This window comes from Cydia pomonella, chromosome 26 (assembly GCF_033807575.1).
Source record: "Cydia pomonella isolate Wapato2018A chromosome 26, ilCydPomo1, whole genome shotgun sequence".
Taxonomy (NCBI): Eukaryota; Metazoa; Arthropoda; class Insecta; order Lepidoptera; family Tortricidae; genus Cydia; species Cydia pomonella.
The window spans coordinates 65,729-574,845 of record NC_084728.1 but is presented as its reverse complement, the minus strand read 5'-3'; the positions used below and the strand labels follow the sequence as shown (position 1 = coordinate 574,845).

The window sequence follows — 509,117 nt, the reverse complement described above, 5'->3', positions numbered from 1 at the left end:
AGAGTGATAGAGATGCCGAAAATATTTTTTTGACAAGTTTTTACAGATTATTTGTTACGAATAAATTTTCTTCCTCGCGTTGTTCCGGTATTTTTCCACGGCTCATGGGAGCTTGGGGTCCGCTTGGGAACTAATCCCGAGAATTGGCGTAGGCACTAGTTTTTGACGCGACTGCCATCTGACCTTCCAACCCAGAGGGTATACTAGACTTTATTTTTTCCTCACGATGTTTTCCTTCACCGAAAAGACTAGTAAATATCAAATGATATTGATTGATAGATTTTTGTTACGAATAAATATGAAATTGATACATCAAGGCGCTTTGTTTACTGTTTGTGCTAGTGGCGGCCCCTACGCAGTTTTACGTAATACTCAGCCTCAGCGATCGGAAGCCTCGCTGTCGATGTAAAAGGCTATATTACAAGATTTTGTTATTTCGAAATGTAATGTTAAAGTTTTGCAAAAATGAACAACTGTATTTCTAAGGAGAATAAAGATGATTATATTATTAACACTGGTTTTTGATTTAGCCCTATTTTGAAGGGATAAAAGTACCATTGAAAAGTATTCCTTGGCGTAGCACTTGGCTTCAGATCTTCTTGATCAGATGGCTGGCTCAGGGGGCCTACCGCGAAAACCGAAATTCACAAATTGCGGGGAACTTTCTCTGTTACTCTCACTAAGACGTAATTAGAGTGACAGAGAAAAATGCCCACAATTGACAAACTTCGATTTTCGCGGTTATAGCCCAGGACCGCTTCGTCCATGATCCTATTTGGTTACCTTCTTCGGGGTTGTCCATTCATCACACGAATTTCTAGGTTTTTTACCCCTCTCCCCCTCCTTGTCATACTTGTTCACATTTAGCAAACCCCTCCCCCCTGTTGTGACGTCACAATTTTTATTTTCAACACAGTTTTATTTTCAACGAAATCAGCGATTCAAATTAGGTATTATTAATATTTTATCAAAATATTTTTGTCAAAAGAAATATTAGTAATTTTCTAACACACCGATTAGGAGGGAAAATTAAAAAAATAAAAACGATTATCATTCCAAAAACTCGGTATTTGACTTTACAACGAATAAAAAAAAACCGATTGATGATGTTAAAGTGACGTCACAAAGTTTGTGACTCCCCCCCCCCCCCCCCCCCCCCCCTTGTCACAACATGTCACGTTTTCTTGACTTGATGTCTATATCGTCACTTTCCTATCTTGTCCACATTCCTAAGTGGTCCACAGTGCTAACTCGTCCACTCCACATTCCTATATGGACCACACTGCTGGCATTGGTGGAGGTCAAAATGAAAGGTCAGCAAAATTTTTAAGGTGGTATAAAGCAATGCAAAAGTAAATGGCCCCAGTACACAGTGGCTCACGATGGGCCATGCCAAGCCACTGCAAAGAAAATTTGAAATAGAGGTGGATTGTGGAAGAAAACTTTGTAGCCACAGTTAATTTACTGCCATCTTTCCAAAACTGGCTCCATTTAATAGATCAAACGCCAAAGGTATCGTTTCGAGCGATGACACTAACCTTTAGCCGATGCTCGGTAAGATGACGCCACTTTTTGATATTAACAAATTAACACATATCAGTGAAAGAATAAGGATCAAAGTCAAATGGCGTTCTAAAAGTTTTAATCATGTGTCGAAAGATGGCAGTAAATCTACTGTGGCTATAAAATTTTCTTTGACGATCCACCCCTATTTCAAATTCTACTTTACTCCAAAACACAAAACCATAACGCGTTCTAAAACCTTTTTGAAAAGCAGTAGGTAGTTTTTTTTATCGCTTATTGTGGGCCTTCAAGAAAATCACCAGACTAACCTACCGAATTCTACGTAAATAACAGGTGCGTGGACCACTAGATGGCGTTATAATTACTTTTATAAGGGTAACAGTTATGACATATTGGCAAGGTGCGAAGGCGGTGGACGGAAAAGTGGCGCACAACAAACACATGTAATCTTATGGAATGACAAACATTAATGTTAGCGGCAGCAGCTGGAACTTACTTTACTCCTCTTCAAGTGGCATACGTCGTTTTTGAGTTGGTGGAATTTTCATTTTATTTCAATGAATCAAATTTCAAATTAACATAATCGGTCGGGAGTCGACGGCCTACCACTACTACAGATCTAACCATTTTCCAGGCCGCACCAATCTACAAGGTTTTCCCAAAAAATCCAAATATATTCCAGATAATCCAGCTTTGATGATTCATTTGAAGACAAGTAACATTTCCTGAAAGTGTTATCTAATTTGAACCTTAAATCGGAATGCTAAAGTTGAAATTCTAATGGCGCGTATGTGGTCGATAAATCGTACAATGCCTGGAAAAGGTTAACGTAGAAAAGCCAACAAAATGAGGGCAGCACCAGGCGTGCGAATAATCCGGCCTTATCTGATTTATTTAATTTAATATATTTAATATATTATTTACACTACATCACAGCATATGCACCGAATAATTAAGTTTTAAATTTACCTCCGACGTTTCGAGGACGGCGTTGTCCCCGTGGTCTCGGAGAAGTCTGGCTAAAGTTGCCATCAAGACCACGGGGAAAATGCCGTCCTCGAAACGTCGGAGGTACATTTAAAACTTAATACGCGATTAAGTTCCGTGTATATTAGTTAATAATGTGTAAAAATCATGTTTAGATCAGTGTAAACCACAAATGATCACTAAAAGCGAAGCTAACACTCGAATGCGAGTGCTAGGAAGCGTATCATCCATTCTTGGACCCGGGTACCTCCTTAAACTACGTCCAAAAGAGAGGTATGGGCATTGTGAATGTCATCTCGCTTTGTGTGGTAGGGCACAGCCAGCGGATGTCATTCCAGATCTATAGCAGAGCCCAACTGGGGTAGTACCTCCACCTTACAGCAAACCGCAGCCAAATAACACTAGACTCTACTCATAGTGTTGTGTTCCTGCCGGTGAGTAAGGTTGCCAGAGCTCAACGAGGGGGGGCAGGTTTTTAGGGTCGGCAACGCGCATGTAACTCCTCTGGAGTTGCAGGCGTACATAGGCTATGGAGACTGCTTAACATCAGGCGGGCCGTATGCTTGTTTGCCACCGACGTAGTATAAAAAAAACATCTGATCATCTCACAAAACCTCAGGCACCCCCGACTGATGAACGCTCAATGGGGTGATTATTTTAGAGGACTTGAACGATGTTTCAGGAGTCTTACATATTATTTAGTCGACACATGTGACTAAAAGTTTTAGGAATAAAAAAAATACAGTTGGTATACTTTTATTAGACACTTCTATAATTACACATGGAATGGCGTAGCATTAATTTTAATCAATACCTACAATATACTTTTTAAAATATAATAAAGACACAACATGAAGTTTTAATAATTTGCTGTTTAACAAATAATTTCAAAGTGTAATAATTTTTCAAATCTAGTTCTTGCTACTCGACGGTAGATGGCGGGCTGCTCAATAATAAACAAAACTTTGGTGCAGAAAATGTGATTATGGCATACATTTTCTTCAGTTTGCTTCTAAATAGGCATGATTTCGACAATTCACAGTTATTATATTTCTAATCGTTTTCTAAGACTCAATATTTAAATTCAGAAAATAACAAAATAATATCACAGATGTCTACTTAAATATAAATAACTATACAGCTAGATTTTACGTTTCATTTATATTATAACGATAAATCAAGACATTTAAGTAACTACAAAAGTATTTTTAATGTAGGTAACTATTCCTATATAATGATATTTTTCACATAAATACTTACAAAAGTATACAAGTTACTTTCCTAAACTGTATGACAAGAGGCTAAACATTTTGGCACGAATATGTAAACTATGTACGGTCAGCAAAACTGTTAGCTGAGTAGTCCTTCATACAAATCTATATGCATTGGTGGCAAGCCAATAGCTTTGCAAACTGTAACTACACCAATGAAAACACTGACATTTTACTATAATTTATACTTTAAAGTTTAGAGAAAATAGGTTGCGTACTGACTGGTACCCACATATTAATTTTTATACATAGCTTTTTTTTTATATGTAGGTAACAAAATTGAAGATCCGTTCAAGGACATATCGTTGTCCTATATGTATTTCGACTATAAAAAAGCGGGAGGTCAAAAAAGTGATACCTCAATAATCCAAACAGGTGACGTCCTCCATTTTCTTTTCTTTTTTTAACACTAATTTTTTTTCATCTTTATTACAGGATACGTTACCGAATGTGCCCTTAAACGGATCATCAGTTTTTTTATACAGCCTATACATACTTGCACAGTTATTAAATGATATTATGTACTAAGAAGTACCTAAAAACGTGATGTGTGATTACTTTAAGTAACATAATTAGGTAGTATGTGTGTCATGGACCAAGTGATAAATTGGGCACTTATCATAATGCCCGGGCATTATGAAAAATGCCCAATTTGAGATGGCAATTTGATAATAAATATGCACATACTGCCTCTCACCTACTACGACGTGTTTTTAGTTGGGTCCCTGCGAAATCGTCTTGAACGGGTCCTACTGTAATTACACTAAAAGTTTAATGGGGTACATGCCTACTTTTTACACTCAATGAAAACGAATATGGAAATTTCCATTAAAAGTAACTTTTACTTTCAGGTATACAGGATACTCACAACACCGCTATTTTCATACAATCAATCAATCAATATCTTTAGGTATAGCTTACTAAGCTTTCACATAAGAGCATACATTTAAGTACGTAAAGCGGTATGGTACAGTCAGCATCAAAAGTAGCGGATGAAACAACGCGCCAAAAGTATCTGATATTCCGTATAACTTTTCCAAATGTATATAATTTTCTAAAATTCGCGTTCAAAAATATATCTTTTACAGTCTTAGTTGTTCTATATTAAAGACATCACTTTTTGTTAAGCTGTTACAGAATGGTAGATAAATAAATAATAAAAAATAATAATACTTATGAAGCGTTATTTGATCCGCTACTTTTGATGCTGACTGTACATTGCTATACATATAGGTATATTTATAATTATATGGATGTGCAAGGTATAGCAAAAACAACCCTTCCGTACTAGTTTAATAATTGTATTACGGCAAGCAATCGTTTTTAGGGTTCCGTAGCCAAATGGCAAAAAACGGAACCCTTATAGATTCGTCATGTCCGTCCGTCTGTCCGATTCTGTCACAGCCACTTTTTTCCGAAACTATAAAAGCTATACTGTTCAAACTTGGTAAGTAGATGTATTCTATGAACCGCATTATGATGTTTACACAAAAATAGAAAAAAAAACAATAAATTTTGGGGGTTCCCCATACTTAGAACTGAAACTCAAAAAATCTTTTTTCATCAAACCCATACGTGTGGGGTATCTATGGATAGGTCTTTAAAAATGATATTGAGGTTTCTAATATCATTTTTTTCTAAACTGAATAGTTTGCGCGAGAGACACTTCCAAAGTGGTAAAAAGTGTGTCCCCCCCCCGTAACTTCTAAAATAACAGAATGAAAAATCTAAAAAAAATATATGATATACATTGTCATGCAAACTTCCACCGAAAATTGGTTCGAACGAGATCTAGTAAGTAGTTTTTTTTTAATACGTCATAAAAATTAAAAAAAAAATTTTTTTTCATCAAACCCATACGTGTGGGGTATCTAAGGATAGGTCTTCAAAAATGATATTTAGGTTTCTAATATCATTTTTTTCTAAACTGAATAGTTTGCGCGAGAGACACTTCCAAAGTGAAAAAAAGTGTGTCCCCCCCCTGTAACTTCTAAAATAACGGAATGAAAAATCTAAAAAAAATATATGATATACATTACCATGCAAACTTCCAACGAAAATTGGTTTGAACCAGATCTAGTAAGTAGTTTTTTTAATACGTCATAAATGGTACGGAACCCTTCATGGGCGAGTCCGACTCGCACTTGGCCGCTTTTTTGAAATGAGCAAAGTCAAGAATCATATTTTTAACAAGTAAGTATGTAGAAAAAGAGTAATACGTCATATGTCATTAATAGTGTGTTATGGGTTAAATACTCGTAGGATAAGACATATACTACACACGCAGAACAATATACATATTACCTACAATACGAATAGAGTCAGAGTGCCATTACTCTGTAATAGATGACGCTACTAATCCTACTTCAAATCATAATAAAAAATATTTAGTCTTTAATAATAAAGTTCTAGTATAGCCAACCATATATAGTTGTGTGATATATATATATCTCTTACTAATCGTAGTCCAGTAAAGGATTCATATGTGACGTTATCTATGAAAAGGGACCTTATTGTCGTTGGCGCGTCCGCCGTTATAAACGATGCTCCGATACAAATACAACGCTGCGCGATTTTGCGCGAAGCAGTGCGGCGTAAGCGCCATCGACGATAAGGTCCCTTTTCATAGATAATGCCACATATAGCTCGCTCTTCAAAGATAGCATACACCAGAGAATTTGGAACGGGTACTGCCGCGCCGTGGCCTTGTGGTCTGGTGGTTAGTACGTTAACCGCGTAAGGTAAGCGGGTTCGATTCCCGCCTCGACCACCGGTGGACTTTGACACATTTTCTTTAGTGTATGATATCTATTTCAGTTTATAAACTTCTAGTATATTCTAGAAGGCTTTGTGCGTTTTATTACATATGTACACGATGCGCGCTTTACTTAATTAATTACGAGTATTATTAATAATTCATAGTTTAGAATTTATTTGATATAATAATTTGTAATAAAATTATATTTAGAATAGAATAATTATTATTCGTAAACAAAAACAAGACACATTACATAATATAACAAAAACAACATATTTTAAACAGAAATAAAGATTGATAAGAAAGTGAAAATCTATTTGTTCAAAGTACTTCTTTTTATGATTAGTTAGAATTAGAAATAATATTCTTGTAAAAATAATAATATTAAATTTATACAGAGGGAACTATTTTACAAGCTTTATATTAATTTGCAATGTACCATGTATGTACGGGTCAAATCTTGCAAATTAAATTTGACCCACTTCCCGACTTCCAATGAAGCTGAAAATTTGCATACATATGTAAGTTGGGTGACAATGCAATATTATAGTGCTATCGAGCTGATCTGATGATGGAGACAGGAGGTGGCCATAGGAACTCTATGATAAAACATCGCAACCTAATTGTGTTTGGAGTTTTTAGAATTGTTTCGATGAGTAATAGTTGCCTGTGGAGGAAAGTACAGTCAGCGATAAAACCTTGTACCAAAAATGAAATTTTTGGCAAACACTTATTTTTAAATTATAACACTTAAATACAAGTTAACACTTAATATGACATTATGATATGATATTATATATTTTCTTATAAATAGTAATTAAACTAGAGCTTATGCCTAGCCTTATTTATTGGAAGACCTTCGTGATATTGTTTGTTGTGATTATTCTTGGTTGTCCTAAACCTAGCCACTTACACACTCAGACATTCTATTAATTTAAGTTACGTTATCAAATTAAGCGAAAGCGATTCAAACTTGTTAAAAAAAAACTACAAATAACCTGTGGTACAGGGGCGTAGCTACCGCCGTATCTGCCGTATCAATTATACGGGGCCCCCGGGCCACGGGGGCCCCCAACGTACGTTTTTGTGAGAAATCTTTACCCTTCCTAAGGGCCCCCAAACAAATTTTTATACGGGGCCCCGCCAAGGCACGCTACGCTACTGCTGTGGTATCATATTAAAAATGACTATACATATAATATTTACTAACGTAATAGATGACCAATGCTTAGTACCTATGTCGTTTTTAGATTAATTTATTAAAAGAAATATTTTCAGTAATTATTTAGTAGCGGAAATAACAACAATCCATCTCTTTTACATACATACATGTCTGCAAAAACTGAATTATGAGCTACATACAATCTTTGGAGTCCACTTACAAATGGCACTGGCAATGTTGACGAGACAAGGGCACGACATTGGTGTGTTGATTTTAATTGGGATGGCAACTAGATTCATTAATTGCTACTCGGGTAAGACACGTTAAGAACGTACCAGACATGTAGAAGCTGGTCTAAATTTCAAAATGATTGGGTAAACTAATTTCAAGTGGTTGCTTTATTTTAATAAAAGTGTATGAAGTATACATCATTGAAATAAATATTTACCTGCTATACTAGTATAAGACACGTTTTCAACAAAATATGTGATAAAAAAACTTATTATATTACGCACATCCCCTCCACATTCATCCCTTATTCTAATTTTATTACTTACCTATGGAAGACTTATGAATATTTTTTTTTATATATTTCAGAAACAATATGACATTTAAATACGAATATGTACTATGTATACAATAATAAATAATTTTAATTCAATAAAATAATCAAAGGAACATATAGTTATAAGTGTGACCTAAAACTTTTTACTTACTCTTAAAAAACTTTAAAGAAAAATTGTAAATTCAGTATCTTAACCAAATAGATTGAACTGATTATAAGACGAGCAAAAACTAAAACTGTAGGCGGTACTTCTCAAAGTAACCAACAATTTGTTCAGTGACTTTTATATTTAGATTTTACGTAAATTATTTTACAACGAAATAAATGAAATGAAATACGTTGTATATTAGAATAAACATTAAAGTGTTATAAAAATCTAAATATAAGTTATTTTTAAAAGTTGCCGAGAAAATGTTGGTTAGTTTGAGGAGTACAGCCTACAGTTTAAATGTTTTCTCGTGTTACAGGCCGCACTCGTTATATTAAATTATTATTATATACCTGATTCTAGATTTTCTTAACTCTACGTCTGGAATATCTACCGTTCGCAGACTAGACATAGGCATATTTGTGTTGTGAGATATTTTTAGTTTGTAGTATAATGTGCTACTACATGTAGTTTAAAACGCTTTGGAAGTAGTACGAATAAATCACTAAGAGGATTGATAATGTAAAGGGAGCAAATAAAAGTAGTGTACTTTGAGACGTAAATTGCAAAAATATAATAGATGTATAATTTTGATTTTTTTTTTATATAATTTGAATTTGTAGTTTAATGTTGATTTTTGATTGTGAGAATGCATGTAAGTATTTAGTTTTATATTATTCGCACTGTTCGGATCTAAGGATCGGTATACATTTAATTTTAACTAACGGACTGTAAAGCAGTATTTTAAAGTAGCATGCATTTAACATTTTTTCTGGGCATGGGCACTCTACTGAGGAGGTACCTATCGACAATATGATTATGTTATATATACATAGCTATCGTATATGGCTTTATACTAAAGTGCAAATCTCTAAAATATTTTATTTATTTTCTTAAGTGGATACTTGTTTTCTTTGTTTGCATTCTCGTATAGTCGTAGTTTAAAATTTAGTAGTTAGTCATATTCGGTACACATGTTGTGAACTATTTCATTTTGAACTGCATTTTTTATTTTTTAAGGTAAGTTAATTTCATTTAAATCGAGCTGATCTGATGATGGACATATGAGGTGGCCGTAGAAACTACGTGATAAAACAATGCAATCTAATTACGTTAGGATTTATTAGAATGATCTTGATGAGTATTAGTGGCTGTTGAAAGAAAAGTACAATCAGCGAGAAACGCTTGTATCAAAAATTAAATTTTGTCAAAAAACTTTTTTTTGTTGCGCTACAGCGCCTATGCACTCAAGAATTTACTTTTGTTTGTTACACAAACTGTTGGTTTTTATTACTTTACTAAATATAAAATGGTAATATTTTAAAACTTGCATTTTCAGTAGATAAATGTAATATTCATCATTTCGTCAATCCATGTGTATGTATTTTCTATTTATTTATATTGCAACTTGTTACGTGAAAAATCTTAAACTCGAAAATATTATTTATTGGTACTAATTACTCAATTTCTTAAAAAAAAAACAATCAAAATATTAAAAACATTTTTTTTTATCGTTAACACGGACTACACACAACGACATCTACCTACGGAACCTCCGTTATTTACGAATTATTAAAATTGAAGAATTTAGGGAGTCAACTGAATGTCCTAATTGACTGGTAGGATTACAAATTAGAAATAAACAAAATAAAAAACCAAAATGAAAGTAAATATTTAATAAAATAATGGTTAGAACACAACATCTAAGTTACATTATGAATAAACGTATTACTACGTTATTCTTTATAATTATTAATTTATATTGTCTTTCACACAGTATTTTTGATCTATATTATCATACAATTAAATGATATAATGTTGCTTAGTGTTATTCTTACTCTAGTGATTATATTTATTAAAATTGCAGTTTTAAAAGATTAATTTAGATTTAATATGATTATTAAATACATTTTAATTATTTTTTTGATTATTAAATACATTTTAATGATTATAAACGAATACTGATCATGAAAAATATAGTTGCTTATGTTCTTACTTATCTACATTTTCATCAATTGTAAAATAAATATATAATAAATATGTTAAAAATAGAAATAAAACAGTTGTTTAACATTTATAATAAAAAAGAAAATAAAAACAAATGGTCCTCGATCCAATGCACGTTTTTCGTTTGGTACTTAATATAAAGAATAAAAAAGTTACTGTTATCGTTATCTATCTTTAAAATATATAATATACTAATAAAAAATATTGCACATATGTTCATAAAGCACCAAAAAAAAAATTGCATGTTATCAACATAACGTATAAGTTTGAAACGTCCTCCTTATGTAGGCTATTTTGTTTTAATTTAACACAAGGGTTTGAAATCTCTTAAAAGGTCTTAAATAATACAAAGGTAAAGCTTGCATATTTTGGGTCAACCAACCTTAAACGTTACAATCAATATTTAATTAAAATAAAAACAAACGATTAAAATAATTGGTTCCGTGATTAACAGACTGATGAGCCTTGTTGTTGAGAACAAAAGGTGTCATGTTACAGTCCATACGCGAACTCCGTTGATGTTTGAGCTGACAAAGCGGGCCATGCACGGAGCGCCAGATGAGAAGGGCAAGCGGGACATTACATACAGGATTTTTAAACCCATACGTATACCTATTAATTTTCAGAGACGATTTCGAACCAAGAGGTATTGAATGTTACAGTTGTTAGTAATTTTTATTTCAGGTTACAGTTGGTTACGACTGGTCGCCACTACCCTGGCGAAAGTTATTGTACCTAGGTATTTAACGCTGGCGTCAGTTGTTATCCTTATAGGTACTGGTTACAGTTATTGGTTACTGGTTATTGAAAGGGCGCCCGGTCGCAGTTGCAGGCGGCTCCGCCGTGCCCCTGCCGACATTGTACGTTGCACCACGCTGACCAGCCCTCGGTGGTTGACAGCACAAGGGCAGTTGCCACAGAACGGCTTGCTGCAGCTGAAGTAGAAGTCGTGAAGTCGGTGGGGCAGGCTGGGCAACCTGGACAAGACAATCAACGATACGATTTCCCAGTTTTAATTACGATATGAACCTTTTAAAAGATGACCACGACAGTTGAGTCTGTGACATATCTTAAGAAGTTATAAATTTGTCTCTTACGACGGTCGTTCCTGATCTGCACTGCACACGCCATGTTTATCTTTTGTGGCCGGATGGCCTAGAGGTCCAGGTCCAGGGTGTTAGCCGCGTTACGTAAGCTGAAGACGCCGGTTCAAACCCGGCCTCCACCACTCGAGGGCCTGGTCACTTTTTATTTAGTTTCAGTTCATGTTATGTTACTCGTATGTGTCGCTTTTTGTGGTAGGGCACAGCACAGCGGGTGTCATTCCTGATCTAGAGCTGAGCCCAGCTGGGAAGTACTTTCACCTTACAGAAAACCGCAAACAAATAACGCTAGACCCTACTCATAGTGTTGTGTTCCTGCCGGTGAGTAAGGATTTCCAGAGCTTAACGAGGGTGCGGAGTGTTAGGGTCGGCAAGGCGCATGTAGCTCCTCTGGAGTTGCAGGCGTACATAGGCTACCGAGACTGCAGTATACTTGTTTGCTACATCCGTAGTATAAATAAAAAGTTATTCTAGTTACTTACTGGAGATCACGGTGTATAAGAAAAAATATTTATAAACATATTATTGCAAGTTCTCTCATCTCAGTTGTCAAGGACCTCACCTCTGAGCTCATATTTGTCGGAGCAGAAAGCAGCACAGACGACGTCCCAAGCTACCGGCAACTCCCCACTGCCGCATGCGCACAGCGGGTTACCTGTTTGACAAAATTTCATTTTAATCACAAAGATGACAAACAAATTTGACTAATCGATCGAGTGGGAGTTTCATTATCATGGTCATATTCGCCGAAAGACTTCACTGCTCCCCAACGGTCTTCAATTCGATTGGTCACGCAATGCCCACATCCAACTGTTTCCTACATTTTTGACGAGGTTGTCGGTGTGGGGTCTCATTCTTATTACACTATGTCTTGGTTACATTTGGATGCCGACTGCAGCAGTTGCTGTTGCAGCTTTACTGCTGCAACGTTTACGCGAGCAGTCTTATCCAAGCCATATTGACAGAGTGTAGGGCACATATCCACACGAGGTGCGCCATATTCACCATATGACGTTGTCGTGTGCTCTGCATCTGCGATGCTGTGTGGGTCATCAAGTGGAACTCGAGGCCCACTAGTGGTACTTACCCAGTCCGTATTGGCACAGTGTCGGACACACAGCCACACGAGGTGCGCCATATTCACCATATGACGTTGTCGTGTACTCTGCATCTGCGTTGCTGTGTGGGTCATCAGGTGGAACTCGAGGCCCACTAGTAGTACTTACCCAGTCCTTATTGGCACAGTGTTGGACACACAGCCACATGAGGCTCCCCGTACTCTGCATCTGTGATGTTGTGTGGGTCTATCAGGTAGGTCTTAAGGCCCACTTGTGGAACTCACCCAGTCCATATTGGCACAGTGTAGGACACACAGCAACACGAGGTTCGCCATATTCAGCATCTGTTATGTTTTCGTGTGGGTCTTCCGTCAGGTGGGACTTGAGGCCCACTGGTATCATGTCTGCACATGTTTCGCCGCAGGGAAGACCGCCCAGTCCTGCACACGGAAAAAAAAATATCATTATGATTTGAGACATTTGAGTCATCCTAGGATAATTTATGACTTCTGTGATTGTTTTATGTATCGTAAATAACTAACTAACTGCTTTGGTTCAGCGATCCAAAAAGAATCTTGGCCTCCGAAACGAGAGAACGCCACCTGTCCCGATCCAGCGCGGTTTCCTGCCATGAATTGGCATTCAACCGACGTAGGTCCGCCTCCACGACATCACACCAGCGGTACCTGGGGCGCCCGATCGGTCGACGGTCGGTTGGTCGCCTCAAGTCAAGTACGCTTCCTTGACTACGCGATCCTCCCCCATTCTGAGTAGGTGACCGAGCCAGCGAAGTCTGTGGCGATGTATCGTAAATAAGTAAATGAAATTAATTCTCAGCGGCCAAGAAATAATATTTACGGAAATACACAGAAAATAACAAGTTCAAACCTATCAAACCGATTATTTATTTTAAAATTTATAAAAACTCATTAAAAGGAGATATCCTCATAGACATCTTAAGTGTTTTGCGCCTCGTTATATCGACATTGCAACTGTTTTTGCCCTAATTATGCTTTAAAATACGTATATGGTTAAACGTTAAAGTTGGTAGGATTATTCGATCCTACGTGGTAGGTATACTTATGTAGGTGTTGTTTAGAAAAAGCCGGACAAGTGCGAGTCAGATTCGCCCACCGAGGGTTCCGTACTTTTTAGTATTTGTTGTTATAGCGTCAACATAAATACATCATTTGTGAAAAGTTCAACTGTCTAGCTATCGCGGTTCATGAGATACAGCCTGATGACAGATGGACAGACGGACGGACAGCAGAGTCTTAGTAATAGGGTCCCGTTTTACCCTTTTGGTACGGAACCCAAAAGATGCCCGTCGCGTTTCTTAAGTCGACTCCGGACAAAGTATTTCTTTTACGAGACATTTTACACTTTTTTTTTCAGTACTTAATAATATTGTTATTCAGTTACCAGTGAAGGAATAGCGGTGCCTCTTTCTAAGGTATTTCTTACAACACTAATCTATTTCAAAGTGAATAAATAAGTTATTCAGTTTTCTTCACATTTTATTTTTATTCATTTATTATTTATTAATAGAGTACCTACTTTATTAATAAATAATAAGCACCAAAGAAAATCTTGCATATTTTCCTAATTTCATACTTTCCTAATTGTGAATGGGTTCATATTTTGCGTCTAACTTCTAAGTAATTCATATTAAACATAAGGAAAATAAATAATAAAATAAAAATAACAATGGACCTTCTACGGCGCGGGTCCCTTTGAAGTTAGACCTTAAGTCAAAATTTTTTTTTATTGTCAAAAATATCATAACAATTTAATTACAAACTCTTATTTATAGATTAGTAGAGATATCATCCACAGCGCAGGCTTCGTCAAAAGCATAGATACAAAATAGAATCCGCAACAAACTTCGTCCAATCTACATAAGTATAAATCCGCAACAAGCTTTGTCCAAAAACCTAAAACTACCTACGATTCCCCGTTAAGTCTAATTTAATATGTTTAATTCTCAGGACAATCTAAACCGTTCGAAAGTACCTTCATACTCGCATTCAGAGGGCACATCGATTACTAATCCTAAACTACCCGGGTAATTCGGGTGGATCGAGAACTACTAACAATCAATTTATTCACTCACTTGACTTTTATCCGAATTAAGTTCTACTTTGGAGGGTCAAATAACAGTAGTTTCCTCGAAAAGTATAAAGCTTATGACAATGAGTACAGATTCAATACAGCGTTTATTTTTAATACACCCGAGGCGTAGGATTCAGTGCCATGACATGGTTTAAAAGAAATTTGTAATTTAGTCGTAACTAAGGGTGCAATTAATTTTAGTTTCTTTTCCGAACTCCGTACCGAGGAGCGACATCAGGAGTTCGCGCTGGCGGTCGGCGCCGATGATTCTCAATACGGACGGAATGAAACATGAGAAGCGATTTTGGACTTAAAATATGTGAGTGACTCGTTTTTAGGGTTCCGTAGCCAAATGGCAAAAAACGGAACCCTTATAGATTCGTCATGTCCGTCTGTCTGTCCGATTATGTCACAGCCACTTTTTTCCGAAACTATAAGAGCTATACTGTTCAAACTTGGTAAGTAGATGTATTCTATGAACCGCATTAAGATGTTTACACAAAAATAGAAAAAAAAAACTATAAATTTTGGGGGTTATTTTCATAAATGATACATTGAACAATAACTATTAAATAAAATAAAGGCAAATTAGAGAGTATAAATACCCTTCGTGAGAGACTAGAGTCTGAACTAGGCGTAAACCTGTAATACAGATCTCCAATTATGAAATTGATTCATTTGGGATTTTATTTACTACCCTTTGAATATGTGGTAGTATCGAAAATACACACTGCATATCGAGAAAAGGAAATGGTATTAAGTCAAGTAACTATTTAATTCCCATTCCAAATTAATATCTCCCAGTAAAACATAGTTTTGCAAAGTCGAATAAGGTGCTCGACATAATGGGTCCAAGAGGTTGCCGGAGACAGTCACCTCGGCACCGTCGCTGCAATGTTTCAAAGTTAGACTGAAGACATGGCTTCTCGAACACACGTTCTACAGATATGATGGATTTTTGAATGTTAAGCTTTAGTTAATTAAATTCAATTTATTTATTCAATGGACAATAATCTATAATGCTTAGCTAAGTGAACATATCTTATTTACATTATTGTTATAATTTTTACCAAATATATTAATGATTAGTGATTATTAGGTAATTATTTCGAATATGTGCTTTTGACATTTAAAAAAATTATACTACTTCTGTGGCAAACAAGCATACGGCCCGCCTGATGGTAAGCGGTCACCGTAGCCTATGTACGCCTGCAACTCCAGAGGAGTTACATGCGCGTTGCCGACCCTAAACCCGCCCCCCCCCCGCTGAGCAATGTAAAAAATTACATGTAATGTGATAAATATTGTGAATGTGAACAATTAAGAAAATATTAATTATTGCATCAATATCTTAAATAATAAGTTAAAAAGAGATCAAGTAAGCAGGAGTTTAGGTAGGCTAAAACTTATTTATAACCTAAACTATATTTTTTTCGATCCCAATTTCATCATCTAAATCATGGATTTAAAAAATCATACAACCTTTTTTGGTATAATAGATACCCTGGCAGATATTTACTGTCCATTCATTATGGTACGCGATTTCGTGAAAGAAGACAAAAGGTGTAAAATCAAGTGGATATTAAAGATGAGCCCATTTTACTTTAAAATGTTATTATTTTTTATATTTTTTTATTTGGTCCATTAGGTCACATCATACACATAATGAATTAAATATCCATTCTGACACATAATAAGTTCTTGACAAAACGCGCAAATAAAAACACATTGTACTAATTTAAGTTGTAATATTAATTTCCTACTTAATTACCAATTTTTCCTTTGTTATAATTTATTTTTGGTTAAGTTTAATTTATATTATAGTAACTTTTTTCTGTTTAAAGTTCTGAAGTGTTCATATATTTTATAATGTCTCTATTAATTAATTTTTACAAACAAATGAAATATGATAAGGTTGCATATTGAACCATACACATAAAAACACCACTCAACTTACCGTTTCCATAATCCAAAACAATTTCCCACAAACACAAGCACTCACATCACGAAACCAAAACAAAAAAAAAACAAATAAAAAAACCTGAGTGGCACAGGTCTGAACACAGATTGTCTGTGGCAGGCACTGACGGCGCCCAGCGTTCTTTGTTCTTGCGAAACTGCGCCAAATATATCCTATTCAGTTCCCCACGATCATATTTCAACTGCAGCACCACCTCCGGCGTCTCTATCTGCCTCTTTCCCTCGCCGAATAGCTGCTCGCTGATTGGCTGGCCCTCGGACAACTCGAGCTCCGATTGGTCGGCGCGCGCCGCTAGGGGTAGTAAAACGCCCAGTATGAGGGTGGAAAGGATCCTCATTTTTATCTGTAAAGAGTTCGTAAGTTTTGGTGTTTGGAGTTTTTCATTTTCATGGATGATTTGGTTAGCGAGACGTGATTTGAATGTGGTGGTCGGTTTGAGTAGGAAAAATATAATTAAAATTTTGCAGTAACATTTAAAACTTTGGGATACATAATTCGCGATAGATGCGCTTAAGGTGGTTCGATTTCCATACAAAAAACAATTGCGTTTTATGAAGTCATAACACACTATTACTACATAAATATGTGCGCATCTATCTACTTTCGACTAATAGTTTGCGCTAAATTGATAGAAAAACTATATTTCATACAGAAATCACGCAAAAAACGTTATATTTTTCTATCAAAGTAACACCAAAATAACGTTTTTTGCGTGGTTTCTGTATGAAACATAGTTTTTCTATCAATTTAGCGCAAACTAATATTCGAAAGTAGATAGATGCGCACATATTTATATAGTAATAGTGTGTAATGACTTCATAAAACGCAATCGTTTTTTGTATGGAAATCGAACCACCTTAAATAAAGCCATGATTTAATATAAGTTAATTCTGGCTTAATCATAAGAAAAAAAAATACAGTTTGGATAGCGTAGTTTTTTCTAGCATAGGTACGCCAAATTGAATCCGTATTAAGTATGAAAATGTTTACGCGGAAGGATGAATAATAAAAAAATAAACTACCTTCGTTTTTTGTGACTTGTGACAAACGATGGACTATACATTTAAGGTCTAAAATTAAATAAGTAAAATACTGCATTTAGTACATATTCCTCTAATACTAATTAAAACGACTAATTACTAAATTAATATGCGTATGTAGGTAAATTCTGTTAATAAAGTAAATAAATAATAATAATAATTCAATTCAATTCAATTTATTTGCATCAGACATATTAGTCCATAGAAATGTTAGTAACAAACAAGACTTATTATAGTTATTATATACGTTAGCTACTTACAGACTACTTAAAATACGCCATATACAATGCCTCTTGACTCCATGTGAATGGAATAATAATTCAGCCTATATATGTCCCACTGCTGGGCACAGGCCTCTTCTTATGCGCGGGAGGGCTTGGGCTATAGTCCCCACGATAGCCCAATGCGGATTGGGGATCACATACACCTTTGAATTTCTTCGCAGATGTATGCAGGTTTCCTCACGATGTTTTCCTTCACCGAAAAGCTAGTGGTAAATATCAAATGACATTTCGTACATAAGTTCCGAAAAACTCATTGGTACGAGCCAGGATTTGAACGCGCGACCTCCGGATTGAAAGTCGGACGTCATATCCACTCGGCCACCACCGATTTTTAATACCACAAAAAGTAAATGTGGTAAACGGTAAAGGCCAAGGAAATAAACGGATAATTCGAACGTTTATTACATAAAAAAAAAACATTTTCTCAAGACATTCCTTAAGTTGTCGGCATTGGCATAATACGCCTCGCCTAAGTCTCAACTCAAAGGCGAGATTAAAAAGTAAAAAGCTTGAACCGCCATCTTGGAATCACAGAGGCGTGTTTGACGACCTACTTTTGCAGATTAATTTCTCTTTATCTGACTTATCTTACCTTATCCGAGTTGGAATTGACTAGACCACTTTTAAGCTTACTTTTCACTTTAGCCTTTTGCAATTTTCTTAATCTATGTACCTACTTACTTAGATTCTTATTAATAACTGTAAAAATAACCTATGTTTTTTCACCACAATAACTGGCAAAGGCCCTCTTGATTGTTCGAAAACTAGTCAAAAAGTTGCATTTTATTATCCACATGTGTGGCAAAATATAGTAAACACCCCTATAATGGAACAGGCACCAGTAATGGGATGGTATAGACAAATCCCGTAAAACAAGTATTTACCATCAGTTTTTAATCGCTGGCAACATTTTACCATAAACAAGAGCCAAAGAGCTGCTTAAGTTTAATTTTTCAGTGATATTTGTTAGTTTGAAAATGAATGGCGCCATACATCCCATGACTGGAGCCAAAAACCATAGTTTTAATTGGTTAATAGGTAATATTAAAACCAATTGCAGTAGCTTTCATTAAATACATAGAAAATATAAGGGACGAATTGGACTGATTGGACATTCTTACAGATCTCGGTAAAATATTAAAAATACTCCAATTTTTCTCTTAAATGTCCCATGATTGGTGCCGTTAACATAATCAGATGTAAATTTTGAGTTGTTTTCATATGTTAGCTGGTGGACTTGACTTTTAAATTATGACTTTGAATGATTATATATACAGTTTCTATTTGCGAGTTCCTGTAATTGGCTCTGTACTACTATCTAAAAAGTTTAATGTATTTTTTATAGCTGTTGGAATTCCTTGTATAAATAAATACTTATTTATAAATAGCGTTAATTAGGATTTGATTTGGTTTTAGTTTGTTTGTTATTTTACGGTTAGCAGACGGTTAGTGTTTTCCTCGCATTAGTGTGGTGAATAAATTTGCTATTGAAACTTTTATCTTTGCAAAAGATTTTCGTCACTTTTTTCGGAAAATCATTTCTAAACAATCCCTTTTTATTGCCCGCGAGTGTACTTTGAAGATGCGACCCGATAAAGAGAAAACTTCAGAAATATATTCCGGTGGGCGGCGAGCGAAATTGGTAAAGTTCCCGCGATTGTGAACACGCGATAAGGACTGAAATGATTTGTCGGCCATCTTTGTCGTTGGGTTTGAAATAAACTTGGCGAAAGCTGGGTTCTTCAGATAACGTAAGTGGCTTTTACAGCTACTCGAATCTAAATCGCTATAGTATTTTATGCAACAGTTGTATAAGAAGGGTCAAAAAAGGCGAGTGGCGTGAGTTACAATGTGAGCCGGAGCCGAAGGCGTAGGTAGGTATGTGACGTCACATTACAATATCATTTTGTTAGAGGCGTTTCAATCGTCGAGTGCGAGCGTCAGACTTTAACTCTCATTTCTGATCTTTGTGTTGATTAAATGCCATGAGTCCTATATAGACATTTGATCCTCAGGAAAATCAAGATCGATTGATATCATTTACAAAAAACTGTGAAGTAGCCAATTGTAATGTAATCGTGGCTACGACGTACGGCGTAGACCCGCTACGCTGATGCTACGGCATCTAGAGTTAAACCTTCCTGCCTGCCTAAACTTTGTATTAACACATTCACCGCTGAGCTACGGTCGTAGCCGATAACATGGATTTCCCGGTATGTAGCGGATATGCTTCGTAGAGGCGAAATGACGACATGTTGTGATTAGCACTGAATGGGTTAACAAAGTGTGGCAATGCCAGTATTAGCGTCTCTACGAATACCTATAAATGAAGAGTTTTTAATAAAATAATTTGATTTAGTACATAATTAAGAGCAAACTGATTGATTATCTTGATTTGACTTGATTGATGAAATATGTAAACTTAAGTAATCTATTTGGTTAAAAGACTTAAATACGAATAATAAAATATAACCATATTATCTTTAACCTCTTTAATTTGAAATATTGAATTACCTTATGTTACCTTACGTTACTCTGCACTGATTCGCACTAAACGCTTTGATCCAATTTTGACATGCGAACGGCTAAGGAGTGGGACTCACTTCCTGCAAATCCATTCCCAGTCCACTATAACTTGGATCTTTTTAACGTGCTCACTAGCGCCACTGCTAAATAATTGTGATTATTTAAATTTAACCATAGATATTTAAAAAAGGGGGCCGCTACGTTTTCTAGGCAATTCGTCAATCTAGGCGTCCAAAGTTAAAACGGCCGTTTTTGTTTTGAAATCATTTTTATTTTTTATTTTTTGGTATTCAGGACAACAACAGCCGTAGATATACAATTTACATAGGTATTTTTACATAGTATTAAGCCAATAACAGATCATAGACCGATGAATCCAGCAACATAATAGTACATTACGATACAAGTGCGAAAAATAGGAAATTCGGAACGAGTGGCGATAAATTAAATCACGACCGAAGGGAGTATTTTAAATCGACACGAGTTGCGAATTACCTATTCGCACATGTATCGTACAACGTTTTACAGTACATATGGCCCTTTTATGTTCGACACAGTAACGTAATATGCTGATATTCGCAGTAGTGCGGTAAAGTAGCACCATATGTACTGTAAAAACTATTATAATGTATTCAAAAGATACTTAAATATAAAATACAGTACATAGCGGCCCCCTTTTTAAAATGTCTATCGTTAAATTTAAGTAATCGCTATTGTTTACCAGCACGTTGCTGGGCTCTTAAATCGAGAGTGAGTAGACATCTTTTAGGTAACCATGCTCCATCCTAAACTGCATTATCGACCTTACCATTGTAGTCAAACGCTTACCTTCAGGTATCTAATTTAATAAAAACACGAAATCCTTTGAAAATACAATAAAGGTACAACAAAGAAGGAATTTCAATTGTCACTGATTGTGACAAAGACCTGAGCCCATATTTCAACTAGTACGAATAACATTACATAATTGACGAGAAATATACCTTATTTCTTGACAATAAGGTTGAAGACAGTAACTGTACCGAAGATACATAAAGGCTAATTGCGTCAAAGCCTTCCAGACAGAGAGGAGAGACGTTAGAGCGAGATAGCTGTCCAGTATCGATCCGCGCCGCTATGTAATGACTATGTGTTGGGTATGTATTAAGCGTGGGTTGGGTTGGGTGTTTTCACCGACTTATTATGTCGTTAGGATTAAATATATCACCTGTAAATAAAGAATAAAGGGGGTTCTGTTCATAAAAGATAAGGTTATAGTTTTATGTAGCTGATGCTGAGTGCTGAACCACATAATAAAATTTTATTAAGATTGAAGGAACACAGATTGCTAGGTAGAGAGATTCTCGTGAAAATTTCCAGTAAATCTTTTGTGCTCGAGAATTATCGAGGCGAGATTTGTCGAGATATTTGTCCTTCGTCTAGACGGAAAAAAAACAGGCGCGTGACTGTACCGCAGCCCCACTGCCCTAGCGAACTTCCTCTTTCGCGCGCGCGTCCTTCCATCTAGCAAAATCGAAATAAGACGAACCTCGAAATCTCTAAAACAGTTCTGAAATTTGGTATATATGTTAATTATAGGTCCCTTATTCATGTCCACGCCATTTGACATTTGTGGATCTCGAGGAACCACCGCCATCATAAAAAAATGTGTACCATCTTGTAGAAATTCGGGTTTTAATCTGAATTTACGTTCTCTATGAAAATATGTAAGGCAAAATTAAAGCTTATTAAATTTAACACAAACAAGTTCTACATACCTGGCGCGTATCTTCGTATATAAAATACTTGCTGAATCTAGATTTTGCGCTTATATTGTTCTACATTCTCTTAATATGAAACTTGGAAGAGTAGGAAATCCACTTTTGTCTATACGTTTGTGCATGATCCACCTCCATATCAAAAATTTTATTCGACTGCGATGCGATGATTATATACACCCTGTAGTCTAGGTTAGGATATTGTATGGATTTTAAAAAGACATACGGTAGATTCCTCTTGATCTTAAAAACCTATTCGTATTTACACTTGTTTTATTCAAGAAAAACAACACGGCCGCCTTGAGAGGACGCCAAACACCTATGAAATCATATTTTTCTCTTTGGACAGACAGATTAGGTAACTAAATTTGTAGGCAACATTAACTGAAACCTATGAGTCTACAAATCAGATTCCTATGATTTCATAAAGCAAAAAAATTAAAATACCATGGTGTTTTATTTGAATTTTCAAAATAATTAAGGTCGAGAATCCAGAAACCGTACTTAATACGAATCAATGTTTGGGTACATAAAATTACTTCACAGAATATCTTTGTTAATTCAACGTTTATATATTAATCCCGCTTCTTTCTTTAATTTTTTTCTAACCAGTGGTTCCCAAAATTGACAGTACCCCTAGTGTAAATATTACGTCACGTTTCGCTATCGACTAAATTTACACCAGGGGTACTGGTCTCCGGCCCGCCTAACAAAAACTGCCAAATTTGTGACTTAATATATATTATTATTGGTAACGCTCCGATTCTCTAGTATTTTCGGGGCCCATTATACGCTTATTTCGGGACCCATAGTTTGGGCAATGCTGGTATTGGTATGTAAAGTTGCTACCAATCAAAAGCATTTTTGTAACTGTTTCCCGTATTGTAGCTTAAATATGAATGTGTGAGTTTCATGACTCTGGTTCTCTCGTAAAACCCAATGTGCATTACAATGTACAGTGAAACACAATCTAATTACTAATTAGAATCTTTGGTAAACCACATAATGCAGCATTTTTATTGTTTCATTGCTTTCTCGAACTAACGAAAATCCTCCCAATTTACAAAGTACAAATTATAAATGGGAAAATTCTGAATAGTGGGCCTTAAAAGTGGCGGGCAAATAAGAGGTAAACATTTTGGTTTTTAAATTTTAACTTTATTAAGTTCAAAGATTATTTTTTAAGTATTGTTTTAAATGTATATTATACAGGATTGGCAAATACATGCGGGACATAATGTCTGACCAATGTCCACCACTAACAGCAGGCAAATGTGAGCCCTTATCATCGCAGTTTTCTGCATATTTTCGCACATTTTCGGCACACGTAATTTTAGATAGCCCCACAGAAATAAGTCAGGAGCTGCAAAATTTGGAGGATTTGGATGCCAATCACTGTCACTGTTTCTCGAAGTTAATCGAGCAAACAACACAATCCTTTGAGAGCAACAACAACCAACTACAACGGCATTGACAAACAAACATACGGCCGGTCTTACTTGTTTTAGGCTATTTTGGTGGAAGCACCCACTACAACATGTCAGTCCCAGTACATAGCACTGAGTTCCCAACTGTTCAGTAGGTACAGTCCGGAGCTCAGATATACTGTAATATTCGACTATATTGTCAAGGCGATAAGAGCTATGATGAAGGCTTAAGTTTTTGTTGCTGACTGTATTTGATAGTTCGAGGTTACGCTGAATTGCTCAGAATTATACAGTCGCGTGTACTGAACTCTAATGGAACATGTTGATAATTCTATTACGAAATTGTAGTTTAAGTAATACTGAAATCTTACTTCATGTAATATTGGAGGCTTTCCACAGTTTCGACAGAACTTGACTTTGATTTTCGCAAGAGTTCCATATGAGCCTATCGAACAAAACAGTAAATTTTACTGTTCCGAAAATAAATTTTTGGAAATTGTAAATCGATTTTTTTTTCAATACTTAGAAATGTTCAAAAAAACAAACGTTTCGGTTTTGGATTTTACTGTTTTTCAAACATTTGTTGATATTGTACCTATAAAGCAGTTAATCTTAATGAAAATCACATGTGTGCTCTATAGATCATATTTTTTAGGTTACCTATCATAATGTCGAAATTCGTTACTCCGAATATTATTAGCCCGAAAACGTTTCCCTTTTTTCCACTTCGCGTAATTATTGTTTGCCCGAAATTACGTTTCCCATATTATTATGTCCCCTATTTTTATTTCGTCGCAATTTCATTTCGCTTATGATTCGAATCGCCACTTATTGAAATCCCGAAGTTTCATTTGCCAACTAATTTATTTGGCGTAAAGTTTTACTTTCGAAATATTACTTTTCCGCTGTGTCAAAACATCGAATCGCATGAGTTTGCAATGTAATTTGCATAACCCACTTTTCTAGTGCCAGTTTGTTTCCGCGGGGTCGCAGTTCTAACCTAACCTAACCCACTTTTCTAGCGCCAGTTTGTATCCGCGGGGTCGCAGTTCTAACCTAACCTAACCCACTTTTCTAGCGCCAGTTTGTCTCCGCGGGGTCGCAATTCTAACTTAACCTAACCCACTTTTCTAGTGCCAGTTTGTTTCCGCGGGGTCGCAGTTCTAACCTAACCTAACCCACTTTTCTAGCGCCAGTTTGTTTCCGCGGGGTCGCAGTTCTAACCTAACCTAACCCACTTTTCTAGTGCCAGTTTGTTTCCGCGGGGTCGCAGTTCTAACCTAACCCACTTTTCTAGCGCCAGTTTGTTTCCGCGGTGTCGCAGTTCTAACCTAACCTAACCCACTTTTCTAGCGCCAGTTTGTTTCCGCGGGGTCGCAGTTCTAACCTAACCTAACCCACTTTTCGTGCCAGTTTTTTTCCGCGGAGTCGCAGTTGTAACCTACTTAACCCACTGTTCTAGCACGAGAGTCGCAAAAACCAAATCATAACACAAAAAAGCGACAAGCAACAAATTTCCAAATGCCGGGAATAATTAATAAAATCTGTTGCAATTTTTTTTATGGCATTCGGTGTAATGATATTAGGGGAAATGAAATTTAGGTGTAACGTAGCATCGGAATTATGAAAAGTGGGGTAACAAATCAGTTGTCAAACAATAAAGTTGGCAAACGTTCTTCGGGCTATTGAGTTTCGGGAAAACGTTAATTCGGGGAAACAAACCAGCGGCGTTTCGTAAGTATGGTAAACAAAGCAGATGGATTTTAAAAAATCGGGGAACTGTTTTCGGACAAGTGAAAATCGGACAAGTCAGTTTCGGAAGATCGATAGGTTACCTATTTTTTAGTGTAGGTAAGTCCTTACTGCTATTTTTTTTAACTGATACTAATCATACTATGACATTCAAATATATTATTTTGTTTTACTAAATTGTAAATGAATAAGTTAATTATTTCTCACCTCATCAGCGTCCTTCGCGGCGGGCATGGTGACACTGAAAGGTTTCAGAATCAAAATACACCACTTCAGATAATAGAATAAAGTGTACTTTAGATAACATACTTACAGAGCTTTCATGAACGGATAATAAAGCATTTACGTGTATATTACCTACACAACGGTGTCATTTTGGGTGTCACGCACGAATTCGAGCCAATCGTGCAGTCTAACGCAACTAGTTACGATCATCGATCGATCGTTTTATGCGTAGCTCCCAATATGGACTTATTAGTACGCATAGCTGTCCAAAGTATCCGTAAAAGCCGGCGCCAACACCACATCTCAAACGCGTTGATACGCTTGATCAAATCTGCTCGTTTGGTCCAAGTCTCACAACCATAGAGAAAGATTGGGAATACTAGAGAACGCACAAGTCTAACCTTCGTCTCTTTTAATAGGTATACATCAATCATTCCAGATCTTGTCTAACCGAGCCATGGCTCCGTTTGCTATTTGAATCCTCCGGATAATTTCCCCGTCACAGCTGCCGTCGGTGAGCCGAGGTAGGTGAAGGTGACACAATCAAGTTGTTGTAGTTCTAAGCATCGAGGAGGAGGTTTTTTCCGGTACACAAAGATTAGCTTGGTTTTAGCATGGTTGACGCGAAGTCCTCATTTGATGCTTTCGGTTTCTATTCGCCGGAACAGTCGGCTGGAACAGAAGAAGCATTACAGTACCATAATATTGCATAATATGTATTATAGAGTTTATTTTGTGCAATTAAGTGTATTTTGTTTTATCTCACGTTGTATGTTATTTTTATTTTGTATCTTTGGTAGTTGTGGCAATAAACATTTTTTATCTTTATCTTTATCTTTAAGTACTATATTTTATAAGTCATATTGGTACTAACAAAAAAAAATTTCTAAGTTGGTCCTTGAATAAAATGAAATTGAATTGATTGCATCGTCACCCAACTAACCGAACTTACATATTATGTATGTCAAGTTTCAGCTTCATCAAACAATGGGAAACCAACCCATCAGTTTAATTTATTTAGCTTGCAAGATTTTATTCGAGTAATTATACAAACTTTGCATGTTAAATAAAAGCTTATATAAAGCTCTAGAATTCAGCATTACTCTGTGCTTGCCAAATTGTCAACTCACGTTATCACAGACGCTTTTGCGGGTTATCTGATATCCAGTCCATATCGCTTCCACAGTTAATATGTGAATCAATAACTGTAGCCTAAACAAATGGTGTGTGATAAGTAGTATTTTAGAAATACTAACTGTGCTCGCGGCTTCGCTCGAGGATCTGGATGGTGTGCTGTGAAAACAAAATAAAGAGAAAATCGGTCCAGTAGGTAGTTTACACAAAAGCAAGAACACCGATTAATTTTTCTTTCGTCAGTTACAAATAGTCCTATTACTGTCTTAGCGTTGAAAAAACCCGGAAATATACGAGAAATTTTCCAAAGACTCGTTTTCTTCAAGTTTTTTTCGAAAAAAACAATGCAAATTTCAGTTACAATACTTCCGAAAAAATCGAATAAAGCCGAAAAATCAATATTTAATTAAACTTCTGTATTTTTCCATATGAATTTAATTGGGAATTTAAACAGGAAGGTTAAGGTGGCACGTCTAATGTGTTAGTTTCTGGCAAATTATATATTTGACACTGTCAACAGCAACACTCATTTATTTTTTCTGAATAAAACGGGAAAATAACTAAATTTGGTAAAATTCCCAAAAAAACATTTGTTTTTTCCGGAATTTTCATCCCCAGTTACAAATGGATTTCATTATTATTTTTATCGTCTTAATAAAATCATGTCTTGCTTGCAATTTCTTCAGGAAATACTTTACAATCACAGACTTACACAAAAGATAGTAAGCGCCTTTAAAATCCTATGAAGTTCTAACCTTCCTTACCAAAGTGTATAAGGCTGTATCGACCGAGTAGGCGTGGCCTTGATGACGTCATCCCTTCAGGCGGCCATTTTGTTTAGCCAGAGCATACAGACAATGACAGCAACTCATCTCTAAATACTGACAAAATACTCGACCGTACGACTGCTTGTCTTAACTTATCCAGGTTTATTTAGGTTAGCAGTACCCTTGTAGCGTGTTTCGTAACTTGATTCTTGCGTGCGACCCGCGAATACGCCTTTATTGGGGGTTGGACTACTCTTTAAATATCTATCTACTTTGGTTGGGACCAGATTTCAGATGCGTTCAGATTTAGGGAGGCTTAAGCTTTTGAGAGGGTGTGCATTTGTAATTTAGTGTCTTCAGTACTGTCAGAAAGGGTTAGGCGTTAATGTGAAGTTTTGAAATGATTAGGACCTCAACCCTTACGCCCAACGTCCATAGTCCTCCTGTTCATAACTCTTTGACTCTATTTTCGTTTATTTTATTAATATTTATTTTGTGTCGATTTAAGGGTTAAAAATACAGTATGTATCTGAACGTAAAACAATTACTTAAACCCGTTAATGTCATACTGAGCAACTTTAACTATGGGACCAACCTTGAAATCGTGAAAAATATTGAAATTGAAATCATTTATTGCAAATCACATAGCAGGTACAGGTGTTCTTAAATATAAGGCTGTTCATGTGACGCCCTGTTAGGGCACAGCAACATAGTTGCACATAGGGCTACATACTAATCTATTCTAAAATTGTACATATTATTTACATATATTCCTAATTTTATATAAGAGGATTTTAGTGTTTTATTTTCAGCTTTTCGGTGAAGGAAATCATCGTGAGGAAACCTGCATACATCTGCAAAGAAATTCAAAGGTGTATGTGAAGTCCCCAATCCGCATTGGGGTAGCCCGAGCCCTCTCGCACATGAGAGGAGGCCTGTGCCCAGCAGTGGGATGTATATAGGCTGAATATAAAAATAAATAAATATGAAAATAAACAAATTGTTTAACTTTATAATTCTAATAATTAATTAATTGTTTTACATTTTTATAATATCTATCTGACATGCACATACTAATTAAAGATTTACTTACAATCACATTTGGCTGTTTCATACATTTTGCTGGTCTGATGTTGAAATTTCTTTTGGGGGAGTCAATTATTTTCGCAATTTCTGGGTTGAGTTGCTCAGTCTGACGGGTTTAAGTAATTGCTTTACGTTCAGATATATACTGTATATGTCAGTGGCGGCGCGTCACAAATATTCGTAGGGAACCCGGAGCTAATTTTACTTTCCTTTTCTTCATGATCCGATCGTGAAAGTACTCAACGGTCTGAAATTAGACAAGCCGGTGGGAATCGAGTTCTTTGAACGATCCGCCACTGGTATATGTAGAGTTCCAAAGTAATAACTATCCATAACTACTTACATATACAAACAAGAATATTTATTTATAATAACAATAAACATAATGGATAAATACAGATGATTACTATAACTAGCTTATATCTAAAGTAGGCCCTCGAGGCATTGTACCAAGGATGCTGGCGGCATTTCCTCGTTGTATCGCAATACTGATACGTTGTACGAGGAAGCCGCCAGCTCTTCGGTCACCAGTTACGTCAACCAGACGTTTCGCGATTTCTCCAAAAAACTTGTGCGTGCTGGGACCCCATGGACATATACAAACTAGGTACCTAATTTTATTTTTATCTGCGGTAATGTACAATTGGAGCGGCCAAGGTGTCCTCAAATATCTGAATAAATTCTATATTGTCAAGAATATAATTTAATAAGCTTTAATAAAAAACTATATTTTCATAAAGAATGTAGATTTTGAGTAAAACGCGAATTACTCCTGGACGGTACACATTTTCCAAGATGGCTGCGATTCTTCGAGGTCCCCAAATGTCAAATGGTGTGGGCATAAAAATGGGGCCTTTAATTTATATACAATTGGGGCCTTTAATTTATGACTTGTAAATGTAAATATTTACCAATAAATATCATATCATATCATATACCGAATTTATGGAAGAAAAAAAGTTATAGCCATAGATTGACACACAATAAACGTTTTAATCATCATAAATTGCTACACATATCAATAATACTACATAATAATTGCTACATATATAATGAATGTTGTTATTAGCAATGAGCTTGTGATACATGTATAGGTTATGTTAGTTATAAGTTTGTAAAATCCACTATATTATGTTAAATAACTTTGTAAGTTACTTAAATTGTTTTGTATTTGGTACACCCTATTCAGGGTCCATGTGATACCGTAAGAAATGTGTAACTACTACCTAAAAATGTACCATGGAAGCAAGAAATAAATGAATACTGAATACCAAATTTCATGACTGTTCTAGAGATTTCGAGGTTGGCCCTAATCCGATTATGCTAAATAGAAAACAAAAATATCCAGCAGATTGAAGAGTATCAGCTCTTTTCCAAAATGATGTAAAGCATAATATTTTGGCATAGTTGCGTAGGGGTTTAAAAAAATAATAATTTAATGGTTTCTTTGAAATGTACTTGAAAACATCCACTTGACTGTATTCTAGCAAATAAATGATTTAATGGTTATCTAACCTAGAAGTTAAATCCGTAAGGAAATGTTACGGACCCCTAGCATTCGTGACCTTGCGAGTGTCTTCGACTGAACCTTCTGTACGTTAGTATGTATGTATTCAGTGCTGCCGGGCGTGGGCGGTTGGCATTTACGAGTTGACCTCTGGTTTATCCGCCATTTTGCTCTGATTTATATGCTTTTTAATTGCTGAAGTTTACTTGGAATTTTAAAATGGCTTCAAAAAAGGAGGAGGTTATAAATTCTAATAATTTAGGAAATCCCTCCATAGCTATAGGTATATTTACACTAGACCCTACTCATAGTGTTGTGTTCGTGCCGGTGAGAAAGGTTGCCAGTGCTCAACGAGGGTGCGGAGACTGCGGAGTGTTAGGGTCGGCAACGCGCATGTAACTCCTCTGGAGTTGCAGGCGTACATAGGCTACGGAGACTGCTCACCATCAGGCCGGTCGTATGCTTGTTTGCCACCGACGTAGTATTAAAAAAAAAATATTTAGAATAGAATAATTTTTATTCGTAAACACAAATAACGTAACGTAAACGTAAATTCATATGAAAAAATAAAGAAGTTTAAAATAAACTTGTTATTACGGCTTTATTCGTTTATTTCGGAAGTATTGTAACTGAAATTTGCATTGTTTTTTTCGAAAGAAACTTGAAAAAAAAACGAGTCATTGGGAAATTTTCACGTTTCCGGGTTTTTTTTTCAACGCTAAAACAGTCCCTTAATCTCATTTCAAATCACCACCTAAAATGATTCAGCGAACTCCTAGCTTTAATTAAAATCCAACCGGGGTGACATTGAATTTCATTGGTACTTCCAATAGGTTTAAATTAGGAGTAAAACAAAGCATTGGGCGCTGCCAAACCGAAAGCTGTGGGTGGTTGTATTAAAGATGGTGTACGAGCAAAGCGAGTGTTAGAACCAAAGTAAAAGGATATTTACATACCTACAAATTGGTTGTTATGCCTGTTAATATTCTAAGAAGCCAATATGTACCTGGATCATTACTCCGGCATCGGCAAACATCCCCGAGGCGCTACAGAAACGAGGTCTCCGAGGAAACCTGTCAGAAAAGTCAGACAATCATGACAGTTTTTTTTATACCACGTCAAACAAGCATACGGCACGCCTGACGGTAAGCGCTGTAAGCAGTCACCGTAGCCTATGGACGCCCGCAACACCAGAGATATTACATGCTCGTTGCCGACCCCCTAAAAACCTGTACACTCCTTTTTTGAAGAACTCCATACTGCAGCCCCTCGGGAAAACCTAGGCAGGGAGCTCATTCCACAGCCGAAGCGTCCGTGGGAGGGAATTATAAAATATTCCGTATTTAAAGCATATCCATAACAATACTAACGTAAATGCAAGCCAACATAGTACAGTAGCCTTACCACGACTGCCTTTGCAGTGTCAAACTGTCATTCGCTAACTGCATAACTTACTTTCTATATACCTATCTCGCTCGAACTAATATGCGAGTACGAGCAAGATGTATAAAAAGTAAGTTACGCATTTTTTTTTCTTTCTTCCTAGCGTTGTCCCGGTATATTGCCACGGCGCGAGGGAGCTGTCCGCTTTGACAACTAATCCCAAGATTTGGCGTAGACCTTCCAACCCAGAGGGTACTATTAGGCCTTGTTGTTGGGATAAGTCCGGTTTCCTCACGATGTTTTCCTTTACCGAAAAGCGACTGGTAAATATCAAATAACATTTCGTACATAAGTAAAAACTCATTGGTACGAGCCGGGGTTTGAACCCGCGACCTCCGGATTGCAAGTCGCACGCTCTTACCGCTAGGCCACCAGCGCTTGCAAGTAAGTTACGCTGGCATATGCGAATATATCAGTGTCAATCTTTTGCTAGCCGTACTGGTTTGCCGAGGCGAATGCATGCTCAGGGAAGGTAATATCGTGGGCGGGCGTGGGCGACTGACATTTCCGAGGGTGACCTTTAGTTTGCATCTCCCACGCTTTGCGAACTTTGTGATTATTGTTCTACCTCCATTCATTGCAAGAACCAAGAGTAATGTCTACAGCAGCATTAAAGTCAGTGCCGGATTAACCATTAAGCAAAATAAGCACTTGCTTAGGGCACCACGTCTAGGGGGGCACCAAAATCGTAGGAAAAAAAGCGCAGGCTGCATCGCAGTCGTAGTACTTATGTACACGAAACTTTTTGTCGACTTTGACGTGTGCAAGTACCCATCTAATAACGAAGGGTCATAATAGAGTGAGGACACGTAAGCACATCACCAACCCTTCGCGGAGGCCCTCAAAGCTAATAGCCAAAATATCTTACCGTCGGGCTTGTACCCAACCGATTTTCTCGACGTAGATTACTGATTTTGTAGCGAATTTTGCTCTCTTGCACGCCAGATGTGTCGGCCTGGCAGAGTTGCTGCAGAACCACGATCCTGCGACCTAATTGTCAAACTGTTATAAAGGGCCCCGCGAAGGCACAAAACCAAAAGCAACTTATTAAGTTTTGGTTTCCACTTAAGCCAAAGACCGAGCAGTAGGAGAACCGTGATTACATAGGTTGGATTTCAAGCCACTCTTTTGCAGTTCGGCGTTAGGTCTTATGCGACGCTAGGCCTTCTACTTTGTGCAAACTGCCTTACTTTCACTTAACATGGATCCAAATCTAAGCCGTCCTCTCTCGAAGCTGGGCCTTCTGCCTTGCTCACACCTCGCCATCAGTTGTATTGTATGATAACCCACCGCGATCGGACGCTCCGGACGTTCAGCCATTCATACCTCGCCAGTGGTCAAATTCAAATGCTTTCTTCCAGCTCTACCTTTGGCCTCATCCATGCCTCATCCGTAAGCGCCGATCGAACGCTCCGCGCGTTCAGCCTTAGACTTTGCCTTTAAAAACACTGATTTAAACTTTCACGATTTAGGCCAATCAAATTAAATCCAAAAATAGCGTTTTGAGGAATTAATTCCCAGCAAGCTGGAAAATGTTTTAATACTTTCATTTCATTCTAAATGCGTGTAATCCAAGTTTGCTCCATGCCAGGGGGCATACATTTTGGGATCCTTAGGAGATATTTTTTTCCTTTCGAAACCACTTGATTTTGAAGGACATAGGACAGTTCGTGGATTAGACACTGGTAAGAACGCGTTTTTGGATTTTTAACATGATTTTACCAAAAATAAAAAATGTCGACCTTTTTATACAATTTAGACTAGGAATACATATTAGGGTACCTTCAATAAATCAATGTTTTATTGCAAGAACATAATTAAATTACATTTCGGATCCTCAGATATCAGTTTTAATCATAATTAGAACAAATTTTACGCCGGACGTACCGTTTTCGATTTTCAAGCAAAAAAAACTGAAAAAGAGGAAACATTTATGCACACCTCCAGGAATGGAGCAAACTCGGATTACACGCATTTTAAGACCAAATTCGAAAAAAACTGATTTTATTGGCCTAATTGTGACACATTATTATTTAAGAAAACGGGACTTAATCGCGTTTGATTAAGTTCTAAAATTACCTCCAACGTCAAGATACTGATGTCGACTTTACCCAGTCTTTTCCGAGACCATGGGGACAACGCAGTTTTTGAAACATCGGGTCAGTGGTAATTTTAAATCTTACCCTATTAAGTCCCCTAATGGCTAAGCTCCTACTGAAGCTCTGCCTTTGCTCTCACATGAATGAGCTTCGCAGGAAAGCTCTAGAGGTTGCAAAACCCTGTGCGGAGAACGGCCTATGCCTTTTATGTCTTCTCACAATTGGACATTGGTTGGCTCGCCTCCGGCCTTATGCGAAGCACGATCTTCAATTTGCTAACACTTGACCTTACATACTGTTGGAACATTACTGCTGCAGTACTGTCAATTTCCGTGATAAAATGATGTGTTGGATTGAAAATTCTATTCTCAGCAGTAATGCGGCAATAAACGTTACTCAATTTACCAAGAAAATTCAATGTACTCTTGATGAGGGGGCACCATGGTCTAGAAATGCTTAGGGCATCAAAATGTCTTAATCCGGCACTGATTAAAGTTTTCTCTTTAAACATTTCTTTTTAAAAGAGGGCTTTAAAAAGAAAGGACTAAAGAAAGCTACACCGACTTTAAACGATCACCGACTTTAAAGGATTTAACAACTGGAGTCGCCTTTAAGAACTTAACCCTCTGTCGAAAAGCCCGGCCAATGGCCATATTTATGGTATGAACTGACGTTTATCTGACATACATACCCCCGTAAAAATCGGCAGACTGTTTTGTACAGAAAATTACAGACAAGTCTTCACCAGTTATTATATCCTCCAAAACCGACAAAACTATTGCTACTATTATCATCTCTAAATTACAAATCATCTGAAATTTAATTAAATAAGTATGTAATATACAACATATAATAACAATTAAATAACATACGTTTTTTGTAACATTATTGATAATATTCTGTCACTATTGTATTTTTTCAGCAAGAAGTATAGTTTTTGCGTGGTAAATAGTCGTTATTTTTTTTCTTTAAACATTAATTAAAAAATAAAAGTTGGTCGTCCCAATAATTAATATAAACGAAAAAAACCTAAAGGCATTTCTACCCAACTGACTTATTTACAAAAACGGACTAAAAACAAGATAGGCTGTACTCGGACCATATTTACTTAAATATGTAGATTTTAAAAGGCAAACAGTAACTTTGTCTTTTCAAGCGACTGTCGCCAGTGGTCGTAAATGTCTGTATTTAAAGACGTCTTAAATTATTTTTACTACTCTAACAAAATACCAAGGATTCTAAGGAACTTGCCCAAGATTTTTAATTAGGAATTAGATTCGTAACGACAGAATTGGACAGCTGAGCTCCTAGTAAAGCAGTCGTGTCGATTAAAATCTTTAGAACATGCAGCTCGAAAAATTTTATTAGAAAAAAATATTTATCTCAATAATAGATAATGTACATTGCAGTACATAATTCCAGTTAAAACATATAGGTAACTATCAAACGCCCGTCATATTCATACATAGCCCCTTCCGTATCGATCCTTGAACTAGGGGGGTGACCTGTATCTGACCCTTCCCATCTCCCATCCCCCCCATCGCGCGCAGGCGCCAGCCACAACCCCTGGAAGCCCTCGAGCTACCCCCAGTCTCGCTCCAGCCGTTCCCAAGTCTGGAAACCTCACCAGCTTCCAAAAAAGCTGAGTTTCTAAAAGGAAATTCATAAAAATTAAACATATATGAAAAACATATATAAAAAATCGAAATTGCGCGAAAATACGTTGTATATTTACAATTATATGAACGATCCCGTTTGCCATATAGTCATCTGTTTTTCCACAAAAAATATCTCGTACAAGTAGTGCTCGGCTTAAACTAGTATATTAAATTTAAATTAAACTAGATTAAATTTAAAGTAAATAGATTTTCGACACTTCGAGTAAGGTTCGTATGTTTTTAGACTAATATTTCATGTTAGATTTTATCATAGTAGCGATAGATTTTTTCTAATTTCTCATCATTGTATAGCAAAACGTCATTTTAAAATCCATACCCTTGTAAATAGTCAATAGAAGACCCGAAGGCTGTTTGACCTTTTAGTATGGATTTTTTGGGGCATGCGCAGAACGTCTGTGCTGTATATATCTATTAGTCTAGCTCTCATATTTCAAATACAAGTCCTACCTTTCTATTAGAAGTACTTAAATATTACTTTATTCCCAATTTTTGATTAAACGATCTATGTCTATCTATTAGTACATGTGAATTAAATTCAAATAAAATAAAATATTGTTGAAATAGAATTTAATCTTCGCTTAAACGAAAGTTATATTGTCTTTAAAGTACTTTTAATTTAAAGCCGTAAAATGCATCATTAACATACGTTTTTCTTTTTCCAGAATAGATAAAATGTCAAAAATCTCTCTGGACGGCTTTTTTTCCTACTGCAAGTCAATAGCTGAGCATATCCAACTGGTTCGTCCATTTTTTATCCACCATCTTGTTTCGCCGCCATTTTGATTTTACGCTTCGCATGACTTTTGACATTTTAGTGTTTCATTGCACGATTCTTTCCTTTGTAGTTTTAATGGATAGTTGTGTAGTGGGTATGTGTTTTAGATAAAGGTATATATACATAATTTAATTGAATGTATGCAAGAAAGTTTCAAATCATTAGATAAACATTGAATTTGAAGTATACCTTAACAATATATATTTTTTTTATATTTTGCATGTATTAGCGTTCGTAAATTATATAAGTTATTATATCTACCTATATTTACCTACAATATTTATTTACAACATAATTTTGTAGACAAACAATAAATTAAAACAAAGCTAACTAGAAACTGAAATAATGTCTAATTATAAAATTTACGATAAAATATTTTATACTTGATCATTATATATCTAAGCAGAAACAAAAAAAAGGAAACCCCGCAAACTAGCCCCGTCAATAATTACCTTTTAACCCCTAACTAGCCCAAACGTCCCAAATATGCCAGCTATTTCAAGTTTGTGTTGAATTATCATTCAAACAACAGTATTTTTCATTGTCGGGCCGATTCGAAGAATGAGATACGATAACGATAAGTTCTGTGGTGGCAGCATGGTTGCATTTTTATCACCTATCACTATGCCTGTCACTTTCGCACTTACATACTTGTTAGAACGTGACAGGCATGGTGACTGGCGATAAAAATGCCACCGTGCTTAGCCCGCTGGTTTAGATAAGTTCTCGTTTAGATATCGTTTTTATGTCGTATAATTGACAGAAGCAGGTCAATTAGGGCAACCAATGTCACTTTGACGTTAGAAATATTGAAGATAGATCTTATAGGGATCACAGCGGAATCGAAATAAACGTCAATTTTTACATGTCGTTTAGTTATCGATTTTTAAAACGTGTCTTAATCATTCTTCGAATCGGGCCGTGTGTTATATGTATTTCAAATCAAGCTGTAAAAAGTATTCTCGTAGCGAATGCTACGAGTCTACGACCGCCGTAGCTCGCGACGTAGCATCACAAAGGGGCCACAGATTACCAGTTCGCCGGATGATATTGGCCTGTCAGTTATTCGCGATTCTCAACTTTTGCGAATAACTGTCAGGCCGATATCTTCCAGCGAACTGGTAATCTGTGGGCCCCTTAACGTATATCGTTTGTTACTTTATTGCAACAGAATAAGATCTAATTTAGTGACTTCTATAGATACTACATGTATTCATATGAAATCAGATCGGCTAATTTTATTATTTTAGCCTAAACATAACATTCTAAGCAAACACTCTGACAATAACTTTTTAAAGGTATTTTAACGCCTTATTTTAGCTGAGAGATCGTTTGAATTAAGGTGCAGTAGGTGCAGAAAACTTATTTAAAAAAGTTGTAATACTTTTTTGGATCACAATTCGGCTGCTATAAATTTATGTATGTATGTATGTACCTATAACTTTAATAGTACATAGAAATAAAAACACGAAGAACACAGTTACAGAGTCAATTAAATACAACAAAGGCGAACTTATCCCTGTATGGGATCTCTTCCAGTTAACCTTTGAGGAAATGAGTAAAACAGAAGTAACGGTGAATGAATGACAAACACAAACAAAAGTGTACAATCACTGAAATTATGAAATTTTGCATACACATCATTGATACAAATATACATAGATAGAAAAATAACCATAAAATAATGCATAAATAAATAGTAATGTAAATAAAAATAAATAAATATTCAATATATAATATAAATAGATATGAATTCGAACCAGAAAAGTAAAGGAAATTAAAAAAGTAGAAGTACTCAATGGAACTAGGAAGTCGTAACCAAAGTATCGGAAAGCCACAATTTTTTAAGCTTCTCCTTGAGTGATGATACAGATTGGGAAATTTAATTAGCTGTGTTTTTGACTTGCGCTCTATTTTAAAAAATTACGAACTTGCACTTAAAACATTTGTAATAAATTATGCACAAAAGCTATAAATATGAAAATATAATTTTAGAGGGAACGTATTGATTACTTTTTTATTTATTTAAACATAGGTACAAACAATTTAAATTCAAAACCATGGTATCCGTGCTCCCGGGCAAGCAACCCCATCTCTTTCATGTTACGCTCAGTGAGAGTGAGAGAAGAAATGAAATGAAGATCTTTATTTTCAGGCCTCTATTAGCCCATAGATAAATACTTTAATAACTAGCATACATATTATTATAAGTTATATCTTAAAACTAAAAACGATTATGGCTGGGATGTAGTTTGCAACCTGGCAATGTCAGGGAGCAGGGAACCGCCGGAACTCGACACTCTTCGGCCAAAACTCCTCATTGGTGAAGGTCACTAGGTGTTCAGTCGGAACGCTCACCATGAAATAATTAAAATTCACATAAACACAAGAACACGAATCTACTGCACCTTAGAGTCATGTGGGGTCATTGTGCGCAGCGAGTAAGTGTGCGCAACCCCTTTATTTACTAATGGAGAGGGGGAAGTTTGTGATATGTGTAAATAAATTAAAGATATGTTAGCGAAGAATTAATTTATGCAAAAAAATCCAGATGGAATCATTCGTTTACTAAAAAAAAAGAATATTTAAAATCCGGTGCTGTTAAGGTAAAATTTGTCGTCAAGATGAAAGTTGTCACAAGTAAATGATTTTTTTCCTGTTAGTAATGTTTTTAAGCCTTATATTCAGTATAACATTTGAAGCTATGTTATGTTGCAATAAAATTCGCTAAATGTTATCAAAATTAGTCTGCTTACAATAAAAAAAATCTACAAATTTAATTTAGCTGCGCACACTTACCCGCAGTATGGGATAAGTGTGCGCATTTTGATCTGATTGAATTAAAGCGATTTTTCTCCGGAGTGTTAAGATTTTATTGGTTATTTCTTGTTTTAATTATTACCTTTATAAATGCTTTACCCGATACATATATTCATATCCCTTCCATACTTATTCTTCTTTTTTGTCCTCGCCTTGTCCCATTTAAGTTGGGGTCGGCTCTTCTAATCAATCTTTGCCAGGGCATTTTATCCTGGGCTCCATACTTATTGTTTAATTTTAATACTAGTTTGAAAATAAAAGTGCGCACACTTGCCCCACATGACTCTAAGATTGAATACAACTATTGTGGCAATGTAGCACTGGGATATTTAGCTTATTATTGAAAACGATGTCTTTAAAATACAACAAATAATTAATGCATTTTTAAAATATAAGAGTAACAGCTTTAAGAAAACTCAAATGAATATGATGCTACCTCATTTAAAACGATGTATCTTTTTGCGCAGGGCGAGAGAATGGCGGCGCTATCTGGACAAGGAACCCCCAGGCTGACCTCCTCCGTGGGCAACCTCTACTATGACTGTGAGTACTTAGATATATTATAAATATACACCGTGTTTTTTTTTTCCGTTAATTTCAAGGGTGCATTCCTGACCTTAAATTAAGTAACTTTCACAAAGACACCGGTATTCTAATTAACTCCATTTCGGAAATATTATAAATTAAATTAAATTTTAAATTATAGCAAATAGGCCACAAAGGCACATCCATACACGCACATCCATAATTATAAAATACAATTAATTGAAAAGATTAATGCAAACTGAAGTATTATTGTTTAAAGTAAAAGTTGATATCCCTCTACCCAAATCATACTTATTACTTAACGTAAACCCACGGAACCCATTTGGAATGAGTAATGCCAACAAACGTAAGCCACTGATCCCTAATGCTGGGGACAAACAGAGCTCGTAAAAAAACAATCTGTGTCTATGCGCGGTAAGCCCCGAATATATTATACCATAGACTATAGAGGGGTGTTGCTACAATCTACTTTACCTATGGTTTCTTTTATTTATATAAATATTTGAGGTTTTTTATGACTAGAAACAAAATTCTAGTGACGACAATAAAGTATCTAACTACTTCAAATTTTAAAACAGAGAAATTAAAGTCATAAAAGTCATTCATTTATGAGAATTATGAGTCGGAAAAGACACCCAACCCACAGAATATATGTATAATTACAATTACGTGCACTTCTTAGTCTTCTCATAATGGTGTCACCTCCGTCAGAAAATACAGCAATTCAAAATATAGATAGAAAACCGGCGGCCTCATCGCTAAAAAGCAAATCTCTTCTAGACAATCTTTAATAGGTATAAAGAAGAATTTTGGCTTCCTGGGTATTTCAGTAAAAAAAAATTTGGCAGTACCTTATCTTAATATACGTCATATTACTATGAAACACTGAATTTGTAATAGCAATATTACACTTTGTCACGTCAAAGTCTATTCAGAATTAGCTTAAATATTTGCAGACAATCTTACACAGATCGATCTAGCCCCAAACTAAGTAAAACTTGTACTATTAGGAGATGATATGCATACGTATATAGATAAATACATACTTATATATATAGAAAACACCCATGACTCAAGTGCAATCTGTGTCCATCACACAAATAAATGCGATTCGAACCCGGGACCATCGACTTCATTTCATAGGCAGGATCACTACCCACTAGGCCCGACCGGTCGTCAAACTTATTCCATCATTTCGTCCGATTCCCACCGGCTTGTCTAATTTCAGCCCGTTGAGTACTTTCACGATGGGTTCATGGAGAAAAAGAAAGCAAAATTTAGCTCCGGGTTCCATACAAATATTTGCAACGCGCCGCAACTGCTGTCTATCTATGGCATCAATCAGCGGCCTGTATTTTACAGTTGATATTTTCAGAGTCTGTATTTCTATTGACGTTTCTGCAGCAAAACTTTAAAATTAATAACCTAACCTAAGTTTAAAATTAATAGGGGCTATCAGGATCAAGGCCTGTCGACTTCCTTAGAAAGACGTGACGCTTCATAATTGCGCATGTGTGGTCTGTAGGCAGGATCACTACCCACTAGGCCAGACCGGTCGTCAAACTTATTCCATCATTTCGTCCATTGCCTCTAAATTCCGAGACCTATAGACTCAGACACTTTCTACAAAGTCATTTATAATCAATCTACCGTTTTCTCCCTCGCCCTCGTTTTATTTACATTATCTGTGGTAACTCGAGAGGCGTGTTATCTATTTCCGCCGCTAGATGTCGCTAAACGGCGGTAGGAAACGGAAACGTGCGCGCGCGTCGCTATCGTGAGGGGACGTCAGATAGGTTTAGGGTTGCGTAGACGTTTGACAAGCTGAGTTAATTATGATTGCAACTACTGACATGACTAGATAACTTTTATATTTTAGCCTCCTAATAAGAATTATCATAATCATTCTGTTTTTTTGGTACAGTACCAAGACAGAAGACATGAATAGTTATTTGCGTCCCAAGGGAGGAAAAGTAGGAAATTGCGTGCCGCGTGTAAAATTGTTACCCGAGCCGAAGGCGAGGGTGGCAAACACTCGGGATGGAACTTTTCCTCCCTTGGTGCGCATACTATTTTTCTGCTCGACGGAGGCGGAAAACGGCAACTTCGTTTAGCGCAGCGGGAGCAAAGTTGACGCTTTCCGCCCGGAGGGCAGAAAATACAATTTGTTATCGAGTAGTAAAATATATACGTATTATGGGACAATGTTATATAGATTAATCGTAGTCGTAATTATTAATACAATATGTTTAGGTTGTACTATATATCAACGTGCAAATCATTTACGCTCTGTAGCGATCGAAATGTAACTATCACTGTCCCGAAGAGTGATAGAAAGACAAAGCGATTCGATTGTCATATTGGCTAGGCCGGCAGAAATATTTATTAAAGGGCCTAGCCAAGATGCCAATCTTTTGCGATGTAGCAGACGAAAGTCGAAACCCTCCTGTACGTCTTTCTATCGCACTTTTATGGTAGAGTGACATTACCGTTTCGTTCGCTACGGCGCAAACGGCTGGCATCTTGGCTAGGCCCTCAGTTATCTGCCTCTTAATCGATTCTGCTTATTCGAGCAATGGAGAGGTAGATAGTGAAATTTTCGCGGTAGGTGTGACAATTACATAATAAACTGTGCAATGCAACTACCCGCTAGTAATCACTCAGTTGATGGACGTCGCGGCGAGCTGGTGGGCGCAGAGTACATGAGTACGAAGTGTTGTTTTTCTTAACCTCCAGTCCACAACGGAGTCAATTGAGACGTCACGGTAGGCATGCATGATAAATAATTAGCTTAAAATAATATTTCTAGTGTCGATTTGAAAGTGCCTACCTATTGCCTTGAATTTTGAATCTATTCGTATCGTACCTGTCATATAGATAGATAGATACCTGCAAGTAATAATATTGAGGGTGAGGAAGATACAATACATCCGTACGTATTAGACAAAACGCTCTTACCGGGCTTCAAACCCCTAACTTCGCCTAACCACGCTAACAACTGAACAAAAAAAAAGTAGTTTAAAATCACTTTTAAATTAATTTCCCACTTCGCTCATAAACAGCATCCCATTAATTTTAAACGCTAAATTCATCAATTAATCACTAAACTTCAGACCCCTAAGCCTGCCCTAAAAAACTTATCAATTAGGGTACACGGAACCCCTCTCATGGGTGCGAACCCGGGCGAGGTACATTCATTAACAGGGGCGCATGCGGAAAATACCCATATAGTCAGACCAAGCTAAGTTGGCAGCGATTTTGATAGCCCAGACGGTGCAAGTAAACGTCATAAAAGTTTGACGTTTAAAGTAACCCTTGCATCGGCTGGCGATTGGTTTTACCATGAACATTTTGTATCAAACATACTATGATATTCATATTCATATGAATCTTCTTCTTCCTCGCGTTGTCCCGGCATTTTGCCACGGCTCATGGGAGCCTGGGGTCCGCTTGACAACTAATCTCAAGATTTGGCTTAGGCACTAGTTTTTACGAAAGCGACTGCCATTTGACCTTCCAACCCAGAGGGTAAACTAGGCCCTGTTGGGATTAGTCCAGTTTCCTCACGATGTTTTCCTTCACCGAAAAGCGACTGGTAAATATCAAATGATATTTCGTACATAAGTTCCGAAAAACTCATTGGAACGAGCCGGGATTTGAACCCACGACCTCCGGATTGCAAGTCGCACGCTCTTACCGCTAGGTCACCGGCGCTTTTTTTCATATGAATATGAATATCATAGTGTGTCATAAAAAGTATTTTTAGTCCGTCTAGAGTGCAGTTTTTTGCGGGACATTTTGATATTAAATTGGTATCATGATTTACGTCTCTGAATGGCCTATTGATGATAAGGATCGATTCTCCTATTATTATAAGGTCACCAAGTTTCGTTAGGTGCCTACTTATACTCTGTATCTTTAGATATTAAAATAAAAGTAAACAATCAATTTGTACACTTCGCGTAATTTGGTTAACTAACCAAATACAAAACCGCCTGGATCTGTGACTGAACGACCTGACTTTAACCTATATTATTTGATCATGTAATGTTTTCATCTACCCTCAACTGACTTAAGCAGCTGGCTTAAAGACGATTAAAATGTGTCGTCCTGAGGCATAGAAGCTTTTCATTTAAATAGTATAGACAGGGCCGGATTCCCACATAGGCCCACAAGGCCTGGCCAATCTAGCAAAGGCTTTGAGATGGAGAAGGGACCCTAAATTCCATGTGCCATACCAAGTGCCTAGGGGCCCTAGGACTCTAAATCCGGACTTAGACGGCCCGGCCCGGCCTGAGTAAAGAAATAGAAATATTCATTCGCAAAAACACGTACATGATAGATACAACGCCTATGATTCTTGAGCTAAGATTTCCTGTGTTACAGAACCCAGTAGCATATTAAACTAAAATATTTAATCGTGCAGCAACAATGCTATCCAAATCATATTTATCTAAGTTATCGTAGCGCTACGCTCGTAGCCGATCCCGGTGTTTTCCCGCTTTGTAGAGGAAAGCGACTACAGACATAGAACCCGCCAAGCGGGTTCTCGTCACCCAAAGTGTTAAAAGGTAAAACCGTGAATGAATAACAGAAGGCATAATGTATAAACAGCTGTAATTAGGTATCTAATTATTGAGCTACAGTTAGCAGTATTACTTAAGTTTAGATGTATTTGTATTAAACGCCTCTAACAACAATAGCGCATGCGCCTGCTGCGATGAGGTCCCTATTTTACAGAACGACACAAATCATCATCAAAAAGCTATCAGTATTCCTTAGCCAATATTTGGCCACATAAATTTTGACTTCTATTTTTAATAATTAATTATAATGATGATGATTTCCATTTGACTAATTTAATTTATTTAATAATCCAATATTTAATATTTCTGTAAATAATGAACTGTTATTTAATGTACAAAATGTAATTTGTATTGTAAATCCTACAATCTTTAGCTAGTTTGTAAGCGATTTGATGTACCTGTTAAGCTTATAAACATACCCCGGGGTTTTCGGTGCGGGAATGTTTTACACTAGCCAAAAAACAGGTTAAAACTATAAAAACCAATACTATTTTAATATTTCTAAGCGCATTTGAAGCTTACCTTCTATTTTTAATTCATAGTTTGGTAATTATTTTACAATAGACAAAGTTATAAATACAAGAAAACATTCCCGCACCGAAAACCCCGACGTATGCTTATAAATGTCTAATAAATAAACAAATTAAATTAAATTAAATCATCATATCAGCCTTTTATCGCCCTCTGCTGAGCATAGGCCTCTCTTCTAGTACGCCACTTGTCCCGGTCCCGAGCCAATCTCATCCAGAAGTGACCCGCAATCTTCCGAATGTCGTCCACCCAACGAGCCAACGGACGCCAGCCACTCCTTTCGTCTGAATATTGTGAATAAGAACTAAGCAAAACCTATGAACCTTGAATATATCATGCTGAAGCGATCGACATCAACATCAAAGTGATTTGTTAAGATTGTTTTAGTGAAAAACGTTCGAAATATATATGCTGGCAGACGATAATTCGAGTCACTCTCCGTTAAAAAGAAAATTAAAAAGCCCTTATACTCGTATGCCAAATCAAATCAATAGACATACATAACATAATACAGTCAATGAATTTAATTTCCGTACCATTTAGTACCTTATCACAGTGACAATTAATATGAAAGTCGCTACAAACCCCATACTATTGTCACTGTGACAAGGTACGAAATGGTACTGAAACTAAATTCCTTGACCGTACATTCACTTGGAAACACTCCAACATCTGACAAAGAAAGTATTACATCATTGATAACCTTTAAAAAATATACCCAAACCCCAATATTCTCAACATTTAATTTATCTTTCCCAAAAGAAAAACCCTTGTCTATCAAATCCAGCCAGTATCGTTTATCAATTGTAGGAGGGGAGAGCCGGGCAAGATGTAATGACCGGGTTTACCCGGGCCTCATTTGCGGGCTCATCCGGCTCCCTAATGTGGAGTTGGATTCTGTTATTAACTTTGTAGTAGGATATTATTTGTCCTCCAAGGTTTCTGAGGAAAGCAAGGACCCCTTACCCTGTTTTTGTGCGAGCAAAGTGAAGGTCTCTGTTTCCACTTGGACAAAACTGCTTTCGAATGTCCTCTCTCTTTCTCTCTTCCACAGGTCGAATTTCTTAAAAATCGATTCTCATGGAATATTGTGAGCGCGGTTGATAATTATTTAGTGTTTATGGGACGATAATTTTTTCAAAATTTTAAAATGGCGGAGTCATGGGGGTTCTCGAGATTTAAAAGTCACGAAGCCACTAGTGTCTAAACATATTAGAATTACCTACTCTACTCTAACAAAAGTTATCGTAAATATTATTCATTACTCTGACGATAAGGTATAACTGTAAGTAGATTCTTGATTACTTTACTTAATGCCAGTTTCTAAATGCACACTATAATCATTATAACAAAATGTCTTAAAATATGATAATTATATTATTATCATAACTCAAGTTAACATCGTAATACCTGCAATTAATTCGTCCTTTTAAATTAGAAAACACCAAAATAAAACTTTTGACAGTCCATTTCCACCCTATTTGGATAAAAAGCCCATAAGCCCACATGAGCCGCACTCTATCAAGCGAAGCCAGAGCGAGCGAGTGTTCTCAACCAGGGGGCTGCTTAATGCCTCAGAATAATGACACGGATTCCGGGAACGGCGCAATTAGAAAACTTCGTGATTGGCACTAATTGCGGATTTAAGACGAATATTCTGTCTTTTATTTTTATCTAGGAGTTTTCTGTCTCTAGGAGATGTGTATTATGCCTTAATCCCATCGTAGGTGCCATTATATCTGGGTGAGCTGAAATAATACATTATTTATACAGTGTGTTTATTTAGTGACCTGCAATAATTTACGGTGTGAATATATAGGACATGCTGAACAACTTTTTCTATAGGACCAATTACGAAATCGCGAAAAAAAATTGGCTGTTTTATACATTTTGGCTGCCTGAACTTGACATTTTCTATGGGAGAGTAAATTTTTTTTTTGCGTTTTTAGGGTTGGTCCCATAGTAAACATTGCTCAGTATAGCCTATGTATTCACCCCGTAAACTATTGCAGGTGACTAAATAAACACCCCGTATTATTTTATTCCTAGCTCGAAATAAATACAAGTATACTACAAGAATTATTTACCGAAAAAAAATCTTTTGAATTAAGAATCGCGAAAGCGCTCGGAATAAAATAATACAGGGTTGTATTATTTTATTCCGAGCGCTCAATAAATAAAAGTATACTAACTCAGAAATATTTACCGAAAAAAAAATCTTTTGAATTAAGAATCGGTGCTAATAATAGTCTTCTAATATACAAAGTTTTGGAAATTGGTCGTTTACATAACCGGTACTAATATTTAATTAGTACATACGTACCAAATACATACGTACATGACATCATGACTGTTTGACGACCTGTCTGGCCTAGTGTAGTGGGTAGAGACCCTGCCTATGAAGCCGATGGTCCCGGGTTCAAATCCTGGCTAAGAGCATTTATTTGTGTGATCAGCACGGATATTTATTTCTGAGTCATGGGTGTTTTCTATGTATTATAGTATTTATATATTATATATATCGTTGTCTAAGTACCCTCAACACAAGTCTTATTGAGCTTACTGTGGGACTTAGTCAATTTGTGTAATAATGTCCTATAATATTTATTTATTTTATGACGTACGCGCATATGTTAGCTGTGTATAGCGACCAGCAGACCAAATAGCATCTTGTCAGGGTTTGTATGACTAGCATTTGAAATACCAACCCTACGCCTGACCCTAAGTTGTTGCCTACTCGCAAATTCCATGCATGCAATGTTGACTGCATGTTGTCGGAATGTGGAATTAATATCGTCCCTCGCTGCAAAATGCAGCTGCGCCGCGATATATCACGGGCGTATTGCACGCGGCAGGCTGCAGACTAGTACTACTACAGATAGTTCATTTTGAACATATCAGACATATTATTATGTAGTTAAGTAAGCGACGGCTTTGCTATAAAATTATAGACAAGCTCCAAGTAATTTGATTTAGACTCTATTCCTATTTTCTGGATGAGTTAGCATTATACTTAATTTGTTAATATTCAGTAATTTAATTAACTAAGGTAAAGCCTGACCAGTAATATATGATCACGCGCCATATTGCGGAATTTAATCGGAACTACATTTTTCATACTAAACTGAACTATACATAAGAATAATAGCGTCCTCTTGATAATGATCATATATTTCTGGTCGTGCTTTATATTTTCTGATTATGTTTTCTAATTTAGTGATAAATACATTAACACACTAAATAAAATTAGACAATAATTATTTAGGTATAACAGGCAGAATCACTTTTGCATTTATAATATCAGTTTTATTTTAGATTCAAATTAGTTTTGATCTGTATATAGGTATTCATTTTCGTTATTCGTTTTAGTTCTACGGCGTGTATTGTTCATATTTGTTGTATAAGTTTTTACCAATAAATAAATATTTTCACCACACCAACTGGTAAAGGCTCTCTTGATTATCCGAAAACTAATGAGAAAGTTGCATTTTATCCACATGTGGGGCATGTGTGTGTGTAAATTTTGAGTTGTTTTCTTACGTCAGTTGGTAGAATTGACTTTTAAATTATGATTTTGAATGATTTTTTATTACGTTCATTTGGATTTGATTTGTAATGTTTTTTTGGTATTTCAAAGTTGGTATTTTCCTCGCGTTGGTGTGGTGAAAAGTTTTGTTTCACTCAGAGACAAAGTTTGTTTAACCCTCTTGCCTTGAAACCCTCGCAACGCTCAAGATTTCACTTCTCGAACCATTCGCTATGCTCTTGGTTCAATTTTCGAATTTTTCGCTTGCTCCGGTATCAATATTAGCACGAGCGGTTAAACAACAACTTTGCCCCCTTGTAAAACAAATAACAATTTGGTATTTTTTACAGTGGCTTTAGGAAAAAATATCAGTATGAAAAAGTAATTGACAAAAAGTGTAAATCTTTCGCCAACATAAAATAAATATGAACTAACCGTTGCAGTGCTGTGGCCCTCTGAAGTGTAACTAATCGGCAGAGGGAGGGTTAGGTGTAATTAAAACAACACCGCTAGGGTTACTGGCTCTGCTCGGGATGTCGCATTTGCATATAAATCTATTGCTATTGGTTTTATTAAATTTGTTGGTTTGGATTATTAGTTTGATTATCAAAAGGATGTTAAATTCAATGTGAAAATTATATTAGGGAAGTCAAGGGTTTTGTTATAAGAAAATTAGTTACTAACATTAGTATTTAAGTATAATTAATTATAACCTGCATTTTTAAAAATTGTAGATTTTTCCTTACTATTATTCAATAATTAATCTAATTATTAATTACTTAAAACATAATAATCTCAATACATATAACCTACGTTGATTGCAAAAAACTTGTAATCGTTTAATGTATCCTTAGCATGCTGTATAAATAAAATAAAAATATTTTTTTCAAAGACTTGTATAAAAAATACATTTACTCGTGACCATCACAAACATGTACTAACATGTACAATCAACAACAGCAGAGTATCACAAAATAACCCGAGTTTACTCTCGGTAAAATCGTCATACAATATCTCCAGCTGCCTGTTTGTCCGTACATCATACTTCTATCACATTGCAGTAGACAGTAAGGGCCCGCATGTTGATATTTGCTCACACTTGTCGCCCCAAAAGCACAGTTCGCTTACAATCAGCTTAAACACTTCGAAACAATCTTCGAAAAATACAGTCCATCCAAAACACAACCCTAAATCAAAGAGTGACAGCCCTAGTTGCAATGCCTCTTTGTGAGAAACCGTAGAGTATTTCATACAATTAAAATTCAACTTTAACGTGAATATCTTAACGTTGAAATTTTAATGGCTATTTATTTTAGTTAGTCGTGGGTGAGGTAGGCCAAGTTAGTTTTACATGTAATGTATCTTTTGTTGCTATTTGTTTAAGGTTAATTTTAGAATAGTTCAGCGTTTCCTTATTTTGCAGTTTGCTAACATCTGGAATGCGATGTAATGCTTGACAAAGACTGTCAAAGTGCTTTTACTATTTGCTCTTTTGTGTTCAAATGAAATTGAATCTAAAGATTTAGCGGTTAGGGTTGTAAGTGTCTCATGGGGTTATAATCTGTATTTAACTTGTTGGATTTGGCATTACTTGAGCATTAGTTTTAGTTTTTCGGTTCTATTTGACGAATTTATGGAACCCTAGTACATTACATTTTAAATCAGTTATTTAAAAGGTACAATCGTATCCAAGTTAAATAATTAGTTTTAAAATAATGTTATTGTTTAATTTTTTAATTCTTCTTTCGCGAAGCGTTTCCGTTTCAGCTTTGGCAAAAATGCTTTCGTCTGTCCGGTTGTCAGCCTTTTCTTCGCTGTAGTCATGATTGTTTGTGAGCAGGTTCCATAATTATATGGATTTTTTGTCGAATAAGTTATTGTAAGACTTTTAAAAAGCCCAAAGTCCAAATCAGGACTCATGAGGCCTACAGCTGACAGCGCCATTACTATTTTCTTGATTCTACTACACTGTTTGTTTACATTAACATTACTTCTTATTAATTTAGTAGTTGTTTCTGCTTTTGCTGGCTAAAATATTTCTGACAGGAATGATATTTTGACGACCAGTTTGGCCTAGTGGGTAGTGACCCTGCCTACGAAGTCGATGGTCCCAGGTTCAAATCCTGGTAAGGGCATTTATTCATGTGATGAGCATGGATATTTGTTTCTGAGTCATGGGTGTTTTCTATGTATTTAAGTATTTATAAATATTTATATATTATATATATCGTTGTCTAAGTACCCTCAACACAAGCCTTATTGAGCTTACTGTGGGACTTAGTCAATTTGTGTAATAATGTCCTATAATATTTATTTATTAATACTTCAATTTTGAATTCCCACATCTATTCTATCGTCACCATCTTATATCTATCCATGCGTTTGACAGCCCGTCTTTCCCCGCTCTCCCCTCGCTAAGCGGGTTAAGGGCTTAGGGCCGAAACATTTGCTGAGGGCTTTTAAGGCACTTAAATAAATGCACAGTTCAACTTTTCTATTGGGACGTCAGTTCATTTTCCATTCGGAATTTCACACGGTTAATTTTTTTTGTCTTTTTAAACAAAATATATCTTACTTACAAAATATATCTTTATTAATGTGTCCCCTGCACTTTAGATAAAAATGTTTATTTGACAACAAAACATTAAAAATAACTTTTGAAAAGATACATGACATTAGAGCCTGTAAAATTCATTTTTAAATGCTTATTTTAAATTTATGATAGTACCGCATGGTCACATTTTCATCACCTGTCACTATGCCTGTCACTTTCGCACGTACATACTTGTTAGAACGTGACAGGCATGGTGACACGCGATAAAAATGCGACCATGTTTAGTCAATAGTTGAACTCGATTCGGTTAAAATCAGATCTCATATTACCTTTTATTGAAAAGCTTGTGCTTTATTAGAATAAAAAAAAATAACCTGCAAAGATCTGTCTATTGTTTCAAAAACAAAACATCATCCTGACTTCTGAACATACAGATTTTCCGCTACGTGAAACGTGTACAAAAACACAAAAAACCTTAATCAAGGTTCCCTAGCCCTATCTCGTTTTAATCCGTCAAAAGGGCAAACTCCAGGACTTTGACTATCTCTTTACAATACACAATCAACAATTGTTAAACCTTAGCAAATAAATTTTTACCCTATGGTGAAGACTATAAAGTTTAGTTTCAAAAAGAGGCGTGCGCAAAGATATTCAAATTTTCAGAAGCTGATTTCAACTTAAAATCATCGAGTATAGAGTTGAAATTACAATAACATTGTTTTCACCCCATTGTTTCTATACAATTTTATTGAAAGCACTCGACTAAAATACCCAGTCTTTGCTAATAAAAGATTAGAGTTGAAATTCGTTTGGCAATAGTTTTTCTAACGGCATATCTTTTATTGTTGCCGCTTATATTGAAAATCAAAATGTACGCATTGTTATGAGCGGACCTTCATAATATTATAACAAAATTCTGTTTACTATTACATTCTTTGGACGGCTACTCTATTTCCATGTATTTAGTACTATTTTTGCTAAACATTGACTTTTCTAGTAATTTTCATTATGTTGCATTAGCACCAGGGTAAAATGCGGTTGTTTTTTTTGTCATGTGGACCTTACACTAGGTTAAATAAGGGTGATGTTAGCTTGGGTGTTATTGTGAGGGGTGTAATACAGAATGCAGCGTAATTTGGAGCACAAATCACGAGCATCTGTGGACGGCAGTCACTGCAAGATGATGCCAGGAATGTTCTTATTAGAAAAATTGTCATAAAATAACTTGGCCTTAGTCAGGTTTAGCCACGTTTGGTTTCGATTTGTTGTGCCTACTTTTTCAGATTTGGAATTTTAATGTTTTTTACTTTTTTCTACTCAGTACCCCTAGTGTAAATATTTTCGACAGCGAAACGTGACGTACGCGTTTGCGTTAAGTGTCATTTTGTATGAGATTTTTGACTTTCCAAAACGTCCCGCTTGGCGCGCTGTTCAAAAACCCATACAAAATGAGACTAAACGCAAACGCGTACGTCACGTTTCTAAACCGAATTTATTTACACTAGGGGTACAGAATCACGATCTCTTTTAATACAGATCGTACCCTTGGTGCAATAAAGCCACATGTGACTTTATACCAAAATCGATTTTATCTCGCGAAAGTTACACAAATGTTGTATACTATCAAAAACAAAAATCCTTTTTTCTGTATCTTTATTAGTTTCTTAAATAAAGCAAGCGAACACCGACGCATGTGATCAAGTTGAAAATGAAACAACGCCGCTACCGCACGTGCGTCGTTGTTTCCCGATGTTACCGCAAGCGCCTTAGCTGCGCACGCGACGATGTAAGTTCAGTTGCGTCTGTTTTTTACGGGTCTATGTGGTACTAACATATTTTTTTAAAGAAACGTGTTAATAATGTTTTATTGGTGTTATTTTCTGCTTGTATCATACTGTTATATAACTTAAAAATGCTAGTCACAAAGTCACATATGCCTTTGTTGCACAAAATATTCCCAGCCGCAAATAAACATGTAGCTTTATTAGCCACAAAATATTGATTCGATATATACACTTGCGCCCTTTTTACATGAAATGGATAAACATACATCGTTATTGAATAGTTTAAGCACAGGAAAATGGTATAATTATAGATCAAATCTGCTTAATTTTAATTTATATATCATTATAGATTACCCATAAATACTATAAAGTGATTAGATTTTGTTTATTTTTATTTTCACTTCGCATGTAGTAATGATAGTGGGTGAAAGAAATTGTAGCTTTTTAGGGATATTTATGTACGTATTTCCGAATTGAAAAAAAAACGCACTATAGGATCTCTCGTGGGTATGTCTGTCTATCTGTCTGTCACAGCGAATTTACCCTTATTTTCTACGGCACGCTCGTGATATATATGTATATTTCTAAGTTAAACATGGACGAGTACCTAACGCAAATAAAATAAAATAAAAGTATAGGCATCAATTAGGAAATAATATTGCGTGGAATTTTAATTATAGTAAAGTTTTAAATTATACTGAAATGTAGGTAATACCTATTATGATTTAGTGGCAAACCGGGTGTCTTCATATATCTTATATGTATTTATTTAAATAACAGCACCACTGGCATGTTACCATTATGCATAAGGTATTATGAATATTAAATATTCATTCTCTCTATTTACGCCTCTAATAAACATAATGTCAATATATCGCATTCCTTTCTTGAGAAAGGACATACACAAAATGAAGGCGATAGTGTTCATTCAACTATTGAGAAAGCGTCGTCACTAAAGACAATTTATACGCCTGAAGAGTGGAAACTTCTAGTCCGATGGGTCAGATCACCAGATCATGAGCCTTATTTGGTCAAAAATATGACACAAAACAGTTTTTATGATTTTAAGAGCGAGTTAAATTACCGTGTTTGGAAAAACAACAGCCAAGCTGAAAAGATAAGTTGGAAGAGTGTGAAAGAGGTATCAATTAGTAAAGATGACCCGTTCAAGGTGAAGTATGTGATTGTTAAGAGCAGAACAAGACGACAAACAGCCCATGTGGATGTAAGAAGTAGGAGTAATATAAATTCTGAAGACACATAGATACTTAGAATCATTTAATTGTATACTTTTGTGATATTGATTGCAACACTGATCTCAATTTATGTAAAAAAAAAACTACCTACCTACCTCTTGCATGTACTTTCAGTAGAGTTCAAATTATATGTCAGCATTATGCCAGTCAAATTATAGGTAAGTCTGAGTTAATAAAACTTCATACCTAAGTAAATAATTAGTACTAGTTTGTGTACATGTTAAAATAATTTACTAACTTATTTCAAATAATAAAATATTTCTCCATCCAAATATATTACAGGCATTGCAGCTGCAAGTAAGAGGAGTATTTCTTAAGTTTTATTACCATAATATAGTTGAATAAGATTTAATCAGATTTATAAAGAGTTAATTTAATCATGTGTGACAGAACCTTAGTTCTGTTTTAGAAGTTTGTACTTTATTTATGCACTGTTTGGTTAGTAATTTAAATCTCTTTTTTGTTCTTAAAGTTATTTTATGTACAAAATGCCTAAGTAAAACCCCTCTGTAGTTAATTCAAATTATATATCAGTCAAATTATAAGTAAGACAGTATTAATAACATTTCTTATCTAAGTACATTATTCAGACTAGTTTCGAAATTAAACGCTAACATACTATTATTTTATTACTTATATTCGTATTTCAAATAGTTAAATATTTTTTACTGCTGCAGACAAGAGGGCCAATTCTAATTTTTTTACCAATACTTGTAATTCGATTACATATAAGGAAAGAGATAATTTTAATCATGTAAGCAGAGCTTGAACTATGTTTTACTAGTTTATTATTTTTATTTTGTGGTTTGGTTACCTAAAGACATTGATCTGACTTTTTTTTAAATTATGTTTGTGTATTTAACAATTTTATGACTTGAAATAAAAATATACAAATTAAACAGTTCCTATTATTGCACTTGCGTCCCTCCACTAAAATAACATTTCGGTAAATAAAGATGCATGTACACATACTTCATGCGGATATCCATGCAATAAAGACGCATGTCTACTTACGTTTGCTACAGTTTGGGACAATAAAGCCGTAAGTACACATGCAACCCACGATTTCCGAAAATAATTAAATAATTAGAATAACCTACATCGTATTAAATAGAGTACATTTATATTACAGTTATTGTAAAATTTTATAAACCTAACATTAAGCATAAAATAGATATTTTCAAATTTTGATTGACAGAATTTTTAAACCTCTCTCCTGAAAAGTCATCATTATGCAGATGTGGCTTTATTGCACCAAGGGTGCGAGATACGAGAAATTAAAATCACAACAAATTCATACATTTTTCGTTCCTTCCATTCTGTTGCCGTCATAGGTCATAAAGTGAAATAAATAACATAAAAAATTTGAAATTAAAATTTTAAGTGTAATAATACTAATAATACAACATAGTGCATTAAATACGTTTTGATATCTTTAAGAGGGAAGAATTCAGGTAGCTTTGCGAACTTAGCGAAATAACAGTACTTTTACTATGAAATTCCATTCCGGGAGAAAACGGTTTCCACTAACTAAATCTTCACAAATCACTTTGATTTTCATGTCGATCGCTTCAGCATGATAAGTATATTCTAGGTTTACAGATTTCACTTTAAAATTTTTGAAACAGGAAAATGTATACGCCTAGTTTTTCATTGTGTCAATAACATATTAAAAAATCATTGATAATGGAAAATATTTAGAAGTGGAAAAACATTTTCTCTTTTTGTATGAACAAATTATTCACCCACCTTGAAGTTTCTCTGTTTTGCCTTATGGTTGACTGGTAGAGAATGCCTATTGGCATTAAGTCCGCCTGTTGTACTCTTTTTTATGTGCAATAAAGTTTAAAATAAATAATAATAATAATTATATACATGTTATATGTACTTCCCTCTTAATTTAGTTACTTCTCCCACGGATCTGTTTCTGGTTCAAGCGTTACTTATGTCATGTTTTATTTGCAGCCATCCTGCCGTACCGCGAGGATGCCGGGCCCCAAACCCGGGAGTTCCTGGCGCGCGTCGTGGACGTTCTGCTGGATTTCGTGCAGCAGGTCAACGACCGCAACGAGAAGGTAAGTGTCATGACGACCCTGCTGACCATATCCACGTGTCGTGGGCGTGTTTCAGTAGATCAACAATTTGTTATGGACAACATGGCGGCCCTGCCAATGCGAACCCGGATACGGGAAATGAACGATCTTGACACAAACAGATTACTTAGCCCATAATTTTTCTAATTTAAAGAATCTTCTAGAATTGGCAGTTTATAGCAGCCTACTTAACAACACTTTTAAATTAAAAAAAAACCGGCCAAGTGCGAGTCGGACTCGCGTACCGTGGGTCCCGTACAAATCTGCAAATGTTGTATTGATTTATAAAAGAGCCCTTGAGGCCTACTTGCAGAATAAATTTTTGAATTTTGAATTTTGCAGGTATATAAGTAAAGCTTCACCCACCACGACAATCGAGTCATGTCAATTATTGAAAATAGTTTTATTATATGATGTAATTAAAAATTTACAGTTTTCGCAATTTTCCCTTTATCTGTGCTATAAGACGTTGCTTCGTACCAAATTTCAAGATTCTGAGGTCACGGGAAGTAACCTATAGGCATAAACGGCTGTATCTTTTGATTGCGATGGCTTAGAAGATTGATTTTTTTCACAGCTCCAAGGGACAGTAGACCTGAGTATTTGATATAAATTCCAGCTTGATATCTCCACGTGTTCCTGAGAACAATGGTCTTGACAGACAGACAGACGGACGGACGGACAACAAAGTGATCCTAGAGGGGTTCCGTATTTTCCTTTCGAGGTACGGAACCCTAAAAATGACATTAGTTTTAGCAAACACGTGCTTATGCCAAAGATTTAATATGATGATAATAGTTACGTAGGTTAGTCAAGCCAGTCTTCAAGCCTAGTTTCCAAGGTCTTTTTCTCGTTGACTACTCGTATAAGTGCAGATTATTTCTAATCATATTGTTATTCCAGATCCTAGAATTCAAGATGCCTGAAGAAATGCAGAAGCTGCTAGACCTTGAGCTTCGCGATGAGCCGCTGCCGCTCAAGCAGCTGCTGGAAGATTGCAAGACCACCCTGAAGCACCAGGTCAAGACTGGTGAGTGCTCATGTTTTACCTTGCTGACTACCTTCATTTCGTTTTAGATTATTGCTAGCGATCTAGAAATGAACTTATAATTCGGTCCCGTGGTTGCATTCTTCTAAAGTGGGTATCCAAACTAAAAACAATCAACAGTCCAGAGCCGTTGGCAAAAGGATCATTCTACTTTTTAGTCAGGTTTTTACGATTTCAAAGAATCTTTAAATTTTAATATTCGTAATGCGTTTTAACTTACGCTGGCTACTGAAACATAATTAGCACAAAATAGGCCCTATATTTGACCCTTGGCTTTTATTTAATTTTAGAATATTTAGCCTGGAGTATACAAATATACAACTATGTTACCGTCACATCTTTTTTAGTCATAATGACAACGTTGTTATAAAAAAAATTATGAATCATTTTTTTATTTGGTTACAAAAAATCGTTAGTGCGGTAATCAAATGTGCTTTATTCTTTTTCTTTTCAAAATTCTTTATTTCCTGAATTTATATTGATATACAATTAATTACAATTACAAAAATTACATAGTTTACGAATATAAAAATCAAATACTGGGGAGTTGGGGACACGAAAACCTGCAGTAAAAAGTATAATGACTCAAAATTGCGAAGTCACAACATTTAACATAGGTATGTCAACGGCGATGTGGCGAACATGTCACGAAGAAGATGACACAACAAAAGCACCTACTTTATGAATGTCACGGACGATCGCTACCTGGAACCTGGAACCAAAGGAATTCAAGGCGCTGCCCTTGCGCTTCATTATTGGATACATGGGGAAGGCTGGAAAGATCTTAAGGAGACGCAGTAAGGTGGAAATTAATTACAAATATGATTCTTATAGGTATAAGTGTATCCCCGGTTTTGACTCCGATTACATGAGACATGACAAAGGACAAACTTATATAAAATGGAGTTAAATACGTACCTAAAGTTTACGCGACTAATTTATGGAATGCTATGCATTCCTAAACATAAAATTTCTAATTTCATACATCTGTTAACCTATTTTTAAAACCGTGGGCATTTTAGTAAAACCACCTTTATGCAGCAGGCGCAAATCACACGGGGTTTTTACTTTTAACAAAGATCTCCCCATCGGAGCCCGCATGGAACAATTTTCCGAGGCGTTGGTTCTCGCGCTTGGACGATCATCGCTTGTTTGATGGCGGGTCGATAAGCGGCGATTTTTGACTGACGTTTGGAGATCAGGGGTTAGCTATCTATGCCGACGAGTAACATTCAAAGTTGTTAAACTTGAAGTCATTTTAAAGGATACCCTAATGGACGAAGGTAAGGTAATAATGATCTAAATAAGTTCTGGCTAAGTACTTTTGACACTAATTTAAACTTTCACGAATTTTACACATTCACTATATAAAACGAGACTTAATCAAATAATCACGTACAAAATAGGCTTGAATATTACCATTCTCGAAGACAGCATTGTTTTTGAGGTCTCGAAGAAAGACGAAAGACTAAAATTAAAACCAAGATCTTCTAGCTGCTTTTCAAACTACCCGTTCTTAGTCTATCTTATTAACTAGAGTATTTTTCGTACTTTCGTACTAGGGTTGTCACTCGATCCGCAGATGTAGTGAATAATCCTTTACCATCGTATTTGCACGGAAACGCACGAACGTGTTATGCTATTTCAATCAGTCTCAGTACAAAAAGTACTGAGGTTGACTGAAGTAGGATGACAAATACGAGCATATGGCAAAGGATTGTTGATTACATATCATATATCCTATTTTATAAATTGTCCGTGTGCCAAACTTCATCGACCTCGAAATATTCAAACATAAATACTTTCAGTTTTATATATACTAGAGTACGCAGCACAAATATTTCACAAATTGCAAGACATAGCTCATAGGTCACAATAGCAAACAAGTATAATGCAATTCCGTTTGCAACAAACAGCTATTAATTCCAGCATCCATCGCGAGGGGATTCCGCGCCGCTTGCCCGCGTGATTGCCACTCGTGCGACTCAATAGCGGCTATTAAAATCGCCCGTGCCCTGCCCACTAATTCAATACTGTTTGCGGGGTTTTATAGAAGAACACTGCCATAAATAGGTGGATAGCAAAACTGCCAAAATACGGAGTACTAAAATAGATAATTTAACTTCGCAGGGGCCCATGACAGCCCGATATTTGGCCACTGGGCGAAATCTCACGCGCCACATGCCCACTACGACAAGTAATTAGTTTAATATAATGTAATTGATAATTTTAATTTAATTTAATTGATAATTTTAATGTAATTTAATTGATAATTTTGATTTAATGTAATGAATAATGTTAATTTAATTTATCCGTATTTTTAATTTAATTTAATTATTATTTTAATTGAATTTTTTGTAATTTATATGGAAATATTTTGATTGTTTTGTTGTTTTGTGTTTTTGTATTATGGATCTTGTCCGAAATAAATGTTTTTTTTTTTTTTAATAATCAGACTTAAAGCGACGGAAAGGCGTACCATTTAACTCTAAGTCCATGGGGTAATTTTTCTAAGTTTTTGCAATAATCGCGAAGCGTCTGGTTGACGTAACTGGTGACCGAAGAGCTGGCAGCTTCCTCGCACAACGTATCAGTATTGCGATACAACGAGGAAATGCCGCCAGCGTCCATGGTAGAATGCCTCAAGGGGCTATTTTAGATTTAAGCTATAGTCCAGACGTCTGGCAATGATGGTTATCAATTTTTAACAATATTTTCTTAGTATTAAAAGTTAGTATTATTTTTACCAACATTTAGCACCTTGTACCGGACAAATGGCCGTCGGGCCAATATTAAATATAGCAAGTATGCAGACATTAAAAGTACATATTAACACTACATTATGGCATAAATTTTATTCATGAGAAAATAAGTAAGGTCTGGCGGCTCCAGGATCTTACTCTACTAGTTATTAATACTAATACCTCTGTATATATCTATTTTGTAAATAAAGCATCGTTTTTTCTTCTGTAATAATCGGTTATTGATATGATACTAACGTGACATGACTCACAGTCTGGTTTCAAAATGGGTACGTGACGTCATGCCCAACGGAATATGTTAACAGCATCAATTATGGGAGATTTAAGAGAAAATTTGGGGTATTTTCGATATGTCACCGACATCTGTAAAATTTCTACCGCTTTATGCTTCAAAAGTTGAATGTCCAATTCGTTCTTTACGTATTCTATGTATTTAATGAAAGCTACTGCAATTGATTTCAATATTATTAACCAATTAAAACTATGATTTTTTGCTCCAGTCATGGGATGTATGGCGCCATTAATTTTCAAATTAACAAATGTCAATGAAGAATTAAACTGAAGCAGATCTATGGCTCTTTTTATGGTAAAATGTTGCCAGCGATTAAAAACTGATGGTAAATACCTGTTTTACAGGATTTGTCTACACCATCCCATTACTGGTGCATGTTCCATTATAGGGGTGTTTACTATACGTCCCTACGATAAACATATATCCATGAGAAAGTTATCAATACTTTAAGGACTTTATTATAAAATGCGATGGAAATGGTTAGACACGGGGGATACTCGTATGTCCATATCTTCAGATAACAGCACAAAGGACCGAACCCGCGGTCTATAGAATCAATCCACGATGATCCATCATGGTAATCCTACTGGATGGGATGGGTGAGTAGGGTGGCCACAAGTGAAACTTTTAGCGGGATTTTTACATAATACCACGTACAGGACCCGTTGAAGAAAACAGTAGGTACGCGTTTGTATAAATTATAGATGAAGATCGGTCTGGCCCAGTGGGTATATTGACCCTGCCTATAAAGCCAATGGTCCGGGGTTTGTGTGATGAGCACGGATATTTGTTCCCGAGTCATGGATATTTTCTTTGTATGTAAGTGTTTGTATATTATATCGTACATATCGTTGTCTGAGTACCCACAACATAAATTTATATTTCCTTTATTGCAAACCATGGTACATATGTTGTTACAAAAGATTAGAGTATCACATGGACCCGGACAGGGTATAGCAAGATTATACTTAAAAATTATTCTTAAGAGTCCTTATTCCTACAGACGAGCGTATTTTGTAAAATGCTTCCTTTTTCATTCAAGATTACGACGTAACTATTAGTATTTATTCAAAAACTGGTGACGTACTTAAATAATCGTTTCCTAAACTAGCGGCTCCAACAGTTCAAATTTTCATTTTCTCTTTTAAACCTCTTTTTTAATGAGTTTTATTGGGAGTCTTTTCCAAATTTTGCAGTGAGATGTGGCGTTTCGGTTCTCAATTTTGCTGTAAACAAGAATCATTTGGTACATGAATGACTACAATTTGATTCAACATATCTCGTACGAGGGGCTGGAATGATTAACAATCGAAGATTCATTTGAAAAAACTGATAAAATACCTTCCGAGTTTTCTTCATTTTTTTGGCGATAACAGGGTTTTATTATATTTTTTTTCCGCAAATTGTACGCATATTTTGCTTTAAAAATAATATTATAGCAAACTGTAACTTTATGTTAACCTATAAAAAAAAATCATAACTATGGGACCTACATTGCCGTAAATTTATATTTTTTTAAAACACGTATAAATCACGCAGCAGCGACGCCCCGCTCTCAGTCCGCGCGGAGCGCGCTTAGAGGACGGACCTGTGCTCGATTGTCAGGCATTCGTTGCGATCGTAATCAGCTACGGAGTTCCGAGAAGTGCTATATACTGCGATTGGAAAATCTTAATAATAGTTCATTTTTTACACTATGCTTAACAGACTCTCGCTTATTGATGGATTTTCAGTGGTCCTTTTTTTTATACTACGTCCGTGGCAAACAAGCTTACGGCCCGCCTGATGGTAAGCAGTATCCGTAGCCTATGTACGCCTGCAACTCCAGAGGAGTTACATGCGCGTTGCCGACTCTAACCCCCTCCCGCCCCTCGTTGAGCTCTGGCAACCTTACTCACCGGCAGGAACACAACACTATGAGTAGGGTCTAGTGTTATTTGGCTGCGATTTTCTGAAAAACGCATTTTTACTTGAAATTACGTTAGGGTTTGCATTTGCATTATTATTTTTGACCCGGATGAAGTCCAAGTTCTCATGATGGAGTCAGGAGTTGGTCACCAGAACTCCTAATCTACTCATTATAATCCCATCGTGTTTGGGCTCAAAAGATTTGCCCTGACGAACACCATCGATCTAGATGAGGTCCAGGGTCTCATAATGGAGTCAGGAGTTGGTCACCAGGACTCTTAATCTACTTATCATAACGCCATCGTGTTTGGGCTCAATAGATTTGCCCTGACGAGCACCATCAATCTAGATAAAGTCCAGGGTCTCATGATGGAGTCAGGAGTTGGTCACTAGAACTCCTAATCTACTCATTATAATTCCATCATGTTTGGGCTCAAAAGATTTGCCCTGACGAGCACCATAGATCTAGATGAGGCCCAGGGTCTCATGATGGAGTCAGGAGTTGGTCACCAGAACTCCTAATCTACTCATCATAACCTCATCGTGTTTGGGCTCAATAGAGTTGCCCTGACGAGCACCATCAATCTAGATGAGGTCCAGGGTCTCATGATTGAGTTAGGAGTTGGTCATTAGAACTCCTAATCTACTCATCATAACTCCATCGTGTTTGGGCTCAATAGATTTGCCCTGACGAACACCATCGATCTAGATGAGGTCCAGGGTCTTATGATTGAGTCAGGAGTTGGTCATTAGAACTCCTAATCTACTCATCATAACTCCATCGTGTTTGGGCTCAATAGATTTGCCCTGTCGAACACCATCGATCTAGATGAGGTCCAGGGTCTTATGATGGAGTCAGGAGTTGGTCACCAGAACTCCTAATCTACTCATCATAACTCCATCGTGTTTGGGCTCAATAGATTTGCCCTGATGAACACCATCGATCTAGATGAGGTCCAGGGTCTCATGATGGAGTCAGGAGTTGGTCACCAGAACTCCTAAACTACTCATCATAACCTCATCGTGTTTGGGCTCAATAGATTTGCCCTGACGAGCATCATCAATCTAGATAAAGTCCAGGGTCTCATGATGGAGTCAGGAGTTGGTCACTAGAACACCTAATCTACTCATTATAATTCCAACGTGTTTGGGCTCATGAGATTTGCCATGACGAGCACCATGGACCTAGATGAGTTCCAGGGTCTCATGATGGAGTCAGGAGTTGGTCACCAGAACTCCTAATCTACTCATCATAACTCCATCGTGTTTGGGCTCAATAGAGTTGCCCTGACGAGCACCATCAATCTAGATCAGGTCCAGGGTCTCATGATGGACTCAGGAGTTGGTCACCAGAACTTCTAGTCTATTCATCATAACTCCATCGTGCTTGGGCTCAAAAGATTTGCCCTGACGAGGACCATCGATCTAGATTAAGTCGAGGGTCTCATGATGGACTCAGGAGTTAGTCACCAGAACTCCTAATCTATTCATCATAATGGTAATTTGATGGTGCTTGTCCTGACTCCATCATGAGCCCCTGGACTTCATCTAGATCCATGGTACTCGTCAGGGCAAATCTTTTGAGCCCAAACACGATGGAATTATAATGAGTAGATTAGGAGTTCTAGTGACCAACTCCTGACTCCATCATGAGACCCTGAAAATCATCTAGATTGATGGTGCTCGTGAGGGCAAATCTATTGAGCCCAAACACGATGGAGTTATGATGAGTAGATTAGAAATTATGGTGACCAACTCCTGACTCCATCATGAGACCCTGGACTTCATCTAGATCGATGTTACTCGTCAGGGCAAATCTTTTGAGCCCAAACACGATGGAATTATAATGAGTAGATTAGGAGTTCTGGTGACCAACTCCTGACTCCATCATGAGACCCTGGACTTCATTTAGATCGATGGTACTCGTCAGGGCAAATCTATTGAGCCCAAATACGATGGAATTATAATGAGTAGATTAGGAGTTCTAGTGACCTACTCCTGACTCCATCATGAGACCCTGGACTTCATCTAGATTGATGGTGCTCATCAGGGTAAATCTATTGAGCCCAAACTCGATGGAGTTATGATGAGTAGATTAGGAGTTCTGGGGAGTTCTGGTGACCAACTCCTGACTCCGTCATGAGACCCTGGACCTCATCTAGATCGATGGTGTTCGTCAGGGCAAATATTTTGAGCCCAAGCACGATGGAATTATAATGAGTAGATTAGGAGTTCTGGTGACCAACTCCTGACTTCGTCATAAGAACCTGGATGGACTTCATTCGGGTCATAAATAATAATACAAACCCTAACGTGATTTCAAATAACACTGAAACTCTATAGCACTAATGTGCGCAAACGATTGGCATCTTGACTAGGCAGCATGGGTGCGTAGCCACCATGCCAATCGATACGACAACGAAACACTATCTGTCTCTCTCTCGTACTAATATGCACAAACGATTGGCATCTTGGCTGGGCAGCATGGGTGCGTAGCCAACATGCCAAACGTTTACGATACGACAAGGAAACACTATCTGTCTCTCTATCGCACTAATATACGCAATCGATTGGCTTCTTGGCTAGGTATCATGGGTGCGTAGCCAACATGCCAATCGTTTACGATACGACAACGAAACACTACTGTCTCTCTATCGCACTAATATACGCAAACGATTGGTATTTTGGCTAGGCACCAAGCAAGTGTGTGGCCAACATGCCAATCGTTTACGATACGACAACGAAACACTATCTGTCTCTCTATTGCACTAATATACTTTATTTATACCTGCAGTCATTTACTAACTTCTTCATTTTCCATAGGTGTGAAAGAGACAGAATAAAGAGCAAGGGTTATAGTACACTCTGTAGTCTGTACACTTAGTAGTAGTGTACATAAAAAAAACTACTGTGCATATAAAATAAAATAAAGAGTGCCCATATGATATCATATAACACTAAAATTAATGTAGCTTGAAATTATATTGAAAACTATCAAGATTATTCTAGTCTGCATTGAAACGCGCGTCGCGTTGCCGGCGCTCGCGTACCGAGCGCCAACGCCATCTATCGAGCGTTATTTCGTGAAATCGGAGAACGCTCCAAGGATTAAGGGCTCTTAAAGCTAGTTCTTAAAACAAATGTAATGGGGTGATAACAATTCTTCCATTATAGGTACTTACCGTGGGACTTAGTCAATTTGTGTAAAAATGTCTCTATAAGTAATATTTATTCTTTATTTAGTAAGAAAAATCGTAGAGCGACATACATGATACCTGACTTTCAGTTTTAAGGACTCTGAGTGTCTACCTTTTCTACCAAACCATTAGTGCCTTTTTACTATTCATGTTGTGTATGTATCTTGATTTGCAATTCATACTTATGCAATAAGCGTTAGGCGGTTATCACACTAGATGCGGTTCGCAAGTCGCTCTGATGTTTGAGCGAGACAACGCTATGCGTGTATTATAGCGACGTCCCGCTTGCACATCTGAGCGACGTACGAATCGCATCCAGTATAATAACCGCTTTAAAGTACCTGACACTAACATCATATCAACAAAGAATATCATTTTTCATATCTGAACGCCGCTTAATCTAAGTCTTTCAGCACTTCTGGAGATACAAGAGTTCATAACTTACGAGTATGATGTCCGCTTGCCATCGTCGTAGTACGTGAAATCTGATCTTTCTCTAATCCCGTAATCTGTTAGTGCTAGAAGTACGACAAAAAGCGGCCAAGTGCGAGTCGGACTCGCGCATGAAGGGTTCCGTACCATTTAAGACGTATTAAAAAAAAATCTACTTGCTAGATCTTGTTCAACATTTTACCACTTTGGACACACATTTTACCACTTTGGAACTGTCTTTCGCGCAAACTATTCAGTTTAGAAAAAAATTATGTTAGGAACCTAAATATCATTTTTGAAGACCTATCCATAGATACCCCACACGTATGGGTTTGATGAAAAAAAATTTTTTTTAATTTATTGACGTATTAAAAAAAAACTATTCACTAGATCTCGTTCAAACCAATTTTCGGTGGAAGTTTGCATGGTAATGTATATCATATATTTTATTTGGATTTTTCATTCTGTTATTTTAGAAGTTACAGGGGGGGGGGGACACACATTTTTTCACTTTGGAAGTGTCTCTCGCGCAAACTATTCAGTTTAGAAAAAAATGATATTAGAAACCTAAATATCATTTTTGAAGACCTATCCATAGATACCCCACACGTATGGGTTTGATGAAAAATTTTTTTTTTTTAAATTTTTATGACGTATTAAAAAAAAACTACTTACTAGATCTCGTTCGAACCAATTTTCGGTGGAAGTTTGCATGGCAATGTATATCATATATTTTTTTTAGATTTTTCATTCTGTTATTTTAGAAGTTACAGGGGGGGGGACACAAATTTTTTCACTTTGGAAGTGTCTCTCGCGCAAACTATTCAGTTTAGAAAAAAATGATATTAGAAACCTAAATATCATTTTTGAAGACCTATCCATAGATACCCCACACGTATGGGTTTGATGAAAAAAAATTTTTTTTTAAATTTTTATGACGTATTAAAAAAAAACTACTTACTAGATCTTGTTCGAACCAATTTTCGGTGGAAGTTTGCATGGCAATGTATATCATATATTTTTTTTAGATTTTTCATTCTGTTATTTTAGAAGTTACGGGGGGGGGGACACACTTTTTACCACTTTGGAAGTGTCTCTCGCGCAAACTTTTCAGTTTAGAAAAAAATGATATTAGAAACCTCAATATCATTTTTAAAGACCTATCCATAGATACCCCACACGTATGAGTTTGATGAAAAAAGATTTTTTGAGTTTCAGTTCTAAGTATGGGGAACCCCCAAAATTTATTGTTTTTTTTCTATTTTTGTGTGAACATCATAATGCGGTTCATAGAATACATCTACTTACCAAGTTTGAACAGTATAGCTTTTATAGTTTCGGAAAAAAGTGGCTGTGACAGAATCGGACAGACAGAAGGACATGACGAATCTATAAGGGTTCCGTTTTTTGCCATTTGGCTACGGAACCCTAAAAATGACGCATAGTGTTAAAAGCATGAAAATCGTTACGATTGGTCTTTAGGCCATTTGAATCAATTTGACCCGTAGAAACAAAAAAATGGAGAGGAGTTATGACGTCATATTTTTTTATGAAAAAAAAAAAGTGGTATAAATGAAAGGGCTTTTTGAGATAAGATTTATACCCTACCGATAACGACCGAAAGGGACTATCCTGTTACAACACATCATTTGGCCACCCTATTCAATAGCGCCATAATCCCGCGATTTGGGCACTCTTGTAAATCAAGGGGGCTCAGCGGCTTTAGCTTATTTATTGTTTTAAACACACAGACCGACAGTCATTGCCGACGAGATGCTTTTCATTTACGTAATGATGATGGGATGGTTGCATTCGTCGAGGGTAAGAGATTTTTCTGAAATATTTGGTATATTTACAATGGTATCGTACCTAATATTTACTATATGTATGTATGTATGTATAAACTCTTTATTGTACAAAAGACAAAATATAAATATGGCACAGTATAAGCAGTACAAAAGCGAACTTATCCCTTTAAGGGATTTCTTCCAGTTAACCTTTGAGTAGATGAGAATTGATGAAGAATGGTAGACAAATATAGCACTGAGTACAATGGACTAGAGGAAAATCAATAAAATTATAAAAGAGGGCGAAACAAAAAATACAATTAAATGAAAAAAATAAAATAAAATAGAAGTAATAGTATAACAAATATAATTATATATTTGTAGTCACAAATAAGTTAAATCTGATCAGATAGCTACAGCTTCTTTAACTGCCCCTTAAGCGATGCTACGGACCGCGATTGCCTTAAGGAGGTAGGCAACTCATTCCAAAGCTGAACCGCTTGTACCGCAAAAGATTTACCACACGCACGAGATTTGTGATGAGGTGTTGCTAGTTACTAATACTTACTAACTTACTAACTTTAAGGTTATAAGCCCTGTAAAAATCTGTTTTAGCAACTGTTAATGTTCTTACTGTAAGCAAAGAGAATTTTAGATAGAGGTGGATTATTAAAGAAAACTTTGTAGCCACAGTAAATTTACTGCCATCTTTCGACACACGATCAAAACTTTAATTAATAGATCATAGGCCAAAGGTATGGCGGCATCGTTTCCAGCGATGGCGCCATAACCTTTGGCCTATGTCCACTAGATGGCGCCACTTTTTGATATTTCACACATTTAACACATATCAGTGAAGGAATAAGGATCAAAGTCAAATGGCGTACTAAAAGTTTTAATCATGTGTCGAAATATGGCAGTAAAATTACTGTGGCTACAAAGTTTTATTTGACAATCCACCTCTATTTAAAATTCTCTTTGCTGTAAGTTATGAGAGGTATATAGGTTTCTTTTTGCTTTTGCTACACTTTGTCATAACGCTAACATAGATAAATTGATTCACCTCCATTACCTAAAGCTTTCCGAGTAGAGATTGCTATTCAACGATACCTATGATTGTTGTCTATTTCGAATAATGATGGTTGTCTTTTGTCTATAAGTAATAGTTTATTTTATTTCATTTAAAATTAAGAATTAGTGTTTGTATTTCAATACTACTATTTTTAACGAGTAGCACCCGAATATATCCATAAAGTATAGGTGAATCGATATCACATCATGTTAACGGCACCAATCATGGGATATTTAAGATAAAATTTGGAGTATTTTTGATATGTCACCGACATCTGTAAAATTTCTACCGCTTTATGCATTAAAAGTTGAATGTCCTATTCGTCCTTCATGTTTTCTATGTATTTCATGAAAGCTACTGCAATTGGTTTTAATATTATTAACAAACTAAAACTATGGTTTTTTGCTCCAGTCATGAGATGTATGGCGCCATTAATTTTCAAACTAACAAATATTAATGAAAAATTAAACTTAAGCAGCTCTTTGGCCCTTGTTTATGGTAAAATGTTGCCAGCGATTAAAAACTGATGGTTAATACTTGTTTTACAGGATTTGTCTATACGAGTACCATCCCATTACTGGTGCCTGTTCCTTTATAGGGGTGTTTACTATAGTAATCGCAATTCCCTCTCATGTCCACTTTCTAAAACCATGCACCACGTTTAAATAAATAAATATTTCCGCGCTAGATTTTCCAGACTATAGGTACTTATCATTATCATGAACGCATCGCTAAAAGCAATCACAAGTATTTGCGAACGCGACCACAAGCACGACCGCTATTTCGCAACAATGGCGGCTGATTGACACGCCACGCGCCGATCATAACCTCAAAACATCAACGCCCCGGAATTAGTTTAAACACACAATGGAATGTTCGGTGTATAGTTGATTGGAGAGGGTTGGCCATAAAATCTTATTAACGATACGTGTACATACACGGGATGAAAAGGCCACAATAAAATACGTCGTGTACAGTTAACATCATCAAACAGATAGTGAGAGAATGTGGCAGTGGTAGTAACAGATGTGTTACGGCATTATTTGGCCGTTAATATCCATTTGATGCTTGACTTTACCTGCCGGCAGCGCCAGCGTCATTTCAAATGAAATAAATTCTCTCCATAGGTACTACTAGGTGTTCTGCCTCTTCGCGGGAGTTTTATTAACCGAATGTCACTTGCCAATAAACTCTTCGCAGATGATTTACTTTGGCAACCAACATTCGGCAAACTTTCATTATGATTGTTAAGTAGATTATTATTATGACATCAAACATTTGGAAGATATTTCTTTCGCCAAAATTTATTTGGCAATAAAAATTAATTCGATAATATGTCTAATCATTTGACAGAGACAAGATAGTTGCGACGACGAGCGAAGCGAGAAAGAGCGTGTTAGGTAGACTTTTTTTGCATCGAACGATGTTAGATTACAAAAATAAACTTTCAATGTTTCGTATTAGACTTACAAAGTCATTCTGCTGCCAGAACATTGCGTGTTAAAAAGTAGATTTTAAGTTGTTGTCCAAATATACAGTTGCTAACTGTTCGGTTGGGAAATAATACGAATTATTATGTTGAGTTGCTACTTGATCATTCGGCGAAATGAAATAACGCGAAAAAATGTTTGGGAAATGATTTTCGGTAATGATTTAGAAAACCCAAAAAAGTACATTCTTTATTTATTAAATTTTACTCTCTGAAATATGAACATTCTTAAGTATTCTTACAGTATCTGTTCAAAACAATACTTATTCAACAAATTTAATGTCAAATTTGCCGTTAAAAAAAAGTTGTAGGTATGTGTTGTATGTTACGTCTAAGTTCCCACCCTGTACCTTGTCGATGGGTAGATCATTTTAGTGTGTATACCAAACTACAGGGTTCTTAGGTACTCGCCCCAATCATAAAGATTTCCTATTAGGACATATGTATAATGAAATCAACCGCTTTGATGTATTTTTGTTTAAGCATAATTTTCAAATTATGCTTAAGATATTGATACTTAATTCTATTAGCAATAACTTCACTCAAAACATAGAATTACAGAGAAAAATCCTCTCATATTAGTGTCGTAGGGTCCCGTGATCTAAAGCTTTCCTACGACTATCTGTAAATATTTTCCGATACTCTAGGGACAAGGGCGGGAAGTAAGACAAACCGAAACAGAATGACTGTTTTATTGGTATATAATATTTATTAAACTATTTCATAGAAAGCATTCATAAAAAAATAACTAATTAACCATGAAAAACCGTTGATTTGTGATGTATGTCTTACAATAATTGAAACGAATTTATTTTAAGCAAATATCCAAAAAAAATCTGTCATTTTTTTTCTGTTATTATTTGCGGACTTACAATCCTTAATGATTATGTCAGCCCCATCGTATCAATGTAGCTTGTCTTGTACCTTGTACCTAACATAGCTCGATTGCACGGTTGATTGATAGATAATTAATACATTAAAGTTTTAAATCCACCGTTTGTAAGCGGTGTAGTATAATTTAAAATAAAAAAATAGGTACCTCTGACTAAACTTATGCAATGAATGACTATAACAAGTGACAGGTCCTAAACCTCTAACTTAATTCCAAAATATCCCAAGGACTGAGGGTCTACCGCGAAAATCCAAAATCGTAATTTCGTTATCTGCCTCTATCGCTCAAATATGCCTGATAGAGAAGCAGATAACAAAATCTCGGTTCTCCGATTTTTCTTTTTTTGTGGTAGGCCTTCTGGCAGTTCCCGAAATCTCGAGCGGTAAGACCTGCAGTCCTTCTGTATGCATTTGTGTTGTGTGCCAAAAATCCAGTCCAGTGTATGGGTTTGATTGAGGGTCCCCGACGTTATCTGTCTATAAAAAATGGCGTAATTTCCGCACAGGCTTCGCGGGCGTGTGTACGGAGTAAAGTATTGAACATTACCCTCCCTTGTAGCAGTTGGTTATTTCCGTAGAGATTTCGCGGATGAGGCAACAATGGGCACGTGATGTAAGTAAGATAAGCTTATGTTTTTTACGAAGATTCTTATCAGACTTAAATGAACAAGGGTATTGTTTTGCTTATTATTTTTTCGATTGCGTTGTAATGATATTGCATTTTTTTAGCTTTAATAATGTTTTTTTAGTTTTATTATTTTAACTCGACGAACTGTAACAGTCAAACAAAAATTATTTATCACCCGAGCACCCAGCAATTTATTATTTAATTAAGTAATGTAATAAAAACAAATAAGTAGCTGCGTTCTCAGATAGGTTCCTATAAGATTAATTTTAAGCAATCGAATATATTAATTTAACTTACCTCAAGTTTTCTGTATTTACCTACTTATGTTTTTCAATTCAAATTGAATAAGGTTAAAATCCATTTGGCATGACCTAGACGTCCTAGGCTGTCTTCTCAATACCAATCTTGCTATCTAGCTCCTCAAACCTACATTACATCATAAAAAAGATTATACCCAAGATGATAAAATCCCAGGGCACGATAATGTCCCAACGCACCATTATTTTCAATATCAATTTTGGCTAAACCGCTATCTATAGAGCCGACACTCTGAAGTACTCTCGTGGGACGACCTTTTTATTATTTATCTTTTATCTTACTCACACCTTCCATGGCATAAACATATAATATGTCTTTTGAATCGTCCTGTCATCGTACATTTTATGATGATAGACTTTATTTATTTATTTCTTCGTTTCATTCAGATCTTCTTCTTCCTCGCGTTGTCCCGGAATTTTGCCACGGCTCATGGGAGCCTGGGGTCCGCTTGACAACTAATCCCAAGATTTGGCGTAGGCACTAGTTTTTACGAAAGCGACTGCCATCTGACCTTCCAACCCAGAGGGTAAACTAGGCCTTGTTGGGATTAGTCCGGTTTCCTCACGATGTTTTCCTTCACCGAAAAGCGACTGGTAAATATCGAATGATATTTCGTACATAAGTTCCGAAAAACTCATTGGTACGAGCCGGGGTTTGAACCCGCGACCTCCGGATTGCAAGTCGCACGCTCTTACCGCTAGGCCACCAGCGCTTATCCATATACTCATCCATATATTTCATTCAGATCCATATACTTAAAGCTAAGGATGCCAAACTGCTTATGCGGTCGACCGCAAACATGTATGTAAATGTCTCTAGACAATCGAATCATTGTTGCTTGTTGTTCGTTTCCTAGGGATACCATACTTTAGTTTGCTTTACATTGCTACTGACATGTCCAGCTTGACAGACTATAGTTTTACCTATTAAGTCTAATCCTGAATTACAAAATAAGTAGCTACCTATAGAGGTAGAAAAAAAACTTAAAGAAAGAATAATGTTTAACCAAGATCTTATTGACACTCACTCCCCTCCGCAACTAATTTGAATTCCTAAACTAAATTCGATTTAATTCTGTTTACTCGCATGTGCGGCGCGATAAACCGTCCCCGGGGAGAATCGTCCAGGGGACGTGAGCCAGGGGACTCCATCGTTTGACACTTTTAGCCCTGGAGGGGGAATTAGAGGCACATTCAGTGGCAGCTTAGATTTGATTAACATATGCTACTTGTTTTCAGTGGTTGTTTAAGCCTTTTGTATGCTCCATAAGTTGATTCACAGAATAATTTACTTTTGTTTTTGGAGGTAAAGAAGAGATAACATATTAGTTATACAGTCAGCATCAATAGTAGCTGATGAAACAACGCGCCAAAAGTATCTGACATCCCAGATAACTTTTCCCAATATACATAAATTTCTAAAATTCACATTCAAAAGTATATCTTTTACAGACTTTGTTGTTCTATATTACAGACATCACTTTTTGTTAAGCTGTTACAGAATGGCAGATACTTATGAAGCGTTATTTGATCCGTTACTTTTGATGTTGACTGTACATCAAGGACCTGTCACTTTATACTGAAATATAGTTCGACCAACCTAACCCTGAGAGGTATTTGCCATGATAAAGTGTGGCAATGTCATCTTTAATTTCATATTTCTATGAAAATATGGCCTATATAATGACACTTTGCCCTGTTAAAGTCGGCACCAAGTAAGCTTAGACCGACTTTAAAACGGCTTAATCTATGAAAAGAGAAAAACTACTGTTTTTCTGTCCGCATACATTTTCTTTAACTTTTACATTTCATAATATTTTAATTAAATCCACCCAAGATGGATTTGATAATTCTACACGTATTTTATCAACCCTGGGATTCTATTGGTAGAAAGTAAGTAAGTAAATATTCTTTATTGCACCAACAATTATACATTTTACATACATGTAAAACTACAAATGAATTTTAAAGGAAAATAGAACCAGGTAACAATAGGCGGTCTTATCGCTAAAAAGCGATCTCTTCCAGACAACCAAATACACACACACAGTAAAATATGTAAATATTTTAACCTATTTTCTTTTAAGAGTCCTCGCCGAATTTCACCTTCCCATACAAACGGAGTTTTGTTCTCATTTTAAAACTACGTGTTGGATTGTAATGAAACTTTGCACATACAATGACATGTGGTATATCTTGTCCTGTAATTAGTTTATAAAGCTCCAGTTTATAAAACAAACGAAATAGAGCAAACACAAATTTAGTACTAAAAACCTTAAATTCGCTATATTTTTTAAACTATGGTATCTGAATCTACTTAAACTAATAACACGCACAGATATATATTTACCCTATTGTAAGTACAAAGTTTTAGAGCAATATAGCTAGTCGTTTTAAAATGAGAGGGCAACTACGTTTATACGTTAACCGAGCTTGCTGGGGACCACCCTTAATCTAGATCTATCCCAAAATATCCTTAAAATAAATACCATAAGTACATAGGTCTCGTGCGTTCAAACCTTGTATGTGCAAAGATGACTTAAAATAGATGTAGTAACCGCACTAATTGGGCTAAAATTAATAACAAAAGCACCATAATTCCACCATTACGTCCATCAAAGTATTATCCGGAATTATTATCCGTGCCCCAAAGCCGAAAGCTAATGGAGGCACTTCGAACGCGCGGGTAATCCTGCCAGACGCGAATAACACAGGTGTTGCCAGTGCGGAATAATCTGCTGGGTCATGCAGGGTTGCCACTATTAACCTGTAAATTTTCCCAAATGTACAATTGATATTAATCTCAGTGCTTCGCTTGAACAAAGAAGGTTGAAGGTCCGCGAAGCAAAGAATATGTACAATTATTTTAGCCCTGAATTAACAAACCTAAGTGTGCTTCGCCGTAGCACGTCGCATCTTTTTCTCGTTTTCAATCCTATACTTGCCTTCTGTTACGGTTTTGACATTATGATAATATCGCTATAATAGTACTCCAGAAGATCATTCCTAATTTAACAATTTGGTTTAAACTGGTTTTAGTGATTGGCGCGCATCTCACGCACGACTTCCACTTCATTTTGCGTGCACCAATCAGCGTTAGAGATCTTCAAGGTCGTGACAAAACGTGTAAAGTTGTAATGGTGTACAAACACACACACAATAACAACAACAACACCGTAACAATTTTTTTAATCTGAATCAGACTTCACACTATTTATTTATTTTCGTATATATGCTACAATAGCTAATCATCGATTTGATTGGCTGTGGATTGAGTTGATAGTATTTTGATGTGATGAGTATTCGTATATAATATAAAAATATTTGACTCTGCTGATGTAGGTGTGTGAAATGAAAAAAAATTTACGTTTAAGTTATTAAATAAATCTTTAAATATGAAAGTACTTCATATTTATCTTACTATTAATTTACAAATATTTTCATAATTTACAAATTACCTACTTCGTCCTATCAGAAAGTATCAATTATGTAAGTTACCTACTAACTAAATTATTATTTTTTGCTGTTCCAATAGGTATAGAATGACTGCCAACCCTAGCTCCAGAGGCCGGGGGCTGCCCGCATGTTGGAATTCGGGGCTGCTTGATTAAAAAATGCCTCGACATTTCTAATTTAAATAGTTTGAATGGCATGCTGGAGGGATTCAAATATTATTATTCCCTTCGACTTGTAAGACATATTTGACATATTTAATTTCTTAAAAATCAATAACTGAATTTACTAGGTGCTTATATTTGAATGTGAATAAGGAAAGTCCTACAACTTAAAAATATTACGGTGTTTTTAAGTACAACGTATGATTAACTGACAGCCAGCTGACAGCTATTTGAATAAATGTGATTTCGAACTAAATTTTTATAACGATTCACTTAAAAATAGGTAAAGAGGTAAAGAACATTAAGAACGATTAAGAAGAAATACCAACTGAGCTCCGCAGATTTGAGAATTTTCGGTAAATATTTCATTTGCTCTAACGGGGGCGGCTCGTAAAAGAATCCTGCGTAAATATCTCAGAAATCGAGGTTTCGTTCTCGACATTTTCCTCCTCCAAAACTTAACTTAACCAATAGTAACGAAATTTTGGGAATGCAATTAAAAAGAAATTATCTGTATTGACCGTTTTGGTTTTTGCGTATTGTTGCCAATTTTGTTTGCTAGGTGTCTGTTTAAGGCGCGTTTATTTGGCCGTTTTTAGCGGTTTTTAAAGTAACCTAGTTTTTATAATATGTTTATGGAAAAAAAGTCATTTTTACTACAACTTTTATCGCTGACTGTACTTTCCTTTCCTCCGGCAAGTAATACTCATCGACACAATTGTAAGAATCCCAAACACAATTTGCATTATTTTATCACAGAGTTCCCACAGCCACCTCCTGTCTCCCTGTAAGAGGGCAAGTTAAATAAAAGCTTGTAAAAACAAAAATATCAAAGAAAATAAAACGCACAGACACAGATACTGGTAATATTAAACTCATTAAAAATATTTACTTACTACGGCCAAAAATGACCACTATTGTTTCCTCTTAAGCGGTAATTTCAATGAACCCTGTGTATAAGTTAAACGTTCTCGTGCTCCACATGCTAACACACTGCCACTGCCACACTGACGATACACTGCGACAATAATAAAGTTAGAGTTATTGTGTTAAATATTTTAGTGTTTACGTTATTGTGTACTTACGTTACGAGTAAAAGTAAATATTTCAATAAATACTTATTTTATTTGTATGGAATGAACATCATGATGCCCTGGAAGATTAATATCGCTATCTTTTAGTCATGAAAATAGGCTATAAAAATTGATTTACACCATAAAAGCCGTCCGCGGCAGACGCGCCATGATAAAGTACCCAGTAATGGCGGCCCGTCAAAATGGACAAGATGGCGGCCAAAATAGGCCAGGCTAATGGCGGTTTTAGGAGGATTTAACTTGGAAATAAAGCAATGCTGTCATAACATAATGGGTATTATCTTAAACGAAATGAGACAGAGGTAATTTCATAAGAGGCGTGTAATAAAAATGTGATCTATGTGTAAATTTTCGAGGGTTCATTTTGTTGAGATGACATTATTAGGATCAGAAGAGCCAGGATAGGTTCTAGAGGTGTTTTTGAAACGCTTTGTTTGATTATTAGGTGCCTAATTTTTGTAAATCGTGCAAAACACGACAATTATCGGTTAGTTAGACTCATGTTTGGCGCATCACATATTGAGCCCCATTCAGATCACCAACTTAACCTGTTACGATTTGAAAGTGGTTTTGATGCGGCCTTGACGATTGTCTTGATAGTTGGCGCGCATCCTTCATTTTGCTAGCACCAGTCAACGCGAGCGATCTTCGAGGTCATATCAAAACCAGTTCAAACCACAATGGCTCCTCTACATGATGGCCCAGCGTATACCAGTCCTAGGGACAATTTATGCGTTAGAGGGAGCAAGTGATATTGCTATCTCATTTCACGGCATAGCTGCGTCCCTTGGACTGGCCTATTACGCTGGGCCATCGTGTAGAGGAGCCCTAACAATTTATTATATCAGAATCGTGATCCTGTTTTTTTTATATAGGAATACAAGTTAAATTATCTGAATTTATTCCGGGACTATGATTGTGATGCAGAATTTTTGGTAATTTCAATCTATATGTGCGACTTAGACTGGCTAATAATATGCGCTTATTGAACGGACCAGTCAACGGGTGTTAGCAATCTAACAGCGGTTTTCCGTTCCATGTAATATCAGGACATCGTTACCAATATAGGCTGGTGCTTAGTTAAAAATATCCATGGCTATAATACCAATCAATGTAAGTAATACTTATGGGAGTGCCTGAACATTCCGCTAAAATGAAAATACAAAATAACAAATGTTTTCTAGAATATTTCTACTGCTGCTATTTTTCTAATAATAATAAAATAAATATCATTTATTTTCAGGCAACTATGGCCCATATATACATACCTTACAGACTAACATACATACAATAATAAAAATCTTAAAATATAAATATCATTTTGACGACGCAGTTTTCGGTTGCGCCGCCTGTTCTGGTGCGGGATTCGGCAGATTCCCACGAAACCGCCGAAATATAAATATAAGTGTATAATCGTTGGATCCAAGAACCGGCCCCTCATATTACAACTGCAAAGAACCTCAAAACAGAACTACATCCGGCATTCCTGTACCGGACACAATCGTGGTGTAATGGCGCTTGCTATTACTTCCGGTTGAGTCGGGGACCGCGAAATTGTAGGGGGACTTCGAACGAGATAGTGTTTGGAAATTGTTGATTGTTTTTTGAAAACGATTCTGTTTCGTTGCATGTCAATCCTCTGGTAAAATGTATTTACATTGATACTTATTTCGGAAACTACATAAAAGGAGTAAGGATAGCAAAGTTTGTAAGGATAGCCGTTACTTAGGCTAGTTAGTCTAAATTTGAAGAACTTGACTCGTTTTTACGCAACTCTGCGCTAAAAAAACTTCCAAGTATTTTAGCGCAGGGCTCTGTCAGTGAGATGCAACATGTTGATCCGCAGGTTTGCAAAATGCACAACAAGTGTTAAAATAACCTTGTTCAGATCGTATTGCCAAACTTTTTACACTTGCAGCCTGTGGATCAACTGCACGAAAAAAGCCTATAGTGCGCTGCGCGTCCTCTACAATAACGCGTTCAGGATGCTGATGGGGCTGCCACGGTACTGCAGTGCGTCGGGGATGTTCGCGGAGGCATACACGGACGATTTTCATGCCATTATGCGCAAACGCGTCGCGTCCCTGATGCGTCGTGTTCGTGGTAGCCCCAACAGGCTCTTGAGCGCGGTCGCAGGGGCCCATGACAGCCCGATATTTGGCCACTGGGCGAAATCTCACGCGCCACATGCCAACTACGACAAGTAATTAGTTTGATATATTGTGATTGATAATTTTAATTTAATTTATTTGATAATTTTAATGTGATTTAATTGATAATTTTGATTTAATGTAATGAATAATGTTAATTTAATTTATCCGTATTTTTAATTTAATTTAATTAATATTTTTATTTCATTTTTTGTAATTTATATGTAAATATTTTGATTGTTTGTTGTTTTGTGTATTACCTATGGATATTGTCCGAAATAAATGCTTTTTATTTTATTTTATTTTTATTTAGTCCCGAGTCGCTTTATTGAGCCTTCTTTAAGAATAACTCAAGAGGAAGCGAGCCTCCGAATAAAGATCTCGTCAACGATTTTGTGGGTTGTATTGTATGTTATTACTACTAATAGTTGTAAAAAAATAAGCGTTATTGGTTGGTGTACCTAACCCATGAATCTTGAAGAATTTTGAAGTTTAGGTACCAAAATTTTCTTCTTGTCCGCAGGCCACCCCCACTTCTTCAACCAGCTCTCCTGCGGCCTGGACATCATTTCCCTGGCCGGCGAGTGGCTGACGGCCGCCGCCAACACCAACATGTTCACGTACGAGATCGCTCCCGTCTTCATACTGATGGAGAACGTGGTTCTCGAGAAGATGAGGGCTATGATCGGGTGGAGCGATGGTGACTCTATTCTGGCCCCTGGTAAGTGGAAGCCGTTTTCATAAGAAACTTGATGGGATTTACCAAGAGTTTGTATCCTATGGGAACATGATAGTGAATCTCTAAAACTTATGAAGAAACGAAAGTCTAAGACGGCAGCGCGACCTATGTTAGTCGATAGGAACCAGTCACCGACATATTATCCTGCTGCTTTTTGTTCGCTGTTGTCCGTCCAGATTGCCAGGTAATAGGCTGAAAGCTGCTATCTGGACATCATCTAGCTGATTAATTGGCTGACGGCCAACACCAACATCTTCACCTACGAGATCGTGCCCGTCTTTATTCTCATGGAGAACGTGGTGCTCGAGAAGATGAGGGCGATGATCGGGTGGAGCGATAGTGACTCCATTTTTGCTCCTGGTGAGTGACATATGCTACCTACGAGATTGCTCCGGTCTTTATTTTGTATTCTGGCTCCTGGTAAGTACATTGTCTAACTTCGTATACATCTATTGGGACCGTGCGAAGTGCATGGTGGGGGTAAGTAAAGCGATCCCAGCGCATAAGGTGGTAAAAATTTGAACTAACTGCGGATAGAGTCTTTAACATTTCTTACAATTATATGGCTGGAAATGAAACTTTGATTTACGATTACTCCTGAAATATTCATTTAAATTGATTGGTGTAAGGGACCATTGTAATCTGTATGAAATGCTTAATATAACTAACGTATTTATTTTGATAATTGTTAATAATGTATCCATGTAAATAGCTTTGCAAATGCCACATATTACGTGATCTTTTTCTAGAAGTTAAGAATGGATACAGTAAGCTATCCTTAAAAGATAGACATTTAACATCGCGGACTTTTTTGTAGACCTATGAATGAGAAACAACCCCACCATACATTGTGTTGTTATAGCTCAAACGGATTAGGCAGCGTTTTCGATTAAAGCTCCTAGCCAGCGTGATTTTTTCCGACAACATCGTTATATTTCAAACAATTTACACAAAACCTTAACAAGTTATATACTTAAGCCTTCCTCAAGAATCACTCCCAATTTTCCCCTGACTTTCATCATTGTTGTTTTCTTTTAGCTCATGGTTTCATTAAGTAAATAGATTAAGTAGTAAAGAAATATATCACAACTTAGTGACATTTTAAGTAGGTATATGACTCTTTGTAAATATAACATATCTCATCAATTTCTTCAGGGGTTCGCATCACATCACGGAGCTGTAATGGTTTACTAAACGTTTTATGCTGTTCACAGGTGGTTCCGTGTCCAACTTGTACGCGTTCCTGGCAGCTCGCCACAACATGTTCCCACAGTACAAGGAGAAGGGACTTTCCAGCATTCCTGGACATTTGGTCATGTTTACGTCAGATCAGGTCAGTTTGCCAAGATTTCATTATTAGTATTTGTTTAAAAACCAGCCTGTTCCTAGAATACAAATAAGCTAACTGCATCGATTTGGCAGCCACAAATTGTACCAGTGTTACTATAAACGCAATATTTTCATTAAAAATATATGACAACGCTAAGACACGGTCGCTCGTGCTAAGTTAAGCTTAGGCCTTTAGCGTAATGATTTTTTTGTGTCCCAGTGCCACTACTCCGTGAAATCCTGCGCCTCGGTCTGCGGTCTCGGCACGGATTACTGCATCTCCGTGCCTTCTGATGAGCGCGGGCGCATGATTCCAGCTGAGCTGGAGCGGCGCGTGCGCGAACATAAGGATAAGGGCAACGTAAGTGAAATAGTTATAGAAAAAATATATTATCAAGAACAACTAATAGGTGCAACTTGCTAAGAACATTGAAACGTTGAACTTGAGTTATTACCTAAGTTAAGTCTCAGGCTAGCAATTAAATTATTAGACGCATATGTATTGTAGCGCCAGTGCATTTACACAATAAATTGATGTAAATGTGCAAGTCCCGCTTTGTGCATATTATAGGAGTACTCTTTTAAGTAAATGCCGTGCCATATCTGGTATACCGACAACGTTGTTTAGAATTTCTCCATACCTATCCGTCTGTATTAGAGTCCCAAAGTTACTCGATAATCTTCAGTTAACGAATACCTGATTATTCTTAGGGCTAAATCCACTTAATCCTGTGTATGGTTTGTGTTTATTATTGAACAGGTGCCGTTCTTCGTAAACGCGACGTCAGGAACCACCGTGCTGGGCGCGTTCGACCCGCTGCCCGAGATCGCCGACATCTGCCAGAAGTACAACATGTGGATGCACGTCGATGTAAGTACCATCATCCTCTCTTGTAAGCTTGTAACCGACATTGAACATTCCACAAAAAAATCTACTCCGTCGGGGACGTGACGCGTATGGTAAGTACCTTACCTTAATACTGTAAAAATCTGTATTAAATACCGTTGAATTGAAAGCTAAAGTTATCAAACGTTATCATACCTAATATCGGCTCATTAGCTTTATCAGAAGTGTTAAAAAATTGCGTCATGTCACTTGCATGCACTTTTCTGGAATACCCCGAAGACTCGTAAGCCTTATTGCAAGAAGGCCTTCTAACCCGGTCGGTAGTGACCGTACCCACAAAGCTGGGCCCTTATTCGACATGCTAAAAGTGACGTTTCGTGTTGATTTCCATTTGATGTGGGAAATATTGTGACTTGTCGAATTGCTATCATCAACACCTGTCAGTGAACAATATCCACACTAGAGGCGGGGCGTTGTACCGGAATAGTTTTTGGAACAGGTTTTTTGTAATAGACTACTTTTAGCTTGTCGAGTATTTAAAAGTACGAACTTTGATTTCTGAAATAAAACAAATATGAAACTTTCATCACCTCGTACCTCCATTCTTACCGTTACTTTAAGCAAAACAAAATTTTGTTAACAGACGGTCGTCTGGGCGTCTGTTGTATCTAAAAATAGTGTAATAATATATAATAAAAATATGTCAATGGATTCATAGCCTTCACTCAAAACGTCATAATATTTCCGACCCCTACCGAAATAATAAGTCGATATTTGCATATATAATCCTTATTTGTAAGACGCCTAAGACCGGCAAATACGAAAACTGCCTATTGGGGGTCATACTCGTAAAAGTGGTATTTTAGACGTACTTTTGGTACGAGTAACAGAGACGTACTTTTGGTACGCAGTCCGAGCTCTAGTCAGGATTCTAGTTGTCAAATATAAGCGTGTCGAATACGTATTAGTTAACTGTCAAATGAAATTAGATCAACGGTAGACTTTTTTGTCGATGGGTATGGCTGCCATGTTTGGATTTATGACATTTGAAAGGGGATCCTAAGGCAGAGAGTAGTTTTTTCTGTACGATTTTGATTCTTCTACTCGACGCAAGATGGAGTTAGCTGCCAAATTCCGATCTTGGCGTTATAAAAATAAACCGCAAGAACCATGACAATGACATGCAGTTGCGTCGATGTAGATCTATCATAAAAACGTACATGTGACAATTGTCCAGGATTTAAAAAAATCTTGACAATTAATAAATGTCAAAAAGAAAACTGATTTATTATAAAAATACAAATTATATATAAAGTTTGATTTTAAAACCAATGGTCGTGGGTCCTAACCCCGGCTCTTAACAATGAACATCTTGTAACTTGTGTGCAAAATATCATTTAACTTTTACCAATTACTTTTCGGTTAAATAATATATCACGAGGAAGAAGTAGCCCCAATAAGGTATATTTTCCCCTCTGGGTTAGAAGGTCAGATGGCAGTGAGACAGGGAGAGATAGTGAAGAATGCGGCAAAATAATCATTAATTGTGTTGTTAGACTAGCTTTTTTTGTTAATATGAAAATTGACGCAACAGCAAGCTCAAAGCCCCTTATGAGCCAGAGCCTGTTAGGTGCAGGCTTAATTGGCTCATCCGAGGGAAGCGGAGCTTCGGCGACTAGCTGGTTGCGTCTGCTTATCAACTTCTTCCAATTCACTTTTACATCAACTCCTTATAAATTTGTAAATTAAGGTCAACTTTGTAAGAACTAATACCTGTGCCATACTATAAATTGGACGATATGCCTAATTAATTGTTATTAATGTTGAATTTTTAATGGCGTATAATATAAGACAGCGGTCGTATAATGACTGAGAAATTTGGATTTTTCTGTTTGAATAAACAGCAAACTGGAGACATTGAGATTAATTATAAACTTATTATTTTAGGTGTTATCAAGAAAAAAGGTCTTAACAGATTTATGAATAGGCATTGGCAGAAAAACAGGCGTCCGACTTTTATCATGTAGCTATATCTATATGACCTCTGCCGCCGACTTTTTCACCCGTTGGCGCCTGTGCCCAAATCCTTCTAAGACCGAAGTTTGCTGTTTCCACCTGTCCAATAAGCTGGCACATAAGACAGCCTTACAACATAACTATTCCCCAAAGTATCTCGGTGTTACACTGGACAGAAGCCTGACATACCGATTGCACATAGAGAAGCTAAAAAGTAAAATAAGGACCAGGATATTTTAATTACGATACATAAATAACTACTAAAACATGTTTTCTGCAAGAAATTAGTTATCTTATTATATTATAAAATATTTATTATCCATCTGTGATGTTTATTTCTTGTGAAGATATCGAAGTTTCGCTGTGTAGCACTTATCGATATATAATATGATCAAAATCGACCCGTCCACATCCCTAAAAATCCACACATACACATTTTTACGCACATATACAAAGCAGTATAACCACCAAAATGGCTACGGCTTGAGTATTCAAATTTGTATTGAGAAAAGGCAACTATATCCTGTCTTTATTTGCCTCTCTATCGCTCGAATATGCAATACGCATGCACTCTTCGTCAAAATCGGTTTCAAACTTTTTCGACTGAGTACGCGCAATAAACGCCTAGTAGTAGTATTTAAATGTTTACCGTATTCATTTAAAGCATCGTAGGACAATGCCGCTATGTAAACTGTAAGGTGGGTCTTAAATTAGTGTGAGTTATTTTGGCACCGGACTCAACCTTCACGTTACAATATTTAAAGTATTGCGCTGTCATAGTAACGAAAATGATAAACACGTCAATCGGAGTAAACAAGTAACTAAATGATGCAAACAAGAAAATATTGCAAAATAGGTACATATATATGTACCGATAATTATTTTGTGTTAAAAATATGAGGCAAATTATACTGCCCGATTATACGGACTACATATTAAAAACGATTATCTTGGAAACAGTCAATAGGTGAACAAAGTTATAGTAAAATTGGTGCATAATTTCAGGGCTTGCCTGGCCCACGCATGATGTACCTACCTACCACGACCACGGCCGTCTCCTATTACTATTTTTTTCTAATTCCCTAACTAGAGAACAATATTTCATGTTCATAGTCTAGAATTTAAAACCTTAGCTACATATTTGTGGCGCTTGGGGTTGAAGTTGAAACCCTGGGGTCCTAGCGTGGGTCTATGAGGAAATGTCAAAACGCCTTTTAAAGGTTTCTGGTGACCAGAGGCCTGGCCTATATTTCAATCGGCGGATCAGCATTGTTATCCAACTTATCCAGAGGGGCAGCAGCCTTCTGGACACACCACCGACCGACCAGAATTTATTTATAAGTTTTTATCTTAAGTGTTTTTATGATATTTTATATATAAACTTACAGATGTCGAACCACCAGCAAAGTTTTTGAAGAGGTGTACCTAGTTCCTGGTACCAACTGGAAACTGAAACTTATAATCTACACTCAAGAAAATGAAATATAGTCACAGAAAACTTTAATGTTTTATTTTATAAAAGAAAAACGTTAAAAAAATGTGTAAACAGAAATATATATTTTTTAATTCGTAGTTGAATAACATAATATGTATTTAATCTCCTGTACATAGGAATCGTCTTTTTGTAGGTTTATATAAACAATAAGTACTTAGGTCGATTTAGGCATCAACTCATCACACCAAAATTTTGTTCTAACCGGTCACACCGCCAAAAGCAGTATTATTTGTTTCAACCCGTCACAAGTAGATTTAGTTCTATTAGGACACATCGTAATTTTGTAGCTATTGGTCAAACTGCAAATCTGTTCCTATTCGTCATCCCGTCAAACTGTTCTAACTAGTCACAAGGAGGATACCTAAACAAATTTCACTACCCGCCAAACGTGTAATATAGACCATACAGTAGGTCTTAATGGTGATGGCGACTGTACAATGGGGTTGCGTATACATACAAAGAGCATTCAAATAGTTGGTGATAGACCAAGTGACCGAGTTACTAACAGTTATATTATATCTTTTTTATAAATAATGTAATAGCGTAATTTTTGGAAAAATAATAAAGGATTCATGAACCATCTCGTAATTTTTAAAAAACGGACTTTAAATCATATGCCTGAAAGATGTGTTAAGGTATACTTACAACTTGGATCGTGAACGTGGTTTAGAAGCAACTGGGTGCGGAGTAAATTGCTTGAATTTTTTTAGAATTTTGAGCGTTTCTAGGAGAATATGTGGAGCGAGCATTATTCGATGTAGGTGTGGGTTCAACAAAAAGATCGCATGTCAATAGTGCTTTATTGTCGTTAAAATTCAATTAATAATCGCCTTTATCGACCATCAACCGTGTGGTCACTTTTTAATTGATTGACATTGTCAGGTATAGTTTCACTACTCGCCGCCGCATTATTCATAGCGCATTACTTATCCTATCGGATACAAGATGTCGCTGATTCTTGTAAAGTTATGTTTTAAAAAAAAAGACGCCTTACTCTATGCCATATATTGTATGAAAGGAAGGGTATTCCCTGTCGTACGTCAAAAAATCCAAGATGGTGCCCAAGCCCATGGACAAAAAATTCTAGCAATAAAATCAACACTTGTCAAAATTTGACATTAGCAATCCACAGTCAGGTGACAATCAAATCAAACCGATCCACTTCGAGTTCAGAGCCATTACAAACTGTATAGTAGTAATAAACAAAGTTGATTTTAGTTTGATTATTTTTTCTATGAATGAGTTTTGATTGTTCCAAATGATAATATCCACAGTTGATAGAATCAACACTTGATACAATCAACATGCGATAGAATCAAGTGTTGATTTGATGTGGACGCGAAATTTGACAGTTGTGCATGTCGAATAAGGCCCCTGGTTTGAATCCTGGTAAGGGCGTTTAATTGAAGAAACATATTCACATGATTAATTAAGAAACTTGTCCACAGGCTGCGTGGGGCGGCGGCCTGCTGTTCTCCAAGAAGTACCGCCATCCGCGTCTCACGGGCATTGAGAGGTAAAGGTTTGATTTTTCTTCGCTTTATTCTATTTTTATTATAATCAGTCGGATTTACCACGTAATAAAGTAATCTTCTAAACATCTTCTGAGATGTTTCCATTGCGCTATGACATGGGGTTCTTCAAGAAGCAGGTATTCAGGGTTCTCAAATGTTGGCAACGCATAAGTGGTTCCTCCGATGTTGCTTATGTCCATGGGCGGCGATGACTGCTTCCCATCAGGTGGCTCATCTGCTCGTTTGCTGCCCATTACACAAAAAAAACACGCGATTGAAAGAGACGGGCACTGTACTTATCAAGTTGCGCTATCACGTAAACAAATACTTATAATCATCACCGTGTCCGTGCGTGAGACTAGGTACTCCAGAGGTACTCCGATAATCCAAAATTTTATTTTCCATCTCCGCTCTTTTCCTAGGCAGAAATCGTTACCGCGAAAAAGTCGCTAATTATTAAAGTTAAATAAGGTGGTCTTAAAAATCTAGTCAAGCCAATTCGAACGTACACTGACATCAGAATGGTATCTGAATGATATCATTTAGCTATTGTGCGTCTGGCTCGCGCCTTGATTACCGAATCACATCATTAAGATGAATTATGATGATTTTTTTATTCGTCTGTTTTGGCCGTAAGTTTACAACAAATTACAACCTTGGTCTTAATTATTCTTCTGATTTCAAATGCTTTATTTTTCACCCTAATTCCACTCAAAGCTCCTGAATCTGAATGAACCATTAGCAGTGTTTCAACACGTCGAGGCATTAACGCATCGATCAAACGCTAACAGCCGCGGTCGCCGAACCGTGTGACAAGCCAATAGGGTTGTCTGCGTTTGTCACTTCTAAATTATAAACTGAAAAAAGCGACCAAGCCCTCCGGTAGCTTTAAAATCCTTATTAGCCTCCGGTAGATTTTACACGTTATTTAATTATATATAGAAACTGCAAAAATTTATATCTAAATATGGCAGAATAGTAATATTTGACTCAAACCTAAGACACAATTAATATTATGTCAGAGTATGAATAATTGATTTGTTAGACCTGTACCCCAAAAGCATAAAATTGTTGTAGTAATTCACCGAATCGCATTTCACCTCGATCTCATATTTAATTTTCGCATTGTGTCTCAATAGTTTTTTTTTTCTAGTGGCTATAAGTTTTAGTCGCATTTCACCTCGACCGTACATTTAAACATCGCGTTGTGACTCAATCGTTTATTACTTTAGTCGCATTTCACCTCGATATTGTATTGGCGACGTGATTCAACGCAACGTCAACGTCACATAGATAAAATTTTAATGAGTTTGATAGCACTTGAGGCTTAATCCTACAAGTACAAAACGTGTGTAAAAAAAACACTTAATTTTAGTGCAAGCATCAAATTAACGTATCAAGTTAAATAGAGTCCCAAACAAACGTCGATCGCGGCGAAATGCCTCTTCGGTAACATACTACACGAAAAATTAAATACTACAAATTAATTATACTAATGTCAAAGGCTACGGGAAAAAGTGCGTCAAGTAAAAAAATCCAGTGATATCTTTTTCATTCAAGGTGAAATGCGATTCGGTGAATTAGTACAACAATTTTATGCTTTTGGGGTACAAGTCTAACAAATCGAATAATTAGCAAATATTAATTAATATACATGTAAATAGTTACATAATTTGTGCATAGTTGATAAGATTATGTTCGGTCCTTATAAGAGTCATGATTAAGTACGGCACCACAAAAGAAAATAAATTCAAAGACAGATTTACAATCTAAATAAAGGTAGCAGCGGCGGTATATACTATCGCTGTAAACTATTTCTTCCAGACAACCTTAGGGTAGCAGGATATAAAAACAGAATTATGGAGTATAAAGGAAAATTGATTATATATACCTTTTTTTCGTTTGCATTAAACTACAATCATACATAACACATTAACAACCCTAGCGGGGATTAAGCCGGCAGCAGACGTTTTCACACGTCACGTCAGTCCGGAATGGGGATTCCGTGTACCGATGGGAGCTGTCAATCTGTCACGTTACACTCTGATCCCAATGACGGGCTATATTAATAGCTATATTTGCATTTAGTAGTTTTATTAGCAATTTCAATATGGTTTTTGAAAAAAAAAAAATTTTTTGATACAATGGCTGAAAATCCTTCGTCCCCGACATTGTTCGGAGAACGCAGGGAGTCTTCTCCGAGACCACGGGGACAACGCCGTCCTCGAAACGTCGGAGGTAAATTTAGAACTTAATACGCGATTTAGTCCCGTTCTATAATTTAATAATCTGTAAAAATCGTGAAAGTTTAAATCTGTATTTGACTTACATACATTTATATACGTACAATCGCTGCTAGTCAAATAAAAGTTTGAATCGTGATCAATATTTTTGTTTTGTTTTGGCCTAATTTAATTAGTTATAAGTATGTTGTGTGCCCTAGCAGGGCGTCATGGACTGACATTATTACTTGTTTAACACCTTTTAGATTTTATGTACATGATTTTACAACGAAATAAATGAAATGAAATGAATATCATCGCAATATTCATTTGCTAGGCGCTACGTCGTAGCACTGCATAGCAAAGAACTGTTGGAAATAATGTCAATCAAATAATGAAATATTATAAAAAAAGCTTCAATGTTGAAAGTGTTGGAACATTCCATTTTTATTGACACTACTCAATGCGCTCCTGAGGTCAGCACCTGATTGTGATTTTCATGACAGGCCTGCCACAGTTGGTGTATATAACTACCACTGTTAGATGACGTGTCATTTTCTGTTCTTCCTGGGTATCTTGAACCTACTTTTGTGTCATGTTTTTCTTGAAATGAAATATTTTGTTAGCTTAAGTTTCTCGGCGTATTGGTATTTCTATGTTGTAATGCCGTGTAGCATCATTGCATTAAAATAAATACATTTTTATAACTTGACTATGTTAAATGTTTGTAAGTTAGTTTACAAGGCCATGTTGGCCAAATCTTGCAACGTTACTTTTTTTACAAGTTGCAAACTTCTCGTTTATTTATTCTCAAGACAGAGGTAAAATCCACGACGCAGGCTTCGTCAATATAATTAACATTAATGCTGCCAGCAAACAATAAAAATATTATTTATTGCCAACCAATATGTAAGGGAACATAACATACGAATTGAGTATATAACTTAAACTATGGTAAAGTAAAGAAAAACCAATATTGCTGCCTAATAATTTTAACCTGTACTCAAATTTGTTGAAAAAACTTCAGAAACAAAATTAGATGGCTCTTTCAAAACCTAGCTATTTTATACCACTCCTCCTATTCAGGCCCCGCTGTGCAAACATTCAAGAATATGTTTAAAGTTAAGTGAAACCCCCGGAGGGCCCTCGGCATTCATTAAAGCCCTATTATGTAAAAAACAAAGCCCGGTTCTCATCAATCACGCCGCGCTCACACCATAGCGTAATATTAAAAAAGTCTAAAATCAATCGATTTTTTACAAGCTTTTATTTAACCTGCCCTGTTAGTTTGTGTGGGTCAAATTTTGAAAGCATAATTTGACCTACTTCCTGATTTCCGATTGAGCTAAAATTTTGCACACATATGTAAATCGAATGTGAAATGCAATATTATGATGACATGGAGCTGACCTGATGATGGAGACAGGAAGTAGCCATGGGAACTCTGTGATAAAAAAACGCAAACTAATTGTGTTTGGGGTTGTTATGAGTTTTAGTTGCTTGTGGAAAGAAAAGTCAGCGATAAAATCTTGTACCAAAACTGAAATTTTTGCCAAAAACTTATTATTCAAGATCAGATCGGTTATGTTTTTGGATTTAGCTGTCCGTTCTGCAGGATTGTCGTGAAGGGGAGAGTATATTTTTTTCTCATCCAAATAATTATTATTCGAGCTTTATCTAATTTAAATATCTTTTATATATTGAATTTTGCAAGTTGTAGAGCTCCACTAAAACAATAATTGTGCCTTAAGAGAATTTAAAGAATGGCGACAACGCCCGATAAAATTAATGTTATTTAAGTTATTTTTCGAATTTCAGTAAATCAAATAAAAAATAACTTCATGTCTCAAAACGACATCAGAAATTATAATAGAGATTCTGCCTTGAATTTTTAAGAATTATACCGATAAATAAATAAAAATTAAAATATTTGAATAAGATAAGATAAGCCTAACTAGTTTTGATTCCTTTACTAGTCTATATAGTCTAGATTATTAGTGGTGTGATAGACACCCCAGCTTCACGTAGGGTTGATTCCGTCTGAATCAACACAGATAAAGCTGTTCAACCCTACTGGCACCTCGCAATACGTAGCCCAAACAAACAAGTTTCCATACGAAGAAGTTTGTTTACTATATTACGAAAAAAAATCACCGAGTAACTTGTATTCTACAGATTCTTCTGCCCGCGATTACCGGCCTGCCCGCGTAGCCAACGTGCATATCGTTCACGCTCCGTGGCGAACGAAACGCAGCTGTCACAGTCGCACTATTATGGAAGAGCGATAGAGAGAGATAACTACGCTACGCTACGGAGGGTTAACGATTGTAACGTTGGCTACGCGGCCTGATTCGAAGAATGAAATACGATAACGATAAGTTCTGGTTTAGATAAGTTCTCATTTAGATATCTTTTGTATGCCGTATACTCGTAATTGACAGAAGCTCGATTCGGGCAACCAATGTCACTTTGACGTTAGAAATATCGTAGATAGATCTTATTAGGATTACAGCGGAATCGAAATAAACGTCAATTTTGACGTGTCGTTTAGTTATCAATCTTTTTTAGGGTTCCGTAGCCAAATGGCAAAAAACGGAACCCTTATAGATTCGTCATGTCCGTCTGTCTGTCCGATTCTGTCACAGCCACTTTTTTCCGAAACTATAAGAGCTGTACTGTTCAAACTTAGTAAGTGGATGTATTCTATGAACCGCATTAAGATTTTCACACAAAAATAGAAAAAAAAACAATAAATTTTGGGGGTTCCCCATACTTAGAACTAAAACTCAAAAAATCTTTTTTCATCAAACCCATACGTGTGGGGTATCTATGGATAGGTCTTCAAAAATGATATTGAGGTTTCTAATATCATTTTTTTCTAAAATGAATAGTTTGCGCGAGAGACACTTCCAAAGTGGTAAAATGTGTGTCCCCCCCCCCCGTAACCTCTAAAATAACAGAATGAAAAATCTAAAAAAAATATATGATATACATTGCCATGTAAACTTCCACCGAAAATTGGTTTGAACGAGATCTAGTAAGTAGTTTTTTTTTAATACGTCATGAAATTAAAAAAAAATTTTTTTTTTCAACATACCCATACATGTGGGGTATCTATGGATAGGTCTTCAAAAATGATATTAAGGTTTCTAATATCATTTTTTTCTAAACTGAATAGTTTGCGCGAGAGAACCTCCCAAAGTAAAAAAAAGTGTGTCCCCCCCCGTAACTTCTAAAATAACAGAATGAAAAATCTAAAAAAAATATATGATATACATTGCCATGTAAACTTCCACCGAAAATTGGTTTGAACGAGATCTAGTAAGTAGTTTTTTTTTAATACGTCATGAAATTAAAAAAAAAATTTTTTTTTCAACATACCCATACATGTGGGGTATCTATGGATAGGTCTTCAAAAATGATATTAAGGTTTCTAATATCATTTTTTTCTAAACTGAATAGTTTGCGCGAGAGAACCTCCCAAAGTAAAAAAAAGTGTGTCCCCCCCCCTGTAACTTCTAAAATAACAGAATGAAAAATCTAAAAAAAATATATGATATACATTACGATGCAAACTTCTAACGAAAATTGTTTTGAACGAGATCTAGTGAGTAGTTTTTTTTAATACGTCATAAAATTAAAAAAAAAATTTTTTTCGTCAAACCCATACGTGTGGGGTATCTATGGATAGGTCTTCAAAAATGATATTTAGGTTCCTAATATAATTTTTTTCTAAAGTGAATAGTTTGCGCGAGAGACACTACCAAAGTGGTAAAATGTGTGTCCAAAGTGGTAAAATGTTGAACGAGATCTATAGTTTAAGTAGTTTTTTTTAATACGTCATAAAGGAACCCTTCATGGGCGAGTCCGACTCGCACTTGGCCGCTTTTTTATTTATCTTTCAAAGATCTTAAACGTGTCTTAATCATTCTTCGAATCGGGCCGTTAGTCTGCTAAAAAAATAATTACAGTGGTAAAAACTATCGCACATATTTGCCTTGCCAGGATTTTTGCCTTAAGCATTTCTGGACCCCTTTTTATTAAGAGGGGAAATGCGTTACGCATAGCACCAAGGCCCAGTGACGGGCCTGGGATGTTTATGTGGGTCTCCCATATGGGCTGAGGAGACCCATGATTTACCCATTAAAACCCCTCTGTTGCCGCCTCAGTGCTGTAGGGCGAGGTCCCAGGACGTGTACTCCCCCTGGTGGTACCCAAAGCAACAGCTTACAATAATTACAATGCTTTCTTTGCTTAAAGTATCTTTTTTTATACTTGCAAGTGAGATTTGAGCGCGGCGCGCCAACAAACGGGTTACTCCAGTTTGGCGCATTTATTGTACTAAGTATGTAACTGTGTAATTGTTTTAAATTAATAAATAATAAATACCAACAAAATTGCTGTATTGGTCTGAAACGCTATTTTTACCCATATTTTTAAGCAAAAATCAGGGTTAAAAATGTGAATGTATACGCAGAATGGCAATCGAGCCCACTAACAATAACTCGCCATAATGCGAGTCAACATTGAATTATCTCGCCACCGCCCCGGGGTGCATATCAATGGCGGAAGGGTGCCAATTGATTCTTAATACTATTTACATTTTTTCGTATCGAACGCTTTTTTCTATACCACGACGGTGGCAAACAAGCATACGGTCCGACCAAAATTATAAATTCAACTACTGAATTTTACTTAGAAATTAGCAATTTTAATTGCTCTGTACAAAACTTTGTTCACCTCACTTCACTTCGGTCTTGCGAATTGGTATTTTTTAGCTTTGATAACATTTCATTCAACTTTTTTATTTTTTTTATACCACGACGGTGGCAAAAAGCATACGGCCCGCCTGATGGTAAGCAGTCACCGCACTGGAGCATGTCATTACAATTAATGAACTTAATAATGTTTCGAACAGCAACAATTTTGCATTAGAAAATAAATGATGCATATGAAAGGTAAAAAGCTAAAAAAAAAAAAAAATTCACCTTGATTTGATATTGTCATAATAAATTTACATACAGCAAACCGTCTTTGTTAGAAAATTAATTTAGAAACATTTAAATATAATTTACCTGCTGAAATATTACCTATTCTTGAGTGTCTTTATTAAGTTAATGTGAAAGAGAGACCTAAGCCCTCCTACGTGTACATGTTCAACGCAGCTGGCCAACTTTATTGTCACGCGTGCAATAGAGTATTTAAGAGCAAGTTCGGCCTGGCCAGCCACATTAGGGCTCATGCTAGACAACGTCCATAACGTGTTTATTTGGGGTCGCCGTCATCGAAAACGATGAGGAGGACTATATAATGTGAAAGCTTCCATAAATTAACCAAAAAGTAAAAAAATATATGTTGATGAAACGTTCTTTTGAATTTTAAATACTGTCGAGTCTGGAATCGAACCCACAATTCGCCATAATCCGAGTCAACATTGAATTATCTCACCGCCGCCCCGGGGTGCATATCAATGCCGGAAGGGTGCCAATTGATTCCTGATTGTGAAGGGAATGAGGCTTATGCCGATAATGTGGTTGAGGATAGTTTGCCAAAGGAAAACATTTGCCGCTGTGAAAACTGGAGAAAAGTGAATTAATCAAGAATTGCATCACACAATACACAATACAGCGTGCCTCATTATACAAGGTGCTCGTGAGCATTGCGAGACATTTTAACTAAGCATTCCTGGTAATATTTAGAAACTAAAATGTCATATAAAATTTTCTGGATTAGGCCTAGTTTCAAGGATAATTAAATGTTTTTCGAAATCATTCTTTCGCCATAAGTCAGTACAAAACACATTTTTGACTGCGGTATTGCCACTTTGAGGTCTAGTCTGGACATACCTATTGATTGACATCGAAAAATTAAAAAAATGTATCGAGAGGCCACCACCGAATAAAAAAAAACTTTTAAGTTAATTTTAGGTTATGTGTTTATCAGTAAAAATTACGTTATAAATATATACAATATGTTAAAAAAAAGGAAAAAAAAAAACATTTTTTTTTCCAATTTTACAAAAACTCATATAACATTTTCTGCTTCTGTTGCCATCAGGAATGCACCGTTAAAATCACTCGCAGTGCTCACGGGCACCTTGTATATTGCTGTAGAAATGAAGATGGTGCTATTTTTATGCGTTTTAGCATTTTGCGTATGAAAGTATGTTATAGTGCTATCAACTACTTGGGGAAATTGTTTTTAAATTTAAGCATACCGCCGTAGCCACCGTGCAGTGTGTGTCAAAGGTCGTTTTATTCACTCTTTATACCTACACTTTCTAAAAACTTAACACGAAAGTGCCTTTCAAAGCAAAGATAATTGGCAAGCAAACATGCGCACCAACGAAATGTGTAAATGCCATTTGCACACCAATTTTTCTGACCCACTTCGTAGTGTTCGTAAGGTCTGTCTTTACGAAGTAATATATTACCTTACTTCAAAGTTACGTTCTACGTTACGTGCTTCCTTCAACACACGTAACGTAGAACATAAAGCGTGTTAAGAATTAATACTAATTGTACGTGTTGTCGACAGGGCTGACTCCGTGACCTGGAACCCGCACAAGCTGATGGGCACCCTGCTCCAGTGCTCCACCGTACACTTCAAGATTCCCGTAAGTTTTCATTATTTGTGGCGAGTCCTCTGTTTTCAGGGAGTTTTCATTATTTGTGGCGAGTCCTCTGTTGTCAGGGAGTTTTCATTATTTGTGGCGAGTCCTCTGTTGTCAGGGAGTTTTCATTATTTGTGGCGAGTCCTCTGTTGTCAGGGAGTTTTCATTATTTGTGGCGAGTCCTCTGTTGTCAGGGAGTTTTCATTATTTGTGGCGAGTCCTCTGTTGTCAGGGAGTTTTCATTATTTGTGGCGAGTCCTCTGTTGTCAGGGAGTTTTCAGAAAATAGTGTACCCAATTAGCGTAATTTTTGGGACAAAAATGTAACATTACATTTCAATAAAAACTTGGTTTTGTGTTCAAGTCATAAACTATACGCCATATTACAATGTAAAAAAAGCGGCGCTCCTTACAGACGCCACAGACCAGAAGGCTGGCCTGTATTTTGCTCAACGCATTAGCATTGCCATTCAACGTGGCAATGCGGCCAGCCTTCTGGGCACACTGCCCAGTGACTTGGTGGACGTGTTTTATTTATAGGCCCCTTATTTTAAGTTCATTTATAGTTTATATTATTATTTTTAAGCTTATATATAATTTATTGTTCCACATTTAATAATTAATTATTTCTTTAATAATTACCTATCCAACATTATAGTAACATCTCAATCATCTCAATAATCTTAAAATAAATAATTACTACAATACAATAAAGATGTATAGTCTCTATGGTTAAAAATACATTAAATCTGGAGATGTAAAAGGTCCCCAATGTCAGAGTACTAATACTAATTAAATTTGGAGGTGTAAAGTCTCTCCAAGTGTCAAAATAAAATGTATACTAAATAAATAAACCGCGTCTGGACTGTTAAACTAGCAGTCTCATAAACGAATGCTACAGAATACATAACTAGTATGTACCAAGTCAAGAATATTATATAATATATCAGAGACGTATCTCCACGGTTAATATATTAAGTTTGGAGATGTATAAGGTCCCCACGGTCTGAGAAAGTAATAATACACAAGTCAAGTCAAGATAGATGTCATGCTTAATTGTCGTCACCAAACCAACAGCGATTAACTTTTTTTAACTATTTCCGCTTGCTGGATAGGTACACTAGCTATTTTCTGAAAACTCCCGTCGACGTCGTGCCACAACATCTGACTGTTGGCGTCAGTAGAGCTACTTAATAAAATAAATAAATAAATATTATAGGACATTATTACACAAATTGACTAAGTCCCACAGTAAGCTCAATAAGGCTTGTGTTGAGGGTACTTAGACAACGATATATATAATATATAAATATTTATAAATACTTAAATACATAGAAAACACCCATGACTCAGGAACAAATATCCATGCTCATCACACAAATAAATGCACTTACATACAAAGTGCAACCGTATATGAAAGGCCATATATTCGAAGCGTATGAAGCGTCATTGCGCTTACGGAGTTCCGAATGTAGGTCGATCCACAGGCATAACACCAACAAGAAAGTAAGCTTATTTTATTAGATATTTTATTTATTTGTGGCGTTATTGAAAGAAATCATAGGGCTACACTACGATACACAAGAACAAGATTGTATTTCAAATATCATAATTGCGCTTAAATGAGAATAATGTCAAGCGTACTTACTTAGCTGGAAGTACCTATTGAATTCACAAATACTGTGTGATATTGACTGCGTAAATTATTATTATTTATGAATCAGAATCAGGCAGGCAGTTGAAACAACTGATAGTTTGCACTGCAAAGAATACACTTTAAGTGAAGATCACTCAGATGCAGGCAACTATCAGTTTAAGTATTTGTCTAGTCTGTTCGAAAACTGATTGACATTCATTCTTCTGGTAGTTTCTTCCACAGTTTGACCACTCTGTCACTGAAAAAATGTCTGCGGGGAATATTAACTTATTGGTGGCCTCGCAGACGGGTGTTACTATTGCGCTTGTAAAGGTCTTGAAACTGATCTATATCGTTGTGTCCCGTCAGAATCTTAAACGTTTCGATCAGATCTCCGCGCTCTCGACAATCTTTGATCTTTGAATCAGCACTTTAAATCTTTCTTCATAAGACATGTTTTTAGTTGTTTCGGTATTTTAGTAAAAATACGTTGCACTTTCTAAAGCATCTCAACATCTTTGAGGAAATAAGGACTCCAGACTTGAAAAGATGGGTCTAACATAATATATCTTAAGCATGAGGATGATATCTTAAGATTAAGGTGGATCAAGGATTTACCTCTTTTGGTTGTTAATGGTTGTTAGATGTTCTTCCTACTTGAGGTTTTCAGTAATTTTGACTCCCATTATTAATTATTTGCTTATTTTTTGCGTATCTATCTCCTCAATAATTAGTTATTCCTCAAATCTGTCAACTTCAAACACAAGTATTAATTATTATTACAATGACAAAATAAATCCCGAATTAGCTTCATCGCATTAAACACAAATTATTCGCGTCACATCAAACGCAGCAAACCTGCTACTAATATCCCTTTAGATTGATAAAACACGCAAAAACAAACTTTAACACAGCGAGATAAGCTCCAAAACATTGCAAATGAGAATAATAAAACAAATGATATTCTAAATGAAAAGCAACCTTAAGCGGGTTATAGAAACCACAAAATCATTTAGTCGTAACTGCTAAAAGTTGGTTAAAGAAAATTGAGCTCTGTAGGTAAAACGGTAAGGTTGAGTATTGGTTGGGTGGGGAGAGAAGGGTGAATTGGCAACATATGTTTGCAAGTGTCGGCGGAATTTCATTAAATGTAGCCGTTAGGGAGGGGAGTCTCCATAAAATGTTTATCGATACGAGTTGGCGTAAAAACTTTATGTGTTTTTCTTATTCAGTATTTTTATTACTGACTTCACAATGCTAGCAAAAGTTTGATAAGTGCCTGTTTAATTTTATATTAATTTTGAAAACTTATTTCCAAACATAAGATCATAACCGAATATTTACGAACGTGGATTATGTTTGGAATGTTATTTGTAATGATTACGTAGGTATAAGTTTCTATTTTTCTCCGTGAGCTTCTACGGATTATCGTCTTATCTATTGTTTAAAAACCGCAAAGGCGCGTGCCACTATGAAAAAATGGTCAAGCCGCATAGGTAGCGTTTATTGAATTACTACTCTATTGAGCACGGAATAAGATTCATTATGAACTAATACAGAATTCTAACAGAATAGCTGTCTGATCTCTATTGGTGCGTCTAAGGTAGGCGACTAAACGCTCTCAAACCAGCTTAACTTGTGACACTGCGATCCGAAACAAAGATACGTATTCGAAGACCTCGCTTGCACTGGTAATGCGAGCGCACGGCTAGCTAGCGCCAAGGAAGCAATGTTATGTTTCTCGAGGAGCAGGTAAAAAACAGGGCCGGATTTTCACACAAATATATTTGGGTGGTTTTACGAAATAACGCTAACTCTTCAGACTTCTAACAAACTGACACTTTGTATAGTTTGCTTGAAAGAGTTAGCGTGATTTGAATCTAAATGATATGCATATTTTGTTTCATATTTATTTATTTTATGCATACACTATTATGTATACAGTAACATTATAAGTATCGTTTAAATAAGTATGCTATTTATTTATAAACTTTGGAATGAAAATCTAATAGTAATAATATATATTTCAGTTGTTTATAAGGTTAGTCCAGTCTTCCAGACTTACTTTTAAACACAAAACATTTTTTTAAAGCATAACCAAATAACCTAGAATATATTACGCTGAAGCGATCGACTTCAAAATCAAAGTGATTGGTCAAGATTTACCTAGTTAGTGGAAAAGTTTTCTCTCGAAATGGAATTTCATAGAAAAAGTACCGTCATTTCGTTAGATTCACAAAACTATTCTTTCCTCTTAAAAACTTCCTGAAAGATTTGCAATGTCATCTTGAGATGATTCTTATTGCATGATTTTTGATTTCTTTTTATTTTTGCGTGCGTAATTGCACTAAAACATTAAATCAGTGTTAAATTAAGTCAAAATTTTCAAAGATCGAAAGTCACTCCAGATTTTCGTATAAATAAAATGGTACTTTTTAACCTCTTCTGTTAAATTTTATACTGAGCTCACCTAAATGTTTAATTACAAATTTATCGACAAAACAATTTCCCCACCCTCCCTACTTCATAACTTGAGGGGGCGGAGTTGCAAGAATTTATTATTTGGCATACTGTTCTGACATTTACAGGCTTTCTTTGCTTACAAATCCAATACCACTTTAACACTTGGTAATAACGTTCCAAATACATTGATAAATTATTTGAATTTTCTATAGGTTTATTTTAAATCGTATATGTAATAAGTTAAGGTTGGTTTTAGAGTAAATGTGTGTATTGGAATGTTCTGTAGGAGTACAGGAGGAATTTTAAGAGGGAACGGGAAAGTTTCAATATAGAGAGATGATGCGCTTAAATTGTTTGTATACAATTATTTGTGACTAAAAAAATATACATTGCTGGGGTTTTATGAAGTCGAGAAAATATCCAAACGTTAATATTAATTCATAACAAATTAATATATATAACAACGACAAGTAGACACTTTTTATAGAGCTTTTGTGAAGTTTAGCAATTTGGAGTAAAGCTCGTCTTTTATTTAATGTATTGAATGAGCAAAAAAGTTACAGTAGGTTAAAATACAAATTATAGGTACATACCTATATTTAGAGCTAAACAAATTACATTTTTAAATAAGTACCACTTCGGAAATTCCAAATATTTTTTATTAAAGTTACAGTGATGTTTTGAAGTCATTTCCAATAAGATATGTTGTAAAATATTTTGTATGTAACAACACAAACAAACATTTAATGACTTAAAAGATATTCAATGCCTCATTGAAAACTGGTGCTTTAGAAATGGAAATTTCCATATAAAGTGACCTATTTATATTGCTAAATAAGTCGTTGGAGCCGGAGAATATCTACATTGGTGTGCAGCATAGCGAAAAGAAGCAAAAAAAAATATTTTTCGAAAAGTTTTATATTTAGGAATTATTCCACTTATTTATCATTTATGCATGTATGTTTACTATTTATAGTAACATACAAAGATTTTGAATATAGTGGTAATCATAAAATAAAAACATTTTTATTATTGCTATTTCCGTTTTTGATGAGTAAAAATGTTAAACGTACAATGTATGACATGACGCATCATTTTGAATATGTCACAACTTTTGTAATAATAAATTATCCTAATAAAATGAGGATATAACACAACATTTTTGAAAAAAAAAAATAAGACGGTTAGTGTCAATTATAGCATATTTTTTGTTAATTTAGGAATACAGATTTAAGTATTGTTGTTTTTTGTAATAGCCACGGACCTGTTTATATTTTATTTCTACATATGAAACTATAGGTCTATTTTTTGTCTATAAGTTTTGATCAAAAATTGTGTATGACTGTTTGTTTCTAAATAAATAGAAAAAAAAAAAAAAAAAATTAAAAAACGATTTTGCTCAAAAATAAATATAGCACAAACGTATTCTCAACCAACGAAGTGCACGTATCGTTTCGTAATTTAATTATGCGGCTGCATGAAGTTAAACAGACAGATAATGCAGATGCGCTATCTGTCACGGACAGATGTTTGCGGAGGGGACAGATGACATGTCTGCATGATCTGATTTAGTGCGAGCCAAGTTTGTCTTGCACAAACTGAAGCGGTCATATTTACATTTAAAACAGCAATTTAAAATTAAATATTCTTTATTGTGCACCATACAGTTAAAATACACAGAAAATAATACAGCAACACATTCGCTACCAACGTTTTCGTAGCGCTACGTTCGTAGCCGATCCCAGCATTTTCCCGCTTTGTAGAGGAAAGCGGCTACGAACAGATAACCCGCTGAGCGAGCTCCCGGTACTCAATGTGTTAAAAGCCAGATAATAACAGGTGGTCTTATCGCTAATTTAAATGATGCATCAGATAGTAATCATTATTGTTTTGTCATCAGGGCATCCTGCTGAGCTGCAACGAGATGGCCGCCGAGTACCTCTTCATGACGGACAAAATCTACGATCCTCGCTTCGACACCGGCGACAAGGTCATCCAGTGCGGACGCCATAATGACATCTTCAAGTTGTGGCTGCAGTGGCGCGGGAAGGTAGGACACAGACAGACAGACGCCAGTCACCAGGTCATCCAGTTTGAACGCCATAATGACTTCTTCATCAATCTTCTTCTTCTTCTTCTTCTTAAACTGGTTTTCTATACAAAATCTGTTCCGGGTCCGGGAATTCACGGTTCTCGCCATACAATTACAGTCCCGTCCCGGAACCATTCCTTAATTCCTATTGAGGTAGACCAGCGGTCTCCAAACTACGGCTGTCTGTTCCAACCTGCAAGCCTAAACGCATATCAATCAGGCCCGCAGCAAGTGGCAATTTCTCCTCGGGGTTGAAAATTTTTGAAGACCCCTAGTGTAGACTTGGTGTAGATTTAACAGTAGATTTCAAGCAGAGAATCGTGATGTCTAAAACCTCCACTTTTACATAGACCTAGATCTGTACATTTGCCCGCATTTGGTTGCCATTCATAAGTTGAAAATAAATATTATCATACCAATATTAATGAATTGTTACATCAACAGCACTTTAAAATTGTTTTAAAATTTTTCTCAGGGCACGTCAGGCTTCGAGCGCCACATGGACCGCCTGATGGAGCTATCCGAGTACATGGTGCGCCGCATCCGCGAGCAGAGCGACAAGTTCCACCTCATCCTGGAGCCGGAGCTGGTCAACGTCAGCTTCTGGTACCTTCCGCGTCAGCTGCGAGGAGTGCCCCATGATCAGAAGAAGGAAATTCTCCTTGGCAAGGTACCTATATACCGTCACAGACCATTTGCACCTCATCCTAGTACCAGAGCTGGTCTATTCCAGTTCCTGCGAGGAGCAGATCCTCGTTAGCAAGTTAAACACATACCTACAGTTCCACCTTACCTTGGATCCGGATCTGGTCAATGTTAGCTTCTGGTACCTTCCGCGTCAGCTGCGAGGAGTGCAGTATGATCAGAAGAAGTTAATTCTCCTAATAATATGTCCTGAATTCGAAAGCCTTCAAAAATGTATCGTAAAAAGAAGCTGTAAAACATTTCTGGCAACTCTCTAGACCTTTTGGCAATAAAATATTTCCCGATAAGTTATTAAGAGTACTTATCATTATCTCTCTACAAATTTTATAAAAAGCACCCATATCTTACTCGAAATATTAACGCTCTCTTCTGATAGGTACCGCCTTTCGTTTCACCCCTTGGTTAGCAATATACTATCCTTTCTCCAGGTTTGCGCCAAGCTGAAGGGCCGCATGATGCAGGCCGGCACCATCATGGTGGGCTACCAGCCGGACGACCGCCGCCCCAACTTCTTCCGTAACATCATCAGTTCAGCCGCCGTCACCGAGAAGGACGTAGACTTCCTGCTGGCCGAGATGGACCGACTCGGGCATGACATCGTTGTGGACTAAAGTGAAAACGCAAGTCTTTCAACGGATCGAGATTTATTTTTCTTCTACAGATCTGTTCTTGACACTATGTTAAGGCGTTCTGTTAGATAGCTTTTGGGTTATTGAGATCATTTGTGATTTGTCATAAGGTGAATCGCCTTTAAAAAGAAATATGACATTTCCTTCTACACACCTATTTGCTGAACATTATTTAGACGTTTATTGTCGCTGTAATGTCACGAAAATTTTGAAAATTTATCATTGATCAAATTGATCAAAGTCTCTCATCGAATTCTAAATTAGGTCCGTTGAAAAGACCTATACGTCAAAAATGTGGTTTCCCTTCCAATGAATAAGTAGCGTTTGACTTGTATTTAAAAACGTTAGTTTTTTCATTAGTCAATATCAGTCAATGCCACGAAATCGGTTAAAAAATAGAACTAGTACCTAATCAGTGCAACTCGTACCTGTACGTACATGTATTATCTTTTTACCAAAGAGTTATTGATTGTAGAAGAAAACTGTAATAAACGAAGAACTCCACTTATTTAATTTTTTTCTACTTCCGCTATCGAATTCGTAATTCGATTTTGTCTTAGACTTTATACCTATTATACTAATCATAACTCTTTGCGAGTGTTGTTAAAAAACCGTTTGGCTGGTCATGAAGTTAGTTACTAATATATTTGACGAGATGGCGTTGTTAACGTTATAAACTAAAAAATATAGCTTTGTGTTGAATATTGATTCTACCTTACTAGGCATTATATAATGATTAATCGCTTTTGGTGCGTATTTTAACGGGGTATTGGCTGTATTGCCTCCAGTAGATATCTTGAGAGCTAAGTACATGTAATGTAGTATTTAAATTCGTAATTAATCTTCGTTCAAGACTAAGATTGGGAAGAGAACGGTTTAGATGCGCTATTTTCAGGCAGATTCTTATTCAAGGCTATAAATACATCGGTAAAACGTAACAAAAATGTATAAATACAATTCAAAAGTTGATATTAATATATGTATGTATCGTTAAAATTAAATTCTAATATAGGTATGTACAGTCAGCATCAAAAGTAGCGCATCAAATAACGTTTCATAAGTATCTACCATTCTGTAACAGCGTAACAAAAAGTGATGTCATTAATATAGAACAACCAAGACTGTAAAAGATATGCTTTTGAGCGCGAATTTTAACAATTTATCTATATTTGGAAAAGTTATCCGGAATATCAGATACTTTTGGCGCGTTGTTTCATCCGCTACTATTGATGCTGACTGTACAAAAAAAATGTTATTATTGTTCACATTTGTCAACACGTTTTTATGTTGACCTGCGTTCGCGATATTTTAATATTTATGTATGTTGCCTGAAAATGATCAGATTGAAATTGCTTTAATATTAGAAGATTGGCTTGAAACTGCTCAAAGTGACATGAGATTATAAAACAAAGTTGGAGGAATTGTAACAATATAGTCAAATATTAGAGGTCCACTTCTTTATAATATAATATACTTATTTAAAGTTTAGATTTTAAACTCGAAACACTGTACTATGCCTAGCATTTCCAAAAATCAAAACATATACTTTTATAAACCATACAAGCTTCAGCTACAGCTGTGTAAAATTAATTTGGATCTTAAAACCAATAAAATGATTAGAAACGTTTTAATAAATTTAAAAATATATATCTAGTGTTCCAAAACTTGCATTTATTGGCTACTTAGTGGGTTCTATGTTGGCTAACATTTATATGAACCGTCTATAAAATATATTAGAATAAATAGTCATAATATTCATGAATCATATATTATAAATGTCTAAATGTCTTCCGGGAAATTAAGTCTAAATGTTTGTTGACAATGGAAATATATTTTCAATAGTTAAGATGTTAAATTTAATATATTGTATTTAATAAGGAATTTCCATCATAAGGCCTAAATTATTTTTCATTTGTATTAATGTGTGAGCTGAAAGCGTATTTATTTGCTTAAAATATATTTCTCTTTGGGAAATGGTTGAAAATTTTACGCGTAGCGTAGCCTAGGTATATTTAGAAATAAAAATAATATATGTATCAGTGTATCAGTCATATATACGAGACATAGGTATCTCCCATTTTGCCAATTAAAAGTATATTTTACATGTTGTGTAGTAGCCTTTCGAAATTAAATTATTTGTTAAATGCGAGTCTAAAAGGCGCCTCGCAAACGGGCAGAAATTATCAGGATTCAGCACCGTATGCTCTATGGTCACGAAATTTATTAATATATTGTCTGTGTCATATGATTTTTCCATACAAAAAAACGGAGTTTATAGACAATACTTTTTCCGAATTTATTCCAGAGCTGAATTCCTGTTAATTGCCCATGTGTGGTGCGCCTTAAGTAGTCTAAGAGAATTTATTTGACGCGTAAGTCACGCCCTATTATAATTAAAATTGTGATTTTTGTTTATTGGCTACGTATATATTTATATTTAAAATAGCTTATTTTCAAATTATTGAATCTATCGTTTGACAATGTTAGGTAAAGTGTAATATCTTAAATTATTGTGTAAAAACGCAATAAATAATAATAATGCATTGCACCGTTACTCGCCATTAGGTATCATATAAAAATAGATATAAGTAATAATTAGTGTATTGTGTATTTTTCCCTACAAAAGACTTTAAACTGTCTTGTGTTAATAATATTGGTTTGATTAACAGTTTATCTCCAAGGTCACAATTTCTAAGATTTTATGATTTTCACCGACACTAAGTTTTTTATTAATTGTTTTTTGGCGAATTTAAGTTTCCCTTATTTTAAGTACGTATTATTTTCATAGGATATGTAACTATAAGACAATACGAAATGTGACGATGACAATAGTAATAGTAGACTAGAAGAGTGAAGGAGGTAATATATATTATGTAACTCTGTCTGTATGTTGTCTCGATTTTTGGCTATCTTCATGTTGTTGATGTATATTTTACTTTTTTAAATGTAATTTTATTTCAAACTCGATGTATTTCTGCTACAGTACTTTAAGCTGTGTTTCCATTTAAACAGATAACTCAATAATAACACAACTATCTATAAATGAATACATGGCTAAATAGGCTTCATATTTTCTTCTTCAACTGGTAGCGCCACCTAGTGGCCGGTAGATGAACTAAGCGTTTCGTTTCTTTGAACTAAGTGTTTTAGATAAACAATAATTGCGACTAAAAGTCGTTTATTTTCGATTGTTAAGATGAAACTATCTGTCAAATTATAAATAAATTAAATGTAAATAGGTAGTGTGTCTGAAGAGTGCGAGGGTTTTTAGTATGCTACAGATTTCAATTTATTTTTGCGAAGGTTATATTGTAATAAGTTTTAGCTAATTAATAAAAATATGAGCATTTTTGAAATTATTAAAAGCATAGAGTGTTTTTAACATAGTACTAGAAATGTATTATTTCTTGCCAACAACAGAGGGCGCTAAAGTCACTTAATTTATTAAAGAGTATTTTTTTACCGATGCGAAATTAAATAAAGGTTAACTCTTCTAGGGCAAATTATTTTTCCATAATATTACTTAGTTTTTGAATTAAACTCAACAATATGGCTTTATTTGCTGTATTAAAGTATGTACGCGACTACTAAGTATGTAATGACATGTTTCTGTGTAAAAGAAAATATATTTTCAATGTCAAATAAGATAAATGGAATACAGCAACAAAATACAAAGGTCTTCCATGAATGTCTTCCATTTATATTAGAGTAAGCTACTGTTCTGTGCAAAACTTCTAAATTGTACCGCTACTCGCCGGTAGATGGCAGTACTTATAAAATTTAAAGCACTTTTACAACGGTCACAACGGACGTGATAAATAAGGACTGTTAATTATCAATTAAAATTACTTTGCTCCGATCAAGAGCTCAGAGCAGATATTTTGTCAAAGTCGGAGGAACTTAACTTCCTGTTGCGATTGGCAGTCTATTCTTTATACGTCTCTGTAATTATTAATTATTGTGATATTTTATGTTCATCGAATACTTAATCTAGACGTATTAGTGTTTCGACAAGTTTAGTGTTTAGAAGCAATATACCGTTCACTAAGTCACTGTAACGTGTCACAGTTAGCCAAAATTGATATATCCTGATTGTTGCTATATGTAAGAACCTGTATAACCAATAAATGGTATTGTTGTTAGTTTGTCTTCGTTTCATTTATGAATATATACTAGCTTTTGCCTGCGACTTCAACTGCATAGATTTAGTTTATCCTTATACCGCTTACTATCTATCACAATTCCTTCCAATACGACGCGCACATACTAGAAATCCTTTAGGACTGTCCAATCAGTTAAGTTATGGAACGAGATTCCGGTGTCCGTGAGGCAATCCCAATCTGTAGCATCAATCAAGGAGAGGCTAAAAAAAATGTGGCTTTCCGATACTTTAGTTACGACTTCCTAGTTCCATTCAGTACTTCTACTTTCCTTTACTTTTCTGGTTCGAATTCATATCTTTTTATATTATAAATAAATATTATAGGACATTATTACACAAATTGACTAAGTCCAGTGCCGGATTAACCATTAAGCAAAATAAGCACTTGCTTAGGGCACCACGTCTAGGGGGGCACCAAAATCATATGAAAAAAAAACGCGCAGGCTGCATCAGCATCGCAGTCGTAATGTAAGTACAGTACGTAACTTCTTGATACGTGTGCAAGTAACCATCTAATAACGAAGGGTCGTAAGAGAGTTAGGACACGTAAGCACATCTCCAACCATACGCGGAGGCCCTCAAAGCTCATGGCCAAAAAATTGACGGGTAGTTATGGTCCACCGATTTTCTCGACGTAGATTACCGATTTTGTAGCGTAAATTGTTCTCTTGCACGCCAGATGTGTCGGTCAGGCCGAGTTGCTGCAGAGCCGCGATCCTGCGACCTAATAGGGTTGTTTCCAATTTTTGAAACGCTTGTATTACGTTCTATATTAACTAAAAGTTGCCCTAAAATTTAACTTCTATACTAAAAACGGCTTTGAATATGTTAAATTAACAAAATATATTTTGACAGATGCTTTCGCGTCCAAAACGCTCTTTGAAAATTGTGTGACGTCACAGTTTACGGTTTGACACATAACTACATACACACGTAGAAGATACGAGCTGTCAACTGACATTTGTCATTTGTTGTTTATCGCCTAACTGTCAACAGTGTCAATCCGAGAGTTGTGACGTCATCAGAATGACGTTTCGAGTTTGGTCACGTAACGTGTGCCAAAAGATATTTTAAATTCAATATTTACAAAAATAATTATGGTCATTAAAGGTCCCCTAAAAGTAGTTTAACATGTTCTTATAATCCAATAGAATTGATTGGGATACAATTCTGCCCTAAGTTTTGTAGATGGAAACAACCCTATTGTCAAAGTGTTATAAAGGGCCCCGCGAAGGCCGAAAACCAAAAACATCTTATCAAATTGCGGTTTCGAGTTAAGCAAAGGCAGTAGGAGAACCGTGATTACATAGGTTGAATTTCAAGCCACTCTTTTGCAGTTCGGCGTTAGGTCTTATGCGACGCTAAGGGCTTCTACTTTATGCAAACTGCCTCACTTTCACTTTGCCATGGATCCAAATCAAAGCTGTTCTCTCTCGCAGCTGGGTCTCCTGCCTTGCTCACACCTCGCCATTGGTTGTATTGTATGATAACGCGCCGCGATCGGACGCTACGGACGCCCAGCCATTCATACCTGGCCATTAGTCAAATTCAAGCCATGCTTTCTTCCAGCTCGACCTTTGGCCTCATCCGTAAGCGCCGATCGAACGCTCCGCGCGTTCAGCCTTATGAAAAGCTCAGCCTTAGACTTGCCTTTAAAAACACTGATTTAAACTTTCACGATTTAGGCCAATCAAATTAGATCCAGAAATAGCGTTTTGAGGAATTAATTCCCAGCAAGCTGGAAATTGTTTTAATATTTTCATTTGGTCATAAATACCGTGTAATCCAAGTTTGCTTTATCCCAGCATACATTTTGGGATCCTTAAGAGATATTTTTTTCCTGTAGATGATTTCCTGTAGCTTAGCACACTCGATGTAGAAGGAACCTACTATCAATTACAATAGCACTTGGTGAATCTGACACTGGTAAGAAGGCGTTTTCGGATTATTAACATGATTTTAACAAAAATAATAAATGTCGACCTTTTTTTACAATTTACAACGAATACATATTAAGGTACCTTCAATCAATCAATATATTTTATTGCAAGAACATATGTAGTTAAATTACATTTCGGATCCTCAGATATCAATTTTAATCATAATTAGAACAAATTTTCAGTCAGACGTACCGTTTTTGATTTACAAGCAAAAAACTGAAAAAGAGGAAAGATTTATGCACACCTCCTGGAATCGAGCAAACTCGCATTACACGCATTTTTAGGACCAAATTCGAAAACATTAATTTTATTGGCCTAATTGTGACACATTATTATTTAAGAAAACGGGACTTAATCGCGTTTGATCAAGTTCTAAAATTACCTCCAATGGCTAAGCCCCTACTGAAGCTCGGCCTTTGCCCTCACACGAATGAGCTTCGTAGGAAAGCTCTAGAGGTTGCAAAACCCTGTGCGGAGTACGGCCTATGTTTTACGTCTTCGCTCACACTTGGACATGGTTGGCTCGGCCTCCGGCCTTATGCGAAGCACGGGGGTGTCGAATTTGCTTACACTTAACCTTATGCCTACTGTCAATTTCCGTAATAAAATGATGTGATGGATTGAAAATTCTATTCTCAGAAGTAATGCGACAATAAACGTCACTCAATTTACCAAGAAAATTCAATGTAATCTTGATGAGGGGGCACCATGATCTAGAAATGCTTAGGGCATCAAAATATCTTAATCCGGCACTGACTAAGTCCCACAGTAAGCTCAATAAAGCTTGTGTTGAGGGTACTTAGACAACGATATACAGGGTGGGGCCTGTAACTAAAGCAAAAAATTAAAACGTAGATTCTAGTCCTCAAACTAGACAACTTTTGTGTAGCAACTTTTTAAAATCATAAAGTTTTTAGATTGTTCTTTTTTCAAGTAAATAGTATTTTCAATGTACTTAAAACTCCGTCTAAAAGACCTGAAGTTTATTAGTTAGGCCTTTAGTCACTCTCCACGTTTCGCAGCCAAAAAGCAATTTTAACAAAACCAAATTTCACAGTGGATTCGAAGAGGGAAAGGTTAACTCGTCGCGTGAGCACATTCGACTCCCAAACAGCCTTTAATTGAGCGAACGCAGCCTTCGCCTTCTTTATCCTGCTGTCGATGTCTTCATCCGCTCCACCTTTACAGGATATTACGCTCCCCGGGTACACAAACTTTGACACTGAGTCTAGGTTCTCACCCCCCAGCGACAGCGGATCCGTTGTACAGTCAAGGTATTAAATATCGACACGAACAAAGTGCCAAAAATATGTATACACGACCTTATTACCTATACATTAAGGTAGTGTGTACATACTTTTGGCACATTGTCCGGGTTTATATTTAATACCTTGACTGTACTTGACTTAACTCGCATGCTAACTGTCTTACGTCTGTTGATTCGCAGGCCCATTCTATCAGCCTCTTCTTTAAGACTTTCAATTTTGGCTTCTAGATGAGCAAGAGTAGGCGAAATCAACACGATGTCGGAACCCACACGTATGGGTTTGATGAAAAATATTTTTTTGAGTTTCAGTTCTAAATATGGGGAACCCCCAAAATTTATTGTTTTTTTATTATTTTTGTGTGAAAATCTCAATGCGGTTCATAGAATACATCTACTTACCAAGTTTGAACAGTATAGTTCTTATAGTTTCGGAAAAAAGCGGCTGTGACATAATCGGACAGACAGACGGACATGACGAATCTATAAGGGTTCCGTTTTTTGCCATTTGGCTACGGAACCCTAAAAAGTACAGGTCAACGATGTTATACGTGGTTAACGGCTCCCTTATACCTACGTGCACAAACACATTGTATAGGGGAATGGACTGTGAACGTGTTAATAAAATAAAACAAAACTTCGATTTTAATATTTTATTGGAAACAAAATAATAATTATGCTATATATTGCACGTGACTCTCAGGTCTGCTCACGGAACTCACTTTCGCTTACTCGAGACCCAACACTCGACTTTAACACCACACAACAAAGTTCATTTACTGAATCATTATTGAAAAAAAGTAAAAAAATCATTGCGGTTAAAAAGTATATACAGCCTTCAAAGTAAATAGTAATTATTTGACAGCTGTGACAGAGTGTATGAGTTCGACCTGATTTATATTTAAAGACTTTATAAACTTTTACACCTATTCGGAAAAGGGCTTTTTCTTCCCCGCTAGGAGGAATCAAAGTGGCACTTTTCTTCCCTGTTTCTGGATGTAGGGATGTTCTCTATTCTAGCTCACTATTTTTTTACTTTTTTTACATAATTAATTTTTTTTAGCTTGTACAATATTTTGGAACTTAATAATTTGCTTATAAATGATGTGAAAAGCAGTATGTGTCACATGGTAACAAAATCACAAAATTATTTCCACCCACTTGAATCCCTCAGTACGCTCACGATTCTAATTTAGCTTCGCTTCGTTCAGGATTCTAATATACGCCCACGACGTAAATATATAATCTTGTTTCCTTGTGCCACAATCTACTATTTATACAAGTCAGAATTTTTTTTTTTTACCATACTGCCAAGAAATATTATTATTAGGGTCATTTTTGTCTGACCACAGATCTTATATAAGAGATTCTTTATTTTATTCGAGCAGATGTAGAATTCACACACAATTCAGGCAAAAGTCGAAGCGATGGGTTCAAAAAAATAAATTGTCTACTCTATGGTCCCTTTACCTTTTGGGATTCTATAAAAAAAATGGTGGTCCTGAAAAATTACTTTTCATGGTATATATCATGAATAACAGAGACAAAACAAAGTAAATGCATTTACATAAAGTTTAATTTCGTGTTAAATGATGGTCCGTATAACTTCAAATGTATATGGTGTAAGGACTGTAGGGTAAACCGTCTATTACTGGCCACCCTCCAATTACTGGCCACGTGTTACTAAAAGGGATTCTGTTTAATAATCACACAATCTAAGTTAATCATCAGTACGATAGTTATTTAGTTTACTTGAATTGTGTAAATAAATAAATTCTTATTTTAACCATTTCAGTATAAGGTAGCCAGTAATTGGAGGGTGGCCAGTAATAGACGGTTTACCGTAGTTGGGTTAAAATCATTTTCGTTGTCTTGTTTTTGGCCCCAAAAGTGTGACGGAGGGAAGCTTTTTGTATGGGTGAAATTTACTGTTTAATTTTGTTTCAAGAGAATTATAATCTACAGCTAGAGAGACATACAATAGCAGAATTTTTTATTTATTTGATAAAAGACAAAAATATAAGCGTGACAGAGTGGTCAAAAACAAGACAACGAAAATAATTTTGACCCAGCTGTCACGTAATGTTTATAGACGTTTTTTTTGAAAGTTTAGCATTCATTAGGGTATAAAAGATAAAAGTAAGGTAAAAACATATTTCTTCAATTATGTTTTAATTTTAACCATAGAGACTATACATCTCTATTGTATTGTAGTAATGATTTATTTTAAGATTATTATGTAATGTTTACACAGGTATTGGCTCTTGTATTTATAAATGTTGTTATGTATTTTTTCATGTCACTATAAATATTGTATTGACTTGTAAAAGAGCCCTTGAGGCCTACTTGCAGAATACATTTTTGAATTTTGAATGCTTTTGAATTTTTGAGCTCCACCAAAAGAGAATTGATGAAATTGTCATATGGGGCATTATTCAACGCAACTATACATATAGAGTCTGTGCGGAAAGAGAAGAGTCGTGGAATGTAAGGGAACCCAGCGTTGTAAGTTGGCAGTGATTTTGGCAGCCCAGAGTGTGCAAGTGTTATTTTCAACGTCAAATTTCTAAGAAATTATGACGTTTACTTAACACTTGCAACTTATCTCGGTCCGACTGTAATGTCGTCATATTATATCACAGATGACATCAATATTTATAATTGCGTAATTTACATTTCTATGTAATAGTTTTCTTAGTAATGTAGGAAACTTTGGGCCTATTTTTAGTTCATTTACTTTAGACATATTTGTAAAAGGCTGTTTGTGTTCTAAAAAAAAAAAAATGTAGACTAACAATTTAATTTCAAGGTGGGGGTTATATAACATTATATAACAGCTAGTGTGGGACCACCATGAGACTCGAAATTATGACGAAGAGTTAACCCCTTTCCTCCTTTCTTTCCTTTCGTTGTTTAACCCTTTGAACGCTTTATGTCATAAACACAAACATCAGTCAAACGCCAAGGTCCCGAGCGCAAGCGAGCTAATGTAAACCTTACTCGATTGTGTGAAGGTTGCTTTGACAGCGTCCGCCATGACACCTATAGGTGTCCTTGGCGCTGTGGGCACGACTAGTAACGACGAATTTAGGGGTTCTTGGCGTTCAAAGGGTTAATACATATCGCAAAAAGTTATCACAATTCATTTGAAAACATTTTCAGTTTGAGCAACAAGTTTGTACCATGAAAAGTAACTCAAAACATGTGCTATTAGAAAATGACTCTTAACACGTTAACATAAGATCTAATACAGAGATACTCCCGAGCAACGCTCCCCAACGACAAACATCCAAAATGCCAAACAACATGATTTTAACAAACAAAATGCAATATTTTAGTAAAAATAAACAAGTACAAAATTGTTTTACAATATATATTTGGTTACGTTGACTCCAAACTGTTATTATATTGGATCAGTCTCAAAAAGTTTATTCTCAAGTTTTAAATTGTTGCAAACAAGCGTACGGCTCATTTGTACTTCGTGGTCTAAAGTGCATTCACAACCTCTTAAGTCCCAGTCATTTTTGCAGTTTTGAATCTGGTTTTTTTTTTTGGCTCATGCTTCGTTCACATCTATTCCAGTAGTATTCCAATCCGGTGATTGAATCCAGCACTGGACTGGACCAATCGTTTACATGAATTCCAGTGATTATCATCGTCCAGTGAATTTATGGAGACCCGTATTACCAGAAAAACTATACGTGTTCACTATTTAACGTTTAATCCAGCACTGGATTGGCTGTTTACACTATTCCAGTAGCGCGGGATTGGGCGAGCTGGAATCAAAAAGTAGACCACCAATCCAGTCACTGGACTGGAATGTTGACTGGATGTTCCGGTGCCGGTTCCCATTATTCCAATAAGGACATACCCGGGTCCGAGTGATTATTTCGCACTCGATGGTCTCATCGGAAGATCAGCGCTGGAAGTCGCCAGCAACATGCTGAGATGAGGCCATTTCGTGATACTTTACTCTCACTATGTTCTCTTTTATGTGTGTCTATTACTGTTTGTGTGTTTATGAATAAAACAAATTATATTATATTCTATTCAATAACATTCCAGTGCTGGATTCTATCACTGGACTGGAATGCTACTGGAATAGATGTGAACGGGGCATTAGGAGGCTATAGATGTGATGCCTGCGAGTTGCCTACGCTATATAAGACGGTTCAGTGTGACGAAGTATATAAACCGCACTAAATACGCGTACAATGTAAGTAATCCATACAAGAACAGTTGCGAATCAACGCACGACACAGAAATAATGTAAAAGTAATTATTAAAAATTACAATCTACCATTTCATGTGATTGTCGTTAACATTATATTTCACAAATGACACCTCCGGCAAGAGATATAAGGTGAATTCGGTTATTAAGATCACGTCAGATTATCGGGTTATTCCGAAAATCGCCTGTAATACTCAAACTTCTGAAGTAATTGAAATTACCAGAATATACCTTAATAGTACATTACGATACAAGTGCGAAAAATAGGAAATTCTCAACTTAGTTTCGACATATGCACGGAAAGTGCTCATTCCCGCACACGTGCGGGAAAGTAGCACCATATGTACTGTAATAGTTAATAGATTCTTAGCATAGCGAGTGGTTAACCATTGTGTTATGTATCAACTTTTTTTTAAATAAAATTTCTTATCGTTCGATCGAACCTGCGACCTGCCTTGCCAAGACGCGTCATAGGCGAAATAGATGATATATTTTAACATTTAACTTCCACTGTTAAATCTAAAGAAAATAGGTTTATTGAATTCCATTGTATTTTTAAGCGACATACACACCACAAGCAATCTGCTGCTACGAAGAGTCAAATGTTGTTCTTATAAGCCTTATTGAGCTTACTAGCATAAGATCTTGCCGCAGATCACGGCGTCAGTGTGTGATTCGCCTTATGGGTGAAATGTACTGTCCCAAAGTACAGTATTTACAAAATATTTCTCTATTGGCTGCACTCAATATTATAGAAATTACCCTAGTTTTTTTTGGCAGCTTTAGTGGTAATGTTGAGCTATATACCACTTTAGACGTAAAGTCAGACCAAACTAAGTTGGCAGCGATTTTGATAGCCCATCCTGTGCAAGTGTTAGTAAACGTCATAATTTCATTGAATTTTGTCGTTTAAAATAACACTTGCACTGTCTGGGATATAACCGCGAAAATCGAAATTCGGCAATTGCGGGCATTTTTCTCTGTCACTCTAATTACGTCTTAGTGAGAGTAAAAGAGAAGGATCCCCGCAATTTGCGAATTTCGGTTTACACGGTAGGTACTCTGGGCTGTCAAAATCGCTGGAAACTTATCTTGTGTGATTCTAATGGCGTTGTCACCTATTCCCATTAGACCATTACTCATTGCATTAGTTTATTATGTCAGTAGACCCGTGAGAATTCAACGTAAAGAAAAGCCCCTTCACTGAGATTCATTCACTAGCGCGTTCGTAGCCTAGTCAACGTAGTCCAATCAAACAGGTATTCGGTTTTAATAATAAAACAATCACTAAAAAAATGTGATATATGGAGGACACATTCAAGTGATTTGCATTAAAATGAACTGCTTTATACAATATCAACATATGTTTGAAAAACAGTAGAATACAACAAAAACAAACACATCTTAGCTTGAGTAGCTATTAAGCTAAGTATTATTTGATTGGACTAGTTGTGGCAAAAACGCGAAACAACGAATTTCAACAAAAAATCGTTTAAATTGCTTTCAAGACCCACGTACAGTCGGACGCGATTTCGTCCGACCAACGTTACACCTCATACAATCATATCCAACTGTACAGAATGTATGTAAAACCTGTGTCTCATTATTTGGACAAAAACGAACGCTTGAAACATATTTTTCATTTAATGTAACCAAACTTTATTAAAATCCTGTTTTTGGAAATCGGTTAAAAATATAACCTGTTGCTAGGGTCAAAAATCGAATCAATTGACCCCTAATTCATCGAAATCGGCTCAGTAGTTCTTATGCTACGACAGACAATAATAAATTCTCTAAACCTCTCCTTTTACTTGAAAAGTGCATAGCTTAATAATAACAAGAAACACATTTTTTACGTAACATACTGACAGTTGTCAAATTCAACAAACCAGAACAAATGACCATTCTCTCTCTCTTTCACACACGTCACGCACAACCGTATTATTTTTAATTATATACCTACACACGCTGTCTGTGTCAACTTCTTTGACAGTCAACGTCTTTGATAGCTGTCAAAATTAAGCTGCGATTTAAATTCTCTGCAAACATGGATATACCTCAACTATTGTAGTTTTTTTTCACTGGACTATATGAATATTTGTGTTTTCTTAACTACATCTTATATTAAATTTTGGTTTTTACAATGGCAAGAAATTTATTTTTTCTGTCTCTCCTTTTCATTTGGTATATTTTCCCCAGAACTGCTAGATGGCGTTTTAAATTATATGCCTAAAATGCTTTCATTTTAGCTTTGTGTCCGTGGAAAACTAGTTCAGATTTTACGTTTTTAAGTAATTAACAGTAAAATGATGTCATGTACACAAAACAGCTAATATACACAATAAATAGCGCCATCTACAAGAATAATCATACAACTTTATGATCTTCCTTAAGAAAAGTAACACGAGACACAATTTAGACATAAAAAAAAGACATTTTCATCATTAAAAAAATGGCAACAAATCGTAACTAGCGTTACTTTAACTGGAGATTTTCAGTCTTCTCTATCTCTGGTGTTGTAAAATGTCCAAGTTGACACAGATAGCGCCCTGACTATAGTCCCAGTAATACTAGATTCGCCTGACGGCTCACTTCATCGCTATGCCATAGTGTTCACTTTGATTATCATCATAGCAATCTAAATTGTATTTTTTCTTATTTAATGCATGTTAATAACATGTAATGTTTTAAAAAGATGTGTCCCGCCGAATTTTCTGCCGGTCCGTATTGGGATACCCTCCCTCAATTGAGGGGGGATTTAAATCTCGGGTCAAAGGTGTAGGGTTAGAGCCGGTGTAGCTTTATTTGACGTTCATAAGCGCATTGTGATATGCCTACTTGAATAATAAACTATCTTTTTCTAGAATTATTCTAGATTTAAGCTTATAGCTTCTTTTCTCTTCTACAAATTTATCAATTTATCACTCAATATCCAATCACATTTCCTATTATAAAGCAAAACAGTTTTATGGTAGGCGGACACCGTAGTCTATGGGTCAAAATTATTTTCGTTGCCTTTTTTTTTCAATGTGACGGAGTCTTTTTATATGAGATGAAATATTGTTTTTAATTTCTCGTGTAAAATGTAATCTGCAGCTAGAAAGACATACAATAGCACTCAACTTTATTTATTTGAGACATAGATACAAGGGTGACAGAGTGGTCAGAAACAAGACAACGAAAATAATTTTGACGTTATCTATGAAACGGTACCTTATTGTCGATGGCGCGTCCGCCGTTATAAACGATGCTCCGATACAAATACAACGCTGCGCGACGCAGTGCGGCGCAAGCGCCATCGACAATAAGGTCCCTTTTCATAGATAATGCCACAATTTTGATCCATAGACTAAGACATAAATATTCATCATAGTAGGAATATATTCACCTGTTTCTAGTCTTAACAAATTCGAAACAACAAATGTAGCAATCTCTCGTTAAAACCATCGTCTGCCAGAGAAAATGACATTTAAACTTATTGCTTTTACTTTCAAATTAATCAGTATCATATTTACTGGCCTATTTGTATGAGCGTGTCACATGTGCGTTGACGTTTTAGTAAACACTATGGCATAGCAAAAGGCATCACAGTCAAATATATAACCGGATTCTGTTCATGACTGCTGGCGGGTGACATTTCATAGTGTTTAAAATTTGTATTTATAATACTCATACACCGTGGGCTGATAAAACCCGACAGATTTTAAAGGTGTATTCTTGAAGTCATTTAGAGACTAAAATGTGATACAAAATTTCCTGAAATCGGTCTTGTTTTAGAGATAATGACAATTTTTGTAAGAAATTGTTTCTGTAATAACTTAGTGAATAACGCATTTTTGGCTGCGACGCTGCCACTATGTGACTTGAGATATACCTGTTGGCAGACATAAAAGATTTATAAGAAACTCGCAATTTATTGTGTAAATAAAAAAAAACTTTAGTTATTCGTTGTAACTAATTAGTTTTCTTTTCGCCAAGATGTAAGAAGAAATAACGTGTCGTATGAAGAAAAAACAAAAAAAAAAATTTAGTGTAAAAAAAATATTTTCCCAAATTTTCCCAAAACTTATATATTTTTTTTTGTTCCTCATGACCTCAGGAATGCGTGGTTAAAATCTGTCGGGTTTTACCAGCCCACGGTGTATAAAATAATTTGTTTTGGTTCTTAGTTTTCTTCATATGTATAGTGAACGGGCCTATGGTAAATAATAATTCAGCCTATATGTGTCCCACTGCTGGGCACAGGCCTTCTCATATTCGAGAGGGCTTGGCTATAGCCACGCTGACCCAAAGCGGGCTGGGGACTTCACATATACCGTAGTATTTTTTCGCGGATGTACGCAGGTATACAAGGTGTCCGCGAGCATTGCGAGAGATTTTAACGGTGCATTCCTGATGGTAACAGAAGCAAAAAATGTTATATGACTTTTTGTGAAAATCGACAAAAAAAAATTTTTTTGTTTTTTTTTTCCCTTTTTTTGAACACTCCTGTACATAAAACGTAACTTTTATTGATAAATACATAATCTAAAATTAACTAAAAGGTTTTTTTTTATTTGGGGGTAGCCTCTCGAATACATTTTTTTAATTTTTCGATGTCAATCAATAGGTATGTCCAGACTAGACCTCAAAGTGGCAATACCGCAGTCAAAAATGTGTTTTGTACCGACTTATGGCGAAAGAATGATTTCTAAAAACATTTAATTATCTCTGAAACTAGGCCTAATCCAGAAAATTTTATATGACATTTTAGTTTCTAAATATTACCAGGAATGCTTTGCTTAGTTAAAATGTCTCGCAATGCTCACGGGCACCTTGTATATGCTATAGGAACATTAAAATTTTAACAATCGAATTTACCCGATCTGAGCAAATTAATTACACAACAATATAAAGACCTTGAGATGATATTGAAAAACTTTAGAATATTTCATTTGGTGATTTAAAATTTGATTTGTATATAGTTATTTGATTTGTATATAGTTATTTGATTTGTATATAGTTATCTGGAAGAGATAGCTTTTTAGCGATAAGACCGCCTGTTGTTGCTTAGTTATTTTATGTTAATTGATGTTTTAATCATGTTTTCGTTGTGCACAATAAAGAATATTATTATTATATTATTATTTCTTGTCCAAAATTTCATATTAGTTACAAGTTTTATGCCTGTAATTGAGACAATAAAGTTGATTTTTTATAACATTTTTATTACCTTCGGTCGCCATCAGACCAGCTTGATGGTACCATTATATTATCATCGAAATTGAATAATAAACATTTTTGACTTAAATTCTGTCAATTTTGACAACTTGTCAAAATGTCAACCGCCGGCAAATGTCACGGACGTCATAACGATGACCGACCGACCGACTTTCGAATATATAAATATATCTTTAAATATTGTTACATACATGTAAAGCCAGCCACATGAAATAAAATTCATTTTTTATAACTTCATAATGTTGGAATCACATGACAGCATGTTATGAATTGAGAATTTATGACGAAAGGGCTTTAATGTACTACCAACAATACCTTATCCTTTTGCTTGAAAACGCCACATTACTTATAAGTTCTTCACATAGCTTAATGCGTAATATTTCTTGTGCGGTCACGCCTGAAAGTATCGAGACGGACAAAGTGCCAAAAATATGTAAACACTACCCTAATATATGTGCCATAAGGTCGTGTATACATATTTTTGGCACTTCGATAGTGTCGATGTTTTCAGACTTGACTGTACACAAATTGTTGTTACCTTATCATTGTGGTGGCAAACAATCAAACATCCCGTTCGATAGTGAACGGCCATAGTAGCTTATGGACGATTGCAACTAAAGGAGTGTCACATGCGCGTTGCGGATCCTTTACTTTGTTGTTTCATTTCTAGCGGCTGACTTTACATTTAAATTATTCTTACTGATATCTTCGAGGTCTTTGCTTAAGAAAATATCTCATTTAATTGCTTTTCGTCAAATACACTCGTATACGACACTTTACTAATTTCTAGTGAAAAATACTGATTTTCCTCTTAAGAGGAATTTTTTGAAGAATGGTTTTAATACAACGTTTTAAGTTTAAAAACGAATACCACTATAGAAATCCGTTTTAAGACTCATAATGTTAATAAAATTTAAAACAAATAGTGAAGTTTTAGACCAAGGGTCTGGAAGCAAAGGCCCCACGGCCAAATTTGGCCTGTAAGCTCAAATTTTGGCCCTCGTGGGTCTGTGCCTTAAATTTGATCCGCGTATAGAATGCCGGAGAACCAAAGGCCTGCTTCGGGTGAAAGTCTGGTGACTCCCATTTTAGGCGACTGTTAAAATTAGAGGTCTTCAATTGATTTCTATACAATACAAACTGACAGTGAAAATGACAAGGTTACCAGTTCTTTTTTCTAAGTGTTGCTGAACTGATGAATTGATGATGATGTGTCGGTATACGAGTGAGACGGAGCTGTGTTGTTGATATATTGGCTTCACCGGTCGACGGCTGCGGGGGACACTAACGCCACCTGGAATCGAAAAAAGTATTTTGTCAAAAAAATCATTTTCGAAAGAGTCAAAGGCGTAGGCAGGTAAATGCTGCTGCCAACACACAGCGTAAATTTTACATACAATATATGCCGCTCTCCCGGCGTCTGACCCCCTCCCCCCCCAGGCCCCCGGCGATGTTAACTTGCCCCCCCCCCCCACCCCCCTAGTTCACTGGCTGACTACGCCCTTGCAAACCAAGATAAGTTAGCAGCGATTTTGATAGACCCGGTGCACGGGTTATTTTAACCCTTAACGGTCAGACGAGTATCAGAAATGGTATCAGCGTAATTCGTCCCATTCGTTTTTCGTTCATTTCTTATGTCCGTCTCATTCTGTGTTCGTCACTCATTCTTTATTCGTCTCGATCGCTATACGTCCCTATCGTCTTAAGTCCAATTATGTAACCTGTCTCTTTCTTAATAAGTCTTTTTCGTTTTTCGTCACGGTCTTCCTATGACTCATTCTTAATTATTCCCTTTCGATTTTGGTTTCATTCGCTTATTCGTCTCATTTTTTTTCATGCATTCGTTATTGGTCACATTCGTGATTAGTCTCATTCATTTTCAGTCTAATTCTAAGTTCGCTACATTCGTTTTGCGTCTCGGTCGCTATTTGTAACTATCTTTTTCCGTCAATCTCAATTATTTTTTTAATTATATCTTATTGACCGAGTGATCGTCATAATTTCATGTAATTTCATAGTAGTTTGACATTTAAAATAACACTGAATTCTGAAGACAGTTCATTTGCTTGGAAATGCTAACGAGGTCTGACTCTAGTTATACAATCTGCGTCCTTAATATACCTACGTAGTACCGGACGATTAGCGAACGTGCCCAAAAAAGAACGGAACGAGTTACCACTAAAGACAAAAAAAAAAAATGAGACGAATAACGAAAGTGACTAAAGATAAAGTGCGAATGATACCAAAAACGAGAGACACAAACAAAGACATAGTCCTAGGAAGACCGTGACGAAAAACGAAAAAGACTTATTAAGAAAGAGACAGGCTACATAATTGGACTTAAGACGATAGGGACATATAGCGATCGAGACGAATAAAGAATGAGTGACGAACACAGAATGAGACGGACATAAGAAATGAACGAAAAACGAATGGGACGAATTACGCTGATACATCAGAAATTACGGAAAATGGAACCCTGTCATTTTGAAATGAGGTTTAAAATCATTGTTATAGTCAGTCAATGTCATTTTTGCCGTAAAAACGAATTTTGCTCGTCAAAGGGTTAAAACGTCAAACTTCTATGAAATTCTACAAAATCGCTGCCAACTTACAATATTTTGGTCTGCTTGGTAAGCTTTTATTGCTGACTGTACCTTCTTTCAGGCAACTAATATTTACGATTCTAACAAACTCGATCATAATGAACGCCTTGATGGACACTAGATGTCTATAGGCGTAATCCCAGTGTTCTTTCATTTGTATCTGGCGTGTGTCCAGTATAGTTATGTTGCGTTGTTTTATTACTAGTTCCTAATTTAGCTTGCAAGATTTCACCCGAACATACAAACATACATACATAAAAACATTGCAGGTTAAACAAGCTTGTAAAAAGACTCAAATGAAACACTGACGTGTCTAAAGGAATTAAAATAGCAAATGTTTTTTGTTACAAGGATCCACACAGAGCGAGCATACGCGCGAGGCAATTTCCTCGCGCACACAACGGCTAGTGTAGACGTGCCCTGTACGCTCGCTCTGTGTGGACTCGCCTATAGGCTAAATACATTATGTTCAAAATTAGAAGCTGGTGTATCAACTAGAAGTAACTTGGAATTTCGATGATCGCTGCGTGAGTCGGTGACAAGATTAGCAGCCCCTCGGACCTGTCCTGCTGCAACTAGCCCCCAGGCTACTGCTGGCAGCACTGTACTCACAGCACTTGGTGCGGCTGCAGCGCGGCGAGGTGGGCGGGCGAGGGCGGCACGTTGGGCGGCGCGGGCGGGAGCAGCCCCTCGGACCCGTCCTGCTGCAACCAGCCCCCAGGCTACTGCTGGCAGCACTGTACTCACAGCACTTGGTGCGGCTGCAGCGCGGCGAGGTGGGCGGGCGAGGGCGGCACGTTGGGCGGCGCGGGCGGGAGCAGCCCCTCGGACCCGTCCTGCTGCAACCAGCCCCCAGGCTACTGCTGGCAGCACTGTACTCACAGCACTTGGTGCGGCTGCAGCGCGGCGAGGTGGGCGGGCGAGGGCGGCACGTTGGGCGGCGCGGGCGGGAGCAGCCCCTCGGACCCGTCCTGCTGCAACCAGCCCCCAGGCTACTGCTGGCAGCACTGTACTCACAGCACTTGGTGCGGCTGCAGCGCGGCGAGGTGGGCGGGCGAGGGCGGCACGTTGGGCGGCGCGGGCGGGAGCAGCCCCTCGGACCCGTCCTGCTGCAACCAGCCCCCAGGCTACTGCTGGCAGCACTGTACTCACAGCACTTGGTGCGGCTGCAGCGCGGCGAGGTGGGCGGGCGAGGGCGGCACGTTGGGCGGCGCGGGCGGGAGCAGCCCCTCGGACCCGTCCTGCTGCAACCAGCCCCCAGGCTACTGCTGGCAGCACTGTACTCACAGCACTTGGTGCGGCTGCAGCGCGGCGAGGTGGGCGGGCGAGGGCGGCACGTTGGGCGGCGCGGGCGGGAGCAGCCCCTCGGACCCGTCCTGCTGCAACCAGCCCCCCGGCTACTGCTGGCAGCACTGTACTCACCGCACTTGGTGCGGCTGCAGCGCGGCGCGGTGGGCGGGCGCGGGCGGCACGTTGGGCGGCGCGGGCGGGAGCAGCCCCTCGGACCCGTCCTGCTGCAACCAGCCCCCAGGCTACTGCTGGCAGCACTGTACTCACAGCACTTGGTGCGGCTGCAGCGCGGCGAGGTGGGCGGGCGAGGGCGGCACGTTGGGCGGCGCGGGCGGGAGCAGCCCCTCGGACCCGTCCTGCTGCAACCAGCCCCCAGGCTACTGCTGGCAGCACTGTACTCACAGCACTTGGTGCGGCTGCAGCGCGGCGAGGTGGGCGGGCGAGGGCGGCACGTTGGGCGGCGCGGGCGGGAGCAGCCCCTCGGACCCGTCCTGCTGCAACCAGCCCCCAGGCTACTGCTGGCAGCACTGTACTCACAGCACTTGGTGCGGCTGCAGCGCGGCGAGGTGGGCGGGCGAGGGCGGCACGTTGGGCGGCGCGGGCGGGAGCAGGGTCTGCGCGAGCCCCTCGAAGCGCCCGCCCGCCTCGAACCCGTTCTGCTACAACAAAGCTACTGCTTAGTGGGCCTCTTGTTATTCGTTCATTACACACAGATAAAAATGGTTGAGGTAACTGTTCCGTGTTTATAAACAACGTGTCGCTGGGAATCCTCCTATTGGCTTAGATTCATTGGTCGATAGGGCCCGCATGCGGGGTAGGGGAAGTTTCCATAAAGCATGCCATCGGGCCCGCATTCGGGGACTTTCGTCGATAGGGCCCGCATGCGGGGTCTAGGAAATTTTACACACGTTGTATATCGGCATATTATAGGCGTTGTATATTCCGCATGCTGTATATCGGCCGAACTATCGACTTATGAGTTTCCCTAATCGTTATACCGCCTGCGGGGAGTCACGCTTTATATCGACCGAGTTATCGATTAAAGAAGCTGAACCATAAAACCCAGAAACAGTTTTGTTTAAATTTAGAACACGCTCGAGTCATTCACGAAGACACGTGCCTTGATTCGTAGTGTCATGTTATTAAAGGTTAGTTTTGACAAATCTTCGCGTCACCGTGGATTACACGAACTGTTAGTTAAAAATCGAGAGTTGTAAAAAGAAAGTTATAGGATGAGATACTTAACACTACACGACATCCGAGGTTTTTGCAAGAGATGCAACGCATATTCGGCCATTATTCAGTATTCGGCCTATTCGGCCACAATTTCACTATCGGCCGAATACCGAATAGTACGTTAACACGTAGATAAAAAAAAAGTAACAAACTACAAGTAATCAATAAGTAAATCTTTCAGACTACCTTTGTATTCATAGATAGTACAAAAACATGAGAAAAATAATACAAAATATTTTTTTACACACGACGAAATCTATCGCATCGTAATGTCTGCAATTAAATACGCACTGCGTGCAGAATGAGCGCAATTTCTATCAAAGACTGCCTACAGCGAGAAACAAGTTGCAACTTGCACATCGAAGGCACGCGCGCGTTCGAGTCCACTTAGGTAAATGTATATTCGGCTATTCGGCCGATGGCTCCGCCGAATATTCGGTATTCGGTATTATATAAGTAACTTCACTGTTAAACTACAAAGAAAGTCTAGTATTTAATTCGTATTCCGCAGTATTATACAGGATATAAAAGAAAAAGGTGGCTATGACCTATCCTGCTAAGGCTTATGGTTCTACGCACTGACCTATCACACATAGACAGTTAGTCCTCATAAGGCTAATCTGCCAAAAGTGAAGCCGAAACACGATCGATGTGTGCGTGCGACGCTCGTGTCTTACGCTCAGCGACACACACATATATACAAAAACGGGTTGCCAGAGTTCATTTATTCCCCTTAAAGTAGATGGAGTTTAACCACATCCTTATACTTGGCTATCAATCATTTGGGAGTGTGTATGTAGATATTAAATTAATAGCAAAAGCTTTCAAGGTTTCTTTTAAGGACTTTGCATTTCTGTACTTTGTAAAATAATGTTTAAATAAAAAACGTTTTTTTATTTTATTTTACAAATGTGCACAGATAATAGCTGGTAGAATTGACTTTGGAATAATGATTTTAAATGATAAATATTTAATGACGATCATTTGGATTCGATTTGGTTTGATTTTATTTGATATCTTACATTTAATATTTTCTTCGGGTTGGTGTGGTGAAAAGTTTTGTGATTCACTTGGGACAAAATTTGTTTAACTCTTGTAACTTGAAACCCTCGCAACGCTCAAGATTCCATTTTTAGAAATTTTGGGATCTTTATCTATATAGCTCGATAATATTGCTAATTAGCACGAGCGGTTAAACAACAACTTTCCCTCTTGTAAAACAAATAACTATTTATCGTCAGTACTAGTAATTGTACCTGCCGGCCTAGCCAAGGTTGCAATCGCTATTGCTTCGACAACGAAACGATTTGTGTCTCTCTATCAGTCTTCCATATAAGTGCGACAGTGACAGTTGCGTTTCGTTTTTACAGACCTTAACTGTAACACCTGTGTTCCACAAATACAATTTACTTTACTTGCTCATCAAAATGGCGAGAGCATATTCGACTATGTTTAGTCGGTTTCCATATTGCATCGTTCCTATTTAATCTAATTTTTTCCGTCCATCTCGCATACAGAAGCGGATCAGTCGGTTATCTAAAACGAATATCACACACAATAAAAATATGAATTTAAACTGTAATTTTATAAAAGACAAAACATAATTTGAAATAAAAGAATGAAAAACTAAAAAAGAATATTTTCTATAGTCATACAAGGAACGTATAGTAAGCATATTAATTTTATTTTATCAATGTAATCGCCATGCCTCATTTAGAGGAAAAAAGATTCATATCACCTGGCAACATTTATAAGTAATGGCGGCTGACGATAATTTGGATTTTTGTATTTACAATTACGTAAAAATATCACATTAAACTGGATACTTACGCGTGAAATGTTATATCAGGCGGTTTGTTTTTATTCACTGATGTGTTGTGACACCCATTCACCGCACAAACAACCATCTTTCTTGTATTTTTTAATTTATAACCGGGAGGTGTACACAAACCAACTCGACCTTGAGTACTGCGAGGGCCGTTCGGATACGATGACACGAGGGCGACATAATGTCGTACTCGAAATGGCTTCACTAGGCATCTAGGCTAATTATAAATCTATGGTTCTACGTCTTAAGTTTAATAATTATTAATTGAACAGGGTTACATTTGTATTGTTTAGTTTAATTATGAAATAAAATAAAATCAACTTTGATTCCTCCATCATAGATTCAAATTCCACGGGCAATTTTTTTTTGTTTGGCTGGGTTATAGAATGTTATGATGAAAACTATGACGTCAGCTCGAACCCAGTTTCTGGCATTGAGAAGCTTATGACTTTATTTACATGTTCTACCGGGATCATAATAGTGGGACGTAGAGACTGGATAGAGTTGCATTGGGTAGGCGATATGGCCGGGGTAGCCTGCTGCCGCTGCGTACATCGGTGTAGTCGGGTAGTGAGTTATCTTACCGGGATCATGATAGTCGGACGCAGAGGCTGAATAGAGGGTTGCATCGGGTAGTACGGGTAGTATTGCACCGGGTAGCCGATGTAGCCGGGGTAGCCCGCTGCCGCTGCGTACATCGCCGCTGCCGGGCTATACATTTGCTGTAACAAAAAAACTTTGAGACCTTACGATACACTAGCCCATGCAATCAATAGACGATAGGTAATATTTCGACGCCGAGAATACAAAAAAAACACAGACTTTACAGATCCAGCCGCCCGTAAAGTTCGTCACTGGACACAAAAATTTTAATGCATAAAAATTAAATATATTAGGGTAAACGTGCATAACTTAACGCAGCTGGCCCTGCAATCGTTTTCGTTCAATTTTCGAAATCTTGGTTTAATACAAGTAAGCCTATATACGTCCCACTGCTGGGCACAGGCCTCCTCTCGAGCGCAAGAGGGTTTGGGCTATGGTCCCCACGCTAGCTCAATGCGGATTGGGGACTCCAGGTTTAAAATTTTAACGAAGGTCGTTTTCACATAAATATTAATAACTACCATATATTTAAACTAGAAATGTATATTAATAAACAAAAGATTTCATTGTATAAACTTTTAATAGAATTAGGATTTTCCTAAAAGGTTGCGAGATTACGAAGTAATGAAGGAAAATTGGATTGTTTACATTATTCGCCACGTCTATTGAACTCCACTTTACGTTTCTGTATTGTGCAACTTGCAAGTCCAATTAAATAAGTTACGAAAATTACAAAAACGACATACATTTCATCCGCCATTCTCGTGCAAGTTACGTAACGACCAATTACCAAGTGTAACTAATTTCTAATAGCTTACGTGAAAGTAGGTTTATCCGATAACGTCACGCCGATTCCAGACTAATACTAATAAGTAATAACTAGGGCTCGAAAATGTAAAAAAGCATAACTATACGTTACTAATATGATATGGCAAAACAGTCAAAACGAAACATTACACATCAGTTCGTGCTGTTGACATTTAAATTTTTAGTAGTTAAGTGTCTTGATAATTCAAAATCAAAACGGTAAATATAATTTTGGTTGAGTATTATGGACACGTTGCGTGGACATTTAGGTTTACAGTCATATTTTGGGTAAATTCTGTAAATAGATAGCGATGTACAGTTGAGGAAATTAATTCTTTAGCAATTTGCGGTTCAAGTGAACTGGCTGTACATACTTATAATAAGATCTGACCAATGTAAAGTAAACCTTAAACTGCTAAATAATTTCCTCGATCGTACATACTTGAGAGATGTTTGGTGTATGCCTCCGCCAGAACCAATCCGTGATGGGTGGCGGAATAAAAAAGAGGCCTATGCCCAGCAGTGCGACCTAAAAAAACCCTAGCCTACTAAAATAACAAGCTGAAAATAAAAAGAAACAGTAAGCAAGACAGGTAAGTAGATCCAAATTGGAAAAAGAGAGTAGAACTTCCCGCCGTTGAAGCCAACGAAACGTTTTATCGCTCTGTGCCCCACGGATATACATATTTCTATAACAATGATGATAGTTACCGGCAGCTGCTGAGTCAGAGCTGGTATCTGATGGTGTTGCAGCTGATCATACGGGGGCGGGGCGTACACGGCGCCGCCAGCGCCTGCACCCGCCCCGCCGAAGGTCACGCCGTACGGAGAGCCTCCTGCCACTGCGGACAATTCTTTTGTTAATTATGCGTACTTTAAGCTGCTAACAAACAGTTCACTCACGCTAACTTTGCGTTGGAAGATATGCAATCGTGAGGTCTAAATCTAATTTAAGCTTCAAATCACTTCGCACCAGTAAACGTGGAGCTCCCGTTTATCACTTCAGTTTACGCACGCTCCTTACCTCCATATTGCGGCGCGGCGTGCTGCGGCGGTGCCGGCAAGAAAGGCCCCTGCGGCGGCTGTGGCTGCGGGTACGCGCCCAGCGGCGGCGTCACTGCAACAACGACTCCGTCACGCGACCGTCACGACACCCGACCGCGACCGCCCACCAACACGTATCCTGGAGTTGTTCGCACACCCAATGGCAACCGGACGAATTCGTAATGACCGTTCAGTTTGGAGGTAAAAGCGGTATTTTACGTTTCTTTAACACGTTGTTTCTTTCTTTGCTTTCAGGGCTTAGATAAGACTGAGCTATAAGAGACAATCAACGTATTATGCAATTTTAATCGCCCCTTGTTGGCCAATGGGTATGCAAAACTCAAAATTGACAAATGCAATTTGTAAATTGTTGTCCAGATACGTGTTATGTGGTTACCGACGCCTGTCATACTGCCTTTGTTGAAATTTAGATACGTTAATTGGCAGAATGATTAGGGACGTTTCTTACTAGAGCTCACGATTGAAACTTGCTTCGAAATCAGTTTTGGTTTAAGTCACATTGAAACAAGAGATCAAATGTTAATGATTCTCCGAAGGCACTAAAATGTAAAATATTAGGTTGTAAGTTCATGGTCTTTGAGAAGCAAGTTTTAGTCGCATGTTATCAGGCATTATTGTGATGCAGATGTACATTTGAAGCCTTTAGACAACAAGACACGAACAAATCTCACTTGTAACCCATTCAGCGCTAATCACGACACGTTGTCGTTTTGCCTCTACGAAGCATTTTCGCTACATACCGGGAAACCCATGTTATTGGCTACGAAGTAGCGCTACGACAGTAGCTCAGCGGTGAATGTGTTAATCAAAAAGGAATGAGCCATGGTAAAACCCAATGCAATATCAAGAATTCAAGGTTTAAAAGGTGAAAGTTATTCGCGTTGAGATATGTTGTCAGGTCCATGTACAGGTCTCTAGAAGAAAGATCCCCTTTCGGCATCTCGGTCGCGATTGCGGGTAGTTCTCGCGCCAAAGCGCGCCGAAACCCAAGCCCGAGCATTCACGCTTGACGTCCCTGTGTGGCCATGCTAAAATTGTGCACAAAATTTGGAATAATTGTATATTTTGACGTAACAAGCCAAAAAGAAACGCAGTAATGGAATCTGTAAATATTCAAGAGTAAAAAAATGGTCCAGATTGTTTTTAGCGTGGCCTTAAAATGGACGTAAATACACATACAACTATGAAACAAATGACAAACAATAATTAACAACTATCAAGTTCAAGGTTTATAGTCATTTCCGTCCATTTCGCGCGTCACTGACGTCATTGTTAACGACAAGCGATGCCCATACAACGCAATACATAATATATATAACCATGACTTTCTTCAAACCAAGTAGGGCACGTTTGAAAAAACTCATAGGTGACACTTCGGTGCAATTTATATAAACTGTTCCGAAGACTGGTTTGAGCTCAACACTGGAGGTGCTGAAGCCTACCGTTTAGTTATTTACAACGCATTCCTCTAATGATCACACTGGCTATAGGCATGCCGTTCGGTAGACCATTTCTGAAGAAACTACGTGAAACTTTGATGAATACGATAAGTTATAACAGAGATGGAAGCATGAATGGTGCATCAGGCGATATTTTGAAGTAAAAGCCTGGTTTTTAACGAAGTTATCTCAGAAACTCTTTATGAACAGCATACCGAACTGAATGTACTCTTGTACAGTCGCCATCAAATATATTGGAGCGACCGAGGTGTTCACAAATATCTGAACAAAGCGTTATATCAAGACGTTAAGTGCATGCTCAGCTATTTTTGAGCGCCTTTGCCGCTCCGATATATCTAATGGCGACTGTACAATTAGAAGATTAAATCAAGCTGAGTGCAGAAATAACGAGTGTGATCATTTTGGTAAAAAAGTTCATAAATTAAAAAAAAAAAACAATCACACATTAAAGAACCTTTAAGAAAAGACAATATTATATTATTTCTATTTAATATTAACTCTGAACTTTGGATAAATGATATTAAATATATTTATATTTTTATCTAAATTTCAGAGTAAAAACGACCGTTAAAATGACGGCCGAAAGTGAATACATGTCGTGAACATTCCTTGAAAAAACATATTTATATCTAACCAAGTAGCTAATGATCGAAATATAGTACCAAGATTTCTTATTCAAAAATTAATATCAATATTTACTCATACATTTTGCTGTTCGAACTATAAAAGCGATGCGAAAAAAGCGAAAAACTTATGATGGGTGCAATGAAGGACAAAGACATGCGAGAAACAGAACGATTACTAAACGAAAAACATGCTTCTACCTATGTCTAGAACGATAATAAAACTAAATAAAAACTCAACACAAGGCTTATACACTGCAACATATTCCAACATGCCTAAAACTCTAAACAGCAAAATTATTTTATTATTCCTTTACGTCACAAAAATCCTGGTAATACCCCTTGGAACATAAATCTATCTTACCACTACGTTTAAATATTTCATACGTGACAAAAATGATGAAAGGTAGCTAAGGTAGCAGCAAAAGTGTTTATGCGGGCGAAATGTTCTTAATGATCTACACAAAAGTTGTGTTTAGATATTTTTGATATTTAGCTACATATGCAGTCGGTATCTTGCTTATAAATTCCCTTTCATTAGTTGGTCGACCATATGACATACTTAAAACATCTCAATATTAAGCTTAACTTTTAAATACCGCAGCAAGCAAGAATAGAACGTTAAATTGAACGCTACACCACAAAAGACAATTATAACCAGCATTTATGTAATATAAAACACTTAATTACAATGTCTAATTATGCGGCGAGACAAATTTAACTTTATATCTTTCAGGGAAAAGACACGAATTAGAAAGGACTCTAAACCCTAAATCCGGTACCCTGTAAAAGACATTGTTATGACTAAAAAAAGTGGATCCTAGAAAAAGGTGTAAAAGTCATGTTAGGTGGGATAAAAGTGGGTCTCTGGCATTCTTCCCTGTCCTTCTAAAGCTTGGTTAAGCATGCAGTCAGTGGCAGTTACATCGCCACAGACAAAATGCATGGAGATCATAAACATCTGTCACGTTACTAAGTGGGTGGCGGAAGTATGTCAAGTTTCAAGGTAATTTTCCAATGGATACTTATTTCTTTTTTAATCACACTATTAAAAAAATTCTAACGATTTTAAGCGCTCGTATCGCGTAGGAAGCTTTTGAAAAAAAAATCGCGGCATACGAGAGCTTAATTTTAGACTAAGGTCTTGTCTGTGTATTTAGTCACATTTGGTTTTTTCTTCGAGAACGTTTTTTTCTGCTTAGAGCACAACAGAGGTTTTGTACTCATGATTTTTGCCCACCACACAGGTGTGAAAGGTTTATCCCCAATAAAGGTCTTGTCTTAAACTTAAACTAAAGTCTATCGAAAAGAGATAAGTACCGCATTTTAACGACAAGGGCCCAGAGCGGCCTCGCATTTTAAACACGTACTATAGAAAAAGTATTTGTACATCGACATCTGCTTGTCATGCAAGGCCGGGCTCTTCATATTTATGCAAATTGAAGTGCTTACAGGATATAAGGAAATTATGCGTATGTTCATGCCATTCGACGGTAGGGCATGTTTTTATGGGGAAGTTAAATTGAATTATTTCACACTTTCACTTTGTAAAATGTGTTTTAATCTATCGATTGCATATTATTGCTTTAAGTTACAGATTAATAAAATTAAGCTAGATTAACTTGTCAAATTAAGTAATGAAAAAACAACCGTGGGATTTTTTCCTATATTTAGACGTTTTATTTCTCTAAAATCCAATGGAGAGTTACCATTAACATTTTTAGGACATCCCATTTGTAAATGGGCGACTACTTTCCGTAATTTAAGATTATGTACAATTGTGTAGGTATATTTATAATGTTCATGCATCCCCTTATCCTATTCACACACACTAACACTGTGACATTCCTGATAATGACAACCAACTGTATGACCGCTACAGCTTTCAACTGATTAAAATCATTTAGCTTTTTATTTAATCCAGCCTTTAGCCATTAATTATTTAAACTTTAACAGGATCTTATCCTATTAGATACCACGGTTACACGCACATGAACTTTTCGACGCTATTTGCGACATGTTTCGAACTCATCGGATATTTATATATATTTTGCTCCACTAGGCACAACGCGCAATTATTAAACGTACCAAATCGTATTTATAAGGCTAAACTCATTGCTATTCTTGGAATGCAGCCCCGAAGTGTGGTGTTGTGCGATGCAAATCTTGTTTTATGATGTCAGTCGCTTTGTGCGCAAACGCATGTTAATGTCTGATAATCAGACATTAACATGATTATTGCGTGGGACCGGCGTAGTGTCTAACTTTTTATTGTGGCATGAATTCGGGCCATATGTGATTGTGTTTACAAAAAATATTTACAAGCCAACATTTTATGTATACCTTACAAGCAAAATCTGGATGATAAAATGAATTTTGACACCTCCTGTATAACTTCAAAGTTCAAATTTATATCTCCTAAAACAATTTTATGACTGCTAAATCAATTCACGTCCGAGTTTCATATAGGTAAAATAGGTACTTTGTTATTGTAAATAAGTTTGTTTGTATTAGAGATAGCTTTTTAGAAATGAGCGATTTATAAAATCACCTCTATTCTTTGCCACTTTTTTTAAAAGATACGTTTGTATTAGTTTTAAATGTAATATTGTATTTGTGTATAATTAAAATGTATGTTTAAAGGCAAAAAAGCTATAAATACTTGACGTGGAGCGGTCATATCAAAGAACGCACCTTACTTATAGTAAGACGCATTCTTAAGTTGTTATTGTTACAATTCATCTGACATATACTAGAAACTGACACAAAAGTGTAATAAAATAAGTTTTTGTGTCAATTTTACCATCACCTCACTTTAAAATAGTTACAAATGTGGATATAAACAAGTCAGCTTTTTCTATTTATGTTTTTAAGTACATATCATATCACATACATTTAACTGCTTTGTTTATATGCTGTTAGTATAAACACACATTCTTATATTAAAGATGTGAACCCTACATTATTTGAAAATGTTTATATATTGTAAAGTCCAATCTTACTTTAACACAAAATTTTGAAATATAATTTTGTGCTTATTCGTGGAATCTCAAAAAGACAATGTTAACCTCAAACATCAAAAATGTTTAAGTGATTAAATAATAATAGTATGGAGATAAGCCATTTTTATTTTAAAGAAATTCATCGATGGTCAATTGGTCATATATAATTATCAGAATATTGATGTTTTAGGACAAATCTCCCTATTTGAACTAGGCATTCCTACGCCTAAAGACGCTTTCCACGTGAAATTACGTACATTGACCGGCCTTTTGCTATCTCTATTGCACGCGCATAATTATATTGCTGTCCCGCCCATGATGCCGGTTGTCAATATCACTGTGCGAGCGTGACAGCAATATAATTATGCGTGTACAATAGAGATAGCAAAAGGCGTGTCAATGTTCAAAAATCCATTTGAAAAGTGTCTCTTCTTTAGTTTTTAATATCTGCATAAATGTAAAATAGTGTTGATTTCAGAGGACTAATACTTAAAAAAATTAAAGTTTGAAGCCATTTTTAATTTATGCATTAGTTATCCTTGAGATTCCATAAAATCAAAACAAATAATGTGAAATTTGACGGCTTTACATTGTAACAAGATATTGGAAAAGCATGACGTCACCGCATTATTTGTTCCGACGTTATTACCTATCACTAGCTTATGAATACTAAGTAAAAAACAAAACTTGAAAAGATGACCAGTTATAAAATATAAAAGGACATCGTTCAGACAAAAAGACAAGAGCACTTTTTTTTTAAATAATAATATAAGAAAAAATATCGCGTTGTCTTATTGTCTATTAGTGGTGCAAAAATTCTAGCAACAGAATCGAACAATCATTGGCCATTTGTTAAATTAATGACAAAAAATGGGCAATAATTATTTTAAAAAAAAGTGTAAAAAATTAATGAAAAAAATAAGCTGTGAAACTAAATGTGTATTGATAAAGAAAATTAAATAATAGCAAAAAACACTCAGAATTTATTAACAAATTACAACGAGATATATCCATTATTGTTATTCCAATAAACTAATGGATAACTCTCATACACAACTTATTTTTTCAGTTTTAGTGTTAACTATACCCTGGTCAAGTGTGTATGTATGTATCTGGAAGGACCTTTATGTTACACCATACATCTCAAGCCAAAAACATCTACTGTACAGCCAACCAATTAACCTCGGTCCTTAGTCCATCCAAGAGAAAAAAAAATAAAGAAAAAGTACATAAAGTCCATCAAAGCTAACTTTGTATGGTCACCGACTTTAATAGTTGATCCATCTATACTCTGTATCTTTAGGTATTTTTTTTTATACTACGCCGGTGGCAAACAAGCATACGGCCCGCCTGATGGTAAGCAGTCTCCGTAACCTATGTACGCCTGCAACTCCAGAGGAGTTGCATGCGCGTTGCCGACCCTACATCCGCCCCCCCCCTCATTGAGCTCTGGCAACCTTACTCAGCGGCAGGAACACAACACATAAACTTACATTATTTGATCATGTAATGTTTTCATCTACCCTCAACTAGCAAGGAGACATTTGAGGGTAGATTTTGTTTACTTACCTTTTTTAAATACCTAAAGATACAGAGTATAAGGTTCAAGCTAATTTGGATGTCAATACTAACTGTATGAAATGTCCAAGTAAACCCTAAATGAATCAAAAATTAAAGTTCGGGACTGTACCGACATGAACAGAACAAAGTGAAACACTGGCATTATCAACGTCATATGTTCATAAAATTAGACATTAACGATGACATTGCCACACTTTGTCATTGCAAATTTCACGCAGTTAGCCTGGTCCGACTCTATACTAGTCTATTATTTATAACTACATCAAATATACACAAACACTTGAAGAGGTTTCAAAGAAAACAAGTGGTGGGTTGATTGCTACCCATAGTATGCACAAAACACCATTTTTTTTATTTTAACTTGCAAGGAATATTGTTTGTTATGTATTCTTTGATAGGTTTCTTTCATTGCCCTTGTAACACCTTTTTTCAATTTTCACAACCTAAAGATTACCTGGAAGACATCGCATTTTAGCGATAAGACCGCCTATTGTTTACCTCTACTTGTGTTGCTGTTTTCTTACGGTATATTACTCTATTGAGGTGTACTGAAGAGTATTTGTATCGTATCGAAACACTCGTAAATATTTCTATTTATTACCTAACTTGTTATATAAAATACCTACACTAATAATAATCTCTGAGACAGATGTTGTCATCGGCATAAATCATTCTATAAAAAGATCATAATAAAAAACCCAAGTTTGGATGCTATTTGTTTTTTCTTAGAAAATCGTCTGGAATCTTAGTCACTATTTTTTTACGTTTTAATACCAACCAAGTCAGTCATATTTCCACAGCCAAATTTGTTATGGCGAATAAACCAAGGCGTGTAGAACAAAAAGGAAGGAATTGAAAGATAAACACGCTTTCGGTAAGCTTCGGTAGCTCAGTTGATTCAGAGCGATCGCGTTTTATGGAAGGTCGCAAGCTGGAATCTTGCCCCAAGTGGTAGTTTTTCATTTTTCCTTTAAGACGAAAGTGTATGGCCTGTGCGAAATCGCCTTTTCATATAAATATAGTCCTCATTTTCCTCTCCGGATATTCACATTATTGAAAATATTTTGACACATTTTCACACTATATGTTACAGCTATACGTAGGGGATGTTTGTTTTTTATTTCGATTTTTAATTATTAAATTAGGAGGATTTTAAAATTTGTATGAAATCTGTTTAAAGTGAAACAGGAGCATAGCTATGCTTTATATACATTAAATTATGTAAAAATAGTTTTCATTTCATAATATCAATATCCAGAGAGGGAAATGGGGATTACGTTTGTGTGGACAAACGGCTATCCCCTTTCGTCTTAATGTAAAAATCGACAATACTTCTCAATCAATACATATTAAAAATACTTCAGCCCAATTTTCCTTTGTCAATGAATTTAATGTCATTAATATCATTATATGATTACTTTTGAACAGTCACGTCATGACACTTATGACATGATTGTGATATAGACCGAGGTCGCCACCCACTTGCAAAAATAATCATTGCCATTCCGAATTCCACTGCCCACAGATTCATAAAATAGAAGTGTCCAACTTTGTACTGTAGGTATTCCTGCAAGTTCATATTAAGGGTTTCATATATGATGGTTAAAAAATGAATCATATCTGCTATCATTTCCGTTTGTGTGCCAGCAAGTGTTAACTCAAACCATAATAAAGAAATAATGGAATCAATAATCTTCTATGGCGCCATAACCTATCTAATGCTGGCGATCATCATGCTAAAGTTTTCTCTTCAACTTTCTAGAGTGAGTAGCAGCAACTTATTACCGATGCCAGTGTTGACCGAACCAATCACTAATATTTCTCCCTGTGAGTCTTCCTCTTTGTCTTCTACCATTTTACCTTCTAATTTCTCAATATTCTGTATTTACTATTTATAAATATGGCCATAGTAAGCTGTAAATCTACCAATAAATAGTTCAGTATGATGCTTTTTGCTTGTTCAAGCATAATTCTAATTTATTCTTATATAAACATCTCTTGGACCTGTGGAACCATTTCACGGCTAATATGTCATGTAATGTAATTTTGTAATTGTATGTGTAAGTTTGTTTTTTGTTCCTCTTTTTTTGTCTGTATAATTTCATTTGCTTGAATCTAATTTTTGCCACGAATTAACTACATATTTCTATTTTCTATTTTTATTTTTTTATACTCCTGTATAAAATACAGCAGCAATCAACCCATCACAGCGGTTACAATCAACACATACGATCGTCCACTCGTTACGCACATCATATGTCTTCTATATGTCAAAAGGAAGAAATAAAATTTCTAGTGATCATTACATGGCAGTCCGGAGGCCGCGCCCGCGCCGAGTGTCCCGGAGCGCTGGGTCAAGTATCAACATGGGTTTAGAATGGGGGTCGCAATGGTGTCACCAATGGTTTTTGAGTTAAGGCCTTGGACTTGGGGCTTTTCATGAATGTACAAGTCTTCTAATACAAATGTTTGAGCTGATGGTAAGCGATTACTGTCGCCCATGGGCACCCACAACACCAGAGGATGTTTTAAGAGTGTTGCCAACCTTACCTACTCTTAGGGCTGTTTGTAACCCATACAGGGATATCCAGGTGTTTCTAAAAGTGTTCAGGTAAAACACAGACACATTTAGTATGGGTCTCCCAAAAATAAAAATATATTTATAATAATCATCTCCAGGGAAATGTACTTTCACAGAAACATACCGGCATTTTAAACTTCTAGTTTAAATAACATTTGTAATACAATACTTGTTCTGTTCTGAAAACAGCCCGCAGATCAAATTTAGAGGTCCAAAACCTATGTTTACTGGACAAGGTTTGGGTATTGTAACTATTAAAGAAACTTTATCAGCTTAAACTTAAACATACCCAAAAGTGCAACTTTAAGTTATACTGTAATACATAAACACAAAATGTTGATTTTGTTTGAATAAATGTTTGACTATAAATCAAGCGACAGTAACTTAGTGTCAAATGCGAACAGGTTTTGCTAAATCATCAAATAAAAATAATCATCAAAATTAATTATTGATACATAGAAAAAATGTTAGTTATTTTTGAACCATTGTGACCCCCTAGATTATTCAGGCATTGGAGGCTCATAACCGCTTACCAAGTCGGCTGGACAAGACAAACCTGAGCCTTCAAAAATTAAAAAAATATATGTAAAACAAAGGTTTTTGCAAACCAAATTTCAATCTCTTACGTTAAATATAAGCTTATAATCATAGTGTGGCATTTGTAATACCATCAAGGCCGCATAAATAATGAGATATTGAACATAAATCAGACACACTTAATGTTATAGTAAAAAAACTTTGTAAGAACAATGGATTGTAGAAAACTGTAAAATAATCAAACTTTAATAGAATAGCAGACAAATATCTGCAATTGCCACTACTTTAGCGTTTGAAACAGTTTTGTAATATTCGACGTAGTTTCATAGGAATTCTTCAAATTTAGGGGAATTTGCAAATTTATTAGTCGCAGTAAAGGTACTACGCCCTCGTCATACTATAATTTGTCAATATTTAGATATTTTACCGATATAATATCATCTTATACGGAAGATACAGCCGATTGACACCAATGTAGGGTAAAATTAAACGAAATCTAGACCATACCTACTTCGTTTCCACATAAAAGTAAATCGGTGCGAGCTGTCGACCATCTTGGATTTAGTGAAATATCGATCTACCGCAGCAGAAGTGCAAATACTTCACAATAGAACGATTAATACTTTATTACAATGTACAAATTCATGTTTTCAATAGATTACGAGACGCAGGAACCATTAATTTCAATCAAGGCCTCAATGGCGTTACATATGCCAACGCAAAGGAAAATAACAAAAGATTCGTAATGAATAAAGTGCATAAATACCTTTTTTGTCTGCCATTTATTTAACTAACGATTGCGTATTAGTTATGATTAAGAAATAACAGTTAAACTATTAGAATAATCGGAATATGCGAATAAAATAGTCAACGCAGTCACGGACAGTACGCTTCAACGATTATTTTTCGCAACGAACGATTCAGAGACGCTAGTGATGTGCCCTTCACGTCCGTAATCGATCGACTAAAGAGTTGTCAAAAAGATGACGTTTATGTCAAGGTGGGGTGGCAAGGGCAATGAATAATCAAGGCAAGGAGGAATTTCGAATTATTTTATAAAAAAGTAAATATATGAAAAATTTCTCTTCAAATTCATCATATATTTAAGAGTATTAAGATTTGTCGGTGGAGTGATTTCTATGTATGTCGGTCCTCCGCCTCCTTCTCTTTGAGAGCCTGATATGTAGGTACTTTAAAAGCGAATAAAGTATAATTATTTTTTTAAATGATTTATTTAAAAGATAAAATGTACAAAAATCTGCAAGAGTTGTGAGTGTTGTCTATAAAACAAACTAAGTAATATGTATAAGGTTCCTTACGACACTGCGCCTTAGGGCGTCTTCTTACCCCGTAAGGTTGCGCACATTTACCCGCATTACGGGTCAAGTATGCGCATTCCGATTTTTCCTCATTCTTTTAATTTTGCTACGAATATAAGATAGTTATGTGTTGCATTGTTTACTCAATTTATAGTTTAATAAATATGTACTATATCTAAAAATATATATTAACCCCGGACCAGAGTACCCAATACCAATATCTTAAGTACTTAATGGGAAAAAAATTAACATATTTTTCATTTACTACGTCTACAGGATATGTGCGGATGCGCACACTTAACCCCGCACGGTTTACCCAGAACGCCAAAATGTTAGTTCATCCACCAATTCATTTTGTATCGGTTATAGGTAATAACTTCCAATTTAATATTTTAAAATTAGCAAAAATATGCACTCAATCTATAAAAAAAATAGTCTCACACTTATGAGATAACAAACTGAAACGTAACCTAGTTTTCCAAAATGCTAAAAATTCGAGTGAACCAGCTATTGTGAATTTTCACAATAATATTCTTATCAAATCGTGGTGCAGCGTAGTGACTTGTCGCAACTCTCACACTTCGTTATAAACGCGATGCGCTCACTTACCCACTGTGCTCGGTTACCTACCCCATATGACTCTGTTGAAAATTGGTATTCTTGAATCAAGTCAGATCGGCGAGCCAATTTCATTTTCGCGTCCACTTCACCTGATTTGTTCAGGCAATTTAATCAGATTGGGCAAAAATTGGCCCCGTCTGGAGTAGTCCTATTATTCGTTTTTCGCGGTAGGGTCTCTGATCTGGCAGAGTCAGAAGGTAGGTATAGAAACCCTGCAATAATACAATGGAAGCCGTTGTGTTTTTGAGTTTGGATTTGTCTTGATGTGTCGATTTTTGGTGTTTTGCCTTTGGTAAGAGAAATGTGCGAAGCTGCGTAGTGAAGGATATGTTTGTTAGGATCCAATACAATCACTTCATTGACCTATCTTCAGTCAGCGCAGCTATACTGGACAATATTCTATTGGTTCTTCAACAACAAACATATCCCTCGCTACGCATCCTCGCACATCTCTGGTGCTGGCACATCGCAGATTGTAAATTGTGATAAACTTCTTAACACAGACTTGTTTACTTTACAAAGATAAACCAAACTAGTTCCGATCCATCTAGAGCGAATGGGCGGAAGCGAGAAACTGCATAGGACCGAGATCAGTGGGCCTACCGCGAACGTTCGACGTGATGCCTCCATGTCACACTTGCGTACGAATTTACAAGTGCAAAAGAGAGGCAACACGTCGAACGTGGTTCGAGGTAGGCCCTCAGTGGCGAGCAGTCGTGTTGGAGGCCAAGACATACTTTGGGCTGGAGTAAGTAAGTTCCGATTTGTTTCGTAAATATGATTTAAATAATATTGATCAGGTACCGTTGAAAAAACACTATGAGAGCCCCAAAAACGAATGGGAAATAAATGAAATGTCATATTTCAATAAAATATCAAAAGTTCATTTTATTTTGGTAAATTCGTTATTCTATTTACAACTATAAAACTTCATTAGTGATCTTAATCTAAACTTAATTATTATCCAGCATTTCGTTTAATAATTTGAGACCAGAGTCCATTTACCGCCGCACCTGTAACGAAGAAACATTGTTTAAAAATATATTATTTCATCTAGCCACATTATACGTCAAATTTCCGTATATTCACCATTCAAAACTACATTCAGTCATTTTCCATATTGAAAGAATACGAATTGACAAGAACCAGTCATGGCCGATACATCGTTCCTGCATTTAATTTTATTTTAAATTTGAAATATCAATCCCTTCCAACTTTGGGCCTTATGCATTTTATTTGGTTGTGAGTGGACACTGACCGATTTGAATTAGTGAGTAAGAAGACAAGAAGATCAGAGAAAATAATGCGGGCCCGTTCCACGAGGGAAACTCAAGTAATTTCATCTCACTGACCAGGTACTGTTAAAATCACTTCTTATTTCCGTTTTTTCTTCATTCTGTTCCCAAAAAACGTAAATTTTGCCAGAGTGTAATTCAAATGGTTTAGTTTGTTTTTATGAGGTTTTTGTTTGCCTTCTCTTCTTATGGCAAACGACAAAGTGGGACGTTTTGTCAGCCGCGGTCACAATTGATTAATCAAGGCCTAAGCGAGCCTTGTGTAGGAGCTAGAAGGGTAACTTCCTCGAGCATTGAAGCCTCGATATCATTGCGAATAGTAGAAGTTAATTGAATTTTTGTAAACCTTATTATAACAAGATTAAGTTAAGTCTGATAAGATTTTATTCTGGCTTTAAGCAGCTTACACATGGCTATAATGTGCGTACGTCATGTATAGTTAGCATCAGTACCGGTGATGTGAAAGGCTAATTTCAAATCATAGATCATAGGAACACGATGCAGACCGTCGTCTGTTTATTGATGTAACTGTTTTCTTGTTTTCTTAATATTTTTTTGCGTCTTCTACAATATTTTTGTTATTTTTTTTTCTTGTTGACATCGGTGACATACGATACCTTTCAACGTCTGTTGTCAAAAATTCTACTCGTAGAATAAATGATTACCACTGAAAATCTGCAACATGACGGAGGCCAAATAAAATGTGACCGTAGACTTGTGGTCAGTAGGAGGGGAATGTTACCTGCAGGCCGGCAGGAAGCGGCCGTCGTAGGCGCGCTGCAGCGGGTGGCGGGCGGGGCGCGCGGCGGCCAGCGCGCGCGCGCCGCAGTAGAGTTGTGGCCAGTAGGAGGGGAATGTTACCTGCAGGCCGGCAGGAAGCGGCCGTCGTAGGCGCGCTGCAGCGGGTGGCGGGCGGGGCGCGCGGCGGCCAGCGCGCGCGCGCCGCAGTAGAGTTGTGGCCAGTAGGAGGGGAATGTTACCTGCAGGCCGGCAGGAAGCGGCCGTCGTAGGCGCGCTGCAGCGGGTGGCGGGCGGGGCGCGCGGCGGCCAGCGCGCGCGCGCCGCAGTAGAGTTGTGGCCAGTAGGAGGGGAATGTTACCTGCAGGCCGGCAGGAAGCGGCCGTCGTAGGCGCGCTGCAGCGGGTGGCGGGCGGGGCGCGCGGCGGCCAGCGCGCGCGCGCCGCAGTAGAGTTGTGGCCAGTAGGAGGGGAATGTTACCTGCAGGCCGGCAGGAAGCGGCCGTCGTAGGCGCGCTGCAGCGGGTGGCGGGCGGGGCGCGCGGCGGCCAGCGCGCGCGCGCCGCAGTAGAGTTGTGGCAAGTAGGAGGGGAATGTTACCTGCAGGCCGGCAGGAAGCGGCCGTCGTAGGCGCGCTGCAGCGGGTGGCGGGCGGGGCGCGCGGCGGCCAGCGCGCGCGCGCCGCAGTAGAGTTGTGGCCAGTAGGAGGGGAATGTTACCTGCAGGCCGGCAGGAAGCGGCCGTCGTAGGCGCGCTGCAGCGGGTGGCGGGCGGGGCGCGCGGCGGCCAGCGCGCGCGCGCCGCAGTAGAGTTGTGGCCAGTAGGAGGGGAATGTTACCTGCAGGCCGGCAGGAAGCGGCCGTCGTAGGCGCGCTGCAGCGGGTGGCGGGCGGGGCGCGCGGCGGCCAGCGCGCGCGCGCCGCAGTAGAGTTGTGGCCAGTAGGAGGGGAATGTTACCTGCAGGCCGGCAGGAAGCGGCCGTCGTAGGCGCGCTGCAGCGGGTGGCGGGCGGGGCGCGCGGCGGCCAGCGCGCGCGCGCCGCAGTAGAGTTGTGGCCAGTAGGAGGGGAATGTTACCTGCAGGCCGGCAGGAAGCGGCCGTCGTAGGCGCGCTGCAGCGGGTGGCGGGCGGGGCGCGCGGCGGCCAGCGCGCGCGCGCCGCAGTAGAGTTGTGGCCAGTAGGAGGGGAATGTTACCTGCAGGCCGGCAGGAAGCGGCCGTCGTAGGCGCGCTGCAGCGGGTGGCGGGCGGGGCGCGCGGCGGCCAGCGCGCGCGCGCCGCAGTAGAGTTGTGGCCAGTAGGAGGGGAATGTTACCTGCAGGCCGGCAGGAAGCGGCCGTCGTAGGCGCGCTGCAGCGGGTGGCGGGCGGGGCGCGCGGCGGCCAGCGCGCGCGCGCCGCAGTAGAGTTGTGGCCAGTAGGAGGGGAATGTTACCTGCAGGCCGGCAGGAAGCGGCCGTCGTAGGCGCGCTGCAGCGGGTGGCGGGCGGGGCGCGCGGCGGCCAGCGCGCGCGCGCCGCAGTAGAGTTGTGGCCAGTAGGAGGGGAATGTTACCTGCAGGCCGGCAGGAAGCGGCCGTCGTAGGCGCGCTGCAGCGGGTGGCGGGCGGGGCGCGCGGCGGCCAGCGCGCGCGCGCCGCAGTAGAGTTGTGGCCAGTAGGAGGGGAATGTTACCTGCAGGCCGGCAGGAAGCGGCCGTCGTAGGCGCGCTGCAGCGGGTGGCGGGCGGGGCGCGCGGCGGCCCGCGCGCGCGCGCCGCAGTAGAGTTGTGGCCAGTAGGAGGGGAATGTTACCTGCAGGCCGGCAGGAAGCGGCCGTCGTAGGCGCGCTGCAGCGGGTGGCGGGCGGGGCGCGCGGCGGCCAGCGCGCGCGCGCCGCAGTAGAGTTGTGGCCAGTAGGAGGGGAATGTTACCTGCAGGCCGGCAGGAAGCGGCCGTCGTAGGCGCGCTGCAGCGGGTGGCGGGCGGGGCGCGCGGCGGCCAGCGCGCGCGCGCCGCAGTAGAGTTGTGGCCAGTAGGAGGGGAATGTTACCTGCAGGCCGGCAGGAAGCGGCCGTCGTAGGCGCGCTGCAGCGGGTGGCGGGCGGGGCGCGCGGCGGCCAGCGCGCGCGCGCCGCAGTAGAGTTGTGGCCAGTAGGAGGGGAATGTTACCTGCAGGCCGGCAGGAAGCGGCCGTCGTAGGCGCGCTGCAGCGGGTGGCGGGCGGGGCGCGCGGCGGCCAGCGCGCGCGCGCCGCAGTAGAGTTGTGGCCAGTAGGAGGGGAATGTTACCTGCAGGCCGGCAGGAAGCGGCCGTCGTAGGCGCGCTGCAGCGGGTGGCGGGCGGGGCGCGCGGCGGCCAGCGCGCGCGCGCCGCAGTAGAGTTGTGGCCAGTAGGAGGGGAATGTTACCTGCAGGCCGGCAGGAAGCGGCCGTCGTAGGCGCGCTGCAGCGGGTGGCGGGCGGGGCGCGCGGCGGCCAGCGCGCGCGCGCCGCAGTAGAGTTGTGGCCAGTAGGAGGGGAATGTTACCTGCAGGCCGGCAGGAAGCGGCCGTCGTAGGCGCGCTGCAGCGGGTGGCGGGCGGGGCGCGCGGCGGCCAGCGCGCGCGCGCCGCAGTAGAGTTGTGGCCAGTAGGAGGGGAATGTTACCTGCAGGCCGGCAGGAAGCGGCCGTCGTAGGCGCGCTGCAGCGGGTGGCGGGCGGGGCGCGCGGCGGCCAGCGCGCGCGCGCCGCAGCGCCCGCACGCGCGGCACGCGCCGGCGCCCGCGCCCAGGTACATGTACCTGGCGACACCACGTACCGTCAACCGGGGACATAGGGAAGGCTGGGGTGAATAGGGACGGCTGGGGTGAATAGGGACAAAACTTAAAATGAGATTTACCTGACTATCTTAATATCTATCCACACAAATTATATCATACAAGATCAACTATTATTTTCAATCTGTGTAGATATTTATTTCAAGTGTGTGTAAATATTAAAAAATTGTCTGGAAAATTTCGTTTTAAGTTTTCTTTTTTTTTTATTACGAAAAGGTACGCATTTGACCACAATCTCACCTGACGGAAAGTGCCGATGCAGTCTAGGATGGAACATGCTTACCTAAAAGATGTGTATTCACTCTCGATTTAAAAAGGTCCAAGTTATAGTGGACTGAGAATAGATTTGCAGGAAGTGAATTCCACTCCTTAGCCGTTCGCATGAGAAAGCTGGATGCGTAGCGTTTAGTGCGGATCAGTGGTAAAGTAACGACGTAAGGGTGAAACGCAAGTCCGCGTTTTGTCCCTATTCAACAAAGCCGTCCTTATTCACCCGAGTTGACGGTATATCATTATATCAAAATTATGAACATAAACTGCTTCACTGGGACTGTCCGATCGAAGTACCAGATAGAACTGTCAATACTACGAAGTGTCGAAATCTTGTTTTTTCTTTTTTTTAATACCAGCCCTTCAAGCCAAATCTCATAAAACAATACTAAAGTCAGGTATGCTGGTGCCATTTATAAAAACCTTTGACAGCAGCTAATCCCCCTTGATCTCATTAAAACCTGGACTTACAGTTTGACAAGAAAAAAGGAACAAAAAAATCATAAAATCTGGCAACACCTGCTTACTTGTCAAATAAGTCAGAATTAAACAGGCAATGTTCAGGATTCGCTTATACGACAAAATGAGATAGATGAACCACTGTTTGCTTCAAACTTTACTGGAAAATAAGAATTTTACTAAATATACATATTATAAAACTTCAGCGTAGGATGTAATTCAAATTAGTATTGTTTTCAATCTGACTCCACAACACAGGCATAGCCTAGTGTGACAGTCATAGGTTAAGGAAATCTTGTACAATTTTTGGTAAATAAACTATTTTTATTTATTATTTTTTATTATACATACCGTATGCAATCCATTCCTAGTGAAGGCATCACTTCGCACATGGTGCCGTAGTTTGGTGGTTCGGGTGCGTATCTCAAACCTTCGGGCTCTATGCCATACTCAAACTGTAATAAATAAAAAATCATAGAAATATTTCATTAGCCATTACGCCCCTAACATTATCTTCATTAAAGTACGGACGCTCTCTACAAATACTTTAGTACATTGACCCATATGTTCCCACCTCGCTCACACGCGTAAATATATATTGATGTCCCGCTCGCACAGTTTCATTGACCGCTGGCATTATGTGCGGAACGGCAAAAAAAAATACCTTTAAAAAACACGTCCATCGTTATATAAGTAGGTATTTGAATGACACTTCATAAATAATAACTCACTTTGTTTTTACCTCTCCGCCGCTACTTCTCATTCTAAATGTCCATCAACAAATCGATTATTACGATTATTTTACGACAGGTATGTATTTTTAAGGTTTCGAGCATTTGTGTATAGTATATTGCACATTTTCGTTGTTTTTAAATTTTTTGTTATTTTACTTTGTTACATATTGCAACTTAATTGATGACTGTCATTGGCCTTCTTTTATGTAAGCTTTTATATGTTTAGTTATATTTACGGCTGTTGTTATGAATACCAATAAATAAATAAAAATTAAATCGCCGTCTAAGAAATTTTACTTCATAAAAGCAACATTTACAATCGAGTAAAAATGGATGAAATCGATCGATTCAGTTGTGACGTCTAACATCACTAAAAAAGTTACCGATTTGACGACAGAACGATTTACCCGACATAGGAAAAAGAATAATGCGTTGTATCACTTGCGTCTATTTATTTTTATAGCGTTTTGTACTTAGTAAAACTTTTCTTCCGAGTCCATACAGTCAAAATTATGTTATTATTTTACGAGATTAAGCACGAAGAGCCTGTTCCTAACTCTATCGCACGCGCATAATTTATTATACTGTTGTCCCACTTGCACAGTGGGATTGACCGCCGGTATCATGGGCAGGACAGAGGGCCTACCGCGAAAACCGAAATTCGTAATTTTTTCTCTTTTACTCTTACTCAGACTTAATTAGAGTGACTGCGAAAAAATGCCCGCAATGACGAACTTCGATTTTCGCGGTTACAGCCCAGCAATATAATGAATAGGTCTATACTGTACAAAATTCGTCGTGCTTATCTTACTTTAGAACGCATAGAAATCACACTAGTAATACAGTCACGGATTTTAATGGTTGATCCATTTAGGGTTCAAGTTAATTTGGTTTTCAATACTAACTATTTCAATAGGGTTATTTCCACCTACAAATCTTAGGGCAGAATTGTATCCCAATAAATTATTTTGGATTATAAGAACATGTTAAACTACTTTTAGGGGATCTGTAATGACCATATTTTTGTAAATATTGAATTTAAAATATCTTTTGGCACACGTCACGTGACCAAACTCGAAACGTCATTGAAGATTCTGATGACGTCACAACTCTCGGATTGACACTGTTGACAGTTAGGCGATAAACAACAAATGACAAATGTCAGTTGACAGATGGTTGACAGTTCGTATCTTCTACGTGTGTATGAAGTTTTGTGTCAAACCGTAAACTGTGACGTCACACAATTTTCAAAGAGCGTTTTTGGCGCGAAAGCATCTGTCATAATATATTTTGTTAATTTAACATATTTAAAGCCGTTTTTAGTATAACAGTAGGACTTTAGGGCAACTTTTAGTTAATATAGAACGTAATACAAGCGTTTCAAAAAATTGGAAACAACCTTATCGTCCAATGTAACGTAAGCCCTAAATGTCTCAATTAAAATCCGCGATTGTACGTCGTACATACATAGTGCGGCCACGGTCTGCCGTGCGGCGCGGACACCGTGCAGCGCGGCAGCGAGTCCCACGCGCGAGGGGTGCTGAGCTGGAGGCACAGGGTCGCACACTCCTCTGGAAAACAATAAATATAGTACATTGGCCAACGAGGGGGTAAGTCAAATTTTCGAAACGAGTTTGCAGTATTCTTACCCCCGGAGTTAAAGACCGACCAGAAATATATATTTCTGGTCGGTAAAGAGGGCGCTGCTATTCTCATGTATAGGGTGACAGTAGTTTAGTACCCAAAAAAATTTTAAAATTTTAGTTCCAATGAAAATCGGCAATAAGACGCGTGATCATATATTACTGGTCAGGCCTTACACACACAATGTTTTTCATCATATTTGCGAAAAAAAACTAAATTTAAAGTGAAATACCCAGTAAATTAAAACATTCGTCCGCCATATTGTCATTCCTTGACAGTTTTCAAACGAATACGGGACTTAATCGCGTAAACTTCCGTTTATTATATGGCCTGATCACTACCCACTAGGCCAGACCGGTTGTCAACACGTAAGACTATAAAGTAATTGATCTCACATCACGACTATGTCGAAAATGTAAATGTACTGTAAAACGATAGGTAATTCACGAATTGTCTACTTTCCGCACTTGTACCCAATGCCGGATTTGAGGTCTGGAGGCCTCGGGCAATAAAGGAGTGGAGGCCCCCTGGCCCCAAATTTTTTCCAATTAAAATGGTAAATTTACCGAATTCTTTATTGTGGGGGGGCCCTCTTTTGTGGAGGCCCGGGGCAGTAGCCCCGGTTGCCCTCCCCTAAATCCGGCCCTGCTTGTACCGTATCTAAGTATTCTCGTCACCTCGGACCTCCTTGGTGTTCTGGTGCTGCAGCCTGGCCAGCGCGCGCGACAGGGGCTGCCCGCCGCGGCCCGCGGCCCGCGCCGCCACCACCAGCTTGTACCGTATCTAAGTATTCTCGTCACCTCGGACCTCCTTGGTGTTCTGGTGCTGCAGCCTGGCCAGCGCGCGCGACAGGGGCTCCCCGCCGCGGCCCGCGGCCCGCGCCGCCACCACCAGCTTGTACCGTATCTAAGTATTCTCGTCACCTCGGACCTCCTTGGTGTTCTGGTGCTGCAGCCTGGCCAGCGCGCGCGACAGGGGCTCCCCGCCGCGGCCCGCGGCCCGCGCCGCCACCACCAGCTTGTACCGTATCTAAGTATTCTCGTCACCTCGGACCTCCTTGGTGTTCTGGTGCTGCAGCCTGGCCAGCGCGCGCGACAGGGGCTGCCCGCCGCGGCCCGCGGCCCGCGCCGCCACCACCAGCTTGTACCGTATCTAAGTATTCTCGTCACCTCGGACCTCCTTGGTGTTCTGGTGCTGCAGCCTGGCCAGCGCGCGCGACAGGGGCTCCCCGCCGCGGCCCGCGGCCCGCGCCGCCACCACCAGCTTGTACCGTATCTAAGTATTCTCGTCACCTCGGACCTCCTTGGTGTTCTGGTGCTGCAGCCTGGCCAGCGCGCGCGACAGGGGCTCCCCGCCGCGGCCCGCGGCCCGCGCCGCCACCACCAGCTTGTACCGTATCTAAGTATTCTCGTCACCTCGGACCTCCTTGGTGTTCTGGTGCTGCAGCCTGGCCAGCGCGCGCGACAGGGGCTCCCCGCCGCGGCCCGCGGCCCGCGCCGCCACCACCAGCTTGTACCGTATCTAAGTATTCTCGTCACCTCGGACCTCCTTGGTGTTCTGGTGCTGCAGCCTGGCCAGCGCGCGCGACAGGGGCTCCCCGCCGCGGCCCGCGGCCCGCGCCGCCACCACCAGCTTGTACCGTATCTAAGTATTCTCGTCACCTCGGACCTCCTTGGTGTTCTGGTGCTGCAGCCTGGCCAGCGCGCGCGACAGGGGCTCCCCGCCGCGGCCCGCGGCCCGCGCCGCCACCACCAGCTTGCGCAGCAGCGCCAGCGCCGTGCCGTCCGTCCACGTCTCGTACCTGGATTGCAGGAAACAAGATTGAGTACTAACAAGAATATGAATTGTTTTTTTTTTTATTTATTTAAAAACAAACAGTTTTATAAAACATGTAAGTAAATAAGCTACCAGCCAGAATTTCTTATGATATAGACCTATAGTTTCCTATTTTTATAATAAACTTAATACTATGAAATGCTATCTGTGTATAACAACTGTAAAAAGTAACATATAATGAGATAGCTAAACCTAATTTTCACCCTTATTCAATAAAGAATAAACCTTTTTCTTAAATAACCCTAACGCACTGCCAAATACATATATCCGCCTTCATACACTTTTCATTGTACGACCTGCAGGTGCATCATGCCAGCGATTTCTACTCGTGCACTTCCGAGAAGTACACCCATGTATACGGATCGTATTATTATAAATGGAATAGGTGATATAATATATTCAGAAGGATATGTTTACAATATTTTCCTACTCCTCTACTGTTATCTGTCATTTATGCATTCATTAACACGAATATAAGTTATATAAGAACATACATAAAAGATTTCAAGAAAAGTCTATATTGTCTATTCCTCATAACAGCTCTTGTGCTTTTATACGCTATAACGTTACTGCGATTAATGGCTACCAACCTAACAAAACCAAAACAAATACAGTTTTAAACTAAGTGCATTAATGCCAACTTACAAAATATTCATTTGGTTGCATAGTAAAAATAATTACTTCATAAGTCAGAAACACGCATGTGACACCCGTAATATAGCAACACCCATAGACTACGAAGACCGCTTAGCGTTGCTTATTAGTCTCCGTAGGCTACGGTGGCCAAAATTGAGAAAAAACTGTCCAAAAAATTAATTTAGCAAGTAGCAAGTACCAGGGCCTCATGAGTTACGAGGAGGTGTCGCCGACCGGCCGGCCGCGGCCCGGGGCGGGCCGGGCGCGTCACAAGGTATGCTCGCGCGTCTTGGCTATATACTTTTGCTGTAATTTGTTTACCTAAATTAAGATTTATTTTTGTTGACTCGTAGGAAAAATATTGTATGCAACGTTGTATAAGTAGGTCAAAAAAGGCGAGTGGCGTGAGTTACAATGTGAGCCGGAGCCGAAGGCGTAGGCGAACATTGTAAAGGAATACGCCACGAGAATTTTCTTCTTCTTCTTATACAACTGTTGCATAAAATACTAATTAGAGGCTCCAAATGCTGCCAATACAAAATCGCGTTCCTTGCAAATATCAACTTTATTGGCGTGAAACATAAACTGACGCGCGCGGCGACAGCATACAGCAGCGGCCTCCTGCATTCCAACAAGGTTCACGCACACGACACGACAGACAAAAACTTTCTGTTTCGGAGTAGAAAATAGTTTCTTGTTTCACAAGGGGGCAAAGTTGTTGTATAACCTGTCGTGCTAATATTGATTGATACCCGAGCAAATTCCAAAATTGAACCACAAGCGTAACGAGTGGTTCGAAAAGTGGAAAAAAATTCACCACACCACGCAAGGTAAATACTAACTGTAAAATATCAAACAAAATCAATTCAAAATGAATGTTTTTAATAAAAATGTATCATTCAAAATCATCATTTTTAATTTAAGATTAGTAGTTAAGTTAGAAAAATGCATGTTTTTTGTTATGAAATAAACAGATTAAATTAAAAAAAAATATATTTTATTTAAAAGTCAATTCTACCAGCCAACATAAGCAAAAAACTCAAAATTTGCATTTCAATACTTTTTCACACATGTGGATAAAATGCAACTTTATCAGGTGTGGTGAAAAAAATATTTCATAAGACTTTCATGAGTTTCTAAATCCCTGTTGTGGTACAAAATGATTATGTATTTATGTTATGTTATGACAAATAAATAGATTATCTTACGAATGTGTGTGGCCCGTTGCAAATTTGGCCTGTACAATACTAACATACTCGTAGCTTAGGTGTTATGTAATTATTATTAATACTCTATGGATTCTGTCTGAAATAAACAATTTTTTTTTTTTATTGTGGCATGTTGCCGATGTGTTGTCGCGATGTCGACGCACTGTTGTAAGATGCGACGCACCGGCGTTAGAGCCACGACGTCGCTTGTAAATTCGGCTTTCGCTTCTAAATGTCCCTAGTGCCTAGTATAATACTCACGGATGTGTGTGGCCCGTTGCGGCATGTTGCAGATGCGTCGTCGCGATGTCGACGCACTGTTGTAAGATGCGACGCACCGGCGTTAGAGCCACGGCGTCACTTTATAATTCGGCTTTCGCTTCTAAATGTCCCTAGTGCCTAGTATAATACTCACGGATGTGTGTGGCCCGTTGCGGCATGTTGCAGATGCGTCGTCGCGATGTCGACGCACTGTTGTAAGATGCGACGCACCGGCGTTAGAGCCACGGCGTCGCTTTATAATTCGGCTTTCGCTTCTAAATGTCCCTAGTGCCTAGTATAATACTCACGGATGTGTGTGGCCCGTTGCGGCATGTTGCAGATGCGTCGTCGCGATGTCGACGCACTGTTGTAAGATGCGACGCACCGGCGTTAGAGCCACGGCGTCGCTTTATAATTCGGCTTTCGCTTCTAAATGTCCCTAGTGCCTAGTATAATACTCACGGATGTGTGTGGCCCGTTGCGGCATGTTGCAGATGCGTCGTCGCGATGTCGACGCACTGTTGTAAGATGCGACGCAGCGGCGTTAGAGCCACGGCGTCGCTTGATAATTCAGCTTTCGCTTCTAGTGTCACTAGTGCCTAGAAATATAAAAAAAAATGTTTTTTACTGCATATACTAACTAAAATACACAATTTAACTATCAGAAAATCATAAATCATATATTTATTTATAGCATAGGTGTTATAGATCTGTACGGGTGGCATGATATAGTCAGACCAAGATAAGTCTGCAACGATTTTGATAGCCCACGCATTAAGTGGCAAGTGGTTTTTGGCAACCGTATTGTGATAAAAAAAGCGGTACCATTTTTCAAAAACCCCGCTCGCTGAGCCTACGGCACCTTAAATTCAAAGTAAAAAGCAAATTCATGAAACACACTTACCAAGATGTCGGCGGTTCCCCGAGGTGAGATGAAATCAGGATCTTTAATTGACTTACCCACCAATTTAAATAAAGTTGTAGGCATCGGTCTGAACAAGAACAGGTAGGAGAGAGACAGTGGCACCGTAGACCGTACCTTGTCGTGGTCGTGGTCCAGCAGCGCGTCGAGCCGCACGTCGTCGTGGCGGCGGTCGTCGGCGCGCAGCGCGGCCGCCAGCGCCGCCCACGCGCCGGCCAGGGTCGCCAGCTGCGTCAGCGATGACACGGCGCCTTGAGCGGTCGGCATCACTCTGCCAAAAATTTTTTTTTTTTTTTTATACTACGTCGGTGGCAAACAAGCATACGGCCTGCCTGATGGTAAGCAGTCTCCGTAGCCTATGTACACCTGCAACTCCAGAGGAGTTACATGCGCGTTGCTGACCCTAACCCCACCCCCCTCGTACACAACAACACAATTAACATATACAATTTTCGTATGACTGATGAATGATTTTGTAAATATGCATCTGCATGAATTATTTATATTTTAATACTTATATACTTGCTTTGACATTTAATTATTTCTAGAAATTAATGTAAATTATAATTTATAATTTTAAGTCCTAAATTGTACACCCTAGCAGGGTATCATGTACCTACTTGATTATATTTAAGACCAAAATGTACAAACGAACATGATTCAATGGAATAAATGATGATGATGATGATAAGTGTGGTGGTAAAAAACAACCTCAAGTCGAGTCAATATATTCTTTATTCAAATAGGCCTAACAACAAGCACTTTTAAATCGTCAAATCTAAATATCAGAGCAATTTATTGATGCAGTTATTATTGTTCTAAACAAAAAGTCCAAACTGAATACTATATGCATGGCTTTACATATAACGGAGAAAAGACTAATCCCGAAAAAATATGCTAAATTAAAAAAATTAAAGAGGTTAGAAGGTGAATAGATTATCATTTAAAATAATGTAATAACATAGTTTGTACCTGCATAGCGCGATGCGTATTTTGAGCCAGTTCTGATAGTAAAACTGTTGGAAGGCCTGCGGCTGACGTTGGAAACTCTCCATGAACCTGTCAAACATGCTTTCCTATTACTTTATTTATTTTATATAATATTTATTTCTGAAGCCTACAGTAAGGCATTCTCTGGCGGTATTTAATAATAATAAAACTTCTTAAGAGAAGAAGAGAATCTTAAGTCATTAATTATAATGCAGATTATTAAATTATTCATAATATTATGTTGTAAGTTCCATAAAACAAAATTAAAAACACAACGGTGATGATTTGATGGAAGACTTGCCTCTCATACACTGCATCAATGGCGTTCGGTTTGAGAGTCATGATGATGTCCCGGTAATCTAGCCCAGAAACCATAGCATATTCTAGCAGAGATGTCGTGTGCTGTACCAGTAGTGGAGTGGCTGCAAAATACGTATATGTCGCTTTTATGATAGAAAAGATAACGTTAAGCTAATTATTTAACTCACGTACGCGGCATTATTGTGAGTATGACTCACTATTAATTAGTATAAAGTATAATAAACTACATTCAAAGATAAAAAGGACAGATTCAATGGAAGATTGAAAGTTAAACTTAGTAAAGCATTTGACACAGTTATATCACCATTGTCATTAAAATAGAGACAATCAGATAATGGCAAAACAATAACCTAGTTACATTGGTGCATCAAAAGAACGAATATAAAAAATAAATAAAACAAAACAACAGACAAGCAGCTATACGAAAATATAATATACTCGGTGTTCCGCAGGGAACTATTATAGGGTCCATAGTATTTATTAATGTAAAATTTCGGCTACTGGCTTTTGTCATCGGATGTGATGTTAATGTACCGCAGGGTAGTATTTATGGTGAAAAATATTCCTTAGAGTAAGCACTCACAAATGTCAGCTACAGGCAGACGATATACATGTAGTTGTGCATGTGTGTCAACGCACACACACACGCCGCCGAGCCAAGACATGTCCACGCATGACACTATGGCGCACGCCGCTCCTGTCTGTATGATAAAAAATCGTTGTAATCATAATTTGCATAGTCAAGGCGTTAAGCATCGAGACGGACAAAATGCCAAAAATATATACGACCTTATTGCCCCAGCAATAATACAGCGTAACTTACCGCCAAGGCTCCGCCGTATTTGGGTTTCTTCGGGGGCGTAGCGCCGGCCTGCAGCCCCGGTAACCCTGAGACAGTCACCGCTGTGGTGCTGATCTGAAATATGTAACTATTTGATTACCTACAGACTGGACCATGCTAAGTTTTCATGCCAAATGTAAAATAAAAATGTATTAATAGATTGTCCTTATCTGTAATTTTGACAAAAAATTAAGTTTTTTTTATACTATGTCGGTGGCAAAGAAGCATATGGCCCGCAACTCCAGAGGTGTTACATGCGCGTTGCCAACCCTAACTCTCCACACCCTCGTTGAGCTCTGGCAACCTTACTCACGGACAGGTACACAACACTATGAGTAGGGTAAAGGTCTAGGGAAGTTTGTTAGAAAATGACAAAATTTTATAGAATTTAGTTTGAAGTGTTAAATTTTATAAAAATGATCGAGTTAAAATGATATTTATCAGAAGTAATTAATTTAGATAATTATCAATTGTTATGTCTCTAGATAATTACCATTGTTATTCATTATATAACAGCTAGAACTTACCCGATGTGTGTCTCTGTGAAGTAACAACCTGTTAGGTCCCGTGGCCGCTAGCACGTGGTGCGGCGCCGCGACGTGTAGACGACGGGAGCACACATGCGCGCAGCCCTCCACAGGGAGGACCGATATTTGTTGCCATACCTGTATGGAAATGCTACATTTCTCAAACTTGCTATGAAATCATGACATGACTTACGTCAAATTAGGTCACTCATCGCGCCTGATATGTAGTATTTCCGGACCTAATTTGACGTAAGTCATGTCATCATTTCATAGCAAGTTTGAGAAAAGGAGGATTACGTACTTGATGAATGATTAATTGATTACTACATTTAACCTTACCACGGTGTTAAAGCAATCCGATCCAGGTTTCTGTCCGCCTCCGGGGGTGGTGCTGCCTTGCAATGGACCTATAACGGATATCTATTGTCAGACCAAACTAAGTTGGCAAGATTTAAACGTCAAACTTCTATTTTTTAATACTATGTCGCTGGCAAACAAGCATACGGCCCGCCTGATGGTAAACAGTCTCCGTAACCTATGTACGCCTGCAACTCAAGAGGAGTTGAATGCGCGTTGCCGACCCTACCATCCCTCCCTAGTTGAGCTCTGGAAACCTTACTCACCGGCAGGAACAAAACACTATGAGTAGGGTCTAGTGTTCTAATACATTATGACGTTTAATAAAACGTTTGCAGTCTGAGCTATCAAAATCGCTGCCAACTTAGCTTGGTCTTACTCTAGTTCCATATTTAATGTATTCAATATATTGTAAAATGCCCATTTGTGACCGCGGCCGGCAAAATGTCCCACGATGTCGCTTACGCTTTGACAGGTTATTCGTATAAAGATACAAGCAAATCTCGACCTTAAGGCAAGCGGCAAAGTGGGACGTTTTGCCGGCCGTAGTCACATTTTAATGTTTTTACGGAGTTTGAAAGAGCAACGCTCAAGATTCTAATTCTAGAACCACTCGCTACGCTCGTGGTTCAATTTTGGAATCTTTCGCTTGCTCGGGTATCAATATTAGCACGGGCGGTTAAACAACAACTTTGCCCCCTTGTAAAACAAATAAGTCAAATAACTATTATCGCTACAGTGTTTACATGCAGTTTTTATTGCTTATTACTTGAATTATATTTAAAAATGTACCTTTAGACAGTAGTTTATGTACAGGGTGTGCCCGCTGCGTCAGATTCCACACTGACAGAGTGGAACCCCCGATCAGGAGGGAGTCTGTGTCCTCTCGGAGACTCCACGTCAAAGACACTGCAAAATACAACTCAAATTAATAGTACATTACCATACAAGTGCGAAAAATAGGAAATTCGAAACGAGTGGCGATAAATTAAAACACGAGTTGCGAATTACCTATTCGCACATGTATCGTACAACGTTTTACAGTACATATGGCCCTTTAAATGTTCGACACAGTAACGTAATATGCTACTTCTCGCACTAGTGCTATAAAGTAGCCCCATATGTACTGTAAAATAAGTTTTGGCAATCATTTCAATTTTGGTACAAGTTTTTATCGCTGACTGTACTTTTCTTATACTCGTCGAGACAATTCTAAAAACTCCAAATACAATAAGGTTGCGCCGTTTCATTACAGAGTACCTATGTCCACCTCCTGTCTCCATCATGAGATCAGCTCGATGGTACTATAAATACTATAATATTGCATTGTTACCCGATTTGCATATGTATGCACATTTTCAGCTCAATCGGAAATTGGGAAGTGGGTCAAATTTAGCTTCCAAAATTTGACCCACACTAACTATAACTTACATACCGGAATAGCAAGCCTTGGAACCGGTTTTAAAAATAACGGTAAATACCGGTTTATGTCCGGTTTACCGGTTTGAATGTTATATTGCAACTGAATAATGCCTTGATTAATAACCTGACATGTAATATTATTAATAAGCGCGGAAGCGCTGGTGGCCAAGCGGTAAGAGCGTGCGACTTGCAATCCGGAGGTCGCGGGTTCAAACCCCGGCTCGTACCAATGAGTTTTTCGGAACTTATGTACGAAATATCATTCGATATTTACCAGTCGCTTTTCGGTAAAGGAAAACATCGTGAGGAAACCGGACTAATCCCAACAAGGCCTAGTTTACCCTCTGGGTTGGAAGGTCAGATGGCAGACGCTTTCGTAAAAACTAGTGCCTACGCCAAATCTTGGGATTAGTTGTCAAGCGGACCCCAGGCTCCCATGAGCCGTGGCAAAATGCCGGGACAACGCGAGGAAGAAGATGAAATATTATTAATAAATGACTATGACTATTTCGGTTTTACTACGAACTCTCGTAAGAACGCGAACGTTTTAATAACTTTATTGTAGCCTAAATAAACCGGTGTATTCGACGAGCGACAAGACGGCCGGCTGGCCTGGTGGTGTGCCACGTACACAAAGACACCGACATAGGACGAAACCGGTTTTTATTGTTCTAAACCGGTTAATATGACAAGAACTTTATGGAAAGGAACGAAACCGAAATTAAAAGGTTTTGCGCCAAGTACATGATAACGGTTTGTAAAATTAACCGGTTTCCGAGCCTTGCTAACAGAGCAAGTTAAATAAAAGCTTGTAAAATTTAATTGGAAAGGTAATCCGATATTTTATATTTCTTATATCCTCTAGCGTTGGTTTTTTTGCGGTTATTGTCACCAAGTTAGGTATATATCAAGATATTTTGATTAGTGATCTCATGTGTAATATAAGAATTGCTTCATGACTTTCTTAAATAAGTTGATAATTTTGCTAATAATATGATAATATGAGTTATGAATAAGGTATTATATGCTGTGCCCTTGCAGGGTCCATGTGAGACATTGTATATCATGTATAACATCTATACTGTACCATGGTTGCAATAAAGAATGATTATGATTATGAGTATTTAACATTTTAATATTTTAGTGGTAATTACTGAGAACAACTATTAAATTAAACATTTCAAAACTCCCTACGCTCTATGCCAAAAATGCCTGGGAAATAAGCTGATACATTTCAAACTGCTAGATCGATTTTTATCAAACGTAAGCCACATATTTTGACTAAGGTGTAAAGTTTGTGAAGTTAGTGATTAAATTAATTTGTAACATATTTTATTTATTTATTTTATGGTAGAGGAGGCAAACGAGCAGACGGATCACCTGACGGTAAGCGATTACCACCGCCCATGGACACCTGCAATACCAGAGGGGTTGTAAATGCGTTGCCGGCCTTTAAGATGGGAGTACGCTCTTTTCTTACATGCAGATATGTCTGCTATTAAGCTTAAAATGAATTGAAAAGTGGAAAAATTACTGTCTTGCGTGAGACTAATATTGCGTAGGGTTAATAGCATCGTTTGCAGACGATTCTGTATGTTAAAAATTATTTTAGTATGGGTAGCGCATCGTAACTGGTGAATTTCCAATATGTCTTGGAACTCCGGTAGCCGTGTAAGTGTAACGTTCTTACGGCAGATGTCGCTATGGTCCCCTAGACCCATATGGTTGGAGAATTTGCTGCCTGTGGATGAGGTCTTGGTGGCTCAGTGGGCAGAGCGCTGGAGTATCGATCCAGAGGCCGTGAGTTCAAGTATCACCCAAGGCAGTAATTTTTACACTTTTAAATTTATTCTAAGTCAGAAGCTTGACATGAGATCTGATAACTTTTTGACAGTGTGAGATGGTTTCATCTTGGCAATATTTTACATGAAAATGTTTTTGTTAAGATTTTATTTCTTGAAATTTTACCAGGTGTATAATCCAGATACACCGCCGGCAGAGGCTGCACCACCAGCGCGGGCGCCTGGTGCGGCGCGCGCGACAACGTCACCGAGCACACGGCGCAGCGCACGCAGTGGACGCCGCCTGCCGCTACTATTAGGGTGCCATCTGTCATCAGACAAAAAAATTATATACAAATATCAAATATCAAACATTTATTCAGCAAATAGGCCACAGGGGCACTTTTACATGTCCATTTTTGCAAACAATAAAAATTACAAAAATAAATTACAAATATGGAATCGATGAAATAATAAATACTTTATTAGAGATGTATACTGTCTCTAAATGTCAAACTACACAAAAAAAAACTATGATAAAAAAATAAAACCAACAAATACTAAAATTCTTTAGAGATGTACAAGTCTCTAAGTGTCAGAGATAAAATATAAAAAAAGATATTGAATTATTCTTAGAGATGTAGAGGGTTTCCAAGGCTTGAATTCTTATATAAAAAGGCGAACTTATCCCTAAAAGGGATCTCTTCCAGCTAACCTTTAAGAAAATGCGAAAGGATCAAACAGTAACCGGTGAAAGACAAATAAATATGAACAGCAACAATATGAGAATTATGGATACACGTAAAAGTACGACGAGAGCAATCTATAGTAATAAAATAAAATAAAAAGTACAAAATCCGTAGTATGAATACGCATACTATAACATATACATAAACCTATATATACCTATATATATAATACACATTATAAATACATATATGCATACATATTTTCACAAACATATAATGTATATATATATATATATATAAAGTAAGAAATAATACATTCGAATAAGGGCCTGTTTCAGAATATCCAAGTAAGTATTGGATAGCTAATTGATAAATAAATTAACTGCCAGATAAAACTTCCTGCAAAACTTTATCTACTAGTTAAGCTTATTTGAAGATTGTGAAACGCCAACGATGACTATTCGTCAGATAAGTGGCAAGTAGCTTATTCAGGACTTTACTTGGACATTCTGAATCAGACCCTAAATGATAAATCAAAGACAACACTGTCTACTGAAAAGCTGAGATGAGCGCTTTGCCCGGCTCTCCTCTCCTATGACCAGTATTAATTGATATTTGTTTTCCAAGACGGCAATGTTGTTGTTTAACGTGCTAATAATATATTCCAAAACTAGAATCTTGAGCGTTGCGAGGGTTTCAAAGGTAAAACAAATTTTACCACCGAGTGAAACAATATTTTTCATCACACTAATCCAAGGAAAATACTAACTGTGAAATATCAAACAAAATCAATTCAAAATGAATGTTATTAAATATTTATCATTCAAAATCATCGTTTAAAAGTCAATTCAACCAGCTTTTTTTTTTTTTGTATTGCTTTTTGTTACTCTACTTCAAAGATTTACAGTTTTTAAGTAAAATCCTCTACTTGCCCGTGGTATTTGGTTAGAGGACAGTCAAATACCGTATGGTGTACGGTCTGCTCGGGTGCTCCACACCGGCACACTGGTGATTCTACGAGCTAAGATAATGTAACAACTCAAAATTTGGATTTGATTACTTTGTCCCAGTGGATAAAATGCAACTTTCTCATCAGTTTTTCAACAATTGAGAGAGCTTTTACCATTGCAGCCGGTGTGAAGAAATAGTTATTTGCGATAAATTAAAACACGACCGAAGGGGGTGTTTTAAATCGACACGAGTTGCGAATTACCTATTCGCACGTGTATCGTACGTTTTACAGCATATATGTCTCTTTAAAGTTTCGACATGTGCACGGAAAGTGCTCATTCCCGCACGTGTGCGGGAAAGTAGCACCATATGTACTGTAAACTAGCTTACTCTTATGGGCGACACTAGCAGCCGGCACTCGGTCCCGCGCCGCGCGCAGGCCCTCGGCGCCGCGGAGCGCGCGGCCCGCCTCGCCTGAAGGCGTCAGGGCGCCGATGAGGCCTGTGGCCGTGATGATGCAGGCTCCTTCACATGCTATGCCACTGAAATAAAAACATGTAGTAAAAAACATACTAGAAAGAATACATACATATAATCACGCCTATTTCCGGGACGGGTAGGCAGAGACCACAAATTTCCACTTGGTACGATCCTGATACCTTTTGCTTCCTTAACTACTACTGCTGCTTTTTTACTAGAAATAAATTAATCCAAATCTATATTCTTCTTCTTTAGCCCTTCTCTACCCTTCGGGTGTAGGCCTCCTTCATTTTATGCCACTCGTCACGGTTCTGTGCGACCTGGAGCCACTTCTTCCCCGCAGTCCTTTTGATGTCGTCGTCCCAATTCATCTGGAGTCTACTTTGAGGACGTTCCTCCCCCCATGGTCGCCACTCCAGTAGACGTTTGCTCTACGAATCGGTTTTAAATCTGTCCAGCTGTAGGCTCCGAATCTATCATGCGTTATAAAATAAGCGTCATAGTGGCCTGTAGAGTTGTGCCCGCTCGGTCTTTAAAAAGAGCGCTCCGATCTCGGTCAATCGGTCAAACGAACTAGTTCGCTCTTTTAGGTCCTTTAGTTCCTTTAGTTCAGGAGCAAATCTCGAGATCTGAATGAGTATGACTAGGTTATATCTTGCTCTCGCTCGCAAATAAACAGAGCGAGAGCGTGAGAGAGCGAATTTCTTGACCTTGACTCATTCCGATCATTCGCTCCCGACCGATTTGTTACTTGGTACTGAGGCCGAACCACGTTCGACGTGTTGCCTCTCTGTCGCACTTGTAAATTCGTACGTAAGTGTGACAGGGAGGCAACCCGTCGAACGTGGTTCGCGGTAGGCCCGCTGACATACCGACTACTGAACTAAAGGACCGAGACCGATTAAGAGCGCTTAAGATGAACTAGTTCCTTTCGGTCTGTGGTGGGATTTCATTCCTTTTAGTTCTTCGGTCCTGACCGACTCAAGCCTAGTGGCCTGTCTAAGTTTTCCTGGACTTGGAGCGACCGGCGTGGTTGTTAAAAGCGATCGTACAATTTTTCTATAATAATTGTTCGATAGAAAAAAATCGAGTGTCTATGAAAGATTTTCCTGAAAATCCAGGGTTTTTTTGGTGCCGTAGTCAATTACGAACCCTTATAGTTTCGCCATGTTTATCTGTCTGTCCGTCTTGTTCCGTGATCATTAGTGCTAGAAAGCTGCAATTTGTCATGGATACATAAATCATGCATGGCGACAGAACGGTTAAATAAAAACTACATGAAACTTTTTTTTTAGGGTACCTCCCATCAGGGACCGGACCCGCTTACCCTAACCCGTTCAAAAACCCGGGTTATTGTAAAGCTGTGTTCCAAAAACCGCTTCATTTCGGTAAGCTTTTGATTGGCTTACCGGTTAAGAAACTAATCCTTTATTTGAATTAATTCAGGTTAGCGCTTACCGATATCAAAAACCCGGGAAAGGGTTATCGCTTCAAGCGCTGATTAAATACGAACAAGCTGTTTTAGCTTTTACGTAAACTGCATATGGTCTATTAACGTAGCGCTCGACGCGAAACACGGCGTTTCCATTCCCTACGTGCACGTGCGAGTGCGCGGCAAGGCGCGGCGGCAGTCGGTATTTGTCAAAGGCTTTGTAATTTGCCGACCTAATATTGCTAATTCAAACAAAAGTGTACGTTAAGTCAAGTAGCGCACAACGTAGATTTCAAAACACATGCTAAGGTTTAAGGCAAATTACCTAATATGGTAAGGCGTTGCATTGATTTTGGTATATTTTTGTTTAGTACCTATTACTCCTATTATTGTCCTGTCAGTGGAACTCATCAATGGCTTCTAATAATTTATCGAGTTAGGGCTCATTTTAAAGGTCTTGACGAGTTCTTTACGATACACATGGTGGAGAGGGTCTGATGGGGAATCGGAAGGTGTCGATGGAACTCATCGATAACTACTAGTAATGCTATCGAGTTAGGGCTCATTTTAAAGGTCTTGACGAGTTCTTTACGATACACATGGTGGAGAGGGTCTGATGGTGGAATCGGAAGGTGTCGATGGAACTCATCGATAACTACTAGTAATGCTATCGAGTTGGGCTCATTTTAAAGGTCTTGACGAGTTCTTTACGATACACATGGTGGAGAGGGTCTGATGGTGGAATCGGAAGGTGTCGATGGAACTCATCGATAACTACTAGTAATGCTATCGAGTTTGGGCTCATTTTAAAATCTTGACGAGTTCTTTACGATACACATGGTGGCGAGGGTCTGATGGTGGAATCGGAAGGTGTCAGTGGAACTCATCGATAACTACTAGTAATGCTATCGAGTTTGGGCTCATTTTAAAGGTCTTGACGAGTTCTTTACGATACACATGGTGGCGAGGGTCTGATGGTGGAATGGGAAGGTGTCGATGGAACTCATCGATACCTACTAGTAATGCTATCGAGTTTGGGCTCATTTTAAATGTCTTGACGAGTTCTTTACGATACACATGGTGGCGAGGGTCTGATGGTGGAATCGGAAGGTGTTGATGGAACTCATCGATAACTACTAGTAATGCTATCGAGTTTGGGCTCATTTTAAAGGTCTTCACGAGTTCTTTACGATACACATGGTGCGAGGTCTGATGGTGGAATCGGAAGGTGTGATGGAACTCATCGATTCACAATAATGCTATCGATTAGGGCTCATTTTAAATGCTTGAGAGTTCTTTACGATAACATGGTGGCGAGGGTCTGATGGTAAAATCGGAAGTTGTCATGGAACTCATCGATGACTTCCCATAATGCTATCGAGTTTAGGCTCATTTTAAATGTCTTGACGAGTTCTTTACGATACACATGGTTGAGGTTCATCATTTTTGAAAACCACATTCCTAAAACCTATAAAACGACATCCATGACAACTTTTATGACAAGTTGCATGGCCGCCATCTTGGATTCCAAAATAGTCATGACTTTCGAAATCCGCACTCCCTAAAACCTAAAACGACATCCATGACGACTTTTATGACAAATTGCATGGGCCATCTTGGATTCCAAAATAGTCATGATTTTCGAAATCGCACTCCGTAAAACCTATACAACGACATCCATGACTATTTTCTGACATATTTCATGGTCGGCATCATGAAATCCAAAATGATCATCTTTTTCGAAATCCGCACTCTCTAAAACCTATAAAACGACATCCATGATGACTTTTATTAAATAGTACGTGGCCGTCATCTTGGATTCCAAAATAGTCATCATTTTCGAAATCCGCACTCCCTAAAACCTATAAAACGATATCCATGACGACTTTTATGACAAAAAGCATGGCGCCATCTTGGATTCCAAAATAGTCATGATTTTCGAAATCCGCACTCCCTAAAACCTAAAAAACGACTTCCATATGACTTTTATGACAAAATTGTGGCCGCCATTTTGGATTCCAAATGGTCATCTTTTCGAAATCGCACACCCTAAAACTAAAAACGACATCCATGACGACTTTTATGACAAATTGCATGGCCGCCATCTTGGATTCCAAAATAGTCATCATTTTCGAAATCCGAACTCCCTAAAACCTATAAAACGACATCCATGAGACTTTTATGACAAATTGCATGGCCGCCATCTTGGATTCCAAAATAGTCATGATTTTCGAATCCGCACTCCTAAAACCTATAAAACGACATCCATGAAGACTTTTATGACAAATTGCATGGCCGCCATCTTGGATTCAAAATAGTCATCATTTTCGAAATCCGCACTCCCTAAAACCTATAAAACGACATCCATGACGATTTTTATGACAAAGTACATGGTCACCATCTTGGACTCCAAAATAGTCATGATTTTCGAAATCTCCACTCCCTAAAACCTATATAACGACATCCATGACGATTTTTATGACATTGTACATGGTCACCATCTTGGACTCCAAAATTGGTCATCTTTTTCGAAATCTGCACTTCCTAAAACGTATAAAACGACATCCATGACGACTTTTATGACAAATTGCATGGCCGCCATCTTGGATTCCAAATAGTCATGATTTTCGAAATCCGCATTTTCTAAAACCTATAAAACGACATCCATGAAGACTTTTATGACAAATTGCATGGCCGCCATCTTGGACTCCGAAATGGTCATCATTTTCGAAATCCGCACTCCCTAAAACTTATAAAACGAAATCCATGACGACTTTTATGACAAATTGCATGGCCGCCATCTTGGATTCCAAAATAGTCATGATTTTCGAAATCCGCACTCCCTAAAACCTATAAAACGACATCCATGACGATTTTTATGACATTGTACATGGTCACCATCTTGGACTCCAAAATGGTCATCTTTTTCGAAATCTGCACTCCCTAAAACGTATAAAACGACATCCATGACGACTTTTATGACAAATTGCATGGCCGCCAAGTTGGATTCCAAAATAGTCATGATTTTCGAAATCCGCACTCCCTAAAACCTATAAAACGACATCCATGAAGACTTTAATGACAAATTGCATGGCCGCCATCTTGGACTCCAAAATGGTCATCATTTTCGAAATCCGCACTCCCTAAAACGTATAAAACATCATCCATGACGACTTTTATGACAAATTGCATGGCCGCCATCTTGGATTTCAAAATAGTCATGATTTTCGAAATCCGCACTCCCTAAAACCTATAAAACGACATCCATGACGATTTTTATGACATAGTACATGGTCACCATCTTGGACTCCAAAATGGTCATCATTTTCGAAATCCGCACTCCCTAAAACGTATAAAACATCATCCATGACGACTTTTATGACAAATTGCATGGCCGCCATCTTGGATTTCAAAATAGTCATGATTTTCGAAATCCGCACTCCCTAAAACCTATAAAACGACATCCATGACGATTTTTATGACATAGTACATGGTCACCATCTTGGACTCCAAAATGGTCATCTTTTTCGAAATCTGCACTCCCATAAACCTAAAAACCGATTTACATGACGACTTTTATGACTTACTGCATGGCCGCCATCTTGGATTCCAAAATCGTCATCATTTTCGAAATCGGAACTCCCTAAAACCTAAAAATGATGATTTTTATGACAAAGTGTGTGACCGCCATCTTACTAAAACCTGTTATAAACCGGATACATATAAGCATCTATATAGTAAGTCAACATTAACGAAAAGTACTTTTACGTCGGTAGTTACAATATAGCTATCGAATCAATTACGTAATGCCCATCTCTGCCGCGGCGCCGCAGCGGCGGGGGAAAGGCGCGGGAGAGGGGTAAGGCTTACCCAAAACCGAAAGGTTACCGGTTAGTACACGAAAAACACAAACCGAATCAGCTCCTGTAAGCGGTAACCACTTGTTACGATTAGGTTAATCTGAATAATACGGGTTATCATTATTGTTGGGGTAACCGGTTGAACGGGTTACCCAAACGATTAGCTTATCATATGAAGGGGTTACCCATTCGAACGGGTAAGGCAAATGAACGGGTTTTCCGGTCCCTGCCTCCCATACAATTTTTTTTCGCTTTAAGCTAATTGTGGGCTATTTATGGATAGGTCTTTCAGAACGAATAAGAAACCGTGGGTCCAAAAATCGTAAAACAAGAAAGTTTAATAAATATTTTCAATGAAAACTATAGTAAAAATGATCGGTCCAGCCGTTTTTGAGTTATTCCAAAAAGTTATCTCTTCTTAGTAAAAAGACGTACAAATCGCTGCAAAGGTACTCCCATATGCTTGTAATACCTGATAATAAATAAAGAAATATTAGTTAGGCCCATTAGGCCAGACCGGTCATCAAATCGATATAATAGCCCCCGTTTAGCCTATTCTGACAGAATGGTAACTACGGATTCCTGCACTGAGCATGGCGCGACATGCTCTGGGCCAATCTTTTCTGGTCTGGCTTTGATAAGGTTCGAATGGTTGGTTTGTACGGCAGCCTGATTTTATATTCCTCTATAGTGTAGTGATTTTAACTTTTCAATGAAATGGACACTTTTCACACTTGATAATTCTAATTAGCCGGGTCCACACAGAGCGAGCATACGCGAGGCAATTTCCTCACGCACAAACTGGCCAGTGTAGACGTGCCTCAGCCGAGGCGTCGGCGGCACTGGCCGGTTTGTGCGTGAGGAAATTGCCTCGCGCGTACGTGCTCGCTCGCTCTGTGTGGACCCGGCTATTCATTAAAATTTTGGCATTTTTCAAGATCGCAAGATTTTGGCATACTTAGTTGGTTAGTAGGATTTTTAATTTGTAGCTGGGATGTGACTACCTTTAACTGTAAACATTATATCTGATTAAATGTTATTTACCCAAATCCCTTCAACGTTGGTGTAGGCCTCAGCAGCTGTAGGCGTTCGGCAGCAGGAACATCAGGTTTCTTGTCGCATGAAATTCTTCGGCCATTGTGGAAGAATGCTGCCTTTATCACGTGTTCACCTGGATACAATAATGTATTAAATGTATTGTAATGTTTTGTAGATATTGTGATATCTATTGATAAATTTGCATGCTAAATGGCTGAATATAGTTACTGAATATATTAGGAAACCCTTGTATATATTACATACATATTCTTCTATTCTATTCTGTATCACAGGATAAATTAACATAGAATTAAGTTGGGCATAAATGCTTTCATATCGTATATCTGTCCGACTGTTCTACTCTACAAATTTTCAAAATGGCGGAGCTAACTGTGGCTGTAGGCAGCAAATAGGGGCACCATGAGGCAATCCTCCTCCCCATGTTTCCTATCTATTTCGAAAGCCTAGCTAGGTGAGGGCGCTTAGAATACATTTAAAACTTGCAAGTGCGCCATGGACTGAATAAGATTGTTTAAAGTAATTTTGCCTAAAATTACACTTTATTTCTTTGGACACTTTTATGATACTTCTACTCAGAATAAGAAGTTCTTTGGGTCCTAACAGGAAAAAAAGCGTCCCAAGATTTTTATTTCCATTCCGTGTATGATGGTAAAGGAATGGAATAATGCATGGAAAATTTTGTGACACGTTTTTCTCTTTGTGAGTTTGAAACGGTTTGTCATTCTGAGTAGAAATAACTTTACAAAAAACCCAATTTGAAAAAGGGGAATTGTACAACTTTATATAAAATGGCCCTAGAAAATGTGATACCTGGGAATGATGCGCTGTATAGACATCCCCAGTCATTTAGCAGGAACTCCTTCATGCCAAACACGGACACTTCTCCCTCGGTTGTGGCCACCAGGAGCTGCTTGCCTTCGCTGTCCCATTCTAGAGCTGAGACCTGGAGGTGAAAAAAATGGGTTAGAATGAGATTGTAAGACATAATGTTTTGGCAAAATAATTTTAACATATTTTAAAGCAACTTCCAGAGGCAGCATGAAATAGTGAGAAAACTAAACATAACCACTTAGAAAATTACTATTAACTTGCAGACTCTGTATGGAGGCAGAGGAGACTCTAGCACATCCTCACATAGTGCACTTATCTAATGCACACTCGTGACTTAATCCTGGGCAGACATATATTACGCCCAGAGGAGTTAAGGTCTCTTGAGATCAAAAAGATCTTTCAGCTGTTTGAAGTTGCAGGCTTGAATCAAGAGTTGTTAGTAGGTGGCAATCACAATAGATCAGGGATGGTCACAGTGATACATAGGCTGTAGAGCCTTACATAGCCCCTAACAAGAAGAATTAACTTGCTTTAACGTCTAGCTCTAGAGGTCTTTATTTCAATTGTATTTTGTATCTTTCAATTGGGAAATCTAAATAACAATTTCTTTTGTCAAGTTTTGATTAAGCTAATTAATTAAAGCCCATATTGAATCATGACAAAGATTAATAAACACTGGAATAGTTTATACATTGTACCTGCTTTGTGGCTACACAATATTTAGCCTGTTAATTGAATAAATTATCTCAATAAAGTACACTTACTGGATGAACGGTGCTAGTGACTTTATGGCTGTCCCACGGCGTGTCCAGATCACACACGTACACGTGCCCGCCCCAAGTGCACCCGTCAGAGTCCGACAGCTCCGTGGGTGACGAGAATGCAATATATTGCATACGATATGGTGCAAATTGGGCGAACCACTTCTGGGTCTGATGACCTGAAAACAAAGATTATGACATTTCTAAAGCTTGAAAATACAGTTTTAGAGGTTCAAAGTACCTAATCACGTAGTTATAATTAGTATTTAATCGGTAAAATCTATAAAATACGAGTAATTTCAGCAGAAAGTTTACATACGTTTCAAAGTGCGGTGGCTCGCATTTCAATGGTTTCCGGCGCATGGAGTAAATTAACTCCATTGTGGTTAATTGATTTATGTTAATTACTTGTAAAGTAAAATCAATTCATTGGTAAATAAATAAATTAAAACAATAAAAGGAGAGTTGAATTAGCTTATCAAACAACCATTGCTGTCAAAACGTCAAAAGTCACAGCGTTGTTAGCTGTCATAAACGTTTAGTTAACAGCAATCTGTTCTTAAATTTCTATTTTTAATAATAAATTTATTTTCGATAAATTAGCTGAACTATTTTAAAAACCTATGAAACTTCAAGTATATACTTAATTATTATAAACATATCAAAATTTGAGAAAATTCTACTCAAATAGTTCAGTCGAAATAATTACAACATAATCGAGAAGAACTAAACGTAATGCAGGGCAGATGATTTTCGTTATTCAACCATCTGTCAGCATGAGCCCATCACTACGATTGCAGCTATCTTTAGACCGCAGTAGGGCCAAATTGTAACTAACTTCGGGGCATTGCAAGATGATTGTCCCGGGCAATGCCCTTTCGTTATTGAGTTTCTGAACGCAGCCAGTCCCCGCCTGCCTCTAAAAAGAATATGGCGGCACCGACGTCGTCCCAGTGTAACGCTTGACATTATTACACGAATATTACAAAAACTTTGTATTAAAATGTGAAAACCATGAATTAAAACAAGTGGTGTTGTGTAATTTAAGTGTATTTAATGATGTGCCGGACCGGGATGTGCCGATTTGGAATCGGGAACTGGATTTTTTTGATCGCTTCGGCACATTTGTTTACATACGTCCAAGGTGAGTTCCTTTCTGATAAATATTGCCTTTTATTATCGATCGGTGCTTTTAAAACGAGCTGTAGTGTAATTAAAGTAAATATAACTTTATATGGCTTTATGGCTTGTGTAATTAATATACGTATAAGGTTTTGAAAATAGATTTCTCGTTGTATTTCGCCGTACGATTTCACTTTACGTTTTATAAGACAAGGGCTGTAATTTATGGTTCTAAGACGCGTTAGTGGTTTATTTACGTTTAGGTAATGGTTTATAGGTAGAGTTGATGGTTGGGGCATAAACGTCGGGGTGTATTTATTGATATTAGGGCTCTGTTGACGGCTGTTACGCTCCCGGCGCCGTAATTTACCTTAATTATTAACTGTTTAGTTCATTAACGCATTCTTGAAAATGGAATGTGATTAAGTTTTTTAATCTTTTTGTCGCGCGCTAAGTGTTGTCAACATTCGATTTCGATTTTATTGGTTGTCTTTTTAATTGAGCTTTTTAATTGCGCATAATTTTGGTGTACATCGAGGGCCAGCTCGAATCGAATAATAAAATTTAACAACTACAATAAAACGAAAAACTGCAGACTTCGAGACATCGGCATTTAATGTACTGTCGGCAACGTGCATGTGTGACCGCCGGAATTGCCGGCGTCTATACTTCTCTAGGCTATGGTGACCACTTACCATGTACAGTCGGTAACGCGCATAGGTTATAAACACTACTGGAGAGTTGTCCAGGCAACTATACTTCTGTATACGGCTCTGGGAAACCACTTAGTATTCAAGCCGAACCGCATGCGTTTTGCCACTGTACGTGGGACAAAAAAGGCATTTGTGTAAAAGACGATCTATATTAGGTGCTTATTTTTTATTATTTATTTAAATTACTTTTAACCTACCTATTAACTTTTATCTTTATAGTTGCGAGCTCTTTTAATGCAACATTCCATTAATTTTCATAGGTAATATTGTGACACAAAGGTTTATGAAAATTAGCGTTGGTAGCCTAGCGATAAGAGCGTGCGACTTTCAATCCGGAGGTCGCGGGTTCAAACCCCGGCTTTTACCAATTAGTTTTTCGGAACTTATGTTAGATATATCTTTAGATATTTACCAGTCGCTTTTCAGTGAAGGAAAACATCATGAGGAAACCGGACTAATTGCAATAAGTCCTAGTTTCCCCTCTGGGTTGAAAGGTCAAATGGCAGTAGCTTTCGCAAAAACTAGTGCCTACGCCAATTCTCGGGATTAGTTGCCAAGCGGACCCAGGCTCCATGAGCCATGGCAATAAGCCGGGACAAACGCAAGGAAGAAGGGTTATGAAAATTGTAACAGAATGTATTAAAAAGCAAGCTGAGCCTATTTCATATAATAGGTACCTACCTAAGTTCGTGATCCTGGGTAGCGAATTTAGAATCAAAAATTAATAAACGTTGATTTTAAGATTTTTAAGCAGCTTACAAACCTTCAAGAAAAGAGATTACTCACATCTTAAATGCCGGCAACGACCCAACAACCCTTCTAGTGCTGCGGTTGTCCATGGGCGACAGTAATTAGTAACTCGCGTCCCTATATCATAAAAAACGACATTACGGCGTAATCCGCTAGAAATCTTCACAGGGGCTTAGGTTTTATTTATTACCTAGTGTGGTTATTAGTGTTACCAGTGCGTAGTATCCTTAGTCCCGTAGGTACTCTAAAATACGAGGTTTAATATAAACGAGCTCCAAAAACCTCGTAAACCTAGATTAATTCTTGAATCTTTAAGACTACTAATCCACTTTTAGAGTTGCTCTAAATATTTAAACGCCCAAACCGTAATTTACTTGAGAATTCTTTAGAAAGAGAATCTGATCGAAATCTAATTGCAATTCAATGTGATTATCAAGGTTATGAAATTTGTCTGGAATAGATCACATTTTTGCGATAAATACGCCTTTTGTTTGCCTATTGTTTTCGTAAACGCTTTACCATTAGACTAGCAATATTATTTTTCTTCAACCTAGCGCCCGCTTTCCTACTCAATCTTGTCCTTTGCCCGGTTTTCGGCATCTTCAAGTGTGAGATTGTTCTCTTCTATGTCCGCTATCACGACAGTGCATCTTATGCCTACCGTGTGATGTAGGACCATGGATAGTGTGGTCGAGGCATCTATTTCCGTAGTCTACCGGTCTGCGGCTTATATATCCATACCATCGGAGGAGGCGACTTTCCTGCAGCTTATCCGCTACGTCACGGATTCTGAGGCTGTCACGGATATGTTCATTACATATGCGATCTAATCGCATAACGCCACACATCAATCGTAACATCTTCATCACCGTGACATGAAGCTGCTGAACATGTCTTTCGAGGACAGGCCAGGTCTCGCTACCATATAGTAGGACTGGGCGGATGATGCTCGAACACCAAGGCCCTTTAGTTTCACCGGTATCCTGGGGTTGCAGAGGATACCGGTTACTTCTTGTCATTTTGTCCAAGCAGCACTCTCGGATAATATAAATATAGGTTTGTGGCACATTCCTCGCTTTCAAAGACCACCAGATTACCACGCACCTTCTGGCTCGAAAGCCTTCTGCAGATTCAGAAAAGCCCTATGCAAGGGCATTTTCTATTCTCTCCGTTAGCTTCCATCTAGTTATATGTGCTCTTTTATTTTCTTTTAGTTTTGCATTAAATTTAAGATAATAATGTTTATATAACGTGGTTAAAAATTCCCAAAGAGCAAGTAAGTAGGTATATTAGTTTATTTTCCAATCAGTGCTTAAGGCCGAACTACACCGGTGCACTACTTCGTCTCTCTGCGTCAAGACTCGCTTCATACACCGGTTGTAAGTGAAGCAATTTAATTTATCTTTATTAAACTAGCTGATTATTCGTCTCGGCCCCTTACTACTAATCTATTTTTATTGCCAATCGCGCCCGGCTTATGCACGTTATCAATCATTGTCAACTCCCCTGTCTAAGATCGTGTTTTAGATTATTATCTAAAATGCATATCGATGGCTGGGGTGTCAGCTAATATTTGGGACGGTTAGTAAGTTCTTAGGTAATAGTCGTCAAATTTAAGCGCTTTAGTTTCTTTTGTACTTTGTAAACACATCTGCTAAGGCGTGAATTATAAAGAAACGGTAAGGTGAAGGCAGACATGATGCCCCTTCTAAACGTCTTACAAAAAATGATTTTATTCAGGGACCATAATTGTATATCCGCAACGCAGGCTTCGTCAGGTGAACATAACCTCACAATCAGCTACAGGCTTCTTCACAAAACAATACAGCGGTAAAATCTGCAACAGGCTTCATCAACTTACTTATTCTAGAAGTAAGTTTACTTATATTACATTAAAAAACCTTAATACAAATAAAAAACACCCTCTAACTCGTCGCCAGCAGGCAGTGTGCCCAGCAGGCTGACCGCATTTCCCCGTTGAATGGCGATGCTAATTCTTTGGGCAAGGTACTGACCAGCCCTTTGGTCCCCCGTGGCATTCACCAAATGCGATGACAAATCATACAAAATGTATGAAGCCGATAAGTAAGTGTAATTCACGACACGTTGTCTCTGTATAATTCGCGCCTAATAAAACTACAGTTTTAAAATAAAATCCAAATCCACATTTTCCTCTCAAATCGAAAACCATCAACATTGTAGTGAATTGACAGATACAATAGTCGCACGAAGCAGCTTTCTAACCTGTCTGTCCCACGTTGGCGATGCCTAGACTAGGCTAAACCTAGGTATCTAGATCTGGTCTAATCGTATACTTGTCCGCGATTAGTGCGCATTTTAATGTGACAGTTTAAACGGATGATATCGCATGTCTTACTTATATTATAGATTTGAACGTATGTATGGTGTGTGTGTGTTTCTTCAGCAAAAACCTAATAAGGCATTACAATGAATTATAATTTTTTTAGGGTTCTGTACCCAATGGGGTAAAACAGGACCCTATTACTAAGACTTCCGCTGTCCGTCCGTCTGTCTGTCTGTTTGTCTGTCTGTCTGTCCCGTCTGTCACCAGGCTGTCCTGCGAATCTGACTTTTTTTTTCCGTTAGATTTCGATAAAATTTCGCGAATAGATTCGCATTCTGTAACAATATACGCGTAATTTCACCGTAATGTCCCAAATCTTCCACCGCGTACGAAACTTAACTTAGTTTCGGAACTCGATGGAAAATTATAGATCGTGTCATTCACGAAGACGCATGCCTTGCCTCGTAATGTTATGTTATTAAAGGTTAAATTTGATAAATCTACTCATCATCGTGGATGACACGAACATATTCACATAGCTTTGCTGCTATGTTACTTTGTACGAAGTCCAATGGTTACATAGAGATGATGTGGCCATTTATGTAACTATTCTACAGCGTTATTGATATACGATACGGGACAGTTCAAAATACGGGACGCAGTACTTAATACGGGACGTAGGGCATCGCTACCCATAAAGGAATGAAACTGAGGATGTTATTTACAATATTCTTTTTTTTTTTTATAACGATAAGTATTTGACCACGATCTCACGATTTCACGATATTTGATTCACGTTATCTATTAAATAATGGATCAAATGTTATCCTCATAGCGCAATGCCAATGCACGTACCTAATACATGTACGTGTTATTTGATATCTTCGTCCATTTCGACGAAATGGTCCTTTGTGGTGGTCCCATCTCCGTTACAATATTGTTTTTCAATCATTGGTCGTAAATTGTGAGCTTAGTTATTGTGATTTTAGTGAAGCGCCTGGGAGCTACGGGATACATTCGTTATCAAATGGTAGGTAGGTACGTCAAGTTCATAAAGAATTAAATAATTTATTTATTTCAAGAATTTGGCATTACAAGAAATGGAGTACATCGATCCCCACACTAGGCTCAGCCTGTAACGTGGGAATCTCAGAGAAGTATTTTATACATAAGATTTTTTTTTATTATATGACAAACAATCAAACTAAGTACAAAGACAGTTAAAAAGTTCTCAGTATGTTGTTAAGTGAAAGTGTTTATGTGAGGGTATGTGTGTATGTATGTGAGTATGTATGTATATGTGCGTGTGAATAACTACAGAATGTGTGAGAAAACAGTACAAAAGAAAAGTAGCTGTTCAAGTAAATATTATATACATTTCTACACGTTAATCCATTGCAATATGGTGAAAAAATGTGTACATATTTATGAACTCCACTGTAGACTAGGCACAGTTACAAACTTTAATTACTGATCCTTTTAGGGTTGAAGCTAATTTGATTATCAATTCAATACTAAAGGTATGAAATGTCCGATGTAACGTAAACCAAGCCTGTGACGTTGATTTTTGCCATACCGAGAGCGATCGATCTAATATTGTACATAATTATCTTCGTCTTCCTCGCGTTGTCCCGGCATTTTGCCACAGCTCATGGGAGCCTGGGATCCGCTCGACAACTAATCCCATGATTTGGCGTAGGCACTAGTTTTTACGAAAGCGACTGCCATCTGACCTTGGGCCTTGTTGGGATTAGTCCGGTTTCCTCACGATGTTTTCCTTCACCGAAAAGCGACTGACACATATCAAATGATATTTCGTACATAAGTTCCGAAAAACTCATTGGTACGAGCCGGGGTTTGAACCCGCGACACCCGGATTGCAAGTCGCACGCTCTTACCGCTAGGCCACCAGCGCTCATAATATTGTTCATAATTATGGCTAGTTTATATATTGAGTTTTGGAAAAGAAAAATATTAAATAACAGCTTGTGATTCTGCTTACTGTGTATTTAAGTCATAATTTTCACATTGTTTTATGTTTTTTAAAGTAATTAAATTTAAATCAATTGAATTAGTCCATGTAACTTTCGTAAAAAGTAGTGCCTACACCAAATCTTGGGATTAGTTGTCAAGCGGACCTCAGGCTCCTATGAGCCGTGGCAAAATGCCGGGACAACGCTAGGAAGAAGACCGAGAGTCCACATAACTATATCAAAGTATATATAAACTAACATAAATACTCCTACTCCTGACTCCTATCAGGCAGTCTGCCTGTGGCCACGAGCGTAAAGTCAGTTCGAAACGTCAGGCCATATAATAAACGTAAGTTTACGCGATTAAGTCCCGTATTCGTTTTAAAACTATGAACGAAAATCGTGTTGGTTTAAATCAATATAAATAATTCTTTTAATTTTTTTTTAATTTTTTTTGAAATCGGTTTAACTTTAAAGGATCGCTTTCTCTAAACAGAGCCCCTAGTGTAAATTTATTCGATTTCGTAACGTGACGTACGCGTTTGCGTTAAGTCTCATTTAACATGGGATTTAGAAACAGCGCGCCAAGCGGAACGTTTTGGAAACTCAAAATCCCTTACAAAATGAAACTTAACGCAGACGGTACGTCACGTTACGCCACCGAATAAATTTACACTAGGGGTACAGATACAAAATCCCAGAGCACTTAACCCGTCTTCTGTAAGCAGATAAGTGAACCCGATTATCAAGTAAATCAGGTTCCCGTATCTTATCTTATTTTATCTGCGGCTCTGATTGAAACGTTGTATGAGTGCATTTGAGTGACAACGCGCGGTTCAACAACTGATAAAACATGTCGCACCTTTATTAGGGTTCCGTGTCGAATGAATGAATGTTTGCTTGCACGTTTGTTTGTTTCATTTGATAGGGAAGATTCATTAATCGTAGGTCAAGTCAGAGGCAGCATTAATTAGAGTGTCTGATAGCTAAACAAAAGGAGATGTCTTATATTTTTTTAATACTAAGTAATCATACGACCCGCCTGATGGTAAGCAGTCTCCGTAGCCTATGGACGCCTGCAACTTCAGAGTTACATGCGCGTTGCCGACCCACCTTTTACTCACCGGCAGGAATACAACACCATGAGTAGGGTCTGGTGTTATTTGGCTGCGGTTTTCTGGAAGGTACTTCCCCAGTTGGGCTCTGCTCTAGATCTGGAATGACATCCGCTGTGATGTGCCCTACCACAAAAGGCGAGGTGACATTAACAGTGCCCATACCTCTCTTTTGGACGTAGTTTAAGGGCATACCCGGGTCCAAAGATATATAAGTAGAACTATTACACTGTGGTTGATAATTTTGAATGTAAACTGTAAATATACATTACTAAATATTTGGAAGAGCATTCGACAGTGACACGTACTTTTGGCGCGTTGTTTCATCAGGTATTTTTGATACTGACTGTACCAATCAGATTTAGAAGGGTCCATATTGGCTCATAATACAATTTATTATTCGAATATTTTTAATGATACCGCTGTGTAGTCATAATCATCGTTTCTCCGAAAATTGTTTCTCATATATTTTTTTAATGGTTTTTTATACTACTACCTACATTATTCATAACGATACATATTCCGTTTTTTTTTACTCATAATGTTATTACTGAGAATGTATCGGTGCCCATAATGTTATTACTGAGAATGTATCGGATTTCATAATGTTATTTGTATGAATTTCTTTATTTATAAACTTATTTCATACAATTGTTTGATCAGAAGTTATATTACTTATTTTAAGTGAACGTATATCGGAACGTACACGGAGATTATGATTTACATTGGAGGGTATGCACTACATAATTCCAACATAGTCTAGTTTGACAGCGAGTCAGGTGTGTTGTGAACGCAAGATACCTAACACTCCTCCTCGCTTCGCTCGTCGTCGTACCTAACGGTGACTCTGGCACTGTATTTCGTTTTTGTCAGCGAGTCAGGTGTGTTGTGAACGCAAGATACCTAACACTCCTTCTCGCTTCGCTCGTCGTCGTACCTAATGGTGACTCTGGCACTGTATGTCATTTTTAAATAGCAATATCCTATATCTGTTAGCATAAACTTGATAATGTTTAATGAATATACTATTGTGAAATGTTAAAAAAAAACCTTATTGTTATTTACCCAAATATTCATAAATGCATCAAATTAGGATCCAAAATGTTTTTGCTTGAAATCGATAGTTCGAGTAATAATATATGCATAAATTTTAGTATTAGAGATATTTATGTAGAATGTATGATCTGAGGTAGAATGACATTATGGATATAATAAATTCGAAGTTCCAATGAGTATTGTTTAAAATTAAAAAGTATAATGATCATTAGGATGTAAAATTGTATGAGATACATTTTCGGAGTTTCAATAATCGAGTTTGAAATTTTATATGAACTTTGGCGCACCCGATTTGGAACAATAGTCAACAATGTGCCATCTGCTTGGCTCGCTAACTAAAATATACCACCCTTTTACATCATAATTTTGTGAAGAGCCTAAGGCAATCGACTCCCCAACATTGGATCAATTTTAATTTATTACTTTCTAACACTATTACCTAATTACAATAAATTGACAGTTAAGAGAAATTTCATTATTTTTTTAGCTCAACAATCCCTTAAAAGAGGGGTATGGAAGTTTTTATATTCAATAGTTACAGGTTTTAATCACGAGCTAATGTCATGAAAAATGTCACTCGAAAGCTAGACTACATTTGCGAGGGCAGACTTAAAACGTAAAAGGACTCACGTTAGAACGGCCCGGGTCCGAGCTGAGGCATCCGACAGTCTTTTTGCACTTCGTCTCGCGGTACCTAGGGCGTCCGGACGGTCTACGGCTATTTGGAACTTCAAAGCACGTCCTCTAGACTGCACGGTCTTCATCACCCATCTAGCCATCGGAGACTGGCGGCTTTCGTTTCTCCAATGATGATCGGCTCGGACACCAGATCTTCAATCTCCTGGTTCCTGTTGAGTCTCCAGGTTCCATCCTCTCCACGTGTGAGTCCTAGGATTTTTCGGTAGATCTTCTTCTCAGCTACCAGTAGCGTGCGCTTTTCCTTTTGTGTTAATTTCCAAGCTTCGCATCCGTACATAAGGATTGGCCTTATGTACGGAGCCCAACTGCAGACCCACAAATGATGTGGTCGTACACACATTACGGAAACTTTGCTTATAACTACGTGTATGTGCTGAGGTTTGAGGAAAAAATCCGGAGTTCAAATCAAACTCACACGACATCAATAATGAAATCTAAATGATACCATGTTCTTCTCATTCGCCCATATGTCTCGCTCGCCATGTACAGTCAGCATCAAAAGTAGCGGATGAAACAACGCGCCAAAAGTATCTGATATTCGGGATAACTTTATACAAATATACGAGTAGATAAATTTCTATAATTCGCGTTCCAAAGTATATCTTTTACAGTCTTTGTTGTTCTATGTTAAAGACATCACTTTTTGTTAAGCTGTTACATATTAGTAGATACTTATGTAGCGTTATTAGATCCGCTACTTTTGATGCTGACTGTACAGCCAAGTACGAGCGAAATGCACAACCGAATGATAACTACTTAAATTACATCATTTTGATGTCAAAGTACCGTCGAAATTGCCTCCCGGTGCTAGAAACTCGGCGAGTTATATCGTTGTTATGTATGTATGTATGTATATACTTTATTGTACATAGAAATAAAAACACGAAAAACACAGTTACAGAGTAAATTAAATACAACAAAGGCGAACTTATTATTTGTTATTTGATCCTTCCCTAGTCATTTATTTAATAACAACATCTGATATGTCTCCATCATTATATTTTATTGATTCTCATTTTTTGGACGGTCCTATAATATAATGTTCCGGATACGTAACCACAAATTTTCAATTTAAAATATACTTTCAAACTTCAAAGAGACTTAAGTGTATCTAAAATTTACGCACTTATGACCTTATTGACGATCCTTTTTACCCAAAACTTTTGTACTTCAAACTGACGTAAGTGTATCATATACCTTAATGTACTTAGAACCTTTTTACTAACGAGTTTTAGTACTCGGGGCGTCGCGCGCGGCACGATTTGATCGTAAATTTGGCTTTTTAATATCGATTATTGAAGCCGACGCACGTACAAAATATTTATGTACAAATTATTAGTATTTCTTATTACAATGCATTATAGTTTAAAATAGCTGTGTAGCCATGTTCTTTATATCGTCAAGCGTACTATACCAATGTGTCGGTAAATAGGGACAATAGAGTCAGACCAAGATAAGTTGGCAGCGATTTTGATAGCCCAGTCTGTGCAAGTGTTAAGTAAAAGTCAATATTTCATAGAAGTTTGACGTTTAAAATAACACTTGCACTGGAGTGGAGAGTGGAGTAATTTTAGAGTGTAGTAATTCGTAGTTAGCGACACGAATTTACTATATGAATACATAAAAACCAGTAATGTCGCAGCGACACATCGTCTGTTGCTGTTGTTTGTAGTCGGGTTCCAACACTTCCAACTTGTACCTTAAGAGTACAGATCGATTTCATAACCCCATCCGCTTAGAAACTTTGCTTATGATTGTTTGCCTGCTAATGGCTGTACCACATCGATGCGTATGTAGCAAAGCCCTAGTTTTCTGCGTAGTGCCTGCACATGCCGGTTGAAATGATCTTCAAACCTTCAAGGAAAGAGAATACTGCCATCTTCATCAAGGCCGGCAACACATGTGCAACCTCTCTGGTGGTGCAGGCAAGGCTCGGAACCGGTTCATAGAATACCGGTAAATACCGGTTTATTTCGGTCTTCCTCCGAATTTTTATAAGAACTAGAACGTTTTAAGAACTTTATTGTAACCTAAAAACCCTGTTTATTCGATGAGCAACGAACCGGCTAGCCGGCCTGGTGGTGTGCTACTGCCACGTATACATAGACACCGACATAGGAAGAAACCGGTTTTTATTGCTCTAAACCGGTTAATTTGACAAGAACTGTACTCACAACACGGTTTAAAAATAACGCTTTTTCGAGTGTAACCGAAATGAAAAGGTTTGGAAATTTAACCGGTTTCCGAGCCTTGGCTGGAGTCTATAGGCGACTGTAATTGCTTGCCATCAGGCGATTTGTTTGCCTGGTTTGCCTCTTATGTCAGAAAAAAATATAGGAGTTATGTCAGCTGTCAGTGTCACATCCCGTGAAGCGACGCTACGCACGCATTATGTACACAATGTTTCTTTAGTTCCATTCCATGTTTTTTCGTGATCACTGATTTGGAATACGAACTGCGAAAATACTGTTGTCTATAGATTCACTATGGTAGCAAACAAGCGTACGGATCTGAGCTTCAAATAACAGGTAATCTCAATCCACCCTTGTAGAAGCCTAAACCCAATCTAGATCTCTGACTAACTTTGCCGAAATGGAATCCCTAAACTTCGCAATCTTGAAGTTTAAATGTTTAAATAGCCCGTAACTTCGCCAAGTTCTAAATGTTAGACCCCTAGGGGGCTTTTCTGGAACCTAACAGGATACGGGTACTATCTTGAACACAAGACACAGTCGGATCAAGCTAACTCTGCACATATAGGTACTCATTCGACTGAGAAACGTTTTATTTAGTATAGTTTAGATTACATTATTTACTGCATTTTTATATACTGTGCGCAACTAGCTACATACATATAAGAGCTTGAGCTAAGTTTTTATCTGTACGGTCATGGACTTTAATTGTTGACCCATCCACGGTTCAAGCTAATTTGCTTGTCAATGTCAATACTAATACTAACGCTATGACATCTTCAATGTAAAGTGAATCCTAAATGGCTCATATCATATGCTTTTATCAGTCAATGCTACCTATATATTGTATTGTATTCTATTGCATTTATTTCAATCAACATGGCTCATCAAAGCTTTGAAACATAAAAATATTACCAAAATACAAACTTAAAATTAACATATTACTTAAATATTAACTAACTTACAAGAAACAAATATAAAAGAATAAAGATTAATAAATAAAATACGATTACTATATAATTTTAAATTAACTGAACTCAATATGTAATGTCATATTCGGGTAAAAAGTAAGTTACATATATATATATTCGCGTGTAATTTCAATAGTTCTCCGAGGAATTGTTCGGAGTAATTCCTGCCGCTACTTCTTTTACGAGACAACATTTCCATCTTGACAACTTAGATGGCTGGCAGTCCTCAACTGTGCGTTTCTCCAGAAACTGCCTGCCTAACACAGGTAGCTGTGGAATGATCTGTCGCCCGTGGTATTTCTGGCCCGATACGACCCTCAAATGTTCAAGAAAAGTGCGTGCCTCTCATAGGCGGATCCAGGGGGTGGTTTATGGGGGACATGACCCTCCCCCCCTTCCTCCCTTTACCTGAGCTACCTCGTCCTACAATAAATTAGTTTCAACTGTTTATTTGCGAAAAAATAATTAAATGTTGACCATGTGACAACCCCCCTTGACCATAAAACTGGATGCCGCCCTTGTACCTCTCATACCTCTCATCTTAGTTTCAGGCGATTCATCAGTTCGTTTTCCTCCTACATCCTTAATTAAATAAACCTTAGAATAACTGAGAGATATAAATAAATGTCCCTGAGGGAGACAGTTGACCGTTCGTCCTTCAGACAGAAACTAATTCAACTTTGTTTTGGTTTAATTTGTAACGCGTGACTCGGCTCGAATTAATAAACAAACTATATTCTATTAATATAACTATATTGTGTAAAATGTTGTATGTGGACCTTCGCCAAATCCTATGTGTAGTAAAATGGGTTAGTTAGATAATTCAAGGTTAATGCAATTTAATATTTCTGTTGTTGAGAGTTAGGAAATGGACTAACTACAGTTTTGATTCAATTATTACAGCTGAAAACCATCGGGTTTTTTTATACTTACTTCCCACTGAAAATACAGGAAAAATTCCCAGTAGTTACCACCAAAATCTTTTTAATGTTTGAATAAAAACATCAGTTATATTTTTCGTTGACAGGTGATTTGTGAATTTTATTTCTTAGTTGTAACCAGTGGCAAAATATTCCCAGTTGTGTTACCAGTGGTAACATATTGGTAAGTAACTAAAAAAAAACCTTTTTGATACGTAGTACGTACAAGCTTTTATCGCTGACTGTACTTTTCTTTCTACAGGCAACTGTTACTCATCGAAACAATTCTAACAATCCCAAAAACAATAAGGTTGCGTTGTTTCATCACAGAGTTCCTATGGCCACCTCCTGTGTCCATCATCAGATCAGCTCGATGTTACCATAATATTGCATTGTCACTCAAGATTGTGAGTGAAGTTTCAGCTCAATCAATTAATAGGAAGTGAGTCTAATTTAGCTTGCAAGATTAGACCCGAATAAAAGATGGAATAAATTTATGTACTTATTGACATATATCTAAGGTCAGGCCTTACGGGCAATAAGAATGGGGCCATACAGCGGTGTCACGCACACGAATTCGAGCCAATCGTGCAGTCTAACGCCACAACGCGATTGGTTGACGAGTTCCCATCACGCGCGCGATTGGTAGCAACTAGTTGCGTTAGACTGCACGATTGGCTCGAATTCGTGAGTGACACCACTGAACTAGCACCATTCTTTATGCCCGTAAGTCGGGACTTACGGGACGACGGGTCCTCAGATATAGCGCCGTCGGTCTAGCGCCTTAACCATTTCACCATCATAAAGTATTTCCATCGGTCAAATTATACTTTATCTCCTCATACCGACCAAGATATACTGTATAATTAGAGTTAATTTTGCTTTTGGACTATATAGTTGGGTGGATTTACGGTAGCTAAACGAAAGAGCTCAGAATAATCTGCAATCTGCACATTAAGCGAATGGTCTGTGCAGATCATTTTGGACATTTACCCCATGGGCATGGCGGGCGGCCAAATCGCCTTCATATAGTCCGACCAAATATCCTGACTATAAGTAAAGAATATTAACTTTTATTCGCTCACTAATAAGAGTCATGATCTTTCGAGTTGTGGTTTCTAAATGCTTAGTGTGCCTGATACGATACAGACAATCTATACGGTATAGACTCCGCATGATTATTAACTTGTATATAATAGATTAATAATATACCTATATCGCTTTCGTAAAAATTAGTGCCTACGCCAAATCTTGGGATTAGTTGTCAAGCGGACCCCAGGTTCCCATGAGCCGTGGCAAAATGCCGGGACAACGCGACGAAAACAAAAAAAATATTCTATAATTAATAAGAATTTTAGTTTAGACAATCAAAGCTTTTAAACTAATCACAACTTTTTATTCATCGCGAGTTATTGTGTATTGGGTAATATTAAAAGCTGCGAGTAGAGTATAATAATAATTATTGTGCTACTCTAGTACCTACCTTTCATTTTGTTTAGAAATGTAACATTTAAGTTAATATGGTAAAAACATATCTCTTAAATTAAGCCCAACTAAATGAGATTTCAAGGAACTGCCACCGGGGCCAGCATTCGACGTGAGAGGTACAGTACGTAAGTGATCTATTACGGGTAGATTATTCCTTCCCATAGCTTTTTATGTGATCCACTGTATTAAGTATGCTTACTGGTTCATGAATATATTCCTACGCATATGGGATGAACTGACATGTAAGGAAATCTCGAACATATACATAACGAACTTTGACCCCTATAGATAAATTATACCTCATTTCACTTACCATGGCGGGATTCCACTTGAGACGGTCATTAGTATATTGTAGTCTACAGCTATAAAGACATGAAATCGAACTCGATTTTTATTTATTTACTTTTTTTTTTTTATAGAAGATACAAATACAAGCGTGAAAGACTCGTCAGAAACAAGTCAACGAAAATAATTTTGACTCAGTTATGCCTAGGTCCGCCCAACGGTGTACAGAGTGGTGTACAAACAACAAACAAAGCACCAATTCTTTCGTCTCATAACATTTTCGAACGAATGAAAGTTAACCCAATTAAAAATTCAACTGGATTCTGACTTCCATATCTATAATTTTGTATCTTGAGCGGCATGAGCATGAGGTTATGTTAGGTTTTGAGCATAATAACATGATTAGCTAAGCAGGCAAGCATGCGATGCAGCGAGACCGGTTTGACATGCGTATTGCACTTTCCAAGTTTCGACGCCCAAGGTTCAACTTGAAACTGTTCAAACTGCAGATATTTATATCTACCTATATACGTGAATAGGTGTTGCATTTGCTTGCAACTTGCATACGCATAATTGGCTTAACCTAGACGTACTAATAACAAACAGTTTTTAGCATAAATTTCCTTTTTAGTACAAGCTTTTATCGCTGGCTACTTTACTTTCCACGGGCAAACATTGCAAGTTAAATAAAAGCTTCACTGCACAGACTGTACAGTATCACAAATAAATATATGAATAATATATATTAAACAATCTGACGGCCTGTCTGGCATTAATGGGTAGTGATTCTGCCTATGAAGCCGATGGTCCCGGGTTCAAATCCTGGTAAGGGCATTTATTTGTGTGATGAGCACTGATATTTGTTCCTGAGTCATGGGTGTTTTCTATGTATTTAAGTATTTATAAACATTTATATATTATATATATCGTTGTCTAAGTACCTACAACACAAGCCTTATTGAGCTAATGTCCTATAATATTATTTATTTATTATTATTTATCTAGTTTTGTAAACCACTCTGTTACGAATAGATTATTGTCGTAACAAATGTAACTATACACATATAAGTAAGGCTTACGGTTGTCAGAATTGAACCCTATCACTTCGAAATAAAGCAAATATAAGGTGGGAAATATATTCCTTCTGCCTTATAAAGTTAAAGTTTCATAAGGATCCGTTGGTTTAGGCTGAGGGCTTACAAACTTGCCCAAAATTGGGCTTGAAACGACCTTTTTGGACCAAGTTTCGTGATTAAAATGTATTGAGACGGAGATTTTCGGTTTGATTTGTCTTTTCGACCTTTATTGATAGTTTGAAACATTGATAGAATAGTATTACCTAAAACTTAAGAAAATCATGTCAATATAAAGTCAAATAAACTTAATGCGTAATTTAGAGGATTTTGGAAATCTAGCTAATTTTAGAATTTAATTCGCGTATTTTAATCGCTCTCACGACATGTTTCGAAGAGTCTAGTAACCTGCTTTGACCGACAAAAATTTGGTCCAGATACGATATGAAACGGATATGTGGATATGTTCTTAAACAAAAAGTCACTTGTGACACTGACATATTACAAGCACTAACAGTGCACGACTGCCTAAACTACGCGAGTTAAAATTAGCTTCATATTAGTGAAAGTCATGTTTCAATTCGGTTTTTTAATTTTAAAAATCTCAGGGGCCACAAACAATAGTCTGGCAAGTCTGCAAAATTACCGCCAGTAACCTTCAACCACAAGCGTATAAAAGCTAGCTAGGTTTCAGGCTAGATTGCCTGTGAATAATAGATGTGTTCATTGTCGACACAATGTGTAGACTGCTCTAGAGCTGTTTACGACATCTACTTTGTGAGTGACCTACTTGTTGAACTACGTTGGGAGCATATTTGTCTCGCTCATAGGGTATTTTTGATAAGGGTTAATATTAATAACCCTTAAAACATAGGGGTTGTTATTTTTCGCTCTATGCGACAACATTTCTATCTTCACCGCTTAGTGGTATGGCACTCCGCAATTGTGTGTTTCTCCAGAAACTTTCTGCCTCGCACAGCTAAACTGTGGAATAAACTGTCGCCTGCGGTATATCCGGACCGATACGACCATCAAACCTTCGAGAAAAGAGCGTCCCCTCCCCCTCTGGTGTTGCAGGCCGGCAGCAGGCGTTAATGGGCGATGGTACTTGCTTGCCGCAAGGCCACTCGTCAACTCGTTTGCCTACTATATCATAAAAAATATTAAAATCTGATTGGCCCTGCAGGAGACGTAAATCGTATGTCTACGGGCGTCAATCGAAATGTCATTTCTATACACGGTGTTTTAGGGTTCCGTACCCAAAGGGTAAAGACGGGTGCCTATTACTAAGATTCCACTATCAGTCTGTCTGTCGGTCACCAGGCTGTATCTCACTAGCTAGACAGTTAAAATTTTCACAGATGATGTATTTCTGTTGCCGCTATAACAACAAATACTAAACGGAACGGAATCCCTATAACGGAACCCCTGGCCATTCAGATCGTTCTCCCCGTCCCTATCGCACCTCCTGTCATCCTTCTCTCTCCCTTACGTTCCATTTCACGCTCTCTTACGTTCCATTCCTACATGTATGTCTGTATGGGATACCATTCAATTTTATTATATGTACTTGGCCATACCCCGAAATTAAAGGAGTTTGAAAAAACGACTTGTACATTGTTTAAGTTTTGATTGGCGTTCTCTATGAAACAATTGTCGATTGGCTAAGCTTAGGTTTTGCTTGGTCAGGTGTCACAGACACCTACAGTCATCGGATAACACCTGTGGGGAAGTGTGAGAACGTATCGGTAAAACAATGGGCTGTTTAGTGTTGATAGCTCTTTGTCTATTCACGACATTCCTGTGTCTTTGACTATTGGCCAAGTGAGTAGGGTGGTCTTACGAAAAAAAGTTATAGGTATCCTGGTAAAAGTCCGGGAATCACCCTGAAAATTCTGATATTTCCTGGAATGTCATTTAAAAATTACTTTGAAAGAATCAGCTGTTTTTTTGTCTGTATCGGATTTTTTCTTTTTCCTCTTTGTTGGATATCAAATTTTAGTCAAAGAAAAACGTAAATTTAGATATTTTTAAGTTGCCCCTTTGAAGTAATTTCTCAGTTGTGTAAGCGACATAGATATTTACGCAGACAGTTTGTTTTACCAAATACTTTATTTTGAAATGAAAAACAAAAGCGTCAAAAACATCAGCAAACATCACAAAAGCTTAGAGAAAGCTCGACTATTTCTACAAACACATCAAATGCAATCTTTAGTTCTTTACATATTTTTATACATTTAATTTTCTACTTTATTGTAATAATCATAAAGCTAAAATTAAAAGCTTCATACGATAGAGCGACGTATTTTAAATATGGACTTTATTTTAGTTGTAATAAGGTATGAAATAAGATAAAAACTAACATTAAAACACCTGTAAAGCCGATCTAATGAATATTCATGGTGGAAATGCTTATGGAGCCCAAAACCTTTGTAATTAGTCATTAAGATATCGGCCATTATCGCGCGGGCTTATATTTTTCTGCCCTAAAATCTTTGTATTGCATTATTAAAGCTTTCGCTCACACATATTGTGTAAAGAGAAAAGCTAGACTTGAAACATTTTTTCTGAAGAACATGAATCGAACTTTATTAGTCACATATCTGACATAACTATTCTTAGGCAGTAGTGGACTTCGTAGATTTATATTTATTTATTTCATAATATGGAATTTCAATATAAATTATATTTAACTAATCTACATATATGAATTTATATATTGATCGTCAAAGAAAATTGATTATATAGAATTATAAAATGTCTAGAAATATAGGCACATACAAGCGCCTACGAGCACGGTACGAGCGGTTCAGGTTCAGCTTTGAAATGAGTTGCATAGCATCGTTTAAGCATCGCTTAAGGGGCAGTTAAAGAAGCTGTGGCTATCTGATCAGATTTAACTTATTTGTGACTATAAATATATAATTATTGTATATAATATAGGTATTCTATATATTTGTTATACTATTACTTCTATTTTATTTATTTTTTTCATTTAATTGTTTTTTTTGGCCCTCTTTTATAATTTTATTGATTTTCCTCTAGTCTATTGTACTCAGTGCTATATTTGTCTACCATTCTTCATCAATTCTCATATACTCAAAGGTTAACTGGAAGAAATCCCTTAAAGGGATAAGTTCGCCTTTGTACTGCTTATCCTGTGCCATATTTATATTTTGTCATTTTGTACAATAAAGAGTTTATACATACATACATACATACAAGTCATAGTAGTAGTATTTTTACAAACGTACACGTTACAACGTATTTTTTCTCACGTTTTCCTTCATAAGTCAATTTCACTATGAAAATAAAATGAAAAATTGTTTGGAATGTACAATTTGAGCTCTTTTAAATGAAACCCCACTTAACCTAGTAACTAGACTTTGAAATTTTCCCCCCTCTTTATTTTGGGAATTTTCTATAATTAATATAAATAAAATAAAAAAATTACACTTCCAATATGGGTTAGCGTTGTTCATTACTATTCCAAATTTCAAATCGATAGCTTAAGTACTTCTCGAGATATTTAGCAATGTGACGGACGGACGGACGGACAGAGTCGCACCATAAGGGTTCCTTACGTACCTTTTTAGTACGGAACCCTAAAAAGATCAATCAGTATCACATGTTATTCTAATAAATACAGTAATAATAGTGCCAAATCCACGGGAATACATTAAAAATACATAGCTAGTAGCGAGAGAAAGCTCAACAATCGGCAACACGTACGAGTCAACCCATTCTAATAAACATTCATCGTACGAATGCAAATGAAGCCCAAAACTACTGTAATTTGTTATAAAATATGGCTGACATTATTGCCCGAGCTTATACGTTACCTACATTATATCTGTAAAATTACGCGGATTGGATTAGTAATACATATTCTATCATCTGAGGTTTGAAAATTTTAAGTATTCGCTCCCAAGGCTCGAAAACCGGTTAAATTTCCAAACCGTTATCATACTTGGCGAAAAACCTTTTAATTTCGGCTTCGCTCGAAAAACCGTTATTGTTATACCGGTTTTTATGGGAGCAGTTCTTGTCAAATTAACCGGTTTACAGGAATAACAACCGGTTTCTTCATATGTCGGTGTCGATGTTTACGTGGCACACCACCAGGCCGGTCGGCAGTTTCGTCGCTCGACGAATAAACCGGTTTTTTTGGTTAATACAATAAAGTTCTCAAAACGTTCGTGTTCTTATAAAAGTTCGGAGAAAAACTGAAATAAACCGGTATCTACCGGTTTATAAAAACCGGTTCCGAGCCTTGTTCACTTATTTGAATTTTTCGCATGCGATGATGATCATGATGATTGGTAAAAACCTGAAACTAGCTCCATACCAAATTTCTTCGAAATCGCTACGCGGTTTAACATAAGTCTTAGTCTGCGTTGTTTTATAACAGAGTTCACATGGCCACCTCCTGTCTCCATCATCAGATCAGCTCCATGTTATCATAATATTGCATTGTCATCCGATTTACATATGTATGCAAAATTTCAGAACTCGGGAAGTGGGTCAAATTTAGCTTCCAAGATTTGACCCACACTAACAAAATTACTAACAGGGCAAGTTAAAAAAAATCGGCCAAGTGCGAGTCGGACTCGCACCACAGGAAGGGTTCCGTACCATTGTCTATAAAAACGGTCACCCATCCAAGTACTGACCCCGCCCGACGTTGCTTAACTTCGGTGATTGGATGAGAACCTCGAGATTGGAAAGAAATATTTATTTTATTCTGTTTTTAGTATTTGTTGTTATAGCGGCAACAGAAATGCATAATCTGTAGATATTTCAACTGGCTAACTATCACAGTTCATGAGATACAGCCAGGACGGACAGCGGAGTTTCAGTAATAGGGTCCCGTTTGACCCTTTAGGTATGGAACCCTAAAAAAAGCTTGTAAAAAGCATTTTCCTTGTAGTTGAACTATAGAAAAGAAATCTACTGCAGCAGCTTTTATAGTTTTATTCCTGTTATTAAAATAACACCACTTCCCATACTCGTAAACACTCCTAACCCTTTCAAAACGGTGTACGAGGGTCATGCCAAAAGAAGTTAGATACTCTATGGTCATTTGATCGATACTGGCCAGTTATACACCATTGTAAAGGTAGGTTATTTGCTAATAAATTCAAATATGGAACACTCGGAAAATGTTAGGATTCCTTTTTTAATTATTTTTTTTCTGGGTAATTTTGGAGGGAAATTTTCGCAACAATGGAGCTCACTCGACGTGATTTTCGTGTTATGATTTATTATGATTTTAAAAAAGGTTTAAAACCTCAAGAGTGTTTTGAACTTTTAGTTTCAACTTTTGGCGAGTCTGCTTGTTCACGTGCAACTGTTTTTAATTGGTTTGCTGAATTTAAAAGGGGACGAGAGACCTTTGAAGATGAGGCGAAGACCGGACGGCCGCCAACCGCAGTCACTCAAGAAAACGTACAGGCTGTGGAAAAAAATGTTCGTGCGAACCGACGAATTACATATGCAGAGCTCGAGCGTGAGCTGGGTATTGGATCAGCAGCATTGCAAACTATAATTCATTATCATCTGGCCCTTCATAAGCGTTGTTCAAGATGGGTGCCGCACAAACTCACCGATTTGCAAAAAGACCGCCGCGTAGATTGGTGCAAATTTATGATAGATAAATTCGACGCTGGCGAGAAAAAAAATGTATATGATATACTTACAGGTGACGAAACATGGCTATATAACTACGACCCCGAAACAAAGCGGCAGTCCACAGTATGGTGTTTTGAAGATGAGCCGACGCCAACAAAATGTCGCCGAACCCGAAGTACACAAAAACAAATGATTGCCTCATTTTTCTGCAAGACGGGACATATTGCTACGATAGTGCTAGAAGATCAAAGGACAGTCAACTCTGAATGGTATGTGACAGTTTGTGCCCCCAGAGTACTGTCAGCTTGGTGTGACAAGCGGCCGAAATCGGGAACTCAGCACCTGCTCTGGCACCATGACAACGCTGCCCCTCACACTTCTGCTAGAACACTTGACTATTTCAGCTCAAAAAACGTGACTATCTTGCCCCACCCGCCATATTCCCCCGACCTAGCCCCTTGCGATTTTTACTTATTTCCCAAAATTAAAGAAAAATTAAAAGGAAGGCGATTTGAGAACAAAGAAGATGCCCTGGCTGCGTATAATTATGAAATTTCTGAGGTATCTAAAGAAGAGTGGTCATCGGTATTTTCTAAGTGGTTTAGACGGATGGAAAAGTGTATACGTGTTCACGGTGACTACTTCGAAAAAATAGATAGCTGTAATAAAGAATAAAGTCGGTAACTTTTGAGTATCTAATTTCTTTTGGCATGACCCTCGTAACTATTAACTAACATCAATTTACTGTTTTAACGGTGACCGCTTGCGTCGCGTGCTCGAGCTGTATTAACAGTACCCCTAGTGTAAATATTTTCGACAGCGAAACGTGACGTACGCGTTTGCGTTAAGTGTCATTTTGTATGAGATTTTTGACTTTCCAAAACGTCCCGCTTGGCGCGCTGTTCAAAAACCCATACAAAATGAGACTTAACGCAAACGCGTACGTCACGTTTCGCTATCGACTAAATTTACACTAGGGGTACTGATAGAAAAAAGTTTTCTAAAGTGGAGGAGAGGTGAATTAATTGCAATTAATTGATCCTTATTTTTTGACGACCGGTTTGGCCTAGTGGGTAGTGACCCTGCCTACGAAGCTGATGGTCCCGGGTTCAAATCCTGGTAAGGGCATTTATTCGTGTGATGAGCATGGATATTTGTTCCTGAGTCATGGGTGCTTTCTATGTATTTAAGTATTTATAAATATTTATACATATATTATATATATCGTTGGCTAAGTACCCTCAACACAAGCCTTATTGAGCTTACTGTGGGACTTAGTCAATTTGTGTAATAATGTCCTATAATATTTATTTACGCAGCGGAAATGAGAATGTTGAGATGGATGTGTGGAGTGACGAGTAAGGATCGGATTAAGAATGAGTATATAAGGGGAAGTTTGAAACTAGCACCGGTAGCGGAGAAGATAAGGAGTGGTAGGTTAGCGTGGTATGGGCTTTAATGAGGAGGGATTAATGCCATATAGGAAAAAGAATGTTAGGAATGAATGTTGATGGACGGAGAGCGGATGGTAGACCCAAAAAACGATGGATGGATTGTGTGAAAGAGGATATGAGAAAGAAAGGAGTGAGTGCTGAGGTGACGAAAGATAGGGGAGAATGGAAGAGAAGAACATGTTGTGCCGACCCCACATAACGTGGGATAAGGGCAGGAGGAAGAATATTTATTTACTTTATTTAATATTTATTATTAACTAAAACGGGACTTAATCGTGATTAAAAAGAATCTGAGCCTCCGACGTTTTGAGCGGTAAATTCGCTCGTGAATTTTGGTAGGGTTTTTGCCAGGTGTGCCAGCTTAGAAGCTCAAACTTATATCCCATTTTAATGACTTATAAATAATTTTATTTTAACAAATCAAAACATTTTTTATCATAGGGAATCTGAGATCCAAGTAAGTAATATTTAAAGATGCGGGCGAGGTATGTTTATGGAGAAGGGATAACTGTCAGTGATATCACATAATAGGAATCAGACATGTGGACCATTTGTACAAGCTTTTATTTAACTTTGTATACATATGTATGTTCCGATTAAATTTTGTAAGCTAAATTAGACCCAATTCCCATTATTCGATTGACATACATAATTAATATATGTAAGTGGGGTAACAATACAATACTGTGGTACTATCAAGCTGATCTGATGATGGAGACATGAGGTGGCCATAGGAATTCTATGAGTCTATGATAAAACAACGCAAGCTAATTGTGTTTGAAGTTTAGAATCGTCCCGATGAGTATAAGTTGCCTTGTGAGAAAAGTACAGTCAGAGAAAAGCTTGCACCAAAAATTAATTTTTTGCCAAAACTTATTTTTATTTTTAGAAATCAATATGCGGACATCAAAATTCGATATGATCGATATTCGATATACGTATCCACTCACTTGCTTTTGGTAACTGTGGTTTCCAGCTGTCACCCTTATTTTATTATAATAATAGAAGTCACTAAAAATATGACACAAGTGAGTGGTTATAGGATAACTCTGTGATAAAACAAGTAACTGCATTTATTTATAATTATCTCGATGAGTAATTGTCTGCTAAAAGAAAAGTATATTCTGTCGCTGTTTACCCCGAGTATACTCAATATTGTGAAGTATCACATTGAAATATAGCCACGGGTTCGACGGTCAGGTCCCCTGTCGCCAGCGTCATTTCTCACGGAACTCATATCAATGAGACCAAGATTTCTCTGTTCGGTCGTGCGTTCAAGGGTTCAATTGGAATAAGTAGCAACACTTTAGACCCGGCCACACCGCTGCTCAAAATCAAAATACGCTGACGCACGTTTACTTGCGTCACGTTTTAAGAGAGGACGTAAAACCAGGAAAGGGGGTTCGAACTATTTTACAGATGGCGCCAGTATAGATTTTCCTGTCAATCCTTAGAAAAGCGTTAAATCCAAGTTTTTTCGGGATTTTTATGTCCTGAATGTAAATGTGTAATTGATTAGTTTTAGGTCTTATGTAGTTGCAATAAGATTCACAAATGGTCAGTGAAAGTTGCCGACGATGGTAATCCTTTGATATCTTCGCCAGTAGCCCATTTGCCCATGTCATCAGAAACATTCCTCTCTGAATGTTAAATAATATAAATAATCAATTACAAACAATATCTCGAAAAATAAATTGTGAAATATAACTTTATTGGCGTTTATTTCTCCAGTTTTCAATGATAGCACCGATGTCCCCATCCCCCGCTTGGCACCCTCGTCACGCGCCACACAATAATAACCCAAGGATTGTTTACGGTTTGCGGGTAGATTGAGAAATGCCGACTGCTGCGTTGCGGACGCTGCACGCATACCGTAGCGTTTTGAAAGTCTGAGGGCAGGAGGAATTTGAAAATAGAATCGATCAGAAATTGAAACAGATTCCGTGTAAACTAAATAGACAGCAATTTTTATTATTTATTCATCATCATCATCATATCAGCCTTTTATCGCCCACTGCTGAGCATAGGCCTCTCTTCTAGTACGCCACTTATCCCGGTCCCGAGCCAATCTCATCCAGAAGTATTATTTATTATATTTCTATAAGTAAGAACCTGTAATTGGCTCTGTCATTCTATTGTAAGTGCTACATATCAGTCTGAATCTGAACGTTACCCAAATTCTACCCCAATTTGATGTGACAGTGTGTCGTTTTAAACGATGTTATTTTTTTTTTATGGTAGAGGAGGCAAACGAGCAGACGGATCACCTGATGGTAAGCGATTACCGCCGTCCATGGACACCTGCAACACCAGAGGGGTTGTAAGTGTTAATAGTAATTTGATGGTTAAGACGACACTTTCGCACTCTGTCATTGCAAAGTCTGCAGAGTTATGTTAGGTTAGATCTATATACATCAATCGAACGAGCATCGATCGATGCCATCGTGTGGTCTAGTAGAAACTATCGATCGACGTCGAATGTTCCATGCCGACGTCGATCGATGATCGATCGATTGGTGTGGTCGCACCCTTAGTCAGCGATTGTCACCTTGGCTAGGCCCTAAGGTCATTTTAAACTCCTTACACGGAACCACTTCAGCTGATGACTCTGCCTATATAAAAAGCCAAGCCGTGAGTTGCGTACCTAATTTGAAGATCCAACCCCGCCAACGGAGGCGTTTGTTATTTAATTTTGTGTAAAGCAAAGACGCCTGCTAACGATACCGCAATTTAGAAAATAAACCGGCCAAGTGCGAGTCGGACTCGCGCACGAAGGGTTCCGTACCATTATTTATAAAAACCGCCAAAAAAAAAAAAAAAATGTTTGTTGTATGGGAGCCCAACTTATATATTTATTTTATTCTGTTTTTAGTATTTGTTGTTATGGTGGCAACAAAAATACATCATCTGTGAAAATTTCAACTGTCTAGCTATCTCGGTTCATGAGATACAGCCTGGTGACAGACGGACGGAGGGACGGACGGACAGCGAAGTCTCAGTAATAGGGTCTCGTTTGACACTTTGGGTACGGAACCCTAAAAAAGGAAAATTAGAGAACTTGACTTTACGTCTGTGGATTTTTCCACTTTTCCTTTATTTCTTAACATTGTGGCGTTTGTTTCTTTTATTTTGTGCAATGCGATGATACCTCATTATTATATTTGTATAGAATAACTGATGTAACATTTGTATTAATTATGTATTATATTGTTTCAGGTACTGACAAACTAAATTCCGCACGAGTATACGAATGGAAGTCATTAAAGTAGTAGGTTTTGATTATACCGACATTTGTCGCTCAAAATGACTGCTACCGTTTTTGTGCTCACCAGTTGGCGCCACTGTAGAGTGAGGTCCAGAAAGAAAAACAATCTCAAAATTCTGCTATCCTTATTTTTTTTAACGTCTAAACTTGCCGTTTTTTAAACCTGTTTAATTTGTATGTTGTAGTTGGCAGTTTTTTTAAACCACTAACATTTATTGAACTATATGTAATGTTTACATGATTAATCAAATATGGAAAATTATTTACCACAATTATGAACAAGGAGTGAAAATTCACGATAAAAAAGCTTGCAACCCCAAAAATTCTATGCATTTGACGTTTTGATAGACCTCCGTCTACACTAGCGCCCCTAGCGATCAAATTAAACGCGATAGCCCTCATTGTATTGCAATTAAAGTTGAATCCGTCAAAACTAACTCTGTATCAAGTTGACAGCAAATAGTGTGTGGCAGTGCAAATGTAGACATCTTATTAGGACCCATTTGCATGCTGACAAAAACGGTTAAAAAGGCTAGGACATGTAACTTTTGTAACACCTTTTATACAAATAAATGATTATGATTATTTTTAGAAATATGAAAGAAAAATAGTTTATTTGCAAAAACACATAAACATAAACAATAGAAAAAACTACGTGTACCAGCAAAAATGCACACATACTATTACAAAACTGCTTATGTTATAATACGTGTCTTATTAACAAACAAAAAGATTCTACTATTTTCAAATAACTAAAGAAACATACTTTCTTCAAGTAACTTAATTATGAACCCACGTATTCTCAACAGTGGAGCACCCACGCTCTCAGATTTAAAATGAAATGAGTCGATTTAAAATTCCATGCAATATTCTGTGCTCTGCACTCAAGGAAAAGTCGCCGTGATTTTATTTTAGAGTCCAAGATAAGACGACAGATAATATATTTTGAAAGACTAGCAACTTCTGAATATTATAAAAATAAGTTTAGCAACACAATTGGTTGGCATGCAAATCTTTTTCATTAAAGACTTAATTTATTAGAGGAATTTCAGCTTGCTGATAGGGAAGGGAAGAGATAATAAAGGGGGAGTGCTTTAGCATATGTATAGTCTAATAGACCTTCATTAAATTACAAGTAAACTCCGTTGCCTACCACCTGCAGCGGTTAGCAGGTGTCCCGCTAAACGAGCAGATATATCACGGACGTTAAAGGGCCCTCTATGCAAATAACAACAATAAAATTGTATTACTTCTCAGGCGATTTCACTCGTCAAACTCTTGTGTTTTGGTAGGCCGATTGGTTACAAGTTTCAAAAGCTATCGAATGTTTTTTAAAGCATATAAATTATGCGTCGAAACGTCGGAAGTAAATGTAAAAAAATAATTTCACGATAGACTCAATTTTAAACATGTTTGAATATATCTAGTGGCCAAACCGCGTTGTTTAATGTTGCAATTGATTCAATCAGAGTTGCCAAAATACGAAACCTAACTTAGTACATATTTAATCACTCAAAAGTACTCAAGTAGTATAGTACTCAAAAGTATTTAAATAAGTAATTGATCAAACAACTTACTTTCTACCATTAAATGTACAGTCGCCATCAGATATATCGGAGCGGCCGAGGTGCTCAAAAATATCTGTACATGCACCCTAACGCCTTGACAATAGAGTCGTGTTCAGATATTTGTGAGCGCCTTGACCGCTCCGATATATCTGATGGCGACTGTACCATTATATTCTAGTAGACCAGCCCGCGTAGCCAACGTGCCAATCGTTAACGATCCGTAACGAGACGCAGCTGTCACTGTCGCACTAACGTGAAAGAGTGATAGAGAGAAATGACTACGCTACGGCAGACATGTTTGCTACGCGGGCAGTAATTGTTTGAAATTGGAGTTCTAAGTGGAGTTTTTGAATTGTACTTGAACTGATTACGGCAAATCTCGCATTTTCCTTGGATTTCGGTATTTATTAAAAGCACCAACAAAGTTAAATTCGTTTTCCAAACTTCCTTCTTAGGAAATCTGAAAGGTCCTCAATCGTTTCGTAATTAATTAAATTTACCGATATCCGCTAACAACTTTTGTTTTAGGTATTGCTTTTTTGTTTTTAAAAGCATTTTTTATGAGATTTCCCATCATCTGTTGTAAGATGTACATAACTTTTTTGTTTATATTATAGACCGTAATTTCTTCTAATAATAATGTTATAAAAGTTTGTTTACAATCTTTCTCGTTACGTTTTCCTTATATTACTTTAATGCATAAATTCAATAAACATTTATACGATGTAGATAGCTTTCAATGTTCATTGGCTAATCTAAAAAATATAGTTAAACGTAAGTTCTATACATTATATAACTATGAACCTCCAGGTCTTTTTGTTGCAGTACATCTTTTGTATTGCATTTTCAATGTGTTTATATGACTGTTTGGTCTCTGAATAAACTAAAAAAATAGATATATACTTGGGGACAAACTTACGCATCGACCTAGCCCGATACTAAGCAAAGCTTGCACTATGGGTACTATGCGACGATATACAGGTTGGGCCAGTGATAAATTCTCTTTTCGTTTCGATAGTATGTTTTAAGCGAGTGATAAACTTAATAATGATACATTTTACCATACCTCCAATGTAACTTTTCATCTTGTTACATGGGTTTTGCTTTAGATCAAGTTCAATTGGTTCGCTCGACTCGAGAACTACTTATGGCGTTATTTACGTTATCTGTCAAATCTAAATAAGTTTTTGGCAAAAATTTCATTTTTGGTACAAGCTTTTATGGCTGACTGTACTTTTCTTAAAAACCCAAACACAATTCGTTTGCTTTGATTTATCACAGAGTTTCCATGGCCACCTCCTGTCTCTATCAGATCAGCTCCATATCATCATAATATTGCATTGCCATCCGATTTATATAACAGGGCAAGTTAAATAAAAGCTTGTATAAACCACTGATGACAGTGATGATACTGATGATCATTTATCCCTACCCGCCATTTTGAAATTTCTATTTGTTAGAAAGAGACAACATTTGACAGAGGTTTGTATTTAAGAGGTTCCTAAGTTTTATGAGGAGGTCAGAGTGTTCGCATGCAGGTTTCAACGGTAATACCTGAGCCGACGCCATCCGTCACAAGTTTTATGAGCACTTTTCGGTCAGTAATGTATCGTCGTAAGGTCGTAACGTGATGGTCGTAAATGCGACCTTCAAGGGGTCAGGAATAGGTTTATTTCTTTAAGGTATTGTGGGTTTTTGCACAAAACTACGGTATAGCTAGCTTTACATGAGGCGGGCCGTACGGTTGCTTGCCACCGTTATTTGAAAAGAAGTCAGAGAAAGATATTCTTAGGAAAAATAACATACGAGCATTTAAAGAAAGGGATGGAAAGATTGGCACGTGGTGAATTATTCAATTTTTCCTAGGTAGTTATAATATTAGATACAAAATTATATTTATTTCTTTTTTTTTATGTCAGAAAATTATGAATAAAAACTTGGGAATTACATACCTAACTCCAGATAGTCCAGAAGGGTCACGCTATAATAATAAAAACAAAACTTATAATGCATTAGACTAATGGACCCAACCAATACTCTGTGTCGTGTCAAAGTTATAATCTGTTGGGCTTAATTCCGTCTCTGGACATGAATACATTATGCACTAATGCGAGTCACACACTGACGCCACTTGGCTACTAAAATGAGGTCTGTTTTTAAGGTTCCCAAATTACAGTTTAATGTATTTGATTTTGTGACGTTCACACAATAAATGTATGATTGCTTACTAGTTACCTGCAAGTCGACACTTCGTTGTGAAGTGTCATGGCGAGCGGATAGCTGGACACAAAGCACACGATCACAATGTGTATATTATTTACCACTTTGTCATACATTCTTCGCAAAATCCTCGGCCCTACGCAGCGACCCGATGGTAGCTGGAGAATCCGCAAAACGACGAAGTCGAACAGATAGTAGCTGAGCCAAATATCATGGGTATCACAAAGGCGCAAAGGCTTCGGCGGCTTGGTCATCTAGAGCTAATGGGAGCCGATCGGGCGGTGGAAAGAACATTTGAGGGAAAACGGACAGCACGCCGCCCGGCCGGTCGACCTTAGTCGATGGGCGGATGTGGTGGACACGGATCTGCGCGAGCTTCAGGTTGAAGACTGGCGAGAAACTGCACAGGACCGGGATCAGTGGCGAGCAGCGACCCAAAGTGTGTGTTGGAGGCCAAGACACACTTTGGGTCTCTGCGCCAGAGGAGTAAGTAAGTACCTTGTCATACAACTGAGTTAAGACGTCACAGATTTCAAGCCCTTGAAAGGCGAAATTGGCGCGTTAACGTTCCGCGACCAACTGGAATATCCCTGCCGTAATGATGTCGATCTCGCTTCATAAATCCTTGGCTATCGCCGCGCTGATTTGCGTGAGCGGCAGCCGTCGAGCGTGTGTTACGAGCACCTTTTCCACACTGTTTACTGACAATACATAAACCTTTTCGCAAAGATAAGGTTCTCCACTGAATAAATCGCAACTTGACTCGTTCACACCTATCAAATCAACTATAAGCCGAATTGTGCTCCCATCATACTGATCATACTGGCAGTTATATACACCGTGTTTTTTTTTATTTCCGTCAATTTCAAGGGTATTTAAATTAAGTAACTTTCTCGAAGTCACTGGTATTCTAATTAACTCCATTTCGGAGATAATCAATATTTCATTTTTATCTTATGAGGCCCTTACGATGGTATTCTAATTAACTCCATTTCGGAGATAATCAATATTTAATTTTTATCTTATGAGGCCCTTACGAGCGTGTACACTTGCCTTAGGGCCTGTTTACATATTGATTAGTGTTCAGTACGAGTTCATACATTTGCTCCTAAACGAAAAGTACTATCTCGGACGATTGATGTTCGAAATGATATTGATATGTCACAGTTTTCAATTGTTTCGTTGAATTAAATGTAATGCCCGTGTAACAACAACGCTATATGCAACATTTAATAACTTTTTATAAAAATAAAATATTTATATATTTTTTTTGCAAATTAACTATGCCATTTACTTTCCTTAAACGTACTTACGGATACCCCGAAGTTAGCGGAATTCAATAAAAACACGGTGTATACGGCAGGTATGACAGTTAATAAGATTATTTAATTAAAATACCCTTTAACGGATTAGTTATAAAGTCCAATCCAAATGGTTTCAATTAATTAAAATGAAAAAAAATAACTTTCTGTTATTTTCTAACAAAATAATCGACCCAGTAATGGACTGCAGACATTATGTGCCCCGTAGGAATACTTGCCGATGACAATTATGATCATTTTCAATAATATTGAAATATTAAATACATCAATATTACTTTTTAAATATTTGCAGTTCTTAAATAAATGGTCACGCACATCTTTCAACATTACTTAACAGTTTTCTTATCAAATAGGCCTGCCGGACAACTGAAGCAGTTCCAACAAAAATGGTGCACTTTGATAAAATCACTGATAATAATTATACCAATCTTAATGGATAACCACTTCACGAGATAACTGTGTGCTTTAATTAATTTGTAAGGATGTTTCATTTTCACGACAACGACTACGATGATATAATCATATCATCGTGTGACAGGGACAACTAAGGTATGGTTAGTGTTACATTATGTTGTCCCGGTCACACAATGTTATATAACGTTATTTATCTGCCGGTATAGGAGGACCATAACGATCTCGAGCCCCGGTAGGTACATAAATCTCAGGTTATCTCTTCGCTGATTTGTGTAAGCCGCAGCCGTGAAGCGTATTACCAGCACCTGATATAATAGAGAGCTTTTCTGTCGAGTTTTCAGACCTTACAGAAAACCGCAGCCAAATAACACTAGACCCTAGTCATAGTGTTATGTTCTTGCGGTTGAGTAAGGTTGCCAGAGCTCAACGAGGGCGTGGAGTGTTAGGGTCCGCAACGCGCATGTAACTCCTCTGGAGTTGCTGGCGTCCATAGGCTACGGAGACTGCGTATCATCAGGCGGGCCGTATGCTTGTTTGCTACCGATGTAGTAAAGTTACCGTGTTTCGGCAACGAAGCTTGCTGAGTTGCCTAAGTAAGGTACGAGATTGAAAAGCTTGATTACATCACTGTTGTATTCAATACTTTTTTTACGAGTCATCTAAAATAATACTTTTTTACTATAAAATCTAAATAATTAATGAAAATTGGTAAGTATCTCAGTTGACAAAAATGTAGTACAAAAGACATAATCGCGCGAGTACGAGTATCATCACGGGTGCGCGGCGACACGTGATTGGTCTTTTTTTTATAGTTGACTACTGCGTATCGAAATGAATATTATAGTTGAGTTGGGAGCCTAACATGAAAAGTACGCAGTTATAGTTAGGTATACGAAATCTTAATTCAACCATTACAGTCGACGAGTGGAAAAATGCTTAGAAATTTAAACGTCCCAGCATTTCTTCCACTTCCAAATCGCGACGACATTTCCCGAAAACTAGTGCCCGTAACCAGATTCCAATTCAAACCTCCGTCACCGTTTCTGCCGCCCTCTGACGGCTCAAATGAATATTGGCAGTCGTCCACTTACCTTTTTTTATTATTGATTGACGCCAACAGTTGCCCTTCCATTGCCATCAGAATAAAGATGGAATAGCTGTCAATTGAAATACGTTTTACATAGGTAGGAAAATCTGTTCTTATTTTGAATAGGAATGGTAATATTGATCATTTTTAGGGTTCCGTAGCCAAATGGCAAAAAACGGAACCCTTATAGATTCGTCATGTCCGCCTGTCTGTCCGATTCTGTCACAGCCACTTATTTCCGAAACTATAAAAGCTATACTGTTCAAACTTGGTAAGTAGATGTATTCTATGAACCGCATTATGATGTTTACACAAAAATAGAAAAAAAAACAATAAATTTTGGGGGTTCCCCATACTTAGAACTGAAACTCAAAAAATCTTTTTTTATCAAACCCATACGTGTGGGGTATCTATGGATAGGTCTTTAAAAATGATATTGAGGTTTCTAATATCATTTTTTTCTAAACTGAATAGTTTGCGCGAGAGACACTTCCAAAGTGGTAAAAAGTTTCCCCCCCCCCCCCCCCCGTAACTTCTAAAATAACAGAATGAAAAATCTAAAAAAAATATATGATATACATTGCCATGCAAACTTCCACCGAAAATTGGTTCGAACGAGATCTAGTAAGTAGTTTTTTTTTTAATACGTCATAAAAATTAAAAAAAATTTTTTTTTCATCAAACCCATACGTGTGGGGTATCTAAGGATAGGTCTTCAAAAATGATATTTAGGTTTCTAATATAATTTTTTTCTAAACTGAATAGTTTGCGCGAGAGACACTTCCAAAGTGAAAAACAGTGTGCCCCCCCCCCCCCCCCCCTGTAACTTCTAAAATAACGGAATGAAAAATCTAAAAAAAATATATGATATACATTACCATGCAAACTTCCAACGAAAATTGGTTTGAACCAGATCTAGTAAGTAGTTTTTTTAATACGTCATAAATGGTACGGAACCCTTCATGGGCGAGTCCGACTCGCACTTGGCCGCTTTTTATTACAAGCTTTTATTTACTTTCACCTGACCGTTGTCTGTTTGTAATCAAATCTTGCAAGTTAAATTTGACCCACTTCCCGGTATCCGATTGAGCTGAGAATTTGCATACATATGTAAGTCGGGTGACAATGCAATATTATGGTACCATCGAGCTGATCTGATGATGGAGACAAGAGGTGGACATAGGAACTCTGTGATAAAACAACGCAACCTAATTGGGGTTTTTGGAATTTGCTCGATGAGTATATATAGTTAGTTGCCTGTGGAAAGAAAAGTACAGTCAGCGATAAAAGCTTGTATACCAAAAATGAAATTTTTGCCAGAAACTTATTGAAGTTTTGACTCCTCTATCATTTATGTGGGTAACATTTAAGACATGTCCTCCGTCATATTATTAAATTATAGAAACGGGATAATCGCGTATAGTTTTAAATTTACCTCCGACGTTTCGAGGGCGGCGTCGTGCCCGCAATCGTGAAAGTTTAAATCGGTGATGTCGAACACTCTTAAGCGGGAAAAATTAACGAAAATGGATAAATTTATCCCAAACTATACTACTTTCTACATCTAAAACCCAAAACTACTGTACCAATAAATACAATAACTTGGTGTCATTCCTCTAATCTAATAACAGATCTGAAGGCCTGCCGTGTCGATTTTAGAAATAATTTTATAAAGATATTTTTAGTTTTCTGCCTCTATAGCTCTTGGTCCACTGAAATCGACCTGGAAAACTGTAACCTTAAGAGGCTGTCAACACCCAATGTCCTTGAAATTGATGTTACTTAAACAGTTTTTTAAGAAAGACTTTGTTTTAGTCAAGTAAGAAAAATATATGTTCATATTAATTATATTTCAAAGACCGTGGTTGTACTCGATACACGATTGAACGAAATCGGCTCGATAGAAAATAATTGCAAAGATTGGTCTTAAAATCACAATTAAACGGTTTTATGTCTTTATTGTTTTGACTTATGGGTCTGCAATTAAAATCACAATTTCAAAACATTTATATCTAAACCGTGGTCGAGTTAAATATTACACTAATAATCCACTTTTTTTTATTTAAATATTTTTCTTATAATTCCCTTGCCCAGGCCCAGTAACATGCGACAGTGCTATCTCATTTACTCCGATACAAATAGACAGTGTGCGCGCTTTAGGTATTGACAGCCTCTTAAACCAATTCTATCGATTTTAAGCTCTATAACCACCACAGGTCCTAAAACTAATTTTTTATTTTTATTTGACAAAACAATTTTTTCTCTCCAAAAATGCTACCCTTTGCGTCAGCGGACGTGCGACTCTCGCCTGACCGCTTTCCCTCCTTCCAACCCCAAAGAGACATATCCATATTCATTCCACGCTAACATACGGCTGTTTTACTCCGAACGGCAGTTTTAATGCACTCCGAGGGTCAAAACGCCATTCCATATTACATTTCCGAACCTGACGTGAATTTTTACGACTTCTCATTCGGTTTGGCGACGTGTCGTTCGAAATGGGTTTTTCGGGGATTTCTGTATCTTGGGCACATTTGAAGTATTTTATTCTTTTTTAAATGGCTTTTTAACGGATTTTAGCGTAAATATTTATAAAGCATCGTTATAGTAGTGTAGAGTCGGTCTACTTTGCACCAATTGAATTTCGAAAATGTATTCTGTACATAGGCTTCAAAGGCGCGAACGGCTATTAATAATGCTCTTCGTTACATCATCATGAATTGTTGCATTATTGTCTTGAGCTAATCTAACTTACCTTCTTTCCTTTCAGACTCATTCCTGTCCTGGCTCCAGGAAGAACCTTCCAAATCCGAGATCCCTCAAGATCCTGTACATCATTTCCTGAAGCCCACACTTCCTACGACCCAATCCTTTTGCAATAAAGACTGGCAGGTTTACTAAAAAACTGTGTTTTAATATATATTTAAGTACCAAATAAAACATTTTTTTCTACTCTAGCACTCTTATTTGTTCATTAAATGACTGTCAAGGAGATCGAAATCAACTTCATATCTGTCTATAGGATCCTAACAGCAGTGTTGTTAGGAATATTTATACAATATTATGCAACTGTTGTTTTCTTTTAAATTCTGGCTTCTAGACAAAGATCTACAAACTAATATTTACTTTGTGTTTATTTATAGGTAAGTTTAAGTGTTTGATGTTGTCTTGTTCGCAACGGTACATGATTACGTCTTAAAATTCAAGGGCCGAAGTTACAAAACAAAATGAAGGTGAGTTTTGTAAAGACAGGCCCTTGAATTACCTTTAAATAAAATAAAGTAAATATTGGTTTGTAGATCTTTGTCTAGAAGTCACAATTAAAAATAAACAACCGCTGCCTACATAACCCTTGTTATGCAACTCTTGCACAAAATACTTATTTTTAGTAACGCGATTTTTCCTAGAGTGGGCAAATAACTATTAAGAGGAAAGGGGACGACCCATTGACGACCGGACAAATGTAGTTGCCATTTCCCTCTCTGGTTGTGTCACTGTGGAAAATAATTTTATTAATTTATATGTTTATTTACTATAGCCCCTTCGTTTGTTTTTTTTTTATATTTTTATTATAAAAGTTAGGAGCGAAAATAAATTTATCCAATTTTTTCAAAACTATTTTAAAACGATCAAACGGACGGGTGTAGCTATGGTTAATGTAATTAAAAATTGTAAAAAACATCTATTCAATATCCAGGGAAAGACTATTGGAGGAAAATTGGGACTACGTTTGTATGGGCAATGGACAATAAGTCTCTAAAGTGCTCAACAATATAAATAATTAGCTTTTAGCTTTATGAATAAGATGTGTCAGTTATTTTTGTGCACTAAGTTCTACAAGATATTACCAAGATAATTGACCTCCTTTTTGGGTGTATTTCTATTTATCCCCGCCAGGAATAGATGACAATTATTATTCCCACCTGTCCCCGCTTCATGAATGGCGCAGGTCACGTGAAGCGGGGACAGATGGGAATACACCCCTTTTCGCCAGCGCTTCCCGGTTGCGTCCTTAGGAGCCCGCGGTCCTTTGCCCCGCATTTAATTAAGCTTCAAAGGCGGGTGCAGCGGTGCATCACATTGCATTATCCTTCGACTCCGGTTACTAATTGCATTTAATTCAATATTCACGACTCAAGTTTGGGTGGCACAGCTTAGAAAACAGTGAGGTCATCAGTGGAGGCAATTGTACTTGTCACTTTTGTTTTAACAATATAGGAAAATGATTTGCAGTAGTGCATAAATTAGCACATTATGTAACTATGTCGAAAATTTAAAGGGTCATTTGTACTGTAAAACGTTGTATGTACGATACATGTGCGAATAGGTAATTCGCAACTCGTGTCTATTTAAAATTTAATTATTGTAATTTTTTAAATTTAAATTTATCAATTTATCGCCACTCGTTACGAATTTCCTATTTTTCGCACCTGTATCGTAAATAACTATTTCCTATCTTTCTAGACTTGTCGACGCTCCGATTTAATCGGAGAACCGCGAGACGAGAAGGGAGCAATGTATACACTCGTTCTCGGCCTGTCTCGGGGTGTCTCGACGAGTGTGTACAGCCCACATTAGACTTCTAGATCGCCATCGCGACCACCTTCTAGATTCTTCTAGCCCGGAAAATATCGCATTTTGTGACGAGATATACCGATATTGGAATTACGTGTGCATGGGACGCATAAAATCGACAAAAACCAGTAGAAAAAAAAAGGAAAGGTACTGGCACTATAACACGTTGCCCTTTCTACACCATGATTGCCTGAATCATAAAGCGCTGGTGGCCTGGCGGTAAGAGCGTGCGACTTGCACTCCGGAGGTCGCGGGTTCAAACCCCGGCTCGTACCAATGAGTTTTTCGGAACTTATGTACGAAATATCATTTGATATTTACCAGTCGCTTTTCGGTGAGGAAAAACATCGTGAGGAAACCGGACTAATCCCAACGAGGCCTCTGGGTTGAAAGGTCAGATGGCAGTCGCTTTCGTAAAAACTAGTGCCTACGCCAAATCTTGGGATTAGTTGTCAAATGGACCCGAGGCTCCCATGAGCCGTGGCAAAATGCCAGGACAACGCGAGGAAGAAGAAGATTGCCTGAATCATAATATACCACATTTACACTCACGCGGCCTCATTTGCGCTCGTCCGTTTGATCGGTAATCCTTTACCTGCAGACGTCTATAGTTGTGATGTGTTCATTAAGTAAAAACAAAGGGGGCTTAATCGAGGCTGGGTGGCACAGCTTACAGATGAGATGAGTAGGTAAGTAAGTAAGTAAATATTCTTTATTGCACCAACAATTATACATTTTACATACATGTAAAACTACAAATGATTTTTAAAGGAAAATAGAACCAGGTAACAACAGGCGGTCTTATCGCTAAAAAGCGATCTCTTCCAGACAACCTTTAGGTAGCAGGAAATTTCGAACTCATACAAAAGTCAACAGGTAGTGCAAGGAGCTAAATATGGAGACTATTAAATACAAACACACATACTACTTATATAAGTATTAAAACAATACCTGAGTTGAAGTACTGAAATTTAAAATTGTAAAACTATTTCAAAGCCTTACAACCATGTTAGTCATCATCTTAGATTTTTTATTGCCTAATAAAAAAGTTAAATAAAAAAGATAATATATTCCTCTCAACCCGCTGTCGGCAAAGTAATCTGTGACTCTTACAGATCAAAAGGGGTAGTCGCTAATCCAGAGATGAGTTAAATCCGTTTTTTAGCATCACAAAGAAGGCAAGCAATGAAAAACAGACGACATTTATTTTTCCATATAAAATCATTCAGCAAGCAATGTATCCACTACTTTGTTTTAATTCAAAACGTCGTATTTAATGACGCGACGTCACAACTGTCACAAGTGACCTTGATGTACGAAATACATCGCTAAAAAAAAATCTAAATTTAGTTATGCTCTAGTAGTTAAGACTAAATTTAAAAAATCATACAGAACAGTACCCCTAGTGTAAATAAATTCGATTTCGAAACGTGACGTACGCGTTTGCGTTTAGTCTCATTTTGTATTGGATTTAGAAAGAGCGCGCCAAGCGGGACGTTTTGGAAACTCAAAATCCTATACAAAATGAGACTTAACGCAAACGCGTTCGTCACGTTATGATGTCGATCAAATTCACACTAGGGGTACTGTTTTATAGTACTAAAACCTACATCTAGTTTAAGTTAGCGGTTATATACACTAAATTATTTATCTCAACCCTCTGTCGGCAAAGTAACCTGCGACTCTTAAGATCAAAAGAGGTAATCCCGAGATGAGTTAATAGACAGTGGAGTGATTAGCTGTAACTCGACTATAAGGCTCCGGCTTGCCTATTATTATGGAGATTACTTCAATTCAGGCAGATAAGGATTAACGGCCTGATTCGAAGAATGATTAAGACACGTTTAAGATCTTGGAAAGATCTTTAAAAGATCGATACATAAACGAAATTTTTAATCCCCTGTGATCCCAATAAGATTTATCTACGATATTTGTAACGTCAAAGTCAATTATACGATGTAAGTAAGTAAGTAAATATTCTTTATTGCACCAACAATTATACATTTTACATACATGTAAAACTACAAATGAATTTTAAAGGAAAATAGAACCAGGTAACAACAGGCGGTCTTATCGCTAAAAAGCGATCTCTTCCAGACAACCTTTAGGTAGCAGGAAATTTCGAACTCATACAAAAGTCAACAGGTAGTGCAAGGAGCTAAATATGGAGACTATTAAATACAAACACACATACTACTTATATAAGTATTAAAACAATACCTAATATACTAATAAATATACAATATAATATAATACAATATATATATATTTATACTTACACATATAAAATATATAAATGGCAACTTAAGGTAGAGATAGAAAGTATAGTTTCAGCTGATTTTTGAAAATGGGGAGAGATTTAGCTAATCTTAATTCTACTGGCAGAGCATTCCATAACCGAACAGCCCGGAAGGTAAAAGAGCTATTATAAAATTTTGAAGTAGATAAGGGAGGAGCAAGAATATGAGTCTGAGAACATCTGATAGAAGAGAGATACTTGAAACGCTCTTTGAGATAAGGTGGTGTAGCGGGGTTAAAGAGAATGCCATATAGGAGGGCAAGAACATGAGAGTCACGGCGAAGACGAATAGGAAGCCACTTGAGCTGAGAACGAAACTGAGACACATGGTCATATTTGCGCAAGCCAAATATAAACCTTATACAGAGATTCTGGAGGCGCTCAAGCTTATTCAGCTGATCCTGCGTAAGGTCAAGATAGCAAATGTCAGCATAATCTAATATGGGCAGTAAGAGAGATTGAGCTAGCGCAATTTTAGTGGCGTAAGGCAAGAAATTTCGAAGTCTGCGGAGCGATGCAATTGCAGCAAACATCCTCCTACTAACCTCACTCACCTGAGGTGCCCAAGAGAGACTCTGGTCCATCATGACACCCAGATTCCTTACCTGGACAGAGAAGGGAATCTGAATACCGTCAAACACAATGGCAGGTAGAGAGCCAAAATCAATCCGGGCAGTAAGCTTTGAGCTACCTACTACCATAACCTGAGTTTTAGTAGGGTTTACCTTGAGACCGTAACGCTTACTCCAATCTAAGATGCTCTCCAAGTCAGTGTTCATGGCGCAGATAGTCTGTGGTAGATCGGCAACAGAGCCCTGAGAGTATATTTGAAGGTCATCAGCGTAAAGGTGGTAGGAGGACAAAATATTGGAAGTGATAGAGTTTATAAAGATAGAGAAAAGAAGAGGAGACAGCACGCCGCCCTGTGGGACACCAGCAAGCGTGTTGCACCACGAAGATCGAGAGGAATCCACCTTTATACGCTGCCGACGCCCTACTAAATAACTGCGAAACCAGTCAACTACCGCAGGAGATACATTAAGTGAACGCAATATGCCTAGCAAGATATCGAAGTCAACCGTGTTGAAAGCATTACTGAAATCCAAAAGCGATAATACCGTGATCTTACGATTATCCATACCAGCCCGGATATCATCAGTAATTTTTACAAGAGCGGTAGTTGTGCTGTGGCCTGAACGGAAACCGGATTGGTATGGGTTCATGAGCGCATGTCTGTTCAAAAAAGAAGTAAACTGCTGATGTACTAGACGCTCTAGAACTTTTGAGAGGAAAGGAAGAATGGAAATAGGACGGTAGTCTGAGAAGGAGGAGGGACTGGACTTTTTAGGCAAAGGAATAACGTCGGCATCTTTCCAAAGCGATGGGAAAACATTAGAAGAAATGGAGCTATTGAGGATACAGGTGATAATAGGAGCTATGACGTCAATGAGAGGAAGGATCATGTTTCGGCTCAGGTTATCGACTCCAACGGCATTAGACGAGATGGCTATTACGTTCTTCTTAACGTCACTGTCAGTAAATTGAGCAAGAGAGAAAGGGGGATAGTCAGGAGTTGGGATATTTGAAAGAAAGTTAAGGGTGTCCAACTTAACTGACCCAGAAAAGGAGGCAAAAGAAGAGAAGTGCAGGTTAAGCTGGTCAAGGTCAACGCTATGATCGACTGAGTTTTGAGGTTGCTTCCCAACTCCAAGTGACTTTAGAAACTTCCAAACTTTGGCGGGGTTACCATTTTCCACGGAATTGTGAATGTGTCGCCTCTGAGCATCTCGGCATATTGTACTGCAACGATTCCGCAAAGCATGGTACCTAGCCTTGTTTTTATCTGAAGGGTATGACTTAAATTTAGATTTAGCCAAATTCTTTTTTGCTATTAATAACTTAATGTCCGCAGTAAGCCAGGGAGCAGGAAGGTGCTTAATTTTTACCGGGCGTATAGGAGCGTGAACATCGTAGAGATGAGTTAGAGCAGAGTTAAAGAGCGATACCTTCTCATCTACAGAAACAGCCTCAAACACACCACTCCAGTCCAGTCGAACTTCGAGGCATCCTCACGAAGCTTTTCAACATTCATCCGACTAAAATTGCGCTGAAAGAGTATTTTAGGTTTGGCCTTAGGTGGACGGATTTTATAAGACAAAAAAAGCAGATGATGATATGAAAAGGCGTCCGCAGAGTATTGGACATACCTTGCAACATGATCTAGAGATGAGACAAAAGTGAGGTCGAGAAGCGACGGAGAACAGTTAGGAAAAAAGTGTGTGGGACCGGATGGCAGGATGAACATATTGCAGGCTTCAGAAAGAGATTTAAGAGACTTGGAGCGAGAGTCATTTTTTAGAAGACATGTATTAAAATCCCCCATAATTATATGATGTGTATATGATGGCATTAAATCCTCGAGAAGCTTTTCAAAAGACCCAAAGTAATTAACTTGAAGGGAGGGAGAATAAAATACCCCTAAAAGGACTTTAGAGTGAGATAGGCTAAACTCTAGAAATAAATACTCTGCGGTGTCAGAAGAAGGGGATTGAGTAGACATACTTAAAATGGAATACGGGATATGAGAACGGAGATAAATAGCAACACCCCCACCTCCCCTGCCAGAGCGATCATTACGTATTAAACAAAAACCGGGCAACGAATAAGAGGTAGAAGGGAGGCAAGGCTTGAGCCAAGTCTCGGAGATCAAAATGGCGTCAATACGACTTAGTTCAAAAGTTAATAAAAAATCATTAAAGTGGGCGGGGATACTTTGGGCATTTATATGCGCGACATTAAAATTTTTGGGAACGTCAGAAAGTTGTAGGTCAAGTAAGTCATGAAGAGAGGGAGGGAGACTATGAAAGCTATCATCACAATCAGAGGAAGCAGAAACAAAATCACTATTTTCGTCAGAATCATTAAAGTTTGCCATTTACGGATAAATATATATATATATATAGAAATGAATAAGTATTATCAAACTACAATAAATATAAAAACTACTAAGACTAAGAAATGCACTAAAACAATTTCCAACTACCCGCCAGCAGTAACTGAATATACAATAAAAAATTAAAGTAAGCAACGAAACGCAATTTACAAAGTGGCAACACTAATACATGTCAAGTGTCACTTGTGACAATTTTTCACTACCTGTCAGTGCCAAGCGAACAAGTATACAAGAAATTGACACAATAAAATATTAACCGACAGATGTGAAGTTGCAAAAAATATTAAAGTAAGAAGAGGGTAAAAAAGAAATTCGCACAAGATATTACACGGTCAAAAACAAGAGTCAAATTGAGAGACAAGCAACTTACACTACAACTAACAACACAATAATAAAACTAGTTTTAAACACGGGGTTTGATAGCTCCCTGACGCTTCACCCTTCTGTCTGGCTTGCTAGCAGTCGGGCCTGATTCAACAGCTGTACTTACAGCGGGTTGAGACGCCGGCGCAGGCTTGATGGAGTCGAGATCAGCGAGTGATGACACGCAGCGGCGTTCCCCTTCCTTAACTTGAACGTAAACACTGCCGTCCCGTGTAAAACAGTTACGAACGCCGAGACGTTCACGGGCAGCCATGAAGACGTCGTGCCGTGGTTTGGTCAAAAATTCTGACACTATCACGCCCGTTCCTTTCAAGGCGGTTTTGCTAAACCATACGTCGTTGCGATGAGAAATGTCGCGGAACTTCACTAACACACATCTGGTCAGGTTCTTACGAGGACGCCCCATACGGTGACTCCGGGATATGTCATCAGTTGTGAGCTCGCTCTTCAAATGGGTCCTCAGCAATCCCACAACTCACGCCGAAGTATCCTCACCATCTTCCTCAGCAACACCATGAAAGAGGAGAATCTTACGCCTCGACCGCATCTCCAGGCTGTCGACTTGATGGCTGAGGAACTCCACTTGTTGCTGAAGTGTCTCCAAGGATTTCATTATAAATGATCGGAAAGCCTCAAACTGCGCAGCAACAGAAGAGATGGTGGGACTCCCCGGAGTAGCCTTATCTATTTGTCCCTGGAACTCCGCCATCCTTGCGCTGAAGATCGCAGACATCTCAGCCACGGACTGCTTGATGGACTCCATTGTCAGTTTAAAGTGCAGTGAAGGTGATTTAGGACAGTAAACAGTGTCAACCTTATTAAAAGTGAATTTAGCAAAGAGAACTGCTGGTAGGTAGAAAATATCAACTAAACATTAAGTTAATTTTGATTTAAGGCCAAAATATTTACTATTTAATAATTTTTATCAGCTGATGTGTACTCGTGTTTCTATGCCTACCCTCCTTTTTTTTCCTTTCCTTTTGTATAAACGATATTTAAATGAGAACTTATCTAAACCAGAACTTATCGTTATCGTATCTCATTCTTCGTAACGGGCCGTAAGACTTATTAAAGTTAGACATTTGCAGACTATTTGCAATATTATATATACAGAGACTTTATACCACGACGGTGGCAAACAAGCATACCACACCACTTCCACAGCACTTTCCTTTGGTCATTACAAAAGTTAACGATTCGGATACAAATTATATTTTTTTTATACTACGTCGGTGGCAAACAAGCATACGGCCTGCCTGATGGTAAGCAGTATCCGTAGCCTATGTACGCCTGCAACTCCAGAGGAGTTACATGCGCGTTGCCGACCCTAACCCCCTCCCACCCTCGTTGAGCTCTGGCAACCTTACTCACCGGCAGGAACACAACACTATGAGTAGGGTCTAGTGTACATTTTTCGAAGACGATAAGTCATGAAAAATTTAAGAAGTAGAAGGTTCTAATATGTATATACCTAAAGATATTTTATGATGGGATTCTTTAAGAAGTTAATACCTGTAGGGTACTGAAAGGTTGGCAACGCATAAGTGGCTCCTCCGATGTTTGTTGCTTATGTCCATGGGCGGCGATGACTGCTTCCCATCAGGTGGCTCGTCTGCTCGTTTTGCTACCTATTACATGTCTACAACAATGGCGTATAACCTTAACATATAGGTATTAATAAAGTTTTTGACTTGCCGGTTTTCTTCGCAAAAATACCAAATAGAGATAGTTTATTTTTCAAGTAAGCATATTACAATGCGCTTACGATATTAAATATATTAAAACGGGTCGTAGATATTTTAAGTCGAAAATAGCTCGACATGTTTCACTCCGTATTGATTACCTCATCGGGAGCTCGCGTTGGCGGACCAGCGAATATATTTAATATGTCTGTCTCTCGCGGAAATTTTTGTTATTAATATAACGTCAAGTTAACCGGCTTTAATGTAGATACGTTCTGGAAAACATTGACTTATGCATTACTTCGTAAAGACAGGGCTTAGTCAGTTAGTTAGTTAGTGCTTCTGGGTAATTTCCGCAAGTCGACCACCATTGTGCCTATTTCGCATGAAACGAGGTAGCGCTACTATAACTACCCCAGCTCCTCCACGAAGCCTAGCAGTGTCTTCAGTTTGCTAACTGCCTCTTTTAGTGTGCACGGAGTCCCTAGGTATTTGCTACTGTATACTTCTACCTGTTTGCAGTCTAGAAGAATGTGTTTTATTGGTTCCTCTTCTTCTATGCACGAATGGTGCCAGCACAGCAGTGTCATGACAGCGTGCAGTCCAACACAACTAGTTGCGACCAATCGCGTGCGTGATGCGAACTCATCAACCAATCGCTTTGTAGCATTCCACCGAGGCACACCAAACGAGAATTTTCGGTCGGAATTATATGAACCGGCCTATCTTTACTTTTGAAATCTTTGGTGGAAAAGGGGTAACCAAAGTTATTAGAAAGTAAGGTGATTAGCTGTAACTTGACGCTCCCGGGAGCCAAGATTATTTTTAATTCATGCCTTTAAGGATTAAGAAATATTGAGAGTTGAGAAATGAATAATAAATTAAATATTTAAAATCCCCACCGCAATGGATTAATCGCATTAACCGATTTTGATGAAACATCTAAGAACCACCGCTAGGAAGCCTGCTTTGAAATTGAAAAAAAATACGCATGAAAATCGGTGCATCCGTTTAAAGGCTACGGTGCCACAGACAGACACAAACATAGTGGACAGACTTATAACGCCCCTCTTTTTGGGGTCGGGGTTTAAAAAGGCTCGTCTTTTTATACGGAGTTAGCTAAACACTTATTAACCTACAATTATGAACACAAGAGTTGAGTTTGAAAAACATGATTTAATTAGTAAAGAAAAGCGGAGCATTCATACAGACGAGCGAGAGAAGCTAGGCCGTTTAGTAGCTCGAGTCAGGTAATTCCTAACCTGGCCGAGAAATGTATAGGTAGCGCTTTTCTCGACAACCAAAAGATCCTTAAATAAATAAAATAAAATAAAATAAAAAAGCCTTTTATTTCTTGCAAGTAGTTAACTAGTTACAGTGTCAACATGATTCGGAAAAATTGGAAGGGAATATCTCGTAATTATGATAAGTAGTCAACAATTTACTTATATTCACAAAAAAAATTTAAATTGATTTTTTTTTTTTAAATAACTCTAAGAATATTCCTACGCTATGAAGCAAGAACCCCTTCTCGGGTAAAGGCCTCCTCCAGAGAGAGCCAGTTTGATCGGTCTTGTGCTGTTAGAGTCCACTTTGGGCCAGCAATTTTTGCAATGTCATCGGAAAAGATCCTTAATAAAATAAAAGTTCAATTATGTGATGTGCAGCCAACTTTTCGAGTCTAGTCCAGCAAAAAAAATCTAGTACGAAAATCCACAGCCAGCTCCTCTTACTTGTGTACTTTAATTGCATGTATGAAAGCAGGCTTTATATCGTTTTTTTGATTAAATGCTTTATATCCCCTCCGCCGAAGGTTGTCTGGAAGAGGTTGCTCTTTAGCGATAAGACCGCCTATTGTCACCCTCTGTCTATAAGCATTAATTACAGCACAGTAGCGATAAGTATATATACCGATAACGATAGGTATATGTATAGCGATAACCTAAAATTCTCAAACCTGAGAATGGACACAGCTAGTATTGCCTCTGAAATGTCAAAAGTTCAATCGTACAAGATGTCTTAATAAAGAGGGCAATGTTCTTTCCTTCTTATATGTTACTCGTAATAGTCGTAATAAAATAAAACAAGAAGATCGAGAATATCCAATAATGTAATTTATCCCGCGGCAGCTATGGGTAATTTATTCCGGGTATAAGATGTGACTGAGACTTGATACCTAGTATTTTCGTTTGAAGCTAGAAACAATTTCACGAATTTAGGATGAGGATAGGGAATTGGATATAATTTTGGTACGAATATTAGCTCTGTCACAAATAGGGCCGTACGGCTACCACGACTTTGACACGGACATATTCGCTAATGTCTAATATGCCGGTACGAGCGAGATGCAATGAAAGTAAGTTACGCACACACGCCAGCGTATGTATGTCAGTGTAATAAGGTTTAAGGATTTACATTTCTCTCAGTCGCTGAATTGGTAAAGTGGAGTTCAATAGAAAAGATAAATAATGTGAAGTTTAAAACAAATATATCATATATTGTTGGAGCAATAATAAAAAAAAGCATTTATTTCGGACAAGATCTATATACATAAACAAAGAAAACAACAAAAAATTAAAATATTGTCATATAAATTACATAAAATATAAAATATAATGTAAAGTTTAAAAAAATATGACAGATATTGTTGGGGCAATAATGTAAAGTTTAAAAAAAATATGACAAATTTTGATGTTTGTTGAGACCGGTCTGGGATTAGTGTAAAAGTTTCGCTTTCGGCAAATCATGTTTCAACCGAAACAATAGCATAACCGATTCTTCGGTTTCTAAAAAAAACACATTTTTCCGACAGCCGCTAAGCAATTTTTCGATACCTAAATATCACTTCACGTTATAAAACAAAGTCGCCCGCCGTGTCTGTCTGTATGTCTACATGTTTTTGATAAACTGAAAAACGTCTGAACTGATTTTTATGCAGTATTCAACTATCAATAGACTCATTGTCGAAGAATAAGGTGTATAATTTGTTAAGTTTTACCCGTGCGAAGCCGAGGCGAGTGCCTAGCAATGTTATAAAACATGTAGAATAGGCCTTTGCGACGAGTAAAACACCGAGACACATTTTCCATAAGCTACACCTTCCGCTTCCACAGGATAATGCAATCTCCGTTTTTTAACGCCGCATTACCGCTAATGACCCGTCGGGTTGCTCGGGTTAGGAAACGACCTCGCTATCTGCTGTGATGCTGTGCCTATCTCCAAAAACCAGAATAAAGTGTCTTTATAGGTAATTGCTATTAACTACCATTCACAGACTCCGTATCAGGGATGTAACGAATGTGGCATCTTTCATATTCGCGAATGCGAATCCGAATGTTCAGGATGCGAATGTCCGAATGCGAATACGAATTTCAGGGAATATGTAGTTGTTATTATCATTCCTTAAAACGGGATGTAATAAATGCTGTCTACTGGTCAAAGTGCATTACTTGAAAACCGATTGCGCGCACTTGAGTCGACGAGACAGGACACGACCTGCGCACATTTGCATTCGCAAAACATTCACTTCATTTGATGCGAATGCAAATGTCGAAACGAATGTTTAAAATGAAGCGAATATTCGTATATGCGTATGCGAATATTCGTGACATCGTTCGGATTCAGACTACACCAGCATTACTACATACATGGTGGAATTGTCTCTCTTACAATGGTCCACAAAGTCCCCTGTTCCACCTGTCCCTACCGCCTTATCCCCCCTGATAGAGTATATGTATGTCTACCTTTTAAGGTTAACTTACTATACCCCTTCTCATCTTCTCAAAAAATATCACATATGTTAACGGTACCAATCATGGGACATTTAAGAGAAAATTTGGAGTATTTTTGATATTTCACCGACACCTGTAAAATTTCTACTGTTTTACGCTTTAAAAGTTAAATGTCCAATTCGTCGTTTATTATTTATGAGAGCTACTGCAGTTGGTTTCAATATTATTAACCAATTAAAACTGTGGTTTTTTGCTCCAGTCATGGGATGTATGGCGCCATTCATTTTCAAAATAACGAATATCAATGAAAAATTAAACTTAAGCAGCTCTTTGGCTCTTGTTTATAGTAAAATGTTGCCAGCTATTATAAACTGATGGTAAAATTCTTGTCTTACTGGATTTGTTTATTTTATACCATCCCATTCCTGTTGCCTGTACTGATACAGTATTAAGCATTATCAAATTAATACGTTAGTTACATTAAGCGTTTTATACAGATTATAATGAGTCTTTATACTATAACTCCCTCGGGAGTTACAGCTTTTTTTCACAATCCGTAACTCCCGCGGAAACAATATTTGTCCTTCAGTATACCTGCATGAAATAAGATCTTTTTCGATCATCACCCCGCTTCGAAGTAACCCCAAAGGACCGTAGCAAGTAATCTGTAACATTTTCCACTGGTGCCAAGTTCACCCCTACATTGGCCGGTGGAGGCTAAATGGTAATCCGGGTTAATGAAAAAAGGAATGTACCCTAAACTGCGCCGTCAAATGCCCGGACTCGTTTGATATACTTATAGGGATTGCAATCCGGTCCGGCGGATCCGGTAATCCGGCCGGATCCGGCACTTTTCAGGAGCTACCGGATCCGGTCTAAAATCACCGGATCCGGTAAAATAAAAAAACGCCTATATACAGCACGCACTGTGCGTTTTAGATGAGGAAAAGGCGACGAATGAGAGGTATGAAGTTTAACAGAGCAAAAAACGAAAGATTTTATTTAAATTTAGTTAAATAAAAATATATTTATTATGACGATGACTGGGAACAGAAGATGCCTTTCATGTTGGTGACACGATATGACGATTACATAAATATTGTAATAGAAGGAAAAATTAAAGGATGGAGATGCCTTGGAAGGCATTTGTAATTTATGCTCAAGAGAAGGTTAATGTTGTGATAGGATATTAAAAGTAAACAAATGAGCAGGATTAAGTCGGCGGTACTCAATCGACTAGAGTTGGGTAATAATATGTGTTATATGTGTGAATGAATATATGATAACATTGATAATCTTTAGTTTACTCCGATTATGTATATATTTCTATTCAAATTTAAGAGAGAATCTTTTGTATTTACAATTTCATCCAATCTTATGCAATTTCCTTCATCTCCTGGTACATGCTACTCTACGTCTAACCAATTCTTTATTTGATCCATGTAAGTTTTCTTAGGGAGTTCCTTTCCGCGATGGATTTCAATCCTACACTCTATTATTTTTCGCATGAGATTGTCGTGTTGTGTTCCATTCCCTATAATTTGTCCGATATAATTTTCTATAAATTAAGAAAAAGTTCATTTTTTTAAATCATACAGTCTACTACTTTCTCGGGCAAAAAAATGAGGGCAAATTTAATATAATTTTGGTTAATAGTAAAATTTCTTATTTTCTTATACTAGAATGGATAATATTTTTTACACGTTACAAAGAATTCAATCAAAGAACAGTTACGAAAACACTTGTGAATTGTTAAATATAATAAATGACCGATTTCATATTTTGTTTTTAAAGTGATATTGACAGTGTCACACTTTTTACTACTAAGTTCTATTTTATTGTTATTAAGAAGTTATTTCTTAACTTCAAATTATAGATTAGATTTAGGACTACGTATTACGCAAAAAACTAGAAAAATATGTCATTTAATTAACTGTAATATCCCTATACCAAACCGGATCCGGTCCGGCCGGATCCGGCCGGGTTATGGTCAAAATCCGGCCGGATCCGGCCGGATTGAAAATCAATCCGGTTTGCAATCCCTATATACTTAATTAAATCGGTAGCGGGTTTGAATCCCGGTTTAGTGCTGGGAAATTCGGGTGTGCTCGCGAACCTAGTTTTTTCTACAAACCTAGTCCTTGAACTGGGATTTCCCGGTTCTAGCTATACTCATTCAGTCCCAGGAATATTATCTATGGGAAATCGATATTATGTTTTACTTGACGTAGAAAAAAGGGTACCTAGTTGGTTTTCAGTAGGTGAACAGTAAGTCAACCTATATGTTGGTATGTAAACTAGGTAACTATGGTAACCCTGACATGTAATTTTATATTATTTAGCAATAAATTATTATGATTATGATTATTTTTCTAAATCTTGCTCATATAACAGTATTATATCCCATGTGTATATGTATGGTAAAAACCTCGGGAATCTCAAATGTACGAGTAAAATGGTGTAGGAAGACTAGCGCTGTGGTCTCCGCAGCATTCATGCTGAGTCAGCGCCTATTGTTTACCAGCACTCGACCCTCTACTAATATCTCTACTAAACGAAAAATATGACATGTTCTTCATTGCAATGCTGAGTGGAGACCATTTCAGCGTCACATCCTTATCTGTTCTGTACTATTCAACTTCCACTGTTTCTTTTTTAATTCTTGTTGTTGTTAATGTATTATCTTCTTTGTAATAATTGATGTGTTGTCTGAATAAATATTATTCTATTCTATTCTATTCATTGTTATTGCTATTAGTGTCAAATTGTATGTTACCTTTTCTTTGTCTTTTGTCAATTTTATTATTACTTGTTATTGTTTGTGTCACAACTGTCACAAAGCGTGTAAGTTGTGGTTGAATAAAGATTTTATATCTATCTTTTTTATCTAGGAAGTACAATATAATTAGACAACGTACAAAATAACCTAACTGATAGAAATTATTCTTTTTTTTGATCGAAAATTCTAGTTAAAAATTCATAAGCTCCAACTCTTTGTAGCCACCCCTAAGCTTGAGTCAACAAAGAGTTTCCAATGCTCGTTATTCCCGTTCAATCTTTATTCGGGGAGATCTTTTTTCCTAATTAGCTTAGCCAGTGCTATTCACAGTCACTGAATAATACTGGTTATCCAGGTACGAGTCATATTGAAAAATGAAGTTTAATTTAAATGACATGGACGTGACCTAAGTAATGTCTGAATGAAGAAGATGAAAAATATGAATAATTAACAGATGGTATTTATAACTAGTCCTTCTTCCTCGCGTTGTCCCGGCATATTGCCACGGCTCATGGGAGCCTGGGGTCCGCTTGACAACTAACCCCAAGATTTGGCGTAGGCACTAGTTTTTACGAAAGCGACTGCCATCTGACCTTCCAACCCAGAGGGTAAACTAGGCCTGGTTGTCATTAGCCCGGTTTCCTCACGATGTTTTCCTTCACCGAAATGCGACTGGTAAATATCAAATGATATTTCGTACATAAGTTCCGAAAAACTCATTGGTACGAGCCGGGGTTTGAACCTGCGACCTCCGGATTGCAAGTCGCACGCTCTTACTGCTAGGCCACCAGCGCTTCAGGTAATTATAACTAGTATATATATACTAATTGTAAGTAATAAAAATGTATGTCAATGTATGCAGCATATGTTTGCTTACATTTTATGCTATTTTCACACACTTATATTAAGTTGTATCCGCTTCACTTGTAACAAACAACGTAATAAAGTCTTCCAAGTGGATTTTAACCTTACGGGACGTATCGTTTTAAAACTTTGCAGGTGCTTTGAGTACAGATGACATTAATGATAATACAATAATCTGGGATCAAGTGCAGTCGACAATAACTAAGTACTTATTACAAAAAAATATTTATGATTTTTGTTTTAATTCACATATTTCTTACAAATCTAGTGGTCAAATTGTAGTAGAAATGTGTTCAGGTGAATACAAAACAATTTGTATAAATCTACAGGTACGGTTACGGTTATTATTGAATGTCCTAATGGTGAGGGGGGGGTTTGGAAATACGGGAAAAGGGTCGTAAGTGCCCGCAACAAGAAATCGCAAAAATAGCAATTATTTACACGGGATGACGGTCAATAGACTGTTTTTAAACGTTTTAAGGGTGAACATAAGAGTCGTTCGTGATATAAATGAATGGAAGTCATTACTTGGAACGGCTTTGAATACTTACATGCTTTATTTATTTAGGCAAGGGCAAAAATTAAATCCCTAGACGTGGTTAGCGACTTTGCAAGTTCATATTTCCCGCGAGTTGGGAGCAGAGGGCCTACCCAGATTTCCATGATCAGTAGCATCCCGGGCGTAAAGATGTTATGGGTGATGTGCTATGAACCCTCGTGGACGTCAGCTGCCGCTTTGTTGGGGGGGGGGCAGTCATAGAGCGAGTAGAAGTTTTGTATGGCAATAGAAAATGGCGGCAAATTTGAAAAATGTAGGCGAGAAAGATAGATCTGCCACACAAATGTTTTCGCGCCTTTTTGTATTGGCTGTTGGATTGCCAGTGTTCAGTATGGATAAAATTTTATTCATGGACCCTGGACGGAAATGGCCTTAAAACCCTAAGGTAGCTCATTTTACTTGAAGAAAACATTGTTTAGTTATTAGAAAGAAATAAAATGACATTCAAAGATTTTTTCAACTCGCTTGTCTCGCCCGGGAATAGACCCGACTACAAATTCAAAAAAATACTGAATATTACATTTTATGGATATTTTGTACGATGGACGAGTGTAAGACCAAAGGTTTCTTGCAAAAATTTTAATATTAATTGTAGGTATGTAGAGGCATTCTCTACCAGTCAACCTTTTGGCAAAGCAGAGATATTTTGGGCGGTGCTACTTGGTACCCCGTTGTCTTACTTTCTTCATCAGCATAAACTACTGACGACGGAATAAGTCTAAATCATCGTTTCCCATGTCCATTACTAACACCTCACACGACGTTAGACATATCTATCCATAAATACACCTTATCTCCTTCCCATAAGGTTCACGAAAGTTTACTTTAGTGCTAAATACACTAACAGAACTGTTTACTTAATCTATTCGATGTTTGTGGAACGCGTTTGGGAGCTTAGCTCTCAAATATTGGAGTGTCAACATCTCAGCTTGTAGACTTTGAAACTGTAGAGATGATCGTTCTTGTTGCCAGTTCCGTTACGGAATATGGAATTCTAGTAAACCGGGAATGTACACAAAAACAAGTGTTTTTAGGGTTCCGTAGCCAAATGACAAAAAACGGAACCCTTATAGATTCGTCATGTCCGTCTGTCTGTCCGATTATGTCACAGCCACTTTTTTCCGTCTCTCTTACTCGCAGTTTTCAGCAGCGCTTCTTTTCTCTTTAGTTTACCAACTTTCGCAAACTTTAGTAGATATAAAAAAACAGCCTTTATATGTAGAATTTTACTTAACGGTAAATTAATTTATTTTTAGTCTACCTGTGACTGGGACATGTTTTAGAGAACCTAGGTCCTCTGTCAACGTGAACTGATCATCAGCTCTCTTAGTGCCTCAAAATGGAGACCTAACCAAAATGGAGGCGTGACTAAAAATACATGAATTTAACATACTTACATATATTAATTAATTTAATTCAACACTAATTACATTTTAATGACTAAGGAGAGTTTAAATTCGATAATGTTACTTAAGTTTGATTTGTCATAATAATTTCAGCAGGAAGCCTCAGAACAAAACAAGTAGATCTAAAACCGTAACAGCTATGAACTGTCACAGCCGGATTAACCCGCACAGACATACATCCATACACAATGCGATGCCACGCCGAGATAGAGTGTGCAAGGGACAAGCGATAGCGGGAGAAAGGTCTTGCACACGCTAAAACACAAGTTGTACAACGTTTTGAATGCTCTTTTTAGTAACTACATTAACCGGACTGTTATTAATGAATTATAACGAAACAAGTTAATCTAAATCCGTAACAGCTGAACTGTCGAAGCCGGGGTAACCCGCACAGACATACACCCATACACAATGCAATGCCATACCGAGATAGAGGGTTCCAGGGACAAACGAGGCGATAGCGGTAGAAGGGTTGATTAAACACGCAGGGATACCAGTTTTATTTATTTAATAAGCAAGGACGCAGTTTACACTCATTTCTCAGTAGTAGAACTATTTAAGTGATTGTCTACTCTACGTTTAAACTAAACGGGATGAAATTATAACTTGTCCTTAATTTCTGTTAAACTTAAACATTTTTCCTTTGGCGCAAAACCGATCACGTCATAGTACTAAGCGGTATTGGTTTACGGACATTTCCTTTACTAATACTTTTAACATTTTGGTACCATTTTCATCATTAATATGACTATGTAAGGCATTTTCATAACGTACCTACCTACACTGCCTATATTATATCAAAGGTGCTTGATGCAAATGTCCTGAATTGTAGCAGGTACAGGCCAGACGAGTTCGACCAATATTCTTCACTTTCGAGTAGAGTGCCAACAGAAATGGCACATCAGAACCGAAAACTGATTATGACCAATTTCTTACAGTTTCTAATTTCCCCTCAATGACCATTGCTCTCCCAGTTTCTAACAATTTCAAGAATACCTCTTCCCGCTCTCATCTTGCTACATGGACTCACCCCAACATTCAAATATAACCTTTACTCACATTACCGATCTATAAAAGAGACAGCTTCTCCAAACTACTCAATTAATACTTTAAAACCCACGGCATACAGGTCATAATTCATTGACACACCACAGATGTTATCTTCAAAGCTTCATGTAATCGGTCTAATCTAACCTCAACCTCTGTTTCTGACGATAATTCAATGTTCGTGTTCGTTTTTCGATCTATAGTTCGGCGTGGGGGGAAACTTTTGTTGGTAAAGTTTAAATGAGTCTTGACGTTTATTTAAAGGAAACATCTAAAAGAAAATTGAGTTTGTTCATTTCTTTTTAATTAAGCTTTCGTGCTAAGAAGTAGTATCACTTTTTAAAGTTTGCCTTTTGAAAAGAGTCGCGCTCGTCGTGTAAATGTCGCAGGACGCAGTGTCGCAGAAGTTTTTGTTTTATACCAATGATGGCAACAAACGTGCGACCTGTATTTTTTTTTTTTTTTTTTTTTTCCTACACTTACAACTATTTTTACAGGTATGATGTGAATGTTAAGTTGCCACCGCAGCCTATGGACGCTTGTAACTCCCGTGAATTAAGTCGCGTCGCGTTTGACGCAGCGTTCATCGCATGGAACAACCGCGCGCTGAAATGTCGTTTGTTATTTAAAACCGCCTTTTACTACTAAACCAGACGATGTCCGTAAATTTAAACGTTACGTCCCAATAATGTGTTGTTTGGGAAAGTAACTAATTTTGTTTGAAGTCTTCAATTAGGCTAATGGATGCGATGGAGACGGACTGACAGACGGACAGATGTTGCGTAAGTATGCCCGTAAAGGAGCGGAGATTTTCAATTATGGCATTAAAGCGTATTATGTAAGAATAAGAATAGATTTGACTAAGAAACATGTTTATAATACACATTAGCAGTATCAGAATTGTACTAAATTATTTTTAACCACACCAACTGATAAATGTCCTCTTGATTGTTCAAACACTGATGAGAAAGTTGCATTTTATCCACATGTGGGGCAAAGTAATCAGATGCAAATTTTGAGTGGTTTGCTTATGGTTAGCTGGTAGAATTGACTGTTAAATGATGATTTTGAATGATCATTTTTTTATTACGTTCATTTGGATTTGATTTGGTTTGTGTTTTTTTTGGTATTACATAGTTAGTATTTTCCTCGCGTCGGTGTGGTGAAAAATTTTGTGTTTCACTCGGAGGCAAAGTTTGTTTACAGCTCGTGCTAATATTGATACCCGAGCAAGCGAAAGTTTCCAAAATTGAACCACGAGCATAGCGCAATGCAATATTATGGTACCATCGCGCTGATCTGATGATAGATACAGGAGGTGGCCATAGGAACTTTGTGATGAAACAAACGCAACCTAATTGTGTCTGGAGTTTTTAGCATTGTCTCGATGAAAAGTGCAGTCAGCGACAAAAGCTTGTACCAAAAATGACATTTTTGCCAAAAACTAATTCCCTTAATTTATAAATTTATAGTAAATCAATAATTCAAATTCAATTCAATTCAAATATACTTTACAGTACATATGGGGCTACTTTATAGCACTAGTGCGAGAAGTAGCATATTACGTTACTGTGTCGAACATTTAAAGGGCCATATTTTATTTATTTATTTATTTAAACCTTTGGGAAACAAACAGGCAAGAACAACACATATAGTTAATCAGATTACACATTCATAAGCCAAACAGTTTCCACTAATGAATAATAACAATTATGTTGCTCAGAAATTAACATTAATATTAAAACATGCAAAACTCAAATAACACTAACTGTTGAAACTGTAAAACGTTGTACGATACATGTGCGAATAGGTAATTCGCAACTCGTGTCGATTTAAAACACTCCCTTCGGTCGTGTTTTAATTTATCGCCACTCGTTTCAAATTTCCTATTTTTCGCACTTGTATCGTAATGTACTATTATTCATGTAGGCCTAGCAACAAGCACTTATGAATAGTAAAACAGTATTACATATAATTATATAAAAAAATAAAAAGCGCATCAATTAACGCGTCGTCTAACTTGGTTTACATTCAAAAATAAAAAAAAACGTGTGTGGCGTGCATCATCTGCAGTTCTGCACTTAATTCAGGCGAGTCTAAACATATCACCGGGTGTCTATCCCCATTAACTCTATCAGCGCGACAAGAGCCGCTAGGTTATTCCTGTATCCTATTCCTGTGTCTCATGCAATGACTACTAACAAACATTTTCTAACTTACATTCACGACATTTGAACAAACGCTAAACAGGCGATGAATTGAACTCACCAGTGAAACGCATCAATAAATTGTCAAAACCAGTTAGTGTTACATTTTCCACGGTCTCACGTCTCACTCTTGGAGGATTTAACAACTGGAGACGCCTTTAAGAGCTTACCCCTCTGTCGAAAAGCTCGGCTAATGGTCATATGTATTGTATGGACTGACGTTTATCTGACATGGCTATTTGTACGTTACGTAGAAATAGCCATACATTTGACGTGCCCCTCCCCCGCAAAAATCGGCAGACTGTTTTGTACAGAAAATGACAGTCAAGGCGTCTCCAGTTTTTAAATCCTCCAAGGTCTCACTATTCCAATTATAAATGATAGATAGCCGATCATCTTTCACACGTTGTTCATCTCGGCGATAATCGAGCGACGAGAGTGACGAATGAGCGCCGTGATTCCGGACATCTGGCGCTATTATGGCTCCACTCGGTTGACTTATGACATCTGGTGACATGGATATACTTAGACAAATTGTTTCTATTTTTATTTTAAATGACTACGTTAATGTTTGAGTAAATATGGTTTTCAGCCCTCCGGGCGGAAAGCGTCAACTTTGCTCCCGCTGCGTTTAACAAAGTTGCCGCTTTCCGCCACAAAAAAAGATTTACACGCGGCATGCAATGTCCTACTTTTCCTTCCTTGGGACACAAATAACTATTTCACATCCCCTATTCGGAAAAGGGGTTTTTTTCCTACTAGGAGGGATCAATATGCCACTTTTCTTCCCTGCTAGGAGCGATCAAAGTGGCACATGAAGGAAATTATTGTTTCAACAAAAAGGTTAAAATAGTGCCCTAACTATCTAGGACACTATTTTTAACTTTTTCTTGAAACATAATAATTTCCTCATAGGTGATGACTGATGTGAAAAGCAGTATGCGTCACAATGGTATGAAAATTATTTCCACCTTGGGCGTTGATATTTGAATCCCTCATTATCCTCAGGATTCTATTTTAGAATCCCTTGCTATGCTCGGGATTCAATTATGGAATCATTCGCTTTATATTACAATGAATTCTTTTTGGTATTAGATTTCTATTTGCTGAAAATCAATCGTTTAAGTTTATTTGCCATGAAAAGGTAACATATTATGTTACTGCACAGTATATACTATTCTGAGAATTAATCTAAGTAAAATCAAAATGTATCTTCCAGTTAATCGTCTTTTCGTATATCGCGGTCTGAAAGCAAAAATAGTCTACGTACAAGAAGTTACCCCTGTTTTAATATAAGCAAGTCTTTCTTAGTTTATCCCGATATTCAAATATATCCATCGATTATAAACTATCGCGGACAAAGCCAACAAACAAAACAACGAATACCGCCCGTATCCGCCCGCGCGCACTGTAATTATACTTCATCGCAGTGTATTTATATGTGGCAGTATCTTGACTAGGACCGGAATTGAACGGTCTGTTTAAACGTATTATCTTCTGCATATGTTTTAATGTGTTGTGCTTTAAAAAACCGGCCAAGTGCGATTCGGTCTCGCGCACGAAGGGCTCCGTACCAATACGAAAAAACGGCAAAAAAATCACGTTTGTTGTATGTATATTTTATTCTGTTTTTAGTATTTGTTGCTATAGCGGCAACATAAATACATCATCTGTTAAAATTTCAACTGCCTAGCTATCACGGTTCATGAGATACATTCTGGTGACAGACAGAGAGACGGTCAGTGGCGTCTTAGTAATAGGCTCCCGTTTTTACCATTTGGGTCCGGAACCCTCAAAATGGCTTTCATAATTTTTTTTGATGATTTCACCTATGTCAAAAGTGTTTGGTAGTTACATATAGTATGTACAGTCATAGCTGGATTTCACAAAAAAAAAACACGAAAATTCTTCATTTCCTGCATACTTCCACGGTGGTTCACTGCATAATAAGCCATCAATATTACATTTTAAACAACATAATGAACAAAAACCAAAAAAAAAGATTCTCGAGACGACTTTGCCATTTTGTAGTTCAACCGGTCCCTGTCATAGTCTCAACTTTTCACCCAAATGAAAACGGTTGTTAAATCCTGTTGTGGTTGTCAAGTTTGATGGCAAACAACAAAACAAATAGCGCTCGTAAAGCTGGCAAGATACTGGTTATAACTTAGCTGTGTTGGCGTGAGCTTTTCTTATTGTAAACCTCTATTTGTCGAACACCTGTTCTGTATGTATGTTGTTCTGTATGGTTGTATGACTTGAACACAACGCTGTATTGACCGGTTTGGCTGGGAACTATTGTCCGTGAGAGTACTACTAATTAGGTTTTTACTTGTTCTCTCGTACGTTGCACAGATTCCTTGAAAAGCCAGAATGTTTTTCTGTTTGTATGTCGTGGGTTCTAAACCGGCTTAGTTGAATTGTTATAGTGACACGTTTACTGATTGAGTGACAATCCTGTGTCGTTAAGATACTTAGTATAGTTTTTATGGATGGCCGTCACTTCAACTTCACTCGCGACTTATTTATTGAGGAGATAACACAGAAAACATACATGGGATGAACAAAAACTTAAATAGCATAAATGTCCTTAAATACAGATGCTTCCATATACGTATCTCACGACTTCGCCTGCATAGGATTCGTTAATACTTTTTCTTCACACCAGCTGGTAAAGGCTCTATCTTCATTGTTCAAAAACTGATGAGAAAGTTGCATTTTATCCACATGATCTCAGCGCAAAGTAATCAAATGCAAATTTTAAGTTGTTTCCTTATGTTTTCTGATAGATCTGACTTTTAAAATATGATAAATAAATAATATAATAAATATTATAGGACATTATTACACAAATTGACTAAGTCCCACGGTAAGCTCAATAAGGCTTGTGTTGAGGGTACTTAGACAATGATATATATAATATATAAATATTTATAAATACTTAAATACATAGAAAACATCCATGACTCAGGAACAAATATCCATGCTCAACACACGAATAAATGCCCTTACCAGGATTTGAACCCGGGACCATCAGCTTCGTAGGCAGGGTCACTACCCACTAGGCCAAACTGGTCGTCAATATTTAATAACATTCATTTTGAATTGATTTGGTTTGATTTGGTTTGATATTTTATAGTTAGTATTTTCCTTGCGTTGGTGTGATGAAAGTTTTATGTTTCACTCTGTGGCAAAATTTGTTTAACCCTCGCAACGCTCAAGATTCCACTTTTCGAACCACTTGCTACGCTCGTGGTTCAGTTTTCTAATCCTTCGCTTGCTCGGGTACCAATATTAGCACGAGAGGTTTAAACGACTTTATCCCCTTCTAAAACAATAACTGATATTTTTATCCGTTCAAAGGTTGACTTTTTAATACCACGTCGGTGGCAAACAAGCATACGGCCCGCCTGATGGTAAGCAGTCTCCGTAGCCTATGGACGCCGGCAACTCCAGAGGTGTTACATGCGCGTTGCCGTCTCTAACACTCCACAGCCTCGTTGAGCTCTGGCAAACTTACTCACCGGGAGGAACACAACACTGTGAGTAGGGTCTAGTGTTATTTGGCTGCGGTTTTCTGTAAGGTGGAGGTACTTCCCCAGTTGGGCTCTGCTCTAGATCTGGAATGACATCCGCTGTGCTGTGCCCTACCACACAAGGCGAGATGACATTCACAATGCCCATACCTCTCTTTTGGACGTAGTTTAAGGACATCCCGGGTATGTCCTTAAACTACTCCTACTTACAAACGTACAAAAATACATACCTACTTACAAAAATTATGGACAGACAACAGTGAAGAGAAGATTGCATTTAAATTGTACCTTCCTATTGTAGCGAAAACAGAACTCTTTCCGGAGGTTCAAGTAAAATGCCTGTGATTTCAGACAGACGGCTTATAAGGAACTATACGAGTCACACAACGGCTAAACCAATTTTAACAATTTGGAACAATTTAGTAAAAAATAGGGGGACAAGATGAAAGGCAGTTGAACGATATGTCTACGCGGACGATGTCACGTGGAGGCTGTAGCGAGCACGGCAAAGGCATGGGTCTGGGAATCGAACGCGTTCCCAGGCCGCATCCGACACGCTCCGCCACGCAGCTTCAATTACACTTGTCTTCTATTAAGGGGGTCCCTGACGCTAATGAACTTCGATCTGAATCCCTTAGTTTTCTAATGTTTTTTGTAGCTTAACATATTAACAGCAACGGCTGTAAGCAATATAGTATACTACTTTACTTCAGAGTTCACTGTCTTCGAGATATTTGGCATCAAAGTTGAACAATTTTAGGCCAAAAAACTGGTTTACTGGCCATAACTTTTGTGTTAATTAATTTAAAATTAAAATCTCTGACCAATTTTAAAAGCCGTCAACGACGAACCCAAATGTGCAGCTTTCATACATGTAAAATCCTTCACAGCAATCTAGTAACGAAAAAAATCGATGAAAACCGCGGGGAGCCCCTTAAGATTTTATAGCTATTTGATTCTCTGAGCCGGCTCTATACGTAGCAGTAATAGTTCAATAATCGAAACTGTACCCCTAGTGTAAATTTATTCGATGGCGTAACGTGACGTACGCGTTTGCGTTATGTTTCATTTTGTATGGGAGTTTGAGTTTCCAAAACGTTCCGCTTGGCGCGCTGTGTCTAAATCCCATACTACTACGTACGTCACGTTTCGAAATCGAATAAATTTACACTAGGGGCTCTGAAATCTATGGAAATAGTCACGTAACTTATCGTACTTCTGCCATCACGATACCTTTTTATTCGTATCAGTGTCGGCTGAATGTTAACGACCGTTTTGACGACCGGTTTGGCCTAGTGGGTAGTGACCCTGCCTACGAAGCTGATGGTCCCGGGTTCAAATCCTGGTAAGGGCATTTATTCGTGTGATAAGCATGGATATTTGTTCCCGAGTCATGGGTGTTTTCTATGTATTTAAGTATTTATAAATATTTATATATTATATATATCGTTGTCTAAGCACCCTCAACACAAGCCTTATTGAGCTTACTGTGGGACTTAGTCAATTTGTGTAATAATGTCCTATAATATTTATAAAAAAAAAAAAAAAAAAATTAGAATTGAAAATATTGACCGTAACGGACGGACACAGTTTACGGTTCAATTTGTAATGGTAATTTTCAATATTTTCAATTCTAATTAACGTTCAGCCAGCATCTGGTTTAAGCCTCCGGTAAACCTCACAAGTAATTTCAGCAATATAACATTTTGCTTCCTTTTTTTCCGATTTTTTTACTCACCATTTATGGCTCCCATCTCTCGTTAACAAATGTACTCAAATAAAATAAATAAACGACCAACGTTTAAATATCATCTCATACAACTTTGAAGTCTCGAGCACCTCTTACGGACCTAAACAAGTCTCAACCCCTGAGGCGACACATTAAATGTCAATTTCAACTTAAGTTTCATATAAATAAGGTTCAAATTAGTATGTCACTTCGCCCCCTCTGTTTTAAAGACGTTTTTTAACGACCTAACAAATTAATAACGACACATAATTGGTGTGCGAAGTGTTGAAGAAATTTGAGTCTTATTTCTTTACAGCTACGGTTGGAATTAGAATGGCAAACTTATGGGTATTTTATGGGGTCATTTCAGAATTTGTAAATATTGTAGTTTTTATGGCAGTTGTAGACTCTGGGCTTAGTTTTGAACCAACTTTATGACCCTTGTGTCCTGCTAATAGAGTTTATAGTTGATCAGTTTATGGGGTTTTATTTTATGGTAACATATGACGCGATGGTATCTCAGTTGTAACTCTATTATGGTGCAAGGGCTACTAGATTATTTTATTAAATTGATAGAGGTCACTTAATTAAAATTGTCATTTGAGTGTTTAATTAAAATAGTTGACACTAGGTATAGCATGTTGTTGTGACATTAATTACACAATTTTCTTTCGGCGTTTTCACCCATTAGGTAGGCAACAACACGCGACAGCAGTTCCATCTTCACCACTTAGTTGGCCCTTAAATAAAAGTGGTTATATGCCTATATATTTTTTTTAACATAACCTATCATAAACAACATAACATGTCATATTTGACATAACATTTTTTTTTTTAATTCCGCTACCTAAAGGTTGTCTGGAAGAGATCGCTTTTTAGCGTTAAGACGCCTGTTGTTTACCTCTTCTTTATGTGTTGTATTATTTGTACTGTTTCTGTATTGAGGTGTGCAATAAAGTATATTTGTATTGTATTTTATATGTTTGTTTATTTCTTTATATTTTTTGGATATTAAAATCTTCGCAATCTACATCGTGTTATTTTTGAGTTCCGTTAATTTCAAGGGTGCATTCCTGAGCTTAAATTAAGTGAATTTCTCAAATACGGTATTTTAATTAACTCCATGTCGGAGATAAGCAATTATTTATTTTTATTCGATAAGGCCCCTACGAAAGTGGTGCCTTAGGGCATGTTTACGTATTGATTAGTGTTTAGTACGAGTGTATACATTTACTGCTACACAAGAACTTATCTAAAACGAACAAAATGTCATTGATATGTCCTCGTTTTCAATTGTTTGGTTGAGTTAAATAATAATACCCGTATTAAAACAACGCTATACGCAGCATTTAATTCTTTTTATACAAAACAATAAAAAAATATAACAAAAACTACAAAATTTCGAAAATGAACTATTCTATTTAGTTCCCTTAACGTACTTAAGTCATGCCCCGAAGTTAACGGAACTCAATAAAAACATGGTGTATATATAAATCTAAGGTATTTAGGGAATTAGACTGAATGAACGCACCAAGCGATCAACAGTCCGCCTGTTTCCGGCCGGTCCCTGTACTACATCTACAATCTACTTGGAGGGTTTAACATCATATCAACTGGAGACGTTTTGTTTGTCATTTTCTTGTACAAAACAGACAACCGTTTTTAGACAAACTGCGGGGGATGGGCACTACAAATAGTCATGTCAGAAAAACGTCAGTCCATTCCATACAATACATATGAACTTTGGCCGAACATTTCGACAGAGGGGTACGCTGTTAAAGGCGACTCCAGTTGTTAAGGATGATCCAAGACAATCTACATGTCGGTATAACCTTTGAAATAAAACCCCTTTAAACTGGAAATACAAAACTTTAAAACATTACGGTGCGTTGGTAGTAAGGTAAATGCACGTAGAATTCACTGTTTGACCAAAACTTGCTTGGCAAACTCGCTGCTTCATTTGGCTGCATTTCTTTCTGAAACTACTTTTCGAGTTTTGCTACTAAAGTTTTACTGGTGGCATTTATTTGCAGGTATTTTTTAAACTCGGACGCAAACTAAGACATGTTCTCAATTATATTAAAAAGAATATATTATTTTAGTGTTTTCTTTGTGGTGCAATAAATAATATTTACTTAACTTTAAATCAAAATGTCTACAGCACCATAACTCATAAACCCATAAACGAATTTACGGATTAATACAATTAATTTATTTATCTATTAACTTACGTGTGCTAGCTCGCGGCACGAATACTGAAGAGGCTCAATACTCATGCTCATGACATCGAACCTCTTTACAGTAATAGAGGATTTTCAAATAGCTAATGTATAAATATACAGTACCTGGGCGACCGAGCTTTGCTCGGTTATAACTATTTATTGTAATATGGTGGTCTATAGGTGATAATCTTAACTACATTTTTTTACTAAATTAAACTTGTCTAAAACAATAAAAATTAAAAAAATAAATATAATCTTGAACATATAAAAAAAAAAACAAAAGATAGTCACCGGGCGAGATTCGAACCCGTAACACTCGTTTAGCAGTCCGCGTCTTAACCTGCTGGACCAGACGGACAGTGGCCGGCATTACGAAATTAGCGACCATATTCTGCGTCGAAAGAAAAACGCATGAAAACTCGATACCACGCGTTTTCCCAAACATAAGACTAATCTAGATAGATTGTATACCCCCAAAAACCCCCATATACCAAATTTCAGCGAAATAGTTAGAGCCGTTTCCGAGATCACAGAAATATATATATATATATATATATATATATACAAGAATTGCTCGTTTAAAGGTATAAGATAAACGTTAATAATTAAACATTTAATATAACGAATACTATCTGTAATCCTGTATGATACTACTGAGTTTACATTATGTTTCATAATTTACAAAAAATCTTCAAACTTTCAATCCATAATTACCTCCAGGCATAGAGAAATAAGTAAGTATAGAATGCTCATTCTATTCATTAGTTTTCTTACCAAAACGCTGGTTATATTTCGTTTGTCGCATCTATTGTCAAGTAGCATTACTGATAAATCGACTATTTGACGCTAGACGTCGACTACCTACGAAATAACCAGCGTTTTGGTGAGAAAGCTGATGTATGGAGTGAGCAGTCTGTGCTTACTTATCTCTCTATGGTCCAGGTAAAAGCAAAAGCTTAGGTATCATCCTCATATCAAGATATCTATTTCATACAACTTTGGATCTTACTCTTCAGACAAAGCTCTAAAAACTAAAAATGCTGCGATTCTCTCAGAGATGTCTTAATCTCAGGTAAGGTTATGAGACTGCTGTACAATTTTAAGTCTTAACTCCTGAGACAGAAGTTCGAAAATACGTTAAACACGACAGTGTGAGAGTTGTCGTATTAGTCGCATGAATACCTTGATGTAACATTCTGGAGTTGCTATTTCAGAGGAATTGATATGAGCGAGTAACGTCCGTGACATACGGACACAGTGGTTGTATGACCCTTAACTAAAAAAGAAAACCGCTAGGATTATGAAAATGACGTGCTAAAATAAACTAACCAGCAGCGGCAGTGCGTCGAAATTGCTTTTTGGCTTTCCTTTCCTGCGTGAGCACTTTCCTCTTAGATGGTTGGCCGTCCTCAACTGTGCGTTTCTTTCAGAAACCTCCTGCCTCGCACGGCTAAACTGTGGTATGAACTGTCGCCCGCGGTATTTCTGGACCGATGCGAGCTTCAAACCTTCAAGAAAAGAGCGTAGATACTCAAAGGCCGATTACCAAAGCCGAATTACCTGGTAATTCTCTACTCGTGTCAATTTCAAACACTCCCTCCGGTCGTATTGTATTTTATCGCCACTCGTTGCGAATTTCCTCATTTTCACACTTATATCGTGCAACGTTTTATAGTACAGTCAGCGTCAAATACTTTGTAGCAGTAAAAGTGGCCAAAAAGTTCGGTACGACTTGGCTACTTTGGTTGCTACAAAGTATTTGACGCTGACTGTACATGGCCAAATTTCAGACATAGGCACGTAAAGTGCTAAAGTAGCACCATATGTACTGTAAAAATTATTCGATAATAATAAGTCTATATAATTTCGATTTATACCTGCCATATTGCCACCACGTCACATCGGCGACATCGCTCGTGTGTCACTCAACGCGACACATTCTGACGATGGCAATAACTTCTTATGATACGAATAGCCTTCATGTCGGAGGCAGGAACGGAGGTTATTCCATTACTAGCAAATGTGATATCACAATAACTTCACAGCACATGGTGCTGAAGTTTCGTTTTGATATGGCAACGCTGGCTTAAAAATTCGATATGAAAGGGAGTGGAACACCTACTGTAAAAGTACTACATCTTATAGATTTAAATAATAAATCTAGACGGACCTTGCTGGTTAGAATGCTCAGTATAAACTTATATCCCTTTAGGCTGTCCACCAGAGATGTGCGAGCGGACTACCCCTTTTGGAAATACAGGCGTGAGATTATGTAATATATGACACTTATTAACATTCTACTCCAAGAATGTTAGGTATATTAAGCGGTATGCTCTACAATGTTTATGCCACTGATAAGAATGTTCATGAATAATATGTGAAACAATTTCTTAGTTTCGAAATTGGAGGCAAATGTTTGTGGGAGTTAAAAAGATCCCGCCCGATTCAGTGTATTCCCATCTGTGCCCTGCCCGCCCCACATGACCACTGCCATACAAGAGGCGGGCACAGGTGGGAATGATATGTATTCCGGCGGGGACAGATGGGAATACACCCCCGATGTCAACACCCAGAGTTCGAGAATACCGGTATGATGGAAATAGATATCCTGTTGCTTATAGATAGAAATGATGGTATAATTCGTATCTAGCTCTATTTATCATAGACGGATCTTCTTGGTCATAATTCTTGGTTTAGCTTATCTTAACAAACGCCTATTTTGGCACCAAGTCATGCTCCTCTGGTGGCATGCCTTAGTGTTCTAATTATCTTGTTGCGTATAGATAGAAATGATAGTATAATTCGTATCTAGCTCTAACTATTATAGACGGATCTTCTTGGTCTATATATATATATATATTCCCTTAAGGCTCATAATTCGTAGTTTAGCTTATCTTAACAAACGCCTATTTTGGCACTCTGCGCGCTCAGTACGTACAACAGAATGCTCGGTGTACTAATTATCCTGCCGCTTATCTGCTGGCTGACCGCCAAACCTTGCCACGTATTCTGGAAGGTTACCTACAATAAAATATACTTTGATTAATTAGGTAATACTTAATTATTTAGGTATACTTAGTTCAAAAAGAAAATAATGCCACGACGCTTCTGAGGGCTTGTGCACGAGGTTTTTTCGGCTACTTTTTGACCCGCCCACCCCCTTGGTGATATTTAGTGAGGTTCTTGGAAAATAAGAACCACTCGAGCAAAGGCAGAGGGAACCGTACTCTCTTATTATATATTTTTAACACCCTAAAATAAGAAATAAGTATAGTTTTTATGTTACTACAATTGACAAAATTGCTTTGCCAGACTATAGCTAAAGCCTTTGATATTCATTAATAAATACGCCCTTTAGCCAATACTTATTAAATTTCTCACATCATCTTATTTCTACGAAGTAACATCTCAACTCAATAAGAATAGGCGTTTCTCAGAGTAGTCCAATGATGTTTATTCTCGTAGCCCTCACAGGTCAGCGACCCGCTACGTCGTAGACGCGCTACGCCGTAGCGATGTTGTGCCGACTGCCGACTTCGTTGGATCGGTGCCTATTGCCTTCTATATCATATTTGTAAAAATAATAATTATTATTATGATACGCCACAACCACTTAATTACCTAATGAAAGAGAGAGGAAAATACAGAACGAACACAAATTACAATTAGGTAACAACAGACGGTCTTATCGCTAAAAAGCGATCTCTTCCAGACAATCTTTGCATTATATTCCAAGTATATGCATTTTCTTGAGAACTTAAGGCGCCCCTGTCCACTGCCCTGCCCTGCCCTGGGGCACTGAAGGTCTTATTGGTCACTTTTTCCTTCGTTTTTTGACATTTATTTCGGTGTATAATTTCTATATTTGTTTTTTTTAATACTACGTCGGTGGCAAACAAGCATACGGCCCGCCTGATGTTAAGCAGTCTCCGTAGCCTATGTACGCCTGCAACTCCAGTCGAGTTACGTGCGCATTGCCGACCCTAATAATCCGCACCCTCGTTGAGTTCTGGCAACCTTACTCACCGGCTGGAACACAACACTATGAGTAGGGTCTAGTGTTATTTGGCTGCGGTTTTCTGTAAGGTGGAGGTACTTCCCCAGTTGGGCTCTGCTGTAGATCTGGAATGACACCCGCTGTGCTGTGCCCTACCACACAAAGCGAGACGAGTTGTGTTTCTACATCAAAAACTCAAATTAAAATATTTTCATAGAAATTTATTTACTTTGTTCTAGGAATACGATCAATCTCGTATTTTTGTGATATCGACTAATTATAAATAGACCTGCCTTATCGCACGGACGTTAATGTCTAATATCTGTAGATATTGTATAACGCGTGTAACAGCGTTATCACAACGTAAACACTTGACAGATCGTTCACATTTACCTCCTTTACCATTTAATCAGTCAAGCGAATCTGTCGCACATGATAACAGATGACATAACAAAACAGGAGCTCCATTCCAAAATTACAAATAGATCTTTTGAATCCATTTTGTATATATTAAAATAAACGGATTACTTAGGTACAGTCACCTACAATAATATGTTACACAACGAAGGCCGCAAAAATATCTGACACGGTCTTATTTGTAGCGCCATTAGAGCGTGTCACATATTATTGCGGCCTTCGAAGAGTAACACATTATTGCAGGTCACTGTATACCTATTTTTAAGTGCAATTAACGCTCAACATGTTACGATCCGTTTACGAGGATCTTCGACTGGGAGCACCGACTGCACCGCCTCTACTAGTCGGGCGCGCGACGTGTATTAATTTTCGGCCCGATTCGAAGAATAAGATACGATAACGATAAGTTCTGGTTTAAATAAGTTCTCATTTAGATATCGTTTGTATGTCGTATAATTGACAGAAGCAGCTCGATTCGGGCAACAGATCTTATTGGGATCACAGCGGTCGTTTAGTTACCGATCTTTTAAAGATCTTTCCAAGATCTTAAACGTGTCTTGATCATTCTTCGAATCGGGCCGTTTGTATACTTTGGGCCACTTGCGCGTTCTGGGGTTAGCCAACTAACTCGGAGTGGTATTAACCCTTAGATTGTCACTGTTAATTTTTTATATGGCTACAATACGGCTAACAGGTGTCCCTTGTTCCATTCAAGACCCTTGATTTCAAAAACAAAAAAAAATCCAAATCAAACCAAATTTATGTGAGCCAATATATAGCAAATTACAGTGTACCGAAATAAATATGGGACAAAATAATTATTTTGTATAAGGAGTCGTCAAAAGGTTAGAAATGAACTAAGAACAAAAGAAATTAGGGAAAGTAGAGCGAGAAGAAATATACATTCTTATATTCCATGTTAATTTGTTCTTTTCTTGTTGCAGGTAAGTAATTAAGCACAACACTCCTGCCACCGTCGACCAAAATTGAAAGATGAACTAAAAGTAAGCTTGAGGGAAAATTTGTTGACAGAAATAAATGTACAATAGTAGATATTAGGTAATGATTATAAGGAGGGTGAAGGAACTTGTTATTAAGAAAAAAGAGATAAAGTTTTCTGTATGTTTGTTGTTTTTAGGGTTCCGAAGGAAAAACGTTTTCCGTCCTTCCGTCCGTCCGTCAGTCTATCAAGACCCTTTATCTTCAACTTCAACATTTATACAGCAAATGTCTAGTTAAAATGTAAACAATCAAACTTCTGAGTTAAAGTAAAAAAAGATACGGCCGTTAATGCCACAAGAAACGTATATTTCGACTTTCGACTACGGAACCCTCGGTGGGCGAGTCCGACTCGCACTTGTCCGGTTTTTTTTAATAATATAGGAAACGAGCAGACGAATCGCCTGATGGCAAGCAATTACCGTCGCCCACGGACACCTACAACACCAGGGGTTGCAAGCGCGGCGCTGGCCTTAAAGATGAGAGTACGCTCTTTTCTTGAAGGTTTGAAGATCGTATCGTTCCGGCCATACCGCGGGCGACAGTTCATTAAACTGTGTTCTATAAGAATGAATAAAATACAAATCAAGATTTTTATATTAAGTACGTGAGATCTGCATATCTATAGATAAGAAACTCCACAATACCACATATAATAACCCGTCAATTAGTGATCATGCTCTTATTATTACAGATTTTAATATCGCAAGTCCTCAGCAGCAACCTCGCTACTGCTATAAACGCGTGCTTAATAATATAAATGAACATGCCTTTACAAAAGATTTAGAGAATATACCTTGGTCAGAAGTTATTCATATGGGTGACGTCAACAGTATGGTGAACCTATTTAATCGATTAATTATTGAACTATTTGACAGACATGCTCCGTATGGAAAAAAACGTATTCCAGATAATATTAGTCCTTGGATTACAGATACTATAAAAAAAATGGTGTCACTTAAAAATTCCGCGTATCGTAATGCTCGTCGTACTAAGACAAAATCTCAGATAGACTATTATAAAAAATTGCGCAACTATGTTAACACGGCAATTAAAAAAGAAAAGCATGCCTACTTTGAATGTTATGTAAATAAAAATATAAATAAACCTTACACTATGTGGCAGCACCTTAAAAGACATACAGTTGTTGGTAACGCGGCCTCGCCCGGCATACCCCCACATCTTAATCGCACAGATGACTTAAATAATTTTTTCCTCAACCTGCCATGGGCTTCAACCCCTGACCCTGAGACAATACATTTTTTTAGAACGAATAATTTCACTGGAAATCAGTTCCACATAGAATCAACTACCGAGTCCGAGGTGGTGAAAATCATAAATGGCATTGACACGGGGGCAGCGGGTTTTGATGGTATAACTATCCAAATGATACAGATGACCTTGCCGACTACTCTATCCGTTATTACCTACATAGTAAATAAATCAATTGCCGTTGGCGTGTGCCCAGACGACTGGAAGTGCGCTCGTGTGAAACCCATTCCTAAAGGCTCCTCTGTGGAGGATTTTAAAGATTTGCGGCCAATTAGCATCTTACCTGTATTATCTAAAATAATTGAAAGAGTGATATGCACACAGCTCACAAAGTATTTAGAAAACAATCGAATTTTGCCCGTAACGCAATCCGGTTTCCGTAGCGGTCACGGCACGGCCACGGCGCTTGCGCACGTGGTGGACGACGTGCTAGCGGCTTCCGACGAGGGCTGCGGCACCATTTTGGTTTTATTGGACTTTTCTCGCGCTTTTGATTGCTTGAACTCTGAGTTGCTATTGGCTAAAATGCGCTATTATGGTATATCAAACTCAGCATGTGAATGGTTTAAGTCGTATCTAACAAACAGGACCCAGTATGTAGAAATTGAAAATAGTTACGGGGAGTTGCAAAAGTCACAGGTTAAGGCAATAGAAAGGGGCACACCTCAGGGGTCGATTTTGAGTCCGATTCTGTTCATTTTGTACACGGCGGATCTTCTCAAGTGCGTTGAAAATTGTAGGATACACCTGTATGCAGATGACACCCAGATTTATTACTCTTTCAAAAGCAGTGACACGAAAATGGCTGAGATTCTAATAAATTCGGATCTCAATGCAATATCGCAATGGTCAACTAAAAATGCGCTCGTGTTAAATCCGTTAAAAACTAAATTCATGATTCTTGGAACTACCGCACAATGTATGAAAATTAAAGGGAATAATCCAATGATTAAAGTTGATAATCAAATAATTGAACAGGTTAATGTTACAAAAAACCTAGGCATTTTAATGGATAGCGAACTACGTTTTTGTGAACATGTCAGTAATAAGATTAGTCACGCATATTATCGTTTAAAGGCGCTTTACACCTTAAGGGAGCACTTGTCAGAAAAGGTACGGGAAACCCTTGTTGAAGCCTTAGTTCTGTCACATTTTAACTATTGCGATATAGTCTATGGCCCTAGGCTGTACGCCAAGACTGCGCGAACTATTCAACGGGCGCAGAACGCGTGTGTTAGATTCTGTTATAATGTGCCAAAGCGCGCGCATGTCACACCTTTCCTTAACGAAAAAGAGTCCTTAAAAATGGCGGCACGGAGGAATCTGCATCTTGCAACACAGGTATATAAAATCGTCCTAACTTGGAGACCTGAGTACTTATTTGAAAAGCTTAAGTGGCCGAAAAATAAAGACCGAGGAGTTCGAAGTATGCACGTTAATAAGGTAATTGTGCCGAAGCATAAATTTATGGGCTTTCAAGGAAGTTTTCGCTATCGAGCCTCGAAAATATGGAATGATTTACCTCCCCCTCTCCGTACTAATATGTCATTACCAACATTCAAAACTTATTTGAAAAGAAGGCTTTTAAAAGAACAAAAACGTGAACGATGATAAATGGATAAATTGCTAAACTAAAATTAAAATTAAAATTAAAACGCCAAGGGCCCCATTGCTAGACAAAGATACGTGAACAAGTAATTTATACCTATAAAAAACTTTAATTTTAATTTAAATGAGCGCCTACTTTAATGTCAACGCAGGCTATAAAGGCATGTATTCTCCCTATAGCTAGCAAGTAATTTTAGTTTTTATATAAGCAAAGAGATAGGTACGGGCTGAAAAACAGCGCTGTGCAGTCACCAGACTCGCGGCAAAAGCTGAGTCCCGAGCCCATTGTCGCACTTAAGAGTTTGAATGTAAACAATAGTTCTATATGGTATATTATCATAGTTCTTAAAAGCTGTATACTTATTGCTACTGTGCTGTAATTAATGCTTATAGAGTGGTTGATTGTTTTAGTCGAATCAAGTTGCTCAGTCAAAACGATTAGTCAATAATGTTTGCTGCTGCTTGCTGTATGTACTATTTATTTATTTTTTGCGACAATAAATGACTTTTTTATTTTTTTATTTATATATATTTATTTTATAAATAAGAAAGAATGACCGACGTTAAAAAGCCAAATAAGTAAATCAACCGTCAAATCGTTTCAAAATAATAATAAAAAACCGTCAGCTACCGTAAGTCTAATTCTATTGTAATGAAGGAAGAATGGCCGAACCGGTTCCTTGCATTAGCCGAGTCGGCCGCGCCCGTCACTAAATGAAACTGACTGTACCAGGGACTACATCCGTCAAGAGTGTTAACACACGCACCTAGCCCACCTTTTACCTATAGCCACATAGACTTGGCAACTTGCCGCTATTTATTATTTTTGGTGTGAAAACTGTCACCATACCTAGTCCTAAACTTTAAAACATAAAATTGGACTTGTCTGACCGCTGTCACGGGAGTCAAATCTCAATGAGAGCATTAGTATAATAGCATTTTAAGAATATTTTTATTTTATGACACATAAATGTTTATATAAACTTTTTTTTTAAACTATTCGGAGAGTTCACTAGATGGCATTAAGGATGACCAACGCTAGACCGGGCCGGGCCCGGGCCGAGACGTCCGACACTTCATTTTCTACGACGGCTGATCGGTGACCACGTGGTGCTTTCCATAGAAAACGAAGCACCGGAAGCTCTGGCCCGGCCCCGGCCCGGTCTAGTAGCGTGAGTCATCCTAAATTAAATAGAAATATGCTTAAAATGCTTTTATTTCATTCATTTGTAAGTACGACGACAGTTTTATTTAATACGCTCAAAGCTAAAATAAAAATAAAATAGCGCTTAACAAATAATAATAAACCTACAATAATGATGAAGCACATGGGGTTAGTATGGTTGTCAGTCTTCTATAATTACTGGCCTCTGACTAAACTAATTATAAAATGGCGGAGGTGCGGCCATTCCTGATTGACAGGCGCCAGTCATCGTGACGCGATTACGTTTAGGTCCGTGTGAGAACTATTATTACTGAACAAGAATTATATGACAAATGATATCGACAGTTCTGACCTTAGGGAGCCTGAGATGAGATATGCGAAGATCCATTCGCACGTATATCTCTAGCTAACAATAGATCGTACGAACGTACGTAACGTACAGATCTGTTTTATTAAAATTGGTTTCGGCCAGACGCTAACATTTACCCTCGCAAACACATCACAGTCAGAACCTGATGACAAGAATTTTTATTTTAACCTAAATTAAATATTTCAAAATCGTCACTGTTGCATTGCAGTTCAGGAAAAAATAATGATTGCTGTGCTAGCGAACACAATTAACCGATTATTATCGAGACTTAATCGCGTATAATAAAGTTTTGGAATTATTTCTGACGTCCGCCATTTGCCAGTCTTTTCCCAGACCATGTGCACAACGCCGTCCTCAAAACGTTAGTTAAAAATAATGGGTAAATCGTGAAACTTTAAATCAATGTTTAACCCACGTACTAAAAACAAACAAGACAGTTACTGAAGTGTAAAAATATAGACACTAGTATTTAATGAACATAAAACGCGTACAAAATTATATTGGTAGCAGTTTATTTAAATAACTTCAAAGTTGCTTAGCTGCAAACCTCTTGTTAGTTTTATAGGTTACAAAAATAACTAAGGACAGATTTATTCCTTTTCTCAACGCCTCAAATTTACTCAGCATCTGACACAAAGACAACAAACCTAACAAAACAAGAAGCTACGTTTACTTTGCAACCGAACCTGCAAAACCGCGGCAAAAATGGCTCACGACCACCTCAAACAATTCTCAGTCTTATATATAACACACAATGACTGCTTTTACAACTGCGAGTGCTCAATATGAGTTTTAACGACTGCCATTGGGTTTTGAAACCTCTCCAACATGCATAAGGTTTGAAATTGTTTGCATTGTGGCGGCAAGTTTGTTCAGTGTTAAATTTTAAAGTCAATAGGTTTGGGTGTGGGGCAGATTGTGTATTGAACGTTTGTATTGACGTGTAGGTGCCGCCATTTTGCATTAAAGCTTATTGGAATCCTTTTTGCTATTGTGAAATGATGTGGGTTGTAAAAAGAGAGTATTGAACTTATAAGACCTGTAGACATTGGAAGAACAAAGTGCGTTTAGTTCTGACTTTGTACTTAAGTTATTAAATTACATATAAATGTACGATAAAGACATAGTAAGTCTTTTGATTTTCTTCTAAATATAGTCACATTGAAACATATAGGTACGAGATATATATATCAGGAAACGTTTAAGAAATACTCAATTCTGAAATAATTCACGAAAGGGAAGACGTAATAAATAATCGACGACGTACCACAATGAAAACATCGTTATACAAACAGTATTTTTAACGAAAAGCAAGAATAAAATACAAATATGCCATTTATATGTTTTGTTGTTGTTGTTATTATTGTTTATCGTAAGCAGGTTTCAATATTAAAGGACATCATGTACATTTTAGTGATAATTTCAAAACAAAACTAAACATTTCGTGTCGTTCAAACGGCCTAAGGGTGCGTCTTTTTTATTTTAAAACGCTATATTAATTAAATAAGCCGGATATAACGGTACAGTGTACAATAATGAATAAAGTCAAGTCACTGTCCGCATATAAACAATTCAGTAAACCGTCCACGGCTGTGCTTTTTTCGAACCAATGTACCTTGATCCCTGAACATTAACCTCATAATGTTGAGAAAGCTATGACAGTTACAAAAAAAATGTTTCTGTAAATTGCTTGATTAAAAAGGGGATTTTTACACATTTATTACTTAAATATTACATTTCTAAATAAATTAATGTGCTAATCTCCCAAAAATGTCTACAAACACTTATGTGACAGATATTTCATATAAAAAATGATTTGTCATAAGAACCACCATTCGACGTGAGATGTATACATTTTTATAAATAGTAACGATAAAAAGTTTTCTAGTAAAACGATATTTATGCTTCTATTCGTATGAAATTCAAGATAGAAAATACTTTACTCATCTTTTACTCAACTACGTACTTTTAATGTTCTTTAAACAAAATATAAAATGAACCCTTGACTATTCTGAATTGTAAGCACTAACACTAACAAGTGCTATGTCTTTTATATAGTGTACTAATCTTCGTACATATTGTATTGTAAAAATCTATCTACGTATTGAAACAGATAATAAATTACTATTAGTTATTAATGCATAATTCCAAAATAATCAAGGTATGAAGTTCAAATTACTATTGATTATACAACACAACATTCAATAGAACATTTCGCGCTTTTTCACAACTGCATGTTTTTTAAGTTTAGTAAATTACTAATGATACTGGTCGCCTTTAGGAAAAGGTTTATGAATATGTCTGAAGAACTGCTGAGTCACCCAGTAATTAATAGAGCCTTCTAACGACTCCAGCTCACTGGGTCATCGCGGTTTGAATACGAGATGGTGTTTGATTATGGAAGGAAGAACATCAATATACTTAAGGAAGTCAACAGGACGCTTTAATATATTTTGTTTGTTATTTTTAATTTGTTATATTTTAAAAAAGGTATTGTAGGTACGTTTCTGTTCCGATAATGTTTAGATTTTTTCACAATAACCAAAGTATAATATTTTATATGAAAAGCGTTCTTTGGTCCATATGAAATGATTATTTGTTGTTTTGTTTCAAAATGTTTAATTTTGATATTTGCAGGATACGTAGGATTTAAATATAATATTTTAATTATACTGTCGAGGACTTAACACTTACCAACGTTCATATAAATTGTTTAGCTGTTTTAGCTCGAGTAAATACCTACCTATAAGTATTAGAATACGATTATTTACAAAATATTTTTATTTTGTAATAAACATTGTTGATAAATTATTGTTTTTAACTTTTTGATGTTGTCTAAGTTTCTTTTTTATAAACTTTTATATCTTTGCGTCATAAATTCCCTGGCGCCATGACCTACGACAAGACAGACAAACAAACAGACGTTATCGGCGGCGCGCATGTTTAAACATTTTACACAGGACACACAAGAAGACAAACATTATAGATATTAGATAGTAACTTCCTGTGTTAGAATATTCAAAATTATATAATTCTGTTAATAAACTACTTATCATTTACCCAATTCCATATCAAGAGTGCAGAGATAGTGTAAGATCATGGCTAAGAACACTAGATTATGAAGAAACGGAGGCACTATGAATCCCACTCACATACACATTCACACACACGCACACACTAACACTTACTCTTGGAATCTATGTACTTAAAATCTAATTGAATAGTGTTACCTATTGTTATAAAATATTATAGATCCGTAATTGTAATTTACCACAATGGAATCTGGTCTAAAACTCTATATTCATTGTAAATTGTAATCGTAAAGCGCTGGTGGCCTGGCGGTAAGAGCGTGCGAGTTGCAATCCGGAGGTCGCGGGTTCAACCCCCGGCTCGTACGTTTTTCTGAACTTATGTACGAAATATCATTTGATATTTACCAGTCGCTTTTCGGTGAAGAAAAACATCGTGAGGAAACCGGACTAATCCCAACAAGGCCTAGTTTACCCTCTGGGTTGGGAGGTCAGATGGCAGTCGCTTTTGTAAAAACTAGTGCCTACGCCAAATCTTGGGATTAGTTGTCAAGCGGACCCCAGGCTCCCATGGGCCGTGGCAAAATGCCGGGACAACGCGAGGAAGAAGAAGAATTGTAAATTCTAATCGTAAATCATGATCAAATTGCCACCGACGTAGTATAAAAAAAAACAATAAGTAACCCTAATGTCAGTTTTTAGGCCGTCAAGTTGTTATCCTGTATCTCAGGATATAATTTCTTTTTTCTCCAGAAACTTCCTGTCTCGCACAGCTAAACTGTTGAATGAATTGTCGCTTGCGGTATTTCCAGACCGTTGCGAACTTCAAAAAGAGCGTACTCCCATCTTAAAGTTCGGTAACGCACTTACAACCCGTGTTGCGTGTGTCCATTATTGACGATAATAGCTTACCATCAGGCAATTCGCCTTGTTTGCCTCCTATATAAAAAAACATACACAGCAATTTAATTGGTTCTATTTTTACTATATTGGCCTTCGAAATAAAATCATATTTCCTTGTGTGGCCTGCAGAATCTGTATAAAACACTTATCCGCAGTGTCACATACCTGCATACAAAACACGGGTCCTCGAACTTTCACAGGAGCCGCTAATTACTTTTGTGGAAATTTGTGTGGTTCTCAAGCAAAGGACATCTTGCCGGATGTCAATAAAAGGCTACTGTAACAGAAAAAAAAATGAATAGGAAAGAGTTACTATTAGATAAATGACAATCTGACAATTTCAGCCCCTTGTTCATAACAAACCACTATTCAATTTGGTATTTTTGTACTCAAAAAGTCAATAGCGTGACCATTCGAAATGATTAATTATTTATTATATTTGAATAATGATGATGAAATGGATATTCCAATGCATGTATTTCCTTTGTTGTTTTTATTATATTTGTTTGACATTTAGAATTTATTCTAGAAACAATCTAGACTAGTATATTTTATACATTTTTTTTGTATGACTATATTTTGTGAAACTATAGTATTAAATTTGATCTATGAATTATATTCATTAGTATTATATATGGAATAATATTTACAACATCAATAAATTGCTCTGATTGTATTGTATTGTAGTTCGGGCGATTTTCCGCAACTCGACGACTGGCGCCTATTTTGCGTGACAAGGGGGGGTGGAGGGTTGGCTACTCTTGCCAGCCCAACTCCTCGAGGAATCCTATCAAACCTTTGATGTTGAGTAGGACCTCAGGGAGGTCTCTCGGGGATCCGAGATGTTTTGCCCTGTATGGGGCCACTCCGCTGCATTCCAGCACCACGTGAGAGGCTGTTTCTTCTGTCTCCATGCATCCTCGGCATAAGGGACTGTGACACCTGTTATGAAAAGATGTTTGTTAAATAGTCCATGACCTGTTATGACACTGGTTACCATACTCAGTCGGACCTTCCCTAGTTGAAGGAGCGCCCTTGTGAGCTTTCCGTTGATGCCAGGCATGGCTTCTTTTGCCTGTCTGTATCCAGTCTGATTCAACCAGTGTTCTGTGTGTAGTTTCCCTGTACGTGCCAGCAGCATTGAGCGTACCTTGCTAAACGGTATCGGAAGAATCGGTTCCGTACCAATCGCCCCCGCACCCGATCCGTGCCTGGCAAGCTCGTCCGCAGCATCGTTACCCCGGGATCCACTGTGTCCCTTGATCCATTGTAAAGTGATCTTATTATTATTATGACATACCTCCATTAGTCGTTCGTGGCATTCGTGTATAAGTTTGGATGTAATTATATGGCTATTTAGAGCCATTAAGACTGCTCTACTGTCGGAGAGTATGCGGATGGAGGATCCTACTACCTTCCTTGCAATGATGGCAGCCGCCGCGTTTAAGATGCCCATGCACTCAGCTTGGAATACCGAGTTATGGGCTCCTAGCGGTGTGGTGATTGACATGTTCAGGTCTTCTGAGAAGGTTCCGGAGCCCGACCCGCTGTCTGTTTTGGACCCATCAGTGAAGATTCTCAGCTCCCGGAGATTGAGTCCTTCGTGGTTGTCGTCCTCATATAACTGTATTTTGTACCTTTTGTCAAAGATAGCTTGTTTGTGAATCCGATCCGTGCCCGACCTAAGCACTGGAAATTCGTCATATACCTTTTCCAGGCATGTTGTGTGGAGAGCTCCTATGCTGTTAGACCATATATTAAGGGTTCGCAACCTTACCGCTGAGAGACTGGCCTCTTGCTGTATGTGTAGGTGCAGCGGTGGAAGGTTTAACATGACCTCCATGGCTGCAGTTGGAGTGGACCTCGTGCAGCCAGTGGTGGCCGCGCATGCGAGCCTTTGGAGTCTTTGTAGCTTGTCTCGTACGTTGCCTATGTTTGTTCTTGGCCACCAAACCAGGGCACCGTAACAGAGTAGGGGGCGGATTATCGTCTTATAGAGCCAAAGGGTGATTTTCGGGTTCAGTCCCCACCTCTTACCAATCATCCTTCTGCACTGCCAAAAGACAACTCCTGCCTTGTCTATACGTTTGTTGATGTGATTGTTCCAATTGAGTTTACTGTCGAGAGTTAGTCCTAAGTACTTAACTTCATCGGTCAGCTGCAGCTCGGTTTGGAAAAGTGTTGGTCTGGTAAAGTTGCCAAGCGCCCTTTTATTGGTGAACATTACCATTTCTGTTTTGGTGGGGTTAACTGATAGGTCAAATTCTCTGCACCAGCGTTCTACGATCCGGAGAGCTGACTGGGTGAGGTCGCATACTGTACTGGCAAATTTACCTGATATCAATATTGCCAGATCGTCAGCGTAGCCTATTGTGTAGAAGTGTTCCTCGTTCAGTTTGGTTATAAGGTTGTTAACTACTAGGTTCCACAGCAGAGGCGACAGGACTCCCCCTTGAGGACATCCTCTCACCGCTGCTACGGCCTGCGGTTGACCTGCATACCTTATAATCCTCTTGTTTAACATGTTCATGATCCACTTTGTTAGTCCGGGTTCCGCGCCATGGCTTTCCAAGGCATTCCCTATACTGGTAAAGTGGGTCTTGTCAAAAGCGCCCTCGATGTCAATGAAAGTGCCGAGGCACAGTTCTTTGTCGTGGATGGCTCTCTCAATGCGGCTTACAACCATGTGTAGGGCTGACTCTGTGGATTTACCTGAGCTGTACGCGTGCTGGTTGTTGTGCATCGGTATGTTCTTTAGCGTTCGATCCCTCAGATCCCTGTCGCACAGTTTTTCCAGAGTTTTCAGCAGGAATGATGTGAGACTGATGGGCCTGAAGGATTTAGCAGCCGTGTAGTCATTCTTACCTGGTTTTGGTATGAAAATCACGTTGACATCCCTCCATCTCCTGGGCACGTACCCCCAGGCTCTCATTGCTCTGATAATTAGATTAAGATAATTATATGTAATACTGTCTTACTATTCATAAGCGCTTTCAAAAGATGTCGAGTTGGATGCATAAGGTTTTTGGACAATTTAGTTACCTTTTGCGTGGAATCGCCACAGTGTGTGCAACTTTTTCGGTTTCCTCGTAAAGTGGTGATGTTTAACGCCGCTCTGCTAATTGCGTGGACATCTCGGTTTGAATCGGTTCGCACATGAAGGTTACGCTGATATTCTACAAGTCGTACATTTGAGCATCGTTTTCATCGTGTGAGCAAGAAATTGTACTACTCGTTGGCTTCAAGTTGGCCGTCGGCGACCATTACGTAATCGCGTCACAGGTACTGACGAACAAAAAAAAAAATTGTAGTTTATTTTTGAATGCTGCCTTTTTTAATATTTTTGTGATAGTATACGCTGGTTCGGACATATTTCCAGACGAGAAGACGACTATGTAGTCGAAAAGGTCCTGAACATACCAACCCGATCCAGAGGACGAGGTAGACTACTCGGTGGACCAAATTGCAAACCCAGCAGACAGACGGACGTTATTGTCAAACATATAACCCCCCTTTTTTTGCGCCGGGGGTTAAAAAATACTAAGCAGATTCTACCTAGGGGGCGTCTATTAATAACGTGAGGCGTTTTTGAGATGTTATTTTGAGTTTGCTTTCCGAAATCCCCTCTCTCCCTCACGTACGATTTAGTGAAATTCGGCTTGATCTCCCCCTCCCCGCCCCCTCTTAACGTAAGAAACACCCTCTTAAACTGTCATATTTCAGTTCAAGTTAAACGGCGTAAATCTCAATGATTCTTCTGATTAACACGAGCTAGTCTTATCAAAATGTATGTATCGGTGAACGATCGGAAATTCCACCCGATCGTAAAGTTCCTATGTAATGTTTTGACGGTAGGCACATTAAACCAATAGGTAGGTAGGATAGGTTCGTTAGATTGCTACAGATACCCGAAGGGCAAACTTCAGAAATAGGAGCTCCGTCGACTCGGAGTCCTCGGGGAACGAGACAATGAATTTCACGTTTCACGATATGCCTAGGAATTTAATGATCTGGCGGATATTACGATCGGCCGCCGATATATCGTTTACAGGTTCTCATTCTCACCACTATCGGCTTATTCCCTTTATAATAGTTGAATACATTCGTTATGGGGTCAAACCATCAATCTGCCGGCGTGCGGAGGATGAACTATCGAACTGTGACCGCAGGGATATAGTGATTGATTTTATGTAACGATCCAATTTATTCATGCAGTATATTGTCTTTACTGTAGCCACTTATGATTATGACATCAACTCTGTCCGACCAACGATATAGATAGCTTTATTTATTGGCACTAATCATACGCTGTCAACATTGGTTCAAAATTACAATTATATAAAATTTCAATTATCAATTCGGAAATTAAGTCAGTCCAATTCAAAATTACAATAATATCTCTTTTTGCGTCGGGGGTTCAAAAAAGAGACTATAAATGAAATTATGGTAAGTCAAATGATATAATTCTACAATCACCGGCAGAATGCCTGAATCGCGTGTATTTTTAGGGTTCCGTAGCCAAAATGGCAAGAATCCGTCGCATATTACAGCCATTTTACTGAAAAACACATATTTTAATTAAATTTTGAACATTGCTATATGTGAAAGTTAAAAAGTTGAAATTGAAAAAATAACTAAAAGTGAAAAATATGTTTTTTTAGTACGTGTGGTTTTAGGCCTTTAAAAACAAATTTAACTTTTTTGAAAACAGTGCTTCAATTTAATCCATACTTTTTAAAATAATCTCTTCTTCTTAGACTTACCAAAAAAATGTCTCCTCTCTAACTTTTAAATCGGCTTACCAAAAATTAGAAAAAAGGCAAAAACGCGAGTTCAAGTCTTGCCCGAGGTAGTAATTTTTTCATATTTGGTTACATACCAAAAATAGTTTCGCCGAATATGAAATAGGTACCTAATTTAGTTCGAGATCGCGGTACTGGTTAAAGTTCTACCAACAATGTGTGTGTCGTGTCATGATGAATGTCGCATGTCGCGTCGTGTCGTGATTAATGCGAGTTGTCCGTCACACCTGGCGAGCCTGCGAGTATTATAGGATTATAATATACTGTCGTATATGTGGGCCGTGGGCCAAACAAGCGTTAATCCTGATGCTTGTGTAAACTATAAAGTTATTATACTGCCGTATATGGATATTTTGCTTTATAAACTACTAGCATCTGCCCGCGACTTTGTCTGCCTGCGTGGAATGATGATGGTTGATAAACATATCCTATGTCAGTCACTTTCGTTATATTGTTACAATATATATATTAATTAATTAAATTCGTTTATTTCAAGCCGGGGGCCCATAAAAAATGTTAGTTACAATTCCTTAGACTATATTAGTACCTACTCGTATACAAAAAGTAATTACAATGAAATTATTAATAATTAAAAATTAGAATACCAATTCCACAATAATCAAATAAATAAAAATAATCAAATTAATTATTCAATTTCAATACATCATTTTAACACAAGGCCGACCATTTTAATTATAATAATAATAATAGTTCATTTCAGAATTAAATTTTTCCATATTCACTTACAATCTAAACACATTTTTACACTTAAAACTAGGTGGACAGCATGTGGATCTGGTTCCAATAGTAATGGAAGGGACCATCTTCCCGTCCTGCCACTGTCTTCAGGAGACTGTTGGGGCTACCGGCGATACGTCTCAGCAGGGACGCGACACGTTTTCGCATTATCACGTGAGAGCCATCCGTGCGCGCCTCCGCGAACATGCCCGATGCACTGCAATGTCTCGGGAGCCCCAACAGCATCCTAAAAGCGTTGTTATATTGAACACACGCGTTTAACAGTCCAGACGCGGTTTATTTATTTAGTATAAATTTTATTTTGACACTTGGAGAGACTTTACACCTCCAAATTTTATTAGTATTAGTAGTCTGACATTGGGGACCTTTTACATCTCCAGATTTAATGTGTTTTTAACCATAGAGACTATACATCTCTATTGTATTGTAGTAATTATTTATTTTAAGTATATTATAATGTAATGTTTACCCAGGTATTGGCTGTTGTATTTATAAATGTTGTTATGTATTTTTCATGTCACTATATGATGTTACTATAAATGTTGTATTGACTTGTAAAAGAGCCCTTGAGGCCTACTTGCAGAATAAATTTTTGAATTTTGAATTTGAATTTTGAATTTTGAACGCGCAGGGCGCTGTACGTTTTTTGAGTATAGTTGATCCATAGACTGCAGGTGTAAAATGACTGACAGTATGCCCTAAATAGAGTGATCTTAACGTTTTTGTTACAACTAGTAAATCTACGGATCAGCATGTTACTTCTTACCGCCAGCGCGCCCTGCGTTCCCTTTCGATGTCCTTGTTGTCTGTGAGGGATGAGGTAACCCAGTGCCCCAGGTATTTAAACTCTTCAACCACCTTAAGAGGAGTGTCGCCAAGTTTAACCTGAGGTGTACGCGAGTAGCTCTTCGTACCCGCTTAAAAAACTAATAACTCACTCTTCGAGGCATTGTACCTGAGGCCATGAGAATCCGCATATATATATTATATATTTTTGTTTTATTTATTATTGGGAAACAAACAGCGAAAAATAATACATATGTTTAAACAAATATAGAATACACGCAAACCATAAGTTATAATACTGTCGCGTATCAACATCACTTTACTGTAGCTTTAATTCGGTGAAAACCCGTTCAGACATTTTTTTGCATGGAGTGCGCTGCGCCCGAATAGATAGCACACTGCGAACCTTTTCATTCATGTTTTTACCTATCTTTCAAATGACGGAATATACGGAATGCATATTGTATATAAACGAAGCTCTCAGTACATTTTTGCCTTCGAGAAACGGACCATATGACTGGGACGTATGTCTGAAAGTTATTCCTTCTCCATAAATACTCTTTGAAAAATTCACTTGTAAAATACCTACCTACCTATATTTCTACCTGAAGGCAATGAACTGAAAATTGTAAAATCCCACGGTCTCGTATCACAATGCACCTGCAAGCTGCAACCAGTGCACTTAGGACTTCTCCTGGCTCCGAAACGGGGCTTATTAGCGATCTCCCGGGAACAAGCTCATGCACAAGCTCCACAACGTAGTACGATTACAGAAAGAGCGTTTTGTCATTGTCCGTTATATCGGATGTCGACTACGACCACAAAGAAGTATAAAATTAAAAAGCTCAAGTAAATAAATTAATAACTCCCAAGGGAGTTTTAATTGCGTCACTAATTCATACCAACCAAGGAGGTATAAATGAGTTTTACTTCTCTAAATACTGTCTACTGATACTGTATCTGCTTCTGTCCGTATTGGCATTTTACATTGCAATATAAGGTTAAGACACGATTATTAATTTATAAATATACTGTAATTTATAAATATGTCTGGAAGAGATCGCTGTTTAGCGATAAGTCCGCCTGTTGTTACCTACATATTTATACCTTTACATACTTTGTACCATTTTTTTTTGTAGTGTGCAAAAAAGCATTTTATTATTATACCTAAAGGTTACTCGCATGGCGAGCGTAGCAGGATCATAGACTTTTATAGTATGAGTTAAGGTTAAAATGTGACATAACAGTGAAAATCATGAAATAAACGAACTATAAGTAAGTAAGTAAGTAAATATTCTTTATTGCACCACAAAGAAAACAAATTTAAAAACAGATTTACAATGTAAAGAAAGGTAGCAACAGGCGGTCTTATCGCTGTAAGCGATCTCTTCCAGACAACCTTAGGGTAGGAGGGTACGATTTAAAGCCACAGAACTATTTTAAAGCCTATAATTTTCGTACTTTTTTCTTATAGGAATCTCATTCTTAAAATATTTATGGTGAAACTCTTGTAAAAATTTATCCAAAACGTTATTTTTTGTAATGTCCGGTTTTAATATACTAATGTAAAAACAAAAATAAACAAAGTTCACTTTATAATATTGTTTGTTCATATACCAACTCACAACTATAAAATCCCATAATGCTCATCGTTGCATCCTGCAGTTGGCAACCCGCGTGCACCCGAGTTCCAACGGGGGGCTTATCCGGCAAGAAACAGCTTTGGAGCTCTCGAGGGAACAAGTGGAGTGTAAAAGCTTCGTGATACGAAACTGGCACTTTACTTGCTGAAATGTTTGCCGAATATCGAAGTCACTTTTGTTCAAAAACTTTAAATTATTATTTTTTAAATTGCGAGCTAGATTCAAATAATGCAAGTAGTATTAGTTTAACATAATATATCTAGGTTACTAGATATGTCAGACATGATTAGTTAGTGTCGTCTCGCCTCGTTTTGAGAATGGAGGAGGATCGCGGCGCTAAAAGGGCATACCTGGGACGCCTGGTGGGGCGGAGGCCTATCGGACGTCCCCGGTAGCGCTGGGGCGATGCTGTTGAAGCGGACTTGCGCGATCTCCAAGCCGATATCTGTTGGGAGATGGCACAGGATCGAGACAACTGGCGTTCACTCGTGTCAGAGGCCAAGACTCATTTCGAATCGCTGCGCCATTAAGTACCTGTAGTAGTACCTGGATACATATTAGTATCAGTCATCAGTTTATTGTACAACCTCAAAATAAATCTTACTCTTAGCTGGGCTATAGGTACCCTTATTTTGTGACGGGGTGTAAAACAACAATGCGTGTCTGACGAGTGCGAAACTCTTAATTATTTCAAAACCTAGTTGGATGGTAATAATATTACATTATAATACAAGTGTGCTACGTTGGTCATTATGCTCGAGGTGATATTGTGCGCGCGAACTGGAAGCGAGCGCGCAATAAGAAAGCCGATGTAATGATCATAGCACACGTATTTCATACTGTTTTTCAACACACTTGCGAAGAAAAAACAAAACTTATATATTAATGAAATCGAAAGTACAAAAAAAAGTGTCAACATATATTACCGCACTAGTTCGATAATTATAATAGTTTATAATATTATATACCGCACATGTTCGATAATGAAAAAAGTACGTGGGTTTAATATCTATGTAGGATAATGACCCTAATAAATAGCGGTTCAAGGTTCAATACATTCTACATTACGAGCTCATATTTATATTCTATGACTATTGAACTATTATTACTACGTAGGTATATAGAACCGGCACACAGAACCAGTATTTCGCACCATGAGTTGTTGTTTTGACAACAAACCTAAGAATCGGAGCGTGAATATCGCGACCTAAACGTGTAAGCGCCATGAATTTTACGGCGCTTATGGCGTTTTAGTCGCGTGGTACAGGTTGCGAATGCCTATGACATATGATATTGAACTTTACTTGTATACAAACCTACATAGTACGGTTGTTGCCATAGCTGGGCATTAACTCGTTAATCCGTTAATCGTTAATTAACGAAGTTAACATTTTGATTAACGGATTAACTTTTAAGTTAACTTTTAAAAATGTTAACGGACACGTTAACTTCCGTTAATGTGCAGAAGTCCGTTAATCGTTAATCCAATGCCTACTATTTACCGCACGAAACCGCGGCGCGGCGCGAAAAACAGGTTCAGACAAGTATGAAATGACAAGTGCCGGGCGGCGCGTGGCAGCGCGTGAAACAAAAACAAAACTAGATATATTTGGCCGGCGCGTGCGAGTGAGAAAACTGCGAAAATTTTTTTTTCGTTTGATCATTTCATTACTTAGAGGCGGTGCTTACAGTGACGAGTGTTTTGTTTGCGAGTGTAATTTAGTTAAAAATAGTGTATTGTGCAGTTTAGTAATTAAAACCGTATCATGGAAGATATGGAATCGAATTCCAGCAATGCTGATGAGAATCCATGGCCACATTTGACTGAGTATGTGGAATTTGTATCCAGATCGGGCCAGCAAATACTTTTTGCGTGTAAGCGATGCTTGCCGAAAGACACCAAAATAAAAGTTCATGTATCAAGCCTGAATAATTTGAAACAACATGTAAGAAGGGTACATGAGTCACAGTACGTACAGTTTGAAGAGATTGTTAAGGCGGGCTCTAACCGGGGCAAGACAAAAAGGAGAACTCATTCTGACGGTGACGATGATAGCACAAGTAGCAGTAATCCTAATCCTGTTAAAAGAAGAATACAACAGGGACGACAGCTGAGCATCGGGGAATCATTCGGGATTGCAGCTACTGGCAGCGGTGTGCCCCAAGCCAAAGTGGAAAAATGTATAGTAAATTTATTTGTTTCAAACATGATTCCTTTACATGTAGTCGAAAGCAAGTCTTTTGGTACGTTGATAAAAACCTTAAACCCGAGCAAAAATTCAATTTCAAGAAGAACTTTAGGTAGACGCATTACTGACGAACACATTGAATTGAAGCAACACCTGATTAGGTAAGTAACTAAAATAAATACCTATTTTCTATTTATTTTTAAAAGATAAATTTCGCCTTACGTAACCTACGTAGGTATAATTTTATTTGAAAGTTAAAATAATTAGGGGTTCATAAAATAGGTATGCGTGACGTATATAATTTTCATTTATTATTATAGCTTTTTTTAAACGTGACGTGTTGTTTATGATTTTAATTTCAGTTTACTTGGAAAAATTAATTGGGTGGCAACGACGGCTGACTGTTGGTCAGCTCACAACAAAAGTTATTTGGGCATGATAGTTCACTGGTTAGATCCAATCACAAGAGCCAGAATGCATGCAGTATTAACGTGCATACGCCTAAAAGGTCATCATACATACGACATCCTGGCCCAAGCAATGATAGATATTCACTATGAATTTCACATAGATAAAAAAATCACAAGGTCAGTAAAATAGACTTACTATTACTATTTTTCGTGGCATCCTAGCTCCTAAACGGCTGAATCGGTTTCGATTTAGTTTTTTTGGTTTGATAGCTGGCTTGATCGAGAATGCTCTTAGCTAGGTTTGATCAAAATCGGTTTAGCCTTTTATTTAGGAGATATTGTACTTTGAAATGTAAATGTCGGGGGATTTTCAACTTTTCAAGTTGGTTAGGTTATTTTATTTTCGCACGTATACAAGTGAGACCACAAACCACATTCATACATACATTAAAAAGCTGGCTTAATTTTATTTTAGGACTACTACGGATAATGGCAGTAACTTTGTAAAGGCATTTGTGCAATTCGGCTCGGAGATCGACATACTTCCAGAGTTGCCATCGTGTGATTTAGAGTCTGAGTCTGACCCTGATATTGCCAATCTTTTAAATCCAAACTCAGAAGAAAATGATGACTTAGAATTTATTTCAGTAGAAAACATACTGAATGCTCCTGATCGTCTCCAGTGCAATGAAATCAATGAACAGATATTAGAAAACTTTAATACTTTGCCAGTTCACATGAGATGTGCTGCACATACGTTCAATTTGGTCGCTAGCAAAGATGCAGATGCTGCTCTACACATAACTGTTTTCAAAACTCCCTACAGAAGTGCCTTAGCCAAGGCACGTACTCTCTGGAATCAGCAATCACGTAGCACGGTAGCAGCAGATATCATTCACGCTGAATTAAGCAGACGACTTGTCCTTCCAAATTCGACGAGGTGGAACTCTCTTTATGATGCTATTGTCGTTCTCAACGCTATATTGGAAACAAAAAGGCCTTCTCTTCACAGAGTTATGACTCAACTAAAAATTGTAACTTTCAATGACCAAGATGTGACTGTAATGAAGGAGTACGCAAAGGTAAATTTATATATGTACATAGTTTAAAATAACGTTTTAGTAAAGTTATTTTCTTTCCACATCGTATCAATACTTATATTAAATACTTATTTACAGGTTATGGCCCCTGTCGCGAATGCCCTGGATCGTATCCAAGGAGAAGCTCAAGCTTATCTCGGATCACTATTACCGACGATTGCAGCAACTGTCTATAAATTAAAAAATATTAAATCTAAGGGCCTAGTAAATTGCACAGCTTTAGCCAATGCCTTATTAAATGGCATAGAGAAAAGATTTGGACCACTCCTGAATGATGAACAGTGCCAACTTGCCGCGGCATTTCACCCAAAGTTCCGGTTGATATGGCTGGAAACGTATGACAGCAGTAGAGTGGATGCAGTAAGAAAGTGCATGGAAAAAAGGGTAGAAGATGCCTTACGGCAAGAAGCAGCGGAAAACTCGAAGGACAGAGATAGTTTAAGTGGCGGAGGGAGCAATGTGAGTAACAACGATGATGACGAGGAGGAAGACTTTTTCAATTCTGTCACTCAGTCTATAGAAAAACCAAAGAGCTCCAACTCTTTAAAGAATAAAGCGCAAAGTCTCGTTAAAATGTGGCTGGACATGAAATCAAAAGACTCGTTCAACGATGCTGCATTCCTCGGGGAACAAATATTCATAAATCTATTTATTAAATACAATACTGCTATACCCTCAAGCGCTGCAGTTGAACGTTTATTTTCCACGGGTAAAGACATTTTGACACCAAAAAGAGCCTCGCTTTCAGACGAGAACTTCAACATGTTAATGTTCATGAAGGGGAATATGCACCTTATGCCCGACGATTAAATTACACATTTGAATTATACAAGTATTTTGTTTTATTCATAACCTTTCTTTTAAGTTCACTAACGCAACGATATAAAAATGTAACTTTACACATATTAACGGATTAAAGATTAACGTTAACTTGCGTTAATTCTTCCGAAATGTAACGCTTTAACGTTTAACGAAGCTAACTTTTTTTGTAGCGGATTAACGATTAACGAAGTTAAATATTTGATTAACGGTGCCCAGCTTTGGTTGTTGCTAACGACATTGTAGCGATATTTCCTCGCCGGCCAATTAAAGCGGATTCGAGGTGTTATCAGATCTGATCTGGCGCTACTTATAGCACCTGTAGGGAGGGGTGTAACGCACGCATAACTTGCTACAGCTATCTAATCTAAAATACAATGCATCGTAAATGAATTAATTGGAATGTGATTGGAATACTAGGTTATTTATTAAAATATAATGTTTCTTTTTATAACTTGGTACGTGCGCACGTCACAAAACACTCCGTTGTGGGTTGTGGGGTGAGTAATTAAGAGGGATCGCTTTTTTAATAACTATATTTCGGGAGAAATCGGCTTCCACTAACTAAATCTTAACAACTCACTTTGATTTTGATGTCGATCGCTTCAGCTCAATATATTCTAGGTTTATACGTTTTGCCTATAAACCTATAATAAAGCCGGTCAGGTACGATTATTTATAATATTAATATTTATTTATTTATATAGATTTTTTTTCTTTTCTCATGCTCTGAACGTGGGTCGTTCTATGAAGTGTGGAGGAACTGATAAGTTTCTGCACTAAAATTTTGTTTTAAATGGATTCCTTGCACACTTTCCATTCTGAAATTTAATTCCCCGTTCCATATATGTATATAACAATATTTTGACCTAAATTCTTAATAGAAAGTACCCCCAAGAAATACTTTAAACATTTATATACTCATATAGCTCAGTATGTTTAAAAAAACATTTGTTTTACTTTCCTCGCATTCGAAATGAAAAGTAGAGTGTTAAACTTGGGTAAAAGGCTCCATTTCAGACTCGGACTATTGGCGCCATAGATATAAGAAGTAAGGAGATTTATAACGAAGCATAATTTCAACGAGTCTCGCTGTCTCCAACTGTCCCCCACCACATCATTAAAGGCGTGGCCAGACAACCAACTCACGCGCTGTGATTGGCCAAACCGCGCGGTGTAGGAGCCTAGAGCGGCGGCACTAGAGTGAGGACAATTCGATAGAGCTATCGATATTTTACATGTTCTGAACATGACCTTAGAGTTTTGACATTTTTGTTTTAAGTAATAATTGCCATAGACTTAATTTATATTCCTTAAAATTTTTGACCTTATTTACGAGCTAAGAATTTTAAGGTACGTGTAAGGTATATTAGTTGATCCATAAGTTCTCTCACAAAGATTTTTACTGATAAAATGTAATACAAAGCTTTTAATTTTAAAAAAACATGTACCATGATGCTAAAGCTTGTTTATGCTTAACTAATCAAATTGGTTTAAATTTTAGTCATTATTTGATGTACTCGTAATGTTTGTTTAAATTGTTTACTTTGGGATTGCCGTTAGACGCGAGCGCTTCATTAAAAAAATAGTTTCAGTTTATTACTCAACTTTATTATAGCATATTTCTTCACCAATTAAAAGCAATTCCAGCATGTTACATAGAGTTTTGAAGAACTGCGAAAGCAAGTTATAGTAAATTATATTGTAAGTATAATGCACCATTAAATAAGCTTTTAAATCATATGTACAAATAATAAGGATAGAGTAATCATAATTATCAGTAAAAATCTTTCTGATAGAACTTTTGGATCGACTAAGTATACAATATACTATTATTTTAAACGTATTTATATTCTATCGTTATATAAATGAGGCGAAGTGTAACTGGAAACATTTTTCTTGAAAATGATCCGAACAAATAACACTTGTCTCGCTCGTAAACCAGTTAGGGCCCTCTACCTACAGCATCTATCCATTTTTCTTTAATACTGGGATTTTTCGGGAAACTGAAAAAAATTGCAATCATGAACATATTTGATTATACCTAGTGCAGTTATTCGAATCGTTGCTAAGAACCTGAATAAAATATACTTATAGGTATAATCTATAATGTTATAAATAAATTGTACTCAATTAAATCAGTTTATTTTTTGGATTACCTATTCGATTTTTAATCCAAATTAATAAGTATTAAATTAAACATTAGGTGCATATAAAATAATTGTAAAATTTTACTTGAAAAATAATTACTGTCATACACACTATATCCAAACATTTTTATCGATAACGCTCAAAGATCAATTATATGCACGAGCACCACTCTACTTCGCGGCGTCAATGAAGGGAGCGGTTGGCGGTCGTACCAAGAAACAATAATGCCCCTGTGAATATCGTTAGCGGTTTAATGCATTGCGCCGTTGCTAAGGACACTACAAATAGTTTTCCATGCCAAAGCGTCAATGTAGGACGTATAGACAAATTGCCACGCGTTTGTATGACAACATGGTCTGACTCAGAAAAATCATATGTCACTGGATTTATTTGTTAAAATGTGTGGTTTTATTGACTAATACGTGAAAAAAAATGTACTCACATGTGGTATGTAACTCCATGATCCTTATAGTTTTTGGATGCACTCCTATTTCGACACAAAATAACGCTATAATTGCGCATTTCAATAAAATTGACGCGCACATTGTTCAATGACAGCTAATTTGCTACTGTCTTACGGCGGGCCGGTATGGCCACGATGTGGCCATGTCGCGGCGACACGCGCCACGCCTCCGTCAGCCATCTAGTACTTTCTATGATCTGAGATTGGCGCTCTCACTGCGTACGAGCGCAAAACTACCTCGACAGGAATGAGTGCCTTTCATCCCTTTAACACTCTCCTATTTATCAATTACCTCTCAGAGTCTTAATGTCACAGTCCTTAATAGTAATAAGCCACTTAAATCATCCACTATTGACGCTGACTGTACAAATCAAACCCCGACTGTACCCAATCGCTACGGTCAGCATGACAAACGTATTCGCTATCTTGTTTCCGCGCCCTTATCAGTTATCAGTGTAACCCCGGCCTGAACGTAAATCAGCGACACCCCCTCATCAACCCCCTTGAACATCCCTTCTGACAAAGGGAGGGTTTCACAAATCATTTAAAACCCGACTATTTTGATCCCTACGTTATTGGTACCTGACGTCAATACGTAAAGTGTTCATAGAAATGCCAAAAAATTGTGACAAAGACAGCTATGACAATTTTACGCAGATCGACTGTAGGTAAGCTCAATAAGGCTTGTGTTGTGGGTACAGTCAGCGTCAAATAGATAGTTGCCTTGCCTAAGTGGTCGAATATATCTGGAAAATGGGGATGTTTTCCGATCACGGTCCGATTCCGGTCACTTTTGCCGTCACTTTCTATTTGACGCTGACTGAACTAGATGACGATGTGTATAATGTATGGTTATACATACCTGGATGCCTAGCCAATACCAAGGTGAGAATCGTCTGCGCTATGACAACGAAACACTTTGTGTCTGTCTATCACTCTTCTATATTAGTGCGGCAGCAGCAGTTTGCTACGGAGCGTAAACGATTGTCATGTTGGCTACCCACCCAAGACCTCCTGCTTCGTAGGCAAGGCTACTACCAATAACAATTAGACTAGGAGGCCATTAAATTCATTTAACACATTTACTGCCGGTTTCGTAGACACTTTTCGCTGTATATGGGTTTTCCTGTGTTATCGGCTGCGCTCGTAGCACGTAGCTCGCGCTGGCACTGAATGTATTTAAATGGTCGTTAAATTGGGTTGTCTAATAGGCAAATTTGAGTTTTAGTTATAAAATCTACTTTCTGACTCTCAATTGCTCAAAAGTTTACTGGAAGAGATACCTTATAGGGATAAGTTCGCCTTTGTACATTGCCAACATTCAATTTTTTATTGTATCTTTACCTGTCTTATGTACAGTAAAGTGTTTACATATATAAATACATAAATCTCATTGCAATATGATACTGACATGATTCTTATCTGATACGAGTACTGATCTGTCAGTGTCAAACGTGACGTTTTTAGATTCGAGTTTTAGTTCTTAGATCTCATTCCAATATGATACTGATCAGATACAGATCTGTCAGTGTCAAACGTGACGTTTTTAGATTCGAGTTTTAGTTCTTAGATCTCATTCCAATATGATACTGATCAGATACATATCTGTCAGTGTCAAACGTGACGTTTTTTGGATTCGAGTTTTAGTTCTTAGATCTCATTCCAATATGATACTGATCAGATACAGATCTGTCAGTGTCAAACGTGACGTTTTTAGATTCGAGTTTTAGTTCTAAGATCTCATTCCAATATGATACTGATCAGATACAGATCTGTCAGTGTCAAACGTGACGTTTTTTGGATTCGAGTTTTAGTTCTTAGATCTCATTCCAATATGATACTGATCAGATACAGATCTGTCAGTGTCAAACGTGACGTTTTTTGGATTCGAGTTTTAGTTCTTAGATCTCATTCCAATATGATACTGATCTGATAAAGATCTGTCAGTGTCAAACGTGACGTTTTTGGTTGAAGTTTCCATCTTATATTTTAACCCTTTGAACGCTTTATTTCATAAACACAAACATCAGTCAAACGCCAAACTCCCGGGCGCAAGGAAGCTAATGTAAACCTTCCTCGAAAGTGTGAAGGTTACTTTGACAGCGTCCGCCATGACACCTATAGTTGTCCTTGGCGTTATGGGTACGACTAGTAACGACAACTTTAGGTGTTCTTGGCGCTCAAAAGGTTAATGATGTCAGATCAGTATCACATTATATTGTTGGAATTGGCTTGTAAGTCCATTTTTATCTAGTTTTTAGTAATCTATTTTAATCAAAGGTCAAGCCTCACTGGTTGGTAGACAGCTCTGTTGCGAATATCTGCTGACGGTAGCAGTATCGTGATTTACTACACTGATGATAATGAATGGAGCGAAAATTGCTATTTGAAAGCCGCAGGGGGCGCTGTTCGCTGTTGATTAGTAACATCGTCCACATAGCTGAAAGGGGCCTAACGCAAAATTGTAGTCTTTAGGTATATGGAATTTTTACATATTTTAATCCTAATTTTTGTAATCGAAAAATAACACGAATCAGCGTTAAAAGCCAAAGTCAAACCTTAAAAAAAATCAAGTTTGATAGAAGTGTAGGTCTAAATAATTTTAATTGTTTTCTGTTGTATATCATGAAACCAAATACCATTGTAGTGCAATTTTAGTATAAAATATCTAGTGATATTACCGAGAGATCGATGAACAAAATTATAAACAAAAGTATATTTATCTGCCAATACATCCGGCGCAAGTATATTCGCGTGCGCCATGTCTTAATTTTCTTCCCTTTCCTCGCTTTACTAAATGCTTATCGGTCATAAAAGCTGATGTGGATAAAATTTAAAATTCTCTTTCGTTAAAATACTTTTGTTAATTTTTCAGTCTTCTCGATATTTTCATGTATTATTTGAGAAACATGAAGCTTATTTTACTATCAGAGGCATTTAAAGTTCTGGAAAGGGGAGTTAATATTTAATATGGAGCTCGACCTTCGCCTACATACTGGCGCTCACAGAATCTCGATGAGGCATTCATCTTTAACTATTGAACGTGCCCCAGCTTTCTACGAAGTTCTACGTGTACAGACTGACAAGGCATGTTCGCGAATTCCTACTCAAACATTAAATGGAAAATGTAGTTGCTTCCAAATGTTAATGCACCGCTCCGTTCGCTCTTATTAACGACTCTTACCGAAGCGTGCGAATTTTCCCGTTCCTTTCTATACTTACCTATTAGTCTTTTTGTGTCTTTGAGGGCCTGTTTCACAATGTCCAAGTAAAGTCCTGAAAAAGTTATCTGACGAATAAAGTCATCGTTGGCGTTTCATAATCTTCAAATAAGCTTAAGGTAGATAAAGTGCTAAACTTTGCAAGAAGTTTTATTTAACATATAATTTATGTGTCAATTAGCTATCCAATACTTTACTTTGAAATTAAAAAAACAAATAGTCAAGGTAAATATTAAATAAATATTACACAAATTGACACTAAGCTCATTAAGCACATAAAACATCCATAACTCAGAAACAATATCATCATCATCATTTTAGCTTCTAGTCACCCACTGCTGAGCATAGGCCTCTCTTCGTGTACGCCACTTATCCCGGTCCTGGGCTAGTCGCATCCAGAAGTGTCCCGCGATTTTTCGAATGTCGTCCACCCAACGAACTAACGGACGCCGGAAACAATATATTCTACAATAAATATCTGCGATAAATTCAACACAAATGCCTGTACCAGCTAGGATTCAAACCCGGAAATGAGGTCCCGCGTAATCTATGCTATATAAAGTTATAGACCGGCTAATTTCCTAAAAGCTATGCTAATGATTTCACTTTGCATTCTACAAAGTTGCTTGGAGCAGTAAAGATCTACTAAAATACTTTGTTGCATCGAAACAATACACTCAAAATCAGTGAAAAACCGATAGACTTTGTTGGTGATCGCGAAATTTTATACGAAGTTTATCCATAGGAATTCAATGCCTTCGCGTAAATAATTTATTTACATAGATTCAGAGGTATTACAGAAACTGTATAAATACTAAACTAAATTAATAACTATATATAGGTTAAATCTAAAATGGACCCGTGAGGCTATACTAAGGATGCTGGCGGCATTTCCTCCTTGTATCGTAATGCTGAGTGTCTAGCCAAGGTGACAATCGCTTGCGCTACGATAACGAAACGCTTTGTGTTCCTCTATCACTCTTCTATATTAGTGCGACAGTGACAGTTGCGTTTTGTTCGTTACGGAGCGTTAATGATTGGTACGTTGGCTACGCACTCTGATACGTTGCGACGAAGCCGCCAGCTCTTTGGTCACCAGTTACACCAACCAGACGCTTCGCGATTTCTGCAAAAATTGCCTTCTGATTCTTCCTGACTACCTATTGGTTGTGTATTGTACGGTACGTCAGTAAGTATAACAATGGCATTTGAATAATGTCCGACCGAAGTTTCAGTTTGGGTTTCGGCATAAAAATCATGTTTCGGCCGAAGGTCCTGTTTCGTTAAAAAAACTGCAAAAACTTTAGGCCGCGCCGTAACTTGTTACCTTTATTGAGTGTTCGCTATCGGCAGTAAAGCTCTGGTTTCCTAGGATAGCGGTGCCGTCATATAGCGGCCGTAATATTACGGACGCAAAAATAATGTTGCTTCAATTACCGCCCTTTAGCAAACCGCGCCATTTTGTTCAACCGCTATATGACGGCACCGCTATCCTAATAGGAAACCAGAGCTTTACTAGAGCAAAACCGCACCATCGGTTTCAATTTTGGTTTCGACAACTTTAGGTCGGACAGAATTTTACTACTTACTAATTATTAAGCCTTCATATCTGCAACTTGGAAACTTTTCTTTATATATCATAGGTGTAAGATAGTTAAACTCAAATTCAAGAGTAATGAAAACACCGTTTAGAATGAGTATCGTTCTGGCGCGCGAGTCCATACTTGAAGTCGCGTAAGATGTATAGAGTCGCGCGCGATAACGCAACTCATGCTAGCATATCAAACTAAACTACATGTAACCCATTTTGATTGCTGTCGAGTGTATCTAAGAACTGAATATTACGTTTGGTCCAATCCCCTAAGAGGTATGGTAATGAGTTGCATCTTAAAGTCGTCGCTGAATAATGTAGATAACTGGCTCAGGGCCAAGAAATTTATTACAAGGTCTTATAGTTACTTTTGACTTGGGGTGGGTTAAGATAACCGAGAAAGTTACGGCAGTTTTAAGACGATAGTGGAAGACCGCTTCTCCATACAAACGATTCGCTTCCTTGGATTTGACATTATCAAAAATTATTTTAAATTTTAAGAAAAAAAAGCGTATTGGCGTGCGTCGTAGGTCGTAGCGCCACAAGAATCAAATTTTTGTTCCCCTTTAATACCCCACGCACTGAATAACCTATCACATTAGGGCATGAAACAATAATCATCATCATCCTATTTTTATTATTATTTCATTGCAAGTTTGAGGAAAGCACTATACAAATCTTGGCGAGAAACGGTACTCTCGGCCGAACAAGTCACTACGCTCGGCCGTCTATATCTACGTGGCCTGCAACCCTTCGTTTCCCGCCCTCTATAGGAATGTACTATTACTCAATTTATTTTGTTCTTAGTTCGGCCGAAACCGAAATACTTACTGAAATTAATTTATGACATGTATCGAAGAATATTTTGAATCTTCTAAATTGTTAGATGATTTCAATAATTGACAATCGATTGATCAGGATACTTAAATGATTCAGTTTTGAAGTCGATTCAGTCTGGCTTGCCGCCAACCGCTCTTGTGGTCTGCGTGTTTTGATGGTCGTAGTGTAAATATTACTGTTACTCTATTGTACCTAAAGGCCGATTCTTTATTTAGTCATATGGCATATATTACAAAATTGGTAATTACATAGATACAACTTTACAGTTTTATTGCGCAATAATAAAACCGGTCGAAACTAAGAAGATTATTTTTACCGATTCTAAATAAATAAATAAAAAATACTTCTAAATGATTAGGTGATTTTAATAATTGGAAATTCGCAATAGGATAAATACCTACTAAAATGATACAGTTTTGAAGTGAGCTCAGTTTGGCTTGCTGCCAACGCGCTTGTGGTCGCGTGTTTTGATGGTCGCAGTAAACTTTACTGCCGCAAAGCGGGCTGTGTTTGAGTTTATTTTATTGTAGCTACAGGCCGACTCTGTCTTGACAATTTGAAATAGTTTTCCTCTTATTTTGACACGCCGCAAACCTAGTAGGTCCTCAGTCCTCACACGAAACAAAATCGAGTCAAAACTTTTTTAGAAGGTTATGCGGTGCGTATGCATCCCTGCTTTGGACATCATATATAAAGAGATATTAAAGCTTAATTTACCTAATATAGATCGTGTCATTCACGAAGACGGGTGCCTTGACTAGTAATGTCATGTTATAAATAAATAAATAAATCATATATTTATTTGTAAACATAGGTTTTCACAGATCATACAAATGTAAATAAGAAGGGAATATGCTTAGCCATTAGGCATACAAATATTGTCCAGAAGGTGATGGTTATTAAAGGAAAATATGTCAGAATCTTTAAAAAACTTTTGGTTTTTTCGAATGTTTTTGAATCCAGGTTGATTCATACTCTCAAGGTTGTCTCATAAAGCATCTATCTCGCATTTATTGGTGCGCGTGCGCGCGCTGACTTTAATTTAGTATCAAAACATCGTATCAAATTGTTAATGAAGAATTGGCGTCCTAGTCGTACTACACATGTTTGCTGAAAAGCCACTGAAAATCCTGAAGCGTAAAACTCTACTAGTGTTATACATCTAAATTGGGTCAAAAACTTTTTGTATGAGTTAGTGTTACGCAGATAAGTACCAGTAAAACAACGTCCAAATAATTATTGCATTTTTAGAAAAAAAAGTGTTTTAACTTTTAAATTGTTCTCTTATTTTAAAGATATTACCTAAGTTGTAAAAATAAATTTAAAAATATAAATATATAATTTACATATGATGCATTGAATTTCTGTTTCTACTGGCGGAAGAAAAGCCTGAAAACTCCCGTCAATAAGTATCACATTTTTACGGCTTGTACCCTAACGGTAAGACCTGCGTGATTGCTAAACACTTGAAATTTTCACAGATATTTTCATAACAACAAATACTAAAAAGTACGGAACCCTTGGTGGACAGTCTGACTCGCACTTGTTTTTTTAACCAAGTCCATCAGTCATGATGTAATGACATCACACAAAGTAACATTAAACCAAATATTAACAGAAGAGCAAAACAAACATAATTGGCCCCAAACCGACTTCAGAACAAAATATTTGCTGACCATTACTTCCCCTATTTCCCCTGAGACTGCATCCCACAGCACAATCTAAATCCAACTTTAATTCAAAGCAATAACGTTTAAATACATTTAGCAGTATCGTCTTTAAGTGAGGCATGTGAAAGATCATTACGATCAGTGCATTTTAGTAACATTCCAATTTGAATCTTATCCTATGTTTTTAAGGTTGAAATTATGACGTGATGTTTAAAGGATCATGGGGTACACATTTGTTTGACAATTATATTAAGGGCTCTGTCCTTTGGCCTTTCATTGCAGACAGAATGGATTGTATAGGACCTTTTCGCTGTACGAAATGTACACATTTAGATAACGACTGGGTATATACGTTTAAAACGACAAGGTTGTATCGCAGGTGATTTTGTGTTCAGACAAATGTAGGACCTTTTCACAATAAGGAATGTATACATTTTGCTGACGACGCGTATGTAGGTTTAATATGACAAGGTAGTAAGTTGCAGGTGATTTCGTCTTTTATATGTTTATTTATGAGAGTAATTTGGACGTATGTTTGTGTGTTTAATTTCTCCGTTTAGATGTTATTGTTTCTGGGTTCGATGAACTTTGGGGAAATGTTGGTTTTCTGGTTTTGTATGTTTGTTATGAAAAATGATATTGTTCTTGCCAATAAATGAAAGACGCAGTGTAACTTATTGTTATTACCTACATATTAACTAATTATAGCCTCAAGGCATGTAATGTAACCAATCTGTGTGATCGGTCCGGACACCATATCTAGTTTAGTTTATTTCTAATTTTTTTGAGACATTTCATTTCTATATCGTAAAATGGAACACATTAATTAGCGACAGTAGGTAGGGTACTTTTCGAATATTTTTGACGTTTATAAAAAAGCCAGTGGAAGGTAGATAGATTTCGATGGCTGCTCATGGCCGTATACGCAAGCTCGTGCGTCGTGAAAAATAAAAAATACCTAAAAAACTGTCGATTTGTGTGCTCGAAACCCTCACCGGAGCCACTACAGCATCAGCTCGCCAATGAAGAGTGTCGGTACCGACAAAGCGATTCGTCGTGCAGAGACCGGGTGAGTTGGCTTTCGAGCTATTTGCTTTCACTGGCGTAGATTGTTAAATTTCTCGTTGTCTAAAACAATTTTCCTATTCGAGGGCGATTGTTCATTTGTTCCTTCGACCGCGGATCCTCCTCAAACTGAGAACAGCTAACCTGTCTCGGGGCCAGGAGTGACGTTTGAACCTCTTTCGTTTCGTTAAAACTGTCGCTAATTTCGTTTCGTTGTCGTTGCCTATAATCCTATAGAAATACAGTTATTTTATCACATTATATTAAAATATCGAATTTTAACCGATCGAATTGATGATGCAATTATATTATACGGCCAAATTAAGTAGGCATTGAATTTGGTATTGACACCGTTGGGAATAGAACACTTCTAAAATTAGTCGGATAATATTTGCACCGCGTGCCATTTCTGATTACGTAATATAATAACCTATATACAACAGAGTTGATTTGGGGACTTTAAAAATAGCGATAATTAGATATTGTTATTTTGTAAAGTGAATATTTATAATGCCTAGACGAATATAATTTACACAATAGTACAAGTACATATATGATAAATTAGTAATTTTTTACCCGCGTATTTAGTCCATACAAATATCGTGCATTATTATTGAATAATGTTCACAGATAGATGTCCATTAATATTCACATAGATCACATAGTTAATCCTTATCAATAACTTGCTACTTCTGCTAAATACTTAAAAACTTACGTTACGTACTCATAATCGGCACAAAGTATTCGCGAGCTTATCTACAATCCATTAAGGTCTATTTTCCAACGGCAGCACAGCACGGTGCGAACTGTTTTTGTTATTGTAAATTGTAGTCAAATAATTTATTTAAGTATCTCACATTTAATAAGTGATTCTCGCTTCGTCTCCTCCATTCGGAAACATTCGAAATATAATTGAATTGCAAGTCTGGCTTCTAATCGTTTTGACCATCTATTAACATAATAATTCTAACAAGAATTCCTTTCGCACCTATTGTAGCGAGATAAATTATTCTTCGCAAATATTATTTAGCATTTTTAAGTCGAGTTGTGTATTCGGTAGTATCGTGGCGGGTGGACCTTATAGCATAGTACATAAGGTTGAAATTTGTTTGTTCTACAAGTTGTTTTGTTTATCGAAGAAGTTTCTTTTACATTTAATTAACGCGGTTGCTTCATATTCAAACTAATCATGTCTAAGGCACTTGCTCGTCGTAATTTGCAATTGAAACGGGAAATATCGATCAAACGAATCGATGAATGTTTGGCGGCTGGGTTGCAGGCTAAAGTGGATTCCTCGCGATTACCATTGTTTATGTCTAGATTTAGCAAAATAGACGGCTATTGTTCTAGTTTTGAAACTCACCATTTGAAACTCATTTCGGAAATAACAGATGTGAAAGAATTAGACCAGGAGGATGTTGTACGTCAAGAATTTGACGACAAATATTTTCAAATAATCGAAATTCACACTTCGTTGTCGACCGCGACTACTATCGAGGGCGAGACAAATAGAACCGATTTGTCCGTTAAGTTGCCTCGTTTAAATCTCGTACATTTCGATGGCAACATTAAATCGTGGGGAACATTTTATGATATGTTCAATACAATGGTACATCAAAACAAACGATTGTCAAATATTGAGCGGTTCTCAATTTTAATTTCACTCCTTTCGGGTGAACCATTGCAATTATTAAAAGGGTTTCCTTTATCGGATAGCAATTATTTAGATGCTTACGCGGCTTTGATCGATAGATATAATAACAAACGAAAATTGGCTTTTCGTCATTGGGAAGAAATTCAGAACGCTTCGTTGAAATCCAATTCGCCTAGCGAGTTACGTCGACTTTTAGACACTTTTAGAGAAAATATCGCGGTTTTGAAAAATCTGAGATTTCCCGTCAACGATTGGGATTTTCCATTGTTTTATTTATTGATCAATAAATTGGACCAGGATACCCGTCGTCGTTTTGAACTGCAAAACGACAACAAAGATGTACCGTCATTCGAGTCGTTGTTAGAATACGTGAGTAAGGCCGGTCAAGCGTTAGAGCTCGCCGACCTCACCGAGTGCGCCGCCGCCCCTGCGGCACGCGCACCCACGGCACCCGGGCGTACCGCGCGCACTCACGCCGCGCCGCGCACCGCTGCCTGGCGCCCGGCGCAGGATCGTGCTCCTGCGGGAGCAGCCTATAAAACGCTAGTCACTACTAGCGCCACCTCGATCGAATCGTATTGCGTGTTATGCAAGTCAAATCATGACCTTGCTAAATGTGTTGAATATCGGAACAAGACGCCTCACGAGCGCTTTTCTGTTGTCAAGGACAATCGGCTCTGCGTCAACTGCTTACGTTCTGGACACGTAGTTAAAACTTGCCCCTCAAAGTCTCGTTGTCTAAAGTGTAATGTTGCCCATCACACTACTATTCATTTCGATGTCGATAGCGGTAATTCCAAAGTCAGCGTCGCTTCTTCGGCCTCGACCAACGCTGGCGCCGCGACTTGCTCGTCGTCCTCGCCCCTCGACACCCCAACGCACGTACCTGACAAACAAGTGACCATGCTCGCATCCGATCCAGCACCTGTTGGTCGAATATCTCTCTTTGCTACTGCATGCGTGGAGGTACTAGATAAGTTCGGTAGTTATCAAAAAATTCGTATTGTCATAGACAATTGCAGTCAGCCAAACCTTATTACACGACGTTGCGCGCAGCGGCTTGGACTTCCGATACGACAAAAAAATACCTCTATTGAGGGTGTATGTGAGGTGTCAACGTTGTCAACTTCTTATACCACTCTTAACATTCGCAGCATGAAATCTGATTTTGAAATGTGTGTCGAAGCCTTTGTTACACCCAAAATCTGCAGCGATCAGCCTGCAGTAAAAATTGACATGGACCAGTTGTCATGCGTCAAAGCATTTGAACTCGCCGACTCTAATTTTGATAAACCTGGATGCATTGACGCCTTATTGGGAGTGGATGTTTTTTGTCAAATATTTTTGGGTAACCGCCACAACTGTGACGATGGACCCACAATCTTTGAGACCAAGCTTGGCTGGGTTATCATGGGAAAGGCCCCTTGCGCAACTTCCCATTCCCAGACTTCATTGTTTTGCTCGATCGAATCGCTCGATACCCAAATTCGAAAATTTTGGGAAATTGAAAGTCTCCCTAACTCTTCGCCCTTAACTGACGATGAAGTCATGTGCGAGAAAATATTCGCCTCGACTCACGCACGTGACTCGAACGGGAGATATATCGTACACTTGCCGTTTCGAACCGTCGATCCTCGTTTAGGTGACTCGCGCGCTCTTGCCGAGCGCCGCCTGCTCTCCCTCGAAAAGAGACTCTCTCGTGAACCGGAACTCCGGACAGAATACAATAATTTTATGCGTGATTATCTCGATGCTGGTCACATGGACCCAGTAGCACCCCAGTCAGACGGGCGTGCTTATTACTTAGCACATTTCTGCGTGCTCAAGCCCAGCAGCACCACCACCAAATTGAGAGCGGTCTTTGATGCTACTGCTCAGCCTACTGGAGGCCCCTCGTTGAATGACCAGTTGCTCGTTGGACCGAAACTACAATCTGATCTCGTTTCGATATTACTTCGCTTTCGTTTGCATGCGGTTGTTTTCACAGCCGACATACGTCAAATGTATCGACAAATTTTAGTCTCTCTTACCGATCGAGATTTTCAACGCATTTTGTTCAGGTTCTCCCTCGATGAACCTATACAAGAATTTCGTTTAAACACCGTGACCTACGGCATGTCTTCGTCCAGTTTCCTTGCCATTCGAGCCCTGATTCAATTAGCTATTGATGAAGGCAAAAAGTATCCTCGTGCGGTTGACGTCCTCAAACGAGACATTTACGTCGATGACGTGGTGACAGGCGCTGAGTCTGTCGAATCAGCTCTCGACCTTCAGTCTCAGGTGGTTCAGATCCTAGAGAAAGGATGTTTCGAACTTCGCAAGTGGTCGAGCAACTGTCCCCGTCTGCTCGAGAATCTCGACCCAACCCATTGTCATAATAAGACGCTCTCTTTTGATTCGGAACCGACATCTCCTGTTAAGGTGCTCGGTATGGAGTGGAACCCGTCCAGTGACGCGTTCACTTTTACGGTCAATGCGCTTCATGAAAAGTGCACAAAACGAAATATTCTTTCGGAATTGGCGCGCATATTCGATCCTCTTGGGTTTCTTACACCCTTGACACTCTCGTTCAAGCGCATAATTCAAGAACTTTGGACTCTCGGTTTGGATTGGGATGTGGTAGCACCCCCCAACATCAGCCAAAACTGGTTTCGTTATCGTTTAGATCTCGATTTGTTGTCGTCTCTCGAAATACCTCGATTCATTCCATCGACGAAGTCCTGCAGTGTTCAGCTGCATGGCTTCTGTGACGCTTCCGAGGCAGGATACTCGGCTGTCATTTACTTTCGCATTCGACATAGTGATGGTAGCATCACTATACATTTGATAATGTCACGCTGTAAGGTCTCTCCTTTGCAACGTACTTCTACCCCCCGTTTGGAACTGTGCGCTGCAGTTTTGCTGACAGACCTCGTTAAACACGTAAAGGAAATTTACAACGGAGACGTCCAATTTGAGGATATATTCTGTTGGTCTGATTCCACTGTGACACTCTCCTGGTTACGTTCGCCATCGCAACGCTGGAAAACTTACGTCAGTAACCGCGTAAGTCACATACAAGAAAGAATACCCGCTGGTCATTGGCGCCATGTCACGTCAGAAACCAATCCAGCTGATTGTGCCTCTCGCGGAGTGACTGTTCGAGAACTTGTAAATCATCCTCTATGGTGGACAGGCCCGGCTTGGTTGGCACTTGACAGTAGCTCTTGGCCAAAGTTACCGTCGTCTATCGAACCGCAATCGGACTTGTTGGAAGAACAAAGGGTCCCCAAGCAGACCGTGTTGTTTACTGCCGTCAACCAACTTGATGACTTCTTATCCAGACATTCGAGTCTCAATAAGGCTAAACGCATTGTCGCTTACGTTCATCGTTTCGTACATAACCGTCGTAACCCTGACAAAAGACGCTTCGGCCCACTTGTTCAATCGGAACTCGATGGTGCCCTTACTAATTTAGTTAAGTTAACTCAAGACAAGTCATTTTCGAATGAGATAATATCTCTAAAGGAAGGTAAAAAATTGCCTAAACAATTCAGAAAACTCAGTGTTTTTATCGATAATTCCGGTTTGTTGAGGGTGGGCGGTAGGCTGGTTCACTCTGAACTTGATTATGATTGCAAGCACCCTTTACTGCTGCCCAGTCAGGATCGCATGACACAGCTCGTCATCGACCAAGTACATAACGATAGTCAGCATCCGGGATTACGCACCCTAAATTTCTTGATTGCACAAAACTTTTGGATACTGGCTTCTAAGCGCGTAATTAGTTCTCGCTTATCGAAATGTATAAAGTGCTTCCGCTCTAATCCAAAACCTTTGGTGCCCCGTATGGCAGACCTCCCAAAAACTCGAGTTTCACAAGTTAAGCCTTTCTCGTGTATCGGTGTCGATTTTGCGGGTCCTTTTCCCACATACATTAAACGCTATCGTGGAGCTAGGCCTTTTAAAACACACGTGTGTTTATTTATATGTTTTGCGACCAAGGCTTCTCATGTCGAGCTTGTTATAGGACTGACCACCGAAGCCTTTCTCGCTGCTTTGCGTCGATTTATCGCTCGCCGTGGCCGTTGCCAACGCATATATTGTGACCGAGGTACGAATTTCGTAGGCGCTTATAACGCATTGTTACCTCTCATGCAAGACGCAGCTTCTCGTGAGAGTATCGAATTCTCTTTCAATCCACCAGCCGCACCCCACTTCGGCGGCTTGTGGGAAGCCAACATCAAATCGTTTAAAACGCATCTTGCGCGCGTTGTAGGGAATCAAATCCTAACTTATGAGGAATTTCTTACAGTGGCCGCCCAAATTGAATCGGCCCTTAACTCACGGCCACTCTGTGAGATGAGTTCCGATCCAAACGACATGTCAGTGTTAACACCCGGACATTTTCTCACCTTAGAGCCCTTAACATCACTTGTAGATACGTCAACTAGCGACATAAACATTTCTATTTCGAATCGTTGGCAGCTTGTGCAGAAACTTCATCGTGATTTCTGGAAGCGATGGCATTTGGAGTATTTGCATACATTAAATCAACGCGCGAAATGGCACTCGGATATTGATGAACCCAAGGTGGGCACATTAGTATTGATTAAAGATGAACAACTGAAGCCACTTCATTGGTCTCTTGGTCGTATAGTATCTTTGCATCCGGGCAAAGATGGGATCTCCCGTGTAGCTACGGTTCGGTCACAATCAGGTCTAATACAAAGACCTCTGGTAAAGTTGTGTCCTTTACCTATAGACTAGTTTATTCTTAAAATACTTTGTATTTGGTGGGCGGAATGATCGGTCCGGACACCATATCTAGTTTAGTTTATTTGTAATTTTTTTGAGACATTTCATTTCTATATCGTAAAATGGAACACATTAATTAGCGACAGTAGGTAGGGTACTTTTCGAATATTTTTGACGTTTATAAAAAAGCCAGTGGAAGGTAGATAGATTTCGATGGCTGCTCATGGCCGTATACGCAAGCTCGTGCGTCGTGAAAAATAAAAAATACCTAAAAAACTGTCGATTTGTGTGCTCGAAACCCTCACCGGAGCCACTACAGCATCAGCTCGCCAATGAAGAGTGTCGGTACCGACAAAGCGATTCGTCGTGCAGAGACCGGGTGAGTTGGCTTTCGAGCTATTTGCTTTCACTGGCGTAGATTGTTAAATTTCTCGTTGTCTAAAACAATTTTCCTATTCGAGGGCGATTGTTCACTGTGTATATATTACTGTAGTATATACCTATATATTATGTACCTAATACACATTATTTGAGACAATTATTTTTTCTTTTACGATTATTTTCTTTCTCCTAAATATATAGAATACTTTTGTTGTTTATATTTAAATATTTATAACCTATACAGGTGGGTGACGGTAATTTAAAACATATATTCTTGAAATGATGTAGAACTCTACTTATAAATGATTTTTAGATAATCCATTGCAAGAATAAATGTTATTGAAGGTATTTTTTTAACACTTAACAATTGTATGTAAAAATAAAAATTAACGATAAAAGAAAAATAGTTATTCTTAATGCTAATGTCACACTTACTTTTGCTTCAAATTGTAAGTATATTTTTTTTCATGACATTTTCATAAGTAATTTTTTGACCTAGACGCAAACGGAATAAAATAATAATTAATCAAGAACTTTACTGAATACTTAATAAGTCATCAGTTTCACACACTCGTCGAAAGAGCTTAAAAGTCCGCCATCTTGCATAACATCCACCATTTTGTAAAACTACGCTATAAGAGGCCTTTTACACGCAATGTGATATCGGATGTCGGGCGGTAATGGGCGACGGTATGGTGTCGTGTGTGATATCGGATGTCGTATGGGGCAAGCTGGAAATGTAGTATGATTTGGATACAGCCTAGCCAGTTACATAATAAATGCCCTGAAAATGAAATATTAAAAGAGAAATAATTATCGATTTTAAATTAACTTTCACAGTACTATAATTAACTTTAAATTTCATACAAGCAAATTTTAATTAAACCACAAAGGCCGCAATAATATCAGACTCGATCTTATTTGTAGAACCATATTTTACGTTTTTAGTCACATATTTATGCGCCCTTCAAAGAGTAATCTTATATGATTGCAGGTTATTGTACTTTAATTTTGGCTTTTGTGTGTTAGTAATAATGTTTTTTTGCACCGAATAGACATAAACAAGTACAAATATCATACATGAACTCTCTGACAAGATTTTCTTATGACGCTACACTATGTAGTTCCTAAAAAAATAAAGTTTTTAGGTTTTTAATAAAGTCATCGCCCACGTCTGACCTCTGGAGTTGCAAGCGTCCATCGGCTACGTGAAGCGCCAAGCGGCCTCTATACTTGTATATAAATGAGCGTTTCTTTTTCTTGTGTTTTTCCTACTCAGAATCACGAGCTCCTTCGATCCTAATGTGATAAAAAAAATGTCCCAGAGTTTTTTTTTCCGATTGTGTTACCATTTCCCCATATAATTTGTATGGCTGTAACTAAAAGGCAAGTTTGAAAAATGAAAATGAAAAGCGCTCGCGATACTGACTAGAAATAATACAAAAGTGGCAAGAAAGTTCACATAAAAAAGTAAGTAAGTAAGTAAGTAAATATTCTTTATTGAGCACCATACATTTAAAAATAGACAGGAAATGAAAAAACACGTAAAAGTTAGGTAACAACAGGCGGTCTTATCGCTAAGAAGCGATCTCTTATTAAAGTATAAGTTAATCGAAAATAAGTTGTCCTAGTGCCGTGCGTGTCCGACAGATGACATCGTCTCATGTAGTGTGTTGGGTTCTTAAGCTAATGTATCGTGTCTAGACACCGCGGCTTATCTAGCGATCGTTGTCGCTCTACGTGTTGGCATCAATTTTATTGTCAGCTGCATGCTTTTTCTTGGTTACGAAACTAATTTACACAACATTGCGCTATCAGTCTTTATTTAGACGTAACTAATCTAACCCCTTACGATATACCGAGTGGGAGGAAATTGCGATGCGTAAAACGGAATGGCACGAAATTACCAGTTCGCCGGACGATATCGATCTGTCAGTTATTCGCGATTGTCAGCTTTTGCGAACAACTGATAGGCCGATTTCGTCCGGCGAACTGGGCCCCTTAACTGTACAGGTGTCCGTTAGCTGGTGCGGGTGAGTGGGCGCACACACACGGGTGCGATTGTAGATAAAATCCGTCGTACGCGCCCGCGTCAGCTAGCGTTGTTCATACTTACTATCTTTCGTTAACCCGCTCACCCGCTCCGTGCAACCGCGAGAGCTAGCGGGTGCCATAAGATGGTTTGCCTAGATACGTCCAGCAATGTATCTTGCAAACCATATGTAAGCTAGATTCTAGCCAGGGTGTCTAGCCAGGACGCCCCGTAGCGAACGATACGCACGTCTCTGTCGCACTAATATCGAAGAGTGATAGAGAGATATTACTGTTTCGTTTGCTACGGAGCGAACGACTGGCATTTGGCTATGCATACAGGTCTCTTACCAATCTACTTTTTGACTTGTAAACTTTAATATTTTATTTCTAATTCATTCTTTATCTTGTTTCAGGTAACTTTGAATCCAGTATTCTCATCCCAAAAAACAATGTTTGCCTTTTCGTAGAGGGCTGCCAACTTGGAGGACCTACCCGCCCCGTAGGTATTTGTTTCCTAATCCAAAAAAAATTTTTCCTAATAAAGCTCTCATGAGCCGTGGTAAAATGGCAGGACAGCGCGAGGAAGATGAATAGGTTTTAATACTCACTGTACAATACAGCAAAGTTATTGAAACATAAAGTAGCATTTGAATATTCTACGGAAAATATCGAGTTTCATTTCAATTCGACTTGGTCGTAAAGCTGTCGGGTGTGATTTGAAAATATCTTACTTCGGATTTTCGCTGACGCACATCTCTTCCCTGTTATTGAAGTCGCTTATCGAACTGTTTGCAAAACTATACACATGAGATCCCTTCAGACATTTCTTAAGAGGTCTCTTCTGAGAATTAGTTCACTTATAAACGTTGTACAGTCAAATCTCCGGTATCAACATGAAAAGAAGATAAGACAAGCGAATTATTTGAATCCTAAAATTCCTAGCGTTTCTCCCGATTTTTTTCACGGCTCGCTCCAAAGGACCCTGAATCCTGATGTCGGCTCGGCGACTTAATCCTTTGAATAAGCGAGAATTTTAGGAATAACATATCCGTAAAAACCCCGTCAACCAATGTATTATCGATGTCATAATCATTCAGCAGAATAAGTAGGGATCTTGTAGTCAGTCAGACCAAGGACGATTTGATAGCACACGCAGTCCAAGTGTTGTTTAAACGTCAATCTTCTATGCAATTATGACGTATAAATATTTAAATAACACTTGCACTACGTGTGCTGTCAAAATCGTTACGGACTTGCCTTGGTCTGACTCTACAAGATCCCTAATAATTATGCTGCATGATTATGACATCGTCATACATTGGTTGACGGGATTTTTACCGGATATGTTATTTCTGTTAGGGGTTAATACGTTTTGTGAATGACCTACTAGAAGACGGCTTACCCGGCTGCGGAGACTGATATAACTCCCTCCTAAGCCGGAAGGGTCACGCGGCCTTACGACTCCACTACATAGATAAAAATAATATATCTTGGTAATGGAATTATTTTCTCACATACTTAGCGTTTCGCATTGTCCAGCACAACACACACACACACACACGCACATAACTCCTCAAGGTAAGACCGTGATTTTAGGAACATAATCTAATGTTCTCAACCTATAAAGTTTTTTTGAAAAAAAAAACCCTAAAGAAAGTAGAATGCAAAGTTTTTAATAATTTCGACGCTGACAAAATTACGGACGGTAATTAGTGTGTATATAGATTGAATAGTATAAACTTTTATAAAGATATTTGGATGTTTAAAGTAAAATGGAAAATGTTCTGAAGCTTCTGATTAACTTCGGTAGCTCAGTTGGTTAAAAGCGATTGGACCGATGTTCCAAAAGGTCACAATTTCGAATCTTGGTATGGTACGAATTGGTATCGTGTTCAGACGTACCTGCTTGTTGTAAATAGTTCAAGATATTTGCATTTATTTTTTTGCCGGACTCCTCGACTGCCCTATATTACTCGTAAGATATAGGGTCAACATTGTAACGGGGAGTGCAAAATAAGTGGGAAATAGATAGGGTTATAATTTAATTTATAGTTTTAATTTTGTTATAAATTTACTAACATTTAGTTTATAGGATTCCGAGTTTAAGTGAGACTAACAAGATATGGATTTTATGAGTCTAAAATAAATATTTTTTATTTTTTATTATCGCACCAAAAAAAAATGGCAATATGACGCTATCGACAAAACAACATTTTATCACACTGTTCAGTAAGGTTAAAATGAACCATCGAAGTGTACAGTAACACGCAAAGGCTATTTCAATAAATGACATCGACTGCCGCGCGCCATGAGTGGCCCGCGTTCCAACTGCTCACCGAACACCAACTCCGGTAAACCAGTGTAGGTTCGCTATGCCATACAGAGTAACTTTTACTATGGAACCAACCCCGAAATCACGAAATAAATAAAAAGGGTTCCTTCATCAAACCTGCGCTGGCCTTCAAAAAAAAAGACAAAATATCAACATCAGTCACTCAAAATGTAGTCTCAATTTATTTTTCTCGTTTTCGGTGTTGGTCCAATAGTAAAAGTTGTCAGTATTCTCTATATATGTACTACCGTGAATCAGATGACAAAATTTACACTCTGTATACACTACAATTTCGCGCTAGCCCCTTCTCAAATAGATTTAGTTGTCACAAATCAAAGTTCATCCTTTACTGATCGAGGCGACTCGCCAGGGAGAATGTAGTTAGTTTGTCGTCTGGGGAGGTCAAATAGCGATTGAAACCCAATGACTACGTAAGTCAAATGCGGTGTTAGAAATTAAATTAAATACGATACAGCTGTGTCTTAAGTGCACTATAGACTCCAATATCTTTAGATAGGTACTAGCGACCGGCCTCAGTTTTGCACGGGTTACACAAACAAATTATACACTTAAATCTTCCTCAAGAATCAATTGAACCAAACAATTCCAGAATAAGCAATGAATTCTATTTCGCACGGCAACCCGACACAATACTCATAAAATGCAATATTCATCAACTTCCAACTAGTATGTGCCATAACGACATAACAAACTTAAATTGGCACACAGTTTAACAGCCACTAGGTATAATTGCAGATCATTTTTAGAGTACTTTTGACGGTACTATAATCATTAGGAGGGGTCACGCACACCGTTTTATACAAGTACAGCGCTGTAGGAGCCGTCCTAATACAACATGATTATCACGAGTATATATAACAAAAACTGGCTGTCCTGATTCTTCTATTCGACATTATTAAGTTCAATCGCGTGTTCGTACAGTCGCCATCAGATATATCAGAGCGGCCAAGGTGCTCACAAATATCTGAACACGCCTTTATTATCAAGGCGCTAGAGTGCGTGTTTAGGTATTTTTGAACACCATGACCGCTCTGATAGACGAACTAAATTGAACTAAGTTTGCGCGAACAGATTTTGAAACGATTGGCAATCAGAACACCTATTCGAGTTTAATGTGTGATGTGATCGCACCTTCGTATGAATAGAATTCAGGCGATTTTGCAATAATAGTCGCGCTGTTTAACGACGACGCCTTAGTCACGCACCGAAGCATTGAATGGATCCGCATATGATAACCTTGTACATGATGGCGCCCAACGTGGGCCCGGTATGGTGAACCTATGGGGCGTGAAAATGTACAACAATGCTTTGGAAGGGCTTCTATTACATATTGTGGCATTGTTACTTCATTCATGAACTTTACCTTTATTCATAAAGTTTAGTGGCTCTATTACTATTAAAACTACATAACAATTGTAAATTTTACGTTTTTGAGTATTTATTTGTGAAATTGGTGTGAGTATACCCTGGCAAACCAGCTTTGTCAGTAGAAAAAAAGGCTGCAAATCTGAGTCGATCTTCCATAATATAGCCTTTTAATTTGCGCCTTTAACAAGTTTGTTCATTGCATGCATGAAATTAGTATTATCTGATCACTAATTATACCATACTGTTTCAATAGAAATACTCTTTATTGCTATATAGAAGAAAATAATACAGAAAAACAGCAAAACAAGTAGAGGTAAACAACCGGCGATCTCATCACTAAAAAACGAGCTCTTGCAATAATTATCTGTTAACATTTTCATATACTTGCTAGTTGCACCACCCACATCACAATTAGTGGACTGATCATTGTTACTCAGCAGTGGACTATGAAACTTCCCATGCAATAAATGTTACGAACGCTTTAACGGTGACAGACGGTTCCGTTCAACCGTACCTTTGTCACTCCTCCTTCAATTTGCATAAAATATGCCGGATATTTTATGCAAATTGAAAATTTCGTTTACAGTATTTTTCACCAGTCTATACCATCACTAGATTCACGAGCGACGCATGAAAGCTTGCTTGGCCTCCTGGGGAAACGCCGCGAAGTGAGGACGCGAAAAATAAATAATTTTGATATTCTGTTCATGTCGCGGTTGTAAAAAGAATTTTTAACACATTCGTTGTCGGGAAGTGCACATTTTGTGGGACATGTAAGTGTCGCACTAGTGACTGTATTTGTTCTTCTTCTTTACCTACAAATAAAAATTCACTTTACGAGTATTACATAAAAAATAAAACAGAAAGAAGAAATAAACTAGAAAGAGATCAGCAAGTGAGTGGTTAGGTAGCGGAAATTAATTAATTTACACATGTCAGTGGTGTCAGGTGTTGCTAATGCAATGAAATAAATCTAAATTTTATCTTTTTCCTTGCCTATTTTAAATTGAACAAATAATCTTAAACCTTCTGTATTCTTGACAATTTTACTCGATTGTAGAGACCGTCTGAGCTAATTCTACGTCGGTTTTTATTTTTACTGGTATCTCAGTGGAAAAACCATATTTTTCAATTCAGGCTTTTCCGTTCAGCATTTGCCCGTCTGGGACGTAGTAATAGAAGATAACAATGTCTTTATTAACATTTTTACGTCATATTTTATGGTTTTATTTCTATCCAGTGCGCCATAGCGTGCCTTTGCTAATAAAATACAATGTCCAACAATGTACTGCACGTGCCAAGACTCCTAGCCACTATAATGCTCGCGAGTAGTTACTTAGCTACAAGATTCTGTACAATTGAAAATAGAACTTAACTGAAGATTTGTAAACCTAAGTGCCATCAAATAAGATAAAGCCTAATAAGATTTTATTTAGCTCTGAAATATTTAGATATATATATTTTATGTCGACGATTAATTTCAAAATAGTGTTTATTGGAATGTTACGCAATCTTTCGTCATTTTATTCATGTGAAAGGTTTACTTATTGTATCTAAAGTCAATTTTCTTGAATTTTTATCTTTTTTGGTATTATTTTCTTCTACTCGGATGGGAACTTAGGTCCTCTGCAAACCTGCACACAGCCCATTTGGGGACTTGCTGTTACCGTGTTTAATGAACTTTGTATTACAATTTGTAGCAAAAAAAATGTTCTGTGTTTTAAACTACCTACTCATTAAGTGAAATGTAAAATTTCTTTTGAGTAAAAAAATGTCAATAACCAGAAAAAAAATCCCAGATATGGATATATATTACTTGAATATTCCGGTCAAAATTCATGTTATTTCATAAAATCGTTCTATAATGAGAGCGCACCAAGCTTCGATTGTTTCGCGACGGCTGAGTTCGTGGGAGTGGGACTCTTCATTGGACAGCCATGTATTTTCAACATGTATAGTTGTAACGATAATACCAAGTTGGGGGTCATTAACTGGTGCGACGTGACGCTTGGGGGCCTCGGGGGATGGACGTGTGGGGAAGCTTCCTGCTGACAGTGTGATTATTAAGGCTAGGGACATTTTACTTTCATTCCTGTAGTTAGCATTAGTGTTCGTTATCGGCTTCAGCAGATTTCCGCATAATAATCATATTTTTGCTGAAACTATCGATCAAACCGAAGCTTCGCTTTCGGCATAAAATCCGGTTTAGTGTAATCCGGAATTGTACACTTCGGACGAGATTCGTGCTTGCATCTGAGGTACGGAATTGTGGATGCTTAGACATAGAGAACACTCAGCGTTTCAACTATATGGCATTTATTGCACTGATGCAATTCACGTATATGATATGATATTTATTTATTTAAATGTCTTTTACAAGTTTCGGTAATGCGGATTTATTAATGTTATTTTATTACTCATATACATACTATTAACATAGTAACAACGCCCGGTCTAATGAATTAAATGTAATTAGGTAATTACGTCTACTGTTGGACTGATGGTAACATATTTTCCAATGTTGTTTTTATTACCGAATCAACTTATTGCCCTTGGTTTAATAGAGAATATCATGTAATGGATAAAATATGCCAAGGCAGTTCGTTTTAAAGACCTGAAATCGTTTCTAATGTCCAAAACATTCCAATGAACTATGTACGCTTTCATACTACGGTACTTAGGCAAATGAAAGTCGAATAAGTAATTGGAAAAAAAATAACCGGCTCTTTCTACATATAGGATATTGAAAAAAAGACATGTGTAGTTTTTGTAATTATAAAGTTACCTACTTATACTGTTATTATTTATATTGTTGTTGTTTATATTGTTATTTACAAACCATAATGTTACTAACAACTGCTTAACTTAAGCTTTGTTTAAGAATATTTAGAAGAGATTTCAAGTAAGTTTCAACATAAGCGTATCAGGTTCACCTGATAACAGAAATATCTAGAGAAAGTTTTCTGCATTCTAAAAGATATCTAAAAGTTTAGGTGTAAGGAACACGGAAGTCGGGTCGTTAACGTCGGCGCCCAACTTGGGGCCGCTTGCAACGACTCCCCGAGGACTGTAGAGGATGCTACTAACAACACGGACGTGTATTGACTTTTCTGATATTTTTCCGACTGTGGAAAAAAGAGGTTATTAGACAGTGTTGGCCGAACGTTAATTAGAATTGAAAATATTGAAAATTAACCATTACAAATTGAACCGTAATCCGCAAGTTACAATCGTTAATTTTTAATATTTTCAATTCTAATTAACGTGCGGCTAAAACTGTCATTAGATAAACGTGTGGCTTACGTTAGCGCCCAGTTTTGGGCCGCTTGCAACGACTCCCCGGGAACTGTAGAGGCTGCTACCAACAATGGACGTGAGGGAGTTTTATGTTGGCTTTCTGATATTTTCGCGACTGGAAAAAAGTATGATAATGGTTAAATAGGTCCTTCATGTTGACGCCCAACTTGGGACCGCTTGCAACTATTCCCCGGGGACTGTAGAAGATGCTACCAACAACAGACGTGATCCTTCTATATTGGCTTTCTGATATTTTCCTGACTGCGGAAGAAAGGAGGATAATGGTGGTCGTTCACGTTGGCGTCTATCTTGGGGCTGCTTGCAACGACTGTCCATCCCCGGGGGCTATGGAGGATGCTACTAGCAATACGGACATGAGGGGGCCGTGTCACGTGTATGACTTCTCCGATATTTAGTCGACTGCGGAAAAAAGAGGTTATTGGTTAGGATATTGTTCACGTTGACGTACAACTTGTAACGATTCCCCGGGGCTGTAGAGGATGCTACCAACATGGATGTGAGGTAAAAGAACTGTATGTTGGTTTTTCTGATATTTTCCCGACTGCGGAAGAAAAGAGGTCATTGGTTTAAATGCTGCTAACGTTGGCGCCCAACTTGGAGCCGCTTGCAACGACTCCTCAGGGAAGGTAAAGGATGCCACGTGAGGGGATGTGACTTTTTCTATATTTACTAGACTGCGAAACAAGAGAGGGTAATTGTTAGATAGATATCAGGTAGTAAATTGTGGCGCCCAACGTGTGGCTTAGAAAACTTGCGCGGGAAGGCTGAGGATGGTACTAAAACACGAATGTGAGGGGGTGTGTTTACTTCTCCGACATTTTTCCTACGGTGGAAGAAAGGAGGTAAATTTTTAACCAGGTCGTACTTGGCGCCCAACGTCGAAGCTGGAATGACTCCCAAAGGACGGCTGAGGATGCTTCTAACAACCCGAACGTGAGGAGACGTGACTTCACCTATATTTATTATTAACTTCACTGTGGAAGAAAAGATGGTAAGTGTCAATAATCAGGTAGTTAACTTTAGTGCCCAACGTGGGGCGTGGAACACGAGGAGACTGTAGATGATGCTAATGTTAATAACAGAATTTTGGAGAAGTCAACGCAGGGTTTGGTTGACTTGTGCGACATATTTCCGACTGCGGAAGAAAGGACTGAAATGGTTAGATATACCAGTGTGTTATTACCACTGTCTGCAAATTTGTAAACACCTATTTGTATAAAAGAATTTACATCGTTTAATAATTTAGTACCACAGAAAAATTAAAGCAAGATGAAGAAGCTTTGGCCTGGATTATTAAACATAAACGCAACGACAAAACTACTTAGCTAGATGTGTTCTTCCAAAAGTTTTTCAGTCGGCGAATCCTTGGCCTCCAATACTTTAGAACGAACTTTTTCTCTTTCCAATGCTGTGTCTGTAGCATAGATATAAGAAGTAAGGAGATTTATAACGAAGCATAATTTCAACGAGTCTCGCTGTCTCCAACTGTCCCCCACCACATCATTAAAGGCGTGGCCAGACAACCAACTCACGCGCTGTGATTGGCCAAACCGCGCGGTGTAGGAGCCTAGAGCGGCGGCACTAGAGTGAGGACAATTCGATAGAGCTATCGATATTTTACATGTTCTGAAAATGACCTTATAGTTTAGACATTTTTGTTTTAAGTAATAATTGCCATAGACTTAATTTATATTCCTTTAAATTTTTGACCTTATTTACGAGCTAAGAATTTTAAGGTACGTGTAAGGTATATTAGTTGAGCCATAAGTTCTCTCACAAAGGTTTTTACTGATAAAATGTAACACAAAGCTTATAATTTAAAAAAAAAAAACATGTACCATGATGCGAAAGCTTGTTTATGCTTAACTAATCAAATTGGTTTACATTTTAGTCATTAGTTGATGTAATGTTTGTTTAAATTGTTTACTTTGGGATTGTCGTTAGACGCGAGCGCTTCATTAAAAAAAAGTTTCAGTTTATTATAGCATATTTCGTCACCAATTGAAAGCAATTCCAGCATGTTATATAGTAAGTATAATGCACCATTAAATAAGCTTTTATATCATAGTGTTGTGTTCCTGTCGGTGAGTAAGGTTGCCAGAGCTCAACGAGGGGGGTGGGGTTAGGGTCGGCAACGCGCATGTAACTCCTCTGGAGTTGCAGGTGTACATAGGCTACGGAGACTGCTTACCATCAGGCAGGCCGTATGCTTGTTTGCCACCGACGTAGTATAAAAAAAAAATATGTACGAATAATAAGGAAACAGTAATCATAATTATCAGTAAAAATCTTTCTGATAGAACTTTTGGATCGACTAAGTATACAATATACTATTATTTTAAACATATTTATATTCTATCTGTAACTGTAACTGGAAACATTTTTCTTGAAAATGATCCGAACCAATAACACTTTTCTCGCTCGTAAACCAGTTAGGGCCCTCTTCCTGTAGCATCTATCAATTTTTCGTTAATACTGGGATTTCCGGGAAACTGAAAAAAATTGCAATCATGAACATATTTCTTTTTTGACTCACTGTAAACTGTACCTCTGTAAATTCCATTCACCACCGTTTTTTTTTCAATTGTTTACTCTAAATAATTGTATATTATTATTTTCAATTGTAGTATTGTTTTTTTTTACTTGTAAACCGTATTATCCACCACAGGACAGGCTATGCCTAGTGTGGGGGCCAAGCATAAATGTAATACTGTTATTATTTTATTTCTGAAATAAAACATTTGTACATTTGTACAATTGTACTTAATTAAATCAGTTTATTTTTTGGCTTACCTTTTCGATTTTTAATCCAAATTAATAAGTATTAAATCAAACATTAGGTGCATATAAAACAATTGTAAAATTTTACTTGAAAAATAATTACTTTCGTATGAAAGTAATTATTTTGAATGTGTGTATACAGTATATCCGAACATTTTTATCGATAACGCTCAAAGATCAATTATATGCACGAGCACCACTCTACTTCGCGGCGTCAATGAAGGGAGCGGTTGGCGGTCGTACCAAGAAACAATAATGTCCCTGTGAATATCGTTAGCGGTTTAATGCATTGCGCCGTTGCTAAGGACACTACAAATAGTTTTCCATGCCAAAGCGTCAATGTAGAATGCATAGACAAATTGCCACGCTTTTGTATGACAACATGGTCTGACTCAGAAAAATCATATGTCACTGGATTTATTTGTTAAAATGTGTGGTTTTATTGACTAATACGTGAAAAAAAATGTACTATGTAACTCCATGATCCTTATAGTTTTTGGATGCACTCCTATTTCGACACAAAATAACGCTACAATTCGGCATTTCAATAAAATTGACGCGCACATTGTTCAATGACAGCTAATTTGCTACTGTCTTACGGCGGGCCGATATGGCCACGATGTGGCCATGTCGCGGCGACACGCGCCACGCCTCCGTCAGCCATCTAGTACTTTCTATGATCTGAGGTCTGTAGTCATTGTTCGTTCTGTCGCGCTAAAAGCCTTTGTGCCTTAAATTATATACCAAAACATGAATCACTCCCATCTCTAAGGTTGTGTAGAGTCCACAAATCGTCTAAAGTTCCCGTGAGTCATTACATAGTCGTTTAATCTGCTTGGAATGATTCGTAGGCGCAAGGCGTGTAGACACGAAAATATGTAGTACATAGGTATTATACCTTGTGCTTTATCCTTCTAAATTGCTTCAGATAGGTATATTATCAAGCAGTAATTAAAGGAAATGTTCGAGTAGTTAGCATAAATGAGAGAGTTAAATCGTTTTTCAAAACTCAACACAGATTTCGCTAATACAGCGATTTTATAACTATCAAATTCGTTATGACTGATTCGATGACGTTATTAATGATTATAGTGTCTCAGTTCCCTTTTTTAAAGATGGTACCTTTAATGCTAAAACCGAAATAAGCTCGAGATTTTGTGTCCTTAAAACAACAACATTAGATATTCATCCTCACCTGCGTTAAAAACAATTTTTCCCTCCATTTAATTATTCATCGCTTAACCTAATATCTGACGTGCTTCAAGTTTCCAAACTTCAGCAACTTAACGTCCATCAAACGAGTTCGTCCCCCAGCAGTCACAACTTTTATAATCGAATCAAGGCCCGCGAACTTGGCCCTATTTGTCCCTGCGGACCCCAACTGGCCTCTTAACACGTACACTATTTGGCACAAGTTTAAAACTCTATTTAGTAAACGACAGAGTCCATATTAGCACTTTCACAATATTAGTAAATGTTGTTACTAGAATTTAAATTTTAATGTGACTTATTCAAGGTACAAATTTGTCTGCAGTAAGCCAAAAGCTTTAAAGTCTTTAGTGCACTTCGCTTCACTACCGCGCGGCTTTCTGAATAAAACCATACGCCTGCGACATAAGGCGCCTTTTGAAATAAAACCATACGACTGCGACATGAGCTTCTATACGTGAAACGTGTCACTTAGTAGCAATGCCGTTGGATAATGGCTCTTAGGTAAACGTGATAGTGTTCAAAGGAGCCGTTTAGTGTCGCCACGTGTTTATGATGGCATGAGACGTGTTTACTGGATAGTGCAGGAAATGGGAATATCGTCAAGGGACATTGTGTGAAATTTAGTGTGATTGTAAAAGACGTTAGGTGGAGAATAGCGTGAGCGTAAGGAGTTAAGGACTGTAAAGTGCACGATTGTGATCAGTTGGCACGTAGGACCGAGCTTTGGCTTTTAAAAAACGTTTAATGCTACATGATAAGATTATTTTATCAAAATTTTATCATATGGTTATAAAATAACAATTTCTTATATCCTAGCTATAGCAAACATCAAAAATATTCTATTCTAATCTTATGAAACAAAATACATACATATGTGACATTGCGTTGAATTTTTATACAAAATGCCCCGTTTGTTCTGCCGCACACTGAACAAACCTAGACAAGGAAAGTTCCCGGACTGTATGACGAACTCTTCATTCTCAGGTGGGTAAAGTTAGTTAACTTGTAGGTACAATGGTTGCCGAAACTGCGAGTTCCTTGTCGCCATTGTTGCGTAAGTTACGAAACAGGACAATGACCTTTAAGGATAACACAGTATTCACCCTCCAATCTCTCCATTTTACCTTTGCTTGTTTGAGTTGCAACCTTGCAACCACGTTCAATAAAAACAGTTGAACAATAGTGTATTAAATCTTCGGAGGGAGAAGGAGTAGGGGGTGTTTGTCCAGTATCATATTGGCCAGTATTATAATTATTATCTGTACTTACATCTTGGTCATAAACAAAACTTGGGGCCTAATCAAGATGACAAGATGAAGATATTAGAAGAGGAAAGATGCTTGGCCACCTGTTACGACACGACGAATTTATCAAAAACATCTTCAGAACAAGATACCGAATATGCCCTTAAACGGATACCTACTATTTTTCTTACAACCTGTATATCAAAACAATAACAAATTTTTAAGTCTGAATTCCTCTCAAGGTGAGTAAACTTTATTAACTCATACAATGGGCAGCCAAATCTGAGTTCCTTGTTACCGGCATTGTTGCGAAAGTTGCGAAATAGGACAACGACCTCGTCTCTAAGGAAAACACGGCTTGCGACGTGTTCGCAATAGGATACGAGGAAAGATTTGTTTCGTATACCATGTTGTGTGATTTATTTTCGTATGCAAGCATGATCACAGACAGACATCAGGCAATAGTTTAGAAAACATCCAAATATTCCGTTGATGTTTTCTGAAATGTCTTTAGTGAAAAGTGACATTTCTGGTTGAAGAAATGACACTGACATATCATATTCGTAACAAATTCAGATCAAAGTCACAATCTATTGTTACAATCAGAATACACCTCAGTTTCAGTAATGAATTAGCAATTAAATTTTTGTCCATTCGTTAAGTCAATAAAAACTAAATTGTTTTCACAAGAACATACCTCCATTCCCATGATTGAGTAAACGTAATTAGCAGACAAACGTATGGAATTGCGAGATATGAAGGGAAAGTAATTGACACGAGGTTGTTATTAGAGATCCGTAGGTGAGAGGAACAGTTTATCAAGCTTTTTTGATAGGACGTTTGTTTGTGTCGTCTGTTCCATTATAGCGTCAAACAGCTTGAACTGATTTTCAAGCATATCGTTGTTATGACGCGTTCGGCATAGGGTATTTTCGCTTCTCGTCGGTCGAACAGCTGATTAAAGTATACAAATGTTTGTTTATCGGGGCAACGGCCACAGACTCATCTCTACTGTTGATTAGTTTCTCTCATTTGAACAAACCCACTCTATTGTTTATACAATGTCTACAGATACGCCCACTCTGTCTGATAAGATCAAATAAACATAAGAATTTTGCATTTCAGTAAAAGCTCTAAGTGTAAAATGTTTGACGAACTAAATACCTTAACCTAAACCACTCTTTTGATTAAAAATTAGTGTGTGAAAAGAAGCACACACACATAAGCCTGGTTTATTTAAAATCTAAATATTGACAGACAACGCTTAGACACCAGGGCCCCAGTTGAATGATTCTCGGTTAGTTTACTAGGCTTATATCGATATATTATAGGTCTTCGCACACTATACCAATTCCACACCAACTCAACTGACTTTTGGTTCACCTTAGTGGACGACGCGTAGACCACCCGACAGTTACCTAAATTTAAACATTGTACTATAGGACATACAAGATAAGGCTTTAATTTCAATATTTAATTTTGAGTCGAGTGGCTGTTGAGTTTTAAAGGTCTTCGCACACTATACCAATTCCACACCAACTCAACTCACTTTTGGTTCATCTTAGTGGATGACGAGTGGACGACGCGTAGACCACCCGACAGTTACCAAATTTAAAACATTGTACTATAGGACATACAAGATAAGGCTTTAATTTCAATATTTAATTTTGAGTCGAGTGGCTGTTGAGTTGTAACAATGTGCTAAGACCTTAACAATGTGCTAAGACCTTATAGCTGTCTTCAGTTACCCGTGGACAAGATGCATGTAACTGCGTCGAAATATCAGGAGCTCAAAAATAATAGAAAAGGTAATCACGGTCAATATCCCGGTCTATATATTACCAGGGCCCCGTTCTTCTTCTCTCGTGTCGAGGTTCCCCTAAACAACGGATGCTCAGAAAGCAGCGGTGCTGACAGTCCGGGCGTACCGGGAAAACCGAAATTCGCAAATTACGGGGACCTTTCTCTTTTACTCTCACTAAGAGTCTGAGATTATGTTCTTTTCATATTGATGAGCAATAAAGAATATTTGTATTGTAAGAAGTAATTACAGTGAAAGAGAATAATGCCCGTATTTGCGAATTTCGATTTTCATGGTTATATCCCTGGTCAGATTCAGAGCACGAGTGCGGGCACGCGGGGCAATCCAGCAGGTGCGCCATGGTCTGCGGTGCTGTGTCGCAAGCACATTGGATAGAGTGGCCACCAACTTTTTACAACACGAGTTTACAACGGCCAACCTGACTTGAGCCTGTTCATTGCCTTCCAAATGGGCCCCATTTTGTCTGTATAAAATATTGAAATGAGACCTTGAAGTTTAAGACACATATTTTTTCAAATGTTGTAGAGTTTCACTAAGACAGGTTTGTTATAAATGCGATTCCTGAGAAGCCTGAGCGGAAGAAATTGAGGTTGAATGTTTCTACGCGCAAGAGGTCGCGACCGGAGCCTAATCCCTACTAATACTAAGATATGGCAACGGTCCCGGGTTGGAGTCCCGGTAAGGGCATTTATTTATTTGTGTGATAAATATAGATGTTTGCTCCTGTGTCATGGATGTTTTCTACGTATATATTTATGTATACAATACAACAGTACAATACAAATCCTGTTTATTGTACAACCTCAGAATAAATGTACATGGAAACACATAATACATGAAGATAGAGGTAAACAACGGGCGGCCTTATCGCTACAGAGCGATCTCTTCCAGACAACCTTTAGGTAGTGGAGAAATAAAACTTTTAATTCCAATGTTTTAATGTATTTACGTATGTATACCGTCGCCTAGGACCCATAGTACAAGCTTTGCTTAGTTTGGGGATCTGTTAGATTTTCCCAAAATATTTATCTATATATTTAGTGATAGTAAGTCTGTCTGTTTGTCTGTTACCTAATCACGCGTAAACCGCTGAACCAATTTAAATGCAATTTGTTATGAAGATATCTCCTTACATGGAGTAGTATTTTCCATACATCACCATCATTTTACGCAGAGCAAGTCGCAGGCAGAAAAGCGCTAGTTGTTTATAAAAAGATGGCGGATATCTCAACCTAAAAGTCCTTTAATCATTATCCACATCCTTAACTTTTTTAGTACCGTAGTGTTTTTATTCGTACCAGACAAATTTAAACCTAAAGCCTTAATGACAGAGACTGGTATGTCGTAGCACACCACTTCACGTAGTACGTCGAAGTCAACGTAAACGAAAAACAACACGATTATGGCGAAATTACATCGTGATTATACGAAATTTGTTTTCGAGAGCTTTAGAGAGAACAGCCTCTTCTGCGTTAACTTTTCGTCTGATACAAGGATCCAAACCAATTTTTTTTGTAGTTTTTTGATGCAGAAAAGACAAATTAGATCTAAAATATATAAATACTTAGTTATTTTCTGCAAAAATTGCTTGTATTTTGTTTATTGTATTCAAGTGGTCTTACATTTTATTTGAAGATTTAGGTTATGCAGCACTACGGGTTTCTGCCGTTTGTATTATTTTACGCAAAATCTGTGAAGTATGAAACCTCCTTGTGTGCTGTGCAGTGTTGGTACTTCTTTTTTGCGCGACAGTAAATATACAAAGATGCAGATTTTGGTGTGATAATCCATTTTCGACGTGCGTTCTTTACTTGAGTTGGGACTAGAATGGCAATACTTGCGGATATTTCACCGTTGTGCGCTTACTAGATAATCACGTTTTTTTCCTTTGCGATTTTAAAAACGCACCGCAACTCGCCGCGCCTATCCTTAAGCTTTTTTTTAATTACACTTTTTCTAGCTCTCTTTATGAATTTTAAAAGTGTAATTATTCAGCTTCGACGATATTGTCATACCGTCGTGTCATGTTTACCAACCAGTTACACACACGTGTATACTGTCAACAACTTCACCAAACCAGTCTTTGTGCATTTAAGCAGCAGCTTTCGAGTACAATGTAAACGTAAATATTAGGGTACTTGAGCCCCAAGTACTTATTGTAAAGTGTAACTCTTATGGAGAGTCTTACCAGGAATTTATAAAGGGCAGGTGGAGTCTGGGTTGCGAAATAACCTGAATTTAACTTGTTCGTGTGGCGTAAGTTGAAAATTTTCGTTTTTGATGCAAGCTTTTATCGCTGACTGTGCTTTTAATACTGATCGAGACAATTTGAACAAACCGAAACACAATTAGCTTAATTTAGCTTGCGTTGTTTTATCACAGAGTTCCTATGGCGAGCTCCTGTGACCATCATTATTACTTTCCGTTTTACTTTTGTCTCATATTTATTTTGAAATGTTCTAATTTGAAACGAAACATAGTTGTGTGGGTGTTACGATACGTTACAATGTTCCAGTGAACGAGCGGAGCTCTCTGGCGCCTGAGGTTCTCGTTTACGCTCTTGTGCTTTAAACAGTTTAAAGTGTATCGGTAGAGCAGGCGGTGGGCGACTCCGCAAACTTTTGGAACGACTGGAGTTCGCGATTTTCGATTCAGGTGTAAAGCCGTACTTTAAATGCAAATCGGTTTGTTGCACAGGTATACAAAACGGGCCTAAAGAGAGTGCTTTTAGCATACGTATTTTTTTACCACACTTAAAGCCCCATTTAAATTGATCAAGAACTTGCATGCAATATTCGATACATTGCTAACTACAGAGTACAATGAATTCAGTCGATCGCAATGAAACGAAAATCTCATGCAAGTTCTTGAACCGTCTAAATGGGCTAAAGCAAAGCAATGTTACTAGAGGGGGTGTTTTTAGGTATGGTCAGGCATAATGCCTATGCCGCGCGACCTACACCAGATCTGGTGCAAACCACACATTGTTTATGATGAGTTTTATGGCTACTATAGCATGGAGTTAGTAAATAAAATATAGATATACCACCTTAGCAAACCCCCACCCTAGTACCTTAGCAATCGGCAACGTTTAGGCACATTCGGTATACGTAAAACGGCGTCTTGTTATACAGTGGACCTTCTGTACATAGCACTATTATTTTTTCTATGGTATCGTTAAGGTCTGGTGGATGTGACATATACAATATTTTTTATTTTCATTAATTACTTATAAATAGAACAACCTAAGTTGGCGGCGATTTTGATAGCCCAGACTGCAAGTATTATTATTATTATAAACGTCTTAAACTTAGCTTAGTTCTCACATCACCTATTTTCATTTAACATTTATTGTTTTCTTGGAGTGACATTTACTTCACCTTTGTTTAAAGTTAGGCGGCTCTGTAAACTTTTGGAACGGACGGAGTTTGCGATTAGCTCCATTCGGGTATCAAGTCACATTTCGCTTTTGTTCGTTGCAAAAATTCACAATTCGTGCTTGTTAATACTGTTTCAACCACCATTTGTGTACGGCTTTTGATTAATTTATACTGTGGTACAGTCAGCATCAAAAGAAGCGGATGAAATAACGCTTCATAAGTATACAAAAGAAGACTGTAAAAGATATATTTTCGAACGCGAATTATAGAAACTTATCTACGTTTGGAAAAGTTATACGGAACGGAATATCAGATACTATTGGCGAGATATTTCATCCGCTACTTTTGATGCTGACTGTACAAGTAGTGTCGTACGAAAAACAGACATTTTTTATCGACTGTATGTCGGTGTAAGTTTGTATGACTGTTCAAGCTGGCTCAAATACCTAAATTATCTGAGGATAATAAAAAAATAACTTTATTTGGCTACATGATAGCTCACAACTGCTTACAAGTAATAAATGATACAAGGTGAACTTATCATGGTAAATAATTTGTACACAAGTTTTAAGCTAAATGCAATGAAACATTGAGTAAAAACTGTATCACGGTGGATCAGGATTCCCCTTGTCTTTGTTTACATTAATGTGTAATTATTATAACTATTTAATATAAATAATAATATAAAATTACTTTTCTTATCGTTAGATATGAGGGTAAGTTAATGTTAAACGCAATAGAAATAAAAGCGTTGGAAGAAGCAGAAAGCTAATAAGTTCGCGACAGTCACACCGAGGCAGAAGGACGCATGTCAAAAAGTACAAATATCAAAAAAAAAATTAAAAAATCTGTCTTTTCTTTCTTTTAGTAAATCTTTGAATTTACTTATCATAATTCTTTTTTAACACGCTTTTATTAGGTCGACCTGTATGTAACTATGTAATGGAATCTAAGGTAACAAATTTAACCATCTTCCAAGGATCGTAGCGTCATGAAAATTGGCAGCTGTATGTAGTTCTGATGACAATACAATAATATGGGACTGTCGAACTGATCTGATGATGGAGCCGGAAGATATGAACTGGAACTTCATGATGGAACATCGTATCATAACTGTGTTTGGATTTGTTAGAAAAGTCCTGTAATGAACTTTGACCACGATTAGGTTTCAAGGTCTGATGATGAAGCCGGAAGATAGGTACTGGCATTCCATGATGGAATATCGTATCATTGTCGTGTTTGCACTTGTGAGAAAGGTCACGTAATGGACTTTGAACACGATCAGGTTTCATAACAAACCCATTATATATTGACTTGGAAGTTTTTCAGTTATCTCAAATATATCCTGAGCAAAAAGAACAGCTTGGCCGCGAAATGCATATTGCCCAGACGCACCGCTTAATTTAATGACTTTGACGAAGGGAAAGCGTGTTTTTCTAGTGTTTTTTTAATTTACTATTTATATATTATATATATCGTTGTCTAAGTACCCTCAACACAAGCCTTATTGAGCTTACTGTGGGACTTATTCAATTTGTGTAATAATGTCCAATAATATTTATTTATTTATTTTATACTAATTAACATCACAAGTGAGAGCTGACCTTTCTAACAATTCCAGCTTTTCGTATACGCTGTTGTGTTAGAAACCGTTTAAAGTGTATCGGCCGCGTGGGCGGGGGCGACTCCGCAAACTTTTGGAGCGACCGGAGTTTGCTCGCAATTCAGGTGTCAAGTCCCTCTTTATATGCAAATGGGTATTGTTAGGATTTACAAATCGGGCTTGTAGAGGTCCGTCTTGCTGAGAACGACGAATTGTTACTTCTTCCGCGGTTTTGTTGTTTGTTTTTCTCTTCGTTACATGTCAATCAATTATTATTTTTTAGATTAGTATTTGCTACACTATCGCATTGGACTACTGTTATGATAGCTGTACTGTTATAAATAAATACTAATTTAATTCTTTTAATTGTATAGCTAAATAATTGGGTCGCTTAGCATTTAATTAGTGTATTTCCCCGCCAGTTTAGTGATCTTGCCTGATGCGAAGCTGGTGGTTCTGGGTTTATAAGCAATCTAAATTAAGCACAGACTAAAGTTACTAAGAAAACTACAAAAGTCCCGCATCCTTCCAGACAGACGCAAAAGACGTTGCAACGCTGAATCGCGATGGACATCCTCTGCGCGAATGGCCTCTGGGTCATTATATATGACATGACCTGTGTTTTTAAAGAACATATATTCATTATATTTTTCCGTTTATTTGTGCTGTTTATTATTGTTGTATTGAAAAAATATAATATCTCTCAAAATATTATTATTATTATTTATTTTATTTATTAAAACACAGTGGTATTCTTAAAAATAATCGTAGCCCAGCAAAAGTCAACATTGAGTTTGTATGTATGTATGTAAGTATATACTTTATTGTACATAGAAATAAAAACACGAAAAACACAGTTACAAAGTAAATTAAATACAACAAAGGCGAACTTATCCCTGTATGGGATGGGAATTTGACTGTGGGGTCGTCCGAAATATCCTCAAATTAAACAATCCCGCAAAATTTCACGCTTCCAAACCTTCCACATTACCAATTTGTCAATACTCCAATACGATTTTACGATAAGCGTTAACTCCAATAGGCCTAACGACCGACGCCGGGGCCCGCAATGAGTGCAGGACTGATGCAAAACCGATGATCGTTTTATACCTAGGTATAATTAATTTAATTAAATTATGTACAGTTAATACACTGCTTACACATATCATAAGTTCTTTATGATGTGTTCAGACACTGCATGTTAGACCGCAATTACGATTGTTTAGGAATAAATAAATGCAGATTTCATCTAGCAACATTGTACGTCAAGTTTACATTCTGTCATATACACCATTCGAAACTACATTCAGTCATTTTAGACGAAGAAAATAGTATTTCAAAATAATGGCTTGACAATCACTAATTGGCCGATGCAACGTGCCTTCGCGTTAATTTGTTTTTAAGTAAAAATATCAGTCCCTTTGGACTTTCTGCGTTCTATTTTCTTGTAAGTGGACAGTGACAGACTTGGTTTGTGAGAAAGAAGACTAGAAGATTACGAGGGAATTACAAGTAATTTTATCTCATTGACTAGGTACTGTTTTTAAACCCCATCTTATCTTTGAGCCCATTTTCGTTCTTTCTTTATTATGTTTCTATATGTAACGATATTTGATTACATACTCAATGAAACGCCATTTCGATTGATGCTAAAAATGAGGTCAAATCTAATTCCTTTGCTTTTCACCTTTGTAATGTCATAATTGAGTTAAGATAACAAAGTTATTATTAAGCAATAATAAAAAAAATCATTAGTAGAGGATCTCCACTAGGTGTACCGATGTGTCAATACTCGTACATTAAGCTATAGTGTCACGTGCAGTAGGCCTAACGAGCGACGCCGGGTCTGCAATTAGTGCAGGACTGATGCAAAATCGATGCTAATAGTGGGTAGTGGAGGGGAGGGGGGTTTGTGGACGATTGAGTTCGAGTTTTATATTCCCGGGCTTATATTGGTAAAAACCTGTCTTACAATAGGTATTGTACCGTAGTTATTTCACGGGTCACTGCAGTCTTAGGCGTATTCTAATTGTAAATAGGTTATGAATTTGATCTGGATTTGTTATGAAATATGATCTGCAAGTCTCAAACGTGACGTTTCTGGTTGAAGAAACAAATCTAGATCTTTAAAACCTGTTATTACGATAAGAATACGGCTCTCCGTGCAAAGGTGAGATTTTTTCATAAAAGGTGGCCTTGATATATGACATACTCTTGCTGTTTTTCACATAGGCGCCCTCCGACATCCGATATCGGTGCGGCGCATCCGATAACTTCAGCCATGTCGGAGACCCCGTCCGCTGTCGGACTGATAATATTTGTTTATGTACGTAGGTGTAGGCATAAAAGCGGGATACCACTAGTATGCGGCACAAGCATTTTTGTACAGAATATGCTTTTTGTATTACTTGTGGTGGTGGAATCCCGCCTTTATGTTTGTTGTAGCGTTCGTGACGTGGCCGCTACAGCCGGCGCTGCCGCGGCCTGACTACGTGCATATCGGATCAGACTGTATTAAAACGCTCTAAGGGGCCCACTGATATACATTCCGCCGGACGGTATCGGGCTGTCAGTTAGAACAAAAGTTGTCAGTTCCGAACAACTGACAGCCCGATACCGTCCGGCGGAATGTTAATCAGTGGGCCCCTTCAGGCTCACGGCCGATGACACGATGAAATTTATCATGTTCAATAAGAACAGAGTTGCATCTGTTTTATTTCGTTCAATTTTGATATCAAACAAAATCAACTCTATTTCTATTTCCTACGCTGGCAAATTTAGGACTTCCTTGTATCAGGCTGTCAAGGAGAAGGCTGAGGACCGACACACATGGAAATCGTTCCACCGACAAGAGTCTAACTCTTAAATATATGATGATGATGTATGGCTGGGCCTCGGAGGTTGAACCAAAAGGTATTAAGATTACTTGGCGCGTCCTGCACCATCCCACTAACCCGAGGTTAGCCGGTTAAACCGTTAACCCAGTGCCGGATTGTACTGGTTAGTGGCAACCATGGTAACTCCAGGTGTAACCGGTTAACCCCGTGCTAGTGATTGGTGCAAGTGGCCCTTAGTGTGTAAGTACTTGTACTAAACGGTAAAAAACCCCACGTAACTCAAAAAACTTTACACCAATTGTTAAAATACCCTGTTCGTCAGTTGATGCAAAATCGATGTTGATAGTGGAGGTCCCGATGGGGGGTAAATGGTAAAATATTCATGGCCGGCAGATTGTATTCTGACTTTAAGCTTGGATTATGTGATTAGAGTAATGGGGTAAAGAATCGTGAATAATGGAAGAGACGCGTTTAGGAATTGATTTATTTACTCGTATTAATTTGGTAAACTTCATTGAGTCATGTTCCAACGTTGTCTAGTTGTATTATTGTTATTTCTCGTAAAGGAATTATTGGCTATTTTCACTTTTTCACCTTAATCTTTTCTTAGGGGAAGTCATACAACATTTGACTAATAAATAAATGTTTCGAGTTTCAAGAACTTTGTATGGATTAGGCCAGGGATCACCAAATGGCGGACGGCGGTCCGGATCGGGATCGCCGACGATTTTTTTACTTATTCAGAAAACTCAAATATAAATGGAACGCGATGGTCATATTATTTAAAAAACCGGACCCCTAAAGAAACTAAGTGGTGACCCTTGGTTTAGAATGTCTGTTACTGTCTTTGGGACACGAATGTTTTATTAAAATAAGCCTTGACACCTGCTCCAGGTTGTACCTAATGCAAAGGCTGTCTTTCGCAATCCAACAAAGCAGCGAGCGTGATAGGCATCTGTGCGTCGGTAACAGCCCGGGGTGGGTTACAGTTGATTTAAGTTTTTATTAATATTTCGAACTATAGTTATTATATTTATTTTAATATATGTATTTAAAATAAATTAATAAATACATTTCCTGTTTCTTGTTCCAAATCATTGTAAACTCATGTTTCTCTAGGATGCATCTGACAAAGCTTGATTACACGGTCCAAGTATTCGTGTCGCCCCAGTCAATGTTGTAATAAAGGTTTTTAATAACAAGTGCGCGTGCGAGGGGTCTGTAGAGGGTTCCATACGTTGGGGGTCCATGAGGGGCTCCGTGGGCACTGTGTGCGGTGTTGGGGTAGGTCGGGCAGATGAAAGATAAGGTTTGTTACGTCTGATTTAATTTAAAATAATGTGCACCCACTAAACAATGATGGTTATCCATGACAATTTACAATATTAGATATTCCATTGTACACTTGTATAACATAAATTAACATCGCTGATTAATTTGTCGCTGGTTTCTAAATAATATACATATATATTCACTCTTTACTAAATCAATTTCTCCACTAAATTAATGCGCAGAGCCCCTAAAAGATTAATAATATGTTTAAAAAATTCAAGTGCCCGTACAATGGTAAGAATCTCAGTAGACAAAGATGTCGTACAAAAGACACAAACGCGCCAAACGCGTCTCTTGTGCTGCCCCCTACAGTTTATGCACGCTCCCTATACGCAAAAATATTTAGTAGTTAGAAAGAAGACTACGCGTTTTTCATCTGTATACGATTGTTTATCTGAATTCTAGTTAAATGAAGTCTTAATTATATAAATAACCTCCTTCCAGTGTTTACGAGCGGAACTGAACGCCACAATTATTTGCAGATTCAGCTCTCAAATAAACAGTGTTGAACTGAATAGGTGATTTCGGCAGTTTTCAGATCATTCACCTAAATCTGAAACAAACGACCGTTGAACTAAGGAAATCATTTATTTTTGCACTTTACGTGCTTTGCTTTCTATTCTTTTTTCTACGCGTATACCGGGTATTGGGACGCGTATACGCGTATACCGGGGCTTGCAGTTATTTTCAATCTTGGAGTTGCAGGCGTACATAGGCTACGGAGGCTATTTATCATCAGGCGGCCGTATGCTTGTTTGCCACCGACGTAGTATAAAATCTCTAATACAATGGCTCCCAATTAGCAATGTGCAGAACCTAACGAACATTTTTAAAATTTCCGATAATTTCTGGGAGAAATTATGATTTGATTATGAGAAAATTTTCATGCAAGTTTATTTCAAATTAGGGATTATTAATCAATGTCCTTAAGTGTTGACGACTGTTTCTTTTAACATTTACGTCACTTATTTAAAGTACGAACACTTTCCGATTCACTAAATAAAAATTGAGTCCAAATTGTTTTGCGGTCTACGTTTTCCTAATATTATTTTAGTGATTTATTCCGTGCATTATTCGAAGTAATTATGTTTAAAGAACGTTATTTTTTATAAATTGTACATTCTACTATATGAGAATATATACTAAAACAAATGTAAATCAGCGAACCTGAGCATAGCAAATTAACAAGAATAAAAAACAATAAAAAATTAAAATAAGACCTTTCGTCCCAGTAACTTTTAACTAGATTAAATAGCCCTATTTTTGTTATTATTTACGGAACCCACATTGGATTTAGTATCGCACTTGACCGTGGGGTTAGTGTGCCAATGTGTTATTGGGTCCAAGGGGCGTCTTAGGGGGCAGACACGTTGGGGGATATATTATTGACTTAACATAACAAGTAGGCAGAAATGGCATTATTGGAAAAGTCATATTTTGGATATTAAGGCTCGGACAGTTTTCCAATTTTACGGATAGAGACGTAATTATTGAGAAAATTGTACAAAAAAAGTGGATTAGGAACACAGTTTATATAAAGATATAAAATAAAACCATTCGTTTTTAGAATTATTAACGTAAAATAAAAGTTTAAGGGTCTGTTTCACAATGTCCAAGTAAAGTCCTGAATAAGCTACTTAATTACCACTTATCTGACGAATAAACTCATCGTTGGCGTTTCACAATCTAAAAATAAGCTTAACTGGTAGATAAAGTGCCGATTTTTGTAGCTATCAAATACTTAACTTGCACTGAAAAAAATAGATAGCCGAACTGGTTTTGTAACTTTACTAAATAACTAAACTACGGTTATAAGAAAATAAACTTTGCATAAATTTACAAACTTATTTCGTAGTGTATACCCAGTACCTGAACACTGATAGCCAAACACGGTTTTGTAACATATAACACATAGTTCGCAAGTCCCAATTTTTGTGTAAACAGTAACCAAAATTTTGTTACAGTTATGCAAACATTTCTTTCAGTGTGGACATATAGTAAAACAGGCCATGAAAGCATTTGTGTTTACTTATAATTTTAATTAAATTTAATCTCTGGTTTTAGTCCTCGCAGATTCACTTTATTGGTCGTGATATCCTTCACTCAATCTTTACAGTTTTGCTTAAATAACTGAAAAATACTGATATTTTAGTTATTTTAGCTTTTTGATAAGTTAAATTTATAAGTCATACAACTATGGGTTCAACCCCAAAATTGCGAAAAAAAAATTGACTCATCCATAAAATTAGCTTTATGTGTATTCAACTGTGAGCACCAACTTTCATATTTTATTCAGTTATTCATAAACTGACTTCAACTTCGCCTTTGTTTCAGGTAATATTCGCCCGCTTCCAGACCTCTAACGGTAAACTGGGAATACCAACTCTAATGTCAACTGTTTAATGTTTACATTCAAATGGCAGCCGTGATGGATTCAAGGAATTCTAACAAACACCTGGGTTCCGAGGAAAACCAACTCTATACTCTATGGGTAGCGTTGCCACAATTATTCGGAACTGATACGAGACAATGGTAGTAACGACGAAAATAAGTAAGTAAGTAAGTAAGGAAATATTCTTTATTGCACCACAAAGAAGACAAATAAAAAAAAAACAGATTTACAATGTAAAGAAAGGTAGCAACAGGCGGTCTTATCGCCGAAAATACGTATGCACTTAGCTTTAACTGACAGAGGAAAGGAAAAAAGGTGGTTAAACATGGATGATTGACATGATTTTGACCATTTATATAGATATTCTGCGTATTCTGCAGCGGTATTGATATACGGGACAAAAACGGTACGGGACGGGATATACGGGACGTATGGCAACCCTATCTATGTATCGCCAGGAGAGTTCAGGTGAATGATTACGCGCACAGCTACACAGTGTCGGCGACGTCTGAGGTTAATAATTGTTTAAGTTTAGATTCTAAGTCAAGTTTGGTATTTTCAACTAAATCAAAGATGAAGACGTAGATTTCATCTAAATCGGTTGAGCGATTATTGGTTCCCCATAGAAACCTACACCTACCTTTTCACTTAAGGGACTTTTTGGGAAAAATCTATGCTATGTTCTGCCCCGGTATTAATATCTATCTCTATACCAAATTTTAACTAAATTGGTTCAGCGATGTTATATAGCTTGAAGAGGAATTAAAAACAAGTTTTTTACCATGCATGGAATGGTGTCAATACGATACCATATATTGGTTGCCATACGTCCCGTACATACGGGACTGTTACCGTATTCAAGTATCGCGTCCCGTATTTTACTCGTCCCGTTTTTGTCCCGTATATCACTACCACTGTAGAACACGCATGCGTATGGTTACAATTAACTATCTCTGTTTAACCACATTGTTTCTATACCTGTGTGAGTTAAAGTTATGGGAATATGTATTGGCGTGGGATGTTTCAGAATAAAAATCTTTTTTTTCTTCTGAAATTTCGGTTTCGGCAAAAAAGCTGTCGAAGCTTCTGGCCGCACCCAAAACTGTATTTTCAGCAGTGTCTGCCGAGGTTTCAGTTTATGTTTCGTCATAAAATTCAGTTTCGGTTTTCGTTCAGTGATTTATTAGAAAAGCAGGATTAAAATAAAATTCTGCAGGAAAATTCAAAACGTAATGAAATGGACTCCATTTTTAACCAAATTTAGCTAATTGATTTCTACCCCCGGCAGCGGCTTTCATCAACTCCCAAAGTAAGCTGTGAAAATAAACTTTTTGTCGTCATCAATTACCTAATTCGAGCGATCACGTCAGCGCGATTAATCTTGCCCTGCAGGCGATTTATGCCGAACTCACTCTAACTTAACTTTACCGACTACGGTTACTTGAATAAATGAATGAAATAAATACTTTATTGCGACAAACATTTTATTTCATTTTCTGTGTATTTTTTACCTTTCATGGTGTATGTACAATTGTACATACAGGGTTTTTTGTTACTAAACCAGCGGTGGCATGGTTCCATTTTTATCACTTGTCACTATGCCTGTCGCTTTCGCAGTTACATACTTGCTAGAACGTGACAGGCATAGTGACAAATGATAAAGAGCCGACCGTCTTAGCCCTACAGCAATATTTTACGAGATGAATAAGTATCTGGGCTACTTGTTCCATGGGACCAACGCCGATATCACAGAAGAAATTTTCGTGTCATACATTTTGGCTGAGAATGCTGAAATGGTCTTTTCTATGGGAGAGACAATTATTTTCCCGATTTCGGGGATGGTCCCATAGTAAAAGTTTCTCAGTACGACCTACATATTCACATCGCAGAATATTGTCAGTTATTAAAGAAAAACAACCCGTAAGTATAAAAACTAAATAATATTTAACTTACGGCACAGTCAGAAGGAAAACTAGCCCAGTCATGTTTTGAAAAGAATATACCTTTACAAATAAACACTTGCGTGAGTGACACATAATGTAACACTTTGAGTGCAAAATACCATTAAAAATGCGACATAATAACCACCATAAACCTTCTATTATGCCAGCAGTCCATTAAAAAGCCTCTCAAAATGTTCCCGTACAATATTTCCCCGTTAATATCCATTTTGTAAACAACCCTAAGAAAACGTTCTCTAAATCAATCACGTTTAATATACTTGCCAACTAAAAACGTACCTTATTCTATTTTAATAAGATTCAAATTTGTTTTAAATTTTATTTTTAACAATGTTCCAATTGACATGGAACCTTATTTCATTTTAATAAGACGCAAATTTCTTTAACAAGTTGCCTGTTTTTAACAAGATATTGATAGACTTGCATTAGTCGTTAAAGTCGATCGATTTGCAACTTTATGTTATTGAATTAAGGTTGATGTTGGTGTGTGAAATCGTTGGCAGTATTAATGGGGGTGTAAGGGATGGTGCTGACAGGTTATATTTTAGAACAATTTATAGATTTCAATATTGAATGTTAATGAGTTGTTTTTAGGTTTACTTGAGTATTTTGTAATTTATTATATATTTACAGTTTTTGAAATAGATAAAAAAAATTAAAAACCGCGGTAAAAATAGCGGTAAGAGCGTGCGACGTGCAATACCGAGGTCGCGGGCTCAAACCCCGGTTCGTACCAATGAGTTTTTCAGAACATATGTACGAAATATCATATGATATTTACCAGTCACTTTTCGTTGAAGGAAAACATCGTGAGGAAACCGGACTAATCCCAACAAGGTCTAGTTTACCCTCTGGGTTGGAAGGTCCGATGGCAGTCGCTTTCGAAAAAACTAGTGCCTACGCCAATTCTTGGAGTTAATTGCCAAGCGAACCTGAGCCGTGACAAAATGCCGGGACAACTCGAGGAAGATAATTATGATAGAGCGTATTACATTTGGCGCCCCTGATTATGTCCGAAATATTTGCCGCAATAGATATTAAGATTCGATAGCTTAGTTGGTACAGCGGCAGGCCGGAGTCGCAGCGTGGCGGGTCGAATGTCGCCGGAATTACACGGGTCTTATTTAAAGCTCCGTTAACTTCCGAGTATGGCTAAGTACATTTAGGGCCTGTTTCACAATGTCCAAGTAAAGTCCTGAATAAGCTACTCTCCACTTAGCCACTTATCTGACGAATAAAGTAACTTTTGGCGTTTCACAATCTTCTAATAAGCTTGAGAGTTGAGTGGTAAGTTTTGCATGAAGTTTTATCTGGTAGTTAGTTTATTTGTTAATTAGCTATCCAATACTCTACTTGGACATTGTGAAACAGGCCCTTAAGGAAACTGAATAGAATAATTATTATTTTTCGGAAAATGTATTTAATAGCGTTGTTGTAACGTCTAACAATTGAAAATTTTAATTTTAATTTAATCATTAAGTATCTGCAATATGGAGTTAATTGGAATACCGGTGTCTTTGAGAAAGTTACTTAATTTAAGGTCAGGAATGCACCCTTGAAATTAACGGACTAAAAAACACGGTATACGGTGTATAATACCATATATACCTATACATACATAGTGGGTCAAACAAGTTTGTCAGTAGAGAAAGGCGCGAATTTAAAATTTTCTATGGGACGCGCCTTCGCGCCTACATTTTTAAATTTGCCGCTTTTTTCTACTGACGGAAATGGCTTCACAGACTATATATATAATGATATAATACCGACACCATTAAGGATCTACTATAATTTGTCTGAAACTCGGATTCTTGAAGACGCACCAAGGCGTGAACTCTCTAGGCTTGAAGACATCCAAAAAAAATATAAAACATCCCAGACGGTTGTCACCGAAGTTTAGGAAGGCACCGGCAATGAGTTCGTCTAGACAGGACCTAGGCCATCTTTTTTACTTCACGATAGGTTTACGTACAATTTATCTTAAAAATGTTTCAACAAGTATGACGGGGCAGCCAAGTTTCATGTCTGGGGTGACACAAAATGGTTTTTGCTTTATTTCATTTTGTAATATTCTGTTGGTACAGACAACTACAATTGTGTTATTGAATTTGTAAAACAAATATTTTTCACTATTGCAAAGCAAATATTTTTAACGTCGTCGTCAAAGATGTCTAAATTATAACGTGTTATTATAAAGGAATAAGGTGCAAAAGTGTAAACATGATATATTTGAAATTTCATTGTAGTGTGTGTTTTTTTTTCTTGGTAATCTTCTTTGTTTAATTTCTACGCTGAGCCCGTGAATACTTCGGTCATATTGCGAGAAAAAACAGTGGCAACTACGAAAAGCTCATTGTGACCGGCAAAGTAGACGGGAAAAGGCTTGGACGCGGACGCAGTCAATCCATTGGTCTGACCAGATCCGCACCGCTCTTGACTCCAGAGTTCATTGGAGAAAATTATTCAGATGGAGAAAGATCATAAGAGAGAAAGTGGTACAAAAGGGAGGTCATGACCCTTAATGTTGAGGAATGCGACGCAAGGAGGGAAAGGTTATTTCAAATTTGAAAAAAAATGCTCTGGCTTTGGTGTTAAAATGTAGGTATAGTGCTAACCACCAATTGTTTTAGTTAATCTGTATTTACTGGTGAGAGCCTATAATTGGCTCTTTGTATCATATTTATAAAACCTACAAACATATTAACAGCTTTTAAATGTCCGAATAGTAATAAATAAATATTTATTTATGACGTCGTCTGATGTAGTTTGTATCGATGTAAAAAGTAACCCACAACCACAAAACTTCCACAGTAGATAATTTTGGGAGAAACTAATTGATGGGAAATATCATATTATGTAATACTCGTACCTATGCCTGTTTTAATTTTACCACTTTCTATCTCACGGGCTGAATTTTCATATTACGGGAGTTTAGGAGCTAAATAATTTATTACTGAATTAATACCATTTAAGGAAGTATTAAAAATCGCACAGCCTCAAAACATTTCAAACATGCCATATTTGTAAGTACGTAGATACATCAACCTGCGGTATTTCCTGACCGATACGACGTTCAAACCTTCAAGAAAAGAGCGCACTGCCATCTTAAATTCCGGCAGCGCACTTACAACCCCTCTGGTATTGCGGGTGTCCATGGGTGACGGAAATCGCTTACCATTAGACGATGTATCTGCTTGTTTGCCTTATTCCGTATAACTTAAGAGGGCTTTGCGATCCTAACGAAATAACGGTACTTTTTCTATGAAATTCCATTCCGGGAGAAAACGGTTTCCACTAAATACACTTTGATTTTGATGTCGATCGCTTTAGCATAATATATTGTAGGTGTTTAAGTTTCACGTTTTAGGAAAAAACATTTTTTCGAAAATGTTTCAGAAAAGGAAAACCTATGAACCTAGTTTTTCATTGTGTCAAAAATCATGGAGAACGGAAAGTATTTAGAAGTGGAAAAACATGTTCTCTTATTGTATTGATAAGTACTTGCTACACTTTCCTCTTAAGTCAGTTAAGAACTGATTCCGTACAACTTTATTGGAGTTCGTCAAAAGCCTGAACCCTGCAAGTTCAATGGTTGTCGACTGTCGACTCTCCGCTCGGGGACTCGAGTACTGGCGGGCACAGAAGTTTTGGAACTTGTTAAGTGGAGATGCGTATAGTTGAGCGACTGTAATATGATATCCTTTTTTACCGAAATCACATTATAAAAGAAATAACAGTAGATAGGCAGGTATTTATACATCGTAAGATTTTTAACGCGTTTTAATTTTTCCTTACTTTAAGCATAATAAAAGCAATGAGTAATTTGTTTACTTGCGTGCCGCAATTTTTTTTTTTAACGGTTTTAAAACCACATCATTTGGTAAAGCTGTTGTGATACTGAAAAGATAAGACTAATGTGAAAACCTAGCAGACATCGGACCTCAAAAAATGAGATATGTGTTGGTGACTTCAACTTCAACATTTATTCAGCAAATAGGCCACAAGGGCACTTTTACACGTCAACATGGAATTTACATACAAACAAAAACAGGCACTTCAACAATTAAGTATAACTTACAATTACAAAAAATAACTAAAATAATAATAAAATTAAAAAAACAGATACAAAAAAATAATCTAAAATTATTTAGAGATGTAAATATCTCTAAATGTCAGAACTAAATGAAAATGAAATCCGAAAAATAACAAGGAGATTGATTATTAATATATTATGTGTGTGTGTGTCTTGAGGTCTTGACTGACTGATCTTTCAACGCAGAGCCGAAATTACAAAAGTTAGAAAATTGAAATTTGCACACTAGGTCACAATTGTAAAGTATGTACAAGAGATAAGAAGCAATTTTGAAAATTTCAACCTCTAAGGAGGTTAAAAAGGGGTTGAATGTTTGTATGGTGTTCAAGTTTTATTTTAAGCTAGTAACTTGAAATTACGTTTTAAGGTGTCATATTAAAATAGAAGAAAAGTAATTTCAGCGTTTTTTGAAATTCATCCCCTTCCTTCCTCCTTCCTTCCTTTAGGGGATGCAAGTTTATATGGGGAACAAGTTTAATATTAGGTTAGGAACTAGAAACATCGTAATGAGACATTTTTATAAAGTACGAGAAGAGTAAAGTCAGCGTTTTTGAAACTTCATCCCCTAATAGGTATAAAAAAGCGGCCAAGTGCGAGTCGGACTCGCGCATGAAGGGTTCCGTACCATTTAAGACGTATTAAAAAAAAATCTACTTGCTAGATCTTGTTCAACATTTTACCACTTTGGACACACATTTTACCACTTTGGAACTGTCTCTCGCGCAAACTATTCAGTTTAGAAAAAAATGATGTTAGGAACCTAAATATCATTTTTGAAGACCTATCCATAGATACCCCACACGTATGGGTTTGATGAAAAAATTTTTTTTTTAATTTATTGACGTATTAAAAAAAAACTATTCACTAGATCTCGTTCAAACCAATTTTCGGTGGAAGTTTGCATGGTAATGTATATCATATATTTTTTTTAGATTTTTCATTCTGTTATTTTAGAAGTTACAGGGGGGGGGACACACATTTTTTCACTTTGGAAGTGTCTCTCGCGCAAACTATTCAGTTTAGAAAAAAATTATATTAAAAACCTAAATATCATTTTTGAAGACCTATCCATAGATACCCCACACGCATGGGTTTGATGAAAAAAAATTTTTTTTTTAATTTTTATGACGTATTAAAAAAAAACTACTTACTAGATCTCGTTCGAACCAATTTTCGGTGGAAGTTTGCATGGCAATGTATATCATATATTTTTTTTTGATTTTTCATTCTGTTATTTTAGAAGTTACAGGGGGGGGGGGACACACATTTTTTCACTTTGGAAGTGTCTCTCGCGCAAACTATTCAGTTTAGAAAAAAATGATATTAGAAACCTAAATATCATTTTTGAAGACCTATCCATAGATACCCCACACGTATGGGTTTGATGAAAAAAATTTTTTTTTTTAATTTTTATGACGTATTAAAAAAAAACTACTTACTAGATCTCGTTCGAACCAATTTTCGGTGGAAGTTTGCATGGCAATGTATATCATATATTTTTTTTAGATTTTTCATTCTGTTATTTTAGAAGTTACGGGGGGGGGGGACACACTTTTTACCACTTTGGAAGTGTCTCTCGCGCAAACTTTTCAGTTTAGAAAAAAATGATATTAGAAACCTCAATATCATTTTTAAAGACCTATCCATAGATACCCCACACGTATAAGTTTGATGAAAAAAGATTTTTTGAGTTTCAGTTCTAAGTATGGGGAACCCCCAAAATTTATTGTTTTTTTTCTTTTTTTGTGTGAACATCATAATGCGGTTCATAGAATACATCTACTTACCAAGTTTGAACAGTATAGCTTTTATAGTTTCGGAAAAAAGTGGCTGTGACAGAATCGGACAGACAGACGGACATGACGAATCTATAAGGGTTCCGTTTTTTGCCATTTGGTTACGGAACCCTAAAAAGGAATTGAAATTTTGTAACGGGAACGATTTGACTACAGACTTGAAATAAGTAGGAAGATAAAATATTAGAAAGTACGAAAAATAATTGTATTGCTTTTGAAAATTCAGCCCCTTTTAGGTTTAATAAAGAGGTGTGTTTCGGGAAATAAATCCACGCGGACGAAGTCGTGGGCAATAGTTAGTAATATATAAATTACACTATCCTTCAAACTCTTTTGTGTGCCTCTGTACCTGTCTTAATTTCAATAGAGAGTTGACAACGCCCGTCACTTTTACTTCCCAAAGCTTTGACAAATGTCAATCTTCTATTGAGCGCTCTTTTTAGACTTGTCATTGTGACATGTGGTATACAGAACCTTTTATGAAGCCCTGCTCGCATTCGGTAGATCTTTTCATCGTGTGTTACGTAAATTGGTGACATTGCTTTACGTGAGGTGTATTCGGGTAAAGCCGATCACTTTAAAATGTCGGCTAGTTCCGAAAATCACCCACCATTTCATCATTTTAGTGTAAATTTTCGTCATTACCCGAAAATCTCAAGTATTCGGATTTGCCCGAATACACTTTAATGTTTTTTTTTTTTGTCAAAATCGTTAGCTTAGCTCCACTGATGTAGGCAATTTAAAAAGTAAGACCTTTGTGTGGCGAAATAATAGTCTGGATTATGAAAAATGATTGTTTATGAATTTTATGAAATTATCGATTTATTATTGTTATATTTATTTGGTGCGACTATGATTGATGATTACTAATTATAATGTAAATATCTTTTCTGCATGAATTAGTTATATTTTTAATAATTATTTATTAGTTATGACATTTAATTATTCCTTCGAAATTAATGTAAATTATGGCGTCATGTACCTACTTGACCAAAATATAAAATGAACATGATTTTAACGGAATAAATGAAATGAAATGTCATGTATAAAAAAACTTCCTATTTAAAAGACAATTTGGGACATTTTTTTCCCTCGGGAGGTTGGTTTCGCTTCATATCAGACCCGTGTCTGTATCTCACCGAAGATTTATTCTCAAAATTACATTAAATTAAATTAAATTATCATTTATTTCGACCATCTGGGATCATACAACAAACAAACAAACATAATACATTACAAACAATTAAATAAATAAATAAGTTAATTAATAAAATTTAACAATATTCTGATTACATTAAAATTAAATATAACAAATTGCCAAAATTACATAACCATGTTAGTGCCTACTTATCTTACGTCTAGTGTTAGTATACATTACATATTGCCGAATACATGGAGCGCACTGCAGTGGTTCAGATACGCACCATCCAACCTGCTTGCAAACATTGCTAGGATGCTGTTGGTGCTGGCCCTCACCCTGCTGATCAGCGAGGCGGCGCGTTTGCGCATGATGGCAGAGAAGCTGTCCACGCGCGCCTCCGCAAACATTAACGATGCGCTGCAGTAGCGAGGCAACCCCATCAGCACCCTAAAAGCATTGTTGTATTGCACTCGCAACGCGCTGTACTGTTTCTGCGTGTAGTTAACCCACAGGCTACTCGTATAAAATGAGGTACAAAATGCTCTGAATAATGTTACCTACGGCAGTTGAGCTACGAGCAAACCTGCGGGCAATCATGTTTGCTCGAACAGCCAGCGCCCTGCGCTCCCTTTCGACGTCATTACGTACATTGGTTAGCTAAATAGCTTCATGCTAAAATACTATTTTAACCCTTTTGCTGTCATATTCGACTATACTTTATACCATATAACTAAGGTATAACTAATGTAATGTTACAGCTTATTTATATCAGCTTTCTTTCCTACACCATACAGGAAAACGCAACATCCCAGAAAATTCGCGACCCCGGAACCTCATGTGTCGACTGGCGGAAATTGGCGGACAACCCCGCCGGGCTCATTTCCTAGGGTCAATCCCTCAGGCCAAAAGCCAACCCTTCCTCGCGATATTAACCTTATAACTACGGGGTAAGGTGTCATTTCCTGGGGTAGGGTCAAATCAAAAGCCGTCCCTTGCTAGTATAAAACTATAATAAACCTGAACGTTCACACATTACCCGAACCGATGTCGGATGGAAGATAAGGGAATACCTAAGGTAAAAGAGATGTAGAGTTCTTGGAAGCGTATTTCCTATGGATTAGATTGGGTGGAAAGGATGCTAGATGACAAAACGTGGTACTACGCTATTGGGTTTATAATTATAGGTAACTAACCAGCTTCTGTCCGCGAATTCGTCTGCCCACGCTTGCAGTCAAGGTGGAACTCCTCGTTATGTACGATTTATGGTACAAATAGCTTCTGTCCGCGACTTCGTCAACGTGGGATGATGATGATAATTACTCCGGGACTTAAATTATCTCCATTCTAATTGCTTCTACTTCCAGGCGTATCCTGATTCTGATCGTATCTGGATTAGATATGGACCGGATCTGTCAGTGCCCAAAGTAACGTTTGACGAAGTGTCACATTTGACACCGACAGGTCCGATCCTATCCTATAATTAAAATTCGGAGACGCCTGTTCGGTTTAGCGGTTAAAGCGTGTAGAGGTAACAACCAGATAGACAGAGTTAGGTATCGGATTTATAATATTAAATATCGGGAGCTCAAAAACAATATAAAAGGTAATCACGGTTCATATCCCGGTCGATTTAAGTCTAGTGAAACTAACCGTGAATCAATATATTGATTTAAACCAACACAATTTTCGTTCATAGTTTTAAAACGAATACGGGTCCTCTCAACGGAACGTCTTTACTACAGCAGGAAAGTACGTGAAGCAATTGAAATAAGAAAACACAGAAATTTCAATCAAAATGAGGGACAGGGAATTTCGTCTTCGTGGAATCCATTGATTAGCAAATGTAAGGGTGAAAAAACTTTCCAACACATACCATCGGACGTCGTGAGTGTTGTGTGTAGGCAAATTGACAACCCTAGCGTACAAGTGAATAATCAAGATCAAGTGCGGGTAGTTCGCAAAACCCGCGCAGCAAGATGTTGATACAATTCCTCGCCAGTCTGCCTGTGACCACGAGCGTAACGTCCCGTTCGAAACGTCAGGCCGTATTATAAACGTAGGTTTACGCGATTAAGTCCCGTATTCGTTTTAAAACTATAACCGTGAATCATTCAAAACTGTTATTATAATATTAGTTCGGTTATCGTATCATAAACGTCTTTTAAATCATATTGAATAAACCGTTGATAATTGTTTGTTCCTATCGGTCGTTTTGACATTTGAGGTCAGCTAAGGTTCATAAGGAGGTAAATAATAATAAATTCTTTATTTCGAAGCAAGTAACTCCATAGGTGTTAGTGTACAAATTCGAAATTAGAATAATTAAAAACTATGTTAGTACTTAGACTAAGATAGATTAAAATTAAAACTACGAACATATTAAATATAAGTATAAGTATAGCTAAATATATGTATATATATATACATACACATATATTTAGCTAATCAATAAAATTTACAGCTACACTCTTTACTTGCCCTATCCAGTAAGCAAGAATCGGGCAATCAAACTTGACAGCAATCACATTCAGAATGCTATTGGGACTCTGTCTCACTCGCGTCAGCAGGGATGCAATCTTTTTTCGCATGATTGCAGGAAACCCATCAGTGCGTGCCTCGCAAAACATGCCTGACGCGCTACACCTGCTGGGCAAGCCCAACAACATTCTGAATGTGTTGTTGTACTGCACTCTCAGGGCACTGTAGGCACGCTTGGTATACCTCACCCACAGGCTGCTCGAGTAAAAAGATTGGCAATAAGCTTTAAAAAGCGTTATTTTTACTTCATTGGAACATCGAGCAAACCTGCGGGCAAGCATATTTCCACGTACGGCCAGTGCCCTGCGCTCTCGCTCTATATCCCGGTCATCACTCAAGTCATCTGTAATAATGTGACCAAGATATTTGAACCTGCCCACCACGTTCAAAGGCACTCCATTGAGTATAACCGGAGGTACATGGAAAGGCTTAATCTTTCCCGCTTTAAATACCATCACCTCGCTTTTTTTGGGGTTATACTCGAGACCATGGGATTTAGCGTACGTTGTAGCGTTTAGGTAAAACTTAGAATTTTCACTTAGAAACATAGCGTTCGAATACCTAAAAATCTATAAAATTACAATATTTTATAGGTATTTATTGATATATAATGTAAGGCACAATAAAGGAGTCAATTTCCCAAACCAAGTGACCGATTTCCACTGGTTTCGGGTTATTTTTATAAAAAAAATATTTTCCGTGAATACTGAACATTTGACGTCTAAACGTTCGTACGAAGTAAAGAAAAGTTCGTACGAGTAAAGATCAAAAATAGTTTAAACACGAAATATGCAGATAAATTTCAATTTCATTACCTATACCCTAGACCAGACCACCGTCTAGTCTAACCTGATCAGAATTCCATTCGATCCTATTTCGTCCGTTAAATTTTGCGTTTATGTCCGAAAAGGCAATAGCCGCCATCTTGGATCCCACTTTATTGCATCGGCGAAATTGGACAACCCTAGCCTATACCCTTCGATATACTATAGAACCAAACAAATATCGACTTTATTGTTAGAGGTTAAAATTCATTTTTATTGGTTGAAAAGTCGAAGTGGTAGTAGGTTCATGCCTCAATAGAATCTGGACTTTAATTTAATTTCGTAAGGTGGAAAATTTATTGATGAAGGGATAGGGTTGCTTAATTAAATTTGTTGTAAAAGGTAATTATGATTAATTGTTAAGTAATTTCGTAATTTGTATGAGAATATTGTTCGTAAGACGTAATAGTGTTTTGAGGACTAGAAATGTCAAAATCAGAATCAGAATTGTTCATTGCACTCATGTTAGTGTAAATGGCGATAAAATAAAAATAAAACGGTAAACCTCATGTGGCCGGCCGCAAAAAACCTGGCCGTCGTATTCGAATGCCGCGTTTAATGTGACTTCAATTTGTACTCTTTACGATTGTAATCGTGTTTGTTTTCTCATTTCAATCGTATGTGATGTACTTAAGGCCCCGTAGGCCCCGTATACTTACTGAGCGTAAGCGTGAGCGAGGTGGATGTGCGTGCTCGGAACCGCAAATATCATGTTTTTGAATTTTAATTTGTTGTAAGTTAAAAAAAAAGTAATCTCCGAGTTTCCTCTAAAGTAAAATGCGCATTCGAAGCGCAATTTTCATATTTTTTCGCTTTTGTGCATAAATTGTTACAAATTTTTAAAGTGCGTTTTATATCTATGTTCGTGATTTTTTTCTATAGAGCCAAAGTAAGAAAAATGGATTCGAATCGCTAAAGTCCCTAGAGAAAATCTTCAAGTTACTAAAATGTTTTCCAACTCTATCGTATCTAAAAAAGCCGTATGATTTTTCAAAAACTAGTCTTTCTGAACCTAAGGCACCTTAAATGTATTGAGAGAAACAGAAAGATACATTTTATTTAACATCACTAACGTTATTCGAAGTTAATCTCGTCTCCTCTCCCAACAAAGTAAACAATAATTTCACCCACGGACCATATATAATGCGTGGTAAGATAACAGCATAGAATAGAACCAAATATAACGTATAAAATAAAGCATTCCTTTATTCATCGAACTGCCTGTGGAAGTTTCCCGCCGCCGTGATCAGAGCGGAGTCGATCAATCAAAGTTCGGAGCAGATTGCATGGCGCCTCATTTGCCTGTCGGGCTTGAGGTGCAGTCAGTGCGGAACTCCCATCGATTTATACGATAGGAACTCCTCGTATGTACGAGTCACTATACCGATTTTTATCATTAACTAAGTTTTAACTAAAGCGTAAAGATGATAATTTTAATAAAATTTTGCTCTATCTTGACTTATTTATACCTATCTGGCAGTCGCTATGCGGGTCCATTCCGTAAGATACATTCATATGACATTAAATACAGTAATCTTCTGGTATTTACAAATACGAAATCACAAATGTTCAATTATTTATCCCCAATTATTTCTTGAACCCATTTCATTCACACACTTTTGGTCGACAATAGTTCTAGGCATGAAAATCCTTTGACACAGATTTTCCAGTAAAAGGAACCGCAGCATCTGTGTCAGTATCCCGGTCCATTATTGCAGCTGCAATCAAAACCACGCTCTACTTGTGCAAAAACAAAACGCAAACGACCTACATCCTAGCCGGATTCATCGTACGGACGGAGAATATAGCTCTCGACTGAACCAACGTTGGTTGAGCTCGAGATCCCTGATAATAACGGTCATGTCCCCGGTGCTTAGAGCATACAGTAACTGGAGTAGCCGACTTATATGTCATATTTGCGTACAAAAGTGTCTGCAGAATTTTGCGGAGAGGTGAAGAAATAACACATATACAAAAAAAGATCTTTGTCGAAACACGAAGACGAGAATATTTAAATAAATTTTAACGCACACAAACAAATCACACCTGGAAATGTCTTTATATGATTTTTTGCACTTTATGCAAGGTATTTGACACTGGGGTAAAAGACTGAAAGGCTACTTCGTTACTGGTATGCTCTAAGCTGCGGTGTATGTATCTCTTACTTTCCATTAAATTATCGAAAGGTTATTAAATCCAGTGACACCTACCCACAATCCTATCTCCGCTGCGCGTCACCGTCTGCGCGAGCTAAACTTGGTCACTGTTTTATTAGGCTAACGCCTGCCTAATAAGACAGGCTTCGAGTCTCAAGTCTTTATACCATGACTCCACGTGCGTCCAATGACACGGGAAGCAACAGCTCGGTTTACCACTGCACTTCATAAAATGAATGAAAGGGTTTCTAATAATACCTATGTGTTTAGTTCCGCGTATTGTTCGTTTTTTTAGCATTAGAAAGAAAGTAAGTCATTTTGACGTGCCTTTTTTATTGAAAAATAAGTCACTGCAAATATACGATCACTTTCATTATTTTGCTCATATTTCTGACTGTTAAAAAAGTGTTTTACAATTAAAAAAATTTCAAGATTGTTTACCTTTTTTTTAAATAAAAAACAAACTAATTGGGACACGCATCATTGTTCCATACACGGGAGTCATAGCAAATGGAGATGGAAAAATGGTTGCTTGAGCCTACTGTCTCTGCATGCCGTTGTATCAACATTCTCTTTTCCCGAAAATGGCTGAAAAACCTGAGATTTCTTTGGCTTTTACGTCGTTGTTTTTGTTTCAGCATTTTTCAATCAGATCTTTGTAAAGTCTGATTGCGCTTTGACCGAAGCTTTGATTGAGGTGGGTAGTTCCCATCAAACCTTTGAGCGGAAGGTTTTGATTGTGGTCTCTTGTTTATTGTGAATTTGTGACGCTTTGGGAGTTGTGATTGAGAAACAGTGATGAACTTTTTATTGTTTCGAGCTGTTGGGAACAAATCTATAAGTCCATATACGATTCAGGAATTTGATTGCCACTCTGTTTCTTGCAACATGACAATAATATGAGATCCAAAGAGTTTCCTATCGATTGTCACTGTAACGAAGTACATCGCCCACACTGTTAGCTGTCCATAGGTGGACCTTATTAGAAAAGGCATAACCACCGATGGACAGCTAAGATTGTTGCTGTTTGTACGAAGCGGCACAGAAATACATTCCTTGACTACTTACTGCTGGCCTTAAGGGCCACCCCACACTAGCGTCTTTTGAGTGTCGGCGTCTAGTCAGCGCTATGGAAAATGGCGTCGCTGCGCAGTTGCGCCAACGTTGCGTCGAGCAGCAGCCATAGAGTTGACTAGACGCCGACGCTCGGGAGACGCTAGTGTGGGGTTGCCCTATGAGTCGTTGGAATTAGATGGGTTAATTATTTCTTTATTTGAATCGACATACATATTTAAACTGCCGCGGCATTTTACGAGTAACTTACACTTTTGAGTCTATGAATGTCTGTCTGTCTGTTTCTTTGGTATGCTTTAATGTTGAAACAACTTGGCGTGGTTTCTTGTCTGATTTATTTTTGTATGTACTGTAGCAAAATTGCTACATAATCAACATCTGTCGGTTTATTTTTAAACTTCTTCTTCTAGTTGTCAGCTGGCTCAGTTCTCTTTCTGTTGTCTCTCTATGCGGTTTCATAATTCAGGCGTTGATGGTTAGATGGCGCTTTTAGCAAAAAAAAAGAAAAAGAAAGCGCCGACCTTTTTTCGTATAATTCCTGGCCGTTTCTAATAAATTAAGTGCTTATTTGCGCTTATTTTGAATTTAAATTTTTATGGAATATTCGAAAAAGAGAAGATTGAAGTTGTTTTTCGGCAGATGGTTTGGTGAATTTGGAGTGGAGAAGTCGTTTGTGTTCCCGGGTCGTTTTAAACCAGTTTTGCAATTTATAGCCAGTTTAATAGTTAACACGAAGTCTTTTTAAGTGCGCATAAATCCACGGGTGGAGAAGCTCCTGGTAACAGTTGACTACCAAAGGCGCGCGTAAATCGGCGTTCGAAGAGGAGAGGCCTCTCATAAACAGTTGGTATCCAAAGCCGTGCGCAGGTCGGCGCTAAGCAGTGGTGAAGTGAAGAAACCTCATCGTTATCGCCCGGTCTGTTGCCATACGCGCTAGCCAGGAAGCGACAGGTCTCCAAAGCCGTGCGCAGGTCGGCGCTAAGCAGTGGTGAAGTGAAGAAATCTCATCGTTATCGCCCGGTCTGCTGCCATACGTGCTCGCCAGAAAGCGAGTAAGGCTTACCTCGTCGGCTTGTTTAAAGTCGCCAACTTGTGCGCCATCCATTCTACACGAGTAAACCTGAATCCAGCTGCCGGTACCTTGGCGTGTGCCACATTCATCCCCTTTACCCTGTTTCCACTGAAATATTTTTTTGTTTTTAAATTTTAACAGTATTATCTAGTTCTAATTATTTCTTGTGTATTTTTGTGTTATATTTTTAATTTATCCATTTGCTAAAGTTCTGTGATCCGACATACTAAATTTTCCTAAAAATTCTAAAAGCCTCTTTTGTTGGGCTGTTTAATTAACCGGTTCAAAATTTAGGTATCATGCGCCATCGTATCAACCCTCATAGTCCATAATTATTCATCACATTAATTCATTTTTTTCTCTAAATTTTCAGCCGTATTTTTTTATTTTCCTTGCAGTTTTACCCCACCTTTCCCCTTATGCGGAAGGCAGACTTTTAGTTCTACTATTTTAAAGTGATTTTATAAATTTTGTAAATTTTAATTTTTTATACAGGGTGAAAACAAACTTTGATTTTTTTGAAAAAATGTTTTAAAAATTATACGTAATCTGCAAAAGTTCTTGTTTTACTGCAGTACTCACTTTATTGCTGTTCTTGTTTAATACTTCTTCTTCTGTCTTGGTTCTTTTCTGAATAAACTAAAAAAAATACTTCTACTGTAAAAGACTGCATTTTTTTCATGTCGCTTATATTTTTTAAGACTATTTTTATTCCTATATCCTTTTATTGCTAGCCAAAACAGAGATGGTAGTTATACTACGGTACACGGTACCCCACAAATTACTATTTAACCCTATAACATAACCTTCAAAGTACTTTCAACAGCCTTTAGGTAATTCCCGGCTTAACCTAAAGTTACAAGTGCCGCATACATATTAAAACTTTAGACCCTTTAACAAACATTTGTCTCCATTATATACCTTATTGCAACGAGTTAAAGTTTACATTTGCACTTCAATTGGCTGTGTTACAAACGGTTATTTTCGTTGTCGTTGTAAATTGGACTCTTATTTCTACAAAATAAGGTTTATATTTTTGAAAGAGTTGGATATCGTGAGTTTGCAAGTATTAAGTGGTTTAACCCTTCCCAGAGTTTTGTAATAGTACATTTTGCATAATATGTATGCTATATTAAGATAATTTGGGCCCTTGACTTGTATAATAAATTAGGAGGTTGCTATGTGAATGGCTGTGTACGAAGTGCGTGGTGGGGAAACAAAAACCGATAATCGCGATAGACGAGGAAAAAAGTGTAAAGTTGAGACTTCCACTTTTAATATTATTAATTGGCGTTTGTGTGTCTAATGTGTGGCCACCACGCGCGTACAAACAACACATACCAGTAGGTATCATACTGTGTAGGTATTTATAAATGTCCACTAGCTACCTACCCACCGAAAAGTTGTCTGGAAGAGATCGCTTTTTAGCGATAAGACCGTCTATTATTTATCTCTAATTGTGTTACAGTTTTCTTTCTGTAATTGAATTCTTGTATTAACTAACTAACTAACTACTTTGGCTCAGCGATCCAAATCGTCTTGGCCTCCGAAACGAGAGAATGCCACCTGTCCCGACCTAGCGCGGTTTCCTGCCATGAATTGGCATTCAGCCGACGCAGGTCCGCCTCCACGACATCACACCAGCGGTACCTGGGGCGCCCGATCGGTCGACGGCCGGTTGGTCGCCCCAAGTACGCTTCCTTGACTGCCCGATCCTCCCCCATTCTGAGTAGGTGACCGAGCGAAGTCTGTGGGATTTAGTTACGCCGATGATATTGGGCTCAGCCACCAACTCCTCGATCTCGGCATTTTTCCGGATCCTCCAGGAGCCATCGCAATCCAATCAACAACAATCATCATCATCAATCAATCAATCAATCAATCAATCATTTATTATTTCGTCATCATAGGTATAAAATACATTTAGTACAGGTGATAGGGTGTTTTTCATGTAGCAACTATGATGTACCTTTCCGGCGTACGACATTTTAAAACATAACTACCCAAATAAATTAATTTACAATTGAAATACATGTTACAAACAGAAAAAAAAGCAAATAAAAAAAAAAAAAAATGTCAATAAACCTTACATACTACACCTACAATTACTAATAAGAATGTACAGCCAGTTTAATATTGAATTACATTTAGGAATAATATAACAAATTCGATGTCACTATATTTATATACTACTATCACATAGAAAATCTTGAACATTATAGTAACATTTTTCCAAAAGAAATTTGCGCAACAACCTTTTAAATTTCTTCGAGCCAGTACTTTTGAAGTCAGAAGGCAGTTTATTATATAGCCTTGGGCCCATTGTCACAATACTGTTGAGCATAAGGCTAGTTTGACACGTTTCTAGATGCACACCAGGGTTTCTAGGACGCAGATTGAAATCTTGTGGTGGCTCTCTCCTTTGGAACAGATCAGGGTTAGAGTTAACAAATACGCAGCACTCATATATGTAGAGAGATGGCAATGTTAATATACTTAACGTTTTAAAAAGAGTCTGGTGACTTTCCACGCGTTGTAATCCGCATATTGCTCTTATACATCTCTTTTGCGCTAGGAATAATACATTCTTATATGTTGAGTTGCCCCAAAATATTATACCATATCTTAAGGTGGATGCAACAAAACCATGATAGGCTGTTAGTACAGTACTACGATCGGCTGTCTTCCTTAATCGATATAGAGCATAGGAAAACTTAAATATTTTTTTGCATACTTCTGTGCAGTGTGACTCCCACGACATATTATGATTTATGTGGATTCCTAAAAACTTTTGTGTTAGGGTTTTGTTAATAGTGTGTCCCTCGTATTTAATTCTTATGTCTGGAACTGTTTTCCTTTGAGTAAATTGCATGAATTTCGTTTTCTCCAAATTAATTTTTAATTTTTTTTTATTTTTTTTTTGCTGTAAACCTGTCTGTTGTGTTGCACGATGAATCTATTTACCACTCAGTATCAACTCCTATGTTTCCACAATATAACTTGAAAAATGTTTCGGCACTGTTTGTCTTCTCCGTAGTCCATTTATTGTATCTTTTCATGTAATGACTGTTTGTTACCATAATAAAATAAAATAAAAATAAAATCAATCAATCAATCACAATTCTTCATCGCAATTCTTCTATTAGTGCAATAAAAAGTATTTATATTGTATTGTTTTTTACTCACAAACGAAATACCTACCTATTTCCTATTTGTGACTCCTAGTGTATAAAGCGGAAGCCAAAACATAGCAAGAAAAACGAATCTTACACTAAAACTAAATAATTTCTACGGATATATGGAACTTTTAAATGAACTACGAGTTTGCGCATTTTGCAAGTTCAATTGGAAGATACGTGCGATGAAATCCGAAGTATTCTGCGAAGTTCGGGAAAGTTCGGGAAAGTTCGGCAAACTGCTGGAGAGCCACCGTGCAGCTCGCCGAGGTTTGATGTCTCACACCGTACTGTACAGAATCGAGTTCGTGTTTAATTCGTTCGTTGCTTTTTCGAGCATAAAATTCAATATAACCCGTACGTACAAATGTCTCTATGTATGTCATAGTGTTGTGTTCCTGCTCCTTCCCAGAGCTCAACGAGGGTGCGGAGTGTTAGGGTCGGTAACGCGCATTTAAATCCTCTGGAGTTGCAAGCGTACATAGGCCACGGAGACTGCTTACCATCAGGCGGGCCGTATGCTTGTTTGCCACCGACGTAGTATAAAAAAATGTCTGTTGTAACAGAAAGGAAGGTTTGTAATGTTTGCAAGTTGTGGAGCACTTTTCACTCAGCAGGATCAAGGGCTTGTGATTCTGGGTATAAAAAGCATAATTCTCCAAATTAAAAAAAAAAAAATATATATATATATATATATATATTATTTGGAGATATTTGGAGTTCATCTTTTCAGTAAATGGCAAAACTATTGAGCATTCTAGTCGGTGTAGGAGAAGACTCAAAGTTCTTTACTCACGGCTTGTTATCTCCGTCTACTTCGCTGACTGTACACAGTACAGTCACTCGCGAAATCTATTGTAAGCGAATTGCAACTTTGTTTTATTGATTTTGGCTGTGTATTGTATGTATTGTGAGTAAGTGATGTCGAGATCCGTCGTTGCACCAAGCTGCAAGACGTGGGTTGCGTCATTACCAAACTAAAATGGAGTTGGGCGGGACATGTTGCTAGGCAGAGTGATGGCAGGTGGACTAATGTTAACGGAATGGTGTCCGCTTTCGGATGAAAGACCCTGGAGTCCGTTGGTGCGTTGGGTGGACATTCGGAAGATTCCGGGTCACTTCTGCATGAGATTAGCTCAGGACCGGGACAAGTAGCGTACTAGAAGAGAGTGGGCGATAAAGGGCTGATATTATTACTATGTCTGTTCTATAGAAATAGACAAAGGATTGAAAGGAATATGATCTGAAGACCTGGATCTGATCCCTGATCCCTTTTAGGGATAAGTTCGCCTAACAATAAAGTGACATATATACATAAATACATGATCTAAAATGGACAAATATATATTGTAGTCGCAATTTCAACAGCTGAATTAGATGGTGCTGTACAGCTTTGTACTAATTTATGGTATTTAACTGTATTGTCTAACGTTAGTGTTTGTATGTGACACAAGTAAAGTACTCATACGCACTCACATCCAGCTAAAAACGCCTCAATGGACACCTTACAATTCTCATACAACCACTGAGAGAACCCAAAATATATTTTCGTAAAAAGTACCTACATATACTATACTTTTGTATACTTTTTGATGTTCTTGCACATGTATGATACAATTTAATATAGCTTTGTGTTTTATGTTTTGTTAGTAGTTTAGTAGTAATAGTAGCATTGGCCATAATCTCTCTGCTTTGCCTTAAGGTTGACTGGTAGTGAATGCTTTTTGGCATTAGTCCGCCTCTAGTACGCTTAGTTTATTTTTTGTGCCATAAAAATTAAATAAATATAGAAAAGCATTGAAAAAAACAGCTGCTCTTCGATATTCTACAAGCTTTCAGCGTCACCCTCGCATAATGTAGCCGCGTCGTTACACGTTGAAATATGGTGGCGATGAGGCCTTAACACGTGTTTTCATTCCCTATTTTTTGTAGGTTCATCCTTATGGGCCGTTTTGCGCACGTTCACGTTAGGGGGGATAATGGGAGATGGATAGTAGATGTAGTGTTGTTTTTACGGTTATGTGTCTGTGGGATCACTAACAAATGGACATACGAGACTTTGAGTTACTCTATACAGCTAGATATGTACATGTACAGATAAGGTCACATATTATATATGTGTATTTTGCTATCTTACTTCGATAAGCTAAGACCAGGGTGCCTAGGCAAGATACCAATCGTTTGCACCCTAACGAACGAAACGGTAATCTGATCCTGATCACACCGGCTGCGTGTGCGTAGAAGTGCGCGTGCACGTGCGTTAAAATATTGGAGCCGCGCACGCACACGTCACGCAAGCGGTGTGCCGCCTCTCATAAGAATCTGTGTATCACAACGCGCACGTAAGTTTAGGGTTAAAAATATACCTAAGTATACATATTTACCTTCGCCTGATGTTTGTTTTTACTGAACAGCTAAGGTTTAGCTTTTAATTCAAGGCAAATCTTTTATGGATTTCCTTTACAATTAGCCTTTATACGTATGTATTTACCAATTTGGAATATTTTCTTTGCTAACATGATTACATGACTAAAGCAAACAACGTAAAACAAGTTTTTTAACTATAAATCATTCATGAAATAGTCATGGAATTTTGGGCTGGGTTTACAGCTGCAGAGATATTTTAGCCCCTCCCCCCCCCCCCTGCATATAAATTTGTTCGCAGTGTGGTCAACTACTACAGCTGACAGTACGTTTGAGGCTAAACAGACGTTCATCTCGCCCTATGCGCGGCGCCAATAAGTGCCACTCCCACAACCAGGTCAATGGGCAATCCGTACGAAGTCCAGATGACATGTGCACTTCTTATTTATAGCTTTAACCCCCGATACAGAAAGAGTGGTGTTATATATAAGTTTGACCGCTAAGAGTGTGTCTTGTCTGTATATCTGTCTTCTCTCTGACACCGTAGCTTTTAAACGGGTGACACGATTAGGATGATGTTTATTTTAAATTTGAAAGCAGGTTTTCTTGCGGTGGTTTTTAGACATGTTTTTATTAAATGCGTTGGGGTTTTGTAATTTTTGTACGTTATGGGCTAACCAGACGTTCATATCGCACGATGGCTTGAGGCGGCCTGAATGAGTGCCCACTCCGGCAACCAGGTCAATTGGCAATCCATACGAAGTCCGAATGACACAGATTTTTGAGATCTGTTTTTCTGGACCTCACTCTACAGTGGCGCCAACTGGTGAGCACAAAAAGGGTAGCCCTCATTAAGGTAACTACTGGGCCATCTATACGGAAGTCCAGATGACCTGTGCTCTTCCTATTTATAGCTTTTCGGTCGACCAAGTTCCAGGCTTAAACCGTCCGTATTGGCTTACAATAGAATACAAATACTTTTTATTGCACACCTCAACACAGAAAACAATACATTGAAAACAGCAACTCAAGCGGCAATCAACAGGCGGTGTTATCGCTAAAAAGCGATGGTTTTAGGAATGGAAATTGCTATACTTGATGTGAAGAATACATATATGTATATATAGAAATACAAATACTTTATTAATAACGCCAAGGTATAGGTTAGAGGTATATAAGTTGGAAAAGTTGGGGAAAGCTCCTCAAAGTTTGGTAATCAAGTCAAAGTATGCCCTTGTCAAGTTTAGAGGTGTATTTTCGCGGTTGCATATTATAATTAAATGATAAAATGGTAAAGAGTAATCTAACTTAATTTAGTATTGACTGAGTGAACTTTGAAATATACGCCCAGTGTCCCAGAGGCACTTAACTAGATAGCCTCGATTTGTCCATGGGAAACATATTCGTAAAAAAAGAAAAAAAACTATAAAGTACGTCCAACACATAAAGTGTCAACACCTACTACACCGTGTGCCCCTCCTCTCCGACAATTAAATAAACGACACATTTTTATAATAATGATGAATGATTCATAAAACTTAGCACACTTGTTAAATTTTGTCCCTTTTTAACAAACACAAATGTCTTAATGGCGGATAAGGACAAGCGATTATTGAGGGATTGTTGGCTTGACATGAATAACGGCAGATATCTTTAAAATGTCTACTAAACTGTGTTTTATGCAACCATCCTGCTTCTGTACCAATTTTATATTAAAATGACAAGTCGTATAAATAAATTAGGGCAGTCAAACTGTGAATGAGTGGGACATGAAGAACATGCAAATCGTATTCATAATGGCGCATCTCCTTGAATACAGCTTGCTAAATTGGGTCAGTGACTAATACAATACAAATCCTCTTTATTGCACAACCTCAGAACAAATGTACATGGAAACACATACATATAATACATGAAGATAGAGGTAAACAACAGACTAATTTAAGTACATAATTATTCACCGTTTAAATTTTAATCGTCAAATTATTATTGTTTCCTAAAATGTTAAAAGAATGCACGTGAAATTCCCCGTAAAAGTCTATCAAGTTGAGCACATATAAGTATAGTGCACCTTATATACACCGTGCTCCAGCAATTGGGCCAGTTCAATATTTTTAATTCGAATAATACAGTCCATATTAGTGTCAATGACTTATTTTTATAATTATATTGTAATCTTTATAATATAAATTAAGCGGTATAAGAAGCGGTGGTGGTCGAGTGGATATGACGTCCAACTTTCCATCCGGAGGTCGCGGGTTCAAATCCTGGCTCGTACCAATGAGTTTTTCGGAACTTATGTACGAAATATCATTTGATATTTACCACTAGCTTTTCGGTGAAGGAAAACATCGTGAGGAAACCTGCATACATCTGCGAAGAAATTCAAAGGTGTATGTGAAGTCCCCAATCCGCATTGGGCTAGCGTGGGGACTATAGCCCCAGCCCTCTCGCGCATGAGAGGAGGCCTGTGCCCAGCAGTGGGACGTATATAGGCTGAGTTATTATATTATTTATATAATATAAATTAAACTGTGTTGTAGGTATACAGTTCTTGGCCAATTTACTGCTCAATAATCCTGCTTATTTTGCCTAAAATACTTAACAAAAAAAGCAGGATCTCTTAGACAAATTCAAGCAATGGAACTGTCACTTTAAATAGGTAAGCTGCAGAGATAATTGACCCCCCTTGCATAGAAATTATCACCATATCGCATCGCATATCGCCAGCAATATGATGAGATGAGGCCATTTTGTGAAACTTTATTGTTGTCTTTTATCTAAGAGTATAGCTATTGACTGTTTGTGTGTAACTATTTCTGTTTCAAATGTATTGCATACAAATTTGAAATATTAAACACAGAAGGGTTAACTATCTCTGTTGCTGACTGCAACTAGGACTTAAAAACAAGGTTTTAAAAGTAATATTCAAAACGTATCCTTAAAAGTCCACCTCGCTGAGTGTGTGCGCCGACACCTACTTGTACACCGTGCAGCAATTAGGTCAATGGCTAATCCGGACGGAAACGGAAGCTGGTCGAGATGACATGTGCAGCTTCGGATGTGTTACACATGGTTCCCGAGCACGGGCGAGTTGATGATTAATCCTGAAACGAAGGTTGGGTTATTCCCAGGAATCGAAAGCAAACTAATATTTTTTTGCATCATAAATAATATTTTTTTATCAATACAGGGTGTGTTACGCAAAATACGTCGACAAATACTTTTTTACTGCTGCGTTAAGGCAAAGGAGAATATTTTGAAGATAATTTGTTTTTTTAGGTAACTGCAATAACTACATGTTTGTTATTTTTGAAAAGCGTTTATACGAAAAAAAAACGATAAAAGAGATAAAGAGACAGATTTATTTGTCAACAACGTTAACGTATTTTTGTGCCACCTGTAGCCTTACCACGAGATGCACTGACCTGACGCTGACATATTCCTTAGCGTGTGCGCAACTAACTTCCTATGCATCTCGCTGTATGGCATATTAGTGCGAGCGAGATGTATAGAAAGTAAGCTACGCAGACGTTAGCGAATGTGTCAGTGTCAAGCTCGCGGTAGCCGTACTGTATTTGTCTCGAGAGCTCGACGTGACGGCGCACGCACCAGCAATAACATTGCAACGAGTGTACCTACTTCTCATTCAGAGCTTTTAGTATTCACAGCAATTGGAGATGGGATTTTCGACGCAAAAAATGTAGAATGTTAGAAAAGAAGAGCTTTTGCACAAGTTAAGTCTACGTTTTCAGTTTTTAGTGCGTAAAGGCACTTCAGCCAACTTTAGAACAAGAATGTTCCCAATTCAAACTTTGTAGGGGTATATGTGGCTGGAAATGAATAAGGAACTGCAAAAACATTAAAAAAAAACAGATAAACTACTTACTTATACTTAGGGCTTGAAATATCATCTCTATGTTACATGATAAAACATACCTACCTATGCAATTATATAAATGTCTCATCCGGGCATTGCCTGCCTCTTCTTACTTAAACGGCCTCGCTTACTTAAGCAAAGCTTATTGGCCATTGTAGTATTATATTGAATACGAGACGGCACCGATTATTTGAAATCTAAGTACCCAACCGAGAATCGAAACTAATTGTTATCTACGGGCAGTGTGTGGGTTGTATGTTAGAAATATTCTCTATGAACTATAATATTATCGGAAGGGTCCTCTTAACTTGTATGACTATCGGAGACGTGTTGTAGAAGTGGTCTTCGAATAGGGAAGTGTTTTCGAGATGTGGTCATCAAATAGGTAAATTATCATCGTTCAGAACATTCTGTTGTGCTCAAAAGTGCCTACATCCATAATCAAAATTAGAAATAGTAAATTGACACCGTTTGGAAAATAATTTCTGATTCAGGCATAGTTATGTGCCAAAAATATATGTGCGAATTTAAATTCTCGAAAATACATTCAATTCTTTCACAATTGCATGTATTTTCCAATGGCGCCGAGCTAAAAACCTATTCCTCTAATTAATTCGTGCACTACCTGTTATAAAAACTTACTGTTCATTACATCCTGCTCTAAGGTTACCTGGAAGAAATCGCTTACAGCGATAAGACCGCCTGTTGATACCTTTTTTATATTGTACATCTGTTATTAAATTTTGTTTTTCTTTTAGGGTGCAATTAGTAACCTGTATTTACTTACTTAAAAAAAAGAAGAATTGGATAGGTTTACTTTATATCATAACGCAGTAATCAAAGTACTATACACGCCTGTAACATCAGTTTATTTTAACTAATTTCAGTTACCGCATTTAACCTTTACCCTTAGCCACACGCTACGTATGTGAGCTAACTAGGCTAAAAGCCGGCAGCTTTAGAGTGCTAAAAGCAAGCTAGCCCAACCTAACTTAACTTTAGAGCATGCTCGAGCTAACTGCATCACCCTGTAGCTTGAATAATTTGATCATTCCTTTACCGTATGCGGCTTGATACATTTAATATAGCATTAACATGCACGTTCTTTATACAGTGTGTATTTATGACATAACTCAAACTAGACGTAGGTTTTAGTGCAATAAAACGATTCAAAGGATTTTTTTATTTAGTCTTGACTACCGGAGCATAATTTTTTTTTTCGAGCGGCAATGTATTTCGTACATCATGGTCAGTTGACAGTTGTGACGTTGCGTCATTAAATGCTACGTTTTGAGTTAAAACAAAGTAGCGATACATTGCTAGCAAAAATAAAAGTCATCTGTTTTTTATAAAACCTATTAAAATGTGTTTATTAAAGCCTAAACTAATTAACTGCCCTTGGTTATGCTGTCGTATCAAAAATATACAGTCTGTATATAAAACAGGAAAATTAAACGTATCCCAGGGATCTTTTCTCGTTAAGTAACTTTTTAAACATTTAAAGGTAATACATATGTAAAATGTAAATCCGTGTAGCCATCCGAGGGCCACAGGATTAAATACTACTAAACATCTAAAATTGGCAAAAACTCACACAATGTCCTTTTGTGATCCTTTCAAGCGCACAAAGTTTACGTATTTCCGAAATAGCACGTTCATAACTGTTCCCAACACAATACGAAATCACAAACACGTAAAATTTAATCTCCCGTGTCGCGGGACGTGATCAAAACAAATTTTCGCCGTCGCATTTAACAATGATTTACAATTGCCAAATATGTAATAAATATCTGAATACGACTCTATAATTAATGCCGTAGAGTGCATTTTCGAACATTTTTGGGCATTGGACTGTAAAATATTGAAGCTCTTCATTTTAAAAGTGACCTTCCTGACTGTTCGTAATTCGATTCGTAATAAGATAATAAACATATTTCTATGGTTACGTCATGAAAGGAAAACATAAATATGTGATAAATTCAGATATACAATTAGCAAAACAAAACACATTATACTCTGGCGAAGCCCACTTTGTCAGAAGAAAAAAGCTCGAAATTCAAATTTTCTACTGACAGAAATGGCTTGCCAAACTACATATAGCACGTCCCTTAGAGTTTTCAGAGTGTCGCCAAAATAATAAACTTTACAAAATTTCTCATACTTATACTATAGATTTAATGGATAAACGCGATGCTTTCAATTTAAAACATAGTGTTTGACGCTTCGGGCCGGACCCGTTTATACTTGTTACCGTCTCGGTGTGGACCACTCGGTTTTGCTCATTACAGTCCCTCTACTCGTCGGCAAATATTTACGTACATACGTCCAAAAAACATTATCAATTTCAATCAAATGCCTTTAGCTTCATAAGATTCACTTTCCCCTGCATTTCCTGTTTGCCTGTTGTTCATTTGAACATCTGTCGCGTGTCCCTTATTTGAGTTGTCCTACTCTGTTTTTTTCCTCTACGCCTGTGACCCAAGTTCATATACACAATGCGTTATAAATGCTCAGAATTATACTGGTTTTTGAACTGCTCGGTTGATTTTCAACATAATAAGACCCGTAGACTAGTAACATATCTATGTGATCGGAGATCGCCTTATACTGGTCAAAAATAGTCTGTTGGTTCAGTGATTTTGTCTTGTTTACTTTGCTCTTCTCAAATACAAATGTCTGATGATTTTGGGGGGTTCGGTGGCGTGTCATTTGGACTGTTAATACGTTTGTTAACTAACAATGACGGATGATAATGGTGATTGAGCATATGCTGTGATTTGTTTTATAAATAAAAAATACAAATACGTATGCTGTTCGTATTGATGCTTCGTAGCAACGTAGTTTGTATTTGAACATGTATTATGTGAGCAACTGCGGTAGAGTCCGCCTGCTAACGTTGCAACGTCTTGAAGAGAATAAAGTGAAGCAGTGTGGTGCAATTAGTCGTGTTATTATAAATGTCATTGTGACGTCTACGGGACTTCTACTTCTAGCGCCATCTTGATAGTAACGCCTCGTTATTAATTCCTTTGTTTTTAGGGTTCCGTACCGCGAAATGAAAAACGGAATCCTTATAGGATCACTTTGTTGTCTGTCCGTCCTTCTGTCTGTCTGTCAATACCCTTTTTCTCAGGAACGCGTGGAGATATCAAGCTGGAATTTATATCAAATACTCAAGTCTACTGTCCCTTGGAGCTGTGAAACAAAATCAAACTTCTAAGCCATCGCAATCAAAAGATACAGCCGTTTATGCCGCAATTTTCCGCAAATTTTCGACACTCGCAAGAGACTCAAAACCTACAGGGTACTTCCCGTAAACTCAGAATCTTGAAATTTGGTACGAAGCAACGTCTTATAGCACAGATAAAGGAAAAATTGCGAAAACCATAAATTGTTAGTTACATCATATAATAATATATACCTACAGGTTTGTACGGAACCCTCGGTGCGCGAGTCCGACTCGCACTTGGCCGGTTTTTTTAAATCGTTATTTTTGTTTAAAGTGTAATATCGATAGCTTGTTATACAGTAAACTAATGTGGTAGTGTGCAGTGAATGGGGAATTAATCCTAAAATTCGTTTAACCACCATTTGGAGTCAACGGCCGGTAGTCCACGTGCTGAAAGTAAAGTCCAGCTATAGCTTAACAAGAGCTAATAAAATCATCGTAAACTGTCTTGTAGTATACGTATAATTTTAGTCGTATTTAAAGCTCCTAATACCTTGATACTGTCGAAATAGTCCCACTGGACTGAAGCCATAATTTAAAAAGGATGATGATGATGATCACATCTACACTACTACTCTACACATGGGCAGCTGGGTCCGACTCTAGCCTAGTTCTTTACTTATAATGTGTGTATTAAGTATACTTTGTAGTTAAGTTTAGTATTAGTAATTTTATTTTTTAAGTAGCCAATTAACATAGTATTTTATAAATATTGTGAAACAATTCAGAAATGATATGTTATGTTAAAATAACAGTTTAATTTTATAGAATGTTCCATGGACATTGAGCATATCGAAAGACACGTGGGTATATAACATTACTTATAATGCTTACACAAAGACTGCACATTTTCAATTCTCGATAGATCAGCATCTGTCCTACAATCTCACATCAACACATTTTGAACCTTACAGCTATATAATAAAACTGAATTTCGCATGCATATTCAGACCGGCGTGTGCGCATGCGGGCGGACGCGACGCTGATTTATTGCGCTATAATTGTTCGTTCGATTTACTATTGACTTTGTGATTGAAATGGGGTGAAGTTTGACCACTCGACATAGTGTGACCACTTCTATGGAACATGCTTCACATGCGTAAGTGGACCCATTCATTGTATAGGTTTGATACTTTGACGAATTGAACTGAATTGACGTTTTGGACGCAGCTGTCCCATAGATTACTGTGAAATTTTAATAATTTTGACTGAACTATATTACTTGAATATGGAATATTTATCTGTCGGTTTATCAAGTGGTTTTTTATTTGTATTATAGAATGGAATAGTGCACGTGCTTATACCGATTCAAATTACCTCCATCCGTAGATTTACAATACAATACAATACTAATACTCTTTATTGCACACCTCAATACAGAAACAATACAATTAATACAACACATAAAGAACACACAACACAAACAAGACATATAAGAGATTTAGTAACTTTATCAGAAAAATAACAAGACTATAGAGTAGGTACGGATCAGTTAACATTTATGCAGGCAGGCTATAATACAACTTTGCAAGTAACGTGTTCTGTCGTCCATTTAGAACTCTATTTCTACCAGCTTTTCTAATGCTTAGACAGTAAGGCACATTTCCTACAGCTCATGAAAACAACTAAACCAAATTAACCCAGCTGCACTAGAATATATATCCACGCACCTCCACGGTCACGCGGAAACCATTTTCTTAACGGAAATGAGTGAAAGAAAGAAGAGGACCATTCGTAAGTTTCCACAGTTCAGTCAGAGTAAACAGGAACTGCAGGGAGGAAGTCATAAATACCAGTGAGCGATTTAAAGAAGCAGCCGCAAAAGTCGTTTTAAGTTATATTATAATATTAGCAAAGTCCAGACTAAAAGCTATGGAGCTCGGAAAAAGATATACGCATCTAGGATCGTCTAAACTAAAAAAGATGTGTCGGTCGCCTCAGCCCGGATTCGTACCGTTCTAGCGTGAGACTTTATAGATGAAAGTGTATCTTTTGATCTTTTCTACACCTCTACATCCTTGTTACTAGCAAAGGGTTTTAAAAATAATTCCGTTAAATACAGTTTAGTTCGAAATGACTAATAATTTCGTAGATATCTCTTTAAAAACAACATATTTTTAAAAGTTTATACGCCGCGTAGAAAAATTCCCTCTAGATAAACAAATCGACGCTAAAGCCTGCTCTCAAAACCTTAAAAAACCTTCCATTAATCTGATCAAGAGTTTTTACAAGGATTCTTTGATTGCATTGTTGTAAACCCTACCAATAATCTCGAACGTAACTGCCGCTCGTCAAACGAAACTTACACGAAAATCAACTCTATTCCGACTGCTCAAGGATCGTGATTATATTTTAGAAACGCATTTTTTATTTTGGTGTAGGTGCGAATACAATTTTAATTTTGCTTTTGTGTATTTATGTGTTATCCGAATTTGAAACCTATGTCATTGCAATAGGATATTCAGGTGTTTTTAGCGTCGGTAAAGTAAATTTATGCACCGGTGGGCTATGGATGACACTCAAGGATTTAATAAAGGATGTTTTCGTGATTAGGACGTATTGTTGATGTCGTGGGTTTGAGTCCCGAGTGCTCTTCAGGCGCAATAAAAATACTTTCTTTACCTTTTTTAAACTTAATTTTAGGGGTTTTAAAATGGATTATTCTGGATGATTGAAACCTTTTAAGTTAAGATCACAAGATCGTAAACTTGAAACCGCTTAAGACCAGGCCCCTGTTTCACCACGGTGACAGGTGCGACAATTGTAGAAAACAATTATAACGACTAAACATAGGGAAACATGTATCAAATAATTCAATAGCAATAAGTAAAATTATTTAATCTTAAATATTTAGTTCTAGTAATTTTAGTAACAATAATAATCTAAGTATTTCCCATACGCTTAAAAACTTCAATGGGTATTAAAGATCCATCAACGACTCCACCAATTCTTGGAATATTTGCAATTTCTCTAAATAAATGCGGGATAGCGTTGGAATTCTCCGGCCATCGTACTTCTCTCCCTAACTCTTTTTATACACCGATGAATGGTAGCCTTTGATACTCCATGATTATCTCCGCTAACGTGATATTGAGAACCCGACCAATGCAGTGTACAAAGAATTTGTTGGCAAGGCGTTAAAGCTTAGTTTTCTGTCGCTGGATGTTCAATACGTGCACCGATTCTATTTAATAAATATTCTACACTGATTTTACTAACACGAAATTTTTCCTTAAATGAAAAATCCGTGAGATAAAAGAAAAATTGATTCTTTCTTTAAATCTTCTTCTATATGCGAAATCATCAAGATCACTGTTACTATCACTAGCGTTACTACTACTCGCATAGAGAGCCATTTTGAACTACGCGTATGTCAATTGTCACGCAACTCGACACAGCTTCAACCACATGTCAAGATTCACCGATAATTCTACAAATATGTCGAGTAGAAAAAGTAATTCTTGTTTCACAACATAATTGTAATACATACAATTGTAGCAAAATGCCTGTCATGTTTGTAAGCATTTCTATAGAAAATATTTTATAAAATTGTAATGTCACCTGTCGCTTGACAATTGTCGCTCGACATATGTGACTGACAATTGTAGCCGTGGTGAAATATGGGCCAGGAGTATTTTAAGAACCTTTTGAGAAGAACTGACGTAATACCGACAGAGTAAATATTTAAGTTTTAAACAGAGGGCGATTCTAATTTAACTTTGGTGATTGGCTTGTATCTCACGCACGACTTTCACGTCATTTCATATGCACCAATCAGAGTGAGCGATCTTCAAAATAAGATCAAAACCGTAATCATTTTAACACTTTTCCTGCCTACTTGTGCTTCTAGCAGTACCAGTTGACGCCTGTACTCTGTATGAAACTGTCTTGATCATTTTATTTCTGGAATAATTATCATGTCAGGATACGCTCACGATCCGGCCGGCCGGTACAGTTTAAAAATAAATATTACAGCTATGATAACCTTCACACCTCTCTTTAATCCCATATAGAACTGTATTCGGGTCGGCTGAAAATTTCTTGTCATTCCTACTATCCTGATTCCCTGAAACCCTACACTCCAGTCCTATTTACTGGTTGCTCCGGTGTCTCGGGCAGGCTGGCTACGGAGGGGTGGCAGGAGTTGTTGCGTAATGGGCCGGTGTGCGAGCGTACTTTGCGTTTGAGGCCGGTGTGATGTGACGCTGACATAATCCACCCACTCGCTGCCGCTTAGGTTAAATCAGCAGAGTCGTGCTATTTTGTATCAACATCGCCTCCCGCTTGTAGTCTCCCCTCCCTGCTGCTGCTGCTGCATGCTGCAGGATCTGCTGGCTGGAGTTACCCCAAGTATCAGTATCTTTGATCCCATATAGAACTGAGCCTTCACACCTCTTCAAATTAACTAATACTACTTTTCTATTTTTCCAGGTATCGACGAGCTAGTCCCAGATGAAGGAGTCCGGTTGACATCAGAACCGCACGATGCAGTGGTAGAAGAGGGGGATTCTGTCCTACTGAGCTGTGCTGCAGCCAGGGGGGCTAGGATACACTGGAGACACCGAGCCGATGGTCCACCTAGACGGGATGATGCATTGTCCAGCGAGGATAAATACAGGTTAGTTAGATATCAGTAGAAGAGGGGGATTCTGTGACCCTGGCTGCTGCAAGAGGGCCTAAGATACACTGGAGACACCGAGCTGATGGTCCACCGAGAAGGGATGACACATTATCCAGTGAGGATAAGAACGGTTAGTCAGATTTGAGGAGTAGAAATCAGAACTACACAACGCAGTAGTATATAAAAGTCACCATTTCTAACTTATTACTTATTGCACCGATTGAGTTGTTAGTCAGACAATATATTAGGAATAACAATATAACAATAAAATAGTACATTACGATACAAGTGCGAAAAATAGGAAATTCGAAACGAGTGGCGATAAATTAAAACACGACCGAAGGGAGTGTTTTAAATCGACACGAGTTGCGAATTACCTATTCGCACATGTATCGTACAACGTTTTACAGTACATATGGCCCTTTAAATGTTCGACACAGTAACATAATATGCTACTTCTCGCACTAGTGCTATAAAGTAGCCCCATATGTACTGTAAAAAATATTTTTTTGTTAATAAATATTTCGCGTCAATCTTACACAGAGTCCCTAACTAAGCAAAGCTTTTACTACGAGATAATGATATACATACGTATATAGATAAAACGTATATAGAAAACACCCATGACTCAGGAACAAATATTAATAATTCATCACACAAATAAATACCCTTACCGGGATTCGAACCTTGGATCTTTGGCTTCATAGGCAAGGTCACTACCCACTAGGACAGACCGATCATCAACCTTACCGTACCTTATTCTCTTTCTCATTTCAGAAAACAGCTGGCGAACGGTTCTCTAATGATAGAGAGCATGTCTGCGACGCTGGCGGGGCATTACCAGTGTGTGGCCACGGGGAGCGCGGGCAGCGTGGTGTCGAGGGTCGCCCTGTTGTATTTAGCGGGTGAGTTTCATTTTCTATTGAAAGCCCTTTTTAGATTTCTCTTTGCAAGTGCAATGGTTCTGTGCAAGGAAGGAGCGTTGCGTAAGCGACATTTGTACAATTTTTTTTACTTTCCTAACCTAGTACTCTTTTGGCTTGTCTTTTTATTGGGTATTATTAGTATCATCTTAAAGCCGCTTTTGTTTTTCATAAAACTATACCCTACTTTGATTATAACACGTAAGTTGACAAACAAATTCGGCATTAAAGTAATCGTTACGTAAGCGACTCGTACTCATAATTACGCCAATACTTTGAGCTATACAATTAGGCATTGCTTAAATAATTTATTTTGTTAAACAGACTAGAACTACTGTATTCGTGGAATGCTTGTAAATCATTCTTATTAAAAACAAAATTATTAATTAGTACACAAACAAATCCAATGTCCATTTGATATCGCACATAACAACTTGCAAATGGATTAAAGTCGGACATGGTATTTTCAATGGCAAAGTGTGGCCATGTCATCAGCAATGTCAAATGTCTATGAAAATATGACGTTTATAATGACAGTCCTTCACTTTTCTGTATAAGTCGTTGTAAGTTAGCTTAGAGGCATATGTAGTCTTAGGTATATGTAGTCTTAGTATCGATTTCATGAAACGAAACTATCTGTGATCCTTGGCGAACTTGATCTGTTTTCCAAGACTAATTCGATCAATTTCTTATATTTCAGAAGTCCCACCACTCATACCAGGCCCCCGTAGTATCCTAGGCACAGTAGGAGCTCCAGCACTCCTCCCCTGTGGTGTCTCCTCCCCTCCAAGAGTAGCTGTGAGACTGCAAGGACCAGCAGCATTACCAGAAAGGAAGGTTTACTCCGCAGCCAGATTACACAGTCCGCCACCAGTTCTCAAGCTTAACGTAAGTATTTTATCGTTTTAAGGGCACATATCGTAATCATGCCAGGCCTTCGCAGTGTCTTAGGCATAGGAAGAGCTCCAGCACTCCTCCCTGTGGTGTCTCTGCCCCTCCAAGAGTAGCTGTGAGACTGCAAGGACCGGCAGCGCTGCCTGAGAGGAAGGTGTACTCTGCCGCCAGATTACGCAGTCCGCCGCCAGATGTAAGTTTAGCATGTTCTTCTCCCAAGCAGGTCTTAAACAGATTTGATGTAGGCTGTGTGGTTAGCTTGTCATAGAAATAACTGCCTGTTACGTCGCCAATCGAGTGAATACTGCATCTTCCGCCTGATTTTCACAGTATTAATCAAAAAGAGGAGCATATATCTGGAGATATACTGTAGGGGTAAATAGATCCTCAGTTAATGATAATGAGCGACGCTTGAAATGTTTTGTAACGCTAAATAACAATACGATTGCATTTTGTTATAAATATTTTTAAACTTTTCTTGATCTTTCAAAGATGGATCACAAAGATTCAATGTCAGTATCAAGAAAAGTGCGATCCATCTTTGAAAGATGGATTTTGATTCTAGTTAAACCCGAAAAGGCAGCATTCAAATGTATACCATTTCCTTACAGGTAACTTGGCTGAAGAACGGCTCACCAGTAAGATTGGAAGCAGCGCGGGTGTCAGTGACCCCCAGCGGAGCGTTAGAACTAGATCCACTGCGACCGCATGATGCAGCGAACTATCGGTGTCGGGTAGCTCTATCACCACATAAACATAGGTAAGATGCCAACTAAGATTAGGGTAGTGTTCGATGCAACCAGTTCGATATCATCAACGACAGTGGAGCGTTAGAGCTTGTCCTCAGACCTCATGATGCAGCCAGCATTAGGTGTCGGGTAGCATTATCACCGCATACACAAAAGTAAGATGCTCCTACAGCCAAGGTTATTTGTGACCTCTAGTAGTAATGCGTGGTAAGGTTAAAACTAGATTCACTGCGAACTTAAGTCATGACGCAGCTAGCTATCAATGTCGGGTGTCTTTATCACCATATAAGCATAGGTAAGATACTCGTACAACTAAGATGAGGGTGAGGATAGTGTTCGATGCAACCGGTTAAGACTATTTGTGATCCCAGCAGAGAGAATTAGCTCTATCTATCACCGCTTAAGCATTGTCAACTTTGAAGAACCCTGAATATTTGCTTCTTGAAAACTTTATAGCATAGAGGATACATGTCCACATCAGGCACGTTCTAAGTTAAAACAAAACAAGTAATATTAGTGTAGTATTCGATGTAAATTTTATATTCTCAGTATTTGGATTAAATTGTATTTATCGTTCCAGGACGGGCGAAGAGATCGAGCTGCGCGTGAGCACGGAGTCGCCAGACGAGGAGCCACCTCGATTTGTCGCGACCCCACAACCCATCACCGTCATCGAAGGTCAGTAGAATAACACAAAAAAGTTATTATTTAAACTTTTAAGATGAAAAGTTTTTCTAGAATATATTTAAACAACGCTCATATATACACATAGCTTAGCTGATACATTAAACTGAGGAATTATTTAATTAAGTATCGGAGGTAGAAGTTTCATTGCAAGTTTACGAGTAATGCAATTTATATATGTTAGTGGCGCAGTTGGTAGGATGCCAACCAAATTTCAAAAGCAAATCAACAATCAACTATTCCACTTGTTAGCTTTGTAATCACCTGTTTCTGGTTTATTTTAGTTTATATGAGATTAGTAAAAATACTGTCATGTAAGAGAATAATAAAGAGAAGTCCCATTGTAGCAATTAGAAAACTTAGATTCACATCGTCTATCGTTTATTCGTTTTATCACTCATTGTAGTCTGTGTACGTTTTTAGGAGCGTCGGTGACGTTCGACTGCGCGGCGGTGGGCAACCCTAAACCAGAGATCACGTGGCTCAACAATGTAGGAGTCGCTATCGACCTCAAGTAAGTTACTCTTCAAATTTACAGCAATATTTGTAACGTTTTCAGGCAATAAAGTTCTAATTGCGTTATTATATCAGTAATACGTTATTTATAGCTGACTATACATTTTTTAGGGTTCCGTAGTCAACTAGGAACCCTTATAGTTTCGCCATGTCCGTCTGTCTATCTGTCTGTCTGTCTGTCTGTCTGTCCGAGGGTTTGCTCCGTGGTCGTTAGTGCTAGGAAGCTGAAATTTGGCATGGATATATAAATCAATAAAGCCGACAAAGTGGTACAATAAAATCTAAAAAATTTTTTTCTTTTTATGGTACCTACACGTAAAGTGGGGGTCAACTTTTTTTTTGCTTCAACCCTACAGTGTGGGGTATCGTTGGAACGGTCTTTCAAAACTAATAGGGGTCTTCAACAAACATTTTTGATAAAGTGAATATTTTCGGAGATAATCGCTCCGTAAGAAAAAAAAATTGACCCCCCCCTCTAACTTTTGAATCATAGGTCCAAAAAATATGAAAAAAATCGTGGAAGTAGAGCTTAAGAAAGACATTAAATGAAAACTATAGCGGATATGATCAGTTTAGCTGTTTTTGAGTTATCGCAAAAAGTTTCCCCTGCATAGTAAAAAGCCGTACACCCACAGTTTATCCCTTGGTTAACAATCTACCATACTTTAAGCTCCAGTTTAGCTTATTGTGACGGAAGAGTAACTACGGAACCCTACTCTGAGCATGGCCCGACATGCTCTTGGCCGGTTTTTTATTTTTGCTTGGAACCGGCATAATTACCTAAATAGTTTTAGTTTCGCACAAAAGACCGATTCGACTCATTAATTCGACTCGTTCGATCGTTTATTTATTTCATTTAATGTGGTTATTTATTTTGTTGAGTGTATTTCATCATCATCATCATGTGAGTGTATTTATGAGTCATTTAAAGACATTTTTTTGTGCTATAATCACTTTGTCCGTACAGATGTCTACCGTCTCCAATTCTCCCTCAATTGCTCAAAGGTTAACTGGAAGAGATCCCGTAAAGGGATAAGTTCGCCTTTGTACTAATGATGAGTGTTTTATTTACTGTTTTGTTTTCATTTTTGTACAATAAAGAGTTTAATATAAATAAAGAGTTAAATTTACTATAATCTAATTTATGTTAGAAATGTATTTGATTATTTGTTGAACCATTAATTGTTGTACTGTTTACTAGTGACCTGGATTCGCGGTTCTACCTGGTGGGATCCGGGTCTCTGCGGGTGCAGGCCGCTAGAGGCCTTGACGCCGGTAGTTACACATGTCGAGCACATTCGCGGCTGGACTCTGCTGATAGCGCTACTACCTTAACAGTATTGGTGAGTCAAATTATTTGTTTACTAGTGACATTCATGCTTCTACCTAGTCAATTCCGGGCTCTAGGGGGCAGGCTGCTTGATGTTTGGATGCGGGGAGTTACAACTGTCGAGCACCTTCATGCCTGGACTTTGCTGATAGGCCTATCACGTTAACAGTGCTGGTGAGTGAATTTTATTGGGAATAGGTATATTTAATTCGGAGCTTGCTACCGTCAAGTGTGATAAGGGAGGAGAGGCGGGATATTTTAGCCAGTTTTTTTACTATGAACTAATGAATATGACATGAATAATCACGGTCTTAAGTTCTCAGTGGTTTTAGTAATCTGTTTCGATTTAGATTTTTAGTTCCGAATGTTTGAGTCCCGTGTTATTGTCATTGGAGCTTGGGGGCTTGCGACTCGTAGACTAAAAAAACAGTGTTTTATCCTACTGCGTCGTTGTGTTATTTCAGACGGCACCTCGCGTGTCGCTGCCCGGCGGCGCGGTGGTGGTGGCGCGCACGCGCGGCGACGTCACGCTGCGCTGCGACGTGCGCGGCCGCGGGGCCGCCGTGGCGTGGCTCAAGGACGGCGAGCCTCTAACGCCTAATCAGCATGACATCGCGCTCGTGGATGGGTTAGTACTCAAACCTAATCGTAATTCGTGAAAATTTCGCTAACTCAACCTTTATTCCTATCTGAGTCACATTTTGTTCAGACTGGATCAGAATTAGAAATGGTTTCCTGTAAAGATAAAACAAAATACATTTCAGTAAACTTTTATTGAACTGATATTGTAGGTCATCTTTACGCATCCAAGGCGTGCTCCGCGTGGACGCGGGCATGTTCCAGTGCGCGGCCAGCAGCGCGGCCGGCAGCGCCGCGGCCGCGCTGCGGCTCGTCGTGCTGCCGCCGGACGACGGTAAACTGATATGCTGCTCGAGTGTACGCGTTACGATTCCACCTCGAAACGCACGCTCCAAGCGTGCACGCTCAACACTGACGCCGGCACCATTCAATGGTTAAAACAAATGTACGGCGGGCGGCGTTGGCGTCGAGCGTGGGCACTCGGAGCTCTCGGGTTACTAGAGCGAAATAGGATTGACCGGCGTTGAAAAAGCGAGTAACCTTTATTATCTGAGTCACTAACGAGCGTGTAGATATAACATCGTGCGTGCCGCTGGTAGACTATGTACTTTTGCAGACCTATCAAAAATATCGTACTAAAAATAAAACCGTGAGACTTCGTCTCAGAGGTTTATTGAAAAGAATCACCGTTTCGACCATTGTCTTGTTAAAAAAAAAGTTTACTTATTGCGACAGACGCGCACTCGTTTTACAATTTAACAAAATTTTCATTCATATTCATAGGTTATGTGTTGCTAGTCTTGAAAGCAAAATTTTTATTCATATTCATAGGTTATGTGTTGCTAGTCTTGAAAGTATAATGTTACTTAGCAACACATGTCCAAAATCCATTTTATTTCCCGACTCCACTTTTTATTGATTTACACCTTTTGTCAAGCGTTAACATTATTTTTTAATTCAATTTTATCTTTTTGCTTTGCAATTATTTATAGTTTTAACTTTTACGTTTTATTTATTAATTTTTTTTTTTTTTTTTGTCCCCCCCCCCCCCCCAGAGCTGGGTTCCCTCCCCTCCCCTCCCGACGTGTTCAACGCGCTGGTCCCCTCCGAGCCCGACTTCCTGGGCGAGACGGCGCCCGCGTTCACGCTCCCACCCGACTACTATGATTACACGCTCACCGAAGGACTGGAGCTCGGCCGGGAGAATGGGACCATCGTGTCGCCGCCGAGAGAGTTCAGGTTAGTATTTTAGTCTATTATAAATACATGAATATATACATTGTGTAAAGTCTACGTTGAGTTTGACAACTGAAAAAGATGGCGACATGGGATTGACAACCGTAATGTACGCAGCCGTACAGCGAGATCTTACTATCAAATTCAAAGCACTACTTTTTCTTGGACTTAACATTGTACCAAATCAAATTGTTTGAAATAATACCAGATAAATATTACGGATCCCTTTGTTTGACATAATTATTGAAAGTCATAATGTAATGATAGTCATATTATCATTAGTCATAACTCTGAAACCGTTAACTTTTCAGGAATTTCCTTAGATTATCCTATAGATAGGTTAGGTTAGGTAAGGTTTGTTTTATGGCAATCCTGAAAAGTTACGCGTTTCTGAGAAAAACCAAATTATGACTAACGAAAATGCGGACAAACAATACATTATGACTTAAAACTTTATGGGAAACAATAGAGACCCTAAATATTATTCTACTAGAAATACAAAAAAGTTTAAAATGTCTCGCAATTTTTTAAGTATTATTAAAATTCCGCCTGCAGATTGTTTAAATTCAAGTATAAAAGATAACGGCGAAGTCTAGTCGCCGGTTCACACACTGAATGCCTCTGACACTTTCTTTGATGTTTAACTGAGTTACTGTTCAGGGCGGTAATCGTGAAGCATCGCTTCGTGACGCTCAGCTGGTTGGAGCCGGCGAGGAAGATGGAAGAAGTTGTGGGGTTTGTGGTGGTGTATCGGGTCAAAGGGAGCGAAAGGTAAGTCCTTTTGTAATTCAAAAGTCGTTTAAAGTTGTTAAATTTTATTATTTATCTTATATAGTTATCTTAATGCTATATTGTGTATTGTAACATGTGTAACAGGGAGCGCGTCTCACGCGGCAGCGCGACGCGGTTCGAGATGAACGTGGCAACTCTGCAACCGAACACAACCTACTTGTTCAGCGCACGCGCACTCACGCTCAGCGCCATCTCGCCGCCTACTGAGGTATGCGAGATATTTCTTATGTAAAAGTTGTGAGTTCAGTTTCAGCCACTACATAATAGATAGATAGATTTATTTATTTCATAATACAGATTACATTATAAATTGCAGTTGGATTTTGAAGTGAGATAAACGTAATATTTCATAGAATTTTTACGTTTCTACTAGAACTTATAAGTCCCCACTAGTCATTTCGGCTTGGACGGAGTGCAAAAAGTTTACCTACAAATTATCGTAATTATACAATTATTATATGGTAACGCGTAATTAACTTTATTTTTATAAGCAAAGAGCTGCAGAGCCGTTTATCACAAATACGAAGCCACAGTTATATAATTTGTCGTTTTATCCACATTAACATAACATAAACATTTTATCCGACAGACAATCGAAGCGCACACGGCCCCAGAAGAGCTAAGCTTCGGGCCCCCCACCAACGTGAAAGTGGAAGCCGCCGGTCCTCACAGCCTCCGCGTCAAGTGGTCACCGCCAGCTCAAGAACCTCCACCACCGCACTACACCGTCCATTATACCGAGGTACGTAAGAGCTGAGCTTCGGTCACTTTGCGTCTTCGATTTACGAACAAAATGCGACCATTTCCGAGCATGTTTGAGAAACAGTATGTAATTAGGTTTAAACTTCAATAGTTTGACATGTTAGTTTTAAGGGGTGGTTTTATAAAAAACAAAGTGAAAAGCAAGTTGTACCTTTGCTATAAGTAAATATACAGTTACGGTTGTATATGTACTAGGTGCAGCAGGTCTCGTGGACCTATGTAATTCGACAATGTCACGACTGCAGGTGGAGACAGGGCGCGAGCAAGTGGTGACGGCCGCCGCGGACGCGGGCGGGGGCGCGGCGACGCTGGGCGGGCTGCGCGCCGCCGCCGCCTACTCCGTGGCCGTGGCCGGCGCGGGTGGCGCGCCCGCCGAGCCGCTGCTGGCGCGGACGCTGGCGCTGGCGCCGCTGGCGCCGCCGGCCAATGTCAGCGCTGAGCCGGCTTCGCCCACTGTAAGTACTGCTAAACACAAGCTTTAAGTCTTTTTGTCTCTTCTATTTGACTTATTTTATGCCGCACCATGCTGTAGTATCTGGTGAAAGTGTTTCAGTTACTTTAGCGTGGTACATGATGCTGCCTGATTCAACATAAAACTGTCGAGAGTTTGTCATATTATATTATAATTTTATTTATATATTTAAACTTTATTACAGAAATAAAGAAAATGTACAAATGGCGAATTTAATTGTAAAAGGCATTCTCTACCAATCAAACATATATTAACTTTTAATTCATTTACATTCTTTTATTTATTTACTTTATTTTATATTCACAGGAACGTTTTACACCAATTACACTTGCAGCTATGTCAATAATACATTTAACAGTTTAATTACTACATACCTCGTCATACAACTGTCTTACGATCATTCGCTTCATTATCACAGTAGTCGAGGCACGTAGATGTTAGCCTAAGCAAATGCTTAGTGAAGATATCCACTTGTGGATTTGTGCGTAGGAGTCCTTTCAGCAAGTGAATCATGTCGCACAGCGGCGAGTGACGCCGCGCAGCCGTCGCACGCGGTTCCGTTCCATCCCAAAGTTGCAGATATACTCGCCTTTGAGAGTTGTTAGGTGATACGACTAGGCAGCTGGATAACATTGTGCATTTCCGTGCTCGCAATCTCCACGCACCTCCAACTCCATGGAGTTAAATCCTTCATGAAATAGTAAAGTGAGTGAAATAAGATAAAATACATAATTGTTACAGTCGATCCTGGTCCGCTGGGAAGCCCCGGCGGCGCGCACGCAGCGCGGCGCGCTGACCGGCTACAAGGTGCGCTTCCGGGCCGCCGGCGCGCGCCGCAAGGCCGACTCGCTCACCACCCCCGCTGACGCGCGCCGGGCGGAGCTGAGAGACCTCGACCCTCATACTACATACCAGGTTATTTACAGATATTTCAAACTTAAGCTAAATGCTTTGATTTTAGAAACAAAACTATTCTCTCCGAGCATGATTTATTTTCTTTTTCTACTCCTCCTGCATGAAATCAAATGTCCGACTGGTGACGATCACCGATTAGCGATAACGACGGGCAAATTATGTATTCGTGACGCGTGCTTTCATGTCAGTAGTTCTATTCATAGTTTGTTCTCGAGTTTAATGATAATGACATATTAAGGAAAGAGTTACAATATGAATGCTTGGGAAAACGGTATATGTATTGCTGACATCACATGGCGACCCTGCCAGACTCTACTTATTATAGAATAACCGATTTATGTGGCAAACGGTTGTATTTCTCGGTTAACAATATTACATGTAAACTATATTATGATGTAACGCTTTCTGCAGATCCGCGTATGCGCCATCAACGCGAACGGATCGGGGCCTTTTAGCGAGTGGCTGACAGCGGCCACGCAGGCGCGCGCGCAGGACGAGTCGAAAGTACCGCCGCAGCCACCTCCACTCAGCAGTAAGTATATACACGGAAGGTACCCAATGCTTAATTATGGACATATTTAGTAACACATAGTGCAACACGTAATTCGTCTTTCGCCCTCCTTTACGTCCTCCGTTACGTTAACATGTTAAATCAAAAATCGGTCAATCTCTTCCTCGTCTTAGCATTTTTCTGGTTGCAACCGTGCAAGCCCCTACCTTAACTAAATCGACTGCCGTCTCATCTTACAACCTAGAGAGGAATAAGCATTATTGGCATAACTTTTCCGCTTTTCAATTCAAGAAAATATCGTAAAGACACCGGTGTCTTTATGATGTTTTCTTGAATTGAAAAGCGATTCATAAATATTAAATTATATTTCGTACATCGTGACGTACCGTATTCGTTTTATACTAAGTTATCAACGTTTTCCAAGCAATTGTAATTCTGTAATTAGGTAAATTAAACTATTTTTGTAATGTTATGTTAGTTTTGTCCACATCAGCCTTATTAAGCTAATGTAATTAATAACTATGTATATTTGTGTAAAATTGTCTTATAATATGTTTTATTTGTTTTACAGCTCGCGCCGGTCGCGACTGGATCTCAGTGTGGTGGGAGGAAGGGTCGGAAGGGGGCTCCCTCATCCGCGGGTACCGGCTCGGCTGGGGGCTCGGCGTGCCCGACGTGCACGGGAAGGACCTGCCCGCTGCCACACATCATCATGTCATCAGAGGGCTGGGTAAGGAAGGCAAACCATCCATAAGCTGCGGTAACAACTTACAATCATATGAGCTGTATATTTTTTTAGCACCGTCGTAGTAAAAATAAATAATTGACTGTCTTATAATTTTGTTTTGAATATATTTAACTGATATACTATTGGCGCAGTCAGTAGGATGGGACACGAGAACAAACATATGCCCGAAAAGTGTGTTGTTGATAGCGAACCCGTCTCGGCTGCACTCTAAAGTTATCCAATAGCACGGGAATTATGTGCCGATTTCCACACGCTATTATGTCATCAGAGGACTAGACATATATTGAAGAACGTATAGATCCGAATAGATTCATACCGACAACTTTTATCGATATGTTTGCCGCTACATCTTATCACATCGCTAAGGGATTCTTTACAAAAAACTGGCTCTTGTTAGGTGTAGACTCAAAGGAGAATAACCAAACAAAAGTTCAGCTACTTCTTCAATACCATTTTCACAACTAATATAATTATTTTTTTGTACAGAATCGAACGCAGAATATGTGATATCTCTCCACGCATCGAACGCGCTAGGCGCGGGGCCGCCGGTGTACGCCACTGTGCGGACCAAGGCCGCGGCGGAGGGCGATGACCTCGACGAGGATGAGGAGGACGAGGAGGATGAGGAAGACGAGGAGGAACGACCTCCGTTAATACCACCCGTCGGACTTAAGGCAACTATTTTTCGTTGTTGTTTTTCATTTTGAACTAAAAAACTTTGAAAGCTTCGTTAAAATATGCGACTTAGGAGCCCTACCCGGTTTCCAGATCCCTGACGGAACACTTTCATTTTTAGTTTTTAATATGTCAATACTATTTTTCAGGTGATAATGCTGAGCGGCAGCACGGCCGTGGTGTACTGGACCGACCCCACGCTACCTAAAGGACAGGTCAGTACTTTACAAACGAATTTTTAAGTATTATTCCGATACAAAATTGGTCAAAGGTCGAGCGGTCTTTGTTAACTATTTATTTATTTAAATGCAGCATAATATTTTATTTATTTATTTATTTATTATTCGGAGAACCAACAGCTATCAATTGCACAATAGTTATATACAATGTGTTTGTGCAAGAATAGTGGAGCCGTTAACCACGTATAGTAGGTGAATTTGATACCGATGTTTTTTCTGATGGACGTTTAGGTAAACGCGCGTAAAGCAGTGATTTTGTCGATCTTATTGTACTGCTAAAAATAGTAATTTTGTATTACAAATATCCTCTACTTCAACTTTAATTAAACTACATTTTTGTTATTATAAATTTGAAGTAGTGTAAATGAAAGTTAAACGAAATCAATTTTCTCCAGAAATTACTTCAAAACAAGTGACAATTTCTCTGAAAATTGACTTAATTTCAACGTAATTTTGATACTTAAACAATCTACAACATTTGCTGAAACTGTTCTTATACATCATTTTGTATAATTTACTACCATAATTTTCTGATGATTTTATAAAAACTGTCCCTTCTCGTCACCTATTACCGGGGACGCTCGCTTGCGACCTCATTATTAAAAGGCAAGATGAAAAAAAAGTGTTAATAGAAACCAATACTTGTTATTTAGATATTACGTAACAAAAGGTGTACAATTTCAACGACTCTATCAATTTAAAAATTTTGTTATAAAATCGTTACCGGGCTCTTAAACGACAGTACAGGATATCAGCTAAAAGATGACGTCAAAATGATAACTCTAGTTAAAACATTCCACAAGTTACACGAGTCCAAACAAGACCTCTTAATTGACATTTAATATTGTGTATTGATAGACCGCAACGGACGGGCGGCGCTACGTGGTGCGCTACGCGGCGGCGGGCGCGGGGCAGCGCGCGCGCAGCTTCAACGCCACCGACCTCAACTGCATGCTCGACGACCTCAAGCCCTTCACGCTCTACGAGTTCGCTGTCAAACTCATTAAAGGTACGTATCCTGTTGATGCTCCATCAACCAAACTGTTAAACTATCCCATTTGCAAAACTACTTTTGGATGAGAATAGAAATAATGATTTCAAACATTTACACTTTACTCGCCATTAAATTCGTTAGATCTCGAACTGAGTATCCTGGTTCGAAGCACCAAAGTGTAAAGCTCCAAGAACCATTTATGTGTGCTTATTTTTGTGATTTTACATTTTTGTGTAGTATACCTAAACTGTACCTACCTATTTTCAACGACCGGAAACCTTTTTCATGAATTCGTTGTAAAATTGATTAACGGTCCATTGGACCATAATTGGGTCAAAATTGAACAGAGATTTGTAAGAGGTTGCTTGTTTTATGAACAAGGGAGTCAAACGATATTTGATACGCGCAGGTGGGCAAGAGTCGGCGTGGTCCATGCTGGTGTCGAACACGACGCTGGAGGCGGCGCCGGCCTCCGCCCCGCGCGAGCTGCGCGCCGCGCCCGCCGCGCCCGCCGCGCGCGCCGCCGACCTGGCGTGGGCGCCGCCCGCCAAGCCCAACGGGGTCATTACAGGTCACTCTCTAACTATTCATATTGTCCGGCGCCGCGCCCGCCGCGCCCGCCGCGCGCGCCGCCGACCTGGCGTGGGCGCCGCCCGCCAAGCCCAACGGGGTCATTACAGGTCACTCTCTAACTATTCATATTGTCCGGCGCCGCGCCCGCCGCGCCCGCCGCGCGCGCCGCCGACCTGGCGTGGGCGCCGCCCGCCAAGCCCAACGGGGTCATTACAGGTCACTCTCTAACTATTCATATTGTCCGGCGCCGCGCCCGCCGCGCCCGCCGCGCGCGCCGCCGACCTGGCGTGGGCGCCGCCCGCCAAGCCCAACGGGGTCATTACAGGTCACTCTCTAACTATTCATATTGTCCGGCGCCGCGCCCGCCGCGCCCGCCGCGCGCGCCGCCGACCTGGCGTGGGCGCCGCCCGCCAAGCCCAACGGGGTCATTACAGGTCACTCTCTAACTATTCATATTGTCCGGCGCCGCGCCCGCCGCGCCCGCCGCGCGCGCCGCCGACCTGGCGTGGGCGCCGCCCGCCAAGCCCAACGGGGTCATTACAGGTCACTCTCTAACTATTCATATTGTCCGGCGCCGCGCCCGCCGCGCCCGCCGCGCGCGCCGCCGACCTGGCGTGGGCGCCGCCCGCCAAGCCCAACGGGGTCATTACAGGTCACTCTCTAACTATTCATATTGTCCGGCGCCGCGCCCGCCGCGCCCGCCGCGCGCGCCGCCGACCTGGCGTGGGCGCCGCCCGCCAAGCCCAACGGGGTCATTACAGGTCACTCTCTAACTATTCATATTGTCCGGCGCCGCGCCCGCCGCGCCCGCCGCGCGCGCCGCCGACCTGGCGTGGGCGCCGCCCGCCAAGCCCAACGGGGTCATTACAGGTCACTCTCTAACTATTCATATTGTCCGGCGCCGCGCCCGCCGCGCCCGCCGCGCGCGCCGCCGACCTGGCGTGGGCGCCGCCCGCCAAGCCCAACGGGGTCATTACAGGTCACTCTCTAACTATTCATATTGTCCGGCGCCGCGCCCGCCGCGCCCGCCGCGCGCGCCGCCGACCTGGCGTGGGCGCCGCCCGCCAAGCCCAACGGGGTCATTACAGGTCACTCTCTAACTATTCATATTGTCCGGCGCCGCGCCCGCCGCGCCCGCCGCGCGCGCCGCCGACCTGGCGTGGGCGCCGCCCGCCAAGCCCAACGGGGTCATTACAGGTCACTCTCTAACTATTCATATTGTCCGGCGCCGCGCCCGCCGCGCCCGCCGCGCGCGCCGCCGACCTGGCGTGGGCGCCGCCCGCCAAGCCCAACGGGGTCATTACAGGTCACTCTCTAACTATTCATATTGTCCGGCGCCGCGCCCGCCGCGCCCGCCGCGCGCGCCGCCGACCTGGCGTGGGCGCCGCCCGCCAAGCCCAACGGGGTCATTACAGGTCACTCTCTAACTATTCATATTGTCCGGCGCCGCGCCCGCCGCGCCCGCCGCGCGCGCCGCCGACCTGGCGTGGGCGCCGCCCGCCAAGCCCAACGGGGTCATTACAGGTCACTCTCTAACTATTCATATTGTCCGGCGCCGCGCCCGCCGCGCCCGCCGCGCGCGCCGCCGACCTGGCGTGGGCGCCGCCCGCCAAGCCCAACGGGGTCATTACAGGTCACTCTCTAACTATTCATATTGTCCGGCGCCGCGCCCGCCGCGCCCGCCGCGCGCGCCGCCGACCTGGCGTGGGCGCCGCCCGCCAAGCCCAACGGGGTCATTACAGGTCACTCTCTAACTATTCATATTGTCCGGCGCCGCGCCCGCCGCGCGCGCCGCCGACCTGGCGTGGGCGCCGCCCGCCAAGCCCAACGGGGTCATTACAGGTCACTCTCTAACTATTCATATTGTCCGGCGCCGCGCCCGCCGCGCCCGCCGCGCGCGCCGCCGACCTGGCGTGGGCGCCGCCCGCCAAGCCCAACGGGGTCATTACAGGTCACTCTCTAACTATTTATATTGTCCGGCGCCGCGCCCGCCGCGCGCGCCGCCGACCTGGCGTGGGCGCCGCCCGCCAAGCCCAACGGGGTCATTACAGGTCACTCTCTAACTATTCATATTGTCCGGCGCCGCGCCCGCCGCGCCCGCCGCGCGCGCCGCCGACCTGGCGTGGGCGCCGCCCGCCAAGCCCAACGGGGTCATTACAGGTCACTCTCTAACTATTCATATTGTCCGGCGCCGCGCCCGCCGCGCCCGCCGCGCGCGCCGCCGACCTGGCGTGGGCGCCGCCCGCCAAGCCCAACGGGGTCATTACAGGTCACTCTCTAACTATTCATATTGTCCGGCGCCGCGCCCGCCGCGCGCGCCGCCGACCTGGCGTGGGCGCCGCCCGCCAAGCCCAACGGGGTCATTACAGGTCACTCTCTAACTATTCATATGGACGGACAGACAGCGAAAGTCTCAGTAATAGGGTCCCGTTTGACCCTTTGGGTACGGAACCCTAAAAAACAACAGTTGCATAATGTTGTATGAATATTCCTTGGAACATTACTTTTAGAATCCTATAGACAGGGGCGCCGGGTTATGAAGTTGATTTCGATCTCACTGGCAGTCATTTAATCGACAAATAAGAATGCTGGAGTAAAAATAATGAATTTCATGAAAATCCAGGCTACACGATAATGTACGCGCCGGCGGGCGCCGGCGCGGGCGAGTGGACGGTGCAGAAGGTGGAGGGCGAGCGCGTGCGCGCGCGCGTGGAGCGCCTGCGCGCGCGCACCACCTACTCCTTCAAGGTGCAGGCCAAGAACAGCAAGGGCGTGGGCCCCTTCTGTGCGCCTATTTCATATACCACTGGTATTGGTGAGTTGCATTTTTTTCGTCTGTCCGAATTTTTAATCTAGCTACACCTTTTCTTAATCGTAAATTTAACGAGTGCTGAATGAATTCAATTGTACCTGATAATTTTTTTTAAATTAACAGATAATAGAGATTTTTGAGATAAGCTTCATGAATTTAGTAGACTTCTTGAATGTTACTGTTATCAGTAACTGGGTATAAAAACTAAAAAAAAATGAAAGTTAACCTGCCAAAGCTTTGCTTGAGCGACAGCAATTTATTCTGAGGTTATATATGGTGTGGGTACCAGTAATGGACAAGGACCCAATGATGGACATGAGTTCTTATTTTAAAGAAACAAAGGTATTATTCGACAATTCATTATACAATTAGTGAAAGAGCGCTTGAGACCTACTTGCAGAATATTTTTTTGAATTTTGAATTTAAAACCGCTTTACCTTTATATGAAGGAAAAAGTATTCATCACTGGTATTGTGACCTCAACACCTCATTAAATTAAATGAATGTTTAATTTTTTTTCTGTATTAAAATTGGACACTCGCTTAATTACTTTATACTTCCGAAAAAAAAAAATATTTGACCAATATTAATTTATATTATGACAGACACGGGCGGCGGTGGCCTGGCGGGTGCCACGTCGGCGTGGCTGTGGGCGTCAGCAGGCGGCGCGTGCGCCGTTTTAGCGCTCGCTGCCGCCTTAGCGTTGTCGCTATGTTGTCGGAAGGCACCGCCTCTGTCCCCGCATACCAGGTAATTTCTTTCTTTTTCAAACGTAAAATTAAAGATTATACTTCATCCTGCAGTCTAAAGGATCTTTCAATATACATTTTACCGAATAAATTGGACGTTTTACTGACTACTAACGAATCAAGTCTACTCTTTATGAGACGTCAAAATGATTTGTTAATTACTTAATAAAGATTTATTATTACTTACTCCTCCAATTGAGGGGGGATTTAAATCTTCTCGGGTCAGAGTTTAGGGTTAGAGCCGGTGTAGCTTTATTTGACGTGCATAAGCGCATTGTGATATGCCTGCTTGAATAATAAACTTAACATAATAATAAAAAATATGTAGTCACAATAAATCCACTCCCTTTTTTAGCCCGATAGCAACTTTGATCTTGTTTTTTTTTTTCGTGACATTGTTTCAATGATCAGTGATAAATTGATAATTTAATGTATCTATAACCCTGTTGAATGATATTGACTCGTACTCTCGTCGGTTGCAGCACATACCAGAAGTCGTCAGCATCAGCCGGCATCAAGCCCCCGGACCTGTGGATCCACCACGACCAGATGGAGCTCAAGCATCTGGACAAGAGCCTGCACAGCTCAGCTAGTAAGAGTACGCGTACATACTAACACTCTAGATATAAGTCCTACGACACATGTAATTTGTACATCTGGCGACCGCTTTGCAATAAAATGTCACACAAGGACCAATAACTTAACCTAAATGTCCTGTTAAGTAATTTTCAAGTGTCATATACTTGATATCAAGTATTTATTTATTTTATTTTTATTTATTAGGAGATCCAACAGCTGTGACATTAACATAGAAAAATATAGCTACTATCTTTGTCTTCAGCGTATTACTCTTAACATGTTCACTGCAGGAGGAGGTCGAAAGACTCCATGCAAAGGTTAATTACGAGACACTAACCTCCTTATTCGTAAACCTGTACTAAAGTTACGATGCCGCTGATCATCGTTTGTCCCTTTCCGACGTATTGGTATGATGGAAAGGGGCAAACGATGATCAGCGGCATCGTAACTTTAGTACACGTTTATGAATAAGGGGGTAAGTGACTGGAGCATTTTATCATTTCGATAGCAACTGTTGAGCTATTTTTAAGGGTGTCTGGCGTCAGGCGTCCTATCTGAATGACCTCGCGCGATCCAACTTGGATCGAGATCGATCTTGGAAGGAGGACGAGGCTCCTTCGTCGTTCTTCGCCTTTACAACTTGAATTTGCACAAGCAAGCTAATTATTGCATCGGATCTTTACACTCACTTTAAACTTAAATGAACAATGTCCAACTCAAAACTTAAAATCGTACGATCAATTCATAGAGAATACTTGCGCGCGCGTTGCGTAGAGCGATACAGGTTTCCCGTCCGACGGTCAAGCGGCGACCACCCCTCCCCTCGTCGCCCGAAGTTGAATAGTATCGATGTTTCAAAAACTATTAATATAATTGAAATGTTGAGTTTATATGGATTTTAACTCGAGAAAAGGGTTCACGAAAAATTTTTTTACTTGTGATACGATATGTTTTTTTGAAATATCAGTAGATCTAAATAAAGAACAATTACCAAGCTAAAATATTGTGTACATAACTTTATTGTATTTCGTCACTTCATTTTTCAGATATAATTTTATATTAACCATGTAGTTTCCCACAAACAGCGAAACCAGCGAATTCTCAAGTGAATTGCCCAGCAAAACTTTCTGTCCATTCAGGGTTAAGCACCTCAACAAAATGTCATAGAAAAGACGTGTAGCTTGAGTTAGTTTTGGTTCTGGTATACAAACACTCGTATGATTATAATTATTTTCAGTATCCGCCGGCAGCGTGGACGGGCCCTCCGCACTGGCGTCGTCCACGCTCACACTGACGCGCGCGCCGGCGGAGTACGAGCCGGCGCGCCACGCGCCGCCCGCCAGCCTCGACCGCAGACACTACGTGCCCACTTATGTCGGTCAGTACTCCTCGACTTCACGCCACCAGGGATGCACAAGGACCCAGGAAATCCAGTAATGGACAAGGACCCAGTAAATCCAGTAATGGACAAGGACCCAGTAAAGGACATTTAACATTTAAGAATAATTCTAGTGGAATTGGAGTTAGTTGGATTAGATTGTGTTTTGTTTGAAAATTGATTGAAACAAAACAAGTACCACCATGTTACAGTTAACAAATTTAAAATGTATTCAAGTTAATTATTATACTCGTAGTACAGGCAGGACGGTCGGCCTTAGGAGGTAAAAGAAAGTAAGGGTTATAGCTATCAAATTATATGTAATTCAGAATGAAGAGTCCATTCTTGGTATTTGCCATTACTGGTGATTTTTCTCAGCAGAAAAAAAGTTGCAGCCAACAACAGAGGCAATTAGGAATATTAAGAATATTAGGTATGCAATTGTATCCATTCGTCTGAATCGCCCAGAAAGCAAAAAAGTGTCCATATCACTTTGAAAATGACCAAATACCTCGTTTGAAAAGCAACTATTGTTATTCATTTTATGTTAAAATCAATCGAAATACACTAATGTTTGAGTGGATTATGGTACATTGATTACACAAGCTAATTATTCATACAGATTTACTTAATGAATTCCACTAAAACTGTTTCTAGTGTCAGTTATTTTTAGTTCTATAATATTTGTGGCAGATATTTTTAGTTTTTTAATTTTAGTGTCTGATGCTTTGAGTTGAGTAAAATGTATATTTTTAGTTTGCATGTTTGTGTTAATTTGGTTTATTTCGGTTTGGGCACCATTCGTGCAGACCGGCGGTCGCCATCTTGCGCGGGCTCGGACGACACGGCGCCGCTGCGCGCCTCGCCCGCCTGCAACGTCTGTGCTTATCGACGTGAGATTTTCTTTCATTTATTTTGTTCTTGTTTTATTAGTCGTTTTATTTTGTAAATGTAAAAATCATTTATTTAGATAACAGTTCAACGTCTTTAATTGGTATTAAAAGTGAAATTTTGTCGCTAACTGACTTTTTTTTCAAAGTTACAAATACCAATTGACGTTTAAAGAGGTCAGATGAAAATTTCGAGTAGTTGTCTTCAATGCGCTATTAGTAAATTCCAACCTATACATATATGTTGTTGGTGTGGCATGTGCAGCGATGACGGGCATGGGCGTGGGCGTGGGCGTGGGCGCGGGCTGCGCGGCCACGTGCGAGCGCCGCGCCGCGCGCGCGCCGCTCGGCCTGCCGCATCCCGAACAGGTGCGCTGCTAATATTCCTAACCTATACATACTTTATACTTTTTTGATAATTTTGTGCTCCTTCTGCTCAGAATCATGAGCACTTTCGAAGCTAATCAAAGAAAAATAGTGTTGGTTCTTCATGAACTTTCTAGTGCGATAAAAGATAGCAAGGAATGAAAAATGTAGGTATGCAAATTTCAGGACGTTGTTTGTGCCCCATTAGAATCGGAAGAGGTTGTAATTCTGAGTAGAAATAACATAAAAATTCACAAAAGTCAAGTCTAGTCTTCAGTAATAGTAATAGCTTTTCACCCTTTTAACTGTAAGTTAGATCCTAATAAAGATTTGTAACCCCATATGGTCCCTACGAGTTTAAACTCATGCCATTGGGACTCAAAAACACGCCGTAATAATATGCAATAAAATATATTACAACTTCTTTTGTTAACCTGGTTTCTTGTCTCACTGCTGGGCAAGTACCTCCCCTCGTTTTTTTTATTACAACTTTTAATTTTTTATAACAAGTGTCTAATTTGCCGTGTTCCTCAATATGCATGGGTTAAAACTTGGTATCTAAATTATAACCACTGCCTGAATTTGAAATGAACTCGCATTGACATCATTTATGAAAGACCACACTATGCAACATTATGATTTGAGCTGAACTGACGATGAGGATCAAAATAATAAATAATCAGATTATTCAAATCGTATACATGACTCGACTTACAATGACCTATCCCATCCTCAGCAGGAGTGTTTCCAGAGCACGCCGCTGCTGGCGGGCGTGGCGCCACTGTCGCCGCAGTCCTCGCTCGCGTCGCTACACGCGCACGGGCACCCCGGCCATGCGCACAACACGCTGCCACACACGCACTCGCTCGCGCACCCGCCGCCCGCGCCGTGTAAGTATGATCCACCGCTTGTTATTGTTGTGAAGGATGGTTCCAAAGCACGCCGCTGCCGGGCGTGACGCCACAGTCATCGCTCGCATCATTACAGGCGCACGGGCATCCTGCTCATGCGCTTAATACTCTGCCATATATGCACTCGCTCGCTCACTCGAGTCACTCGCCGCCTGCGCCTTGGAAGAATCGGACTCTACAATTGTTAGTGTGAAGCGTGACTGAAATACTACGTAGTAAAATAGCTTTGACCTTCGTTCCACACTGACGCTTCACGCTGGCAGCCTCGTCCGCCAATAACACAACACAACGGAGTAAAACATGTAAGTAAGTGTGGCAAAGACAACTTTAAGCCATGTTGTATAAGATGTAAACGTCCTTCTCACATGTTTTAAAAAGTTTTTGGCGGCCGAAAAACTTTTTGTAGCAGTCTTGAATCTGTAAAACGCCAGTGATTGTTTTATGAAAAATCGGTGAAACAGATGCGTTCGACCTCGGTATTGGAGCAATATTGCAGCACATGCGTCAGTGAATATATATCGTTGAGGTCAGGTTTCTACAGATATATTTAAGTCATCAAAACTCTAAAGTAAAAATGTACAGTCAATTCAGAAAAAATAAAGGCAAAATGTATTTAATAGCACAAATCAAACAGGGGTTTAATTCCCTACAGGCGGAGGCGGGCCGTGCCCGCTGGGCGGCGGCACGCCGGCCGGCGCCGACATCTACGCGTGCGCGGCGCGGGAGAGGGGGCATTACGTCGCTTATGAGCCTCTAGGGCACTACACACAGTGAGTACATATCTCGCCATCTATTGTTCTGAGGGATAAACACACAAGTGCATAGAGCGCCATCTATATTTCGCAACGAGAAGTTAGTGCACAAAGTAAGGCCATATAGTGACATCTGTTGTTCGGAACGGTAAACTCCCAGTAAGTGCATACAGCGCCATCTATTGTTATGAATTACTCTAGCTGTTAGATTTTAAAATGCGATATGTTCATTTGTTGTCAAAATCGCGTAAAATATTCATATTGTGAAAAAGTGTAAAAACTTGTTTATTTTATTAAATTACAATTTTGAACAGTCGCGACTCAATGAGTAGCGAGGCCGGTGGGCTGAGCGGCGCGGGCGCCAGTGGGGCCGGTGGCTCCCTGGGCGGCGCGGGCGGCTCCCTGGGCGGCGCGGGCGGCTCCCTGGGCGGCGCGGGCGGGAGCCTCCAGCGCCGCGCCTGCGCCGCGCCCCTGCACAGCTTCGCCGACTCGCCGCACTCCACGCCGAGCCATGGCCAAGGTAACTCATCATCATCTTCTTCTTGAGCTTCTTATCGCTCACACTCGACCATTATTCCGAAGCTCCTCGCTGAGCGGTAACAGGCAACGTGCCACTGACATGTCACAGCCTCGGGGCGGATACACAGTTCATTAAATTTATAATTTTTGGATTTTTTTTTGACTTGTAGTATAAGACGATATTTTTCCAAATTTCATAGTTTTAGATAAACGGTAAACTTATTTTGATTCCCTTGAGAGTGTTGAAACGTACGTTGTCTTATTGCCGTATCTTTCTTTTTTACATTCACTTAGAAGTTTGATCTTTTCACAGTTTAAAGGGGCTGTATATCTGAGTATATGGTTTTAATTTCAACTCGATACCTCCACGCGTTCCCAAGATAAAGGGTCTTGACAGACAGACATAAGGGCGGGCGGACTACAAAGTACAAGGATTCCTTTTTTGTGCCTTTTGTGGTACGCAACCCTAAAAAGAACCTTTCTAATTCTAAAACAAAATTATTTCTCTACCTTTGAAATGCTTTTCCCACCGCAGGAAGCGTGAGAGAGACGTCGCCATACAAGAAGAGCAACAGCTCGTCGCCCGGACACATCCCCAATAGGCTGCAGCTTGGTAAACACAACCTTAGTATATTAAATATATATTTGTATTAAGGACTGAAAAAATACCCACGAATGAATCAAATCTAATAAAAATAACCTTTACGAGAAATATAAAAAGAAAAATAAAATTACGTCGATTACCGCGACAGTTACTCATGAAAAAACTATTTTAATGGACTTATGTCGCATACCTATAAAAAATGTAAAATACGTGCCTGCTATTCGTCGTAAAACTTTGGAAACCTCGGGATGTATTTTAATCTGATAAAACATATAATCCATTCGATTCGGATAAGTTCGCCTTTGTACTACCCAATTATTTTCTATCTGATTAAATGAATATTTATTTCTCTCGGACAATTAAGTGTTTACTTACTTAAATTAGTTTTATTTTATAGAAATTAAACTAAAACTTGTCCTCCGCGGTACCGAAAATTAAAGCTATGATAGAATCCCCAATGAATCTCCACTAAACTAACTAAACTTTTATTCCATACAGGCGGCAGCGTAGCGCATTGCCCCGAAGAGCTGGAAGCGCTCACGCCGTCCCGCTCCACCGAGCGGCTGGCGAGGGAGATGCAGAACCTCGAGGGGCTCATGAAGGACCTGTCCGCCATCACGCAGCAGCAGTTCCACTGCTAGCGCGCAGCCACCCCTCCGACTGAAGGGGAGATACGTGTATAACGGACTAGATGTCAGTTGACGAAAAGGAAGTCGAAAACTAAAAATGTTTGTATGGTGGTGGTCGTATGTCTACGTGGCGGCGTGATAGGCGCGGAAAAAGACATTATATCAAAGGAAAGTTCCGGTTATTAAGGGCATATGATAGACACCTTTGGAGTTGCAAGCGTCTTTATAGGTACTATCGTAGCTTACCATCCGACTTCGCCAACGACGTGGTATTCCTCACATGCTGTGCCATTTAAAAATAATCTGGACCTTCTCGTTACTGGTGAAATACTCACTGACACCCGACGCATAAAAAACAAATAGAAAAGGTTATCTGTGCAACTAATGCGTCGCGTAATACTTGTAATGGGGCCCACTGATTACCAGTTCACCGAACGATATCGACCTGACAGTTATTCGCAAAAGCTGACAATCGCGAATAACTAACAGGCAGATATCGTCCAGCGAACTGGTAATCAATGGCCCCCTTAAGATCTCGAGAATTAAGAAATGACAGTTGTCCACTGGTAACCATACTCGACAAGTATTAATTTAAGTGATATGACGGACCTCGAGAGAGATACACTTCTTGGCAATGTTAAAACTATTAAAAAGCAAAGACTTAGACATTGCATAAACGTGAAAATACTTGAAATATATGCAGTATGTGCTTACCTAAAATACCTAACTTATAGCTAAGAAAATTTGAGTCAACCTACGATATGATGTTGATTGTATACATTTCGAGTTTAGTCAATAGATGGCGCTGGTTCATTGAAAGTCAGCGCCATCTATCGGCCAGATTATAAAACTTTTGGCATATGTGGCCTAGCCTAATCGTTGTACTTATGCCTTATATAGGTCCATGGTGATTTCTCGCACTATCTCAAGCCTAACTTCGTGCTCAATATCAAGGGAAGACTGTCGAATGCTACAATCTAGGGAATTATACTTGTAGACAATTTTATACCTTTTTACTCGGTTAGAGTCCCGTAGGTTTTTCACTATTAGATCATCGAGTTGAGGCCTAAATGTGAAAAATGGAATGTTTGATGAGTTTTTCATGAATTCATGTTTTATTCGATTTGGAAATGAAGCTTATATAATTTGAATCATTTGATATTGTTCACAACACAATTTCTTGCCGTTAAAATGAAATTATTACATTTATTTTGTCGACACATTATAACTAAGAACGAACTTAAGATCTCAAATAACACACTGTAGGTAGGTAGCAAACAAGTATTCTTGATTTACAAATAGACGACAGTATTTTTACTGCAACTGTTTCGCTCAGTACAGAACCGTAAATAATGTTTTAGTTCTGTCTGCTCAAAGAATTGCCTGTAACGTTAGCCTAAAATGTTGCTGGATATTACCTAGAGACTTACCAACTTATAGAGGTATTTTCACGTTACAAGGTAATGTCTAGTATATTTTGAGGCTGTAGGTATCTTTGTAACCTTGAACTTGAACTAGTGCTGTATTATACATTGTGATTATATGTACTGTATATAGATTAGGTTAGGTTTAGGTAAGCTTTCGTATATACAGAAACAAATCGTTATAAGCTGTAATTTATGTAAGGTCTTATTGTCATTTAGAACCAAGTGCGAAGAAGTAATCAAATTGTAGTGATTATAAATATGAGGTTTACTTTTTGCAGTATTTACCCACAAAATTTTAGAGTAAGTCAGTTTTTAAATGACAGTAATGCCTTAAGTAGTTCAGTGGGTCTTTGTACAGTCAACACAATGCACTGTTGCATGCAATTTTATGGAATTGACAGTAAATCCGGCGATATGGAATTTTTGAGCGTGTCATAATCGTAGTTGACTGTACCTGTATTCTTGGACTCCACTAAAGATCTCTTTTAGGTGTTTCTGAGCACATTGCTAACATATTATTGAACAAAACAATGTGCTTAAAATACCTGATCCATTGTATTATCACATTCTTTATTTATTTCTCAATACGGCTAGTTGTAGAAGGATTTCTTAACGATTGTATGATACTGTACTGATAAGTAGCTCGTGTATTATTACGAATTTATTTATTTACACTTTATAATATATAAGATTATCTCATTTTTATGTCTGTATTTGTAAACTAGTCAGTACAAGAACAACTACAGATGTGCAAGTTGCGGAAAGTTTCAAAAAACTGGAAATGTTCTCGGAAGTTTCAGAAAAAAAAACAGGAAACAAAGGAAATTTTGATTTTGGAAACGGGAAATTTACCTATACAAAAATATGAGAAATTTCCAAAAACTTTCCAACTGAACATTTCGAAATTGTTGAAACTTTCCGACGGCACGTTAATAAGATCAAGTCGAATTTCTGCTGTTCGAGTGACAATTAATCAGATTCAGGATCACTATTTGTGATAAACTATAACATATACAAGTATAATACTATAGGGAAATTTTAAACATAAATACATAAGTTGTTTACCACGAAATGGTCCCGCGTCAGCATAATACTAACCCAAAGGTCAGCGCTGGCACTTTTTATTGGTCACAAATGCAGCTGTACGCAAACACGGCCCTACATACAATACAACTGAACGCGACCGCTTCGCTGCGGCTGATGGGCGGCGCTCAGCGCCATCTAGTCTGCCCCTCAGATGATGACAATGCTATTAAAAACATTTTTTGTTGAGTATGTTACCGTCTTAACTTTTTGGTGATAATAACTTAAAAGTTTCTGACGATATAAAAACGTCAATATAGTATACACAAATCGTCAAAATAAATAACAGAAAAAAACGAAAAAAACGAAACCTAAAATCATGTAGATTGTGCGTTGTTACTTCGAACAGCAGATTTATATTGTTGATTGTAATTTTGTCTCTCTAACTATAATATAGTTGGAACGGAATGGATTACTGTCAGCAAGGAGTAGTGTGCTAGTAGCCACAGGGCAGCATATACATACTTGCCTTTCGAACACACGTCTAATTACAAGTGCTAGAAAAATGTTAAAAATTATCGACAAATTGCTTAAAATATTAGATTCAAAAAGATTAAAAGCGGCATTTCTTCGTCAGTAAATAGAGTTTAATTTCTGATTAATAATTTCGGACTCTCATAGTTTTTAATAAAAATTTCTGCTCCTCTGTGGCGCCTAGAATTGTACAAATTTTGATACGATTTATAAGATATCTGTAAATTTGCTGTTCGATACGTTTTCTAAGTATGTGGCTCGCGATTTGAACTTTTAACACCAATTGAATTTTTGTATTAGCACTCGTTTACATTTTGTACATATTTTATATTTATACGCGCGACAATATTCAACGTAGGGTATTTATGCTTATAAATTACCTGTAGAGGTATTGGGAACTTATAAGAAAAATGTAAGAAACGATCTTATAACGCGGCTCAGAGAGTCTTTTCAAAGATGTAATTCCGCTCAATAAACAATTAGGCGCTACGTAAAAATATATGTTCCAAACGAAGTTAGCTGATTAAAGTTTGAGAACCAAACGAGTAACGGGTGTACAAACTCTTCTACTTTGAATATTGTTGCGTTTTCGATATAAGACATTGGCAGTAAGTGTTGCACTTTTTGTGGCAAAAAATTTAACTTTGACATCGGCGCCCTCTCTATTTTTGCGCTACGTACTAAATCACATTAATGTTTATCAATATTTCCCCATAGAAATCTGATACCTTTACTTTGTGAATTTTGTGATGGGACGTGGCTGTGGATTAAAACGTATCAGTCCTCTTTTTAACCGTAGCTGGGTGCATTGGGGTAACTTCAAAAGAGAGGTAATTTTGATAATAGTAAATAAGCAACTACATATATTTCATATTTTTATATTTCCTTTATTGCAAACCATGTTGTTACACAAGATTAAAGTATCACACGGACCCTGACTGTGTGTAGCAAGTATATTAAAAATAATTCTTAAAACAAATGCAAAGAGGTGATAACAATGTTTCCATTATAGGTACTTATCCTCCAGGAACTCTGCAGCAGAATAGTAGGCCTTCTGAATTAATAGCGTTTTTAATTTTGTCGTAAATAAGCAAGATGCCCCGGTGAGTGTTGCAAAAATTTGAAGTGATTCTAGTTTTATAGATATTTACCACTTTCAAAATTGCTTACTAGTTTAAAATAAACTTTGCACAACTTTGAGACTGACAGAATAATAATGTGCAAATCATTTTGGCCACCTAACTCGCTTAGACAGTTATGCTGATGGCGATCCGGGTCTTGAAAATAAGATTTATTTGACAAACATAAATGTGATTTGTACCGTGCGTATTATCCCCTGTAAATATATCTTATCTATTTCTTAAATTTATTGTAATTACTTTCTTATTGTAATACTTTAGACAAGGAATTGCTATAGTTATTGAAAATATAGGGTCTTACCGGTGAAAGCGGCAACTAATCAACAAAGAGATGAACTTAAAATGTTTAGCAAAATTATATAAAAATGAAGAGACCTAAAATAAAATTGTCTTAAAATAATTTTGTTCCCATTCTTAACCTTTTATATATAAAAAAGGAGATAAATATGAAACTCTTACTGCGATAAAATGAACAGCAATCAAGCGAAATGAGAATACAAATATCATCTAAAAATACATAAGAAATCGTTTTCTAGGTTTTTGTGACGAAGGTTGTCGCTTTCCTTAATCCAACGAAACTTCCGCACTACTTCCAGAAGTCTTCACTAGAATGACTTGTTTCAAATATTTGGTTTTGGTGTCTGTATCTGTCACCGACGTTCCCAGAGGTTACTACAAAGCAGGTTCCGAACCCATGAGAGTCACCACAAACGGGAACAAAGAAGGTCTATCAATAATCGAATTTAAACTGTCGTGAGTCGTACTAACAAGCTAATTTAACCTACGGTTTAACTCACGTATTATAAGTCACAAGAGCTTAGGTCTCCGTTACGCGGCATAAACAGCCGGCCGCGTATATCGCGCGAGGGACTAAAAGTACGCAAGGCAAACCATAGGTCTGCGCCACCCTCCTGCTTATAGCAAATGCAGTAATCACATGAAAAAACTCATGCAATTATTTACCATTCTTGCAATTTTTTTTTGAAGATATACCGTTTTAGAGTCGGTAGACTGTCACAGACCAAAATCCATAACTCCATCTTAGTTCTTAAGAGAAACTATTAGACTGATTTTGTATGATTTATTGTGTTGAAATTGTATTTATTTTTTATGTATTTAACTTGATTTAACGGATTGTAATTGGACTTCAACGCAATAAATTCTTAACAAAAAAAGATTGTATCAATGTTAGTTGCAATTGTTAACAAGAGATGACGTGATCTTATAAGAATATATATATATATATTTATAAAAGTATTCCAGGATGGTAGATTCTTTTGGTGCCTTGTTTCATTCACTATTGATGCTTTGTACAAGGCCTTTATAAAACGATTCACCACCTAAATTTAAGGTTGGCTTTCGTTTACTTAACCCTTAAATGCATGAACTATTAATACTCAATTATACTAAAATAACCAAAGTGTCAACCAAATACACTTTAAATTAAGAATTGACATCGTCATAACAAAGTCTTTGTTTCAACTGTTTCAAGGGAACTTTGGTTGGAACTTGTCTTGTTTCAGTATCAATATTGACTTGACACTCCACGTACCTATCCAAGGGTTAATGTGTGCGCACTCCCGAACAGTCCACATGCGTTTCTTCCTACCAATAGATTACGTTCTTATATAAATACGCCATCTATCGATCAGAATGGCAACTAACAGGATAAAAGTAAAATAGCCTTGTAAGGCCCAAGGTCCTACCTATAGGACTTATTCAGTTCGATGAAATTTAAATCATATTCAATTAGGACAGAGTTGCATTTGTTTTGTTTCGTGCAATTTTCAAACAAAATAAAATCTACTGTATTCCGTGCACTGTAGGTTCAAATTCCAGTGGCAAATTTTGGATTTTTCATTTCTATGGTTGGGCCTTAAGAGGATAGATTGTAGGACAATTTCCTCTGTACATATTAATATTTTGTCTGTCTGTCAGTCCGTTACAATCCGTAGAGCGTTCGCTCCCACCTCGTTGAGACTGCTCCACATTTCGAATTAATTTAATTAATTAATGTATGTATTTAGTTGTAATTTCGCATTGGATTGTACATTTCTCTGCCACTGCGTGCGCTATACTCTGTACAACAATAAACTTGTATTATTTATTGATGGTCATCGCTTTTATTTCCCTTTATCCGAAGCTATGCTAACCCTGTCCTATGAAAATGCTGTGAAACACTCGTATGATCTTTTATTATGCCGCACAGCAAAGATACATTTACTGTGTTATTTAGATATATATCTAAGGACGGGTTTTACGGGCAATAAGAATGGAGCAACAGCGGTGTCACGCACACGAATTCCAGCCAATCGTGCAGTCTAACGCCACGACGCGATTGGTAGATGAGTTCGCATCACGCGCGCACGATTGATTGCCACTAGTTCCGTTAGACTGCACGATTGGCTCGAATTCGTGACTGACACCACTGAGCTAGCACCATTCTAAGTGTGCGTAAGGCCCGTCATTAGATGTCAATGATGTGTACATTTTTGGTGTCGATTCGTAGCATGTCTTAGACTTCAAACATTGAATACCTAGCTAGATAATCTCGGTATTTCTTTTTTTTTTGGTCACACTACACTACACACAAAGTCAAACCAAGATAACTCTGTAGCGATTTTTATAGCACAGACGAGCAAGTGGTGTATATATAACGTCATAATACCTACTCATACTTTTATAGAATTTAACGTTTATATTCATATATTTATTCATAATAATTCATATTATATGTCACAATATTATTTAAAATTAATTATTGACGAAACATGATTTGTAACATTTTACATAATAATAAAAATATATAATTAAAAATCTAACTTTTTAGGTACTTGTTTTGTACTCTATAAACTCATTAAAGCTATAAAGTGTGCTCGATAATATCACTTACACGTCAGTTCTATAAACATCGCTGCAAAGTTATTTTGGCCTGACTCTACAATGATTTGTTATACTTCAGTTCAAGATAATAAATGAAACTGCAAATAATAAGGCACTTTATTGTGATGAATATTTACAAAAAGGTTTATTTTAAGTTTAAAATAAGATTTCATATATACCTACAATAGAAAATTCTCTATCTAAAAGTAATACAGAGTCGTATCAACAATGTTTCCAAACTTGGTGCTACTTTGTTTAGAAATAAAGAAAAGTGGATAATCTCACTGTGTCGGACGAGGCCCGAACTTGGGACTCTGGATCACTAGCCCATCGCCTGCCAACCGAGCTACCGAGACTGAACGATGCGGGTTATTCCCACTTGTTAAAGTAAATAACGTAACTAGTAAATAACGTCACAATTATACAAACGAACAAACAAATCAGTCAAAGACCGATTTTTTTTATCACTTAAGGCAGTTTACTGAAACAGTAATTGACTTATAATTAAACGAATAACTAACTTATATTTATACTATTTTTATTAGTATTGAACGCTAACCAAATTTTGGTGGTAACTACTGGGAAAAAAAATCCAGTAGTTACCACCAAACCGAGCTGGTGATATTTCCCAGTAGTTACCACTGGTAACAACTAGTGGGAATAACCCAACGATGTCGCGTATTTTGTAAAATGCTTCCTTTTTCATTCAAGGTTACGACGTAACTATTAGTATATATTCAAAAACTGGTAACGTACTTAAATAATCATTTCAACTTTATGTTAACCTATCAAAAAAAAACATAACTATGGGACCTAGATTGCGGTAATTTTATTTTTTTTAAAGACGTATAATCACGCTGCATCGACGGGACGCCACGTCGCGCGCTCAGTCTCCGCCGAGCGCGCTTAGAGGACGGACCTGTGCTCGATTGTCAGGCATTCGTTGCGTTCGTAACTAGCTACGGAGTTCCGAGAAGTGCTGTATACTGCGATTAGAAAATCTTGATACAAATATATGTTTTACACTATGCTTAACAACCGGCTCTCGCTTCTTGATAGATTTTTAGTGTTACTTAAAATTACGTTGGGGTTCGCATTATTATTTTTGACCCGAATGAAGTCCAGGTTCTCATGATGGAGTCAGGAGTTGGTCACCAGAACTCCTAATCTACTCATTATAATTCCATCGTGTTTGGGCTCAATAGATTTGCCCTGACGAGCACCATCGATCTAGATGAGGTCTAGGGTGTCATGATGGAATCAGGAGTTGGTCACCAGAACTCTTAATCGACTCATCATAACTCCATCATGTTTGGGCTCGAGTAGAATTGCCGTTCTGATGACCAACTCCTGACTCCATCATGAGACCCTGGACCTCATCTAGATCTATGGTGCTCGTCAAGGCAAATCCATTGAGCCCAACACGATAGATTTATGATGAATAGATTAGGAGATCTGGTGACCAACTCCTGACTCCATCATGAGACCATGGACCTCATCTAGATCGATGGTGTTCGTCGTCGTCGTGCCTAGGCAGCATAGGTGCGTAGCCAACATGCCAATCGTTTACGCTATGACAACGAAACACTATCGCACTAACATGCGCAAACGATTGGCAACTTGGCTAGAATGGCTAGGCACCCTGGGTGCTTAGCCAACACAATTCAAGTGTGATTCAATTCTGCAAATTTAGCCATAAGCGCATGTTCTTTATTTATACCTGCAGTTATTTACTATCTATTTCAGTTTCCATTGGTGTGAAAGAGATAATGAGCAAATGTTATAGTACACTCTGTACATTACTACTGTGCATATAAAATAAAATAAAGAGTGTCCATATAATATAACACTAAAATTAATGTTGCTTGAAAATATATTGAAAACTATCAAGATTATTCTTGTCTGCATTGAAACGCGCGTCGCGTTGCCGGCGCTCGCGTACCGAGCGCCAACGCCATCTATCGAGAGTTATTTCGTGAAATCGGAGAACGCTCCAAGGAATAAGGGCTCTTAAGAACTGGTGTGGTAAAAATAATTTCTTATTACTAACCTGTACTGTAGGGCTAAAATGGTCGGCTCTTTATCATTTGTCACCATGCCTGTCACGTTCTAACAATGTAAGCGCGAAAGTGACCGGCATAGTGACAGGTGATAAAAATAGAACCATGCTGCGACCGCTGCTTACTATACGGCGACGTTTACGTGGACTTATATCCCAATATTCGTATTCAATTTTAATCCCCTTAGGGGATAAAGTTGTCAAAAATAATGAGTCACGCTTTAAAACATTTGAAAAACGTAAGATACCGCACTCTCCTGTGGCTTGCACGCCGTCGTTCAACGTCGTTTGTTCTTCTGTTATTCGTGGAAAGAGATAGTTGGTCAAGCGTAAGTCGCCATTTGGGTAAAAATTTGAGACGTTATAACAAATTTAACAACGGTACCGATCTCTCAAAAGACGTGTCTGATTCTCCAAACAAATGGTAAGCTTCTGCAAAAGTCATGTCCATGTCAAATTCTGATTCGTCGAACGACTCGTGTTCCATTCGCCACGGACCTTTCTCAGCCTCTTGCTTCCTTGGTTCCTTTTTGGTTGTCGCTTTTTTCGTGGAGTTAATCGGCTTCAATATCACTTGGTTCCCGGATTGTTTTAGTGCGAATTCTAAAACATATGGTTTTATCGACGATTCTTTCTTACATGGTTTTTTCGTGTATTTATATACGTGTGTTCTAATAAAAGATGGTTTTAAGGAGGCCGCGGGCGATGTCGGTGTATCTGGTATCGGCGCCGAGCGTGTTAAAGATACTTGAATAATAGACGATTCGGAATGTTTAGAGGGTTCTAAGGAAGAATTTAACGTTGAATTTAAAAGAGTTGGTTGTGTAACTTGTATATGCGTGAATGGGTTAAAGTCATTTGCGGCCACTGTAGATATTGGGGAGTAATTATCGCTATATATTGCACAGATTTGGTCCAAATCGGTTGAGTCGCTTGATATCGATGCAAACGGTTCGGTTTTGGGTGTTAACATTGTCGATGGATTTGGTGTTGGCGTGGAAGGGTCCAAACCGGGTTCCAGTTTGGGTGTTAACATTTCCGGCGGGTATTGTGCCGGTGTGAATGGTTCCAGTTTGGGTGTTAGCGTCGCCAGGTTAGATAGCGGTACGAAACCTTTCAACGCGGCTTTCTTTTTAGGTTTGGGCGTTCGCGTCGTCGGTGGGTTTGGTATCGGCATGGGTTCAAGTTTGGGTGTTAACGTCGGCAGGTTTGGTGTCGGCACTGATTGTTTCGGTATAAGTTCAAATTTGGGTAACTTAACCGGTGGGGTTAGTAGCGGCACCGTTGGTACCGGCGTGGATCCAGGTTTGGGTATCCTGATCGGCGGGTTCGGTATCAGTACTGGTAGTTTCGGCAACTTTATCGGTTGAATTTCGGCCGGAGGATTCGGCATTGGCGTCGATTTGGTTTTTTTCATTGTCGGCGTGTTTGGTATCGGGGTGACTGTTGAAACTTGGCACGTGTCAAGCATATTTAGGGAGGGATCTTGTGTCTCTAAAATATTGGTTACTATATTATTTGTTGATTTATCTTGTGCATCCGGGATGGTCTGTAAATTCTTTATCTTCGAAGCTTGTAGCCCGTTTTCTGATATTTGTTGCGTCAGATTCGATATTGAATTGAAAGTAACGTTTGAATTCCATTCTTGTCCATCATTTTCATCTTGAGATTGCACGTTGGACTCGGGTGGGTTATTTATTAAATCATTTTGCTGTTGCTGGATTAAAGGATTCTGACAAACAGTATTCGATAGTGCATGAGTTTTCTCTGTATTCTTTAAAATAGTTGATTTTGGTGAGCCACGGACTGATTTTGTCGACACAGACCGGTCGTTGTCCGTCGTGTTTTGGAATCGCTTTGTTTGGGCGGGACCATACTGAAAGTGAAAAATTGTTGCTTTTTTTACTTTAATTTGATAAAAGCATAAATATAATATTTTAGACATTGATTTTTATTAATCATTTATTTTAGATTATTATTCTGATCAAACAGGAGATATTTGTTAGGTTTTGCAAATCCCAGTGGCTGAGATGGGCGGGTCACCTCGAAAGAATGCCCGATATGAGAGCTCCAAAAATTATGACAAGGTGGAAACCACAACAGAAAAGACTTAGTGGTAAGCCTAAGAAAAGGTGGCTGGACTGTATCTGTGTGGAAGAAGATCTTAGGAGGATGAGGAAGTATACCAACTAGACGAAGGTTGCTAAAGATCGCGACAACTGAAGGAAGATAGAAGAGGAGGCCAAGATTTAAAAAAATTAACAAAAACTTACTTGTCGAATAACTCTTGGTTGTCCTGCTACTAAAGGCGCCACCTCCGCTGTCAATATGCCTTGATTATCCTTCCGTACCTTCTCTATATCGGGTAATTTCACCTTCCTCGTCTTTCTGCCCACTCTACCTACCCTTGTCAAAGATACCTCGCAAGCCTTGCACTGTTTTAAAAGTTCTTTGTTCTTTTCATATAACAATTTGGTGGAAGTTCTTACGGTTCTTTGAGGGTTTTGGGTAGTTGGTGATTTATTGATGGATTTTAAGTCGATTCTTTGCAATGAGACTACTGGGCGCGTCAACAGCTTGGCATCTATAAATAAATAAAAAATATATTAATCATTCAGCCTTTATACTAGTTTATACGTCCCACTGCTGGGCACAGGCCTTCTCTCATTTTCGAGAGGGCTTGGGCTATAGTCCCGTAGTAAAAAATATATTAAAAATCGCTAAATAGTTAATATTATCTTACGTTTGCATTTGTTTGGCTTTCCTATTTAAAATTGTACCTACCCCCAACTTTTCTGCTAGAAATGGGAATCATCATATTATTTATCTTTCCATTTTAACTAAGAATAATAATATCCCCAATTTTTTGGTCCATTGGTTACTTTTTCAATACAACCTTCTACTTACCGTAATAAAACGGACAACCACATTATTGTATGACACTTTGGGGACACTTTTCTTGTGTGAGGTGGATCAAAAGAGCTCTTAATTCTGAACAGAAATAAAACAAAAAATCAAAATAGAACCGCCCACATAAAACTACAAGAATCTTACCAATTTTACTTACCTAAGTCCGATTTCACCACGTGTTTCGCTAATATCATATCATAGTAGTATGAATAATAGTCGACATCATTTCCAACACTGACAATGTCACTATCACTGTCACTGTTGTCATTACTCGAATTCTCTGTTTCATTATGAAGGCTTTTTTTAACATTACATGTAGGTGTTACGGCTCTTTCACTCCAAACATTTGATATTACTAAGTCCATTGAATTCTCTTCAGGGTCATCTATACTTTTATTGTTATTGCCACTAAGATTGGCAGTATTTGAAGAATTATCTTCATTTTGTTTAAATGACATTATATCGCAGTCTACATCCCTTTCAATTATGCAATCTGTCAGTATTTTGTATTTTGATTGACTGGTTATTATTTTATTATGATTTATAACATTTTCACTGTGTTCTTCATTTCTAACAACATCTGAATTTTTATCAAAATTGCCCATTTGCACATCAAATATAGTTTTAACGTCTTCGTCACTTTCATAGACAATCATAGCATCGACATTACTCAAGTCTATATCTTGCATTGCCTCAACTACATCTGCTTTGGGACTTGGAGTATCATCGTCTATTTCAGTTATTTCTGGTTTCACTTTTATATCTGTTTTATCAATATCTTTTATACAGATTTGTTTGTGTTGCTGAATATTGTCTGTATTATCACAGTGATCTTCCTCATCGTTATTGTTAGAACTAACAAGTCCTTGATCAAGAGTACCTTTGCGACTTGAAGTATCTTTAGATCTGTCCTGTACGTCGTCTTTTTTGCCTAACCTATCATCGGTTTCGGCATTATTTCTCGTAGCCACTGCTGAGAAAAAAAGTGTGATTTTGAGCGTCACAATCGCCATTCTTATAGATACTCAATTATTATTTTATTTAGTTGTTTTTATTTTTGAAGGACGTTTATGTTTCATTTATTTTTAATAATAATACAAGTTAGGAAAATGAAATTGAAATAAAATCCCAATTGCTGCTTGCAATTAAGTATAAGCATTGGAGGGTTATTCCCAGATGTAACAACCAAGTTGTTATCTATGGAAAACATCTTATGAAATAAAAACTATTGAGTTATTATTACTTCATAGAGACGCCATTGCAATCGCAAGCTGTCGGCGAGGGGAGCTGGGTGTGTACCACGTGAAATTTGCGCCATGAGCTTCACGGCGCTTACGACGTTTTTGTTCGCGGCGAGATTCAAGCCCCGCTTCCATAGTTGATGTCTCCTAGCAACAACTCATGGCGCAAAATACTGGTTCTCTGTACCGGTTCTATACGTAGTATTAATAGTTAAATGTATCCAGCTAGAACTACTTGTTGATAACTGGGAATAACCCTAATCGGACTATAAGAATTGAAAAAAAGGATCTACGTATGCGTGCATGCGTGCGTTTGTGTATGTGTGTTTGTGTGTACTCACCGCTCGCACGTCGCTGGCGCGGGGCACATTCTCCTGGGATCGGTTTGCATTGTGGGGCCGGTTCAGGTTGAGGGCTCGGGACCGCCTACCAGACAGAATTAAACATCTTTATTTTTAGGCAGCTACTGGTCCATACATGAATATAAGAATAAGAAATATTGATTAGCACAAAAAGTTACAAATACACACGTGTGTGTACGTGTTACGTAACACACAATGCACGTAACATGTAATGTAATATATTGAACAGTTAAAACTATATTACTGAAATAATAGTTAATGTGAGTGCTATATATGAAACGCTTTAAAAACTTTTTTACAGATAAGAAATTTGTTGTATCAAAACAGTTTATGCTGGCCGTAATTTGTGGTTTTAAACTGATTATAGAGGGTTATGATATGTGTGTGAGCCACGGTGCCACTAGTAGCACATGTTGTGTAGGAACAGGAATAACACCGCTAGTTACCGTGGGCGCGGCCAGCCCGCGCGCCGCCCGCAGCCGCCGCCACGGTGCCACTAGTAGCACATGTTGTGTAGGAACAGGAATAACACCGCTAGTTACCGTGGGCGCGGCCAGCCCGCGCGCCGCCCGCAGCCGCCGCCACGGTGCCACTAGTAGCACATGTTGTGTAGGAACAGGAATAACACCGCTAGTTACCGTGGGCGCGGCCAGCCCGCGCGCCGCCCGCAGCCGCCGCCACGGTGCCACTAGTAGCACATGTTGTGTAGGAACAGGAATAACACCGCTAGTTACCGTGGGCGCGGCCAGCCCGCGCGCCGCCCGCAGCCGCCGCCACGGTGCCACTAGTAGCACATGTTGTGTAGGAACAGGAATAACACCGCTAGTTACCGTGGGCGCGGCCAGCCCGCGCGCCGCCCGCAGCCGCCGCCACGGTGCCACTAGTAGCACATGTTGTGTAGGAACAGGAATAACACCGCTAGTTACCGTGGGCGCGGCCAGCCCGCGCGCCGCCCGCAGCCGCCGCCACGGTGCCACTAGTAGCACATGTTGTGTAGGAACAGGAATAACACCGCTAGTTACCGTGGGCGCGGCCAGCCCGCGCGCCGCCCGCAGCCGCCGCCACGGTGCCACTAGTAGCACATGTTGTGTAGGAACAGGAATAACACCGCTAGTTACCGTGGGCGCGGCCAGCCCGCGCGCCGCCCGCAGCCGCCGCCACGGTGCCACTAGTAGCACATGTTGTGTAGGAACAGGAATAACACCGCTAGTTACCGTGGGCGCGGCCAGCCCGCGCGCCGCCCGCAGCCGCCGCCACGGTGCCACTAGTAGCACATGTTGTGTAGGAACAGGAATAACACCGCTAGTTACCGTGGGCGCGGCCAGCCCGCGCGCCGCCCGCAGCCGCCGCCACGGTGCCACTAGTAGCACATGTTGTGTAGGAACAGGAATAACACCGCTAGTTACCGTGGGCGCGGCCAGCCCGCGCGCCGCCCGCAGCCGCCGCCACGGTGCCACTAGTAGCACATGTTGTGTAGGAACAGGAATAACACCGCTAGTTACCGTGGGCGCGGCCAGCCCGCGCGCCGCCCGCAGCCGCCGCCACGGTGCCACTAGTAGCACATGTTGTGTAGGAACAGGAATAACACCGCTAGTTACCGTGGGCGCGGCCAGCCCGCGCGCCGCCCGCAGCCGCCGCCACGGTGCCACTAGTAGCACATGTTGTGTAGGAACAGGAATAACACCGCTAGTTACCGTGGGCGCGGCCAGCCCGCGCGCCGCCCGCAGCCGCCGCCACGGTGCCACTAGTAGCACATGTTGTGTAGGAACAGGAATAACACCGCTAGTTACCGTGGGCGCGGCCAGCCCGCGCGCCGCCCGCAGCCGCCGCCACGGTGCCACTAGTAGCACATGTTGTGTAGGAACAGGAATAACACCGCTAGTTACCGTGGGCGCGGCCAGCCCGCGCGCCGCCCGCAGCCGCCGCCACGGTGCCACTAGTAGCACATGTTGTGTAGGAACAGGAATAACACCGCTAGTTACCGTGGGCGCGGCCAGCCCGCGCGCCGCCCGCAGCCGCCGCCACGGTGCCACTAGTAGCACATGTTGTGTAGGAACAGGAATAACACCGCTAGTTACCGTGGGCGCGGCCAGCCCGCGCGCCGCCCGCAGCCGCCGCCACGGTGCCACTAGTAGCACATGTTGTGTAGGAACAGGAATAACACCGCTAGTTACCGTGGGCGCGGCCAGCCCGCGCGCCGCCCGCAGCCGCCGCCACGGTGCCACTAGTAGCACATGTTGTGTAGGAACAGGAATAACACCGCTAGTTACCGTGGGCGCGGCCAGCCCGCGCGCCGCCCGCAGCCGCCGCCACGGTGCCACTAGTAGCACATGTTGTGTAGGAACAGGAATAACACCGCTAGTTACCGTGGGCGCGGCCAGCCCGCGCGCCGCCCGCAGCCGCCGCCACGGTGCCACTAGTAGCACATGTTGTGTAGGAACAGGAATAACACCGCTAGTTACCGTGGGCGCGGCCAGCCCGCGCGCCGCCCGCAGCCGCCGCCACGGTGCCACTAGTAGCACATGTTGTGTAGGAACAGGAATAACACCGCTAGTTACCGTGGGCGCGGCCAGCCCGCGCGCCGCCCGCAGCCGCCGCCACGGTGCCACTAGTAGCACATGTTGTGTAGGAACAGGAATAACACCGCTAGTTACCGTGGGCGCGGCCAGCCCGCGCGCCGCCCGCAGCCGCCGCCACGGTGCCACTAGTAGCACATGTTGTGTAGGAACAGGAATAACACCGCTAGTTACCGTGGGCGCGGCCAGCCCGCGCGCCGCCCGCAGCCGCCGCCACGGTGCCACTAGTAGCACATGTTGTGTAGGAACAGGAATAACACCGCTAGTTACCGTGGGCGCGGCCAGCCCGCGCGCCGCCCGCAGCCGCCGCCACGGTGCCACTAGTAGCACATGTTGTGTAGGAACAGGAATAACACCGCTAGTTACCGTGGGCGCGGCCAGCCCGCGCGCCGCCCGCAGCCGCCGCCACGGTGCCACTAGTAGCACATGTTGTGTAGGAACAGGAATAACACCGCTAGTTACCGTGGGCGCGGCCAGCCCGCGCGCCGCCCGCAGCCGCCGCCACGGTGCCACTAGTAGCACATGTTGTGTAGGAACAGGAATAACACCGCTAGTTACCGTGGGCGCGGCCAGCCCGCGCGCCGCCCGCAGCCGCCGCCACGGTGCCACTAGTAGCACATGTTGTGTAGGAACAGGAATAACACCGCTAGTTACCGTGGGCGCGGCCAGCCCGCGCGCCGCCCGCAGCCGCCGCCACGGTGCCACTAGTAGCACATGTTGTGTAGGAACAGGAATAACACCGCTAGTTACCGTGGGCGCGGCCAGCCCGCGCGCCGCCCGCAGCCGCCGCCACGGTGCCACTAGTAGCACATGTTGTGTAGGAACAGGAATAACACCGCTAGTTACCGTGGGCGCGGCCAGCCCGCGCGCCGCCCGCAGCCGCCGCCACGGTGCCACTAGTAGCACATGTTGTGTAGGAACAGGAATAACACCGCTAGTTACCGTGGGCGCGGCCAGCCCGCGCGCCGCCCGCAGCCGCCGCCACGGTGCCACTAGTAGCACATGTTGTGTAGGAACAGGAATAACACCGCTAGTTACCGTGGGCGCGGCCAGCCCGCGCGCCGCCCGCAGCCGCCGCCACGGTGCCACTAGTAGCACATGTTGTGTAGGAACAGGAATAACACCGCTAGTTACCGTGGGCGCGGCCAGCCCGCGCGCCGCCCGCAGCCGCCGCCACGGTGCCACTAGTAGCACATGTTGTGTAGGAACAGGAATAACACCGCTAGTTACCGTGGGCGCGGCCAGCCCGCGCGCCGCCCGCAGCCGCCGCCACGGTGCCACTAGTAGCACATGTTGTGTAGGAACAGGAATAACACCGCTAGTTACCGTGGGCGCGGCCAGCCCGCGCGCCGCCCGCAGCCGCCGCCACGGTGCCACTAGTAGCACATGTTGTGTAGGAACAGGAATAACACCGCTAGTTACCGTGGGCGCGGCCAGCCCGCGCGCCGCCCGCAGCCGCCGCCACGGTGCCACTAGTAGCACATGTTGTGTAGGAACAGGAATAACACCGCTAGTTACCGTGGGCGCGGCCAGCCCGCGCGCCGCCCGCAGCCGCCGCCACGGTGCCACTAGTAGCACATGTTGTGTAGGAACAGGAATAACACCGCTAGTTACCGTGGGCGCGGCCAGCCCGCGCGCCGCCCGCAGCCGCCGCCACGGTGCCACTAGTAGCACATGTTGTGTAGGAACAGGAATAACACCGCTAGTTACCGTGGGCGCGGCCAGCCCGCGCGCCGCCCGCAGCCGCCGCCACGGTGCCACTAGTAGCACATGTTGTGTAGGAACAGGAATAACACCGCTAGTTACCGTGGGCGCGGCCAGCCCGCGCGCCGCCCGCAGCCGCCGCCACGGTGCCACTAGTAGCACATGTTGTGTAGGAACAGGAATAACACCGCTAGTTACCGTGGGCGCGGCCAGCCCGCGCGCCGCCCGCAGCCGCCGCCACGGTGCCACTAGTAGCACATGTTGTGTAGGAACAGGAATAACACCGCTAGTTACCGTGGGCGCGGCCAGCCCGCGCGCCGCCCGCAGCCGCCGCCACGGTGCCACTAGTAGCACATGTTGTGTAGGAACAGGAATAACACCCGCCCGCAGCCCGCGCGCCGCCCGCAGCCGCCGCCACGCCGGCAGCGCGCCGCGCAGCACGTGCGGGTACCTGGCGGGGACATCAACGCTTGTATACAAACTCAAACTGGATAAACTCATTATTGTGGCTAGGTGAATTGTGTAAGATGGTGTCCAAATATGTATTTATTACCTATGGACGATGGCTTGGAGTATGGAGGGCGTGGCGGGGCCGCCCGCGAGGCGCCGCGCGAGGGTCTTCATCTCGTGCCAGCGCCGCTGCAGCGCCAGCGCCGACAGCTCCACGCCGCTGCGACCCACTCAACTTGTTAATGATGGTCGGTAACAGCTATTTGTGTTACTTTGACGTCGAACATAATGACTAACGTGGATAAGCCCATGTCGTTAATAAGTATTTGAATATTTTATTTTGGATACAAGCTACAAAATTCAAAATGCTTATTGCTCACATTAGGTTTAGGTGGAGCTTATAAATTTGTGGATTTACATGTGACAACCTGCAAGGGCACAGCTTTATACTTAAAACTAACATGCCTATAAATTAACATTATTAATTATGTTTATCCCTTAGAAAATCATGTACATTATAATAACTGTTTTCAAATGTTTATTAAACATTAGTAATCTTTCAATATTTTTATGGAGTTCGGTGGGTGGTTGTATATTTTAATCAGCATATAGTGAGGGCTGGATGTCACTATTTTTAGTTTTGAGAGAGTAGTTGAAGTTTTATTTAAGTTTCGATTGTTCCTTTTGATTTTCGCTGCTATCGGAGTAAACAACTCTGTATGTTTCCTAAGAAATATTTATTTAGATTGCAAGTTATTTATGAATAAAAATACAAGCTTGTGAAAAGTCTGTCCTTTTTTAAATGGGGAGCACTTACTTCCTGGAGTAGGAATCCGCCGCGAGGGTCCATGTGTGCGGGAGCACAGCGCCTCCGTGTTCCGGCTCCAGCTGAAAACGCTGCACCAGCTCGAAGGTGCGCTGCAGCGCCGCCCGCTGGGCAAGCTGGGGCAAACTCGACTGTAAATACAACATATAAGTACATAAATATATTACAGGACATTCGAGGGTGGTCATCAGTCGCTCATCAGTTGCCGATATATCGCCGCGTGCTAAATGTGCAAGCATACGCAGTTAGCTGGTATTGATGCCTTACATGTAAGAACATATCTGAATCACCACACTAAGGAGCGACGTGTCGTATAGAAGCACGATGTCAACATCGGCCCACTCGAGGGTGGTCAGTCACTCGTCAGTCGCCGATATGTCGCCGCGTACTAAATGTTCAAGCATACGCAGTTAGCTGGTATTGATGCCTTATATGTAAGAACATATCTGAATTACCACACTAAGGAGCGACGTGTCGTATAGAAGCAGGATATCTACAACGGCCCACTCGAGGGTGGTCAGTCACTCGTCAGTCGCCGATATGTCGCCGCGTACTAAATGTTCAAGCATACGCACTTAGTTGGTATTGATGCCTTACATATAAGAACATATCTGACTTACCACACTAAGGAGCGACGTGTCGTATAGAAGCAGGATATCTACAACGGCCCACTCGAGGGTGGTCAGTCACTCGTCAGTCGCCGATATGTCGCCGCGTACTAAATGTTCAAGCATACGCAGTTAGTTGGTATTGATGCCTTACATATAAGAACATATCTGACTTACCACACTAAGGAGCGACGTGTCGTATAGAAGCAGGATATCTACAACGGCCCACTCGAGGGTGGTCAGTCACTCGTCAGTCGCCGATATGTCGCCGCGTACTAAATGTTCAAGCATACGCAGTTAGTTGGTATTGATGCCTTACATATAAGAACATATCTGACTTACCACACTAAGGAGCGACGTGTCGTATAGAAGCAGGATATCTACAACGGCCCACTCGAGGGTGGTCAGTCGCTCTTCAGTCGCCGATATGTCGCCGCGCGCTAAATGCGCACGTAGTTTACGCAGGGCCACCGCTCGCAGATCGCACCTGCGAATTGCCAGTACGTTAACATGACACAATCTAAAAGGGTAACCAATTTATGTTCAGAAGTATTTTTGGCATATTTTTTTTTGCTTATGCAGTCTAGGATGGATCATGCTTACCTAAAATATGTCTATTCACTCTCGATTTAAAAAGATTCAAATTATAGTGGAATGGGAATAGAGTTGCAGGAAGTGAATTCCACTCCTTAGCCGTTCGCATGATAAAGGATGCGTAGCGTTTAGTGCGAATCAGCGGCAGAGTAACGACGTAAGGGTTAAACGCAAGTCCGCGTCTAGTCCCACGGTGGCAGAACGGAGATGGGGGGGATTAGATTATGTAATCCCATCACACACTCCCCGAAATGTATCCTGTAGAATACTGATAAACAGGCTACCTTTCTACGGACGTAAGATATCTGTCGATATTTTACGGTAAATTAATATATATTATCGTCCGGCCCGATGGGCTTAACACAAAAAAGTATGTTTGGTAAATTTAATTAAGTACCATAAAATCAGGGTGGTACCTACCCACCTTAAACATTAACCTAGGTAAAGTGATACTAAAAAGTTGATTCACCCAGTTTTATTAACTTCACTTGTATCTAGAGTGAAGTTAATAAAACTCAAACTCACCACATTGTGTACACAGTCTGGTACCGCTGGCGCGCCTGCAGTGCTATGACCCGACACACAGGCCCCTCGAGTGCGGGGCCTTGTGCCGTGCTCACCATGGTGGATTCTCGTATACAGCTGATTACGAGGCGCATGAGCTCCAGCTCATCAGAGGGAATCTAAACAACATTTCAAAAGAGACTAAGTAGTTAATATTTAAGAAGGGCAATAACTAATAATAACACCAGATTTTTTGCGTGCCTTTTACTATTTATTAATTTTAGCTTTACCTATAAAATCAGTCTGTATGGCTTTTATGACCTCAAAATTTAAAATTCGTCTTTGCCAGCTACTGTCATAAATATGCACACAAGTATAAATATAGCACAAAAAAAAATTAAGACATATTTTTATTTAATGGGGCCATCTTGTTAAGACTATTAAACCTTTCTGGCTCAAAATGCTTTATTTATGCTCTCAATCTGCTTTTTAGACTTTTAGACAGTTACAAGTAGTCAGTCAAGTCCAATGATAGGTTTTGAAATTAAATATAGCATTAATGTGGCAGTTTTCTTATGCAAATAACTAAAATGTAAAAAAATAATGATTTTATGTCATTATATAGCATTGTCTTGGGGCTGCTATTCTTCTTTATTTACTATACTCTGATTTCAATTTACTACTTTATTATTATTATAGCCTTTATTGCTGGACACTAAACTGCACATCATTGTTTATTAGTTTTATCAGTTTTTCTTGATTTAGTGTCCAGCGTGTCAGCGTGTGACACATAGGCCTCTTCCAGCTTCTTTCATTTCTGTTGTTTGCTATTTTGGGCCATTCTGTTCCTCCAATTGTATTGATGTCGTCTCTCCATCTTTTAAATTGGCCACCTTGCTTCCTTTTTCCGTCTGGTGGAGACCAATCTGTAATAATTTTTGTCCATTTTGTTCTGCTATCCCTTGTCATATGTCCTGTCCATTTTACAATTATAATTTACTACTAGCCTAATTTGAATTTGAAAACAATCTATCAAGAGCCCATTTCTCAAACAATATTAGTCTAATATTATTAGTGTGTTGTCATGACAACCCATATAATTTGACAGTATGAGGAGAAATAATATTAGTCTAATATCATTCGAGAAATTTTATTTGTTCATTCAGAGTACAACTTTCAAGTATTCAAGTAGTTTATTTGCTTTCATGTTGTACATAAGTTCTTATGAAATAAGTTTCAAACATGAGCCCTGTAAGAGCATGGCAATTCTTATAAGTAACTTAAGCTAACTTAAACTAATGATTTTTTAAGACTAGGTAACAACTATAACAAGCTTATTATACAAAAAATTACATGTTATAGTTTGTCATTAAAATATTTATTCACAGAATAAAAAATTAAAACACTGCTCAATAAAACAAAAATCTACTGTCCAATCAGCTCAATAAAACAAAAATCTACAACCCACCCTGCTCAGTCAAACAAAAATCTACTACTCCGCTCAATCAAACTGTTATTTCAGTATCTGTATAATCTGTTTTTATGCATATAGTTAAGCAAAAGTACCTATGCCCATGGATAAAACACAAATACAATAACAAATTGGGCACACTTCCGCAGAGGACAGACCTTGGGGACTGTTCATAGGAGAGGTTTTTTATTATTAATGTTTAATATTGAAATAGCACTACATTAGATTAAAATATGTCTAAAAGATTTTCGTCTACCAACCTCTGACGACGAAAAAGAACTTCCTGGTTGCTCCATATTATTCACTTTCAGTAGTAAACCTCAAAAATACGCGCTGATGGCTTTGTTGAATAATATACAAAGCTAGTTTACATGGTTGGGAACTGTGTAAATAAAACAAAAAAAAAACAGCTGTGAAGGGTTGTGTACAATTGTACAACTTGAAAACACAAATATTATATAGTATGTATTTAATAATTCGTTGCGCGTGAAAACAGATTATTTAAAAATAAACATAAAATAAACAAAAATAAGTAAAAATAACACCACGGAAAGCGGAAACATCCTGCCATTTTTGACACTGACAATATACGGCGCTGTTTAAGTCCACTTTATACAAGCTATGTCGTAACATTCAGAAAATTGTATAGAAGTATAAAGTCAGACCACGATAAGTTGGCAGCGATTTTGACAAGTGCTACTTAAACGTCAAACTACTAAGAAATTATGACGTCAAGGCTCCCCCGTTGTCTGATTTTCCGCCCACGGACTTATAAGATTTATATCTCCGTGCTTCCGCCACAGCTGGCACTTAGGTGGTGGGCAAACTGTGTGTGCGTTTTAGGGATGTAAACTTGTCGATTTTAACCATGTTATATATCGATAATCTCTACACAGCGGAACGGAATAGCTATTAATTGAAGCTTCGATATCTTCACTAAAAATTAATATCATAGTAATGTTAATCCATAATGAATACTTTATGATATAATAAAATGGCTCAATAGGATTGTTTCCAATTTTTTGAAACGCTTGTATTACATACACACGTAGAAGATACGTTCTGTCAACTGACATTTGTCATTTGTTGTTTATCGCCTAACTGTCAACAGTGTCAATCTGAGAGTTGTGACGTCTCAGAATCTTCAATGAAGTTTCGAGTTTGGTCACGTGACGTGTGCCAAAACATATTTTTAATTCAATATTTACAAAAATATGGTCATTACAGGTGCGCTAAAAGTAGTTTAACGTGTTTTTATAATCCAAAAGAATTTATTGGGATACAATTCTGCCCTAAGATTTGTAGATGGAAACAACTCTATTATTATATCTATGTTCTATCACTCCATCTCACTCTGTTGGGCCGATATATCGCAAATTCTTGTAGAAGTTTTAATACTTTTAATAATTACTGAAACAGCTCCGCGCGTCTACATGTCAAAATTGACAGTTCAAATTCGATCTCTGCCTTGCTTTCTTTGAGCTACAGAAGCGTTTTATAAAAAAAACCTTAACAAATTACTTTAACAACGTATAGTAACGTGATTTGTTTGTAGCAAAATATTTTTTTTGTGTGCCACCAAATAGTGCAATAACTGAGCTATGATTTGCTGTGTATAGTAAAGTTTTAATATTACGATGTTTCAAAACATCAACATCCATTGTTTAATGGAGGGTAGTGAGTGATTTCTATAAACATGGAGCAAGCTGAAGAACCCTCCGAGCAGGCAACATGCTCTTACGAGCAGACGGGCGCGAGCGAGCAAGCAGAGAGCGCCGCCGAACCGATGGAATGCTCGGAACCAACTGGACAGACGGAGGAGGTGGCATGGTTGTCAGATCAGAGGGAGGGCTCTTATGAGCAAGTGGTACTGTCGTCTGGCTCGGAGGCGCGGTCCCCTGAACCGACAACAAGCGAGAAACCGACACAGGATGAAGTAAGTTAAACAAACATTGATGTGGTGCAACACAAAGCTTTATCTGAGAATGTTAGTTAATAATAAGCTCAAGAAGGCTTGTGTTGTGGGTATTCAGACAACATATATATAATATGCTTAAATACAAGGAAAACACCTATGACTCGGGAACAATATCTGTGCTCATAAAAATAATAAATAATTAGATTAAAATGTTTTGTCAATTTGTTGTCACAGTCACCAAATAGAACTTTTTTTTATACCACGACGGTGGCATTCAAGCATACGGCCCGCCTGATGGTAAGCAGTCACCGCAGCTTATGGACGCCTGCAACTAGTGGCTCTGTGAGCTGTGCACCTCGTGATCACCCTTAGCCACTACATTTTGAAAAATTTGTACAAATTGTATCAACAAAAAATTTATCAAACTTACCAAGTTTCATGGGAATTGATTTAGTAATACGATCTGTAGAGGAGAACATTTGGACTTTTTTTTTTTTTTTTTTTTTTTTTTTTTTTTTTTTTTTTTTTTTTTTTTTTTTTTTTTTTTTTTTCTCTAGTTATATCTGCGATCAGTCAGACTACAAGCAGATTGGTTGAATGCTTAATAACGTGACGAGCGAGTCCTCCAGTGAGGGCTTCTACTCTTTTTTTTTTTTTCCCTCTTTCTATGTATGAGGGAAGATGTCTTTTCTTTTTAACCTTTTTTCGTATCCCTTGTCTGTGAGTTTTGCTGCCAGGTCATTTGGGTGGTGGCTTAATCTACGTTGATATGCTTTAGTTGCATGAAGGATTTCTTCCTTCACAGTATTGATTTGCAGGTATTTATGTATTTCCGAGTTGGTTGTGAACCACGGAGCGTTACATATGGACTGCAGTATGTTGTTTTGCATTCTTTGTATTATTGAGATGTTAGAGTTACTGGCACTGCCCCATAGTTGTATGCCGTACATCCATGCTGGCTTAAGGATAGATTTGTAAATTAGGAGTTTGTTGTCTGTGGAGAGTTTACTGTTTCTTCCTAGTAACCAGTAGTAATCACGAAATCTAAATCTTAGTTCTTCTCTTTTTGTTTTGATGTGTTGTTGCCATGTAAGCCGTCGGTCTAGATGTAAGCCGAGGTATCGGACACTGTCCTGGTGGGGCAGTGTGGAGTTTTCCAGAGTAACTGAGGGGCAGTTTCCTTTCCTTAGCGTGAATGTAACTTGTACAGATTTTGATGCACTTGCTCTTATCCTCCATTTTTGTAACCATTTTGTAATATCCTCCAGTGCGTTTTGTAACATAAGCGTGGCGATACTGGGGTCCCTGTTGCTTGCAAGTATGGCAGTATCATCAGCAAAAGTGGCTGTGGTGATACCATCCGCTTGTGGAAGGTCAGCCGTGTAGATCGTGTAGAGCATCGGTCCCAACACTGAGCCCTGAGGGACTCCAGCCTTTATTTCTAAGAGCTTAGAGGTCTCATCCTCCTCCTTAACTTGAAAAAGGCGATCTGATAGATAGGAGTGAAACAAGTTAAAGTAGCTATGGGGCAGGTATGTGCGTATCTTGTAAAGAAGCCCTTTGTGCCACACTCTGTCGAATGCCTGTTGAATGTCTAGAAAAGCTGAAGAACAGTATTCTTTTTCTTCCAGTGACTTTCTAATTCGCTCTACGACTCTATGAACTTGTTCGATCGTGGAGTGGTTTTGTCTAAAGCCAATCTGGTGCGTTGGTATGACTTTTGTCTCTTCTAGTATCGGAAGGATTCTTCTTAGAAGCAGTTTTTCACAGACTTTCGATAGGGTCGGTAATAGGCTAATTGGCCTATATGACGTAACTTCGTTAGCAGGTTTCCCTGGTTTGTGTATCATGAGTATCTGAGAGACTTTCCACAAACTGGGATAATATTGTACTCTTAGGATTCCATTATATAGTGTCGTCAGGAATACTACTGCTTTTCTCGGTAGATGCTTTAGGACTTCTTTTGAAATGAGGTCGAATCCTGGTGCTTTTTTATCTTTCAGATCATTAATTACTCTCCAGACTTCCCCTACAGTTACTGGAGTTGGTGGGAGTGACATTTGGAAGGGCTGACTTAGTGTTTTGTCTACTTCTATTTCAGACTCTGCGTCGTTCGCGGCATTTGGGTAGAAAACATTTCGTAAGTGTTCTGCGAAAGTTTCTGCTTTTTGTCGTGGGGTTCGCACCCAACCTGTGCTACTTCGCAGTGGTGCTTTAGCTAGTTGCGGCTGGTCAAAATTTTTCGTAAATTTCCACAACGAGTAGTTTGTTGCTGCAGTTCCTGTTAGTGATTCTAGTTGCGTCTCTAAGGTGATGTTATGCCAGTTTTTTAGCATTTCTCTTAATTTCCTAGCTTCATTCTCAAACGCAGTTTTATCTACATCCAATCTAGTTTGGTGCCAAACCCGCCTCAAGCGTCTTTTGCTTCGAAGAATGCTTTTAATGGATAATGGATAATTATCACGTTGCTTGCGGTTGTGGCTTTCTGGAGTGGTTAACCAGCAGGCCTTATGAATAAGAACAGTGATATACTTAGTTGCGGTTTCTATATCATGAGGAGTCTTAAGCGCAACTTTTAGATTAACCGATTCCTCTAAGTAGTTCTTGAAAGCCTCCCAATCTGTTTGTTTATTATATAAAGCTTCTGGCTCTTTTTTGTCAATCAGCATAGTGCTTATAGTTAGTAAGACAGGCGTGTGGTCTGAGGAGCTGTCATAGCAGGGTTCTTGTTTGAGGTAGTGCCTAGTCAGACCTCTTGTCACGAAAAAGTCTAGCAAGTCCGGGAGTTTTTTTGGATCTGCAGGCCAGTAGGTTGGTTCAGAGGTGGAAAGTGCTAGAAGGTTCATATTCTCTATGCTTTTTAACAATTGTCTGCCTCTAGTGTTTGTTAGCCTGGAGCCCCAGTAAGTGTGTTTGGCGTTCCAGTCTCCGCCAGCAACAAACCTATTTCCAAGCGTCTTGAAGTAATCTTCATACATATCACAGGTGATTTTGTGTTTGGGTGGACAATACGTTGCTGATACGCTCAGATGCCCCGCTGCATCTTCAACCGCTATTGTTGTAGCCTGCAAGTGTTCTGTCCTGTACTCGGGCAAGACGAAATGTTTGATAGACTTTCTCACGATCAACGCTGTACCGGCGTGACCCCTGCCATCTGGATGTAGTGTTATGTAGCACTGGTAATCATTAAATTTGATATTAGACGCGGATGTACAATGGGCTTCGGATATCAATAGAATGTCTAGTTTATGTTCAGTCATTACTAGGTCAATTTCATTTTTGTTTGGAGCTAGTCCATTTATGTTCCAGGTTGCTTTGGACTTAATTTTTTTTTTGTTCAATCTGAAACAGAGGCCTTTGTGAGTGACAGCAATTAATAAATTCATTTCAAAGTTAGACAACCATAATGATAAAGATGAATAATCAGCCTGATTTAAAGACTGTGTCTATTTTAAATATTTTCTTACTACACCAATAACAATTATAATGTGGACATTAACCTATCAGTGAATTTGTTATCAGGAGTTTTCGGACCCCTGGCTGAACCGCTTCGTGGAGCAGCTAGGCCGGGTGCCGTCCCTGTGGCGCCCCGGGATGCACAACCACACAGGGGTCATAAAGGAGAAGGTACCAGTAATGGCAATTTTTTAATTTCAAGTGCATGATTATTTTCACTCAAAAATCAGTGGAAAACAGCAAAATGCTATTTTGAGGCATTTAGTGGTATTGACCAGTTGTTTTCAAATCTATTAGTAGAATTTAAATGCCTAGTGCAGATAATATTAAAGGGAGCACACAAAATCCAATCGAAATTCAAAAATCGTTGATCCCCCAGATGTTTGTCTATCTGTTTTTGACATCTTTGATGAAAGATACTGCAATGATTGATATCCCATACAAGTCTTGAAAATCATGCTTTTTTTTCTGGCAAAATGGCTTGGTTTGTCTGAGTATAACTATGTAGCACATACCCTACTCAACCCAAAAACCCTACCTAAAAATCAGTATTTTAAAAGTTTGTTTTCCCCCGAACAACAACAACTCAACTAACCGTAACCATGACAACGAGTGACGTGACAATAAAAAGTTACTCTCTTACATCCTCACAGATTAACTGGAAGAGATCCCGTACAGGGATAAGTTCGCCTTTGTTGTACTTAATTTACTCTGTAACTGTGTTTTTCGTGTTTTTATTTGTGTACAATAAAGTATACATACATACATCCACTCATACCTAACCTACATTATCTATAATTTTACAAAGCGTATAAATGTTTGTTTTGTTGTTAATTATTTGAATGTATCGGCTCTACCGTTCAATGTAACAAGTTAGTCTCCTGCTACCCAAAGGTTGGAAGAAATCACTTTTGATTTTCTGTGTAAATTTAAGGTGCAGTAGGTTCAGTCAGAGAACGGAGTTTTTGGAGTTGTAGCACTATATTAGATCACAATATGGTTGCCCAAAAGCTTAATTAGCAATCTTGAGACCTTTCTCTAGGGACTTGAATTCGAATCCTAAGTTTTTGACTTTCTTTGATAGAAAAAAAGCATGAACACTTTAAAAAATTATAATAAATTTTGCACAAAAACTAAAAATATGTAAATTATTTCTAAATAATGTGCAATATTATACGTGAGGGAACTTAGTGAGTACTTTTTACAAGCTTTTGTTTAAGTTGCCCTGTTAGTATGTATGAGACAAATCCTGCAAGTAAAATTTGACCCACTTCCCGGTTTCCGATGAAGCTGAAAATTTACATACATATTTATGTAAGTCGGGTGACAATGCAATATTACGGTACCATCAAGCTGATCTGATGATGGAGACAGGAGGTCACCATAGGAACTCTGTGATAAAACAACGCAACCTAATTGACGATTTAAAACTGTTTGTTGCTAGGCCTATTTGAATAAAGAATATATTGACTTTGACTTTGTATGAGGTTTTTAGAATTGCCTCTACGAGTATTAGTTGGAAAAAAAGTACAGTCAGCGATAAAAACTTGTACCAAAAATGTCATTTTTGCCAAAAACTTTTTATTATTATTAAAACACACAACAAATTAGAATTCAAAAACATGATATCCGCGGTCCCGAGCACGCACAACCATCTCGCTCGCGCTCAGTGAGACTGAGAGACTACGAACCTACTGGGCCTTAACTGTATGGTGTACAATAAAAATATACATTACATATCTAGTAATCAGTAATTCGCCTCAGCCGACAATTACATGTGATCTGAAGCTTTTTTACTTATTGTTCTGTTCGACGGCGCCGGAAAGCGGCATCTTCGTTTAGTGCGGCGGGCCGAAAGTTGACGCTTTCCTGCCGGTGGTAAAAAGTAGATTGACTTGCGTATTTACTTACATCCTTGTTTTGCACAGACAGCGCGCGGGTTCGGGTACATGCGCCTGATGACGGGGCTGGAGCCCGGCGCCGGGGGCGACAACAAGACGCGCATCGCGCGCGCTCACGCGCTGTGCAGGAGGTTCTTCACAGCTCTGAAGAGAGAGGTAACACTACATTTAGTTAGCGAAAATATACTTTTTTTAATTTAAATATTTATTTTCCTTTTTTATTGTGGAACGTACCACATTATAATCTATAAATTGTATATACAGGTGTCAATCACAATGAAAAAATCAATAATGATCAACTCTGGTCAACGTGGGACTCGAACCCACATCTTCGGATTACTAATTGAGTTGATCATTGTTGATTTTTTAATTGTGATAGACATCTGTATATAGTAGAAGCAGTCCCAACAGTATTCTGAATGCTATTGCTAACAAATATGATAGCCCAATCCTCGCTCATTGGATTGGGCAAATTAAAGGGGTAGCAACTAGCCCATATTGAGGGATTAATTAAGCAATGTTAAATGTGCCGATAACACTAACCTTTAGTTTTAAGTTTGTTTGTTTTGTTTTCACATAATTTCATATAATTTCACATAAAAGATATTTTATTTATATAATTTAAAATGTTTTTTTTTTTACATCTATCAGTGTGGATATTTAGACTACGTCCCATAGTAGCAACATCACCATCAAAAAGGCGTTTAGCAATAAGTAACAATAAAAATATTTTTTTTTATTCGAAGCTAGGCAAAATCAGAAAAGTTTATAGGACATTTTAGTACTTAATTATGATCAGGAAACACTATTCAAATCTTTCGGGTTCCTCATGAAACACCGTGTACACCATAACATCCAGTTGTCAGTTGTTACCATATACTTAGGCCATAAGTTCTGTCACAAAGGTTTTGACTGATAAAATGTAATACAACAGTACAGTAACTTTATACATTAGCGTTTGCGTCCAATGCGGTAGTTCTGATTTTTTGCAGACTTGTTTATGATTATTGGCTCAGTGAATAATTTTGACAAAAATCGAGAAAACCGCGAAAATGTCGAGTTTTTTTTTAGATTTGGGTGATTATAACCATAAAGGACTAGTTTTTGATAGTACCTTCTCAGGGCTTCTTGTCCTCACGCCAATATAAATATTAATTTCTATTAAAGTACTTATAATCATGCAAATGTTTTCTTATTTTCTCGCAGTAGTTGTGAAAAGCACTATGAAATGCCTCTCTTATTATTTGAGGGCCGGCACGTTAGTGCCACTCACTCACTCGTCCACCTTTGAGCGGTTTTCCGGCCTTTCCTACAATCTTAACCTTATCTTATTATCTCAAGCGATGCCGCTTGCCACGATTGTTCCTTAGGTCAAACAAAGTTGATTTGGCCCTACAGCCACGAGATCGTACCGTGCCTACCCCCCCAAAAAGACGGGGGAAAGGCTCGGCTCACCTCACCAGTTATCTGTGATAATAAAATTATAGTAGAATTTCAGAAACATTAATGTATACCAACAGCACACGTTGCAGATTGCTTGAGTATGAAAATGTCTTCGATATGAAGTAGATTGTCGTAGGAATTGACGCTTGTTACTAAGAGGAAATTGAATTCGTTTTACTTTGATTTTACTTTCTCAAAGACGTATAGGAAAAATATTAATCATTATTCATAAAGTGCTACAAAATATTCACCTTTAGCAGAGTAAACTTCTCAAAATGTACAAATAAGAGCTCACAATTCAGTGCTTCACGCGGTTTTGCGTAAACGACCATCAGAAAACCTTTATAACTTTTTATAGTATTTAAATCATTAGTCCTAAAGATAAGAAGACGTTTTTACTGGAACAATTACTTTTTGTTGCTAATAATAAGCGTAAAGTCCTGAATTCCATTGAGGAATATTAAGAATTTTACATTATTTGGACTTTTCTTGTCAGAACGCTTTCAACGGTGATAGAAGGTTTGGTGCAAGTGGTGCGACCGACCTTTTTGAATCAAAGGCAAACTGTTAGGAAATAGCCAATTTTGAACGACAACCATTCTTGTCTTATGTCAATTGCAGTTGCGAAAAGCGGCCGCCGGCGCCCTCGAGTTAAACCCGTTAGCGAGTCCTGATGAAGCTCTTCGAAGCTGTCCGATCTGGGTGCGCCGAGCCGACTCCTTCCTCAACCAGATGCCCCATATGGTCGCTCAACTCAACGCTCAACGGCAGGATAAAGAAAAGAAGGTGAGTCCTGATGAAGCCGGCCGAGGTTATCCGATCTGGGTGCGCCGAGCCGACTCCTTCCTCAACCAGATGCCCCTTATGGTCTTTCAATTCAACGCTCAACAGCTAGACAAAGGCAAGAAGGTGAGTCCTGATGAAGCCCCCTGAAGGTGTCCGGTCCGGGTGTGACGTGATTCCTTCCTCAACCGGATGCCTCTCGTGGTCAATCAACTATGTGCGGTGACGGTGCTCTTATCCCTTTTTAAACGCTTTATAATGCGGCGTTTGTGTAGTTTGCGGGATGTACACGTAATATACGTCTGGACTGATGTGTTCAGCGTTCTGCCGTTCTCATCGTTAAGATGTGTTTTATACCTAATCCAGCGGAGCGGCCGGAGTGGAGTCCGCTAGGTATAGATCTATTCCCGCATGACTCCTCTCATCTTCATTTCAGTGGCAAGGCAGCGACACCGCTGCCAGAAGTGTCACAATGCTACATAAAATGTGTGTCGATCCCCAGAAGCACCCCGCGGGGGCCGCCCCCGCCCCCGCCCCCTCCCCGCCGCGGCTGCAGGTGCCGGTGCCGCCGGGCGCGGCGGGCGCGGCCTTCGTGCGCCGCGTCGTGCGCGGCGTGCGGCGCGCCGCCAAGCAGCACGGCTTCGCCACGAGTGCGGCCATCAAGGAAGTCGCTCGGCGACTCGGGACCACGGAGGACCGGATATTCCAGACTTGGTGAGTGATACCGTTGGCCGCTTTTATAGGGAACGGGCCTGCACTGCGAGGGCGGCAGGAAGGCTCCCTGTTTTTTGGCAAGAAACTGTAAAATTGTAAATGACTAAATGTCAAATTTTCACTTCACAAAATGGCAGAACCGACGACAGAAAATGGCAGAAAAACGTACTTCTATTATTTCGTGACCATTAATCTGTTGCCATAAAAAATATTATAAATATTGTAGGAGAGGCCGGAAAACCGCTGAAAGATGGACGAGTGAGTTTGAGCTCAAATAATACAAGGCCATCTGTATCGTTTCCGGCCGAGGCATTTACACGACTACTGCGAGGAAATAAGAAAACATTTGCATATATAGTTATGCAAGTACATTAATATAAATTATTATTTATATTGGCGTTAGGACAATTGTTGAAAAAAATTGCCGTATTTTTGCCAGGAACATTTATATTTTCTTCACTAGTAGAACTCATTTTTATAGCGTAGACACGTGTTTCTTGTATTTTTTAGTCACTTTAAATTTACACTATCCAATTCAATATTTTCCGGTCCCGCCTTTTTTACTTTTTTTATTACTTTTAAGAGGCGTTTTTTTTTGTTGTTTGCTTCAAACCTTTTGTTTTTGCTAACTCATTAAACATTTTTATTTTTAGTTATTTTATTCAAACCGACTTAGAAGCGTTTTTGTTAAAAAAAACAAACAACTACAAAAGTAAAAACGCCTTAAGCATGAACTGAATGATTTTGACGTTTATTTTTCTTTTAAACAAATAATTGGTCCTATAAATACCCAAATTTTATTTTTGAAGGAATAAGTTGCGCCAAAAAAGACCTTTTACCATCACCAATGACAGATGATGATAACAGTGATTACCAATGACAGATGATGATAACAATGAAACATTGTAGTAGTGGTGGTTCAGGTGCTATAGCTATTGCCTTGGTTTTAGACCATCTATTGCCTTGGTTTTAGACCATCTATTGCCACATTTCCGAACAGTAGCGTGAAATAAAATTGTTTTATTGTGTATTGGTAAAAAATTCTGAGCGATCGGGCTATTTGCGCGTTATCAATAATATTGTATGCCCCCTTTTTACGACTTCCAAAAGGTGGGTCCCGAATTTGGCAGTTTTTGTTAGGTGGGTCGGAGCCCAGTCGACTTTAGGAACCACTGTTATAGGACATTTAATACCATATTACCCAGAAAGACAACAAATGTAGTCCGTAATGAGACAACGACAGGATACTGACATGCAACAAAATACTAATAGTAGTACAATCGGTGCCGCGACCAGGATACTTCATTTAAGTAGTCCGTTCAGTTAGGAGAAATGAGTATTTCAGCAATAAGTAGGGAATAATAGCTTTACATACAATTCAAACAACGCATACCATCAACCACATACGCCATCAACACTAACCGGGTGACCAGCCATAGGTTTGATTTTATTTGTGGACCTCCAGAAACAGCCTCCGGAAATCATTTTTAAAGTGATGAGAGGTGTCAATGTCCAGTTTAATTTGGTTTTGATTATTTTGACACCATCTTAAACGTGATTTAAAGATCATACGACTCTCAATCATCGTCTAGTGGTTTCTCGGAATTTTCCACTATAGAATCGAATTAAGTTAATAAGAAAGTAGAAAGAATTTTAGGGTTATGCGGCTCAATCCAGCGGTTTAGTCCTAAATGCTCAACAACGGCAGACTTGTCGACTTGATGATATCCGACAGCTTCATTAAATAACGATTCGTGGGTCGTTGGCAGGTGGGGGGTGCGCAAGCTGGCCATGTACAAGCTGCGGCAGGCGGTGGCGCGCGGGGACGCGGCCGGCGGCGGCGGCCGGCTGCACGCCGTGGACTGGGCCGTCGTGGACCTGGTGCTGCTGTACCGGGGCGAGATGGTCAACGAGGTAGGCATTTCATGTCAAAACACATTCTTATATCGTGTCAAGATAAAAGAAGAACGGGACAAGTTCGAGTCGGACTCGCCCACCGGAGATTCCGTACAAATGTAAAGCTTTGTTAACAAATTTATTTTTTATGATTTCATTAAAAAAAAATTGACATCTTCCCTGTACTTCGAGTATAAAACGATATTACTTGCCAAATTTCATAGGTCAAAATAAAGTAGCCTATAAATTTTGATTCCCAAACCAATATTTTAACTAAATAAAAGACTCCAAATTTATAGGGAATCAAAATCAATATTTTAACGAAATAAAAGATTTCGACATTCTCAAGAGAATATCGAATTCTTTTATTTCGTTGTAGTGTATATTTGTATGTCCGGGTCAACTCTTGCAAGCTAAATTAGATTTACTTCCCATAATTCAAATGAGCTGAAACAATACATGCATAATGCATATGTTAGTTGGGTGACAGACAATGCAATATTATGGTACCATCGAACTTCAGCGACCTGATGATGGACACACAGCGCAACCTAATTGTGTTTGTGTTCGTTAGAATTGTCTCAATGAGTAATAGTTGCCTGTTGAAGGAAAGTACAGTCAGCGATCTTCTTTCGTGTCGAGGTTCCCCTAAACAGTGGATGCCCAGAAAGCATCAGTGCCGACGGCCCTGACCGTCGCGTCCCTCAGGTCAGACTCCGAGCAGGCGTCCGCGCAGGCCGAGAGGCGCGCCACGGCTCGCGGTGCCGAGGTGCAGGCGCATTGAGTAGAGGGACCGCGAAGCAGTCCCCATCCGGCCAACGATAAAAGCTTGTATCAAAAATGAACTGTTTGACAAAAACTTATTATATTTTCGTTTCTGTTTAGAGCCTATACCAAAACTACGAGCAACTGTCAGCGCTCCTGGGCACGTTTCACCTCGTACAACGTTTTGAACTGGAGGGAAATAAGCGACGAGTGCCACCACATGACTGGGTCAACGCGGCTCGATGGTACAGCAGAAAGTGAGTAGACACATTTACCCGATACTGGGCGCATTGCACCCCGTATAAAACTAGAGAGGCACAAGCAACGAGTGTCACCGCAGAAGTGGGTCAACGCGGCGCGCTGGTACAGCAGAAAGTGAGTAGAACCCTTACTAGGCACATTTCACCCAATACTGGGCATATTTCACCCTGTACGGAGTAGTGTCCACTCCATACTAGGGACATTTCACCCCGTTTCGAACTACAGAGGGTGAGAGTAGGAAGTGAGTAGAACTTGTACTGGGCATATTAGAGTACATACTGGGCACATTACGTCCCTCACTGGGCACATTTCGCCCCGTACTGGGCAATTTCCACCCAGTACTGGACTGATTGCACGTCGTAATGGGCACATTCAGCCCCATACTGGACATTTTAAACTAGAAAGTCATAAGCTACGGGTGTCACCGCAGAAGTGGGTCAATGTGGCTTGCTGATACAGCAAAAAGTCAGTAGACCCCATACTGGGTAGATTCCACCCCGTACTGGGCAGGTTCCACTCCCCAAAGGGCCTATTGCACCCCATTCTGGGCGCATTCCATCCCATATGACTCCTCCACTGAAATCCTTTACTGTCCATGCCGTTAAGTTATGGAACGAGATTCCGGTGTCCGTGAGGCAATCCCAATCTGTAGCATCACTCAAGGAGAAGCTTAAAAAATTGTGGCTTTCCGATACTTTGGTTACGACTTCCTAGTTCCATTGAGTACTTCTACTTTTTTAATTTCCTGTAGTTTTCTGGTTTGAATTCATATCTATTTATATTATATATTGAATATTTATTTATTTTTATTTACATTACTATTTATTTATGCATTATTTTATGGTTATTTTTCTATCTATGTATATTTGTATCAATGTGTAATTAAAACGTGCATTTCATTAATTTCAGTGATTGTACACTTTTGTTTGTGTTTGTCATTCATTCACCGTTACTTCTGTTTTACTCATTTCCTCAAAGGTTAACTGGAAGAGATCCCATACAGGGATAAGTTCGCCTTTGTTGTATTTAATTTACTCTGTAACTGTGTTTTTCGTGTTTTTATTTCTATGTACAATAAAATACTTTATTGTACATAGAAATAAAAACACGAAACATACATACATACATACATATCGAACGTCCACGATCCACGTCAAGAGAAACTTGAGCAACGAGTAAGGCGGCTCGCTGGCACAGCAAAAATTGAGTAGACCCTGTTACTGGGGCAATCCACCCCGTAGTGGGAACTTTTATCCTGCACGGGGCACATGTGGAATGTAACTACAGAAACATTTGTTTCATATAAAATCATTTGGAGAGCCTCCAAATCTTTTTAGTAATTAGTACTCTTCTCTGAAAATATCTTTTTTTTTATACTACGTCGGTGGCAAACAAACATACGGCCCGCCTGATGGTAAGCAGTCGCCGTAGCCTATGTACGCCTGCAGCTCCAGAGGAGTTATTGCGCGTTACCGACCCTAAACCCGCCCCTCGTTGAGCTCTGGCAACCTTACTCACCGGCAGGACTACAACACTATGAGTAGTGCCTAGTGTTATTTGGCTGCTGTTTGTTGCTTTGTCTCTGATAACAAATCTCCAACTCTCCAATTTTAATGTATTATTAGCCATAGAAATTAAACCTACATCTCTGTTATATTGAATCAATGAATGAAAGTTTATTCACAAGAACATATGGTACAGTACAGTAGATGTTACAAATATTAACATTGTTGGCCCCATCATATGTTCTGCCATTGAATTAATTATTTATTTTATGATTAGCAATTATTTGTTTTATAAGTGTTGTTGTGTATTTATTACGTCACCATATGATGTCACTGTAAATGTTGTATTGACTTGTGAAAGCGATCTTGAAACTTTTTCCTTAGGTGTGCTTACTGAATAAATGGATGAATGGTTGAATGGTTTAACAGTCCAGACGTGGTTTATTTATTTAGTATAAATTTTATTTTGACACTTGGAGAGACTTTACACCTCCAAATTTTATTAGTATTAGTACTCTGACATTGGGGACCTTTTACATCTCCAGATTTTATATGTTTTTAACCATAGAGACTACATCTTTATTGTATTGTAGTAATTATTTATTTTAAGATTATTGTAATGTAATGTTTACCCAGGTATTGGCTGTTGTATTTATAAATGTTGTTATGTATTTTTCATGTCACTATATGATGTTACTATAAATATTGTATTGACTTGTAAAAGAGCCCTTGAGGCCTACTTGCAGATTTTTTTTTTGAATTTTGAATAAATATTGGATTTTTGCAAATGAACTATTTCTCCTATAAATACAGTGTCTCTGGTCGCTTAACTTGCTTATGCATGTGTGTGGTCATGATTAAATATCTAATTCAACTTGTTTGGTTTCAGCGCCCGAGGCTATACCAAAAAGTAAGTGGAGAGGCACACGGTCAATACTGCGTTTACTTCGCTTTTCACGTTCGTTCATTTTATTCTATAACAATATTTCATTATGTTTCACAGAACTTAATTACTCTTATAAATAGTGTGTGTACGAGTATTTGCTTAATTTTAGCGAGCATGAACTGCAGACGGCAGCGCAGGTGCCCCCTATTTATTGGCGCGAAGCATTATGTCAGGTTTCCATTTTTAAATTGAAGCCACTAGATGGCAGACCCTACTATGCGAAATAGAGCCAGCGTGAAGTGTAGGGGGCAGCACCTGCTTAGAAGCGTGAATTGTTTTCGCTTTCGATTTAGGGCTATAACCGCGAAAATTGAAGTTCTCAAAGGGTCTAGCCGCAATCCTATAGTGAAACTGCCCCTGGCTGAAATGTATACCTTTCTTAGAAGCGTTAATTGGTCTTATTATAAGATATCATTTTACAATATTTCAAGCCTGGAATCCCCTTGGTTTGGATAAAAAAAAAATATATAATTTTTTTTTTAATTTTTCTAAGCTAAACTAATGGTTAGATTTCTTTAAAATTCGTATTATACATGGCACTAATAGCATCTCTATAAACTATTAAAAGCTGTTCCGTGTCTTAAGATATTTAGAGTGATCGAAGATTCTCTCACAAACAGATCCTTCCAAGTACATCTGGGCCAACATCCCAGTAAAACGAGGGTTTTGAATAATGGTCTACCCCAGGGATCTGTGCTCGCTCCCCTGCTCTTCAACCTCTACATCCACGACTTACCTGTCACGACCTCACGCAAATTCGCCTATGCTGATGACCTAGCCTTAGTAGCGCAGAACAAATCCACGGAAGCAACAGAAGCTATTTTGGAAAAAGACCTAAAGGCCATGGATGAATACTTCCAGCACTGGCGCCTACGTCCAAATGCAAATAAGACAGAGGTCTGTTGCTTCCATTTGTCGAACAGGTTAGCGAAAAAAGAATTAAAAGTGAAATTTAGAGGGACACTTTTGCGCCATAATTTCTGCCCAAAATATCTTGGTATAACCCTAGACAGGAGCCTGACGTATAAAAACCACCTTAGCAAGTTGGCTGGAAAATTGAAGACCAGGAATAACATAGTCCAAAAGCTAACAGGAACTTCATGGGGTGCCAGCGCTGCTTGTTTAAAGACGTCCGCTATGGCCCTCGTATTCTCAACGGCGGAATACTGTGCCCCCGTGTGGATGAACAGTGCACATGTGGCCGGTGTGGATGTTGAGCTTAACAGTACAATGAGAATAATCACGGGCTGCATCTCGCCAACGCCTTTGTATTGGCTGCCGGTCCTTAGTAACATAGCACCACCGGACATCCGGAGACAGAAATGCCTAATACGAGAGGTCACAAAAATTTCTGATAATTCTTCACTGCCGATACATAACGACCTGAGCAGTCTTCAAAACACCCGACTCAAGTCTCGAAACCCACCGGCCAAAATCTTTCACACCCACAACCCATTACATCAGGACGACCAAGCGTGGATGAGAGCATGGGAGGCTCAGCACAGTGTAGACAACACCATTTTTGAGTTAGACCCAGGGAAACGGCCTCAAGGGTTCACGGAAAGCCGAGAAATATGGTGCAGACTTAACCGCCTCAGAACTGGCTTCGGTAACTGTGCGTACCTCTGGCACAAGTGGGGGTGGAGCGAGTCGGCGGCGTGCGAATGCGGACACCCAGAGCAGACGGTGCAGCACATGGTATTCGAGTGCCCCGTCACGAAATACAACGGACCAGCTGAGGATTTTAAACACCTGACAAAAGATGCGAGTATTTATCTGCAGAAATGTAAATTTTGAATTAAGTTTTTTATATGTATGTAACCAGTGTGTAAACGCCATACGATAAATAAAATAAAATAGCAATACATTTAAAAAAAAAACAAGGTTCTAACTTATTTAGAAAGGCCTAAAAAAATATTTTTTTTGTTTTAATTTTTGTAAATATTATTTACAAGAGGGCGACAACCTAAATTTTTAGGTATTAAATGCACAATACAATATTGTATGAAATATATTTTTTCATAAAAATCCATTTGTGGCAACAAGGTAAAAATGTCTGATTGATGATTCTCTGTCACTCTAATTAGGCCTTCATTGGAGTAAAAGAGAAAGATCCCTCCACGCAGTTTCCATAGCCTGTGTTATTCGTGTGTGTCTTCCTGGTTAGAGTTTGTGGACATGGGACATGGGATTCTTCAAGAAGCGGGTATTTAGGGTTCTCAAGGGGCGGCAACGGTTAAGTGGCTCCTATTATGTTGCTTAAGTCCATGGGCGACGATGACCGCTTCCCATCAGGCGGCTCGTCTGCTCGTTTGCTGACTATACTATAACATAAAAAAAATGCTGGCAGTCAGCGCTGCAGCCTCCGCGCTGCAGCACGGTTGTGGAGCTCGAGCCTTTTGATCATTTATTGTTTTTACCTTATTGTTTGTGTTTATGTGTTTGCAAATAAAATATTTTTCTTCCTTTCTTTCTAAATCTAGGTACACCTAGCATATTCATAAAAATTAATAATTAAAAATTAAATCAAATCAATGCATAACCATCAATTAAAAAGAAAAAAAGAATAAGTAGTCAAATAATATAAACGGCGGCAAATAAACACACAGCACAACACACTTGAGTTCATATTCATAATAAATCCTGACCAGATTATATTTGGCCTTCGCCATGTTGCGGATTTTCAGTGGTACTATTCGGAATTTATTTTACGCCGCAGAGGGGCATGATAAAATTTGAGCTCTAGGGGAGGGCAGCTCCCCCCCTCCTGCCTGTACCTGCGCCCATGGGAATGAGTGAAGAAAAACTGATGACATATTGTTATTTGCAGCCGCGTGCAGATGTCAGCCGTGGCGCTTCAGAAACGCTGGTTCGAGCTGAAACAAGACACGCGCCGGCGGTTTCACGCACAGATGGGCGGCAAGCCCGGACTGGTGCCCCTCCCCATCCACCAGGCAATAGCGCGCAGGTAATACTAGAGACTGTTGAGCTGAACAAGACACCGGCCATCGGTTCCAGAGCGGCCTTCAGGCCGGACTGGCCCCCCCTTCCCATCCACCAGGCAATAGCCCGCAGGTAATACTAGAGACTGTTGAGCTGAACAAGACACCCGCCATCGGTTCCAGAGCCGCCTTCAGGCCGGACTGGCCCCCCCTTCCCATCCACCAGGCAATAGCGCGCAGGTAATACTAGAGACTGTTGAGCTGAACAAGACACCGGCCATCGGTTCCAGAGCGGCCTTCAGGCCGGACTGGCCCCCCCTTCCCATCCACCAGGCAATAGCCCGCAGGTAATACTAGAGACTGTTGAGCTGAACAAGACACCCGCCATCGGTTCCAGAGCCGCCTTCAGGCCGGACTGGCCCCCCCTTCCCATCCACCAGGCAATAGCGCGCAGGTAATACTAGAGACTGTTGAGCTGAACAAGACACCCGCCATCGGTTCCAGAGCCGCCTTCAGGCTGGACTGGCCCCACCTTCCCCTCCACCAGGCAATAGCGCGCAGGTAATACTAGAGACTGTTGAGCTGAACAAGACACCCGCCATCGGTTCCAGAGCCGCCTTCAGGCTGGACTGGCCCCACCTTCCCCTCCACCAGGCAATAGCGCGCAGGTAATACTAGAGACTGTTGAGCTGAACAAGACACCCGCCATCGGTTCCAGAGCCGCCTTCAGGCTGGACTGGCCCCCCCTTCCCCTTCACCAGGCAATAGCGCGCAGGTAATACTAGAGACTGTTGAGCTGAACAAGACACCCGCCATCGGTTCCAGAGCCGCCTTCAGGCTGGACTGGCCCCCCCTTCTCCTCCACCAGGCAATAGCGCGCAGAGTATAGGGTTCGAGCTGAAACAAGACGCCCGTCGACGATTCAACGCGCAGATGGGACTCCCCAGGACCGGACTGACCCCGCTTCCCCTCCACTAAGCTATAGCTCGCAGGAAACCTTGTTAGGTTAATGTTAGGAAAATGGGGAATATGTTTGTACGGAGTAGCGGTTACGCGATTCGTCCAATGTGTCTTAAATTCCATTAATCAAGTGTTGTTTTGTCCTTAAGGTGCATGAGTTCAGGTCCTTCTCCGGACGCAGCTTGCTGGACACTGTCCAGGCGTGCTCGGGGTCGTGGATATCAATTTTGAAGGAAAAAAGCAATCGATGAAATCGATCAAAAATAACATTACGCATTTTAAAAGAAATTTTCTCCTTACTAAACTTTTGTGAAAAAATAGTTTAATAAATTAAAGGAGTGTTTTAGACCTATTTTGTAAATTGTTTAATGAGGTTTCGAATCCATGAAGTTACCAGAGAAAGGTGTAGATTGCTTTTCTATTTTTGGCAACTATATTGTGATCTAAAAAAGCACTACAATTTTTTTTTAAACTGTCCTGGCTGGATCCGCTGCACCTTAATAAAGAGAAACTGTTGTATATGTAGGTAGGTTTGGAATGCATGTACTGAGGGTAGGCTTGGTGAAAATAAATCAGTTCTCTTCGAGTTAGCATATGGATTGTTTCATTGTACTTTTCCTAAACATTACAGAAACAAATAAACATAATACAAATGTTGCAGATATGGGTACGTGGTGACCAGGTCGGCGCACCAGGTCTGGCGCCATCTGGTGACGTCGGGACAAGTGGCGCCGCCCACGGTAACTCTACTAATTAAGTCAATAAGTATTGAATGGAAAGCATCGTTCGCTTCTGGTAGGCTTCGGTAGCTCAGTTGGTAGAGCGATTAGACCGATGTTCACACAAGTCGCAAGTTCGAATCTTGCCGGAAGCGATGAAATTAATTGTTTAAATTCTTTTTCTACTCGTCGTGGAACTAAGACTTCGAGACCCAAACTATAATCGCATACTTTTCACTGAACACAATGATGAAACACTTTAGTGAACTATAATGAATTAGACTAATTGCGTTACGCCGCGGTCAAAATGATAAAGCCAAAGGATAGAGCAAAAGACATCAACGAGCTTTTTGGAAAAGAAGCCCGTTGATATCTTTGGTCTATCGTTTCGTCTACTGAGATACTTACTACTATTATTTAGGATGTATAGTAGAAAAAGTATTATTTTAGTTGACTCATAGATTTTTTTGTGTATAATAGTGATATAAGCAAGCTTTTCAACCTCGTAATTTACTTAGCAAGCATCGTGTCCTCGCTACTCGTTTTTGTATCAAACAAGGTATATGTATATAAAAAAAAACTGATTTCCATACCTACCATATTGTGTATCTTGTCGAATTGAACTCTAGTATGAAAATGAAAATGAAAATGAAAAATATTTATTTCGTAACTTATAAGTAGCTTTTTACATCTGTGCCGATGCCTCTTTTTAAGTAATGAATATACTTGTATTAAGAAGCACCGCTCTCCCGTAGTGGTAGCTTACAATTTTGGTGTGTTCATTACATATACAGGCCATAAAAATAATATTCTATTAAGTTATATAAAATTTAAATTAAATTAGTTAGGTACTCACTAAGTTGTTACAATTTTGCTGGTTCTAAAAGGCATAGCTTACAGAGAGTTATTGCTTCTTATAATTAACCTATAAGTAGATACTCTTATAAATATGCATGAACGCGTGAGTGAGCGACTGTGTATGTATGTGTGTGTGTGTGTGTGTGTGTGTGTGTGTGTGTGTGTGTGTGTGTGTGTGTGTGTGTGTGTGTGTGTGTGTGTGTATGTATGTGTGTGTGTGTGTGTGTGTTTGTGTGTTTATGTGTGTGCGTGTGTTTGTGTTTGTGTGTGCACGTATGTTACACGTGTTTGAAACCCGCATGGATTAGGTAGTTAAGTATTTAGCAACAAGTTTTCAATCTCAAAATAGCTTTTTGTTTTCAACCATTTAACAACCTTAATTTTACAGTCGTGGGTAGTGGTAGAGTGAATGTCAATATTTTGGTTTATCGCATTGTACAGATTAGCAGATTGTGCTGACTGCTGTCTCCTTGCAAATACTGTTTTGAAAATAGGGGGGTTAATTATTTTGGTTTGTTTTTTACGCCGAGAATCTATTATTGGTTTGTAAGGGGTTTTCTTATGAGTTTTTATAATTAGTTTTAAGATATAGAGTTTTCTGACAGACAACAAATCGCAAGATAAGTATAGGTCAGTGGTAGGAAATCGGTACGGTTTAAAGTACATGACTTTAAGCAATGACCTTTGTGCTCTCTCTAGTTCTAAGAATTTTGTTTTTGTGGCACCACCCCATACAGTAATACAGTATGTTATAACTGATTGAACCAGAGAAACGTATATTTTATTTAGCATGTCCTTAGTAGTTACATGCCTTAAATTTTTAAAAGTCCAGATAAGTTTTCTTATTCTCGTCATAATACATTCTGTGTGAGAGTACCAAGTTAAACGTTGATCCAGCATTATACCTAAATATTTTGTGCGCTCGACTTTATCTATGGCGGTACAGGAGCACTCAGTTTGAGTGCTATTTTGACAAGTGTGGATCCTTATTGTGAAGTCGATGCCTGGCTGTGTGCGGTTGTATTTTGTAAAACAGATATAGTTGGTCTTACTTGTGTTTAGGGTGAGTAAGTTATTGTGGAGCCACCCAGCAACCTTTGTTAGTCCCTGTTCTGTGAACGAGCGCACCTCCTCCCACGTGTTTCCGGAGAATACGGGTATAGAAACGGAGAATAGTATGGGATACCTTCATTTTTTTGAGATTTTAGGGTTAATTGCTCTCCAAAAGCTGCTCATAGTAATGGGTACAGTCACGTAAATATATTTTGTATCACGTAAACAATTACATCCCGAATAGCTAATGTCAATGGTATGTCTGCAGAGCGAGCGCGGCCCGGCGCCGGGCGAGGACCCGGTCCCCCGGCACGTCGGCGACGACGACTCCTCCGACTCCGACACGGGTACGACATGACGACAGACTCTGACCACGCTAACTTTTCACAAACTTGCCTGCAATATGCATATAAGCTCCATGCTTGACATAGCACTTGGCATGAAAACTTAGCGTGGTCCAACTCTACTGCTTTTCTGACTGATAATTTTTTCACTTTTCACTACTTGCCCATTTTAGTGAAAAATGCTTTCTTGACAACATTATACATAGAAAGCCACATATTTTGTAATGTGTTTCGTGTTGGTTAATAATCGTAGAGGTTTCTTTTTAAGTGTAAGATTTGTTACAACACAATTATAAGGTTGGCTGGTCGCCTTTGTACATAACATTTTTTTAAATTTTGTTTTGTCTGTTTTCTGTTAACCTGTTTATATCCAATAAAGTGACATACATACATACATTTGCTTCACTCTTAATTATACTTAACGCTAACTATGGTTGACTGGTTGAGAATGCCTAGGTGCATTAAGTCTGCCTGTTATACTATTTTTATGTGCAATAAAGTAAAAATAAATAATAATAAACAATTACTCTATATTCTTTCTAACAGCGCGTGCCGAAGATGACGATGATGTAGCTATAGTAGAAAAAACTTTAGAGACCATAGACTTATCAGAAGATATTAGAGAAGAAGATAAGACTAAAGAGGTAGTGACCACGAAAGAAAAAGCAGCCGTCAGTTCTACAAGAGAAGGTCTTGGTGACGAGACGGGAGAAAAATACAAAGTAATGATTGTGGATAATGTCACTGCAAATACGTCTGATAAACCTACAGTACGCTTAAAAAAGCTAAAGACAAGTAAACATGGCAACAAACCTGATAAAAACCATACTGCAAGTAGTAAAAAGAAAAAAATATCAAAACAATTTGATAAAACTATAGACATAAATAAAGAGATAGTAGATCTAGACGCACCGAGCCCTAAGACAGATGTTTTGGAAGCTTTGCAAGAGTTCGACGTTAATAATTTTGAAACGACAATCTTCTTTGATAGCGACGACGAAGATTTTACACCCAATGTTGATAAAACAGCTGAAGTTCCTAATGACGGTAATGAAGATAGTGTTCCAAGTGTAAATGACAATGATAACGAATCTCAGACAAATAACAAGGCAGAAAAAAGACATCAAAGAGAATCTAGTGATTCAAGCAATGGAAATTTGGTTATAGATGATAACGTTCATAGTGAAAATGAAAGCAGTAATAGTGATGCAGAAGATACGAATCGCTTCCACGAATATAACCCGAATGTTTATAGCAATAAAAAGAGGAAAGTAAATGGGGGAGTAACAAGCAAAACAAAGAGAAGTAAAGTGACAGTTAGTGATCTTATGAAAGAAGTGACAGGGGAGACGAATGATGTTGAAGAGAACGAGGAATCAAGTTCTGATGATGGTAGTCGCAGCAGCGACAGTTCTGGGGGGAAAGAGACGGAACTGGGAGAAGAAGAGGGAAGTATAGGTAAGAATCACTTATGTACCTAACCTATGTATGATTGAATGATCGTGTTTAAATACTTCTATTTTGAATATTCTCATTTTTTTACTTAGTAGTTTTGTTTTGTACACAAGTTTTAGATTACATTGTCAAGTAAATTGATTAAGTTTTTACCTTGCAACGCATGATGGTCTCGTGCAACTATGAATTTTCATTTTTTTTTTGTAATATGGTTCCTTTATCAGAAACATCTAAAAGTTTTGCGTTTTAGACACAAAATACCTATTGTTCTAGTGGTAAACATTTTCATTAACTGAAATTATTGATGTCCGTAGATCCAAAGCTGCTCATGTACGCAGTAGTATTACTGGAGAGAATCGACGGATGTTTACTCCATCCAACATCTCGGGAATCTTCTAAATTACCATCACCATCTCCAACGAGAGAACCTTCATCCCCAGAATCTCTACCAATAAAAACTGAACATCTCTCACCGTCTAGGTCACCTATAAGAAATACGTCATCACCAGTACCACCTACGCCTGAAAGAGTATCTACTCCAATTTTATCTAGAATAACCCCACCCCCACCCCTTGGTTCACCTCCACTTTTATCAAGAATAACCCCATCCCCATCCCTGGGTCCATCTCCACTTTTCACCAGAAACTCGCCTCCACCCCTTACTTTATTCAAAACCGATCCCCATCCTGGTTCCTTATTCAATTTTTTCGTTTCAACTTTGCCTCCGAAATTCGTTTTCAACAAAAATAACATACCATTGTTAAGAATGTGTAAGTTCTGTTCCGTGGTCCTGCAAAGAATTGATTTGACCGATAAGGGGAAAATGGGAAACAGAGTAGCGAAGAAAGTGGAGTTGCCGGATATAGAGGAAGTGAGACGGAACAATAGGAGCATGCTGACGGCGCAGGTCGCGCCCAGGCGAGCGAGACGGGTGAGATTTAGGAAAATAATTACTACACTTTGTATCACCTGCTTGATCCTTTTATCTGGTTTCTCTTTCACTGTTATACATACATGCATTTCTTTATATATATATTGAGTATGTATGTGTGAGTATTTTTATTATAATTATATTTTTGTTTGTTTTTTGTGTATATTGTGATAGGTTCTTCTGTATTGTTTTGTTATGAGGGGGGTAAGCGAATTTTGCAATCGAGACTTTTATGAAAAAGAAAGCTCCCTCCCTAACTTTTAGTTTAAAAATACTTTCGTCTTTCATAAGAGCTTTGTCAAAAAGTTTATACGTCAAGTGTGAGAGCATGTTTTGTAATTGTCTTCTATCTTCATTGGTGGTCCTGTTTTGGAGGCAAACTACATAGTAGATGTAGAGTTAAAGTACACGGAAACTAAAATTCGGAGCAGTTCGTAAAACTTGTAGTTTTTGCAACCAAAACCGATCAAAATTTGACATTGTAGATCATTTTCATTAGAGCAAAAAGCGTTCAAAATTGAGGTGTAAAATCATATTACATATGATTAAATAGTTTCCATGATCGCAGACGTCCGGCCCGACTCCCTCGCCATCCAGCGGATCCGACTCGGACTGGATGCCCGACGCGGATGAATACTTGGTCGTCCGGAGAACACTGCGACGCACCACGGAGTCGGGACGCGACTCGAGAACGCAACGACTTAACACGGACGAGTCGAGTTCCGACTCCAGAGCGACACCGCGACGCACCACAGATGAGTCAGGTTCCGACGAGGGCTCGCGGAGAGGGTCGCAGCGACGTACCGCGGATGGCTCCGAGTTCGGCGTGTGGAGAGCGCGACAACGGGTCAAGGAAGCTGAACTGCAGCGGATGCTTGACAACTTGGCCGTGAGTATATACTTTAGTTTGCGTCACCCTCGCAATCCCTAATAACTTGTATCATAAAATGACATCCCCATAACGCTCGTTCGCATAATGTAATGATTGTCCTAAGACTTATTCGTCCTAAACATTCTTGCCATACTTAGGTTAAGTTAGAACTACGGCCTGCGAAAACGAATAATTAGGACATATAGAACGGAATGAAGAATATAAGAATATGGAACACATTGAACACAATATTAGTACAAAGGTTTTACTTTATGACCATTCAAATGCATTCGACATTGTGTAACACGTCGTTATTTTATAATATTAAATTATATTGAAAATATGAATCTAATGAGTTAATATTTACTATGATTTTGTAATACAACTTGTATTGGTAAATGGAAGACTTATAAAATTATGTAAACGAAGTCATTTGTTGGGAGTATCTCAGGGTGCCATACTAGGACCGCTTGTATTCTTGTATGAGGTAAAATGTTTAGACACTATATTTTCTGTTGTCTAAGCACGAATACATGATTGTGAGTAGTAACAGATTTAGAAAGAGTGTCATATAAATTCACACCAAGATTTTTTGTACCGCAGGGTATAAATGGCGAAAAAGATTGCGATCACATCAAGTCTACTAGTATGCGAGGGTGAGTAAATATCAACAATTTTTTTTATACTACACGGTAGTAAAAAGCATACGTCCCGCCTGATGGTAAGCAGTCTCCGTAGCCTATGTACGCCTGCAACTCTAGAGGGCCTACATGCGCGTTGCCGACCATACACTCCGTACCCTCATTGAGCTCTGGCAACCTTACTCACCGGCAGGAACACAACACTATGAGTAGGGTCTAGTGTTATTTGGCTGCGGTTTTCTGTTGGAGGTACTTCCCCAGTTAGGCTCTGCTCTAGATCTGGAATGACATCTGCTACGCTGTGCCCTACTACACACAACGTAATATTATTATTAAAAACAACAATCATTTTATTTTTTAGACTAAGTGTTTTGCTTGACAAAAGTACAAACTTGTCTTTTTTGTATTTTTTAAATACGAGGGCGATTTGAGTAGTCAGTGACTTTATGTAAAACAAAAATCATTTTAACATATAAACTTTTTAATTACAATTCTGAACTCCTTGGTAGCTGGCAGTTTTTTTTTCAAAGGCGGGGCAATAAAAAAGTTATTGAGGCATATGTCCTATACGATCGGAAAATTGTTGGAAAATGGAGAAAAGCGAATTTCGTGTGTTAATTAAATATAACTTTTTACGTGGAAAAACTATTAAAGAGACTGAAAACTGTTTAAAAAAATATTATGGGGAATCTGCTCCTTCTCATGGAATGGTACATAAGTCGTTTACAGAATTTAGTTCTGGACGGACCACTACCAATGACGCAGAACGCTCTGGAAGGCCGATTGAAGTGACCACTGATGATGTCGTGAATAAAATTCACGATATTGTTTTGGGTGACCGTCGAGTGAAGATTCGTGAGATAGCTAAGACTACACACATTTCATCTGAACGAGTTTTTCATATCTTGCATAATATTTTGAATATGAAAAAGCTTTCCGCAAGATGGGTGTCGCGTTTGCTGACAGCCGATCAAAAACGACTTCGTGAAACAACTTCCGAGCAATGCTTAGCCAAATCCAAGCGTAATCCTAATGATTTTTTACGTCGATTTGTGACGGTCGATGAAACGTGGATCCACCATTATACGCCAGAGACGAAAAATCAGTCAAAACAGTGGACTTCTGCTAACGAACGGGCCCCAAAGAAAGCGAAAACCGTTAATTCGGCAGGGAAGGTAATGGCCACTGTTTTTTGGGACAGCCAAGGGGTTATTTATATAGATTATTTAGAGAAAGGTAAAACAATAAATGGCCCTTATTATGCTACTTTGTTGGAAAAATTTAACGCAGAAGTTGTGAAGCATCTGGCAAAGAAGAAAATCCTTTTTCACCATGACAATGTCCCTGCACACTCGTCAACAGTCGCAACAGCCAAATTAGTAGAATTGCGTTACGAAATACTGCCCCACCCACCTTATTCTCCAGATTTGGCCCCATGTGATTTTTTTTATTCCCAAACATGAAGAAATGGCTCGGTGGGAAAAGATTTTCATCAAATAAGGAAGTCATAGCTGAAACTGAAGCATATTATTAGGGTTTGACAAAAAATCTTTTTTGGAGGGGTTAAAAAACTGGAACATCGTTGGATGAAGTGTATGGAGTTGAAAGGAGATTATGTAGGCAAATAAAACTAAAAAAGGTGAAAAAGTTTTTTTTTTTTTTGCAAAAAGTCACTGACTTATCACACCACCCTCGTATTTAATCCCATTTTAGTTTTCTAATTTTTTTTTTTTTTTTTATTAAGACACAAACAGTCTTACAAAACAGATAAGTATATAAAGTAACATCTTTCTAGTTATAGACCTATAGTTTCCTATATGTAAACAAATATTAATAAAAACTTATCACTATAAGTATAAGTATAAATTACATGCATATGTATGTGTGACAGAATATGTAATGAGATCTTAATTTAGCTATTCAGGTATTTTATTTTAATGAAAAGTAAACTAATTTCTTAAACAATCTTAATGAGCTGCTAAATATGTCTACGTTTTGGCACTTTCCATTGTACAACCTACATGTGCGTTTAATGTATGCGTGCTGCGCATGTTTAGTTCTGCTGCTTTTGATACTAAATTACATTTTGTTGCGACAACTACGTTCCGTTCTACGGGGCACGCGTAAATCTATATTTTGCAAAAGTTCAGGGGCATCTACTAAATTATTGAAAATTTTAAATAAGAAAATTAAATCAGTACAGTGTAAGTGTACATTTTAGTGTAAGAGTGTTACTTTGAAGTAATGTGTAAATAGCCCTTAGAATGCGGTCACTTCAATCCGCCTTCCAGAGCGTTCTGCATCATTGGTAGTGGTACGTCCAGAACGAAATTCTGTAAACCACATATGTACCATTCCATGAAAAGGAGCAGATTCTCCATAACATTTTTTTAAACAGTTTTCAGTCTCTTTAATAGTTTTTCCACGTAAAAAGTAATGTTTAATTAACACATGTTCAAGAAATTCGCTTTTTTCAATTTTCCAACAATTTTCCGATCGTATTTGACATATGCTTCAACAACTTTTTTATTACCACGCCTTTAAAAAAAAAAACTGCTAGCTACCAAAGAGTTCAGAATTGTAATGAAAAAGTTTATATGTTAACATGATTTTTGTTTTACATAAAGTCACTGGCTCCTCAAACCGCCCTCGTAGGCTATTGTAAAGTTTTGAAGATGTTTCTTATATGAAAAATAATTCTTGTGTAGCCCCGCGGCCGCGGTTTTATCGTCCAATTGCTCGCGCTGCGCAGCGCGCGTGCTGTCCGCTCCGCCAGTCAGCGGGCGCGAAGCTCGTCTGCAGCGCCAGCTGCTGCGCCGCGCCGCGCGCATGGCGAGAGTCCCCGTGGTGAGTCTGATGACTGTTGTGTCTGCAGTCCCGTAGTGGTGGAGGGTAACCTCCGATAGCGTGCTGTCCGCTCCGCCAGTCAGCGGGCGCGAAGCTCGTCTGCAGCGCCAGCTGCTGCGCCGCGCCGCGCGCATGGCGAGAGTCCCCGTGGTGAGTCTGATGACTGTTGTGTCTGCAGTCCCGTAGTGGTGGAGGGTAACCTCCGATAGCGTGCTGTCCGCTCCGCCAGTCAGCGGGCGCGAAGCTCGTCTGCAGCGCCAGCTGCTGCGCCGCGCCGCGCGCATGGCGAGAGTCCCCGTGGTGAGTCTGATGACTGTTGTGTCTGCAGTCCCGTAGTGGTGGAGGGTAACCTCCGATAGCGTGCTGTCCGCTCCGCCAGTCAGCGGGCGCGAAGCTCGTCTGCAGCGCCAGCTGCTGCGCCGCGCCGCGCGCATGGCGAGAGTCCCCGTGGTGAGTCTGATGACTGTTGTGTCTGCAGTCCCGTAGTGGTGGAGGGTAACCTCCGATAGCGTGCTGTCCGCTCCGCCAGTCAGCGGGCGCGAAGCTCGTCTGCAGCGCCAGCTGCTGCGCCGCGCCGCGCGCATGGCGAGAGTCCCCGTGGTGAGTCTGATGACTGTTGTGTCTGCAGTCCCGTAGTGGTGGAGGGTAACCTCCGATAGCGTGCTGTCCGCTCCGCCAGTCAGCGGGCGCGAAGCTCGTCTGCAGCGCCAGCTGCTGCGCCGCGCCGCGCGCATGGCGAGAGTCCCCGTGGTGAGTCTGATGACTGTTGTGTCTGCAGTCCCGTAGTGGTGGAGGGTAACCTCCGATAGCGTGCTGTCCGCTCCGCCAGTCAGCGGGCGCGAAGCTCGTCTGCAGCGCCAGCTGCTGCGCCGCGCCGCGCGCATGGCGAGAGTCCCCGTGGTGAGTCTGATGACTGTTGTGTCTGCAGTCCCGTAGTGGTGGAGGGTAACCTCCGATAGCGTGCTGTCCGCTCCGCCAGTCAGCGGGCGCGAAGCTCGTCTGCAGCGCCAGCTGCTGCGCCGCGCCGCGCGCATGGCGAGAGTCCCCGTGGTGAGTCTGATGACTGTTGTGTCTGCAGTCCCGTAGTGGTGGAGGGTAACCTCCGATAGCGTGCTGTCCGCTCCGCCAGTCAGCGGGCGCGAAGCTCGTCTGCAGCGCCAGCTGCTGCGCCGCGCCGCGCGCATGGCGAGAGTCCCCGTGGTGAGTCTGATGACTGTTGTGTCTGCAGTCCCGTAGTGGTGGAGGGTAACCTCCGATAGCGTGCTGTCCGCTCCGCCAGTCAGCGGGCGCGAAGCTCGTCTGCAGCGCCAGCTGCTGCGCCGCGCCGCGCGCATGGCGAGAGTCCCCGTGGTGAGTCTGATGACTGTTGTGTCTGCAGTCCCGTAGTGGTGGAGGGTAACCTCCGATAGCGTGCTGTCCGCTCCGCCAGTCAGCGGGCGCGAAGCTCGTCTGCAGCGCCAGCTGCTGCGCCGCGCCGCGCGCATGGCGAGAGTCCCCGTGGTGAGTCTGATGACTGTTGTGTCTGCAGTCCCGTAGTGGTGGAGGGTAACCTCCGATAGCGTGCTGTCCGCTCCGCCAGTCAGCGGGCGCGAAGCTCGTCTGCAGCGCCAGCTGCTGCGCCGCGCCGCGCGCATGGCGAGAGTCCCCGTGGTGAGTCTGATGACTGTTGTGTCTGCAGTCCCGTAGTGGTGGAGGGTAACCTCCGATAGCGTGCTGTCCGCTCCGCCAGTCAGCGGGCGCGAAGCTCGTCTGCAGCGCCAGCTGCTGCGCCGCGCCGCGCGCATGGCGAGAGTCCCCGTGGTGAGTCTGATGACTGTTGTGTCTGCAGTCCCGTAGTGGTGGAGGGTAACCTCCGATAGCGTGCTGTCCGCTCCGCCAGTCAGCGGGCGCGAAGCTCGTCTGCAGCGCCAGCTGCTGCGCCGCGCCGCGCGCATGGCGAGAGTCCCCGTGGTGAGTCTGATGACTGTTGTGTCTGCAGTCCCGTAGTGGTGGAGGGTAACCTCCGATAGCGTGCTGTCCGCTCCGCCAGTCAGCGGGCGCGAAGCTCGTCTGCAGCGCCAGCTGCTGCGCCGCGCCGCGCGCATGCCGAGAGTCCCCGTGGTGAGTCTGATGACTGTTGTGTCTGCAGTCCCGTAGTGGTGGAGGGTAACCTCCGATAGCGTGCTGTCCGCTCCGCCAGTCAGCGGGCGCGAAGCTCGTCTGCAGCGCCAGCTGCTGCGCCGCGCCGCGCGCATGGCGAGAGTCCCCGTGGTGAGTCTGATGACTGTTGTGTCTGCAGTCCCGTAGTGGTGGAGGGTAACCTCCGATAGCGTGCTGTCCGCTCCGCCAGTCAGCGGGCGCGAAGCTCGTCTGCAGCGCCAGCTGCTGCGCCGCGCCGCGCGCATGGCGAGAGTCCCCGTGGTGAGTCTGATGACTGTTGTGTCTGCAGTCCCGTAGTGGTGGAGGGTAACCTCCGATAGCGTGCTGTCCGCTCCGCCAGTCAGCGGGCGCGAAGCTCGTCTGCAGCGCCAGCTGCTGCGCCGCGCCGCGCGCATGGCGAGAGTCCCCGTGGTGAGTCTGATGACTGTTGTGTCTGCAGTCCCGTAGTGGTGGAGGGTAACCTCCGATAGCGTGCTGTCCGCTCCGCCAGTCAGCGGGCGCGAAGCTCGTCTGCAGCGCCAGCTGCTGCGCCGCGCCGCGCGCATGGCGAGAGTCCCCGTGGTGAGTCTGATGACTGTTGTGTCTGCAGTCCCGTAGTGGTGGAGGGTAACCTCCGATAGCGTGCTGTCCGCTCCGCCAGTCAGCGGGCGCGAAGCTCGTCTGCAGCGCCAGCTGCTGCGCCGCGCCGCGCGCATGGCGAGAGTCCCCGTGGTGAGTCTGATGACTGTTGTGTCTGCAGTCCCGTAGTGGTGGAGGGTAACCTCCGATAGCGTGCTGTCCGCTCCGCCAGTCAGCGGCGCGAAGCTCGTCTGCAGCGCCAGCTGCTGCGCCGCGCCGCGCGCATGGCGAGAGTCCCCGTGGTGAGTCTGATGACTGTTGTGTCTGCAGTCCCGTAGTGGTGGAGGGTAACCTCCGATAGCGTGCTGTCCGCTCCGCCAGTCAGCGGGCGCGAAGCTCGTCTGCAGCGCCAGCTGCTGCGCCGCGCCGCGCGCATGGCGAGAGTCCCCGTGGTGAGTCTGATGACTGTTGTGTCTGCAGTCCCGTAGTGGTGGAGGGTAACCTCCGATAGCGTGCTGTCCGCTCCGCCAGTCAGCGGGCGCGAAGCTCGTCTGCAGCGCAGCTGCTGCGCCGCGCCGCGCGCATGGCGAGAGTCCCCGTGGTGAGTCTGATGACTGTTGTGTCTGCAGTCCCGTAGTGGTGGAGGTGAACCTCCGATAGCGTGCTGTCCGCTCCGCCAGTCAGCGGGCGCGAAGCTCGTCTGCAGCGCCAGCTGCTGCGCCGCGCCGCGCGCATGGCGAGAGTCCCCGTGGTGAGTCTGATGACTGTTGTGTCTGCAGTCCCGTAGTGGTGGAGGGTAACCTCCGATAGCGTGCTGTCCGCTCCGCCAGTCAGCGGGCGCGAAGCTCGTCTGCAGCGCCAGCTGCTGCGCCGCGCCGCGCGCATGGCGAGAGTCCCCGTGGTGAGTCTGATGACTGTTGTGTCTGCAGTCCCGTAGTGGTGGAGGGTAACCTCCGATAGCGTGCTGTCCGCTCCGCCAGTCAGCGGGCGCGAAGCTCGTCTGCAGCGCCAGCTGCTGCGCCGCGCCGCGCGCATGGCGAGAGTCCCCGTGGTGAGTCTGATGACTGTTGTGTCCTCAGTCCCGTAGTGGTGGAGGGTAACCTCCGATAGCGTGCTGTCCGCTCCGCCAGTCAGCGGGCGCGAAGCTCGTCTGCAGCGCCAGCTGCTGCGCCGCGCCGCGCGCATGGCGAGAGTCCCCGTGGTGAGTCTGATGACTGTTGTGTCTGCAGTCCCGTAGTGGTGGAGGGTAACCTCCGATAGCGTGCTGTCCGCTCCGCCTTTAATAAGACTTAAACGTGTATGTTTCAAAGGTCTACAAATATTGCAAGTTTTTTTCGATGTCGCTGCCCGGCACAGATGGGAATAGGAGCTACATACAAATCATTCCCATTTGTGGCCACCTCTTGTATAGCTGTGGTCACGTAGGGTAGGCACAGATGGGAATGCACCTTTTTTCTTAGGGTCACATAGAAGCATGAGAAGTGAACGACTGTGGTGTTTCAGCCATCCCGCCTGCCGCTACCGCCGCCGCCACCGCCGCCGTCTCTACCACCGCCACGCCGACTATTGTTGTGTCGAAGCCTCCGGATATTATACACAGAGCCAAATATAAAAGTAAGTTACTTTTCGCACATTTCATCTAGCGTATAAACTATATTTTGTATTTGAAAATGTTATTATTGCCAAATAATAACGCCAATATCGATTGAATAATGACTTCACTTATAATATTAATAATGACATTCAAACATGTATGCGTTACAAAGGAATTCGATTTGACCTCATCATTAGTATACGTCGAAATGATGTCTCATTAAGTGTGATCAAGTTCCGCAATGGTGGTCGCAATTTGCGGTTCCCAAACACATCATAGAAAGCTTATAATATGTGTTAGATAAAGTAGTGTATGTAACTGCATATTATTAGGTACTAAAAACTCGCTTTCAGTTTTTAACATAAATCCAAATGCGTGTTTTTATACCTTTCATTATGTATCAGTAAACTACTATTATAAATAAATAAATAAATATTATAGGACATTATTACACAAATTGACTAAGTCCCACAGTAAGCTCATAGGCTTGTGTTGAGGTACTTAGACAACGATATATATAATATATAAATATCTATAAATACTTAAATACATAGAAAACACCCATGAATCAGACAAATATCCATGCTCATCACACAAATACATGCCCTTACCAGGATTTGAACCCGGGACCATCAGCTTCGTAGGCAGGGTCACTACCCACTAGGCCAAACCGGTCGTCAAACGGTCGGTATTATGTAACTTATGTGTTTTCTTCTTATTGAGCGTTTATCGGATTTGGTTTTAAATATAACTCGAATTTTTTAGCAACACAATTCTCAGAATTGACCTATATTATTATGTAAAATAGAAACTATGGAAGATTTTAATGAAGTCGAATTTCCGATACATTCGAAACAAGGAGGTGATTTCCGAGCGCAGGGCTTTACCCTTGGAACGCCGTGGCCACGTGGACCTTGTCGGGAGGCACCAAGGCTGATATTGGCCTGTACGTGGGCCATACTGAAAGTTTCTGGATTCTTTTAAATGAGACGACTTATTATCCTTATGACATATTTATTGTTTTTCGAAGTATATACCCTTACTATTTACACACTTTTGCATTCTCTGGAACCATTGTGAAAACAGTGGGTCCAGTCTTCCTTAGGGACCTCTTCGATGGCTTCGTGGAAAACATTCACTGCCACTTCCGGGCTTGTAAATCGTAAAGCTCTGAGTTTATCTTTAACTTTTGGAAATAAAAGAAATCACATGGTGCGAGATCGGGGCTATATGGCGGATGAGTCATTCATTCCACATTTGAGGCCTTCAAATACGCATTCGTTGCCTTGGCGGAATGTGCCGACGCGTTGTCGTGGTGGAGGACTATTTTGCTAGGGACGCTTTTCACGAACTTTGTCAAAAATAATGGGCAAGCACGTGTTTACATACCAATCTGCAGTTACTGTCTTTTGGTTTTCAAGCGGTATAGTGGTGTAATGCCCTGATTTTCCGAAAAAAGAAGCAACCATTTTCTTACCAGTGCTTCGACTTTTTTTAACTTTCGTCGGCAAGTCTTCAAAAGGAAAGACCCACTCCGCCGATTGACTTTTCCTTTCTGGTTCAAAGCACTAAACCCAGGTTTCATCACCTGTCACAATTATATACAGCCGTTGATTGTCCGCCGTCAATTTTTTTTATCATTTTACGGCACCACTCTACACGCAGTCGTTTCTGGTCTTCCGTCAAATCGTGCGGTATCCATCGCGTACAAAGTTTCCGAACCTTAAGGTGCAAATGCAGTATCTTTTGCACCTGGCTCATTCCAATGCGATGGTAGTACGAATTTGCTGGCAGGTAATTTTTATGTCAGTTTCAATTAGTTGACGTACAGTATCAATATTACAATCGGTAACCGCTGTCGCCGGCCGGCCTTCACGTTCATCATCATGGAGATGGTCACGTCCTCGTCTAAACTCACTAAACCATGAATAAACAGAGCTACGAGATGGGGCTTCATCGCCAAATGATAATTGAAGTCTTTGACAACTTTTTCGCTGAATTAAACCACATCGAAAATCGTAAAAATCATGTTCGAAAATGTTCACGACTTAAATTCATTGCAACAACGAAACACGATTTTCAACCCAACGTCACGATGAAAAAACAAATGACAGTCTCACAAATTAAAAAGTAATATTCCGCCAGAGAGTTCCTTTTTCAAACCCTATAGTTGTTTTTTTAATTTAAGTTTTCTAAGTGGCTAGTTCCATGAATTATCAATATGCCCTAAGTATACGCGCGCGTAGGGTCAATCGATTTATTTTTAGATTGACTTAAGATAGTTTAAATACAATAACGTATGATTTTTTTTTTATATTAAAGAAAAATATTGAAAAAGTTACGCGTCCGGCAGGACTTAAATCCGCAACCTCCGCAATCCGTGCGTTGCTCTTAACCAAATGAGCTACGGAACCCTACAGAACCTCGTTTTTTTTCATTTATTCCTTTAATATAAAAAAATGGAATATCGCTCGCATACGTATCTGCCTGTCAACAACAATAGTTAGTAGGATAATTTTGTTTGTGACTAAACTGTAAGCGAACATGTAAAAACGAAACCTTTATTTCCAGAGAGCAAGAAGCGCCCGCACTCCCCCTCCCTCCCCCCGCGCCGCGCTCCCCCTCCCTCCCCCTCCCCCTCCCCCGCCCGCGCCCCGCGGCCGCGCACCCCTCCCTCCCCGGTGGACGCGGAAGCCGCGGCGCGCGAGTGGTTGCGACAGAAGAATATAGCCGCAGAGAGTTTGGCATCAAGCCGAGGAGTTACAAGAAGATCGCTCCAGTTGTTCAAGACAGCGCACCAGCTACCATACAACCTATATCAGAGCTAGCACCGAAACGGTATAGTTATATTTGTGTTTTTTATAGTTAAGGCAACTCCTTAAAAAGATGCGGAAACCGCGGCGTGCGACTGGGTGCGACAGAAGAATACAGCTGCTTTGGCATAAAACCAAGGAGTCACAAGAAGATTGCTCCTGTGGTTCAAGATAGTGCACCGACCACTAAACAGCCTATAACGGAAGTTACCAGCAATTCGGTATTATACATATATTTGTTCTCTAATAAATATCCCGAAGCTTCCAATTTCCCAAGGAATTTCCTGTTGACTGTGGGGGCCTGTATCGAAAACTTGTTTACAAGCTTTTATTTAACTTGCAATGTTTGTATGTATTATCTTTGAGTCAAATGTTGCAAACTGTTACTACATAAATGTAAGTCGGGTGACGATGCAATATTATGGTACCATCGAGCTGATCTGACGATGGAGACAGGAGGTGGCCATGAGATACTCTCTCTGTGATAAAACAACGCAACCTAATTGTCATTGGCTTTGTTAGAATTATCTCGATGAGTATCAGTTGCCTGTTGAAAGAAAAGTACAGTCAACGATAAGATCTTGTGTCAAATATGTTTTTTTTTTAATCTTATTTTGTATGCGTTTTTCCTGTTGATATCATAGAATAAGCGGACTCTAAAGTCTTATTTTCTTGCTTTCTCCTTATAGGCATGTTAAAACCTTCTAATGTGTAAATATGAAACTATGAATGTTTTAGAAAAATGTACCCAAAACGCTAACTTTTGTACTATCTACAGAAAATATTATATATTCGCTAGTGTAATCAGTTCGCTTCACTAAAAATCAGTGGCGTGCCTAGAGTTTTGGAGTAGGGCAAGCCGAAAGATACGTTTTCGTAATAACCTGTCCAATCACCACTTTCGCACTCAAATGCATTTGTTAGCCAGTCGAGGCGAACTAATCATAGCGCGCTGAGGTACCTACTCGTACTATACTACTAAATAGAATTTTACAAACATACCAGCAATTATAAACTTATCTTTAACGCGCCAGATAAATTATATAAGTCGTCATAGCCGGAAGCATTCCAAACGTTAATGTCGTTCGAAAAAATGGGCAACACCAGCAATATCAACTAACAATCTATGGTTATTTATGTTTTGTTTTGTAACCGGGCGTTGCCCTACATAATTTTCTCCTATGCGACTGACTTGTCTGAGAAATACACAAGTCAGGTGTTGGTTTGGCGCGGAAATAATATCCTATTTTTCTACGAAATTTAACAACTTTACCTTGCCTTCGTTGAGTAATACGTGGACGCATCTCATCACACAAGGAACAACTTCAAATATTGTTAACGAATTAGACACTTAAACAATAAACAAACAAGTCCACACTCACTGATTCGCTTAAAACAAATTAAATTAAACTTTCGACAAAGAATAATAGTATTTCGACTAGTCAAATAATAATACACTTGAAGTTGTTCAGTAAACGCGCGCTCGTACACAATTATGCAGCTAACTTCACACTAAAAGCCCGGCTTAATTCGCCGTATAAGATTGCTATACACACCAACAAATAGTTACATTCGTTATATGACAGTTTGTAGGCTAGAGCGCCTAGAGCGGGACGAAAAAGTAAGCCCGGTTGCAAGCCGACGAGTGCGAGCAGGATAGATCCTATGACTGATTTCTTTCGCGTGGACGAGGCGCCACGGCAAAAATTTGCAACACGCTCGCGCCGCGGTGGCTTGAATTCAATAATACGAGTTCTTGTGGCGCGTGGTTTAAAAATAATCTATAGGTATTGATCTTATCACTACGTAATTCGGTAAGGCAACTAACGCAAGCCCGGCTTTTGGGCTTGTATGGAAGTACCGCCACTGCTAAAATACTCATTACTGTTTTTTCTGCGCAGGTACCCAGACCACCCCAGAACTCAAACGAGATCACAATATTACTGACCAACTCCATGGGAGGCGCCACTGTCAAGCCTCTGACCGTCGAGAACCTCGCCGAGCACACCGGACAGGTCTTCAGACCCGCCTCATCCAGCACCACCCCGACGCTCTTCAACCCACTGTTGCTGACATTAATAAAAAACTAGGCGCACTAGCCCCTGCGAAAACTCTAGATTTTGCTCCAGTCTTAAAACCTGCCAACATCGATAGTCGACCACAAACTACAAAAGCTAATCTAGAATTTCGACCAGTTGTAACTACGACAAGAATTAATGAAGATTTTCGACCAGTGATAAACAACGTGAAATCTCTAGCCAATTTGCCGAAGACACCTGTTAAAACAGTCCCGGGTCTAAATATGCCCGATCTAAACACGGCCGAACCGTTCGCAGTGCTCAATAAGAAGGACCCGAACGTGAGCAAGAGTATCATAATAATTCCTTCGACGAATCGAAATCAGCCTGAAAAGCAACAGGAAGCGAAAACTGAAGAAAACGCCGATAAGTTACCACAAGTTGTAAACGTTAGCGGTGGAATACATTTACCGCCGTCGAGTGTAGGGCGAGGGTTACATCTAGTTGTGTCGCGGTCTCCACAAAAAAACACTATTTTAAATTTTCAGGCAAGTGTGTCTCAAAAAAACACAATATTAAACTATCAGCCGAATATAGTTGTGTCCGGGAGTGTGATCAAAGGCGTGGAGACGAGGCCGAAGACGAATACCCCTCGTCCGCACTCGGCCTCGAGCGCGGCGCAGCGGCCGCCGCTGATCCTGAACTCGGTGCTGGCCGGCCGGGCGCCGCCGCTCGCGTTGCTGAGCTCCACGCAGCTGCGCGCGGCCCCGGCCGGGGCGGCCTCGCTAAATAATGTGCTGTTCAGCTCTGTGCCAGGTCAGTATTTACTCATAAACCTTATTAGGGTTCCGTACCTCGAAAGGAAAATACGGAATCCTTATAGCATCACTTTGTTGTCCGTCTGTCTGTCGAGACCCTTCACCTGGGGGTGGAAGTATCGAGTTGAAATTAAAACCATATACTCAGGTCAGCTACAGTCTCTTGAAGCTGTGAAAAAATCAAACTTAAAAGAACCACTCTCAAAGGAATAATTGGCCCATTTGACCGATAAGGGCAAGCGGGATGTCATCGGTTAGGTTATTCTAAGTTGTGAAACTTTTACTATAGCATTTAGTCCCAAATCTTTGTGTGAACCGTGACTATATTTTTTTCAACACACTTGCTCAAAACGGCGTTTTTATTCCACCGATTTTTGGCTTATAATCCTGGATATTAAACACGCGTGCCTTTTTCAGTATATTATACCACTCGTGCTTTTTCATTATATTATCCGAGTGAGTTAAGAAGGTATAGGTTATATTGCTAATAATATGTATGGAAACGGAGACTTCTTAAATTGGTCGAGTAGATTTTACAACGTAGACTGGCGGGATACGGACGAAATTGAGCATATTGTATGGGATGAAATTTTGTTTTGAATTTTTCTCATGTAATATATAATTTACAGCTAGAGAGACATGTAATAGCACTCGACGTTTTATTATTTATTTAATAGAAGACAAAAATACAAGCGTGACAAGTGGTCACAAACAAGACAACGAAAATAATTGTGACCCACCTGTGAGTTTTTCCACCACATCCTTCTCAGATTGCGTAGCGAGGGACATGTTTGTTAAGTTAATAGAATCACTTCATTTACGTATGCTCGCTCAGCGCAGGCTTATAGTCTTTCAAACGCAAAGGGTAGGGTGACATTTGCGTGTTTTTCGTTCCATGCCATTGGCGTTCCAGACCAATCTTTTTTTAACAAAAGCAACTTAAATCCCAATAGGACAAAAAATACATAACTTCGTAGCTTACAATACCTCATTATAATAGACATAAATTACCAAAATATATATTATTATGGTATAAAAATAAAAAATTTAATTTTAATATGGTTGAGTTTCATATGTAAAACGGAACTCAATTGCAATAGAGTTTGACTACTTATCAAACCAATCGATTTCGCACGCGTCAAATCGTTTCAGTCGCGTCCAATTGTGAAGGTATGTTGACATAAACATCACCAATAGAACCGATTATACGGCCTTTGCAGATTTAATCATGAATCGTAAAAAAATCGTTTTTCATTTGCATTGTCACAACCCAATTGCTTTTTGACAAGTGTTAGCCTACCCTTCGAGTGTGAAAAAGAATATAAAGGCCAATTTCTATTGGTGCCTAACAAACGTTCCGCGCTACGCATCCTCGCACATGATGGGCATCTCTGGCGGAAACGCAGCCTTATGCGACTTTCCTTTAGTACTGAATGTTGCCGTGTCGTCAGCAGATGTCTCTGCATATGCGTTTATAAGGGAGAGGGAATACATGTATTTTCTACGACTTTGTACTTTATTTCAATACTTTATTTAATTTGATATAGTTCGTGTCATTCACGATGACGCGCAGATTTGTCAAATCTAACCTCTAATAACATGACATTACGAGTCAAGGCATACGTCGTTGTAAATGACCCAATCTATAGAGTTCTATTTTGCGTAATTTCTGATTTTAATTAAAAGGTTAATACAAATATCAACGATAACATAATATATGGTTACCAGGTCACACAATGCACTCGACACCGATGCTGGTGCGATCCGTGCAGGCGGGGCCGACGTGCGCGCCTACTACGCTACCCCCTTGGGCCCGCACACAACCCCCTAACCACCCACCCGCACAACCCCCTTACCCCCCACCCGCACAACACCGTACCTCCCACCTGCACAACCCCTGCGATCCATGCAGGCGGGACTGGCGGGCGCGCCTAGAAAGCAACCCCCTTGGGCACGCGCACAACCCCCAAACCCCCCACCGCACAACCCCCTAACCCCCCACCCGCACAATCCCCGACTAATCCCGCTGATGAGGAAGAGGATACATCTGATGACGGTGAAAGTGAGTTGTTTTGCTTTGCTTAGTTTAAATTCGTCCAGATATCATGTGATAAAATTGTGTCTTGAATTTTTACCACCCTGATATGTATTTGGTGATATTTTAGCCTTAATTAGGGGTTATTCCCACTAGTAACTACCAAGTTGTTACCCGTGGTATCTACCAGGATTTTTTTCCCATCTTTTACCAGCGGTAACTACTGGAAAAAAAATCCAGTAGTTACCGCCAAACCGAACCAAAGATGGTAACTACTGGGATTTTTTCTTCCCAGTTTTGCCAGTAGTTACCACTTAAACTTTTGTTAGAGTTCAATACTAAAAACGGTTCAAAACAGTCCATTTAGGCATTAAGTCCGCCATTTGTACCTTTTTTTGATGTGCAATAATGTTTAAAATAAATAAAAGCGGCCAAGTGCGAGTCGGACTCGCCCATGAAGGGTTTCCGTACCATTTATGACGTATTAAAAAAAACTACTTACTAGATGTCGTTCAAACCAATTTTCGGTGGAAGTTTGCATGGTAATGTATATCATATATTTTTTTTAGATTTTTCATTCCGTTATTTTAGAAGTTACAGGGGGGGGGGGACACACATTTTTTCACTTTGGAAGTGTCTCTCGCGCAAACTATTCAGTTTAGAAAAAAATTATATTAGAAACCTAAATATCATTTTTAAAGACCTATCCATAGATACCCCACACGTATGGGTTTGATGAATTTTTTTTTTAAATTTTATGACGTATTAAAAAAAACTACTTACTAGATCTCGTTCAAACCAATTTTCGGTGGAAGTTTGCATGGCAATGTATATCATATATTTTTTTTAGATTTTTCATTCTGTTATTTTAGAAGTTACAGGGGGGGGGGGGGGCACAAATTTTTTCACTTTGGAAGTGTCTCTCGCGCAAACTATTCAGTTTAGAAAAAATGATATTAGAAACCTAAATATCATTTTTAAAGACCTATCCATAGATACCCCACACGTATGGGTTTGATGAAAAAAGATTTTTTGAGTTTCAGTTCTAAGTATGGGGAACCCCCAAAATTTATTGTTTTTTTTTTTCTATTTTTGTGTAAACATCCTAATTAAATGCGGTTCATAGAATACATCTACTTACCACGTTTGAACAGTATAGCTCTTATAGTTTCGGAAAAAAGTGGCGGTGACATAATCGGACAGACAGACGGACATGACGAATCTATAAGGGTTCCGTTTTTTGCCATTTGGCTACGGAATCCTAAAAACCGTATAAAAAAGGTGGGGAAAAATTCCTAGTAGTTACCACTGGTAATAACTTGGTGGTAACTAGGGGGAATAACTATTAATTTGCTATTAATCGTTTGTCTTAATCTGTCATTTTTATTTATGAGTTTGTACGAAATTGTGTGTTTTTTTTTTTTTATTACTAATGAGTATATACTCGTACATAAAAAGGTTTGCCAAACTGAAGACAGTTTGTTGGCGAATAGTGCGTTCTCAATTATTATAATAAGTAATACTCTGTGCCTTATATTAGGTACCTACAGAGTACAGAACAAACTGCATATAATATACTTAGGTTAAGTTCAAACAAAATTTGCGTAAATACATCAATTGTTCAACAAGATCGGTTTTTATTACTGTACAGCTAGCATGCGTACCTACTTCATCTCGTGACGGCATTGAATGTTTTATAGAGTCATATAAAAAGCCTATACACAATGCATTCCATTTTTCATAACTTTATGCTTAGAACTAAATATTTTTGTTAGGTTATTGGCAAATTTGATAATTTTCCTTAATTATTAATTGCAACTGATATTTTGTCATACAATGTTACGTTTCTACTAGTTTTGTGCAACAAAGTGTTTGTTACTTACTTAGGTATTTAATTTTTACCCGACCTGATTAAAAAAAATGTTGATTATAATTTTCGTCGGACTGTACTATTGAAGTTGCATTTCCCTGGCAGTTATAATGTCATCCCGCCTGGAGTTGTCCCGGGCGCCGCGGGCCGCGAGCGCGTGGTGCGCGGGCCGCGACTCGGCCGCGCTGGCGGTGCTGTGCGCGGGCGCCGAGCAGGCCGGCGCGTGGTACGTGCGGGCCGGCGCGCGGCGCTACCTGCTGCTGAGCGAGCAGGAGGCGCCCCCGCCCGACGCCGAGTACTGGGCGCTGAGGCCGAGAGTCCGGCTGGCACTACCGGTGTGTACTACTATATACCCCAAACTCAAGCATTTGTTCAGCAAGTAGGCCCCGAGGGCACGTTTACACGTCAAGTTATTTATCGAACGCCAAAAACGTATTCTTTAGTGCATGACATCTATTTCAGTTTATAATTTTAATTAGCAGGGTACTGAAGGGGACAGGGAAGGGGAGCCGGCCGCGGAGCGACCGAAGATGCCCGACTCGGCCTCGAACCCCGCACCGGAGCCGGTGGCACCCGCCGTCAAAACGAGTTTGTATTTTTTTAATTATATACTTTGTTTTTCAATTGTTTGAGTAGAATGCCATTATGAACTAAGTCCGCCATTTTTTTGTACGATAAAGTTTAAATCATAAATAAATAAAAATCTATTCCATGATACCTACAATTATATATTTACACAAATATGATTTAGCCTATGGAACCTCTAATACTGTTTTCGCAGTAAAAATTGACGTTATATATTTTTTATTATTTTTCCCAGAATCAGCAAACAATTACCTGATAAAAATCATGCATTTAAGGGTTAAGGTAGAACATGCAGATAGTTAAAACTATCAACACGAACTCTCTGTATAAAACCTACTGGAAATATAATGTTACAAATTCACAATATCCACGTCCATTTTATTTAACGTAATCGTACCAACCCCTCTGCCACCAGGCTACCTCAAAGTAAAGGCCTTCGCTCGGATGGCCCCGGAGCCCGCGCCGGCCTCTAGAGAGCCCGCGCCGGCCCCCAGCGAGGCCGCCGAGGCCGCCGCGCCCCGCACGGACGACACGGCCGAGAAGCTTCTGGCGCCGGCGAGAGTGTTCGTCAATAACGTGATCTACCAGAAGTTGAGTGATGACCCACTCGTCTATGCCAAGGTACGAAAAAAAATGTAGTCAATTTGTTTTATTCGTAGGGTTACACAGCTAAAAACAAATTAAGAATCTGCTACTATTTGATGGTTGAATGCCAAGACGTTGTGTCACAATTTGACGTTTAAACACAAAGAAGGTTGGTTTACAGGCCTAGGTGTGAAAGGCTGTATGAAATTCCTTTACAAATCGTCTTCACTCATCGCACCGGATACGTAATTTCCGGACCTAATTTGTCCTAAAAAGTCATGTCAAAAAAAATTGCTAATTGGAAAAATATACTTTTACTGTATTTTTATTACTAAAATGTCACTGTTAGGAACAGAATAAGAAAAGAACGGAAATAAGAAGTGATTTTCACAGTACCTGGGTAGTGAGTTAAAATGACTTGAGTTTCCCTCGTGGAGTGGGCCCGCTATTATTATCTTCTATCTCACTAATCAATGTCAGTCAGTGTAACAAAATAAAATGCATAAGGCCCGAAGTCGGAAGGGATTGATATTTTAACTTTAAAAGAAATTTAAGCGCAGGCCATGATTAGTTCTTGTCAAGTAGTTCTTGCAATCTAGAAAATGACTGAATGCAGTTTCGAATGGTGAATATCCGGTAGAATGACAGAACGTAAATTAGACGTATAATTCAAATCAAACCAATAAGTTTATTTCAGACACAACTGTCCATATACACAAAACAAGTTAAATTAAAAAATAAATAAAAAACATATCTAAAAAACAAACATATCCAAGTCGAATAAATTAAGGTAACATCTAAATATAAATAACATAGAGAAATAAATTCAAAATTGTCTGTTTACGAAGCATAAGGTTGAAGCGGGTAAGGCTGGGTGGTCAAGAAAACACCCAGACGATTTCAAATAAAAATATTTTATTTTAGAAAAAAGAACTTTGCCGAGCGAGGGCCGTGGTAAAGGTCCGTTAATTTAAATTTTAGCCTGTCAGATTCCGTGGCAGGGCGGTACTCCCCTGTCGCGCTAGCTTGCCGCGGCCGGACCCTCCGGGTTGCTGGGGAACGATGGGAAGTGCCGTGGATCGCAGGTGCAGTGCTGGATGGAGGCCCCTGCATCCCTCGGTACTCTGCGGCCGGCCGGAAACAAGGAACCGCGCCGCTGAGGGTTTTCTAATCCGGAACTTGCACCCTGGAATTTGCAACGTCCATCCTTAGGCACATGTACAGAATAGCCGCTCGGAAAGAACCACAATGATGTCTCTAAGCTAGGCGGCAGGGAGCAGAATGCAGCTGGTGGGTGTTCATTACCCGAACGGAGTTACAAGGCAGGTGCATAACAAAGTGGCAAGAATGTGAATTTGAATACTATTAAAAACACTAATATCTATCTATCTATTAAAAACACTAATATATAACGTTAAGCGGAAGAAAAGTTACTAGATGATGAAATGGAATTCAAAGTCGGAGCAAATGTATGGGCAGGCATATTGTAACGGGATTTTACCGTTACGCCGCAGTTCCACAAGCGAAAACTGCAAATAATGGAAATTGCTAAACTCTGAGCATGTAATAAGGCACAATTAGCGCTATATAAAGCCTATTAGCACTATAAGCAAGTACACTCTTAAAATTATAACGTTTCAACACTGAAGTACCGTTTACTCGGGGTGCAAGACGGAACTTAAATACGTTTTTACTTATGTAATTATCATTCTAATGAGCTATTCAGTTTCTTTTAAAAATTAAAGAATATTTCGACCCGTGCGACGCGTGAACGCAGCCGGGACGGGCCCGTTCCCTAAGACGATCGGGAGCAGAGTGAGACGGCAGGTGCGCCAGCGGACTCGAACGTTAGTTGCGGTCAAAACTACTGACGCTGTTGTTACGCCGAGCGTACAGTCGCGAACAGAATAGATTATATTTATTTATTGAAATCCTAATTTCAGACTAAACTAGTCCTATCTTGTTTAGAGTACCGTGCGTCGTTACATTAGTTCACTGTAATGCTGTGTTTTTTTTTTTTTTGTATCAGTAAAAAAAAGTAATATTTCAGGTGTTGGTGGCGGTGCCGAGCAGTAAAGCGTGCCGCGCGTTGCTGGCGCGCGGCGCGGCGCTGCAGATGTACTGCCTGCGCAGCGGCCGGCTCTACCCGCTGCAGGCCGAGGTGCGTGCGGCGGCGTGCCCGGGCAGCTCGAGAGTGCCTTCAACATTTAATTTAATTAAATATAATTTATTTTCAGGCAACTATGGCCCATATACACATATCTTACAGACTAACATACATACGATAACAAAAATCTTAAAATATAAATATCATAGAATTGTCTCCATGAGTATTAGTTGCCGTTTGAAAGAAAAATACAGTCGGCGATAAAAGCTTGTATAAAAAGGAAATTATAGCCATTAACTTATTTGAGAGAAACCCGAAATTTAAATAATGTATTGTTTTCAGCCAAAGAAGGACGTATCCCGTATAACCCTCACCGGAGACGAGGAGATCTCAGGAGCATTAATGGCTCTAGCCAAGCAACTCTACAACCCTTCTGACGTGGAGGAGGAGACGGAACAGGTGAGACTACTATATAACTGTTACGGGAAGAATGTGTCCCGTATAACCTTCAGAGACGAGGACATTTGAGGAGCGTTACTGACTCTAGCCAAGCGACTCTACAACCCTTCTGACGAGGGGCAGGAGACACAACAGGGGAGACTACTATATAACTGTTACGGGAAGAATGTGTCCCGTATAACCCTCGGAGACGAGGACATCTCAGGAGAGTTACTAGCTCTAGCCAAGCTTCTCTACAATCCTTGGGACGAGGCGGAACAGGCGAGACAACTGACTGTTATACGGGAAGGAAGTGTCGCGTATGATCTTTATTTTGCCTCAAATTTCACCTCCATGGTTTATTTTACAATATTATTAATATGATTACATAATAATCTGCAGGGGTCGGACAAAAAGTGCGGATGACGTAAAAATGACGTAATCTTGCACACAGGATTATGTTTGAGTTTGTATTTAAACTTCCGTGTGACATGTAGTAACAAAGTAGTATTAATGAAGTAACAAAATAATCGTAAATAAATCCATGGAATTAATAATACAGGTAGGGTGATGTAGTGAATAAAATAAATTTCACGAAACTGTTACCATAAGGTATAATTATTTGAAATTAGTTAGAACAAGTCTGTGGGATCCTCAGATAAATAGGTTTAATAGTCAAAAGTGGGAGCAGTAGGTAAGATTAGTAAAAATAAAAAAAAGATAATTTGATGTTATTATACTTATTATTTAATGAAATTATGCATAGATGACTATTTTTCTAACAAGTCTATTATTGTTGTCACAGACTTAAAATATGCTACAATGAACTTTTTGGCGATATCGTTTAAATAATTAATAGAATCAGGCGTTACTTTGCGGAAATCCATGCTAATTAAAACAAGAAATATTACTTTGCTAATCCGCGAGAAAATAACGTGTTAGTCAATCAGTGCTAACCCGTATCGTTTAATAAAGAGGTTGATAAATGATAAGTGATAATTGTTTATGAAAATCAAAAATACTATTTGAAATCATCCTATAAGTGGTTTGACGTCATCCGCACTTTTTGTACGACCCCTGATAATCTGCATTGAAACTCCCGCAGATTATTTATTTATTTAAACTTTATTGCACAAAGAAAAACTGGATGTACTAAAGGCGAACTTAATGCAACTCTGTCTACTTTCTGTTTACTTTAACGGAATTTCCCGTCTTTAGTATCGAATTAATCATTTTTATAATTGGCACATAGCGGTTCAAAAAAAAACATACCGGGATATTTTTTTATCACAATTCAATCAGAAATCTTTAAAGTATTAATGGTGAAAATATGATTCTACTGGCTTTATCGATTTCAAAGGTTTCGACCATGGAAGTTGAGAAAAGGAGATTGTTCGTGGACAAATACCTCGAAAATCCTTATTCGCTAAGTCGCTTAAGACGCCAAAAACTTGTGTTTGTAGGTCATAACATAAATAAAACTATACATGGAGACTGTATCCGTAACAAAATACATGACAGCAAAACTTGCTGTTAATTTATTGTTCTAAACCGGTTAACCTGACAAGAACTTTATGGTAATGTTCTAAAAACCGGTTTAAAAATAGCGGTTTTACGATCGAAACGTTAGTGGTGAATATTAAACGCTATTCCGTACATAAGTTCCGAAAAACTCATTGGTACCAGCCAGGATTCGAACCCGCGACCTCCGGATTGAAAGTCGGACGTCATATCCACTAGGCCACCATCGCTTTTTTTTCAGTCAGATTTATATAATATATATTCTCATGTCTTTTATTTATTTTCTTTTCCTTTTGTAAGAATTTAATATGTTTTTTGAAAGAGCTACTAGTATTTGTATATTTTTTAACCAAATTTGCCTACTGTGTATGTGATTGCATGAATTCTATAGCAATTCAAATTGTATTTTTTCTTATTTAATGCAGGTTAATTATAAGATGTAGTGTTTTGTAAAGATATTTCCCGCCGAGTTTCATGCCGGTCCATGTTGGGATACCCTCCTCCAATTGAGGGGGGATTTAAATCTTCTCGGGTCAGAGGTGTAGGGTTAGAGCCGGTGTAGCTTTATTCGACGTTCATAAGCACATTGTAATATGCCTACTTGAATAATAAGCTATTTTTATCATTATCAATGTTTTTTTTTATAATAAGCATTCCAGCTTCATTGGGATAAGTTGCAGAGGGCGTCTCACTGACTGGAATTTATTAGTTTTGTGTTATTAGTTTTAAATTCTAATTTTATTTGTTATTGATTGTAATGTTAATGTATTTCAATGTATTTTTTTTTCTAATTTTGTAAATAATTTATTCATTGTATAATTATGGATCACATCACATGTAATAACTTTAATTATTCCATTAGGAATCGGATGCCGACCCGGAACAAGACAGAGAACATGTAATCGAGATCCAAAACACCACAGAGCATATGCTCGAGGACCTCGAGCCTCGCCAGCAAGTTGGACAAGCCATCCAACCAACAAGCCAACCGTCCAGCCAGCAAAATCAAACCAGCAAGGATGGTCTGGCGTCCAAGCAGTTACGGGACGCACATTCTGTGCTGCTGAACATACTTTCCAACAAGACCATTCAGATACAGGTAGGGTACTAGAATTATCTCAAACTTGTTTTAGTCTCTCGGATCGAGTATTTTGAGTCTAAAGGCGCCACCAGAAGGGATGATTAAATTTACCAATTTGATTAGAGAATAAATCGGTGACAGTCTCATCTGGCGTCCACACGTAAACAATTTTGACGACCGGTTTGGCCTAGTGGGTAGTAACCCTGCCTACGAAGCTGGTGGTCCCGGATTCAAATCCTGGTAAGGGCATTTATTCGTGTGTTGAGTATGGATATTTGTTCCTGAGTCATGGGTGTTTTCTATGTATTTAAGTATTTATAAATATTTATATATTATATATATCGTTGTCTAAGTACCCTCAACACAAGCCTTATTGAGCTTACTGTGGGACTTAGTCAATTTCTGTAATAATGTCCTATAAAAAAAAAATGTTATGACTTCATTACGAAACTCTTTATAGAACTATAATGAATTTGACGGTTTTCTAAATCATTGCCGAAAATTATTTTGCCAAATGTAATTTCCCAACCAATTTTTTTGCATGATCGCAAATCAATATCATTATTCGTGTGCAAATGCAATAAAGGCTGTTAGGTCGCATCTTCGCTTCGCTCGTCGTCGCACCTATCTTGTATCTGACAAATGACTAGACGTTATCGTATTATTTATTTTTGCCAAATGAATGATTTAGCAAAAGTAATGTATTCCAAATATTGTATGTCATTAGTAATAATAATCTACTTAACAATAAATCTACCAAGTAAAACGTTGTCATAGTGATAGTTAGTCGAATGTTAGCTGCCAAAGTAAATCATCTGCGAAAAGTCGGTTGGTAAGTGAAATTCGGTCAATAAAACTTCGGCGAAAAGGCGAACGCCGAATTTTAACCGATTACGTTTTGCCGCAATCAAGACGACAAAACGCCCGTTGATATATTTTGTTCTATTCTTTTATCTATTGAGATACTTTTATAAGTGTGCTGTATAGTAGTAAAAACATTTAGTTGACTCATAGAATAAGTATTGTATAATAGTGATGTAATCAAGCTTTTCAATCCCGTTCTACTTAGGCCATTGCTGAGTGGCCTAAACACGGCAATCGACGAAAAAAGATCTCCATTATATCACGATGGTATAAAACACTATTGTTTGTATAGTAAATGAACTGTTTGCAGCCGAGCCCGGGCTCCACGGTGACCACGGTGACCACGGTGACCACCGTGGCCACTGCGCCGCCGCGCCCGCCGCTGACCAAGCCCGGAGAGGTCATCGAACTCAGCGACGAAGACTGAATAGCACCCGATGCACAGCTAACAACAAGATTATAGCTACGAAACGTTTTTTTATGTATATAAATTTAATCTGAAATTATCTATTGGAACGATCGCTTCTTTTTATAAAACATGCTTGTGTGCAATAATGTAACGTAACCGCGGATATACTTACTAAAGAAAGGCCAGGTCCAACCGCGAGGTGCGAGGAATGTTGGAAATGCGAGAGAGGTATGTCAGGATCGTAGCGAGTGGAGCTCCGTGGTCCGCGCCTACCGCTGCGGGGTATAGGCGTGATTATATGTACGTCACGACAGATTGCCTCAAGAAACTCTAGGAATCTACAAGATGATAAGGAGTTATGTGGGAGTATTTGGACCCGGGTACGTCCTTAAATTGTGAATATCATCTCGCTTTGTGTGGTAGGGCACAGCGCAGCGGATGTCATTCCAGATCTACAGCAGAGCCTAACTGGGGAAGTACCTCCACCTTACAGAAAACCGCAGCCAAATAACATTAGACTCTACTCATAGTGTTGTGTTCCTGCCGGTGAGTAAGGTTGCCAGAGCTCAATGAGGTGTGAGGGGTGGGGGGGTGTTAAGGTCGGCAACGTGTATGTAACTCCTCTGGAGTTGCAGGCGTACATAGGCTACGGAGACTGCTTACCATCAGACGGGCCGTATGCTTGTTTGCCACCAACGTAGTATTAAAAAAAGGCATTATCGATTTTTTTGATTTCTTACTAATTCTAAGCATGCTAAGTCGTAAGTGCCACTTCAAAACGGTAGACGTGTTATTGTTACCCACCAGTGCTTGGTGGGAAACAATGAACCCGACTACATTCATAAGTATTTTTTTTTTAAATATTAGATCATTACCTGTGAAATTGGCGTTTTGTATGGAGAAATTTAAAGAAATTCAATTTTTCATACAATGAATTTTGCGGATTGTTTTGTGATGGCATTTTCAAACCAAAATTTTTTTTGCCAGTAATCAGAGACGTTTTTAAGGCACATTTTCTATCTCATTTTTTTTTATCTGTCCCGTCAGAAAAATATAAGTCACTTAAATACTCGAGCCGGCAGCACATGAATAGAGCTGTTTTCAGGGCGGTATTCTAAATACATAAAACAATAAAAGTAGCAAATAATTGTATGTAAAATCGTTGTTATGTAGCGCACTAATGAAATTAGAAAATACTTCGAAGTTACTATTAAAATAAATAAACTATGACATGACTAATACTTATGAACAAAAACGCCAATTTCATAGGTAATGACCCAATAAATAAAATTTATAAAAAAATGCGTGGGCTGCAGGTGGTATGTTGTGAGGAAAGTTAAACACTGCTTTTAATTTCGTCGCATTGCGTATGTTCTGTCCCTTACGCACGTGGCTACTCTATAGTATGCTCGCTTTGAGTACGGTTCCTGCATTTAATAAATGTATACCTACCTTTACTTTCCACATTTAGTTTTAGAAGTTTATTAGATGTTTTTTTCCTCATAAATTGAGACTGAGGAACGTTTTAGGGACCTATCACACTGGAGCTGAAAGCGAGGCGAGCGCGTAGCGAGTTTGCCGTGCACGTAACGATTGTACCGCGGGCGCGCAACATATTTTCAAAGAATCCCAGTATCTTAGAACTCGTTGAGCGCTCGCGGCGACCTCGCTGCGCACTCGCAACTTGCTCGCAAATCGTCAATATGATAGGGTATTTAAGGCCAGAGTACACCGGCTTCGTGGACGTAGGCGTGCACGTCCGCATGCGCTAAAATGTCGGAGCCGTTCACGCACACGTCACGCAAGCAGTGTGCCTTCTCTCATAAAGATCTGTATGTTGCAACGCGCACGTGCACATCTACGCACATGTATCCGGTGTGCTCGGGCCTTTAGAAGACTGATAATGTACAATCAGTGGTCTTTAGATATATCGGAGCGGCCAATGTGGTCACAAATATCTGAACCTACCCTTTCTTCTTGATATTTATTTTATTTTCTTTCATTTTCATTATCGTTGTCTGATTACCCACAACAAGCCTTATTGAGCTAACTGTGGGGCTTAGTCAATCTGTGTAAGAATGTCCTATAATATTTATTTATAATAGATGCTTTGTTCAGATATTTGTGAACAACTTGACCGCTCGGATATATCTGATGACGACTGCATCTTTGGAGAATTTATAAAATATTTGAGTCGGACTAAGTTAATTCTTCATGCAGTGACAAAGTGTGGCGATGTAATCATTAATGTCAATTTTCTATGAAAATATGACGTTTACAATGACACCCCCACACTTGGTTCCGTTCATCTGGTGCAACTGCAAAGTTAGCTTAGTCAGACTATATGTGTGTTATTGGCAACGGAGCATTTGTTGTTAGACGTATACGTATACATAGAATAAATAATTGCTAGTTTTAGATTTAAGATTGAATTAATATTTGAAACATCTCCAAAGTATAGTTAGTGGTCACGTGAGTTTAGTTTTGTTTTATATTTAACAATAATTTAAATAGAAATGCCATGGCAGCGACACCATGTATCTAAAATGATAGATCTATGGATATTTATATTTAATAAGTGAATGTAACAAACAATTAAAATACTTATTTTAAGAATAACAATAGATAAACTTGCTGTATTTTATTTACTTTATATCTATATTTTATTTTTAATGTAATAAAAAAAATAAGCTACAAAACATGTAGCCTGTGTAAGCTTCAACAAAACAGTTCTCCACAAGCAGCCCCTTTGCGGACATTGCTTGCCTATATGTAATTTTTTTCTAGTTGACGATTTTAATGCTCGAGTTAAGACATCGTAAACCAAACTATAATCGCACTCTTTTCACTCTAATGCTTCCGACTCAACTATAATGACTTCGTTACGAAACGCTTTCGAGAACTATAATGAATTTGACCAATCACGTCTCGCCGCGGTCAAGAGGAAAAAAACCAAAGGACCAAAACACATCATCGCGTTTCTATTTATTGAATAAGTTCATTGACGTCTTTTATTTTATCCTTTTTATCTACTAGTATATACTTACCAGATTTTGTTTAATTATTTAGGTTGTTTAGCAGAAAAAGTATTATTTTCACAGAACTATATCAATTATTTTAGTTGACTCATAGAAAAAGTATTACCTATATACAATATTGATATAATTTTTTCAACCTCGTACCTTACTTAGGCCATTCAGCACGCTTCGGGGCCTAAACACGGTACTCAACTGAAAAGCTCTCCATTAAATTACGATTGTATGTATAACATAGGTACCATTATACATTGTATGACTTATTTATGTATAAATAAATTGAACCTTAATGCATTCAAATTAAGGTACACAAATTACAATTAGGTACTATTGCGTATTATATCGGATAGTCAGTTAAAAGGTTCAATAAGGCATTGGAAGGGTAAATTGTCTATTAATTTAATTTTATCTGGATAAGAACAGTCACCATCGTTGGTTTGTGACTGTTAGAATAAGTTCAACGCGGGGAAGACCGACGACGTCGCCTCTTACATTTGACATAGGTACTCCACTTACAGGAGATCGGAGTGACTGTGTCTGAACGAAGTACCTACTCGTATGTTAACGGCACCAATCATGGTACATTTAAGAGAAAATTTGGACTATATTTTATATTTCACCGACACCTGTAACATTTCTACTGCTTTATGCGTTAAACGTTGAATGCCCAATTCATCCTTTATGTTTTCTATCTATTTAATGAAATTTATTTTTAATTATCTCGCCATTAATTTTAAAACTAACAAATATCAATAAAAAATTAAACTTAACAGCTCTTTGGCTTGCTTATGGTAAAATGTTGCCGGCGTTTAAAAACTGATGGTAAATACTTGTTGAACAGGATTTGTCTATACCATCCCATTAGTGCCTGTCCCATCATAGGGGTGTTTACTATATACAAATACGAGGGTTCTTGTAGTCTTACCTTACCTTAGGGGTCTTCACCACGTTGACCTTGATGTTTATGAAAGTATAACATTATGTTAATAAAGTGATGTATGTATAGTTATTTTGTCGTTTTATTTTATTCTTAGGAGGCAGATTTAGATGAATAGATACCCAAAGGAAATATACCTGAGTATTTTACCAAAAGTCAAAGTCAAATGGTGTTCAATTCAATTCAATTCAATACTTTATTTCCAAGAATATGGTACATACACTGTTGGTTAGTAGAAGGTATTAGGTCAGCATATTCTGCCGGCATACATCGGCGTAGAAATATTTACATAATTATTTACATGAGGAGTTAAATTAAACATTAAAATTCAAAGTCAGTATAAGATTAGCAAAATTAATTAACTATTCATAATAAATATAATTTTAAAAATTCATCTACAGAGTACCTTTACATTTACCTGAGTACATTTACCAAGCAAGCACTGAAACATTTTTTTTTTCAAATTGACATACCGGTAGAGTTTTGAGGTCATCTGGGACTCTATTAAATATTTTAACAGCCATATTGCAAGCATTTCACTTGGACACTTTTAGCTTTTGCGCAGGTTGATACAGCTGAAGTGGCTTCCTGCTGGGCCTTTGCTTATTTATATTCACTTCCGCTTACCGCCCTGATACAAGCTTTTTGGGTCACAAATGCTCTTTAGATATCACTACTTTTACCCCAAATGATAAGTTCGTAACGCAAAATTGAGGCGACATAACCATGATAGGCTGACATTCCAGCTTCTCTTGATGCTATAGATCTAAGCCGTCGCAAGGCAAAAACAAATCTATCCAATCTGGAACATACATTTTCAACGTGTGCTCTCCAATTTAAATGTTCATCTAGAGTAATACCAAGAAACGTGGATGAATCAACAAGTTCTACATTAAAATTGTTACAATTAACATTAAGGTTAATATTCGTAGAGTTACGAGTTTTAAATTTAATAATTTTAGTCTTAGCCAAATTTAATTTAAGACAGTTATTTTCCAACCATCTAGCCGTGGTATGCAGTTAATTAATGGCTTCAGTTTCTAGGTCACTATTATTGCTAGACTTTATAATTAGGGTTGCGTCATCTGCAAACAAAAAGCATGTATGTTTTAGTATGTTTGGCAGGTCATTGATATATGCTAAAAATAACAGAGGACCGAGTATGCTTCCTTGAGGGACGCCACAGTTATTTGTTTTTCTGAACTATTTTAGTAATTTCTGTGTATTGTTTTCGTTCAGACAGATAACTTTTAAGCCAGTCATTAGCCTTTCCCCTAATGCCATATTTTTCTAGTTTTGTTAATACAATTTTGTGGCAGACGCTATCAAAGGCTTTGCTTATATCTAGGAACACTGCTAAGATAGGTTGGTTGTCATTAAGTGATTGGGTAATATGTCTGATTAAAGCAAAGCAAGCATGTCATTCATAGACGCTATGGAAGGTAGAGGTAAGGAACAAAATCTCCTTAAACAGAACTGTTGCAAAAGTGCCCAGCTGTCAGCTATAAATAATAGTTCCAAATATCTCCAGAGTAGCTAAGAACCTAGGCGTTACTGACGGAGTGAAGTGAGCTGTCTATAATTAGATTTCTCAAGTATTCTAGGTATTGTAGCGCCACCTATTTATGGTTTTTGTCGGACACTTTTTGGTATATGGAGATTCTCTTCCTTGTCTACTAGCGTTACTCTGGAGAGATTTGGGAATTACAACGGTTCTGCCTAAGGAGATTCTGTTCCTTGCCTCTAACTTCCATAATCCCGACCAGACCGTTCTGACCGAGTTCTGACTTGCTAAACTTAGGATCGAAAGAGCTTTAACAACATTGTCTTAAACAGCTCGGAGTATGTCACTGTCAAAAGTGACAGACCTAGACCCTCAGTTTGTTCCTGCCCCATCCCATTCCTGCCCTTTATTAATTTTATTTTATTATGTTCAATTTATTATCGGTTAGTATTTAGCGCTCTACAATTAGCTTAAACTTACATTAACTAGTATTTATCCATTGCTGAAGTTCCTAAAATAATATAGGACTTGCACTCTTACACACTACGAAAATTCGTGTTGTTCCAAATATGTTTATCAACAAAATATGTTTAACGTTTATCAATGATATTTATGAGTGAAAGTGAATATATCTTAGTGTGCGGCGTCCTCAGAAGAGTACCATGGAGCAGTCTCGAGGTTCCGCCTCGGAAGTGGAGAAGGTTAGTAGGCAAAAACCTTTTCGAAAAACCAAACTGAGGGCCTACCGCCAACACAGAAGTTGTCAATTTGCGAGCATCTTTCTTTGTCACTCTAATTACGCCTTAATTGGAGTAAAAGAGAAAGATGTCTGTAATTTGCAAACTGCGGTATTCATGGTAGACCCTCTGGAGGTATTCTACTAGTCATATCGATGTATATACAATACAACCCTTGGTTACAAAGTAGCACCATATGTCCACTGCTGGAGCGTTGTGCAAGCCCACCATGTCAGTAGAAAAAGCCTACATTTTAAATTTGCTGCCTTCATCTGAAATGTCTGGCCAAAATGTATACTCATAATATGTAGCTGTAAAAATTGCATGGCCACTTTATGAAATTCCTAGGTCTTATTCATGGTTCAATTTTCATAATTAATTTTATAGTGTTGAGCCCCATTATAAAGGATTAAGGGTAAGGAAAAGTTTACAAATGCCTGAACTAGAAGTGTTTCAGGCAGAAAAGGACAATATTAATTAATTTGTAATTATTTACATAATTATAATTATAAATAGTAGACAATAAAAAAATATATCACCTTAACAAAATAACTTCTCTTCAATATCAAAGTACATTAAGTAATAATTATAAGACAATTAGTAAGTTCTCTGTATCATCATATGTCATATTTTGAAGAGTGCGTCGTAGAGTATTCTTACAACCAGCATATCTAAGTGAGTATAAGTCTAGTTTTGCATTTAACCTGTGATACAACAATGGGCCCAAAAACGAAAAAAAATATAGTTGAAAATACGTGCTTTATTTGCACGATTTTTATACATATAATATCTTAGCCCCTTTTGTTACGATATTCAGTGTAGAAAGGTATTTTGGTGTGCTGCTTTACTGTTGTGCTTAATATAAATAGTTGATCAACAGTTAGTACTTCACATGCTTTATAAAGGAGCTCAGTGGGGTATAGGAATGGGCGGTAAGTAGCTACCTTTAGTACAGCTCTCTCGGCTCTTTCTAGGTTTAGTAGTGTTGTTTTAGCTTTAACACCCCAGGAAGAAATACAGTAACTTAGTATTGATTGACATAGTGAAAAGTATACTTGCGTGATTAAATTTTGATCACGGTCAAAGTTTTTATAATACAAATATTAATTTTCGGACTCTAGTGCACAATGCTTCAATGTGATTTTTAAAAAAGGGTTTCCTCAATCAGGACTCCCAAATACTTAATTTTTTATTAGGTATTATTAATTAAATTAACTAAATGTTGATTATTAACAAAGTCAAGATCTTATATGTTAACAGGTCCTTTCTCTATCCGAGCTTCAACTGATGCGTCTCGTGATATGCGGGATGCGCGCGGCGGCGCGCGCGGCGAGCGCGTCGCGGCAAACGCGGAGGTTGCTCGAGGCGGCGGCGTGCCGCGTCATCGCGAGGCAAGCGGGGAAGAAACATGATTATGTTCATGGCTTGTGGTGAGCTTTCAATCCTTCTTTTCCTTCTCTGTTTGTATGCTGTGACGATTATAGCAACAATTTATATAAAGCCCCATTTAAACAGTTCAAGAAGTTACATGCAATATTCGATGCATCTGTAGAGTAGGTACAATGAAATCAACCGATCAACCAAATACCGTAAAAAAATAATTCAGCCTATATACATACGTCCCACTGCTGGGCACAGGCCTCCTCTCATGCGCGAGAGGGCTCGGGCTATAGTCCCCACGCTAGCCCAATGCGGATTGGGGACTTCACATACACCTTTGAATTTCTTCGCAGATGTATGCAGGTTTCCTCACGATGTTTGCCTTCCGTAAAAACCGTAATGCAAATACCGTAATGTAACGTAAATTTCATGCAAGTTCTGTAGCCTCACCACGAGTGCCAAATGTCCAAAAAAGCAGTGTCCAACTAACATATTCGCTAACGTCTGTGTAAGCTCGCACTAATATGCGAGTAGGAGAGAGAGAGGAGGACACACTAGTGAACATGTCCGTGTGAAACTGTTGTGGCCAGACTTGAACTCTAATGGGGCTTAAGAGTAATGGCTTGAGGCGGCAGCGAGCCGTGTTGGACTCGTACGGAGCGGGGGCCAGGACATGTATTACTTGTAGTCAGAGTTTCTTTTGTGTGTTTAAAGGACAAAACTAGGCCTTTCATAGTGACAATTCTATTGTCAATCCATTGTAAATTGTAGATGCGATAGAGCAGACCTAGCCAATGAATTGTATGACGTACGCAGGTGCAATTTCCGAGCGTCGTCATTGCGTAAACTGCGCGCACATTTAGCGCGCGGCGACATGTCGGCGACTGAGGAGCGACTGTCTACTCTTGAGTGGGCCGCTGTAGATCTGCTCCTGCTATACGACACGCCGCTTCTTAGTGTGGTGAGTACCTTAACTTCAATTTGCAAACAAGTTTACTACTAACACTTGATCTTCGTGACGTTTCTTTTTATGAAGAGTGGTCACTGCATTTAGTTTCACCAACACGCTATTTACACATACATATATTTTTCATTTCATTTTTTTTCATACAATTTACGGTAACTCTGATTGTCAGAGAGATTGTCTTAGACTTTAATTTAATATTATTTTATACTCTTTCTAACAAATTGCTGACACAAATTTGAGTTGAAATTAGACATTTTATTATTAAAATACTAAGTTCGATGGAAGAGTTCTCCCTTCTTCCATTTGTCTCGGTTGTGTGCTACATGTGTAGCCGTACCACGAATTCACACTTGACGTTTACGTTGGCGACTGCGTGAACTGGATTGCTGTTCATGTCGCTCGCACTAATGCATTGGTGCGATAGAGAAGGAAGTAATCGAGTTCACGCAGACGCTAACTTAAATGTCAAACGCCAACTAGTGGTAGCCGTGCTGATCTGACTAGTATCTTAACAAGGAGTCCAAGAGGAGTCCAAGTTATCATGCCATCGCCGATGAGATATGTTGACGGGATATGTTTTGAATCTTGGGGCACCTTCTCCGTGATCTAGTCTAATCGTAGTTGTGTTTCTGATCGACCTAAGTCGTACTATGTCTTGGGCTGTATGACATCTTGTAAACTGACACAGGCAGGTTTAAATCCCTCTAAATCATGAACCTGTGTACAGGCAAGCTTCCACCAGCGCGCTCAGCTGGCGGCCCTGGAGCGCACCTTCGAGCTGGTGCAGCAGTTCCAGCTGGAGCCAGAAAATGGGGGCGTTGTGGCATCTGAACAGTGGAGCCGCGCGGCGCAGTCTTACTCCAAGAAGTAAGTGTCGCAGGATGTAAGTAGAGCGCACCTTCGAGTTGGTGCAGCGGTTCCAACTAGAACCAAAAAATGGGGGAGCTGTGTCACCCGAACAGTGGAGCCGCGCGGCGCAGTCTTACTACGAGAAGTACCTAAGTGTTGCACAAGTCGACAGTCGAAGTCGGTTTCAGCTTGGACAAAATGCCTTCGTATGTTCGGATGTTCTCCACTAAAGGTCACATTTCCCAACCGATTCTCGTGTAGTTAATTAAATATAAATAAATAGCACATAAATAATAGCTAGTATAGGGACATTCTTACACAAATTGACTAAGTCCCACGGCAAGCTCATAAAGGTTTGTGTTGTGGGTACTCAGACATATATAATATACAAATACTTAAATACATACATAGAAAACATCCATGACACAGGAATAAATATCTCTTCTCTTCTCGTAATTTTGTGAGCACGGAGCAGGTTCGATATTTTTTTCCATTCAGCTTATGGCTCTAGTTTATTTTAATTTTTGTCGAACAGCGGCGTGGTTCTGTCGGCAGTGGCGCTGCAACGGCGCTGGTACGAGCTGAAGCTGGACACGCGGCAACGCGTATGTGCCCCCCAAGTCCCGGGCACCCTTCGTCCGCTCCTGGTGCCGATACACGAGGCCGTCGCCACCAGGTAACACATTTAATATTATTTTTTTGATGTTGTCAGGGTTTCGTACTTCAAAAGAAAAAAATAGAACCCTTATAGGATCATTTTGTTGTCCGTCTGGCTGTCCGTCCATCCGTCCGTCTATCAAGACCCTATAGTATCGTGTTGAAATTAAAACCATATACTCAGGTCTACAGGTCCTTTTAGCTGTGAAAAAATCAAGCTTCTATGTTAATGTAAAAAAAAGATACGGCCTTTTCGACACTCTCAAGGGAATCAAAATTTATAAGGTACTTTCCGTTGACCTAGAACTATGAAATTAAAAAAAAATAAAAATAAGTTAAAATTGTACTGAACCGACCTGTACTCGGTGCGCGAGTCCAACTCGCACTTGTGCGGTTTTTTTTTAAGTAGTTACACTACCACACAGGATGTTTTTTAAGTAAGTGCAACTTTTTCTATGAGACCAACCCTGATATGGCGGAAAAAATTTCATTCGTGGTTGTAAAGCAATTACTCGTTCTTAAACCCGTCATACGTGTATAGGTCATACTCGGCAACTTCATTATACTGAAGTAGACGTCTTACACTGAAGAAGTCCGCGCCGGCGCCGCGCCGCGGGCTGCTGCCGCCTCCGGCCTCGCCTCGGGAGCGCTCGGGGCACTCTCTCTGTAGTGTGTCATACATTTCAGCTTATTCCTGCTTTAATAACTGATGGCAGGTTCCCTCACGTGGTGCGCTCCAGGGAGCTGCTGCCGTGGCGCCGGCTGGTGGCGGCGGGGACAGTTGCCGAACCGACGGTAACCATCGAACTATTATATATCACCAGGGGTCGGACAAAAAGTGCGGATGACGTAAAAATGACGTACTTAATCTTGCACACAGGATGATGTTTGAGTTTGTATTTAAACTTCCGTGTGACATGTGACAAGTAACAAAGTAGTATTAATGAAGTAACAAAATAATCGTAAATAAATCCATGGAATTAATAATACAGGTGGTAGGGTGATGTAGTGAATAAAATAAATTTCACGAAACTTGTTACCATAAGGTATAATTATTTGAAATTAGTTAGAACAAGTCTGTGGGATCCTCAGATAAATAGGTTTAATAGTCAAAAGTGGGAACAGTAGGTAAGATTAGCAGTATACGTGTTTGTCACGTACCTCCAAAAACGGAAAATTGCCACAATATTCGAGTAAAAATGACATTTTAGAGCGTTTTCTTATATATTAGTAAATATAAATTTTAGCTAAATATAATCGTGAGGATACAATAGCTAAACAATAACGAAGTCAATTTATTGTTCAGTCAGCGTCAAATACTTCGTAGCAGTCAAAGTAGCCAAATAGTTCGGTACACCATATATTTAGTATGGTGTACCGAACTATTTGGCCACTTTGACTGCTACGAAGTATTTGACGCTGACTGTTCATCTGATTGACAATGTGTCAGTCAAAAACGTACTTACTCATTTCAAGTGGCGATATCGTTTAATAAAAAGGTGAAAAAAAAAAAAAAATGATACGTGATAATTGTTTATGAAAATCAAAAATACTATTTGAAATCATCCTATAAGTGGTTTGACGTCATTCGCACTTTTTGTCCGACCCCTGTATATCACTATTAATCTAGTTCATATTATAGGACATTATTACACAAATCGACTAATTCCCACATTAAGCTCAATAAGTCTCAATATTATAGCTAACGTTTAAAAAGTTAAATAAAGTCTGTCGTGCTCAGTTATCCATATCTGTAATTTGGGTGGTAACGTAAACAATACACTTTTTTTTATTAATCCTGTCTACTTACAATGTATTTCATACAGATATAGTTTTATTTTAATAAACTACAGAGCACACGAGCAATATGTTGAAAATGTAAATAAAGGCTATTGAGAATGTTAAGATGTGTTATGAATGTATTGTATGTACACAGAGCGAGCGCGGTCCGGCGCCGGGCGAGCCTCGTGTGGACGCCGCGCTCACACGAGGTGCGTACACGTAGCTCTGAATTACGGTGTACGGGACGCGTTTCTTGTATCATCCGGTATATCTCATGCGTCATTATGTACTTGTGAATTAAATTTAAAAAATACTTTCGTAAACTAAAACAGTTTATCAAACAATAAAATAACACATTCTTATTTATATAAAATAAAAAAATAAAATTTATATAATATAATATAATTAATATAATAATAACTGTCCTGTAGATGCAGAAAAATATATAAAGACTATTGATCTACTGGATGACGACGAACTTGAAAAAAATGCTCTTAAAGAGGCACCAATCAACACTTCCAATATTACTCTAATTGATACTGCTGATAAAGAACTTACTGGTTCAGAGAATACCAGAAGGAAAAGTAGTAGAAATAGAAATCAAAACAAAAACCAATCTACAAAAAAAGACATTAGCGAAAATGTAGATATAATAATTAAACCAGAAATAATAGAAATTGATGACGATGCTCCAAGTCCGAAGGAAAACATTATAGAAGCGATGCAAGATATAGACTTAAATAATGTAGATGCAACTATAGTCTATGATAGTGACGAGGAAGACGTTAAAACCATTATTGACGTTCAAATGGGTAACGTTGATAAAGCTCTAGAGACTGCTACTGTTGCGGATGAAAATAGTGAAATCTCTAATATTAGCGAAGAAAATATTAATAATTCAATTTTATATCAGGAAGTTGAAAGTAATTGGAACGATTGCCAAAATACCTCAAACATCAGTGATAAAGATACACAAATTGAAATTGAAGGACATAATCCTGTAAAAATAGAAGAATCTAGTGATAGTGATGAAAATGACGTCAATTGTTCTTCTCCTGATTTGAATAATCAAATAGAAAACGTTGGGCATATCCAAGAAATTGTAAATAATTCGATTGTATGCAATAACCTTGACAAAGTAGCAGAGCAATTAAAAGACCAAATACGGGCTAAATACTGCGCTGTGCCATCAGCGCAGAATAAAGACACAAGCATCAGCACCACCAGTCAAGACTCAAGTGACATTCCCGCTATTGGTAAGATATCGTCTTTTTCTATACAAATTACAGGTTATCATAGTTTTGATCAGGTATGATTTTCTTCCTACTTCAGTTCTGAATTTAAAATTTCTGTAAATGTTGTTTATAAGTTTATCACAATTTGCATTATATAGTTTTTTTTATTAATTATAATTATATTTTTTAGATCCCAAGCTCCTTATGTGCCCATTAATACTATTAAGAAGAATAGATGACCCAATACAATCTTTAGACAAACCATTACCATCCCCTAGTCAATCTCTCAACACCCAAAAATCTTCTAAAACATCATACAGCAGATTATTTTATGAGAAGCAGAAAGAAATGACAAATGCTACTCCACCTTCTAACAGTAGATTATATTATCAGAATAAAGCTAGATTGTTCCATGACAAAAATATAACTAGATCATTCTATGAGAAAAATAAAACACTGTTAAAGCAATGTAAGCCTTGTATGCTGTCCTTGAGAAAGGTGGATGAGGAGTGGGGTAGGAATGTTGGGGAAGGGAGGAAGAGGGTTCGACTGCCGGATATGGAGAAAGTGAAGAGGAACAATCGTGGTGTATTGACGGCCCAGGTTGCGCCGCTAATGCCTACGCAGGTAAGTCTACTTTCTTCTTCTAAAACATGACTAAACTTGATAAAAAACAGCGAAATATGAACCATTTATTTATTTATTTGATCGTCTAGTTTAGGCGACTATCTATTCATTTATTACACGAGTCTAAGAAAAATTCTTAGGGACCCTTTGAGGTTATAACAATCTTTCTTCTTACGCTTTACGGTTATAAGTTATAACCTTTAGCGTAAGCGTCCTATAGTCCTAATACTAGAACAAATTACCTCTAATGAAATTTAAATAATTATTAAATAAAACAGAATTTCTTATGTTATGTTTCGTTTGATTTGTGTGAAACGAAACTATTTTAATTCTAGCTTCTAATACCATTGATTCAATTTTGACTTCTAATTCTTCTACCATGGTGGACTAGCTCTAGCTATGAGGTGAATGTAAAATAAATAATTATTTACTTACAGAGTGCCACCATGGTCAAGCGAGTGCGGCCCAATTCAACCTACAACGATCAATCTACCCCTTCATCATCGACACAAGTTTTTGTTCGAACTCCTTTGCAGCCCATGTTCCGACCTTCGGTCCCACCGCCATGGACACACACTTCAACGCCAGGACAAGAATCAGAGCCAAAGTCCTTATTGGAACAGTTGCTTGTTGGCAACACTTATCAGAATTCATCAGTAACCGATCCTGCATTACAGCAAAACTATTTAATGATTCCTCCAACGCAGTTTAACTTGCTGCAATCCCAAACTGGGGCTTTTCTTCAAAATTGTCAAAGTTCTCAGGGTCAATTACAGAATTTAAATGTTCCTTTGCAAGGTTTCATGTCGAATCCTATGCTACAAGAACCAAATACGAACTGGCCACATGGCCTACACCAAAATATAGGAAATAACTGGCCTCAAACAACGGCAACACAAAATGTGTTTACAAACATGTTCCCACCTGTGCTACAGACACAAACAACAATGACAGCTATAGGTAATATACCAATACCAAATATATCAACCCAGAATATAGTAACGCAAAATATACCAACCCAGAATGTAGCAGCACAAAATGTACCAATTCAACATATGGCACCGCAAAATATAGCAACGCAAAATATAACAACACAAAATATATCTGCACAGAATGTAGCTACGCAAAATATACCAATACAAAATATGGCAATGCAAAATATAGCAACGGAAAACATATCATCACAGAATATCGCAAAAATAAATACATTGACACAGAATATAACTCCGCAAAATATATCAACACAGAATATGGCAACGCAGAATATAGGAATGCAAAATGAAACTTCGGAAACACAAAATGCAGTTATAGCAGATGAATTAGCATCAGCGATAACAACACGGAATATATTAACTCAGAATACAGCGATGCAAAAAGAATCAATACATAATATAGCAACACCAAATATATTAGCACAGAATATAGCAATGCAAAATATATATATACAAAATATGGCAACGCAAAATATATCATCACAGAATATGACAATGCAAAGTCAAACTCCAGAAACACAGAATATAACTATAGTAAATGAATTAGGAGCAGCGAATGCAACAGGAAGTATGTCAACTCAGAATACAGCAATTCAAAATATATCGACACAAAATATAGCAATGCAAAACATATCATCACAGAATATAGTGACACCAAATACATCAACACAGAATGTAGCAATGCAAAATATACCTACGCAAAATATAGTAACACCGAATATATCAACACAGAATATAGTAATGCAAAATATACCCACGCAAAATATAGTAACACCGAATATGTCAACACAGAATATAGTAATGCAAAATATACCCACGCAAAATATAGTAACACCAAATATATCAACACATAATATAGAAACACCAAAAATTTTGATACCAAACTGGGGATTGGCCAATATGGCTGGCGTGTTATCTTTAACACAAACAATTGTCAACCAGCCGAGTCTAACGATTGACGGAACTTTACTTGCTCGAAGTTTTCAAGACATCGTCCTAAAACAACAAGAACCGCTAAACCAATTTATAACTGGCTCACAACCTAATCCATTTATAGTGAACCCAGTTTCACGCGTTAATGCGGCGCCTACACCGATGCCTATGAACCAAGAATTAAATCAATCATTTGTTACCAACCAAGCTTTGCTGTGTGGTTCGGTATTGCAAATCATCCAACCTACCCCCGACGTTTCTACCAGTGTAGCTCAAACAAACGCCGAAGGTTATACCGATTATACAATTACACAGCAAACCCCAACCGAACGTACCTCCGGCACCAGCGTTACAATGGACGTGGATGAGGAAACTAATGCTACAAGTGATGGTTGTTTGAAAACTACAGAACAGGTTGATTTGCTTCAGGTGGTTCCTGTAGAGAATCTTTTTGAAATGGTACCGAATAAGTACACGTACTCATCGACGGATAATAACAAAATGTTAAATGATAGTAAGTGAATGGTTTTATTTTATTGAAAGCTTATTTACAGAATATTTATTTGATATATTTAGGGTATCATAGACAAAATGGCAAAAATGGGTTCTTCGTACCCGTCTATCCCTCCGTCCAATTAAATTGGAAACGTATTTTCTTAGTAACACCTGAGACAGTTTTGGTAATGCTAGAAACGTCAAACCGACCGACACGGTCTAAAAGTTGATTTGCCATTTTAAGTGATTCTTTAACTACATATACTTTAACATACGTTTAACCAAATTAAAATATTAAATATTCACTTGTAGCATTTTTTTTTTGTACTATAATTGTATACACAAGCTATCTCTGGTAATAAAACAAAAAATCCATTAACCCGCATGTCATATCAATGTGGTTCAGTGAAGGGGACGGACTGAAAATCAGCGCTGCGCAGTCAATTTGTAATAAAATGGCTGACGCAGCGTATGCTGAGTCCGTTCCTTTTGCCGCGCATGCCTATTTTTTTTTTTCAAATTAAACATTGTATTTTGTGTGGCAATAAATGGTTTCTTATTCTTATTGTTAATCGGATTTCTACTTTTTCCCTTATCATATAAGTCTCTTAAAGTCCTCAACTCATAAATATAATTAAGAGCTTGAAGTATCATTATTTTCCATCTGTTTTAGGTTCACTCATCCTTGACTGGGGTTTGTTTCCGCTCTCGCCATCTTATTTAATGAAAGAGCGCAAAATAGATTTCAAGCACGTCCTGTGCACTGGTCCAGGGCAGGGATGGCGGCTGAAGGGTCACCTGGTGGTCAGCGACCAGCAGAAGCCGCCGCCGGTGGCTGCTATATGGTCAATTAGGCCGAGGGTCCGGCTGCAACTTCCCGTGAGTATGCCTCGATTACCTAGACAAGTTGGTAAAAAGGAAAGTGCAAAAAGAAGCAAAGTTTTTTCACCGGTTGTGCTTTGAAGTCCTTGCAACGTTCAATGTCTTTTTTAATCTCAATATATCTTTAAAATTAAATTTAGTATTTTTTCTTTTGCTTGAGTCTCAATATCATCAGGGGTCCAATAACTTTGCTCAATTTTATTATAGTCTGTTTTTGTAACTATGCCCACAGGAAATGTCATGTCTTGCTCAGAAAATGTATGGCGTAGTACTTTATAGTTACAAAGAACAACAGATTCATAAATAAGGGCGCAGACTGGCCGTAGCCTTGCACCCAGTTCGCGGCCTAACGTTTTACTTTATGAGCATAAGTAATATCCCTACACCTTATAAAACGAAGTCCCCCGCCGCGTCTATCTATATGTATGTATGTTCGCGATAAACTCAAAAACTACTGAACGGCTTTTCATGCGGTTGTCACCTATCAATAGAGCAATACTTGAGGAAGGTTTAGGTGTAAGTATAATTTGTTAAGGTTTTGGTGTTTGTTGTAACCCGTCCGAAGCCGGGGTGGGGCGCTATTTATATCATATTACTAGTCTTCCTCGCGTTGTCCCGGCATTTTGCCACGGCTCATGGGAGCCTGGGGTCCGCTTGGCAACTAATCCCTAGAATTGGCGTAGACACTAGTTTTTACGAAAGCGACTGCCATCTGACCTTCTAACCCAGAGGGTAAACTAGGCCTTATTGGGATTAGCCCGGTTTCCTCACGATGTTTTCCTTCACCGAAAAGCGTCTGGTAAATATCAAATGATATTTCGTATATAAGTTCCGAAAAACTCATTGGTACGAGCCGGGGTTTGAACCTGCGACCTCCGGATTGCAAGTCGCACGCTCTTACCGCTAGCCCACCAGCGCTCAAACTATATCATATTACTAACAATCTCAAATATAAATATGATTGCAGACACCGGACGAACACTGCAAGGATGCTAAAGCGGCTGCGAACGTGTTGTTTCGAGACCGACTGTACCAGAAGCTTTTCGACTATCCACTTACATATTCCATGGTGAGTGTATAACCTGAGCCGCCCACCGTACAACATCATTGCTAGGGAAGTTTGAGTGTACTTTTATTTATAATTGGGTTATATACATATATATATGTTCAAAAATTTTACGAGACAATAGAAATGCCATTTTGTTTGTTCGAAAGTTGAAATTCCATTGAAGCATCGTGTATATTGTAATGTATAGGCGACGGTATATTATTTGCACCGGTGAATGTTATCGCTAATGACTCTCTAACAATAGGGTAATAAAACAATGAGAAGCCCGTTTTACCGAATACTTGAGCCAAACTATCTTGATTCCAGTTACTTTTCTACATTTTAATCACCAAGTTTTCCTAGTATACCCTTTTCAATTCGTAGTATATTGTTTAAAAAATAAAAGATGTAGGTAAAGAAACATTAATTTCAAAGTAAATACGCAACGCGTAGTCGCGCATCCGTAGGCTACGGTGATCGCTTACCGTCAGATGGGCGGTATGCTTGTTTACCACTGACGTGGTATTAAAAAAAAAACACTATTTGTGTCGAAAAAAAGGGTACGGAACTCTAATGAGCCATCCATTATAAAAAAAGTGGATTTTAAAAAGAAATATTGAGATTATAAAAAAATACAAGGCTCCAAAGTCTTCAAAATTTTTTTTTTACATTCAAAAAGAAAATGGTACCATTCGATTCCTTACAATATATTTAAATATAAATTGTATGGCAACTAAATACAGAAATGCAATATTCCAGGGTCAAATAAGCAATTTTTTTAACAGACTAATGTAATGTGTAACGTAACGTACATTACAATATCATTTTGTTAGAGACGTTTCAGTCGTCGAGTGCGAGCGTCAGACTTTAACTCTCATTTCTGACCTTTGCGTTGCCATGAGTCCTATATAGACATTTGATCCTCAGGAAAATCAAGATCGATTGATATAATTTACAAAAAACTTTGAAGTACCCAATTCTACCAGTCAATATAAAGAAACAACTCTTTGAACAATAGAGAGCCTTTACCAGCTGGTGTGGTAGAAGAATGACGATATCGTAATGGATCGTATGGTACGTCAGATGCTGGTGGCGGTGCGCTCGGCGGCGGCGTGCGGGCGCCTGCTGGCCGCGGGCGCCGCGCTGCGCCTGTACTGCCTGCGCACCGGCATCTTGCACCCCATACATGCACAGGTGAGCTGGATTCAATGCTTGAAAATAAATATAATAAAATAATTAAGCTTAGAATATATTGAAAAGTGGAAAAATTACACTGCTTAAACGGCTACGAAGAGTACGGAGTTGCAAGTCGTATCGGAAATTCATCAATTTTTAACAAGCAGTAACGTATGCGGACGAAGCTATTAAGTTTAGAAACCAGAGGCCGTGAGTTTAAGTTTCACCCGAGGCAGTAGTTTCACCCGAGGCAGTAGTTTCACCCGAGGCAGTAGTTTCACCCGAGGCAGTAGTTTCGTCATTGGTTCGCAGACGTTTCTGCTTGTTAGACATTAATTTAGAGTGCATAAAATGTACCACTTCCAAAATGTCTCGTCATCACATTTCTCCTCATTTTGCTATGGCTCACTCGGGAAGCCTGGAAGGTCTGCTCGGCGACGTAATCCTAATAATTGGCACAGTCTCTAATTTTTACGAAAGCGACTGCCATCCGATCCAGCCCGGAGGGGAAAGTGGACCTCATCGGGATTCATTCGGTTCCTTCACGTTATCATTCACCGAAAAGCGACTGTTAAATATTTGTAGTAGTAGTAAATTTTTTACTGTACAAAAATACATATTAAAAGTAACATACAACTAACAAAGGCGAACTTATCCCGTTGGTCTGAATCTGAACATTATATTTACCTAATTTCCGTAAATCTCATTAATACGAATGGGGCTCTAAGTCGCATCTCGGTTTAAAACTCGCACTCGTTAGAGCCCTGAGGCTCTTACTGTGAAGAGAATGAAATGCAATATGTACTCAACTTGAACATTTATTCAGCAAATAGGCCACAAGGGCACTTTTATACGTCAACATGGAATTTACATACAAACAAAAACAGGCACATCAACAATTATAAAATACAATTCATTGAAAATATTAATGCAATATAAAGTATTATTGTTTAAAAAAAAACTAAGTAGAATATTATTATTACTGAGAGATGTATAAAGTCTGTAAAGGTCGAATTACAAAAAAAACTAACATATAAATAATAACATAGTTTTGTTCTCCCACACTGCACCCCATCTAGAACAAATGCTACAAGACCTTAGCACGGCAAGTCTTGAAGTTGGACTCGAAATGAACAGGGCCAAAACCCAGTTAATGACCAATGGCGCGAAACGTGGAGTCAAGGTTGATGGGCAAGATATCCAATATGTCGACGAATACATATACTTGGGCCAGATAGCATCCTTCGATGACAGGCAGTCTAAAGAAATCGACCGACGCATCGAAAATGCCTGGAAGAGCTTCTGGTCCATGAAGGCACTAATGAAGGGCAACCTTCCACTGACACTAAAGCGCAAACTCGTCGACATGTGTATCCTGCCTATCCTAACCTACGGCGCCCAATCTTGGTCATTAACGGAAGCCCAGAAGTCCCGACTCAAGATTTGCCAGCGAGCAATGGAGCGCAGCATACTAGGAGTTCGGAGAACCGATCGAGTTAGGAACACCGAACTGCGCTCCAGAACTGGTATTATAGATGTGGGTGTTAAGGCCGCTAAGCTTAAGTGGGGTTGGGCAGGACACGTCTGCCGTATGCACCCGGATCGGTGGGCCAAATTGGCTACCGAATGGATACCGCAGGTTAGCCGGGGCAGAGGCAGACCAAAAAAGAGATGGCGGGATGACCTCGACGCTTTTTGCAGAGACTGGCGGGAACATACTTCAAACCGTGATGAGTGGCGGAAAAAAGGGGAGGCCTTTGCCCAGCAGTGGGACACAAGATAGGCTATTAAAAAAAAAAAAAAAAAAAAAAAAAAAATAATAATAATAATAAAAACACTGATGAGAATCTCGTGAAAGCTGAGAAGGACAAGTCCAGCAAGTACCTAGACTTGGCTCATGAGATAACCGCCATGTGGGATGTTGATTCGACGATCATTGTCCCAATAGTTGCATATACTACTGAAGCTACACAAGACACTTAACTATAAACCCGTCACCCAAAATCGTAGAAGAAACACTAATATAGCGCCCTCACCTGCCTGCAAGTCCGTTTTTGCAAAAAGACAGTTCTCATACCAATCCGCTTATCTGTACAATAAAGTTAACACGGAAACAAATATATACCCGATGACATTTTTTGATTGTAGAAAAAACCTTATGCAGTGGCTTAAAAATCTAAACTATGATGAAACAGAGGCTTTACTACAAGGACACGTTATACGCTTTTCAAAATAAACAATTATCCAACAATCTCCCACGCACACACACACACATCCGCACACGCACACACGCACGCACGCGCGCGCGCGCGCACACACACACACACACACACACACACACACACACACACACACACACACACACACACACACACACACACATACACATGTAATGTGAAATTGTCATTATGCACTCATAGTTCATAGTACATAAACTAATTAACATAACAAATTCATAATTTCAGTTTGCAAATATGTACCTAGTTTATTTAGGAAACAGTTATTGTAAACCTCAAACGGAAGAGCGGGGTTTCCTGACACAGATGTATATATTCATCTACTAGGAAACTCCAGCCATTATATTATAATTGTAATTTATTTGTTACCCAAATAAACATTTTCATTTTTCAATAGTCGTTTCAGCGAACGGTCTCATAGCGAAGAGTCTCGACCAACACCTTGAGAGACTCTCGCTAGGTGGTTGGATCAAGGGTCAGATGCAGAAGGCGGTGATCTTGGACACGGCGCGGATAGTGCGGCGGTTCCTCTCTCTGCGGCCCTGACCACCGGCAGCTTGGGCCTTGCCCCGCTGCTGGCGGCACACTAGGTTAAGTTTTTTACAATGTGTTTATATGTGTTTTGTATAGTATTTTTTGATGTATTTTTATATTTTACTTTTATATCCATATTGTAAAAAACATAACCTAAGAAGAAAGAGAAATAAAGAGAATAATAAAAACACAAACAGATACAAAAATAAATTCAAAAATTATTTAGAGGTGTAAATATCTCTAAATGTCAGAACTAAATGATTTTTATCAAATTATCTTTAGAGATGTATAGAGTTTCTAAGAGTCAAAATTCAGTATAACTAAAACATACGAGAACCGAATGAGGTGTCTCACTGTAATCATACTCAAAAATAAAGTTAGCTTAAACAGACCAGTCTCCACGAACTCGAGTGTTTACAATTTATTGATCCCTAATACGCCCCTTATTGCAGCGTCTGGACAACGGCTCGTTCATCCTGTCGGGCGCCGCCGACTGCGAGGCGGCGCTGGCCGAGCTGACGCGCCGCCTGCACGCCGCGCCTCCGGGGCCCCCGGGGCCCCCCGCGCCCCCGGGGCCCCCCGCGCCCCCCGCCGCGCCGCTACTCAGCGCTCTGATCTCGGCGGCGCCGCGGCCGCCCCCCGGCCGGCGCGTGCCCGGGGCGGTGGCCGCGGCGCCGATGTTGAGCGCCTTGATCTCAGCGGCGCGAAAGCCTCCCGTATTATCTTCGCCATTATCGGACCCATCTGAATCTGACGTACCGTCTACATCTACGTCGATTGAAGTATCTAGGCCCCTATCGGTGTCATCTGAATCTGACCCGTCGTCCTCGCCTCCTCCGATGCCATCCGACCTAGCAATGATACCATCGGCACCCTCCGAAGGATCATCTACGCCACCGGTGTCTGCGCCGACGCCGCCGCCTCTGAAACGAGTAACATCCACACCGACTGCGCCAGCAGCTTCCGTGTCGTCTGCTTCGGTACCGACCGGTTCGCCTGCTCAAATTCGACCCCCGCAAACCAAAAACGGACCACCCACGACTATACGACCAAAATTGAAATCGTCAGCGCGTACGAAACAAGTAACAACGGTGACTGCTCTAGTGGCGTCCACGCTGTCTTCGGCACCGACAGAGGCTCCTGCTCAAATACTACCCGCGCATGACACGCGGGCAGGATCAAAACCCGCGCGGAGACGACCGAAGTTGAAACCACCGGCGCCGAGGCAACGAGTGACAACGGTGACTGCTCTAGTGGCCTCCACGCCGTCTTCAGGAGCGAGTAAAATGACTGCTCGAATACCAACCGCGGATAACACGCAGGCAGAGCGAAAACCCGCGCGGAGACGAGCAAGGTTGAAACCTCCAGCGCCGAGGAAACAAGTAACAACACCGATCGCTCAAGTAGGATCCACGTTGATTGCTTCGGTGCCAATCGAGTCGGTTGCTCAAGTACCACCCGCGGTGAAACGGCCCCCGTTTAAACCATCCATACTAAAACCACGATCGTCAAAATCACTAGCGCCAAAACCTTCAGCGTCGAAACTAACAACGTCAAATCCATCGGCGCCGAATCCACCAACGTTGAAACCATTTAGGTCGAAACTGCCAGCGCCGAAAATGGCGACGCCGATTGTGCCGATATCCGTGCCGGTACGTTCCTTGTTGATACCTCCCAATCGACTTCAGGTATTTTTTAAAAATCTTTATCTTTCTTATTTTATTTATTTACAATATGGATATATACAGAAGATTACTATAACTAGCTTAAAATTTTCTTTGATATTCTTATAGAATTTCTATTTTTTTTAAATCAATCGAGGCAGGTAAGTATAGGTTACACAATATGTTAGATTGCTAACCGAGAGATGAAAGGTATTCACTTGAATCGAGGTAGTGCCTTTCACCGAGTTAAACACTGCAATCGTGGCAAGTTTAGGTTCAAGCGTTGGGCACTCGAGGCCTTGGTCACTTTTTCATTAGCATATAATATTTAATATTAGTTAAAAAACGTTTATCTAAATAGCAGTTTCCTTGTAGGCAACATCCACAAAACAAGAGAGTACGCAATACGACTGGGACATGTTGTCGGAAGCGGAGTTCGTAGCCAATTACCGCTTGCCCAAGCGCCGCGTGCAAGCACTGGCCAAGGAGCTCGGACCAGTCATACCGAACCATTGCATTAGGAAAGTAAGTATACATATTCATATTCACATAATATATAGTCTGTTTTTATTTTTAAGATTGCATTTTCAATTTTTTTTTGTATAGCACGTACTGTTAGCATTTTAAGATTTAACGAAGGCCACGAACAACGCACATGTCCGAAAATTTTCTGCTGTTACCCAAAGATGCTTATGAATTGAAGTACTCATTTCTGTATGTTTACGCAAATACATTTTTTTAATAGATATTAGACAATCCCTTCGATTATAAAAACATATTAAATACACATATACACAAGTATACTTTCAAATTTTACTTCTAAAGTTTTGGGAATCAATTGTTTATCTAAGCTGTCCTTTTTTTGTAACTACCAATTTCAGATTATTTTAAAAAGAAAATAACGTAAATATTGACATAACTAGTAAATAAACAAGTTTTAAGCCTTGATCTACTACGCTTAAATATTTGCAAATGAGCTCTCGAATAATTTAAAAGGCATTAAAACGAATTTCCAATCAACCTGTACTATTCGAAATGTTTTTATAGTAAAAAGTAACTTTATTAACTTGTGCACTTTCTTTCAGAAATCGACATTTGGTAAAGTGAAATCGCTGACGGCCGTTAAATATACTGTTTCGAAATCAATTATGCCTTTGTTTAAACTTATTTTTTATTACCAGATCTTGTCATGTCTGCGGTACTTAGCAACAGACACTGCACGCCCCCTAGCGGCCGCCTCGCAAGTTATTGATGCGCTCAACCATCACACTTTCATCAATAAGTACATCACGTTCCCGCTGCAGGCGGACGCGCGGAAGAGGGTTACACAGAGGTAAAACATACACACATTACACACACACACACGCACATGAACCTAGTATACTAAATATTTACACTTACCACCGTACTACGGTTAATATTTCTGTCAGTTCCGATATTTAATTTTTCATTACTCAACTTTTTAATAAGTGAATTAAATAAAGCTTCGCAGAAAATAATCAGCGAATAATCGCTTGTTACAACCACCGTTTTATAACATTGCAGGTTCAAGCAAGCATACAAGCTTTCAAACGTGTTGGGCGTAGTCGATGGGGTGCATATAGCACTGCACGACTTGCCTCCGGCCCATGAGGACGTGTTCCTCAACCGAGCGGGTTTCCACTCCCTCAACGTGCAACTTGTAAGACTTACTATACTAACCTAACCTAACATAACTGTGCCACTTGTGAGACCTTACCATAACAAACCTAACGGTGCAACTTGTCAGCTTACCATACTAACCTAACGGTGCAACTCGTATGATCGCTTCTATACTAACCTAACCTAACGGTGCAACTAGTAAGATCCAGAAGATCACTGTTCATATTTAGTTGTCTTTTACCTTTTAGTGTGTGCTCCTCTCTCATTTTCTCAAAGGATAGCTGGAAAATATCTCTATTAGGGATAAGTTGGCCTTTGTGCATATACTTCACTTCGTTACGTTTATTTTGTGTAAAATTGTTTAAGTGCAATAAAGTGACATACATACATTACTTACCATAACTAACCTAACGTGTTGGGTGAGGTCGCCGGGGTGCAAATACCACTACACGACTTGCCTCCGGCCCATGACGACGCCTTTCTCAACGGGATCGGCTTTCACTCGCTCAACGTGCAACTTGTAACATTACACTCGTAAAAACGTGAGATATCTCATACATACTTACATTAGAGAATATAGTGTCAAAATATGGGTGCACAGAACTTGCTCAAAAATATGTCATATAATTCTTAACTCGCCGACGTAAGAACGTTTTCACATTGTCTGATCCGATATCGGATGTAGGATCCTACGTAAATCCACGTTTTAAAAAAAAAATACAGAAAAACACAATCTTACATTTTACTTTAATCCAACATCTAATATTTGATCGGCAATGTGAAAACGCATTAAGATCTCAAATAGAGACATATTTCTACACTTCGTTATACATTGACTTTAAGGTAGACACACAAGTCAAAAAGAAACTCAAAAAATGGAACTCCTAACGCACATTTTTGGGTATTTTTTTGCTTGAGGCCGCGCGACTGTTCTACACAACATAATATTTTAAAAAAATATCTCGAAACTGGGGGGTGATTTGTCGGTAAAATTCATCGTCCTTTACGTGATTTTAATGAACTTCCGTGAGGCATAGACATATTAAATACAGCCAACCCTACACAGCCCTATACAGTCTGCGCCGATCAGTCAATGCAAGCTCCTAATCTAATGATACTCCTCTGTACGGAGTGAAACATGTTGAGCGTTTTCGACTTAAAATATATCAGTGACCCGTTTTAACATATTTAATATGTCCTATACGTGGTTAAAGACTCCACTATATGTACTTGTACAAACACATTGTATGAGACTGTAAGCTAGATATTAAACGGGTTTTTTCGTCTCACTTAGAACGAAAATCATCTTTTCGGTAGCCCACTGCACTGCATAAAACATACAATGTTCATTTTTTTTTTCATAGAATAGTTAGTCACTGTATTGTGTTTGGTAGATCTGCGACGCCGACCTGAACATACTAAGCGTGGACAGCAGCCAGGGCGGGTGCGTGCACGACTGTGCCATCTGGGCGGCGCACGCGCTGCACGTGCAGCTGCAGCGCCTGCACGAGGGAGGAGAACGCGTGTACTTGCTAGGTAGGTGTTGTTCCTAGCCTCTAGCGGCCCACTACAAGAAAACTTGGCAGTCAAATTTGAATTAATGTTATTACAAAATATAATTTAATTTGTACTTAGTCAGGCAGTTTTAAACTCAGACGAATTAAACCAAAGCAACTCTGTTCCACCTCGTCCTTCGTTTTAAAACTTAATCGACAAATAATCATATAAGTTCCGAACCTGCTTACAAAACTTCATAAGAATCTATTGAAAAAGGCGACGTGTGGGAAAAGACATACGCAAGCGTTTTTGCTCAAACTGAAACGGAGATCTTTGCTTCGTTCGGTAAACTATTTAGTGAAATGGATAGAGAAATAAAAAAATAAAAAAAAAACATAAAAAGTGTTAAATAATAAATTAAGTTAATGTATATAATTTTAGCCTTAAGGAAATAATATTGTGTGCCCTTACAGAGTGTCATGTACTTACCGTTTATGCTTGTAACACCTTACTGTATTAGGAACAGGACTACAATGAAATAAAGAATAATAAAGGGAATGCAATTTATTATAAGTCCTTGGATTTCACGGGCCTATAAATCCCGGTCTTTTGATAGGCTTGCGTGGGGATATAGATCCAACACGCAGAGGCCCCTTGGAGAGCTTTAATGTCATGTAGAATAAATAGTATAAGTTATTATTAGTTTATTCGAATGGAATTTAAGTACACGAGTACACGTAATTAAAATAAAATGAATTTCCATTTTCACTTATTCAGTGTGATGTTCATATTAGATGCAAAAGCCACCCGAAGATAACCTTTACAAAATAACCTCAATAAAAGTTAACAAAAAAAATTCTAACGTCAATTATGATTTCCAGGTGACTCAGGCTACCTCCAGCGCGTAACTCTCATGACCCCCTTCCCGACCCCCTCCAACTCCTATGAAACCCTCTACAACTTCCTCCATTCCCGCGCCTGGGGCTCCGTTAAACAATGTATCCACATGCTCCGACGGCGATGGAAGCGACTCACTATACCACTACCAGAAAATAAAGCGAGAAAAATCATCAATGCTTGCGCAGTCTTACATAATATGGCGCAGCAATGTGGTGCTCCGGTACTTGTAACGGATGTAGATTTTAAGGAACAGGAAAGGAAAGATGAATTGTTAGAGGAGCAGCAAGAGAGCGCGGTGGTGAGTTTGGTGACGGCGCCAGACAGAGAGAGACTACTACGTGAGTGGAAGGAAGGTGTTGCTGCTAGAAATCTTGTTGTGGAATCGTTAAAGACCACCATCGAATCTGGTGTTAGATGACGTTAAATCGGCTTCACCTAATCTTTGAAATAAAGAAAAAGGTTTGGGACCGAGACCACTACCCTGTAGCATTCCAAAGCAGATATGTTTTTATTTGTATAAGAGCTAAAAACATTTACGATTCAAACCTCTTACTCGTAATGCCTCTAAGTTACTAGAGACAATGAGAATCGAAATCCAGACAAAATCACTAATCCAAGCAATATATGACTGAATACTGAATCAAAGGCCTTGGCTGGAGACTACAAAATGGTAATAAAAACTATCGGGAAAAAGAGCGCATAAATATGTATTAATCCGTGTTGGAGACTATGCCTATTGCGGGATTGACTGTAATGTGCTTTTGTTTGTTTGCCTTGATAATAAATGAAGTGATTTTGATTTGATTCGATATCACAAATTTTGAATTGATACACAAAATTTGCTGAAACCTTTTCTTTAATTTTAGTAAATGTCTTTTATTTACTAACGTTGTTACACAAATTGTGTATCTGTTTAAATAATCTTTATTGCTCTATTAGTTTCGAAATCTACATATTTTTTTACAATTTTACCATGTAAATAAAATCGGTACTTATATTGTTAAACATCAACGAATTGTTTTTTTTTAAGTAGGTACAACAATAAAGTGTATTATTTCTTGATTGTCTAATTTTATTTATCACTCCCGAAAAGCAAGCCTACATAGAAGAGTACGGAGAAGGAGGAGGAGGAGTGGAGGAGTATGTCTTTTAAGGCAGGTATACTGGATGATTTTGGGGTTATGCACCCGAATGTCAAAAATGTGTTAAGATGGTAACAATAAACAAATTGGCATGCCCCGTGGCATCAAGTCTGCGTTTTTTGCATTTAGATTTTTTATTATTATTAAATCCGTGATTATGCAGCCAAGGTACTTGAACCACTCCACGCCTTTATATGAGGTATCTCCCACTGTGAGAACTTTCCTACGAATTCTCGTGTTTATGTCGTGCAGTCTGGAGGGCGCACTCTGGAGCTCCAAATGGCCGAAGACCGTCTGGACGCCCTAGGTACCGCTGGAGAGACGAAGTGCAAAAAGACCTTAGCGAACTCGGCGCCGTCGACTGGACAGAAACGGCTTTGGACATAGAAGCATGCCGGTCTCTGGTGTCGGAGGCCAACATCCCTGCGCCACAGCAGTAAGTAAGTAAGTGTTATTATTAATGATTTCTTATAATGAACAAATACAGAAATATACATTTTTTTTTTAATTTTTATTTCTGTTCGATAACTTCGCACTAATTGAGAGCGAGTGCGAGTTAAACGTCCATTGGGACGTTTGCTTGACATGCTAATACCCAATAGCGTTTGTTAGTCGTATACCTCGAAATCAAAAAATCCTTGTAGCTTTTCACCTATTCGCGTTTCACCGTGATAGCGTATTTTGCTATAGCGTGTAATATCGGTGGTATATTTTGTTACTCGCATATATTATTAATAGATTTTTACAACAGTGGCTAATTTTAATGTAGCATGTATTTTCAATAGCCTATTTAGTTAGCCGCATATATTTTCAATAGATGTTTACAACATTAGCAAATTTTGATGTAAAATGTATTATCAATAGCCTATTTAGTGAGCCGCAAAAAAAATTTTTGCATTTTACCTGGGTCGCATATTGTTGTACTGTATTGTATTAATCGTAAAAAAAATTGGCTATATCACTGGGATATAATAAAAATACGGTCGCTTATTGACCTCATTGTTACAGACATACATTAACTAGCTTTGGAGAATTTGTTATTTAGGATATCTACCTCTAAGGTTACATATATCACACTTAAAACCAGGAGATAAACTACAAGTGCGAAATGCATTTACAAAACAAAACTATAGAGGTATAATGCTTAAAGGAAATGTCGCGATATGTAATAACGCATTATATACAAATATCTATCGAGGTGAAAAGCGACTACAGTGAAGAAAGGCAGGGAAGTAAATATACTATGAATTTTATACACCATTGTAATTGGCGACCAGAAATCATACTACATGAAAAAACATCTGTTCAGAAATTATGAGATCGCGGCGAAACGCGAATAGGTGAAAAGCTACAAGGAATTTTTGATTTCGAGGTATACGACTAACAAACGCCCAATAGTTACACCCCGCGTGGTTCTTTAACTATGTATATGTTAATAATTAATATGTTATTTTATATTATTTCAACTGTGTTGAAAAAGGTACCAACTTAGCCTGTATGATAATACAATTCTCATCTATGTGTGATGGGATAAATAAATAAATAAATATTATAGCACATTATTACACAAATTGACTAAGTCCCACGGTAAGCTCAATTAGGCTTGTGTTGAGGGTACTTAGACAACGATATATATAATATTTATAAATATTTAAATACATAGAAAACACCCAAGACTCATGAACAAATATCCGTGCTCATCACACAAATAAATGCCTTTACCAGGATTTGAACCCGGGACCATCACCTTCGTAGGCAGGGTCACTACCCACTAGGCCAGACCGGTCGTGAAAAATATAGAATGTGTTTATTATTAACAAGTAGTAAATGATGACTCATGCTAGACCGGGCCGACGCGTCTGACACGCCATTTTCTACGACGGCTGATCGGTGACCACGTGGTGCTTTCCATAGACAACGAAGCGCCGGAAGCTCCGGCCCGGCCCCGGCCCGGGCCGGTCTAGTGTGAGTCATCCTTTAATAGCTATGCAGGTATACACCGTGTTTTTTTTTATTTGCTTTAATTTCAAGGGTGCATTCCTGAGCTTAAATTAAGTAACTTTCTCAAAGACACCGGTATTCTAATTAACTCCATTTCGGAGATAATCAATATTTTATTTTTATCTTATAAAGCCCTTACGAGTGGGTACACTTACCTTAGGGCCCGTTCACATATTGATTAGTGTTTAGTACGGGTTAATACATTTGCTACTAAACGTAAGTACTATCTCGGACGATCGATGTTCGAAATGACATTGACATGTCACAGTTTTCAATTGTTTGATTGAGATAAATGTAATGCCCGTGCAACAACAACGCTATATGCGACATTTAATTACTTTTTATAACAAAAAAATGTTAAAAAAATATAAAAATAATTTTTTTTTTTGGAAAATTAACTATGTCATGTAGTTTCCCTAAACGTACTTACCAATACCCTGAAGTTAACGGAATTCAATAAAAACACGGTGTATATCATATGCTTTAATATTTTTCCCTCAACAAAATGCTTATTCATTCGAAGAGATTTTCGTTAAAGAATATGTTTTACGAATTAACTTGAGTAATTTCAGGCAGGTTCGCAAACAACTTGAGTTTGTGTACTCGGGGGCAATATTTGAGCGCCTCTTGTTTTCCGATTTGGACGCTGCAAATAAATATTAACTCATTTATTTGGATCTTGTAAATAGAAGTCTGTCGTTTATATTTTTAACAATATGATTATCTTGTTGTTTATTTTAGCAGGTATTTGTTAGGAAACATCCGTTATTAGTTCGTTTGCGTACCTACAATCAAATTCATAAAAAGAAAATGTTTGATTTTTAATATAAAATATTGTAAAAAATGTGAACGTTACGTTACGTTGAAAAAGAAGCGCTGGTGGCCTAGCGGTAAGAGCGTGCGACTTGCAATCCGGAGGTCGCGGGTTCAAACCCCGGCTCGTACCAATGAGTTTTCAGAACTTATGTACGAAATATCATTTGATATTTACCACTCGCTTTTCGGTGAAGGAAAACATCGTGAGGAAACCGGACTAATCCTAACAAGGCCTAGTTTACCCTCTGGGTTGGAAGGTCAGATGGCAGTCGCTTTCGTAAAAACTAGTGCCTACGCCAAATCTTGGGATTAGTTGTCAAGCGGACCCCAGGCTCCCATGAGCCGTGGCAAAATGCCGGGACAACGCGAGGAAGAAGAAGAAGACCTACATACGAATTACGTTATTCTAAGTAAAATGTATTTAGTTAGTGGATAACTGTCATTGGCCATCTGTTATGTAATCATTCATATGTAAAACTTTTATTTACGGCTGTTGTCCTAAATATCAGTAAATAAATAAATAAGTATATATTCTGTAACAGCTTAACATAGAGTGATGTCTTTAATATATTACAAATAACACTGTAAAAGAAATACTTTTGAACGTGAATTTCAGAAATTTATCTGTATTTGGAAAAGTTATCTGGGATGTCAGATACTTTTGGCGCGTTATTTCATCCGATACTATTGATGCTGACTGTACAATGGGCTGTGCTCTGAAGGATTGTTTTTTTTTATTTTATTTATTTAAAACAGTGCAAGCTTACAGTACTACACCAATTCGCTTACACACTAGAAAAATAGATGTCAGGAAAATAAAAACATACAAACAGATAACATGTCAAGAAAAATAAAATGTACATAGTCAGTCAATTAATTACAATATTTAGCATATACAAAATGTCAAGGAAGATCAAATTTACAAATTCAGCCAATTAATTACAATAATTCAAATTCAAAAAGTGTCTAGCAGTATTGCATAGGTACGGTTTGACATGATGCCCACGGCAACTTTCCATCACCGCACCGCCCGCCGTCGGCAGGGTGTTCTTCCTCACACCCTAGAACCTAAATGGTCATGCACTGTGCGGTTTAAGGGGAACTTCCTCCCGCGCAGGCTCCGGTTGTGGCATGAGCTACCTGCCGAGGTTTTCCCGAGGGTCTACAGTATGAGGTTCTTCAAAAAAGGAATGTACAGATTTATAAAGGGTCGGCAACGTGCATGTACCTAACACCTCTGGAGTTGCAGGCGTCCATAGGCTACGGTGACTGCTTACCATCAGGCGGGCCGTATGCTTGTTTGCCACCGTTGTGGTATAAAAAAAAAAAGATTTCGACGTTGGTCCTATTCCGACTGTGCTAATATGCCTACTTGAAGAATATGTAACTATCTTTATCTTTACCTCGCTCCAAACAAAGTGTCAGTCTAACTTGACTTCACAATATTACAATGCATCTCTGTTCAAAGAGATCGTTTGTAGACGTCCACGACTCGTGCCAAGGAAATATGGAATATGTAAATTAGGTACGTAAAGTGCGCGATCGCAACGATAACTAGTTTCCTTTCCCAGAGTGATATTTACCGAGTGCTGACCGCTTGGTCACTTTACCTAATAAAATTCTAAATTTAAAATGTATTTGGGAGGCCATCGTCTACGTATATAATGCTGATTATTTCCTATATTTACAGTATATACTACATTCATGAATTTCATGATTCAACTAACATATTTTGTAATGCACATGACTTTTAATGTTAAATAGGGGAACTCGGACTGCTCTGAACTGGTTGCACAGCTCGTACGTACGCCTGTTTGTTCCATCTGTGGCTAAGGCCCAATTTAGTTTCCGACCACGAAGTCGTCACCTAGTAGCAGTGCCTAAAACACGCACTATGTCCTATCCTATGGCAAATGCTGTCCGCGCTCTACAATATATTAACGCGCTCCTCGCATCAGCGCCGGAATGTGATGTATTTGCAAGTAGTTGGATGGATCTGTGTAAAGAATGTATGAAGTTCTGTGAGACGATGGATAAGCGAGAATCTTCTGTCTTGTATTAGTCTTCTGTCTTACATTCATTCTGTTTGTCCTTTCTAGACTGTATCATGTATCTAGTTTGTATAAATACTGTCTATTATAAATTTCATAGTGTATTAGTTCGCTGTAATACTGTGTACATTTTTTGAATCAATAAAAAAAAATGACATGAAACTACCGTATAGCTATTGTGAGGTAACAGTCATAGTACTCACTGTTCAATTGTTCATATTGTTTTAACAAATGTTTGGGTTCGTGTATGAAAGCTAAAGGAGAATATTTTGAAGATAACACTTTTTTGTATCAGTTAAAATGATTGCGATTTTCTTAATGTCATTTTTTTAAATATGTGTAAGTAAGAAAAACATTCAACCAAAAAATTTGGCAACGTAGTTTCGGGACACCCTGTAATATATTAAGTCGGTATGTGTGTAGTTCACCCTGTGTAGTTTCCGAGTGTCCCTGAGTAGTGCATCATATAACTCGACACGACGACACGAGAACGAGTAGTGACAGCACTCCCGCCGCGACACGCACCTGCGGCCCTTTATTATTAACCCCTGCGATTAGGCAGTTCTCACACTGAGAGCGCTATATAAGTCGCCCTCGTCAGCACCGCCTTAGGATCGAAGAGCTTGCACGATGTAATCGCCCCTGGGTGGGAAAAAGGGAATAAGGTATATTCGGGTAATTTCGGAAGGAAAAAGCACGAAAATGAGGCGGATAATTCCGAAAAGGGACTCTTATTAGAACGGAATATGAGATATGAGTGATATCTGAATAATTTTCGGGTTTACCAGGTGTCCGAAATTACCCGAATACACCTTATTTATCATGACTGTTATTTTACCAGAAAATGGCCCTGAAATATTTGTGGTTTTTGGCAAATTAAAAAAAGGAAATCATATTTATTGTACTTAGAAGGTACAATAAAAAAAGAAAAGAAATAAGGTATTTGATCATAAAGGATTTTCTTTATTTTTAATTGCTTCTATTCGTGTCTATTATGATTTTCCTTTTACAACTTTTCTTAACCACCTACTAGCATTTGCGGTTAGGCTAGTGCAAAACGTCATACATTAAATAAATAAAATAAAAAATATTTATTTCAGACTCATTGAATCCATATCTTGTTAGTCTCACTTAAACTCGGAATCCTATAAACTAAATGTTAGTAAATTTAATTTAATTTGTTTTTTGTGTTAGTGTTTTGGTTTTTTTTTTTGTGTTTTTTGTTTTTTTTTTTTTACATTAAGAACAATATTTTTAGTAAATGAAACCATGTTTCCGCTACGGAACCCTTTATCTTCTCATTTAAAATGGTAGCCGGCAGTCATTCCTCACCGCCCACGCGATTAACCTACATTACTAATATAAGATGAGCAAAAGTATCGTACCGTCTGATATTAGGTATGTTCTTTCTTTTAGGCTTAGAAAATTAGTCTTCTCAAATCATTATTTCTTCACATTTGACTATGCCCATATTGTTTTTGCAAGGGAATACATAGAGGTTACTTACATTGTTTTTTCAGCCTTCTATTATTTTGAGTTTACCCAGAGTTTTCCAAATAAATAAATAAACACTGCAATAAAATATTTGTTTAGCTCAACTTGGCCTCATCCTCAGCAAAGCTTTTACTATGAGTACTAAGCTACGATATACATAGATAACATCCATCTCAAGAACAAATATTTGTGATGAGCACATAAATTACACAAATAAATGCCCTTACCGGGATTAGAACCCGGAACCTTCTGCTACCTAGGTAACAATACTACACAACCGACTTAACCGACTAGGCTACGAGGCCGCGGGGCTTCGTTTCTCTTTTAGAATATTTCCCGGGCTGCTGCCTTCCGATGCGTAACATTTTCGTTAAACAGTTTCAATATCGAGCCGCTTTCGTTTAAGTTATAAAAGTTAAAACACACAAACAAAACCCCGAACTGAACCAAAATATAGTTACATATTAACAACGCATACATTAGAAGCCAGCAGGCGTGTGGTGGATGGCGTTATCCATGCGATAACATATATGTTTTACGTTTTCAGGTGCAGTAAGTTCAGATACGGTTGCTAATAATTTTATTAGCAATCTTGAGGCCTGTTTCTAGTAACTTCATTATTTTGAAACCATCAATTCTTCAATTTATATAAAAAAACCGGCCAAGAGCATGTCGGGCCACGCTCAGTGTAGGGTTCCGTAGTTACTCTTTCGTCACAATAAGCTAAACTGGAGCTTAAAGTATAGTAAATTGTTAATCAAGGGATGAAACGGTACCTTTCACCCGAGTTAAACAAATAGGCAAATTTGCATAATCAATACCTAATTAAAGTAAGTCTTTTTACTATGAAGGGAAAACTTTTTGCGATAACTCAAAAACAGCTAAACTGGTCATGTCCGCTATAGTTTTCATTTAATGTCTTTCTTAAGCTCTACTTCCACGATTTTTTTCATATTTTTTGGACCTATGGTTCAAAAGTTAGAGGGGGGGGGGACACATTTTTTTTTCTTTCGGAGCGATTATCTCCGAATATATTCACTTTATCAAAAAATGCTTCTTGAAAACCCCTATTAGTTTTGAAAGACCTTTTCAACGATACCCCACACTCTAGGGTTGAAGCGAAAAAAAAAATTTACAAACCCCCACTTTACGTGTATTATTATTATTATTGCAGTTTGTGGGCCTTTGAATGCCACGTCGACCAGGCATTGGTCTATTGTGACAGCCCTTTAAAGTTCATTACTGATGCCCGTTGAATCCTGGAAATTCCAGATTCTTTGGGCCGTAATGTTCTGTACCTCATAGGGTTGCAATACGTGCCGCCCTAGGTGGGTACTTCTTTTTGACATTAGTGGTCCACAGGAGCAGAGAATGTGCATTGCAGTCTCCTCTGACTCATGGCAGAACCTGCATGTCGCGTCTTGTTTCTTTCCGATTTGAAACATGTGTTTGTTCAATTTACAGTGTCCAGTCAAAATTCTGGTCACCGCGCAGGCTTTGTGTCTTTTGAGCCCTAGAAGCTCCCTAGCATTTTTGCTGTTGAACCCTTTGATTAGAGCTTTCGAGTGTTCTTGTCCTTTTACGAACTTCCACCAATCCATCACCTCCCCTACACGTAAAGTGTAGGGTACCTCCCCTACACTTTACGTGCAGGGGAGGTACCCTAAAAAAAATTAAATTTTTAGATTTTATTGTACGACTTTGTCGGCTTTATTGATTTATATATCCATGCCAAATTTCAGCTTTCTAGCACTAACGACCACGGAGCAAAGCCTCGGACAGACAGACAGACAGACAGACGGACATGGCGAAACTATAAGGGTTCCGTTTTATGCCATTTGGCTACGGAACCCTAAAAATAAGGAACATAGGTCCAAAACATACCTTCAAAAAATTTTAACACTTAAAATTGTGTTAAAATTATGAAAATAACTTTATTTTTTTTTATAAACTAATTTTCTGTTAAGACGTACTTACAAATATTTAATTCAATTCAAAAATATTATATCCGCGATACCGGGCACGCAGCGCCATTTCTCTCACGTATAAGATTCAGTGGGAGCGAGAGAAGAATCTGAACAGTGAACACCCCGTGAGCCTTACGTAACACTGCGTGACTGAAACACAGACGCTGAGAAACTCAACCATCATACCCTTACATTAGGGCATTAGGTGGGGACGCGTTCATCAGATCTACCTGGCGGACTAATACGATAAATATGGAAAAATCCAACAATGCATCGCGGAAATTGGGATGAGGACATTGATGACACATGTTGATATTTATAACAAAAATATCTTGTAGGATTTAATACCTAATTATTCTCCAAGTTCGCAGCTCATTATAATGTCATTACGTATTAGCGTAGAGACAGACAGACAGACGGACAGCCGCAATGCTAATGCAGATTAATTAGAAAAGTTCCCGAGGCAAAGCAGATGCGCATTACGGACTCAATGATTTGATGAATTAGATAAACAAATCTCTTTCAGGATTCCGTTCTGAAATGAAATGAAACGTTATTTATTTTAGAAGTTATTGTTATTTTTTTGTAACCTCCTTGGCACTATAATTTTACTATTTTCAATATTACTAACAATTTCAATAATCGAACGCTCCTAATTTTTCGTCAGGAACACACATCATCTTAATTGACTTTGGAGTTCTGTAAAATTAAGGATCCTCTGGATAATATTTCGATTTATGACTTTTTCGTCCAAAATTTATCACAACTCAGGAGAGGGTTATACTACTAAAAGTGTGGATTTTCAATGATGTATCATCGATGATCTTAACTTCTGGGTAAGTAGGTACCGAATAAGTAAGTCACCTTAACTGAGATGTTAATGTAGATACTAGGTAGTTAAATTTAGTCTTTTTTTTTTTTTTTTTTTATTTAATTAATTATTAGGAAATTACTAGACAAATTAAAACTTAAATATAACGCTGACAACGCATACCAATTTTAAGTGACATTTGGAAACTAAAAACATATTGATTTTCGTGCAATTAATTCAAAATGAAAACTCATTGGATGTGTAACCCTAGTTAACCTTTTTTATACAGATACATTGTCACGTGACATTTCCGTTGCCCGAGTGATCTATAATTTAGTACAAAATTGATACAAGACACAAAAGCCAATTGTATCATTTTAGTACCCACTGTACCTAGGATATAAAAAACGCAGCTTAGGACAAACTTGATATTTACAACGTTTATAAGATTACTAACTTCTGCTCGCAACCCTGAACAGTGATGATGAATGATTAAAAACTATCCTAGGTCCTTCCCCGGGCCTCAAGCTGTTTCCATAAATAAATTTCATCTAAATCGATTTAGTGGTTTAAGCCTGAAGATGTAACAGAGAGACAAAGTTATTTTCGCATTTATACCATTAACTAGGGATTTTGTTATATTTAATTAAGTTAAGGAATTATATTAACATACAAAGCTGCAATCATAAGTGCGGAGCACACAGGGCGTCGCGCCTGTTGACTCCGCGTAATTACAGGCGGGCACACAGGTACATGATAACGATAGTTCCAGTCCGGGGACACAGCAATTTAACGGACACTCACAACAAGGCAGGTGGCACACGGATAGGAAACCACCACCCACTGAAAAAATATCTTAATTATTTTAGACTGCGTGGGAAAGGGGACAACTTGTTCTCCATACAAACGTAGTCCTCATTTTTCTCGCTGGTAAAAAAACAGAGTATTACAAAAATAGTGGGGATCCACTATTCGATAGCGTAGTCAGGTTTGGAACAAGTAGAAGAAACTTTTGACCCGACAAGCTTTTGGCCTTTGCCATCTGCCCCAAAGAAAAAGAAAATCTTTTTTGCGTATAAAGAAAATGTATCTTCTACTTTTTACCTAATCAGAACACGATATCGAATATACCCTTAAACGAATACCTACTATTTTGTTACATCTCGTAGAAAGTATGTTTATTCATTATCATCATAACAGCTTTTCACTGCTGAGCATAGGCCTCTCTTCCAGTACGCCACTTGTCCCGGTCCTGAGCCAATCTCATCCAGAAGTGAGCAATCTTCCGAATGTCGTCCACCCAACGAGCCAACGGACGCCAGACACTCCTTTCGTCTGAAAGCGGCCACCATTCCGATAATATTTTGGCCCACCACTCTGCCTGGCAACAGGTCCCGCCCAGCTTCATTTTAATTTTTGTAATGACGTGGACATGTCCGACGTCTTGCACCTTGGTGCGTCGCCGGATCTCGACATTCCTCACTCGGTCTTGAAGTTTGATGCCGAGCATGGCGCGCTCCATGGCTCTCAGTGCCACTCGAATTTTATGCAGAAAGGATGTTTACACAATTTGATGTATGTATATTCACCATAGCTATGCCCCTTCATTTGACTGAATCCGTTTTTTTTTTTTTTTTTAATGTCTTATAGGAGATTATTTATTATAGGAGTTGCGAAAAACAGGTTCCATATAAATTTCTAATTGCGACTGTTATAATAATTAAAACAACAATTGAAGGAGCATGGCCGTGGTACATCAAATTTATTCAATATATTTTCAATTATGTTAGTATTCAAAGCGGAAACTGGGGATTATGCTATGCTTGTATGGAAAGACGGTTTCTAGGCGTTACTCCACTTCCGTCTTAGCCCGCTCCATTGATCGAGGCAGGGCTGCTGCTAATGACAGTAGGTAAAACTCTTTCGCGTCTGTACTGCGGTATGCCGTCACGAGTAATCCTAGTCGTTTCTCCAAATCCCGCCGCGATCAAGAGACAGAGAGACCTTCACCCGCCGACGATTCTCGCAAATGGCTGTATTATGCTACTCAAAAACTTATTTATAATAACAATAAGCAGCTTTTTATAGCTTTTGTTATAGGTATACTCGTACAATATTCAAATTTAGTTTGGCATTTGATGCCTGTATTATTATATGGGCTTTTTTTTATACCACGACGGTGGCAAACGAGCATACGGCCCGCCTGATGGTAAGCAGTCACCGTAGCCTATGGCTTTACTGAAATATATTAAATTTAAAGTAAATACACAGCAATTATGTGCACTCCTATAGATATGGACATACAAAAGTTAATGGATTATAGGTATTGAAGCCTATTGTTCAGATTTAGCCCTTATCTGGAACTAAGTGGTAAGTATAAGTACTCCTTTTCTATTTATCCGTGAGAATAATCCTAAGCCTAACTTATACAGGTTTTTTTTTAATTATATATATCATACTGAGCAACATTTAAGAAAGTAACAAACTTGGCTTACCCATTGTAACCTGTAAATCTATGAAATGTACCCGGCTGGTTACATAATACCTAGGGATGTACTAAAGGAAAGAAAAACAAGAGAGTTCCTTGATATATTTTTTATTTCTTCTTTCAAAACTCCTACATACCCTAAAAAATTCAACTTCTAGCTCAGACTGCTAACGGTAGAGCTGTTGGTTCATTCATATCTGTATTCTTACACTATAGGATAAATCACCAACAAACTAGTTGTTTAATTAAATTTTATTCTGGTAATTATTATATGAAAAGTTACACCTAAGCATTAAATTTGGCAAGCAACACTGTCCATCAGACCTTAGTAAACCTTGATTATGATATTAAAATTATTCATTATAAATGTGACAAAAGCAAAAGGTTACCGATCTATGACAATGACAAAACTTGTTCTACAAGTAAACTATGAGCTTCTTAAGGGCTACCTAAGGGTTTTCTAAGGGTTTCAAAAGGATTTCCTAAGGGCCAACACATACCTGCTGCCACAGACGATGTTTATTCCTCCGAATTAACTCCTCTGCATTCCGCCTGACGAACAAGACAGACGACAGAAAAGTCTGCTGCAGTCAAGAATAGCATTTGGGTTGGAACTCGTAACAATGGCCGTGAAGGCGTCCCGAACTGAACGAAGAGAAGTCCCGTCTCTTACATCAGCCTGCCACGCTCAAGGGCACGCTCCTCTTTCCTCAGCAACTTGGCAAAGGAAAGCAACATTTGCCTCGACCTATTAAAATCTGGAAAGAATAAATAACTTAATCTTCCGAGTTTGGATTAAGCTGGTTTGCAATGAAAACACTTTGTGGGAATTGCTTACCCAGAAACCAAAATCTGAATCTCCGGAACTATATACTCGTATGGCGACAATAAATTTCCACGCTGAGTTTTATAAATATCTATTTTAATTTTTGTAACAATCAGTATTCTGACACTAACCCATGCCGTCTTTTTTTCTCCTTCTTTTTTTCCCTACATTTCAAATTTAGTGCTCTTTTCAGCCAGAACTGTGTGTTGTCAGTCCAATTGTGCTACCTTTTAAAACATGTAGGTTTCATTTCATTATAGTAGTTAGAAAGTACTCGACATCGACTTCATTTCTGTAGCTGCCGTTACTCGATTGGTTGACTTTTATAGTAGAGAAAATCATTTTCGCTGCCTAACGGGAAACCCATGTTATTATATTATTATTATTATATACGACGTAGCGCTATGACCGTAGCTCAGCGGTGAATGTGTTAAACTCGTGTTGCCGCATACGACCTTATAGAATAAGCTAGCGCAAAAGCAAATTCATTACGCGCGAAGTGTCGGGATGAGCGCGTGTTCCGGGAAGCAAGCGCCGCATTTTTAGATTTTATTGTTCATACCTCAATCCCAGACATAAATTCAGACCTAGATAACTAAATTAATTACAACCCAAATACAACTTGGCATGTTTCGCTAGAACAGACACGATTCAGCAAAAAACTGTTATTCCGCAAGTAAAATAAAGAAAACAAATCAAGGGCTCACTTCCGCCCTGAGATAATAATGACATTAGGGGAGGCGAGGGCAAGGGGTAGCTCGGGGAGAGATGCTCGGACAATAATTGTTTTAGGCAAAACGAACAATACGGGGCGGCGCTCACACCGCGATGGGAGATTAGAAGGTTTAATAAGGAGGGCTTCTGTAAGAATGCATGAAATTTATTTTGCATGTAGTTAGGTCGTTTTTACATGTACCTACACAAAAATAGAAGAGACAAAGCCTTCTTTATTACTTGTCAAAATATATGCGTTGTGGTCCCATACTTATGAATGCTCGAGAAGATAGGGTTGTCGTATGTCAGGATTTTTCCTTATATATCAGGATTTTTGGATCGTTGCCAGGATTGCGGGGGGACTTTGCGAGTTTCTGGGTTTTTTGGAGACCTTAAGCACTAGAAGGCAGGGAAAATTTTGGAATTGGGCAGATGAAAGGGAAGGCCCAACCTTTTTTATCATATGATATAGGATACAAACGACCAGAGGTGAGATTACCTACCGTCGCCCGTGGACACATGCAACAACAGAAGATATCTCAAATATTTTGGAAGATTAGCATCGAATACGGGTATCGTTCTAGCAGCTGCGAGGTGTGTTATCCAACACCATCGCAAAGTTAACAAAGGAGTCGGTGTGAGTGGTGGCCGCTCGTGGATGTTTGCTATCCCTCCTCGACGTGTTGTCATCGTCGAGCTGTGCCATGTTCACAGACGTTACGTCCACTGTGTACACAGTGTCCATGTTTTTTTCTTTCAATCTTTTCTCTTTCTTTCATGAGCACAAAAGTAGTATTATATATTTCGATGTATAATGTCCGACCGTCCTTAGTCTGGGACCGGTCTGAAAACCAGCGCCGGGCATGTCGGCCCGGCACACGCTGAGACTGGAACCCTTTGCCCAATACAATAAATACAATACCGGTTGATCTGTATAAATTATTAATGTATTTTTATTTAACTATTATGTAACCTTATTCTCCTATGTACTTGTATGTGGCAATAAATGATTCTTATTCTTATGTATTTATTTACGTATGGATATCGTTGCCTAGTACCATCCTAGTACCCATAGAACAAGCTTTGCTTAGTTTGGAGCTTGGGAACACCCAAATACTCCGAAATATGTTTTTCCGACTTTAATAACGTCGATTTTTATATGCCCGAAATATCGAAGTTACGACTTTGAAAACCACGACTGTGCTATTTCCGAATACTTAAAATCCGATTATAATATGAACGAAAACTTAAAGTTCCGATTGAAAAAAATCCGAAAATTATTTTTCCTATATTGTCTATTCCGAGAAATTATTAACCGATCGGAAATAAAGTAATTCGATATTCAGAAATTCGATCTTTTGTAAACTCAGAATAACGAAATTCATGATTTTCAAAATAAGACTTAACGCACTTAGACTTAAAAGTGTAACCAAAATCCGAATCGGAGCACCCCACTATCCACGTGGTCTTGTCTGTCCTACCCCTAAAGTGTATGTAAATAGCCGGATGCGCGGAGGGGAAGCAGCCCTCGCCCGCCGTAGCAAAGCGCAGAGCACAATGTGAGCCGTAGCGGCTGAAGCTCGTCGCCCAGGAACGTATTTAAATAATGAGGGCCTGGGCCGCCCCATGTAATAAGCACAAATGATTTTCTTTCGGCGTATTCTGGAAACTTGGGGCCTGCACCGCCCTTCGCAGCCGGCCGCCCCGGGCCATGGCTCCTTTGGCCCTAGCCTAGGGTAAATACGCCCCCGCCGTCTCCGAAGGCGACCAGCAAGCCGAAGCTGCGGAGGCGAGCATTTGTGCTTGCGCTTTGATTCGCAAGGGCGAAGCGAAGGGGCTGCTTTGCCCGTAGCGCCGGAGCAGATTCGAAGTAAGTATGACTCGATACAAAAATTACAACTTTTATGATTTTTGCATTTTTGTTAATTAAATCGGAATTCAAAATTTCGGAATAATATGAATTTGGAATTAGTGATTTAAAAAAATCATAAAAGTTAAATTCGGTGTTTGTCACTATTGGAATTGGTGTGTTCGGAATTACGTGGTTCGGATTTTAAAAAAAATCGTCTTTTTTATATTATAAAAAATATTCCTTCGTGATTATCATCGTTCGTAATTACCTACGGCAGTCAGAATTTTCATGGGAAACTGGAATAATAAAATTCGATATTCTCAAATTGGGCATAAAATATTTCGGAATTATGTAGACCCCAGCGTAAGATTGTCCCCAAATATTTATTTATGACAAATTGACGCGCACTCCTACGTCTATCTTACGCTATAAAGGACTTAAATTTAACACACACAACAAAAACCAACTTTGCTTGTTCTTGCTGCATAAATAATAAAATGAAGTAATTCTTGTTTGTAATCGCCGCGCAATACCGCTTAAGCTGACGATCGCTTTACGCACTAAGTCCGCCGTTAGCGTAATGGACTAAATTACACCCCTATTGTCAGCCCCGTGAGCCACACATTTATATTTCCCACTTGAAAAGCGGTGATTTAAAACAGTGGGTTTAAATTACAGTATTACTATGAATCTTTAGAAGGATGACACGATCAAATGGTGTTTAATCAAAAAGGAATGCCAAAGGTACGAGTTTCTATTTTACACAATGTACACTCAGCCGCATAATTGCATGGCTACTTTAGGAATGAACTCATTCAGTAATGTGTCCATGCAATATTTTAACTCACTGTACAGTTCATGTGATTAATTATAGCGAAAAAAAAAATCCATCCTAGCGTAGGAAAACAAATATAAATCGACCGGGCTAGACTTAAGTCTAGTGAAACTAACCGCGAATCATTCGAAACTGTTAAATGAATATCCCATTTCAGATAGGTTACTTACCTATTTCATAGAGAAATAAGAACTAATAGAGTGCTCACCTCATACATCAGTTTTGGTACCAAAATGCTTATTATTTTCGCAGTCGACATCTAGCATCGAGTAGCGGAACTCTCAGTACTGCTACTCGACAATAGATATCGCGGCTAACAAAAAGTCTAATGCTCAACGATTTTTTCTATGCCTATATACAAAAAGGAAAAGGTTATTAAACATTTAAATGCGGTAATCGTTCCAATAGGATGTCAACTATAGTAAATGTCAAATTGAGGCCTTTTAAATTTGGGATAGCAATCATCACATTTTTTTTATTAGTGATAAGTAACCTGCTAACTATAGTCCATGTTTTTAGGAATAAGTAATTGGTTAATTGGCGGCGCTGGGGTCGTAGCCAAATCGATCATCGATTACCGACAAACGCCAGTCCAAGATTAAAAAGGGTGTATATGAACATTTAAAAATTTAATCATTTATTATTTTTGTTCATGTACAGTCAGCGTCAAATACTATGTAGCAACCAAAGTAGCCAAATAGTTCGGTACACCCTATATTTAGTATGGTGTACCGAACTATTTGGCCACTTTGACTGCTACAAAGTATTTGACGCTGACTGTACAAATGATTAACGTCAGCAGAAAAATATGTTGGTCAACAAAAGTCTAACATAACCTAACCCTTGCTGACCGTCTGTTTTGTCTGCTGCTTGAATTATATTTTAGTTATAGCTCGTGATTTTGAGTTATTTCTACTCAAAAATGTATCTACACACAATCTACCATACAGAAATAAACATAATTTCATATACTTGGAAAAATTAGACCCATGCCGCTGTGATGTGAACCCGGTGGCCGATAGGCTGCTTAGGCACTCGCCGCGATGGCGCACAGCGACGCCGGTTCGAGTCCCACCCTGGACACTGGAGGCCTTGGTCACTTTTTCTTCGTATATGACAATTATTTCAGTTTATAATTTATATAGTTCGAGTAGTGTGTTTACTTGAAATAACACATATTAAATTATTTCAAAAAGTAATTTAATATGTTTCTAATAGTCAAAACTTTACATTTTATAAAGAGTGTAGTGTACCACTTTAAATTAAATGTCCCACATATCTCTTTATGTGTAGCTGTTAGAGAATGGTATGAAATGTTGATGGGTAGTCTCATCAGCTACTTCTGATGCTGAGTGTACTATGAATGCTTCTCGATATTCTAACTCGTTTAATCAATCAATCAAAACGTTTATTTATTAACACAGGTACATACTTAATAGGTCTTATAATTATAGTAGTGCATCACCATGTCTTGCCATTAGGCATATACAATTATATTTCATCGCTTCATTCTTCAGATATAATAAATAACCAGGTAGTTTCTTTAACTTGCTAGGCAACTTAACACGATTTTCAGAGTAAAATAAAGATTTTTATTTTAAAAGGTAAGTGTATCGACTTCTCTCTCAATCCCCCACTCCTAAACGACCCAACAAGCTCCAACCCCCGTATTCTGTCCTCATTCCTTTTTCGTGCGTGGCAACGAACACACCTTTAAAATGCCGAAGCCTAAGCGGACTGCTCGCGAAAAAATCGAGCGTTATAAAAGGAAACTTCAAGATTTGGAAGCTACTTACGTTAAAAAGAAACGTCGTAGAATTCAGTCTGTGAGATCTTCTAGTGAGTCGGATGCCAGTGAACAAGGTAGGACTCACAATTATTTCTTATTTTATTAGAGTACATTTATAATGAAAGTGCAGTAATGTTTTTATTTTATTTATCTACCCTCTATTTAATAAAATAATGTCGCGGTTAACTGCGAGTTAACGGTGACGGTCGAGATCGACTGCGAGTTGATTTCGATTATGAAATATAATGCAAATATGTGCGATGTACTCATAAATTCAATATTTTTGTCACGGTTAACTGCGAGTTAACTGTGATGAGATCAACTGCGAGTTGATTTCGATTAACATATTATACAAAAACGTGCAATCTATAATAGATATACACGTTCACCAGGGTATTGTCTGCGAGACAATATTATCTGTTGGTGTTAATAACAACCTTATAAGGTTCTAAAAAATATATATATATTTTTATCTTTTTAGGTGAAAGTCACCTACAAAACGATCAAACAAGCTTACCTATTGATCAAGATCTAGAAGTTGAAAATTCGGATTACGATCCTGGCGTACATGAAGAAGGGTATCTACCGGAGGAAGCGCCCGTCCCGACTGCACCCGCCGTACTGGTCGCACCAGCCGACCCGGCCGCGCCGATATTTGATCAAGTCGACGCTCTCGCGCAGCCTGCGCTTCCTGCCATCGATGGCACTGATCAGCCGCCCCTGGACCCCACGCTACTTGCAGCGCTCGGTGAATCTACCTCCGATACGCCCGAATACGGAACAAGTGTTCACGATAGTCTTGCCAATTTATGGTTACCTATTCTAAAGAAAGGTTTGGCTAAAGAAAATAAGGAGACACTCCTTAAGGAATATTTAATTCCTAATAATTGTAAATTATTACAAGCGCCAAAGCTTAACGCCGAGATCTCGGCCGCTGTAACGGAGGTAGTACGTGGACGTGACAAAAAATATGTCGAGATCCAACAACAACTCGGTCGAGGCATAGCAGCTGTAAGTCGGGCCATGGATGTGCTTTTAAAGAGCGAAAACAAAGTCGAAGCCCTCAAATATTTGAGTGACGGATGCCGCATACTCTCCGATGCGCATAATTTCATTACAAGAGACCGAATTAAATTAATTACACCCAGCTTGGAGAAAAATTTTCTTCACGTGATTCAAGACGCCGAACGGGATGAATCCCTATTCGGAAATACCTTATCTGAAAAGATTAAGGCCAGTAAGGCTATAGAGCGTCAAGGTCAACAAATCAAAAAGACTGTCAGTGCACCAAAGCCTGGCACTTCTAACTCGACGAACACTCGGACCTTCATACCTCCCCTCCTCCCCGTTATTCGTCGAACAGGGGGGGGGGCGAGGAGGGTATCGCAGGACGAATCCGTCGCCGGCGACGCGTCGCCCGTACGTCAACACAGCTGCCTCGACGCGGCAGCCAGCGCCGACCAAGTCGCGAGCGCCAGCTCACCAGTAACCCAGGTACATGCTGGTCGATTAGCACATTTTTACAATTGTTGGTCTAAGATCACAAATAACCCTTCTGTTTTATCTTGGATAAAACACGGATTGGAAATACCGTTAAGTAAGGCTGTACATCAGCCTTTGGTACCTAAAAATGTTTTGACGCCAGAAGATACAAAAGAAATGAGTATAGCAATTAATAAATTAATTAGCTTAGGAGCCATAAAAAAATGCGATCCTAGAAATGATCAATATATTTCTAATACATTTTTAGTACCAAAGCCTAATGGAAGTAGCCGTTTTATATTGAATTTGAAATCATTTAATAAATTTGTTACAAAGTCCCATTTTAAAATGGAGGACTATCGAACTGCCTCTAAGCTTATACCACACAACGGATTTTTAGGCACAATTGATTTAAAAGAGGCATACTTACTTATACCAGTACGTGAAGCAGATCGAAAGTACCTCCGTTTTCAATTTGTACCTCATGGCTCGAATGAAACTGAAATGTACGAATTTACAGCCATGCCTTATGGGTTGTCCGTAGCACCTAAAGTGTTTACAAAAATTATGAAAGAGGTCGTAACACACCTAAGAAAACAGGGTTTTAAGTCTGTTGTTTACTTAGATGACATTTGCTGTATTGGTGATAGTTATGACGAGTGTCTAAATAACGTAAATGCTACGGTTAACTTATTTGAAACTTTGGGTTTCATTATTGTAGTGTATGTACAAGTTTAGACGGGAAAGTACTTGTCTCAAACAGCATGTCATACACACATCATAGAGGTCCTATACCTGTCTCGGGTATATATAGCGCGCGTAACGAGAGGGTCTGTGGTGACCGTTCGGGTAGAGCAACTCGCGGGAGCGAGGAGTAAACATAAGGGTGGACGCGGCTGTGTATATTAGCGAGCCAGGATGTAAGGAACACTTAACAGCGTATAATACATTGGCGACGAGTCGAAAAACCGTGAGTAAGATTTGAATTGAGTGATAAAGTAGTTTTGGCACATACGCTCAGGCGCCAAAGCAACCATTTATAAGGAGGAAAGTTAGATGAAATAGAGATATGAGACGTCATTTTGAGGAGATTCGTCTCATAATACATTAATTAAGTTACCTGAACATCCTTGAGAATAATATTATTGATGTTTCATAATGTACTAGGTTCAAATTTAACTTTACAAAAAGTCGAAATGATTGTATCAATCTGTCACTTTATTACTGTGATAGTAAATACAGTTCTACCAACTGCTGTGTCGTATTCAATTTATGTTGCTATTATGTTGGTAAATTGTAAAAAACATTACACAACACTGTACGTCTGTACGAAAACAATGTTGCCAACCGTAATTTGGCGCGAGAACGGCGTATTGTATCTATATCTAGTGTCAAAAAAAAAAAAAAAAAAAAAAAAAAAACGATCAATTATTGACGCTAAGCTTTCAGGATTCCAGGTGCAAGATTATAAAGAAAAGATTTGTTATTTCTACAAAATATAAGCAGACGATTGCAGTGATTACAGTACAGAATAAAAATAAAATAAAATAAAAACATATTAACACTCAGGTAAGTTGTCGAAGTGTAAGCAAATAATACAATATTGTGACATGGACGTTGACTGAAAGATTAGATTCAGTTTTGAAAATAATGATGACTTTGTCGGATAAGTCGTGACAAGATTGTCTTTGCGGGGACTCTGCCTTGATCACGCAGCGGCATCGTTTGTGAAATGGACCTAGACATTGTCGGCTAAGTTGTGATAAGGATTGTCTTTGCGGGGACTCTGCCTTGATCACGCAGCGGCATCGTTTGTGAAATGGACCTAGACATTGTCGGCTAAGTTGTGATAAGGATTGTCTTTGCGGGGACTCTGCCTTGATCACACAGCGACATGGTTGTGAATAGACCTGTATATTGTCGGCCAAGTCGTGGTAAGGATTGTCTTTGCGGGGACTCTGCCTTGATCACGCGGCGACATAGATGTAAAATAGACTTTACTGGGTAAGCCGTGACAAGATTGTTCTCAAGGGAACTCTGCTATGTTAGCGCTCTGGTACTGTCAGAGACTTGTGATTAGACCTCTGGTAGAAATTAGTAGATGTGAAGAATATGTTAATTATTGTTTAATATTTGTGATCAACAAATATACAGGCTTTTAAAACTGAGTTGTGAAACAGGACTAATTAGCATAATTTGTTTTTAGGCGATAGCGATGGCACGTTCAGGGGCCATGGCACTAACGCTGGACAAGTTTGAATGTGGAGGTGAACCAACTTCCTTGGGAATACGATGGGAACGTTGGAAAAGGGCCCTCTTAATATATATAGATGCAGCGGGCATAGAGAAAAATGAAAAGAAGAAAGCCAGCCTTCTCCATTTTGGAGGACAGGAACTACAAGAGATTTTTTACAATATCCCAGATCCGAATACCGAAGATGGCGGACCGAGAAGAGACGTTTTTCAAGTGGCGTTGGCGAAGCTAGACTCGTACTTCTCGCCGAAACAAAGTAAAGTGTATGAACGGCATCTATTTAGACAAGTAAAACAAGAACTAAATGAAAAATTTGAGAAATTTTTAATAAGGCTAAGACAGCAAGCGGATAAATGTTAATTTCATAATAAGGAAGAGCATATAATTGACCAAATTATTGAAAAAGGATCATCAAGCGAGTTGAGAAAGAAGATTTTGCGTGCAGGGGACGATATGACTCTTGACAAGATAATCATAGAGGCCAACTCTTTGGAAGCAGTTAACAGGCAACTGGAAGATTTCGAAGAAAAAGCTGCAGGCAAGGAAGGAGTCAATAGGATAAGTACAAAGAAAAATAATACAAATGTCAAGAAATTTAAAGAACCATGTCAAAGATGCGGAAGCCGTACTCATCTAAAATGCCCAGCAATTGATAAAGAATGTTTTAGATGTAAGCGTATAGGCCATTTCCAGCAAATGTGCCGGAAAAGGAAAATTGCTGATGATAGGAATTTCAACAGTAAGAATTTCAAAGGCAATAAGGAATCTCAGGACATTAATCAAATGACTTCACAAGTAACGGAAGAAATACAATATGTCTTCAATATCGACAATGATGATACTATTGAATGTGAAGTAGGAGGAGTCAAAATAAACATGTTGATTGATTCTGGCTCCAGAAGAAATTTAATAAAGGAAGAAACCTGGATACAAATGAAAAAAAATAAAGTCCTGATTTATGACCAAAACAAAGATTTGGATAAGACATTTGTACCTTATGGGAGTACAACCCCGCTATCCCTACAAGGCACTTTTAAAGCAAAAATAAAAGTCGGAAATCAAACTCAAGAGGCTACTTTCTATGTTATTACTGAGGGTACAAGAGATCTATTAGGCAGAGATACAGCGAAACAGTTGGGTGTTCTTAAATTAGGCTTGGATATCAATCAGATTAAAGAAGAAACATTTCCTAAGATAAAAAATGTCTTGATACATATACCCATAGACGATACTATCCCACCTGTATCACAGCCACTCAGAAGAATCCCTATACCATTGGAAAAGAAAGTGGAAGAAAAGCTGGAAGAATTGATCAAGAGAGACATAATAGAAGAAGTATCAGGCTCATCAAAATGGGTATCTCCAATTGTACCCATTTTAAAAGAAAATGGAGACCTTCGATTATGTGTAGACATGAGAAGAGCAAATGCAGCTATAATGAGAGAAAATCATCCCTTGCCTACTATGGATAAGTTACTGCCCCAGGTACGCGATGCCAAGTACTTTAGCAAGTTAGACATCAGAGATGCTTTTCATCAATTAGAACTGCACCCAGATTCCAGACATATAACAACATTCATCACCGGCCAAGGCATGTACAGGTACAAACGTTTAATGTTTGGAATTACTTGCGCCCCTGAGATTTTCCAAAAAACAATAGAGAAACTGTTACTTGGCTGTGAAGGGGTCATAAATTTTATGGATGACATATTAGTTTATGGACGAGACAAAGAAGAGCATGACGCAAGGCTCCAACAAGTAATAACCGTGTTAAATGATAACAATGTAGTATTAAAACAAGAAAAATGTATAATCGGAGTCACTAAAATACACTTTCTAGGACATGAGCTATCAGCGGAGGGTGTAAGGCCGTTGCAAAAGTATTTATCGGCGATTCAGCAGTTCAGGGCACCTAAAACTGTTGCTGAATTACAGAGTTTCATGGGTTTGGTGAACTATGTTGGCAGGTGGATACCCAACCTGTCAACTGTAACAGAGCCTATGAAACTGCTTCTGCGGAACAGGCCTGGAAAAAATATGAGCCTTCAAAATGACTGGGGATGTAAACAACAAACTGCCTTTGAGACACTGAAACAAGCAATCAGCAACATACCTACATTAGGCTACTATGATGTCACAAAAAAGACCGTTGTGATTGCTGACGCGAGTCCTGTAGGTCTTGGTGCAGTTTTGGTCCAAGTAGACAATAATGGACCCCGAATCATTGTTTTTGGCAGTAGGACTCTGACTGACTGTGAAAGAAGGTACTGCCAGACTGAGAAGGAGGCGCTTGCCTTGGTATGGGCAATAGAACATTTCCATATATTTTTATATGGTAAACAATTTGACCTGATAACAGACCACAAACCATTAGAAGTCATATTTGGTCCTAAGTCAAAACCCTGTGCAAGAATAGAAAGATGGATTCTGCGCCTACAATCTTACAAATTTAAAGTCATTTACCGACCAGGAAAAAACAATATTGCGGACCCATTGTCTAGACTAAATGACAATAATCTATCTAGCGGCGAGCCAATAGACCACCATATACAGCAAATAGTGGAGTACATAAGACCCAGGGCTGTTTTGCTAAAGGAAGTGGCAGACTACTCGGAGAAAGACCCGGAAATACAAAAAGTCAAAGCAGGACTGTACCACAACAACTGGGATGAAGAGGTGAAAACATACAAACTATTTCAGACAGAGTTATGTTTTTATGAAGAAATTCTTCTGAGAGGAACACGTATAGTTATTCCAAAAGATCTTCGAAAGACAATCCTTGAGGCTGCTCATGAAGGTCATCCAGGAATAGTCGCAATGAAAGCCCGGTTGAGAGCGAAAGTTTGGTGGCCTAAATATGATAAAGAGGCCGAGAAGCTAGTTAAATCTTGTGCTGGATGTACATTGGTATCAGCTCCAAACCCGCCTAATCCTTTAAAGCGTCGTGAACTGCCAGATGAAGCATGGAAGGATGTGGCTATAGATTTGCTTGGCCCATTACCCAGCGGAGATCATATTCTCGTGATAGTCGACTATTTCAGCAGATACAAAGAAGTCAAAATATGTCGAAAGATAGATAGCACAGAAATGATCAAACATCTGACTGAAATTTTCAGTCGTCTGGGTGACCCAGCGACCATCACGGCGGACAATGGACGCCAATTTATATCTGAAGAGTTTAAATCTTTCTGTACAGAAAGAGGGATCATATTACACTCTACTATCCCATACTGGCCACAGATGAATGGAGAAGTGGAGCGCCAGAATAAAGATATTCTAAAGAGACTGCGAATCAGTCAGATAGAGAAAAAAGATTGGAAATTAGCCTTGTTGGAGTATCTAAGAATGTACAATGGCACTCCACATTCTGTTACAGGCAAAACACCCTCAGAGCTATTTTTCAGGCGACAATTTAGAGATAAAATTCCCATGATTAGTGACTTGGGTCAGAACGGAGATTTAGATTGGAGAAATAAAGATGTTGATGTAGACGTGAGGGATAAGGACAAAGAATTGAAAGATAAAGGTAAGGAGTATGCTGATGAAAAAAGAAAAGCTAAGGAATGTGAATTGGTACAGGGAGACAAAGTAATAATGAAAAACATGACAAAGGACAATAAGCTCAGCACACCATTTGGACCAACAGCTCTTACGGTAGAAAAGGTGAGCGGAGGGGACGTAGAGGTCGTCAACGAAGAAACGGGCCAAAGGTATCGTAGAAATGTGGTCCATCTCAAAAAAGTAGACGGAGAGTGGCAGATTAATCTAGTTATAGATTATTGAATTGCTTGGTTTGTAACAGCAGTTTGATTTGCATATTTTAATACAGTATTGATAGTACAGTTGGTTTCATTTTTGTTATCTAGAAAGAGGTTTCTGAATTCATAAGGAAGGAGGGATGTAGTGTATGTACAAGTTTAGACGGGAAAGTACTTGTCTCAAACAGCATGTCATACACACATCATAGAGGTCCTATACCTGTCTCGGGTATATATAGCGCGCGTAACGAGAGGGTCTGTGGTGACCGTTCGGGTAGAGCAACTCGCGGGAGCGAGGAGTAAACATAAGGGTGGACGCGGCTGTGTATATTAGCGAGCCAGGATGTAAGGAACACTTAACAGCGTATAATACAATTATTAATAATGACAAAAGTGTATTACAACCCTCACAAATTTGTAAATTTCTCGGATTCATATTTGACTCACGAAATCTGACCATAGGTTTACCCCAAGAAAAACGGGAAAAGATTTACCGTTTAGTATCTAAATTCATGAAGTTACCTCGATGTACCATTCGAGAGTATGCTCAGTTGATTGGTGTTCTCATCTCCGCTTGCCCTGCCACCAATTATGGTTGGTTGTATACAAAATTGTTAGAAAGGCATAAATTTCTAAGTCTTAAAAAACATCAAGATAATTACGAGGCCAAAATAAATCTTCCAGAAACTATCCTGGATGATTTATGTTGGTGGAAAGATAATATATATACAACTTCGTCACATATGAGAACGTCAAGTTTTAAGTTAGAAATTTACACGGATGCGTCAAGAACCGGATGGGGTTCTGTATGCGGTGATATTACTAACGGAGGCCATTGGAAGGCTGCTGAGAGCGAACACCACATCAACTACCTAGAGCTCTTAGCAGTGTTTTTAGGCCTTAAGAGCTTTGCACTAAATGAAACGAATTGCTTCATTTTATTAAGAATAGACAATACTACTGCAATCAGTTACATAAATCGAATGGGTGGAATCCAATTTCCGTATTTGAACGATCTAAGTAGGCAAATTTGGCAATGGTGCGAGATGCGGGACATAATATTGTACGCTTCGTATGTTAATACAAAGGATAATCGAGCCGACGAGGCGTCACGGAAGTCCAACCCCGATACAGAATGGGAGTTGTCAAATCAGGCTTTCCAAACCATTGTCAGACGTTTCGGCCAACCTGAAATAGATATCTTCGCATCTCGATCCAATACCAAATGTGACAAATTCGTGTTCTGGTTCCAAGAACCTGATGCTTTTGCTGTCGATGCGTTCACGCTCAACTGGAGTCAACATTTTTTCTATGCATTCCCACCTTTCTGCTTATTACTGAAATGCATCCGAAAGATTATTGACGACAATGCAATAGGTATTTTGGTTTTCCCATATTGGCCTTCCCAGCCTTGGTTTCCAATGCTGCAGAATCTATTGGTCTCAGAAATCATATATTTTAATCCAAGTAAAGTATTACTTCGATCTGATTGCAGACGACCCCACCGCTTGCACACCAGCCTTACCCTGGCTGCCGCGACGCTATCAGCACGGCCTTCTCCCGCCGCGGCGTTCCGCCAGAAGCGATCCCATTAACTTAAGCCTCGCTTTCGGAGAACACAGTAAAACAATACAATGTATCCCTAAAGCTCTGGTGGGAGTTTTGTAATAAAAATGGTTTAGAACCACTAAATCTGTCAATAACGTCAATACTTAAGTTCTTGACAGATGAATTCAATAAAGGCTGTTCTTACGGAACATTAAATAGTCATCGCTCTGCGTTGGCTCTCTTACTACCCGATCTGGGTTCTGATGACCGTATCAAGAGATTACTCAAGGGTGTTTTTAGACTAAAACCTAGTTTACCAAGGTATAATAACACGTGGGATCCACAAGTTATTCTTGATCTAATATCGACATGGTATCCTAATATCGAACTTACCCTTGAGCAACTCACTAAAAAACTCGTCATCTTACTTGCAATTTGTACGGCCCATCGAGTACAAACGTTCTCATTGATTAAAATTGAAAATATACACATCACAGAGAACTTTATCAAAATTACAATACCTGATTTGATAAAAACCTCTGCTCCCGGCCGAGAACAGCCCCTATTGAATATACCTTACTTTAGAGAGAACTTAAGCATTTGCCCTGCCCTGACTCTCAAAGACTATATTTTGGTAACACAAAATAAGAGAGCCAGGAATCGTGGTGCGCTATTACTAACACACAAGGCCCCTCACAGAGCTGCTACCAGTCAAACTGTAGGTCGATGGATACGGCAGGTACTAGCAGCGGCGGGCGTGGACGTGTCCACGTTTGGTGCGCACAGCACGCGACACGCGTCCACGTCGGCTGCGAAGGCCGCCGGTGTATCTATAGAGGTCATCCGCAAAGCTGCGGGATGGACAGCCAAGTCTCAAACATTTTCAAAATATTATGATAGGCCGTTAAAGGACGGCAACAATGATGAGTTTGCCAAAGCTGTGTGCTTTGGTCGTAATATGTCTGATTAACTTCCTAATTATTGATCACATTCATTGATAATTTTGTTAATTAGAAACATAAGGATATGTTAATTATTGTTATTTTTTCAATAAACCAAAGTGATTGATTACTAAGTTGCTTATAATATAATTAATAACATACCAACAACGCAAAACTTGCGTCTCTAAAACTCTACCTGGTTATTTATTATATCTGAAGAATGAAGCGATGAAATATAATAGATGATCAAACGAACTTCTTGAAGTGAAGTTCGATCACTATTATGTGAATCGCTTCATTCGAAGATATAATCAGCACCCTCCCTCCCGTGACTCCGTCACATAAGAACAAGAGGTTCTTAATTATACACCCATATACAAGTTTTGCTCCTCACTTAAAAGGAATGAGGACAGAATACGGGGGTTGGAGCTTGTTGGGTCGTTTAGGAGTGGGGGATTGAGAGAGAAGTCGATACACTTACCTTTTAAAATAAAAATCTTTATTTTACTCTGAAAATCGTGTTAAGTTGCCTAGCAAGTTAAAGAAACTACCTGGTTATTTATTATATCTTCGAATGAAGCGATTCACATAATAGTGATCGAACTTCACTTCAAGAAGTTCGTTTGATCATCTAATATTTAAGTCAAGACTTCAAATACCTAATAACAAATAATTGTACGCTTGTTCGTTTAATACGATCGAGTTCACAACGAACTTTACAAACCAACGTCACAAAAATATATTTAAGTACACGACCTTATTGTCGGTGTCTTAGAGGCGTGTCAATATATTTTTAGAACATTGGCTTGTAAGAATTGTAAGGTAATTCTGTTTAAAATATTTATAACAAGTTTTTAAAAGACGTTCGTCTTAAAATAAGACAGAAAGGATGAGAATAGACTGCAATAAAGCTGATTGCCTTTTTACGTCGCTCTAAAAATAACAGAGTCCGAGTATTTAACTTCAACGCAGCCACACTTTCTTAGCACATACCTATATACACTTTAATACCGCTGAAAGTACTTAAGTACAGACCTTTGCCATAATCCATTCTTTAGGCTATCTAACAATAGAATACTCCTAAAAATGTAGTGCTCTTCTACTATGTAATAAGCTGCAATTTTGATACCTAAGTAAATCATTTTTTCTTTTTTTTTTAGGTGTCTTAAGAAACGTAAACCACGTGACTTAGGGATTCGGCTAGTGAAGTAATGAGTTTCATTTTGTATGTATGGAATTATGTCATTTTCTCATACGAGTACAATGAGGGCAATAATAACTACTTTTCTCGGGCTCCCCAGTGACCACTCGCACTTGTCCGGTCGTTAATTAGGCGACGAGGTGAAGCCTCACATCACACCTCACTCGCCACACTCAAATGAGGTACATCGCTCATCGCGTTCGTGACACATGAAACGCTATGATGATGTACATAACCTTACTACCTTTTGTATTTTTACCTAACTAATAATTAATTAGATGAGATTAATTTATATTATAGTAATTATAACTTTCAGAACAATTTTGCGTAGGCAAAAGTTAAGAATTAACATCATTGACATAAAATTAAATATTTTTTCCTATTTTCCAACAAAGGCCATCAAGGTGGGCGCAATTAATAACAAGAAAATGTGAAAATAGAATTTATAGTCACAATGTAGGTCGTTTTTCAAGACATGCGTCGATTAATGACATAATCCGTCGGTCTCTTGCCACCATCAATGTGCCTGCTCTTCTTGAGCTGACTGGCATTATCAGGGATGATGGCAAGAAGCCTGATGGATGTTAGTGTGGGATGCTACCTGCGTAGACACACTGGCACCGTCCCACCTCCAACGGACTAATGTAAAAGCGAGCGAAGCGGCAGAAAGCGCCGAAATTTTGAAACGTAATAAATATAATGAGCCTCGGTAGAGAGTACCATTTTGTACCATTTGGCGTTGAAACTCTAGGTCCATGAATTCCCAGCGCGCACACGTTTTTTTGAAGAAATCGCGAAACGTCCGGTTGACGTAACTGGTGACCGTAGGCGGCTTCCTCGCACAACGTATCAGTATTGCGATACAACGAGGAAATGCCGCCAACATCCTTGGTACAATGCCTCAAGGGCCTATTTTAGATATAAGCTAGTTATAGTAATCCTCTGTATCTTATACCTTTAAACCAGCAATTCTTGTATATATATATATATATTTCTGTGATCTCGGAAACGGCTCTAACGATTTCCCTGAAATTTGGTATATGGGGGTTTTTGGGGGTATACAATCTATCTAGATTAGTCTTATGTTTGGGAAAACGCGTGTTTTCGAGTTTTCATGCGTTTTTCTTTCGACGCAGAATATGGTCGCTAAGTTCGTATTGCCGGCCACTGTCCGTCTGGTCTAGCGGGTTAAGACGCGGACTGCTAAACGAGTGTTACGGGTTCTAATCTCGCCCGGTGACTAACTTTTGTTTTTTTTTTACATGTTCAAGTTTATATATAATTTTTTATTTTTTATTGTTTTAGACAAGTTTAATTTAGTAAAAAAATGTAGTTAAGATTATCACCTATACACCACCATATTACAATAAATAGTTATAACCGAGCTAAGCTCGGTCGCCCAGGTACTATATCCATTATGTCTATTGTTATTGTAAATAAAGTATTATTGTAAAATCACAATTACACTTATAAAATTACAATAAAATTAAATATAATCAATCTAAATGAATGTTTACATCCTAGCGTATAAGAACAGCCATGAAAAACGTTGTCGCCCTGCCTGACACTGCTTGTATAGTCTGTAATAGACTCGAAGGCCAATGATGAGCGTATAAGAACTGCTAAGATAAATTAATACGTCTCTCGAACAATTTACTATTGCACTGAGTCTCCCAGTTGTTATCGTTTACCCGTCTCTGGCCAGCTCTCTGACACCAGTAACATTTTAATTTGTTACCTCAATACGCCGTAAAGCATTTGTGGGTGCACTTATCTTTGATGGGCTTCGTGCGCCCACCGCCAATTACTCCTCAAAGAGTTTTTAATGCTATTTCATTTACCTTCGTATAAATATTGATGAAATTGCTTTCATTTCATGTTCCTTGTAGTTCTTCTAAGTAGTTCACCATCTTATTATGTTAAATACTCTAAGTAATTGATTTTAATACCATAGGATTGCATAATTTATTTTCGATATCTTGAAACGGGGGCAGTAGATGTTACTATAAGTAGTTCGTATGCGAGTATAACATGCGAACTATTTTTACCGCCGACCCAAAGAGGTGTGTCATAAGTTTGACCGCTATGGGTGTAATGTGTGTGTGTGTGTGTGTGTGTGTGTGTCTGCGGCACACGGGTGAGACGAGTTGGATGCGTTTTTTTAATATTTAAGTACAGGTTTTCTAGCGGTGGTCCTTACTGTCCTTAGACTTAACTTTTTAATTTATGAATTTAATGAATTATTATGTTGTTTCTCAAAATCACGACTCCTTTCAATCTCAATTTCAAAAATAAATTTTATAATATCTATGAGAAATGGTAACCGAATGGTGGAGAGAAAAAAATGGTACACATTTTGTTTTGATGCGTAGTGTGTGGTCCACACTGTGTGCTCCACTACTTTCGATGCTGACTGTATATTGCTGGTCGACAAAAAAAAACATTGACATGTTAATATTGTTCATTGTCAGCTGACAATTGTTAGTTAGTGAAATAGGTGTCAGGCCTTTCTGTTAGTTAGGTATGAATATGAATGATGTAGTTAGTAATAAAGTAATTAGTTATTTATGTTATGAATTATTAAAAAAACAATTACGATTTTTTTTCAACACTTAAAATATTTCGTTTTATTTCAATATAAGAGATAAAAATGTTTACTATATTTCATGGCAATACGGACTAAAATATATCAAAACATAAAAATAAATAAAAACTAAACATACATAATCATTATGAATTAGGTACGTTTAGCTAGAAAAGTGCTACGCGCTACGCCTCTACGTAACGCTACGAAATGCTACGTCTGGCGACAACAAAGGAACTTTCAACCCGAGTCGATTAAGATACGTCAAACATTAACTAAAGATATGAAACCTATGGATTAAATGTGTGTTAAAAGGGATGCTTTTGTTTTTGTGTGGGTTGTTTTTAGGGTTCCGTACCCAAAGGGTCAAACGGGACCCTATTACTGAGTCTTCGCTGTCCGTCCGTCCGTCTATCACCAGGCTGTATCTCATGAACCGTGATAGCTAGACAGTTGAAATTTTCACAGATGATGTATTTCTGTTGCCGCTATAATAACAAATACTAAAAACAGAATAAAATGAATATTTAAGGGGGCCTCCCATACAACAAACTTATTTTTTTTTGCCGTTTTTATAAATAATGGTACGGAACCTGGAACGAGTCCGACTCGCACTAGCTCGGTTTTTTGTATCTTTAGGAAAATTTTGACGTAGATATCTCAAAGTTGAAATCGGGCCGATTATTTGAGCATCAGATGCTATATGTATGTATCGCTTCGCCCGTTGCATCAACCACACTCGGGATAAAAGGCCTCTTATTATGTATCAACTGCATAAACTTGTTTAATTACTAGCTATATCCTCGTAACATAATACCTGAGGGTAAAGGTGCCTCCACACGTGTCACGCACGGCACGCGCGGCCGCTCCTAACGAGCCCCGACGATTCAATCAAACTATCCGAACTACAATATGCATATTCCTATTCTTGTCCCACACTAACAGTATTCACTCCGAATATTAATCACGAACGATATAAACAAAGTACTATAACTGGTACACAATTGGGTTAAAAACTTTTCTAGTGTGTGTTATTCCAGGGATACACGGGGAACAAATGTCCCGCGACCCGAGTCGGCGATTTCGCTTATGTCTGTAGCGACGTCATCGCAAGACTTATGAGCTTATGATACACCCTGGCGACATATGTCGCTCGATGTTGCCAGACATGTCGAGCGAAGTCCGGCAACGTCGCGCCACTTCACTCTACGTCGCTGCTGACACGTGTTGCAAGTCCCCTAGTGTATCCCTGGCTTAAATGTTTCTTTCCTGCCATATACTGTTGTATACGCTGAAAATTAACTCATATTTTAAAGTATTTTGCATTAATACAGTAAAAATGGTCAAGTATTATACAGGATATAACAAAAATAGTGAGGATCCTTTTAAGAGCACATTCGGTATCGTGTTCTAACTATGAAAAAATTGAAAAGATTTTTTTTACGCGAAACATTTGGTTTTGTAATTTTTATTTTTCTTAAACAGAACACGATATCGAATATGCCCTTAAAGGAATCCTCACTATTATTCTTACATCCTGTACAATGCAACAGTTTAGAAATTTAATGGTTAACAAACTGTTGATATTTCTACAGCAATTTAATATTATACAAAAAAAATGAGATTGGCTGAAGTGCTTGATGCTTGGCCTACTTGAAGTTTAAAGAATGTTACATGCAACTTGTGAAAATACTTGAGCAAAAGGCAGCCCCCTCGTGGCGATGCTCACACACACACACTCACATGACCTAACTCTTGCGGTTTGTCTTTGCGATAATCCTCGAGACAAATCTCTTCCGGAAGTCCAACAAAGCAGTTATTATTCATCCAAGGGCACAAAGTTGTTTGTGGCGTGCAGTTAAGTACGTATATATTGAAATATGCCAGACGCCTGGGTCTAATACCTACTTACGAGTAATAAGGATACTATGGGCAATTAACAAAATAGTATATGTCTCCCGTGGCTAACTTAGGCTAGGTCCACACGGTGTTCATTTTTCCCGTATATCGTAAACGGGATTTTATCGAATACCGCAGTGACAGCAAAATTTGTATATCAACTTACAAAATCATTCACAACACGGCATCCATGCGGGAAAGCCGTCTAGTCGTGTGAACGATTTTGTGTTTTCGATATTTTTTTGGAACGTAGTTCCGTTTCGGAAGGGGTTTCCATCACGAAACGTCCACGTCCCTTAACTTCGTTCTAACAATTGTCAATGTGACAATGAAGATGAGAAAGAATTAAGGATACGGATGAAGATGAGTGAGGATGAAGATGTTGGAACGAAGTTCGTTATCGCACGGACCGGACTTGGCGGATCGGGGCTAGGCGAAACAAGGTGTAAGTTTTCCGTCACGACCTTTTCTTAACTTCGTTCCAATCGAGTGTTCCACGACACTAACGCATTTTTAGGGTTCCGTACCCAAAGGGTAAAATAGTAAACACCCCTATAGTGGAACAGGCACCAGTAATGGGATGGTATAGACAAATCCTGTAAAACATGTATGTATCAGTTTTTAATCGTTGGCAACATTTTACCATAAACCTATGAGCTGCTTAAGTTTAATTTTTCATTGATATTTGTCAGTTTGAAAGTTAATAGCGCCGTACATCCCATGACTGGAGCAAAAAACCATCGTTTTAATTGATTAATAATATTGAAACCAATTGCAGTACCTTTCATTAAATACATAGAAAACATAATGGACGAATTGTATATTCAACACGTTAACGTATTTGCCGTGTGGTGCCGGCGTAGTGTCACCACCCCCTGTCCTCCCGTGGGTGTCGTAAGAAGCGACTAATGGATCTTACGTGATATGCCATAAGACGCAAGTTCACCTGGACGTTGCCAAGTCCTTGCATTCCCTGTCTCTGCAGTCGGATCGGATACACGGTCCACTGGTGCCAGGAGGCTGGGAACGAGAGAGTGGAGTTGTAACAACTATTGTTCACTATAGTCTTGTTACGCGCAGACGACCCTGGCAAAATTCTCAATCGACATGGAGACAAAAGTCCTTCGGCGATGAAGTGCCGGCGGTCAGGTTCTGGACTCCGACGTATAACAGTAAGTTCAGCAAACCATATCATACCATACCATATCAGAACTCACGCTCGCAATTAGCCAGGGTCGCCATTATCGGACACGGCATGGATAGCTATATAACCAACCATAGTGGAATTTATGTATTTTTAATAAGGTTCAAATTGTCAGTAAACACAGTGTACACATATACCACGCAACGAGACGACCGCACTCTCAAACTTTTTGCATAATTGCCTTCTAATGATGTTTCTTTAATTAAGAACAAATATTAAGTTAATATTGGTTAATATTATTAACATGGCGGCTATTAAATCGTTTGTTGTTGTTAGGGGGTTAGGGAGGGGAGGTCACGCATAATAATAGGCGGTCAGGTTTAGGGGCCATCACCAAAATAGAAACTCTCTGGATAAAAGAAAATGGATCACTTATAAACATTTCAATGCACAGCGGTTTATTTTCATTGCTCTTAATTGTAGTAAAACTATTACGTGAAATATTTGACGAGTGGGCTTTAAGCCGGTCCTGAAATGGTCGCTAAATAAAAGCCTAGCTAATCATGGGCGCTAAATATAAACCTGAGGTCCTGTAACACTTTGATTAGTGATTAGTGCGAGTTCATCGCGCCCTTCGTTGTAGCTAAATACTTACCACTGTAATTGTTTCAAATTCAAAACTGCTCTCGAAGGCAAATTTAGTATATATTTTTTAGCTATATTTTTTTTGCATTAATATTTGACATCTAGGTATTACTTAGTATGGATTGTCCACGTCTTTTATAACTGACCGAGCCCACTCACGCCTATAGGTCAGCCCCCCCCCCCCCCTCTCAACCTTAAAACAACCCCTGATATTTGCACAAACTTTCAGGTGTAATGTTTACATAACCCCATAATAATTATGAAATTTCCTGAAGTAATTTCGAATGTCGGTGAATATATACATGTAGCCGGGATACAAACACGTAAAGGTATGTCTATATAAAATATGCTTATATTATAAACGTGTTTTTAAGTAAATACACTTTATTTAATCAAACAACCTACTAAGTAAGTTTCTTTTTTAATATTATTCAGATACTTTACAAATAGGTATTTTTAGTTTAGTTTAATTAATACTTTGATTGATTTTTGTTAGTTTATTTATTTATTATCTAAGTAAATGGTATTTCGTGCTCTGAACATGACTAGCTTTATGATACGCAGTGAACATTCAGTTGTAGTATGTAGTGTTTAACATTTTTTTTTTCAATAAATATATATATATCAATTTATTTACAATAACAATATACATAATGTTTAACATTAAAGTAAATGTATATTTTCCATTCTAATATTTAGCTTCCTACTCCATTAATAACTATCCTTTTACATAACTTGGTATTTGAATGTGGCAAGAAATAGGGACTACATTTCATACATAGTTTATACTTAGTGAAGTCTTGTAAAATACACGTGTATTTTACGATCCTGGTATTTGAAATGCAAAGTACTGTTTAACTCAGGTGAAAGGCACCCATTCTGACTCAAGCTATTCATTTTACACTATTTATATACTATTTCAGACACTGCACCTGCTTAAGCTTTCTAGTTTAACCCAATGGTTGACGGTTAGAGAATGCCTTAAGGCATTAAGTCCGCCATTTATACCTTCATGTATTGTGCAATAAAGATTAAAGAAACTATTGGGGGCTGAAGTTGTATAGATGGCAGCACCCCCTCTCTCGCTATATCGTAATCCCGTAAGGGGTTCGTATAGGAGCTGCAAGCACGCACCTATTGCTCGCCCTTAGTCTAATCTTCTGGAGAAATTGGGCCGGGTATCGCCTTCGCCGGGTAGGTACTACGTAGCCTCGCAGTCCAGGGCATTAGTCGCGTAGGCTGAAAGCGCCTGTTCGAATCCGGCCTCGGCCACTGGAGGGCTTGCTCACTTTTTCGTTAGCCTATGACTATTTCAGTTTATAATTATTAAGATCGATTTATTTACATAATAGATATATACAGAGGTAGGTATTACTATTGATAACTAGCTTAAATCTAAAATTATAGGCCCTTGAGGCATTGTACCATGGATGCTGGTGGCATTTCCTTGTTGTATCGCAATACTGATACGTTGTGCGAGGACGCCGCCAGCTCTTCGTTTACCAGTTACGTCCACCAGACGCTTCGCGATTTCTGCAAAAAAAACTTGTGCGCGCTGGGACCCCATGGACTTAAAATTTCAACATCACATGGTACTTCTCTACCGAGGCTTTTGTATTTATTACTTTTATAATTAATATATAATAGTGTGACTACTTAAGTACTTACAAAATTATAATCATTATATTTATTAAAAAATACTTGATTTGTTCCCTAAGTTATCCAGTTTTGTCCTAGCCCCAAGTAGGCGCCGTCAGTAATTTGCATGTTAGCTTTAATCTTAATGACTAGATTAAATAAATAAATATTATAGGACATTATTACACAAATTAAAATAAAATAAAATTATTAAATTATTACACCTGTATTACGCCTGAAATAAATGATAATTTAATTTTAATTTATACAGAGTATTAAGTTATTATAAGTGGCAGTATTCCTAATCCCTCGGGATGTTCATTCGGTTGTTATTGGGATCGCATCAATTATCCTATGAGCCTGCGGCTCGATTATAGATCCACACGAGTAGATTTATAGTTGACAAGATGCGTGTATAATGTGTGTACGTTCATACATGAACAAACGGTGACGGGCTGACAGTCTTCATACTAGTACAGCCAGCACTAGGCGGCCCGTCTGCTCGTTTGCTATCACATAAAAAAAATAGCGAATGTTTACATCCGCTTTACATCCGCTACTATTTTTTATGTTGACACAATTTGTTGTAAGTATATCAATTAACCACAGCTATTCCCCTACGTTTGATATTTTTTTTTTTTTATTATTATAAGAGTTATGTTATGAGCATTTTAAAGTCGGTTTTTTGGCTCCTAAATTTCGAATTAATACGTAAAAAAATAAATTAAAATATAAAAATATTTATATAATTTGATGTAGGTATATTAATCATGGCTATGCCCCGTTTGTTCATTATATTCCATAATGTCAATATCCAGAAAGGAAAATGGGGACTTCGTTTATATGGACAAGCGACCGTCCCTTTTCCTCTTAACACATTCATCGCTGAGCTATGGTCGGAACACGCTACGTCGTAGTCGATAATATGGGTTTCCCGGTATGTAACGGAAATGCTTTGTAGAGGAAAAACGACAACGTGTTGTGATTAGCGCCGAATGGTTTAAGGCATTAGAGATTGGTCGATAGATAGGTACTCTTGACACGTGGTCTGATCCGCTACTTTTGATGCAGACTGTACAACGCCACGTGCCGAGTCATCATGGCAGAGACCACTATTGGGCTCAAAATTCTTTTCGTTGTCTTTTGTCCCCAAAAATGTGATGGACGGTAGCTTTTTGTATGATTTTTATTTTTAGGGTTCCGTACAATGCAAGAACTTCAAATATTTGGGAAGTATCATAACAGAAAACTCAAGATGTACTCCAGATATAAAAGCAAGAATTGCAATGGCTAAACAGACTTTCTATAAGAAGAAAAACCTATTCAAATTACGTATTATCCTTAAACATACGGAAGAGATTTATGAAGACATACATATGGTCTATCGCTTTATATGCATGTGGGACATGGACACTATAAACAAAAGAGATGAACAATATTTACAAGCATTTGAGATGTGGTGTTGGCGAAGGATGGAAGGAATAAGTTGGACAGAAAGAGTAACCAATGAAGCCGGCCTAAAAAGAGTGAAGGAAAAGAGACGCTTCATGAGCATTATTAGAAATAGAAGAGGAAGAATGAATCGGCCACCTGTTTCATCAGAAACATTATAGAAGGGAAAATAAATGGAAGGAGAGGAAGGGGAAGACCAACAAAAAGTTATTTGGGCCAAGTAAAGGAGCATGTAGGAGCCGTGTCGTACCAGGACACTAAAGGGCTGGCTTCGGATCGACCAAGGTGGAGACAAGCTTCATCAAGCTGCACCGACAAGAGTCCTGCCCTGCTCTTAAATTAAAGAAGAAGACCAAAAAGGTACAAAAGGAACCCTTATGGTGCGACTCCGTCCGTCTGTCTGTCTGTCTGTCTGTCACTTTGCTAAATATCTCGAGAACCACTTAAGTTTTGGGCAGGAGCACCTGCATGCCAGCTTGGACGCTTTGACTCAGTCCAAAGGCGCGTTGTGCGAATCGTTGACGATCCCAAACTCACAAGCGGTATTGAACCTTTAAGTCTAAGGAGAGACTTTGCCCCCTTGTGTGTGTTCTACCGCTTGTACAATGGGCTGTGCTCTGAGGAATTGTTTGACATGATGCCAACGACCACTTTCTATCACCAAACCGCTCGCCGTCGGCAGGGTGTTCATCCTCACACCTTAGAACCTAAATGGTCGCGTACTGTGCGGTTCAAGAGGAATTTCCTCCCGCGGACGCTCCGGCTGTGGAATGAGCTCCCTTCCGAGGTTTTCCCGAGGATCTACAGTATGGGGTTCTTCAAAAAAGGAGTGTACAGGTTTTTAAAGGGTCGGCAACGCGCATGTAACACCTCTGGAGTTGCAGGCGTCCACCGTCGTGGTATAAGAAAAAAAAAACTAACGATTTAAAATTTGGAATAATTATAATTATAAACAACGTTAACCCAGACACATTGGAAGTATTATACTTTTATTTTATTTTTATTAAATATGGAAGATGCCCAATATGAAGAGGGGGCAAAATTTCAAAGTATAATACCGTTTAGCTACCAGGCAAAACCGTCGGGAGGTCGGGAGGAAAGCCTCCTTCTTTCCTGTGAAAATTACCTAATATTTCCGAGATCTTTTTGGAAACTTCCGCAACTTCGCAACTTGTACATTCAAGTTAAAAGTTTACTTCGGAAACTTACAGAATGTACAATGTTGTTTTTGTGCTCGATAGTTTGTATGGCATATCTACAGGATGGTTTTGTGATGAAAACAAACAGTACGGTTTGATTCCGGTTTATTTAAATATTTGCAGAGTCCTTCCATTGGGCGGCCGGCGCGTCGCTGCCGCAACGTCGAGGCTGCGACCCGTCGGCGGACGCGCGCCGGGCCATCGACAGAGTCAACATATACAAGTCATATTGCGAAACAAGGAGAGACGATGGCCGCGGCGCCCGCCCGTATTATTTATAATAACAAGTATCTAACATCATACTTATAATTAACCTAATAATACTTAGAGTTAATGTTAACATACCATGCGTTGGTCACTTCTTGCTTATATAAATAATGTTCATGTATATTTCAGACCGAGCGAAGCGAGATTCTAGTCTTGGTATATGTTTCGAATATTTGTTAGAAAGTATCTTAAAATTTAAGATACTTTAAATACATTAAATAAAATATTTAATATTTTTTCATCGAAGGCGCATTACAAAGTTTGCGGCATACATATTGCGATTTTACCTACTACATCTAGTCATTCATAATAGTTTTAGAAAATCCAGTTAGTTAAAAACCACAGTAAACATGCAGTTCAACAGTAAGACAACAGCAACCAACCATGGACCCACCCCTTTAACCCCCAACCCCCGCCGCAGCCGCCGGGAGCGCCCAGCCTTCGCCCCCGCACGAGCGCTCACTTACTCTTAAATACAACTACTTCCATTCTAACTGTAAAACTGTTAAATTAATAACAGTTCGTCTCGTGTGCACCAACATGTAAGTATGTGCACCACGGGTGTCAAGTTGACGTCTCGGAATTTTTAAATTAAAATGCAGCACGAGTAACATATTAAATAGAACGTTATAATTATTGTTAATATATTTATATGACCTTTTGGTGAACGTCTACAATTTTACATGACTACATTTTTAATGCCACATACAAATGTAGAAACTTGTAGTATTTAGTTTATATAATAGTTATAATCGGTATAAAGATTACTTCACATTTTATACTTTTTTTTAACTTGAGAAAGCGAGCGGTTTGCAACACCAGGGATTGGGTTTTGAAAAGGTTATTATCTAATATTAACTATCCTAGCGCAGATCACTCCAGGAGCCACCAGTCGCATGATTCCGCCACCATCTGACTGATTTACCCACGTAACATCTTGGGTCAACTTCCACTCATGAGCCACCAAGCTTGTAAAATGCACGATGGTGCACTGTAATTACTTAAGGTAAAGTTTGAGTTGTCCGGCATGCCACTAGTAACCCCAAAGTGTATGATGTATGTTGTATGGGCTCATTTGATGCGTTCAGTTGTGTGAGAGAGTGCGATGATTCGTTCTGACATGTAAGAGTCAGCCAGCCGAATGGTGGCGTGAGGTGCGGGGAGCGGGGTCGGCAGGGGGATTAGTCTTCTACGCCTTCGTCGGAGCCTCTCCTGTGGATAGAAAAATGTTTAAAGATAAAGATAAATATCGTTTATATTAGGCAAATTATAATTTATTTATGAATATTAAAAATAAATACTATGAAAATGATCACTTCACTTATTTTAGTTTAATCGATCATTCCGATACAGTTTTACTATTCTATTGGTGTTTGTCGCTACAATATACGATTGTCAGTTTTACGGCCTTGGAATGGACCTGCTATTTGCCTCAGTTCGGATCTTACGTAAAAATTAGATGCAAATTCCAATCCCTCGAGGAGGGGAGTTCATTTGAAGATTAGGTTATTTAGCTGCTAGCGCATGTTAGAAAGAGTAGTAACGTTCGGATGGCTACTGAAACAGCGTTGCAGTTGTAACTTATAACGTTACTACTTACTGCAATGATGTCTATTTCTTTCTACGCCGGGCTCCGATACGATCGGTATACCTCGTGTCTAGAGACGGCGCGCGCTCGCAACGGTACAGCTGCGGGACCCCGGTGTACTCGCAGAGCAGCGGAGACGTGTGTCGTGCCCGGACCTACGATGTCCGGCTCCAAACATACCTCGAGTCTAGAGGCAGCACGCGCTCGCAGCGGTACAGCTATGGGACCCCCGTGTAGTCGCAGAGGAGACGTGTATCGTGTCCGGACCTACGATGGCCGTCTCCGAACATACCTCGTGTCTAGAGGCGGCGCCCGCTCGCAGCGGTACAGCTGCGGGACCCCCGTGTACTCGCAGAGCAGCGGACGCACGTGTGTCGTGCCTGGCCCTACGTTGTCCGGCTCCGACCGCTTGCCGTAGCGGCTGCCCATGAAGAACCTGGCACACAAGTGAGATCAGTTATGTCTGGCGCGTATATATGTAAATATATTTGAGATTCTTACAATGATCCCTTTCATTTGATATATAACGAACACGATATAGTTAGCAAAACTTATTTTTTCATTTTCTCATTCACCCCTCATAAGTGGCTCATATGTTTAAAATTTATTTATTGACGTCACATGTGGTCTTTGAGTCACAGACTTAAGACAGACATGTTGTGTACCAAACACTTAATTAGTCCATTTGTTTCCGAACAAATAGGCAGTGACGCCTGTGACGGAGGAGTGATTTTATAAGGGTTCCGTTTTTTTTTTTCATTTTGAGGTACGGAACCCTAATAAGTCATAAGTGTCATAACTAAACAAAAAAGATTAAACATAAACATGTCAATTTTAATATTGACTACCATCTTTTCTAGGTTAGGTAATTTAAGACGGTAAGAATAACAGGTGTTTAACTCATTTACAATTTGTATTCAGCAGAAACGTCTGCAAATGAGACATGAATACTTAGAAATGATTCGATACTCTCGCTACGGGCCTCCCTGAGGTGGATATGGTAGTTAATATTCGCTGTCTTCCAGTAAGTCTCGGTAGCTTAGTTGGCCGAGCGATTGGCTGGTATCCCAGAATCTTGAATTCGAGTCTCGCCCAATGTAGTGGTGTGACGTATCATT

The 509,117-nt window shown here is 38.9% G+C and overlaps 16 protein-coding genes and 1 pseudogene across 23 annotated transcripts in view; 11 read left to right on the top strand and 6 right to left on the bottom strand.

Annotated features, from left to right (window-relative positions):
* Nucleotides 1-8,653: 8,653 nt before the first annotated feature.
* Nucleotides 8,654-107,001, top strand: LOC133532220 (glutamate decarboxylase). Of its 4 annotated transcripts, none has more exons than XM_061870791.1 (14): nt 8,654-9,070; nt 36,065-36,140; nt 39,465-39,540; nt 55,746-55,855; nt 56,777-56,903; nt 79,081-79,278; nt 80,511-80,629; nt 80,846-80,986; nt 81,386-81,496; nt 86,432-86,499; nt 95,257-95,335; nt 101,331-101,480; nt 101,998-102,192; nt 102,656-107,001. In XM_061870791.1, the coding sequence occupies exons 2-14, from the start codon at nt 36,075-36,077 to the stop codon at nt 102,836-102,838; spliced, it is 1,623 nt and encodes a 540-aa protein (XP_061726775.1). In that variant the 5' UTR covers nt 8,654-9,070; nt 36,065-36,074; the 3' UTR covers nt 102,839-107,001. The 4 variants fall into 4 exon arrangements, with proteins under 4 accessions (XP_061726775.1, XP_061726776.1, XP_061726774.1 ...); XM_061870790.1 differs by lacking the exon at nt 8,654-9,070 and adding an exon at nt 35,312-35,609; XM_061870792.1 differs by lacking the exon at nt 36,065-36,140.
* LOC133532221 (uncharacterized) lies at nt 10,077-25,709 on the bottom strand. Its single transcript, XM_061870795.1, has 5 exons — nt 25,670-25,709; nt 16,737-17,019; nt 12,868-13,023; nt 12,088-12,180; nt 10,077-11,399 (listed from the first exon to the last, which is right to left on the bottom strand). Exons 1-5 carry the CDS (start codon nt 25,694-25,696, stop codon nt 11,224-11,226), a joined length of 735 nt encoding a protein of 244 aa, XP_061726779.1. The 5' UTR covers nt 25,697-25,709; the 3' UTR covers nt 10,077-11,223.
* A 10,645-nt stretch (nt 107,002-117,646) lies between the features above and the next one.
* Nucleotides 117,647-139,868, bottom strand: LOC133532104 (DAZ-associated protein 2-like). 3 transcript variants are annotated; one of them, XM_061870602.1, is made up of 6 exons: nt 139,659-139,866; nt 129,068-129,160; nt 128,755-128,885; nt 127,218-127,355; nt 124,107-124,228; nt 117,647-120,967 (listed from the first exon to the last, which is right to left on the bottom strand). In XM_061870602.1, exons 1-6 carry the CDS (start codon nt 139,672-139,674, stop codon nt 120,958-120,960), a joined length of 510 nt encoding a protein of 169 aa, XP_061726586.1. In that variant the 5' UTR covers nt 139,675-139,866; the 3' UTR covers nt 117,647-120,957. The 3 variants fall into 3 exon arrangements, with proteins under 3 accessions (XP_061726586.1, XP_061726587.1, XP_061726588.1); XM_061870603.1 differs by having other exon boundaries at nt 124,107-124,225; nt 139,659-139,864; XM_061870604.1 differs by lacking the exon at nt 117,647-120,967 and having other exon boundaries at nt 123,749-124,228; nt 139,659-139,868.
* Nucleotides 139,869-141,694: 1,826 nt separating this feature from the next.
* Nucleotides 141,695-170,434, bottom strand: LOC133531848 (mediator of RNA polymerase II transcription subunit 16). The gene is given in 23 exon segments (XM_061870242.1): nt 141,695-141,845; nt 145,488-145,622; nt 146,739-146,842; nt 148,589-148,692; nt 149,443-149,548; nt 149,819-149,917; nt 150,416-150,566; nt 153,169-153,305; nt 153,746-153,899; nt 154,601-154,687; nt 154,920-155,040; nt 155,523-155,640; nt 155,763-155,855; nt 156,308-156,445; nt 156,647-156,714; nt 157,457-157,573; nt 160,055-160,195; nt 161,898-162,049; nt 168,324-168,450; nt 169,149-169,281; nt 169,934-170,066; nt 170,068-170,109; nt 170,250-170,434. Coding segments are annotated over 23 exon segments (2,559 nt in total). The 5' UTR covers nt 170,312-170,434; the 3' UTR covers nt 141,695-141,808.
* A 127-nt stretch (nt 170,435-170,561) lies between these two features.
* On the top strand, nt 170,562-361,360 carry LOC133532227 (netrin receptor DCC). Its single transcript, XM_061870803.1, has 27 exons — nt 170,562-171,074; nt 340,979-341,165; nt 341,946-342,073; nt 342,792-342,979; nt 343,597-343,745; nt 344,315-344,412; nt 344,842-344,932; nt 346,136-346,277; nt 346,729-346,892; nt 347,056-347,177; nt 347,899-348,082; nt 348,740-348,850; nt 348,956-349,079; nt 349,461-349,613; nt 349,879-350,088; nt 350,847-351,020; nt 351,432-351,552; nt 352,103-352,261; nt 352,766-352,953; nt 353,104-353,169; nt 354,052-354,202; nt 354,597-354,758; nt 357,384-357,575; nt 358,178-358,322; nt 358,804-358,913; nt 360,138-360,278; nt 361,088-361,360. The coding sequence occupies exons 1-27, from the start codon at nt 170,987-170,989 to the stop codon at nt 361,225-361,227; spliced, it is 3,888 nt and encodes a 1,295-aa protein (XP_061726787.1). The 5' UTR covers nt 170,562-170,986; the 3' UTR covers nt 361,228-361,360.
* Nucleotides 213,784-214,681, bottom strand: LOC133531832 (uncharacterized; annotated as a pseudogene).
* LOC133532143 (uncharacterized) lies at nt 259,043-261,785 on the top strand. Its single transcript, XM_061870672.1, has 3 exons — nt 259,043-259,104; nt 260,351-260,957; nt 261,054-261,785. The coding sequence occupies exons 1-3, from the start codon at nt 259,043-259,045 to the stop codon at nt 261,783-261,785; spliced, it is 1,401 nt and encodes a 466-aa protein (XP_061726656.1).
* A 63-nt stretch (nt 361,361-361,423) lies between the features above and the next one.
* LOC133532228 (transcription factor Maf-like) lies at nt 361,424-371,183 on the top strand. Its single transcript, XM_061870804.1, has 6 exons — nt 361,424-361,537; nt 362,271-362,424; nt 363,098-363,215; nt 363,512-363,717; nt 364,252-364,329; nt 364,819-371,183. The coding sequence occupies exons 1-6, from the start codon at nt 361,436-361,438 to the stop codon at nt 364,959-364,961; spliced, it is 801 nt and encodes a 266-aa protein (XP_061726788.1). The 5' UTR covers nt 361,424-361,435; the 3' UTR covers nt 364,962-371,183.
* Nucleotides 371,184-372,057: 874 nt separating this feature from the next.
* LOC133532210 (mucin-2-like) lies at nt 372,058-388,493 on the bottom strand. Of its 3 annotated transcripts, none has more exons than XM_061870778.1 (7): nt 387,521-388,493; nt 385,811-385,968; nt 385,034-385,178; nt 384,075-384,214; nt 383,361-383,477; nt 378,507-378,591; nt 377,615-377,897 (listed from the first exon to the last, which is right to left on the bottom strand). In XM_061870778.1, the coding sequence occupies exons 1-7, from the start codon at nt 387,554-387,556 to the stop codon at nt 377,856-377,858; spliced, it is 723 nt and encodes a 240-aa protein (XP_061726762.1). In that variant the 5' UTR covers nt 387,557-388,493; the 3' UTR covers nt 377,615-377,855. The 3 variants fall into 3 exon arrangements, with proteins under 3 accessions (XP_061726760.1, XP_061726762.1, XP_061726763.1); XM_061870779.1 differs by having other exon boundaries at nt 377,615-377,894; XM_061870776.1 differs by lacking the exons at nt 383,361-383,477; nt 384,075-384,214; nt 385,034-385,178; nt 385,811-385,968; nt 387,521-388,493 and adding exons at nt 372,058-375,890; nt 376,288-376,598 and having other exon boundaries at nt 377,082-377,897; nt 378,507-378,636.
* A 236-nt stretch (nt 388,494-388,729) lies between these two features.
* On the top strand, nt 388,730-396,925 carry LOC133532211 (uncharacterized). The gene is made up of 4 exons (XM_061870780.1): nt 388,730-389,196; nt 392,701-392,805; nt 394,563-394,691; nt 396,600-396,925. Exons 1-4 carry the CDS (start codon nt 388,957-388,959, stop codon nt 396,909-396,911), a joined length of 786 nt encoding a protein of 261 aa, XP_061726764.1. The 5' UTR covers nt 388,730-388,956; the 3' UTR covers nt 396,912-396,925.
* A 179-nt stretch (nt 396,926-397,104) lies between these two features.
* Nucleotides 397,105-416,505, top strand: LOC133531847 (uncharacterized). The gene is made up of 12 exons (XM_061870241.1): nt 397,105-397,475; nt 399,245-399,389; nt 400,257-400,393; nt 402,792-402,812; nt 405,679-405,816; nt 407,412-407,490; nt 409,649-409,727; nt 410,271-411,182; nt 411,494-412,110; nt 412,679-412,999; nt 413,585-413,637; nt 416,331-416,505. The coding sequence occupies exons 1-12, from the start codon at nt 397,234-397,236 to the stop codon at nt 416,503-416,505; spliced, it is 2,919 nt and encodes a 972-aa protein (XP_061726225.1). The 5' UTR covers nt 397,105-397,233.
* A 6,895-nt stretch (nt 416,506-423,400) lies between these two features.
* LOC133531877 (uncharacterized) lies at nt 423,401-428,405 on the top strand. Its single transcript, XM_061870275.1, has 3 exons — nt 423,401-423,598; nt 425,475-426,407; nt 428,138-428,405. Exons 2-3 carry the CDS (start codon nt 425,876-425,878, stop codon nt 428,401-428,403), a joined length of 798 nt encoding a protein of 265 aa, XP_061726259.1. The 5' UTR covers nt 423,401-423,598; nt 425,475-425,875; the 3' UTR covers nt 428,404-428,405.
* A 3-nt stretch (nt 428,406-428,408) lies between these two features.
* Nucleotides 428,409-441,948, top strand: LOC133531876 (uncharacterized). The gene is made up of 8 exons (XM_061870274.1): nt 428,409-428,471; nt 430,420-430,649; nt 430,797-430,902; nt 431,315-431,520; nt 433,535-433,645; nt 433,934-434,050; nt 436,413-436,649; nt 437,806-441,948. The coding sequence occupies exons 2-8, from the start codon at nt 430,425-430,427 to the stop codon at nt 437,920-437,922; spliced, it is 1,119 nt and encodes a 372-aa protein (XP_061726258.1). The 5' UTR covers nt 428,409-428,471; nt 430,420-430,424; the 3' UTR covers nt 437,923-441,948.
* Nucleotides 441,949-443,328: 1,380 nt separating this feature from the next.
* On the top strand, nt 443,329-459,649 carry LOC133531845 (uncharacterized). The gene is made up of 15 exons (XM_061870240.1): nt 443,329-444,081; nt 445,378-445,547; nt 446,314-446,458; nt 447,192-447,331; nt 447,849-447,989; nt 448,687-448,765; nt 449,907-449,961; nt 450,184-451,008; nt 451,178-451,614; nt 452,052-454,053; nt 454,708-454,913; nt 455,884-455,985; nt 457,048-457,158; nt 458,375-458,666; nt 459,606-459,649. The coding sequence occupies exons 1-15, from the start codon at nt 444,043-444,045 to the stop codon at nt 459,647-459,649; spliced, it is 4,788 nt and encodes a 1,595-aa protein (XP_061726224.1). The 5' UTR covers nt 443,329-444,042.
* Nucleotides 459,650-460,359: 710 nt separating this feature from the next.
* Nucleotides 460,360-466,675, top strand: LOC133531904 (proteoglycan 4-like). Its single transcript, XM_061870315.1, has 6 exons — nt 460,360-461,599; nt 461,951-462,100; nt 462,757-462,908; nt 463,121-463,256; nt 464,611-464,752; nt 465,595-466,675. Exons 1-6 carry the CDS (start codon nt 460,589-460,591, stop codon nt 466,029-466,031), a joined length of 2,028 nt encoding a protein of 675 aa, XP_061726299.1. The 5' UTR covers nt 460,360-460,588; the 3' UTR covers nt 466,032-466,675.
* A 20,631-nt stretch (nt 466,676-487,306) lies between these two features.
* Nucleotides 487,307-491,975, top strand: LOC133531824 (uncharacterized protein K02A2.6-like). The gene is made up of 2 exons (XM_061870216.1): nt 487,307-487,450; nt 488,088-491,975. The coding sequence occupies exon 2, from the start codon at nt 488,589-488,591 to the stop codon at nt 491,916-491,918; it is 3,330 nt and encodes a 1,109-aa protein (XP_061726200.1). The 5' UTR covers nt 487,307-487,450; nt 488,088-488,588; the 3' UTR covers nt 491,919-491,975.
* A 14,257-nt stretch (nt 491,976-506,232) lies between these two features.
* Nucleotides 506,233-509,117, bottom strand: part of LOC133532144 (RYamide neuropeptides-like) — a 14,829-nt gene continuing 11,944 nt past the window's right edge. The window contains exons 4-5 of the mRNA XM_061870673.1: nt 508,292-508,435; nt 506,233-507,623 (exon numbers count right to left, since the gene is read on the bottom strand). Of these exons, the coding sequence (XP_061726657.1) occupies nt 507,593-507,623; nt 508,292-508,435 (175 nt within the window). The 3' untranslated portion in view covers nt 506,233-507,592. The remainder of the gene's footprint in view (nt 507,624-508,291; nt 508,436-509,117) is intronic.

What these genes read in the sequence shown, in the direction of transcription:
- LOC133532221 (XM_061870795.1), bottom strand. Translation starts at nt 25,696, where the DNA reads ATGCCCGCCGCGAAGGACGCTGATGAG. An exon ending in CCGCGAAGGACGCTGATGAG is followed by an intron (nt 17,020 to 25,669) that starts GTGAGAAATAAT and finishes AACTCTTTACAG; the next exon opens with ATAAAAATGAGGATCCTTTC. An exon ending in TTCAGACCTGTGCCACTCAG is followed by an intron (nt 13,024 to 16,736) that starts GTTTTTTTATTT and finishes TTCCGTGTGCAG; the next exon opens with GACTGGGCGGTCTTCCCTGC.
- LOC133532220 (XM_061870791.1), top strand. Translation starts at nt 36,075, where the DNA reads ATGTCAAAAATCTCTCTGGACGGCTTTTTTTCCTACTGCAAGTCAATA. An exon ending in TGACTCTATTCTGGCCCCTG is followed by an intron (nt 79,279 to 80,510) that starts GTAAGTGGAAGC and finishes TGCTGTTCACAG; the next exon opens with GTGGTTCCGTGTCCAACTTG. An exon ending in CCGTACACTTCAAGATTCCC is followed by an intron (nt 95,336 to 101,330) that starts GTAAGTTTTCAT and finishes TTTTGTCATCAG; the next exon opens with GGCATCCTGCTGAGCTGCAA.
- LOC133532104 (XM_061870602.1), bottom strand. An exon ending in CGCCGCGCCGCAATATGGAG is followed by an intron (nt 128,886 to 129,067) that starts GTAAGGAGCGTG and finishes AATTGTCCGCAG; the next exon opens with TGGCAGGAGGCTCTCCGTAC. An exon ending in GTCCGACTATCATGATCCCG is followed by an intron (nt 124,229 to 127,217) that starts GTAAGATAACTC and finishes GCTTTGTTGTAG; the next exon opens with CAGAACGGGTTCGAGGCGGG.
- LOC133532227 (XM_061870803.1), top strand. Translation starts at nt 170,987, where the DNA reads ATGATGTGCCGGACCGGGATGTGCCGATTTGGAATCGGGAACTGGATT. An exon ending in GACATCGCGCTCGTGGATGG is followed by an intron (nt 346,893 to 347,055) that starts GTTAGTACTCAA and finishes CTGATATTGTAG; the next exon opens with GTCATCTTTACGCATCCAAG. An exon ending in CCTCTGTCCCCGCATACCAG is followed by an intron (nt 358,323 to 358,803) that starts GTAATTTCTTTC and finishes CGTCGGTTGCAG; the next exon opens with CACATACCAGAAGTCGTCAG.
- LOC133532143 (XM_061870672.1), top strand. Translation starts at nt 259,043, where the DNA reads ATGGAAGATATGGAATCGAATTCCAGCAATGCTGATGAGAATCCATGG. An exon ending in CCATGGCCACATTTGACTGA is followed by an intron (nt 259,105 to 260,350) that starts GTATGTGGAATT and finishes ATTTTATTTTAG; the next exon opens with GACTACTACGGATAATGGCA. An exon ending in TAATGAAGGAGTACGCAAAG is followed by an intron (nt 260,958 to 261,053) that starts GTAAATTTATAT and finishes ACTTATTTACAG; the next exon opens with GTTATGGCCCCTGTCGCGAA.
- LOC133532228 (XM_061870804.1), top strand. Translation starts at nt 361,436, where the DNA reads ATGACGGGCATGGGCGTGGGCGTGGGCGTGGGCGCGGGCTGCGCGGCC. An exon ending in CACGCCGAGCCATGGCCAAG is followed by an intron (nt 363,718 to 364,251) that starts GTAACTCATCAT and finishes TTCCCACCGCAG; the next exon opens with GAAGCGTGAGAGAGACGTCG. An exon ending in CCCCAATAGGCTGCAGCTTG is followed by an intron (nt 364,330 to 364,818) that starts GTAAACACAACC and finishes TATTCCATACAG; the next exon opens with GCGGCAGCGTAGCGCATTGC.
- LOC133532210 (XM_061870776.1), bottom strand. Translation starts at nt 377,613, where the DNA reads ATGCAAGATATAGACTTGAGTAATGTCGATGCTATGATTGTCTATGAA. An exon ending in CGTGGTGAAATCGGACTTAG is followed by an intron (nt 376,599 to 377,081) that starts GTAAGTAAAATT and finishes ATTTATTTATAG; the next exon opens with ATGCCAAGCTGTTGACGCGC. An exon ending in AACCAAGAGTTATTCGACAA is followed by an intron (nt 375,891 to 376,287) that starts GTAAGTTTTTGT and finishes TTTCACTTTCAG; the next exon opens with TATGGTCCCGCCCAAACAAA.
- LOC133532211 (XM_061870780.1), top strand. Translation starts at nt 388,957, where the DNA reads ATGGAGCAAGCTGAAGAACCCTCCGAGCAGGCAACATGCTCTTACGAG. An exon ending in AGAAACCGACACAGGATGAA is followed by an intron (nt 389,197 to 392,700) that starts GTAAGTTAAACA and finishes ATTTGTTATCAG; the next exon opens with GAGTTTTCGGACCCCTGGCT. An exon ending in CAGGGGTCATAAAGGAGAAG is followed by an intron (nt 392,806 to 394,562) that starts GTACCAGTAATG and finishes TGTTTTGCACAG; the next exon opens with ACAGCGCGCGGGTTCGGGTA.
- LOC133531847 (XM_061870241.1), top strand. Translation starts at nt 397,234, where the DNA reads ATGCTACATAAAATGTGTGTCGATCCCCAGAAGCACCCCGCGGGGGCC. An exon ending in GACCGGATATTCCAGACTTG is followed by an intron (nt 397,476 to 399,244) that starts GTGAGTGATACC and finishes GGTCGTTGGCAG; the next exon opens with GTGGGGGGTGCGCAAGCTGG. An exon ending in GGATGCTTGACAACTTGGCC is followed by an intron (nt 413,000 to 413,584) that starts GTGAGTATATAC and finishes TTTGTACCGCAG; the next exon opens with GGTATAAATGGCGAAAAAGA.
- LOC133531877 (XM_061870275.1), top strand. Translation starts at nt 425,876, where the DNA reads ATGCCCGATCTAAACACGGCCGAACCGTTCGCAGTGCTCAATAAGAAG. An exon ending in GCTGTTCAGCTCTGTGCCAG is followed by an intron (nt 426,408 to 428,137) that starts GTCAGTATTTAC and finishes TATGGTTACCAG; the next exon opens with GTCACACAATGCACTCGACA.
- LOC133531876 (XM_061870274.1), top strand. Translation starts at nt 430,425, where the DNA reads ATGTCATCCCGCCTGGAGTTGTCCCGGGCGCCGCGGGCCGCGAGCGCG. An exon ending in GAGTCCGGCTGGCACTACCG is followed by an intron (nt 430,650 to 430,796) that starts GTGTGTACTACT and finishes TTTAATTAGCAG; the next exon opens with GGTACTGAAGGGGACAGGGA. An exon ending in ACAAGACCATTCAGATACAG is followed by an intron (nt 436,650 to 437,805) that starts GTAGGGTACTAG and finishes AACTGTTTGCAG; the next exon opens with CCGAGCCCGGGCTCCACGGT.
- LOC133531845 (XM_061870240.1), top strand. Translation starts at nt 444,043, where the DNA reads ATGGAGCAGTCTCGAGGTTCCGCCTCGGAAGTGGAGAAG. An exon ending in CACGAGGCCGTCGCCACCAG is followed by an intron (nt 447,990 to 448,686) that starts GTAACACATTTA and finishes AACTGATGGCAG; the next exon opens with GTTCCCTCACGTGGTGCGCT. An exon ending in CGAACTGCGCTCCAGAACTG is followed by an intron (nt 458,667 to 459,605) that starts GTATTATAGATG and finishes TCATAATTTCAG; the next exon opens with TTTGCAAATATGTACCTAGT.
- LOC133531904 (XM_061870315.1), top strand. Translation starts at nt 460,589, where the DNA reads ATGTTGAGCGCCTTGATCTCAGCGGCGCGAAAGCCTCCCGTATTATCT. An exon ending in CGGAAGAGGGTTACACAGAG is followed by an intron (nt 462,909 to 463,120) that starts GTAAAACATACA and finishes ATAACATTGCAG; the next exon opens with GTTCAAGCAAGCATACAAGC. An exon ending in ACTCCCTCAACGTGCAACTT is followed by an intron (nt 463,257 to 464,610) that starts GTAAGACTTACT and finishes TGTGTTTGGTAG; the next exon opens with ATCTGCGACGCCGACCTGAA.
- LOC133531824 (XM_061870216.1), top strand. Translation starts at nt 488,589, where the DNA reads ATGACTCTTGACAAGATAATCATAGAGGCCAACTCTTTGGAAGCAGTT.